The sequence below is a fragment of the Neoarius graeffei genome, chromosome 6 (genome assembly GCF_027579695.1).
Source record: "Neoarius graeffei isolate fNeoGra1 chromosome 6, fNeoGra1.pri, whole genome shotgun sequence".
NCBI classification, from domain to species: Eukaryota; Metazoa; Chordata; class Actinopteri; order Siluriformes; family Ariidae; genus Neoarius; species Neoarius graeffei.
Genome location: NC_083574.1, coordinates 19,021,632 through 19,592,814, shown reverse-complemented (window position 1 = coordinate 19,592,814; position 571,183 = coordinate 19,021,632). Strand labels below are relative to the sequence as shown.

The following is a 571,183-nucleotide window of genomic DNA, read 5'->3' as shown; positions in this document are numbered from 1 at the left end:
CTGCGTGGGTTTCCTCCGGCTGCTCCGGTTTCCCCCACAGTCCAAAAACATGCAGGCTAGGTTAACTGGTGACTCTAAATTGACCATAGGTGTGAATGTGAGTGTGAACGGTTGTCTGTGTCTATGTGTCAGCCCTGTGATGACCTGGCGACTTGTCCAGGGTGTACCCCGCCTTTCGCCCGTAGTCAGCTGGGATAGGCTCCAGCTTGCCTGCGACCCTGTAGAACAGGATAAAGCGGCTAGAGATAATGAGATGAGATGAGATGAGATAATGGTAATTGTGCTCTGACATCCCCCCCCCCACACACACACACAACTCTACTTAACGTTGTAGCACAAAATAGAAGGGGTCTACATGGTCCTAACTGGTACTGTTAGAACCAGAAAAGGTTGCAGTTTTATGAGCAACTTAGTTTTGGAGGTGAACCCTAACAAATTCCTGGCTGCTGCATGCTCGCTGCGCACAATGCGTATGGCACAATGCGCCACCCACTCCTGCCGGCTTCAGCACTGAAAGAGAAAGTGCGTAATTACTGCCATTATTTAGCCTTGTATAAAAATTTAGAACTGTTATCAGTGAAAATGATAAAAGACTAAGGACAACTAATAAATTCAAGCAAAAGGCTAAACACAAGCTTGACACTTACTGTGCAGTGAGCTCTTTGGGATGGCACTTCTGACTTTTGTTTCCAGATCATAGGAACTGCTCCGCATACCAGACAACACTCAAATCCTTTTATGGGAATCTGCCTCACAAATTTATCTTTTTCAAAATGTATGGAGCAGACACCAAACCGTCCTGTCGACTTGAAGTTACCTCTCTTTATCCATACAAATCAAACCCATTCATTCCGTAAGTGTCCTGCCAACTTTGGGCTATAATGGATCGAAATTCCACTTTTTTTTATCAGCTATGCTTGAACAGCCTTGAATGACACACCTCTTTGGAGACATGCTTTGGTTTTAATTCTGTTTTGGAATTAAAAAAAAAAAATCGTTAAAAACATGCTACACTTTGCAAAGCAGACGAAGCCAGAAATGCCGTGAACTTTCAAGCATTGCACATATGACATCACTTCCTTTGAATTAACAGTAACTTACCAGGAACACATTCGTGTAATGGCGGCCTCAAAGAGGCAAAATTTACCAGCTAAATAGAGCATATTCCCAGTCTTGTATTAAAATACAAATTGGACAGTAAACTATTTAACATGTCTAGTTTTATAAGATAATCTCCAGGGGTGATGTCATTTTCGTAAGACTAGCACTTTGCTTTAAACAAGCAAACTAACATCTACTCATAAAAGCATATGCCCTTGGTCACTGGTCATGGCTGAAATATTACCAAATCTTGCAGGAGTTTTGCATTGTCTATATGTCAGAAAGAAAGAAAGAAAGAAAGAAAGAAAGAAAGAAAGAAAGAAAGAAAGAGCAGATTAAGTAGAAGATATACTGTATAAGGCACCCAAAGACATGCAGGTTAGGCCCTGTCCACACGGCAACGGATTCAGGTGAATCTGATAAAATTGTTTATCGTTTCGGCCTGGCGTCCATACGGCACCGGTGTTTTGGGTGCCCCAAAACGAAATCTTTTGAGAACGGGTTCCAGAGTGAAAAAATCTGGCAACGGCGCCATTGCGAAGTCGTCTGGGTGAGTAGAACGGATTTGTTTACGATGACGTCACAACCACATGACTGTCAGTGCTTCACACCGGGTAGAAGTGTAACGAACTCGATGCGAGTTGTCAATAAATCCTATAACTTGGTTCATGAAACGCGCTTACAAAATATTTTCACTCTGAATATTTATTGTGTAATGGTGCAAAGTGAGAGAGAGAGAGAGAGAGAGAGAGAGAATAGCCCTTAGGGCAGAGTCTTTAGTCCAAACACTGCGTAAGCAGTACCAAACCGCGCACTGCCCGTGCGCTTTCCAAAAACAAAAACAATCCCGCCAGCAAAAATAGGGAAAAAAAAAGGAGTGATCTCACCTCTTCAGATGTTGGTTTAAGCCCGACAGTACATTCCTCAAAAAGGGCGTAGAAGAACAAAGTAATCCATCAACGTGTAGCATTCAATTTATTCCGGACCATTAAAGAATTCTGGAGGATATCAGAATGTTGGCATACCGGCTTCCATCTACCCCCATTCATTCCTCTTTCCGCGTCTTTCGTTTTACGCTACTGATTAATAATCAAAACTTTATGTGGCTAATGCTACAGAAGAAGGGGTCTACTTCTTCTATTGTTCTGGTGTCTCCAATGGGACCGTCTTACAGCGCACGTAGTGGTGTGGCATGTGTATTGCATCATTTTCAGCAAGCGTTGCGTTGCCATATGTACCTGAAATTTTACTGATCCATTGCCCATGTGGAGGCGATATTTAAAAAAAAAATCTCGTTGCCGTTGTCATGTGGATGTAGCCTAAAGGCCAATTTATGCTGGCAACCCAGTCCTCGCAGACAGCGTCACAGGCAGTGTCTGTGTAGCCCCCCCACCTTCGCAGACGCTCTGCGCGCACCTCCCAAAAATTGTGACCACCGCAGAAGCCTCGCAGACAGCGTCGCAGACAAGAGGGATCTGATTGGTCCACTCTACATCCGCTGTACACACACTTCCGCTTCCCTACTTTCCCGGTTTGGTTTGTTTTCATGACCAGCATTTTTAGAAACACGAGCGAAGATGGAGCAGCACGAAGAGCGGTTGATTGAGGAAGTACGTACATCTATACGACTCCAGTTCTAGTCATTATAAAAAAAAAAAGTTCTAGTCATTATAAGTAACCGGAGGATAAACACTCCACTAACCACACCCACCAACTACTCCTAGCGACTTCGCGCCCCCTTGCGTTGTGCCAGTGAATAACATCGCGCACACCTATTACTCCCCGCTCAACGATAAATTACAACTGTCTGCGAAAAGCTATCTGCGAAAGCCTTGTCGCAAGAGCATGCAGAGGCCTTTAGGCTAACTGGTGACTCTAAATTGACCGTAGGTGTGAATGTGAGTGTGAATGGTTGTCTTAAGTGTCAGCCCTATGATAACCTGGCGACTTGTCCAGGGTGTACCCCGCCTTTCGCCCGTAGTCAGCTGGGATAGGCTCCAGCTTGCCTGCGACCCTGTAGAACAGGATAAGCGGCTACAGATAATGGATGGATGGATGGATGGATGGATGGATATATAAGGCATCAAGAAAGTCACTGTCGGTGCTGTTGAGAAGGAATGATAGTGAGGACCATCACAATGAATGTTCTTCTATACTAACTGAACACTTTATTAGGAACACCCATACACCTGCTGTTTTCTGCAGTTATCTAATCAGCCGATCCCTTGACAGCAGCACAATGCATAAAATCATGCAGATACAAATCAAGAGCTTCAGTTAATGTTCACTCCAAACATCATAATAGGAAAAATTGTCATCTCTGTGACTTTCTGTGACTGTGGCATGGATGTTAGTGCCAGATGTCTGGTTGGTTTGAGTATTTCAGAAACTGCTGATCTCCTGGGGTTTTCACACACGATAGTCTCTAGAGTTTATGCAGAATGGTGTGAAAAACAAAAAACATTGAGTGAGCGACAGTTCTGTGGGTGGAAACACCTTGTTGATAAGAGAGGTCAAAGGAAAATGGCCAGATTAGTTCAAGCTGCCAGGAAGGATATAGCAACTCATAGCAACTCTTTACAACCTTGGTGAGCAGAAAAGCATCTCATCATCTCAGAAGACCACATTGGGTTCCACTCCTGCCAGCCAAGAACAGGAATCTTAGAATCAAGATCAAGTTCCTATTAAAATGGCCGGTAAGTATATTATATATTGGCAACAAATAAAAATGTACAGTAGATTTTAATATTATAATCATTTATGTGCAAATATCTTGATCTACCTCCACTTTTTTAGCTGTTTAAAGCTACAGTTAACAATGGGGAACATCTGCAAAACAAGTTGGTTCCTATTGTCACTTACATTGTAGCAGCTACAGTATATTAAAAGAAATTTGACAAATGTTGAAAATGTAAATGTAAAATTATACAATACTTATATTATACAATTATACAGTTTTATATATATATATATATATATATATATATATATATATATATATATATATATATATATATATATATATATATATAAATACACAAAGAGGCCTTGAAAGGCTGTGTCTTTTAAGAGTATAATTTTTTTTTTTTTACATTGACTGAACCAAAAGGGGAAAAGGTTGAAATTATTTTTCATTTAGATGCTTCATGCTCATGACCTGTCTGAATGTGAGCTAAATAATTTCTCAGTGGAAAGCAAAAGAATGATTTGCATAACAATTAAGGGAACTTCACGAGCACTGTTAAGGAAAGGAAAACTGTTTATTTCTTCTTTTTTTAAGAGTTCAGCTAATTGAATTTTTATATTTTAGTGTTGAGTTCTGTTTTGAGAATTATTTTTCTTTTATCAAATGTACTTCGGGGCGGCACGGTGGTGTAGTGGTTAGCGCTGTCGCCTCACAGCAAGAAGGTCCGGGTTCGAGCCCCGTGGCCGGCGAGGGCCTTTCTGTGAAGAGTTTGCATGTTGTCCACGTGGGTTTCCTCCGGGTGCTCCGGTTTCCCCCACAGTCCAAAGACATGCAGGTTAGGTTAACTGGTGACTCTAAATTGACCGTAGGTGTGAATGGTTGTCTGTGTCTATGTGTCAGCCCTGTGATGACCTGCGACTTGTCCAGGGTATACCCCGCCTTTCGCCTGTAGTCAGCTGGGATAGGCTCCAGCTTGCCTGCGACCCTGTAGAACAGGATAAAGCAGCTAGAGATAATGAGATGAGATGAAATGCACTTCAAATTATTAAAGTTACAACTCCGATTCCAAAAAAGTTGGGACAAAGTACAAATTGTAAATAAAAATGGAATGCAATGATGTGGAAGTTTCAAAATTCCATATTTTATTCAGAATAGAACATAGATGACTTATCAAATGTTTAAACTGAGAAAATGTATCATTTAAGGAGAAAAATTAGGTGATTTTAAATTTCATGACAACAACACATCTCAAAAAAGTTGGGACAAGGCCATGTTTACCACTGTGAGACATCCCCTTTTCTCTTTACAACAGTCTGTAAACGTCTGGGGACTGAGGAGACAAGTTGCTCAAGTTTAGGGATAGGAATGTTAACCCATTCTTGTCTAATGTAGGATTCTAGTTGCTCAACTGTCTTAGGTCTTTTTTGTCGTATCTTCCGTTTTATGATGCGCCAAATGTTTTCTATGGGTGAAAGATCTGGACTGCAGGCTGGCCAGTTCAGTACCCGGACCCTTCTTCTACGCAGCCATGATGCTGTAATTGATGCAGTATGTGGTTTGGCATTGTCATGTTGGAAAATGCAAGATCTTCCCTGAAAGAGACGTCGTCTGGATGGGAGCACATGTTGCTCTAGAACCTGGATATACCTTTCAGCATTGATGGTGTCTTTCCAGATGTGTAAGCTGCCCATGCCACACGCACTAATGCAACCCCATACCATCAGAGATGCAGGCTTCTGGACTGAGCGCTGATAACAACTTGGGTCATCCTTCTCCTCTTTAGTCCGAATGACACGGCGTCCCTGATTTCCATAAAGAACTTCACATTTTGATTCATCTGACCACAGAACAGTTTTCCACTTTGTCACAGTCCATTTTAAATGAGCCTTGGCCCAGAGAAGACGTCTGCGCTTCTGGATCATGTTTAGATACGGCTTCTTCTTTGAACTATAGAGTTTTAGCTGGCAACGGCGGATGGCACGGTGAATTGTATTCACAGATAATGTTCTCTGGAAATATTCCTGAGCCCATTTTGTGATTTCCAATACAGAAGCATGCCTGTATGTGATGCAGTGCCGTCTAAGGGCCCGAAGATCACGGGCACCCAGTATGGTTTTCCGGCCTTGACCCTTACGCACAGAGATTCTTCCAGATTCTCTGAATCTTTTGATGATATTATGCACTGTAGATGATGATATGTTCAAACTCTTTGCAATTTTACACTGTCGAACTCCTTTCTGATATTGCTCCACTATTTGTCGGCGCAGAATTAGGGGGATTGGTGATCCTCTTCCCATCTTTACTTCTGAGAGCCACTGCCACTCCAAGATGCTCTTTTTATACCCAGTCATGTTAATGACCTATTGCCAATTGACCTAATGAGTTGCAATTTGGTCCTCCAGCTGTTCCTTTTTTGTACCTTTAACTTTTCCAGCCTCTTATTGCCCCTGTCCCAACTTTTTTGAGATGTGTTGCTGTCATGAAATTTCAAATGAGCCAATATTTGGCATGAAATTTCAAAATGTCTCACTTTCGACATTTGATATGTTGTCTATGTTCTATCGTGAATACAATATCAGTTTTTGAGATTTGTAAATTATTGCATTCCATTTTTATTTACAATTTGTACTTTGTCCCAACTTTTTTGGAATCGGGGTTGTATTATTTACAGCCCCAAATCAGAAAAAGTTGGGACGGTATGTTGAACTTGAAATTAAAACTGAAAACTATGATCTGTAAATAATCTTTGAGCTGGATTACACTCAAAACAATACAACAGCACATTATTTTGATGTTATACCTCATGAATCTTATTATATTTTCAAAATAAACACATTTCAATTTTGATTCTTGAAACACTTTTTTTTTTTTAATCCATGCCTTTGTAATGTTTGCAGAATGTGGTTTTGCATTGTCTTGTTGAAATATCCCTGGAAAAGATGTCGTCTTGAAGGCAGCATATGTTGCTTCAAAATCTCAGTGTACTTTTCTGCAATAATGCTGCATCACAGAAATGTAAGTTACCTTTGCCGAGGGCACTGACACAACCCCATACCATGCCACACCCTGGCTTTTGGACTTCTTGCTGGTAACAATCTGGATGGTCCTTTTTGTCTTTGGCCCGGAGCACACGATTTCCATTTCTTCCAAAAAAGAGCTGGAATATTGATTCATCTGACCACAATACACGTTTCCACTGTGTGAAGGTCCATGCCAGATGCCATCCCAAAAGTTGACGGTGCTTCTGGACACAGTTAACATACGGCTTCCTTTTTGCACAGTAGAGTGTGCATAAATCCGTATTGTAGTGCTTGACAAAGGTTTGCCAAAGTAATCCCAAGCCCATGTGGTTATATTAGCTCTAGATGAATGACAGGTCTTGATGCAGTGCCATATGAGGGATTGCAGATCATGGGTGTTCAACTTAGGCTTGTGCCCTTTCCCTTTATGCACTGAAATTCCTCCAGATTCCTTGAATCGTTTAACAACATTATGCACCATAGGGAGTGAAATATCCAAATCCTTTCCGATCTTTCTTTGAGGAACATTGTTTTTAAACATTTCAATAATTTTCTCACGCATTTGTTGACAAACTGGAGATTCTTGGCCCATCTTTGCTCCTCAAAGAGTAGGCCGTTCCTGAGACAGTGCAGGTAAATCCTAAAAGTCTCTGTTTTGAACATAAAGTGCACTACATCGAGTTATTATGCAGGTAGCAGCAGGTCATTTAAGATTCAGCCTAACAGAGCCAGATCGTCATTGCCATTTTATTGGTTAAGTTGATGTGTCTCTTTTAATATTTATTTAAGGTGAATTCAGATATATTTGGAGATTATTTTTACATTAACTGTTTGTCTAAGCTTTCTTCCTATTAACAAAAACAAAGTCCCACACACATGATACATTTCCTCCTTTCTACTTGTGAAAGAAAAAAAATATTTATATCATATTCAAAAGAATCATGGCTTAAATTGTTGTCAAGACTGATGGAAATATTTTAATCCCATGTTTGGTAATTTTGGAATGATAATTTTGAAAATGCTTAAATTATAAACATCTGTACATGATCTGAACTAACAGCTGCAATTTTGTACATATGTGTCATAAATATATCTATGATTTATATTGGTGATGTCAGTTTTATAAGCTTTTGAAAGAAAACAAATCCAAAGCATACGTCATTTTTTTCTATCTCGAGATTTTTGGGATCACCTTCCTGTTTGATGCAATCCACATCCTCTTATGTATATGGTCTCATGTGAAGTCCTGTAGGTAATATTATTTCTTTTGAGCACTTCCACGGCAAGTACTCAGTAATAGGACCATAAGTTTTGACTTTCAATTATCAGGCAAAAAAATAAGAAGCTGTGATATTAATTATCCCAAATTACTTGATGAACTAATATACCTAAATTCACTCTGTTTATTTACAGATAATTGCACTTAGTGTAGTGAGAGACATTTCCATGGCACCTTGTGTGAAAATAAACTCCCAATGACTCCTAGTCGTTGCGAATGTCTACATATTTTTCCCACCTCAATATGGATAGGGTTGAGGCCTTACCCAAGGGCCCAGTGGTAGTAACTCAGCAGCACTGGGACTCAAACCACAACCCTCTGATCAGCAACCCAGTGCCTTAACCACTGTGCCACTACGATCCAGTGATGCCAACTCATTGGTAATTATTGAATGTTACTTTAGACATAGGGGTTTATTTTCACACACACACATTGACAGGGGCGGCACGGTGGTGTAGTGGTTAGCACTGTTGCATCATAGCAAGAAGGTTCTGGGTTTGAGCCCAGTGGCTGACGGGGGCCTTTCTGCATGTTTTTCCTGTGTCTGTGTGGGTTCCCCCCACAGTCCAAAGACACGCAGGTTAGGTTAATTGGTGGCTTTAAATTGACTGTAGGTGTGAATGGTTGTTTGTCTCTATGTTTCAGCCCTGTGATGATCTGGTGACTTGTCCAGGGTGTACCTTGTGTCTCGCCCATATTCACCTGGGATAGGCTCCAGCTTGCCCGCAACCCTCCACAGGATAAACGGTTATAGATAATGGATGGACATAATGGAATTGTCATGCAAATGTGTCTTTCTTTCAGATAATTGCAGTATTGTGCAATTGTCCATCATGCCTTCACCATCACTATGATTACATACACAAAATATTCTGGGTTTTGCCCTTATTCGGAAAAAGACAATATTCCTACGAAGAAGAAATCTTTATTTGTCACATACACACTTCACATGCACAGTGAAATTCATCCTCTGTATTTAACCCATCTGAAGCAGTGAACCTAGAGCAGTGGGCAGCCACACTAGAGCGCCTGGGGAGCAGTCAGGGGTTAGGTACCTTGCTCAAGGGCACTTCAGCCCAAGGCCGCCCCACGTTAACCTAACTGCATGTCTTTGGACTGTGGGGGAAAACCAGAGCAAACCCACACAGGGAGAACATGCAAACTCCACACAGAAAGGCCCTCGCCGGCCACTGGGTTCAAACCCAGAACCTCCTTGCTGGGAGGCAACCGTGCTAACCACTGCACCACCGTGCCACCCAAGCTGTTTACATGGCTAATGAAAATGAATATTCCACTAATATTCCGGTTTACATGCAGCCATGCATACTCTGATTATCAAGCTGGTTTGTGAACAATGCAAAGAGCTGAGTGTAAACAGGTAAGAGGCAGTGTGTCGCAAACTGCTGTAAAACCCCCAACTGACATGCATATTCCGAATGTGCTGTATACGTGTACATGTCCAAGGAATGCTCCTAAAACCCGAATAATATTGGCATAATCCTACATGTCTTAATTGGAAATTGCTGGATTTGGAATAAGGCCAAATTCAGACTATCCAAACGGAACATGTTGTTTACACGACCCGCATCAAATTCAGAATATCGTCATATTCAGAATAATAGTGTGCATATAAACATACTTATTTTGTGTATGTAAAATAAACCCCATTTCTCAAACACCCCCCCTCCCCCCAATTTTATCCACCACATATCCTTGCAACAGGGCGGTACGGTGGTGTAGTGGTTAGCGCTGTCGCCTCACAGCAAGAAGGTCCGGGTTCGAGCCCCGTGGCCGGTGAAGGCCTTTCTGTGTGGAGTTTGCATGTTCTCCCCGTGTCCGCGTGGGTTTCCTCTGGGTGCTCCGGTTTCCCCCACAGTCCAAAGACATGCAGGTTAAGTTAACTGGTGACTCTAAATTGACCGTAGGTGTGAATGTGAGTGTGAATGGTTGTCTGTGTGTCAGCCCTGTGATGACCTGGCGACTTGTCCAGGGTGTACCCCGCCTTTCGCCCGTAGTCAGCTGGGATAGGCTCCAGCTTGCCTGCGACCCTGTAGAACAGGATAAAGCGGCTAGAGATAATGAAATGAGATGAGATGAGACAACTTACCACAGTCTGAGGGGAAAGGAATAGTGTATTTAGTAGCAACAACAAAACAGGTTACCATACCGTCTTTAGTATAAAGAAATATTACCAACAACAACGACAATACATTTTGCTTTATAATAGTAGTAGTAATCATAATAATAATAATAACAATAAATAATGAGGGCGGCACGGTGGTGTAGTGGTTAGCGCTGTCGCCTCACAGCAAGAAGGTCCTGGGTTTGAGCCCAGCAGCCAGAGAGGGCCTTTCTGTGCGGAGTTTGCATGTTCTCCCCGTGTCCGCGTGGGTTTCCTCTGGGTGCTCCGGTTTCCCCCACAGTCCAAAGACATGTAGGTTAGGTTATTGACCGTATAAATTGACCGTAGGTGTGAATGTGAGTGTGAATGGTTGTCTGTGTCTATGTGTCAGCCCTGTGATGACCTGGTGACCCTGTAGAACAGGATAAAGCGGCTAGAGATAATGAGATGACAAGCTGCAACAAGCTAGGAAAAGGAGTCGATCCTGAGCAGAGTCAATTCTCTGATTACAGTAATTAAGAGTCGATTCCAAAGCAGTCAAATTGATTCTGCTCACTTTCACTAACAGATGAGGGGAAAAGTGAGAAATTATGAGATGTGCTTTTTTTTTTGTCCTTGTAGCATTTATTTATTTATTTATTTGCACATGATAAAAGAGATTTACAAGAAGACATAAATGGAACAAAAAACAGAAGACGTGCTGGGGGAAGAAAAAAGCACAATGGCTTGTTCTAAGTCTTCCCCCATTTAAATTAACAAGTAATTAATACAAATTTAACAAATTAGAGAATAACTATATTAACAATAGTAAATAATGACAAATAATAACAAAGATAATAATAATATAATAATTGGTAACAAAATTATACATTAAACTGTAACTGGTATCATAACTGAAATAAATATAAACAATGTCAATTGCAGATAACAAAATATAAGTTAACGAGTGAAAATAAGAAACGAATAAAATGTAACCTAGGATCTATACATAAAGTAAAAAAAAGTATAATTGATTGATTTTGAATGGTGAATAAATATTGTACTAATAACAGAAGCCTGGTGGATGGTGTAGTGTAATATTTTACAATTTGATCTAAGACTGAATTATATTTAAAGATAAAGGTCAAGTGTGGCTGGGGAATGAAAATAGGTGGTTTTTGAGATTACGTTTAAAACTAATCATGGATGTAAAACTTTTAAGGTGGAGGGGGAGGTTATTCCATTCAATTACACATTTGTATTGAACACTCTTTTGACCTAGGGATGTTCACACTAGGGGGATATGTAGTTGGTCGCTTTGTCGAGTTTGGTCAGCATGAAATTGGGAATTAAGATTTAAAAAACTATCAAACGTGTCTGGAAGAGAATCTCATCTCATCTCATTCTCTCTAGCCGCTTTATCCTGTTCTACAGGGTCGCAGGCAAGTTGGAGCTTATCCCAGCTGACTACGGGCGAAAGGCGGGGTACACCCTGGACAAGTCGCCAGGTCATCACAGGGCTGACACATAGACACAGACAACCATTCACACTCACATTCACACCTACGGTCAATTTAGAGTCACCAGTTAACCTAACCTGCATGTCTTTGGACTGTGGGGGAAACCGGAGCACCCGGAGGAAACCCACGCGGACACGGGGAGAACATGCAAACTCCACACAGAAAGGCCCTCGCCGGTCACGGGGCTCGAACCCGGACCTCCTTGCTGTGAGGCGACAGCGCTAACCACTACACCACCGTGCCGCCGTCTGGAAGAGAATTTCTAAGAAATTGGAAAGTGAAGATATTTAGCTGAAGTCTATTGATATCATCTCATCTCATTATCTCTAGCCGCTTTATCCTTCTACAGGGTCGCAGGCAAGCTGGAGCCTATCCCAGCTGACTACGGGCGAAAGGCGGGGTACACCCTGGACAAGTCGCCAGGTCATCACAGGGCTGACCCATAGACACAGACAACCATTCACACTCACATTCACACCTACGGTCAATTTAGAGTCACCAGTTAACCTAACCTGCATGTCTTTGGACTGTGGAGGAAACCCACACGGACACGGGGAGAACATGCAAACTCCACACAGAAAGGCCCTCGCCGGCCACGGGGCTCGAACCCAGGACCTTCTTGCTGTGAGGCGACAGCGCTAACCACTACACCACCGTGCCACCCCTATTGATATCAATAATATTTAAAATCTTAAGCTTTGTAAATAGAGGTAAAGAATGGGCATAAAAACTGGATCCGGTGGCCATATGAACAAATCTTTTTTTGGAGTAGTATTAGGGGCTGTAGTGTAGTTTTGTAGGCACATCCCCATACAATATTTCCATAGGTCAGATATGGGTATATTAAGCTATTATATATGGTGATGGGTGGCACGGTGGTGTAGTGGTTAGCGCTGTCGCCTCACAGCAAGAAGGTCCTGGGTTCGATCCCCGTGGCCGGCGAGGGCCTTTCTGTGTGGAGTTTGCATGTTCTCCCCGTGTCCGCGTGGGTTTCCTCCGGGTGCTCCGGTTTCCCCCACAGTCCAAAGACATGCAGGTTAGGTTAACTGGTGACTCTAAAATTGACCATAGGTGTGAATCTGAGTGTGAATGGTTGTCTGTGTCTATGTGTCAGCCCTGTGATGACCTGGCGACTTGTCCAGGGTGTACCCCGGCTTTCGCCCGTAGTCAGCTGGGATAGGCTCCAGCTTGCCTGCGACCCTGTAGAACAGGATAAAGCGGCTAGAGATAATGAGATGAGATGAGATGAGATGAGATGAGATATGGTGATAATGGAGAGATGTGCTTTATGTGAGGTTTTATTAATATTGTACCTTTTACTTGATCCCATCTACTTTTCTGTCCTGTGTCTTACTAGTCTAGACTAGAGAATCGAGAATGATTGTCTGGAATCAGTGAAATGTTGACTCCTGGAATCTTTGAACCGATTCGAAAAGTTCTAGAAAAGAGCGGTCGTGCTGCCGTCTCGCGCCCGAGACTCCGCCCCCGGTGATTCACCGATCATGTGACCAAAAAAAAAAAAAAAAAAGTTTTGTGTCCTGCCCCAAAAGTTACTGAAGAACTTAGGGAAGAAAAAAAAAAGTGTGCTGAGTGAAGGCGCAGTGATTTTGAGTGCGCAGAAAGCGCTTTGTAAATGTCTCTGAAGTCGGGGTTGGACAAGGTGTCTGGCTTTCAGCTGAAAAGTTTTTGAAACTTTGATTCCTGGAGGTTTTTGACTTTTATTTCGGGAAAGTTTGGGAAGATATGCGCTTTTCCACACTGGTCAGTGGGTCCTGGCCGAGCGGAAAACTCACCCGTCGCCTTGTGTCTCTGCTCGCCAGGCTTGGACGGCGAGTTTAGGCCACTATAAGTTGAAGTAGTCGCGAGACGTGCGCACGCGCGGATGAGTTTAGACTCGTTGAGATTGATGCGTTTCGGAGCTCGTGCGCGCAGTTGACGCGTCTTTGAACTCTGAGGTGATTTTTTTTCTCTCTTTTTTTTGGCGTCTTGATTTGAAAATAATCATGGACCCGAGCCAGCATAACCCCCCCGCAGGACACCAGGTGGTCCATGTCCGCGGAGACTCGGAGACGGACCTGGAGGCGCTCTTTAACGCCGTGATGAACCCCAAAAGCGCCGCTGTGCCCCCGTCCGTGCCAATGAGGATGAGGAAGCTGCCAGACTCCTTCTTCAAACCCCCTGAGCCCAAATCCCACTCCAGACAGGTAGCACACATGAACAGTGCACTTAGACACCCTTTTTTATGACTTTTCCAAGTATTAATTTAAAAAAAGTTGCAGAAAAGTGAAAGAAAGCAGCATATAAAACATAATGAAAGCTGCTGGGTTTTGCTCCCAAGCTGTTTGAGAGCTTCCAGAAGAACTGTCTGCTTCTGTAAAACTTTTTCCTTGCAAAACTGCACACATTTAACCTGAGACTAGTATTGTTTTAAAGCACACCAAATATAGACTTCTGTTCATTTCGTTATTTTCTTTGCTTAAGATTTTTGCACAGTGTCTAGATATAAAACTGCCCTTGAATTTCTGCACCTTAGATTTTCTGTATCTTTCTGACCACCTTGTCTCTTCAAGCATTTAACGTTTTTATACACGAAAGCATTTTATCCTAAAATTTATTTCTCAGAACATGCTTTAAAAAAAAAAGGTCTGTAATAAAAGTGTTATTAACACTTCACACACATCTTCGTTTCATGCCGTAGCATTAAAAATATATTTGTGTATTATATTTATGTATCAAGTTATAAAAACTCCTTCTCCGCTCCTTTAATCACTGCGGTGCAATCCTAAGTGTCTCCCTACTTCCTGCATAAAGTGCCTACAGACACAGAATATGAAATAACGCACTCTTAAACACAAATAAAAAAAAATATTACTGCTCTTGAACGCACCCTGCTTCCCAAATAAATTACTTGCTGTCGCAGTTTTTGTTTATATATATATTTTTTGTCGGGGTTTTTTTTGTGTGTGTTTGAATACACGCCAGTAACTTGGAAAGCGTTTTATCTTAAAACATTTGACTAAATTCGTGCTTTTATAATAAATGATATATTTAAACACACTGGGACGGGTTAGTGTATAAAAAATATTTTCTCCTCACAGAGTTACACATAGCCCTTCACTCAATGCGCACGCGCAGTTTCTCTTCTCCGCTCCTTTAATCATTGTGGTTCAATCCCAAATGGCTCCCTACTTCCTACCTAAAGTGCACTTACTAAGTACAGACACAGGATATGAAATGACGTCTTTTACACCCTATGTAGTGCACTAGATATTCAATCAGGGGCCGTTTCATGGATTCAACCACAGAGTTCTTTGAGCTTTCCCAAGCCGGGCCTCTTGTGTTTCCTGTCCTACTCCTACCAGACTAGGACACAGAGTTTTTTTTTTTTTGGGGGGGGGTTGGATCATAAAATTGCGCTTAAAATTACACATTTATCCCTGACCTCTCTCTCTCTCTCTCTCTCTCTCTCTATATATATATATATATATATATATATACTGATTCAAATGTTAAATATGAAAATATTAATTGTTTGTGTGTGCTTTGTTAAACTGGGAATTTGCTGTTTTGTGGAATCTTATATTCCAACCTCTAGTTTCATGCACATTTGGTATGCATCTGATTCAGCTCTCGAATGGTCGGTGCACCAGATCTTGACTGTTCGTATTATAAATCATGTGACTGACCCGTTGATCTAGTACACATCCGTTCTTCCTCGTCTTAATCTCTTGCAGTAGCAGTGACTCATGCTGTCTTATGATTCACTTCACTTCCACTCACCCTCAGTTTTTTTTTTCCCTTAGCAAATGATTTCAGTTTGTAGGTAATGATTTCAGTTTGTGTTATGTGTGTTTTCTTTTTCAAGGCGAGCACAGATGCAGGCACGGCCGGCACACTCACTCCACAACATGTCAGAGCACACTCCTCACCTGCCTCCTTGCAGCTGAGTGCCGTCCCTTCCGGCACGATGAGCACCCTGGCTCCAGCAGGAACCCCCCCTCAGCACCTGCGCCAGCCCTCGTACGAGATCCCCGATGATGTGCCCCTGCCTCCTGGCTGGGAGATGGCCAAGACCCCGTCTGGCCAGAGATACTTCCTTAAGTGAGTACTTTTGATTTGATTTTGCAGGCTTTGTTGTGCTCACTTCCTGTTGCGTATTTAGTTACTTACATGCCATTAGGGCTGGGCAGTATGGTGACATGATAAGATTATTGTTATACATTCACTAACAGTATGTTTCTGCCGTATTTTGCGAACCTGTTTCTGTACTTTTTCACCTTCCTGTTTCGTTTTCTTTGTTTTTGTAAAGGTTAAACAAAACTCTCTCCAGCACCATACAGCTTTTTAAATTTAATAATATTAATAATAATATCAAAATAATTATTTAACTATATGCCATATTGCCCACATCTGCTTACTATCAGCATTGAATCTGGGGAGACTGAGCTTTCAGGTGTGTTTTTTTTCCCCCTTTACACACTGAAGCAAAGCTCATTAATACAAAAACACTGTTTAAAAAAATACGATATGATCCAAAATAACTTGGAAGTGAAGTAAAACCCTTTTCAAACTCAAAGCTTGAGGCTTGTTAAAGGCTTGTTTAAAGGCACAACAGTGACTTTTTGGCAGCATCCCAATCCCTAAGACTGAAGTGATTCAGAGTGCATTGGACTGTCAGGTGTGTATGAGGGAGTGAGTGAAAAACTTCAAATCCAAGCTGACCTCTTTGTGACAATTTTGTTTTCCAATGATTCAAATTCTCTGATTCCATGTACACTCACTCATAAGCCGTATTGCAATAACTGCTTAATTAAAATCATCTGACTGTTGGAAGAACAGTCAGGCTTGTCTTTTCAAACTTTGAGAGAATTGAAAACGGCCTTTTTCAAGAAGTGCACACTACATTCGTTTATATGTGTACAAAACAAGCAACACTAGAAGACAGTGGAGTTTATGCTGCCTAGTGAACAGGAAATAAATTATCTTGTGAGTGTGAAATGCTAGTTATCCACTAGAGCTGCACACTATCATGTTTATTCAGTATCATGACATTAGCATACTTTGAAGTCCTGAGTCGTATGTTGGAATGAGTCGGTTTGAGACCACGTCGTTTGTCATGATCTATCACAGGATTGGTTACAGCATGTGCTCATGCACAGCGTTTGTCCAGTTGCCACGTGAGCGACACAGTGAGTGAAGTCTCCGCAAAGTGTCTGTTGTGCCACAATTGTGTCATGTTATTCGTAGAAGCCAACCGATTGTCGCAGTGTCACTGTAGATGACCAGACAGTTACCTCATTGCTGACTCTTTGGAAATACTGATGAAAGTGCTTTCTGCCTTCTACTATTTTTTTTTAACTCGATCAAGTTCCTGACTGCAGTGGTTTTCATCCATTTTGTGTCTGGCTGTGACTCCTCAAAGATTTTGCAGTGCCCTTCGTCTGGACTTCCCCATCATCACACTACAGCAGCCTTCGTTTGTCAGCGCACTGAAAACTCTCTGGATGTGTGATCCATTATTGTTGTAAACATGTTACATTGCTACCTCTGTTGCCGCCCGTAGCGTATGTGTAATTGGTACCATAAACAACAGTTGTCAGACGCACAGAAGGACATTGCTGACCAGTTCTGTTGTGTAGGATTAGATGTTGATATCCCTTGTTACATACTTGAGGTACCGATGAGACTCTGTGGGGTGGTCGATTGAGTGACGGCATCCTTTGGGTTATCAAGTGGGCGCCCTCATTCATGGGTGTTTCGCTGATAGACCCACCAGTGAATCCCAGCGTTACCAGAATGAAATGAAATGACTATGGCCTGGACCAGGGAAAACTCTATGGATTGGAACACCACTAAATGTAAGGAATTAGTTCTGTGCAAGAAAGGTAATGCTATTTACTTTTCTATGCTGCATAATATCAGGCAGTATATTAGTATGCCTATTTTAGGAGTAACTTTTCAGACTAATTGTAAATTTAGTGTTCATGTTAAGGAAAAGCTGTATGAAGCTAACAAATGCGCAAAGAAGGTTACACGCAAGATGAAGGAGATTATCTCTTTAATGCGAGTTCTCCCGAAAATATTGTCTGGCCTTCCAGTTTACACTGCTAGTGCTTCAGATCGTACCGTTGTCCAATGCTTTTTAAAAAGATGCTATAAAAGACAATATACATCAACTAGTTTTAACATCTTGGAGCTTTTGGAGAAGTGCGACCGCCGTCTTTTTAATAAAATCAAAAACAGAGACCATCCTTTACATAGCTTCCTCACTACTTATAAAGAATCATCTGAACGCCTTAGAAATAGGACCTGCATAAGACCTAAGAGAAACACTGAACGTTTTAAGGATAGGTTTTTTTTTTAAATAGGTTAATATTTATATGGGTAGTTCTCCGGTAACGGAATTACATTCACAGCAAAATGTGGTAACTTTTTTAGTTGCAGTACTCAAGATAATGGAATTTAATAAAAATTTCACACTATATAGGGTATCTTTTGATCCTAAAAAAAAAGCATAGAAAAATTGGCTGTGTTCAACGCAAAATCTTTTATGAGGAAAGAAAAGCCAGTAACGGAATTACGTCAGAAAAAAACTGAACTTTCATTTCTTAAATATCAAACCAAGATTTCTCTGAAGTGACATGTAATTGGTATGATGATTTTTAAATATGGTTTTCAGGATATTTTGCCTTGGATTCCATACTTTAGCAATATCACTGAGCTGACAAGTTAAGGCAGTCTTAATAATTTCATAATTTTGGCCTCTCTGCTGAAGAATTGCCCATATATAATTTAGCTGTATAATTTTTTTTTCCTTTTAGATTTTGTAGTATTTTTCATACTTGTAAATTTGATGAAGTATTGCTGCACACTTTTTTTTTTTTTTTTTTAACCTCACAGCATGCTCCGTTTCCTCACAGCCATGCTATATTATAAACACTGACAGCGTAAAATATTTTATGGACAAATTGTTCTCATAAAGAAAGAAGGAAGCAAAAGCTTTTCGTTTATAAATGGTTGCTTTTAATGAAGATTTCCAACCATAACACGCTTCATCACGCTCTATATTAATCTCAGCACAGTAACTAGCTGTAGTGCTGCAGTGTTCGCTATAAGTGTTGGTGTTATGTTTTGTAACCAGACAACAATCACGTCATACAGGTTACAACGCAGTGAATAATCAGAATAATGAATAATCTGCTCCACTCAAAATCCACAGGTGATGGAGTGTATCAGAACATATGGTGATCTGAAGTACTGTGAGTGTTAACGGGAATACACACTACTTTGAATGAGCTCAAGTCTTCTAATATCTGTAAACACACAGCTGTATTGCGATAGGTCAGAACTTTCGTGCTAGCCTCAGTGCTCAGGCTTCCTGTGTGTGTGTGGGGATCATGTTTCAGATGGGAACAAAGGACCAGTGTAGCCACAAGAGTGAGTGCAGGATAGAGTCCTGCTAAACTCATCTGGGCATGGGTCGCAGCGGGAACGCTTATCTTTCTTTCTTTCTTTCTTAAAACACAAAAAACACCGTCATTGCACTTTTATCGATGTTTAGTAATGGTTACTGCTACAATTGTATCGGAGTATTGTTCGTTTTAAGGTGCATTGTCTGATATTTATATACCCATCCAAAGAGTTCAATGGCATGCAGAACATCTCCATGGGACGTCGGCTCTTATTTATATTTTTTGCATGTAAAGTTAATCGGCGGTTTGAAAATTTGGCGAGCCATCTGACCAGCCGGTTCTGGCCGAACATGATTACTCTCAGATTTGCTGGGATACAAAGGAGAGCTTTTGAAGCCCAGATGTTTGGAGGAGAAACATCTGGAGGACATCTGCTTCATTTGGAGTAGTTCCTTTAAAAGGGGGACGGGGAAAAGGTGGGGGGTAAAAACACGATTCGGCTCTCAAGAGCAAAACTAATGTCTGGAAATGTTCCCAAATCCTAATACATCAGACAATGAGGGTTTAATGCACACTCTGCTCGAAAATGGTGTATATGAGAAAAACATGAGGTCCATGGCAACCATTTTTAAAAGGGTTTCTCAAGAATAGAGAGACACACACGCGCACATGGGGAGTCCCCTGTCTGTGTGTGGGCATTGTTTGATCTCTATACACTGTCTCTTCGGGTATCTGAATGCACAAGTGAGCGTCACAGAGCTGAGCCAGCCCCCATGTGGACCCCCTTCTTTCTCTGTTCTCCTCCTTTTGTTTGAGGCTCGAGAGAGACGGGAGCTGCGTTTTCTTCATCTCTCTGTTTGGCGTTGACCTCGGCTCTGTTTGTGCTTCACTTTCCCACAGGGCACCGATTTGGTTTGTCAACAGCTTTGTCGTTTTTCCTCCGCGTCTGCACCCATGTGACCTCCACGAAACTGGAAAGGGGAGAGAGGATTGAAATAGTCCAAAGGTTTTTTGTTTTGTTTTGTTTTTTGTTTTTAAGATTATTCACATTGCTAGGGCAGCTATGATGAAAATATCGCATCACGATACTTGAATATGTACTAATCATTTTCTTTTTAACATGCAAACATATATTTCATCTAATAATGAGGGGAAATTATGCAATGGGTACCATATAAAAGATAGCTCCTGAGGAGCGCAACAAAAAAACATTCGCCCTATCCTATTGTCGGGATTAAAACTTGCAATCTCCCGACAACGCTACAGCCATCAGTAGCCGTGAGTCAAAAGAGTAATATTGGCTGTGCTTTTTGGGTGGGAGGGACAGGATACTCTCTAGTTCCTGTCAGTCAGAATGATACTAGCCAATCCCGGGTGAATGTGAGCTCATGCATGTGGAAGAGGGTCGAGAGCGCTTTCCTCTGAATGTGTTACATTGCCATGTGATGCAGCATGAGCAGCAGTTCAGACCTTGGCCTTTTGTGTCTTGAAGGAAACACATGTTTGCACCAACCTTTCTTATTTGCTACTTGTGGGAATTGGCAAAAAAATGGATAAATAATAACAATAAATATAATGGCATTGTTAAACAAATTAGGAGATATCAATATTATCACATTATAACATTGTAAGGATATATAGCAGATTTCCTATCGCGTTAAATATATTTTTTATAGTTGTTGGATAAAAATACTTTTTAGAATATGGCTTCGTTGTTACTTTCGTAGTAAATAAATGTAGTATATTTTAAATATCTAATTTTCTACAGCCCCAAATCAGAAAAAGTTGGGACAGTATGGAAAATGCAATTTAAAAAAAAAACGAACACAATGATTTCTACATTTACTTTGACTTGTATTTCATTCCAGAGAGTAGGAACCCAACATATTTCATGTTTCGTTTGGTCAACTTCATTTCAATATACGTACATCCATTCCTGCATTTCAGGCCTGGAACAAACACAGTTGGGACGGGGCAATTTGGGGCTAGTAATACGGAAAAACAATTAAATGATGATGTGATTTCAAACAGGTGATGTCAACATGTGATTGTAATCATGATTTGGTACGAAATTGGTACCCAGGAACGTCCTAGTCTTTGAGGAGCAAAGATGGGCTGAGGATCTCCAGTTTGTCAAAAGATGCATGAGAAAATTATTGAAATGTTTAAAAACAATGCTGATCAGAGAAAGATCAGAAGGGATTTGGACATTTCACCCTCGACGGTGCATCTCATCTCATCTCATTATCTCTAGCCGCTTTATCCTTCTACAGGGTCGCAGGCAAGCTGGAGCCTATCCCAGCTGACTACGGGCGAAAGGCGGGGTACACCCTGGACAAGTCGCCAGGTCATCACAGGGCTGACACATAGACACAGACAACCATTCACACTCACATTCACACCTACGGTCAATTTAGAGTCACCAGTTAACCTAACCTGCATGTCTTTGGACTGTGGGGGAAACCGGAGCACCCGGAGGAAACCCACGCAGACACGGGGAGAACATGCAAACTCCACACAGAAAGGCCCTCGCCGGCCCCGGGGCTCGAACCCAGGACCTTCTTGCTGTGAGGCGACAGCGCTAACCACTACACCACCGTGCCGCCCCTTCGACGGTGCATAATATCATTAAATGATTCAAGGAATCTGGAGGAATTTCGGTGCGTAGAGGGCAAGGGCGCAAGCCTAAGCTGAACACCCGTGATCTCTGATGACTCAGATGGCGCTGCATCAAGAACCATCATTCATCTACAGCTGATATAATCACATGGGCTCAGGATTACTTTGGCAAACCTTTGTCAAGCACTACAATACAGAGTTACAGCCACAAATGCCAATTAAAATTGTGCTGTGTAAAAAGGAAGTCTTATGGTAACTGTACCCAGAAGCAGCCTCAACTTCTGGGATGGCATCTGGGATGGACCATCACACAGTAGAAACGTGTATTGTGGTCAGACGAATCAGTATTCCAGGTCTTTTAGGAAGAAATTGATGCCGTGTGCTCAGGCCATGCAAGCCGATTAACCAGAATAGTATAGATACTCAAGGCTTATATATATATATATATATATATATATATATATATATATATATATATATATATATATATATATTACACACACACACACACACACACACACACTCACTGGCCACTTTAATAAGAACTTGTTCTTGATTCTAAGATTCCTGTTCTTGGCTGGCAGGAGTGGAACTCAATATGGTCTTCTGCTGTTGCATGCTGAGATGCTTTTCTGCTCACCATGGTTGTAAAGAGTTGCTATATCCTTCCTGGCAACTCAAACCAATCTGGCCATTTTCCTCTGACCTCTCTTATCAACAAAGTATTTGTTTCCACCCACAGAACTGTCGCTCACTTAATGTTTTTTTTTTGCGCCATTCTGTGTAAACTCTAGAGACGGTTGCATGTGAAAACCCCAGGAGATCAGCAGTTTCTGAAATACTCAAACCAGTCTGTCTGACACCGACACCCATGCCACAGTGATCCCAATTTTTCCCATTCTGATGTCTGAAGTGAACATTAACTGAAGCTTTTGATTTGTATCTGCATGATTTTATGCATTGTGCTGCTGTCAAGGGATCGGCTGATTAGAGAACTGCATAAAACAGCATAAATTAACATATAGGCTCTGCCTAATAGTGGATCCCCTGATGAGTGTAAAATGTGTTATTAAATAATCCCACATTATTTAAAAAAAAAAAGGTAAATTAAAAATAAGCGCTGGATAAAACCCATCTGTCTTATGTAAATAAAGATACAAATTTCTTTGTCTGGTGGTCAAGTGTTTACAAGATACGTTGCCTTGCACTTATGATCTCGCAGAAGCCATAAAAAATCAGGTCACTGCATTACCATATTCTCTTAAGTATGGAGCTTAATACCCTCCGCTCTGCTATAAACTCACACTCAGCTTCGAGCTGTCACTAGCCTATATTTAGACCATGTAAACTATTGTGGCACATTGCATGTCTGTACCTATATTCACACACACACACTAACTAACTAACCAACTAACTAAATAAATAGGCTTTATCGCTAGTATGGAAACACACATACATAAACATATGCACACACTCGAGTTTCTATATATAAAATAAGCTGCTTATCGATTTATGAGTTCTTCATCTGGTCCTGGCTCTCTCACATCAGGCTACTATGCTGTCTTGCTACATGCTACACACAGGCTATTATGGTCTGTATATTGTCCATTTCCAATGCAGGCTTGTGTGCAACATATGCTTCCAAACCGGGTTTATCCATGAAACAATTCAGTGACCGTGCCTGTATTGTATCACAAAAAGGTTTGTGCTCTTCACAGCAAACACGTTCCGTGTCAGTTTTCCGCTTGACACACTTTCCACATCGGCACCAGATAGCTGCCGAACCCTTTAACCTGCGTTCCTGACTTTGAACTTAAAAAGCACCACCGATTTCATCATTAGAATCATCTGATGATTCACTGCTGAATTCATTTCCCAGATGCGGATAGTCATTTTTCCGAGGTTCTTACAGATATCCATTTTCTCCGCTGTCCATACTGACTTGAAGATAACTTTCTTTCATCTCTCTAAATCCAGGCTAACGAGTATGTTCACATCGGCTACACTTAAGTTCCGGTACCTGGCTATCAGTAACTCGATTTCACATCCTGGGCGCCATATTGGTTGCCCATAAAGCTTGGTATGCTTTTGGACTTTTAAGCACTTAAAGCTACTTATGATAGCTAATCAGGTGGCTGTGCTTGTGTGCATTATTATAATTAGGGCTTGTACTATCGATATTGATCATGTTTAAATGCTGTACCGGCACCTTTTAACTGTTATTAATAATGAAGTCTGTATTATTGAAGCAGTGATGTTTTACTGTTTCCGGTAAAACTACTGATGCAAAGTTACTTTTACCACTGTAAAGTTGATTATTTTCCTATAACAGCACATCCTGTTCTGTTCTGTTGCTGCTTGCATTATAGCAGCTCCAAACAGTGGTTATCTCATCAGCCTGTCTTCTTTTCCCTCTTGCATGAAGTTTATACACTCACCAGCTACTTTATTAGGAACACCCATCTACCTGCTGTTTTATGCAGTTCTCTAATCAGCCGATCCCTCGACAGCAGCACAATAGGGAGGGAAAGTGAAACACAGTGATCCTAGTGGTAGCGTTCCTAAGCCGAGAGCCATACTATTGAAAATCCCACAGACCCGATTTTAAAAAAAAAATCCCACAAAGTTATGACGTGGAACTTGTACACCCCCCAAAAATATGTTGTATATGTTGGGATTATCTACTAACTGTGAAAGTATCAGGTGAAATTTCGCTGTCTTTTAAAAGATCGAAATTGCGCCTAACCTGTCAGAAACAGACTACAACCAAACGGTCTAGTCAGAGTCGCTCATATTACGTCAGCAGTAGGCTTAGCTATCAGGTCTGTAATGGTTATCCCCACGAGGGATGCATTTCTTATTGGTACAGAAATACTCCGCCAACCATGCTATACAAATCGGCATGTTGATGTAGGCTACTCGCCGGCCGCTACCTGCTACAGATTTGGAAAGGCGCTAGACTTGCGGTGACGTCACATACGCGACGTCGGGTCCGTGTAGTCTTTGATCAGCTTATTAAAAAACATTCAAAACAATTCAAATCGGTGGAAAAAATAAAGTATGATCACCAGGATCGATAGAGCTGCCCAACATGCACAACATATGGAAGCCATTGTCTTAACTTTGAAGTATGTAATGTAATTTTTTGAAAATATATTCCCATTCATTCTTCCATAGAGGTTGGAACGCATCCAGTAGGGGGCGATGAGATTACTTTCCCTCCCTATGCATAAAATCATCTCATCTCATCACCTCTAGCCACTTTATCCTGTTCTACAGGGTCGCAGGCAAGCTGGAGCCTATCCCAGCTGACTACGGGCGAAAGGCAGGGTACACCCTGGACAAGTTGCCAGGTCATCACAGGGCTGACACATAGACAACCATTCACACCTACGGTCAATTTAGAGTCTCCAGTTAACCTAACCTGCATGTCTTTGGACTGTGGGGGAAACCGGAGCACCCGGAGGAAACCCACGCGGACAACATGCAAACTCTGCACAGAAAGGCCCTCGCCGGCCACGGGGCTCAAACCCGGACCTTCTTGCTGTGAGGCGACAGCGCTAACCACTACACCACCGTGCCGCCCCCTGTCCGAATCTATAGTGAGAATTATTACACCCTATATAGTGGACTCATAGTATCCCACAACGCATTGTGAAAAGTAGTGTACAGCCGACGGTCACTAACCAAGCAATATATACCATCATGCATTGCGGTTGCGTGGAAAGAAAAATGTATAAGTTGTGGTGCGAACATGACAATAATATTGTAGTGTGTTGAGGTGACCGGACGGACATTCAAGTGCAATTAACAATAGCAAGAGAATAGGAAAAAAGCTAATATAGAATAAGACAGATAAAATAGAAGAATAAAAGTTACAGTGCAGAGCGAGGAATTAATCAAAAGCCTCAAATTTGATTTAATAAAAGGCAGCGGCAAAGAAGAAAGTATTCAGCCTTTAATTAAGAGAACTGAAAGATGCAGCCGACACGAAGTACTTTGCATTTATGAACGTGGGAAATGCGCTCAGTATAATATGTATTTATCACAAAAATACATGCATGTATTTATTATTTTGAAAACCCACCAGCCGACTGATCTGGCACGTTTTAATTGTGCGACAATAATGACATAAATAACGGTGCAACGGAGTAGTGTCCAAAAGCGTTTTTGTTTGTTTGTTTGTTTGTTTGCCAATGAGCTCACTATATAGTCCTCTATATAGTAATTCCCTAGATAGTGAGTAGGGAGGAGTGAATGAGTGAGTGATTTCGAACACAGCATATGTCTAAGCGTATAAGTCCTTGAATGAGCATGTGTAACTTTATTTACAGCCAGTTCGACTGTCAGAGCTGCTTTTATTGAAAATTAATCACCACCTTCTGACTAATCAGATTTGAGAATCTGACCTTGCTGTGGCATAAATGGCAACTTATGGAATATTGTTTAAAAAATTAGAATACTGCTGTAAAGATGGACATGGCAGTAGAGAGAGAGAGTGTGTGTGTGTGTGTGTTTGTGTGTTTGACTGCACGCTGCTCTTTGATGTCTTTACACCATTCAAGAGGAACTCTATTTGTGGCTCAGCCGCGTGTGAGTCACGCAGCTTTAGTAACTCTGATCAGGACTGCCAGCGTTTCATTTCGGCATGAATGGAAGTGCGGTTTGTGACACAGCCTTGACGCAGGGTTCCCAAAGTGAGAGTGATTTAGAGAACAGAAACAGAAAGATAGCGAAAATATGACCGAGGGATACACTGTTTCTTAAGGTTGGGTCTTTTTATTCTTGTTTAGCACAATGGTGGATAGAGATCATTCACTTCCAGGCACTACAAGCCGATGTGCCAACATTTACGGTTCAGGCATAGCAGTGGATAGCAGTGTTGTGTCAAAGCTCCAGAGTCCACGGTTCGATCCTTAGCTCAGCTTATGGTATGAAGTTTTGCATGTTCTACCTGTATCTGTTTGGATTTCCTCAGTGTTCTCCAGTTTCCTCCCACCAGGAGGTGGATTGGCAACTCTAATTAGCTTCTAGGTGTGAATGTGTGTGTGTGTGTATGGTATTCTGTGATCACCTGGCATCCCATTCAGGGTGTATTCCTATTTATTGAAGATGTAAAAGGGGAAGGAGTAATAAAATAGCTAGCAAGTTACCTTATCCTAGCATTCTCTCCAAACTCGCCCACCGTCAGGACTGCATTTATCATTTATTATGAATTTGGTGTTGAGGTGTCCTGTCTGTTCACATATGCTCAAGTTTTTGTTGTAAAATTCTGTTGTTTCTCTCCCTGCTAAGATTCCCTTGTTAACAGTGCTGGCGACTTTGCAGTAACTCGTCAATACACCAAAGATAATACATTTAGATTGAAGCCTGGGCCAAAGGTCAAAGTTTCACCAGACTTAATGCTAGTCCTGGTGTTAATTCTGTCTGTGATTGAGATTAGACACCCGTCAAATATTTGGGACCTTTGGATGCCGAGATTGAAGCACCTGTATAACGTGATAGTCAGCCGCAGGTTTCTGCTTGCCTGAAAGAAAAAAGGGGAAGTGGATTATCAGCTTCCATTCTTCTCCTTCTCTCTCTTTTCCCTCTCTCCCCCACTTGTCTGCCAGCTTCCATTATAAACCCCACTGAAGAGAAGGGTGGGAAAAGGTCAACATGCCATGTTGACCTGTCCCTTTTACTCCCTTTTTTTCCCCAAGCAGTTTGCCATAAGCTTTGATTTATCTCAGGGGGCAGGGGGGTCGCCTTGTTTAGTTCTCGCCCGCCTGTTTAGAGATCGTTTTGGGTGGGTAGAGATGGACCCCCACTCTCCCCACCTCAAATAACAGAGGGGAAAAGGGCACAGGGCAGAAGTGCTCAGGCAGGGGTCATAAACTAATGAAGGGCCCTAATTTCGGGACTGTGGCAAAATAGACAGGCTAATCAGGGCATTGGTTGTTTTATTAAAACCAGAGCAGGCAGTCCTGACAGGAATCATGTTTGCCCTCAGCACCCCCACATCAAAACAGTTCTGCTGTTAATCAGTCCACAAAGGTGTGCCTTGTACAAGTTTATTCCTTGAAGCGACGGGCTAAATGAGGCCAAAACATGGTGTAATAGTTTCTAGTCTTGGTGTAACCATATGTAAGGGATAAAAGCGTCAAATAATTGTTAATGAGCTCCCGGGCCAAGATCCAAGCAAGCAAACTGACGCTTTTAAAATCCCTCGCTGGGAGGATCTGCCATCTTGTAAGGTGTCGCATATGTGAGTCTGCTTACTGAAAGCCCGAGTCCTCCGTCAAGTAGGTGAGGATGAAGTGGCTGTAGAGGGTAAACTGTGAGAGGAGTGTTTTAATTAGCACGACTTGGTGATCTCTTACCCATTAGGCCACCAACGCTGTGGCCACAAGCACCATAAAAGCAAAATGGCCCCCTTATTTCCTCCCAGAGTCGTTAACATTTGGACTTTTGCTCATTGAGGAAATGCAGAAGCTGCTAAACCTGCAAATTGGGAAAAGGTTAGAGTGTAACTTGGAGGTTTCCCTGCTGGGTCGATGTGCACGCTCGTTTTTCAGTGTCAGACCGTGTTATTTAGAGCTTCATCGCAAATGGTTTGCCTTGAGCTGTAAACACACACATGCACACAGAGGTGAACTGAAGTTTCCGATGCTGCCTGAGGCACTGAAACAGATTTCTGAGTCAAGTTGCCATCCCTAATACTCACACACTAATAATGACTAATAACGATACACTCATGCTAGTCAAAGTCCACTGAAACAGTTGAAGATTGGGGGAAAAACCCTTCACCTGGTCATTCTCAATCTTTAGCTGTTTGGTTTCAGCTTAGCCTCAGACTCCTGTTCTTGGTTGACATCGGCGGAACTCGATGTGGTCTTCTGCTGTTGTGACCTGTCCGTCTGATGGTTTGTCATCACGTGCGTTCGGAGATACATTTCTGCTCCTCATAGTTGGAAAGAACAATTATTTGAGTTATCGTAACCTTCCTGTCAGCTTGATCCAGTCCGACCATTCCCCTCTGATCTCTCTCATCAGCAAGGCATTTCTGCCTGCAGAACTGCTGCTCACTGGATATGTTTTGTTTATTTTTCCTCGCCATTCTGTGTAAGTGCTAGAGACTGTTGAAGTGTGTGGAAAAACCCAAGAAAGAGATCAGCAGTTTCTGAAATTCTGGCACCGGCAAAGTCACTTTTTTAGTCATTATTTTAGGCACTGATCTGACCTGATTGGCTCATTGGATGATTCCATGAGGGGCCAGGTATTACACGTGTTCCTATTAAATTGACCAGTGAGTGTATATTTCTTGCATTTGTATCAAATTGGCCAACTTGATTTGCTTCAGCAAAGTCTATTAATAGCACAATCAGAAATGTTGCTAAACAGTGATTTTGTAAATAATCCATGCAAAAAGGTAAAAGATGACAGAAGATAACACATAGTTACTTATTAATAACTTGTAACTAGCAAGTTTGTTATGCTGCCCTTTAGACTCAGTAATAGTACATGTACACCATTCGGTATTGTAATCACTAAAAGCTGTATGCTGTGTGGTCGGTCAGTCACTGAGTGGTAAACCATCTGCACTTCTCTCCCCGCCTCCATTTGGAGCTCATTTGTGTGGCCACTTAAACGAGAGAGTGTGAGGTTGTTAATACAAATGGGACCAGAGTAAGCAGAATCTCAGACCAACCACCAGCTCAACTACAGCCACAAAACCCTATAACAACATGAACTCCATGCTCCTGATACGCCTGTGATTGAAATAGGTGTTCCCTAAAAAGACGGCTCTCTCTGGAGACTGATATAGCTGATCAGCAATGCTACATTTGTTTCAGATGAGTTCGCAGATCTATTCTGTTTATTATGAATAGGATATTGATCATGAGGCAATTTCCTGAGAATATTCAGGGCTCGAAATTCGCGGTGGTCCGGTCGCCCAAGGTGACTTAATTTGTCATTTGGCGGGTAATTCCTGTCACTAGCCAGCCCCGCTGGCTAGTTGAAAATAAAAAATATATATGAAGGTAAGATTCAGACACACCGTCAACTAAAGCCGCCACATATTAAGCGTGTGCCGTGTCTGTGTTAATCGATGTGTTTATCGGCAGGACAGAAACTACCGAAGAATTCCGAATCATATCGTGTACGAGTCAGGCTGTCGGTTTTTTCACTACTGCGCATGCATACAACGCATCTCGTTGAATATCGCGGTAATCACGTGTAGTATTGGACCAGGTGGGTGGAGCACAGAAGCACGGCAGGCCAGAACTGAGTTCTCAATGAACTATTTATTGCTAGCTTTTAAGCCTTTTATCACTTCCCAGCCCCACGTGCACACACACACACACACACACACACACACACACACACACACACACACACACACACACGTGTTCTGGTTGGGGAGAGCTCCCTTTCTCTGCTCTCCTCTCCTTTTAAAGGGCGCGGTCACTGGGGAAGACATACAAACACAGGTTAATCCCCATCAGGTGCAATGATTCCACCACTTACCTTCCTTGACTCCTCCCTCCATTCACAGACCGACGCTTGGCCACGCCCCCGCTGCCACATCACATTATCAAATTCAATAGATGTGGCCACATTATCGCCCATTTAAGCACGTGTGTTTTTTGTTGTTTACATCTACATCTGCCAAAGCTACGTTGCAATGTGGAATTTTCTGAAAGGTGTACAGAAACCGCCAGAGACGGGGACAAAGCGACCTCGGTCTGAAGAGGAGAAAAAGGCCACCGATAAAGCGTACGAGAAGGAGAAACGACAAAGGACTTATAAGCAAACATGGGAGCAGGGTAGGCCTTGGCTGCGATACAATTTTTATGGAATAATTAATTTTTTTCAAGTTGATTCCTAGTCAATACGAAGCTCCTAATGCTTTCTCTCTCATAAATGGTTAAATACAGAAAGCGTGTTGGACATATTTTGGGTGCTATAGTCATGATAGTAAGTACAGTGGTGCTTGAAAGTTTGTGAACCCTTTAGAATTTTCTATATTTCTGCATAAATATGACCTAAAACATGATCAGATTTTCACACAAGTCCTAAAAGTAGATAAAGAGAACCCAGTTAAACAAATGAGACAAAAATATTATACTTGGTCATTTATTTATTGAGGAAAATAATCCAATATTACATATTTGGGAGTGGCAAAAGTATGTGAACCTCTAGGATTAGCAGTTAAAATTAGAAGGTGAAATGAGAGTCAGGTGTTGTCAATCAACGGGATGACAATCAGGTGTGAGTGGGCACCATGTTTTATTTAAAGAACAGGGATCTATCAAAGTCTGATCTTCACAACACATGTTTGTGGAAGTGCATCATGGCACAAACAAAGGAGATTTCTGAAGACCTCAGAAAAAGCGTCGTTGAAGCTCATCAGGCTGGAAAAGGTTACAAAACCATCTCTAAAGAGTTTGGACTCCACGAATCCACAGTCAGACAGATTGTGTACAAATGGAGGAACTTCAAGACCATTGTTACCCTCCCCAGGAGTGGTCGACCAACAAAGATCACTCCAAGAGCAAGGCGTGTAATAGTCGGCAAGGTCACAAAGGACCCCAGGGTAACTTCTAAGCAACTGAAGGCCTCTCTCACATTGGCTAATGTTAATGTTCATGAGTCCACCATCAGGAGAACACTGAACAACAATGGTGTGCATGGCAGGGTTGCAAGGAGAAAGTCACTGCTCTCCAAAAAGAACATTGCTGCTCATCTGCAGTTTGCTAAAGATCATGTGGACAAGCCAGAAGGCTATCAGAAAAATATTTTGTGGATGGATGAGACCAAAATAGAATTTTTTGGTTTAAATGAGAAGTGTTATGTTTGGAGAAAGGAAAACACTGCATTCCAGCATAAGAACTTTATCCCATCTGTGAAACATGGTGGTGGTAGTATCATGGTTTGGGCCTGTTTTGCTGCATCTGGGCCAGGATGGCTTGCCATCATTGATGGAATCATGAATTCTGAATTATACCTGCGAATTCTAAAGGAAAATGTCAGGACATCTGTCCATGAACTGAATCTCAAGAGAAGGTGGTAGCAAGATAATGAACCTAAGCACACAAGTCGTTCTACCAAAGAATGGTTAAAGAAGAATAAAGTTAATGTTTTGGAATGGCCAAGTCAAAGTCTTGACCTTAATCCAATCGAAATGTTGTGGAAGGACCTGAAGTGAGCAGTTCATGTGAGGAAACCCACCAACATCCCAGAGTTGAAGCTGTTCTATATGGAGGAATGGGCTAAAATTCCTCCAAGCCGGTGTGCAGGACTGATCAACAGTTACCAGAAACATTTAGTTGCAGTTATTGCTGCACAAGGGGGTCACATCAGATACTGAAAGCAAAGGTTCACATACTTTTGCCACTCACAGATATGTAATATTCGATCATTTCCCTCAATAAATAAATGACCAAGTATAATATTTTTGTCTCATTTGTTTAACTGGGTTCTCTTTATCTACTTTTAGGACTTGTGTGAAAATCTGATGATGTTTTAGGTCATATTTATGCAGAAATATAGAAAGTTCTAAAGGGTTCACAAACTTTCAAGCACCACTGTATATTTGTTTTCAATACTCATACACCAAGTTACCAAGTTTTCCAATATATTATTATTTGTTGATATTATATTATGGTGCTCTGTGTTGTTCTCATTTATGTATTTAACATCAGTATCAAAATACTCGGGTCTTGAAATAAATGCACATTAGTCATGAACAGTGGTAACTACTCTCTTTTGCGTTGTTTTTGACAGAAGTAAAATTCATACATGAACAAATTTTGGCTAGTTGATTTTCTGTTTGGCGAGTTACTTTGGAAGGTAACTAGCCCGGCTGGCTGGTGAAAAAATATATGAATTTCTAGGCCTGATATTGCATATAAAGAATTATACTATCCACATTTACTGGATATAAGCAATCACATGCTCTGATTGGCTAATCTACTACAAGGCTATCAGCTCATATACCGTGAGTAGAAAAACAAAATGGCGGAGTGTGTTGCTGAACCAACCCAGGATGAAATAAAAACTCTACTCGAAAACAAAACCCCCAAAAAATACAAAAAAAGCAACAAAATATGGAATGAAAGTATTTGATGGGAAGAATGTATCTTTATTTTTCAAAGAATTATTATTATGGCATTTTTCACAAATTGCTCCTGTCATTTCGCCGGCTTGTTTACGGTCTTCATCTTTAAGTATTAAAATGTGTTACATTTTTTTTAGACTGGTTCAAAACCTTAAAGAAGTTTGAAAATTACAGAATTGAAATGTCCAAGGAAGAATTAAATAAATGTCTAAAGCTATTCTATACCTCGGCCGACAGCAAGAGGGCACTTTCTAAAAACAACACTAAAGTCAATTCGTGCAGCCACCGATAGGTTTTTAAGAAGTCCGCCTCAGCAGAAATGATTTTGTTGGATAACAAAATAAAGTTTTTATTTATCGAATTTGCAAGGAATAAAAATAAAAATGCTCTATTTCTCAAAATCCAGTGAATGTGGATAGAATAAAACAATTATTCCACTCAGTCTCGTTGTACATGGCTTATAGCCAACTCGGCACTATGCGCCTCGTCGGCTATCAGCTCATGTACGACTCGATTTTGTGGAATAACTGTTAATTGTATGTTGATTGGTTAGATTAAACCAGATATTTAGACACCAGTAGACCATAAATACTGGCAAATTATGCAACTGCATTTTTCTGCTTGATAGTACTAGTTTGCTTTTTGTATTTAAAGTGGTGTAACAAACGCATTGACCCAATCACTGGGAGCTCAAAGATGATGCTATGGGTCCAGATGATGCCGCGGCCATCCTTGGTCAAGAGTCCAATGGCCCTTTTCCACTACCCTTTTTCAGCTCACTTCAGCTCGCTTCAGCTCACTTCAGCCCGACACGGCTCGCGTTTCGACTACCAAAAAACAGCACGACTCAGCTCGTTTCAGCCCTGCTTAGCCCCTAAAACTCGCACGGTTTTGGAGTAGGGCTGAAGCGAGCCAAACCGTGCCGAGTGAGGCTGGGCGTGAGCAGACACTCCCCTGTGCACTGATTGGTGAGGAGGAGTGTCCTCACATGCCCACACACGCCCAGCGAGCGCGCTGGGATCTGTAAACACCGCAAACCCGGAAGAAGGAGAATTACGAGAATTATGAAGCCTTATGCGCCTCGCCTCATCTATACGCTCTTGCCAGTATCTGTCCGCGTTGTCGGTGACAACAAGCCACAGCACCAAGACCAGCAACACTAACGACTCCATGTCCTCCATGTTTATTGTTTACTATTCGGGTTGTGAGACTACCGCTTAAAAGATCACTGATGTCACTGTTTGCGCTGCCAAACGACATCACATGACGTCCACCCACTTTCGCTAACTCCACCCAATGTGTCCACCCACTTCCAGCCAGCACGGTTCAGCGCGGTTGTAGTCGAAATGCAACTCCAACAGCCCCGCTCAGCTCGACTCAGCACGGCACGGCTCAGCCCGACTCAGCCGCGTTTGTAGTGGAAAAGCGGCACAAGAGAACAAAACTGGCTATGCTTTCTAGATTGGAGGGGCGGTAACAAATCGAGGGCATCTTTGAGCTCATGTATGCGGAAGAAGGCAGTTAGATAATTCCTTCAGGTGTTCAAATGCCCTGTGCCCAAGTGCATGAACATCAGTTTGAAAATCTTCATATGGCACGGTGGTGTAGTGGTTAGCACTGTCGCCTCACAGCAAGAAGTTTCTGGGTTCGAGCCCAGCAGCTGACTGGGGCCTTTCTGTGTGGAGTTTGCATGTTCTCCCCGTGTCTGTGTGGGTTTCCTCCAGGTGCTCCGGTTTCCCCCACAGTCCAAAGACATACAGTTAGGTTAACATGAGGCAGCCATGGCTTGAAGGTTGGGCTGAAGTGCCCTTGAGCAAAGCACCTAACCCCCAACTGCTCCCTGGGTGCTGTAACATAGCTGCCCACTGCTCTGGGTATGTGTGTGCGCTCATTGCTCACTTGTGTGTGCATGTGTGTTCACTGCTTCAGATCGGTTAAATGCAGAGGAGGAATTTCACTGTGCTTGAGTGTACATGTGATAAATAAAGGCTTCTTCTTCTAGTCTTTTTCTAGTTCTTCTATGTTAGCACCTTCAACCTCCCTGGTTGGTAGTTGCCATGTGATTGAGGAGAGTGGGAATTGGCAAAATGAGCAAATTAGGAGGAAAATGTGGTAATAATTTGGTTTACTGAGCTCTACTGTGGACATTAATTTGACATTGAATTGTGAACACTTTTATCCTAGATGTCAATATACTCAGAGCTTCTGGCACATCTGTTATTCTGTACGAAGGGTCATCCCAGATAGCAGCATTTTCCATTACGAATGCGTTCTCTCTCTCTCTCTCTCTCTCCGCCAAGTTTGATAAGCCTTTCTCCTGTGTCATACTGCTTTATTCTAGAACATGCTTGCTCTCCTATCAGTGCTGAGTCGATTTCCCACTCCTCCATCTCTCCCGCCTTTAAAACTCAATCAGTGTGTGATGTGAGCCTGCCTTCAAAAAGAAGCCTAATTTGGGCAAAGGGTCAGAGGGTCATGTGGTAATCTCTGCTGATGATGTCCTGCTGACGGAAACCTCGGATTCTCAGTGCTTCACTTGCCTGGGTGTTAGGAAAAGGAAAGCCTTGTTCCTCAAAGAGCTTTTGTCGGTAGAGGCTTCTCAGAAGCCGGGAGAAATCAGGCTTCATCTGTCCACAATGCCTATTACATGCTCTGTTATTTTCTTCTGATTCACAGCGAGCAGAGGTCAGAATAGTTGAGGGCTGGTTTAGATCATCGTGAGTCAGTATTGGATGAAAGTAGTTCTTAATTAAAAGTGAGCGATCCACTCGGGATGGAGCCTGAGCTAGAGGGATGACTGCATGACGAGTCAGTAAAGTTCATGATCGACTTAATTAAAGGACATTTTTGAAGGGTTTTTTTTTTTAAGAGTAAATTCAAAGTTATTTCTAGCAGTCTGGGAATCCACCCCCTCCCTCCCCCAATAACACCCCCATTACCCCACCCATTGTGCCCCTTTCTGTTATAAATAACAGCAGCACAATAAACAGGATCCTGATAATTGGGCCATCAATCAGAGCTGTGTTTAGTGCCTGGGTGGGTCCAGTCCCAATCCTGTGAGCTCACTACCCCCCACAATCCCCTAGAGCTCCCTCTGCTTACTGATTTCCTTAGCAAAGGCCATGGTGATGACATCTGGAGAGAGGACCTAAAAAGGGACCCTTTTTCCATTGCCCCACCACCACTGCTCTAGGGTTTGATCTCTCACTCCGTCTCCGTTTGAGACAGTTGTGGGGTCAAGGCTCTCTTTCCGTCTCCCACTTGCTCTTTTCAAGGTCTGTGAAAAGAGAATCAGACCACACATCTTTACACTGAAATAGTACTGTCATCGTTTAGCTGAAGAAACAATCACGAAACTCATAAGTGACCTCACAACCTCTGTACTTCCCATAATTTTAGTGTAAGTGGTGTGCACCATGAAGTTCAACCAGATGTAGTGTCAACTTAAATAAAATGTTCAGTAGGCAATAAACTGAAGTTAAATAGAAATTCCTTGGATGGGTGGTGGTCCTACTTGCGAAAAATTCCGAAAGAGAACACTTCTATTAAAGATTTCTCCTAGATTGACAAACCAAAGAACTCTTCAGGATGCAAGATACATTTCTGACAAAGAAAGGTCCCCTGTAGTTTGAGGTTTTTCAAAATGGCCAATACTTTGAATGAGGCTGCTGCTCACAAACATAAATTAAAACATTTCAGGTGGACATTTTGGGGTTTAATATTGGTAATTGTCGAGGTATGTCTATGGCATGACGTAGCACATGGTAATTTGTCACAGTCATATGTCTGTTTAAATGTGTCTCTATTGTGTACTTGGACAGACATGGACACACTAAATATGGTGATGTAAGTTCTGTACCTGAATCCATTTCCCATTTACTTTTTTCATGGCCTGGTCTAGAAACTGGCCAACCATCCTCTGCAGTTCTTCAACCATTAGGCTGTCATTACCAATGCCCATGTGAAAATGCAGAGACAGTTTAAAGGGGCTGGATCACCTTTCCCCGAAGCCTCTGCACTAAGGCCAAGTTTACATTAGACCGTATCTGTCTCGTTTTCTTCGCGGATGCACTGTCCGTTCACATTAAAACGCCGGGAAACGGGAATCCGCCAGAGCCCACGTATTCAATCCAGTTCGTGTCTGGTCCGGTGCTGTGTAAACATTGAGAATACGCGGATACACTGTGCTGAGCTCTAGCTGACGTCGTCATTGGACAACGTCACTGTGACATCCACCTTCCTGATTCGCTGGCGTTGGGATCTCACACACAGCGTCTCAGTCCCGAATCACTGCTCATGCGCTTCACTCACGCGCTCTGTGAGCTACACAGGGCCGGAGTGCGCACCCTCCAGAGGGCACTCGCTGTTCAGGGCGGAGTGATTTGGAGCGCAGGAGGAAGCGCTGAGGCGCACTGAGGTTTATTTACACATTTCAACCTCCTTCAGGTGCTTAAACTCAGTGAGAACATGAACATCACAGCCAGGTGTGTTTATCTGCTGGAGAAGGTGTTCGCTTGCCATCCTTCCACTTGCAAGTGGTGAGTGACTTGCGCATGCGCGATATGCACTGGGATCATGTGACGTGCCGTCTAATTAGTCATGTGATTAGCGTATCCGTGTATTGGCGTTGCTGTGTGCACGCGAATCGTGTATTGGCGTTGCTGTGTGTACGCGATTCGTTTTAAAAACGTTAATCTGATGATCCACTGATTCGAAATAATGTAAACAGGGCCTAAGTAGTGAGTCGCCATTTTTGCCATTATCTATGAATATTCCACTGTTTTAAAAGCAATCCGCAACAATACAGCAACATCCTAAAGGCCTCTGCATGCTCGTGCGACAAGGCTTTCGCAGACAGTTGTAATTTATTGTTGAGCGGGGATAATAGGCATGCGCGATGTTATTCACTGGCACAACGCAAGGGGGCGCGAAGTCGCTAGGAGTAGTTGGTGGGTGTGGTTAGTGGAGTGTTTATCCTCCGGTTACTTATAATGACTAGAACTTTTTTTTTTTATAATGACTAGAACTGGAGTCGTATAGATGTACGTACTTCCTCAATCAACCGCTCTTCATGCTGCTCCATCTTCGCTCGTGTTTTTAAAAATGCCGGTCGTGAAAACAAAACAAACCGGGAAAGTAGAGAAGCGGAAGTGCGTGTACAGCGGATGTAGAGTGGACCAATCAGAGCCCTCTTGTCTGCGGCGCTGTCTGCGAGGCTTCTGCGGTGGTCACAATTTTTGGGAGGTGCGCGCAGAGTGTCTGCGAAGGTGGGGGGGCTACGCAGACACTGTCTGCGACGCTATCTGCGAGGACTGGGTTGTCAGCATAAATTGGCCTTAAGCTATAGATCATAAATTTGGAAAGTGAAATTGAAAATGTAAATTTGTTCGATCTATCCATTCCATTTTCACATGGTTATTTTGTTGTAATGGACCAGAACCGGCCTTGGCCATCTCGCAAGCAGCCACAAAGGAAAGAAAATATCAGGTATCTACTATGAGGTACCTTCCATGATGAAGGAAAAAGTCTGAGATGGGTTTCGAAGGGATTATGAACAAGGAATTTGCAGAGGTTCTGCTGCACAGAAAGCTAGTAGAGTACCAGTCACGTGCTTTCAAAACAAAAGAAACAAACTGGATTCTGGGAAAGGTGAGATAGCCCCTTTAATAGGAACGTGTGGCATAACTGAGCCTCTGATGTCTCTAATGTCAAGTGAACTATTTGGTTAATAAACAGGCCCAAGAATGGTCTGCTTTCTCCAAAAAATAGGCAAGTTGCATGACATGGTAGACTACCAACCACACAATTTTGAATAATATATTGATTTTTTTGTTGTGTTATGTTTAAATTAGAAAGGCACTCAGTATGGGGGTGTTGTGGCTCAGGTGGATAAGGTGCCATGCCATAAATCTGGGGACCTGGGTTCGATTCCAACTGGAGGTCATTTCCTGATCCCTCCCCGTCTCTCTCTCCCGCTCATTTCCTGTCTCTACACTGTCCTATCCAATAAAGGTGGAAAAAAACTTCAAAAAAAAAAAGAAAGGCACTCAGTAGCATGCATACCTCTGCCAAGCTGCAAAATCAAATCACTTGAGCATAGGATGATACTAAAGCTGTCCGCTAAATTTCATCCAAATCCATTCACTACTTTTTGAATTACAACCCCGATTCCAAAAAAGTTGGGACAAAGTACAAATTGTAAATAAAAACGGAATGCAATGATGTGGAAGTTTCAAAATTCCATATTTTATTCAGAATAGAACATAGATGACATATCAAATGTTTAAACTGAGAAAATGTATCATTTAAAGAGAAAAAATAGGTGATTTTAAATTTCATGACAACAACACATCTCAAAAAAGTTGGGACAAGGCCATTTTTACCACTGTGAGACATCCCCTTTTCTCTTTACAACAGTCTGTAAACATCTGGGGACTGAGGAGACAAGTTGCTCAAGTTTAGGGATAGGAATGTTAACCCATTCTTGTCTAATGTAGGATTCTAGTTGCTCAACTGTCTTAGGTCTTTTTTGTCGTATCTTCCGTTTTATGATGCGCCAAATGTTTTCTATGGGTGAAAGATCTGGACTGCAGGCTGGCCAGTTCAGTACCCGGACCCTTCTTCTACGCAGCCATGATGCTGTAATTGATGCAGTATGTGGTTTGGCATTGTCATGTTGGAAAATGCAAGATCTTCCCTGAAAGAGACGTCGTCTGGATGGGAGCACATGTTGCTCTAGAACCTGGATATACCTTTCAGCATTGATGGTGTCTTTCCAGATGTGTAAGCTGCCCATGCCACACGCACTAATGCAAGCCCATACCATCAGAGATGCAGGCTTCTGGACTGAGCGCTGATAACAACTTGGGTCGTCCTTCTCCTCTTTAGTCCGAATGACACGGCGTCCCTGATTTCCATAAAGAACTTCACATTTTGATTCATCTGACCACAGAACAGTTTTCCACTTTGTCACAGTCCATTTTAAATGAGCCTTGGCCCAGAGAAGACGTCTGCGCTTCTGGATCATGTTTAGATACGGCTTCTTCTTTGAACTATAGAGTTTTAGCTGGCAACGGCGGATGGCGCGGTGAATTGTGTTCACAGATAATGTTCTCTGGAAATATTCCTGAGCCCATTTTGTGATTTCCAATACAGAAGCATGCCTGTATGTGATGCAGTGCCATCTAAGGGCCCGAAGATCACGGGCACCCGGTATGGCTTTCCGGTCTTGACCCTTACGCACAGAGATTCTTCCAGATTCTCTGAATCTTTTGATGATATTATGCACTGTAGATGATGATATGTTCAAACTCTTTGCAATTTTACACTGTCGAACTCCTTTCTGATATTGCTCCACTATTTGTCGGTGCAGAATTAGGGGGATTGGTGATCCTCTACCCATCTTTACTTCTGAGAGCCGCTGCCACTGCAAGATGCTCTTTTTATACCCAGTCATGTTAATGACCTATTGCCAATTGACCTAATGAGTTGCAATTTGGTCCTCCAGCTGTTCCTTTTTTGTACCTTTAACTTTTCCAGCCTCTTATTGCCCCTGTCCCAACTTTTTTGAGATGTGTTGCTGTCATGAAATTTCAAATGAGCCAATATTTGGCATGAAATTTGAAAATGTCTCACTTTCGACATTTGATATGTTGTCTATGTTCTATTGTGAATACAATATCATTTTTTGAGATTTATAAATTATTGCATTCCGTTTTTATTTACAATTTGTACTTTGTCCCAACTTTTTTGGAATCGGGGTTGCATGTTGGGAACAGACAAAAAAATACTGGCTCTGCATGCATATCCGGATTTGCATCAGAATCTAACCGATTGTTCCTCAGCCCATGACTCATGTTTCCTCAAAATTTCATCAAAATCCGTTCACTACTTTTTGAGTTACGGTGGGAACAGGCAAACAAACAAACAGAGGCGAAAATATAACCTCCTCCAACCAAGCTGGTGGAGATAAATATACTACAGTTCAAAAATGTTCACTTAAAAATCTAATACTACTACTACAGAACTCTGAAAATATACATACCGAATAAATAAGCTTTGGATTGGCAAAAGGCAATACCAAGCAGGTTTTTTAATCTTTCTCTAGGAGAAGAGAAGAACAAAACGTTGGCAACCACAAGCCTACTGAGGTTACTTGTCCATTTGGCAATTGTGTATAAAAAGCAAATTGTCTGGACACATAATGTTCTCGTCTCGGGTGCTTAGAGTAGTGATTTATTCAATGCTGACGGTCTACATTAAGAAAGTTAAACCATATATGGCTTATCAGTGGTACTGGTTCGAGAAAAAAAAAGATCAACACTGTTGCTTAGGGGGAAAAAACTCAGTGCTTCTCCTTAAAATAAAAGAAACCTGCTGGGTTCAAAACAAAACAAAACATGGAACTGCATATAAGCCACTTTTGCTACTTGTTGTATTAAGTGACAGTGTGTCACACAGCATGCTACATAAAATAGAGCAAATGATCTGTGATAAAATTAATTAGCAACTAGGTTTATCAAATTCTATTGATTTTCTTGATTAGTTGTAACCTCTTCGGGAAAATAAATGCTTTGATAACTTGTAGAGACGTGATTCTGCTGACTTTTTTCAGTCCATTGATTATATCTTACTGTGAAAGGCTTGTGTAGCAGTGTTTAAAAGTTTGTTTGAAATGCTTATATAGAAATGCAGAGAGCCTATCAGGTCGCAGCTTTCAACATTCTGAAGCTTGTGAACAGAAAAATGACAGAGCGTCTGAGGCTGAGACTGTGGCTCAAAGTATTAACCGTAACATGGACTCTTTTTTTTTTTTTTCCACAGACACCCCTGTTGCAATCAGTGTTAGTTTGCAGTATGCGAACAGACACACTGTGTGCAATAACTCCACTAAATAATAACTAGAACTGGTTGCTCATTGACCAACTGTCCAAATGAGCCTCATCTATTTCTCACAGATGCTTAAAAGAGATTTGCTTTTGGTTCTCCTATTACCGCCATATAAATTCACAAGTGCAAGCACACACGGTGTAGCAAAAGATGGGTTTAAAAATAACCATAGTTGTCTAGGAAAGAGCAGGATGCCCCAATTCCAGAAGCTTAGAAAGCAGGATAAGCACTTCTATATGTCCACGTGTCTCCATTGTTTCTGTTGGATGGGATCCAGTTTGCCTCCCATTTCCCGGTACTTTCCCAAACTCGCTCGCTCTGAGAAAGAGTCATGTTGAGGTTCTGAATTGCTTAAAGTCTGTTGGAAAACAGAGGAGAAACTGCATGAACTTGCAGGCCAGGATAGTGAGACAACGATAAAGGTTTTGGCCTGGACCCCTGTATTTGCGAGTACAAAAGCACACTGTGCTGTGTAACAAATGCGCATGTGTAGGACTTTTTTTGTTATTGTTTTTGTTTTTCAGCCTGTTATTAGTTAGATTCAGGGTTTGGCCTGAAACTCTGCACTGTGTTTCAGAGAAAAAAAAGCCAAATTTGAGCATTATGTAATTTTGGGAAGCCAGAATTAGATGGTTGGCTGAGTTCAGGGACTCAAGTGTCTCGTACATTGCAGTCCCTGTGAGGGCCTCAGTCTGGGCTGTTCGGCGCTTGAGAGACAGCGGTTTACACATCTAATATAGAGCTCTGTGTGTGTGTGTGTGTGTGTGTGTGTGCGCGCGTGCGCGTGCTCCTCGGACTAATAAAGCCCACCTGTGCGAGTTTGCTTGCTTCTAAGTTAACCCTGAAACCCAAGAGAGGAGATCTCAACACACAACATCCTGTGCACCAATTAAAACTAACACACACACAGACACACACTAACTCTCTTCTCCCATCCTCCCTCCCTCCCTCCCTCTGTTCCTCTCACCCTTCCTCCCTCTCTCTCCCTGTCCGTCATAGTTTCCAGCAGCCGGGGAAGGGGGAGGGTCGGGGTGACACAGAGTGTAACAGGACCACAGCGATCCATTCAGCCAGAGGAGTTCTGAGGGATTGCTTCCGTGCTTGTTGTTTTCTTCTTTTCTTTTTCCTCCCTGACGGTCATCCCTCCCCCATGACCCTCCTCAAGAGGCCCCAGGTCGCCCTCATCTACAGCGGGCTGGGCCGTTTTCCTGGCTCCATGTGTGTGTGTGTGTGTGTGTGTGTGTGGTTGGGGGTAGGTTGGTGTGCCAGTGGGGGGATTAGGGGGAGTTTCTGGCAGCACCTTTGATCAGCAAAGCATAAACAAGAAGGGCTTGAAAAAAAATGGGTGGTGGAGCAGGGGGAGGGGGTGAAGTGCTGAGTCAGACACTCTTTCTGACGTACTTTATTTCTGTGTTTCTTACACGTTCACTCTCACTCTTTGTCTCGCCATCTCTATGGGACACAAGGCAGCTAGGGGGCTAGTTTTAAGCCACACCGTTACTCGCTCTTTATGCACAAGGATCGATCGAGACAACACAGTAAACGCATGAATAAATGAACGAATGTTAATTTGTTCTCAGTATGTGGTCTCATTGGATATAGGTGACATGGAGATGAGAATCTTCAGGTTGCAGAAACTGCACACTTGTAGGACCCTTTGATTCCAGAAAATTTAGGTCTTCAATTTCGATTCCAAAAGTCATCCAGATTTTAAAACGAGAGTTCGAGTCAAGCAGTTCTACACTAGCAATGTGATAGGACCCTTGTGTGAGTGGAACCAGCATTTTCTCTGGTCACAGCTTTCTCTTAAAACCGCATCTAATTTGATTTATTTAATTTATGATAAAACCACTGCCAAATTAGCAACCTATCAAAATTTGGAGAGCTAATTTTAGGTAAATTCATTAATAATTAGTTGACTGAACATGTACCTGAGTCTCCTGTCAGCTTCATAGTTTTGATTGCTTTAAGATGCTTCAGGATTAATGTTTTTTGTAATTTGACATTTCTGCTTTTGCCAAAATAAAATCATGCCAGAATGTCAACATTAGTGGTTTAGCAGGCACTACCTATCACACGGCAACATCGGAATTTGGTGTGAAGTTTTGGAGTCAACTCTTGATTCTGTAATCAACCCTCTTCAGGACTGACTCCTAGTCCTAATGTATAGACGGTTTATCCAGAGTTTGGATCACTTATTTTAGGCCAAAACTTGTACCACTAGCTAACAGTCAAATGACGTCTTTTACCACAGTGAGGTGCACAGCATTTTACAATACAATGTTGTCAGAACGGGGCGGCACGGTGGTGTAGTGGTTAGCGCTGTCGCCTCACAGCAAGAAGGTCCGGGTTTGAGCCCGGTGGCCGGCGAGGGCCTTTCTGTGCGGAGTTTGCATGTTCTCCCCGTGTCCGCGTGGGTTTCCTCAGGGTGCTCCGGTTTCCCCCACAGTCCAAAGACATGCAGGTTAGGTTAACTGGTGACTCTAAATTGACCGTAGGTGTGAATGTGAGCGTGAATGGTTGTCTGTGTCTATGTGTCAGCCCTGTGATGACCTGGTGACTTGTCCAGGGTGTACCCCACCTTTCGCCCGTAGTCAGCTGGGATAGGCTCCAGCTTGCCTGCGACCCTGTAGAAGGATAAAGCAGCTAGAGATAATGAGATGAGATGTTGTCAGAACTGAGAAAACACCACAGCTAATAGCAGAAACATAAGCTGAAGTCTTGCTGTCGTTTTAGCAAAGGTGCAAACACGATATACAGTGGTGCTTGAAAGCTTGTAAACTCTTTAGAATTTTCTATATTTCTGCATAACTATGACCTAAAACATCAGATTTTCACACAAGTCCTAAAAGCAGATAAAGAGAACCCAGTTAAACATCTCATCTCATCTCATTATCTCTAGCCGCTTTATCCTTCTACAGGGTCGCAGGCAAGCTGGAGCCTATCCCAGCTGACTACAGGTGAAAGGCGGGGTACACCCTGGACAAGTCACCAGGTCATCACAGGGCTGACACATAGACACAGACAACCATTCACACTCACATTCACACCTACGGTCAATTTAGAGTCACCAGTTAACCTAACCTGCATGTCTTTGGACTGTGGGAGAAACCGGAGCACCCGGAGGAAACCCACGCGGACACGGGGAGAACATGCAAACTCCACACAGAAAGGCCCTCGCCGGCCCCGGGGCTCGAACCCAGGACTTTCTTGCTGTGAGGCGACACCGCTAACCACTACACCACCGTGCCGCCCCCCCAGTTAAACAAATAAGACAAAAATATTATACTTGGCCATTTGTTTATGGAGGAATTTTAGCCCATTCCTCCATACAGAGCAGCTTCAACTCTGGGATGTTGGTGGGATTCCTCACATGAACTGCTCGCTTCAGGTCCTTCCACAACATTTCGATTGGATTAAGGTCAGGACTTTGACTTGGCCATTCCAAAACATGAACTTTATTATTCTTTAACCATTCTTTGGTAGAACGACTTGTGTGCTTAGGGTCGTTGTCTTGCTGCATGACCCACCTTCTCTTGAGATTCAGTTCATGGACAGATGTCCTGACATTTTCCTTTAGAATTTGCTGGTATAATTCAGAATTCATTGTTCCATCAATGATGGCAAGCCGTTCTGGCCCAGATGCAGCAAAACAGGCCCAAACCATGATACCATGTTTCACAGATGGGATAAGGTTCTTGTGCTGGAATGCAGTGTTTTCCTTTCTGCAAACATAATGCTTTTCATTTAAAACAAAAAGTTCTATTTTGGTCTCATTCCTCCACAAAACATTTTTCCAATAGCCTGGCTTGTCCACGTGATCTTTAGCAAACTGCAGACGAGCAGCAATGTTCTTTTTGGAGAGCAGTGGCTTTCTCCTTGCAACCCTGCCATGCACACCATTGTTGTTCAGTGTTCTCTTGATGGTGGACTCATGAACATTGGCCAATGTGAGAGAGGCCTTCAGTTGCTTAGAAGTTACCCTGGGGTCCTTTGTGACCTCGCCGACTATTACACCTCTTGCTCTTGGAGTGATCTTTGTTGGTCGACATAACAATGGTCTTGAATTTCCTCCATTTGTTCACAATCTGTCTGACTGTGGATTGGTGGAGTCCAAACTCTTTAGAGATGGTTTTGTAACCTTTTCTAGCCTGATGAGCATCAACAACGCTTTTTCTGAGGTCCTCAGAAATCTCCTTTGTTCATGCCATGATACACTTCCACAAACGTGTTGTGAAGATCAGACTTTGATAGATCCCTGTTCTTTAAATAAAACAGGGTGCCCACTCACACCTGATTGTCATCCCATTGACTGAAAACACCTGACTCTAATTTCACCTTCAAATTAACTGCTAATCCTAGAGGTTCACATACTTTTGCCACTCACAGATATGTAATATTGGATCATTTTCCTCAATAAATAAATGGCCAAGTATAATATTTTTGTCTCATTTGTTGAACTGGGTTCTCTTTATCTACTTTTAGGACTTGTGTGAAAATCTGATGCTGTTTTAGGTCATATTTATGCAGAAATATAGAAAATTCTAAAGGGTTCACAAACTTTCAAGCACCACTGTACAGAGTAGGAGCAAGATCAGCACCGATTCCTGGGAAGTACGTAACCAAGGACGTGCATGGAAAAGTTAGAATAACTGAAATCCCACCATAACGTCACTATTTTTCAATGTCAGAGCTCCTCAATCGGGCCCAAGAGGCGAGCACTGGAAGCGGGGGATCACTGTGAATAGTGTTGGGCCTTTCGGGGTCGTAGCTCTGTCTGAGCCTTTGTCTGTCAGGTAAAAGCTTTGGAAAAGTGGCGCCAGATCGTTCAATGGGCTGACACTTCAGTGTGGCGAAGCAGGCAGCAGGAGAAAGAACTGGCTGGGAAGAGCCCTAGGCGTGACCCTGCCTGAATGAGACAGGCCCGGCCTGCCAGGGAGCCCTTTTCCTCGATTAGCCTTCCATCTTAATCGAGCAGCAAGTTCCAACAAAGCAATAATTAGAAATGCCTCCCTGCCACACAGGCAGAGTAAAGCCATTCTCTGTAGAGAAAAGATCTCACGCAAAGAAAAGAAAGCCCGAGCTTCATTATTTTGTCCTAAATGTTTTTGGAAAAGGCTGATTCGGAAAAGGTCAGAATAAATATCAAGTTGCAAAGTCCTCATTTCACCACTCGTGATTAACACATCGCTTAACCTTTAAGTGTGGCAAACTGCAAGGCACCACGCAAACCCGGCAAGACCGAAAGGCACAAACCCTCTCCTGCTCTATACTGGCTTTGTTTAGGCATTGAGTAAACACAAGTGCGTGTGCGTGTGTCAGCACCAGAGTGTGTTTCAGAGATGGTTTTTCCTTGAAAGGCGCTCGGTTCTTTGTGTTGCACTCGAGCGAACCTCCAGTCTGCTACTCATGAGCAGATCACATGTAATCTGGGACAAAGTTGACTCCGCTCTGCTGCTCGCTCCTCCTCCTCCTCCTCTTCCTCTCTTCCTCTCAGTGCTGCCCTACCAGACTGCAAACCCAGGTTTGTGAAATGAGCTCCCAAAGCACGACTATTTTTAGTCTCGGCAGACAAATGGACTCGAGTCGCCAGCACACTGTCAGCCGAGTTCAACTTGCTTTAGCTTGCACAGGAGGAAGGCTGCAAATGCGTCACTTTTAACTGGTTATGACCATCTTAATTCCCAAACTATGCTCTGAGTCAGTGTACAGCAGTATGGAGAACTGTTTATAGAGTTATTTCCTTTTCATTCCGTTTCCTTTCTGTTAAATGAAATGATTACAACCAGTGAAGGCACACAACAACAAAAGTTATGAGTTCATCCAGATTATGATGTAATTTCCAAGAAAACGTGAAGTGTTTTTCCATCAACTACTGTTTTAAAGAGAAATAACATGATGTCATCATCAAGGCACCAGCCAAACAGTCATTGAGAGACTGGAACTGATGCCCCCCCGCCCGAATAAAAGAAATGTTTTCATTCCTCTTCATGACATCTTTTAGCAACACACCAGGATTGGTTCTCTCACTATTCTGGGTTTTTGAACTCCTAACCGTCTGATCATTAGCACTGAGAACTTACTTATTTTACTTGCAAGTGCTTTCTAGTTTCTCAACGTTGGTAAAGTTAACATTATCGATGTGTGTTAAAGTAAAAAAAAAAAATTGCAACTGAAATGTAATAACTTTACAAATTTAGTATTTGAATGCATTGAAATATTGAGTTTCTAATTTTATAAGCATTAACAGAAGCCTCAAAGTTAAAACTTTCTTCAAAGAAAATTGCAAGGCTGCATATTTTAACTCCTCTTCATGCAAAACGAATAAAAAAACCCCTTATTTTTAATAAGTTTTTGTTAATTTTTTTAAAAATTAAAATTAAAATGAATTTTTCTTTAAAACAATTTTTACAAAAATATTTCATGATTTACTATTTATGCTGACTATATAGGGTGTATAACATAATCGTGCAGAGCCTGTTAAGTGCATCTTAAGTGCATCCAAGGGCACCTTTGAGTGGATTATGTACTAGCTGCTCCTATTTTTCTCTCTTGAGATTTTTATCTTCAAATAAGAGAAAAAAACAGCTCGTCATGTTCCTGTTAAAGCAGAAAGCGCAAAATGCTCTCTGTCCTGAAGTCTCTCACATGACAGAAATTTTGCTGACGGTTAAACATCTCCTTACAGAGAAACAATCGCTCATAATATATTACACAGTGTCAATGATTAGACTTTTTTCTCGAATGAGTTGTTACTATAGAGATGATTATGTATTAGAACGAGTACATTAATATTAGTAATTTGGATTATAGCCAGCACAAGTCTCAGAGCTGCTGCTAAAGAAAATTATTCAACACCTCTCCCTATTAACCAATCAGATTTGAGAATTCAGCATCATTTTGATGTCACTGGCCTTAGCATATGCTGAATTCGCACTCCCGGAGTGAACTCGCACAAAGCTGTACATCAGTGGCAGTTAATGATTATACGTCTTTTAATAAATGCCATTTTCTTCTCTCCCTGCAGCCATATTGACCAGTCAACCACCTGGCAGGACCCTCGCAAGGCCATGCTCCAGATGAACCAGACGAACTCAGCCAGCCCGGTCACCGTTCAGCAGCAAAACCTCCTGAGCCCAGCCTCAGGTCTGCACACACTGCATACAGACTGCCTTCATGCATATTTACCAAAGCCTACAGTATCCCTCAGTTAAAGCAGCTCACACGCATGTAAACGGAAGCTTGAAGTGCAGAGTTGTAGGAGAGTGTCTGCAGCACATGCTGAACTGATGTTTATCTGAAAGCCTGCAGGAAATCTGGGAGTCGTAAAACATGACCAGTCCTGCCCCACGTCAGCCTCATCCACCTCTCCTACCACTCACAAGCCCTTTGTAGTCTCCACTGTTTTTTTTTTTAACTGTTCAGAGGTCACTAGATCATTCTGAAAGCCTCAGCCCTTTAATTTTGACTTGTGTGTATAGTGGGGCTTGGCAATATGATGATATGATACTGATACTGTGATAAAGTATGTCATGATACAGTTTATCAAGTTTTTATGATACATAGTATCTTCAGCAGTAGGAGTTGTCTTCTTTCCAAATTTATTTATCTGTGAATTTGAAACAGTTTCCCAATCATGGTCATTTAGTCTGTTGTCTCTGCTTTAATCCACCCTCTAATATATTTCATGAAACTTTATGTACAAACAGTATTAAGCAGGCAAATAAGGTAGTGTGTAATGATTTAGTCATGACTATAAGCTTCCATTACTTGCTAAAGGTTTCTTTAGCCTTAAAGAAACCTATATCACTGAACAGGTCTTGATTGAGGGCAGCATGGTGGTGTAGTGGTTAGCACTGTTGCTTCACAGCAAGAAGATCCTGGGTTTGAGGCCGGCGAGGGCCTTTCTGTGTGGAGTTTGCATGTTCTCCCCGTGTCTGTGTGGGTTTCCTTCGGGTGCTCTGGTTTCCCCCAAAGATATGCAGGTTAGGCTAACTGGTGGCTCTAAATTGACTGTAGGTGTGAATGGTTGTTTGTCTCTGTGTCAGCCCTGCAATAACCGTGTGACTTGTCCAGGGTGTACCCCGCCTCTCGCCCATAGTCAGCTGGGATAGGCTCCAGCTTGCCTGCAACCCTGTAGAACAGGATAAGCGGCTACAGATAACGGATGGATGTCTTGATTGACCACTGCACTTAAGTTAAAGTGGAACAAATATGTCAAATTTTATTTTTGGCGAGGTCAGATGTGTTGAGGACTCGGGACGCGTCAATACCATTTTTATCTGACTGGGTACATGATATCAGTGTTGGTATTGATGCATTTTTAACCCCTGCTGGCCGAAAGGCCTGAAGGGAGATGATGTCATGGCGATATCCGTCTGTCCCGGGAAGGGTGCTCACCTTCTGAAATCAAATCCTCTCATAATTTTTGGAGGAATTTCGCAAAACTTGGCAGGATTCTTTGTTCTATGTTGGTAATACGCATATTGTAATTGTGTTAAATTCAGTCACATTTTACCAGAGTTACAGCCCTTGATTAACAAAATTATACTTTGGCAATTTCATGAGAGTGTGTTTTCCTTCAGAAATAAACTCCTTTCACAATTTGTGGAGGAATTTCACCAAACTTGGCAAAAGGCCTTGTTGTATGTTGGTAGTCCACATATTGTAATTTTGTTAAATTGGGTCACGTTTTACCAAAGTTACGGCTCTTGATTAACAAAATTATACTTTGACAATTTCACGAGAGTGTGTTTTCCTTCTGAAATCCTCACAATTTTTGGAGGAATTTCACGAAACTTGGCAAAAGGCATCGTTATATGTCAGTCGTATGCATATTGTTATTTTGTTCAGTTCAGTCGGATTTTACCAGAGTTGTGGCCCTTGATTAACAACCTTGTATGTTCACAATTTCATGAAGGTGTGCTTGCCTTCTGACATCAACTCCTCTCACAATTTTTGGACGAATTTCTCGAAGCTTGGCAAAAAGCATTGTTATATGACGGTATATGACGGCATATTGCGATTTAATTTCGTTTGTGAAAATTTTAACAGAGTTTTGACCCTTGATTAAATAACTTGTACTTTGCCAATTTCATGACAGTGTACATTCTTGTGAAATCAACTTCTCTCACAATTTGTGGAGGAATTTCACCAAACTTGGCAAAAGGCTTTGTTATGTGACAGTTATACGCATATTAAACTTTAGTTTAATTTGGGCAAATTTTACCAGAGTTATGCCCTTGATTATTAACAAACTTGTACTTTGGCAATTTCGTCAAGGTCTGCTTGCTTTCTGAAATCAACCTCCCTCACAGTTTTTATCCCCCGCTGGCCGAAAGGCCCGAAGGGGATTATGTTGTGGCGACGTCCGTCCGTCCGTCCGTCCCAGAAAGGGTGCTCACCTTCTGAAATCAACTCCTCTCACAATTTTTGGAGGAATTTCACAAAACTTGACAGGATTCTTTGTTATATGTCGGTAATACGCATATTGCAATTTCGTTCAATTCAGTCGCATTTTACCAGAGTTATGGCACAGTTGCCAGCGGGGGATATTGTGCTCTCAGAGCACTCTTGTTTTTTATATACTAGGGAATTTTTACATACTAGGTAAATTATCAGAATCTGCAGTGGTTGGTGGTCGATCTCTAACCTAGCTGTTCTCTCTCAGGTCCTCTTCCTGAAGGCTGGGAGCAGGCCATCACAGCAGAGGGCGAGATCTACTACATCAACCACAAGAATAAAACAACGTCTTGGCTGGACCCACGGCTTGACCCACGTTATGGTGAGCTCTAGTCGTTTTTTTTTTGTCTCCACAAACAATCCCAATTCCAAAAAAGTTGAGACGCTGTGTAAATTGTAAGCACAGACAGAATGCAATGATTTGCAAATCCTTTTTTGACCTATATTCAATTGAATACAATACAAAGACAAGATAATTAAATTTGAAACTGATCGAATTTTATTTATTTATTTATTTTGTAAATATACACTCATTCTGAATTTGATGCCAGCGACACATTCCAAAAAATTTGGGACAGGGCAATAAGAGACTCGGAAACTTGTGGAATTGTCAAAACAAAAAACAAAAAAAACCTGTTTGGAACATTCTATAGGTAAACAGGTTAATTGGTAATTGGAAAGGCTCAGTGGTTCACAAGCAAGGATGAGCTGCGGTTCACCATTTTGTGAAAAACCGTATGGGCAAATCAGGCTTTCGTCTAAACCGGGGAACAGGGGCGCTGCGCCCACTTACTCTCGGCGTGTGCCCCCTTACTGAAATGCCGATTGAACCCCAAGTCACACTTAGGCCATGCACTTACCGTATATGCTACTGCACAACATGCAATCTTTCTCAAAACGATCTTTTCTCCATGAAAACATCCCAGCAACACCACGTGACAATGTGTCTGATCATCAAATACGTTATAATTACTCCAAAAATATTCCAATCATAGTAGATACACCGTCAGACGGTGCAAAAACGAGCCGGATTGGCGTTTTTCAGACTGAGGCGCCATGTTGTTTACTTGTCGCGGCTGCTCTCGCGAGATTTGACATGGGTTACATACAAGGTCAGCTGACTTGTAGAGCGAGATTTCTCGAGACTGAATGACCTTTCACCCACCGGCGCGGGAGCTTTTGACAGAAGTAGTTCGCGAGTTGTTTTTGTTGACACTTGGGCATTTAAAGATGTCATCTCGCGGCACGAAACGGAAGAAAGCCGAAGACTGTCTGGGGCAGAAGATTACTTTTCTTTTTCAATGTTGACAATTTGTTACAATTTCCCTGTCAGATAGCCTCAGAATGTCCCATTGTAGCCTCAATTTTTCAAAGGCTTCGCACGTCGGAAGGGGGGACGGACAACCGACACCATCCCCCCCCCGCTCCCTCGCCATGGTGAGCGCCCTCATACTAAATTTTTCTAGAAAAACCCCTGGGCAAATAGTCCAGCACTTTACGAAGAACATTTATCAATGTACAATTACAAGGAATTTAGGGATTTCGCCATCAGCAATCCATAATATCATCAAAAGATTCAGAGAATCCAGAGAAAGGCTACAAATCAACATTGAACACCCGTGACCTTCAGTCAATCAGGTGGCACTGCATTAAAAACCGACATGATTATGTAAAGGATATTACTACACAGGCTCAGGAACACTTTGGAAAACCGTTGTCGGTAAACACAGTTCGTCGCTGCATCTACCATACAAAGCGAAAGCGATTTGTCAACAACATCCAGAAACGCCACAGAATTCAAGCAAGAATGGGAAAGAATTTCACATTCAAACCTTCAACAATTAATGTTCACAGTTCCCAAACACTTACTAAGCGTTGTTAAAAGAAAATGTGATGTAACACGGTAGTAAACATGCCCCGGTCCCAAATTTTTGGAAGGTGTTGCAGGCATCAAATTCAAAATGAGTGTATACTTACAACAAACAATAAAGTTTATCAGTTTGAACATTAACTGTCTTGTCTTTGTTTTATATTCATTAGAGTATAGGTCAAAAAGTATTTGCAAATCATTGCATTCTGTTTTTATTTACGTTACACAGCGTCCCAGCTTTTTTGGAATCGGAGTTGTATTTATAAAAGGAAATAATACACAACCAGGCACACCACTATCAGTAGCTACTTAATACGTTATGCTAAGTATGGTCCAGTATTTCCTATATTCCATGTAATTATCATGGAATGCCTGCTTATCAGTTTTGCTTTATTGCTCTTCATGGCTAGAGTTTCGTGGGTCGGGGTCAATATTTTCCTACATTCTTATTTTCTTTTAAAAGTTGTCATCAGTGAGTTTTGTATTATTTTATAATATTCTGCAAAATTTCACATACATTCTAGTATGATTAGATTAGCTAAAACTTTATTGATCCCTTTGGGATGGTTCCCTCAGGGAAATCAAGATATTAAGATAAGAAATTTGATCTAATGCTCGATAAAATATCTGCTCAGAGGAACCAGCTCTCTGTGGCACTCCGGTCTCTAAACAAAACAAAAACAAAACTATTTTTTTTGGACCACCAACCTCCAACCAGTCAGAACAACGAGGTATATCAATCACTTTGCCAGTCGATTCAGAAATCTCCCGTCTGTGCATTAGCATTTAGTTGCTGTGATTGTGTTTCAGGGGCATGGCCTTGAAGAAATGCTGAGAAGGATGGCATTTGTTTACATTTTAAAAATGGCTATATTTAACCTCCAACCAAAAAAAAAATCACAGACTGTGCCTTTAATGGCTTTAATATATAATCATTCTTTTGGTGCAGTTTGAAATTTTTCCACAACATGCTTGATTTGATCTTTGTCACACCACTTGAAAAACACTGTTTTACAGGAAAAGCTACCAGTTTAGAACAACACCATAGAATAAGTTGTGTTTTTAAGTTAATGGATGGCCTTTAGTAGATTGAAGACTCATTGAGATTCTATCTGGTGTGTGTGAGTGAAAGGAGACAGTTTTCTGAAAATATTCCCACTTCCCGTGACTCATAGTGAGGTTAGCCAAAACCGCTCCTAACTCAGGACTCAGCTATGTGTGTGTGTGTGTGCGCGCGCGTGTGTATGTGCTCACACACTCATTACAACACACACACATATAGTTTATTGCTTCTGTATTATGCACATAGAAATGTGATTTTTCCCTGTTACAGTTGTTTGAATATTAGTTTCCTCACATGCTAATTAAACCAGACCAGATGTCTTTCAGTTTAGGTTTGTAAATTGTTGGTACATTGGGCAGCATTGGTGGTCTTTTAAAGAACTGTCCTTCTCCTCCCCACCCCCAGCCCTCGCTCCCTCTCTCGCTCCCACTCTCTATAATCCTCTCCATCCGTATGGCCCACAAAGAGATGAAGGCTTTTGCTTATGTCACTTTAAGTTACTCACGCTTGGAAGTGCCCTCCCTTCATCCTAAAAACATTCCCTTCTTTCATATCTCTCTCTCTCTCTCTCTCTCTCTCTTTTAATACATGTGAACCATCAGCTCTTTTCTGTGTAAAAAGCCTGTGTTGACGTTACAGAGATGGTTTTCATAGAGGTGGTTTCATGGGAAAAGTGGAAAACGGTGTGTTCGCCTGCCACGTCCTCTGAGAGACTGAAACGCCATGCTGAAACCTTTAGCTCTTTGAAGATTTATAAGTACTGAATGTACGTGTCTGGTGGGCCCCAGAATTAGTTGTACTGTGAGGGGGAGAGACTAGTGCAAGAGTTGGAAAGCAGGAGACTGCAGAGAAAGGGGGATAAGTTCTTTACTGCAAAGAACCGGATACCATTTTCTAAGATGAAGGAGCATGTGTAGTGTGGTGCTTGTTTTCCTGCTAACTTTACCACACTGGCCTGTAGGACTAGCAACAGAAAGTAAATTGAAATTTGGAAATGTCTGAGTGGATTTTTCAAGCTTAGAGATAGAATCTGAGTTCCCAGGCATTGGGGGGGAAATGGGAAAAAAAAATAAACTAATTTGGAGTTCCTGACTGATACGGTGGTCTACAGTGCCTTGCAAAAGTATTCATACCCCGTGAACTTTTTCACATTTTTCCACCTTACAACCACGAACTTAAAAGTTTTTTTATTGAGATTTTATGTGATAGACCAACACAGAGAAGCACATAATTGTGAAGTGAAACGAAAATGATAAATGGTCTTCAAAATTTTAAACAAATAAAAATCTGAAAAATGTGGTGTGCATTAGTATTCAGCCCCCCTGCGTCAATACTTTGTAGAGCCACCTTTTGCTGCAATTACAGCTGCAAGTCTTTTGTGGTATGTCTCTACCAGCTTTGCACATCTAGACACTGAAATTTTTGCCCATTCTTCTTTGCAAAATAGCTCAAGCTCAGCCAGATTGGATGGAGAGCATCTGTGAACAGCAATTTTCAAGTCTTGCCACAGATGCTCAATGGGATTTAGGTCTGGACTTTGACTGGGCCATTCTAACACATGAATATTCTTTGATCTAAACCATTCCATTGTAGCTCTGGCTGTATGTTTAGGGTCATTGTCTTGCTGGAAGGTGAATCTCCTTCCCAGTCTCAAGTCTTTTGCAGCCTCCAACAGGTTTTCTTCCAGGATTGCCCTGTATTTAGCTCCATCCATCTTCCCATCAACTCTGACCAGCTTCCCTGTCCCTGCTGAAGAAAAGCATCCCCATAGCATGATGCTGCCACCACCATGTTTCACAGTGGGGATGGTGTGTGCAGGGTGATGAGCAGGGTTAGTTTTCCGCCACACATAGCGCTTTGCATTTAGGCCAAAAAGTTCAACTTTGGTCTCATCTGACCAAAGCACCTTCTTCCACATGTTTGCTGTGTCCCCTACATGGCTTCTTATGCCTGTCTTTCAACAATGGCTTTCTTCTTGCCACTCTTCCAAAAAGGCCAGATTTGTGGAGTGTACGACTTATAGTTGTCCTGTGCACAGATTCTCCCACCTGAGCTGTGGATTTCTGCAGCTCCTCCAGAGTGATCATGGGCCTCTTGGCTGCTTCTCTGACCAGTGCTCTCCTTGGTCGCTCTGTCAGTTTAGGTGGACGGCCATGTCTTGGTAGGTTTGCAGTTGTGCCATACTTTTTCCATTTTTGAATGATGGCTTGAACAGTGCTTCTTGAGATGTTCAGAGTTTGGGATATTTTTTTTATAATCTAACCCTGCTTTAAACTTCTCCAGAACTTTATCCCTGACCTGTCTGGTGAGGTCTTTGGTCTTCATGATGCTGTTTGTTCTTCAGTGTTCTCTAACAAACCACTGAGGGCTTCATAGAACAAGTGTATTTATGCTGAGAGTAAATTACACACAGTAGGACTCTATTAACTAATTAGATGACTTCTGAAGGCAATTGATTGCACTGGATTGTATTTAGAGGTATTAGAGTACAGGGGGCTGAATACTAATGCACACCACATTTTTCAGATTTTTATTTGTTTAAAATTTTGAAGACCATTTATCATTTTCGTTTCACTTCATAATTATGTGCTACTCTGTGTTGGTCTATCACATAAAATCTCAATAAAAAACTTTTAAGTTCATGGTTGTAAGGTGGAAAAATGTGAAAAATTTCACGGGGTATGAATACTTTTTCAAGGCACTGTAAAAAAAAAAAAAGTAGCAAGACAAATGCAGCTCTTTTACAATGTTTTACATAGCCCAGACAGTGGCCATATAATATTAATAGTCAATAATAATAGTTCAAAACTGAAACTTGAGCATATAAATGTTTGGTATATTTGCTGTAGAGGTTGTATAAATTTTATAAATAGAAGAGTTTAGCTGGCGAGTTACCTCAGAAGGTTGCAAAGCTAGCTACTCTGAGTGAGCTACTGTTATTAACCAGCTAGCTAATGTTTGGTTTTCTTAAAACTAAGTGTTTTTCTGTTCAAGATAGAAAAGAGGAAAACTGATAAACTGCTGAGTCTGATCAGCCCTTTTACATTTTAGTTTTGTTAACTCGGGCATATGATATGGTGACCAGACGTCCCCGTTTTCCGGGGACAGTCCCCGTTTTTGGTGGCCTGTCCCCAGCTGGAGCTGTCCCCAGAAATGTCCCCGTTTTTTACCATGACCAACAGACCTGGGGGGGGAGCCTGAAAAAAAAAACAGTCCGAAACATCTACCAGGTTTCAGCAAACGCCTCGTGTATTGTTTTGTGGATCACTTTAAAGCATATACGCAGAGCTATGGCCTCATTTTTTGTTTATAAATGCCTTGAGACCTCAAGAATGGCACCGGAATAGTTTTAAGTGTTAACAATAAATCTAATATAATAATTTTTACAATTAAAGTGATTCATATAGATAGCAGTCTGAGTGAATGACCTTGACGTCTGTGACGTCACAGCAGGAAGTCTGTCGGTCTCATCACCATTTCCGCTATACTAAAACACAGAGCTAACTGCAACTCCAATCCCCCATTCTGAGCTAATTTATCGCCATGCCACCTAGACGTGTTGCTGGCGGGTGCAGCAACACGACAGAAGGTGGATTTACGTTGCATTAATGGCCCAAGAATGGTCAAACTGCAAAGATTTGGACACGTTTTGTGAGAAGTTCACGGGCACATTGGGTGCCTATGAAGTGGTTTCTCCTCTGCTCTGCACATTTTACTGAAGACTCGTACGAAACCTCTGATCTGTTGAGGAGCGTTGGCTAGAAGCCCGTATTGAAAGAGGGTGCAGTACCAACAATTAAAGGAAAAGAAAACTACAAGAAAAAGAAAGCATTTCATTTATTTATTTATTTATTTATTTTAAAAAGGAAAGTAAGTTCAGTTGCACCAGTTCTCCCGGAGTGTGAGCCGAGGATTGGTGGTAAAACCCGGGACAGAACGGGACGTGACCTATTATCACTCGGGCAATGACCTCCCCGCGGTTGTTGCTAAAACCGGTGACGTCCTGTCCTGGGTTTTAGTAATTGCCTGAGCTGAGCAGTAATGGCGGAGTACTCAGTATGGAGAAAATGGAGAATGAGTGGACCAGCCGTCTGATTTCTCCGCTGGATATATTTGCCTCAGCAGCAATATCTTGCTCTTACGTGGAAGAAGCAAATGAACGGAGAGCTGAACAAACAACTGAAAGTCAGATTGTTTCAAAACAATCGGCCCCAAGATCGGCCTTCAAGAAGTGAGAACACAGACGGGTAAGCTGTGACTCTCATTTGGATACAAAACAACAAAAACAGCAACACTCGTTGTTTACCTGCCTTTAGATGAATACATGTAACTTGTATTGTGTATTTAAGTTACCGGTATAAGATTATTTAATTTGCTTCAGAATGTGATTGTCTCAGTTCATCTGATTATTTAATTAGCCTTTTACGTTTTATCAGTGAAAATGCATGCATGTACATGTATGTTGCATAAGTTATAACACCTATCCTGTTTTAATGAGAGTCAACCCACAATCAATGACGTCAAATCAGTCGTAGTTGAGCAAGTCGGAAATGGTATTTCTTACTTTCACCATAAATTTCTATTTATATGACTTTGGTCTATAGCTGTCAAAGGCCTGTGCCTTAAAACCGGTTCCTGCTGTGACGTCACGCACTCAGGGCTGGCTGGCTCAGCGGGGCAGCTCGAATGCCAAGTTTGCGGTCGATTTTAACTCCATCCATCTTCTACCGCTTATCCGGATCCGGGTCGCGGGGGTAGCAGCCTAAGCAAAGCAGCCCAGACTTCCCTCTCCCTGGCCATCTCCACCAGCTCTTCCGGGGGAATACCGAGGAGTTTCCAGGCCAGCCGAGAGATATAATCTCTCCAGCGTGTCCTGGGTCTGCCCTGGGGTCTCCTCCCGGTGGGCCATGCCCAGAGAACCTCCCTTGGGAGGCGTCCAGGGGGCATCCTAACAAGGTGCCTGAACCACCTCAACTGACTCCTTTCGATGTGGAGGAGCAGCGGTTCTACTCCGAGTCTCTCCCGAATGACCAAGCGTCTCACCCTGTCTCTAAGGGAGAGCTCAGCCACCCTGCGGAGAAAACTCATTTCTATCGCTTGTATCCACGATCTCATTCTTTCGGTTACTACCCATAGCTCATGACCATAGGTGAGAGTGGGAACGTAGATGGACCAGTAAATTGAGAGCTTTGCCTTTTGACTCACCTCTCTCTTTACCACAACAGACCGGTTTGGCGTCCGCACTACTGCTGACGCTGCCCCAATCCGTCTGTCCAACTCCCGCTCCCCCTTACCCTCACTCGTGAACAAAACCTCGAGATACTTAAACTCCTTCACTTTAGGTAGCAACTCTCCCCTGACCTGGAGTAGGCACTTCACCCGTTTCCGGCTGGGAGTTAAAATTCTGAGATTTTAACTCTCAAAAATATTTTTTTTTTATTCCCATTTATGCAGCATACAAGAGTCAAGGATGGAGATACTGTCCACTCCGAAATTTATTTAAAAATAAAGGTTCTGGGGGCGTCGTGGCTCGGGTGGATGGGGTGCCGTGCCGTGGGTCCGGGGACCCGGGTTCGGTTCCGGCCCGGGGTCGTTTTCCGATCCCTCCCCGTCTCTCTCTCCCGCTCATTTCCTGTCTCTGCACTGTCCTGTCCAGTGAAGGTGCAAAAAGCCCCCAAAAAATCTTTAAAAATAAAAAATAAATAAAGGTTCTGCGTATCTCCTTTAAGATGGGCTCAGGCTGATAGCAGAGATGTTCTAGAACACTGGCACGGATTTAAGGGGGGGGGTGCACCTAGCACCCCCCCATAAAAATAGTTTTAGTATTGGAGATACTGAGATATCCCTGCTGTTTTTTATTTAATTAATAAGCTTTAAAAAAAATAAACGAAATAAATCGTTATGTGGGTTTGAGCTGAAGAGTTTATGGTATAAATGTATATTTAGTAATAGGTCCCATGCTTCAGGTTTTTTTGCTCGTAACCCGAATGCAGTGAAAAGCTCTAGGCTTATGGTAATGTTAGCAAAGTGTCAGTGATTTGTATAATTTGTTGTGATGTGTAGCGGACTAGACATTTTGATTAAGGCTACTCATTTAGACTAGGTTGTCAATTAAGCTATGGCTACAATTTAGGCTATGGGAGATGATACTACTACTACTAATAATAATAATGTTACCAGGGTGGTACGGTGGTGTAGTGGTTAGCGCTGTCGCCTCACAGCAAGAAGGTCCGGGTTCGAGCCCCGTGGCCGGCGAGGGCCTTTCTGTGCGGTCATGTTCTCCCCGTGTCCGCGTGGGTTTCCTCCGGGTGCTCCGGTTTCCCCCACAGTCCAAAGACATGCAGGTTAGGTTAACTGGTGACTCTAAATTGACCGTAGGTGTGAATGTGAGTGTGAATGGTTGTCTGTGTCTATGTGTCAGCCCTGTGATGACCTGGCGACTTGTCCAGGGTGTACCCCGTCTTTCACCCGTAGTCAGCTGGGATAGGCTCCAGCTTGCCTGCGACCCTGTAGAAGGATAAAGCTGCTAGAGATAATGAGATGAGATGAGATGAAAACATTAGATGTATTTTAATGATATTTTCACCGCCGAACCGAAAATGCCGCTGGTTTTCTTCTCAGAAGTCTGGTCACTTTGGCATATGAGGCAAGTGTTGAGGTGTTTGCTGTGTTGTAAATGCAAGTCTGTGAGGGAACATAATCTGAAGAGACACCCTCAGACACAGGATGGGTTATTGCCTTTTTTCCAGTTTCTCTTAGCACTTAAATCTTCGAAAAGAAAGAAAATTAACTTTGTAAATGACTTTTTATGTTTTTTAATTATTATTATTTTGTCTGTTTTTAAACAATATATTTATGTGGCTCAGGCGTCTGTGAAATCATAACACTGGCTGACTCTGGTTAGCTAGTTTGTTAACATCTCATCTCATTATCTCTAGCCGCTTTATCCTGTTCTACAGGGTCGCAGGCAAGCTGGAGCCTATCCCAGCTGACTACGGGCGAAAGGCGGGGTACACCCTGGACAAGTCGCCAGGTCATCACAGGGCTGACACATACAACCATTCACACTCACGGTCAATTTAGAGTCACCAGTTAACCTAACCTGCATGTCTTTGGACTGTGGGGGAAACCGGAGCACCCGGAGGAAACCCACGCAGACACGGGGAGAACACGCAAACTCCACACAGAAAGGCCCTCGTCGGCCACGGGGCTCGAACCCGGACCTTCTTGCTGTGAGGCAACAGCGCTAACCACTACACCACCGTGCCGCCCCAGTTTGCTAACATTCTGAGGTAAATTGTAAAAACATTGAGGTAAATTGCAGAAACGTTCTGAGGTAACTTGCAGATTTACCTCAGAATGTTAACAAACTAGTGATACAGCAAAACTTAGTGTTAAAAGATATACCACCTGTACAAGTACGCCATGAATTTTACTCCGATTATTATTACTGTGGTACTGGATGAGAACTGGATAGAACAGAATAATATAAAGATTTAAAAAATATGGAGTAAAATTACAAAAGAAAAATGTTTTTTGAGAAGTTGTGGTAGAAGGAAGGATCTACCGTTCCTCTCTCCTTCTTGAGATGCTTCTCTCTCTCTCCCTCCTAGTTTCTTTGTTGCTCTCTCTGTTTATCTCTTTTTCTTCCCTCTTTCTGCCTCTTGCCCTTCTCTCACTCTCTTTCTGTTTCTTTTCCTCCTCTCTCACCCTCCCCTGCCAACCCCCCGAATGAGGCCCAAAGCAGGCAGGACGCTTTTCTGCTGCACATGCAGACGGACTTGAGTCGGAGCCAGATCTCTTTATACTGCAGCACTGCACCTAATCTCTTCCAGGCCTTTTCACTCAGAGAGAGACAGAGAACGAGGGAGAGCGGGAGGGAGGGAGGAGTACAAAGGGGGGCTGACTGAGGCAGGCCCACTGAGAGGGGGAAGGGAACAGAGAGAGAAAGGAACAGAAGAAAAGTTAGAAGGCCGACATGCGTCTACAGGAATCTCCAGTGTGGCTGGGAGCGGTGGAGGCGGAGCTTCACAAATTGGCCAGGACTTAGTGTTCCCAAATGGAGCCTTTATGTTTTTCACACCGTCTGCAAACAGCACAAACGAAGAGGAGTCATGGATAAAGCCACCAGCAGACTTCTACGCACGCGAAGTTGTTCTGCTATGCTTCTTTTCCTGTGCCGCTAAAAGGCTATCGGGTTATCGGCTGTTATTTTTTCCGCCTGCACTTCAGTGTAGGAGTTGGCACCTTGTCGCCTGTTGCTGAGTGATGTCACTCTCTTATGGGGCTCTCATCTTTTCCAGAGCTCTGCTATGAGCTAATCCTGACTCACATACACAGGCTGCACACTTGCCACAGGCCAACATTTCAGATATACAGTACATGTGTGAATGGTTAACATTTGTGACTTCACTGTGATGCATTCACTATACGCACGCAAAAAGACCTGAAACATCCGAGTCATCTTTTTTTTTCACGATTGCCGTAATATAACGTTTATAGACCATATATCAGCCATCTTGATCTCATTTTCAGTCACAGAGACAGTGAGTGTGAAGGGTTATAGTCAGACAGAGAAGCTTCTCTTTCCCTCACTCTTTCTCCCACCATTAAAACTTTATCAGCTTGGACACTTTAAAGAACAAACCTGTTAACTGGACAGCAGGCAAATATTTGCAGAGGCTTCAAAGGGGCCGTGCCCTGTTGTGCTCCTTTAGAACGTTTCCGATAGTTCGCTGGCCTGCTCAGGGTCTTGCCTGCATGTAGATGATCCTGCTGGTGTTGGTGAAGGATGGAGGTCTGATAAGAGCTGCAGCAGCGTGTTCCACACGAGTGTGAAAAAGACAAAAGGGCAGATAGCATTAACCCTTATCTATCTCAGTCTCTCTCTTGCTTTATCAGTCTGATTTATGGAGTCTTTCTGACGCGGTCTAGATCAGGGTTTTCTGTCCTGTTTTTATATAGAAATAATCACAAAGCAATAATCACTAACACTAACCACAAACGTGGTCCCGTATTTCCTATATATCAATGGATGCCCTGTTCACCAGTTTAGCTTTTGTTTGCTCAGTGCTCAAGGTTGTTATTTCAAAAAGTTATCAATGTTATTGCTTTTTCTGTTTGGTCATGAGAAATGCAGTTACTGTATGTTATTTTAGGATGTGTGGAAACCTAACAGAAAGTGCTGTAGCCCTATTACAGTACATTTTATTTTTATCCAGTTTGATGTACCGCTCATCACAAAATTGAGATTGGTAAATTAATTATTTTTAGATGGCTAATTCAGAGCTTATAGATTGCAATAGATATTTGCTTCATATGTATTGCTGCAGTGCTAAATTAATATTTTCTTTTTAAATTAGACTTCCTTAGTACCTCTGATTGGTGTGTTATGTCTGAGTTAGGGATGTTTGACCGGTGGTTGACCGAATCAATGTCAACTGGTTAATTTTTTTTTTGGTTGTCGGTTAAAAAAAAAAAAAATCAATCGTTTTGAAGCTGCCGATTTTGGAGCGGAGAACCTGGAATTCTGTGTTGTAAACACTTGGGGCATGCCATGCAGTGTAAGGACGACAGCTGACAAATCAGAAACACCCATTCAGTCATGTCCCGCCCTCCCGCCCCAGTTGAAGACAGCTGACAAATCAGAAACACCCATTCAGTCATGTCCCGCCCTCCTGCCCCAGTTGAAGACAGCTGACAAATCAGAAACACCCATTCAGTCATGTCCCGCTTTCCCGCCCCAGTTGAAGACAGCTGACAAATCAGAAACACCCATTCAGTCATGTCCTGCCCTCCCGCTCCAGTTGAAGACAGCTGACAAATCAGAAACACCCATTCAGTCATGTCCCGCCCTCCCGCCCCAGTTGAAAACAGCTGCCACTCGGCGAGAGAAAAGTGTAGAGACAGGCTTTTTAGCTTACAAATTACTATTCTGTTTTTTTTTTTTTAATTATTATTAGAAGGCACATCGAGTTTAGTCCTGCCTTGGCCAGTGCATTCTGAAAGTATGTTTCAGTCTGTAGCCAACAATGCATGTTATTGCAGATCATATCTCTCCACACAAACTAAAGGCGCAGATGCCGACTTTTTCATGGCTGAATCGTGCAGATCCGATTTTTTTTTTTAGGGGGGGCGTTGGAGTGTCTGAATAATTTCATCAGAGTAAATTCTGTATTAAAATTACTAAATAAGCAAATGCCGTTGAAATTATTCAGACACTCCAACGCCCCCCCCCCCAAAAAAAATCGGATCTGCACGATTCAGCCGTGAAAAAGGCGGCATCCGCCAAAAGGCGCGCCGTTTGCATCCCTGTTAAACTCATAGGTTAACCGACTTTAACTGGCTAATGAGGCTCGGTGGTCGGTCAAGATTTTTTTTAGTTTTCGCCATCCCTAGTCTGAGTTTCGTAAACCTATTATATATTGTTAAATGGCATTCTTGGGGTGCTTTAGATTAATTTGAAATGAATAATCATTATTTTGGTGAAAGTTTTCAAAAATTCCGTGTCACACATCATCTGTTCTTGCATAAAAATTGTCTTAACATCGTTCTTTCCAACTTAAGAGCATTTATGGATGCTCTTAAGTTATCTATATGTCTATATGTTTGGGCAGACAGTCCCAAAGCACCAGCCAGACTTAACCATTGTGTAAATGTGTGTATATTTTGTCTACAAGTTCAACTTTAAAAATGATGTCAGTCACAGAAATTCACACGATGTACCCGTTCCAAAGGGCAAGAAGCAACAGGTTCGAGAGCAACAGCTCATTAGCTGTATTCCCTCCTGCCCTGAGAATAACTTACTCTGTACTGCTAGTGCACACGGTTCTGCTTCAATAGACCCATATCTATGTGAGATAAGGGTATGAAAGGACACACACAATTTATCACCCCTGCAAACACACCCACACACTGGCTGTACCACTCACAACATTCCCACACAGTAATATAGGCCTCTGGCAAGGTGGGGGAGGTGTGTGTGTGTGTGTGTGTGTGTGTGTGTGTGTGTGTGTGTGTGTGTGTGTGTGTGTGTGGCAAGGCTCCGATCTGATTCCCATGGAGAGAGGAGAGCAGAGAATCATTCAAGCCTGAGCAAGTAAACACACACTGATTGAATGGTGACGAGGCTGGCCTGGGGGGAAGGGCGGGGCTCCCCTGCATGACAACACCAGCGCTGTCACTTCTTTGTTTTCATTGGTGGTTTGGGCGCATAAGTAAACAGGGATCCTCACCGGTTTGATTACAGTAACACCTCCCACAATCAGCACCATTTGTTTCAGCTATTTGAGGTCTCTGTAATACACGTGACCTCATTCACATGTATTAAAATGGTTCCCAGTGTTTACATCCCAGCCAGTTGTTAAAGAGCACCTGCACACACCCAGTCCTGCAGACACCCTGACTGCGGACATTTACAGCGTTATCTTCGTTAAATCCGCAATTTACAACAGCAGCCATGTTAGCTAGATTATGAGAAATATCTCTAGGTGTAAACACGTGTCTTGTGTGCATTTGAAGGCTGTTACAGAAAATTATTAATAGTAAAAGGCATTAATATTGCCTTATAATTCTGCTCTTCTGTATTACCATAATGGTCTCAACAGCCATCAGAATATCTGACCGTTTTTGACTTTGTCAGAACATTTAGCTGGTCCCCATGAGAAAAAATGCTTTTCATTAAAATAAATAAATAAAATAAAAATAAACTAAATTATATGTAAAAACTAAAAGTTCCAGAAAGTTCCTGAGGTTAAGGTTAGAGTTTGGTTTAGGTGTAGCTACAGTACTAATTACGTTAATGGAAGGATAATAAGACAAGGTATAATTATTACAAGAGAAATAAAGTTCAACGGTGCAAATGTTTTCTTCTTTGTGTCTTTTTGCATATAGCTCTGAATCAGCAGCGAATTACCCAGAGTGCTCCAGTAAAGCAGGGCACCCAGCTCCCCTCAAGCCCCCAGAACCCGGCCGTCATGGGAGGGAGCAACCAGATGAGACTGCAGCAGCTGCAGCTGGAGAAAGAGAGACTGAGACTTAAACACCAGGAGCTGCTCCGCCCGAGACCACAGGTCCAGCACACAACACACCACCAAATTGAACATGACCAAACATTTTGGTCTCCATGAAAAACACACCTGTCGCCAGTGATTTACAAGAATTAGAGCATGTACTAATGCATTGCAAAGCAACTTGCACTTCATCATCATTAGGGGTTGAGTTCAACTTTTCACAAAATGTACTCCGAGGCAACACGCACCAGCCAATAGGAGACGTCTGGGTGGAGCGTCAGTCGTTTGATGTCACAATGCAGTTGAACAAGACTAATCACGGTTGTCAGCTCCTATCCAGAGCTGTACAATCTGGTGCTAAATATTTCAAAACGCAGCACATTGCAAGCCTCGGCTCGGTGTGCGCACGAGAATGAACACGTTTTACCTTAAGGAGGTATAACACAAATATGAGACTCCGTCCATTTGTATACGGATACTTTTTAATACATTTTTAAAATCATCTTCAATTCATGTTACTGGAAATGAGGTTTTTCGAAAACCCCTTCGAAGATGGTGCAGTTTTATCTCCACTTTGAAAGGGAAAAACATCCACACGTTTTTGAAAATGCTAACATCGTAGCTTTGCTTTTGTGTTTAAGTATAGTTTGTAGTAGTAGCTCTACCTTATCGTCAGACCACGTGATTCCTTGTATTCGTCTTTTTCTTTGTTTGTTTGGCTTGGTTTTCTCCATTTTGCACTCTGCATCATTTAATATGCAAGTTTCAAATGGAAAAAAAGGGGGTTACAGGATAAACTTGCAATCCTATTTCTGTATATTTTAGATTAGATTAGATTAGATTAGATTAGATTAGATTAGATTAGATTAGATAGAAGTTTATTGATCCCTTTGGGAGGTTCCCTCAGGGAAATTAAGATAGCATGCATATTTATATTTACATGTACATTTAGAGTACAATTAAAAGTTGAGGAGAGAGTAAGGAAAACGTGTACCTTTAACCTAGAAATAGACGAAAAATGCATTTTCTGACTGACGCAATACAAAAAATGGCTTCGTTAAAACACAATACAATGAAATGCATGTTTTAGAGTAGCTCTTGCACTTAAACGTTTAATTCAAGCTTCGTCATGATTGAGGATTTGTGCATTTGTGTATGAGAGAGTGTGTGGGTCATCTCACACACTAAATCCTCGGCTCTTCTTATAGCGATCAGCACTGTGTTGATAAAAGCAAGGACTTCGCTTTGGTCTGGAGTGTGTGTGTGTGTGTGTGTGTGTGTGTGTGTGTGTGTGTGTGTTGTGGGTGACTGAGAAGGGTCAGGGATCGGAAGAAGAGGCGGAGACTTTGTAGGGTAGGGGGCCAGACGCGGACGAGGAGCTCGGAGCCGGGAGAGTCAAAGGGGGGCAGCTTTGGAATGTAAACAGAATGTTGACTCAGCTCTGTGAACATCACACACACACACAAACTAAACAAACTGAGCTCTTCAGCCTGAAGTCCACCAGAAGCTAACCAAGTCGGGCCATGCCCGACGTCGTCAAACCCAGCATGAGATGTTGCGCCCGATAAAACCTGTGACTTCACGAATCACAAATATACTATTCAAGACTTTCTTGTATAACAAGTCAAACTGACGAAACTCTCTTCATTTCCTGTATCTCTGATTGATCATTCAGCCCGTTTCTCATTCATTCTCACTCACATTTCTTCATTCATAGGAAGTGTGCAATAAAAAAAAAGAACAAGGATGTGACCCTGTGCCCTACCCTGCACTTAATGACACGCAATAAACCCACACCTCAGCAGCGTGCAGTTAACCACCCAGTTGGGCCGAAGCCATAAAATCACAGAGTACACTTAGAGAAATCTCTTAACAAATGAGAACCAGATCTGTCGCTTGTGACACGTTGCCTGGGATGGGCATCATAATATTATTCAACAGGGTAATAGAGGAAACGGCTGAACGAAAAACTTGTGGGTGAAGCTTTTTTTTTTTTTTTCCTTTTGTCTGCGTCTACATGCCTGCGACGGTAAAACCAGTATTGTTTGTTCGCTAACAAAACAAACGGCGATCTTTTTTTCCTCCTTAGAAGACTTAGCAGATCAGCAGAGCGTGTAGCTTTGATTTATGGAACAAGTTTGTGTTACATCAGCTACATTACAACTGTTTAAAGTGCTTTAAAAATAAGAAGCTGTCTCTTAAATCGAACTGAAACTGTTAAATGCTTTCTTGGTGAAAGCGAAGCCTTACTTTTGCCAACAAATACACATTTGGCCACATTTAACAAGAAATTGCATCTGGCTGCTATGAAATAGCATTTATTTGGTCTCATTATCTTAATTATGGTGTGTTTATGGTGGTGTGTGTGCATATAGGAGCTGGCTTTGAGGAACCAACTACCCACCAGCATGGAGCAGGACAGCGGCACTCAGAACCCGGTGTCGTCCCCTGGCATGGGGCAGGACGGCCGCAGCGTGACCACCAACAGCTCTGACCCCTTCCTCAACAGGTGAGGATGAAAGCAGATACGTGAGACTGGTTTAACCACGAACGTCTGGATAAATAAAGGGAACACGCAACTTTTAATGACATACTTCTCTATTTTTCTTACAGTTTTGTAAATAGGTGGGAATAATTACAGCATATCAAAGGCACTGTATATTTTAGAACAATATGAATAATGTGATCATCCTCTGGACTGCTTCTACTGAAGACGCGTCTCATCATTGGTTAATCAAGAGTTAAAATACAAGGCTGTTCCTGTGTGACTAGGCAGAATAGCACCACAAATAACAGAAGTGCACCATCCAGTGGCCATTAAGAGAAAAATCTTCATGAATGTTCAGATCATGCCAAGCATTTTGAAGACCAGCTAACACTACCAGTACTAATAGCAACAGAAATAATTGTCATGTGGTTGTGTGTGTGTGTGTGTGTGTGTCTGTCTGTATATCTCCTTTTTGTGTTTTTGTCTCTGCAACCCCTGTATGTGTCTGTATGCTTTCTATTTACTTGTGTGTGTGCGTCTGTCTGTCTGTCTGTGCATCTTCTGTTTGTATGCACGTCATTCTGTCTGTCTGTGGCTCTGGGTGTCTCCTGTCTGTGTGTGAAAGAGAAAGGGCTTGTGAACAGCCTGAGCCGCCCGTGAGAACATGTGGTCTCGGCTTTAGACAGGTCATCTCCCCCTCACACACACATTGGTATTCACAAAGACCCCATTCATCACTTCTCGCTCATCCACTGCACACATACATACACACACACACACACACACACACACACACACCTCACTCTCTTCATTAGTGTAAGCCTGCTGTATTTGCTCTCACACTGTACCCCTGCACACTGGCCTCTGTTTATGAAGAGGTGTAATTCCAAAGCTCGTTCCAAACACCACTTTTACAGCTTTGCTTTCAGTGCTATGAACTGCTTCAGCTCGCTGCTGCATTTTCCCGAGTTTTGTCTTGCTTTTAGAAGTAATACCATATTTATTCTGCTACTGTGGGAATTTTTATTACTATTATTAGTTTCTCTACTCAGTCTAAGGGTAATAAAAGCTCATTATAAGGTCATTCTCAGCAATAAAGCATATATTATGATTTAATTTATAGTAAGAATAAACAAGAAGTGGGATATTTAGATTTATAGTAGGTTGCTAGAGTAAGAATTGTTAAAAACCTTATCTCTTCTCTACATTTATAGCATGCATATATATATGTATGTGTGTGTGTGTGTGTGGGGGGCACGGTGGTGTAGTGGTTAGCGCTGTTGCCTCACAGCAAGAAGGTCCGGGTTCGAGCCCCGTGGCCGGCGAGGGCCTTTCTGCGCGGAGTTTGCATGTTCTCCCCGTGTCCGCGTGGGTTTCCTCCGGGTGCTCCGGTTTCCCCCACAGTCCAAAGACATGCAGGTTAGGTTAACTGGTGACTCTAAATTGACCGTAGGTGTGAATGTGAGTGTGAATGGTTGTCTGTGTCTATGTGTCAGCTCTGTGATGACCTGCGACTTGTCCAGGTCATCACAGGGTGTACCCCGCCTTACGCCCGTAGTCAGCTGGGATAGGCTCCAGCTTGCCTGCGACCCTGTAGAACAGGATAAAGCGGCTAGAGATAATGAGATGACTAAGAATAGCAGAATTTTTCATTCACTTGGTGTTTTCTACAGCACCGTTAATGTCTGGTGGAACAACGCATGCAATCTCTATAGGAAGAGGCATGTTCTGTACAGTACGGTAGTCAAAATTATGTACAGTTCTTTTAACATTTTTTATAGTCAGTCGAGCCTTGCTAATATGAGAAAGTCTTTAAAACAAGAACAGCAGTAACTGTTAAAAAGGTTGATGCAACCATTTTCCCCACAAATGCTCCTTTCAGTTGAAACTTTTATAATTCATGACAACAAACTGGGCAGAGGAACGTCCATTTAAACATATTTCAACTTCACACTGCATCATTCCACCGGACATGATGGCATACATTGTTAACTACTGATTTTAGAAGCAGGTCGATATGGTGAGTTAATGGTCATTTCTGGCTCTTTCTCGCTCCTTCCTCAGCGGGACGTATCACTCCAGAGATGAGAGCACAGACAGTGGCCTGAGCATGAGCAGTTACAGTGTCCCACGCACTCCAGACGACTTCCTGAACAGCGTAGATGAGATGGAGACAAGTATGATGCTTTAAAAACACCCCAAACCGTAAATTATGAATGCTTACTATACATTTTAAGTTGCTTATTTATATGAGCCATATCGTATGTTAACATTTCTAGCATTTTATTTAAAATAATGTATTGATCGTTTGATGTTCAGCTTTTGTTGTTGTTCTTGTGTTTTTTTAATTATTTGTAACAGTTCTCAACCTATGGGAATTTATTTAGCAGTCAATGCTAAGTGTAATTCTAGTGTAATTTTAGTCACACGGAGTCTTTTATCACTCATTTACCAACACGTCTGAGAGAAATGCTGATATTCTTCATGTGTTTTTGTTTCCATCATCACTGTGGCCTTGACAATGTCTGTATGAAAGACTTTAGCTGGCTAAAGCCCTATTCAGATTGGATTAGTTTTACACATGGTGAAGGAGTAACGTAATTATTTCCAGCGTACCACTGGGATTTTTGTCCTGTCGTTTTTCCGTATTTTACCGACTTTTCCGTATTGTACGCATCTGGAAAGATTACACTGTATTTTATATTCTATAAAACGACCAGTAGAAATAATCCGAGGTAATGTATGATGTCATAATGGACATTATATCGCATTATATCCTGTGGGAAAAGAGGACTTTTCTGACATGCAGTTATGTCAGTGAAACCAGAATGAAACCAGGCAAAACACAGAACAATAAAATATAGACGTTTATAAGGACTTGCCAAAGAAGCAATGGTTCGAAAGGATTTTTAAGTACATTACATATGTACATGGACCTACAGCTATGTTTTGGTCATGTGACCTACTAATGCTTAACATGAGTACAAGAAGTACTTCTAATGTGTCTGTTAAAATGTGTGACGAGTGACAACCATTCAGAATGTTTTCCCATCACTAATTTTATTACCTCAGTCTTTAGCTAGGCATCCATAGGTATTTTGTGATTAACCATTTGGACAGCACGTTTTTGGATTCACCTTCCTGGCACCCAACTCGACAAATTCTATTTGAGCGCAATATACAGCACTTTGCAGAAGTCTTAGCCCAAGTTTACATTAGACCGTATCAGCGGATCATCAGATTAACGTTTTTAAAACGATTAGTGTGCACACAGCAACACCAATACACGATTTGCGTGCACACAGCAACACCAATACACGGATACGCTCGGCTCCGCAGGCATCCTGCGCTCCAAATCACTCCGCCCTGAACAGTGAGTGCCCTCTGGAGGGTGCGCACTCCGGCCTTGCGCAGCTCACAGAGCACGCGAGTGAAGTGCACAAGCTGTGATTCGGGACTGAGCCGCTGTGTGTGTGATCCCAGCGCATATCACTTACCACTTGCAAGTGGAAGGATGGCAAGCCTAAAGACAATCATAACTACACAATGGGCAGTATTTGCATTAGTATTTGCAGTATTTTCATAATTTTATACTCTTTAATGAAAGGTGATACAAGGCGGAAGTCCGCGCCGTTTTTCAGCAGTCGCGTCACATGACCAACGCCAGCGAATCAGGAAGGTGGATGTCACAGTGACGTTGTCCAATGACGACGCCAGCTAGAGCTCAGCACAGCGTATCTGCGTATTCTCAATGTTTACACAGCACCGGAGCTGACACGATCTGGATTGAATACGTGGACCCTGGCGGATTCCCGTTTCCCGGCGTTTCCAGGCGGTTTAATGTAAACGGACAGTGCATCCGCGAAGAAAACGAGACAGATACGGTCTAATGTAAACTTGGCCTTAGTCGCATGTAAAGAAATGCTGTCGACCAAAAATGGCTTAAAAATAATGAAATGAAATGTTTCAACATTAAAAACAGCCATAATAAATGAAACAAAGTCAATATTTGTTGTGAGACGACTCTTTGCTTTAAAAAAAATAGTAGTCTCAGGTACAATGAGTGCAGTTTGATAAGGAAATGATCTGTAGGTTTTACTGAGCATCTTGCAGAACCAGCCACAGTTCTTCTGGACACTTTGTCACGCTTGCGTCTTAATTTTGCACCGAAACCCAGCAGCCTTCATTATGTTTTCTTTTTTAATCTGAAACGTGGTCTCTTATGTAATATGCTGCTCAGATACAATCATAGATTTTTCTGTAACATTTAGGCCCAATCCCAATTCTAATTTCTACCCCTACCCCTCCGCCTTCCCCTCCGCCTTCCCCTTGGCCCTTCCCCTTGAAACTGAGCTACAAGGGATAGGGCTTGAAATTCAACCCTTACGTATTGGGATAGCCCTTCAACGATCGCATACGTCATCGCGTACCTCCGTCAGCGTTTACGATAGCAAAACGCGACGCGTCATTGGCTGCGACCAGCCGCTACAGTCAGAGCCAGAGGCAGAAATCTCTGCTGGCAGGGTGTGATTTGTTAACTAACACCACTGAATGGGATATCTTTGGCGCTTCGTGCACCACATCCGACAGAATGAGGTGTCAGAACACTCATGTAAACAATAAAAGCGAGAATAACAGAACAAAACGTACGCAGTCAAGCAACCGAAAACAATACTCACTCCCAAAGCTTTTTAGCAGCAGCTTGGATTTCAGAAATCGCTGCTCATTCTCAGCTCGAAAGCGAATCAAGCGGCGTGTTTCCTCTGGATAACAACTTAAAACACGTAAATAATGGAGAAAATACATTTATGACAATCTTTCGCCGCGGGAACCGCCATCTTTCTGAAATCCGCATGAAATCTCGCTGAAATCCGCATGGCATTGTGGGAAATCACTCAAACCCCTTCGTTCGGAGTCTGCTCCAGGAAAATCTCCGTTTGGAGGGGTACAGAAGCCCTACCCCTTCCCCTCCCCCTCCGCGTTAACTGGGATTGGGATACCCCTACCCCTTCACGTGAACGCGCAAAATGGAGGGGAAGGGCCAAGGGGTTGGTCCAAGGGGTGAAATGGGATTCGGCCTTAATTTTGTGCTGGAAAATGAACGTTTGGAACTCTACAATGTTTTTGTACTGACTCAATAATGTAGAAGTCATAAAATAGAAATCTATAACACAGTTTATATAAAAAAAAAAAAAAAAGGGTGCCTAAGACTTTTGCACAGTACTGTAGGTCGCAACATCTGCTACCGGTAGGAAATCAAAAAATGTGTCTTACAGCCTGGTAAATGTGATACATTGTCGAACACTTGAGGAAAGTGTCAATTTCTCAACCCCGTCCTTGTCCTCTTCCACGCCCAGGCGACTCCCTAGGCCCTGCGTCCTTGGCGACCCAGCCGAGCTGTTTCCCAAACTACCTGGACGAAATCCCAGGCACTGATGTGGACTTGGGCACCCTGGAGGGCGAGAGCATGGCAGTGGAGGGTGAGGAGCTGATGCCGAGCCTCCACGAGGCGCTGAGCTCCGACATCCTGCACGACATGGAGTCTGTCCTGGCTGCAACCAAGATCGACAAAGAGAGCTTCCTGACCTGGCTATAGATGAGCTTTAACGTACACTCCACCTCCGCTGTCTTCACACCGAACTGCTGCCTAGGCCAATCTGTGAAGGATGTGTAGATGCTTCGAGTTTTTTGTTGTTTTTTTTAAGAGACATTTCACTCTCTTAGACTTTGATTGCATTTTTTTTCCACTCACATTAAGCATTAATCACGGCTGGACTGGTTTCTTTGAGGATTTTGCCCATAACATATAAACCACACATGGCCGAACTGGTTTTGGTTTAAAAATCGGATTTAATTTCTTTTATTCTTTTTCCCCTCCCATCACCTTTTTTTTTCCCATGTCTGCATCCTCAAGGCTGGCCCATGAACAGACAATTCTCAGAATCACCTCTCCTCTTATCCACGTGTATACGGCTTTGACAAAGTGTTGTTGAACCCTCATCAGTCTCATATACGACCTCATCGTCTGCCTCGCCCACAGCCTGAACTGCAGTTTCCCTCTTTCCTTCGTTCACTACAAGCCTGGCAAACCAAAAACATCCACGAGGGCTGCTTGCATATGTGTGTGTGTGTGGATCATGATGAGATCTCAATGAGCTTGAGCTCAAGTTCTTGAGGGTTGAACCTGTTGCTTTCGGAAGGCGGATGACCCTGCTCGGCTGTGCCAGCATATCAAACTCTAATCGATACAAGTGCCTTCAGTTTGATCTCTTAGTGCAGCGATTAAAACACTACTTTTTAACACTATATATATTTTCAAACAATTCTGACCGTGCTATTTTCTATTTACAGTTTTCATTAATCGAAAGTATCTTTTAAAGTTTATATCAAAATGCATTTTTATCAACTCTAGCCTCAGTCTTATTTAAGACTGATTTTTTTTTTTTTCCCATGTATGATAGATCAGAATCTTTTCTCATGGTTGCCTTCCAGCATGCTGCCACTGTTTATTAATCATCGCAGAATAGATGGAACTGATTATTGCTATTACCTAGTGATCAGCAGAAAGGATCAGACTAGATTCAGAGACCTGTTTTTGTATGTTAATACGTAGGTTTTCAATCATTATTAATGTATTTTTGCATATTCAGTGACAGTATCGTTCAAAAGCAAGGAGCAGAATGTCAAAAAAACTTAGCATGGAAGTGATCGGAAGTGATCGAAGCGATGGATTTGCGATGTTTTACGATGGATAAATAAGCACGTCTCAAGGGTTTGCGGTTGAGAGCGGCAGATAGCTGGTGATCTGTTTGGTAATCATGATTAAGAACGATAGCGTTGTAGAGTTTAATGGAAACAATCAGCAAAAACTTGTCACGATTGTTGGGTTTTATTTTGTTTGTTTGTTTGTTTTTTTGCTTTTGACGAGGCTTCCAAAGAGTTTAATGAGTCGTTTTCTCTTTTTCCAAACAAAATAATTTATCCTATTCTTTGTGTGTATACATGTAGCATAAGCTAATGAGCTGATGATTAGTCAGTGGATATGTGGCGTCCGTCACAAATCTTCAATATTAGACACTCGATGAACAAGTTACCAAGAGCTGCCTTGTTGTCAGTCGTTTACATTGTTGCAGAGCGATAGAACACTACAGACATTAAGCGATAATGCTGTTGTAGATCCTTTATATGTGTATCGTAAGATGTTTACAAGATTATTACCCCAACACTACTCAGAGATGATGATCCTACACTTTAAATGTGATTTTATTTAAAGGTTTGTTAATGAACTACGGTTTATTTGATGTACTTGTATTCCTACACGAGTCAGCACGAACAAGGCACGTGCTGATTATGGCTCATATGATGTTTTAATATGAACACGATATTAAACGATCAAAATGTCACTTCCCTTGCATTCCATTCCCGAGGCAGCTGCCTGAGCAGGCGACATTTTTCAGGGAGACGTTTGCACTCCTGAAGTAACGTCTCTCATTCAGACTTTCTGATTTAATAAAATTATCATGACGTCGGCTACCATGATAAAACGTAAGAAAATATTGTGATGTGAAAATTGAATATCAGCACCTGCCACCTATGTGAACAAAGATCAAAACTTGTGATCAGACTATATCGCTGTGACCTGAACAAATAGTGAAAAAAAGACCCAAGTAGTATGTTTAGAATAGTATCTATTTTTTATAGAAGTATGGTGTTGATTGACACTAGATGGAATAAACAGTGTTGGAGATAGCAATGCAACAAAAACATTTTTATAAATTGTTGGTACAGTGCTGGTATTGCATGTTTAACAGAACATTGCTTCAAATGTGTGTCACTTAAACATGATTTTATGCGTAGTTAGTGTGCGACTCTGAATATATAATAACTTTTTTTGTAGCAGTAGTACTAATCACTCAAGTTAAAGGATTGGTATTTAGATATCTCTAAATGCACACAGAATGAATTTATATCCATTTATTATGATCTGTTTTTTTTCCTTTCTTTTTAAAAAAAATAGATTTATGTGCATGTATCTTAGAACCTTATGTTCTGTTACATTCTATCCCTTTGCATAATACTTTAAAATGGATGGGCCTGTAATAAAAAATATATACTTTGTTGTAACTGGTTGGTTGTGAAATCATTATTCAACACAAAGGCAACCTGAAAACATCCACACGCGCGCACACAGACAACCGGCAGCCAACTTATTAGGAACACGTGCACCCGGTGATTTTTATTTTATTCAATTATCTAATCAACCAATCAAGTTGCAGGAGCACAATACACCAAAACCATGTAGACACAGGTTCGTTAATGTTCATGTGATATTGACTAGTATAAAAAAATCATCCTGAGAAGAACAACCAGGCTCATTCAAGTAGACGGAAAGCTCTGGTAACTCAAATAAGCACTCTTTACAACCGTGCCGAGCATAAAAGCATCTCAGAACAGACAACACGCTAAAACTTGTGTAAGATACAGCAGCTCCAAAAGCAGACCACATCGGCTTTCGTTCCTGTCAGCCAGGAACAGGGTGGCACGGTGGTTAGCACTGTCACCTCACAGCAAGAAGGTTCTGGGTTCGAGCCCAGTGGCCGACAGGGGCCTTTCTGTGTGGAGTTTGCGTGTTCTCCCTGTGTCCGCGTGGGTTTCCGCCACAATCCAAAGACATGCAGTTAGGTTAACTGGCTACTCTAAGTTGTCCATAGGTGTGAATGGTTGAGAAGAGAACGCCTCTATAATAATCCAGTAGAAGGCAACGGGAAACCACTACTGTAATTCTTCCCTAGAAACTTTGATGGCTGAAGCTGTCAGAGTGGACCTGCCATCGAGCAGAACACTAAAGAAGAAGAAGTCAAGAACAGGAATCTGAGGCTAGATTGGGCACAGAATCACCCAAACTAAACAGATGACCATCAGACAATCATCATCTGGTCTTTTCTTTTCTCAGTCTCCAACTGTCCACTTCTGCTGTCATCTCTACAGCGTATGTAAGTATTCTCAGTTTTGGTGATGTCTGATGTCATCAAACAGACATTTCTATTCAAAAAGTTCAATGAGCTCTAATATCCAGCCAGTCTACAATGTATCTGTGTTTTCTACAACCCCGATTCCAAAAAAGTTGGGACAAAGTACAAATTGTAAATAAAAACAGAATGCAATGATTTCATATTTTCATAGGCAATATTCATAATTCCATATTTTATTCAGAATAGAACATAGATGACATATCAAATGTTTAAACTGAGAAAATGTATCATTTAAAGAGAAAAATAGGTGATTTTAAATTTCATGACAACAACACATCTCAAAAAAGTTGGGACAAGGCCATGTTTACCACTGTGAGACATCCCCTTTTCTCTTTACAACAGTCTGTAAACGTCTGGGGACTGAGGAGACAAGTTGCTCAAGTTTAGGGATAGGAATGTTAACCCATTCTTGTCTAATGTAGGATTCTAGTTGCTCAACTGTCTTAGGTCTTTTTTGTCGTATCTTCCGTTTTATGATGCGCCAAATGTTTTCTATGGGTGAAAGATCTGGACTGCAGGCTGGCCAGTTCAGTACCCGGACCCTTCTTCTACGCAGCCATGATGCTGTAATTGATGCAGTATGTGGTTTGGCATTGTCATGTTGGAAAATGCAAGGTGTTCCCTGAAGGAGACGTCGTCTGGATGGGAGCATATGTTGCTCTAGAACCTGGATATACCTTTCAGCATTGATGGTGTCTTTCCAGATGTGTAAGCTGCCCATGCCACACGCACTAATGCAACCCCATACCATCAGAGATGCAGGCTTCTGAACTGAGCGCTGATAACAACTCGGGTCGTCCTTCTCCTCTTTAGTCCGAATGACACGGCGTCCCTGATTTCCATAAAGAACTTCAAATTTTGATTCGTCTGACCACAGAACAGTTTTCCACTTTGCCACAGTCCATTTTAAATGAGCCTTGGCCCAGAGAAGACCTCTGCGCTTCTGGATCATGTTTAGATACGGCTTCTTCTTTGAATTATAGAGTTTTAGCTGGCAACGGCGGATGGCACGGTGAATTGTGTTCACAGATAACGTTCTCTGGAAATATTTCTGAGCCCATTTTGTGATTTCCAATACAGAAGCATGCCTGTATGTGATGCAGTGCCATCTAAGGGCCCGAAGATCACGGGCACCCAGTATGGTTTTCCGGTCTTGACCCTTACGCACAGAGATTCTTCCAGATTCTCTGAATTTTTTGATGATATTATGCACTGTAAATGATGATATGTTCAAACTCTTTGCAATTTTACACTGTCGAACTCCTTTCTGATATTGCTCCACTATTTGTCGGTGCAGAATTAGGGGGATTGGTGATCCTCTTCCCATCTTTACTTCTGAGAGCTGCTGCCACTCCAAGATGCTCTTTTTATACCCAGTCATGTTAATGACCTATTGCCAATTGACCTAATGAGTTGCAATTTGGTCCTCCAGCTGTTCCTTTTTTGTACCTTTAACTTTTCCAGCCTCTTATTGCCCCTGTCCCAACTTTTTTGAGATGTGTTGCTGTCATGAAATTTCAAATGAGCCAATATTTGGCATGAAATTTCAAAATGTCTCACTTTTGACATTTGATATGTTGTCTATGTTCTATTGTGAATACAATATCAGTTTTTGAGATTTGTAAATTATTGCATTCCGTTTTTATTTACAATTTGTACTTTGTCCCAACTTCTTTGGAACCAGGGTTGTATTAAAAAAAGAAAAGTGCCTTGCAAAAGTATTCATCCCCCTTAGTGTTTGTCCTCTTTTGTTCCATTACAAGCTGGAATTAAAATGGATTTTTGGGGGGTTAGCACCATTTGATGAATAGTGCCTATTCCTCAAGGCAAAACTGCTCCAACTCCTTCAAATTAGATGGGTTGCGTTGGTGTACATTGGTCTGGTCTCGTCTGACCAGAGAATGTTCTTCCATGTGTTTGGGGAGTCTGCCACATGCTGTTGGGCAAACCCCAAATGTGTACAGCTTAAAGTGGTCCTACGGACAGATACTCCCATATCCGCTATGGATCTTTGCAGCTCCTTCAGTGTTATCTCTTGTCAGGTTTGTAGTGGTGCCATGTTCTTTCCACTTTGCTATAATGGTGCTCCATTCAAAGTTTGGGATATTTTTTTAGAACACAACCCTGATCTATACTTCTTCACAACTTTGTCTCTGACCTGTTTGGAGGCTCCTTGGTTTTCATGTTGCTTGCTTAGTAGTGTTGCAGAGTCAGGGTCCTTCCAGAACAGGTTGAGTTATACAGACATCATGTGACACTTTGCTTGCACACAGGTGGATCTTAAATCAACTAATTATGTGACTTATGAAGTGAATTGGTTGGACCAGGTCTTATTTAGGGGTTTCATACGAAAGGGGGTGAATACTTATGCACACTCCAGATTTCTGTTTTTTCATCTTAATTATAGTTTGTGTCACAATAAAAAACAATTTGCACCTTTAAATTGGCAGGCATGTTGTGTAAATCAGATGGTGCTAACCCTCCAAAAATCCATTTTAATAACAGCTTGTAATGCAGCAAAACAGGACAAACATCAAGGGGGATGAATACTTTTGCAAAGCATTGTACAAGTACACTAAGACACTTCCGATCATAAACCAGCTTTTTATGATGGTCAGACGCTCAGTAGCTGTATGAACAGTTAATTTCTCGCAAACTGTTTGAGCACACAAACGTTCTCGTGATATGGGGTGCCATAATTTCATGGAGGTTACTCCAGTGGTTCCAGTACTATATGACGGCATCAAGTTCTCTAAAAGATACAAAAAGAAAACAGAGAATTAATTACACTGTTCTCAAGCATGTGCCAATAAAAGAGTAACTCATCTTTATGACCAGCGGCATCACACCACATCAGCATTGATTGTTTTCCTATAACAGCATGCGCTGTTGTGTTTCGTTACTTGTTTGTCACTTATGCAAAATGTAAATTCCTCTTCCCTAATCACTTTCCTATGGTGGGAAACTTCACGGCACACTGTTATGTGGACACTGGGGTCTTGTTCTTCTCACAGAAAGCTTCAACTGTTAAAATCTGTTCGGCTTCATTGGTCGGCTCTGTTAAGATTCCTGGTAAATTGAAGCAGGGAATACTGTCAGAGCTGCTGTCATTTAACAATTAATTATTCACTGAAGGTGAGGTGAAGCTCGGTGAATAATAAGAGACGATAGCCCAAGAGCATTAGCTCAAAATTGAGTCCAACCCGGAACAAATTAGTAACAAGCTGAATTTTTCAGAATATGTTCAGAATACCCTTAGGAATAACATACTAAAAGTCCCCGGGAATCCACCTTGTGCTCTCTGAGAAATTCAAGATGGCGTCCAAAATGGCTGCCGATTGGAGATTTTTCAATATCTCAGGGATAAAACATAATATAAATGCAATTAAAATGTTAAATTATATGTTCTCTCATACAAGCAATCCAAATTCACCATTGTCACACTGTTAAAATTAAAATTAACCAAGATTACAAGGTCATTAATGTGGAAATTACATGGAATTTGATGGTTGACATGATTGACAGATTAGCTTAGTAGGCTACCTACATACATGAACATAATGTAAGACAACAATTAGACATCAATTTCCTTAATATTTAGTGCATCTTTAAGCTTTGATAAAATATTAAAGGGAAATTAAATTTGAGAACTCTATCTTCTAAAACTACAATGGCAAGCTGTTTCAGTACACTTCTTCAACATTCCGGCGACTTTCATGACAAAAAGGTCTGCCTCAATAAAAGCTCTTGCTTATAAACAATGAGTAGACTTAAACACTTCTCAGTGCCTCAGTTGTAATGCTTGGGCCTTTGTTGTACCATCAGTGAAGTAGGGAATTTATTCAAGCTTGTTTAAGGGTGGAAAAAAATGAATCTTTGAGTTTCTAGCGCCAGTCTTTACTACTAGCAATGCCAGTGTGTTCGGACAAAAAATGACTAAACTCAGCATGACCTTTTAAAAATGACTGAACTCAGCATGACCTTTTAACATGCCATTTTTCATTTTACACCACCAATTTACTTTAATTAATATTAATGAAAATAAGTGCTCCAACCCCTAGTAATTGTGTTTGTTGTTTTGTGAACAGAATAGGATGATACGGAGTGAACGAGTAACCAATGGATCCACACTCTATAATCGGTAGTGTACATTAAATAGCACATGTATAGATTTACAATTATAAGTCTGTAATTATTAGTCCTAAACATTAAGAACTGAAGCCATTTCAAAAACATATGAGATATCTTCATGATACCATAACGATTATTTTGTCATAACAGTCATTGTTATTTCTTCTTGGATGTGAATTTATGGGCCAGGGCGTTTCAAGATTGATACTTGATTCAAGGATCGGACTGGATGAAACCTACACACATTCATAGTACTGTGCACATTCATAAATGTGAACTGGTGAAGTGCCAAAAATATGACAATCTAACCAGACATGGCAAGCGAACACCTCATCTCATCTCATCTCATTATCTCTAGCCGCTTTATCCTTCTACAGGGTCGCAGGCAAGCTGGAGCCTATCCCAGCTGACTACGGGCGAAAGGCGGGGTACACCCTGGACAAGTCGCCAGGTCATCACAGGGCTGACACATAGACACAGACAACCATTCACACTCACATTCACACCTACAGTCAATTTAGAGTCACCAGTTAACCTAACCTGCATGTCTTTGGACTGTGGGGGAAACCGGAGCACCCGGAGGAAACCCACGCGGACACGGGGAGAACATGCAAACTCCGCACAGAAAGGCCCTCGCCGGCCCCAGGGCTCGAACCCAGGACCTTCTTGCTGTGAGGCGACAGCGCTAACCACTACACCACCGTGGCGCGCAAGCGAACACATTATACACAAATATACTGTTATAATAATGTGTACATTGTTATTATATAATGTTAATACACAATGTAATTAATACACACATGTTGGAATTTACTCTCCTACCCTACAAAACATTGTCATACTCTCCTACCCTACAAAACAACATAAATTCTGACCTTTTAACTGCATTAATATTTTGTTTTGGGCCTGAGATATGGGCAGATCTCCATTTGGCGGCCATTTTGGACACCATCTTGAATTTCTCAGAGAGCACAAGGGGGATTTCCGGGGACTTTTAGTATGTTATTCCTAAAGGTATTCTGAACATATTCTGAAATTTTCAGCTTGTTACTAATTTGTTCTGGGTATAACCCTATTACTCCTGGGCTACGATGTCGAGGTTATTATTCACTGATATTCACTGAGGTGGATAATTGTTTTAGTATAAATACACAGGTGATTATTTAAAAAATCGTAATTAAAAAAATCATTTATTTCAAACTTCAAATGCGGCATGCAAATGTAATAAAGGCGTGGCACAGACTTGTGTCACTTATCTACGCCGAGTCACATGAAATACTTTGTTATGAAATAGATAAAATAAATCACCTTACGTTTGAATAGTTTTAGACCAAACTTCGCAGCATCTTTAGTGCTTTTAGGAACAGCATTTTCTTTCATCATTTGTAATTCTTCCTTGCTTACGGTGATAGAGCGTTTGGCCGCCATTTTGCCCAGTCGCTCGAGGTGATTATCGAGAAATAGTCTGAATTTCTCAACCAATCAATTTTCTATAATCACCTGCATATTAATACTAAAGACAGGGATGTGAGTGACAAATTTTTAAAAAAGAGGAAAATTTTTAGGCTCAACAGACGACCCCGAAGGGGTCGTCACGACAACGAAGTTGTCATGGGGAGGGTATGCCCTCCCATTGGTGGGGGTCTGGGGGGTCTCCCCCACGAAAATTTTACATCTTTGTACATCTTTGTGCTAAACAATTTTATTTATAAGCAGTAGCCACATGTACCCATAGGTTACCTATTTTTTTCGCGATATCTTCCTTCATATTCATCATAAGTGCTACCGAGCGAGGTTTGTTTTGCCTGGCAACACTTGTTTATATTTCTATTCATTTGCAATGCCGGGGTGGCCCTATATTTAGCCGGGACCATCCCCGGCCCAAACCATCAATGGTGGCCTGCTTGGAGCATGGGGAAAATAATTTTCACTAATTTTGGTCACTGATCTTATTCTTGCATTAATCATCAATTCAACTGCACTCTGCATTTTCACATGGCAGCCCAGACGCCGACAGCATCGCAGCAGATTAAATAGGCGCTACCAAATAAGGAAATTCTCCCCTCCCCTCTATTGCAGTTGGTTTGGTCCAAGACTCCTCCTCTGTATTGCGGGGAACTTAAACAACATTGGCGCGAAACAGCGCGCGTCAGTGATGGAGGGCAGAAAGAGGCCAGGTGGAACCGAAAGGGCGAAGCTTAAAAAAAGGAAGGAGGTGGCAGCAAAATGTGCCAAACTGACAGATATGTTCTCAAGACCAGCTGGTAGGTTATGAAAGATATGGAGTATGATAACCCTGTTTGTCGATTTTATCAGTCTATGCTAGGCCTATAATGTGTCGATAGTTTGCGATGTCAATTCAGCTTTTTGATGTCATGTGAAATCTCGCAATTTACACGGTATAGATGTGGTGTATGTCTTAATTCTAAGAAGAACCGGACATTGCTTTACATCCCAGTTATTAACAATTTTAGATGAACAGGTCCCAAATGTGCTGTTGCGCGTTATTTCCTCATCCAGCCTATTTCATCTCGCTGTCACACCGTGCATTTCCGCAGGCGCGCGCACATTGTGGTTATGAACACATAGGCCTAGAAGTCATATTTGATGTTAAATAATTGTTGTTAAATATATAACTTAGAAGAGGTGTATGCGTATGCCAATATTCTAAGCAGAATCGAACACTTGCTTTAGCCTACATTTCATTTAACCATTTTTGAGTTGCCTAATGCGCCCTCACGCTTTATCTGCCGGTTGCTGAGTGCGCCAGCATTGTTGATTTGCCATTATTTTCGAGGCGTATGCGGCATGTAATGCACAAGCATTGGTTCAAATGCACGCGAGAACCTATATTGTTAAAGTGAAGTGAAGTGAAGTTTACCTGAATTTAAACCAAATAAAAAGCATTGTGAAAGAACAGTTATTTGTTTTATCTTTTTTAATGTACTCAAATTCCTCCTCCATTTCAAAGTGGCCTGAATGTGAATTAAACTCCCGGACTGAAAACAGGGCCCACTCCGGCCCTGTTCATTTGTATAATTTAATGTTTGTGGGGAGGTAGTTGGTTTGTTGGGGGTGTTTTTTTTTAATCTTAAATTGTTACATTCATGCTGACCTAGCAATATTTTTTCCTTTTCTTTCTTTTTATCAGTGAAGAGAAATGAGAATTGTATCATATGGCATATTAGTAGCATCAAACCAACAGCAAGTTTCACAAATCAGGCACAATTACAACCAGGGCCGTTGACAGCTTTGGCTGGGCCCGGGACAAAATAATCTGAGTGGGCCCCCCCCAAATAATCTGAGTGCCCCCCCACACACACACACGCGCGCACGCACATCGCCACACAGCAACCACCCACACCCAACCCCTCTTTTCACAGTCTCCATTCACTCCAACCCTTAAATAACAGGTATTCCAAGCCCATTATAACAGTCAACCATTTTATTTCAACATTTCAACATATTTACAGTTTGAACATTTCCTTAGTCTGCAACTATTCAGGTGCGAAATGCAATGCGCCGGACTTTTGCTGTGGCAAAGTCGTCAATAAGGTCATTGAAGTCCAGCTTCTTTGCAAGTTCGCGCTCTATAGAGAGCATAGCCAGCCCATTGAGCCTCTCCTGTGACATGTTTGAGTGCAGGTAGTTGATAAACCAAAATGATTGTTTACGGGATGGAACTGGGCCTCAATGAGAACGGAGTTATGGCTTTCCCAAAATCTGAACATGGAAGCATCACCACTAGTGATGTGTACAGTGAGTTTTTCAGTGTATTTTTTTGTCTTGTTTTTCATAAACGTCCTTTCCGTACTCGATTTAGAATGTTACAAAAAAAATTGACACCCTCCCAACCACGTAACATTAGCCTATCTGACCTGGGGGCTGACACGTTTATTACGGATAAACCAAAAGGATTACAACGTTCCCTGGATATAGAACTGGACCGAGAAGATTTCAAAATCTTAACGTGTAAGCAACAACAATAAAACAGAGGTTGTTTTATTCATTTAGGGCTTATTAGGCTACTTTCATTAATTGCGCTTTTCATACAGGCCTATCATTTTTCACTTGAGCAAGGGAATTGTTTGAAGAGTATCCAGTCTAAGCGAAAGTTTAATGTTTTGCAACAGACTAACCTCAAAACACCCCATTTATAGCCCATTCGTTACATTAAACTCTATCTAGCTGGCAATTTCACATGCCGTCGTATCTACACGGGATGATTTCCAACAAAATAAGGTTTAATTAACAAGAGGCAGCGTTCCGCGGGCTTTCAGCTAACCGGAGTCCAGCTCAGCGCAGCTCAGCAAGCGTGCCTAAAACATTTGGATATGATTGCCACATACATATACACATACAAACAGCCACTCAAATCTCCACTGCCAAGCCTCTACCTCTCCAACGCCAGATCCATGTAAACAACACGGACGATTTGGAATTACCTTATTCTATAATCGGCTGGTCAGTGCTATACTCAATACTTAAGTGACTTACCCATCCAGTGAGGATTATTTTGTTTACAAGATGCCACATCTGAGTCGCTGACAAATCCTGAATTTCTGTAAAGATAACTGTGCAGAGGTTTATAAGCACGCAGTGCTTCACCACTGAACAGCGAGGGAAAGTTGATGAGGTAATTATACACGTCCGGGTATTGCTGGCAGTTCAAAATCCGGTCGTGAAAACTCCGTCCGGTAAGCCATAAGGGTCACAAATCTGTAGATCATTTATTTTAGACATATATCTAGTTGTCTGTTCATTAGAAAAATGAGCCGTGTAGTCCGTCGGTTGAAATTGATCCATTCTGTACACGAGTGCAGCAGTATTCAGCGGTGTTTTTGACCGACAAGATGGCGGTTGTGTACTTTCCGGTCACGTGACTGCAAGATCTCTATAGTGCCGTGTTATTTGGCGCCTTAATCAAAGACCAAACCATTTCTGCATTAGGGGTGGTACGTGGGTTCTTGAATCTATTTTCGAAGACAATAAAGGCAAAAGAACCAGAAATCATTCATTGAATGCAAATATAGCACATTTTTCTCCCCCAAATCAACACATTTTGAAATGAAACAGAATGATTAATGGCATCTTCATGAGGGACCAGTTCTGGGCCCCCCCTCATGCCTGGGCCCGGGACAAAATACCCGGTTGTCCCCCCCTGTCGACGGCCCTGATTACAACCATCAATCTAACCCACCCAACTCATCTATTATTTATACCGCTTATCCATGAGGGCCGTGGATGAAGCTGGAGCCAATCCCAGCTGACTTCAGGTGAGAGGCAGGGTACACCACCATGTCATATCACCAGTCTGTTGCAGGGATAGCACAATGACAAATAATCATTCGCACTCACATTCACACCTATGGGTAATCTTCCCAGCCTCAGACCTGCACTGGCGTCTTTTATTTTAAGGAAGTGGCTGACTGTGGGATGAGTGTCCTGAAAACAAATTATACAAAATCAACCCTGCCATCAATAAGACACTTTTATCCTCATTTCAAACAAAATGGCATGCTCTTGGTTCTTCACCCTTTAATAATTAAAAAAAAAAAACATGGGTGAGCCTTGAATGCCCAATGTAATGCCTGGTTTACATCCCTTGATCATGATCAAGTGGTGCATACCAGACATCGCATTGAGCATTCAAGGCTCACCCATGTTTTTTATTCAAGAGTGAAGAACCAACATCATGCCATTTTCCTAAAACATTTTTGACAATCAAGCACATTTTATTTACTGTACTGGTCTGAATGCCACAAGGGAACATTTTTACTTTCAAAATACTGTACTTTGGATGATGTTTTTGGTGCCACCAAAAAAAGTTTTAGAATTTCTATCATACGTTTTTGAAGTATGTCATTTAGTTATTTGTTTTAATTATTTATTTATAAAGTAACTTGCAATACCTTTTGGAAATGCTACTGCCATGATATAGCCTCAGGTGCTGACATGGCATTAAAAAAAAATATCACTTACTCAGAGCAATTTAGAGTAGCCAGATAACTCAATCTGCATGCCTTTGGACTGTGGGAGGAAACCGGAGTGCCCAAAGGAAGCCCACATAGCCATGAGGAGAACATGCAAACACCACACAGAAAGGCCAGTCAAACGCAAGGTTCAAATCCAGACCCTTCTTGATGCAAGACGACAGCGCTAACTACTGAACCACTGTGCCACCCCAATTACAACTGAACAACATTCTGTTACGACCCTGGGTCATAATGTGTATTACAACCCCGATTCCAAAAAAGTTGGGACAAAGTACAAATTGTAAATAAAAAGGGAATGCAATAATTTACAAATCTCAAAAACTGATATTGTATTCACAATAGAACATAGACAACATATCAAATGTCGAAAGTGAGACATTTTGAAATTTCATGCCAAATATTGGCTCATTTGAAATTTCATGACAGCAACACATCTCAAAAAAGTTGGGACAGGGGCAATAAGAGGCTGGAAAAGTTAAAGGTGCAAAAAAGGAACAGCTGGAGGACCAAATTGCAACTCATTAGGTCAATTGGCAATAGGTCATTAACATGACCCGGTATAAAAAGAGCATCTTGGAGTGGCAGCAGCTCTCAGAAGTAAAGATGGGAAGAGGATCACCAATCCCCCTAATTCTGCGCCGACAAATAGTGGAGCAATATCAGAAAGGAGTTCAACAGTGTAATATTGCAAAGAGTTTGAACATATCATCATCCACAGTGCATAATATCATCAAAAGATTCAGAGAATCTGGAAGAATCTCTGTGCGTAAGGGTCAAGGCCGGAAAACCATACTGGGTGCCCGTGATCTTCGGGCCCTTAGACGGCACTGCATCACATACAGTCATGCTTCTGTATTGGAAATCACAAAATGGGCTCAGGAATATTTCCAGAGAACATTATCTGTGAACACAATTCACCGTGCTATCCACCATTGCCAGCTAAACCTCTATAGTTCAAAGAAGAAGCCGTATCTAAACATGATCCAGAAGCGCAGATGTCTTCTCTGGGCCAAGGCTCATTTAAAATGGACTGTGGCAAAGTGGAAAACTGTTCTGTGGTCAGACGAATCAAAATTTGAAGTTCTTTATGGAAATCAGGGACGCCGTGTCATTTGGACTAAAGAGGAGAAGGACGACCCAAGTTGTTATCAGCGCTCGGTTCAGAAGCCTGCATCTCTGATGGTATGGGGTTGCATTAGTGCATGTGGCATGGGCAGCTTACACATCTGGAAAGACACCATCAATGCTGAAAGGTATATCCAGGTTCTAGAGCAACATATGCTCCCATCCAGACGACGTCTCTTTCAGGGAAGACCTTGCATTTTCCAACATGACAATGCCAAACCACATACTGCATCAATTACAGCATCATGGCTGGGTAGAAGAAGGGTCCAGGTACTGAACTGGCCAGCCTGCAGTCCAGATCTTTCACCCATAGAAAACATTTGGCACATCATAAAACGGAAGCTATGACAAAAAAGACCTAAGACAGTTGAGCAACTAGAATCCTACATTAGACAAGAATGGGTTAACATTCCTATCCCTAAACTTGAGCAACTTGTCTCCTCAGTCCCCAGACGTTTACAGACTGTTGTAAAGAGAAAAGGGGATGTCTCACAATGGTAAACATGGCCTTGTCCCAACTTTTTTGAGATGTGGTGTTGTCATGAAATTTAAAATCACCTAATTTTTCTCTTTAAATGATACATTTTCTCAGTTTAAACATTTGATATGTCATCTATGTTCTATTCTGAATAAAATATGGAATTTTGAAACTTCCACATCATTGCATTCCGTTTTTATTTACAATTTGTACTTTGTCCCAACTTTTTTGGAATCGGGGTTGTATTATTGATTTCTTTATGTTTTTGCTGTTCTCCCTCCCTGCCTGAGGGGTGTGCATCTGTTCCTGTGACTTTTCTTGAAGGATGTTCAGTTGGCCCTGCATTAACCTGGTGACTTGTCCAGGGTGTACCCCGCCTCTCACCCATAGTCAGCTGGGATAGACTCTAGCTTGCCTGCGACCCTGTAGAACAGGATAAGCGGCTACAGATAATGGATGGATGTTCAGTTGTAGATGGGGGCAGCTAATTGGACCATGGTGGATGCTTTCTGGAGAAGATGGATGCGCTTCACTTTCTCCTGATTCCCAACTGGACCTTGCCTTGTGTTGTCGGCTGATTAAAGTGTTTGAGTTGTAAAAAGTGTAAATAATTCCCTAAAAGCAGTCCAGGTAACCGTAGGGGTTTTTGTTGCATTCTGTTTTCTCCTGTTTATGTTAGGGAGTTGGGTAAAATCCCTGTATTTTATTTTGCTTTTATTTTCCAGGTCAGCTAGTGGACATTTAAATAGATTGTTTTGTTTGTTATTTTGGCCCGTGCTCATCCCAATGGTAATTTCACCTGTATTGAAATAAATCAGTTGTGTTTTGAACTGCAGTTGGCTGTGGCACTGGTCATCCTTGGGAGTGGGGAACGGGGAAGTCACTTTTATGCTACATTCAGGTTTCCCTGAGGCGTAATAATTCAATAAAAATGATAAAATTATTCAAATAAATCAAATTTTTAAAAATCCAATTATTCTCTATAGGTCTACAAAAATAATATATTTTTTGGGAAAAAAAACAGATCTAAGCTTTTTGACATTTGTTCACTTCATTATTTTTGAATGGCGGCACGGTGGTGTAGTGGTTAGCACTGTTGCCTCACAGCAAGAAGGTCCTGGGTTCAAGCCCAACAGCCGACGGGGGCCTTTCTGTGTGGAGTTTGCATGTTCTCCCCGTGTCCGCGTGGGTTTCCTCCGGGTGCTCCGGTTTCCCCCACAGTCCAAAGACATGCAGGTTAGGTTAACTGGTGACTCTAAATTGACCGTAGGTGTGAATGTGAGTGTGAATGGTTGTCTGTGTCTATGTGTCAGCCCTGCGATGACCTGGCGACTTGTCCAGGGTGTACCCCGCCTTTCACCCATAGTCAGCTGGGATAGGCTGCAGCTTGCCCGCGACCCTGCACAGGATAAGCAGCTACAGATAATGGATGGATGGATTATTCTGATATCAACAATAGGATAACCTATCACACACTTGCTGTAACAATAATGGGTTGAAGTGATTTGAGCTCGATCAAGAAAAAGGGCAAAAGTTGGACTGCGATTTAAAAACTGTTTACATATTTAAAATAACTTTTTTTAAAAATCTACGCACTTACTGACGTTATAACAGATTGTGAACCATCGACTGACATGAACCAGTGGAACCGGATGTGGTGTTTGTTACATATGGCGTGATGCTGCTCTGCCCCCTACCAGCCTGTAAAAGTTTGGGATTTAGTAAAGGTAAATAAACTTCTCAACAGCAAATAATTAAATAATACACAGTCATTAGAAATCATTTTTAACTAAAAGATGAACTAATTCTACTAACTTCCTAAGTAACTATAGAGAACCATCAAGACTACTTTGCTAATGGCCACAGGAAAGAAATTAGCAAATAACTAATTAACAAATAACTAAGGCTAAATTCAATTAAAATACTATTTTACACAAACATAAATTAGCAATAAACCAAATTTTGAATTACTATTAAACCGCCATCAACAAAAATAAAACCAGCGAAGTTAATTAAGGAATACACACAGTTCGATGATATTCACAGATAGCAAAGCTCACTAAAGCAACAAAGAAAAAAAACTAATTATCATCCTGGCTAAATTAGACTTGAAACGGCTCGTTTGCTCGTCCACACTGCCTGAAAGTGTTTGATTTGATTTATTCATTATTAAAATGGCATTGTATAAGAATGATACAATAACATAATAAATGGATAACACAAAGTGCAAGCACTTATTTCCATTGTGGTCCAAGAGGAGGTCAACAAGGGAACAAAAGTTAGAGAATACAATAGCAAGTGTGGTTAAAAACTATATAGTCAAAAAAAGAGAGAAATAAATGATTAATACTGAGTGAAGGCTGAAGACTCCTAAGGACAATAACTATTGAATAAAAATTCTTTAACCTCAGACTTAAACTAGGGTTTATCTAGTTCTAAGACCCCTAAGATTAAGAGGGTTTATCTAGTTCTAAAACTTAAGATTCTGTATAGGACTAAGTAGGCTATTCCAGAACAAAATACTCATCTCATCTCATTATCTCTAGCCGCTTTATCCTGTTCTACAGGGTCGCAGGCAAGCTGGAGCCTATCCCAGCTGACTACGGGTGAAAGGCGGGGTACACCCTGGACAAGTCGCCAGGTCATCACAGGGCTGACACATAGACACAGACAACCATTCACACTCACATTCACACCTACGGTCAATTTAGAGTCACCAGTTAACCTAACCTGCATGTCTTTGGACTGTGGGGGAAACCGGAGCACCCGGAGGAAACCCACGCGGACACGGGGAGAACATGCAAACTCCGCACAGAAAGGCCCTCGCCAGCCACGGGACTCAAACCTGGACCTTCTTGCTGTGAGGCGACAGCGCTAACCACTACACCACCGTGCCGCCCAGAACAAAATACTGATTTCACAAAAAAGATGATTTACCATAGCACTTCACTAAGGCTATCTGGAGAGATGTGCTACTGGATCTTGTTCCACTTGAATGATGATTACATATAGAAGAAGAAACCTTTATTCATCACATGCACACTTCAAGCACAGTGAAATTCATCCTCTGCATTTAACCCATCTGAAGCAGTAAACACACGCACATACCCAGAGCAGTGGGCAGCCATACCAGAGCACCCGGGGAGCAGTCAGGGGTTAGGTACCTTGCTCAAGGGCACCTCAGCCCAAGGCCACCCCACGTCAACCTAACTGCACGTCTTTGGACTGGGGGGGAAACCGGAGCACCCGGAGGAAACCCACAGACACGGGGAGAACATGCAAATTCCACACAGAAAGGCCCTCGCCGGCTGCTGGGTTTGAACCCGGAACCTTCTTGCTGTGAGGCGACTGTGCTAACCACTACACCACCGTGCCGCCATGTAGGTTGAAAGTGAGACGAGAAATAATTTGGAGTTTTACCATTGACAATATTATAAAGAAGATTTCATTTGAGTTGGTTTATAAAGACAGCCCAGTTTATTTTATACGGAAATAAAAGCAGTGAAATTATTTAATTGTAGCTTAATTACTGACTGTTGGTTTGTAATACAGGATAATCCCAGGATTTCTATGTAAATGTTTGCATAAACAGGCTTGGGCCACTTTTTTTTTTAACTGATCAGTACTAGTGAGGAACATGGACTTACCCCAGATACCAAAGAAAGTAAGAGAGAAGATCGTGAAACAGCAGCTGGTTTTCATTCCTGTCACAGATGGAGTACTGCACAGCTTTTAGGATGAACTTAAAGCCACGAATGAAAGTGCAGTCTTGTAATTTATCTTCAAAATAAAGCAAAATCCGGGCAGAAAGCAAAACCGCATACTACCAGACTAAACAGTATGTGGAAACAGTATGCCACGTAAAGAAATTGTGGTATCAACATACTGTACTATTGAGTACAGAGCACACTGTAAAAAAAGAATAGTTGAGAATACTTGAAATTTTAAGGCAACAGTCTGCATTAAGAATTTTATGTTTTGCCAATGATGTGCCCATGATAATCCAAACTATGATAAAACTGTTATCTTTATTAAGAATTCTTAATTAAGTCAATTTTCAATTCCTCATTCTGCCAACATAGATTTCTCTTTTTGCTGAACAGTGGCATTCACAGTAGTACAAAAAGGCAATTGAGGTTATCAGACTTTTTTGGGGGGCTTTTTTCACCTTTATTTGGATAGGACAGTGTAGAGACAGGAAATGAGCAGGAGAGAGGGACAGGGAAGGATCGGGAAATGACCTCGGGTCGGAATCGAACCCGGGTCCCCGGATTTATGGTATGGCGCCTTATCCACGACGCCATACCCACAACGCAGGTTTTAAAAACTTTATTTCAATATTGAAGTTTTGTAATTGTGTAGAACAATGAAAAAAGGCATGTATAGTTTAATGATAAATTGTGATAACCTCGGGGGCGTTGTGGCTCAGGTGGATAAGGCGCCATACCATAAATCCGGGGACCTGGGTTCGGTCCCAACCCGAGGTCATTTCCCGATCCCTCCCCGTCTCTCCTGCTCATTTCCTGTCTCTACGCTATCCTATCCAAATAGAGGTGAAAAAAGCCCCAAAAAAATCTAAAAAAAAAAAAATTGTGATAACCTCAATTGCCTTTTTGCTCTACTGTGAATGCCACTGTTCAGCAAAAAGAGAAATCTATGTTGGCAGAATGAGGAATTGAAAATTGACTTAATTAAGAATTCTTAATAAAGATAACAGTTTTATCATAGTTTGGATTATCATGGGCACATCGTTGGCAAAACATAAAATTCTTAATGCAGACTGTTGCCTTGAAATTTCAAGTATTCTCAACTATTTTTTTTTACAGTGCAGAGGACTTGGGATCTCACAGTTATTTTCCCATTGGGGGAAATACTCGAGTAATTGTATTTATGGTACCACTGGGAAAAAAGTCAAGTTTATTTTTATAGCGCTTTTAACAATAGACATTGTTGCAAAGCAGCTTTACTGAATTTTAATGACTTTAAACATGATGTAATTTTATCCCTAATCTACCCTCAATGAGCAAGCCTGTGGCGACAGTGGCAAGGAAAAACTCCCTCAGGCGACACGAGGAAGAAACCTCGAGAGGAACCAGACTCAAAAGGGAACCCATCCTCATTTGGGACGAGTTTGTACTTTTTTTTTTCAACTGAAAATAGAATCAGCATTTATTTCCTGTTATTTATTTTCTATTTCATATACATAATGTATGCGACTTGTCCAGGGTGTACCCCGCCTCTCGCCCATAGTCAGCTGGGATAGGCTCCAGCTTGCCTGCGACCCTGTAGGACAGGATAAAGCGGCTACAGATAATGGATGGATGGATGGATGGATAGATATATATTGTAACGTTGAGGGATTTTGGAGATATCCCTGTATTTGACCTATACATACAGTGGTGCTTGAAAGTTTGTGAACCCTTTAGAATGTTTTATATTTCTGCATAAATATGACCTAAAACATCAACAGATGTTCACACAAGTCCTAAAAGTAGATAAAGAGAACCCAGTTAAACAAATGAGACAAAAATATTATACTTGGTCATTTATTTATTGAGGAAAATGATCCAAAATTACATATCTGTGAGTGGCAAAAGTATGTGAACCTCTAGGATTAGCAGTTAATTTGAAGGTGAAATTAGAGTCAGGGATTTTCAACTAATGGGATAACAATCAGGTGTGAGTGGGCACGCTGTTTTATTTAAAGAACTGGGATCTATCAAAGCCTGATCTTCACATGTTTGTGGAAGTGTATCATGGCACGAACAAAGGAGATTTCTGAGGACCTCAGAAAAAGCGTTGTTGATGCTCATCAGGCTGGAAAAGGTTACAAAACCATCTCTAAAGAGTTTGGACTCCACCAATCCACAGTCAGACAGATTGTGTACAAATGGAGGAAATTCAAGACCATTGTTACCCCCCCCAGGAGTGGTCAACCACTCCAAGAGCAAGGCGTGTAATAGTTGGCGAGGTCACAAAGGACCCCAGGGTAACGTCTAAGCAACTGAAGGCCCCTCTCACATTGGCTAATGTTAATGTTCATGAGTCCACCATCAGGAGAACACTGAACAACAATGGTGTGCATGGCAGGGTTGCAAGGAGAAAGCCACTGCTCTCCAAAAAGAACATTGCTGCTCATCTGCAGTTTGCTAAAGATCACGTGGACAAGCCAGAAGGCTATTGGAAAAATGTTTTATGGATGGATGAGACCAAAATAGAACTTTTTAGTTTAAATGAGAAGCATTATGTTTGGAGAAAGGAAAACACTGCATTCCAGCATAAGAACCTTATCCCATCTGTGAAACATGGTGGTGGTAGTATCATGGTTTGGGCCTTTTTTGCTGCATCTGGGCCAGAATGGCTTGCCATCATTGATGGAACAATGAATTCTGAATTATACCAGCGAATTCTAAAGGAAAATTTCAGGACATCTGTCCATGAACCGAATCTCAAGAGAAGGTGGGTCATGCAGCAAGACGACGACCCTAAGCACACAAGTCGTTCTACCAAAGAATGGTTAAAGAAGAATAAAGTTAATGTTTTGGAATGGCCAAGTCAAAGTCCTGACCTTAATCCAATCGAAATGTTGTGGAAGGACCTGAAGCAAGCAGTTCATGTGAGGAAACCCTGCAACATCCCAGAGTTGAAGCTGTTCTGAGGAATGGGCTAAAATTCCTCCAAGCCGGTGTGCAGGACTGATCAACAGTTACCGGAAACATTTATGCAGTTATTGCTGCACAAGGGGGTCACACCAGATACTGAAAGCAAAGGTTCACATACTTTTGCCTCTCACAGATATGCAATATTGGGTCATTTTCTTCAATAAATAAATGACCAAGTATAATATGTTTGTCTCATTTGTTTAACTGGGTTCTCTTTATCTACTTTTAGGACTTGTGTGAACATCTGATGTTGTTTTAGGTTATATTTATGCAGAAATATAGAAAATTCTAAAGGGTTCACAAACTTTCAAGCACCACTGTAACTAGAAGGGCACATGATAGAATGTATACTTCCACCAAGCCACATATCAACATCAAAATCAATTCACTTGAACCTAAGACAATACTAAAGCTGTACACCAAATTTCATCCCAATCTGTTCACTACTTTTTGAGTTATAATGGGAACAGAAAAAAAATCCTGGATCTGCATTCATATCCGGATATGCACCAAAATCTAATCAATTGTTCTTTGGCCCATCCATGGCCCACTTTTCCTCAAAATTTCATCAAAATCTGTTCACTCCATTTTGAGTTATGTAGACTAACGAAGAAACAGAAGCAAAAACATAACGTCCACCATCAAAGTTGGTAGAGGTAACCATAAGATACTAGTGCCAATATTGTACCATAATGGGAAATACTGAAACAGTGGATGTTTTCATGCAAAAAAGGAAAATATTTTGACAGGCACACAATGAAATACTTGTGCAAAAATCTCATCTCATCTCATTATCTGTAGCCGCTTTATCCTGTTCAACAGGGTTGCAGGCAAGCTGGAGCCTATCCCAGCTGACTACGGGCGAAAGGTGGGGTACACCCTGGACATGTCGCCAGGTCATCACAGGGCTGACACAGAGACACAGACAACCATTCACACTCACATTCACACCTACGGTCAATTTAGAGCCACCAGTTAGCCTAACCTGCATGTCTTTGGACTGTGGGAGAAACCGGAGCACCCGGAGGAAACCCACGCGGACACGGGGAGAACATGCAAACTCCACACAGAAATGCCCTCGCCGGCCACAGGGCTCGAACCCGGACCTTCTTGCTGTGAGGCGACAGCGCTAACCACTACACCACCGTGCCACCCCTTGTGCAAAAATACTTATGTTAATTGTTGGTGGTGCAGTAGTTCACACTGTTATACTGACTGTTGTGAAATAGCACTTTTTACTTACTTTTGAGATTTTAACTCTGTAACTTGATGAATGAGGAGTAGCGCAGGATCTGATTTTCATACCAGTTCCAGAGCCATATTTCAAAAACTGAAAGTGTCCTTTTGTTGGTACATCACTCATTGTAGTCCCTTGAGATAAAGGGAAAAGTTGAAGATGAATTTATAAACGCTATATATTGGAATTAACAGTGAAATCTGTACAACCATGTGGCTGTTAAACCATCAATCTGCATCGCCAACAACTTAAACAAGCATGTGGAACAAGATGCAACATATAAAATGTATTACAAATACATTCTTTAATCATCCTGTTCTAATCATGCCTACCATTCTACCTCCTTATTTACCATCATCATCGTATTGTGGTCAGACGAATCAGTATTCCAAGTATTTTTTAAAAGAAATGGATGTTCTGCATTCTGGAACACATATGAAAATTTCATTTTCTACATTAATGCAGAAAAGTACATTGAGATTTTGGAGCAACATATGCTGCCTTGAAGATAACATCTGTCCCAGGGATATTTCAGCAAGACAATGCAAAACCACATTCTGCACACATTACAAAGGCAGGGCTGTAGAAGAAGAGGGTGTCTGTCCCTTCTGTCCTCAATAGAGAACTTGGCGAATTTTGAAACAAAAAAATGGCATTGATGACCCTGTACTGTTGCACACCTTAAGACCTGTTTGGAGGAAGAACGGAACAAAATAACACCTGAAACACTTCATCACATGGCGTCTTCAGTCCCTTAACATCTTTTAAGTGCTGTGAGAAGGAATGGCAACATCATCAAGTAGTAAATGTTTTACTGTCCCAACTTATTTTTTTTTTTAAAAAGTGTTCATTTTGAAAAAAGAAAAAAAAATCCTGCAGTAAAACATCAAATAATGTGCTGCTGTTGTTTTGAGTGCAATGCAGATCAAAGATTTGTAAATAATCGTTTTCAGTTTTAATTTTAACATACCATCCCATTTTTTCTGATTTCAGTTTGTATTATTATTATTATTACTGCTTCTTAGCTACTCAAGCTTAAGCTAGTGCCACAATGATCTACAACCCCGATTCCAAAAAAGTTGGGACAAAGTACAAATTGTAAATAAAAACGGAATGCAATGATGTGAAAGTTTCAAAATTCCATATTTTATTCAGAACAGAACATAGATGACATATCAAATGTTTAAACTGAGAAAATGTATCATTTAAAGAGAAAAATTAGGTGATTTTAAATTTCATGACAACAACACATCTCAAAAAAGTTGGGACAAGGCCATGTTTACCACTGTGAGACATCCCCTTTTCTCTTTACAACAGTCTGTAAACGTCTGGGGACTGAGGAGACAAGTTGCTCAAGTTTAGGGATAGGAATGTTAACCCATTCTTGTCTAATGTAGGATTCTAGTTGCTCAACTGTCTTAGGTTCTTTTTGTCGTATCTTCCGTTTTATGATGCGCCAAATGTTTTCTATGGGTGAAAGATCTGGACTGCAGGCTGGCCAGTTCAGTACCCGGACCCTTCTTCTACGCAGCCATGATGCTGTAATTGATGCAGTATGTGGTTTGGCATTGTCATGTTGGAAAATGCAAGGTCTTCCCTGAAAGAGACGTCGTCTGGATGGGAGCATATGTTGCTCTAGAACCTGGATATACCTTTCAGCATTGATGGTGTCTTTCCAGATGTGTAAGCTGCCCATGCCACACGCACTAATGCAACCCCATACCATCAGAGATGCAGGCTTCTGAACTGAGTGCTGATAACTTGGGTCGTCCTTCTCCTCTTTAGTCCCAATGACACAGCGTCCCTGATTTCCATAAAGAACTTCAAATTTTGATTTGTCTGACCACAGAACAGTTTTCCACTTTGCCACAGTCCATTTTAAATGAGCCTTGGCCCAGAGAAGACGTCTGCGCTTCTGGATCGTGTTTAGATATGGCTTCTTCTTTGAACTAAAGAATTTTAGCTGGCAACGGCGGATGGCACGGTGAATTGTGTTCACAGATAATGTTCTCTGGAATATTCCTGAGCCCATTTTGTGATTTCCAATACAGAAGCATGCCTGTATGTGATGCAGTGCCGTCTAAGGGCCCGAAGATCACGGGCACCCAGTATGGTTTTCTGGCCTTGACCCTTACGCACAGAGATTCTTCCAGATTCTCTGAATCTTTTGATGATATTATGCACTGTAGATGATGATATGTTCAAACTCTTTGCAATTTTACACTGTCGAACTCCTTTCTGATATTGCTCCACTATTTGTCAGCGCAGAATTAGGGGGATTGGTGATCCTCTTCCCATCTTTACTTCTGAGAGCCGCTGCCACTCCAAGATGCTCTTTTTATACGCAGTCATGTTAATGACCTATTGCCAATCGATCTAATGAGTTGCAATTTGGTCCTCCAGCTGTTCCTTTTTTTGTACCTTTAACTTTTCCAGCCTCTTATTGCCCCTGTCCCAACTTTTTTGAGATGTGTTGCTGTCATGTAATTTAAAATGAGCCAATATTTGGCATGAAATTTCAAAATGTCTCACTTTCGACATTTGATATGTTGTCTATGTTCTATTGTGAATACAATATCATTTTTTGAGATTTGTAAATTATTGCATTCTGTTTTTATTTACAATTTGTACTCTGTCCCAACTTTTTTGGAATCAGGGTTGTATTAGACTTTAGACACTGCTTACTTTATTGAAGTGTTTCATCCAAAGTGATTAACATTTTTTTTTAAATCTGTGCTGTCACAGAAGACTGCAGCTATGTACAGACAGCAAGCCTCACACTCTTCAGCAATAAAGCAAAATGTGAGGCAGACTAGGTGGTCTAAATACAGTTCACTTGTGGGCCATGATAAGACGCCTGATTTCATTTTGATGTTTTCACATATGTCTGAAAATGCTGAGCCAGTGATCTCAGACCACTTGGAATGATAAAGGAGCTCAAATTCGACAAGTGCAGCAAGTTTTATGACAGTTACAGCTTTTGTTATGCAATCTATTCTTGTTATTTATTCGAGCAGAAGCTATGATCACATACAAAACATTTACATGTCAGAAACTACTAAGAGACTTACAGAATAATAAGAATTACAATTACACAACAACTGATCTGAATTAACATCATAAGAAAGGGCATGGTCACACTTTTTAGTCATTTATCTGCTTCACTCAACAAATTCAACTACTTGCCCGTTCATAACAACGTTTATTGTGTTACTGCAGAAACAAATCGTACTGAAGTCAAAAAAATACAGGATATACACTGAGAATTATGTATATAAAAAAAAAACCATTCATTTATCACATTGTCAAGACTTGAACATAAACTCCAAATCAACAAGTGCAGGTTCCTGAAATGACTTCCTGTCTTCGCATTGTGGTCATGTCACTACTCATTATTATTCAGTGAACCATGTTTTGTGTGGTATTAAGTCTGCAGTATACACTGCAACATCACATGGTGGACCAAAGGTAATTGGTTCTCTAATCCAGTCCAAGACATGGGGTGGCTGATATGGGGGAGGGTTATGATGAAGGTGGGCCAAAAGTTTCCCTCTATGTGAATGTACTGTATGTGTGTGTAGTGCTGTGCGATGAACTGGCATCCTACTAGAGTGTATTCCTACCCCACACCCAGTGTTCCTTGGACAGGCTCTGGATCCACACTGACTCTGACCAAGATAAAGCAGTTCCTGAAAATGAATGAATGAAGTGAGGTGCAAGTTTCACAAGCAGATGTTTTAAGTAGTAAACATGCCCAAAGGGCAGGCTCATTCAGACTCAATGGTTGAAAGAAAATGATAAAAGTGCAACAAATCTCTTTTTTTCTTAAAATTAATAACAATCCTTATTTTAACCAATCACACAGCCCTGGTCATGATGGTTTTTAAGATTGTAGATCACAATGTTTAGATGTTCTGATCTTTTCTTGTCTGCTAATAAGAATAAATTTACAAATAAAGCTTCTAGAAAAACATCTTTAACATTTTTAAAGTGCTAACTAAAAGAAAGACTTCTCATTTTGTCGCTCTCTCATTCAACTAAATCTCTTAGAAGTAACATGCAGTTGGTCAGTACTAGAACAATGCTGATGATGCACACAACATGCTCATTAAGCATTTAGCAGAATACCAACATATCGCCCACACAGACCTGGGGAAATTAAGCCTTGGATATTTCTGCGATTCCTTTGTTTTTAACACTTTTACTCAGCTAAATATCAAACCCGTTATCACAGGGTTAGAGCAGGGACATTAAAATGTCCTGACATTATGGACTCTCAGACTGGAATTGAGAACCACTGCAAACATATGACTTTCCCAATCCATGCTAATACTAAATCTGTTTCATGCGCAAGTTTATTTTAAAAACTGAATGCGTTTGTGCATGTTGTATTTATGTTGTACAGTTCATTGCTCTCAGTAAATTCAAATGGTAAGATGCGTATTTTTGACAGATACTATAATATTCTTGTGGTTGTTGTCTAGAGCAGAGTGCCTGGTATTTTATTATTATAAATAGCCAACCAGGGCATTTACTCTGTAATCACAGAATAAGGACGCATTGGAGCAATAAGGACGCTGAAAAGATGTAAGTGATAATAAGGAATATGGCTATTAGATTACAAAAACATTGATACATATTAGTGAAAACAGGACAACCTCCCAAATAATTGTGTTATGCTATCTCTATACACACATTGTGCCATTCATTAAAAACAACTATAGAGATAGAGGAAAGAAAAAAAACTGAAGTTTGGTGAGAAAAGGAGATGTGAAATATTCACAAACTGCGGCAAAACGCTCGGCAAGAAAAAAAAAAATCAATCTGTTAACTCTGTCTCAGCTGATATGTCAGCCAGCGAATTTGGCGTGTACTCCTTTCCCACACATTATGAGCAAAGCAATGGCAGTGGTCATAGAGATGCAATTAAATTTTTTATTGTTGTTATTGTTTATGTGAGGAGATGCTGTTAAATTTCCGTAAACAGTGTTTTGTAAAGGCCATTTTTAGGTCTTTTCAGAACAAGCATGAAACTAAAATATGATTAGCTAGAACAACAGGAAAACCCCTTGTAATCAAGGCCTATGGCAGTGGACGGACTTGTCCTGCTTTGTCCTTCCAGATGGATGTTTCCCCCTGCCTGATACCTTGTGATACCATGCCAGGTGGAGCCTATATCTCATCCAGACCGTAATCCTCCTCTGGAAAATCTCCTACAGTCACGGACAGAGGCTTCACGAACGCACCATACTTTGGCTCACACTCAAAGTACCGCTTGCCATTCACACTGAAACAAGATGTAGACATAGCAACCTACATTACCTCCACAGGGACAATGGGGATACAACATGACACTTCACTTTAGCTTAACATGCATCTTTAATAATGCTCATTAACTATCTGGTTCAACGAGCAAAAACACAGATCTGTTGGTTTCAAACTGCCTTTAAAGCTTGTGTAGTTGAACCAGACTGATAAAGTGCTTTGTACTCAATTGTAGAACTTGTACTGTCCACTGTCAGCATCACTGTTCCTCTTGGCAACCACAGTCGTCCTTCTCCCCTAGTTATTCTGTATTTGCCATCATGCTGATAGTGGACAGTATGCAGTTCTAGTTCATCATGCAGTTGATGTTCCTCGTATATGCAAAAGTGGATATGATCCAGAAAGAAAAACATTAACTCAAGGCCAATGTAATACCAGTGTGGGAAATAAGGCCAGACCGGTGGACATTTACTGGTAATTTTCGCATTTGTCCGTCTGTATTTCAGAAGCATTGGACAGGATGGCTGATAAAACAAAAATAAAAAATAAAAAAAATTATTTCAAAGATTTATCATTGTCAATTCACCATATATCCAGGACATGCAAGAGAATCTAAATGCCGTTTCTCTCTCACCTTACTTGTAAAAAACAGATAAAGATTACACACACACATACCAAAAAAAAAAAGTTTCTGTATTTCAAAAGCATCAAACCAGATGGCCCATGAAAAATTGCAAAGATATGGGTCTAATTTACTTCTAATTGTCTTCCAAATGTTACACTGGGCGAATACATTATGTCGTAACACGGCCTGTGAAATGGGGGCCTCCGTGGGCCCGACTTTAAAAAGCCATAACTTGGCCACCGATGGTCCTAGCCCTGCCAAACTTTACAGGCACGTCCCTTTCCCCGAACCCTTTCGAAGCAGCACAGGCATAGCCCGCTATTCACCCCAGAAAAACTTTAACATGAGCCCTGGCTCGAGCCAGCCTTTAAAAATTCATAACTCAGCCACCGATGGTTCTAGCCCTGCCAAAATTTACAGGCACCTCCCTCTCCCAGAGTGGCACACTAAATAGGACAACAATAATACATTCAGTATTCACTGTTCTTATGAACTAGTGTTTCAGGGTTGACAGTTTCCGATTGATCCAGTCAGTTGATTATGAGTTCAGTTTACATGAAACTTTGCAGTACAGTATTATGTTAAGTGCCAAACTGCCAATCAATGGCTATTATGTGCGTTTTTTCATTCATAATGACAGTCATAGTCATATACTTTGTAGGATGTAGATTTATATTTTAATAGTTTTTATTTTCTTCTATTTTCTAAATTCTGGTCCAGCAGATTTTAGTCTGAATGCCAAATACGACATGACCATGTCTAGTTTTGAGTCATTTTAAAAGTAATTTTGTTACAAAGTTACTTGGAATCTCGTCCTCAAAATTGTAACTCTTATGTAAGAAGAGTTGTATTGTTAATTACTAAATTTCTTATAGACTTATTATAAACATAGTATAAATAAATTGTATTGTTGACAATGTTTCATGAGTGTTATTATAGTACCTACTGTATATACGGTATGAGGACCAGTAAGTTGTAACCAACTGGAACATCCTTGCCTCCCCAATACTTTTTTATAGATATGGAACTGACCTGTGTGCACTACTGGTTTCTTGGGTATAACTTTAGGCATGTTTTTCTTAAATCTGACATTTTCTTGTAAATTATATTCAATTTGTAGGATAATTAGCAACTAATGTTTAGTGTAATTTGGCCTTTGAAAATCACAAAAATGTGTCTGGAAATAGCCGAGAAGCCATCTCCAGGCATCTAAAGCCCCTTCAGCTTCCCCGGACCCCTGGTCGCATTGTTCCGAGCCTTTGGCTCGTCATTCGGACAGGCTGAAATTTGGACGGACAGACAACATTTCAGACTTGTCTGTAGTGTGACGGTCTGCTTAAAATTCCTTATTTCCTACACTGTCATACCATTCTACAGCATGAATAAATTATACAGATACTTACCTGCCATCATTTTTTCCAAGTGGCTCATCATATTTCACACCCACCCAGTGGCCTGGTTTGAAGTCTGTCGTACCTAAAAGACAGAGAAATGTAAACTACAAACAGCCTTAGGAGTAAACAGAAGCGGAAGCATGACCTATGCAAAACTCTTGTTTACCACTAGCTGAATTGCTACTGCATCAATTACAAGTCTGTTGATCAAGCAGATTTGTAATAATGGGGAAAACATATTAATTTTAAGCAAACTATTCTTTTAATCTGTAATCAGTGGGGGGAAAAAATGAGAACACATACCCACAAACATAACTGTGCCAATCTTTGTTGACTGACCAGCCACTTGAACTTGACACCGCTTGCCGACCGTGATCAAGGCTAATGCAGCTTTCTCCTCTTCCACTTTCTGTAAGAGTGCCTCTTCATGCTTGGCCATGTTCTCTTCATTGAAGCGACCCATCTTCATGTTCTTTTTGAAGCTTCGCACCGACTCTGGGAAACATCAGGTGAGTTTTAAAGATCAAAAAACTGGAACATTAAAAAGTTGGCCATTAAAGTGAAGGTGTGCATGAGTGCACCGTGGATATATACACATCTGGAAACTTGGACAATATGACAAGATTATCACCATCGACTCAGGAAATCGAAATATCTTAAAGATTGGTTAAAATGTCGTCAATAGCTAATAATGAAAGATGGGCAGAAACAACATGGAGATGATGATTTGGTTAGAAAATGACCAGTGGCCACATGCAAACCTTTGCTACCTTTTGGTAATAAAGCTCCTGACAAAGTAAAATATTTGTATCAATTTGGTATAGAGATTTAATATGAGGAATTTGAGCTATCAATTCTCTCTATCGGGCAGAATGATTTAAAAAAAAAACTGCCCAGTTTTATTTTCATTGACTTGTTTCAGAATACATAACTGAATCTGCTTACACATGGGAGCTGTTACAAGAATGATGATACAGGGTTCGACAAATCACTAGCCTGGTTGCTCCCCAGGATTTCAACTCATCTCATTATCTCTAGCCGCTTTATCCTGTTCTACAGGGTCGCAGGCAAGCTGGAGCCTATCCCAGCTGACTACGGGCGAGAGGCGGGGTACACCCTGGACAAGTCGCCAGGTCATCACAGGGCTGACACATAGACACAGACAACCACTCACACTCACATTCACACCTACGGTCAATTTAGAGTCACCAGTTAACCTAACCTGCATGTCTTTGGACTGTGGGGGAAACCGGAGCACCCGGAGGAAACCCACGCGGACAACATGCAAACTCCGCACAGAAAGGCCTTCGCAGGCCACGGGGCTCGAACCCGGACCTTCTTGCTGTGAGGCGACAGCGCTAACCACTACACCACCGTGCCGCCCCCCAGGACTTCATATACTTGTCTATTTGTCTTCTGCGGTGTCTCAGTTTGCATTCTTCCACACTTACTCTTGCTACTTTGAGTGCACAAGTGCTTTCACACTGACAATTATGGCAATATGCAGTGTGCTATGAGTACCCTGATGGTGTAATCATAACGGTCAAAAAGTTGAGTGTGAAACACTGGACACTTCTCACCCTCAGTGGTCACTACATAGTGGAAGGGGAGGGACCACCAACCTATTTTCAGCCAATTGGAGGGGGGTTGACGCTGATGACAACATAAGTTCCACATTGTATGAAATGGTGCACACGCAAGCAAGGAAAAAATGAATGCATTTTAAATTTAAGAGGTAAGCCAAAAAAAAAAAAAAAGCCTGTATATATTCTGGTGGGTGATGTGATATTCATGGTCAAATGTTGCAATCACCATCATCATCATCATCTCAAGTGAGCACACAACTTGCCATATTCGCTTGGAGACAACAACACCCTGTTGAAATTCACCCACTACACAAGTAAGTATATAGTGTGTACAGTGTGCTATACGGAAGCGTATTAACGGAAAGATCCAGATTGAGACACAGCATTAGTCTGTATTAATGCACTTAACTAACGAGCTTAATTTTATTGTGTTACGTTAACTACTACTTTTTAGCCAAACCAGCAAAGCTGAACTAATGAATTTATACTTTGCCCACCCTTGTGATTATTGAAGGATGTAATTTCAGTTCAGTTCAATGTATCAGTTGATTTTAATGTTTATATTTATCTGTTTACTTATTCATTAAGAAAGAAAATGCAAAAATCTAATATTTATAAATAAAAAGCAGTTAAAACTATAATAACCAACAATAAAACTAAATACATTGCATTACACTAACACCTTGTGGAGGCTAAGAACATTTTTATACAGTCAATAGATCATGAGTAAAATCACTAATTAAACATTAATTACCTGCTCTCTTCTCATATGCCTCTTCAGAAATCTCATACTTCTCCACCGCTGACGAATCACTGAACGCTCCAGTCAGTGAACCGCTGCGGTCAATGACCTGCCGTGATGATAACGTTATTATTCATTGTATCTCAACTCTCTGTTTCTCATTATGTCTTAAACAAGTGGCCCCAAAACTCGTCATAAACCAACATCAGGTTTGCTGGGTTTCTGATCAACAGAAAAAGTAAGTAAGTATTTGAACAGGGTGAAGTTTTGGTTTGCTCTGATTAACAGAATTTAAAATCTCGTACTAACAGCATCACTGTCCCCAACTCACATGTATTCTGCAGTCGTTATCTACAGGGTAGGAACCTAACAGAGCTTCATTATCATCAAGATTCTGCAAGAACTTGTCTGTACAACTGAACAACTGAAGGTCCATAGAGGCTGCGGGGCAGCCAATGACAAGCTCCAGCTTGCTCTGAGGAAAAAACACACAGCAGAGGGGCATGAGCTACAAGCACAGCACAGAATACCACAGCAAATGTCATCATTTCAAAAAGATTTGCATTTCTTGCTTTAACAGTGGCACATGTAAAACAACAATATATGCAACGCAATAAACTACAGGTAGGAATTAAGAAAACATGGATGCCACAAAGGTGCTTCACTGTAGATTCATATTTTTAATCTTTTCAATTCTTTATTAAGATCAGTCATGGTAGCTTAAAAGTTATTTATATTTTGAACCAACTAAATAAAAAAATATAGCAGCAAATAACAACAATAATAATGGCAGGAACAAACAGGATTGGTTGAACGTCCTGTAGGATTATGCAAGATTGTACAAACTTTCTGCAGGAGCAGGCAGGATTCCTTAAACTTTTGAAAGAAGTGGGAGAGATTTGCCAAAATATCTAGAGGAGCGGACTGGACTGGACTGGTCAAAGCTTCCGGCCGGAGCGGACGGGACTGATCAAAGCTTCCGGCCGGAGCGGACGGGACTGGTCAAGAGTGCTGGTGGGAGTAGACAAAACTCACCAGAATTCCTTCATGAACAGGCATGAATGGCACTTAAAGCTCATAGGCAACGGTTTTAATTTTATGCACATTTGAAACTTTATATGTTAAAAAACCCTCTGTAATTTTCTTCTGGTCCCAAGAAGTATTGTTAATAAGTAATAATTAAAATAAGTTAGCGCGGATTGTGGCGAATTTCTGTTCAGCTGTTTTCATGACCACTCGGTGCGTGACGTCATTTAAGCCAAACAAACCGCTTGAGTTGAGTCCACTTCCGTTTACTTACATTGCCGTTCGGCTTGAGTGCAGACGTGCGTTCAGGAATTTCCAAAGAAAAAACCATGCCTTATTGTTGTGCAGTGAACTGTAACAACAGGACCGGTTCAGGAAGAAGTTTTTACCTTTTTCTGAGAGAGGAGAAGAGGCAGAGAGAGTGGATTGGCTTTTTCCAAAAGAGGAGAAGAGGCAGAGCAAGAGGGTTGGTTTTTTCCGAAAAAGTAGAAGAGGCGGAGTGAGTGGGTTGGTTTTTTCCGGAAGAGGAGACGAGGCAGAGAGAGTGGATTGTGTGCGTGAAACAAAATCAAGCAGTCAAAGAAGAAACGGAGCAGCAACGCTCAAGCAAAAAGGAGAAGATTGGAGGTAAACATTTTTCCTTTTGCTTGCAATTGACAAGTCAAGAATCCTGAGGGATCCTGTACAATCACTGTGGAAATGAGACAAAGGGATATTTCCTTGCTTAGAGTAGGCTATAAATAGTATAATGCCACGGATGGCAGGCTAATGTGGCCTACCGGCGCACTGTCCAGTAATCGTTACCTATATCCACTAGGGAGGGTGGTTTAATTATTCTTCAAAAGGGCTCTTATTTAGTATTATGACGAAAGTAGGAATTTATCATAACTACCACGATAAATCATTTGTGCACGAGTCTCGTTGAGGTCCGGGGTCACCGTGATCAGTGTCGGCCGAGTCGCTGTCCGATTCCGAGGCCGCACGGTCAAACCAGTGAGCCACATTCACTGATTGCTTCGCAACAGCCATAGGTTCATACATGGTTTCACCTCTCGATATTTAACTTGGAGACTTCCTACTTCAAAATCGCTATCGCTTTCAGACATTTTACACAACCTCTCATGACCAAAGTCTGTACACATGTGCTCAGTTCGCAAGTAAACACAGATCAACTGTTTGGCTTAAATGACGTCACGACGACGGTCCCCTGGCAGTGAAAGTGCACATAAGTGAGATATAAACAAACATTTGGAAATTGGGCAAAACAGTATATTTCTCATCTCATTATCTCTAGCCGCTTTATCCTGTTCTACAGGGTCGCAGGCAAGCTGGAGCCTATCCCAGCTGACTACGGGCGAAAGGCGGGGTACACCCTGGACAAGTCGCCAGGTCATCACAGGGCTGACACATAGACACAGACAACCATTCACACCTACGGTCAATTTAGAGTCACCAGTTAACCTAACCTGCATGTCTTTGGACTGTGGGGGAAACCGGAGCACCCGGAGGAAACCCACATGGACACGGGGAGAACATGCAAACTCCACACAGAAAGGCCCTCGCCGGCCACAGGGCTCAAACCCGGACCTTCTTGCTGTGAGGCGACAGCGCTAACCACTACACCACCGTGCCGCCAACAGTATATTTTAACCGTTTTATTAAATTTTAGGGTGCAAATTAGACACTAGGAAAATTGAATTCGCTTTTTGGGTCGTTGATATTCTACGTTTCACCTAGGACCATTGCCTATGACCTTTAAAAAAAAAAAAGTCCTGCACAAAGCTCCACTTCATTGTGAATAATAAGTTAAATGTGTTGCTCATATTTATATTTGGAAATCACAAATTTCAGAATAAAACCACTGTAGTGTTTTAAGTTTACATAAAATTGTCTGCAAATTTCAACCTTATTTTGGAAAATTAAAAGTTATGACCACACTGGGGTTTCTATTGTGATGTTCTTTCAGTGAAGAAAATCATTTAGTTATCCATTTTCTAAAAATGGCCCCTTTAAAAAAAGATGCCACAACATTCTGAATACATGCAACATTGTTATACAATGTTTTATACACTGAACAAAAATATAAACGCAGCGGTCCATATTTTATGAAATACAAATGTTCAGATAGAAATTCATTTTCATTTTTATTTTCTATGTGCCCGAGCGCAGTCCAGACGAGAACGTCGTCGCCCAGCAGTCAGGTCCAATCCTCGATGAGGTCTACGTGCATGGAGGCCAGCTTCTCTGAGTCAGTTTCTCACAGTTTGACTGCTGACCCTGCGATTGTGTCTCCCCATGGTCTCATCTGCGGTCCGTGTTGCAGTCCGGCACCGATCACGCAGGTGGGTTAGACGGATATGCCGGTCTTGTGCTGGAGTGGTGACACGTGGCCTGTGTGCATGTGGCATGTTGTCTGTGGTGCCATGCTGCTGAAATTGTCGTCGGAGGCAGACTATCGTGGAATTATGCACCCCCAATTGACGCCCTACAGCTCTGATGGACATTCCAGCCTGCAGCATGCCAATGGCTCGTTCCCGGTTGATTCTGGTCATCTGTGGCATCTTGACATTTGAACATTTTTGTCATTTTAGGGTGGCCTTTTATTGGCCCCACATAAAGGATGGTCATGACATGCATTACTCAGTGAAATTTTTGTCTGCAATGGTCACACCCGACTGGATCATGGATTATCTCAAGTCTGGGCACTGCTCAGAACTTGAGTAGAGGGACTTTTTTTTTTTTTTTCAAAAAATGTTTACTGGTATACTATGGATCCTTTTCACGTGACGTCATGACAAACGCGGCTGCCATTTTGGACATGTACTACCAGTAGTTTACCACAGCCAACATTGAGGAACGGCAGCAAAGAAAGTGTTTATTTTCAGCAAGACTTCCATCATGCCACTATATTGTTGTGCACCTGGATGTAGTAACCATCAACAAACAAGGCAAGGGTTATCATTTTATCAGATCCTGGTAGATGCTGACCGACGGAGAAGATGGATAGCGGCATACCAGCGCTTGTGTAGTGACCACTTTGTTGGCGGTAAGACGAATAAAATTAGCCAGAAAAGGCATTACATTGCTGTTAACATTCTGTGGTGGCGAGTGTGTAACCAAATAGGCTAAAATAACCCATTGTAACCTCTGTTCTTCTGTAGTAGCTATTAGCTAGCGTTGTGTTCCTTTGCTGTTGGTAGACTGTAGGACAGATCAGAGGCAGTGTCCTACAAACAGCGCTTAATTTGAGAGGGAGCAAGCCGGAGCGCGCTCCGGAACCTCGGGCGTTGGCTCCGGCAGCTATTTACACTGGATCCGGTGATCCGACACCTCTTTTGACTATGTAACAAAAAAAAATAAAAATAAAATAATTAAATAAAAAAATGCAAGTTTATTTAGTGTTAATGTCTGATTTTGATATCTGTCTTGTTGGTGATTTCTCTCATGAAACGACATCCACAAAATATCTGCAGATGAACTTAATTTGCAGTGTTATTACAAAACATGCCCAGAAGCGCGGCGCAGCGCCGCGCCCCCCCTCCCCTCTCCTCTCCTCTTTTTTTCCGCACCGGAGCCGCTCATCCTCTGCGCTCCGGGACCTCCCACTTTACAAACTAAGCACTGCCTACAAATAAGTGTTCAAAATAAGAGGAACATGTATTTGTCTCTTAAATCCAGGCCGTTCCCTGTAATCTGTAACAACGGTTGGAGAAAGTAATGGCAAATAGTGAGTGCACAAACCATAGAAGGTAAACTGTACACAGTGCCAGGGCAGTGTGATGGTATGTCTACTTTTAGATTGTGTTAGCTTATCAATGAACACACTCGTCACTCGACGAGTTTCACGTCTTTACGACGGATACTTACATGTGTGTTAGGTATTATTGTTGCAGTCTAAGCAGTCATTGTAGCAGCTAGATGAGCGAGAACCGAAAGGGTCTGTGCCATAAACCGTTATTTCTGTACGGCGTCGCTGATGTGTCGTTACTGTTGTTATTTCTCCCTCTGCTCGCCCTGTAAATGCCCTACGTCGCTGGATAGCGAAGGTGTTTTCTGCATCTCGCTCCTTTTTCTTGTATGTTCTCCGTTTGTCGCCTTCAAACCAATTCGAGACGAAGTCCGCTACATGTCCAAAATGGTGGTCGCGTTTACGAAGGTCACGTGACTGAAAAGGGTCTATACTATCATTTGATGTGGGCAGAAAAAAAAATCAGTATCGGATGTACAAAATAAAATCTTTAGGTGCTGCGTTTATATTTTTGTTCAGTGTATATATCTCTAAAGTCCAATAACGTGTTTAAAATTTTGATGAAATTCCCTGAAAACTCAAATGACCAGATACGCAAACTGTCTCAGACTGATGCTGATCTTGTGCAGGCAAGTGAAACAGTTCAAATGTCACGTTCATAACTCTGGAAGGCTCTTGTTAAACATCTTCTCTCTCTAGTCCTTTAGTTTGACTGATACCACAGGGGGCGGCACGGTGGTGTAGTGGTTAGCGCTGTCGCCTCACAGCAAGAAGGTCCGGGTTCGAGCCCCGTGGCAGGCGAAGGCCTTTCTGTGCGGAGTTTGCATGTTGTCCGCGTGGGTTTCCTCTGGGTGCTCCGGTTTCCCCCACAGTCCAAAGACATGCAGGTTAGGTTAACTGGTGACTCTAAATTGACCGTAGGTGTGAATGTGAGTGTGAATGGTTGCCTGTGTGTCAGCCCTGTGATGACCTGGCGACTTGTCCAGGGTGTACCCCGCCTTTCGCCCGTAGTCAGCTGGGATAGGCTCCAGCTTGCCTGCGACCCTGTAGAACAGGATAAAGCGGCTAGAGATAATGAGATGAGAATGATACCACAGGAGTGATGGAGAAACACCTTGAACTCTGCGATGGTGATCCCTCGGTTAAACCTCCGTTCCGCTTCGAAGGAGCTGAGGGTGCTGGTCAAACGCACAGACACCATGGGGTTGGTGATCACTGTCACATACTCATCCATTTTCCAGCCTTGTCTTTCCTTCAGGAAAATTGAACAATTTTAAGACATTTAATTGCCAGTTCTCAATCTCTGACTAGTCATGCATCACAATGATCATCTGGAGCTAAACCATTACTGGAGACTGAATCCCCAATCACTATATAATATATGATCCCAAAGCGATGGCTAATGTTATTGCACCCTGTGGAGGTCTAATGACTGAGGAACCACTGAAACCACACAGTTTAAAAAAAAAAAAAAAAGGCAGCTTAGCAACCGCAATAAAGTTGCCTCAGTTAGCAACGTGGCGCTTTTACAGCCATGTGTGCACTTTTATTATAACTCCATTTTAATTTCTATACCTGTTTAATGCTCATTTGCATTAAAATTATTAATATTATTTTGTTCATGAGCCTACCCTTCATTGTTAGACAGCACCTAGCCGACCTAGCCTGCTTGCTAACTAGCATAACTCTCAGGTCCCCGCCCTTCCATGACTTACCAAGCACTTTAGTCCACACCAAAAATTATTTTATCCTTTCAAATATCCAAACAGACAACACTGAACGTTTTCAGACACGTATATTAAATCCTGTAAGTGTTTCTGTTAGTCAGTCAGCTGATATTAAAACAAAAGACCTTCCGGTACTTTCCACGCCGCCCAGTCCGTTTCTGGAAGCTTCTACCCTCCCACTTTGTCATCGGCTGCATACCAAATGACGCTGTGCTCCCTGAGTAGGCGTGATAGTTAGGGTACAGAGTAATTGTGTCTATAGTGTACAAAGTGCACTACGTTTCTAACAGAGGACAGATTTGGAATTCAGTCTCTGATCCAGTGACAGCAGAAGGGGAAAGAGGAGTTGGTCATATAACAGTGAAGTTTGATATCAGAAAACTGACTTTCAAATTACACACATATATACTGTAGTCCTCTGAAAAAAAAGAAAATGACGATAGATAGATAGATAGATAGATAGATAGATAGATAGATAGATAGATAGATAGATAGATAGATGAAAAATCACATACTGTGTTGACTCCATAAACCACTGCATACAACACTGGCTGCAATACCATCATGTGCCACATGGTGGTGCTAAAGTATAATATAAGTGTTTTTTTTGTTTGTTTGTTTGTTCTGTTGCTTTTTGTTATAAATAAACCGTTTAATGTACGTTTAGGTAATAATTTGACTCACCCTTGACTTTTTATCTTCGCTTTTTGTTGGTTACAGATCTAAAATTTGTAATCTAGTGCTTTTTAAAACATTTCAAACTCCCCACATTGACCAAAGTGCTGCACATTGAATAAAATAGTGTGATAAATAATCAGGTTTATTGCCAAGTCCATTCTCACATACAATGAATTTGCTTTGGTGGTTGGTGGTTGAACAGTTAAAATAAAATTAAAAAAAATATCCATGGCCTAATGGTTAGAGGAGCAGCTTTGAGACCAAAAGGTTGCTGGTTGGATTCCCTGGACCAGCAGGAATGGTTGAGCAAGGCACCTAATCCCCAACTGCTCCCCAGGATGCTCTGGGTATATTACATGTCTCTTTGGATAAGAGCATCTGCTAAATGCTTGTAATGTTAAAAAAAAGTAGTTATATAAATAGAATTTAAAAAAATAAGAAGAATCTAAAATATACAAATTTGAAAAGTGGACACATTTAAAGGGTATGTGCATGGGTTGTTTTGAAGCTCAAGCTGGACAGTATGTCCCAGAATGTGTGAAGAAAAAAAAACCAAGTCATAGGATGAAGACGAAGAAGAGTCAAGGCATGAATGTGTGAGAAGAAAAGAATATGTGCAATGGGTTAAATAATAGCCAAGCTGTACAGTATGTGCCTGAATGTGCAATAAAAGTTCACAGAATGAAAATGCATAGCATGAGAAACATACAATATAAAACAATTAAATCACACATAAATCAGCCAGACAAAAAAATAATAATAAAATAGCAACATAAAGCAAAAATACAACAAATATATCAGACTATCACCTACCACCCTGCTGTGCCAGCATGCACAGGTACAGTAGGTGTTAAGTGAAATATTATATTTTAATGGTGTAACCTAAAGGTAACTGGATTTTGACTAAAGAAATTAGTACATTAAAAAAAAAGGTACCCTATGGGTACATGTGGCAACTGGTTATAAATAAAATTGTTTTCTGATACCATGTCCATACAGTAAATATAACACATATACATGTTATCAATTATACTCGCCTCATCTCTTGCAAGCATCACCAAGCTGTGAGCAGCATCAGGGCTTGTAGTATTTTGGTTGCCAATTTTGTTTACTGTATTTTGTTCAAAATACAGTGCTGTGAACTGTATCTATTTTCAAAATAGTAAGAAATCACTTGTTCATGAATTGTCTTAGAACCATTATTTAGTACTAATGAGTACATTTTGTTTCACAAGTGTAGTGTAAAGACTCTAAAATAAAATAAAAAATGAAAGCGAATAGCAGAAGTTTGATGTCGGCTTTTCAATATATCTGCCAAAAAGCTCAAAAAAACTTACAAAACCTTTCATTTGACCTTTCAGAAGAACCAAAAAAAAGCTGTGATAATCAAAAGGTACATTTTCTTAAAATAAACACCACTTACTTGATATCGAATCAGTAGCCTTGGCGAACTATGAGGTGAAGTTCATTTATCTTTTTATCTGCCGATTATCTTCTGATACTGCGAAGTTATAACGAGGTTTCTCTTATTTCGTTTCTGGTTCTGATTGGTTCCAAAGTTTATCAAGAAGTAGAACGGGTAATCGAACTTGATCATGATAAGTTCTGGGATGGGTTTCCCAAAAGCATCGTAGCACAAAGATCATCGTTAAATGGTAGAGCAAGCATCACAATTAACACTCACTCTCCTAGTTAAGATGCTCTTAGCATGAAGAGGCTTTTGGGAAACCCACCCCTGATTGGTTGCAAAGTTTCACTATTGTTACACTCATTCTTACATTCTTATACTCGTTCTTGTGTACCTTTCATAATGCAAAATCAACTGTTCGTATCGCGAGATCACGATTCGCCGTTCTGGTGATTGTAATGCGTATGCACATGCACAGTGCGCTATTGTTACACTCATTCTTACATTCTTACAACACAATGACGTAGTAGCTACTGCCTCGCTTCGCTTCTGAGGCAGTAGCGACAAAAACTGAGCTTTATCTACATCTTTATGAACTTCCTGTTTGAAATGAAAAGTGCTTGCAAAGTAACCAGTGACTAAAATCACTCCTTAGATAATCCCTAACCCCTTTAGGGCCTGTACTGTCAGTGTATTTCATAGCAATTGGTGTGGCTAGGAGGGCATGTGTGCACAGGCATAAGACCAAAGATGAAAGGCTGACACTTCAGAGGTGGAGATAAATGGGGGCAGAATGGGGTAGGGGCTAGGGGTGGTGTATAACACACTCACAACCTCTTACTGCCTTTCTCCCCCCTTCCCCTGTGGAAGTGGAGTTTACATTCCTTCACAGGGATGCCATGGTGGTGCAAAAGCCGTGCTTCATTTCCCTCAGTCCTCCAGGTGTGGATGTGAATTATGTTAGTCTTCATTCATCCTGCTTATCCAGCATGCAAAGTTGTATCTCACACACAAATGTACTAAAACACATATGCGCGCGCGCACACACACACAGATTTCACATATTTGACCAGGTAGTACAGATCCAAAAAAAAAAAAAAGACTCCAGTATTCTACTTAACAATATATATGAGACTAAATGTATAGTGTTAAACATTCATGGTAAACGAACATCGGAGAACATTTCAGCATGCCTGTGTGCTTCGGCCCTTTTCAAATCATGCAAATTTGAGGAAAGTATGTTCTCCCTCAGGGCGATTTGCATGCCACCTAGTGAAATAGAAATAGTGTGGAACAAGTGACCAAACTGAAAACAAGTGAGAGTTGTCTTGTGTTTATGTCCAGAACATTACAGGCAACATATCAAGACAATTGATGTTCACAAAAAGTCATTGTGGAGAGAAACGTGCAGATAATTGTAATAAATGCCGATCCAACACTTCATCTCATCTCATTATCTCTAGCCGCTTTATCCTTCTACAGGGTCGCAGGCAAGCTGGAGCCTATCCCAGCTGACTATGGGCGAAAGGCGGGGTACACCCTGGACAAGTCGCCAGGTCATCACAGGGCTGACACATAGACACAGACAACCATTCACACTCACACCTACGGTCAATTTAGAGTCACCAGTTAACCTAACCTGCATGTCTTTGGACTGTGGGGGAAACCGGAGCACCCGGAGGAAACCCACGTGGACACGGGGAGAACATGCAAACTCCGCACAGAAAGGCCCTCGCCGGCCCCGGGGCTCGAACCCAGGACCTTCTTGCTGTGAGGCGACAGCACTAACCACTACACCACCGTGCCGCCCTGATCCAACACTTGAAATTGAAAAATTCCCAACAGTACTTTCAGCAGAGGCTGTAGTGGTGTAGTGGTTAGCACTGTTGCCTCACAGCGAGAAGGTTCTGGGTTCAAGCCCAGTGGCCGACGGCGGCCTTTCTGTGCGGAGTTTGCATGTTCTCCCTGTGTCTGCATGGGTTTCCTCCGGATGCTCCGGTTTCCCTGACAGTCCAAAGACATGTAGGTTAGGCTAATTGGTGGCTCTAAATCGACCGTGAGTGTGAATGGTTGTTTGTCTCTATGTGTCAGCCCTGTGATGACCTGGTGACTTGTCCAGGGTGTACCCCGCCTCTTGCCCATAGTCAGCTGGGATAGGCTCCAGTTTGCCCATGACCCTGCACAGGATAAGTGGTTACGGATAATGGATGGATACTTTCAGCAGAGATGTACACTTGCAAGAAAAAGTGTGCACACCTTTTGGAATGAACTTTTTCTGAATTAATTACTCATAGAATATAATCTGATCTTAATCTAAGTCACAATTAGAGACAAACACAATCTAAATTAAGAACGTGAAGAATACTGTTGTATTCTTCACATCTTTAGTGAACATCCTGTTAAACATTCACAGTCCAGGATGGAAAAAGTAGGTGAACCTTTGAAGTTAGTAACACATACCAACAATAACCTCCACCAAACGTTTCCTGTAGCCGCTTATGAAACTTGCACAATAATGAGGAGGGATTCCGGACCATAGCTCCCTACAGAACTGTTTCAGTTCATCCATATTTCTGAGATTACTTAATTGAACAGCCCTCTTCAGTTCATGCCATGGGATGAAGTTAGGATTCTGACTTGGCCTTTCCAAAACAATGCTTTTCTTCTTCTTTCCACCATCCTGTTGTTGATTTACTCATATGTTTTGAATTATTGTCTTGTTGCATCACACACCCTCTCTTAAGCTTCAGGTCATGGACTGCTACATTGACATTCCTCTGTAAAATTTCATTATAATAGTTTGAATTCAATGTTCTGTCAATGATGTCAAGCTCTCCAGGCCTTGAAGAAGCAAAGGTAGATTGCAGATTGCTGTTAGCGCATGACGTACTGTTAATATGGATCACTACGTGGTTTTTAAAAATAGCAACGAGGTACTGCGATTTAAGGATATCTGAATCACCCCAAATTTACTTCTGTATATGCTGATCCCATTTTTATCATACCTTTTAGGAAAACCGAATCAGGTTCCAGAGTACACATCTTCACAAGAGAACAGCCAGGAGGGTAGCCTATTTGTACTAGTTTACTCAACTCCATTCACACTCAAATGTACTGCAGTGGACGTGTTTTTGTTGTTGTTGTTGTTGTTGTTGTTTTCATATGTGGTTTGTGTATGCCAAGAAACACACAAGTAAGATAAAAAGCTGTTTCCTTGTTTCCACTTTCATTTCGAAAGAAAAACAACTGAACTCAACATACACAGAAAGCAAAAGAGGTCTCTAAAATCTGAAACTGAACTTCACGCTTATTGAACATTTGAACTTCAAAACTCAGTATGCATACATGTAATCAATTTTTATAAAGTATTTCTATTTATTTACATTTTCTGTTTTGAAAATGAACCTTAAATGTAATAAAGAATTAATAAAGGGACCAAATGCTTTTTTTTTTTTAACTTGGGTTTAGATTTCAAACACTCAAACACACACCCTTAAGCATGACATTTGGTTTTGAATTTTAGATCGCTCTTTTACAAACCATGCCATAATCTCAATTCAAAATTAAATTTTCGATCATACAAACTCAAAATAATATCATTCAAACTCGAAATCTATAAATGAGGTACTAGAATGCTTTTTATATGTATGAGAGAATTCACAGGGCAGCACGGTGGTGTAGTGGTTAGCGCTGTCGACTCACAGCAAGAAGGTCCGGGTTCAAGCCCCGTGGCTGGTGAGGGCCTTTCTGTGCGGAGTTTGCATGTTCTCCCCGTGTCCGCGTGGGTTTCCTCCGGGTGCTCCGGTTTCCCCCACAGTCCAAAGACATGCAGGTTAGGTTAACTGGTGACTCTAAATTGACCGTAGGTGTGAATGTGAGTGTGAATGGTTGCCTGTGTCTATGTGTCAGCCCTGTGATGACCTGGCGACTTGTCCAGGGTGTACCCCGCCTTTCGCCCGTAGTCAGCTGGGATAGGCTCCAGCTTGCCTGCGACCCTGTAGAACAGGACAAAGCAGCTAGAGATAATGAGATGAGATGAGAGAATTCACCAAATTTTCACTTTGGATACTTAGAGAGAATGGATCAGAATTTCAGAATTTGTCTCTCTTGGAGAACGTAGAAATAAATTTTGATTAAAAGAACGAAATAACATGGTGGTAATGAGCCAGGCTCTCAACATTGTGCAGGGTCGCAGGAGCCTATCCCAGCTGACTATGGGCGAGAGGCGGGGTACACCCTGGACAGGCCACCAGGTCATCACAGGGCTGAGGCATAGAGACAAACAACCATTCACACCTACAGTCAATTTAGAGCCACCAACTAAGGCCCTGTCCACACGGCAACGGATTCAGGTGAATCTGATAAAATTGTTTATCGTTTCGGCCTGGCGTCCACACGGCACCAGCGTTTTGGGTGCCCCAAAACAATATTTTTTGAGAACGGGTTCCAGAGTGGAAAAATCTGGCAATGGCGCCGTTGCGAAGTCGTCTGGATGAGTAGAACGGATTTGTTTACGATGACATCACAACCACATGACTAGAATAAGCAGCACTCTCGCTGTTTTGTATGAACCACTGCATTGCATTCACTTTTGTATACAGCTTTTCTTTTAAATAAACAAGTAACTGAACCATTTCTTGAATTTCTTTTTTTATTGGATAAGACTGCTTTTCAAAATGTTCACACAATATAAAAAGTTATATAAATTATATAAAAATGCTTTTCAAAATGTTCACACACAATAAGAAAATTAAGTTATATAAAACTATGCACACTAATAAAACTAATTTGTACACACAGAAGGCACGATTTCCTCGCATAGTCGCAGCTATCTTCTTCTTGTTGTTGTGTGTTTGTTCCTGTGAGTGCTTCACGCCAGGTAGAAGAAGGGGTTTATGCGCATGCGTCCTACTTCTTCTATTGTTCTGGTGTCTCTGATGGGACCGTCTTACAGCGCACGTAGAGGTGTGGCATGTGTATTGCATCGTTTTCAGCAAGCGTTGCGTTATGTACCTGATATTTTACTGATCCGTTGCCCATGTGGACGCGATATTTTTTTTACTAAAATCTCGTTGCCATTGTCGTGTGGATGTAGCCTAACCTAATCTGCATGTCTTTGGACTGTGGGGGAAACCAGAGCAAACCCACGCAGACACGGGGAGAACATGCAAACTCCACACAGAAAGACCCGCATCAGCCACTGGGCTCGAACCCAGAACCTTCTTGCTGTGAGACGACAGTGCTAACCACTACACCACCGTGCCGGCTGCACTTTCATGTGTGATTTGCAATTAATTTTTAATTGTAACTTTGCTATCCCTAGAAAAGTGGTTTTTGATATTATTTTTTTCTTTATAACACCCTGCATGTTCAAGACCGGTGAAGTTTCATTACACCATGCCAAAAATTTAGCATGAGAAAGTTTGCAAAACTCCATAACAAAGCATAACATACTTTGATATTGGACAAGTATACGCTTCAGTGGTAGACTTTAAACAAAAATGGAAAAACATAGCAGTGTCTGAACATTGTACTTACTATCTCATCTGCAGATACTGGAAGTGCCATTGTGAACTGCCAATCATAGCAACATAAACATTGAGCACAGGAGAACATTTGCTGCACTGAAACCACCAACTGTGCACCAGTCGGCGCACTGATGTTCTGAATGGTTCACGCGGTCAACCTAAATAACTTTGTTTGCATCTCAACTAGTAAATCATGCATATTATTCAATGGAATTATCTTTTAAGAAGTACATTTTAGTGTAATTGCTTCAGACAGAATTATTAATATCATTCATTAATTCATCTTCAACTTCAATAATTGATTTATCCTGATCAGGATGGTGGAGGATCTGTTGCCAATCTCAGAAACACTGTGAAAATGATGTGAGGGAACACATACTGGAGGGGATGCCAGTCCATTGCAGGGCACACACATATTTGCCCACACATTCACATCTAGAAGGATTTTTTTTTTTTTAGCCTCGCCAATCCCTCTACCGTCATATTTCTGGGAGTTGGGAGGAAATGTATTATATTATAATTAAAAATAATTAATCATTATTATGGCGGCACAGTGGTGTAGTAGTTAGCGCTGTCGCCTCACAGCAAGAAGGTCCGGGTTCGAGCCCCATGGCCGACAAGGGCCTTTCTGTGCGGAGTTTGCATGTTCTCCCCGTGTCCGTGTGGGTTTCCTCCGGGTGCTCCGGTTTCCCCCACAGTCCAAAGACATGCAGGTTAGGTTAACTGGTGACTCTAAATTGACCGTAGGTGTGAATGTGAGTGTGAATGGTTGTCTGTGTCTATGTGTCAGCCCTGTGATGACCTGGCGACTTGTCCAGGGTGTACCCTGCCTTTCGCCCGTAGTCAGCTGGGATAGGCTCCAGCTTGCCTGCGACCCTGTAGAAGGATAAAGCGGCTAGAGATAATGAGATGAGGAATGATGAGATGAGTGGTGTAGTGGTTAGCACTGTCGCCTCACAGCAAGAAGGTCCTGGGTTCGAGCCCAGCGGCCGACGAGGGCCTTTCTGCGTGGAGTTTGCATGCTCTGCGTGGGTTTCCTCTGGGTGCTCTGGTTTCCCCCATAGTCCAAAGGCATGCAGGTTAGGCTAATTGGTGGCTCTAAATTGAGTGTGAATGGTTGTTTGTCTCTCTGTGTCAGCCCTGCGATGACCTGGTGACTTGTCCAGGGTGTGCGCCGCCTCTTGCCCATAGTCAGCTGGGATAGGTTCCAGCTTGCCTGCGACCCTGTAGAACAGGATAAGTGGCTACAGATAATGGATGGATGGATGGATAATCATTATTATATATTAAACTTTGGGAGGAAACCAGAGAACCCAGAGGAAACCCATGTGAACATAGGGAGGATATGTGGAACTCCACACAGACAGTAACCCAATAAAAGAAGAAGAAGCCTTTATTTGTTACATGCACACTCAAGCACAGTGAAATTCCTCCTCTGCATTTAACCCATCTGAAGCAGTGAACACACACATACCCAGAGCAGTGGGCAGCTATGCTACAGCGCCCGGGGAGCAGTTGGGGGTTAGGTGCCTTGCTCAAGAACATTTCAGCCATGATACAGAGGGAGGGGAAAGTGCTGTTCATTCACTCAACTCCCCTCACATTTTTTTTTTTGGCTGGTCCTAGGAATCAAACCGGCAACCGTTGGGCCCAAGGCTGCTTCTCTAACCTTCAGGCCATGGCTGCCCCCGATCCTGTACTTATTATTATACAAAGATTATACACTATCTAGCCAAAAAAGGTCGCACACTAAAATTTCATTAGACCGCCTTTAGCTTTGATTATGGTGTGCATTCGACATGGCATTGTTTCAACAAACTTATGCAAAGTCACAACATTTCTTTGCATCCAGAATGGCATTCATTTTTCGCCAAGATCTTGTATCGATGGCAGGAGAGTCAAAGCGCTCCGTAAAGTCTTCTCTTACGTAAAGTACATCCCAAAGACTTTCAGTGGGGTTGTGGTCAGGATTCTGTGGCAGCCAGTTCGTGTGTGAAAACGATTCCTCATGCACGCTGAACCACTCTTTCACAATTTAAGCCTGATGAATCCTGGTATTGTTGTTGTGGAATATGCCCGTGCCATCAGAGAAGAAAAAAATCCATTGATGTGATAACATTCACTACATTCAGCTGACTTCATTTTATTGCCACATAACATTGCTAAGCCTTAATCTGACCAACTGAAGCAACTTCAGATCACAACACTGCGTCCAGAGGCTTGTACAGTGGCCACTATGCATCACTTCATGTGCTTCCCTTCTTACCCTGATGTAATAGGGTAAATCTGGACTCATCAGACCACATGACCTTTTTCCACTGCTCCACAGTCCAATCTTTATGCTCTCTAGCAAATTGAAACCTCACTATCCTTCTGATTAGCCTCACTAACTAGTGGTTTTCGTATGGCCACACAGCTGTTTAGTCCCAATCCTACAAGTTCCTGTCACATTGTGCATGTGGAAATGATCTTATTTTCACTATTAAACATAGTCATGAGATCGACTGTCAATTGTTTTACGATTTGATTTCACCAAGCATTTAAATGATCTCTGGTGACAGTCAGTCAAAATTTTTTTCAGACCACATTTCTTTACTGAAGTTCACGGTTCACCACTATCCTTCTGGTTTTAATAGTGCTTTAGATAGTTCTTAACCCAATTCCAGTAATTTCAGCAATCTCCTTAGTTGTTTTCTTTGCTTGATGCAGACCAATAATTTGACTCTTCTGAAACACAGTAACATCTTTTCCACGACCACAGGATCCGTCTATTGACATAGTTGTTTAAGAAATGAGAAGCTACTCACTGCATCAGTTAGGGTTAAAAGAACTGTTGCCAACTGAAACATATTAATCACTGCAGTAATTATCTATTCAAAGGCTCTTAAGTATTTGATTATTTAAATCCAAACAGAAACTTTTTTTTTGGACATGCAGTGCACATTACAATTTAAAATTCAAGTACAGTTTAATGGTGGTGTTTCAAAGTGCATTTTTGGTTAATGTTCTTCCAGTTTTAACAAATGAATAATATGACTAAGACACTTTGAACTTTTCCTTCTCTTTGACTGCATCATTTACAGTTCTGGTCAGAATTACTGGCACCCCTGAATTCCAAATACATAATTCAGAATATCTTCAGAAATAAATGCAAATGAACAAATTTTTGTAATTAGAATTGCTTAATAAAATGTCCAAGGTTACTGAACAAAAGAAAAAAAATTAAACTGGTATAATAGTGCAATAATACAAACACAAAATGTACACCAGACACAATTATTGGCACCCTTGGTTGCAGAACCTTTGGCAACACTGACAACCTGTAAACATTTCTTGAAGCCATCTAGAAGCTCTTTTAAGTTTGCAGGAGTCCTTTCTTCAAAAGCAGATTTCAGCTCTCTCCAAAGGTTTTCAATAAGATTTAGGTCAGGACTCATTGCTGGCCAGTTTAAAACAGTTTAGTTTTTCCTTTTCAACCATTTTTTGTGCCGTTGGATGTGTGCTTTAGGTCATTGTCCTGCTGAAAGACCAAAGACCTTCACTTCAAACCTAGTTTTCTGACACTGGGTAACACATCTCACTCTAAAATGCCTTGGTAATCTTCTGATTTCATTATTGCTTTGATACATTCAATGCCTGCAGTATGAGAGGCAGCAAAGCCGCCCCAAAGCATGATAGAACCTACACAATATTTTACTGTAGGTAGGGTGTTCTTTTCCTTATGGGCATCATTTTGTAGCCTATAAACAAATTGATGCACTGCATTTCCAAAGAGCTCTACTTTGGTTTCATCTGTTCATAGAACATTATCCCAGAAAGACTGTGAATTATCTATGAAAGTTTTCCAAACACTAGTCTTGCCTTTTTGTGCCTTGCTTTCAATATTGGTGTCTTCCTCGTCTGTGAAGATTCTCAGTCATCCAGGTCATAGTAAACTGTGGGTGGTAGAAAAGGGCAACTGGACTTGCTTGAAGATTCTTGAAAACGTTTCACCTCTCGTCCGAAAGGCTTCCTCAGTTCTGTCTGACTAATAGGGAGTATCAGATATTTATCCTCTCCTGGATCAGAATCAGAATCAGAATTCTGATGACCAGCTCATCTAAGGTGTCACTGAGGCATCATATTGGTGTGGGTCACTGGAGGCTGGGTGTGAACGGCGAGTCATTAGGGTGATCAAAGGATTGCCCGTTAAGGTGATCAATGGAAAGCTGACTCTCTCTGTCCTCCTGTGAGTCACCGAAAACAGCTGGGTCCTGGCGTACACCCAGCCGCCTGGGAAGAGTGTCCAAGACCGCATTGTAGATGGTTGATAAATGATGTCTTAGACCCCCACCTCTGTTCAGTGATGGCCGTTCCAGGTTGACAAAAATGGCTTCTTTAACTCCTCGCTCATACCAACGATCCTCTCTGGCTAAAATGCGTACGTTACAATCCTGAAATGAGTGTCCTTTGTTGTTAAGATGAATGTAGACAGCCGAGTCCTGGCCTGAGGAGCTGGCTCTCCTGTGTTGAGCCAAGCGCCTGTATTGAGGTATTTCACTCACGTGACCAAGTCATGTGACGCTGCCATTTTGGACGGCACGGCTCGAATCAGTTTGAATGCGAGGAAGGCGACAAACGAAAAACATAAAAGAAAAAGGAGCGAGATGCAGAAAACACCTTCACTATCCAGCGACGTAGGGCATTTACAGGGCGAGCAGAGGGAGAGGTATTTGCAAAAATTGAGGTTAGCAGGCTTAGAGAACGACGTTTACCTGCTTCCACCAGGATTGTTCACTGACAGCTAAGATTTGTTCACATTTTCATTTACTTTCGGTCCTCAGGATAAACAAAATGTTATTAAATGTCATTGAAATAACTTCTTAGTCTGTTGAGACATGGCCCGTTATAAGTTTTTCCTTTACTGTATTTACTAGTTTACTGAGTGCGCTCCGGGGCGGGCTGGCTGGTGCTAGCTAGCTAGCGCTCCGGGGCGGGCTGGCTGGCGCTAGCTAGCTAGCGCTCCGGGGCGGGCTGGCTGGCGCTAGCTAGCTAGCGCTCCGGGGCCGGCTGGCTGGCTGGCTAGCTAGCGCTCCGGGGCCGGCCGGCTGGCTGGCTAGGTAGCGCTCCGAGGCCGCCTGGCTGGCTGGCTAGCTAGCGCTCCGGGGCCGGCTGGCTCAGTAAACTAGTAAATCCAGTAAAGGAAAAACTTGAGACTGAAAGGTTTTAACAGTCATCCAAATGACTGAACGTAAACATTGCTACAGTAACATACCAGCTACTGTTGTTGACATTAGCTAGCTTGCCGTCCAAAATTGCGGACACCGGGACGTCACGTTACCCTGTGACGTCAGGTGAAATACCTCAATAGCGGTTGTTTCGTTTCCCCAATATACGTTTGTTCCTGTTATCATCCTTGTCAGTTATGTTCCTTTTTATGCTCTTTAGGAAAGCCCAGTTGGGATAACCGCAATTCTGAAGTGCTTTCTTGATAATATTCTGCTTCTCTTTTCCCTCTAATGTTGTAGGAATGTTCTGAGCCCTGTGTTGCAAATTGGGGGTCATTAGGACATTGCAACACAGGGCTCAGAACATTCCTACAACATTAGAGGGAAAAGAGAAGGAGCAGAATCATATCAAGAAAGCACTTCAGAATTGCGGTTATCCCAACTGGGCTTTCCTAAAGAGCATAAAAAGGAACATAACTGACAAGGATGATAACAGGAACAAACGCAAGAACATTGTCATTACCTACATTTCTGGTCTATCTGAGAAACTCAGGAGGATCTTGTACAAACACAACATTCTGGTACATTTCAGACCCAGTAACACCTTGAAGCAGAAACTGGTCCACCCTAAGGACAGAATACCCAGACACAAACAGGACAACGTAGTGTATGCAATTCAGTGCAGTGAGGATTGCACGGACTCATATATTGGGGAAACGAAACAACCGCTATACAGGCGCTTGGCTCAACACAGGAGAGCCAGCTCCTCAGGCCAGGACTCGGCTGTCTACATTCATCTTAACAACAAAGGACACTCATTTCAGGATTGCAACCTATGCATTTTAGCCAGAGAGGATCGTTGGTATGAGCGAGGAGTTAAAGAAGCCATTTTTGTCAACCTGGAACGGCCATCACTGAACAGAGGTGGGGGTCTAAGACATCATTTATCAACCATCTACAATGCGGTCTTGGACACTCTTCCCAGGCGGCTGGGTGTACGCCAGGACCCAGCTGTTTTCGGTGACTCACAGGAGGACAGAGAGAGTCAGCTTTCCATTGATCACCTTAACGGGCAATCCTTTGATCACCCTAATGACTCGCCATTCACACCCAGCCTCCAGTGACCCACACCAACATGATGCCTCAATGACACCTTAGATGAGCTGGTCATCAGAATTCTGATTCTGATTCTGATCCAGGAGAGGATAAATATCTGATACTCCCTATTAGTCAGACAGAACTGAGGAAGCCTTTCGGACGAGAGGTGAAACGTTTTCAAGAATCTTCAAGCAAGTCCAGTTGCCCTTTTCTACCACCCACAGTTGTCTTCCTCGTCCTTCGCCCCTACTTATTTTAGTGTGTAGCATATGGTACAGGCTGAAACCACCACTCCAGATTGCTCCAAGTCAGCCTGAAGCTCTTTAGATGTCTTCTTATGTGGTGTTGTTTTCCACAATCTATACCAACCTTCGTAGACTTCTCTCACTGAGTTTTTTCTTAGCGCTACGTCCTGGAACTGTCTTAACGGTTTTATGACTCTGAAACTTCTTGCTAACATCACAAGCTATTGAAACAGGGAATTCAAGATCTTTGGCAATTGCCTTGTAGCCTTTTGAATTGTTATGGTTTTTGATAATAGCATTTCGGATGTTCTCAGACAGGGTGGCACAGTGGTGTAGAGGTTAGCACTGTTGCCTCCCAGCAAGAAGGTCCTGGGTTTGAGCCCAACGGCTGATGAAGGTCTTTCTGTGTGGAGTTTGCATGTTCTTCCCGTGTCTGTGTGGGTTTCCCCCAAAGACATGCAGGTTCGGCTAATTGGTGGCTCTAAATTGACTGTGAATGGTTGTTTGTCTCTGTGTGTCAGCCCTGTGATGACCTGGCAACTTATCCAGGGTGTATCCTGCCTCTTGCCCATAGTCAGCTTGCCTGCAACCCTGCACAGGATAAGCGGCTACAGATAATGGATGCCTTTTCTCAGACAGCTCTCTTTCTTCACCCCTGTGAAAAAGGAACTGGAAATTATCCCCTTTTATACAGTAAAACCATGATTTGTTGGTAATTCAGGAGAACACTGAAAATTAAGCACAGGTGAACTTTATTTGTTACCTCCACCAACTTTGTTGGACGAGGTTATGTTTTCACCTCCGTTTGTTAGTCTTTTCCCAACCTAACTCAAAAAGTAGTGAAGGGATTTTGATGAAATTTTGAAGAAAGGTGGGCTATGGGCAAATGAACAATTGATTATATTTTGATGCAAATCCGGATACATTTGGTGATCCAGGATCCAGATAGGGATGCAAATCCAGGATTTGTTGTTTGTTCCTAAAGTAACTTAAAAGAACTGAATGGATTTAGATGAAATTTGATGTACAGCTTTAGTATTATCCTAGGTTCAAGTGATTTGATTTTGATGTTGCTAATATGTGGTTTGGCGGCGGTATACACTCTACAGGGTGCCCTTCTAGTTTATTTTGTTTGAGGAACTAATTTGAATGTTCAACTATGAAAAAATAACCCACCAGTAGCAGTGCTTGAGTCTGCTGCTGGTGTGGGGTGACACCAAAATATGTGCTGAAAAAGAAAGATAGTGCAATGACCGTTTTAAAGATAAAAGTGGATCATGCAGAGTCAGAGACCTACACTGCCCTGTCAGTCGCAGTGTACATTAACAAACCAAGGACACAACAACAAATTTGGAAACACGACCGCAAAACTAAAACTGGAAAGGGGAGGTTCTTACTGAACATCATATGTTCATTGCTGATTAAAAGCAGGTACAGTGGTGCTTGAAAGTTTGTGAACCCTTTAGAATTTTCTATATTGCTGCATATTTATGACCTAAAACAACATCAGATTTTCACACAAGTCCTAAAAGTAGATAAAGAGAACCCAGTTAAACAAATGAGACAAAAATATACTTGGTCATTTATTTATTGAGGAAAATGATCCAATATTACATATCTGTGAGTGGCAAAAGTATGTGAACCTTTGCTTTCAGTATCTGGTGTGACCCCCTTGTGCAGAAATAACTGCACCTAAACGTTTCCAGTAACTGTTGATCAGTCCTGCACACCGGCTTGGAGGAATTTTAGCCCATTCCTCCGTACAGAACAGCTTCAACTCTGGGATGTTGGTGGGTTTCCTCACATGAACTGCTCGCTTCAGGTCCTTCCACAACATTTCGATTGGATTAAGGTCAGGACTTTGATTTGGCCATTCCAGAACATTAATTTTATTCTTCTTTAACCATTCTTTGATAGAATGACTTGTGTGCTTAGGGTCGTTGTCTTGCTGCATGACCCACCTTCTCTTGAGATTCAGTTCATGGACAGATGTCCTGATATTTTCCCTTAGAATTTGCAGGTATAATTCAGAATTCATTGTTCCATCAATGATGGCAAGCCGTCCTGGCCCAGATGCAGGAAAACAGGCCCAAACCATGATACTACCACCACCATGTTTCACAGATGCGATAAGGTTCTTATGCTGGAGTGCAGTGTTTTCCTTTCTCCAAACATAACGCTTCTCATTTAAACCAAAAAGTCTCATCCGTCCACAAAACATTTTTTCAATAGCCTTCTGGCTTGTCCACGTGATCTTTAGCAAACTGCAGACGAGCAGCAGTGTTCTTTTTGGAGAGCAGTGGCTTTCTCCTTGCAACCCTGCCATGCACACCATTGTTGTTCAGTGTTCTCCTGATGGTGGACTCATGAACATTAACATTAGCCAATGTGAGAGAGGCCTTCAGTTGCTTAGAAGTTACCCTGGGGTCCCTTGTGACCTCGCCGACTATTACACGCTTTGCTCTTGGAGTGATCTTTGTTGGTAAACCACTCCTGGGGAGGGTAACAATGGTCTTGAATTTCCTCCATTTGTACACAATCTGTCTGACTGTGGATTGGTGGAGTCCAAACTCTTTAGAGATGGTTTTGTAACCTTTTCCAGCCTGATGAGCATCAACAATGCTTTTTCTGAGGTCCTCAGAAATCTCCTTTGTTCGTGACATGATACACTTCCACAAACATGTGTTGTGAAGATCAGACTTTGATAGATCTCTGTTCTTTAAATAAAACAGGGTGCCCACTCACACCTGATTGTCATCCCATTGATTGAAAACACCTGACTCTAATTTCACCTTCAAATTAACTGCTAATCCTAGAGGTTCACATACTTTTGCCACTCACAGATATGTAATATTGGATCATTTTCCTCAATAAATAAATGACCAAGTATAATATTTTTGTCTCATTTGTTTAACTGGGTTCTCTTTATCTACTTTTAGGACTTGTGTGAAAATCTGATATTGTTTTAGGTCATAAATATGCAGCAATATAAAATTCTAAAGGGTTCACAAACTTTCAAGCACCACTGTACGTCAGACTGAGACACTGACATACGAGCCTAAATTGACAGATTTTTTTCATACTTATTTTTATGAAGGCCATTCATCATGTGATATTACAGTGCTCAGTGTAAATGAGTACACCCCCCCTTGAAAAGTAACATTTTAAACAATATTTCAATGAACACAAACAATTTCCAAAATGTTAACAAGACAAAGTTTAATATAACATCTGTTTAACTTATAACGGGAAAAAGTAAGGTTAATAATATAATTTAGATTACATATTTTTCAGCTTTACTCAAATTAGGGTGGTGCAAAAATGAGTACACCCCGCAACAAAAACTACTACATCTAGTACTTTGTATGGCCTCCATGATTTTTAATGACAGCACCAAGTCTTCTAGGCATGGAATGAACAAGTTGGCGACATTTTGCAACATCAATCTTTTTCCATTCTTCAACAATGACCTCTTTTAGTGACTGGATGCTGGATGGAGAGTGATGCTCAACTTGTCTCTTCAGAATTCCCCAAAGAAAAGAATTTCTTTACACCACAAAGGTGAAGGCTACAAGAAGATCAGCAAAGCTTTACTTATCAGTCAGAATACTGTAGCAAAAGTGGTACAAAAATTTAAGAAAGATGGAACTGCAACCATCTCACAGAGATGTCCAGGTCGTCCACAGAAGTTAACACCTTGGCAGGAGCGTCTTCTGATGAGAAGGGTTGAAGAAAATCGGCATGCAAGTTCACTGCAGTTACCTCAAGAAGTAGCCAAACTGGGGTGACTATTTCCCGTGACACAATACGGCATACACTGCAGAGGAATGGCATGCATGGATGCCGTCCACGAAAGAAACCTCTCCTAAAGCCCAGGCACAAAAAAGCCCGCCTAGAGTTTGCCAGGGCCCATGCTGACAAAGATGAAGACTACTGGGACTCTATACTCTGGAGTGATGAGACCAAGATAAATGTTTTTGGAACTGATGGCTTCAAAACTGTATGGCGTCGCAAAAATGCATGGTGCCTACAGTGAAACATGGTGGTGGCAGTGTCCTTATGTCGGGCTGCATGAGTGCTGCTGGTGTCGGGGAGCTGCATTTCATTGACGGCATCATGAATTCACAGATGTATTGCTCTATACTGAAAGAGAAGATGCTACCATCACTCCGTGCCCTTGGTCGTTGTGCACTTTTCCAACATGACTAAACACACATCTAAGGCCACTGTTGGATTTCTGAAGAAGAACAGGGTGAAAGTGATTCAGTGGCCAAGTATGTCTCCTGATCTGAACCCAATCGAACACCTATGGGGAATTCTGAAGAGACAAGTTGAGCGTCACTCTCCATCCAGCATCCAGTCACTAAAAGAGGTCATTGCTGAAGAATGGAAAAAGATTGATGTTGCAAAATGTTGCCAACTTGTTCATTCCATGCCTAGAAGACTTGGTGCTGTCATTAAAAATCATGGAGGCCATACAAAGTACTAGATGTACAGTAGTAGTTTTTGTTGCGGGGTGTACTCATTTTTGCACCACCCTAATTTGAGTAAAACTGAAAAAATGTGTAATCTAATTTATATTATTAACCTTACTTTTTCCCGTGATAAGTTAAACAGATGTTATACAGTGCCTTGAAAAAATATTCATACCCCTTGAACTTTTTCACATTTTTCCACCTTACAACCATGAACTTAAAAGTTTTTTACTGAGATTTTATGTGATCAACACAGAGAAGCACATAATTGTGAATTGAAATGAAAATGATAAATGGTCTTCAAAATTTTAAACAAATAAAAATCTGAAAAATGTGGTGTGCATTAGTATTCAGCCCCCTATACTCTGATACCTCTAAATACAATCCAGTGCAATCAATTGCCTTCAGAAGTCATCTAATTAGTTAATAGAGTCCTCCAGTGTGTAATTTACTCTCAGCATAAATACCCTTGTTCTGTGAAGGCCTCAGTGGTTTGTTAGAGAACACTGAAGAACAAACAGCATCATGAAGACCAAAGAACTCACCAGATAGGTCAGGGATAAAGTTCTGGAGAAGTTTAAAGCAGGGTTGGGTTATAAAAAAAATCCCAAGCTCTGAACATCTCAAGAAGCACTATTCAATCCATCATTCAAAAATGGAAAAAGTATGGCACAACTGCAAACCTACCAAGACATGGCCGTCCACCTAAACTGACAAAGCGAGCAAGGAGAGCACTGGTCAGAGAAGCAGCCAAGAAGCCCATGATCACTCTGAAGGAGCTGCAGAAATCCACAGCTCAGGTGGGAGAATCTGTGCACAGGACAACTATAAGTCGTACACTCCACAAATCTGGCCTTTTTGGAAGAGTGGCAAGAAGAAAGCCATTGTTGAAAGACAGGCATAAGAAGTCCCGTTTGCAGTTTGCCAGAAGCCATGTAGGGGACACAGCAAACATGTGGAAGAAGGTGCTTCGGTCAGATGAGACCAAAGTTGAACTTTTTGGCCTAAATGCAAAGCGCTATGTGTGGCGGAAAACTAACATTGCTCATCACCCTGCACACACCATCCCCACTGTGAAACATGGTGGTGGCAGCATCATGCTATGGGGATGCTTTTCTTCAGCAGGGACAGGGAAGCTGGTCAGAGTTGATGAGAAGATAGATGGAGCTAAATACAGGGCAATCCTGGAAGAAAACCTGTTGGAGGCTGCAAAAGACTTGAGACTGGGAAGGAGATTCACCTTCCAGCAAGACAATGACCCTAAACATACAGCCAGAGCTACAATGGAATGGTTTAGATCAAAGAATATTCATGTGTTAGAATGGCCCAGTCAAAGTCCAGGCCTAAATCCCATTGAGCATCTGTGGCAAGACTTGAAAATTGCTGTTCACAGATGCTCTCCATCCAATCTGGCTGAGCTTGAGCTATTTTGCAAAGAAGAATGGGCAAAAATTTCAGTGTCTAGATGTGCAAAGCTGTTAGAGACATACCACAAAAGACTTGCACATTTTTCAGATTTTTATTTGTTTAAAAATTTGAAGACCATTTATCATTTTCGTTTCACTTCACAATTATGTGCTACTCTGTGTTGGTCTATCACATAAAATCTCAATAAAAAACTTTTAATTTCGTGGTTGTAAGGTGGAAAAATGTGAAAAAGTTCAAGGGGTATGAATACTTTTTCAAGGCACTGTATTAAACTTTGTCTTGTCAACATTTTGGAAATTGTTTGTGTTCATTGAGATATTGTTTAAAATGTTACTTTTCAAAGGGGGCGTACTCATTTACGCTCAGCACTGTATTTTAGATATGCTTTTACATGGCATTAATATGAGCATGTGAATGTTGAAAAAAAAAAAAAACAATAAAGCCCTACCCATGGAGCCCTACTTGTTTTAGTGTGTGGCATATAGTACACTAAGTATTCTGATTATACAAAATTGGTTCATTTGCATTTATTTCCGTACTTACAATTCAGGGGTGTCAATAATTCTGACCAGGACTATATGCACTTCCAGCACTGCTACAGTTGCATAATGACGGCTAGTTGAGCAGGGGCTTTGATAAAACGTGAGGGGCGTGGCATCTCAGTCCGTACACACAGGGAATGGACAGTCCAACTCGCTTTACTGATTCGTTTAAGTGAATCAGATGAACATATTGATTCATTGCTAATAGAAAGACATTATGTAGGTTCCTTTGCAGCGTGAAACATATTGAAGCCTACAGTATTTTGATGGATTACTAATGAAAATAGCAGCCTAGCTCTGTACATTTAGAATGCAGCTATGTAGATAAAGTACATTGTGTTTGACAGGAAAGTAGGGGAAATATTTAACCATTACTGAGGCTTAGCTGTAAACTTAAGGTATGTAATAAACCGACCCAATTTCAATTTAAAAAACTTAGCGAAATTACTCCTCTAAAGCAGGGCTTTTCAAAGTGTGGGGTGCGCCTCCCCTAGGGAGCGCCAGAGTTCTTCGGGGGGGGCGCAACGTGAGGAAAAATAAACCAGAATAAGTTACTATTGTGGACATTTAGCGAACTTCAGCTAGCCTTTGCCAGAGACCAAATGGATCGATTTTTAGTACATAAAGCTGCAGTGAGTGAGGAGACAGAGTCTGGGCCAAGCAAAAAAAGAAGGAAGTATGACCACGATTATTTCAAGTTTGGATTTTCATGGACTGGATCTGAAGATGCTCCACTGCCACAGTGTGTTGTCTGCCAAGAGGTGCTAGCTAACGATGCTCTGAGATGTTTAAAATGTGTAAAACAAGATGTTTTTTTAAAAAAAAGCACAGATGTTTAAAATGTGTAAAAAAAAAAAGATGTTTTAAAAAAGCACAGATGTTTAAAATGTGTAAAAATATGTTTTAAAAAAGCACAGATGTTTAAAATGTGTAAAAAAAGATGTTTTTTTAAAAAAGCACAGATGTTTAAAGTGTAAAAAAGATGTTTTAAAAAAGCACAGATGTTTAAAATGTGTAAAAAAGATGTTTAAAAAAACCACAGATGTTTAAAATGTGTAAAAAAGAGATGTTTTCAAAAAAGCACAGATGTTTAAAATGTGTAAAAAAAGATGTTTTAAAAAAGCACAGATGTTTAAAATGTGTAAAAAAGAGATGTTTTCAAAAAAAGCACAGATGTTTAAAATGTGTAAAAAGAAAAGATGTTTTAAAAAAGCAGATGTTTAAAATGTGTAAAAAGAAAAGATGTTTTAAAAAAGCACAGATGTTTAAAGTGTAAAAAAGATGTTTTAAAAAAGCACAGATGTTTAAAATGTGTAAAAAAAGATGTTTTAAAAAAGCACAGATGTTTAAAATGTGTAAAAAAATGTTTTAAAAAAGCACAGACGTTTAAAATGTGTAAAAAATGTTTTTTTTAAAAAAGCACAGATGTTTAATGTGTAAAAAAGATGTTTTAAAAAAGCACAGATGTTTAATATGTGTAAAAAAGATGTTTTAAAAAAGCACAGATGTTTAAAATGTGTAAAAAAAAGTTTTTTTTAAAAAAGCACAGACGTTTAAAATGTGTAAAAAAGATGTTTTAAAAAAGCACAGATGTTTAAAATGTGTAAAAAAGATGTTTTAAAAAAGCACAGATGTTTAAAATGTGTAAAAATATGTTTTAAAAAAGCACAGATGTTTAAAATGTGTAAAAAAGATGTTTTAAAAAAGCACAGATGTTTAAAATGTGTAAAAATATGTTTTAAAAAAGCACAGATGTTTAAAATGTGTAAAAAGAAAAGATGTTTTAAAAAAGCACAGATGTTTAAAATGTGTAAAAAAGATGTTTTAAAAAAGCACAGATGTTTAAAATGTGTAAAAATATGTTTTAAAAAAGCTCAGATGTTTAAAATGTGTAAAAAGAAAAGATGTTTTAAAAAAGCACAGATGTTTAAAATGTGTAAAAAAGATGTTTTAAAAAAGCACAGATGTTTAAAATGTGTAAAAAAGATGTTTTAAAAAAGCACAGATGTTTAAAATGTGTAAAAAAATGTTTTTTTAAAAAAAGCACAGATGTTTAATATGTGTAAAAAAGATGTTTTAAAAAAGCACAGATGTTTAATATGTGTAAAAAAATGTTTTAAAAAAGCAGATGTTTAAAATGTGTAAAAAAAAAGATGTTTTAAAAAAGCACAGATGTTTAAAATGTGTAAAAAAAGTTTTTTTTTAAAAAAAGCACAGATGTTTAAAATGTGTAAAAAAGATGTTTTAAAAAAGCACAGATGTTTAAAATGTGTAAAAAAAGATGTTTTAAAAAAGCACAGATGTTTAAAATGTGTAAAAAAGATGTTTTAAAAAAGCACAGATGTTTAAAATGTGTAAAAAGATGTTTTTAAAAAGCACAGATGTTTAAAATGTGTAAAAAATATGTTTTAAAAAAGCACAGATGTTTAAAATGTGTAAAAAAGTTTTTTTAAAAAAGCACAGATGTTTAAAATGTGTAAAAAAAAAAAGATGTTTTAAAAAGCTCATATGTTTTAAATGTGTAAAAAAAAAAAGATGTTTTCAAAAAGCACAGATGTTTAAAATGTGTAAAAAAAAAAGGGTTTTTTAAAAAAGCACAGATGTTTAAAATGTGTAAAAGAAAAAAATAAAAATGTGTACAACAGCCATTTTTTAAAAATACGAATGGAACATTAAGGGAGGCGCTGTTGTTTATTTGCTCTCTGGGAGCTGACTCTCCCACACTTTGAAAACCCCTGCTCTAAAGTTTTTAAAAACGGAACAGAATCACTTTAACAAGTTAAAAAAAGAGTCGACTCTTTTTTTCGAATCATCCAGAGTATAGCCGGAGAATGGGCTGAGGGAACGGCGAGGGAGGAGGAACCGAAAGAGAGAAAAAAAAAAAGTTCAACTAAAAAATGGCTTCCTTGTCTTTGGAATCTCCTGAACAAACGGAGAATGGAAGCGCTGAGGAGTCCGGGCAAACAGAAGCCCGAGTCAAAGAGGAAACGGACTCGGAGGAAGTTTCTGAGCGGCTCTTGGAGACCTTCCCCAAGTCCGCGCTCGGCTTTTCCAGTGAGCAGGTCGCCTGCGTGTGTGAGGCTCTGCTGCAGGCGGGCAACGTGGATCGCCTGTGGAGCTTCCTGGCCACCATCCCTCCTTCGTCCGACGTGCTACGTGGCAACGAGACCCTGCTGAAGGCCCAGGCCCTGGTCGCTTTCCACCGCGAGGACTTTACAGAGCTGTACGCCATCTTAGAGAGCCGCGACTTCCACCCGAGCAACCACGGGTTCCTGCAGGACCTGTACCTGAGAGCGCGCTACAAGGAGGCGGAGAGGTCGCGGGGTCGCAGCCTGGGGGCCGTGGACAAGTACCGGCTGCGCAAAAAGTTCCCCCTTCCAAAGACCATCTGGGACGGAGAAGAGACGGTATACTGTTTCAAGGAAAAGTCGCGCAACGCCCTCAAAGAGTGTTACAAAGTGAACCGGTACCCGACTCCGGACGAGAAGAAAAATCTGGCCAAACTTACTGGACTTTCTTTAACCCAAGTAAGCAACTGGTTCAAGAATCGGCGACAGAGAGACCGAACTCCATCCGGTACCAACAGTAAAAGGTAACTTCAGAAACGTTGGACTTTGTTATTTCTTGTGTGTTTTGGAGCCAGCTGTCTTCCAGCTCTCCACACTTTTACTTAGCAAATCGGTGCTAGCATGATAAACAGCTGCGCGTGAGCTCTCTTTGGAGCTACATGCCACAATACAGAGCTGTAGATCAGTGACATCATTAGATGAGATGAATAAATAATGCTGTTTAAAATTATATTTCTGATCGAAGTAACGCGGCCTAGTCTTGGAATGGTGACATTTGCTTTTCATTTTATTCATCCCGAGTTGGAAAGAGAAGTCGGAAAAGTTGGTTTTGATTAGAGAGAGAGAGACGCCTGAAATCAAGTCTGACTGACTGCAAAAGCGTGTTGCTTTGTTGTGAAATGTGAGCTCTTTCAGCACCCAGAAGTGTCTCAAGTTTCCCGACATGCTGCATGGGGACGTCTCCCTGCGGTACGCGGCACAGGAATTTCAGGAAAACCCAATTTTTTTTTTTTCCTTTTCAAACCTCATTTTAAAGTGGACATGCTGTGTAAAACTGATTTTGAAATAAGACTAGGCCTTTCAAAGTGCACTATTAGCTTCCTAGTCTGTAATGCCCATAAAAAGTAAATAAATGGGCGGAGACAACAGGCGTGTGCATCTTAAATAGAATGTTTTTATGGTACCACCCCTTCATTAACATAAGACCGCCCCGACAGCAATTTGAATCAAGATGGAGTTATCCAGCAGCATATGGAATCAATTTTGTGCCAAAATGTTCACAATACTTTTGAAATATCAAACAAAAACGACAAATCAAAATACAAAAAAACAAAGTCAATTTTTTTTAGATTGGCAAACAAATTATTTGTGTAATCGTGCAAAATATCAGTCTATTACTCTTCAGAAACCTTTTATTTTTGTTCCGCGTCTTTTCTCAGTTTTGTTTGACGTAATTTATTTTGGTTGCGATTCCAGCTCTCTCATTTGCGCTCCCTGACTTTTTGCTTGCAGTTTTGGCACAAACTTCACGTGTGGGCGGGCTGTCCAGGAACGCATTCCCATTGGGTAACTTGTGTTTGACTGACAGCTACGCTCAGCGATTCCCCCGGAGGCTGTTGGGGCCATTTCCTACTCGGATTTTGGCGGACTGTTTGACGAGTGACCGATCCATTGACGGTAAACAAGGATCGAGTGGACTTCAGTGGCGACTATGATATTGAATTAATTAAACAAAGTGTAAGTACGGGACAAATGTGTTGTATGTGTTGCAGTAGTACACATTATACAGGTGTGTTTAACGTTAGCAAGACAGTTATTATATTGGGTAGTGGAGCTAAGTCTAACATTTGACTTGCCACGAAACACCTGCATAATGTGTACTACTGCAACACATACAACACATTTGTCCCGTACTTACACTTGGTTGAATTAATTCAATATCATAGTCGCCACTGAAGTCCACTCGATCCTTGTTTACCGTCAATGGATCGGTCACTCGTCAAACAGTCCGCCAGAATCCGAATAGGGAATGGCTGAGCGTAGCGGTCAGTCAAACACAAGTTACCCAATGGGAATGCATTCCTGGACAGCCAAACATTTGGCCAAAACTGCAAGCAAAAAGTCAGGGAGCGCAAACTAGAAAGCTGGAATCGCAACCAAAATAAATTACGCCAAACAAAACTGAGAAAGATGCGGAACAAAAATAAAAGGTTTCTGAAGAGTAATAGACTGATATTTTGCACGATTACACGAATAATTTGTTTGCCAGTCTAAAAAAAAAATTGACTTTAAAAAAATTTTTTTTGAATTTTGATTTATCGTTTTTGTTTGATATTTCAAAAGTATTGTATGAACATTTTGGCACAAAATTGATTCCATATGCTGCTGGATAACTCCATCTTGATTCAAATTGCTGTCGGGGCGGTCTTATGTTAATGAAGGGGTGGTACCATAAAACATTCTAAATTGACTGACAGCTACGCTCAGCCATTCCCTATTCGGATTCTGGCGGACTGTTTGACGAGTGACCGATCCATTGACGGTAAACAAGGATCGAGTGGACTTCAGTGGCGACTATGATATTGAATTAATTCAACAAAGTGTAAGTACGGGACAAATGTGTTGTATGTGTTGCAGTAGTACACATTATGCAGGTGTTTCGTGGCAAGTCAAATGTTAGACTTGGCTCCACGACCCAATATAATAGCTGTCTTGCTAATGTTAAACACACCTGCATAATGTGTACTACTGCAACACATACAACACATTTGTCCCGTACTTACACTTTGTTTAATTAATTCAATATCATAGTCGCCACTGAAGTCCACTCGATCCTTGTTTACCGTCAATGGATCGGTCACTCGTCAAACAGTCCACCAAAATCCGAGTAAGAAATGGCCCCAACAGCCTCCGGGGGAATGGCTGAGCGTAGCTGTCAGTCAAACACAAGTTACCCAATGGGAATGCGTTCCTGGACAGCCCACCCACACGTGAAGTTTGTGCCAGAACTGCAAGCAAAAAGTCAGGGAGCGCAAATGAGAGAGCTGGAATCGCAACCAAAATAAATTACGTCAAACAAAACTGAGAAAGACGCGGAACAAAAATAAAAGGTTTCTGAAGAGTAATAGACTGATATTTTGCACGATTACACAAATAATTTGTTTGCCAGTCTAAAAAAAATGTTTAGTTTAAAAAAAATTTTTTTTTTTTGAATTTTGATTTATCGTTTTTGTTTGATATTTCAAAAGTATTGTATGAACATTTTGGCACAAAATTGATTCCATAGCAGCACATCATACCTGTAAAGAACAAGTAGAGATGTCGGTGAGAGAACTTTTAAATGTGGTGTTGTAGGATGCACAAAGGAGAACCTGAGTCTGCGTTTTCTTCCAGAGAGCTCTCACTGGCCCTTGAAAATCTGGAGGAGAGGGTGTAAATCTCACTCAATATGAACAGCCTCTGTTACCCCTTTTCCACCAAATCAGTTCCGGGGCTGGTTCAACTTGCGAACCAGCTGAGAACCAGTTTGCTTTTCCATAGCTCGGGGTGCTAAGGGGAGCCACGTCATTACGTCACTGTATACGTCAGTTACATCGCTGCGTTTGCATAAACCTTGGTGCGAACATCGAAGCAACAACAACACGGAGAAGAAGAAGCAGCAACAACAATAATGGATGACTGCTGCTTTACTGCATTCATGATATCTCGTTGCTTATTTAAAAATGGCGCCCTCTCGCGGTCTTGCTATTGTTGTTGGTCTTAACAACTCCCCCCCCCGGCTGACGTAAGCAGTTCTTTCCTCTAGCCCAGCAAAGAGCTGGTGCTACCCTGGAACCGGTTTTTCTGGCCCAGAGACAGTTCTTTGTCAGTGGAAACAGAAAACCCGATTTCAGACTAAGCACTGGCCCCGAACCAGCCCTGGAACTGATTTGGTGGAATAGTCTTGGTTGTGGCACTGGTTTGGTGTCTGCGCTTTTGTTTTCCTCATCTGACTCGGATTCATACATGTAAAGCTGGTGCTCAAGCCATTGCTTGCCTCTCATACTCCTTTTTGACCAACAGGGAACAGGTTCAGTTCTTGTTCGTGCACCAAATTTTGAACCGTTCAGTGGTGGGTTTACCAAAAGCATCTTAACTAGGAGTGAGTGTTCATTGTGCTGCTCGCTCTACCATTTAACGATTATCTTTCTGCTACGGTGCGTTTGGGGAAACTCTGCACAGAGCATTTCAACCAAAAAATAAATTGGTTCGAAACCTGAAAAGTTGGTTCCCAGTTGGAACCAAAATATAGACCCTTTTCACTCACGTGACCTTCGTAAACGCGACCGCCATTTTGGACATGAAGAAATAACGGTTTATGGCACAGACCCTTTCGGTTCTCGCTCATCTAGCTGCTACAATGACTGCTTAGACTGCAACAATAATACCTAACACACATTTAAGTATCCGTCGTAAAGACGTGAAACTCGTCGAGTGACGAGTGTGTTCATTGATAAGCTAACACAATCTAAAAGTAGACATACCATCACACTGCCCTGGCGCTGTGTACAGTTTACCTTCTGTGGTTTGTGCACTCACTATTTGGCATTACTTTCTCCAACCCAGTGTTCGAACTATGCCGATATTTTCGGGGGGGGGGTGCTTGCGCTTGTCTTAGAGCGCGGACCTATGAGAAGCCTATCTTACGCACATATCACACGGACTCCACACCTCCACACGCATCGCGTCTGAAGTCATAACTCATCAGGGGAAATTGTGTCCGCATTGGCATGTTCAAAAAACAACCTCGCGTCAACAATGATACCACACGCAAGAAAAAAAAAAACAGTCAAGCTACTCAACACATCTGATCCACAGCAGCACCAAAGCATCACTGGAAATCATGTCAACAACCAATCTTCCATTTCAACACGCGTCAACAAACAAATGGCACCACAAACATGAACGAATCAGTCAGGCTACCGATTCCAAACCCACAGCAGACGAATAATTAAATGCATCTTACCTTAAAGCAGAATCGACCACAAAGGAAGTCTGTTGGCACTGTTGGCACACTTCCTTTCTACTAGTTTGTGTCCCCAACCTGGCAGCAGCAGTCGTTGTCATATCGGTTTATTTCATCTTTGATGTAAACACAACACTTCGGATATGCAAATGCTTCCCGTTACACACGATTGCTATGTCAATAAACATCATTTTGCCAATATTTTAGAGACCATCCATCTTCTCCGTCGGTCAGCATCTGTCGGGATCTGATAAAATGATAAATCTTGCCTTGTGTGTTGATGGTTACTACATCCAGGTGCACAACAATATAATGGCATGATGGAAGTCTTGCTGAAAGTAAAAACTTTCTTTGATGGCTATATTCCTTTCGATGCTTCGCCGTCATTCCTCGTTGTTGGCTGTGGTAGACTACTGGTAGTTCATGTCCAAAATGGCGGCCGCGTTTGTCGTGACGTCACGTGGGAAGGGTCTATAGCTGGTTTTTCCAACGTGAACCGAGACAACACGAGTGGGCGTGTCATTAGTTTTGAAAGGAAGCGGAGCACAGCAATGGAGAACGCAATTGAAAAGGATGCATCTTCAGGAAAAAAAAATGGCCCGAAAACAAATGTCTGCAATAACGGAAGAAAAGCTCGCAGGTAATCAATGTGCACCACCATCTTGTTACTACCGTTTACTCTTGTTGTGAATTGTGCAATGCCTTCTGTTCATGACGCATCCTTGATTACAATGGTCCCGCTCAAAACTGGTGAGAATGTGGGCCGGTTCACTAGCAGGCACCAAGGTTCAAAGAATCCTGAACGGAACCGATTCAAGAACCCGTTCCCTGTTGGTCAAAAAGGGGTGTCTGAGTTTCTCTACAATTCCAAAAATGGCAGTTCGGGTGACTGAGTTCTCATTTAAAGACGTTAGCCAACCAGAGTTATACTAATTACATGTTTAGTATTTAAAGGAACAGCTGCAAACTTGGCCCGCCTTATCCTGTAGGGTGCTCATACTGTGGTGAAATGGCATGGGGGGGAGAACCAAAGGCCCCCCCCCCCCCCCCCATAAAAAAAAACCTTGCAAACTGTACAAAAGCAGCTCAGAGGATCTCATCTCATCTCATTATCTGTAGCCGCTTTATCCTGTTCTAAAGGGTCGCAGGCAAGCTGGAGCCTATCCCAGCTGACTACGGGCGAAAGGCGGGGTACACCCTGGACAAGTCGCCAGGTCATCACAGGGCTGACACATATACACAGACAACCATTCACATTCACACCTACGGTCAATTTAGAGTCACCAGTTAACCTAACCTGCATGTCTTTGGACTGTGGGGGAAACCGGAGCACCCAGAGGAAACCCACGCGGACACGGGGAGAACATGCAAACTCCGCACAGAAAGGCCCTCGCCGGCCACGGGGCTCGAACCCGGACCTTCTTGCTGTGAGGCGACAGCGCTAACCACTACACCACCATGCCGCCCCTTCGTAAAATTTTACATCTTAATTAAGAAGGATATTCCAGAGGAATTTCCCAAAACGTTCATTAATTAACTTATTTGGATTAGATTTGATCCTGATAATGTCAAAAAACGTATTTTATTCAGATTGATCCAGATGATTTTAATTTTCCATCACAGCGGCTTTAGCACAAGTGCTAGCTGTAACCCAAATCACAGGTTTACGCTATACGGCAAAAAGTGTGTGGACACCTGACTGTCACACTCGTACGTGCTTGTTGAATATCCCACTCCAGGTTTATTCCTCCTTTGCTGTTCTAATATCCTCCAGTCTTCAAGGAAGGCTTTCAACTAGATTTTGGAGCGTGCCTGTGGAGATTTATGCTCCTTCAGCCACAAGAGCATTAGTGAGGTCAGGCGATGTTTGGTGAAGAGGTCTGGGGCGCAGTCTGTTTGTTCATCCCAAAGGTGTTCAGTGGGGTTGAGGTCATGGCTCTGTGCAGGCCACTTGAGTTCTTCCACACCAACCTTGGCAAACCATGTCTTCATGAAGCTTGTTTTGTGCACAGGGACATTGTTATGCTGGAAAATGTTTGAGCCTCTTGGTTACGTTGCAGGGAAATCGTAATACTTCAGCGTAACAGTTATGTGCTTGCAGCTTTGTAGCAGAAGTTTGAGGAAGGCCTGCATATATAGGTGGTCACGTGTCCACATACTTTTGGTGGTATAGTGTAAATTTATTTATTTATTTATTTTAAAATGCTTATTCTGGTACATTTTATCATTTGTGTCATAACTCATTCACTGGGATTTGTATGATGCATGTGCCACATTATCTCAGACTAATAACAAACAGATTTAAAAATTGTCATCAATGAAAAGCAAGTAAATATTACCACTGCAGGGTATTGAGGTATTTCACCTGACGTCACAGGGTCACGTGACGCCCCGGTGTCCGCCATTTTGGACGGCAAGCTAGCTAATGTCAACAACAGTAGCTGGTATGTTACTGTAGCAATGTTTACGTTCAGTCATTTGGATGACTGTTAAAACCTTTCAGTCTCAAGTTTTTCCTTTACTGGATTTACTAGTTTACTGAGCCAGCCGGCCCCGGAGCGCTAGCTAGCTAGCCAGCCAGCCGGCCCCGGAGCGCTAGCTAGCTAGCCAGCCAGCCGGCCCCGGAGCGCTAGCTAGCTAGCCAGCCAGCCGGCCCCGGAGCGCTAGCTAGCTAGCCAGCCAGCCGGCCCCGGAGCGCTAGCTAGCTAGCCAGCCAGCCGGCCCCGGAGCGCTAGCTAGCTAGCCAGCCAGCCGGCCCCGGAGCGCTAGCTAGCTAGCCAGCCAGCCGGCCCCGGAGCGCGCTCAGTAAACTAGTAAATACAGTAAAGGAAAAACTTATAACGGGCCATGTCTCAACAGACTAAGAAGTTATTTCAATGACATTTAATAACATTTTGTTTATCCTGAGGACCGAAAGTAAATGAAAATGTGAACAAATCTTAGCTGTCAGTGAACAATCCTGGTGGAAGCAGGTAAACGTCGTTCTCTAAGCCTGCTAACCTCAATTTTTGCAAATACCTCTCCCTCTGCTCGCCCTGTAAATGCCCTACGTCGCTGGATAGTGAAGGTGTTTTCTGCATCTCGCTCCTTTTTCTTTTATGTTTTTCGTTTGTGGCCTTCCTCGCATTCAAACTGATTCGAGCCGTGCCGTCCAAAATGGCAGCGTCACATGACTTGGTCACGTGAGTGAAATACCTCAATTGGCTCAACTTGACTCTACTCGCTTTTGATATTGGGTACTTTGTATTCCGTTGCAGATATAGTACCCTCTTAATGTAGCTGGTCCTCATAGCAACGCTGCATGAAACGGTCATGATGTCATCTTTAATGCAACACACAGGAACATCTCCTTTATTATTATTATTACCTCTATGCACTGACTTGCTGTGCTCCGTTTCTCTCCACGTGGTGCCATGTTTATGAAATTAAAGTGTGCACAAGCGCCACCTCATACTGTTTCACGTGCATGCATGTAGACATGGGCACAAGCAGTGAAAACATATGCACACAATCAGTGAAGTAAAATAAATATACAAGTTTGGGCACCCTTGCTGAAAATGTCTGTTACTGTGACTAGTTAAGTGAGCAGAAGATGAACTGATCACCAAAAGGCATAAAGGTAAAGTGACACATTTCTTTAATATTTTCCGCAAGGTTACATTTTTATTTCCATAATTTACAGGTGTAAAATACCAAAAAACAAAAAGGTCCTGAAGCAAAAGTTTGAGCACCTGACATTGTCAGTACTTAGTAACACCCCCTTTGGCAAGTATCACAGCTTGTAAACACTTTTTGTAGCCAGCTGATAATCTTTCAGTTCTTACCTGGGGGATTTTCATGCATTCGTCCTTGCAAAAGGCTTCCAGTTCTACAAGTTTCTTGGGCTGTCTTGCATGCACTGCTCTTTTGAGATCTATCCACAGATTTTCAGTGATGTTTAGGTCAGGGGACTGTGAGGGTCAGGGGACTGTGAGGGCCCGGGCAAAACCTTCAGCTTGTGCCTCTTGAGGTATTCCATTGTAGATTTTGAGGTGTGTTTTGGCTCGTCGTCTTATTGTAGGATCCGTCCTCTTTTTAACTTGGGCTTTTTTACAGATGGTGTGACGTTTGCTTCCAGAGTTTGCTAGTATTTATTCGAATCCATGCTTCCCTCGACCAGTGAAATGTGCCCTGTGCCACTGGCTGCAACACAACCCCAAAGCATGATCGATCCACACCCATGCTTCAGAGTTGGAGAGGTGTTCTTTTCCTGGAATTTGGCACCCTTTTTTTTTTTTTCTCCAAACATACCTTTGCACATTGTGACCAAAAAGTTCTATTTTGATTTCATCAGTCCACAGGACTTGTTTCCAAAATGCATCAGGCTTGCTTAGGTGTTCATTTGCAAACTTCAGACACTGAATTTTGTGGCTAGGACGCAGGAAAGGTTTTCTTCTGATGACTCTCCCATGAAGGTCATATTTGTTCAGGTGTCGCTGCATAGTAGAACAGTGCACCACCACTCCAGGGTCTGCTAAATCTTTCTGAAGGTCTTTTGCAGTCAAACAGGGGTTTTTATTTGCCTTTCTAGCAATCCAACGAGCAGTTCTTTCAGAGTTTTCTTCATCTTCCTGACCTCACCTTGATCTCCACTGTTTCTGTTAACTACCATTTCTTAATAACATTACAATCTGAGGAAACAGCTACCTGAAAACACTTTGCTATGTTCTTGTAGCTTTCTCCTGCTTTGTGAGTATCAATTATTTTGTTATTCAGAATGCGAGGGAGTTGCTGAGAGGAGCCCATGGCTGTTGATTTTAGGGACAAGTTTGAGGAGTCAGAGAATTTATACAGCTTTGAAATCTGCATCATCTGACCTTTCCTAATGAAGAATTTGAACAAGCCACAGCTCAATGAGCTAATTAAGGTCTGGAACCTTTGTAAAAGTTACCTGAGAACTCAAATGTATTGGGGTGCCCTGACTTTCGCATGGTGTTCCTTTTCTTTTTTTCACTCTCCAATTGTACAAAACAAAAATAATACACACATCCTGCATAAAACGCTGAAAAGAAATGTCTCGTCTTTACCTTTATGCCAGAAGATCAGTTCATCTTCTGCTCACTTAACTATTCACAGTAACAGATATTTTCAGCAAGGGTGCCCAAACTTTTGCATGCCACTGTGACTCTGTCTAAAAATGGTGGGTTTGTTCAGGATGTCCTGTTTCACACAATGATGACTCAGTGATGGTGATGATTCTGTCTGACCAGTCAGTACTCTGCAGTGTTTTCACATCACCTTTTGGTATCACCTCAGCTCACTTGAAACCTCGACAGAGGTGATACCAAAAAAAGTACTGGGTACCAGGTACTGTCCGCAACTTTGGCCCGATGGAAAACCAAAAAATGCAAGAAGAATCGAGTCAAGGTGAGCTGGTTACCTTATAGTGAAAAAAGGCTATAAATAAGTAGATGTTTAACACTTCTGGAAGGAGTCTCCTGTGTCAGGACAGACAACTTTGCACCGTCCATTTTCTCATAACATGAGATTTGCATGCATTTGTTCTCTTCTGTCTTATTAACGTCAAGACAGAAAAGATGGTTAGGTAGTGACTATTTATAGCTGCTGTAACGTAGATGATAACAGGAACTTGTATCAAGGACATTTAAATGTGAAATGTTTAAAAGCACAACATGCCATTCGTTAATTAAATTAAAAATCTCAACAGTTGACCAACTGCTATATTATAAAAGGAGTAAAACGCTTCAGAATGTCCTGTTATTGGAAAATAATCCACTTTGCGGATGTAACTGAAAGGTAAATTTTTCAGAAAGTTCCAATTAAAAAAAAAAATACTTGTAAGGCCATTATTTAAAAAATGTTCTGTTTCCGGTCCACCAGCCGGGTGAGTGCCGTTTGTGCGGTTGAAGTTTTTTTTTTTTTTAACGCCGGTTTTTCAACATTTTTTTCGGGTTCGTAAATCTAAAATCGAACTTGACATTTACGCATTCCCAGGGCTTTCCACTAAGGCTCATACTAGCCAGCCATGACAAATAAGTAGCCAGCCGGGGGGGAGTAAACACAATAAACTGTGCACGCAGTTCCCAGGATTAAATGCATTTTCCACAGACCATTTATTTATTCACTTTACTCAAATACAAAGTAAAATGGCAGTAAATCTTCTTTCTTTTTTTGCATATTGCATCATGAGGCGTTCCTGGCTTGTAAATCTCTTATTTTCGGTGCATGACACATTCACGCAGCTGAGCGTGCTATGAATTAACAATGACAACGGTCTGCTGTGGTGGCTACACAATTAGGGTACATCCACGCGACAACGGCAACGAGATTTATTTTTATTTTTATTTTTTTTAGCGGGTAAAAAAAAATATCGCGTCCACATGGGCAACGGATCAGTAAAATATCAGGTACATATGGCAACGCAACGCTTGCCGAAAACGATGCAATACACATGCCACACCTCTACGTGCGCTGTAAGACGGTCCCATCGGAGACACCAGAACAATAGAAGAAGTAGGATGCATGCACATAAACCCCTTCTTCTACCCGGCACTGAACTACTACTACTCTGGGGTCCGCCATTGTTGCTGCTGTTGTTACGAATGATGCACGCGAGAGTGCTGCTTGTTCTAGTCATGTGGTTGTGACGTCATCGTAAACAAATCCGTTCTACTCATCCAGACGACTTCCAACGGCGCCGTTGCCAGATTTTTCCGCTCTGGAAACCGTTCTCAAAAAATATCGTTTTGGGGCACCCAAAACGCCGGTGCCGTGTGGACGCCAGGCCGAAACGATAAATTTTATCAGATTCACCTGAATCCGTTGCCATGTGGACAGGGCCTTAAACACTCAGCGAACATTTCTCCATTTGTGTATGAAAATACACTCCAACGACTCAGTTTGGTTTCATTTACAACCAACGGTGTCTTTTGATGCCAGCACGTAATTGAACGAGAGAAGACTGGTTTACCGGAGACAAAATAAACGTCATCTCTGCTTCTGTTCCCTTCCCGACACACTACTGCCTCCGCCGAGTGCACGCGCACTCTGAACTGAATCAGCTCTGCGCATGCGCTGTGCGGCACAAAAAAATGGCAGCCACCATGAAGGAAGGAGATCCGGAGTTTTCAAACATTTGCTTAAGTGTGAAATCGCAAAATGGTATTCTAGCGAACAACAAAATAGTAAAGATTCAGAAAAACAAATCATTCAGTGATCATTTTAATAGTGTAATTTCATCCGAACTAGGCCTAACGGTCGATTTAGAACTACAAAAAGTCCGTGTGTCGGACATTTTAAGTACCTTTGTAAAAGTTTTGCAAATGTTGCAGTCAGCATTTAAAATGCTAACTTGGGGTGTATTCACACCTACGTTGTTTGGTCCGGACCAAACGAACCAAATTTCCCTTGGTCCGGACCTTTTGGGTTGGTCTGAATACAAACCACCGAACTCTGGTCCGGACCAAACAAACGGACCGAGACCGAGCTGCAAGGTCGGACTCGGTCCGAACTAAAGGAACCCTGGTGCGGATCTTTTGGAGGTGTGCAAGCAGACCGGACCTAATCCGACAGTTTTGCTTTTTTGTACCTCGGGAGCTTCCGTCGTTTGTCGAGCATTATGGGAAACAGAGTCTTGACACTCCACCCCAAAGCGCTAACACTGTTTCGGTTGTCAAGGGAACCTTACAACAGTCGTTCAGTCATTCAGGCTAGACTACAGAGTACAAAAAATGAGTAGGGGCAAACGTGGGCCGAGGAAGAAACGCGTACCCTTGTGGATATATGGGCAGATGTCCACATATCTGAGCTTTATGGAGAGAACACACAAAAATGCCGACGTGTTTGCTGTATTCAGTGAGAAAATGAAGGAGAAGGGGTTCACGCGCTCCCCAGAACAATGTCGGCTAAAAGCGAAGAAACTCCGTCAGACCTACGTTAAAATCAGGGACATTCTTTCAAAAAGTGGCGGTACTAGCGACTTGCGTGAAGAGCCAGAACGGTCACAACATGATGTGCGCTCATCAGCGCTAGCCTCCGTGACTACTTTTGAACTTAACGCTTTGTGCGCGTGTCGTCTCTGACCAATAGCTGAACGACCTCAGGGCGCGTGGCTTTGTTGACAGATTTTGGTCCGCTTACTAAAATGTACAGTGTGAAAGCGAACCGCACCAAAATGAAAAAATAAAAAAAACATTTGGTTCGGACTAAAGCAAGTGAACTATCGAACTATCCTGGTCTGAATACACCCTTAGTTTTTGTACAAGTTTCAGTTGATTAAACTGTCATTTTGTTAAATGTGTCTGCTTTTGTAATAAAAAAGTACTGAAAGAAAAAGCAAACACAGCATTGCGATTTCTTATCCATCCATTAAAAAAAAAAATCCCTCCCTCCCGACTGAAAATTTTTTTGCTCACCTGGTGGACAGGAAACGGATTTTTTTTAAAGGATGGCCTAAGGATATCGGCACTTGGATGGCAAAGATCTATTGTTTACAAGTGAATAGGGTAATTTTAAATTTTTTTTAAAGTGTCTTTCTTTTAAAAATGATACAAATCTTTATAGAAACACACATACTATCCCAGCCTATCAAAATAATGAGATTTATTTATATCTTTAATGTAATCTAGACACCTGCCATGGCCCATCAAAGTAAAACTAGTGCCACATGCTTTTGCGTTTCTCTAAATTGGCCTACCTTTAACTTTAGGGATTAAGAATTTGGTTGTTCTTGAAGTTAAATACTGGTGTGCTTTCCTCTCTGTCTCTCTTATCAGAAGGGTTTGTGGTTAGGCAGTAATACTGTGCTCTCCAAACTTCACTGATCACCGCAGCTGCTCATAATCACTGTAGATGACGCCGTGATCAAAATGTGCTACGTTATGAGCGTCCGCCATGATGGTGGATATACAAAGCAGCTAGGATGACGGCCGCTGAAAGCGTGTCTGTAAACAGTGCTGAATTTTCTCAGTATTACCACGATTTTAATGCTCGAGCGAAGATTTGATGCCAAGAGAAGATAGATATGTGTGGTTTTGACCTATGTTATTTGAAAAAAAGTCAGACTTTTCTGAAGATAAGACGCTTCTACTGACAGTACAAATATAGGTCATTTCATCCAAAGCCTTTTTCATACGCACTATCGATTATTTTATATTTCAGGTATTTGTTTGTTTTTGAAAAAAGGAGGAATTATCAGTTGAATCTGACCGAAGCAAAACAGCGCCACAGTACGTGCGCTTCGACACTAAAGCGGGAATAACCACATCGGCCCGTGCCACTCGCTGACCCTGGGATGAGTTAACTCCCTTGTCGTTGCAGGCTGCTCGCTTGCATGTCTGTTTCCAGCTGGATCATATTAAATCTTCAGGCGCAGAGCAGTGCTCTCGCGGGGGCTTCGTTCGCGAATCCCGGACCGAGGTGCGGCCCTACCGACCCGAGACCGTGCTCTTTCAAAGGGTGAGGCTTAGAGGGAGGTGCCTGTAAAATTTGGCTTCACTGTGACCTTCCCTGGCTGAGTTATTAATTTTTAAAGCCGGCTGGATCGTATTAAATCTTCAGGCACAGAGCAGCGCTCTCGCGGGGCTTTCATTCGCGAACACGAATACCTGAAATATAAAATAATTGGTAGTGCTTTGGACGAAATGTCTTAACTATTGGACAAAGTGTCCTGATCCCCTCGTCTCCTCTCGGTACTAAGCCTCAGAGTTTCCTCGCCCTCTTTCCGAATCACGGACGGAATTCTTAAAAAATCGGAACGTGCCACTGTCGCAAGTACTGTTGTGACCACGACCATATACAGAACAAAGATATGGCATAGCTAAAAGAACACTTTTTAAAGCAGTGGCAAAACAAAGAGAGTTGTGCATGTGTGGCTGTTTTGTATGGAATATCGCTTGACCCTGCGTTTGTATATCCACCAACTTGGTCAGCATCAGGGTTTCTATTTTGCTTTGACGTCACTTGCAAGTCAAGAATAGTGGAACTTCTAATCTAGTTAAACCCCCCCCAATACACACACACTGACTACGTTTACATGCACGTCCAAATCGAGCTACTGTCGGTAATCGAGCAAAGGGTCCCAGCAGGGGTGCCAGAGAAATCCAATCCTACATGCACAAGTGAAATCGGGCTATTGTGCACCCGAGCCACACGTGGCGCTACACGCCCCATCGTGTTGGTACACTTCCGGTTGTCGTCATGAAGAAGAGCTAAAGTGTTGCCAGATACTGCTGACGTTTTCCAGCCCAAAACATGTTCAAATCCGCTAAAATGCACTTAAAACCCCCAATCTGGCAACACTAGCAGTTCCGTATTCAAGCTGTTCGGCTTGCTCTAACAGACTGTATGGCTACAAACTGTCTGGCGCAGACCACTGTTTTGTAAGACAACTTATTTTGCACAATAATATTTTTCTAAAGTCCATTTTTTGCTTACAAAAAATTTTTTTGCTTACAATTTAACTTATGTCTTAATAAACACACAAAAAGTTCAATTGTTTTGTTTTTATTGACATTCTTCAGATGTTGGACATATATATATATATATATATATATATATATATATATATATATATACACACACACACACACACACACACAATGACTTGTTTATGTACACAATTCACAGCTATGCAACAGCTGTACAGATGTATTTGGTGATACAGTAAGTGAGCTAAATTTTAACAGTGCAAACAATGCCACAAAAAGAAAAGATTCATGCCGTTGTCATGATTCGTTGTCATGCCGACCGAGGCTGTTGTGTTTCCCGCTTGTGGTCTCGTCACTTCCGGAAGTAGCTCGACAGCTAGCTCGGTAGGGTATACATGCACAAAGTAGCTCGGCAGAAATCGCATAAACTAGGTCGTGTAGCTCGATTCCGAGAAATCAAGTTCGGTTCAATTTCAGCCGAATTAAGGTGTATACATGGCATTTTGAACTTCGATTTCAGTCGAGCAACGGCAGAAATTCGATTCTCTCTATGTGCATGTAAACGTAGTGAGTCATTTTGGTTGTATCTGTAAAATAGATGCAATCTCTGATGCTCAAACTGATTGCAGTCACTACTGTCAGCCAAACTAATTAGCTCGGAAATTATTGTCGCTGTGTGTGTGGCTAGCTGTTAAACTGTAGCATGGTGAAATAAAATGCTGTCATTTTACATTAAAACTCCGTGGATGATACTGGCTCCTCTAGACAAAAAAAAAAAGCAGAGGAAGCACCAAAGTAAGAAAGGTACTTATTGTTGCAGTGGAGGCTGGCCCAGTGGCTTCAGCTTCAAAACGTGAGGTAGGTTTTAATAATTCAGTCATCTTCACTAAACGTTTTATCCTGGTCAAATGCCGCAGTGGATCCCGGAAACAAAAGGAGTGATGCAGGAATTTACACTGCATGGAACCACACACACACACACACACACACACACACACACACACACACACACACGGGGCAATTTAGCATAGGGAGGGAAAGTAATCTCGTCGCCCCCTACTGGATGCGTTCCAACCTCTATGGCAAAATGAATGGGAATATCTTTTCAAAAAATTACATTTCAGGTTACACTTCAAAGTTAAGACGATGGCTTCCATATGTTGTGCATGTCGGGCAGCTCTATCGATCCTGGTGATCATACTTTATTTTTTCCACCGATTTGAATTGTTTTGAATGTTTTTTTTAATAAGCTGATCAAAGATTACACGGACCCGACGTCACATATGTGACGTCACTGCAAGTCTAGCACCTTTCCAAATCTGTAGCAGGTAGCGGCCGGCGAGTAGCCTACACCAACATGCCGATTTGTATAGCGTGGTTGGCGGAGTATTTCTGTACCAATAAGAAATGCATCCCTCGTGGGGATAACCATTACAGATCCAGTGATTCATTTTGCTCCGAATGACTGAGTCAAACTGACTCACCACATATTAAATCAGTGAGTCAAAAATTTCCAAAGTGAGTCAAAATTACAATACACACTCTGAAAACAAAAAACACAATAGTTATCACTGTTCACACTTAAATCATTTAATTCCAACATGTGAACAATTGTGTGAGCTATTCATCTAAGCAAACAATAACAATTTTCAGAATAAAAAAAGAAAAAAGTATGGAATTAAACAGAATAGTTATTATGGCTGTTTTGACTAGAATTGGAGCTTGCACGCAAAATTGGTGATCAGAATGGTTGACATGCCTTGTTAACGTTGAATTCTGAAAATTCCCATTCCTGGCCTGTTTGTGCATTGCATTTCGCTTGTTGTTATCAGTGCACAGGTGACAGTACATATATCCCCCCCATCTCATCACTTTCATACCTGAGCCACGTGTAGGTTGCCATCCATTTCCTGTTGAATTTACGTTTTATTTTCAACTTTGTTACCCCAGGTTTCCCAGCATCACTTTGAGCCTCACTCTCTGTTTCAGTCTTGTCCGCTGTATCATCGTCAATCGTACTCGAGTCTGTGCTTGACGTACTTGCTCCCGGACCCCACAAAGAAATCAATTTGCTTTGCACTTTCATGCGTTTATTTGGCATGATTTTCACATTAAATGCGTTTTCAAATGTACTGCAGTAGCGTTGTTAATGTAAACACTCCTTATCATTGACCGATGCTACTTCCGCCTAGTGTTTCTGTTAACTCGATCTCGATTGGTCAGTCTTTTTATATCATCCAATGAAAAATTTTCTACTATTAATTAATATTTCCTAAATTTCTAAACCTTTTTACTGAATACCATAGCAAAACTTTAACTGAATTTCCCATTTGATAGGCGCTATTCATATGTTTGGTAAGTAGAAACAAATTTAGATCGATCTTTTATTACCGCAAAGAAATGCTTTGGCAAACATAAATTTTATCGATTAGTACGAGAGAGCTATTTTCACTTGCTTCAAATCGAGGCTGGAAAGGATTTGCATATGCCGAAGCTTTCCAGCCAATGAAATTGCCGACACGTTGCTGACGGAATTAAAAGAAGCTAAATATAGGCCCGCCAAGTAAAAAAGACTATAGTAGTCGATAAATGAAGCATTATAACAACAGTTCAGTCATGTTGAACGAGAAAAATATAGCGTCGTTAGGACCTTGCCACTCGGAACAACCTCGAGCTACATCCCTTCGCTCTATATCCTGAATGAAGAGAAGTAACTCGAGGATGTTCCGAGTGCGACCTTGCGTCAAAAATACGCACCACAAGCAAAACATCTGCGTCATTTATTTTAAAATTGCGTAAAATACGCATGACGCAGGGCAAAATGAATCACTGCAGATCAGATAGCTAAGCCTACTACTGACATAATATGAGCGACTCTGACTAGACAGTTTGGTTGTAGTCCGTTTCTGACAGGTTAGGCGCAATTTCGATCTTTTAAAAGACAGCGAAATTTCACCTGATACTTTCACAGTTAGTAGATAATCCCAACATATACAACATATTTTTTGGGGGTGTACAAGTTCCACGTCATAACTTCGTGGGATTTTTAAAAAAAATCGTGTCTATGGGATTTTCAATAGTATGGCTCTCGGCTTAAGAACGCTGCCACTAGGATCGCTGTGTTTCACTTTCCCTCCCTATAGCCAGTCCACTTACCACCTATATATTCTGGGAGGTGGGAGAAAACCAGAGAACCGTTGAGGAAACACGTGAAACTCCACACATACAGTAAGGATTGAACCAGAACCCTGGGGCTGTGAAACGGCAACATTACCTGCTGTGAACGTTTTAATAATTATTCTCAATCGTTTGTAATTTTATGTCTAGGAAAAATAAGCTTGATTATAGTGGTGCCTTTGCAAAAAATAATTTTGCACCCGTGATTAAATGTTAGAAGTGTGTCGTTCCATAAACATGGGTATATTTAACAACTATTCCACAAAATCGAGTCGTACATGAGCTGATATTGCATATCATGTAGGCACGTCGCACCGAGTTGGCTACAAGCCATGTACGATGAGATTGAGTAGAATAATTTTTTTTTTCTATCCACATTCACTGGATTTTTGAAAAACGGAGCATTTTTAATTTTTGCAAATTCGATAAAGAGGCTTTTATACAAAACGTCCGACAGAATAATTTCCACCTAGAATGTAAACAAACTGATGAAATGACAGTAGCAATTTGTGAAAAATGCTGTAATTAATTTTTGAAAAATAAAAGATGCGTTCTTACCGTCAAATATTTTCTATTTATTTTGTTGCGCTTTTTTTCGTATTTTGGGGGGTTTGTTTTTCGAGTAGAATTTTTATTTTGTCTTCGGTTGGTTCAGCAACACGCTCCGCCATCTCTTCTCAGGGTATATGAGCTGATATCCTAGTAGTAGAGTAGCCAATCAGAACGTGCGATTGCTCATATCTGGTGAATGTGGATAGAATAATATAGTTTATACCTGGAGTTGAATTAAAGATTTAAACTATGCTTTAAACGAAAAAGATGTGTTGTCTGTGATTTGGACTAAATATCATATGGTCACTACAATAAACTGCGTTTTGCTTTCAGGATTCATTTGTGTGTTATCTTTAGGTTGTGGTAGCACCAGCGCACACATGAGAAACCTCAAATATGCCACCTCCCTTTTATTTTGCTTTGCAAAATGAAACCGACAACTGATGTCTCTCTCTGACCCATTTTTAACTCTTTCAGTGCCGACTGCTGTTTTGTTTTTGTTCAGTTTAACAGGGTTGGCATGCCTGCTTTTAAAAAGAGCACAAAGTGAGTTTAGTACTCAAAATATACCTCTTCCAAATCTTATACACTGGTTTTTATATATTCTAACAACATGGATCCTATTGCAAAATGCATTGTAATATATTGAACAAATACTGTGCTACATTTTAGCAAGGTTTCCCACTATGGTGATCCAAAAATAGTCCGTGGCAAAACAGATCCAGCAACAATACAATGTTATGAAGTCTACTCAGCTCACAGCTTTCTCAAAATCATTCTGTATCCCAAGAGTGCAGTGTCCTAGTGAACATTAGTGATGGGAGTTCCCACTATTTCAGTGTCTCAGTACGTATAGCTGCAAAACATGTTCAAAAGCACACCTCACCATTTAGGTGGGGTTTACATTAGACCGTATCAGCGGATCATCAGATTAACGTTTTTAAAACGATTAGCGTGCACACAGCAACGCCAATACACGATTCGCGTGCACACAGCAACGCCAATACACGGATACGCTCGGCTCAGCAGGCATCCTGCGCTCCAAATCACTCCGCTCTGAACAGCGAGTGCCCTCTGGAGGGTGTGTACTCCGGCCCTGCGCAGCTCACAGAGCGCGTGAGTGAAGTGCACAAGCAGTGATTCGGGACTGAGCCGCTGTGTGTGTGTGATCTCAGTGCATATCGGGCATGCGCGTCACTTACCACTTGCAAGTGGAAGGATGGCAAGCCTAAAGACAATCATAACTACACAATGGGCAGTATTTGCAGTATTTTCATACTTTTATACTCTTTAATGAAAGGTGATACAAGGCGGAAGTCCGCGCCGTTTTTCAGCAGTCGCGTCACATGACCAACGCCAGTGAATCAGGAAGGTGGATGTCACAGTGACGTTGTCCAATGACGACGCCAGCTAGAGCTCAGCACACCGTATCCGCGTATTCTCAATGTTTACACAGCACCGGACCAGACACGATCTGGATTGAATACGTGGACCCTGGCGGATTCCCGTTTCCTGGCGTTTCCAGGCGTTTTAATGTAAACGGACAGTGCATCCGCGAAGAAAACGAGACAGATACGGTCTAATGTAAACTTGGCCTTATACAAACAAACAGCTGAGATGTTGAAGAGGTTTCGTTTACACTGAAAGAGAAACAGCATTGCTTGCATATAAGTCGGTACTCAGGTTTTACCTAAGTGTTTGATTGGAACCAACACATCACAATGAGAAACGCAGTACTAGTCAAAAGTTTGGACACATTCTAGTTCAGTGGTTTATCTTTATTTTTATTAATTACTAGTACATCTCAATCAATTAGAATATTGTGAAAAAGTTCAATATTTTCCATCGGGGCGGCACGGTGATGTAGTGGTTAGCGCTGTCGCCTCACAGCAAGAAGGTCCGGGTTCGAGCCCCGTGGCCGGCGAGGGCCTTTCTGTGCGGAGTTTGCATGTTCTCCCCGTGTCCGTGTGGGTTTCCTCCGGGTGCTCCGGTTCCCCCCGCAGTCCAAAGACATGCAGGTTAGGTTAACTGACTCTAAATTGACCGTAGGTGTGAATGTGAGTGTGAATGGTTGTCTATGTGTCAGCCCTGTGATGACCTGGCAACTTGTCCAGGGTGTACCCCGCCTTTCGCCCGTAGTCAGCTGGGATAGGCTCCAGCTTGCCTGCGACCCTGTAGAACAGGATAAAGTGGCTAGAGATGATAAGATTTTCCATCAGTTATTTAAGAGAGTGAAAATTGTATTATAGAGTCCATTACATGTAAGCTAAAATGTTTCAAGCATTTTTCTATTTTAATTTTGATAATTATGGCCTACAACGCAAAAAAAAACCCCTCAAAATATTAGTATTTCATTTTGAGATTGTATGAGTACAGCGGTATAAATACTGTGTATCTTGGTCTAGTTCAGTACATGCAACCACAATCATGGGGAAGACTGCTGACTTGACAGTTGTTCAGATCATCGACACTCTCCACAAGGAGGATAAGCCACAGAAGGTCATTGCTGAAAAGGCTGGCTGGAAAAGGTGCACAAGCAACAGGGATGACTGCAGCCTTGACAGGATTGTCAGGAAAAGTTGATTCAAGAACTTTGGAGACCTTCACAAGGAGTGGACTGAGCCTGGGGTCAGTGCATCAAAAGCCTCCACACACGGACGTCTTCAGGAAAGAGGCTACAACTGTCACATTCCTCATATCAAGCCACTCCTGAACCAGCGACAACACCAAAAGCATCTTACCTGGGTTAAGGAGAGAAGGAACTGGACTGTTGCTCAGTGATCCAAAGTCATCTTTTCAGATGAAAGTAAATTTTGCATTTCATTTGGAAATCAAGAGTCTGGAGGAAGAGTGGAGAGGCACAGAATCCAAGGTGTTTGAAGTCCAGTGTGAAGTTTCTGCAATCTGTGATGATTTGGAGTGCCCTGTCCTCTACTGGTGTTGGTCCACTGTGTTTTATCAAGTCCAAAGTCAATGCAGCTGTCTACCAGGAGATTTTGGAGCACTTCATGCTTCCATCTGCTGACAAGTTTTATGGAGATGCTGATTTCCTTTTCCAGCAGGACTTGGCATCTGCCCACAGTGCCAAAACTATTACCAAATGGTTTGCTGACTGTGATATTACTGCACTTGATTGGTCAGCCAACTCACCTGACCTGAATCCTATAGAGATCTTGCAGTCACGTGACCGGAAAGTACACAACCGCCATCGTGTCGGTCAAAAACACCGCTGAATACTGCTGCACTCGTGTACAGAATGGATCAATTTCAACCGACGGACTACACGGCTCATTTTTCTAATGAACAGATAACTAGATATATGTCTAAAATAAACGATCTACAGATTTGTGACCCTTATTGCTTTCCGGACGGAGTTTTCACGACCGGATTTTGAACTGCCAGCGGAATACCCGGACGTGTATGATTACCTCATTAACTTTCCCTCGCTGTTCAGTGGTGAAGCACTGCGTGCTTATAAATCTCTGGACAGTTTTCTTTACAGAAATTCAGGATTTGTCAGCGACTCAGATGTGGCATCTTGTAAGCAAGAAAATGATCCTCACTGGATGGGTAAGTCACTTGAGTATTGAGTATAGCACTGACCAGCCGATTATAGAATAAGGTAATTCCAAATCGTCCGTGTTGTTTACATGGATCTGGCGTTGGAGAGGTAGAGGCTTGGCAGTGGAGGTTTGAGTAGCTGTTTTCTGAGCTTGGTCAACAGGCCGGCTCTGCCTGCAGCCTCGCTTTTGCTTCGGCTCCCGGCGCTGCCTCCTTCGCTTTGCTTCCGATAACAATCCACGGAGACCCGCTGGTCTCGCAGTCTCGTCTCGTCCGGAATGTTTTTTTTTTTTTTTTTTTTTCTTGTCCAGAATGTTGTGCATGCGATGGAAATCGCTACAAACCGTCATTTTCTGCTGGAAACCAATGTCCAGTAAGTCCATATGGTTGTAGTGGATATTGAAGTCCGGTACAGATGAACAACACGCAAAAATACACGCAAAAAACATAAAAACCGTGCACAGGTAGGGAGAGCTTGTAGCCGCAGCCGTTGTAGTAGAATTGTATATAGTAGGGTTTTCCAGAAGAAAAGGTAGAAGTAGAAGGCGGAATATGGCGTTTGACCGACACGATGGCGTCTGTCACAGTCTGGATCGGCTGTGACGTCACATGCAAGATCTCTATTGAGCAGGGCTTTTCAAAGTGTGGGGCGCGCCTCCCCTAGGGGGCGCCAGAGTTCTTAATGGGGGGGGGGGGGGGCAAGGTCAGGAAAAATAGTCGTCAAGTCAACTTTATTGTCAAATATGCTATACATGCTCAACATACAGCACAGATGAAATTTCAGTCCTCTCTGACCCACGGTGCAAACAGGCAATGCAATAAATAAAAATAGAATAATTGAAAAAACAAACAATATAAACAGTATAAACACTCTAGATATGAACTAGACATAGACTAAACACTCACATACATACATACATACATACATACATACATACACACACACACACACACACACACACACACACACTGGTTCAAATAAACAAAACAGTCAAGGGCAGTCAATAAACCAGAATAAGTTACTATTGCGGACATTTAGCGAACTTCAGCTAGCCTTTGCCAGAGACAAAATGGATCGATTTTTAGTACCTAAAGCCACAGTGAGTGAGGAGACAGAGTCTGGGCCAAGCAAAAAAAGAAGGAAGTATGACCATGATTATTTCAAGTTTGGATTTTCATGGACTGGATCTGAAGATGCTCCACTGCCACAGTGTGTTGTCTGCCAAAAGGTGCCAGCTAACGATGCTATGAGATGTTTAAAATGTGTAAAACAAGATGTTTTAAAAAAAAAAGCACAGATGTTTAAAATGTGTAAAAAAAAAAAAAGAGGTTTTAATAAAGCTCATATGTTTTTAAATGTGTAAAAAAGATGTTTTCAAAAAGCACAGATGTTTAAAACGTGTAAAAGAAAAAATAAAAATGTGTACAACAACCATGTTTTTTTTTTAAATACGAATGGAACATTTAAGTATAGCAACAACAAAAATTGTAGGGGCGCTGTTGTTTATTTGCTCTCTGGGGGGGCTGACTCTCCCACACTTTGAAAACCCCTGCTATAGAGAATCTGTGGAGTATTGTCAAGAGGAAAATGAAACCCCCAACCCAAAAATACTACAGTAAAGAGATTTCTCTAGATTCCCTTAGTCTTTTAATAATGTAGATGTGATCCCCCAAATTCTTTGCAGTTTTACATTGAGGAACATTTTATTCTTAAATTGTTGCACCGTTTTTCCTCCATGCAGTCTTTCACAGAGCAGTGAACCCCTCCCCATCTTTACTTTTGCGAGACTGAGGCCATGTACACACGTAGCCGGGTATTTTTAAAACTGAACATTCCCCCCCCCCCCCCCCGTTTATAAAAATGTTTTATCCACACCACCTCATCTTCGAAAAAAATCCCTTCCACACATAACCGAACATCTGCATTTTCAGTCACATTCATAAGCATTCCAAACCTGTAGATGGCTATTTCCCCAAATCCTACCCCCAATCACATCAGAATAGCCCTCTGTTGGCGTCACTTCCACCTAAACATAAAACATGGCGCCAAGCTCGTTCGTCTGGACAGACTCGGAGACAGAATTGCTTCTAAACACAATTTTGGAGTATAAACTTCAATCCTTTTTGTAGTGAGGCAACAAGGAGAGTTAGGACCTGGATGGTTGTTTTGAAATCAGGAATTCAAGCTATTTAAATGCATGCAAAGCAGTACAAAGGAAATTGGGTCACAAGCCCAAAGTAGTAGTAGGTGTGTGGGGTTTGTTTTTGTTGTTTTTGTTTTGTTTTAAAAGACCCTATTAAGCACTGCTGTGATCTGCTGGCTGGTCCAGAGTTGATTCCTTGCTCTTCCAACAATACATGCTTCCTGTTAATTTCATTATAGTTTTGTATTGGTTACTGAATGACCTAATGGATAGAGAAGCAGCTTTGGGACCAAAAGGTCATTGGTTTGATTCCCTGGACCAGCAGGAATGGCTTGAAGTGCCCTTGAGCAAGGCACCCAACTGCTCCCCAGGCTGTTCTGGGTATGTTGTATGTCGCTCTGGATAAGACCATCTACTAAATGCCATTAATGTAATGAATAATAAACTTTAAGACGTGTAACTGAATAAATAATGAGAGTTTGTTAATATCAAACATACACAAAATATGTTTAAAGTTTGTTTCATACAAACTTGAAGGATAATTTGAGTGTACCATTAGTATGCATTTCTCATTTTTGGTTTCATTTTGATGTTTCCTGCCATTTATTTATTTATTTGTTTGTTTGTTTTTTTAGTGAATCTGATGGAAACCACAGCACAGAGGATGAAGCTAGTAAAGCTGATTTGGAGGACATTACTGACAGACCTGCTGCTCAAGAGGCTGGAGGCTCAACTGCTTCTCTCATATCCCTTTCTGGTGCCCCCTGTAGTACTGGAGGGCAGCTCATTCTGAATAACACAAGTGGATTCCTTACTAGTCCTCATCCCCTGTTGCTCAATGGAAGCCCATTACTATCAGGGACTGGAACTGGTGTTATCATTAATGGACTGGCTCTGAGCGATGGCCACACAGTCACCCTCAGTCCTGTAACTACTAACACGCCACTTTTACTCAATGGGGCTCAGGTTATATCTAAGGGTAGTGGGAGCAACAGTGTTTCAGATGAAAACTGCATTACCAAAATGGAAACGCAAGCCAGCCTCACTAGCTCAGTCCCTGTCTCATTGCCGGAGGACGCAAAAGTGACCAACGATATTGTCTCTCCATTGGACTTCATTACTGTTCCAGAGCCTGTGAAGGCTCAAAATGGCAACCAAATGGTTCCTCCCACCTCCATATCCACATCCACAATCTCTTCCACAGTGATGACTCACACCTCCCTTCCTTCATTAGCATTGACTCAAAATGGCATCCTTTCTTCTGCGGTTCCCCCATCTGGTGTGGTTATTTCCAACCCAGCGATGCCACTACAATCCACCCAGCAACCTGAGCTTGTGGTGGTAGCAACAGCTGGTTCCCAAATAAGCCCTACTTCTTCTGTTTCACAAATGGCATCTTCCACTGTCTCTAGCTCTCAGGTTCTTTCTTTGCCCCAGGTGGTACCATCCATCCAAGGTATTCCAGTATCTCAGTTAGTACAGCATCCAGCAGGGACTCCAGTGTCTTGCCCTCAGTTGGTTCCAGTGTCTCCCATTACCACTCAATTATCCCAGAGTTCTGCCCCTCAGTTTCCCACTCCCAATCTGCAAATTGGGCCTAGGCATACTCAACCTCAGAATGGATCCTCTGCACTTGGGGAGAACACTGTTGTGTCTGTCTCCCAGGTGCCTAATGGACAGGCTCCACAAGGGATGACAGTTCAGTTAACAGACCAGTCCAGTTCAGCCACCACCCCACAGATACAGACCCCACTGGGGACACAAGGCATTCCCATCTCCTCACCAACACAAGTAGTTCCTGTTTCACAGTCCAAGGACACGGGGCAGTCCCAACTGGTACCTTTGCCTCAACTCATGCCTGTATCCCCCATTGCTGGAGCACCTACAGGGACCATATCCTTCCCTCAGGTAGTCCCAGCAGCACCCTCCTTCTCCATCCCCACTCCAGGAGGTGCTTTCCAGATTTTAACATCTGGCTCTGGTGGAGGAGTTGCTGTGCCTCAGGGGGCTATACGTATAAGCCCCATAGGACCTCCTCAGAGTGTGCCTTCAGCTGGTGCTATTCCAGGTGTCCAGCTTCTCAATTCAGGAGTGATTCAACTTTCCTCTGCTTCTCCAGGTAAGATACGGGACCCTGTTAGATTCACCAGACATTTCAAAGTTCATTGAAACCAAACATTAAAGTTTACTGTCAGTTAGTACACCAGCTGTTCCTCCAGTTTTTGTTCCTCCTTTTCACCATCAAATGAGAGAGCTTGACTGCATCATTCTGCTCTTGTTTTAAGGTAACTTCCTCTTGGCAGGTGGCAGTCCATTCCTGAGTGTTCAGAATGGTAAACTCATCCTCACCATCCCAGCTGGTTTCCAGTTTACCAGTATGCCTGTTAAATCCATCCCAGAAAATCCAGGCCCAAGTGCTAGCAGCAGTAGTGGACTGGAACAAACTTCAACAGGAACTTCACTACAAAATCAGCCAGTCTCCTTATCCTCTGCCCAGACCTCTACTCCCTTTCATTCATCTCCTTTAATTGGCTCATCTGCGCTTTACTGTAATCCTGAGCCTGGAGCCTTGGCGAACCCTACCCCAGGAGCCTCTCCAAACACTTCAGACCCTCCGACTCCAACCCCGACTAGTGTGCTGCCATCCCAACAGACCCTCAGCCCTGAGAGCATGCTGTCATTCAGTCCCCTCAGCAGTGGTGTAGCCAGTGGTCCTCATCTCATTCAACCTGCTTGGAGTCCCATGCCCTTGTCATCTTCATCTGGACTTACGCTGTTTGATGTACGTGGGAAAGGCGATCTACCTGAGGACCCGGCTTTATTGGGCTTACCGGGTGGGGAGTCCCTGCTATTGGGTACCCCCCCTCCAAGTGATGATATACATAGGGAATCTCATCTGGACGATGTGGAGATGGATGGAGACTCAAAGATTCTTACACAACTGCAGTCTGTCCCTGTGGATGATGATTTGGGTTTGTAACTGTTCTTCTCTTGGGCTGTCTTTTAGAAGCCCTCAGACAATCTTGACATTCGGTCCACAGCACTCCATGTTTTGTATGAGTCGATATATGGCATTAGTGATGGGAATCATGGTAGACTTTTGGGAAATGATGCCTAATTTGTTCACTTGTAGATTTATGTAAAAAAAAAAAGGCCCACTTGTAGGTTTTGTTGGATCTAGCATCATCTCCCTTTTGAGATTCATAGTAAACTGTCATAGGTTGTGGAGGTTTTACTTCCCACAAAAACACATGGGGATTGTTGGCATTTGCAGAGAAGCTTGGAATGTCACCTTTTGGGCATCTACCCAAAAAGCAGGGCTAATTTTTTTTTTTAAATAATATAAATTATGCATCATAACTTGACTTTACCATACAATCAGTTTTTAATAGTTTATGAGGCACCACAGTTGATGTTTGCAATGAATCAAACACTCTAGTCAATCACGTCAGTGCAGCTCATTTAGAGAAGACACTCTTGAGCAGTTTATTTGAAAGCAAAAAGGCTAGCTGCTAGTTTTGAACCCACACCTATTATAACAAATGTAGTAAATAAAAAGAAGCCGAAATAGAAGACCATTTCTGTAATATAATCAATTTTTAGCCATTCTGCAAAACCAAGTTGTTCATGCAGTGCAGTTTAATGGGCATTTTAAAGAACTTTATTTCAAAAATGATTGTTATTCACACTCTCTCACTCCTAAAGTCTGTCTCAAAGCAGGATTTTTAGTTAGCTAGATGTCTTTGAGGTTATTTTGACCTCATTCTATCTCCTGACAGTGGTTCACTTTTTAGTCTGTTAAACTGCCATAATGGCTCATTACACAACTAACTTGTTTTGTGGCAGATTAGGTTCTGGATTACAGAACATACAGCTTTTCATCTGTTAGATAAATGACACTTGTTCACTGAAGTAGGCAACTAAACTTTCACTGTGAAAATGGTTTTAGCGTTCTTTAAAATCTTAAGGATTTAGACCATGTATTGTGAAACATCATTTTGCATTCCAAGCGCGTTTAGAGATTGACAAAATCCCTTGGATTTACCCGACTTTTTTTTTTTTTTAAATAAACACATCAGGTATGTAGAATTTCCACAGAAATTGTTTTTGCGGTGTGATATAGCAAATTCCACTCATTGTTCTCATTGTTTCAGTATACAGGGGGCTGCAAAAGTAGGTATATAGTAATGAAAAACAAAATGTTCACACAAAACGTTAGTATTAAATGAAACCTAGCACCACTATTATAATACTGAAATAATCCTTACTGTGTATCCACTTTTGCAGCTCCCTGTATTTATATGCAATCAATGATTACAAGAATGTTAGCAAATATACTGCTTTCTGAGCTCATTAATGTTCGTTTTAAGATTTATCTACTCTGGCCATAAAAGGGGACTTCTACAGAAGTGCACTGGTAGTGCAAAAAGAACATGGTAATTTTCTTTAATCACGGGTATTGTTAGAGGATCATCATGGTATAATCTGACACGTTATCACACAAGATTTGATTGGGATCATGTCATGCAATGTGACCAGTAATAATCTTTTAAAGACCCCTGAAATCACACCATGTTAAAACAAGGTTTACTGAGGAACCTAGGTTATTTTAAACCTGCTTTCGGCATTTTTTTCACTCAGGGTACACATTTGGAGAAATAAGATGTTATGCAGGTGCATTTAAAAAAAAAAGTCAAATTTCTTGTATTAAACTTATGTTTACATTAGTGTCATCGGATCACCACAGAGAACACTTTTCAAATTTTGTTTCCATGTTGATTGATTTTCATTTTTTTATGCCCTTTTGATCTGTTTTAGGGCTGTTTTGGCATGTTATACTGTTCCACTGTACATTGAACTATATGACGTCATACAAAGTCCCACATTTCTAGTGCATTTTGTGCTATAAGATTGATCTCATCTCATTATCTCTAGCCGCTTTATCCTGTTCTACAGGGTCGCAGGCAAGCTGGAGCCTATCCCAGCTGACTACGGGCGAAAGGCGGGGTACACCCTGGACAAGTCGCCAGGTCATCGCAGGGCTGACACAGACAACCATTCACACTCACATTCACACCTACGGTCAATTTAGAGTCACCAGTTAACCTAACCTGCATGTCTTTGGACTGTGGGGGAAACCGGAGCACCCGGAGGAAACCCACGCGGACACGGGGAGAACATGCAAACTCCACACAGAAAGGCCCTCGCCGGCCACGGGGCTCGAACCCGGACCTTCTTGCTGTGAGGCGACAGCGCTAACCACTACACCACCGTGCCGCCCCGCTATAAGATTGATATGAAGTGATAATGTAGTATCTCTGCTTAATTTAATATATGCATATAAAGGAGTCATTTATCACCTGGCAAAAATTTTGCAGTTCATTAATAATGTGTCCGTCGTTATGCCAAATGACGTTTTTGGTTAGTGTTCTCAAAAAGGAACCCAAAAATTCAATCACTGATTCTTTTAATGGTATCCATTTTGGTAGTTTCAATCTCTATATATGTAGGAATAATGCACAAAATTTCTTGACTGTAAGGCACCGACACCTTTCAGCGTTCATCGAAAATGTTCACTGGGATGATGGAAAAAGCAATGTAGTCTCCGTAGCCCTCTCTAAACTCGGGGTTTAATCAGGGTTAAAGAATTTCCTATAATGTTTTTATAATTACTATGAGAAGTAAAGGTATAAAAATGCCTTTAGTCATTAGACTTGAAGTAATTGCACTGAGTAGTGGTTTAATTGAGAAATATAGTCTCCGTAGCCCCCAATTCTTCGTTAGGCATTTCTTCGTTAGAAAAGATATTTGATTCTGTGCTCATTGCCATACAAATTGTATTTCATAATATTTCCAATAAAATGTATCTAGTTATACCTTTTTAAATCTTTCTTTTTTTTTTTTTTTTATGCCGTGGAAAAAATATACACTGGTGCCCCGTACTCCGTAGCCCCCACCAATTCACCGAAATGGTGGTCTTGATTAACAGGCCATATCTTCTGAATCAGATGAGGATACCTCATGAAATTTTCACACTGTAATATTAAGATATGTGGAAACAAAATGCACTGACTAAAAATCTGAAAACTAAACTTTCAAAAAATGACCATTTTGGAACAGAAATGTGTACCCTGAGTGAAAAAATGCCGTTTATGAGTCAGACACCTGGATATAGGAGTGTGTTGACATTCGAACGTGAAGTAGCCCAACTTGCACCTCTTATGACCATGTCTCCCCCCCCCCACCCCACCCCACCCCACACACACACATACACACAATGATTAAGTTTTTAATGATGGTGCATTTTGTTTAATAGGATTACTTTAAATGGTTGATGAAACTAAGCCTAGATTTTCCAGAGAGAAAGCTCAAGTTGCCTTTGTGTACACAATCTTTAACGTTGTTCTATCCTTAATGGGAAGAGAGGCGTGTTTTTGAACAGTAAATATCTGATAAAATATCAGGCATTTTATCAGTTTTTGATACATTATTGTGCTATCTGTCTACTTTAGCATTATAATCATCTGCAGTATGTATATACATGTTATTCATCCATGTACATCCAAAGACTGAACTAGTTTTTCAGAGCATTAAGTTTCTGTGATTTCAGCCCACAATGCCTAATGTTTTCCATACATGCACATTTTAAATTATGCAGCGTAACTTAACCGTACAAGAGGTCCATTACATTTGTTAGTTTCTGATTTAATAAACACTCCCGTCCATCACTACAGTGTAGCAGATGCTGAGAAGGTACTGTTGTTATCCAAGTTATTTGAGAAGAAAAGGGCTTATTACTGTTGGATTTTATTATTATTTTTATCTATGCAACGACTAAGTTGAATTTATATGAAAAGTCATTTGGTGCTGCCGAGTTGGCATTAGTGTTTTTAGATGACTCCAGTTACTATACAGTTAAAGCTAAAGCTTATGAATCTGACAATGTTGAAATCGACTCAGTTTTCACACTACATGTTCAATTATGTCCCAGTCAAAATGTGTATAACTTTTATTTTCATATTGAGAATATTGTAGGACTTATTTCAAGTTGCACCCAATATCTGTTCATTCTTGTGCAGTCAAACTAATTGTGGATGGATGATTCCAGTCAAAGCTAGAATCAAATGTCTATTTTCAAGTTTTGTATGTGGTAAGGTCAGCAGATTTTCAATGCTGTTTGGTAATATTTCGTAAGTAACTTTGTGTAGTCTATGGAATTGGCTCACTCAATTTCAGAAGTCATTTTTGGCATTTCTGGGTACATGCGAGATTAAAAGCTGTAAATGAAATTGGACTCTATTTAACTCCATCTCAAATTATGGTGCTTATCTCCAGTAGGTCAATGTCTTAATATTTTGCACATTTTAACCATGAACTGTTATTCTCTTCTTGGTAATATCATTGGTCCTACTGAAGCCATCAAGAAATTTTCCCCAATATTGATCTGTAACTATTGAGGGATGATGTGACACTACCACAAACTTTTTGTACTGTTATGTTGCAGGAGACAGTGTGTTAATTCTGATCTTACATGTGCCTTTTTCTTGTTCTGTAATTGTTTTTCTGTGTGTGTAAAAATATATATATATACATATATGTAAAGAATTATTCTATCCTCATTTACTGGATATGAGCAATTGCACGCTCTGATTGGTTACTTTACTACTAGGCTATCAGCTCATATACCGTGAGTAGAGAAAAAACAAAATGGCAGTTTGTGTTGCTGAACAAGTGAGGATGAAATAAAAACTCTACTTGAAAACAAACCCCCCAAAAAAGCAACAAAATATGGAATAAAAGTATTTGGTAAGAACTTTTTTTTTTTCACAAATTGCTACTGTCATTTCGCCAGTTTGTTTACATTCTAAGCAGAAATGATTTTGTTGGACGTTTTGTATAAAGTTTTTATTTATCGAATTTGCAAAAAATAAAAATACTCTTTCAAAATCCAGTGAATGTGCATAGAATAAAAGTTATTCCACGCAATCTTGTCATACGGTGCTACATGCCTCGTCAGCTATCAGCTCACGTACGACTCAATTTCTTGGAATAACTGTTAATTAGCAGGGGTGGACAAGTTGCTAACCTGGGTTTCTGACGTAAGCAGGTTCAGGGGTCACCAGGGTGTTCATGTACCTTTTTTTTAATGGACACTAAACTCAGAATCAGGAGTATGAAGGGAAACAGTGACGAGGCTGAGCACAAAAACCTAATGCTGTCTCCACACACAGGTACCTCACAATTAACACTTTATCGGATAAAAATGAAGACTCTAAATAGATTTATAGGACACCAGAAGTCATGACTGAAATCCTAACCAGTGACATTTTGCTTTTTTGTTTGACCGTAATATGATTCAGATTATCAGCAGAGAGGAAAGGCTAACTACATAAAACCACCCTCCAAGGGATTCAAATACGCACTGAAAGCTGTTGAAGTAGACGGAAAAGTGGCAATGTAAATTGCTTGTTATACTTAAGTTAATTTGTATTCGTTATCCCATTTTTAGTCGATTTAAATACATTTCTGGGGAACCAAAACATGGAACTGGGTAGAACACGGGCGTTGGTAGGCTGATTTAATAAATTGATGATTTGTCCATCCCTGATTGATTGATTAGTTATGAACCAGCATTCTGATATTGCTGGATCCACAGAGGTCCATCAGAACTCTTATTTTATTTTTTTTTTTGTGTTGCATTTTCTATATACTTTCTGGAGTTGTATTTTAGAAGTGTATTCAAAATAGGACATGTAGCATTTATACGCCAAAGGCTTGTATTATTTTTGTTTTATCTCTTCCATGCACCTGAACAACGTGTTTTCCCCATGTGTAAGAAACAAAGGGAATGCGTGCTTGTGTGTTTGTCTTGTGTGCGCACATTGGTGTGAATGAGCACCAAGTAACGAACTTTCCTGTTGCTGTTATTGAATGTTTTATATATTTGTGGCATATTTTAACATAGTTGTTAAAGTACTATCAGATATACAAAGCCACAATCATCATCATCCTGAGGAAAATATACAGCTGATCAAACCAAAGAATTTTGCAATGTACTTTAAATTTAATAAAGGGATTTTTTTTTTTTGTTCCCAGCATGATAAAACAGCATATATCTGTTTTTAAAGAGTTTTGTATTTGTTATAGTTATTCTATTTTTTATATCCAATCTAATTTTTTGGCATTGTGTTAAATATACTTTGCAATGCAAGCTGTTTGTCATTTTGTGGTTTTGATGAATGCCATCTGATTTGCATTTGCATTTACATTTCTTCATTTGTCTGCCTTTTATCCAAAGTGATTTGCTAGTGAGGTAGAACACAGTGCAAACACACAGCTGAGCTACTTTCACAAAATATAGTCAGTCATGCAAGACTTGTTTGGTTCTTTCATTTTCTATAGATAGTTTTCACTGATGTCACGGCATTCCGGGGAACGCCCTCCAGCCGCCATCTTGTGGGGCAAACAAAATGGACCATCGCCATTACTGGCTACGTTATCTCGAACGAATTTATGAAGTTATATAGTCAGTTTTCTAAAATAAAGATCAACGTCGGCAAAATCAAGCAAACAGAAGTATATAGATACATTAGACAACATCTCATGACAACGGTATGCAGCCAAACTGGCCTTGATTGGGGGAATTGACCCCTATGAAGTGGACAAAGATGCATTTTCAAGTGACTATGCAGGGCTGCCAAAGCCTGAAACTGCCAAAGCCTGAAACTGACTTCATCAAACTTTAAAGGCTGTCTGATATATACAACTTTATATATTCACAGCGCGCCTTTTGTCAGATGCCGCCTTTTTCACGGCTGAATCGCGCAGATCCGTTTTTTTGGGGGGGGGTTGGAGTGTCTGATTATAATTTCAAAGTAAATTCTGTATGCGCAAATGTGCGCAGCTTTCCGATTTAAACTGTTTTTTTCTCATCCTTATACTTCCTGTTTCATGGACTGTAACGGATTTGCTTATTTAGTAATTTTAATACAGAATTTACTTTGAAATTATAATCAGACACTCCAACGGCCCCCCTAAAAAAAAAAATCGGATCTGCGCGATTCAGGCGGCATCCGCCAAAAGGCGTGCTGTTTGCATCCCAAACACAAATGAAATCATACAGAATAGACCTAAAATGTTTTTCAAAAATGACCCTTGCGTGAGTGAAGTGACAAGTTTCAAATAGAAACGTGACAAACGAGCGATATTAAGTGTACATTACAATGTAAACGTACACTCAGCGGTTCCAGTTAGGCATTCTCCAGAGATTGTTCACATGATATTTTGGTTTCCAAAAACAAACTTAAACACAATTGATTGTTTATTTAAACAACTTACCACTTATAAAATGATTGGAGCAGACTTTGCTGTGTTTGGAAGGCTGATAATCCTTGCGGTTGATTCTCACAAGCCATAGATTTCTCCTTTGTATGTTGAGTTTGTTTGCTCGCCTTCGTGCTCCCGTACAGTGGGAATTCCATAAAAGCTCTGCTTGACTTCATCATTTGACCTATTACGACAGCCGTGAATACAACAGGTGTGCACCATTGCTAGCTTTAAATAGCCTGCTTGGGTTCTTTTGAAAACTTTGTACTCGCGCGTTACAATGTGTGCTCAGTCACTCGTACGGTAAGCTTGACCCGCAAGATGGCCGCCACTAGGGAATCCCCAACTCTGTGAACGTCATGTGAAAACTATCTATTGGAATTACAATGTACACTGTGAGTCAGAGGGTTTTTTTCTTCTTTAACTCCTGCAGTTTGCGTATTATTACCACTTACTATTATTGCCACAGACCACACAAAATGATATAGAATAACAATTAAATAAGGAAATTAATGTCTTTGCAGAACTTATTAACTTGCTCTCGGGTCCTAATGAGACTATAAAGGAGTGTTTTACTTAAACGTGGTGCACTTGGAGGGAAAACCAATAAGCCTATAGATAAGACTCATAGTGTGAGAATTAACTCAAGAACATAAATGTGTGGTGCTACAATTTATCTCTCATCTCTTTTTAATTCTCAAATCTGATTGGTCAGAGGTTGTGTACAGTATCAGTCAAAAGTTTGGACACACCTAATTTGATGGCTTTTCATTAATTTTATTCATTAAAAGACACTTCATGTCCAAGTAATGATGGATGTCGTTTCTCTTTACTTAGTTGAGTGATTCATGACATACTGTAATATAGGTTACTACAGTTGTGAAATAGGGATACTTACTGTATTGTTATTTACGGTTTGATCTCAAACACATAAGGCGAGAAATTGCACTAATTAACTTTTGACGAGGCACGTGTGTTAATTGAAAAGCATTCCAGGTGACTACCTCGTGAAGCTGGTTAAGATGATGCCACTAGTGTGCAAAGTGTCATCAAGGTAAACGCTGGCTACTTTGAAGGATCAAAAATATGAAACATAATTCCATTTATGTTCCATGTCCTTTCATAGTTTTGATGTCTTCAGTATTGTTTGACAAGGCTGAAAATAATCAAAATACATAAACCTATGAGTAGGTGTATCCAAACTTTTCACTAGTGCAGTATGTTATGCTCCTCATAATCGAAACCTATTAATAAACTGATTAAAAACATTATTAGATGCTTTTCTTTGTTAAATAGTTGATTTGGGTGATTTTATGATTCTGTAAGTAGGTGTTTTGTTTTAAAATTTTGTAGAGTCTCCAGTGTTTTCCACCACAGGAAAATCTTCAGGACAAAGGAAGACCTTGTTTTGCAGTTTCTCTATAACAGGCTTTAGACAGCAACTGTTTGTTGATAGCTGCTATAATGTAAGTGACAACTGGAACTAGCTTGGATTTATATATAAAATCAGAGAGGCCACTGTCACTGCTCGTCTTGCACTGCGCGCGTGCACCATTTTGACGCATGCGTACGAATGACAAATGACAGCCGCCCACAAATGCGGTTGTCATTTGTCATTCGTACGCATGCGTCAAAATGGTGCGCGTGTGCAGTGCAAGACGAGCAGTGACAGTAGCCTCTCTGATTATTTCTTATTGGGTGATTGACTAACTGTAAGCTAGCTTTGTGCTAACTTAGGCTATGTCGGCAAGTCACAGGAGACTTGTAAGAAGTTTCCATTTATTTACTTTATATAAATTCTAAAGGGTTCACAAACTTTCAAGCACCATTGTGTATATACACACACACACACACACACAGTGGTGCTTGAAAGTTTGTGAACCTCTAGGATTAGTTTGAGGAAAATGATCCAATATTACATATATATATGAGTGGCAAAAGTATGTGAACCTCTTGGATTAGCAGTTAATTTGAAGGTGAAATTAGAGTGCGGTGTTTTCAATCAATGGGATGACAATCAGGTGTGAGTGGGCACCCTGTTTTATTTAAAGAACTGGGATCTATCAAAGTCTGATCTTCACAACACATGTTTGTGGAAGTGTATCATGGTACGAACAAAGGAGATTTCTGAGGACCTCAGAAAAAGTGTTGATGCTCATCAGGCTGGAAAAGGTTACAAAACCATCTCTAAAGAGTTTGGACTCCACCAATCCACAGTCAGACAGATTGTGTACAAATGGAGGAAATTCAAGACCATTGTTACCCTCCCCAGGAGTGGTCGACCAACAATGATCACTCCAAGAGCAAGGCGTGTAATAGTCGGTGAGATCACAAAAGACCCCACTATAACTTCTAAGCAACTGGCCTCTCTCACATTGGCTAATGTTGATGTTCATGAGTCCACCATCAGGAGAACACTGAGCAACAATGGTGTGCATGGCAGGGTTGCAAGGAGAAAGCCACTGCTCTCCAAAAAGAACATTGCTGCTCGTCTGCAGTTTGCTAAAGATCACATGGACAAGACAGAAGGCTATTGGAAAAATGTTTTATGGATGGATGAGACCAAAATAGAACTTTTTGGTTTAAATGAGAAACGTTATGTTTGGAGAAAGGAAAACACTGCATTCCAGCATAAGAACCTTATCCCATCTGTGAAACATGGTGGTGGTAGTATCATGGTTTGAACCTGTTTTGCTGCATCTGGGCCAGGATGGCTTGCCATCATTGATGGAATAATGAATTCTGAATTATACCAGCGAATTCTAAAGGAAAATATCAGGACATCTGTCCATGAACTGAATCTCAAGAGAAGGTGGGTCATGCAGCAAGACAACGACCCTAAGCACACAAGTCGTTCTACCAAAGAATGGTTAAAGAAGAATAAAGTTAATGTTTTGGAATGGCCAAGTCAAAGTCCTGACCTTAATCCAATTGAAATGTTGTGGAAGGACCTGAAGTGAGCAGTTCATGTGAGGAAACCCACCAACATCCCAGAGTTGAAGCTGTTCTGTACAGAGGAATGGGCTAAAATTCCTCCAAGCCGGTGTGCAGGACTGATCAACAGTTACCGGAAACGTTTAGTTGCAGTTATTGCTGCACAAGTTGGTCATGCCAGATACTGAAAGCAAATGTTCACGTACTTTTGCCACTCACAGATATGTAATATTGGATCATTTTCCTCAATAAATAAATGACCAAGTATAATATTTTTGTCTCATTTGTTTAACTGGGTTCTCTTTATTTACTTTTAGGACTTGTGTGAAAATCTGATGTTTTAGGTCATATTTATGCAGAAATATAGAAAATTCTAAAGGGTTCACAAACTTTTAAGCACCACTGTATAATGAATTTCCTGGTTTCACAGTTATACTTTGTAACTATATAGGATGCTGTTATAGAAGCAAGTTATTTATAATCATGTCTGTTATCACCCAAATGAGGATGGGTTCCCTTTTGAGTCTGGTTCCTCTCGAGGTTTCTTCATGTCGTCTGAGGGAGTTTTTCCTTGCCACCGTCACCACAGGCTTGCTCATTGGGGATAGATTAGAGATAAAATTATCTCACGTTTAAAGTTTTTAAATTTCTATAAAGCTGCTTTGCGACGATGTCTGTTGTTAAAAGTGCTATAAAAATAAACTTGACTTGCACTAGTGCGAGACTGTGACAATTTGTACACAAACATGGCTGCAAGGTTTGCTTCATTAAAAGCGGAAGATTTAAAGAGAAAGACGGGCTGAACACCCGAAAGGCTACCAAAACTTCACTGGATATTCTTCACGCATATTTACAAGAGAGAAACCTACCAACAGACTTTGAAAAACTGGAAAAGAGAGCAATAGTGGAAATATTGTCGAAATTCTACTTGGAGGTGAGGAAAAGTGACGAGTCTTTTACAAGAGGACTTCACTCATGGACTTTACTCAGCAAAGCCCTTTTGTTTTGAACAACTGCAATGTAACAATTAACTGCGACCAAAAGTAACTTTGAACTTGAATGGTTAACCTGTACATAGTTTCTATACAAGTTAGGTGGTTGTTCAGGGTTTTTGGACTTGTACCATTTTTACTGTTAGAACTTTGTACAGGGCGGCACGGTGGTGTAGTGGTTAGCGCTGTCACCTCACAGCAAGAAGGTCCGGGTTCGAGCCCCGTGGCCGGCGAGGGCCTTTCTGTGCGGAGTTTGCATGTTCTCCCCGTGTCCGCGTGGGTTTCCTCCGGGTGCTCCGGTTTCCCCCACAGTCCAAAGACATGCAGGTTAGGTTAACTGGTGACTCTAAATTGACCGTAGGTGTGAATGGTTGTCTGTGTCTATGTGTCAGCCCTGTGATGACCTGGCGACTTGTCCAGGGTGTACCCCGCCTTTCGCCCGTAGTCAGCTGGGATAGGCTCCAGTTTGCCTGCGACCCTGTAGAACAGGATAAAGCGGCTAGAGATAATGAGATGAGATGAGATGAGAACTTTGTACATATACATTGGATTGACAGAACATTGAATTACATTCAATCAGAATCAGCATTCAATATTGGTAAGTTACCTCCCTGTTCTTAACTTTTTCTAAAATCTATAATTGTTCCATCGAATGTGTATGTATAATAATAATACTATTGGCTGGCTTTTTCGTGGTTTATCAGATATATTCCATTCAGCTAGCACGATACTGAACGAGTTGAAGACTCGTTCAATATCGTGCTAGCTGAATGGAATATATCTGATAGACCACTAAAAAAGCCAGCCAATATTATTTAAATGTCACTCAGATCTAGGTTCATATCTTCAAGCCAACATGTGATTTTCTTTTTATTATATCGACACATTCACAAACAAAATAAGTACTCAAATTTATCAAAACAATTCATTGATTTCCTCACGAGTGATGGATACAGATTTATGTCATGGTTTTGGTTCTCCATGTCCCAGATGTACAGTGGTGCTTGAAAGTTTGTGAACCCTTTAGAATTTTCTATATTTCTGCATAAATATGACCTAAAATATCATCAGATTTTCACACAAGTCCTAAAAGTAGATAAAGAGAACCCAGTTTAACAAATGAGACAAAAATATTATACTTGGTCATTTATTTATTGAGGAAAATGATCCAATATGACATATCTGTGAGGGGCAAAAGTACATGAACCTCTAGGATTAGCAGTTAATTTGAAGGTGAAATTGGAGTCAGGTGTTTTCAATCAATGGGATGACAATCGGGTGTGAGTGGGCACCCTGTTTTATTTAAAGAACAGGGATCTATCAAAGTCTGATCTTCACAGCACATGTTTGTGGAAGTGTATCATGGCACGAACAAAGGAGATTTCTGAGGACCTCAGAAAAAGCATTGTTGATGCTCATCAGGCTGGAAAAGGTTACAAAACCATCTCTAAAGAGTTTGGACTCCACCAATCCACAGTCAGACAGATTGTGTACAAATGGAGGAAATTCAAGACCATTGTTACCCTCCCCAGGAGTGGTCAACCAACAAAGATCACTCCAAGAGCAAGGCGTGTAATAGTCGGCGAGGTCACAAAGGACCCCAGGGTAAATTCTAAGCAACTGAAGGCCTCTCTCATATTGGCTAATGTTAATGTTCATGAGCCCACCATCAGGAGGACACTGAACAACAATGGTGTGCATGGCAGGGTTGCAAGGAGAAAGCCACTGCTCTCCAAAAACAACATTGCTCCTCGTCTGCAGTTTGCTAAAGATTACGTGGACAAGCCAGGAGGCTATTGGAAAAAGGTTTTGTGGATGGAGGAGACCAAAATAGAACTTTTTGGTTTAAATGAGAAGCTTTATGTTTGCAGAAAGGAAAACACTGCATTCCAGCATAAGAACCTTATCCCATCTGTGAAACATGGTGGTGGTAGTATCATGGTTTGGGCCTGTTTTGCTGCATCTGGGCCAGGATGGCTTGCCATCATTGATGGAACAATGAATTCAGAATTATACCAGCGAATTCTAAAGGAAAATGTCAGGACATCTGTCCATGAACTGAATCTCAAGAGAAGGTGGGTCATGCAGCAAGACAACGACCCTAAGCACACAAGTCGTTCTACCAAAGAATGGTTAAAGAAGAATAAAGTGAATGTTTTGGAATGGCCAAGTCAAAGTCCTGACCTTAATCCAACTGAAATGTTGTGGAAGGACCTGAAGCGAGCAGTTCATGTGAGGAAACCCACCAACATCCCAGAGTTGAAGCTGTTCTGTACAGAGGAACGGGCTAAAATTCCTCCAAGCCGGTGTGCAGGACTGATCAACAGTTACTGCAAACGTTTAGTTGCAGTTATTGCTGCACAAGGGAGTCACACCAGATACTGAAAGCAAAGGTTCACATACTTTTGCCACTCACAGATATGTAATATTGGATCATTTTCCTCAATAAATAAATGACCAAGTATAATATTTTTGTCTCATTTGTTTAACTGGGTTCTCTTTATCTACTTTTAGGACTTATGTGAAAATCTGACGTTGTTTTAGGTCATATTTATGCAGAAATATAGAAAATTCTAAAGGGTTCACAAACTTTCAAGCACCACTGTAGCTTGTATGGAAAAATAGGAGTGGTGTATTTCCCGGTAAAACACTTGTGTCCATATACATGTGCGCACACAACCCCAAATCAGAAAAATTTAGGATGGTATGTTGAAATGAAAACTGAAAACAATTATTGGTTACGAATCTTTGACCTGTATTGCATTCAAACCAATGTAACAGCACATTATTTGATATTTTACCTCATTCATTTTGTTTTTTCAAAAACACATTTCACAAAAAGTTTGCACAGTAAAGCATTTACCACGTTGTAATGTTGCCATTCCTTCTCACAACACTTAAAAGGTGTTTAGGGACTGAAGACACCAAATCATGAAGTGTTTCAGGTGTTCTTTTGTCCCATTCTTCCTGTAAACAGATCTTAAGGTGTGCAACACTACTGGGTTGCCGTCTCAAAATTCTCTACACGTTCTTTATTGGGGACAGGGGGCAGCCATGTCTTTGTAATGTGTGCAGAATGTGGGTTTACATTGTCTTGTTGAAATATCCCCGAAAGCAGCAAATGTTGTTCCAAAATCTCAATGTACTTTTCTGCATTAATGCTGCCATCACAGAAGTACAAGTTACCTTTGCCAAGGGCACTGACAAAACCCCATACCATGATACACCTTGGCTTTTGGACTTGTTGCTGGTAACAGACTGGATGGTCCTTTTCATCTTTGGTCCAAAGCACATGGTGTCCATTTCTTCCAAAAAAAGACCTGGAATCCTGATTTGTCTGGCCACAGTATGTTTGATGGTCCATCCCAGATGTCTCTGAGCCTAGAAAAGTTGACAGCACTTCTGGACACATTTAACATGGCTTCCTTTTTGCACAGCAAAGTTTTGACTGGCATTTGTGGCTGTAACTCTGTATTGTAGTGCTTTACAAAGGTTTGCCAAAGTAATCCTGAGCCCATGTGGTTATATCAGCTATAGAGGAATGATGGTTCTTGATGCAGTGCCATCTGAGGGATCAGAGATCACAGGTGTTCAGCTTAGGCTTGCGCCCTTGCCCTTTATGCACTGAAATTCATCCAGATTCCTTGAATTGTTTAATGGTGATATGTACAGTGGAGGGTCAAATATCCAAATCCCTTTGTATCTTCCTTTGAGGAACATTGTTTTTAAACATTTCAAAAAATTTCTCATGCATTTGTTGACAAACTGGAGATCCTTGGCCCGTCTTTGCTCCTCAAAGACTAGGCCTTTCCTGGATACTGATTTTGTACCAAATCATGATTACAATCACCTGTTGACATCACCAGTTTCAAATCACATCATTATTTAATTGTTTTAACTCATTCCTAGCCCTAAATTTTCCCCTGTCCTAACTTTTTTTGGAATGGTTTACAGGCCTGAAATGCAGGAATAGATGTATATTAAATAATGAAATGAAGTTGACTAAACAAAACATGAAATATCTTGGGTTCATACTGTGTGCAATGAAAAACAAATTAAAGTAAATTTAGAAATCACTGCTTTCTTTTTTTTATTTGCATTTTAAATACTGTCCCAGCTTTTTCTGATTTATGTGTGTGTGTGTGTGTGTGTAGATAGATTATCAGTCCCCAAAGGGAAATTGCAGTGCATGTGTGGACACACTCTTACTTTCACTATTACACATAACCATGAGTTCTGCTGTTGATTTTTATTTATTTGTTTAATTATTTGACTTCACCAAGCATTTAAGTATGAGGGTCAGTCAAGATTTTCCCCGGCCACATTTCTTCTGTGAAGTTCACAGTTCACCACTATCCTTCCAGATTTTAATAGTGCATCGGACAGTTCTTAACCCGATTCCAGTCATTTCCGCAATCTCCTTAGCTGTTTTCTTTGCTTATTACAGGCCAGTAATTGACCCTTCTGTAACACAGTAACATCTTTTCCATGACCACAGGATATGTCTTCCGACATGGTTGTTTAAGAAATGAGAAGCTACTCACTGCATCAGTTAGGGTTCAGAGAACTGTTGCCAGCTGAATCATATCAATCACTGCAGCAATTATCTAATCAAATTTGCTCAAGTTGATTTTATGTGACGAGAACAGAATTCTACCTGTTTTTCAATCAGATATACGAACTGGATGTTTTTGTTTTTTTTTAAAGCAAAGGGTTGTGTGGCGGCACGGTGGTGTAGTGGTTAGCGCTGTCGCCTCACAGCAAGAAGGTCCTGGGTTCGAGCCCCGGGGCCGGCGAGGGCCTTTCTGTGTGGAGTTTGCATGTTGTCCGCGTGGGTTTCCTCCGGGTGCTCCGGTTTCCCCCACAGTCCAAAGACATGCAGGTTAGGTTAACTGGTGACTCTAAATTGACCGTAGGTATGAATGTGAGTGTGAATGGTTGTCTGTGTCTATGTGTCAGCCCTGTGATGACCTGGCGACTTGTCCAGGGTGTACCCCGCCTTTCGCCCGTAGTCAGCTGGGATAGGCTCCAGCTTGCCTGCGACCCTGTAGAAGGATAAAGCGGCTAGAGATAATGAGATGAGATGAAAGGGTTGTGTGATTTCTGGTGCATGGAAAAATTGCTTTGGGTGAGATGGATGTTTCACTGAAAAATTCAAGACACAAATATCCAAAATATTAGCTGATTGATTTGTAAAAGTGGAAAATTGTACAAAAGAATTTTCTTTTTTTGTGCTAAATTTTAAAGGTTACCCAAGAGCCTAACAGTGGTTCTTCATTGCGTGAGAGCCGGAGTTGATGAGTGTTTTAATTAATCAGCCTTTCTATTGTATACAAATTTTAAATGGACCGTGTCAAATTTGCTGCTTTGGTGCAAAACCAGATTCTCAGGTGCATGTTTAGAGGCAAATGACCTCCATCCCACTGGCGTTCATTACATGTATATCATGCAGGAGTCATCACTAACCAAATGGGCTTAAACGTTGGTACCCTAATTTGAGTTGGAAATAGGAATTTATTCAAATGTAAATGTGTGTTTTTTATGTCACTCACTATTTAAGATATCATCAAGGCTCCAGGTTAACAGGCTTGTTTTGTGTTCTGTATGCATGACTCAATGCAAAGTGTGTGTTAGTGCTTGTCAGTGTTTTCTTAACCCACATGAGCTCCGGTTACCTGCGTGTACTACATTGTGGGTGGATCTTCTCAGGAAAGAACAGGTATAAGTGTGTGAAGCCTCATCTGCTTGGATACACTCTCAGTTTCTCAGTGCTTTTATGAGAAACACAAAGGATTACAATGCGATTGATTCAGCGATTTCTCCTGAAACTGAACTGAAGGCTATCCTGACAGAAGGTAAATTTACCCTTGCAAACTGTATAAAAGCATGCACTATGATTATTTCATGGCTTTATTAACTTGGAGATGGTACAACTGATGCTCATATTACTACTAATTCTGGAAATAATAGTGTAATATCCTCTGTAACATTATCAAAACATGGATTAATGTCCAATATTGATTAAGGGTCTGAAATTAAAATTCTAGGCCAAGTTATTTATTTGTTTCTGAGAATCTGCCTAACCATATCAAATCGAATCGAATCTCTCCTCCAGACTTTCTCAACATGGCAATGAGTTTTTCCCAGGACCAAGTGGCGTGTGTGTGTGAGGTTCTGCTACAGAGCGGGTGTATTGACCGCTTATCATCCTTCCTTCGTTCTGTACCTTCTCTCTCGACGTGCTCTTCATCCTCATACCATGGCCCACAGCACAGCATGGAAAGTGTTTTGAAGGCGCGGGCTGCTGTGGCCTTCCATCAGGGCCGGTTCAGTGAGCTCTATGCTCTCATTGAGGGCAACATGTTCTCCCCACACAGTCACTCGCTTCTCCAGCAGCTCTGGCTCCGAGCACGCTACCTGGAAGCGGAGCTGCAGCGAGGGCGCCCTCTTGGAGCTGTGGGCAAATACCGTGTACGCCGCAAGTTCCCCCTGCCTCGAACCATCTGGGATGGAGAAGAGACCAGCTACTGTTTCAAGGTAGGAAGGCTTAATCTGCTAATTCAGGTCTTCATATTAAGGTCCTTATATATAACAGAAAAAGAAGTGATGAAGCTCAGACAAGTGGTTCAACACGTCTTCCATGTAGTGAAGTAAAAAATGGAAAATCTGCTGACTCGAAACATATTTATAATGGTCTCAAGGCAGTTGTTTTATTCTGTCCATTAACACCTAATATATATATAAAACATGATTTCAAAAGTACAACCTTACAATAAGTACACTCTAACAATAATCACCTTTCTATGAGACAGACATGAGGGAAAAGCCTTATGGAAAAATGTTCTTCAGTAGTTTTATCCAATTTTCCAACACTGGAGCTCTACAGTAAAAAGTACCACGTTATTTATGTTTTCGCAAAGATATGGTGATATCCGTGTGCATCAGACTCAACTCACAGAAATCTTCCCTTTGAAAAAGTATTTCAAAGTATTTCTCATTTCTAAAATGTCAAATGATACAGATTTAGAGATTTAAAATAAATGAATTCATTAAAATATTCTGCAAAAAAATTGTTTTAGATGAGTAAATATAAGTGCAGTTTGGAAATTTGCTTTCGACATGTACAACTGCATGACTTTTGAGGACTTTATGAACATTCCTTTATTCTGAATAAGTTGAAAACATTTAAAACTGGCCTGTTTTGCAACATGTTACGATTTTAATGGTTTTAAACATAAAATAATGCCAAATTAATTTTCTTTAGAATTTTCTTTGATCAAATTACACTTTTTAATAGTTCACTTAAGGTGACATACGTCATGTATAATTAACAGTTATTCCACGAAATCGAGTTGTACATGAGCTGATAGCTGACGGGGTGCGTAGCACCGAGTAGGCTATAAGCCATGTACGACGAGATTTGAGTGGAATATCTTTTATTATATCCACATTCACTGGATTTTGAGAAACAGAGCATTTTTATTTTTAGCAAATTCAATAGAAAAAAACTTTGCACAAAATCATTTCTACTTAGAATGTAAACAAACCGGCGAAATAAAAGGAGCAATTTGTGAAAAATGCTATAATAATAATTCTTGAAAAATAAAAAAGAGATGTTCTTACCACCAAATATATTTATTCCATATTTTATTGCTTTATTGTTATTTTGGGGGGTTTTGTTTTCAAGTAGAGTTTTTATTTCGTCCTCAGTTGGTTCAGCAAAATGCGCCGCCATTTTGTTTTTCTCTACTCACGATACAGTTGTGCTTGAAAGTTTGTGAACCCTTTAGAATTTTCAATATTTCTGCATAAATATGACTTAAAACATCATCAGATTTTCACACAAGTCCTAACAGCAGATAAAGAGAACCCAGTTAAACAAATGAGACAAGAGTATTATACTTGGTCATTTATTTATTGAGGAAAATGATCCAATATTACATATCTGTGAGTGGCAAAAGTATGTGAACCTCTAGGATTAGCAGTTAATTTGAAGGTGAAATTAGAGTCAGGTGTTTTCAATCAATGGGATGACAATCAGGTGTGAGTGGGCACCCTGTTTTATTTAAAGAACAGGGATCTATCAAAGTCTGATCTTCACAACACGTGTTTGTGGAAGTGTATCATGGCACGAACAAAGGAGATTTCTGAGGACCTCAGAAAAAGCGTTGTTGATGCTCATCAGGCTGGAAAAGGTTACAAAACCATCTCTAAAGAGTTTGGACTCCACCAGTCCACATTCAGACAGATTGTGTACAAATGGAGGAAATTCAAGACCATTGTTACCCTCCCCAGGAGTGGTCAACCAACAAAGATCACTCCAAGAGCAAGGCATGTAATAGTCAGTGAGGTCACAAGGAACCCAGGGTAACTTCTAAGCAACTGAAGGCCTCTCTCACATTGGCTAATGTTAATATTCATGAGTCCACCATCAAGAGAACACTGAACAACAATGGTGTGCATGGCAGGGTTGCAAGGAGAAAGCCACTGCTCTCCAAAAAGAACATTGCTGCTCGTCTGCAGTTTGCTAAAGATCATGTGGACAAGCCTGAAGGCTATTGGAAAAATATTTTGTGGACGGATGAGACCAAAATAGAACTTTTTGGTTTAAATGAGAAGCGTTATGTTTGCAGAAAGGAAAACACTGCATTCCAGCATAAGAACCTTATCCCATCTGTGAAACATAGTGGTGATAGTATCATGGTTTGGGCCTGTTTTGCTGCATCTGGGCCAGGACGGCTTGCCATCATTGTTGGAACAATGAATCCTCAATTATACCTGCGAATTCTAAAGGAAAATGTCAGGACATCTGTCCATGAACTGAATCTCAAGAGAAGGTGGGTCATGCAGCAAGACAACGACCCTAAGCACACAAGTCATTCTACCAAAGAATGGTTAAAGAAGAATAAAGTTAATGTTTTGGAATGGCCAAGTCAAATTCCTGACCTTAATCCAATTGAAATGTTGTGGAAGGACCTGAAGCGAGCAGTTCATGTGAGGAAACCCACCAACATCCCAGAGTTGAAGCTGTTCTGTATGGAGGAATGGGCTAAAATTCCTCCAAGCCGGTGTGCAGGACTGATCAACAGTTACCGGAAACGTCTAGTTGCAGTTATTGCTGCCCAAGGGGGTTACGCCAGATACTGAAAGCAAAGGTTCACATACTTTTGCCACTCATAGATATGTAGTAATAGAATCATTTTCCTCAATAAATAAATGACCAAGTATAATATTTTTGTCTCATTTGTTTAACTGGGTTCTCTTTATCTACTTTTAGGACTTGTATGAAAATCTGATGATGTTTTAGGTCGTATTTATGCAGAAATATAGAAAATTCTAAAGGGTTCACAAACTTTCAAGCACCACTGTATATGAGCTGATATCCTAGTAGTAGAGTAGCCAATCAGAGCATGCGATTGCTCATATCCAGTGAATGTGGATAGAATAAGGTAAATTATATAGGAAAAACAGCATGCCATTGAAACATAAGTGAGTTTTAATTCAGTAGATCTGAGAAAATTTTCTTCATGCAATATGCTATGAGATTGTATGTCCGAATATAAAAATCTTAATATAATATGGTAGGGGGTGGCACCTCACAGCAAGAAGGTCCGGGTTTGAGCCCCGTGGCCGGCGAGGGCCTTTCTGTGCGGAGTTTGCATGTTCTCCCCGTGTCCGCGTGGGTTTCCTCCGGGTGCTCCGGTTTCCCCCACAGTCCAAAGACATGCAGGTTAGGTTAACTGGTGACTCTAAATTGACCGTAGGTGTGAATGTGAGTGTGAATGGTTGTCTGTGTCTATGTGTCAGCCCTGTGATGACCTGGCGACTTGTCCAGGGTGTACCCCGCCTTTCGCCCGTAGTCAGCTGGGATAGGCTCCAGCTTGCCTGCGACCCTGTAGAACAGGATAAAGCGGCTACAGATAATGAGATGAGATAATATGGTAGGTCAAAAAACATTGGAGTATTCCTGTAAAACTAAGTTTTTCTTCTTGTACTAATAAACATGTAGACAAATCGCTCTTTGGAACCAGTTTGCACTTCCAAACAAGTGTGTAGGAACAGTGCTCCACTTTAAATCTGTGAAGTTTTATATTTCTGATGTCACCATATCAGTGTTAAGCTCATGACATAATGTCGAGCCACTATGCTGAATCAGGGTGTGTGTGTGTGTATATTTGCAGGAGAAGTCACGGTGTGTGCTGAGAGAGTGGTACTGCAGGAAGCCCTACCCCTCACCCAGAGAGAAGCGGGATTTAGCCACAGCGACTGGTCTCACAGCCACTCAGGTCAGCAACTGGTTCAAGAACCGCCGTCAGAGGGACAGAGCTGCTCAGGGCCGCAAAGGGTGAGGGGATGAACAGTATCTTCTTCTGGCTTTAGATACAGTAACGTTCCCCAATCGTAATATCATTAAAGGAATGGTTACACAATTTCCTCTTTGGTGTCTGAAAAATTTGTCTCGTCAGTTTTGCACTATAGCTATGTGACTAATGTAGATAGATCACAAATGATGGAAGACTGTTTTGTTTCTACAAGCTGCCACACAAGCTTGTACAGCCTAATGGTACATTTTCTTAGTGTAGTTTGGTGTAATTCCAACCCCTAGGGAGAAATTTAATGGATACCAGAAGGCAGGAGGTGATACAAATGATAATGTACTTTTACTATGAACTTCAATTTCTAGATACATTATAAGTACAGTATAGCTATATATGCTACATTGCAAAATCTCTCATCTCATCTCATTATCTCTAGCCGCTTTATCCTTCTACAGGGTCGCAGGCAAGCTGGAGCCTATCCCAGCTGACTACGGGCGAAAGGCGGGGTACACCCTGGACAAGTCGCCAGGTCATCACAGGGCTGACACATAGACACAGACAACCATTCACACTCACATTCACACCTACGGTCAATTTAGAGTCACCAGTTAACCTAACCTGCATGTCTTTGGACTGTGGGGGAAACCGGAGCACCCGGAGGAAACCCACGCGGACACGGGGAGAACATGCAAACTCCGCACAGAAAGGCCCTTGCCGGCCACGGGGCTCGAACCCGGACCTTCTTGCTGTGAGGCGACAGCGCTAACCACTACACCACCGTACCGCCTGGATGGAGATTATGTGATTTAATGATAGAATTTAGAGATATGGTCATGTATTGATTGAAAACATTTTGCATGAGACAGACTTACATTAGGTTCATAGCGCTAATACAACAAGAAGCAAACATCAGACACCAAACGTCTTGGATGACAGTACAAGGTAAATAATACATTGTCCAAAACACTAAATGAAATTAAAATTGCTTTCATTAAACTGTCATTCATTCACTACATCGTGTCTGCTCTGGACTTCATCCAGTCCTAGCATGCTTAGAATTTGCTGGAAAATGTTGAGCCTCTTTCTTTTTCTATCTTAGACAAATGGAGGATGCTGCGCCAGAGTGCTTGGGCTCAGACGGCGCAACTCGAGCTTCGTTCCACAGGTCTGACGATGACCTTTCACCTCCATCGAGCCCCAGCTCAAGAGAACTGTTGCCCTGCTCTCAGCTCTCCTCATTTCAGCCTCCACCTCTCAGGCACCTGGGAGCTGCACACTACTTTCCCTATTGAGGTGACTCCAGCCTTCAGTGCAGACTAAACACACTTCAGTGAGCTGGAGTAGGAACATGGACAGACAGCTACTGCCCTCCAGTGACAAGAAAGCAGAAATTCCCTCATAGTCTGATTAATCTGTTTTCCATACACTGTACATGCCTTATCAAGAAGGTTTAAAGAAAATGTCTTTTCATGCTACAGGAAATTATGACAGTGTGCAGTGTGTTTCAAAATATTAATTTCCTCCTTATCTACTTGTATTTCCCCCTCAACTCTGTATAAAATATACTTCATATTCCAGGACTGTAAAATGTTTTGTCCTCAACAAGGTGGTGCAACCTCTGTAGAAAAACTGATGGATATGTACAGTGGTGCTTGAAAGTTTGTGAACCCTTTAGAACTTTCTATATTTCTGCATAAATATGACCGAAAACATCAGATTTTCACACAAGTCCTAAAAGTAGATAAAGAGAACCCAATTAAACAAATGAGACAAAAATATTATACTTGGTCATTTATTTATTGAGGAAAATGACCCAATATAATTTTAGCCCATTCCTCCGTACAGAACAGCTTCAAGACTGGGATGTTGGTGGGTTTCCTCACATGAACTATTCGCTTCAGGTCCGTCCACAACATTTCGATTGGATTAAGGTCAGGACTTTGACTTGGCCATTCCAGAACATTAACTTTATTCTTCTTTAACCATTCTTTGGTAGAACGACTTGTGTGCTTAGGGTTGTTGTCTTGCTGCATGACCCACCTTCTCTTGAGATTCAGTTCATGGACAGATGTCCTGACATTTTCCTTTGGAATTTGCTGGTATAATTCAGAATTCATTGTTCCATCAATGATAGCAAGCCATCCTGGCCCAGATGCAGCAAAACAGGCCCAAACCATGATACTACCACCACCATGTTTCACAGATGGGATAAGGTTCTTATGCTGGAATGCAGTGTTTTCCTTTCTCCAAACATAACACTTCTCATTTAAACCAAAAAGTTCTATTTTGGTCTCATCTGTCCATAAAACATTTTTCCAATAGCCTTCTGGCTTGTCCACATGATCTTTAGCAAACTGCAGACAAGCAGCAATGTTCTTTTTGGAGAGCAGTGGCTTTCTCCTTGCAACCCTGCCATGCACACCATTGTTGTTCAGTGTTCTCCTGATGGTGGACTCATGAACACTAACATTGGCCAATGTGAGAGAGACCTTCAGTTGCTTAGAAGTTACCCTGGGGTTCTTTGTGACCTCGCCGACGATTACACGCCTTGCTCTTGGAGTGATCTTTGTTGGTCGACCACTCCTGGGGAGGGTAACAATGGTCTTGAATTTCCTCCATTTGTACACAATCTGTCTGACTGTGGATTGGTGGAGTCCAAACTCTTTAGAGATGGTTTTGTAACCTTTTCCAGCCTGATGAGCATCAACAACACTTTTTCTGAGGTCCTCAGAAATCTCCTTTGTTCGTGCCTTGATACACTTCCACAAACATGTGTTGTGAAGATCAGACTTTGATAGATCCCTGTTCTTTAAATAAAACAGGGTGCCCACTCACACCTGATTGTCATCCCATTGATTGAAAACACCTGACTCTAATTTCACCTTCAAATTAACTGCTAATCCTAGAGGTTCACATACTTTTGCCACTCACAGATATGTAATATTGGATCATTTTCCTCAATAAATAAATGACCAAGTATAATATTTTTGTCTCATTTGTTTAACTGGGTTCTCTTTATCTACTTTTAGGACTTGTGTGAAAATCTGATGTTTTTCAAACTTTCAAGCATCACTGTATTTCATTTCTTCTGTTACTTTTTAAAGAAAAAGATGTCTTTACAAGGGTCTATTTTAGTCTCATCTTTTGGGCAATATATATATATACACACACCCACCACATTTTACATTGCCTCCTAGTGATTTTCTTTGCTTAAAAACAGCAACACAAATTTCATATATTATACAATGCATAGCGTACAACTATTACTAATATTCCTTCAGTAAATGGCAGTAAATGCATTTAAAGCTTTAATGTAGTTGCTAAGACTAGCTGTACCTAGCTAGCAAACAAAGAATGCAACACAATCTTTCACAGACAAGAACACTTCCTGTATAAATGTAAATGAAAAAAAAAATTAAATCCTCCTTGTCTCCATTTATTTACAATGAATGGAATTAATCATATCATCATCATTATCCTTACAGCTCATCCAGAAATATAAATCTGATAATGCCATTACTAGCATGCTACATGTGCAGCCATTTCACTGGATTAGCTTTCACTCGAACAGTTAATCAGATGATAAAGTTTTGGCTACTCTACTCATTTTTTGCACATTTATAACGAATAATGTTTTTACACTAGGCATACTACTCCAGCTTAAATGAAACGTATGAAAAGTTGCAGTACGGTTGGCTTTGTGCTAGCATTACAACTAACTAGCAAAAACTAGCATTATGGTGGGGCAGTAATTGGACAAAAAGCTGTTTATAAAGTGAATTACAAGGTTTGAGCATTAAATGCAGCTCTATACTGACTTCAGACAGATATTCCAGTCCTGACAGAGGGACCAGCAAGATCATCAGGAATCTTTAAACTGTCTTTCGAGCTAACAGACCGTCTGTGAAATTAAAATGATTGAGAGATTGATATAATGTATTGAATGAAACAACACAAATATTAATATAATTACAGGTGCCTGAATGATCACAGTGCAGTATGTTTATTTGACGCTAATGGAATGATATAAACAGGCTCATGTGTACATAACAGTAATTCAGTCCAAAAATACTAATGGACATTTGTGAACGCTGCGACTGGAATAAAAAAGAGGATATGGTACTACATCCTCTTTTCACCACAGAAACCAAAACAGAACTGATTTCAAGATTTTCAAAGTTAAACAGGATTTCATTACTGAGAAACAAACTGAAATCAACAGACCTTAGTTTATATTAATTAATTGTGGCTGATAAACTAAAGCCAAGTCATTGCCTTAATTAGAATTTTTTTTTTGGCATTTACCAAATGCGAGGCGGCACGGTGGTGTAGTGGTTAGCGCTGTCGCCTCACAGCAAGAAGGTCCTGGGTTCGAACCCCGGGTCCGGCGAGGGCCTTTCTGTGTGGAGTTCGCATGTTCTCCCCGTGTCCGCGTGGGTTTCCTCCGGGTGCTCCGGTTTCCCCCACAGTCCAAAGACATGCAGGTTAGGTTAACTGGTGACTCTAAATTGACCGTAGGTGTGAATGTGAGTGTGAATGGTTGTCTGTGTCTATGTGTCAGCCCTGTGATGACCTGGCGACTTGTCCAGGGTGTACCTCACCTTTCGCCCGTAGTCAGCTGGGATAGGCTCCAGCTTGCCTGCGACCCTGTAGAAGGATAAAGCGGCTAGAGATGATGAGATGAGATTTACCAAATGCAGCTGAAAGAAAATTATTATTTCCTCATATTGTGATTACAGAAATATCACAATCAGGACTAGGCGGCTGAAGTCTCAGTCTGAAGGCACCAAGGATAGCTGTTTACTGAGGACATCTTCCTCAGCTTTAAACCATCAGCACATGCTTCTTAGAGAGCTCAATCCTGTCATTCGGTTTAAAAAGCACAACGCAAAGCAATGTTTTTGAGAAAAAAAAAAATCTTGATGACGACGTTGGCGAGAATACTTCCAGAAATCTAGTCCTTCGTATTACTAAATTATATGCCTCAAATATCCTTTAAATATACTTCAAATAGAAAGGAAGCAATGGCAGAAGACCCATTTCATATCATCACATGCCTTTTTCCTTTTATTACTTCAGATATTATTACACTTACACACACGTAATATTTGCAATTTGAAAGACTCCTGATTACATTAACTAACTACATTAGCCACAATATTAACTTGTGTCCCACTAGTTAATATATAATTCAGCAACATATTTGCTTAGTATGCAAGCTGTTACTAAGGCTTTTGGATTAAACCCATTTTTGATTTGTCATCTTTTCTGTTCTCCCGGTTTGACCAGCTCCTGGTGGAGGACAACCTTTAGAACTCAGCCCCTTAGAAGCTGTGAGGTCTAGGCTGGTGTTAGGAAGGGCTGTAAAATTCTGCTTCATTATAAAGTTATGGTAGTTTGTAGTCGTGTCGGTGAGAACTGGACTCCTAGCAATCAGAGTGTCGTCAAAGGTAGGGTGGGTGTCAGACATGGGCATCGCCAAATCGTCATGCTGCAACCATGTCAAAAGTTTCACACACTGTTGCAGATGCCCATGATTGAATAAAGTGGAGGAGGAAACTAGGTTCATATCATGCAACATCGAACCCACTCGCCAGTAGTAGAAACTGATGTTAAATGGATGGAGAGAGAGGATCATTTTTAAAAACTGGGACATTTCCATTAAGAGTTTCCTAATATTCATTCATCCATTTTCAGAGTCGCAGTGGATCTGAAGCTTATCCTGAGGAACACTGGCAGGAATACATCCTGAATGGAATGCCGAGTCCATCACAGGCCATCATGAATACACTCATTCATGCCTTCATCATAGACAATTCACCTACTGGCCTGGGTTTCTTTGGGAGGAAACCAGAAACCCCAGAAGAAACCTACATGAACATGTGAACCCAAGCTCAAGATCGAACCAGGGACCCTGGAGCTATGAGCTGGCGATGTTTTACTTATGGATTTAAGGATGCATTTAAGCATTTCAGACTAGGTAAAGGTTTATACACAACATAAAGAAATCATCATGGACAGTAATTACACAGAAGGTAAGACACAGATGTTTTATTGCTATTTATTTTAAGTGTGTAGCTGCTCAAAGAAAGTTCTGCTAGCACTGCTATCAGCAGTTTAGCCCACATTCAGTTTGTTGCAGGGTTTTTTTTTTTTTTCTTCCTCAATTCCAATTTTTCCTTTTAAGTGGAAACATGCATAATGGTTCAAGATTAGATTTTGGTACCAGCTCCAAATATTCCCATTTCACCAGAACTGAAATATGAGGTCACTCTTAGTTCCACAGGTCCTGCTGAAAGCTTAAGAAATTAAAAAAAAAAATTAAAGATACATTCAAATCTAACCAGCACTGCATATGCAACAGGTTAGCAGTTAATGGCTCAAACTTATTCAGTAAGTCAAATGAACAGGCTCACTACAGTCTCTGGCTGCATGGACCAAAGGTCTTCCTTTTAGTATGGATACTGATTATGATTATAACCTCTGCCAAAGCTTATGTGTTTATGGCTCTTATTTCAGCAGATAGAAAAAAAAAAAAACAAATAAATCGTTCCACACTTTCACAGCTGATGCTGTGTCTGTACATGGCCAAGAGGTCATGCATCATCGCTATCTTCCAGTATGTAACATCTAGAATGCCACTCCATTTATATATAGTTAGTGTGTGTTTAAGAGGTGAGTCTGATTCAGCTCAGAGATGCAGGTATTCAGCCAGGAAGATGACTAGGATCTTGGTGAGGTTCTCGACCGTGGGCCGGTGCATTTTCTCCTCTGTGTCCTGCAGCGTATGCCAGAATGGAGGGAATGGTGTTGAGATCAAGTGCAGCACCGGTACACCTGTGGGATGGCATGCACATGTTTACCTCGTCCTACAAGGATACACTTGCGTTTCCCTAAAACCTTTCTCAAGTCTCACCCTTTCTTCAGCTTGCTTCACCTGGATGCTGCAGATTTGTATCTTATAAGCACTACTGCTCAATCATAAAATACCGTCCTGTGCTCATCCCAGGACTCATATTTACAACACGCTCAAATTGAACATCATTTCAACATACTTAGTACTGCTTTCTGTTACTTCACACTTCTACACCTGTATACTGACTTATAGTGACACCATCTGGTGTTATACAGAAGAGCATAGATTGGATAGGTTCCCTTTACGCTACGTTCACACTGCAAGGCTTAATGCTCAATTCCGATTTTTTTGTGAAATCCAATTTTTTGTGAGGTCGTTCACATTAACAAATATATGCGACTTGTATGTGATCCTCAGTATGAACGAAAAGCGACCTAAAAGTGTTCCGCATGCGCATTGCAGGATACGACGACGTCACACACAGTGAGCATGGCCAGTGTTTACGGAAGTAAAACCGCCCGGTTGCGGTATGACTCATCCAATCTAGCTTGAATAGCTGTATCCCCCCAAATGGAAATCAGCTCCCTAACCTCTGCGTCCTTCCATTGAGAAGATTCAGAACCTTCACAGCCCGAAGCGTCCTCCGCATTGATGTCATGCGCAGGGGCGCAGATACGTTTTTTGAACTGGGGGGGACAAAAAACTGGGGGGACAAAGCTGCCAGCAAACCAACCCCAACCCCGATATGCCTATCAAACTTCTTGTGGGTTACCATAGCAACCAAGCTCGAGCTCGCAACCTGTGCAGTCTGCGCAGCTCAACCAACCGAATATCAGTCTTTGTTTTGTTTTATGTGAGTTGTTGCAACTATGTATACACTGCTGTGCACCTCAATAAACCGAATGGTAATTAGTCTTTTGATTTTTCCGTGAGGTTTGCCTTATGCAAAGAAAGACAGCATAGACGTTTTTTCCTCCCTATAAGTGGGGGAGACTGAACGAGGTGAATTTAAATCTGGGTGGGACGAGTCCCCCCCTCTATCTGCGCCCGTGATTATGCGCCATGTTGTTGTGACTTTTTTTGAGAGACCCGCCGCCTACTTCAGCGCAGAATAGTGACGTTTGTGGCTTGTTGATGACGTGTAAGTCGGATGAATGCGACCTGGCGGTTCAGACTGAAGTCACATATGAAAAGAGCGGATAGGAATCGGAATTAGGACCACATATCCAAACGGCCTGGGTCGGATTTAAAAAAATCGGATCTGTGTCGTTCATATTGTCAATAAAAGATCGGATACAGGCCACATATGGGCGAAAAGATCGGATTTGAGTCACTTCAGCCTGCAGTGTGAACGGAGCCTTGTTCCTGTGACGTTTTCTTCCTCATGTTGTTTCAGGGTTTTTGTTTCCTTGCTACTGGTCACATTTGGCTTGTTCCAATCCCAGCACTACCACTACTGGTCCTTATGCTGCATTCCACCAAAACTCATAACTCAATTTCCTACATATGACTCGGAAAAAAAAGAAAACACCCCCTCAAATCAGAATTCCTACTTGGAAACTTGACGATGAACTCCTCAATCCTGAGTTCAGCAAGTGATGTCAAATCAGCAGTCAACAAAATAGCAAAGTTCTTACCTTTAAATGAGTTATACTGTATATACAAGTATTATTCTATCCACAGTCACCGAAAATGAACAATCGCACGCTCTGATTGGCTACTCTACTATAAGGCTGTCGGCTCATATACCGTGAGTAGAGAAAAACAAAATGGTGGAGCGTGTTGCTGAACCAACCAAGGATGAAATAAAAATCCTACTTGAAAACAAAACCCCAAAAAATACAAAAAAAAAAAAGCAACAAAATATGAAATGAAAGTATTTGACGTGAAGGATGTATCTTTTTTTTATTTTTGAAGAAGAATTATAGCATTTTTCACAACTTGCTACTGTCATTTTGCAGGTTTGTCAAGCAGAAATTATTTTGTCGGACATTTTGTACAGCGTGGGAAATAAGGCTGGACCGGCGGACATTGATTGGTAATTTTCGCATTTGTCCGTCTGTATTTCAAAAGCATCAGACCGGATGACCCATGAAAAAATTGCAAAGATATGGGTCTAATGTACTTCCAATTTTCTTCCAAATCTTACACTGGGCGAATATATTATGTCGTAACACGGCCTGTGAAACGGGAGCCCCTGCGGGCATGAATTTAAAAATTCATAACTCAGCCACCGATGGTCCTAGCCTGACCAAAATTTACAGGCACCTCCCTCTCCCTGAGCCCTTTCAAACCAGCACAGGCACGGCCTGCTACGACTCCGCCTCAGCCCGTTATTCGCCCCTGAAACCCCCACATGAGCGCTGCTCGCCGAGAACTTTAGTATGAGCCCTGGCTCAAGCCAGCTTTTAAAAATTCATAACTCAGCCACCGATGGTTCCAGCCCCGCCAAAATTTACAGGCACCTCCCTCTCCCTGAGTGGCACACTAAATAAGACAACAACAATAATACACTCAGTATTCACCGTTTTTATTGCACGATGCATATGAACTAGTGTTTCAGGGTTGACAGTATCCGATTGATCCAGTCAGTTGATTACGAGTTCAGTTTACATGAAACTTTGCAGTACAGTATTATGTTAAGTGCCAAACTGCCAATCAATGGCTATTATGTCTGTTTTTTCCATTCATAATGACAGTCATAGTCATATACTTTGTAGAATGTAGATTTATATTTTAATAGAGTTTTTATTTTCTTCTACTTTCTAAGTAGTCCAGCAGATTTTAGTCTGAATGCCAAATGATATGACCGTGTCTAGTTTTGAGTCATTTTAAAAGTAATTTTGTTACAAAGTTACTTGGAATCTCGTCCTCAAAATTGTAACTCTTATGTAAGAAGAGTTGTATTGTTAATTACTAAATTTCTTATAGACTTATTATAAACATAGTATAAATAAATTGTATTGGTGGCATAATGTTTCATGAGTGTTATTATAGTACCTATATACGGTATGAGGACCAGTAAGTTGTAACCAACTGGAACATCCTTGCCTCCCCAATACTTTTTTATAGATATGGAACTGACCTGTGTGCACTACTGGTTTCTTGGGTATAACTTTAGGCATGTTTTTCTTGAAACCTCTGACATTTTCTTGCAAATTATATTCAATTTGTAGTGTAATTAGCAACTAATGTCTAGTGTAATTTGGCTTTTGAAGATGACAAAAATGTGTCTGGAAATAGTTGAGAAGCCATCTCCAGGCATCTAAAGCCCCTTCAGCTTGCCCGGACCCCCGGTCGCATTGTTCCGAGGCTTTGGCCCGTCATTCGGACAGACAGACAGAGACAGCATTTCAGACTTGTCTGTCCTGTGATAGTCTGCTTAAAATTCCTTATTTCCCACTCTGTTGTATAAAAGTTTTTATTTATTGAATTTGCAAAAAATAAAAATGCTCGTCTCGTCTCGTCTTCTTCCGCTTATCCAGGACCGGGTCGCGGAGGCAGCAGTCTAAGCATGGAAGCCCAAACTTCCCTTTCCCCAGACACCTCGGCCAGCTCCTCGGGAAGAACACCGAGGCGTTCCCAGGCCAGCCGAGAGACATAGTCCCTCCAGCGTGTCCTGGGTCTTCCCCGGGGCCTCCTCCCGGGGGGACATGCCTGGAACACCTCCCCAGGGAGGCGTCCAGGAGGCATCCGAAAAAGATGCCCGAGCCACCTCAGCTGGTTCCTCTCGATGTGGAGGAGCAGCGGCTCTACTCCGAGCTCCTCCCGAGTGACTGTGCTTCTCACCCTATCTCTAAGGGAGCGCCCAGCCACCCTGCGAAGGAAACTCATTTCAGCCGCTTGTATCCGCGATCTTGTTCTTTCTGTCATTACCCAAAGCTCATGACCATAGGTGAGAGTTTATTTAAATAAAAATGCTCCGTTTCTCAAAATCCAGTGAATGTGAATATAATAAAAACGCTTATTCTACTCAATCTCGTCGTACGTGGTTTATAGCCAACACGGCACTACATGCCTTGTCAGCTATCAGCTCATGTTCGACTCAATTTCATGGAATAACTGTTAATAAGCTTTAGAGTAATCAACATTGAGACATATTTGCTTGTTAAACCTTTAACACTGACTGCACAGTTCGCTGTGTTGAGGAAGAACATGGTAAGTTGGCTCAATTGTTGCTAGAAAACAAGGAAACAAACAAGGAAGCATCCAGGGTTTTTATACCTTTATAAGAATTTTTTTAACTGTTAGAACAGATACAACAAGATTGATTGGCTACACCAAATATTACAACTGAGAAGATCCAAAAGTTGTTCAGAGGATATAAACAAGGTTAGGGCTGTTATACAGGCAAAATCCAGGCGAACAACTGATTAGAGAATATCTATATCGTGTTCGGAAATTGAGATTTTTCCAAGATATACAAGCTTGGAGAGGATTTAATACCGAAAGTGTACACATGGGTAATTAGATCTCAGATGTAACTGCAAACTTAACACTATTCAGACATGCAGCAGTTACATGGAGCTTCCCTAAAACAGTAAGAGTAGGAGTGTCTCAGTTATACACAATGCGGACCCTGGATTCCAGCGCACTTTTTTCTGTGATATCGACTCGCAGGAGGAGCAGTATTACACCCAGCACCAGCAGCTGACAGTTTGATGTAAGGACGATAAGTCATACTGAAACTCATCTGTAAATAGGCATGTAACAATTCACACAATTCATGATTCAATTCCTTTGGAGCACTTTACACTGATATCTTTAGAGTTAGGCTTAGGGTTAGATTAAGTTTGTTAGCTTTTTATTCCCCCGGCATATAATGTGGGGGATACAGCTATCACTCTGCCCGTCTGTCTGTCCGTCCATCTGTAAACATTTTAGTTTCCGGAGCATAACTCAAACTATTAGGAATTTTTTCACGAAGCCTGACAGTTATATTAAGTGACTAGAAGGGTTGTGCCTTTTGACATTTTGGGACTTCTGTCAATTTAATTTTTTCCATATTTCCATGGCAACCAATTCAACTTAGAGATATGCAGAACCTTTATTTTTAATTACATTTCTGAGTGGATAGTATCTCCATCCTTGACTCTTGTATGCTGCATAAGTGGGAATAAAAAAAATATTTTTGAGAGTTAAATCGACTGCAAAGTTGGCATTCTGAGCCAGACAGCCCTGAGCGCGTGACGTCACAGCGGGAACCGGTTTTAAAGCCGAGGGCTTTTACAGCTATAGACCAAAGTCATATAAATAAAAATTTATGGTGAAAGAAAGAAATAGCGTGACCGACTTGCTCAACTAAGGCTACGTTCACACTGCAGGCTGAAGTGACTCAAATCCGATCTTTTCGCCCATATGTGACCTGTATCCGATCTTTTATTGACAATATGAACGACACAGATCCGATTTTTTCAAATCCGACCCAGGCCGTTTGGATATGTGGTCCTAATTCCGATCCCTATCCGCTCTTTTCATATGCGACTTCAGTCTGAACCGCCAGGTCGCATTCATCCGACTTACACGTCATCAACAAGCCACAAACGTCACTATTCTGCGCTGAAGTAGGCGGCGGGTCTCTCAAAAAAAGTTATAACAACATGGCGCATAATCACGGGTGCAGATAGAGGGGGGGACTCGTCCCACCCAGATTTAAATTCACCTCGTTCGGTCCCCCCCACTTATAGGGAGGAAAAAACGTCTATGCTGTCTTTCTTTGCATAAGGCAAACCTCACGGAAAAATCAAAAGACTAATTACCATTCGGTTTATTGAAGTGCACAGCAGTGTATACATAGTTGCAACAACTCACATAAAACAAAGACTGATAGTCGGTTGGTTGAGCTGCGCAGACTGCACAGGTTGCGAGCTCGAGCTTGGTTGCTATGGTTACTAACAACAAGTTTGACAGGCATATCGGGGTTGGGGTTGGTTTGCTGGCAGCTTTGTCCCCCCCAGTTTTTTGTCCCTCCCAGTTCAAAAAACGTATCTGCGCCCCTGCGCATGACATCAATGCGAGGGACGCTTCGGGCTGTGAAGGTTCTGAATCTTCTCAATGGAAGGACGCAGAGGTTAGGGAGCTGATTTCCATTTGGGGGGATGCAGCTATTCAAGCTAGATTGGATGGGTCATACCGCAACCGGGCGGTTTTACTTCCATAAACACTGGCCATGCTCACTGCGTGTGATGTCGTTGTATCCTGCAATGCGCATGCGGAACACTTTTAGGTCGCTTTTCGTTCATACTGAGGATCACATACAAGTCGCATATATTTGTTAATGTGAACGACCTCACAAAAAAATCGGATTTCACAAAAAAATTGGAATTGAGCATTAAGCCTTGCAGTGTGAACGTAGCGTAAGACCGATTTGACTTAATGGATGGAGGGTTGACGCTCATTAAAACAGGATAGGTGTTATAACTTATGCAACATACATGTACACACATGCATTTTCACTGATAAAACATAAAAGGCTAATTAAATAATCAGATGAACTGAGACAATCACATTCGGAAGCAAATTAAATAATCTTATACCGGTAACAAACACACAATACAAGTTACATGTATTAATCTAAATGCAGGTAAACAACGAGTGGTGTTGTTTTTGTTGTTTTGTATCCAAATGAGAGTCGCTTCTTACCTGTCTGTGTTCTTGCTTCTTGAAGGCCGACCTTGTGGCTGATTATTTTGAAACAATCTGACTTTCAGTTGTTTGTTCAGTTCTCTGTTCATTCGCTTCTTCCACGTAAGGGTGAGATATTGCTGCTGAGGCAACCATATTCATCGAAGAAATCAGACAGCTGGTCCACTCGTTCTCCATTTTCTCCATACTGAGTACTCCGCCATTACTGCTCGGCTCAGGCAATTACTAAAACTCAGGACGTCACTGGTTTTAGCAACAACCACAGGGAGGTCACTGCCCGAGCGATAATATGTCCCGTCCTGTCCTGTTCCATCCCGGGTTTTAGCAACAACCCTCAGCTCATACAGGAGAACTAGTGCAACTGAACTTACTTTCCTTTTCTTGTAGTTTTCTTTTCCTTTAACTGTTGATACTGCACCCTCTTTCAATACGGGCTTATAGCCAACGCTCCTCAACAGATCAGAGGTTTCATATGAGTCTTTAGTAAAATGTGCAGAGCAGAGGAGAGACCACTTCATAAGGTGCCCGTGAACTTCTTGCCAACACGTCCAAATCTTTGCAGTTTGAACATTCTTTGCCCATGAATGCAACGTAAATCCACCTTCTGTCGTGTTGCTGCATCCGCCAGCAACACATCTACGTGGCATGGCGATAAATTAGCTCAAAATGGAAGCTCAAAGTTGCAGTTAGCGCTGTCTTTTAGTATAGCGAAAATGGTGATGAGACCGACAGACTTCCTGCGGTGACGTCACAGATGTCAAGGTCATTCACTCAGACCGCTACCTATATGAATCATTTTAATCATAAAAATTACTATACGAGATTTATTGTTAACGCTTCAAACTATTCCTGTGCCATTCTTGAGGTCTCAAGGCATTTATAAATAAAAAGTGAGGCCATGGTTCTGCGTATCTCCTTTAAGAAAATTTGTAGTGGGGTTTCATGTGAGGGCTGGGGGGGATACGTCATCTCCTGATGACTCTTGTTTATGTAAGATGTCACAAGCATAGCATTACATAGTGTGTGTGTGTTTGTTTTGTCACTCACCTCGAAGCAAGAATGGAATGTGGTCATCCTGCACTGGTCCCAGATAAACGTCCTTCCTGAAGTAGCTTTGTTCTGAATGATGAGAGGACAGTAAGCCTTGCCGGTGCAGCCTCCTCTCTAAAACAGTGAGAAAAACAGAGACTATTATTTCTCCTAACTAAAGAAGCAGACCAAAGCTGCAGGGCTGCCAGACTCCTGGAGTGTCAAAATCACTAGAGATTTAAAAGTATTTATTCATTTAACACTCCTCAGTATTTCACTAACTGGCATATTTTCCAGATGGTAAAACGATTTTTGGCCTGTTCTTGTTTTTGCATTATCCTAATATTGTATCTGCTTTATAAGACTAAATAAAAACACTCAAACTGATGGATAAATGAAGTGAAATCATGCAGTTATTACACAATGTACAGTACTGGGCAAAAGTCTGAGGCACTTTTTTTTCATACAAATTTTGTTATAGATTTCTATTTTATGACGTGTACATTATCGAGTCAGTACGAAAACATCTTAGGAGTTCCAAATGTTCATTTTCCAGCACAAAATTAAATGTTAGAGAAAAAAAAAAAAAAGTTTGCATCTGAGCAAAATATCACATAAGAGACCACGTTTCAAGGGCGGCACGGTGGTGTAGTGGTTAGCGCTGTCGCCTCACAGCAAGGTGGTCCTGGGTTCGAGCCCCGTGGCCAGCGAGGGCCTTTCCGTGCGGAGTTTGCATGTTCTCCCCGTGGGTTTCCTCCGGGTGCTCTGGTTTCCCCCACAGTCCAAAGACATGCAGGTTAGGTTAACTGGTGACTCTAAATTGACCGTAGGTGTGAATGTGAGTGTGAATGGTTGTCTGTGTCTATGTATCAGCCCTGTGATGACCTGGCGACTTGTCCAGGGTGTACCCCGCCTCTCGCCCGTAGTCAGCTGGGATAGGCTCCAGCTCGCCTGCGACCCTGTAGAACAGGATAAAGCGGCTAGAGATAATGAGATGAGGTGAGACAAACAGTACTGCATTTCAGGAGTAGCATGTGGAAAATGTTCCACACTGAAAAGCAATTGCTCATAAACTTTAAGGAAAACAATCAGCAGGTTTTTTTTTTAAGAATTACATCCACAATACATAAACTGTCTTATACTTTGGAAAGTTCTCCAATGACCAAGTCATTTGTGATTTATGTTGGGCTTAGGGAAACACCAAACTGCAGCACTTTTCAATCCCACGTACTTGACTGATGTGTTTATAAAGCACAAGAGAACGAGAGGAGAGAAAAACTGCTGACCTGCAGCAATCAGACGGTCAAACCAGCGAGCAGTGTTATCGAAATGATTGACAATCAGTGGCTCTGCAGCTCCGAGTAAGTCCAGCAGCACAAACAGATCCTGAAAGACACCCGAGACGAAGACTATATATTCCTGTAAAAATGATACGAAATCCTGTCTGAATGCTGTAAATGAGGGTTGTGGCCTCACCACTGCCTGCAGCTGCGTGGTGTGCGCGGATCCTGAAGGATGAGCTGTGTGGGCCATGAGCTCGGCCAGGTGACGTGAGCCGTACAGAGAGTCTGTATCTGTCCATTCCTCAAATGCCTCCTCTCCATCGAAAAAGACGAGCTGCAGCGTCACTGCAGACCTCTGCAGGAAAGGAAGGAAGGATTACACAAGAGAGAAAGAGAACGTGAACAGAGGAAACGTGTGGTGAATCGAGCAGATAGGAGAGCATGCAGAACAGTCAACTCAGCACAATGTTGTGTTCTAAGTAAACACACACACACGTGCACAATACTGAATTTCCCTTGACTGTAGTATTACTGTAGCTAAACGTCGCGATGCCTACACCAAAATTATATCGTCTGGCCTTTTTAGTTTTTTCAGTTCAGGATGCATTTTTGTGTGAAACTATTTTCCTGTGCACAAGGTCACTATGGTCATGTTTTCCAATGATTTGTTCTTCAAAAGTGGCGGCACGGTGGTGTAGCGGTTAGCGCTGTCGCCTCACAGCAAGAAGGTCCGGGTTCGAGCCCCGTGTCCGGCGAGGGCCTTTCTGTGTGGAGTTTGCATGTTCTCCCCGTGTCCGCGTGGGTTTCCTCCGGGTGCTCCGGTTTCCCCCACAGTCCAAAGACATGCAGGTTAGGTTAACTGGTGACTCTAAATTGACCGTAGGTGTGAATGTGAGTGTGAATGGTTGTCTGTGTCTATGTGTCAGCCCTGTGATGACCTGGCGACTTGTCCAGGGTGTACCCCGCCTTTCGCCCGTAGTCAGCTGGGATAGGCTCCAGCTTGCCTGCGACCCTGTAGAACAGGATAAAGCGGCTAGAGAGAATGAGATGAGATGTTCTTCAAAAGTAGGTCAAAGACACAGACATACAAAGACAGCATGTTAAGAAGCTGCAGGGAACATGCTAAGAACACACACACACAGGCGACACCTCTTTTATAATGAACAGACAGAGGCCACACCTCTTTAACTGAAATTAAGACACAGAGGCCATGCTTCTTTTACTGGAATTAACCGACAGAGAGGCCACACCTCTTTCATCGGAACTAAAAGACACAGAGGCCACACCTCTCTCATTGGAACTAACAGATACACAGGCCACACCTTTTTTTATTGGAACTAACAGACAGAGGCCACGCCTCTTTTATTGGAACGAACAGAGTCAGAGGCCAGGCCTCTCTCATTGGAACTAAGAGACAGAGGCCACACCTCTTTTATTGGAACTAACAGGCAGAGAAGCCACACCACTTTTACTGGAATTAACAGACAAAGGGCATGCCTCTCTTACTGGATATACCAGACAGAGGCCACGCCTCTTTTATTGGAATGAACAGACATCGAGGCCACGCCTCTCTCACTGGCACGAACAGATACAGAGGCCACACCTTTTTTATTGGAACTAACAGGCAGAGAAGCCACACCACTTTTACTGGAATTAACAGACAAAGGGCATGCGTCTCTTACTGGATATACCAGACAGAGGCCACGCCTCTTTTATTGGAATGAACAGACATCGAGGCCACGCCTCTCTCACTGGCACGAACAGATACAGAGGCCACGCCTTTTTTATTGGAACTAACAGACAGAGGACACGCGTCTTTTATTGGAACTAACAGATACAGAGGCCACGCCTCTCACATTGGAACTAACAGATACTGAGGCCACACCTTTTTTTATTGAAACTAACAGAGAGGCAATGCCTTTTATTGGAACTAACAGATACAGAGGCCACGCCTCTCTCAGTGGAACTAACAGATACCGAGGCCACACCTTTTTTTATTGGAACTAACAGAGAGGCAATGCCTCTTTTATTGGAACTAACAGATACAGAGGCCACGCCTCTCTCAGTGGAACTAACAGACAGTGTCCACGCATCTTTTATTGGAACTAACAGATACAGATGCCACGCCTCTCTCACTGGAACTAACAGACAGAGAGACCATGCCTCTTTTATTGGAACTGACAGAGAGGCCACGCCTCTCTGATTGGAACTAACAGACAGAGAGGCCACGCCTCTCTCATTTGCATTATCAGACAGAGGCCACGCCTCTTTTATTGGAATGACGAGACAGAGAGGCCATAACACTCTCATTGGAACTAACAGACAGAGAGGCCACACCTCTTTTATTGGTATGAACATAGAGGCCACACCGCTCTCATGGGAACGAACAGACAGAGGCCACGCCTCTTTTAGTGGAACTAACAGATACACAGGCCACACCTCTCTCATTGGAACTAACAGAAACACAGGCCACACCTTTTTTTATTGGAACTAACATAGGCCACGCCTCTTTTTTTGGAACTAACAGATACAGATGCCACACCTCCCTCATTGGAACTAAGAACCGTAGAGGCCACGCCTCTTTTATTGGAACTAACGGACACAGATGCCACACCTCCCTCATTGGAACTAAGAACCGTAGAGGCCACGCCTCTTTTATTGGAACTAACGGACACAGATGCCATGCCTCTCTCATTGGAAGGAACAGATACCGATGCCACACCTCTTTTATTGGAATTAACAGACAGAGAGGCCACACCTCTCTTACTGGACCGACCAGACAGAGAGGCCACGTCTCTCTCATTGGAACTAACAGAAGAGAGGCCACGCCTCTCTCATTGGAACTAACAGACAGAGGCCACGCCTCTTTTATTGGACCGACCAGACAGAGACGTCACGCCTCTCTCATTGGAACTAACAGACAGAGAGGCCACACCACTTTCATTAGAACTAACAGATAGAGAGGCCACGCCTCTTTTAATGGAATGAACAGACCGAAAGGCCACACCTCTTTTATTGGAATGAACAGACAGTGAGGCCACACCTCTCTCAGAGGAACTAACAGACAGAGAGGCCACGCCTCTCTCAGAGGAACTAACAGACAGAGAGGCCACGCCTCTCTCATTGGAACTAACAGATAGAGAGGCCACGCTTCTCTCAGAGGAACTAACATACAGAGAGGCCACGCCTCTCTCAGAGGAACTAACAGACAGAGAGGCCACGCCTCTCTCAGAGGAACTAACAGACAGAGGCCACGCCTCTCTCAGAGGAACTAACAGACAGAGGCCACGCCTCTCTCAGAGGAACTAACAGACAGAGAGGCCACGCCTCTCTCAGAGGAACTAACAGACAGAGAGGCCACGCCTCTCTCATTGGAACTAACAGATAGAGAGGCCACGCTTCTCTCAGAGGAACTAACATACAGAGAGGCCACGCCTCTCTCAGAGGAACTAACAGACAGAGAGGCCACGCCTCTCTCAGAGGAACTAACAGACAGAGGCCACGCCTCTCTCAGAGGAACTAACAGACAGAGGCCACGCCTCTCTCAGAGGAACTAACAGACAGAGGCCACGCCTCTCTCAGAGGAACTAACAGACAGAGGCCACGCCTCTCTCAGAGGAACTAACAGACAGAGGCCACGCCTCTCTCAGAGGAACTAACAGACAGAGGCCACGCCTCTCTCAGAGGAACTAACAGACAGAGGCCACGCCTCTCTCAGAGGAACTAACAGACAGAGGCCACGCCTCTCTCAGAGGAACTAACAGACAGAGAGGCCACGCCTCTCTCAGAGGAACTAACAGACAGAGAGGCCACGCCTCTCTCAGAGGAACTAACAGACAGAGAGGCCACGCCTCTCTCAGAGGAACTAACAGACAGAGAGGCCACGCCTCTCTCAGAGGAACTAACAGACAGAGAGGCCACGCCTCTCTCAGAGGAACTAACAGACAGAGAGGCCACGCCTCTCTCAGAGGAACTAACAGACAGAGGCCACGCCTCTCTCAGAGGAACTAACAGACAGAGGCCACGCCTCTCTCAGAGGAACTAACAGACAGAGGCCACGCCTCTCTCAGAGGAACTAACAGACAGAGAGGCCACGCCTCTCTCAGAGGAACTAACAGACAGAGAGGCCACGCCTCTCTCAGAGGAACTAACAGACAGAGAGGCCACGCCTCTCTCAGAGGAACTAACAGACAGAGAGGCCACGCCTCTCTCAGAGGAACTAACAGACAGAGGCGCCACACCTCTCTCAGAGGAACTAACAGACAGAGAGGCCACGCCTCTCTCAGAGGAACTAACAGACAGAGAGGCCACGCCTCTCTCAGAGGAACTAACAGACAGAGAGGCCACGCCTCTCTCAGAGGAACTATCACACAGAGAGGCTATGCCTCTCTCAGAGGAACTAACAGACAGAGGCCACGCCTCTCTCAGAGGAACTAACAGACAGAGGCCACGCCTCTCTCAGAGGAACTAACAGACAGAGAGGCCATGCCTCTCTCAGAGGAACTAACAGACAGAGGCCACGCCTCTCTCAGAGGAACTAACAGACAGAGAGGCCACGCCTCTCTCAGAGGAACTAACAGACAGAGAGGCCACGCCACTTTCATTGGCACTAACAGACAAAGAGGCCACGCCACTTTCATTGGCACTAACAGACAAAGAGGCCACGCCACTTTCATTGGCACTAACAGAGGCCACACCGCTCTCATGGGAACTAACAGACAGAGGCCACGCCTCTTTTAGTGGAACTAACAGATTCACAGGCCATAACTTTTTTTTTTTATTGGAACTAACAGATACAGACACCACGCCTCTCTCATTGGAACTAAGAGACATAGATGCCACACCTCTTTTATTGGAACTAACAGACACAGATGCCATGCTTCTCTCATTGGAACTAACAGCTACCGAGGCCACACCTTTTTTTAATTGGAACTAACAGAGAGGCTAGGCCTCTTTTATTGGAACAGATACAGAGGCCATGCCTCTCTCATTGGAACTAAGAGACAGAGGCCACACCTCTCTCATGGGAACTAACAGACACAGAGGCCACGCCTCTCTCACTGGAACTAAGAGACATGGATGCCACGCCACTTTCCTTGGCACTAACAGAGGCCACACCTCTCTCATTGGAACGAACAGACAGAGGACATGCCTCTTTTATTGGAACTAAGAGACACAGAGGACACACCTCTCTCATGAGAACTAACAAACAGAGGCCACGCCTCTTATTGGAACTAACAGACAGAGAGGCCACACCTCTCTCACTGGAACTAAGAAACACAGATGCCACACCACTTTCATTGGCACTAACAGAGGCCACACCTCTCTCATTGGAACTAACAGAGGCCACGCCTCTTTTATTGGAACTAACAGAGGCCACGCCTCTTTTATTGGAACTAACAGAGGCCACGCCTCTTATTGGAACTAACAGAGGCCACGCCTCTTTTATTGGAACTAACAGACAGAGGCCACGCCTCTCTCATTGGAACTAAGACACAGAGGCCACGCCTCTCTCATTGGAACTAAGACACAGAGGCCACGCCTCTCTCATTGGAACTAAGACACAGAGGCCACGCCTCTCTCATTGGAACCAACAGACAGAGGACATGCCTCTTTTTTGGAACTAACAGACAGAGGCCACACCTCTCTCATGGGAACTAACAGACAGTGGCCATGCCTCTTTTATTGGAACTAACAGACACAGAGGCCACACCTCTCTCATGGGAACTAACAGACAGAGGCCATGCCTCTTTTATTGGAACTAACAGACACAGGGGCCACGCCTCTTTTATTGGAACTAACAGACACAGAGGCCACGCCTCTTTTATTGGAACTAACAGACACAGAGGCCACACCTCTCATGGGAACTAACAGACAGAGGCCACACCTCTTTTATTGTAACTAACAGACAGAGGCCACGCCTCTCTCACTGGAACTAAGAGACACAGATGCCATGCCACTTTTATTGGCACCAACATAGAGGCCACACCTCTCTCATTGGAACTAACAGCTAGAGGCCACGCCTCTTATTTGAACTAACAGACACAGAGACCACGCCTCTCCCATTGGAACTAAGAGACACAGAGGCCACGCCTCTCTCATTGGAACTAAGAGACCGAGTTTGCAACTCTTACTTTTAAACTAACAGTCACAGAGACCACGCCTCCTTCCATGAGACTAACAGATATGGCGGTGTGACCACCGTACCTGTGACTCCCAGTAAAAAGGCACGGACACTGTGCCTGTTTTTCTGGCAATGACAAACATCAAGACAGACACCGCTTTTACTGGGACTGACAGGCACAGAGGCCACACCTCTTATACTCGAACTCACAGGGACTGTTTCTAAATAATATATGAGCAATAAAAACAGTATCACAATCAGAACTACTTTCCGTTAACTTCACCTTAATTTTGACTGGAGAACACGTCCAACATCACAGTATTTCCCGCATTTCCCTTTCTGATTCTTCCATGAGCTTCCTGAGTGTTCACTACTGATCCTGGGTGTTTACTGAGTGTTTACCTGCTGTTTCAGAGCCGTCAGCTGTGTGTCCAGCGCTGATACCAACTCCAGCAGCATGGCACAGGGTACGGCTGAGTCACTGGCCCCAATAAACCCTCGCTGTGGGGCTTTGGGGTCTCGAGGTAAGATTTTGGAGTCATGGTGGCAGGCAAGGAGAAGCCTGCGAGGAGCAGAGGGGTTGAGCACGGCCAGAACATTAGTAAAGGTCACGGGTCCTTTGGGAGTAGATGACTGGAACGAGTCCTCCTCTACAGCCCAGCCTGCAGAGAGGGAGCGCAGCTGGGAGACGATGTGCTGAACACATACGAGAATAAAGAGAGAACAGCAATCAGCGTGAGTCACTAGTGCAGTCATAAATCTAGAATGTCCTCCAAGATCTCTTAGGTGCTTTAGGTTTACAGAATTTATGGAGAGATTTAGAATAGAATAAAATCGCAATGTTGGTAATGGATGAAAGCCTTGACAGGAAAAAAGAGAAAAAGATCTGAGCTTAGTACTACTTGTGATGCACACCACACCCTCAGCCAACGGACATGTAGAAGGACTGTGGAACTGTCAAAAGTGCGGAGAACTCCGAGAACTTGGCCAGGATTTCTGAGTGATTTATGTTTTGTATTAGACAGCCAGCACTACATCAGAAACACTTGGAGTTGTTCAGTATTACAGAAGAGACTTGAGAAATGATAGGAAGTTAACAAGGCGGAAGGTGAAGATGTTGGCGTCTCACCTGGAGTACGGCTTTGCTTCCTGCTGTACCTGGCACCCTCTCGATCAGCATGGGCCGCAGGTGTGTCTCCCAAAGCCGAACACCATCCACCTTCGAAGTGAACTGGCGCACCTGGGCCAGAGATAACGTCCTGGGCTTGTGAGAGAACTACACAGACAGAGGATGAGCAGAAAATGGTACATTGTTTCAGAGGAAGCTGGTCTGGATTGACTTGAAGGAAAGCAGTGACCGCACTTAATTTAAGTTCATATCTCAGGACCTCCAAAGACTCATAATGGACAACGTTTCCAACCCATGGCAAACTTGTTAGCAAAAGATAGAAGGAAGGAACATTATAGGAAATCATCTGGCACCGGTGAGCACTGAAGCATTAGCAGGGATGCACCGATACTCATACTGGTATCTGTATTGTTCCAGTAACATGCTCATCTCCACAGACTTGTAAAAATGACATTGACGAGGGATTACGATGGAATGAAAACGATAAAACGTACATGCAGATGTACAAGAGTGTTTCCAAAGCGATATTTTTCCACTGCAACTCTACACAATCCAAGATAACTAATGCAACCTGCTGCACTTCATTTCAAATCGACTGGCTAAAGTTTTATAGAATGAACCGAGCAGGTTAAGTGCATGAACATGTCGGAGAGTGGGGAGACTTGGGACAGTTTGTCTCATCTCATTATCTCTAGCCGCTTTATCCTGTTCTACAGGGTCGCAGGCAAGCTGGAGCCTATCCCAGCTGACTACGGGCGAAAGGCGGGGTACACCCTGGACAAGTCGCCAGGTCATCACAGGGCTGACACATAGACACAGACAACCATTCACACTCACATTCACACCTACGGTCAATTTAGAGTCACCAGTTAACCTAATCTGCATGTCTTTGGACTGTGGGGGAAACCGGAGCACCCGGAGGAAACCCACGCGGACACGGGGAGAACATGCAAACTCCACACAGAAAGGCCCTCACCGGCCACGGGGCTCGAACCTGGACCTTCTTGCTGTGAGGCGACAGCGCTAACCACTACACCACCATACCACCCTGGGACAGTTTGTATTCCCATAAATTAATTTCAACCAATCAGGTTTTAGATGACGTCAGAAGTTAGATGTTTCCCCTTTAGAGTAACCTACTTCCTTTGGAGCCATGAAGCTGGACACTGCAGTAAGGTTTGTGCAGTGAAATATTTTTGTCAACCAAAACTTGTATTTTCTACTTTAGAGTCCACCTCCATTCTATGGTGTAATGTACGCTGGTGAATTTGGAATTTCTTAGGAATTAAAGTATGTAGCCTGGAGTTACCATATACAGTATTATTTATTAAACTTAAATTCTGGGAAAGGCGGCACGGTGGTGTAGTGGTTAGCACTGTCGCCTCACAGCAAGAAGGTCCGGGTTCGAGCCCCGTGGCCGGCGAGGGCCTTTCTGTGTGACTCTAAAATTGAGCGTAGGTGTGAATGTGAGCGTGAATGGTTGTCTGTGTCTATGTGTCAGCCCTGTGATGACCTGGTGACTTGTCCAGGGTGTACCCCGCCTTTCGCCCGTAGTCAGCTGGGATAGGCTCCAGCTTGCCTGCGACCCTGTAGAACAGGATAAAGTGGCTAGAGATAATGAGATGAGAAATTCTGGGAAAAACATTGAAGGCTTTTTCCCCCCCCCAAAATGGTCAGATAGGGAGAGTTGGGACAGTTCATCACATTACAGGGTTGTTGTTTTTTTCTTGTGGTTTACATATATAAAATTGTTGAAACTTTTTTTGTTTAGAATGTGGGCGTGTACCTGCATGAGGATTAAACTTATTTCAGTCCTTGAGAATGGAACTGTTTTTGTCTCGTCAGGTTTTGGGTAAACTGACATTTTTCTATCGCTGTACCAGCATTGTGGGTTCATATGTTACAGATTTTGATAATAAATAAAAATTAAACATGTAAGCCTAGGCATTTCATTTTTGTCTCAAGTCTCCCAATATAATGTCCCATGTCTCCCTGCAAAAAAAAAATAATGACAGAAAAAGTGAGGCCTGAAGGCCTGTATATATGTGACAAGCTGAGAAACTAATGTCATGGTAAGAGGGTGTAGTAAATCCTCTCGAATGCAATATGAATGTGACGCTACCTGCAAAGAATTTCACACAATCTACAAAAACTGAACACTTGTCCCAAGCCTCCCTCCCCTTTATTCTTTCCATAAAGGTATTTTATTACATAATTTACATTAGAGCTGCACGGTGGTGCAGTGTGTCATGTTGCTGCTTACAGCTCCGGGTTCTTGGTTCAGGCCTGAGCTGTTTGCAATGTTTACATCCTGTCGGTTTGTGGGCTTGAAGTTTACACAGACTTCTCGAAACATCCCAAAAACACACTCATAGGTGAAATGAAGGCTCTATGAGCGTGAATGGACTGGCATCTCATCCAGGGAGTATTCCTGTCTGGCATCCAGTATGAAGAAGAAGAAGCCAAGAAGCCTTTATTTGTCACACGTACACTCAAGCACAGACTTAAGTACACGGTGAAATTTAAAGTGTATATTCTGGACCAATTTCATGGGGTTTTTTTATATGAAAGTATGTCCCTTTACACACTCATCCAGAAGGGTAATTTTGCACAAGGCCATCTGTCTAAGGCAGAAAAAAAAAATAACAAAACGCATCTGGAAAAATCCCAAGGGAGTCTGGAGCCAGATTCGTGACGTTACCTGCGGAAGCGCCAGCAGGCTGAGAGAGCTTGCACGGTTTCAGTGCACAGCCTGTGTAGACCAAGCGCTCCCCGTTCCTCTCTCATTCTCCGGTCTTTTGGAAAACGACGAGTACTAATCCCATCAAGATTGGTGCTGCTACATCATCATAAACAAACCAGCGCTGACGTAGGATTCAGAAGGAGGCGTCCCGCAGATGACGTCACAAAAATCAATGTTTCCCGGGAAATCCAAATGCCAAGTTTTTTCAGAGGCGGACCAATTCGCCTCAAATGGCTTGATTTCAACTTTATTTTTCTGGTATTGCGCAAGGTGAAAAAAATTGCACAGAATGCAGAATGTTACAGATATTTGACCAAAGTTTAATATAAAATAGGAGAATTACACTGATCTTGCTCCTGAATTTACCCGTGATGTGCACTTTAACATCTGCATTTAACCCATCTGAAGCAGCAAACACACACACACGCATCCAGAGCAGTGGGCAGCTATGCTACAGTGCCCAGGGAGCAGTTGGGGGTTAGGTGTGTTGCTCAAGGGCACTTCAGTCCAACCTCAGGCCACGGCTGCCCCGTATTAATCTAACCTTTGGGCTGTGGAGGAAACCGGAGCACCCGGAAAACATGCAAACTCCACACAGAAGGGCCCGGGTCGGCTGCTGGGCTTGAACCCAGAACCTTCTTGCTATGACGTGACAGTGCTAATTCCAGGACACATCATGACCCTAGGGGCGGCACGGTGGTGTAGTGGTTAGCGCTGTCGCCTCACAGCAAGAAGGTCCGGGTTCGAGCCCCGTGGCCGGCGAGGGCCTTTCTGTGCGGAGTTTGCATGTTCTCCCCGTGTCCGCGTGGGTTTCCTCCGGGTGCTCCGGTTTCCCCCACAGTCCAAAGACATGCAGGTTAGGTTAACTGGTGACTCTAAATTGGCCGTAGGTGTGAATGTGAGTGTGAATGGTTGTCTGTGTCTATGTGTCAGCCCTGCGATGACCTGGCGACTTGTCCAGGGTGTACCCCGCCTTTCGCCCCATAGTCAGCTGGGATAGGCTCCAGCTTGCCTGCGACCCTGTAGAACAGGATAAAGCGGCTAGAGAGAATGAGATGAGATGAGGTTTGTAAGTGGAACAGAGCATCCATCTCAGGAATGTGAGACAAATTTCTAGAAACACAAACATGTTTACCTTGTCCTGAAGCAGATCTGCGCTGTGTTTTGGGATGTCACTGATGCCGGGGTAGCTGCACCAGTAAGAGCCGAGGATCAACATCAGCATCAGCAGGATCAAGATCAACGGCAGCGCGCGCCACCGCCACAGCCACAGCTGGAAAGCACGAGCGCGAAACGCTCCAGTCGGTGCACAACTGGACACAGAGACACCACCGGTCACCTGTCCCGAGCCTCTGCTCCTTCTGCTACTTTTTGCCATTATTTCAGCTGACTTCAGACCAAAAATGAAGTCTTGCAGGATGTGCGTGTGTGAGAGGAGATGATGATGATGATGATGAGTGTGCACCGCTGTCACGGTGAAGCAGACGTGGCATTGCACAGCCGCACTCACCCGCTCCGCTCAACGTCTCCTTATTAAACCGCACATGACACCAGAGACAAGGGGGAAACAAAACAGAAGTATAAAATTGAAACAGCTGTGAACTTTGACCCGAACGCAGATGCAGCTTTAGTTGGGTAAATATAATACACAAACTCGCTTTAGTTTCATGGTCGCTAAAACCGCCGTGCTTTTGTCCCCTATGTTACCGGGAATGACTTGGCAACAAACCACCATCACTGCTGACTGTACAGCTGCCTGACACGCTGCTCTACACTCACATACACTTCCGGGTTTGGTTTTTGTTCCGTGTGACGTAGCGAACTCAGCTGGCCACGTCATCGCAGGGGGCGGAAGTAAACGTCACGACTGATTTCATCCAAATGAATGGTATTTTTAAAGCGGTTTATGGTTGAAAATATATTTTTAGTATGTTTTCCAGAACCATATACGCTACAGCAATTGTATAAATGTAATAAGGACCTGTGTATATTAAAACTACATATCCGACAAATAAACTAAAGCGCCCTCTAGCGGTTATATCGCTCTTTGAGATCTCATCTCATCTCATCTCATTATTAGGGGTGTTCACACGGCAACTTTTACTCCGGTATAGCGCCGGGGCTGCCCCGGTAGAGCGTTCACACGGTACAAAGTTATACCGGTGTAGCCCCTGAAAGCTGCTTAAACTGGTGCAAATCTAACCCTGCTCGGGCGGTGGTTTAAGAAATTTAAGGGGTGTTCACACGGCACACCGATGTATTTTGTTGCAATCAAGGGAGTAACTTTGATTTTTACGGAAGCGTATTAGGACCACTTGGAGAAAATATTTTTTTCTAAATTCCGAGATTAAAAGTCGGAAATTTCAAGAAAAAACTCGAAATTCCGAGAAAAAAAGTCGGAATTTGAGAGAAAAAAAGTCGAAATTTTCGAGATTAAAAGTCGAAATCTTCGAGAAAAAAAGTCGAAATTTTCGAGATTACGACTTTTAATCTTGAAAATTTCGACTTTTTTTCTCGAAGATTTCAGCTTTTAATCTCGGAATTTCGAGTTTTTTCTTGAAATTTCCGACTTTTAATCTCAGAATTTAGAAAAAAATATTTTCTCCAAGTGGCCCTAATACGCTTCTGTAGATTTTGACATTGGCGGGGACACAAAAGTGATCCAAGGCAGAGCTTCCGAAAGGTGTTTTTTTTTTCATTAGCAATCATAATTTAATGTCATGTCAATGTTGCTAGAATCTGACGATTTATTACTTTTACACCACACAATTCCTAATTTGTGTTTAAGCAATCGTTCTGTCTCTTCCACAGAAATACATGAAAATAAGAATTAAAAACTTTAAGCATGGGCGGCACGGTGGTGTAGTGGTTAGCGCTGTCGCCTCACAGCAAGAAGGTCCGGGTTCGAGCCCCATGGCCGGCGAGGGCCTTTCTGTGTGGAGTTTGCATGTTCTCCCCGTGTCCGCGTGGGTTTCCTCCGGGTGCTCCGGTTTCTCCCACACTCCAAAGACATGCAGGTTAGGTTAACTGGTGACTCTAAATTGACCGTAGGTGTGAATGGTTGTCTGTGTCTATGTGTCAGCCCTGTGATGACCTGGCGACTTGTCCAGGGTGTACCCCGCCTTTTGCCCGTAGTCAGCTGGGATAGGCTCCAGCTTGCCTGCGACCCTGTAGAAGGATAATGAGAATGATGAGAACTTTAAGCATTTTTAGCATTAAATATTGTTTTTTTTTTTAATTCAATATCTATATTGTTTGACATTGGAGGTGGGGGGGGTGTCTCAAAATTCACTGACTGCCTTATTGAGACACTCATAAATAGGTGCTACTGGTGGCATTTTCTATTCTGTAATTAAGCTCAAATTTAGTTAAAATGATATTTGGATATATAATTTAGTGATTGCCTATTATAGCATGATTATGATTACATTCGTATTGCATTTGTAGTATAGAGGTTTTCGACCCACGTGACCGTTGCCATGTCAACAAGTAGCCGGCACCATTTTGACGGTCACAAATATGGCGACTACCGGTAGCGATACACTGTTGATCATGACGAAGTCTCATTGTCGAGTATTTTATCCGGCCTAGATGACGTGAGTAAGAAGCGATATCACCAGAAAATCAATTATGCTGGTGTACGTGATCCGTACACGTTACCAGGCTATCTTTTTCTGGCTTTGCAGCGCGGGTGATCTTCCTGACCTGCAGTCAGGCGTGTGGGAAATATCAGGGAAAAAACATAAAAGAAAAAGGAGCGAGATGCAGAAAACACCTTCACTATCCAGCGACGTAGGGCATTTACAGGGCGAGCAGAGGGAGAGGTATTTGCAAAAATTGAGGTTAGCAGGCTTAGAGAACGACATTTACCTGCTTCCACCAGGATTGTTCACTGACGTACGGAAGTACACGAAGCCCTCGTCTTTACCTGACTTCGGCCCACATGATCTGTATACCTATGTCGTTAAAAACCAGGCTGGGTAACATGCCTACATCAGCGGGTCGTCCCTGGAGCCGGTGGTCGCCATCTTATTACAGCTAAGGTTTGTTCACATTTTCATTTACTTTCGGTCCTCAGGATAAACAAAATGTTATTAAATGTCATTGAAATAACTTCTTAGTCTGTTGAGACATGGCCCGTTATAAATTTGCTGTTACCAGGCAATGATCAAGAACTGTATTATTAGGGTCGGTGTCTGTGTTGTAGTAGTGCACTAGCAGCTAGCTGTTAGCACTAGCTAATGTCAACAACAGTAGCTGGTATGTTACTGTAGCAATGTTTACGTTCAGTCATTTGGATGACTGTTAAAACCTTTCAGTCTCAAGTTTTTCCTTTACTGGATTTACTAGTTTACTGAGCTAGCGCGCTCGCTCCCAGCCTGCCCGAGTGCGCTAGCTCAGTAAACTAGTAAATACAGTAAAGGAAAAACTTGAGACTGAAAGGTTTTAACAGTCATCCAAATGACTGAACGTAAACATTGCTACAGTAACATACTAGCTACTGTTGTTGACATTAGCTAGCTTGACCTTCAAAATGGCGGACACCGGGGCGTCACGTCACCTGTGACGTCACGTCGAAATCCTCTATACCCCTCCATTTTCCATATTATGTCTTTTTGTTGCCTGTTTCTGTGTTCGTAACGCGTTATGATTTTCACTGCAGATGTGCTTGTGACTTCTTTTATGTTCATGCTGCAGTTACCAATATTCGTCTGTAGGTGGCAGTAAAGGACCATGGCTTTGTTGTATCTAGCCTAGCCTAGTAGTAGTAGAAAGAGGTCGCTGTAAAACGATGAACGCAGCAGACTCAGCGGCTGTCACGCTGTTGATTCTGAAATGCAAGTCGCACATCTGCATGGCCATGCAGTAGCCTACATCTGACTACTTACATTCTGTAAAACCATTAGGTCTATAAATTTAACATTCATTCATCAAGGATATTATCTAACACCAAGTTACATTGCTCCAGCATTCCTTTTCTCTGCAGCTATGCAGTAGCCTAGCTCTGATGCGTCCTGTCACGTTGCTAAACCTGCCTAAAGAGCCGCAGCAATACTTTTATGAAGGGTTTCCATACATCAAAAGGATTTTGTTGAGTTTTTAAAGCTCGACGGAAACCCTGCACTTACATTCTTGACTTTGAAGAAGAATGAACGAATGTCTCGTTTCTTGGGAGGGGGGCCGTCGTCCATGATACTCAAGTCAGCATGCGAGTCATAGGGCAAGCATGCATGGACATCGAAGTCCAGCTCAATTTGTAGGCTGACTGAGAGTGGGGGTTGCGTGGGGTAGGTCAGGTGTGTACGTGTGAGATACGGGGGGATGATGGGTAGTCATGGCTGCTGTGGGAAGTGTGCTGCTTTTACAACAGATGGAGTGACAGCTGGGATAGCCAACCATGTAAGTTAGCGAGAAACAGGTAGCTAATCAGAGAATGATATCTACGTTAGAGGGGGGATTATTAGCAGTGTCATACATTTAACCCTTTGTGTGCCATATAATCATTGCTCAGGTTAGGACATCGGTTTTATTGATTGTGATTACACAGTAGCGGCTGAATATTGGTAGGGACACGTCCCTACCCAAAATTACGCCCTAGATTGCAATACATCTTACACTGGTGTAAATTTTGTGGAGCGTTCACATGTCACAAACCTGCTTACTAGAGAGAAGCATGTTAGCACTGGTGCAGCCCCACTTGCGTTCACACGGCAGTTTTTGCGACCGTGCTATACGATAGTAATAATGCGGAAATGAAATATGCGCATGCGTGAAAATGTACTTCCTTTTCCCGGTTGTCATGGCATCACCAAGCACCGGGAAAACAACGTGGATGAAGACACCTGTGTTGCCAGATACTGCTGACGTTTTCCAGCTCAAAATATGTTCAAATCCGCCAAAATGCACTTAAAACCGCCCAATCTGGCAACACTGGAAGACACGCAGTTCTGTTGTTGTTGCTATTCGCCATTTTGGAAGCGCAAAATACCAGGATGCAAATTATGCAATGCCCGTATGTAATCAACTCTCCTCACGCGTAGCGAGTCTACCCCTGTAGCGTTCAGACGTCCCATTTTATATCGGTGCTGCCCCGCAAACTAGCATTTACTCCGGAGTAAATTTCTTAAACCACCTCCTGAGCAGGGTTAGATTTGCACCGGTTTAAGCAGCTTTCAGGGGTTACACCGGTATAACTTTGTACCGTGTGAACGCTCTACCGGGGCAGCCCCGGCGCTATACCAGAGTAAAAGTTGCCATGTGAACACCCCTAATGCTAGTTTGCGGGGCAGCACCGATATAAAATGGGACGTCTGAACGCTACAGGGGTAGACTCGCTACGCATGAGGAGAGTTGATTACATACGGGCATTGCATACGTGTCTTCATCCACATTGTTTTCCCGGCGCTTGGTGATGCCATGACAACCATCCAGATGGCCATGAACAACACGAAGTCGTCGATTTGTTGCCGAATGAATGTAGAATGCGTTGTTTTCGTGCTCTCTTGTACTTGGGCAACCTTTCCTTTCTCTCTTTTACCCTTTTACGGTGTCTGATAGACCACAACGTAGAAAGTTTGTCTGGAGAAGTATAAACCATGGTTTTTCGATATATCAATCACAAACAAGGCGGGAAAAGGAAGTGCATTTTCACGCATGCGCATATTTCATTTCCGCATTATTACTATCGTATAGCACGGTTGCAAAAACTGCCGTGTGAACGCAAGTGGGGCTGCACCGGTGCTAACACGCTTCTCTCTAGTAAGCAGGTTTGTGACGTGTGAACGCTCCACAAAATTTACACCAGTGTAAGATATATCGCAACAAAATACATCGGTGCAGCATCGATGCAAATATGTGCCGTGTGAACACCCCTATTATCTCTAGCCGCTTTATCCTGTTCTACAGGGTCGCAGGCAAGCTGGAGCCTATCCCAGCTGACTACGGGCGAAAGGCGGGGTACACCCTGGACAAGTCGCCAGGTCATCACAGGGCTGACACATACAACCATTCACATTCACACCTACGGTCAATTTAGAGTCACCAGTTAACCTAACCTGCATGTCTTTGGACTGTGGGGGAAACCGGAGCACCCGGAGGAAACCCACACGGACACGGGGAGAACATGCAAACTCCGCACAGAAAGGCCCTCGTTGGCCACGGGGCTCGAACCCGGACCTTCTTGCTGTGAGGCGACAGCGCTAACCACTACACCACTGTGCCGCCCCCTCCCTTTGTATCATGCCTAAAGTGCCCTCGAGCAAGGCACCTAACCCCGAACTGCTCCGGGTGTGTGTGTGTGTTCACTGTGTTAAATGCAGAGAAGGATTTTCACTGCTTGAGTGTACATGTGACAAATAAAGGCTTCTTCTTCTTCTAATGACTTACTATCTTTCGGAAGCCATGGCCTAATGGTTAGAGAAACAGCTTTAGGACCAAAAGGTTGCTGGTTTGATTCCCTGGACCAGCAGGACTGGCTTAAGTGCCCTTGAGCAAAGCACGTAACCCCCAACTGCTCTGGCAAGAGTGGTGGTGTACCTTGTGTCTGATTAGCCAATGAAAAGCTGATGATGTGATTATCAGTTCAGACACTGAACCTGACCAACTGAACTCTCTCATAATTGAGAAAATACGCTCTTAATTGTGAGATACATTCTCATTATTATGACGTACTATCTGCCTTTTTTTTTTTTTAATTCAAGTGGCAGAAACAGTTTTGTACCCTTGTTAAGAATCAAACAGGACCAGGAATTAAACAAAACTGGGTGTGCAGTTTTAGGAAAATAATCAACTATGGGATGGTGTGATTACTGTTTCCAGATGTGAAAGTGTGTTGGTACCACTCCAGAAATTCATAAAGCACACTTAGAAACATGGAATTGATATTACCAGGGGCATAGCTGGTGTGTGTGTGTGTCCTGGGGTGCCCGTGACACCCACCCCTTTGTCGGACCATACATTTTTTCAATAGTCGCATAAGAATATTAGAAAAGCACCCATGGTAATTTTTCTAACATTAAAAAAAAAAAACTAGACTGTCTCATTAGGGTTTCTATAACCTTGTATGGACTTCCTGTGGTTTGGGCGCGAAAACCCAGTTTGTCAGAGTGTGTGCGGGAGAGGCGGATGTAAGTGCAGATATGTTAAATAATACACAGTGCGATATGAGCATCAAGTGCATGAAATGCACACAACAGGCAAATAGTCCGAAACAGGCAGGTGGTCAATCGAGGCGCGGACAGAATATCAGAGGCAAAACTATACAAGATCAAGGGACGAGAAACAGGAGTCGAAAAACCAGGAAGTCAACAAAAACAGGGAACAAGGCTCAGTAAGGCACACTAGACGCGGCGTAATACTTTGTATCATCCTTGCATGGGCGCAGTCCTTAAAGGAACAGTCCACCGTACTTCCATAATGAAATATGCTCTTATCTGAATTGAGACGAGCTGCTCCGTACCTCTCCGAGCTTTGCGCGACCTCCCAGTCAGTCAGACGCAGTCAGACGCGCTGTCACTCCTGTTAGCAATGTAGCTAGGCTCAGCATGGCCAATGGTATTTTTTGGGGCTGTAGTTAGATGCGACCAAACTCTTCCGCGTTTTTCCTGTTTACATAGGTTTATATGACCAGTGACATGAAACAAGTTCAGTTACACAAATTGAAACGTGGCGATTTTCTATGCTATGGAAAGTCCGCACTATAATGACAGGCGTACTAACACCTTCTGCACGCTTCGGCAGCGCATTGACATCTGAGCTCCGTATCAATGCGCTGCCGAAGCGCGCAGAAGGTGTTAATACGCCTGTCATTACAGTGCGGACTTTCCATAGCATAGAAAATCGCTACGTTTCAATTTGTGTAACTGAACTTGTTTCATGTCACTGGTCATATAAACCTATGTAAACAGGAAAAACGCAGAAGAGTTTGGTCGCATCTAACTACAGCCCCAAAAAATACCATTGGCCATGCTGAGCCTAGCTACATTGCTAACAGGAGTGACAGCGCGTCTGACTGACTGGGAGGTCGCGCAAAGCTCGGAGAGGTACGGAGCAGCTCGTCTCAATTCAGATAAGAGCATATTTCATTATGGAAGTACGGTGGACTGTTCCTTTAAATAGCCCAAACACAATTCATTGATTAAAGACAGGTGTTCTTTGTTAATGGCACGTGTGCCAGAGCTCGTTAGGCGCACATACAGCCTGAGGCGCGCCTTCAGGTGCACGGGCCAAGGCGTGCAGGACTGAAACAGTTCTGCTCAAGCGCAACACGATCGCACTAGAAAGCATGGTCAAGCTGCCAAGGTAGCTGCAGTCTTTTTAGTTGTGAATTACAAGTATTTCCTCGTGTTAATAATTCACCATGTCAAAACAAGCGGAACTTTCCTCCTTCTTTCGACGTGAAGAGAGGTAAACAATTGATTATATATTTTTTCCATCAAAGTTGCATTTTGTGGCTTCAAAGCTAAGTTTTAGTGCTGTTTCTAGAACACAACATCAAGAAAACGTGGAAGAAACCGCAATAATGGAAGAGCTGGTTTCTAAGCTGCCTAAAACCAGCAATGGTAATTATTTTTTGTTATATAATGCACTCAGGCTGTCAGTCAGTGTGTGACCCCTCCCCTTTGAAAAATCCTAGCTATGCCCCTGATTCCTGATAGTATGCAGTTTTCTATCTCATTAGAAACTGATTGGACGGCACAGTGGTGTAGTGGTTAGCACGGTCACCGCACAGCAAGAAGGTTCTGGGTTTGAGCCCAACAGCCGCCGGAGGCCTTTCAGTGCAGTTTGCATATTCTCCCCGTGTCTGTGTGGGTTTCCTCCGGGTGCTCCGGTTTCCCCCACAGTCCAAAGACATGCGGTTAGGTTAATATGGGACGGCCTTGGGCTGAGGTGCCCTTGAGCAAGGCACCGAACTCCCAACTGCTCCCCGGGCGCTGTTAGCATGGCTGCCCACTGCTCTGGGTATGTGTGTGTTCACTGCTTCAGATGGGTTAAATGCAGAGAGGAATTTCACAAGTGTGTGATGAATAAAGTTGTGCTTTCTTTCTTTGTCAGCATCTAGATCACTGATTGGTGAAGTCAAGAAGCTACAATAATAAAATAGAGTTTTCATGAGAGTATATGTCAGTAAAGAAAGTCATATATTACGTAACCGATCACTTTTCAGACAAAAACATAATGAAGGCTGCTGGGTTTGAGTGCAAGTAATAGAAACGCAACAGTGAAAGTCTCCAGAAGAACTGCGGCTGGTTCTCCAAGATGCCCAGCAAAACATACCAGCTAATTTCCTGATAAAAGTGCCATACATCATTCTTCTTCTGGCTGCTCCTGATTAAGGGTCGCCACAGCGGATCTTTCGTCTCCATTGCTCCCGGTCTTCTGCATCCTTCTCTACCACACCTGCCACTTTCATCTCTTTTGTGGCCTTCCTCATTTTCGTGTGCCTGGCAGCTCCATCCTCAACATTCTCCTTCCAACATGCTCTGCATCTCTTCTCAGGATGTCCCCATACCATCTCAGTCTCATCTCTCTTAGCTTAATCCCCAAGCTCTCCACATGTGCTCGTTCCTTATCCTGTCCGACCTCCCATTGCAAACCTTAGCATCAACTCTGCCACCTCCAACTTTGCCTCCTGTCTCTTCGTCTCCAATCCATACATCACAGCTGGTCTCACTACTGTCTTATACATCTTACCTTTCACTTTTGCTGGGACTTTCTGATCACAAATGACTCCTGAAATCCTTCTCCAACTGCTCCACCCTGCCTGCACTCTCTTTCTCACCTCACTATCGCAGCCCCCATTTTCCTGCACAGTTGACCCCAGGTACTTGAATTCACCAACTTTCTTTACGTCTACTGCTTGCATCTTCACTACACTCTCATCCCCATTCTCATCCTGTTTTGCTCCTGCTCACCTTCATTCCTTTTCGTTCCAATGCATCCCTCCATCTCAAGCTCCTTTCTACTTTCAGCACATATCACAATATCATCCGCAAACATCATGTTCCATGGTGACTCTCGCCTCACTTCGTCCGTCAAGCTATCCATCACTATGGCAAACAAGAAAGGACTCAAAGCAGATCCTTGATGGAGTCCCACCTTCACCTTGAACCATTCAGTCGTTCCAACTGCACACCTCACTGCTGTTTTACTGTTCTCATACATGTCTTGCACCACTCTAATACAGGGAGTGCAGAATTATGAGGCAAATGAGTATGTTGACCACATTACCCTCTCTATGCATGTTGGCCTACTCCAAGCTGCATAGGCTTGAAAGCCTCCTACCAATTAAGCATACCAGGTGATGTGCATCTCTGTAATGAAAAGGGGTGTGGTCTAATGACATCAACACCCTATATCAGGTGTGCAAAATTATTAGGCAACTTCCTTTCCTTTGGCAAAATGGGTCAGAAGAGGGATTTGACGGACTCAGAAAAGTCAAAAATAGTGACATATATTGCAAAGGGATGGAGCACTCTTAAAATTGCCCAGCTTTTGAAGCGTGACCATCGAACAATCAAGCGCTTCATTCAAAATAGTCAACAGGGTCGCAAGAAGCGCGTTGAAAAAAAAAAGGCGCAAACTAACTGCCCGTGAACTGAGGAAAGTCAAGCGTGAAGCTGCCAAGATGCCACTCGCCACCAGTTTTGCCATATTTCAGAGCTGCAACATCACTGGAGTGTCAAAAAGCACAAGGTGTGCAATCCTCAGGGACACGGCCAAGGTAACAAAGGCTGAAAAACGACCACCACTGAACAAGACACACAAGATGAAACGTCAAGACTGGGCCAAGAAGTATCACAAGACTGATTTTTCTAAGGTCTTATGGACAGATGAAATGAGAGTGAGTCTTGATGGGCCAGATGGATGGGCTCGTGGCTGGATCAGCAAAGGGCAGAGAGCTCCAGTCCGACTCAGACGCCAGCAAGGTGGAGGTGGGGTACTGGTATGGGCTGGTATCATCAAAGATGAGCTTGTGGGACCTTTTCGGGTTGAGGATGGCGTCAAGCTCAACTCCCAGTCCTATTGTCAGTTTTTGGAAGACACCTTCTTCAAGCAGTGGTACAGGAAGAAGTCAGCATCCTTCAAGAAAAACATGATTTTCATGCAGGACAATGCTCCATCACACGCATCCAAGTACTCCACAGCATGGCTGGCCAGAAAGGGTCTAAAGGAAGAAAGATTAATGACGTGGCCTCCTTGTTCACCTGATCTGAACCCCATAGAAAACCTGTGGTCCCTCATCAAATGTTTGATCTACAAGGAGGGGAAACAGTACACATCTCTGAACAGTGTCTGGGAGGCTGTGGTTGCTGCTGCACGCAATGTTGATTGTAAACAGATCAAAACACTGACCGAATCCATGGATGGCAGGCTTTTGAGTGTCCTTGTAAAGAAAGGTGGCTATATTAGTCACTGATTTGTTTTTTTTTTTTGAATGCCAGCAATGTATATTAGTGAATGTTGAGTTGTTATATTGGTTTCCCTGGTGAAAATAAATGAGTGAAATGGGTATATGTTTGTTTTTTGTTAAGTTGCCTAATAATTATGCACAGTTATAGTCACCTGCACACACAGATATCCTCCTAAGATAGCTAAAACTAAGAAAGCCCTACTCCAACTTCCAAAAATACTCAGCTTTGATATTTATGAGTCTTTTGGGTTCATCAAGAACATAGTTGTTTTTCAATAATAAAACTAATCCTCAAAAATACAACTTGCCTTATAATTCTGCACTCCCTGTATACTTCTCATTCACTCCACTCTTTCTCATACAATACCATAACTCCTCTCTCGGCACTCTATAAAAGTGCCGTACATTATTATTTTGAAATGATAAAAACTAAAAGATTTTACCTTAAACACCGAAATGTTCTTCAATTATTATAAACGAGGAAAAGGCTACATGGGTACTTCATATTAATGATGTGTATATTCATAATATTTGCATATTAATAAGGTAGGCTTTTATTAAATGGAATTCAGACTTGAACTGATTAATGATGCCATTAAAAATGTGCTCTTAAAATTTCATTCCATTAGTGACTCGAGTTGCTGATTTTTTCAGTTTTCACAGCATCAATTTGTGAACACTTTCACTGAAATGATAACATACAGCCATCTTAATTCAGGGAAATGTTTTAATGGAGTCTGGACTTCTTTCTGACCGTCCATCTCTTTCACTGAACATCACACACTTGGAAAAAAAGAAAAATCATCTCAGTTGTTCCTGTGAAGGGGGAAAAAAAAATCTGACTTTAGAAAAACCCTGTTCATGTTTCCTACAAACATCCAAGTGCACTGTAGGTGTTCACATTAATGTTCACACACACATGCAAACAAAAAGGTTCAATCAGAAATATTTTTAATATATATATATATAATTTTTTTTTATAAAATATTGAAAACATAATTTACACATTAAATGTACACTCATCAATATGAGGTTTCCAGGAGAAACTGAAAGATTAATCAGTTATCGGATTTTACGAGGCATAAAGCAAACTGAAGGGTAGCGTACAAGAAAAAATAAAACAAATCATTAAAAAAAATGAGCAGTGTACAAAAGAGCAGAAATCAAACATCTCACGTATGACTTTAAAAAAAAAAATCAACCAAGTGTTTTTTTTTTCCACTGAAAAATGGCTGATGTGTCGAGAGAGAGTGAGAGAGCGCGAGAATCTCCAAAATAAATAATCCAAATTTTTACACATATGACACAGCAAGTTTTACAGCTGGATTATAGTTTCATGATTTGTGTGCACAGGTTCAGCGAACTGTAGATCACTTGTATTTAGCTTAAAAGTTAAAATAAGACTAAACCGTTAAAAACACCTCCACCCTCAAACAAACTAAAGAATTAAGACAGCTGATGATGCACATAATCAGCAAGCAGAGCTTCACATGAGGCCACGAGAGTGTGTGTGTGTGTTGAAGTAGCATCACGCATGTAGCTGGTGACGAGAGGATGACCCGATGATGGCATTTCGCCAGGCTGACGAGGAGAATTTGTCCTGGAGGGGGTTTTACACACAAAACAGGTTCTTTCATATTTCCGTCCTTTATTTTATCGATGAGAAATTAAAAAGTGGTCCAGTTTTAGTTGCAGTTAAAAAAAAAAAAAAGAAAACCAAAATAGAACTGCATCTTTAACCTGTCTAGGATTTAAAGGAAATCTCCACCCTGAAACACATTAAATATGTTTATCCTGTTTAGTGATGTGTCTAAGCTGTTCGGCTGCTCTGCATTTTCGTTATTCCTGTGTGTTAGTGGTTGCGTGTGTGCTGATGTCACAGGGAGACGTTGTTATTGCTAGTGCACTTCAAATGCTGTTTAACAGTCGAAAAAAAATTCTCACAAACACAAGAGCAGTAGTTTATTTTATCAGTCACCTTCTTCAGGTATTAGTGTTAAAGCCTCATTCATCATACGAATGAGAAAGCTGATGTAGAAGTAGAAAAGATGCTGGTGGACACGATGCAACGTAGCTGTACGACACAGGCGTGCGGAGTTACGGCCGGGACTCGCTTCAGTTACGTCGCGATCTACGAGATGATGAATGTGATCGGATTGAGCTGGACAGACTAAAAGATTAAAGCACCGCTGCATCAATTTCTTCAGGTAGGGATGATGTTAGGGCTCAAATCCCGCTGCACCAATTGAACAGCATTGTGGGTAAAATAGGAAACCATGAAAATAAGAGTCTGAAACTCAGAATTTTGTTTAAAAAAATACTTCTTGGATGTCGGATTAATTATTAGGGCTGTTGTAGGTTAAAAAAATTACAGAGCTGGGGGAAGGGGTGATATATATATATATAAAATCCAGTTTCCGAGATTGAAGTTATAAATTTACAAGAAAAACTTGGATGTTCTCTGAGAGTGTAAAGTCATAAATTTGCAAGAGGGTTTAAAAAAAAAAAATAAAAAACTCGGAATTTGAGATTAAATTCACAAATTTATGAAAAAAGTCGCAAATTTATAAAGGAAAAAAATTCACAAAAAACAAAACTGTTGTTGTTTCTTTTTTTTTTGGTCGAGAAACCACACTGACTACAAAGACTGCATTTCCGATAACTCTCGGCTCAGATATTTCAAAATAACAGCGATTTGGGAAGATGAGAAGAATTCAGGCACTGAAAGTAACGGGAAACTGATTTTGCACGATAATCACGCCTTTATAAACAGCTAAGACAAAAAAAAAAAAAGGACACAAATAAACAAAGCTGTACGGTTATACATTCATTTGCATCCAGGAAGCGCAACAATCACATTCTTCCTGGCTTCAGTGCACTCTGGGAAATGCAGTCTTACTTAAATGTAGTGCTCGAGGCTCGGTAAAAATTTTTTACCCTACAATAGCCTTAATACGCCGGCGTAAATTAGAAAGTCCTTCAGGGTGGATTTTTCCTTTTGTACGATTTGTACTGAACTATTGTATGACAATTTTCCAGTCTAAACAGCTCTCTCTAGGTGTGTACGTGCGTGTTAATTCATATTAGTTCGTTATAGAATATAAAACATAACGCCACCCTCTAGCTGACGCATAAATAAATAAAATCAAATAAAATAAAATAAAATAAAATAAATAGTTCAGGCCATTGAGGGTGACTTGTGGGTCCTGAGAGGTGAGATGATGTTTTCCAGTTCGATCAGATTAAAGGGACAGTCGGGGTTTGTGTTGTTTCACGGGTCACATATACAGAGCATCTGGAAATAGCTAATGAGCAACTTGTTCTGAATCAAACCTACTCGCTAATTTAGTTACTGTAACTCTATAAACTTCTCTAATGCTATAAAAAAAAAAAGCCTCACGAAGAGTGACTAATCTCTTTACAGTGCAGGGGATTAGTAAACCAGAATAAGTACATAACCCAGACATGGATCTGTTTGTTCTTGGTTTTAAAAACAGCCAACAGTCGTGTCACCTGATACACCTAAACTGAGAGGTAAATAGAAAAATAGATTGTGTGTGGAAGGCGCCGGAGGTGCCGATCGAGCACAGGGGCGCTGTTGTGTCTCTGTTGCATACAGACGTACAGTGTCTCGATTCGACGAAGAAGCCGGAGTTTACACACAGTGCTACGTCAAAGCGTTGGAAGGGGAAAACTTGAGATGAGCATCACAGTTCTCGGAGCAGTCGCTCGAATTGGTCCTGTGTTTTACAGTAACTCTGTTTAACAGTAGTGGCGGTGATGCTTTAAGAAGAGATTCGTCTCCATGATTGATTCCTGCAAAACACCGCGTGGATGACTGGAGACCGAGAGGGGCTGGCTGACTATTTTTCTGTAATCGCGTCTAGTCGCTGAGAAACAGTGCACATGGAGGAGGAGATACTGTAGGAAGAATAACAGAAGTACTGACTTGGTCCATATTCACTAACCACGGTGCAAAGAAGGATGTCACTTGGACAACGAAGGAAATAGTACTGTGAGAACACGACCTGCAGTACATGATCATGATGATGATGATGATGTCTGAGCATAGATATGACTGTCATTAAAAGAATGGTTCAGTGAAAACGGAGCCGATCAGTCGAGAGATATTTAGCTTTGTACTGGACTTGTATTGCAAATCTTTTTCACCCAAGATTGTTTCCATAAATCAGACTCAAATTGGATCCTTGACGTTTGAGAGAGCAAAATTGGTTGTGCTCTCTGGGTGAGAAGGATGGCATACTAGACGATCACGGGCATCCGTAAGCTCGTGTATGCGGGAGAAGGCAGATAGCACTTTCCTCCTGCCCTGCGAGTTTGTCTCTTCACCCTCTCTTACTGGAAGCTCTGGTGTGGTACAGGTTAACCCCCCCCCCCCCCAACCAAATCTTCAGTAAAGTTACACAAACTTGTATTAATGATTTAGGGACATGCTGTTACAGGAAAATAATCAACAACTGGGTGGCAAGATATGCGGCCGATCTGATTATTTTCCTCTAACAGCACCTCCTGAACCGTTTCATTCATTTTATACCACAGCAATTTGTCATTCCACAATTCGAATTTTTCATTTATTAATGAGTACTTTTCATGTATTGACAGTTACATCTAACGTTATGGAATGTACCCGAAGCAGTGTCGTTCTTTTCTTAGAAATAAATAAATAAATAAAAATAAAATATCAGCTTTTCATGTTGTTACAGAAAACGTCACAGTATCAACAATTATTCTATCCACATTCACGCGCTCTGATTGGCTACTCTACTATGAGGCTACCAGCTCATATACCGTGAGTAGAGAAAAACAAAATGGCGGCGCGTGTTGCTGAACCAACCGAGGACGAAATGAAAACTCAACTCAAATACAAAAACCCCAAAACATGGAATTAAAATATTTGATGGTAAGAACGCATCTTTTTTAAATTCTTATTATTATTATAGCATTTTTCACAAATTGCTCCTGTCGTTTCGCCAGTTTGTGTACATTCTAAGCGGAAATGATTTTGTCGGACGCTTTGTATAAAGTTTTTATTTATCCAATTTGAAAAAAAAAAAAAGTGCTGTTTCTCAAAATCCAGTGAACGTGGATAGAATAAAACAATTATCCCAGCTCAATCTCGTCCTATATGGCTTATAGCCAACTCGGCCATCGGCTCATTTTGTGTACGACTCGATTTTGTGGAATAAATTAATTATACGCTTGTATTAGTCAATTAGTTGCTACAATATAAACCATAACCTATTAGACTGAGTGCATTAATATAAAACTGTGACGCACCTTTCAGCCGGCACTACTGTCAGAGCTACTATTAGAGAACATTAATCAACACTATCTGACCAATCAGAACGAAGAATTCAGCCGTGTTGATGTTTGCGATAAGTATATAAACAAGAGCGCGGGGTTTATGGAAAGGATTTTGGGTGAAATGTGGAAGTGATGTCCATCACCTGGTATTTACATGAGTGAAAAGTACAAAAAGCACAACCTGTCTTGGCTGATTTCCTTTCACTGAACCATTCGTTTAAGATCATCTACAATGTTTTAATTACAATATCTTGATCATCTTCCATTCCATGTACCTGTAAATCAGGGTCAGTCCAAGAGAATTGTACCTCACTTCAAAACAATAGTACCATGTTTTCCATTGGCACGCTCTACAGTGCTGCATGCTGGGAAATGTGGCCTCAGCACAGGACCACACTCCCTCTCTTTTTGGCTGAAGAGCTGCGTGTACAGTAATCGGCCTCTCTGAATGCAAGCTGTACGATCTGAATCTCTCGCAGTTCGACTGGCTCGAGTTTGGTGTCCGCGTGTCTTAAGACTTTTACAAAAATAAAGCAACAGTTGGGAAAATACCTGTGAAGGGAACGCATTCACGACGCTCCCATACAAGGTGCTGGGACTTACTTGGCATGAGTTCTAAAAAATAGAGATGCCTACGTCTTTTCCTCTTCCGGTTAAAGAGCCCAAGTCCCGAAGTGACTCAAAGACGCGTTCGTTTCTCATGCTCTCTCTCTGTCTCTCGTGTTCCATCCTTTTTCCTCTCTTATCCTGGTCAGTCTCAGTATGGAGAGAGGTGAGGTGAAGGGCAGTGTGGGCATCATGCTGTGTGTGAGCAGCTCGGGTACGGGAGTCGTCCATAACCTCCCTTGTTCTAACTGCCACCTCTGGTTTTAGCTTCCTCTCCTCATAGAGAGTGAGAGACTCTTCACTTCCTGTCTGATGTGGAGGACAGGAGCTGGCTGAACTTGCGGAGCTGCTCGCTAGCGGAAAGAGATTCCTCCTGCAGACGCTGGTTATTCTCCCTCAGGTGAGCCATCTCAGCCAGCAATGCCACTTTATCCTGCTTCTCCTGAGAGAGAGAGAGAGAGAGAGAGAGAGAATTAATACAGTAACTAAGATCAAGCCAGTGTGACAATTGTGTCCTGAGCAGTGTTGGGCAGTAACGAGTTACCGTAATTTGAATACTTTCCACAGTAATGAGCAACGCAATGGATTACAATTTCTAAAACGGCAATTATATCACAGTTACTAATCCAAGTATCACCTCGTTACCTGAACGCAATTTGAATTTTGTCCTTGATAAGCTATCTTACTATAAAGTGAATGCGCATGAGCTGGTGGAAAAGAAATTTGCTTTCCGAAGTTGGAAATACTGCCATTATTTTGAACTTGTGACAACCAGAGATGCAAAGAACATTGTGGTCCGTCAGTCTAACAACAAAACGCTTTCAACTGCGAAAAATACATCAACTTTACTGAAGCATCTGACATGGCAACACCACAACGTGAAACTTGTGGGGGGAAAAAAACCAACCCTAAAACCCAACAAGATCAACTGTCAGCTATTGCTCAGTTACATATCCCCCCCCCCCGCTCTCGCTTATAGACCCTTTTCAGTCACGTGACCTTCGTAAACGCGACCGCCATTTTGGACATGTAGTGGACTTCGGCTCGAATCAGTTTGAATGCGAGGAAGGCGACAAACGAAAAACATAAAAGAAAAAGGAGCGAGATACAGAAAACACCTTCACTATCCAGCGACGTAGGGCATTTACAGGGCGAGCAGAGGGAGAGGTATTTGCAAAAATTGAGGTTAGCAGGCTTAGAGAACGACGTTTACCTGCTTCCACCACGATTGTTCACTGACGTACGGAAGTACACGAAGCCCTCGTCTTTACCTGACTTCGGCCCACATGATCTGTATACCTATGTCGTTAAAAACCCATCGCCATACACATACACACCAACGTCCGAGGTTCCGGAGCGCGCTCCGGCTTGCTCCAGGAGTGCTCTGGCCGAGGTTCCGGAGCGCGCTCCGGCTTGCTCCAGGAGTGCTCCGGCCGAGGTTCCGGAGCGCGCTCCGGCTTTACTGGATTTACTAGTTTACTGTAATTATGATCCGGCAGCTATTTACACCAGATCCAGTGTAAATAGCTGCTGGAGCCAACGTCCGAGAATTAAGCAGCGCGCTCTGGCTTGCTCGCCCTCAAATTAAGCAGCGCGGTCTGGCTTGCTCGCCCTCAAATTAAGCAGCGCGCTCCGGCTTGCTCCGGAGCAAGCCGCTTAATTTGAGGGCGAGCAAGCCGGAGCGAGCTCCGGAACCTCGGCCGGAGCACTCCGGGAGCAAGCCGGAGCGCGCTGCTTAATTCTCGGACGTTGGCTCCGGCAGCTATTTACACTGGATCCGGTGTAAATAGCTGCCGGATCATAATTACAGTAAACTAGTAAATCCAGTAAAGGAAAAACTTGAGACTGAAAGGTTTTAACAGTCATCCAAATGACTGAACGTAAACATTGCTACAGTAACATACCAGCTACTATGTTGTTGACATTAGCTAGTCAACAATAGCTACTACAGAAGAACAAAGAGGTTACAATGGGTTATTTTAACCTATTTGGTTACACACTCGCCGCCACAGAATGTTAACAGCAATGTAATGCCTTTTCTGGCTAATTTTATTCGTCTTACCTCCAACAAAGTGGTCACTACACAAGCGTTGGTATGCCGAGGGCTGCCAATCTGTTAATGGCCGCTATCCATCTTCTCCGTCGGGATCCGATAAAATGATAACCCTTGCCTTGTTTGTTGATGGTTACTACATCCAGGTGCACAACAATATAGTGGCATGATGGAAGTCTTGCTGAAAATAAACACTTTCTTTGCTGCCGTTCCTCAATGCTGGCTGTGGTAAACTACTGGTAGTACACGTCCAAAATGGCGGCCGCGTTTGTCGTGACGTCACGTGAAAAGGGTCCATATCAGAATGCAAGCAATTGAAGAAACAGGACACTTATTATGAATGTTCACTTCAACAAATAATTAACCCTGAAACAAGTAAGTAAAGAGCAGTGTTCTCTCCAGCGATTTCAAATAGCATCCCGTCATTCTCAAATAGCATTCTGCTTCTTGAAATAGCGTCAAAATCCACACTATATGTTTTGTACATATATTTAGTTGGTAAACAGGAAGTCGATGTGCGACAGACCTGAAAACGGTAAACACGGTATAAAACCCCAAGCTGAAGCTCGGTACCAAATATCAGGCAGGTGTGATTTGTAGTTGCTGAGAAAAATGTTACAAAAATTTTGTAAATCCACACTATACGTTTCGTAAATACACTCAGTTGGTAAACAGGAAGTCGATGTGGGACAGACCTGAAAACGGTATAGAACCCCAAGCTGAAGTTTGGTACCAAGTGGCTATGATTTGTGGTTGCTGAGAACAAGCCTGTTACGGACGGACGGACGGACGGACGGACGAACGCAACACCCTCTTCGGAGCGGGGGTATAAAAAACACAGGCGCTGGTAGAGATGCACGCACTCTGGCTAAACAACAAAAACTGGACTTCGGAACAGAAAACGGCTGGAGAGAGAAGTGGAAAGGATCTGAATAAGCTCGTCGCTGACTATATCGGAGAAGAGTTTCCACTGTTGACTCGTCCACGTTTCAACGCGTTACAGAGAAAGAGCAATGCCATGGCTGATACAGAGAAAGACGCTTGCTGACTACCTCGAGAGCGAATATGCGCTGATAGAAACTAATTTGAAGGCCACACTCAGAGAGGTAAACTTAGTGTCCACCACAGCTGATATCTGGACAGCGAACAACAAAAGCTTTCTGGGTCTAACAGTTCACTGGGTTGTAGCAAAAGTGATGTAATGAGTAATGTACCTAACTACTTTTGATACCAAGTAATCAGTAATTTGATTTCTTTATAAAGGCAGTAATTTGTAAAAGTAATTAATCACTCTTCCTGAGTAACTTGCCCAACACTGTGTGTAAGTACTGTGAGTGCTCACCTTCTCCAGATCATTATTCAGCTGCTTTAACATGACCTCCAGGTGATACAGCCGCCCTGACAGGCCTCCAGGACTCTCATCACTGACAGACAGACAGACAGACCAGTCAAAACTCAAAGCTCTTCATGCTGGGTGCCATCAACAAATCAGAAGCAGCAATAGTCATAAAAGTAACATGAGTAACAATATTTATTAAGAATATTTTAAATACACATTTTCATTTCTTAAACGCAAACTGTTCAGTAAACGTTTACATATCCATGGGAAAAAATATATTGATTAATAAATTACAAAGAATGTCTATACTGATTTACTTTAGGGAAGGGCAATACATATATGTTATTTACCAGCTGGGCGGTCCGTATCGTGAAATGCCGTGACCGAGGTTGAAAGTACTGAGCGAGGCCCTCTGGGCCGAGGTCAGTATTCAAGGCCGAGGTCACGGTATTTCACCATACGGACCGACCTTAAGCTGGTAAATAATATATTTATTTTTGTATTTACCAAATTCTAACAGAAAATGAGAGCACCCGAAAGGGAAAACCAAGCCAAGACGAGCCACCATTTTGAATCCTCATTCACGGCTGTAATGCAAATGGCTTCCTCCTTGGTACACAAGTGCACTTCCATGGCAGGAAAAAAAAACCTACATTTTGCCACCTATGTAGTCCCCTATTTATACAAAATTGAGTCATTCAGGATTCAGCCATGTTTTTGCTCGGCGTTAGCAAGTTACAGGTTTTTAGCTTTCTCCTGAAATGTTTTCTTTTATTTCTTCTTCCTCAGGGTAGTAAAACTCGACTGTCGTTATCGCTATCCATGCTGTAAAATTAATGCTATTCTCCTGAGAAATGCGAAAATAAATGTTGACTCAAAAATAAAACTGCTACGATGTTTGTTGTTGTTGTGAACGAGTGAGTCGCTTGCAGAGACTCCATTAGTACTATCATATTCTCAGCTATTTATATAACAGTAGCCAATCAATCAAAACATACTGTATAGATAGTTTTCACATTACGTCACAGAGTCGGGGATTCCCTAGTGGCGGCCATCTTGCGGGTCAAGCTTACCGTACTGGTGACTGAGCACACATTGTAACGCGCGAGTACAAAGTCTTCAAAAGAACCCAAGCAGGCTATTTAAAGCTAGCAATGGTGCACACCTGTTGTATTCACGGTTGTCGTAATAGATCAGATGATGAAGTCAAGCGGAGCTTTTATGGAATTCCCACTGTACGGGAGCACGAAGGCGAGCAAACAAAGAAACTCAGCATACAAAGGAGAAATCTATGGCTTGCGAGAATCAACCGCAAGGATTATCAGCCTTCCAAACACAGCAAAGTCTGCTCCAATCATTTTATAAGTGGTAAGTTGTTTAAATAAACAATCAATTGTGTTTAAGTTTGTTTTTGGAAACCAAAACATCATGTGAACAATCTCTGGAGAATGCCTAACTGGAACCGCTGAGTGTACGTTTACATTGTAATGTACACTTAATATCGCTCGTTTGTCACGTTTCTATTTGAAACTTGTCACTTCACTCACGCAAGGGTCATTTTTGAAAAACATTTTAGGTCTATTCTGTATGATTTGATTTGTGTTTGGGATGCAAACAGTGCGCCTTTTGGCGGATGCCGCCTGAATCGCGCAGATCCGATTTTTTTTTAGGGGGGGCGTTGGAGTGTCTGATTATAATTTCAAAGTAAATTCTGTATTAAAATTACTAAATAAGCAAATCCGTTACAGTCCATGAAACAGGAAGTATAAGGATGAGAAAAAAACAGTTTAAATCGGAAAGCTGCGCACATTTGCGCAGCCTGAGCGGTGTGCAGAATTGTGCAAATGTGCGCAGCTTTCCGATTTAAACTGTTTTTTTCTCATCCTTATACTTCCTGTTTCATGGACTGTAATGGATTTGCTTATTTAGTAATTTTAATACAGAATTTACCTTGAAATTATAATCAGACACTCCAACGCCCCCCTAAAAACAAAAATCGGATCTGCGCGATTCAGCCGTGAAAAAGGCGGCATCCGACAAAAGGCGCGCTGTGAATATATAAAGTTGTATATATCAGACAGCCTTTAAAGTTTGATGAAGTCAGTTTCAGGCTTTGGAGCAGGCTTTGGCAGTTTCGGGCTTTGGCAGCCCTGCATAGTCACTTGAAAATGCATCTTTGTCTACTTCGTAGGGGTCAATTCCCCCAATCAAGGCCAGTTTGGCTGCATACCGTTGTCGTGAGATGTCGTCTAATGTATCTATATACTTCTGTTTGCTTGATTTTGCCGACATTGATCTTTATTTTAGAAAACTGACTATACAACTTCATAAATTCGTCTGAGATAACGTAGCCGGTAATGGCGATGGTCCGTTTTGTTTGCCCCACAACATGGCGGTTGGAGGGCGTTCCCCGGAATGCCGTGACGTCAGTGAAAACTATCTATACCTTAACAGTTCTTTTGATTGTCGAACACTAACAAGTATGCTAACGATCTTGATGGATTAGAATGCAGGTTGTGTAGCTAAAGGTTGAAAGGCATCACGCCATCATCTAATCTCAGATGTGATTGGTCCAAAGCTGTGGAGATTATTGCCCACATCAGATTTGTAGTACTTGAATCTGACTCGTGCCCTAATTTTAAGGACTCGTGACTTGAATTGGACTTGAGCACTGACATAATTTTTATACTAAATTTCGTGCAAGAGAATGCACATTCACCTGTTCATACGTCATGCTCAGGAACAAGCGAACGTTAACGGCGCTAAAATGCCTGGAGATAATGCCCCTAGGATTATCCGCTTTGCTTATACAGACTTCTCGTGCAGTGGGGGGGAAAAATAAAAAATAAAAAATTGCACTGCTAACTGTATGTGTTCCATATGTAGAAGAACTATCGAGGAGACGACAGGGACAACCTCGAACTTCAATTGTCATTTGACAAGACTCCACCCAGAGAAGGAAGTGACACGCTGTGTTCATTGCCTTGTTGATAGCGGCACTTGCTTGCTGTGCGATGAACTAGCTCGTGTTAACCTTCTCTCATGTTATTGGCCCTGTTGATAGTGGGCGGGGCTTGCTGAGCGGTGAACAAGCTTTTTATCTGTAGCCTATTAACTAAAATGGGGCGGTTGAGCAGTAACGTTAGTCCAACACAGCAGAAGAGACGCTTTCACAAAGGCAGCAACAGCCACCGTCAAATGGTGCAGTGGGAGTCTTATTCTCGGACTCGACTCGAAATTTTCTTTAATGACTCGGACTCGAGGTTTAGTGACTCGACTATAACACTGGCCCATATATGCGTATAAAAAATTCCTACGAGTCTAGGTCTAGTAGTACCTCATTACCAGCGATGGGAATAACGGCGTTAGAAATAAACGGCGTTACTAACGGCGTTACTTTTTTTTAGTAGCGAGTAATCTAACTAATTACTTTTTACATCGTTATAACGCCGTTCCCGTTACTTACAATAAAATACTATGCGTTACTTTATTAAAGCTGTTTTCATCTGGCACGCTGCTCGTTCAGCCTTTCTTTACTCTGCTTTAGTGTGGGGCGGGGAGACGCGAGACAACGGCACAGTAAGCCAATCAGAGTAGATTTGGACAACATACGTAGGTAGGCCACGCCTACTGCACTACTGCGCACTCTTTCAATGAGAAGACACAGCGATGGCGAGCGGTCAGCCCAACACTGCGCTTTCACATTGGAAATACAGCCAGGACTTTTCATTACTTGAAATAAAAGGCAAAAATGTGTACGTGCAATGCACATTATGTCGAGGAACAAAGCGTTTGTCCTCGTCAGTGGCCAGTAATTACAACCCTGATTCCAAAAAAGTTGGGACAAAGTACAAATTGTAAATAAAAACGGAATGCAATAATTTACAAATCTCAAAAACTGATATTGTATTCACAGTAGAACATAGACAACATATCAAATGTCAAAAGTGAGACATTTTGAAATTTCATGCCAAATATTGGCTCATTTGAAATTTCATGACAGCAACACATCTCAAAAAAGTTGGGACAGGGGCAATAAGAGGCTGGAAAAGTTAAAGGTACAAAAAAGGAACAGCTGGAGGACCAAATTGCAACTCATTAGGTCAATTGGCAATAGGCCATTAACATGACTGGGTATAAAAAGAGCATCTTGGAGTGGCAGCGGCTCTCAGAAGTAAAGATGGGAAGAGGATCACCAATCCTCCTAATTCTGCACCGACAAATAGTGGAGCAATATCAGAAAGGAGTTCGACAGTGTAAAATTGCAGAGTTTGAACATATCATCTACAGTGCATAATATCATCAAAAGATTCAGAGAATCTGGAAGAATCTCTGTGCGTAAGGGTCAAGGCCAGAAAACCATACTGGGTGCCCATGATCTTCGGGCCCTTAGACGGCACTGCATCGCATACAGGCATGCTTCTGTATTGGAAATCACAAAATGGGCTCTGGAATATTTCCAGAGAACATTATCTGTGAACACAATTCACCACGCCATCCGCCGTTGCCAGCTAAAACTCTATAGTTCAAAGAAGAAGCCGTATCTAAACATGATCCAGAAGTGCAGACGTCTTCTCTGGGCCGAGGCTCATTTAAAATGGACTGTGGCAAAGTGGAAAACTGTTCTGTGGTCAGACGAATCAAAATTTGAAGTTCTTTATGGAAATCAGGGACGCCGTGTCATTCGGACTAAAGAAGAGAAGGACGACCCGAGTTGTTATCAGCGCTCAGTTCAGAAGCCTGCATCTCTGATGGTATGGGGTTGCATTAGTGCGTGGGGCACGGGCAGCTTACACATCTGGAAAGACACCATCAATGCTGAAAGGTATATCCAGGTTCTAGAGCAACATATGCTCCCATCCAGACGACGTCTCTTTCAGGGAAGACCTTGCATTTTCCAACATCACAATGCCAAACCACATACTGCATCAATTACAGCATCATGGCTGCGTAGAAGAAGGGTCCGGGTACTGAACTGGCCAGCCTGCAGTCCAGATCTTTCACCCATAGAAAACATTTGGCGCATCATAAAACGGAAGATACGACAAAAAAGACCCAAGACAGTTGAGCAACTAGAATCCTACATTAGACAAGAATGGGTTAACATTCCTATCCCTAAACTTGAGCAACTTGTCTCCTCAGTCCCCAGACGTTTACAGACTGTTGTAAAGAGAAAAGGGGATGTCTCACAGTGGTAAACATGGCCTTGTCCCAACTTTTTTGAGATGTGTTGTTGTCATGAAATTTAAAATCACCTCATTTTTCTCTTTAAATGATACATTTTCTCAGTTTAAACATTTGATATGTCATCTATGTTCTATTCTGAATAAAATATGGAATTTTGAAACTTCCACATCATTGCATTCCGTTTTTATTTACAATTTGTACTTTGTCCCAACTTTTTTGGAATCGGGGTTGTAGTAACAATTTTAATAACTACAAAAATATATTAAATTTGATAGACGTCTTCTCACATTGTCCCACAAAAATATTAATATAGTGTAATGTTACTGATTGGTTTTGTTAAGTGTCCATTTCAGTCATTAAACACATTTAACATTCACTTTTATTATGATTACACTAATTGAATTTTATTTATTTATTTATTTGGGGGGAGTAACAAAATGTAACAGAATAATTACTTTCCCTGGTAATTAGTTACTTTAATGACAAAGTAACTCCATTACTAACTCAGTTACTTTTTGGGAAAAGTAACTAGTAACTATAATTACTTTTTGAAAGTAACGTGCCCAACACTGCTCATTACCTGTTGAAGGTGGGTGTAGCGCGGGGGGTCTGCGATGTGTGAAAGGCAACGGGACTGATCACAGGTCTCAGTTCAGCTCCTCCAACATGAGGCTCAGACAGCGAGAAAAGAGAAACTGCTCTTTGTACTGTGAAAACACAAGTTTAAGTCACTGGTAAAGTACATTTTACGTTCGAGCATCCTAAAAGACGGAGGCCTAAACATCTGCCATGTTGCCAAATAGTGCCTTGCGTACAGTATGTGTAGGCAGAAGAAAGACCAGGTGAATGTGTAGCGTATGATGGGTTCCCTTGGGAACATTTCACATCCTCGTCCTACAGAGTGATGGGCTACAGAGTAAACAAACATGCAGCTGGCAGCCTGCGCACGGTTTTACAATACATTCAGTTTTATCCTTGTTTAATAGGAAAAGCTTTAACAGAACACTGTTACTGAAATGATGACAAGAGTTAAACTCGCTAAAACTAGTTAAAAGATGAATTTCCACGCATCTGTCTACATTTTAAAAACAAAACAAAACAAAAAAAAACCAACTTGTGATTGTTGAGCTATGAAAATATGGAATGTTTTCCTAAGCTTGGTGATCACATGACTGTATTTGAACATTGCATACATTCCATAAATCCCATTTAGAGTCATTTAGAAATATTTCAACACGGCCCCTTAAAAAATCTGTCCCCGTTTCTCGAGTCTGTGTCTAGTCTTTAAAAAAAATCTCTCCTGCTCCTTCATTACAAGCGCAAATGTCAAATTAAGTGATAGTTTAAAAACTGCACTTTTGACCAAATTCCTTAGCTTGTACAAGAAAAGTTATTTATTATTAAACTGCATAAACACACATCTTGTTAACAGTATGGTTCAAACTAAAGCGAATTCAAAAAGCAAGTCATACAAACTCTGATGTGTTCTGTCTGTTTCTCTTTCAGACCTGTCTCACCTTCGTAGGCCTTGGCGGCGTTGACGAGACTCGACCACTCGAGACCGCTTGCCGTGTCAGGAAGGGGCATGAGGCCGGGGTCGAGTCTGCGTTGGGGGGGCACTTTATCCCTCACCTCCGTCAGAGACAGCTCTGATGCAGACAATGGCACTGAAAAAACACACACACACACACGTCAGCATCAAGTTATTAAAAAATGAATAATATTCTCTGAATATGAGCCACTCATGAAAACGGGTAGCCGAGGTGAACGATTCCTTTTTGATTCAGTATGATGTGAATGATTGCCTTTTGATCGAGTGTGATATGAACAATTCCATTTTGACTCAGTATAATGTAAACGACTCCCTTTTAATTCAGTGTGATGTGAACGATTCCCTTTTGAGTCAGTCTAATTAATATTTATTATTATGGTGCATAACATATAGCTTCACTTGCTTGCATTTAAAACCAGGCAAAATGTGTTTGAAATTGCTAGAAGTATTAAGTCTGATCTTTTAAATGGCTGCTTTTATATATATATATATATATATATATATATATATATATTAGTGCTGTCAAAGTTAACGTGATAACGTGTTAATGCGATCTCAATTTATCGCGGTTAAAAAAAATAGTGCCGTTAACGCAAATTCTAATTTGGCCCTGCGAGTCACCCGTAGTTCCTGTTGAGGCTTGTCGCGCGCTGCTTCAATAAGAGTACGTGTGAGTGATGGAGAAAGGCAGAGACATATAACATCCTCGCCGCCATATTGGATGGGGCAAAGTGGAGATTCTTCAACCGTCTCTGGTATAGCGTCTAGACAGTAGCCGAGAATAAAGATGCCTCATTCATGTGCTGCGTTTAACTGTACCAACAGGTTTACCGTCCAAACGAGATCACATGGGATTACCTTTCACAGGTGAGACTGGAAAAATACTTTTCAATACTGTTCCTTCAGTCTTCAGTTTCCCAGCTCATCTCCACCGGGTAGGTGTAGAGTTATAAGCAGTGAGAATTAGAGAATACAGTGCCACACTATGATGAACGTTTTTGAACGTATGATGAATGTTTTTATTTTTGTGATCTGTTTTTTTCTTCTTTTATGGCAAATACTTCTCTTCAAAAGAAACTAATGAAGAGTAAAATAAAACTTTATTTTCACAGTGATATGCACTTTATTTTTCATCCCTTGGTTTTCTATTCTAATATGGAAGTTATGGATGTCAGTGGCTGTGACAAGACGTGTTATGCTCTGCAATAAAAAAAAACAACAAAGCAAGCCCATTCACTTTTTTATGCTGATAAGAGAATTACAATGTTTTTTCATGTGACAAAAATGTGCGATTAAATTGCGATGAATCGCGAGTTAACTATGACAGTCGCGACATTAATCGCGATTAAATATTTTAATTGCTTGACAGCACTATATATATATATATATATATATATATATATATATATATATATATATATATATATATATTTTAAATGGGACAAAGTTGTGCGCCACTCCGTGCGAACAAAACTCAGGCTGATTAGAACCTTTAATGTTTCTCCATCATCATAACTCTATGCTGCCTAGCAAAGGTTTAGATTCATACAGCATTTAAATTAATGCAATTAAATGAAATTTCTTCATTAAAATAACATGATTTATGAGATGTTGCCCTATAAATACAAGAGTGCTCTGAGAGCACAGTATCCCCCCCGGCAACTGTGCCATAATTCTGGTAAAATGCAGCTGAATTGAATGAAATTGCAATTTTACCGACAATATTACCGACATATAACAAAGAATCCTGTCAAGTTTCATGACATTCCTCCAAAAATTGTGAGAAGAGTTGATTTCAGAAGAACGTACACCCTCATGAAACTGTCAAAGTTATTTAAACTCTGGTAAAAATTTTTCACAAACGAAATTAAATCGCAATATGCGTATTACCATTACATACCTTTTGCCAAGCTTCGAGAAATTTGTCCAAAAATTGTGAGAGGAGTTGATGTCAGAAGGCAAGCACACCGTCATGAAATTGTGAAAGTACAAGGTTGTTAATCAAGGGCTGCAACTCTGGTAAAATGCGACTGACTTGAACAAAATAACAATATGCGGACTACCGACATATAACAAGGCCTTTTGCCAAGTTTGGTGAAATTCCTTTATAGAGATGAAAGTGGAGCAAAGAACAAAATCCTGAACTTTTGAAAGTCAAACTAAGATGGGGGGGGTGTCGGGGGACAACATCCCCCGAAAAAATTTTAATAACAAACATGCAAAACCCTCCATTCTAGTACTTATTTTCACTAAAACAAGTTATAACTTTTAAGGCTTTTTCTTTCATGTACATTAATGATTAACGTCAAAAATATCAAAATTTAATTCCCCTAGTTGATGCGTAATTTTCAGGAGTGCATTTAGCAAACGTGGTGATTTTCCTGCCTACACAGTTCATTACTTTGAAAAAAAAATCAGACAGTTGAAGGTAAACTCAGCAAAATCCCAAAACAGTACTGTTAAAAAGTAAAGGTCTGTTAGAATTTCTAAAGCTTTCAGGTTTCAATGTTGGGGACATTGAGCCTCGTTTATCAATCTTTTAGTAGAGTTGTGTGTTTGCAGAAGCTAAAGTGAACTAAACATTTCCAATTCATATTTATGCAAGTTGAAGCCAATTGTTTACATTAGTTCGTATTGTCTGTAAATTTAAACACGCCAATGAATACCAAATTTCTCATGTAAATCAGGGGCGCAGCTAGGATTTTTCAGGGGTGTGTGTGTGTGTGTGTGTGTGTGTGTGTCTGTGTCACACACTAACTGGCAGCCTGAGTACATTATGTAACAAAAAATAAATTACCATTGCTAGTTTTAGGCAGCTTAGAAACCGGCTCTTCCATTATTGCGGTTTCTTCCACGTTTTCTTGATGATGTGTTCTAAAAACGGCACTAAAACTTAGCTTCGAAGCCACAAAATGCAACTTTGATGGAAAAAAGTATATAATAAATTGCTTACCTCTCTTCACGTCAAAAGAAGGAGGAAAGTTTTGCTTGTTTTGGCATGGCGAATTATTAACACGAGGAAATACTCGTAATTCGCGACTAAAAAGACTGCAGCTACACTGGCAGCTTGAACATGCTTTCTAGTGCGACTGTGTTGCGCTTGTGCAGAATCGTGTCAGTCCTGCGCGCCTTAGCACGTGCACCTGAAGGCGTGCCTTGGGCGCGCGCGCCTAACGAGCTCTGGCACGCACGCCGTTAACAAACACCACCTGTCTTTAATCAATGAACTATGTTTGGGCTATTTAAGGACCGCGCCCAGGCGAGGACGATGCAAAGTATTATGCCGCATCTAGGAACGCGAAAAATCCGAAAAATAAATTTCTCCATTCGGAAAACTGGAGATTTTCAAGAGTTTTGTCAAATAACCGGATAAATCCGGAAGACTTTCATCTATACCTTTACAAATGTGGCAGATCACAGAATCCAGGGACACATGTCTGCCCAGGGGCATTTTGAGTTATTGACAGATTCAGAAAGTGCAGTTTCTAAGCTTTCCAATGATGCTTTCCATGTGGAGATCTGACAATATTTGAAGAATGTGTGGCCTTTTGAAAGTGTATACTTCTTAAAACAGAAAAGGGAGAAAATCGCCCTCAAAGTTTTCCATCTCAGCTACTCTGGGTGTAGGGCGGGCACATAATGGTGCTCATTTGCATGACATTAAGGAAAGCTCTACCCTCTACGAGCTAGCACGATACTACTTTCATGTAAACAAAGATCACCACGTCAATTTTCCTTCCATGCAAAGTATGCCCAACACAATTATGAAGTACAAAAATAAGTCCTAAAGTATACTTTTAACGTTTTGTGAAAAATTACTCACACCGTAAGAAAGAAAGATAGCACAATGATGACACAACTAACACAACGCTAGTTTCATGTAAAGCCTCGGTCACAACCGGCCGTACAGTACGCGCTCCTACGGCCGGTCTACATGCAAAAAACGCAAGAAACACACGGAGAGCGCATATGAAACGCACGAGAGCGCGCGTGTGATGTGCTGATTTTCGAGCCGCAGACCGGCCGCAGAGGTTCTTTGTCATGTCAAACAAACTCTACAGGCGCTTACGTTTTTTTTCCAGGTTGCAAGACAAACTTACGGCCAACGCGCGTCTTTCTCCGTGAACAAAAAAAAACCGCAGCGATTTGGGAAACGCCAAAAATCACACGGCCAAAAAATCGTACATCCGGTTGTGACCTAGGCTTAACCAAACCACAACACTCTCCGTTACATGCAAAAATAACCACACAGCCTTAGATTAATAAACTTACCCCATCAGAAAGAGAAACGGCGCCTTGCACACACCAATGCCTCCGATGGAATGTAATCCTAGAACGGTCCGTGTATCATCCGATCATTCAAGTATTCCATTCAATCTGGAAAACGAGGTTGCTTTTTTTTTTTTGCTAGAAATGGTGATCTCCGATGTAAATACCGAATGTCTGTTTGCTTCGTGGTGTTTGCTCCTCTGCGCTCTGTTTAGTAACTCATTCCATAGTGAAATCACACGCCTGTATGCAGGTTAAGTAGCCATGCGTTCAGCCCGGATCATACAGCTGATTCGCGGAAAAAACCCCCAAATGACTTAAATCTTCATGTGAATGGCCCATATGGGTAATTTACCCACACCCCCCAGCAGGCTACAGTCCTGACAAAAACGAGACAATTTGCAACAAAAAATGTATGCTTTTCCAACAAAACAATCTATTATCTGAAATACTGATTGCATTCTTCAAGATCTCAACTTGCACATGATGGAAAAAAACAAAAATCGCAAATAAAAAAAAAAAATGCTTCTTTTGCGATTATCTCGGATTCGTTTCGGCCGACATGTGTCCCTGGATTCGGTGAGCGGTCACAAATTGTGAGAGGAGTTGATTTCAGAAGGAAAACACACACTCATGAAATTGTCAAATTATACTTTTGTTAATCAAGGGCTGTAACTCTGGTAAAATGTGACCCAATTTAACAAAATTAGAATATGCATATTACCGACATATAACAAAGAATCCTGCCAAGTTTCGTGAAATTCCTCCAAAAATTGTGAGAGGAGTTGATTTCAAAAAGAGAGCACCCTTCCCGGGACGGATGGACAGAAACCGCCACGACGTAAACCCCTTCGGGCCTTGCAGCCAGCAGGGGATAAAAAATGGCCTATGAAGCTGATACAAAGATTCTATTTATACTATTTTTTTTTAAACCTATGAGACAGAATTTAGATGAGCGCTTATCCACAGCTTTCCTGCAAAAGACAATGGGGGTGGCCATGACACCCGCCCCTCCCGGATGCCGGTCTTTGAGTTGTGGTTTATCCAAGCAGCTGAGGCCGAGGGAGCCGAACGGAGCTAGCTACGACAACTATGTTTTAGTCAGAGGATAACGTCTTTGCCATCATCGGGTGCACAAACAACTCGTGAAAGCTTAGAGTTTATGAATGGAATCTGTTTAAGCACAAACGGACTCGCAAGACATGTTGTCCGGCAGCATACGCTACTCATCTGTACATGCGATTCCTGTCTTTCCACTAAACACTGCATTTTAGACCTGAATCAACATCATTAATTTTATATAACTGCTGTTTAGATATTGTACATTATTCAAACACTACACTACATTAGTAATTTAGCTGATGTTTTTATTCAAAGTGACTAACAATAAGTGCATGTAGCCTCGGTAGACAAGAGAATCCAAGAGCGACCAGTGCTGAAGTACGAGTGTAAACCAATAGCCTACAAATACCATCCAATATCTGGAATGATCAGGGTAGTTAAGAAGTTGAAGAAGCTTGGACAAATACATAGAGAAGGAATTATTTAAGCATGGTGTGTTTATTGTTTCCAAAGTTTGACAGCATTCGCATCTGCATTAAAATGGTTAGCCTGTGCTTCTTTGACCTAGCTTTTGCTTCTTGAGCCGATACAAGAGACATCACGGTACACTCGGCTGTTAAGAGTTAGAATTAGTGCTTATAGTTAATATGTGTCTATGGTATTTGGCAGACGCTTTGGTCCAAAGCAGCTTACGATATATAAAACACTACATTATTAGTAAACCAATACAATAGTTCTACTCTGACATAGCAGGATTTCCTTTTTTTTTTTTTGCGCTTTGGCTAGGCTCAACCTCAGCCTTTAAGCAAACAAACTCGCCCTTTCTTTTTTGCCAATTTTATTACTGTGTAGATAATTGTACGCCTCTGTGCTTTTGTACTTCCTTAGCTCCTCACCATCAACGCCCTCAAGTAAGAATAAAATAACTGACAATGTCAACGTAGCTGACATCGGACCACAACTTCATGTCGTCTATCCGTTCTGTGAGGGTAGAAGGATGGGGCACTTAGATCGTATTATCCCTAGAGCACGTCAGAAAATCAGACCCGTGTAACCATCTTTCAGCTATCTTTGATCTTCCCTACCTAGCAGTTAGTGTTAGCGACAAACGTCAACACAGCGGAGCGGAAGAAAGATCCTGGCTCCTGCTATGACTCAGCAATGAATCATGGGCAGTGTTGTATTAGCCTGGGCCCGCCCATCCTAAGTGTGACGCAACACGAGGGCCTGTTGCGAGCTTAGTCTGGCAAGGCAAGCTATCTCCAGCTCTTCCAAGCTCCCGAAAAATCGGGAGCCAATCAACTTTGAGCATCTCCAACGGCCCTGGGTAGAGGCGTGTTCAAGGCAGTGACGTAGTAGAACTGCGACCGGAAGCCGTAGATTGTTTACAGAATCTATGCCGGAAGCGCTTCATTCACTAGAAACATTACGAACATGGAGCAGCGGCAAGCCTTTGACACAGCGGTAGATGCTGTATTGAAAGCATTCAACGGGAAGTTCTCATTGAAAACGGAGCAAAGAGCAGCCCTGGAGGTATTTATCTTCTTCCTGTTACTCAAGCAGTTTCCGTCGCGTCACATACGTCAGAGGAAAGAGCGATGTGATTGGTTGAAGCTTCGTCACAGCCTTTTCTGGCTTCGACCAGTAGCAAACTGAGGCATTTCAGGGAGGCGGGTCAACCACGCCTTTGGGAAACGGTTGAGCTTAATATCTTTGCCAGACCAAATGCTCGCAGAGCTTTGAAGTCGCGTTAGCCAGACTAGTACTTACCGGTAAGTACATTTTGGGAGATTTTGTACTTTACTTCAGTTTTCAAATTTTTGAGAACTTTCACTTTGACTTCACTATATTTTTTAACTTAATTGCATACTTTTACTCCGATACATTTTCAAAGAGCCGTTTAGTTACTCGTTACAAAAAAAAGAAAGGGGGAAAAAAACGTGTTTTAACCCCACTGACTGCAGCGAAGTCAGGATGTGCCTGGGCTTGTTCACCACTTGCGCATGACAACCAATAGGCTACACCTGTTGGCTTCACGCAGTAAGCAGAAAGCTAGCTTCGCAATCAACAGCCCTGATGGAAGAGGAGACGGAGACAGCAGCTACTTCGGCTACAAATGAAGAGGAACCTGATGATGAGCACCCCTGGCCGTATTTGAACACAATGTTCTCTTACGTTGATGTGAAGGATTCGTCCTTCCAAAAAAACGTGGAAATTCTCTCTTATAGAAACTCCCCGTCCAATCTAAAGAAACACATCGAGGTTTTCTCAGGTTTTTCAAGTTTTCTCCAAATTACTTTTTTCTTTTGATTATTATGACAGCAATTGGTTGTGTATGCACCTCCATAGTTTATAAAGTGCAATAACAGTAGCAGCTTTTTTTACGTTTTTTTTTTCTTAATGGTGTGATGTATGCCTAATTTTCAGTACTTTCTCTTAGTTTAAAAAACAAAGGAAAAAAATGAGAAAAAAAGTGTCAAAACTGTGGACTCCATCTTCAGATGCCAGATAGGCAGCTTCATTTTTCTCCCAATTTATTTTTTTCTTGTTTATAATGGTTGTGTGCGCACTAGGGCTGTGCGATATATCGAATATACTCGATATATCGCCGAAAATTCTGTGTGCGATACATAACTATCGAGTATTTTATGGTCATCTTCCGACTTGCGTTCGTTTCGTTTTCCGGTGGTTTTCTCCCTGTCCCTCAGGCAGTAACGTGAGAGGCTGCCTAAGGGTAAAGAAAACAATAACGTCGTGCACTCGCCAACCAATCCCAGGCGACATCTCGGTGCTGAAAGGAACTTCCGGGAAGATTTTCTAGTTTCGGTTGTGTTGCCAGATTGGGCGGTTTTAAGTGCGTTTTGGTGGGTTTTGAACATATTTTGGGCTGGAAAATGTCAGCAGTATCTGGCAGCACTGCCGGCGGGAAGATTTCCTGGTTCTGGTTTACAGCGCTGACTCAGTTCGTGCAATCGCTGGTGCTGCATAGGCTACCGTGTAAGCTCTGGCAATTTCAGCGACACATTAAAAATGGAAGCGGATGAATTGGTTCCTAAAAGAACTAGTAAGGGGTCAGTCATCTGGCATTTTTTGGATATCGCGAGGAGGATGTGGAGCAGCAAATGCCAGTTTGTAAAGTGTGCAAAAAACCCCCATCATCACGAAAGGCAGCAGCCGGAATTATACACATCTGAGAGGCAGAGCCAGAAAACATTCAGTTCAAAAGTGTGCAAAGAGAAAAATGATGTTTTGCAGATCTCTCTCTTCTCTCCCTCAATCTCTCTCTCTCTATTGTGAATGTTCCAGTGGTTCTCAGTAGTCAGGTTAATAGCTTGGAGATCTATTTTTTAAAATAATTTAATGAAAGAGCACTTTTCTTATTTAGGCTAAATGTCTTTCTCAGTGTTGAGCTTGCACTTTATTGATTTGAGCTCTGAGCAGCTCTGTATTGTTTTGCCCCTTTGTTGCAATTTTCAAGATTGTTTTTGCAGTTTGTGCCACATCTTTGTTGAATAAAAATAGTCTTATTTCAATTCAATTGTGATTAATCACGAACATGATAATTTTAAATGTGTTGTTGAAAACCACCTCTAAAGTTAACCAAGAATGTTATTTAATCTGCAGGGATTGTAGTGAAAACAGTAAAGAGTAAAAGTTAGATTTCGTGGGGTCCTTTAGAGGAGATTTAGGCCATGTACACACGTAGCTGGGTATTTTTAAAACCGAACATTTCCCCCCCTCCGTTTATAAAAATGTTTTATCCACACCACCTCGTCTTCGAAAAAAATCCCTTCCACACATAACTGAACATCTGCGTTTTCAATCACATTCATAAGCATTCTAAACCTGTAGATGGCATTATTTCCCCAAATCCTACCCCCTAATCACATCAGAATAGCCCTCTGTTGGCGTCACTTCCGCCTAAACATAAAACATGGCGCCAAGCTCGTTCGTCTGGACAGACTCGGAGACAGAATTGCTTCTAAACACAATTTTGGAGTATAAACTTCAAAAGACGCAAGAAAACGTTGATTGGGAATCTTATCAGTAGTTGGGCTTCTAAAATTAAACATGTAAATAGCACCTGCACAATAATTAACGCTTTCAAGGCACTACTCCGATCCATTACTCTTTGTCCATGCTTAATCTGGCTTCTGCAGTAAACAAAGGTCGCACGTTTGACGTCAGGGCAGATTTGTTGTCATTTTTTGGCGCAGATTGTGACGTTCTAAAACGCAAAACTCCGGTTATCTCTGTCTACACGAAAAGGCATACACGAAGTTTTCAAAAATCTTCACTTTGCCCGGAGTTTTTTTAAATATTCGTTTTTGATGTGTTTTCATGTGGATGACAGGCCAAAACGTAAAAAAATATCTTCGATTTAGCAGATACCCGGCTACGTGTGGACGGGGTCTTAAATATATCGAGATATATATCGTATATCGTGAAATGGAGAAAATGTATCGGGATATTCATTTTTTTCCCCATATCGCACACCCCTAGTGTGCACCTCTATTTTCAGCAGTGTAATTGCTTGTCATGAACCATTGGTGACAAATTACCTTCAGTTTACCAAAATATTAAAAATATTACAAATTCAGATTGCCTTTGCTTGTTTACTTTTACGTGTACTTTTAATTACATTACTTGAGTACATTTATTTTTGCATTACTTGTCATACTTAAGTGCAAGAAATGTCAGATACTTTAACTCAAGTAACATTTCAGTCAGTGACTTTGACCAAAGTCATTTTTTGGAAGGGTACCAGTACTTTTACTTGAGTGTGATTTCCCAGTACTTTATACAACACTGATCATGGGAAAGGTCAGAGTTCGGGAAAGTTGTGGATAATTTGTAAAATATGGTAGTATGATTTGTGGCTACTCCCAAAATGTTAAATATTGCATAAAACATTAATATTGCTAAATCTGCTTTAACAAAAACAAACTGTTATGACGAGTAAAACCACTGAAATTCTAGCGAATGTGAGATATTCACCTTTCTTATTGGGCAAGATGGCGCCATGGTTGGTACTGCTGCCATGGCGACGGGTGGGCAGTGTGCTGGTGAAGAGCAGGTCGCTGGGCGGTGCCTGGCCATCAAACAGCGGCGTGTTAGCAAAGCTCGGGTCTTTCCGCCCACTACATAAACTCTCATCTGAGAAGGTCCGCTGCAGGGTCTTCCGAGGAGACTAAACACGCGCGCACACACACACACACAGTAGTGATATAATAACGTATTGTTTCTTTCTTGTAAATCATTATGATTTAGCAGACATAGCCAGTTGAAGGTAAAAGTGTTTTTTGCATTCATCACTGTGTTGCATTGTGGTATCTCTGCAGGACGGTGTTATCAACTTCGGTGAACGCGTGTGTTTTAGTAAATAAATATACAGACACATCTGTTTAATGAGTCTCTGTGGAGTTCTGTGTGTTTTTGAGTGCCGGTGAGCAAGTTTACACTGTAGGGAACTTTTCAGAGACACATTTCTGGAGGACCAGGACTAATCCACAACAGGGAGATCTTTCAGAGCCTAATCTAGGAATTTGAAAATAGGGGACAGATCCCTCACTAGTTGTAGAAACAGGGGACAGAAAATATTAACATGGGTAAAAATATCCCTCATTTGTTCTAGTTAGTGGGGACAGAAAAATAAGTAATACATTGGTAGATATTTTCAAGAGTACATCTATAAACAGAGCAGTTTTATTAATCTTTACTTTTAGAATATCATTAACATAATACTAAATTGAACTTTCAAAAAGAAAAATTAAACAAATTACTCAAAAAAACAACAACTAGCAATCATGTAGAATGTGTAAGATTAGCAGGACTACAAAAATGCAGAAAAATAGGCTTTACTTATCCAAATGCACCTGTTGGTTCAAAAGTTAAAGTGCAGAGAACCTCACAGCACAACATGAAGTTACCTTCAAATATAATATAAATGCCTCAGCTTTCATGTAAGAAAAAACACTATTAATACTAGTACTGTGTGCAGGCAGTCTCTCCTGAAGACTAAATTAAACAATAATTATAAACTAATAAAATAAATGGCTCAGGCTTCATAGAAGAAAAAAACAATTTGAGCAGAATCTCACAGTATGATGCTGAAGCTGCCTAAACAATGGAAAATAAAATATAATTTTGGCAAAACTGTTGGCATCCATTAATTTCTTGTATTAAGTAAAAAAAAAGTGCACACAGTGCTTCACTGTAAACATAACACACTTTCAGTAACAGAATTTAAGCCGATATAAACACTGACTCGCACATCGTGCAATGTTGCCAGATACTGCTGACGTTTTCCAGCCTAAATATGTTCAAAACCCGCCAAAATGCACTTAAAGCCGCCCAATCTGGCAACACTGCGCACATGCTGCTTCTCTTGAACGTATACACGGAAGTAAGGCGGAAGGTAGTTTGTCGATGTCACCGCAAGACGACGCCAACGATTGGTCAAATTTGCGGGAAAGTTGCGGTGATTGGATAGAATTGCAACGCCGCCCTGAATTCGCGGGGATTGGTTGAATTTGCGTTGATGTTGCAAATCGCGAAATCCTGGAGGGTCTGAATGTTATGTTTGGATGAGACAGAACGATATGCCATGTGCTTTTGGGTATTTTAAAAACACTTCACACGATTGGTTGAGATACACTGTCTTCCGGTTCAGTGACCAATGATATAATAGTTCACAAAACTGTTTTACCCGCTAAATACCGTATTTTCTGGACTATAGAGCGCACCTGTATATAAGCCGCATCCGCTCTATTTTAAAAAAAAAATTTAAAAAAAGATATACAAGCCGCACCGGGCTATAAGCCGCAGATATCTATGTTGAAAAATTAGATATTTACTGCATGTACAGAACGATTTTGTACTGTAAATGTACATGTATGTACCTGAACAGATTCTTTCCGAACAGTGCCTTTTAACACGGCAGCAACTTTGCTGATTAAAACGGAACAGAACCAAGAGAAAATAACCGGTATTTATTTACCTTCATTTCTCCTGTGTTTGAAACCACAAGTCACTTTAATCATCTTCGCTGGATTTGAAAATAATTACCAGTTAGTAATTTGTCGTGCGTGTTCTATCTGCTAAAGATCTGCTAATTCTTCTTTGCATTGATTTTTCGTCCATCTTATTTTTGATTCTACTTCCGGTTAGAGCGCCCCTAGTGGTGGAAGAAAAATCCACAGAATAGCTGCACCTTTGTATAAGCCGCATGGTTCAAAACCTAGGAAAAAAAGTAGCGGCTTATAGTCCAGAAAATACGGTAAGCCATTCGGAATACTTCAGTCCTTTCCGATATTTTCCGATTGGTGTGTAAACAACGCTATATTTACCGCAGTGCTTGCTAGAGGGTGCTGACAAATTGATGCGCACAAGATTCAGTAAAACGCGACTACACGCTCTCTACTTATAAATGCGCGACAAAATGAATAGATACGCGATATCACTCTTGCGCCCAAAAAGTGGATGTGCGACAGAGATAAAAAACGCGTATTATCGCGTATTACGCGCCCTAGATTAGGCTCTGATCTTTGCAAATCAGGAACTATTGGGGGTGGAGCTTAGCATACTGAATGGTACCGATTGTTAAAATGGATACATTTTGAAAAAGACTGCACTTAGCCAACATACGGTTACTAAGTTTATGTCAGAGGTGGCACAACATGATCAGTGAGGCAATACCGCACCATACCTTTTCACGTGTGCGTGCTTGTGTGTGCACACTCACGGTTTCTTGTGGTGTGTCGGCTGGTGTGTCCATGATGATGAGTTTCTTCAAGTCATCCTCAATGGTGCTCTTTTGTGCGGGACGGCGAGGAGAACGCAGGTCCCTAAGAGAGGCTCTCAGACGCGGCTGACCAAACACATTCTTACTGTTCAAGTCCACCTGCCTGCACACGCGCGCGCACACACAGTCAACAACTAACCAGTAATACCCTCTCACAACAAAAATCATTTTACACACACACATACGTACTTGTTGCTATTGCTGTCTGTGCTGCTGGAGGTTGAGGTCATAGTGGCTGTGCTGCTGTCTTCCTGCTGCCATGCACCCTGCTTGTTTTTACCATAAAATGATTTGGGGGCGGAGGTGGACAGCTGGCCTGAACCTGAAGTGGGCGTGGCCGTGGAGGCTCGGAAAGACCGGGGCTTATCAGGCACAGTGGGGGTCTTGAAGCCTTGAGGGGTGTAGCAGGCTCTACACACACACACACACACACACACCTTGTTTCAACCTTTTCAAACATCTACAGTTTTTCACCTCCTTCAGCCTCCGGAGCACAGCTGAAGGACATCCTGTTCTTCTAGAACCGTTGTGCACTTTGCTTAACTTTTACCAGATTTTTTTTTTTTAAAGATATTTTTTGGGCTTTTTTCACCTTTATTGGATAGGACAGTGTAGAGACAGGAAATGAGTGGGAGAGAGAGACGGGGAGGGATCGGGAAATGACCTCGGGTCGGAATCGAACCCGGGTCCCCGGATTTATGGTATGGCGCCTTATCCACCTGAGCCACGACGCCCCCAACTTTTACCAGACTTATCTTCTACTCCATATGACATTGCAGCAAAACAGTTTATATTGGAAATGACACGTGCCTAAATCTAATTTGCTCATCTGGTTGTTACAGTATCAGCGTATGGCTGAGTATGACATGAGCCATGTACCGACACAAAGATTTAACGGTTCTTCGTGCTCACCTTGGTTTGAAGTTGTCCGTGCTGGCTGAGCCAGGGGGAGGGAAGGTGCGTGTGAGGTAACTCCTGCTCTGATTGGCTGAGGCGGTCATGATGGGTGATGACTCTCGTCGGAGCCCCTCCCCGACTCTGGCTGTAGGGGCAGAGAGCTCGTGCAGGCCGCCGTACGTGGCTGAAGAGTGAAGACTCTTATGCGGCGTCCCTGTGTGACTCCGGCTCAGTTTGCTTGATTTGCTGCTGGAAGTGGGCGTGTACAGAGTGGAGGCATCGATGCCACTGTCGCTAGAGCCTCCTTTCCCCATGGGGTTGGGGTCACCGGTCACGGGGTCACAAGGGTCGCAGGGGTCACTGAGGGCACCAGAGGTGCTAGTGCCCATGGTGTCAAACCAGCGCTCGTCACTGTGGCTGCTGGAGGCGTTACTGGACAGAGTGTTACTGCTGGAGTGGCTGGAGTACTGTGTCTCGCCCTGACAGAGACAAAGGGTTATTGTTCAGTGAAAGACTCTGCAACTGTAAAAAATAAATGGTTCGTTTCCATTCAGTCATTTTGCGGACACGAGTGCAGAAGTAGCAAAGAGTCGTATGTTATTACAGAAAATGGGCTGAAGATCTGAAACAGAGTATGGTTTCTATGGTAACATGAAAGCCCTCTCACCTTTGAGTGTCGGTTTGGCGAGTCCTTCCCCTGCAAATCCTGGCGAGCCTGTCGCCTCTGAGCTCCACCCCCCGCCGCACTCCGAGATGAGGCTGCAACGTGCCACATGGGCTCTGTAACACACACGAAGATTAATTAACACAGATCACTACATGGCAGAGAATTTGAGTCATTTATAGCGAGTCCAGACCCACCCCCACACACAATTTCACCACAAATAAGCACTGTTAAATATTTTACTGTAGGCAAATTAAATATGAATTAAATCAGCATCATTCTGTTCACTGGATACAATTCATGTGTACTGTACAGTGTGAAAGCAAATTAAACCAAACAGAAAACAATCAGGGGCGGCACGGTGGTGTAGGGGTTAGCGCTGTCGCCTCACAGCAAGAAGGTCCGGGTTCGAGCCCCGTGGCCGGTGAGGGCCGTTCTGTGTGCTGAGTTTGCATGTTCTCCCCGTGTCCGCGTGGGTTTCCTCCGGGTGCTCCGGTTTCCCCCACAGTCCAAAGACATGCAGGTTAGGTTAACTGGTGACTCTAAATTGACCGTAGGTGTGAATGTGAGTGTGAATGGTTGTCTGTGTCTATGTGTCAGCCCTGTGATGACCTGGCGACTTGTCCAGGGTGTACCCCGCCTTTCGCCCGTAGTCAGCTGGGATAGGCTCCAGCTTGCCTGCGACCCTGTAGAACAGGATAAAGCGGCTACAGATAATGAGATGAGATGAGAAAACAATCAGGCTTTTCAAACAGGTAAGAGATACCTGATAAGAAAGCAGCTGAAGGCAAAATAAAGCACTGTCAACCCAAAAGTGGAGAAAGTAAAAGAAAACAAGTAAAAGAATTTTGCCTTCAATGGTAGAGCCAAGCTTTTTTTAAATTAATTAATTACTTTGTTTGTTAAGAACTGGGTCATCTTTTAGAAATAATATTGACATGCCTAACTTCAAACTCAAACGAAATTTCAGATTTTTGTTTGTCAAAAATCTGCATGAATAAAGCAAACCAAAACTACCAGGCAGCTGCAGTTCCGCCATTTCGCCACCAGAGGGCAGAACGAACCCATTGCACCCAAGCTGAAAAACTGGAATCTGATGTGCGTACCTGTCTTGCTGCGCTCCATCGTGCTCTCCTGGCTGGTGAAGCCGGATGAGGAGTCTCCACTGGATCCATCAAAAGTCAAATGAGTTTCATACGGCTGGAGCGAGCGTTGGGCCGAGTTGAACCTGCGCGTGTGTACACACACACAATGGCATGAGTGTTACATTCATTTTAGCCCAGGAGTAATAGGGTTATACCCGGAACAAATTAGTAACAAGCTGAAAATTTCAGAATATGTTCAGAATACCTTTAGGAATAACATACTAAAAGTCCCCGGAAATCCCCCTTGTGCTCTCTGAGAAATTCAAGATGGCGTCCAAAATGGCCGCCAAATGGAGATCTGCCTAGCCTGGGAAATCCCATGCTGCTTTGCACAATCGTTCCGATCTGAAAAGACAGCATGGAAACTATGGTCTAAAGGCTCGCCTGAGTTAGGGAGCCAATCAGAGAGTGGGGAGGGGTGGAAAGACGGTGACGCGTACTACTCGACAAACGGAAGCTTGTAGTTTATTTGGGACTGTTTACGGATCACATTTAACATGGCGGCGAGCGATACGAACCAAACTTTCGATCAAGCTTTAGACACTGTTCTGAATAGTTTAGAGCGAAAGTTTGTTTTAAAAAAAGAACAGCGTTTGGCGTTACAGTCTTTCTTCGCCGCTCTAACTACGTCACCGGGTACAACTGCCATGATTGGCCATGGGCTACGTATACGCCAAATGATAGACATTCGCAACGTCCAATAAATGGCCGTTGACAATCGTAAACCACACCTCCCCTACGAGAAATTCAGTAGGCGGATTCCAGACCATATTTCACTTGTGATATGGTCTGGTGTTAACCAGACTAAGATCTGCCCATATCTCAGGCCCAAAACAAAATATTAATGCAATTAAAAGGTCAGAATATATGTTTTGTAGGGTAGGAGAGTAAATTCCAACATGTGTGTATTAATTACATTGTGTATTAACATTATATAATAACAATGTACACATTATTATAACAGTATATTTGTGTATAGTGTGGATCCATTGGTGACTCGTTCACTCCGTATCATCCTATTCTGTTCACAAAACAACAAACACAATTACTAGGGGTCGGAGCACTTATTTTCATTAATATTAATTAAAGTAAATTGGTGGTGTAAAATGAAAAATGGCATGTTAAAAGGTCATGCTGAGTTCAGTCATTTTTAAAAGGTCATGCTGAGTTTAGTCATTTTTTGTCCGAACACACTGGCATTGCTAGTAGTAAAGACTGGCGCTAGAAACTCAAAGATTCATTTTTTTCCACCCTTAAACAAGCGTGAATAAATTCCCTACTTCACTGATGGTACAACAAAGGCCCAAGCATTACAACTGAGGCACTGAGAAGTGTTTAAGTCTACTCATTGTTTATAAGCAAGAGCTTTTATTGAGGCAGACCTTTTTGTCATGAAAGTCGCCGGAATGTTGAAGAAGTGTACTGAAACAGCTTGCCATTGTAGTTTTAGAAGATAGAGTTCTCAAATTTAATTTCCCTTTAATATTATTATCAAAGCTTAAAGATGCACTAAATATTAAGGAAATTGATGTCTAATTGTTGTCTTACATTATGTTCATGTATGTAGGTAGCCTACTAAGCTAATCTGTCAATCATGTCAACCATCAAATTCCATGTAATTTCCACATTAATGACCTTGTAATCTTGGTTAATTTTAATTTTAACAGTGTGACAATGGTGAATTTGCATTGCTTGTATGAGAGAACATATCATTTAACATTTTAATTGCATTTATATTATGTTTTATCCCTGAGATATTGAAAAATCTCCAATCGGCGGCCATTTTGGACGCCATCTTGAATTTCTCAGAGAGCACAAGGTGGATTCCCGGGGACTTTTAGTATGTTATTCCTACGGGTATTCTGAACATATTCTGAAAAATTCAGCTTGTTACTAATTTGTTCCAGGTTGGACTCAATTTTGAGCTAATGCTCTTGGGCTATTTGTGTGGCAGATGCTTTTATCCAATCCAACTGACAAGCAAGGTAGAATATATTCCAAGCATATAGCTGATGTAAGAACTGATCATATGCATTTTTGCTGGCAAACAAACACAATTTTGATCTTCGACGTGTAAAGACCACAACCAGGACGTACACGGATTTATGTTAAAAGCCAAAAAGAGAAATATTTGTATATCACGGGTTAAACGAGGTTCAGGTGCTATGTCTTCAGGCAGTTAAAATTCTCATCGAGGACTTGAACCTGATGCGAGCAGCTCGAGGGAACAAAAGAATGACACACGCTGATGACACACACATCGCCCAGCTTCATGCTTTCGGTCTAAATTTTTAGCCTAGCAAAGATGCACACCAAGGTTTAACGTCAACCTAAATGACCGTTTCTTGTTTGTCCTAAAGAGAGAGTTTGAAGCATTAATGCAGCACGCACTCAGTAAATCCAGATGTTTGGAAATGAAACCTCAGTATATGAGCTTGTTTTTACCGGTATATCTTGGCAGAGACCAAACGTCCCCGGAGCCAAAAGGTTTCCTGTTGGTTACTGAGGTTACGCCTGGTGTCATATTTAAGTGCAGCAAAGCATTAATTAGTTGAACTAATTGTCTGAACTTGAAACCCAATCTCCTTTCAACTCTACTGAATTCTGCTCGAGGAACACTCTTCAGGTTGTGTATGCACTATGCAGGTACCGTATGTGGGCAAGCTACCATGTTAGCGTCACAAACGAAAGGACAAAGAAACAGAACATTACTTTAGAAGACTGAAATCTGGGTCAGAAGTACACTCTGTGTGTTGCATTGCTCTCCTGCCGAGCTCCTTCTGTAAATAACCTGAGGCGTGCTATGTATGTATGTGGACACCAATTAAAAAAAAAAAAAAAAAAAGGCATGCTAATCAGCGAATAACTTTATATAATGCATGGAAAAAAAAGAATAAATTAAGTAAACAATGCAAGTACATATACATCAATAACATAAAAAACCCAGATCAACAGTGACACATTAAAAACAAAAAACAAACCACAAACGGTAAAGGGTGTAATTCATAAACTGAGTCACACACTGACTGCATTTAGATCACAGAGAACGTGCTACTCCGGTTCAGCAGGGCATTTCACAATAGGTGTGCTCTCTCTCTCACACACACACACACACACACACACACACACACACACACACACACACACACACGCAGAGAGCAGATGTGTCTGTACAAGCCTTGACCTCCCCAAAACCCACACACACCAACGCATGTGTTCATGATAGGGTTACAAGTTGAAGGATTAATCAGCTGTGTGTGTGCCCTGGCATGCCTTACACACTTCTAACGCCAACGCACCTCACTACCGGTTTGGCTTCAGTTTCATAGTCATTTTTCAGACAGAAAACTGCTTCTCCAAGTCCAACCATCTGAATCAAACAGAGTTGTGTATAATAAAATAACATTGGCTGGTGTTGAGTGGTATATCAGATATATTACATTCAGCTAGCATGATACTGAACGAGTCGAAGACGAGTTGAATGGAATATATCTGATATACCAGCCATTATTATTATTATTATTATTATTACCACCACCTCACCCGGGACGGAGTCCACCAGGGAATGAGGTATTGTTTTCGGTCGGGTTTCTTTGTTTGTTCGTTTCTTTGTTGTTAACGATATTACGGGAAAACGGCTGGACCAACCTACATGAAAATTTCAGGATAGATGGGCATTGGTCTCAAATAGAACCGCCAACATTTTGGGGGTCATCCGGTCAAGGTTTTTGTGGCTACTGCTTCATACACTCATACGTAAGAGTGTAACGATCGCGCACTACGCATACACGTGTTCCGATTAAAATGGCCGGTGAGTGTATACAATTCGGTTCACCATTTGAAATAAATGGACTAAAGAAATCGCTTTTAGACATGTTTATGCTTATTACAGAGGGAAAGCGTGTTCCACTGAGCTCTAGCACCGGGCCATTTCCGGGAAATAAGAGTTTGGGTCATGGCGACAGCGTGTGTATGTCAGCCTCGTTTCGGAGGTTACAATTTTGAAAAATGTAAGAGGTAAGAGTAGAATAATATAAAAGTACAGACACTTGGTATATTTTTTACTTCTGTGATTTTTAAATTATTCATTTTTGGATTACGCTTCATTTTTGTGGCTACTGCCTCAGAGTAAATATATATATATGCTATATTTACTGTATGGACATGGGATCAGAAAACAATTTTATTTATAAGCAGCAGCCACATGTACCCATAGGGTACCTATTTTTTTGTTGCGATATCTTCCTTCATATTCATCCTAAGTGCTACTGGGCGAGGTTTGTTTTGCCTGACAACACATAATAATCTCATCTCATTATCTCTAGCCGCTTTATCCTTCTACAGGGTCGCAGGCAAGCTGGAGCCTATCCCAGCTGACTACGGGCGAAAGGCGGGGTACACCCTGGACAAGTCGCCAGGTCATCACAGGGCTGACACATAGACACAGACAACCATTCACACTCACATTCACACCTACGGTCAATTTAAAGTCACCAGTTAACCTAACCTGCATGTCTTTGGACTGTGGGGGAAACCGGAGCACCCGGAGGAAACCCACGCGGACACGGGGAGAACATGCAAACTCCACACAGAAAGGCCCTCGCCGGCCCCGGGGCTCGAACCCAGGACCTTCTTGCTGTGAGGCGACAGCGCTAACCACTACACCACCGTGCCGCCCAACACATAATAATAATAATAATAATAATAATAATAATAATAATGGGGCGGCACGGTGGTGTAGTGGTTAGCGCTGTCGCCTCACAGCAAGAAGGTCCGGGTTCGAGCCCCGTGGCCGGCGAGGGCCTTTCTGTGTGGAGTTTGCATGTTCTCTCCGTGTCCGCGTGGGTTTCCTCCGGGTGCTCCGGTTTCCCCCACAGTCCAAAGACATGCAGGTTAGGTTAACTGGTGACTCTAAATTGAGCGTAGGTGTGAATGTGAGTGTGAATGGTTGTCTGTGTCTATGTGTCAGCCCTGTGATGACCTGGCGACTTGTCCAGGGTGTACCCCGCCTTTCGCCCGTAGTCAGCTGGGATAGGCTCCAGCTTGCCTGCGACCCTGTAGAACAGGATAAAGCGGCTACAGATGATGAGATGAGATGATAATAATAATAATAATAATTATTATTATTATTATTATACATACACAATCTCTCTTCCAGTTTTTCAAAGTCCATTGGTTTGTTCTTCTCTTCTAAATATGCATGAAGAATATCTAATGAAGTTTTAGATTAGATTAGATAGAACTTTATTGATCCCTTTGGGAGGGTTCCCTCAGGAAAAATTAAAATTCCAGTAGCATCATTACAGGATAAACAAAGAATAGAAAATAGAGAAAACTTCTAGATAAATTAAGTATTTACATATACAAATATTAAAATAAATAAAAAAGTCCAGCAGAAGAGGTATTGCACATTATATTGCAATATATATTTGGTAGCCTTTCGGGTGTTTAATGCATCTTTCTCTTTCCCGGTGAACAAAGAAATGCTTCTGCGTATGCGCAGCAGAAAACTTTCTCGCTGGATATATCACATCAGCTCCGACATGTGACGTCATGTTGTCTTGACAGCCATGCAATATCACAAAACGTATTCAACGCTCATTCTCCATTGGGTAGAGTGACGTAATACACGTAGGATAAGCGATATGCTAACAATACTGCACGCTATCAACCCAAATGAATGAAACCTGCTAGAAGGGAATAAAATACATGTTTTTATTCCATGGAAAAAGTGTCCTATATGTATAGTAATTCATGATAATTCACTTTAATGCGTGCGTAGCATTATTAAATAAGCCCACTGTACCAGTCCAATCATCTTCACTTAGCTACTATTCGGGCGATTTCATGTATGCAGTGCCAGATGTACAGTATGTAGATCTTCCAGGTACGGTAAGATTCACTGAATCACATCAGTGATCTGACAAAGTTTACAAGGTATTTGCCCTGAATTTACAATTTGGGATGAACTCGAGAGGCATTGTTTCTAACATCTTTTGCATCGGTATAACCTGATTTGTTAATATATAATTATTAGTAGAGCCCATTGCCTTTAATATTTGGAAAATGTGACTAATAATGTTTGACCAATACATTTATATTTAGATGGATTCATCCTCTTTAAATTGTTACTCAGGCGCACTCTCTCATCTCCACTGCTGTCACTAGCCAAGTCTTGTCAAGTCTCTCGGCCAAGTCTTGCACGAGATCGGAGGCGTGTTCTGGTGGCAAGTTTTCTTTTTGCAGGGTGGCCATAAGTGTTACCCAATTGGCTGGTGAATAACTCCAACCAATCAGGGAGCATTTTCATCGTTAACCATTCAATCAGGTAGCACTTTCATCATGAATATTCATGAACTTTCCCCTGCAAAAAAGGAAATTTGCATCGGGCTGAATCACAGGTTATCCTGGACGAGGAAAAGCTACCATATGGAACTGCATAGCTTCATATCCTTTTGCATAGCATTGTATCGTCTTGAATCGCACTGCATTGCAATAGAGATGAATCATATCGTATCACGTTAGGAGTTGCTTCATAAGATTGTTGGCAAGACCAGGGATGAGAGTGGGTGGTCACCAAAAAAGCAGAAAACAAGATGGCGCCCGAAGCCGGGGGTCTGGGAGGGATACCCCCCCAGGAAAATTTTGAAAAATGAGGCCTTACAAACCACTTTTCCTGCAATCTGAGCTGTAGTAGATAAAAAAATCTGTTGTCTTTTTTATATATTTACATGAAAATATATTTCAAATCAATAGGAGTATTGTTTGAATTCAAAATAAAATCACAGTCTTTATAATTTATGATCAACAAAAATGACAAACTAAATTCACATTAAACGTAAGTTTTATTAATTATCAAAATGTTTATATATTAAATAAAATTTCTTAGGGAGAAAAGGTCAGTCACCCTATGTCCTCATTAGTTGCATATGATTTCAAAGTCTTTTGAAATATTTAAGTTTTCAAAACTCTCAGCATTAATTCAGATTTACTGACCATCATATACATGTTCAATGTATTAAATCAAACGAATGCTAAGTTTATGGGATAATGTCTGTGTACACTTTATACAATTATTTATAGTTCACAGTCACTTCTCATTTTCATTTAATCATTTCGACTTCTTCAGCTTTTTGGCCAAAGACAAGAGCTTGTCAGCCCCCTCTCTGTTTTATATACCAGCATCGATTTCACGTACCTTCGCTTCGTCTCGCTTGTCAATTGTATTCGGCATTTTGAGTAAAAAAGCCGATACGAAAGAGAAACGTATTTTTGAAGCGCAGCGACGATGAACATGTGCAAGTTTCGATAAAATAGAACAGATGCGGGTACTTTTGTAAGAACTGTTATGATTGGCTATCATGCTCTCGCCAGCGATGTTTTGGCCAATTACATTGTAGATAACACGTATTCTACCGCGAGACTTAGCGAGACTAAAGATGGCGAAAATGTAAACATGTAACATCGTCGTACACTTGAGTATCACGAAGGAACATACCCCAACCCCCCCAATGAAAAAAAAATCTCAACGGATTTGGCATAACATCGATTTTTGCTCAGAAAAAGCGGAAATCCGCCGAAAAGCGGAAAACTCTCATCCCTGCAAGACATTGAGATGTGTATTGCATTGGCCTCAGTGATGGAGATGTGCATCCCTCATATGTAAAGGTAAAAAAGTCAACAACCTATTTTAAAACAGCAGCTGCTGCATCAGATAAATAACTTTTCCTAAATAAAGCCTAGGTCACAACCGGACGTACGATTTTTTGGCCGTGCGATTTTTGGCGTTTCCCAAATTGCTGCGTTTTTTTTTTGTTCGTGAACAAAGACGCACGTTGGCCGTAAGTTTGTCTTGCAACCTGAAAAAAACGCAAGTGCCTGTAGAGTTTGTCTGACATGACAAAGAACCTCTGCGGCCAGTCTACGGCTCGAAAATCAGCACGTCATACGCGCACCCTCCGTGCGTTTCTTGCATTTTTTGCACGTAGACCGGCCGTAGGAGCACGTACGGCCGGTTGTGACCGAGGCTTAAGTCAAATTTATTTGTATAGCGCTTTTAACAACAGACATTGTCACAAAGCAGCTTTACAGAAAATTCAAGACTTTAAACATGAGCTAATTTTATCCCTAATTTATCCCCAGTGCGACAGTGGTAAGGAAAAACTCCCTCGGACGATATGAGGAAGAAACCTCGAGAGGAACCAGACTCAAATGGGAACCCATCCTCATTTGGGTGATAAGACATAGCATGATTATAAATAACTTGCTTCTATAACAGTGTCCCATACAGTCAGTCACAAAGTATAACTGTGTAACCAGGAAATTCATTATAGTTTTAACATGAAGTCTGTTTTGTTGAATTTATTAACTGTTCATTGATGGAAACTTGAGTGCAAAACTGTTCATGACAACTGCGGTCCTAAAATGAGTAAATCCCAAGTCATAAATAAGTGTTAATAAAGCCTATAAAATCTACACCACTTACAAAACTGTATTTTTGCCTGTCCGATCCCACTACAACTCCATTTTACCATGAAATATCATCGTTAAAATACTTTATCCTTAAAACAATTAAAATTATTTTTGCATCAACATGTGAATCCACTTTTGAAACGTCCTTTCCAAAGAGGCATCCATTATAGTTTATGCAAAATGTACGTTTTGTCCCATTGATCCAACCTTGTTGAATTCACCCCCATGAAATATTTGGAATGTTTCACAAGTCACATGCTCACTGGGAAGCTGTGTCATCCTGAATTTCCCGAAGATCATTGGAATAAGAAAAGTTATCGGATTTTTTTTCTATATCATCAACGAACAGTGATATTTACGGAAGAGTGATAGTTCCACTAAGAAATACATATATTTTTTTAAATTTCTGAGAAAAAAAACTCAGAATTTTCGAGATTAAAGTCAGAAATTTCAAGAAAAAAGTCAAAAATTTCAAGAAACAAGCTCAAAACTTTTGAGAAAAAAAGTCTAAAATTTCGAGAAAAAAGTCAAAATTTTCGAGAAAGAAGTCGAAATTTTTGAGAAAAAAGTCGAAATTTTCACAGAAAAAAAGTCGAGAATTTTGAGAAAAAAGTCGAAATTTTCAAGAAAAAAGTCAAAATTTTCATCAAAAGTTTTGGGAAAATAAACTCGAAATTTTCGAGAAAAAAGTCACAAATTTAGGCTACCAGGAAGTACCGGTACCAGGTCATTCAGAGCTGACGGAGACTTAGTCTGCTACTACTGTGTTTAGTGCTGCTGAAATGGATGACTTAATCAAATGTTATTTCGGGATTGGGTTTAATAACAAAGAGATCCTTGCAGTCTTGGCACAGAATCACAATATTGTGATTTGTGTTAGTCTCTAGCAAACAGAAAGCCGCTGCCTAGAAGTATTTGAATCTACGTGAATCACATCACCAACCGACTTCCTGTACCCCGGGTGTCACAACTCTGAATTCCATGTCTCTGGTCTCAGCCATTCATGTCTACCGGCCGCGAGTGAGTGTCACTTCCGTATGGAAGCCCGCCTTCTACAGATTTCTGACTTTTTTTCTCGAAAATTTCGACTTTTTTCTCGAAAGGTGACTTTTTTTTCTCGAAAATTTCAACTTTTTTCTAGAAACTTTTGACTTTTTTCCTCAAAAATTTTGACTTTAATATAAAAAATTCTGAGTTTTTTTTCTCAGAAGTTTCCAATTAAAATATAAAACCCTGGCCCTATTGCTCTGCCGTAGATATTGACCAAGTTATTATTAAAAATATTTTAAGTAAATTGTCCAAATGTCAATGTTTTCATGCCATTAGCATGGATGCTAGTGTATTTGTGAATTCTATGCTTTAAAAAAAAAACTCCCTGACTCTTCTTTATTTGAGAGAAAAATGGGTTAACACAATTTGTGTATGGGTAAATGCATATTTTCCAGGATTCAAGGTTGAAACTGTATAATACTATAATTTATTAAAAGCTACACGCTCTAAACAGCACTTTCACTCATACAACTTGCCTGTCTGGAGAGGGTTTGTATCGGACGAACGGGCCGCTCAAGGCTGCGGGGCTGAGACCTGATCCCGGGCTGGAGAAACTGGCTGAGGGGTTGCGGTAGGGCAGACTTCGATCTGCCCCGACTGGAGACACGCTGTAGTGGTTCTCAGGGTAACTGACAGGTCTGAGGGAGGACAGACATACTTAGTGGTGAGACGCACAAAGTATATTTCCATTCAAATGTTTTAGAGATGAGAATTTCCAAAAAGCTGACGAATCGCTGTCTGTTTCTCATCATCTGCTGTTATGCAGAGAAGCAACGAGGTGATGGATAGACCAGAGAACACACTCTCAGTTTCATTATTTATATACATATAAATCTCTTTTCATTACCATTCATCACATTTTTATCATTGCAACATTTATAACACCTTACCTACACACACACACACACTACTGTGTAAAAGTCTTTGGCACGCTTTATTTAACTGCTCCATCAGGACAGAACAAGATATCATTTGATTCTTGCCATTGTTTTCATTTTCTCTTGATGTATTGTTGAACGTACTTGTTCAAAAATGAGCATACTTGTTAGTCCCAGGCACCCAGGTTACAGATTAGTCCACCGGTGACTGCTTGGGTATGATCTCCTCGAGCCTTTCCACATTTTGTACTATTACAACCTGGAACTGAAGTGGACTTCTCCCATTTGGGCTCCTTTAGAGTTGCCCTTGGCAACGAATTGGATTTAGTGCTTTACTTCAGCATATTCTTTTTTTTTTTTTTAAACTCTCTGGGGTATGTGGGTATTTTCTGGCCCTCTAATGATTTTGGCATGCTCTGATTTTGTCGTCAATTTCAACATATCTAAGCAGTATTTTCAAAGTCATATGACTTCTTTGTATTCAGCACAAGTTCAGCTACAATAATATCCATGTACAGTATTATGCATGTCATGATTGTACTTTAAAAGACAAACAAACAAACAAAAAAAAATGATGTTGTAAAAAGCAGTTTTAGAACTGTGTTGGAACGTGTGAAAAAAAAAAACATGACCTTACCCATTCTGTTGAACCGTTTTGGTCATTTGAGGTGAGTCTTTAGAGTGTATCAAGCACAAAAATTTAAATCTGGCTCCATTGATTTGTACAATGAAGTGGCCATCAAAAAATGTATGTCCTATTGTTTTGGGATAAAGGGTTGGCAGTATTTAATGAGAAGGGTAAAAATTTCCATTCCATTCAATGAGAAGAGTGAAAACCCGTCCAACTGCCAACTCTTAATCCCATCAGGTCAAGTGATCAAAATGGTTCGTCACAACGGGTAAGGTCATGTTTTATCACACATTCCAACACAGTTCTAAAACAGCTTCATTTATCTGGTATGAGAATTTATTTTGGTATTTGACTCTATTCGGTGTGTCTTGAAATGAACTCTTGTACTATTTTACTCAGTTCAGAGCCACAACCAACTCTGTTATACAATTACTCTGTAATTTTGCTCCCACTCCAAATTTTACTCTCTAAACTCAAAATGGAGCAAAATACTTTTAACTGTGGAAAAATTGCTCAGTCATTTTTCCTGTGTATGCACTAGAGCGCACGCATATCAATCGATCTGCTCATGATGAATAGAATAAATCTTTACACTTTCCCGAGTTGATTTTCAGGTGGATCGAGTCGAAGTTCAAAATGACACCGTTCATCATCAGCATTGCAGTTCTCAAGATTGAACTGAATCGCTGTCGTGAATCATCCGAAGTGCATAAAATCCGTGTTCCATCTTGCAACAAGTTTTACCTCCAAACAGGTAGCCTAAGCTATGGCTGACAGATTTTATCCTGTTTACGGTGGGCGTTCTCAGCGCGAAAGAGAAACCAATCGAAACCAAAAGAGTGAAAGTGATTATCATGCCGTTACCATGTGAATAGTCTTTTATGAATGCGCAAGTGGGCGCTCAGTGCTCCGACTCCGGTGTGACTAAGGTGACAAGTTTTACCTCATCTCATTATCTCTAGCCACTTTATCCTGTTCTACAGGGTCGCAGGCAAGCTGGAGCCTATCCCAGCTGACTACGGGCGAAAGGCGGGGTACACCCTGGACAAGTCGCCAGGTCATCACAGGGCTGACACATGGACACAGACAACCATTCACACTCACATTCACACCTACGGTCAATTTAGAGTCACCAGTTAACCTAACCTGCATGTCTTTGGACTGTGGGGGAAACCGGAGCACCCGGAGGAAACCCACGCGGACTAGGGATGTTAACCGATGACCGTTTGACCGGTGGTTGACCGAATCAACGTCAACCGGTTAATTTTTTTTGGCTGTCGGTTAAAAAAAAAAAAAAAATCGTTTTGAAGCTGCCGATTTTGGAGCGGAGAACCTGGAATTCTGTGTTGTAAACGCTTGGGGCATGCCATGCGGTGTAAGGACGACAGCTGACAAATCAGAAACACCCATTCAGTCATGTCCCGCCCTCCCGCCCCAGTTGAAGACAGCTGACAAATCAGAAACACCCATTCAGTCATGTCCCGCCCTCCCACCCCAGGTGAAAACAGCTGCCACTCGGCGAGAGAAAAGTGTAGACACAGGCTTTTTAGCTTACAAATTACTATTCTGTTTTTTTTTTTTTAAATTATTATTAGAAGGCACATGGAGTTTAGTCCTGCCTTGGCCAGTGCATTCTGAAAGTATGTTTCGGTCTATAGCCAACAATGCATGTTATTGCAGATCATATCTCTCCACACAAACTAAAGGCGCAGATGCCGACTTTTTCACGGCTGAATCGTGCAGATCCGATTTTTTTTTTAGGGGGGGCGTTGGAGTGTCTGAATAATTTCATCAGAGTAAATTCTGTATTAAAATTACTAAATAAGCAAATGCCGTTGAAATTATTCAGACACTCCAACGCCCCCCCCCCCCCCCCCCCCCCAAAAAAAATCGGATCTGCAAGATTCAGCCGTGAAAAAGGCGGCATCCGCCAAAAGGCGCGCCATTTGCATCCCTGTTAAACTCATAGGTTAACCGGCTAATGAGGCTCGGTGGTCGGTCAAGATTTTTTTTTAGTTTTCGCCATCCCTAACGCAGACACGGGGAGAACATGCAAACTCCACACAGAAAGGCCCTCGCCGGCCACGGGGCTCGAACCCAGACCTTCTTGCTGTGAGGCGACAGCGTTAACCACTACACCACTGTGCCGCCCCGACAAGTTTTACGTTTCATCTAATTTAGGTAATTAAAAAAATATATTATTTGGCAGTGGGCACATAGGAAAGTGTAAAATTTGTCAATATGATTATCATGCTCTTATGATAAAAACTCGAAGCTATTTTGTCCAAATACATGACCTACTCATTCTAAACCTGCAGAGCTTTGCAGGCAAAGCTGTGGACCCCAGATGGTTAATAACCAAACTCTGACTGATACTTTTTGATAGCTCCTTGGTCTTCATGATGCTGTTTGTTTAGGTAAATTCTCTAACAAACTTCTAGGAAGAGGTGTATTTATATTGAAATCATGTGACACCTTCTGATGGCGAATGTTTTGCTAGAGCTAACCAACAGTAATGGAAGCTTATGCAACCACAAATATATGCACGTTTTATTTGTAGATAATTTAGTAAAGCATATGGATTTTCCCCCCAACTTCAATATTATGGGTTAATTTGTGTTGATTCATGACAAATCAAGTCTGTTAGAATTTCACATTGTAACACTACAAAATGTCGGAAAAAAGTTCAAGGGGTGGGGGTGAATACGACACGACATTGTTGAAACTTTCAATAAGTGGAATGTCTGACCTTTTAGCAGGAATGTGCTGTGGCTCTCTGTACGGGACAGGCACCAGGCCCTTGTGTGTGCGGCTGGGACCTGACGGAGGCCCCACAGGAGTCCAGCGCTGTGCTGATGGGGCGGTAGGAGGGCTGTCCCAACGCCACGCTGGACCTCGCTGCTGGCTGGAACGGTAACTCGCTGCCATTGGCTCTGCATCGCCTTTCTGGTCCTGCGTCTTCATCTCGTATTCCTCTGTGCAGCCCCTATACACACACAAAAGCCACAAATGCAAATCGGCACACACTTCAATAAACTCGCTGAAGGAAGTTCTGGAGTAATTAAAAGTTTCACGTCTTCGCTACACTGACAGAATTAAGTGTTTGTGCGTTGATTTAAAGTTCCCTAAAGGAATAATCCTGCCAAAAGTTAAATATACTGTATGCACCGTTTTTCTTTTTAACTGCTAATTTTGCTGATCAGCCTGGACATGTTTGGTACACGATGTTTGACTGTCATATTTTGAACTGGATTCCTTTACAATGGTAATTGAGCTCATTCAGAATCATCACATTTTCCTTGAACCCACTAATGCAATTTGTAACTAAGGGCGTTTTCCTACTTGGCCCGAATACTCGAGTCCACACTCAAACAAATTCTGCGCTTGTTTGGGGGGAGCGGTTCAGAATGACAGTTTTGCTTTTAAATCGAAAAATTTCCACACACTGCTTTCGTGTATACTGGTTTGCAAAATGGTCACTAGTTTCATCCTTTTGCTGTGCATTGTTCTCCTTTCATGCAAACGCTCAAGTTGCATAGAATAGTGCTTTTTGGATGCATACCTACAAAACAACGAGCTGTTCTTGTAAAAGATTGCAAGCTGGCATGAGATGCGCGTTTTTTGCAATGCTCTTAGTGCAAACCCTCACACTGCAAAAGTGAGCTAAATCCAGTGCTCCAGTCCTATGCAAGTCCCATTTTATATATTAACTAGAAGGGAAGTTGGAGAGCGCAGACCTCCGTCTAGTATAATCGTCGACTCTTCTACGATATGAAACTCTACAACCACAACCACTTTATATGTCTGGATACATTTCCAAAATTATTATAATTATGTGCTTACGTGTGTGTATCGAAGAGGATTACTGGTACCCGTGAATAACGCCTTGTGATAGGGAGTCATCGTATTTCTACATTGGCTATGTTTTGTCACTATTGAACTTTACTGTAATAGACTGGGTTTTAAAGAAAGTATCTCGCAAATAAATAAAGTGAGCTAAAAGTCAGTCTTTATGTCTGTCCTTTATAAAAAAAAAAGCTGCATGTTGATTTTTTTCTTAATGATATACCCACTAAAGTGATGAAAATAGACGGGACTATTTTTTGCCAGGGAGGCTGCCATAACTCCATCGTACGTGATTTCTTCTTCCGCGAGCATAGCAGAGGTGTACAAGTGCATGCTATACTAGTGTCAGCGGGGTGAAGTATTCTGTCAGGGAAGGTTGGAGACGGATGTAAGTGCAGAAGATCTTTATTATAAAGAAAAGTGCAAACAGGCAAACGGTCCAAATCGGCAGGCATATCTCGTGAACGTCTGCATTCTGAGTCCTTATTTAGGCATGCTGATTGCACCTTAACCCCGTGCAGGTGTGTATCATTCGTGGCGCGTGCGAGTCAGTTCGGAGGGTGCGCTGTCCAGAGCACGCCTGAGAGTCCTTCTGTTGTGACAACTATACTATAATATGATAATATGGTCTAGTGCGACTTCTTGGTCAATTTGTTTGCATTTCTCCACAAAAATTATGTCAACGCAGTATTAGAAAAGGAATCAAAATAAAGTAGTGGCTAGTTTATCCATCCATCCATTATCTGTAGCTGCTTATCCTGTTCTACAGGGTTGCAGGCAAGCTGGAGCCTATCCCAGCTGACTATGGGCGAGAGGCGGGGTACACCCTGGACAAGTCGCCAGGTTATCGCAGGGCTGACACAGAGACAAACAACCATTCACACTCACATTCACACCTACGGTCAATTTAGAGTCACCAGTTAACCTAACCTGCATGTCTTTGGACTGTGGGGAAAACCGGAGCACCCGGAGGAAACCCACACGGATACGGGGAGAACATGCAAACTCCATACAGAAAGGCCCTCGCTGGCTGCTGGGTTCAAACCCAGGACCACCTTGCTGTGAGGTGACAGTGCTAACCACTACACCACCGTGCCGCCTGTGGCTAGTTTATTGCCCGTTTATTTAAAGAATTTTTTTTTACCTGCTTAACTTCCATCCGTTTGATGCGTGACACAATATGTTGTTGTGCAGAATCCTATGTCCCGCAGCGCCAGCCTTGTTTTCATCTCTTAATACATCCATGTATCTGGCTAATCCAGTATGGCCGCGCCCGGGGAAATGGTCCAACGGACTGATGTTACAACTTTAGCATGTTTTTAAGCTAAAGTCAGCTTAATTTTTTTTCATCTAGAACATCTTGTATTAATGTATAGTGATGACATTTCATAACCCCGTAATTTCAAAATTTCCTGGCTTTAAGATGTATGGCATCATTGAACGCAGACTTCCACCAAGGCCAAATGCCATATCTCAGAACGCTAGCAAAAGAAACTAAATTTGTGGATCTGCTCCAAAATGTAATGGGTTCTTCCTTGGTCCATGCTACACCTTTCCACCAAGTTTAACGGAAATCATGTCAGTTGGTTTTGCGCAATCCTGCTTAAAGTCAGACAAACAGACAGCACCAAAAACCATAACCTCCTTCTGCTGCTAACTATTTCCCATGTCTCAGCTGATCAACTACGAATGGGTTAAATTCTATTTTTGCCTGAACTGTTGCTTTACAATCACCAGGCAAAGCCAGACAGCTTTCTCAGCTCTGTCAGATGGTTCCAGATGATTCCTTGGCACAGTGTCTGAGCACCAAGTTGTAATTTGGGAATGATCTATGAACAGAAATAGTGTGGAGTAATCCCTCTTGAGCAGCATACCAAGTCCCTTAAACACCAAGTCCATCAACAGCCTCTCTTAAGGCTGGGATGAGCTGCATTCATTTTTCAGCAAGCTTTATCATGGTTTTCTTTGCGATGGCAACAAGAAATGGAAGATCTCTCTTTCCATCTCGGATACCTGCACCATCAGCACTATATGCTCAAGGGTCAGTTAACGTTCACCTGCTGTTTGCAGTTTAGCTTCTGCAGGAACTCCAACAAACACGCTGACCCCCACAGGAAATACCTTGGACTTCGCGTCCATTAATAAACACATTTATTCCTGACCTCTAATCAGTAGAGAATCTCTAATGTGTGTGAGATATTCCTTGTACATCAAGTACAGCAATAAAAGGCCGACAAATTTACCTTGAAATTTAATCCCTTCTTCCTCCCTCACTTGAAGCTGCATCACACTGCCTGCATTGATTATTTTTCTAGCACCCCATGCAATATTTAAATTCCTTCCTACTTTTACATTCAGCTGATCTACACTGCAAAAAATGGCCTTTCAAAAATAAGAAATAAAAGATTAAAACAAAGCATATATTTGCTTGAATCAGGTGAAAAAAATCTGCCAATGGAACTAGTCAAATTTGACTTGGTAAGATTTCTTCAAGTAAGATGAAAAATCTAACCTGTTTTTAGATGAAATAATTCCAAAATAAGATTGGGGAACTTATTATGCGAGATCTGATTAACTCAAAATAATCAAAATAGTTCTTATAACAAGATCGTACTTCTTACATTTAGCCATTCAAGTCATTTTTATTTATTTCATTTTAAGGGTATTTCACTTAAATTCATGACAAAGTCTTAGCAGTAAAAACTGAATTTAAGATAAATATACTAATATTAGGATTGTTAAATTCTACAACTAAGCATTGCTAGCTTAAAAGATTCTCCTTTTGTGACCTGTAATTAGTAAAATACTCTAGATATGAGACCAGAGACTATCTTGAATCAAGTTGACGGCACGTGTAGCATTGCAACAAGTTTTTTTTCCCCATTTCAACATTAAAACATCTCTTAAGATTCCACTTCCCCAGGACCTCAGGCACCAAAAAAAATAAATAAATAAAATAAAAAAAAGTCTACGCATTTTGACTTACAGTGCTTACACAACGCCAAAGCAACAGTGCATTTTGGGGGCACTGACTATTCATGTGTACGAGGGGTTTACAAGATCAGGCACAAAAAAAAAACCCAACCAACCAACCAACCAACCAACCAAAAAAAAAAACACTGAACTTAACTCACAGCATTCCAAAAAGACCTCACTAAAACGCCCTCCACTCACTCATAGCCTTTTTGAAGGCACTTGTCTGGTCTAGAGTATGTACAGCATCTAGAAAGACCTCACTCTGAATGACTGAGAAAACAGTCGCAGTAAACTTAGGATATGTAAGGTGGAGTTGAATTGTAATGAAAGATTCAAAGATTTCAGTAAAGTTCATTTATTCCCAAAGCAAGCATACTTTGTTTTTTTTTTTCTTGAAACAAGATGAACCGCATTTGACAAATGTCCAAAATGTACTTACTTGTTTAAAAAAACAACAACTTGTTTTATTTTCAAAGGTGCTCCAAATAAGACTTTTTCAAGACATTTTGTCTATAGAGGGTTCCCGCATGACGTCACCGCGCCGCGAGATTTCGGTAGTCGCCATATTGGAAGACCAAGTACACATCTATGCAAGTACATACATACATAAAACAAACTACACCTGAAATGTAGCCAGGGCCGGTTCTGCCCTAATCTGGACCCGGGTGCAACATCGCGCAACCCCCCCAAAAAAAACCCCACCAGTCTAAATCAGGACAACCAGTGTTCGAACTACGGGGTACTCGAGGGATCTGAGATCCCCTGAAACAGACATGAGATCCCTTGAAAACATGATTTGGGAAATGTTGGGGGGTCTCTAAAATATTGGCAAAATGATGTTTATTGACACAGCAATCGTGTGTAATGGGAAGCATTTGCATATCCGAAGTGTTGTGTTTACATCAAAGATAAAATAAACCGATATGACAACGACTGCTGCTGCCAGGTTGGTTGTTGAGTAGCCTGACTGTTTTTTTGGTTCTTGCGTGTGGTATCATTGTTGACGCGAGGTTGTTTTTTGAACATGCCAATGCGGACACGATTTCCCCTGATGAGTTATGACTTCAGACGTGATGCGTGTGTGGAGTCCGCGTGATATGTGCGTAAGATAGGCTTCTCATGTGTTTGGAGATCCGCGCTCCGAGACAAGCGCAAGCACCCCCCCAAGGGAAAAAAAGGGACCCCCCGAAAATATCGGCATAGTTCGAACACTGAGGACAACCATCACATAACTATAAACATTTTAGATCAACTATTTTAACTAAATGGGCTATAATAAATCAGCCTGCAGGCAGCCACGGCGGGCTGCCTCAGAAAAGTAACCATTCAATGACACAACTGAAAGCCTGCAGCCACGGCGGGCTGCCTCAGAAAAGTAACCATTTGTCCTACCTTAAAACTCGTTTTGCATTTTCTGCCTCCTTTTTTGTATTTTCGACCCTCCGTTTATTTTCTTTCCTTTTCTGAAAACCCGATTTGTGTCCAGACATTTTGTTCTGCTACCAACGAACTAACTCGTCAGGTCTCGTCTCTCGAGCCCGCGATGAAGGGCAACAATTGATACATTTTTACAAACAACCAATAAACAGCCAATAGGGAGGTTGCAACGTTCAGGCTCTCCTTTGCTCAGAGACACTCAGTAATGCACTTATTCTCTGTCTCCTGGCAGAAAGCTCCTTGGTTTGCTTGTGTCTCAGTCACAGCTGGTATTCTGTAGAAAGACTTCTTTTCACCTTTCCCATCAGCTTTGTTGGAACACCCTAACACAGCACAAAAGTTTACCATTGTAGGTTTACGATGAATCAAGTGCCTCGTGGGTTTAAATTCCGCGCGCTGCCGTTATTTCCCCCTAATCACGAGTTTGTTGGTCTTCCAATATGGCGCAGGGTCTGTTTACTTCCGGTGGCGTCAGTGGGAAGGGTCTATACAAGATTTTCAAGATGGACTGTCTAAAAACTAGCCTTTCTAGCTAAATGAGGTTTTGTTTGTTGGGCAATTATGTCTTATAATAAGGGTGGCTAGATGTTTTGACTTGAAAATAGACAAATAAACTTCCTAAGATTTGTATTTTTTGCAGTGTAAATATTAAACTCAACTGTCCTATCGGGAAATAAAATTAACGCTAACCTGAAGTCCTAAAATTACCAAATGCCTACTCCTAGTCACATGGCATCCACCATTTCCACCAATTAGAGAGCCAGAAACACATCCATATTTCATCAGCCTTCATTTCTACGATCTTCATTCTCTATTCCCACAAGGAGAGGGGAAGGAGAAGAGCTGGAGAAGGAAAGCGTAGGCCAAGAGGACATTTCTGTGTACACTCTACACTTCTTGACTCTGCGCTTGAACATGCACCTCTGTTACAAACAGATTTGACAGATGCTACGAATCTTTGTCCGTCACAGACTGTGAAACACAGGCTTTAAGAATCTGGTCCTACAAAGAACTCTTATACTTTATACACGGTACATATACAAATTGTGAGATCCTTGTGTATAGCATTTATCGATCACTAAATATGGATAGATGGATGGATACCAACATTGCTAACAAGAATATCCGAGCATGCAGAGAGATAAAAACTTACTTTTATTCCAAAAACCCTTGCGTATGTTGGTGGATGGGCCGCCTCCAGGACACAAAATTAACATAAACGTGTCTGTCGCTTTAGGACTCGCATGAAACAAACCTTTTTTGGTCACACGGAGACTAACTGATCACAAGCTACAGTTTTGGTTTCTATTGGCTCACAAGACCAAGGCTTGTGAACTCACAAAGCAAAGTTCAAGGTTCACCTTGATACAGCTGGCGTGAAGCGAAAGCAACCTTCAACAGAAAAAACGAGACTTTCAATTCCTGTGTCCTCTCCCTTTCAGTGAATTGTTTTTCGCTTTATCTGAGACAGGACATTTCTAATAACTCCTATGCCACAATAGCAAGGGGTTTAAAAAAAAATAACCAAAAGCATACATGTTGACACTTAACCTCCTAGGGCTTAGCGGTCACATGCGTGGACAGCACTTTATGGAAATTCGGAACAAGAATCCACATATGTGGACATACTTTTTCTCTAAAAGTACATCTTATCAAAAGATGATGCTTAGTTTTTATTCTAATCAGGTTCTAATAAGCCCAAATAACAAAGAGAAATAAAAAATGCATGTAAAAAAAACAGCTTGGGCCTTAGGAGGTTAAGATGTACGAGTCCAGTCCGTAGACATTTTCTATATTCAGATTTACTGGCAAGTCTCGTCTCAGTCTTGACTGAGAGTTTGTAAAAAATAATGGTCGTGTTGGCTTTTCTTTTTGTATGTACAACGTTTAAGCAGGAAAAATAAATAAGTCCTTCTTTTAGAGAATGTAGCCTAATCACTGGCACAATGTAAAAATGAAGCCAACTCGTTTAAAAAAATAAAAAATAATTAAAAAAAAATTAATTAGTGCTTTTCGCTTTCCATCTTGACCCCCTTTCATTTGGACTTGATCTGAACCAAGACTGCCTTGGGTCTTGACTATCTTGGCTAATCCTGTTCTTGGACTTGACCAAGAAAGAAAAAAAAAAAAAAGAGAGAGGACTGAAAAAGCTAAAAGATATAAAACACACAGATCAACACAAGCAAAGCTCCAGTAATAACTTCCTTTATATATAAAAAAACAAAAACACCTGTAAGGCAAGCCAAGCCAAAGGTCAGGTCTGCACAATCCATCCATTCATTTTCTACCACTTATCCGGATAGCAGCCTAAGCAAAGCAGCCCAGACTTCCCTCTCCCCGGCCACCTCCACCAGCTCTTCTGGGGGAATACCAAGGCGTTTCCAGGCCAGCCAAGAGATATAATCTCTCTAGCGTGTCCTGGGTCTGCCCCGGGGTCTCCTCCCGGTGGGCCATGCCCAGAGAACCTCCCTTAGGAGGCGTCCAGGGGGCATCCTAACAAGGTGTCCGAACCACCTCAACTGACTCCTTTTGATGTGGAGGAGCAGCGGTTCTACTCCGAGTCTCTCCCGAATGACCAAGCGTCTCACCCTGTCTCTAAGGGAGAGCCCAGCCACCCTGCAGAGAAAACTCATTTCTACCACTTGTATCCGCGATCTCATTTTTTCAGTCGCTACCCACAGCTCGTGACCAGAGGTGAGAGTGGGAACGTAGATGGACCAGTAAATTGAGAGCTTTGCCTTTTGACTCACCTCTCTCTTTACCACAACAGACCGGTTTAGCGTCCGCATCGCTGCTGACGCTGCCCCGATCCGTCTGTCCAACTCCCGCTCCCCCTTACCCTCACTCGTGAACAGATACTTAAACTCCTCCACTTTAGGTAGCACAAGTAAACACAATATTTCCCACCAGTTTAATCATTTTGGCACTAGTAATCTCCCCTCTAGGTTGAAGGCTAATGGCCCTTTTCCACTACCCTTTTTCAGCTCACTTCAGCCCGACACGGCTCGCGTTTCGACTACCAAAAAACAGCACGACTCGGCTCGCTTCAGCCCTGCTTAGCCCCTAAAACTCGCACCGTTTTGGAGTGGGGCTGAAGCGAGCCAAAGCGAGCCGAGTGAGACTGGGGGCGTGAGCAGCCACTCCCCTGTGCACTGATTGGTGAGGAGGAGTGTCCTCACATGCCCACACACGCCCCGCGAGCACGCTGGGATCTGTAAACACCGCAAACCTGGAAGAAGAAGAATTACGAATTACGAGAATTTCTGAAGCCTTATGCGCCTCGCCTCATCTATACGCTCTTGCCAGTATCTGTTGGCGTTGTCGGTGACAACAAGCCACAGCACCAAGACCAGCAACACTAACGACTCCATGTCCTCCATGTTTATTGTTTACTCTCCGGGTTGTGAGACTACCGCTTAAAAGCTCACTGATGTCACTGTTTGCGCCGCCTAACGACATCACGTGACGTCCACCCACTTTCGCTAACTCCACCCAATGTGTCCACCCACTTCCAGCCAGCACGGTTCAGCACGGTTGTAATCGAAATGCAACTCCAACAGCCCCACTCAGCTCGACTCAGCCGCGTTTGTAGTGGAAAAGCGGCATAACATACTTCCTCTTATGCCCCTTTTCCACCAAAGCAGTTCCAGGGCTGGTTCGGGGCCAGTGCTTAGTTTGGAACCGGGTTTTCTGTGTCCACTGACAAAGAACTGGCTCTGGGGCCAGAAAAACCGGTTCCAGGCTAGCACCAACTCTCTGCTGGGCCAGAGGAAAGAACCGCTTACGTCAGCGGGGGGGGGGGGGGGGGGGGGGGGGGCGGAGTTGTTAAGACCAACAACAATAACAAGACCGCGAAAGATCGCCATTTTTAAGCAACGAGAAGCAGCAGCTATACAAACGCGAAGTCATCCATTATTATTGTTGTTGTTGCTGCTGCTGCTTCTTCCGTGTAGTTTTTGCTTCGATATTCGCGCCAAGGTTTATGCAAACGTAGCGACGTAACTGACGTATACAGCGACGTAATGACGTGGCTTCCCTTAGCACCGTGAGCTATGGAAAAGCAAACTGGTTCTCAGCTGGCTCGCAAGTTGAACGAGTTGTGAACCAGCACCAGCACTGGCCCCGAACCAGCCCTGGAACCGATTTGGTGGAAAAGGGGTATTAGAGACGTGAAGCCGACCTCGGCATCTTTTGGAACTGCTGCTCATGCTGTGTTACAAGGCAGCGCAACACACTTGAAGGAAAATGCTATCAACCATCTTCCACATACATGAGCTCACAGAAGCCATTGTATCACTAGTATCACTGTGATTAACGAGAGAGAGAGAGAAAAAAAACGCCATCTCTCTGACCCATGGCCAATTTTGCTCTCCTAACTACAAACGGCAACGTCAAGATTCAAACTCGTGATTTCCTTACGACAGAGTGAACCCTTTTCTGTGGCGCTACTCAGTTAAATAAAAATTTAATTGTGATTAACATATTCATCTTCCTTAATTAATTGAGTAATCAACTGCAAAACCTACAAGTGTAGCTAGTTACCTTATTGGTTGACGTCAAATATTTTTGTGGTGTGACCCCACACACACTTTAACCGTCTTTGTTTACATACCATGTTTTAATGTCTAATTATGCCTGATAAGATCAGGTATTGTTAATTAGTTATTTAAAGATTTCCACATGCGAAGACATCCAGGTCTGTAAAGTACAACACAAAACAGATGGTTCTTTTCCATTGTCCTTAAATTAGCAGAGGAATTGTGATGGTCACTTGTATCCCTGCCATCCGTGGTGTGTTTTTTAAATATGGTACATGGAAGGAGCTGCTGTGATATTACTCATCACAAAGTTTCATAATAGAGCCACATTAGATTTCCAAACCATCCACGGTGAAAGGAAACCCCTGAGCACTCACATCACAATCGCAACCACCACAACATAAAAGCTACAGTTGATCCGGGAACAAAAAGAGCACGCACGCGACACGGGGAAAAAAAAACAAACAAGAAAAAAAAAAAAGCCCCTACCTTCTCTCTAGAAATTTACTGAGCAAGACAAATTCCACTTCCAATGAGTACTTATCTTCTATTTATCCATCCATCCTCATCTCTGTGGGTGTTTTATCTTCTTTTGTTTCTCGTTCGGTCTCTCTCACTATTTTGGGTAGCACTCGTCCCTCTTGTACTGTCTGGAAGTGTAAACTAACCTCTCTGTGTATAGCAGGCTCTGTCGGATCGCTGAGGCAGTGCCATCGCGCTCGTCTTCTAACCAGCTGGCGCGCAGGCAAGCGCCGACACCCGAACACAAACACGCGCACAGCTTCTCTTCTCTCCTTTCGCTCCTTTCTTTCCCTCTAGCTACAGTATGAAAATACTCTCGAAGATGGAGAGACCTTTTTTTTTTTCCTCCTTTTGTGGGAGGGATGTGAACAAGGAGGGGGTGGGTTCTCTTTAACACCCACCTACTTCTGTTTCGCGCTGAGGTGGTGTCCGGACACGTTTAATATTTGCAGGCTCACCAGCTCTTCCCCATCTAGATCCCTGTACGGGCTTAAAGGCAGCAAAACAACACTTTCTTAAACGCACTTATCCACTCTTTGTGCATTATTAATTGCCTTGGTTTGTTTTTTTTTTGGTCGTTCCTCTTTTTCTCGCTTAAATCTTGAGCAATCTGTTTATCTGGCACTCTTCTGGAAGAAAGAGCGTATAAGACAGAGAGAGAGAGAGAGAGGTGGTGTGTGTGTGTGGGGGGAAGACGAGACAAATAAATGTGCATGTCAATGAATGAACTGAAACTAAATGGATTCTGCAGCCACCATGTCCACAAAAAGACAAACAGAAGGGAGAGATGTTAGTGAGAGACACTGAGGTGTGAGAGAGGGAGAAAAGAGAGAGGTGCGAGAGAAAGAGGAGCAGGAACAGCACTTGTCGGCAACTGATGATCCACAGGAGATGGAGAGAGAGCCAAGAAACAGAAAAAGGTGATGTAACTGTACAACATGGAAATTTTTCCTGCCCTGTCTTGCCTCAGAAAATCGACATCTTTACAGATATGTTTGCTTCGACTAGAAATAAAGGATGGAAATAAACAATCCAATCCAACAACTTCAAGCTGGAAAATGTCTATACTTAGGCCTAATAATCTTAGACTTGTTTGATAATCCTCTCATCATAAGTATTAGCATACATACAGGACACTTTTTCCATGGAATAAAAACACGCGTTCTATTCCCTTCTAGCGAGTTTCATTCATTTGGTTTGACAGCACGTAATATTACTATCATATCACTTATCCTACGTGTATTACGCCACTTGACCCGATGGAGAATGAGCGTTGACTATCTCATCTCATCTCATCTCATTATCTCTAGCCGCTTTATCCTGTTCTACGGGTCGCAGGCAAGCTGGAGCCTATCCCAGCTGACTACGGGCGAAAGGCGGGGTACACCCTGGACAAGTCGCCAGGTCATCACAGGGCTGACACATAGACGCAGACAACCATTCACACTCACATTCACACCTACGGTCAATTAATGGCCCTTTTCCACTACCCTTTTTCAGCTCACTTCAGCCCGACACGGCTCGCGTTTCGACTACCTCAGAACAGCACGACTCGGCTCGCTTCAGCCCTACTCAGCTCCCAAAACTCGCACGGTTTTGGAGTGGGGCTGAAGCGAGCCAAACCGAGCCGAGTGGGGCTAGGGGCGTGAGCAGACACTCCCCTGTGCACTGATTGGTGAGGATGAGTGTCCTCACATGCCCACACACGCCCCGCGAGCACGCTGGGATCTGTCAACACCGTAAACCCGGAAGAAGAAGAATTACGAGAATTATGAAGCCTTATGCGCCTCGCCTCATCTATACGCTCTTTCCAGTATCTGTTGGCGTTGTCGGTGACAACAAGCCACAGCACCAAGACCAGCAACACTAACGACTCCATGTCCTTCATGTTTATTGTTTACTATCCGGGTCGTGAGACTACCGCTTAAAAGGTCACTGATGTCACTGTTTGCGCTGCTTAACGACATCACGTGACGTCCACCCACTTTCGCTAACTCCACCCAATGTGTCCACCCACTTCCAGCCAGCACGGTTCAGCGCGGTTGTAGTCGAAATGCAACTCCAACAGCCCCGCTCAGCCCGACTCAGCACGGCACGGCTCAGCCCAACTCAGCCGTGTTGGTAGTGGAAAAGTGGCATTAGAGTCACCAGTTAACCTAACCTGCATGTCTTTGGACTGTGGGGGAAACCGGAGCACCCGGAGGAAACCCACGCGGACACGGGGAGAACATGCAAACTCCGCACAGAAAGGCCCTCGCCGGCCATGGGGCTCGAACCCGGACCTTCTTGCTGTGAGGCGACAGCGCTAACCACTATACCACCGTGCCGCCGAGCGTTGAATATGGTTTACGATATTGCAAGACAACATGACGTCACACGTCAGAGACATAAAAATTCCGCGTCGGCGAGCGACTGTGACAATTTGAAAACAAACGTGGTCGCCAGGTTTGCTTCGTTAAATACGGAACATTGAGAGAATTTTGAAAGACAAAGACGGAGTTGAACACCCAAAAGGTATGTATAATAATAACAATAATAATAATGGCTTTTTGTCATGGTATATCAGATATATTCCATTCAGCTAGCATGATACTGAACTCCTCTTCAACTCGTTCAATATCGTGCTAGCTGAATGGAATACATCTGATATACCACTCAACACCAGCCAATATTATTTAAACAACACATGCTGTTATCAGATAATAAACAGCATTAACATATTGGCAAATCTTACGTCCCAAACTTCTCATACCACAGCAGTGTCAACAACAACCAACTGTTTTATTTATTAAAAGAACTACACAGCATCATTCTTATCCGTTTATGGTTACTTTTAATGTTGTGGACTGTTCACAAAGCAAATTAGCTCCTGTTACAACAGCTTTCAGCCTTCCCCCCCAAGCTCTCTGACCTTTCCTGTGTCTGAAAACATAAAAAGCCCTTTACTGCTAACGCCAAAAACGTTAAACAAACATCCAAAAATGTTAAACATCTCCTCTCAGAAAACATCTTTTCCTCAGAGCAACGACACACGTTTTTAAAATTTGCTTTCGAATTTTACAGAAATATGAATAACTCGTCTAAATGGCTCGTATATAATCGTTCATAAATTCTGGATTTGAGTTCGGGGCACTTTAACATTAGAGACAGGAAGAGGCAGCTTTTTTCCTCCCAACGGAGTTCAGTTGTGTAATTAAAGTGCCACAAAAGCTCCATATGGCTCCTGAGTGCAGTGTCAAGGCTGTTGCTGAGTAATTAAGGGCTTGAGGAGCCCCTTTAGCAAAGCGCAGCAGTGATTACATGCCTCAAGTGCTGCTACACACACACACCACAGCACATCCGCACTCTGGATCAGAACATTCACACGAGACAAGCTGTCTGAATGAACATGTGTTTATTTGTGAGTTAAAGCAACAGCATGGCCAAAAGTTAAATATACACAATTTCGCCACTTATCCAAAAACTACGGTAGCTGATCACCCAAGACATGTTTGCTGTCTTCAGATTCGTACTGAAGCTATCGGGTTAACGTAGCCAAGCAGGAAGTGAAGCTTATAGACACCTGTTTAGCACCGTATACATTATCACACACACTTCTCTAAAGAATGTGTGGCTCAGCACCACCAAGAGGTTATTAAAAAGAAGCAAATGGGTGTGAACGAGAATATTGGAACTGCATCATCATCATCATCATCATCATCATCCTCCAATTCAGTAAAATACAATCCCTGCCTTCAGTCATTGGGCCACGCCTCCTCTCAAAGTCTGAAGGAAATCACATCAAAATCAGGGCTTTGAACCGGTTCAAGGAACAAAAACGAAAACCGGGAACTTCTTCTATTTCACATGGAACAGAAACGAAACCAGAAACTTTATTATTTTTTTATGTTCCGGAACAGAAACGCTTATTAAAAATAATGGTAACCGGTTAATACCGGTTTTTATTTCGTTCCTCAAAGTTTCCGTAGCCTACAAATAAAAAAGTCATTCTTCTCCTGCGCAAGTTTCTATGACCCGCTGGGGTTCACTTCCTGTGTGACGTTCGCTGACTGAATGGAGAGAGCGGGAGGGTGGACTACTATCACGTCTCCACATCTTAAATTAGAGGTAACTATTGCAGTCTATCGTTATTCAAAAACGTCAATTTCAAACACGATATCAATATATTTGTCCACGTTAATGAGAGGCTCGCGAACATTAAATGACGTTAACCTCTGTTAGCCTATCAGTGCATAGGGCCTGACTAGCCTTTGGTAACACACTAAACGAATTCTCTTTCATTTTTGGCACTTTTTCTGTTTGTGTAGATGGGAAGACGTACTGAGAATCCAAATCGCCAACATTTGAAATAATAATTGTTTTGAATTATTTCTTGTCTTATTTAATGAAGGTTGTAATAGAATTAGCCTACATTTGGCTTAAGCTGGATGAGACCGAGACATAATTTTATAGCCATTTGTTAAACAGCTGACAGGGAACGTAATTAACCGTTCCGGGAACGAAATTTTTTTGTTCTAACCGATTCGGGAACGTCTATTTAACGGTGGAACCCAAAACCGGAAACGTTAAAATTCCGTTTCTGTTCGGAACGAACCAATAGGAAAAAAATTCTGGTTCAAAGCCCTGATCAAAATACACGTTGAAGAAAAAGTCTTTCCAGCTTCATGATGGTATAGCAGTTAAAAACAGTTGTTTGGTTTAGCAGTTCTTGTCCCCCCCCCCTCGCTTGACGTTAATAATCAAACAAGAGTGCTCTGAGAGCACAATATCCCCCGCTGGCAACTGTACCATAACTGGTAAAATGTGACTGAATTGAACGAAATTGCAATATACGTATTACCAACATATAACAAAGAATCCTGCCAAGTTTCATGAAATTCCTCCAAAAATTGAGAGAGGAGTTGATTTCAGAAGCTGAGCACCCTTCCTGGGACGGACGGACAGACATCGCAGGACATAATCCCCCTTCGGGCCTTTCAGCCAGCGGGGGATAAAAATTGTGAGGGAAGTTGATTTCAGAAAGCAAGCACAGCGTGATGAAATTGCCCAAGTACAAGTTTGTTAATAATCAAGGGAATAACTCTGGTAAAATGCAGGGCTTTGAACCAGAATTTTTTTCCTATTGGTTCGTTCCGAACAGAAACGGAATTTTAACGTTTCCGGTTTTGGGTTCCACCGTTAAATAGACGTTCCCGAATCGGTTAGAACAAAAAAATTTCGTTCCCGGAACGGTTAATTACGTTCCCTGTCAGCTGTTTAACAAATGGCTATAAAATTATGTCTCGGTCTCATCCAGCTTAAGCCAAATGTAGGCTAATTCTATTACAACCTTCATTAAATAAGACAAGAAATAATTCAAAACAATTATTATTTCAAATGTTGGCGATTTGGATTCTCAGTACGTCTTCCCATCTACACAAACAGAAAAAGTGCCAAAAATGAAAGAGAATTCGTTTAGTGTGTTACCAAAGGCTAGTCAGGCCCTATGCACTGATAGGCTAACAGAGGTTAACGTCATTTAATGTTCGCGAGCCTCTCATTAACGTGGACAAATATATTGATATCGTGTTTGAAATTGACGTTTTTGAATAACGATAGACTGCAATAGTTACCTCTTATTTAAGATGTGGAGACGTGATAGTAGTCCACCCTCCCGCTCTCTCCATTCAGTCAGCGAACGTCACACAGGAAGTGAACCCCAGCGGGTCATAGAAACTTGCGCAGGAGAAGAATGACTTTTTTATTTGTAGGCTACGGAAACTTTGAGGAACGAAATAAAAACCGGTATTAACCGGTTACCATTATTTTTAATAAGCGTTTCTGTTCCGGAACATAAAAAATAATAAAGTTTCTGGTTTCGTTTCTGTTCCATGTGAAATAGAAAAAGTTCCCGGTTTTCGTTTTCGTTCCTTGAACCGGTTCAAAGCCCTGGTAAAATGTGCCAAAATTATACGAAATTTCGATATGCGTATAACTGTGATATAAGAAAGCCTTTTGCCAAGTTTGGTGAAATTCCTCCACAAATCGTGAAAGGACTTGATGTCAAAAGCCGAGCACACCTTCATGAAATTGTCAAAGTATAATTTTGTTAATCAAGGGCTGTAACTCTGGCAAAATGTGACCCAATTTAACGAAATTATAATATGCGTATTACCGACATATAACAAAGAATCCTGCCAAGTTTCATGAAATTCCTCCAAAAATTGTGAGAGGAGTTGATTTCAGAAGCTGAGCACCCTTCCTGGGACGGACGGACAGACATCGCAGGACATAATCCCCCTTCGGGCCTTTCAGCCAGCGGGGGATAAAAATTGTGAGGGAAGTTGATTTCAGAAAGCAAGCACAGCGTGATGAAATTGCCCAAGTACAAGTTTGTTAATAATCAAGGGAATAACTCTGGTAAAATGCAGGGCTTTGAACCAGAATTTTTTTCCTATTGGTTCGTTCCGAACAGAAACAGAATTTTAACGTTTCCGGTTTTGGGTTCCACCATTAAATAGACGTTCCCGAACCGGTTAGAACAAAAAAATTTCGTTCCCGGAACGGTTAATTACGTTCCCTGTCAGCTGTTTAACAAATGGCTATAAAATTATGTCTCGGTCTCATCCAGCTTAAGCCAAATGTAGGCAAATTCTATTACAACCTTCATTAAATAAGACAAGAAATAATTCAAAACAATTATTATTTCAAATGTTGGCGATTTGGATTCTCAGTACGTCTTCCCATCTACACAAACAGAAAAAGTGCCAAAAATGAAAGAGAATTCGTTTAGTGTGTTACCAAAGGCTAGTCAGGCCCTATGCATTGATAGGCTAACAGAGGTTAACGTCATTTAATGTTCGCGAGTCTCTCATTAACGTGGACAAATATATTGATATCGTGTTTGAAATTGACGTTTTTGAATAACGATAGACTGCAATAGTTACCTCTTATTTAAGATGTGGAGACGTGATAGTAGTCCACCCTCCCGCTCTCTCCATTCAGTCAGCGAACGTCACACAGGAAGTGAACCCCAGCGGGTCATAGAAACTTGCGCAGGAGAAGAATGACTTTTTTATTTGTAGGCTACGGAAACTTTGAGGAACGAAATAAAAACCGGTATTAACCGGTTACCATTATTTTTAATAAGCGTTTCTGTTCCGGAACATAAAAAATAATAAAGTTTCTGGTTTCGTTTCTGTTCCATGTGAAATAGAAAAAGTTCCCGGTTTTCGTTTTCGTTCCTTGAACCGGTTCAAAGCCCTGGTAAAATGTGCCAAAATTATACGAAATTTCAATATGCGTATAACTGTGATATAAGAAAGCCTTTTGCCAAGTTTGGTGAAATTCCTCCACAAATCGTGAGAGGACTTGATGTCAAAAGCCGAGCACACCTTCATGAAATTGTCAAAGTATAATTTTGTTAATCAAGGGCTGTAACTCTGGCAAAATGTGACCCAATTTAACGAAATTATAATATGCGTATTACCGACATATAACAAAGAATCCTGCCAAGTTTCATGAAATTCCTCCAAAAATTGTGACAGGAGTTGATTTCAGAAGGCGAGCACCCTTCCCGGGACATATGTACAGACGGACGAACGGAAATCACCACGATATAATTCCCCCCTTCGGGCCTTTCAGCCAGCCCGGGATAAAAATGCAGCTCGTCATTTTACTGAGAAACCACAGCTCCCTCCATCTTAAAGACATGATGGAAAACAAAAGTTCCAGCTTTACCTTCGACTCCTACAAAGCACTAAACACTGGAAACTCCTTTCAAAAGTCCCAAATAAACATCTCCTCTGAGGTGTTTATATGGAGCGTCCACCATGAAAGTCCATGTGTGTGTTGTTGCAAAGGAAGCAATAACAGCGATCACATTCATACGAAACTGTGCCTTGCAGCCAGAACTACTGTCAAAGCTGCTTTTGTAGAAAATGACTCAACACTTTCTGACCAATCAGATACGACAATTCAGCAGCACTGTGTGGCAAAAGTATGTGGACACCTGCTCATGACACCCATATGTGCTTGTTGACCATCCCGTTTTAAAACCATGGCTGTTCATATGGAGTTGCATGCTGCTCTCTGCTGCTAGAACAGCCTCCAATCTTCTGGAAAGGATTTCCAACAGATGTCGCAGTCGGTGTCCCGATTCATCCCAAGGGTGCTGAGTGGGGTTAAAGTCAGGGATCTGTCCAGGCCACTTTGAAGTTCATCCACACCAACCTTGGCCAAGCGTGCCTTCATGGAATACTACACTACTACTTCTTTCGGCTGTTCGTGTTAGGGGTCGCTACAGCGGATAATGTCCGTCCATCTCCTCCTGTCCTCCGTATCTTTTTCTGTAGCACCAACACTACATCTTCATCTTTAGTCTTCCTCTGTTCCTTCTACCTGGCAACTCCATCTCCAGCATTCTTTTCCCCATACAGTATCTCTACTCTGGTGCTATCTCTATCTCTAGCCTGGTGCTAGCCTGGATCTCTACTCTGTACGTGTCCAAACCACCTCAATCTCGCCTCTCTCACTTTGTCTTCAAGCTGGCCTACATGTGCCGTCTCTCTAATATTCTCGTTTCTAATCCTGTCCAACTTTGTCACTCCCAATGAAAATCTCAGCATCTTCAACTCCGGTACTTCCAGTTCAGCCTCTGCTCCATGTTTCCGTGTCATGTCTTCCTCTTCCGTATCTTCATGGAATACACTTTGTGCAAAAACGCGTCGTGATGCTGGATCATGTTTGGGCCTCTTATACCCCTTTTCCACCAAATCAGTTCCAGGGCTGGTTCGGGGCCAGTGCTGGTGCTGGTCCACAACTCGTTCAACTTGCGAGCCAGCTGAGAACCAGTTTGCTTTTCCATAGCTCGCGGTGCTAAGGGAAGCCATGTCATTACGTCGTTGTATACGTCAGTTACGTCGCTACGTTTGCATAAACCTTGGCGCGAATATCGAAGCAAAAACAAGACGGAAGAAGCAGCAGCAGCAGCAGCAGCAACAATAATAATAATGACTTCACGTTTGTACAGCTGCTGCTTCTCGTCGCTTAAAAATGGCGATCTTTTGCGGTCTTGTTGTTGTTGGTCTTAACAACACCCCCCCCCCCCCCCTCTTTTCCCTCTCCTCTTTTCACACGCTCGATGTTCTCGCTCCCTATTCTCTCCAACACTCCCACTCAGTGCTACCCCGAGAACCGAAGCGTCTGCCTACTGTCTCCAAGTCTGCAATGTGTGTGCGCAAAGTTACATAAAGTAGAAACAGACCGAAGAGAAGGCTGTTTTGCTCTCGGTCTCTGTAACGTCAAATCTGTTGTAACTGCAGCAAAGAAACTGCAGTCACTCATCAGCTGCGTACAAAACGCCAAACACTGATGGAAGTGGTGTATGATTTGGCATGGATAAATGAACACAGACCAACTGAACCTGCACGGTCGATGCGGAAAACTTCCGGCAGAAATGAGCAACAGCAGCAGCATCTTTGCCTGCCAAGAATCTTAGTATTGATCATTGTGGAAATGAGAACACGTCTCGGAGGAGGGAGGGGAGAAGCAGAAAGCAGATGTGGTTGTCCTCGTCAGCACTGGAGTCTGCTTCTGCTTGTATGCTGCGCACAAAATTTGCTGTTTAGTGCAAATTGTGCATAATGAGCCTTTAGTGCTCAGCACAAATTTCTGTGCAGGTTTTATAAGATTCTAATGTGACGGGCAGGTGGGTCTTTTTTTTTTTAAAAGATATTTTTTGAGCTTTTTTTCAGCTTTATTATTGGATAGGACAGTGTAGAGACAGGAAATGAGCGGGACAGAGAGACAGGGAGGGATCGGGAAATGACCTCGGGTCGGAATCGAACCCGGGTCCCCGGATTTATGGTATGGCGCCTTATCCACCTAAGCCACGACGCCCCCAGGCAGGTGGGTCTTTAAAGTGCATATCACGGGTAAATTCAGGAGCAAGATCAATGTAATTCTCCTATTTTATATTAAACGTTGGTCAAATATCTGTCACATTCTGCATTCTCTGCAATTTTTTTTTTCACCTTGCGCAATACCAGAAAAATTCAGTTGAAATCAAGCCATTTGAGGCGAATTGGTCCGCCTCTGAAAAAACTTGGCATTTGGATTTCCCAGGAAACATTGATTTTCGTGACGTCGCGTGCGGGACGCCTCCTTCTGAATCCTACGTCAGCGCTGGTTTGTTTATGAGAAAACGACCTGGTGGTTTTCTGCAAATTTCTTCAACGTTATCGCGTAATTATTAAAATGGCTAACAGATGTATCGTAGGAGGGTGTAGCAACACCAATCATGATGGGATTAGTACTCATCGTTTTCCAAAAGACCGGACAATGAGAGAGAAATGGGAGCGCTTGGTCTACACAGGCTGTGCACTGAAACCGTGCAAAGCTCGCGCAGCCTGCTGGCGCTTCCACACGTGACGTCACGAATCTGGCTCCAGACTCCCTTGGGATTTCTCCAGACACATTTTGCATGGATTAAAGCAAAAAAAAAAAAAAAAATTATTTGACTGAAAATTTACAGGGGTGGAGGGTGGGGGTGGATTTCAATGAAATTCTGAGAATGGTTAACTTAGAACTGATAACTTTATTATCAATTAATTAATGGATTAATATATTCAATTTCTTGCACTCTCTTTCCATTGCTTCCGTATATTATTTTTTGTGGCAAACCACACAAATGCAAGCGCCTGGAATGTTTAGTTTTTTGCACCATGAACTAAATGGCTTTCCGTTTTCACTTATTTCGTACAGCCAAGCCCACCTCCACTTGTATTTTACACCTTTATCGATGGCAGACACATCAGTGCCTTCTTTCATGTAAAGCGCATCCATGCTGCCGAAACCGAAAGCAGAATGACATGCTCCTCTATGCTCGACGTCAATATAGAAAAAAGTTTGGATCTTCGCTTAAATTAAAATTAGAATTTGACCTTACTTTGTGTTGAATACGACTTCAAAAACAATTCAAGATTTTATTAAGAGAAATATTGTGGCCAACACGAGTGTTAAGTTACCTAAAAGATCGCGTGAAGTTGGCTGCTATCTACTTTGCGTTCGTTCTCATTTTCCTCCATCATTCCATCGGCCAGAAACAGATGTTCTGACGTAATTTAACTTGGTAGGCTATGATTATTATTTAACCGTAGTCTTCTAGACATTTTGACTGTTTGGGGCATTGAACGCTGGTGTATGATTTTCAGGGAATAAAGTTTAGCGCATGTCGGAACATCATTGCGCTCGCAGCCTCCAACTCCTCAAACGTCCTTTAAATTGTGATATAACGTAGGCCAGTGAGTCTCAAACTGTGGTACGCGTACCACCAGTGGTACGCTGGCTCCATTCTAGTGGTACGCCAAAGAATCACTTAATTAAATATAAATAAAATTTAAAAAATAAAATAAAACGTGAAATACTATCCATAATATCCGAATGGATGAAAATATCTTATCAACCGATGACAAGAAAATGAAAGGAGATACAAATTAAGTTAATAATTTTAAAAAGTTTGCAAGTGCTTCTGGGTAGCCATACGTAGCGTACGTACGCATTCCCGCCGGTTCCGCTGACAGACGTTTATCCGCCATTGGTAGACTAGGCTGTGATGGGAAAAGGTGGAGGTGGCTTTGCTAATTATGACGAGTACGACAAAATTACTGTCGTGGCTTAAATCCGCGAATGGGAGCGTGGATCAGGAGAGAGGGAGAACTGAAGAGGACGTGTGTGAGCCGAGCGCAGATGCTAACGACAGTGGCAAAACCAGCCCCAGAACTGCTAGCAAACAGCAGAAACCAGTGAGGAGGAAGTATGACGGAAAATGCATAAAACTGGGATTCATTTGGAGCGGGACAGAGGAGCTGCCCAGGCCGCAGTGTGTTGTATGCGGCGACGTTCTGAGCAATGAGTCCATGAAACCATCGCATCTCAAACGGCATCTTACAACCAAACACACAGCACTAAAGGACAAACCAATGGATTTTTTTTTTTACGAAAACGTGATGAACTGAAGCAGTCCAAGTCCACCATTCTGTCCTATGGTACACCCGTAGCCAAAGCACAGGAAGCTTCATATCGTGCCAGCCTCCTGATCGCCAGAGCCGGTAAGCCGCACACAATCGGGGAGCTGCTGTGTTTACCATTAGCCAAAGAGATGACACGTATCATGTGTGGAGAGAAAGCTGCCAGAGTGTTAAACTTGGTGCCGCTTTCAAATGACACCGTGTCAAGGAGAATAAGGCTACGTTCACACTGCAGGCTGAAGTGACTCAAATCCGATCTTTTCGCCCATATGTGACCTGTATCCGATCTTTTATTGACAATATGAACGACACAGATCCGATTTTTTCAAATCTGACCCAGGCCGTTTGGATATGTGGTCCTAATTCCGATTCCTATCTGCTCTTTTCATATGCGACTTCAGTCTGAACCGCCAGGTCGCATTCATCCGACTTACACGTCATCAACAAGCCACAAACGTCACTATTCTGCGCTGAAGTAGGCGGCGGGTCTCTCAAAAAAAGTTACAACAACATGGCGCATAATCACGGGCGCAGATAGAGGGGGGGACTCGTCCCACCCAGATTTAAATTCACCTCGTTCGGTCCCCCCCCACTTATAGGGAGGAAAAAATGTCTATGCTGTCTTTCTTTGCATAAGGCAAACCTCACGGAAAAATCAAAAGACTAATTACCATTCGGTTTATTGAGGTGCACAGCAGTGTATACATAGTTGCAACAACTCACATAAAACAAAGACTGATATTCGGTTGGTTGAGCTGCGCAGACTGCACAGGTTGCGAGCTCGAGCTTGGTTGCTATGGTTACTAACAACAAGTTTGACAGGCATATCGGGGTTGGGGCTGGTTTGCTGGCAGCTTTGTCCCCCCCAGTTTTTTGTCCCTCCCAGTTCAAAAAACGTATCTGCGCCCCTGCGCATGACATCAATGCGAGGGACGCTTCGGGCTGTGAAGGTTCTGAATCTTCTCAGTGGAAGGACGCAGAGGTTAGGGAGCTGATTTCCATTTGGGGGGATACAGCTATTCAAGCTAGATTGGATGGGTCATACCGCAACCGGGCGGTTTTACTTCCGTAAACACTGGCCATGCTCACTGCGTGTGACGTCGTCGTATCCTGCAATGCGCATGCGGAACACTTTTAGGTCGCTTTTCGTTCATACTGAGGATCACATACAAGTCGCATATATTTGTTAAATGTGAACGACCTCACAAAAAAATCGGATTTCACAAAAAAATCGGAATTGAGCACCCTGGAGAACCCACGGGGTCAAATTTGTCATTTAATGCATAGTTCATAATTTTCCAAAGAAGAAAAAGGTGCTTGGGTTCTCCAGGGTTAAGCCTTGCAGTGTGAACGTAGCGTAAATGACATGGCTGACGATGTTAAAAAGACACTGATTGAGCGCATTAAGAACAGTAGATATTTTACCTTACAGCTTGAGACTACAGATGTTGCAGATTTGGCCAATTTATTTGATTCATTATTTAAGTACAGTGTTTTATTTTCCTATATTTAAACACAGTGTTACTGTTCAAAGTACTGTGTGTAATGTTACAGTGGCCAACAATATTAAATATACTTGTTAAATAAAACCTCGGCCTTGTTTTTAATGAATACTTAGGCCTACTACGCTACTGTATTTTAATGTTGGTCATTATGGTGGTACTTGGAGAGCCAAGTATTTTCTGAGGTGGTACTTGGTGAAAAAAGTTTGAGAACCACTGACATAGGCTATAAGGCACGGTTCTAACATGCCTTACACATTGGCCTAACGAAAATAATAATTGTTGGGGCGTCTGCTGATTTGTTAGCTATAAATTTAGGTCTAATTACTTCTGACAGTCTGCAAGCATTGCACCGTCGGGTCTTCAAGTCTGGCTGAAGCAGAGGAGCGGGCTTTCCGGGGTTTATTTTTTCGTTTTTTTTTTTTTAACATGCTCTATTTCTATATGTCCAGGTTTGAACTAAGTCATTTTGGCAAGATTTAATTTAATACAAAACAGAAATGGTCAGACACAAGCACGCCAAGCACATGGGAATGTATTTTGCCAATTTTGACAGCGCATGTTGTTTTTTTCATAAATGCGCGCTGTATCAGTTTCTTTCCATTAAAAATATGAAATAATTGCATCAACAAATACAAAATTATCTATTAAATTCAGCAAAATCGTTATATTCGTGATGATTATATGGCGTTTCTGCTCGAGCTCCGATATGCATATTTTACAACTGGAAGAGCCGCTGTCACGTGATCATACGTCACAAAAACTTTCGGGTACAGCACAAGCGGGTAGATGAATATGGAGAAGCGTGAATCGTGATGATGACGAATGCGACGAAATAGTTTTTGTGTCTTGGATGACAAGAAAATTGTTTCGTTTTTAGAGTGTTTAACGTACATTGAACATCATGGTGTATTGCGACCTCCCAGTCAGTCAGACGCGCTGTCACTCCTGTTAGCAATGTAGCTAGGCTCAGCATGGCCAATGGTATTTTTTGGGGCTGTAGTTAGATGCGACCAAACTCTTCCACGTTTTTCCTGTTTACATAGGTTTATATGACCAGTGACATGAAACAAGTTCAGTTACACAAATTGAAACGTGGCGATTTTCTATGCTATGGAAAGTCCGCACTATAATGACAGGCGTACTAACACCTTCTGCGCGCTTCAGCAGCGCATTGATACCTTCACTCGGAGTTGTGCCATTATTTTTTAGACAGGGCGGACGGACCAGGGCATTCGCCCGCCTGGCCGTGCCCGACGAGGAGTGCTCTCGGCCGGCTTGGGAGGCAGACGGCAGCCCCTCCTGGAAGTGTGGTTTTACCATGGGCCTCATGAGGTAAGGATTAGTATTATAATTTTGGGTGTATCAATTATTGATTATCATAATTCTGACTCGTTTCGCCATTTTGAATGTTTTCATCTCGGACTCTGGAAGCATTGTATCTCAATCAATCTCGAAAAATATCAGCAAAAAAAAAACTAGCTTGCAACGGACTTTAGCTAGATCTATGATGAACTTTCAATGGATGATACAAAAATAATACTTCTTTCAACAGATCATTAGCCTTTGAGCGGAATTGTTTTTAACTTACCAGGAAGTGTTATCGAGCCGACCGCTTTCAGTTTCATGGGGATTGAATGAACTCTCACGCTCAGAATCATCTGACCCGTCAGAGTAAAGACAAGATCCATGTTCATGTGAATTTCCAGCTATCGGTTTGAATTGATAGGGTCTAACTTCACATCTCTGTCAAACATCGGGAATGTCACTGTCGATGGTGTCCATTTCGGTAACCTGTTTACATTAGATTCCCAAGCGCTGGCTCCTTGAAAAGTTTTTGTGACGTCACGGGTCACGTGACCACTTAGCTAATTAACGAATCATTGTTTTACGCTGACGTATAAAAAAGTTGAATAATGTGATGATTTTCACATTTTTGACACCCTGCAGTGATTTAGATGGCATTTCTTATGTCCTTTATGCATAATTATACCCAGAAAAAAATCCATGTCCCATGTCCTTTAATGCCGCACCATAGACAGCGAACGTTTAAACATGATCAAACATAGGAAATGAACGACACAAAGCATGGCTCAAAAACAAAAAAGTGAAATAAACCCTGCTGATGGTTGATGGTGTTGCAACACATCAGTGTTATAACCCAATCTCTACCCAACCACCCGTCATTTTAATTCTCCTTGGATCAGTACCGACCTCATATTTGGCCTTGGGAGAGTTCAGTTGACGGAAATCCGCCACACGACGGAAAACTTTAATCCATGATTTTGTTATTTTATTTTTTTCTGCTGTAGACAGATGGCCTTGTGCAAAATTACCCTTCTGGATGAGTGTGTAAAGGGACATACTTTCATATTAAAAAAAACCCCACGAAACTGGTCCAGGATATGCACTTTAATAGTGCAGAGATTTGAAAGCTAGAAGTTAGAGTATAAAACAAATTTACAGTAAATCCTCTAATACTGGCCTGTATTCCATTACTGGCCGGGACTCTAATATTGGCCGGTCTCGCTGTCGGAGGAGGTAAATAATGGCCGGACTCTAATACAGGCCGGGGCTATAACCAACGATGTTTCTGAGATCATAGTGGCCTTACACAATCGTTCCGATCTGAAAGACAATTGTGATCAGTGGCGCCGCCAGGCGTATGGCCGTACGCACTAGGCGTACCTTGGGGAGAGAGATTTTTTTTTTAATTATAATTGTTACCTGAATGCTTTGGCAATGCAACATAATTTGAGAAAGAGAGAGAGAGAGAGAGAGAGAGAGAGAGAGAGAGAGAGACGTGTGTGTGCCGGCGCATTTGTGTGCTTCAGGAGTGGGCGGGGTGTGCGTGACCAAGAAAGCTCATTGGTCAATGCAGATATACTTTTCTTGCACCACTGAGATTCTCTCCAGTTTTGAGAAACGGAGACAGACAATCGTCAGTAGTCAGAGCTTGTGCGAGAATTTATTGAGAAGCGAGTCAAAAATGAGTAAACGAACCCTGAAACAAACGAGCTTGTTTCAGACTTTTACGAAAAAGTCCAAAAGCAGTGATCCAGGGGTGTCATCTGCTTGCCAGTCCTCTCCAGTATCAGCTAGTAACACGGCACCGGCAGCTTCCACTCCTCCGCAACCTAGCAGCAGTACGCTGCAGCTGGATGCGAGCTCAGTTCCTTTGAGGGAATTGCCTTCATCTACCTCTGAGTTTGAAACTAGCCATACATCCAGTGAATTTCATATAAGAACACCTACATCTCCCCATGTCCCTTACGATCAGAAGTAGATGGTTGCTCCACCTTGCTGACAAATGAGCCATCAGATAGCTTTACTAATGAGCCACGAGTCAGCCCGCTATCACTGACATCAGATTTATCAGACATAGGTAAACTTCAACCAGATGCCTTAAAATGTGCACCGGACTCTGTAAAGCTCAATGTCCTACAGAACCGCTTCAAACCAGACAGAGGGTGGGTGGCTCCTTCTACTCTGATTTTCGGTAAACTCAGAAAAATACCCGAGGAGTTTTTCAGCGAGTCTCTGTACCCCACGTTGCGCTACAGTGCGTGTCAGAGTCGTGCGTGCGGTAGTGCTGAGCAAGTTCACTAGATTCTAATCGAGGCTATAAAGAGTTTATTGTTTATTGTCGTGTGTAGTTCACATATGTTGTTCAAATATCAGCCTGTGTTCATGGAAGGCTATTGTTCAATTTCAAGTTAAAGTTCTATCGTTGTTTTGTGTATAAGCCTATAGATCGACTCTTCATAGAAACTGCAGCACGCAAGCGGTTTTTTTTTGGGGGGGGGGATTACACCGCTAGTGCGTACCTTACAGTTCAACCCTGCAGGCGCCCCTGATTGTGATTACCGGTAGGTCTGGTGGTAACCAGGCAACCAAGCATCAACTTGACAAATAGACACAAAATCTCGTTTTTATTCATTCCAGTGGTAGTCTGTTTTGCTCAAATAGAAATAGAGGCCTGCCTCTAATTCTGGCCTCCTTCCAATAATGGCCTGGACCAAGATGCACTTGAGTGAAATAAAGGCCCCGGCCTATATTAGAGGATTTACGGTAGTACATAACGAATAATCAGATGTTAGGGACAGGTCATATGTTGGACATTATATCAAGACTGAGGCCCACTTTACACGGGGACGGTCTGAAACAAAAACGCAAAAGTCCGTTTTCGTTCTCACTTTTTTCCGCGTCTACACGACCGTTTTCAAGGAGGAAATCTGCGCCTATACGGTGACGCATAAATGAGTGGAATTCAATTGGATGTGCATGCCAGGTGGCTAGGTGGTGCTGTGAAAGACCTCCGCTATGTCTGCACGCATGCGCAACGTCTTCCGTCTTGTCTGATCTGCACATCTGCGCCGCGAAAACTTTGACTACTCTGGCTATGGTAAGTAAGAAAGTAAGTAAAAAAGTAAGAGCATGCTATACCCGCCTCTGTTCATTAATGGTATATGTGCAGATTCGGTATAGATGTTCGAAGGACTCCTGGACGTTTATTAAAGCTGCCAGAGCAGCTTGAAGGTCCGTTGGATTGATGTAATCAGACATGCTCTTACTTTTTTACTTACTTTCTTACTTCCCGGGCTGGCATGTACAGTATATGACATATGTATGACGTAAACGCGTACCCGACGTGAGCAGATCCGAGCAGAGTTTCGCGTATTGGGTAGTTTAGACGGATATGCAACGGGGGCTGTTTTTAACTTATCCACTCTGGAAGGCGTTTTCAATTTTTTCCGTTTTTCAGCCTCGGAAACGCCGTCCCCGTGTAGACGAAAGGCACTTCCGATAAAATATTTAGTCGTTTTTACCCGACAGCGTCCTCGTGTAAACGGGCCCTGAGGCAGCGGTAGAGCAAGTGGACGTGGTCAAATGGTTAGAGAAGCAGCTTTGGGACCAGAAGGTTGCTGGTTCGATTCCCTGGACCAGCAGGAATGGCTGATGTGCCCTTGAACAAGGCACCTAATCCCCAACTGCTGCTCTGGGTATGTTTTATATCGCTCTGGATAAGAGTGTCTGCTAAATGCCAATAATGTAATATGTCTCATTGGCCACCCCGAGTGCCACCCCAGAGTCACGTAACAGGCCGCGACATCATCAAGATTGGAAAAGCTCGATTTTTGGAATTTGCCTGATTCCAAGTTCAGAAGCATGAACACGCATACGTCATTGTTTTGTAGTACAAATGAACTGAAGATATATATATGAGCTCACCTTCGGGCTCCTCCTTCCTCGAATGGTGGGATTATGACCACTTTAACGGTGACTGATGTGCGCAGCAGGTCGATCATCTGGTCATGCGTGAGCGTCACCGCGGCAACCTTGCAGATCTCCACCAATCGACTGCCCTGCCGAAGACCCGCCTGCCAGGCGAAGCCGTACTCCTCCACCTCGGAAACGGTGCCGTCCAAGCGCACGTGGAAACCCAGCTGGCCCAGACCGTTCCGTCTGAGCGTCATGTCCACCGTCTCGCAGCCGACTGTCAACGTCTGAGGAAGAACGAAGGTAGTGTTATCATTTAACATACACAATCATGACACTTAAACTGATGCATAATATAAATTAAGCCTAGCAGCATTTCGTTCTTCCCCCCTCTCTCTTTCAGTGGTCTGTGTGTGGCTGTCAGTTAATAATTAATAATGCTGATTTATAATTTATAATCAGCTCAACAAATACAGACCATACACCAGCATAAACAAAGTTTTGCATATATATATTTTTTAACCTCTCCCGGGATGGAGTCCACCAGGGGGTGAGGTATTGTTTTCGGTGGGGTTTCTTTGTTTCTTCGTTAACGATATTACAAGAAAACGGCTGGACCAATCTTCATGAAACTTTCAGGACAGATGGGCATTGATCTCAAATAGAACCTCCAACATTTTGAGGGTCATTTGGTCAAGGTCACCGAAAAGGTCAAAATTGTTTTTGTTGTGTCTACTGCCTCATATCGAGGTGCTAGCCACTACATCATCGTGCTGTAAGAATGTACAACCCCGATTCCAAAAAAGTTGGGACAAAGTACAAATTGTAAATAAAAACGGAATGCAATGATGTGGAAGTTTCAAAATTCCATATTTTATTCAGAATAGAACATAGATGACGTATCAAATGTTTAAACTGAGAAAATGTATCATTTAAAGAGAAAAATTAGGTGATTTTAAATTTCATGACAACAACATCTCAAAAAAGTTGGGACAAGGCCATGTTTACCACTGTGAGACATCCCCTTTTCTCTTTACAACAGTCTGTAAACGTCTGGGGACTGAGGAGACAAGTTGCTCAAGTTTAGGGATAGGAATGTTAACCCAGTCTTGTCTAATGTAGGATTCTAGCTGCTCAACTGTCTTAGGTCTTTTTTGTCGCATCTTCCGTTTTATGATGCGCCAAATGTTTTCTATGGGTGAAAGATCTGGACTGCAGGCTGGCCAGTTCAGTACCCGGACCCTTCTTCTACGCAGCCATGATGCTGTAATTGATGCAGTATGTGGTTTGGCATTGTCATGTTGGAAAATGCAAGATCTTCCCTGAAAGAGACGTCGTCTGGATGGGAGCATATGCTGCTCGAGAACCTGGATATACCTTTCAGCATTGATGGTGTCTTTCCAGATGTGTAAGCTGCCCATGCCACACACACTAATGCAACCCCATACCATCAGAGATGCAGGCTTCTGAACTGAGCGCTGATGATAACTTGGGTCGTCCTTCTCCTCTTTAGTCCGAATGACACGGCGTCCCTGATTTCCATAAAGAACTTCAAATTTTGATTCGTCTGACCACAGAACAGTTTTCCACTTTGCCACAGTCCATTTTAAATGAGCCTTGGCCCAGAGAAGACGTCTGCGCTTCTGGATCATGTTTAGATACGGCTTCTTCTTTGAACTATAGAGTTTTAGCTGGCAACGGTGAATTGTGCTCACAGATAATGTTCTCTGGAAATATTCCTGAGCCCATTTTGTGATTTCCAATACAGAAGCATGCCTGTATGTGATGCAGTGCTGTCTAAGGGCCCGAAGATCACGGGCACCCAGTATGGTTTTCCAGCCTTGACCCTTACACACAGAGATTCTTCCAGATTCTCTGAATCTTTTGATGATATTATGCACTGTAGATGATATGTTCAAACTCTTTGCAATTTTACACTGTCGAACTCCTTTCTGATATTGCTCCACTATTTGTCGGCGCAGAATTAGGGGGATTGGTGATCCTCTTCCCATCTTTACTTCTGAGAGCCGCTGCCACTCCAAGATGCTCTTTTTATACCCAGTCATGTTAATGACCTATTGCCAGTTGACCTAATGAGTTGCAATTTGGTCCTCCAGCTGTTCCTTTTTTGTACCTTTAACTTTTCCAGCCTCTTATTGCCTCTGTCCCCAACTTTTTTGAGATGTGTTGCTGTCATGAAATTTCAAATGAGCCAATATTTGGCATGAAATTTCAAAATGTCTCACTTTCGACATTTGATATGTTGTCTATGTTCTATTGTGAATACAATATCAGTTTTTGAGATTTGTAAATTATTGCATTCCGTTTTTATTTACAATTTGTACTTTGTCCCAACTTTTTTGGAATCGGGGTTGTAAGAGTGTAACAGTCGTGCACTGAGCATACACGTGTTCCGATTAAAATGACCGGCGAGTGTATACAATTCGGTTCACCATTCGAAATAAATGGATTAGACTAAAGAAATCGCTTTCAGACATGTTTATGCTTATTACAGAGGGAAAGCGCGTTCCACTGAGCTCTAGCGCCGGGCCATTTCTGGGAAATAAGAGTTTGGGTCATGGCGACAGCGTGTGCATGTCAGCCTCGGTTCGGAGGTTTCAGTTTCGAAAACTGTAAGAGGTAAGAATAGAATAATATAAAGTACAGACACTTGGTATATTTTACTTCTGTGATTTTTAAATTGTTAATTTTTGGATTACGCTTCATTTTTGTGGCTACTGCCTCATAGAGTAAATATATATGCTAGATTTACTTTATGGACATGAGATCAGAAAACAATTTTATTTATAAGCAGTAGCCACATGCATCCATAGGGTACCTATTTTTTTTTTGCAATATCTTCCATCATAGGTGCTACCAAGCGAGGCTTGTTTTGCCTGGCAACACCCTTTTTTTTTTTTTTTTTGAGGGAAATGCCATTCGCTAAATGACCATTAGACCACTTATGGAGGTAAGTTTGTGCTGTTAAATTCAATGAAACATGGTCTACAGGTAAATATTAATCAATTTAATATCTAAAAATAGACCCTGTAAAAACAGATAACAGGAATTACAACAAACAGAATTCTTCATGGGTGGATGAATCCTGGATGAAGTCACTGCATATTTAGTCATCAAGCCCTCCAAAATTTAGCCACGCCCATTTTATGAACAATAAGGCCCAAGCTGTAATATCTACCTGAAGCACAGCTTAGGCATAAAGTGTACACTTTAATGGCACTTATTTTTGCTCAACAACTTCCACAAATCAGCAACCTCACTACGTCTTCATCTGGCTAACTTGACTAGTTAGCTAACAGAAATTTAACAAACAACAACAAGCGTTTGCATGTTCTTCCTGTATTCTTTAAGGATTAGGTCATGGTGGAGTGTGCTGTTATAGGAAAATAATCAACGATATGGTGGTGTGATGTGCCCTGACATACAACAGCATGTCCTGACGTGTTTTATTCCTCTTATACCACAGCTACTTGCCAGTGCTTACAATTTATTTATTAATGAAGTGCTTTTTATCCATTTATAGACACATATACAACCCCGATTCCAAAAAAGTTGGGACAAAGTACAAATTGTAAATAAAAACGGAATGCAATAATTTACAAATCTCAAAAACTGATATTGTATTCACAATAGAACATAGACAACATATCAAATGTCGAAAGTGAGACATTTTGAAATTTCATGCCAAATATTGGCTCATTTGAAATTTCATGACAGCAACACATCTCAAAAAAGTTGGGACAGGGGCAATAAGAGGCTGGAAAAGTTAAAGGTACAAAAAAGGAACAGCTGGAGGACCAAATTGCAACTCATTAAGTCAATTAGCAATAGGTCATTAACATGACTGGGTATAAAAAGAGCATCCTGGAGTGGCAGCGGCTCTCAGAAGTAAAGATGGGAAGAGGATCACCAATCCCCCTAATTCTGCGCCGACAAATAGTGGAGCAATATCAGAAAGGAGTTCGACAGTGTAAAATTGCAAAGAGTTTGAACATATCATCATCTACAGTGCATAATATCATCAAAAGATTCAGAGAATCTGGAAGAATCTCTGTGCGTAAGGGTCAAGGCCGGAAAACCATACTGGGTGCCCGTGATCTTCGGGCCCTTAGACGGCACTGCATCACATACAGGCATGCTTCTGTATTGGAAATCACAAAATGGGCTCAGGAATATTTCCAGAGAACATTATCTGTGAACGCAATTCACCGTGCCATCCGCCGTTGCCAGCTAAAACTCTATAGTTCAAAGAAGAAGCCGTATCTAAACATGATCCAGAAGCGCAGACGTCTTCTCTGGGCCAAGGCTCATTTAAAATGGACTGTGGCAAAGTGGAAAACTGTTCTGTGGTCAGACGAATCAAAATTTGAAGTTCTTTATGGAAATCAGGGACGCCGTGTCATTCGGACTAAAGAGGAGAAGGACAACCCGAGTTATTTTCAGCGCTCAGTTCAGAAGCCTGCATCTCTGATGGTATGGGGTTGCATTAGTGCGTGTGGCATGGGCAGCTTACACATCTGGAAAGACACCATCAATGCTGAAAGGTATATCCAGGTTCTAGAGCAGCATATGCTCCCATCCAGACGACGTCTCTTTCAGGGAAGACCTTGCATTTTCCAACATGACAATGCCAAACCACATACTGCATCAATTACAGCATCATGGCTGCGTAGAAGAAGGGTCCGGGTACTGAACTGGCCAGCCTGCAGTCCAGATCTTTCACCCATAGAAAACATTTGGCGCATCATAAAACGGAAGATACGACAAAAAAGACCTAAGACAGTTGAGCAACTAGAATCCTACATTAGACAAGAATGGGTTAACATTCCTACCCCTAAACTTGAGCAACTTGTCTCCTCAGTCCCCAGACGTTTACAGACTGTTGTAAAGAGAAAAGGGGATGTCTCACAGCGGTCTCACATGTCTCACATGGCCTTGTCCCAACTTTTTTGAGATGTGTTGTTGTCATGAAATTTAAAATCACCTAATTTTTCTCTTTAAATGATACATTTTCTCAGTTTAAACATTTGATATGTCATCTATGTTCTATTCTGAATAAAATATGGAATTTTGAAACTTCCACATCATTGCATTCCGTTTTTATTTACAATTTCTACTTTGTCCCAACTTTTTTGGAATCGGGGTTGTATTGTTGTGGAATATATGCAAAACAGGTTAGCTCCTGTTATTAGTTATGCTGTAGCAGATCTAAACAGTCGTTACTCTCTGTCTGTCTTGAAGTTAAAAAAATGCAGTTGTGTCACAGAGAAACTGGCGAGACCTGAAGACCCGCTTGTGGTGGAAAACTTACCGATCGTTACCAAGTGTTGACTCCTTTCGTAAATGTTCCATAAACATTTCCTTCTCGAAACCATATCAACAATTGCACTTGTTTTTAAATTAGATTACCAGGAGCAAAATCACTTTTCTAAATAGTTTATTATTAGCCTTAGATTATGTACAGCATCCACCATGCAGGCCTCTGTGAAATGACCTGTTACCATAGAAACAGTAATTTTAGAATGATTGCGTTAATATAAATCGAACACTCGTATTATTTCTGGTACGACTGTGAGAGCTACCGTTGTAGAAACTTAATCAACACCTTCTAACCAATCAGAGTCAAGAATTTAACAGTGCTGTGGAATAAGCAATTTTATTCGATTCACATTCACTGGATATGAGCAATCGCGCGCTCCGATTGGCTAGTCTACTACTAGGCTATCAGCTCATATAATGTGAGTAGAGAAAAACAAAATGGCGGAGCGTGTTGCTGAACCAACTGGGGACGAGATAAATACTCAAAAACAAAACCCTAGAAAATAAAAAAAGCAACAAAATAAGGAATTAAAATATTTGATGGTAAGAACGCATCTTTTTCTCCCCCATTTTTCAAGAATTATTATTATTATAGCATTTTTCACATATTGCTCCCGTCATTTCACCGGCGTGTTTACATTCTAAGCGGAAATTATTTTGTCGGACGTTTTGTACAACGTTTTTATTTAATGAATTTGCAAAAAATAAAAATGCTCCGTTTCTCAAAATCCAGTTAATGTAGATAAAATAAAACAGTTATTCCACTCAATCTGGTCATACATGAGCTCATGTACGACCAGATTGAGTGGAATAACTGTTAAACAGAGCTGTTATAGTAGTGTTTATTGATATTAATAAGTATTCTTTCTTCCCCAAACATGACCTCTAGATACATTTTTAATCGTTATGTTGGTTCTTGTACCTTTAGCCTCTGAACCACCTCTCTGATGTCTTGGGCTCCGCCCTCAGGCACACGCAGTGCCACATGGTCCCCTCGGCCATAATAGAGCTTCAAGTTCAACCTCTCGGCCGTCCAGCCAATCACATCGGCGCAGAAGCAATTGAAGACCACCTCTTTTGTGGAGCAGTCAGCCAGCACCACATACTCAGTAGAGATGGCCAGCACACACGGAAGCTCTGCTCCGCCTCCACTGAAATCCTGCGCCACGACCCGCCAAGCTATCGCTCCAGCAGCACCAAGCTCCGCCCCCTGGCGTGCCCGTACCCTCTCGCGCCGCTTGGAGGCAAGTGAGATGAGGTTATTGAGCTTGCCGCTCGTGTCGAGCGGTGTGCTGCTGGCGCAGTTCTCAGCCAGGTCCCGCAGGTAGCCCTGCCGAGTGCGAGCAGCCATGGTGTGGAACTTCTCTGACTTGTGTGCAGCGTTCTCAGCATTGATGATCTTGGCCAAGAGGAAGGAACGGAATGAGGCAGGGTCGCGGAAGGTCACGCCGCTGGGAGGCAGGGGCGGTCCGAATGGGGGCACGTCCTTCATGCGCGTCACTGCAACACTACAGAGATCAAGAAAGAGGAAAGATCGTGAAGGAAAAAAGAGATCATCCTGTGCAGTTAAAAGACCGATGACTCCTACTAACATCTAATGTCTCTGAAGGTGAACTGACACGCTTGTAATGTGGTTTAAAAAAAGCACTGCTATGTTAACATGTAGTATCCACGGCAACTGCTGTCAGGGCAGGGTTGCTATGGTAACTGGAAGCAGTAGTGTACAAGGAGAGGAATGTGTACCTGTAGCAGGTGTTCTCAGAGCAGGGGTTGTGAACGCGAACGATCACAAAGACATGCTGGAAGTGCGAGCGAATGTTCTGGGGCGTGAACGGCAGAGCGCCCGGCTCCTGGAAGATGATGGTCACTATGTCATTTCCTATATGCCTCTTCCTCAGGAGCTGTGAGAGAGAGAGAGAGAGAGAGAGAGAGAGAAGGAGGGGAGAGGGAGGAAACAAAACCACAACTGTATGGATGATGCAACTTGGAGACAATCTGAAATCTCTGCACACAAAAAGGAAATGGGGATAAAGGAAAGAGATGGTGACGAACAGAAGAGCAAAATAAGAGAAAAAGAGAGGATTTTAAGGCAGGCAAAGACACACACACACACACACTGTCACATTATGAACCCTGAATCTTCTGCTGAGACTCTGAGCCCGATGCAGGTACTGTAGGGTACAAGACTTTCTCTACTCAGTCTCTTTTTAAGGAGATTTAAGGAGTTAAATTTTGTAAAAACTAAAAATTACTGGCCAGTTACGCACAGACCAATACTGTCCTATACTACAAAAAAGTCCTTATCTCTCAATTTCATCACAATTTAATATTTCATTGTTTTTGTCCTGTCATTTTTATGCAACGCTTCAGAAATAACCTTATTATAAGCTATCGAGAACATGTCTAATTGTTTGGCTTGACATCTATAAAGCTCTTTACACTGCCTTAAAACAATAGTTCGGCATTTTTGACATGAATCTGTATGGCATCCCCGTCAACAGTGTCGTGCAAATACACTCCATGAAGCACTGTGCTGATCAGCTGTCTCCGGTATTCACAGACATCCTCAACACCTCACTGACTTACCCCCGACAGCATCCTGTGAGTCCAGTTCTTGTCTAGTTTTGGTCCAGACGAAAGTAGTCCGGCAAGTTTGTTGGGGTCACGAAAGTAAAACGTTTTTCGTCTCAAAACAGTATGTGTTCAAAAGAGTGATATATTTGCATCACAAAACCGTTGGCAAATAAAAAGTCAGACCTCGCAATTATTTGGCGCTATATTTTGTCTCCCTCGGTATCACTGCGCGCTGTCATGTTGACATCTGCGCAGGAATCAACACCTTTCCCATTGTTTGGCAGTGATTAGGAGTTCAGATCAGCGGCGTTAACAAGCTGCGGCTCCAGCTTCACCTTCTTCCACTTCTCTGTCCACCCTTTCTCTCTCTGCCCGTTCTAACTCCATCTGGCGAATTTCTTCATCTGTATATTCGGGTTCATAAAGATATCCCTTTGGCTGTGAGATGAAGTCAATGTTTTCAACGTCGCTGTCGTAGTCAGACATGTTGTCGCTAACTTTGCTAGCAGTAAACAATGAATGCAACAGCCGTGGCTGTCACCTGGCGGCAGCGCGCAGTGATAAGAAGGGAGAGAAAATAGTGCCAAGCGATTTCGAGGTCTGACTTTTTATTTGGCAACGGTTTTGTGATGCAAATATATCGCTCTTTTGAACACATACTGTTTTGAGACGAAAAACGTTTTACTTTCGTGACCCCAACAAACTTGCCGGACTACTTTCGTCTGGACCAAAACTGGACAAGAACTGGACTCACAGGATGCTGTCGGGGGTAAGTCAGTGTGTTTGCACGACACTATTGATGGGGATGCCATACAGATTCATGTCAAAAATCCCAAACTATCCCTTTAATACAGCATTACATTTAAGTTAAACAAGGTTTCACTGGTGCAATTATTTTCTTAAACTAAAATAAACAGCACTATATACACTGCCTGGTGAAAAAAAGTGTCACTATTTGGATTTAAATAATCAAATACTTAAGAGCCTTTGACTGGATAATTACTGCAGTGATTAGTGTGGTTCAGCTGGTAGCAATTCTTTGAACTCTAACTGATGCAGTGAGTAGCTTCTCATTTCTTAAACAACCATACTGGAAGACGGATCCTGTGGTCGTGGAAAAGATGTCACCGTGCTTCAGAAGAGTCAAGTTATTGGTCTAGAGCAAAGAAAGAAAACTACTAAGGAGATTGCTGAAATTGGGTTGAGAACTGTCCAAAGCACCATTAAAACCAGAAGGATCGTGGTGAACCGTGAACTTCAGTAAAGAAATGTGGTCAGGAAAAAAAAAAAAAATCTTGACTGACTGTGATCGGAGATCATTTAAATGCTTGGTGAATGAAGTCAAATCGTAAAACAATCGACAGTCGATCTCACGACTATGTTTAATAGTGCAAGTAAGATCATTTCCACATGCACAGCGCGACAGGAACTCGTAGGATTGGGACTAAACAGCTGCGTGGCCATACGAAAACCACTAGTTAGTTAGGCTCATCAGAAGAAAAGGCTTTAATTTGCTAGGGCGCATTAAGATTGGACTGTGGAGCAATGGGAAAAGGTCATGTGGTCTGATGAGTCCAGATTCATCCTATTCCAGAGCGATGGGCGCATCAGGGTAAGAAGGTTAGCACATGAAGTGATGCACACATCATGCATAGTGGCCAATGTGTTATGATCCGGGGTTGCTTGAGTTGGTCAGCAATCTCAGCCAAAAATTATTGCAACTCTGGATGGAAATGAATGTTGTGACGTCGTACTAAGCCATGGCCTAAAGGTTTGAGAAGCAGCTTTAGGACCAGAAGGTCGCCGGTTTGATTCCCTGGACCAGCAGGAATGGCTGAAGTGCCCTTGAGCAAGGCACCCAACCCTCAACTGCTCCCCAGGCTGCTCTGGGTACATTGTACATCGCTCTGGATAAGAGCGTGTGTTAAATGCCTATAATGTAATTAAAGTGCCATTCCACCATTGGATGTATTCTTTGGCATAAAATACAATATATTTTGACAACATATATAAATGGTATCACTAGATAGAGAAATCTTTTAGCTTCAAAATGATATATCAAACAATTTTTTGACAACGACAAGTATATTAATTTTGCGACCAAAGTCACCTACCCTTTTAATTTCCGCGCGTGATGTCATCGGCAGGTTCCCCTTCTTGTGTACCATGTGACGTGGCACATATTATCAGCAATGGCGGATAGAATGCGATAAAAATAATACCAATAAATCTAGCTAATACCAATAAATCTAGCTAACTGAAAGATTAACTCAAAATTTTTCGCAATTTTTTTGGCCCCCATATACGAGGAGAAATGACTCTCTCACTTTGGGGGTTTCCTGGTCTAAAAATAGACCGACACGTGGTACACAAGAAGGGGAACCTGCCGATGACATCACGTTTCACTACCGCGCGGAAATTAAAAGGGTAGGTGACTTTGGTCGCAAAATTAATATACTTGTCGTTGTCAAAAAATTATGTTTGATATATCATTTTGAAGCTAAAAGATTTCTCTGTCTAGTCATGTTGTCATAAAATATATTGTATTTTATGCCAAAGAATACATCCAATGGTGGAATGGCACTTTAAGGTTGTTGAAACAATGCCATCGTGAATACATGCAGTAATTAAAAGGTAAAGTCGGTCCGGTGAAATATTAGTGCGTGTCTTTTTTTTTTTTTTTTTTTGGCCAGACAGTGTAAATGGAACCAAAATGAGCAAATTTAAGTCAGTAATAAAGTTTCAAAAGTGAAGCTATCTGGATGGCGGAGTGGTGCAACGACAATTTTATGGTCTCAGAGAGCACAACTACAATTTACAAACGAATTGTGTTCACGAAACAAACAAAAACAAATTCATGCGTGCATAAGTGACTAACTTCCCTTAGTTCCTACTCTTATGGCTGGTCATGAATTTTCACCAATACCAGCAAGTCTGTGAAAACGCGTTATATTTCACGTCTGTCTGTCAACATGTGTATGCTTGCTAATATACAGATGTACTGCGTTCACATTTAATTTCATGACCTATTTTGGTTTTATTCCATCCTTCTTGCATTTTATTCAACATTGCTAAAGTTGTAAGAAGTTAAACTGATGTATATTCTGCATTCTTGGGTACTTTGACGGTGACGGATGACATACTCAAGAACCAAGTGCCACCCTGTGGATATAAAACGTTTATACAATTAAGCGCGTGTGTGTTTGTGTATTCATTTGGTCTTATCGCATAAGAGAGGAAGGCATGAGGGATTTGTGCATTATTCAGAGCTATTAACAGCCCATGCAATTCTCTTAGCCGTGTGTGTGTGTTGAGTGACATGCCTCCATGCTGAGACACCGAGGAAGAGGCCGCCCACCCATTCCCACTGCGGTGCTGCAAGAGTATCAATTATATAAGCCAGCTTAGACCTTGTGCACACAGATGAAAATACAGTGGCCTCTATAATAATTGGCACCGTCCTTAAAAAAAAAAAAAAAACTTCGCAAAAATCATTGCATGAATTAAACGTTCCACAAAATATCTCTAATTTTCTACTCAAACAGTAGTTCTTCTTGTAATTCATAAGAAATATTTTCTTTAGTGAGTGTCTCTTCTCTCTAAAACGCGTGCACGAAAATTACTAAACACCCCTAAAGGATATTTCAAATTAATGCAAACTTCTTATTTTTAGTCGCTCTCAGTTCACAGGAGCGCTCCTGTTGCCTTAACAAAGCCCTATTTCCCTGGGGTACACACACACACAAACCCTTTGTCATCAATTAGCATGGGAAAAACCCAGAACTTTCGACACAAAGCACACAAATGGTTGTTGACCTGCACTAATCAGGTAACGGATGTTAAAAATACATAAGCAGCCAAAATACCATGAAGCCCAATTAGAACTAGAACAACAAGTTTTGCATGTCTGAAACCATTAGACATTTGCTCGAAATCCATAAGCACTGCACTCCCACACAGTCAAGAGGATGGCGAAGGAGGGGGAAAAAGGCAACTGTTAAAAGCCACTTTCGTAACAACAAGCTGGTGTTCTGAAAGTTACTAGTGCTGTCAAGCGATTAAAATATTTAATCGCGATTAATATCGCGACTGTCATAGTTAACTCGCGATTAATCGCAATTTAATCGCACATTTTTGTCACATGAAAAACCATTGTAATTCTCTTATCAGCATAAAAAAGTGAATGGGCTTGCTTTGTACCAATGTTTTTTTTATTGCAAAGCATAACACGTCTTGACACAGCCACTGCAAAGTGAACCTAAGCCGAGCACCGGTGCTAGCAAAAGAACCAGGAGTGAAGTGATCTACTGCTTGAGTTAGTCTACAACTCTCAGTGACGGTAGGCTTGACATGTTTGATTATAATATAAAGTACACTATTATATTAACTTTAAAGGTGATGATACACGGGGCAACTTTTTGGGCAATGTTGCCGAGCAATGTTGCTGGCAACGGGCAACTAGGTGAGACACAGGGCAACTTTTCAGGGCAACTAACAATGGGCAACAACAGTTAGCAACGGCAGTTTACAGTTAGCTAAAAAAAAAAAAAAAAAAATCGACGTCTTAATTTTTGCTGTGACCATTTAATCAAGCTGTCTGTTGTTTTTTAGAGCTTTGGTGAGGTAAATTCCTCCATATAGAATATTAAAATAACAACTTACCGGCGTAAAAACAGATGAGGAGTCTCTCCATCTCTTCACTCCACTGACACTGAGCGGCCGCCATATTTGTTTGAAATTTCTGATCCGAACCTCACCGGAGGTCACATGACTCGATACTCGCATTCTGATTGGCTTATCTCAAAAAGTTGCCAGAGATTATCAAAACCATTCAGAAAGAAACAATGTTGCCCAATCTCAATAGAAAAGAGTCAAAACGCAATTGCCCAGCAACATTGCTCGGCAACATTGCCCCAAAAGTTGCCCCGTGTATCATCACCATAAGTTGTTCATTGATAAATATTGCATTGAATCTGATCTTTACTGTTTCAGCTCACTTAACACATTTTGTACTTTTACACTTTCTGCCTGTTGATGCGTCGCGCTGTCCAATCAGAGGCGGCCAAATTTGCATATTACAGGACGGATTTCTGGGATAGCATTGAGTTTACAGTTCAGAGGGATCTGGCTTCTTTAGACGCTGTCTTCTTAAAACTGAATAAATATTTAAAAAGAGCCAAATGAGCCAGTCTTTTGAATGGCTCTTTTCAAAGAACGGATCACAAAGATGCGGATCCCATCAAAGAGCCATAAATCCCATCTCTACTAGCGCGCCCTGCCCGCGCTGGTTCTTTGGGGGGAGGAGGGCAAAGGACTCTGGCTGTGCGGGGCGTGGCATTACAGTCTAGCTGCTATCGGTTTTCTGTTCCAAGTTCCTGGCAGTTTCAAAAGCTTATGAAAAACCTACATCATGTCACAGGGCGTTAATCTCGCGATAAAAAAATTATCGCCGTTAAAATTGAGTCAAGTTAACGCGTTAATAACGCGACATTTTTGACAGCACTAAAAGTTACAAAATGCAGCATCAAAATTTCTTCGTTAGAAGAAGTACATTGTACGTCGTAGTCGGATGTGACCAAAATCAAACTTTTTTTTTGGTTATACACACCATCAGTGTTGCGGAAGCCATGGCCTAAAGTTTAGAGAAGCAACTTTGGGACCAAAAGGTCTCTGGTTCGATTCCCTGGACCAGCAGGAATGGCCCCATCTGCTCCGGGTATGTTATACGTAGCTCTGAATAAGAGCGTTTGCTAAATGCCTGTAACGTATTCAGCATGTTTGGTGATATAAGAGGACTGCATACAAAAACAGCACCTGATAAAATCTGGTGGTGGGATCAGTGATGCTCTGGGGCTGTTTTGTGGTAGGTGGTACAGGGGTTGCTGCGAAGACTGATGGCATTGTGAATTACCCGGATGTTTGGTTGCTTCTGCCAAGAAGTTACATTACTTCCAAATAGACAGAGAAACACAGCCTTTGTTCTGATAAACTGTCCTACACAGCCCCACTGCGCATGCACAGAGCACAAAACGTCATTTCTTGGCATTTGAACAGATTTTTGTCCTACATCAGCTGTGCTATAAACGGTGCAGATTAACGGCGTGCATTCAATCTTTACTACTTAAAGGGGTACCAAATATAATATATACAGTTGCTGATGTGACAAAGTAACGTATTCTTAAGTATTCTATCAAATTTATATACTAGAAAACGACGAAATATCTTGGTAATTGTAAATATAATAGTCGGTACGCTAAACGGCACAAGAGTTGCCATTTTTAAAAGACCGTGACGTCAGCCCTACTCACTGCACTAGGAGAGAAGCGTGTAATCATGGCGTCGGGCGCATCAAGTGAAAGCGACAGCTCTGTCGAATCATACGAAGAGATCCCGCAAGACACACTGTAAGCAGGCTATGGCTTAGAAGGGTACCAGTTTGAACCTAGGAGAGGTACTCTCGACTCCGGTGATGAAATAAGAGAAGAAAGCTCGGATGATGGCGAGGATGAGACTGATGCTGACCATGGGCATGGCGAGCGTGGGGCAGAGCGTATGCGTGCAGGTGACACGGCGTGGTGCTCGTGCGGAAAATGTAACGTGGAGTTGCTCACGAGTCCAGCAGAATTTATTTGCTGCAATGAGATAGGCACCACCCGTGGACTTGCGAAATCGTCGCAAGAGGCAGAAACAGGTATTTATTATTTATTATTACACCCGAAAGCAACACACTGTGGCATTGTGTAGCCGATCACTTACAATTCATCCTACTTTCCGATTCACACGTGCTAGTCCCAACCTCAATGAGCCAACACAACTAGGCACATGCATACGTCATGAGTGTTAGGCAGAGAAAATGAACGTGCATTCTGATTGGATAAAATGAATATCATGGCGGGCTGTTCAAACTGCGGAAATAGTTTGCTCGAGCTACTTTCAAAACACTATAACTTTCCAACCTTAGAACAAAAAACTTTTGTAAGTCTTGAATAAGGTTCGTTAATGTGTTTTATTGTTATATTTACTCTATATATTGCCCTCTGTTCCCCTTTAATCTAACATAACGCTGATTTCTAACCATTGCGTGAGTCTTGCAATGCAGAATTGTAAGAACGTCCTACACTCATATTTTAATGTAGAAGCATATTCTGAAAGGGTCTTTTGAATTGTCAGAACATCCTACATTCATTTATTAATGTAGAAGCATATTCTGATGGGGTCATATGAGTTGTGAGAACATCCTGCGGCGTCATTTGAATTGTAATAACGTCCTACACTCATTTTAATAGAGCAAATGGTATTTGTGAATAGTGACAAAAAAAAAAAACTATTAATTCTACATATTCTGACAGGGTCAATTGAAGAGTCAGAGCGTCCTAGATTCATATGAATGTAACAGCATATTCTGACGGAGTCGTTTGAATCGTCAGGACGTCCTACATTCATATGAATTCTGACAGGGTTGGTGGACGTTGTATCAATGTAGAAGCATGTTCTTTGCAGAGGGAAAAACCGCGAACTAGGACTAAAAGTTAAAGGTGAATCACACTGTAGGATTTCCTGCAATGTAGGACCGTTTATCAGAACACCTTCTCAGTCTTGGGATTTGAAACCTACTGCAAACCTATGGTTTTGGGGAAAAAAAAAATTATATACAACCCCGATTCCAAAAAAGTTGGGACAAAGTACAAATTGTAAATAAAAACGGAATGCAATGATGTGGAAGTTTCAAAATTCCATATTTTATTCAGAATAGAACATAGATGACATATCAAATGTTTAAACTGAGAAAATGTATCATTTAAAGAGAAAAATTAGGTGATTTTAAATTTCATGACAACAACACATCTCAAAAAAGTTGGGACAAGGCCATGTTTCCCACTGTGAGACATCCCCTTTTCTCTTTACAACAGTCTGTAAACGTCTGGGGACTGAGGAGACAAGTTGCTCATGTTTAGGGATAGGAATGTTAACCCATTCTTGTCTAATGGAGGATTCTAGTTGCTCAACTGTCTTAGGTCTTTTTTGTCGCATCTTCCGTTTTATGATGCGCCAAATGTTTTCTATGGGTGAAAGATCTGGACTGCAGGCTGGCCAGTTCAGTACCCGGACCCTTCTTCTACGCAGCCATGATGCTGCGTAGGCTTGGCATTGTCATGTTGGAAAATGCAAGGTCTTCCCTGAAAGAGACGTCGTCTGGATGGGAGCATATGTTGCTCTAGAACCTGGATATACCTTTCAGCATTGATGGTGTCTTTCCAGATGTGTAAGCTGCCCATGCCACACGCACTAATGCAACCCCATACCATCAGAGATGCAGGCTTCTGAACTGAGCGCTGATGATAACTTGGGTCGTCCTTCTCCTCTTTAGTCCGAATGACACGGTGTCCCTGATTTCCATAAAGAACTTCAAATTTTGATTCGTCTGACCACAGAACAGTTTTCCACTTTGCCACGGTCCATTTTAAATGAGCCTTGGCCCAGAGAAGACGTCTGCACTTCTGGATCATGTTTAGATACGGCTTCTTCTTTGAACTATAGAGTTTTAGCTGGCAACGGTGGATGGCACGGTGAATTGTGCTCACAGATAATGTTCTCTGGAAATATTCCTGAGCCCATTTTGTGATTTCCAATACAGAAGCATGCCTGTATGTGATGCAGTGCCGTCTAAGGGCCCGAAGATCACGGGCACCCAGTATGGTTTTCCGGCCTTGACCCTTACGCACAGAGATTCTTCCAGATTCTCTGAATCTTTTGATGATATTATGCACTGTAGATGATGATATGTTCAAATTCTTTGCAATTTTACACTGTCGAACTCCTTTCTGATATTGCTCCACTATTTGTCGGCGCAGAATTAGGGGGATTGGTGATCCTCTTCCCATCTTTACTTCTGAGAGCCGCTGCCACTCCAAGATGCTCTTTTTATACCCAGTCATGTTAATGACCTATTGCCAATTGACCTAATGAGTTGCAATTTGGTCCTCCAGCTGTTCCTTTTTTGTACCTTTAACTTTTCCAGCCTCTTATTGCCTCTGTCCCAACTTTTTTGAGATGTGTTGCTGTCATGAAATTTCAAATGAGCCAATATTTGGCATGAAATTTCAAAATGTCTCACTTTCGACATTTGATATGTTGTCTATGTTCTATTGTGAATACAATATCAGTTTTTGAGATTTGTAAATTAGTGCATTACGTTTTTATTTACAATTTGTACTTTGTCCCAACGTTTTTGGAATCGGGGTTGTATATGTGCAAACCAATGAATACTGTGTATCCAATAAGTCCAGCATCAACGAGTTATGTATTTGTTATATTTTTACAGACCGAATCTGAATAATTCTACTGCTTTTATTTCTCTCCTATTATACAAGAATTAAGGGAAATCCAATATAAAGGAGTTTAAAGGTGACATATTATACCCCTTATCCACAAGTTGACACCAGTCGCTGAGGTCTTAATGGAATACCACAAGGATAAAAGCACCACAGCTCCCTTCTCACCCTGTCCAAACAGTCCTGCTTAAAACGGCCGGTTCGAGTTCCTGTTCCTTTAAGTGACAACGAACCACTGCTCACTCCACCCCCACTCTTCCACCAGCCAATGAGTGCGCATTTTCCTCATGAATATTCATTCACAAAGGCAGTTCTCAAGCCATGAGTGGAGATACTGAGATGAGGGGGAGGAATAATTCTAACGAGCTCCTCTTGTGACACAGAAAGCAGAGCCAAACCTGGACGGCTTGCTGGAGCGCATGTTTTCTGAAATGGGCAGTTTGTGTTTTGGTGGGCTCCAGATACCCAAATATATGTGCATAAGACTACAAAACTAGAACAGCATGTTTTCGTTTGGCCTTTAAAGGAACAGTCCACTGTACTTCCATAATGAAATATGCTCTTATCTGAATTGAGACGAGCTGCTCCGTACCTCTCCGAGCTTTGCGCGACCTCCCAGTCAGTCAGACGCAGTCAGACGCGCTGTCACTCCTGTTAGCAATGTAGCTAGGCTCAGTATGGCCAATGGTATTTTTTGGGGCTGTAGTTAGATGCGACCAAACTCTTCCGCGTTTTTCCTGTTTACATAGGTTTATATGACCAGTGATATGAAACAAGTTCAGTTACACAAATTGAAACGTAGCGATTTTCTATGCTATGGAAAGTCCGCACTATAATGACAGGCGTACTAACACCTTCTGTGCGCTTAAAATCTGAGCTCCGTATCAATGCGCTGCCGAAGCGCGCAGAAGGTGTTAGTATGCCTGTCATTATAGTGCGGACTTTCCATAGCATAGAAAATCGCTACGTTTCAATTTGTGTAACTGAACTTGTTTCATATCACTGGTCATATAAACCTATGTAAACAGGAAAAACGCAGAAGAGTTTGGTCGCATCTAACTACAGCCCCAAAAAATACCATTGGCCATGCTGAGCCTAGCTACATTGCTAACAGGAGTGACAGCGCGTCTGACTGCGTCTGACTGACTGGGAGGTCACGCAAAGCTCGGAGAGGTACGGAGCAGCTCGTCTCAATTCAGATAAGAGCATATTTCATTATGGAAGTACGGTGGACTGCTCCTTTAAAGACGTTTCATCTACATAAAACTAGTGTCGATTCAAGAATAAATCACACGTACGGAATATATTGTTAATTTTGTGCGGTGTTGTGACGAGTTTTTACTTTTTTTTTTTTTTTTAACGTTGTGTAATGCAATACACCAAATTCACAGGCGCCGCCATCTTGGATTTTTTTTTAGTGACATTCGTCACCGGTCCGTGTGTTTTGTTGTTACTTCCAGCTCACTCAGTGTTGGTTCAATCGGCTTGAAACTCATGATTCCCAGCTAGAGGCCGTATATCTCATGTTGACTTGATTTTCCAATAAAATCGGCTGAACACTTTGCTGTCTAGCGCCCGCGAATCATCAGCTCGCTGAGGAAAATTTTGTATCCTTCCTAAAAATAAACGATTTTCCGAACAGGTTTTCATGGGGAAAAAAATGAAAAGGTGTAGAAATATCAGTAATACTGTTTTGAAGAGAATTTTAAAAAAGTTTAACTCTCTTCTACACAGTGCATTCGAGCAGCACCGTCGTTTGGGTGTCCACAATTTCAAAGTGAACGTACCTGGTAAATTCTGGCTTTTATGTTTAAACACAAACCGGGGAAACGGACAGAAATATAAATTTTATAAAAACACTGGATTTTCAAAATGTTCATAACTTTGGTTCTTTAGACATATTTACAAAATTAAACGAGTTTACAATTCAGCTCTTCACACTCGAAATTTGACACATTACACCAGTGGTTCTCAAACTTTTTTCACCAAGTACCACCTCAGAAAATACTTGGCTCTCCAAGTACCACCATAATGATCAACATTAAAATACAGTAGCGTAGTAGGCCTAAGTATTCATTAAAAACAAGGCCGAGGTTTTATTTAGAGGACCCATGGCATGGTGGTTTGTTGATGCTTTAAACGGGCTCGTGGAGGTTTCCGGATGTTATATCCGCAGCCTTTCTCGAAATGAACCCTCGGCACGTAGATATAGCCTCCTGGGAGAAAGCCCCATTTCAGCGCTTTTCCCAGTGCGTCGTTTTGCTAATGAGAAGCAGGAGGCGGGGAAGGGTAGAGGGTGGGGGCGGGTCTTATCATTAATATTCATGACATGTAAACGTGTTACCTCTGATTGGCTAACAGCACTGTGACGCTACCTCCAGTGGGTCAGAACAAGCGGATGTGGGTGTCTTACTATGGCGAGAGAGAAGGAACAAACCGCGAAGGGAAAAATACCGCGCGCTGACGTCATTAAGGTGCGACGCGAGGAAATAAAATAAATTCAACAAATGTTTGGGTTTTTACTGAACAAACAAACAAATAAAATGAACGAGTGACTTAAAAAAATGTGGGTGTCTTTGTAAAAACTGTTTTGATTGGCTATTATAACAGAGCATGCTGCATGCTTTTTGGTTTTGTAGCGCGGAGTACCTGGCTAACTGCAGGAAGCGGTTAGCTGCACAGCTAATGTAGCCATTGCAAGGCTAACGTGGCACCGATTTTAAAACACGGCAAAACGACGCAACAGTTATACACTTACTTGTTCGGTGTTTGTGGCTGATGCGGCAGGGATGCTTGGTACGGACCCAGGCTTCAGTGACAGTTAATGTGCAAAACCTGCCCTGTACTGTCCCAAGTTGTGGAAACATTCTTCAGAAAAATGCTTCCGACAAACATACACCGTCTTAGGTAGACTCGACGGCGTATTATTGGAGTAAATAAAATTAAGCCACTGCGTCTTCAGGGGCTCTCCCGTCGGCAGTAAAAACAGACTCTTTTCTGTGTTGTCACATCCATGTACAGCGCAATTTCCATGTTTCGCTCGCTTAGGTGATGCCATGTTGTTGTGTCCTCCCTTTATGGTCTCCTCACTACAACTGGGCGGGCAATCCATACAGTGGGTGGGAATCCAGAGGGGGGGGTGTGGGGATCATCTCCCTTGCTGACGTAGGCAAGGGAAGAGCTTATCAACGCACCGTTTTGACGCGCCATTCTCAAATGTTGGGCATAGTTTGGTTTACACATTATGAAATTTCTAGCCACTGGGGTGACTTAAGAAGGTCAGAGGAACTCATTTTAACGTTAAAAAACCTCAGAAAGTGAAAATTTCATGCCATGGGACCTTTAACAAGTATATTTAATATTGTTGGCCACTGTAACATTACACACAGTACTTTGAACAGTAACACGGTGTTTAAATATAGGAAAATAAAACACTGTACTTAAATAATGAATCAAATAAAATTAATTGCACATAAAAGTGAAATAAACATTGTACTAAAATAAATATTAAGAGTTCTTAAAGATTAAATGAAAATGTACTTAAAAGTTCAATAACTGTACTGTACTTAAATGTTAAGTAAAAAAAGTACTGTACTTGATGTACTTGAAAAAAATCAAAACAGGCTATGCATAGCTGCAGTTCTTGCCGTTTCTTTGTATTTTCCGTCATACTTCCTCCTCACTGGTTTCTGCCGTTTGCTAGCAGTTCTGGGGCTGGTTTTGCCACTGTCGTTAGCATCCGCGCTCGGCTCACACACGTCCTCTTCAGTTCTCCCTCTCTCCTGATCCACGCTCCCATTCGCGGATTTAAGTCACGACAGTAATTTTGTCGTACTCGTCATAATTAGCAAAGCCACCTCCACCTTTTCCCATCACAGCCTAGTCTACCAATGGCGGATAACCGTCTGTCAGCGGAACCGGCGGGAACGTGTACGTACGCTACGTATGGCTACCCAGAAGCACTTGCAAACTTTTTAAAATTATTAACTTAATTTGTATCTCCTTTCATTTTCTTCTCATCGGTTGATAAGATATTTTCATCCCTTCGGATATTATGGATAGTATTTCACGTTTTATTTATTTATTTATTTAATTTATATTTAATTAAGTAATTCTTTGGCGTACCACTAGAATGGAGCCTGCGTACCACAGTTTGAGAATCACTGCATTACACAACACTATGGCTCCGTCCAAAATCACTCCCTACTCACTATCTAGGGAATTCTATATAGATGACTATATAGTGAGCTCATTGGTAAAATTAAAAAAAAAAAAAAAAAACGCTTTCGGATACTACTCCGCCACGCTGTTATTTACGTCATTATCAGTTGGCTGGTGGGTTTTCAAAATAATAAATACATGAATGTATTTTTGTGATCGCATTTCCCACATTAATCAATACAAAGTACTTCGTGTCAGCTGCATCTTTTAGTTCTTTTAAATCAAGGCCGAATACTTAAGTTCTTCCTTGCCGCTGCCTTTTATTACAGGAGAACTGAAGTCATTTTTAAACTTGCTTTATTTCTTAATTAACGTGTTATTCAATTACGTTTTCGGTTTTATTAACCTTATATTGTCACTCGTATTGGCATATTATATTACACTTATCGGCCTTTTCGGTTTTTAGCCATGTTGAATGTAGCTCGTTTGGTCCACAGCAGGCGTCGCTTATCTTCACGAGACTTGTGAGAAACTTCAAATGTGAAGTGTCGGCGCCGCCATTTTGAAAACTGTTTACACAGCAGCCAGATCATTCCGATTTAGATTAATTTCGAGATTTGCCAGCTTCATCAGTGATGGAGATTATTCCACACGACTTCGAACCAGCGTGGAGTAGAGAAGAATTGGAAAGACGACAGGATAAGGACTAGTCCGTTGCGCTGGTATTTACATCATTACTGTCGCACAATTAAAGCGTGCCAGATCAGGCGGCTGGTGGGTTTTCAAAATAATAAATACATGCGTGTATTGTTGCGATAAATACATATTAAACTGAGCGCATTTCCGACATAATCCTCACTAAGGTTTCGGACAGCACTACAAAATGGCGTCCCTGCTATACAGTGCCCTATATAGTGAGTAGGGAGCAATTTCAGACACAGGGAAAACTTCCGGCTCGATTACGTCAGCATTCGAAGGAGGGCTTTTGATCTTTTTGGTCTTTTGATGACGTTGCCAGATGTCGGTCGCTTTGATTTCCGCTGTACGTTTTACTTCCATCCTACGATGTCTCGCACAGGTCTCGACGAATCTCGTTTACGGCTGTTGCTTTGACATACGGACTGATGTATTACATTAGCCTGGGCCCGCCCATCCTAAGTGTGACGCAACACGAGGGCCTGTTGCGAGCTGAGGCAAGCTATCTACAGCTCTTCCAAGCTCCCGAAAAATCGGGAGCCAATCAACTTTGAGCATCTCCAACGGCCCTGGGTAGAGGCGTGTTCAAGGCAGTGACGTAGTAGAACTGCGACCGGAAGCCATAGATTGTTTACAGAATCTATGCCGGAAGCGCTTCATTCACTAGAAACATTACGAACATGGAGCAAGTTCTCATTGAAAACGGAGCAAAGAGCAGCCCTGGAGGTACTTATTGAAAGGAAGGACGTTTTCGCCTTGCTCCCGACCGGCTTCGGTAAGAGTTTAATCTACCAGTTAGCCCCGTCGCGTCGCATACGTCAGAGGAAAGAGTGATGTGATTGGTTTAAGCTTCGTCACAGCCTTTTCTGGCTTCAACCAGTAGCAAACTGAGGCATTTCAGGGAGGCGGGTCAACCACGCACTTTGGGAAACGGTTGGGCTTAATATCTTTGCCAGACCAAATGCTCGCAGAGCTTTGAAGTCGCAGTTAGCCAGACTAGTATTACATAGCGTATTTCAAACACTCATAACTTGCTACAGCAGTGACAAAATAGCTATCAGAAACGCATTCCTATATTTAATAAAATGAGAGAAATAGAATTTTGATAATAAAAAAAATTTGCCTTCAGTTCCCCTTTAAGTCAAATTTGAGGCTTTTGATTAATTCCTCGCTCTGCACTGTAACTTTTATTCTTGCATTTCATCTGTCTTATTCTGTTTTAGCTTTTTTTCTACTCTCTTACTATTCTTAATTGCAATTGAATGCCCGTTTATAATGCGTTTCTTCCTCTGTCCATTCACCCCAACACACTTTTTTTTTTCTCTTTCAGTGCGAATGCAATGCATGATGGTACCGTATATACTGCTCAGTTAGTGACCATCGGTTGTACTTTTCATGATGCATTGTGGGATACTTTGAGTGCACTATATAGGGTGCAATAATCCTCACTGTGCAGTCGGACAGCACGACAAAATGGCGAACTCACTATACATTATACAGTAGGGTGCATCAGTTGCCCTCACTTTCATAAAATCTGATGCATTTTTGTTTGGGTGTTCCTTTTCACCAATAAAGACAGCCTGTAAAATTGTTTGACCATATTCAAAAGTCTAATGGTGGCACCATGAGGTTCATTTTTTGCCAAAAAACGCTTATTTTATGTTTTCGCGTAAGGTTTGAATCTCAATGTTGGACTCCATTTATTGATTTCTTGTGACCCAGAGATCATGTTAAGAACCTTTGCAAGGGATTGAGAAGCGTTAATGTGATTCATAATACATTTGTATTGTTTAAAAGTAGTTGAACAATGATTCAGTGAACAGCTAAAACTCAAACTGTGCTTGATAATATATTTCGAATATGTACTAAAAACGTGTATCTAAGATATCTGGTATACTCTATAAGGTGCCATAATGTTTCATGAAAAGTGATCGAAATTTTGTCATAAAAGTCATAAAATAGCAGCTTTTTCCATAACTTTGAGCTCCTGGTGCCACCATTAAAATTTTGAATTTTGTCAAAATATTTCACCCAGTGTGTTTTCTTACCAAAAGGAACATAAAAACAAAAATGCATCATGATCAGAGCCTAATGTAGGGTGCATAATACGCGATAATACGCGCTTTTTATCTGTCTGTCGCACATCCACTTTTTGGGCACGAGAGTGATATCGCGTATCTATTCATTTTGTCGCGCATTTATAAGTAGAGAGCGTGTAGTCGCGTTTTACTGAATCTTGTGCGCATCAATTTGTCAGCACCCGCTAGCAAGCACTGCGGTAAATATAGCGTTGTTTACACACCAATCGGAAAATATCGGAAAGGACCGAAGTATTCCGAATGGTTTATTTAGCGGGTAAAACAGTTTTGTGAACTATTATATCATTGGTCACTGAACCGGAAGACAGTGTATCTCAACCAATCGTGTGAAGTGTTTTTAAAATACCCAAAAGCACTGGCATATCGTTCTGTCTCATCCAAACATAACATTCAGACCCTCCAGGATTTCGCGATTTGCAACATCAACGCAAATTCAACCAATCCTCGTGAATTCAGGGCGGTGTTGCAATTCTATCCAATCACCGCAACTTTCCCGCAAATTTGACCAATCGTTGGCGTCGTCTTGCGGTGACGTCGACAAACTACCTTCCGCCTTACTTCCGTGTATACGTTCAAGAGAAGCAGCATGTGCACAGTGTTGCCAGATTGGGCGGCTTTAAGTGCATTTTGGCGGGTTTTGAACATATTTAGGCTGGAAAACGTCAGCAGTATCTGGCAACATTGCATGACGTGCGAGTCAGTGTTTATAGGCTTAAATTCTGTTACTGAAAGTGTGTTATGTTTACAGTGAAGCACTGTGTGCACTTTATTTTATTTTTTACTTAATACAATAAATTAATGGATGCCAACATTTTTGCCAAAATGGTATTTTATTTTCCACTGTTTAGGCAGCTTCAGCATCATACTGTGAGATTCTGTTCAAATTGTTTTTTTCTTCTATGAAGCCTGAGCCATTTATTTTATTAGTTTATAATTATTGTTTAATTTAGTCTTCAGGAGAGACTTCCTGCACACAGTACTAGTATTAATAGTTTTTTTTCTTACATGAAAGCTGAGGCATTTATATTATATTTTAAAGTAACTTCATGTTGTGCTGTGAGGTTCTCTGCACTTTAACTTTTGAACCAACAGATGCATTTGGATAAGTAAAGCCTATTTTTCTGCATTTTTGTAGTCCTGCTAATCTTACACATTCTACATGATTGCTAGTTGTTTTTTTTTTGAGTAATTTTTTTAATTTTTCTTGTTGAAAGTTCAATTTAGTATTATGTTAATGATATTCTAAAAGTAAAGATTAATAAAACTGCTCTGTTTATAGATGTACTCTTGAAAATATCTACCAATGTATTACTTATTTTTCTGTCCCCACTAACTGGAACAAATGAGGGATATTCTTACCCATGTTAATATTTTCTGTCCCCTGTTTCTACAACTAGTGAGGGATCTGTCCTCTATTTTCAAATTCATAGATTAGGCTCTGATGATCGGAGGAACTTTTCATTTTTAGGGGGCAACTGATGCACCCTATTATACAGTGAGTGATTTTGGACACGGGGTATGACAACTACGTTCAAAAATGGCCTGTCAGTGCTAAGAATGGATGAGGATCCCAGTACAAGTGTCTCCAACCTGGTTCAATTAATTTAATTCATTTCCTTCAGGATGAATAAGGTATGTATAGCCTTTTTTGGGGTCATGGAGGAGGCCAGTAATTTTAGCCATATAGTCGCAGAGTACATAAGATTACTCTGATAATTTATTCTCTCATCTAAAATAGCTGAGCTAAGCAGCTTGTCTGTCTGATGTGTCCAGAGAGACCAAGCGCTCCTGAGGCCGTTCTCCGAGAGCATGGCCCTGAGGCATCCTTAGCTCACTAATTCTCTCTTTCCTCGTCCCACGTGACTGAACGAAGGAGATAGAAACAAAGCCAGACGCATACACACAAGCGACTCGGTAGATGAACACTGCCCTCTGCAGACCTCTGAAATCAGAGATTAGACAAACATACTGTATCCTCCAGACTTAAATATCGGCCTCTCTATAGAAATATATTTTCACACCAGTACTGTATATCAATATTCACTTCTTTATCTTTTTAACAATGATCAACAATTTAAAAGAAAATTAAAAAAAAATTATATATGGTGCTTGATGAGCGTGCGCACAGCTGCTCGTACAGCAGATGGCGCATTCCATGCTGGATTACTGTCATGCAAACGTGAAAAGTATTGAAAAATGGTAAGCCATGCCATGCCCTCATCCACGCTGGAGAGGAGAGAGAAAGAGAGAGAGAGACAGACACAGAGCAGGAGAAAATAGCCAGCGGAAAGAATGCAGAGTGAACAATGAGCCTTTACAAAACAAGCCCACAAATGCAGAAACCGAAAGCAGACTGACAGAAACTCGTCCCGAGTGAGTAACTGCATTTCAGATAAAGAACAACAACAACAAAAATGCTGGGGAAGGGAAAAAAAAAAACACCAAACAAAAAAACATAGAAGAGGATTTGTAAGAGGAAAGACTTTATAAGGAAGTCTAAATGCTGTGGTGAGTTTGACAGAAAAACAAGGCTATCAGGACCTGCTGGCTCTGTGTGCGTGTGTGTTGGTGGTGTTTCCTACCTGCTGGGGGTTGCTGGGCATGTACGGAAGCATTGTCGAAACGTGAAACATGATCTCGTAGTCCTGGTAGGTGGTGTACAAGGAGTGTGTCCCAGTGGAGTCCGCTGTACAAACACGACACATACACACATTCAGATAAAACAAAGACCAAAAGACACAGTGATTAAGAAATGAAAGGAACACTAAATATATATATTATATTTGAGATTACACGGTCGCACGAAGATATGAAATTTATCTTCGAGTGGTGAACATATTTCATGAGTGAGCGAAGCAAACGTGATACATTTTTCCACACATCACGTTTGCTTCGCTCACTCATGAAATATGTTCACCACTCGAAGATAAACTTCATATCTTCGTCCGACTGTGTAATATCCTCTATGTTATATCGACACATCCACAAAAAAAAAAAAAAACACAAGTTAAACAAAATTTTTATTTTGAACTGGTTCGCCATTTTGCCAATGTGCGTCTGTCTAGTCAGCGGGAAAACACTTGGAGTGACATCAACGGAGTGAAATATTGGGAATTATTATACATACGGGCAGGGCCGGAGTGGGCCCTGTTTTCAGTCCGGGAGTTTAATTCACATTCAGGCCACTTTGAAATGGAGGAGGAATTTGAGTACATTAAAAAAGATAAAACAAATAACTGTTCTTTCACAATGCTTTTTATTTGGTTTAAATTCAGGTAAACTTCACTTCACTTTAACAATATAGGTTCTCGCGTGCATTTGAACCAATGCTTGTGCATTACATGCCGCATACGCCTCGAAAATAATGGCAAATCAACAATGCTGGGTACTCAGCAACCGGCAGATAAAGCGTGAGGGCGCATTAGGCAACTCAAAAATGGTTAAATGAAATGTAGGCTAAAGCAAGTGTTCGATTCTGCTTAGAATATTGGCATACGCATGCACCTCTTCTAAGTTATATATTTAACAACAATTATTTAACATCAAATATGACTTCTAGGCCTATGTGTTCATAACCACAATGTGCGCACGCCTGTGGAAATGCACGGTGTGACAGCGAGATGAAATAGGCTGGATGAGGAAATAACGCGCAACAGCACATTTGGGACCTGTTCATCTAAAATTGTTAATAACTGGGATGTAAAGCAATGTCCGGTTCTTCTTAGAATTAAGACATACACCACATCTATACCGTGTAAATTGCGAGATTTCACATGACATCAAAAAGCTGAATTGACATCGCAAACTATCGACACATTATAGGCCTAGCATAGACTGATAAAATCGACAAACAGGGTTATCATACTCCATATCTTTCGTAACCTACATATCTGTCAGTTTGGCACATTTTGCTGCCACCTCCTTCCTTTTTTTAAGCTCCGTCCTTTCGGTTCCACCTGGCCTCTTTCTGCCCTCCATCACTGACGCGCGCTGTTTCGCGCCAATGTTGTTTAAGTTCCCCGCAATACAGAGGAGGAGTCTTGGACCAAACCAACTGCAATAGAGGGGAGGGGAGAATTTCCTTATTTGGTAGCGCCTATTTAATCTGCTGCGATGCTGTCGGCGTCTGGGCTGCCATGTGAAAATGCAGAGTGCAGTTGAACTGATGATTAATGCAAGAATAAGATCAGTGACCAAAATTAGTGAAAATTATTTTCCCCATGCTCCAAGCAGGCCACCATTGATGGTTTGGGCCGGGGATGGTCCCGGCTAAATATAGGGCCACCCCGGCATTGCATACGGGACACTTTTTCCATGTAATAAAACAACATGTATTATGTTCCCTTCTAGTAGGTTTATTATCATCATATCGCTTATCCTCCATGTATTACGTCACTCTCCCCAGTGGAGAATGAGCATGCAATATTGTTACAATATTGCATGTTGTCAAGACAACATGACGCCACACGTCGGAGACGTAAAACTACCGCGTTAGTGAGCAACAGTGACAATTTGTAAACAAACATGGCCACCAGGGTTGCTTCGTTAAAAATGGAAGATTTTGAAAGAATTTTAGCTGCCAGGTAGCTCCGTTGTTGATTTTAAAAGTAGCTAAGTAAATTACACAGGGAAAATAATAATAATAATAATATTCAGCTTGACTGCACTAGTGTCAGCCTTCGCTAACACTACACCGGCTGGAAGGTAATTAGACTGCCGCACTAACAGCATTGAGTCGCGGGTAAGCTAGAGTTGGCCTTTGCTAAAGCTACTGCTTTGCCGGATGGAAGCTAACTGGACTGCCGCGCTAACAGCACCGTGTCGCAGGTAAGCTAGCATTGGCCTTCGAGAATGCTGATATGAAAAGCGTGCTTGTAGTATAATAATAATAATGGCTGGATTTTTTTTTTCATGGTATGTCAGATATATTCCATTCAGCTAACATGATCATGAACTTGTCTTCGACTCGTTCAATACGATGCTCGCTGAATGGAATATATCGGATATACCACGAAAAAAGCCAGCCAATATTATTTAATTATTAATTATTATACATACAGGACACTTTTTCCATGGAATAAAAACACTTTCTATTCCCTTCTAGCAGGTTTCATTCATTTGGTTTGATCGCATGCAATATTATTAGCATATCGCTTATCCTACATGTATTACGCCACTCGACCCAGTGGAGAATGCGCATTGAACATGGTTTGCAATATTGCATGGTGGTCAAGACATGTCGTCACATGTCAGATGTAAACTTCGGCGCTAGCGAGCGACTGTGACAATTTGTAAACAAACATGGCCGCCAGGTCTGCTTCGTTAAACACGGAACATTTTGAGAGAATTTTGAAAGAGAAAGACACATTGACTACGTTCACACTGCAGGCTGAAGTGACTCAAATACGATTTTTTCGCCCATATGTGACCTGTATCCGATCTTTTATTGACAATATGAACGACACAGATCTGATTTTTTCAAATCCGACCCAGGCCGTTTGGATATGTGGTCCTAATTCTGATTCCTATCCGATCTTTTCATATGCGACTTCAGTCTGAACCGCCAGGTCGCATTCATCCGACTTACACGTCATCAACAAGCCACAAACGTCACTATTCTGCGCTGAAGTAGGCGGCGGGTCTCTCAAAAAAAAGTTACAACAACATGGCGCATGACATCAATGCGACTCCGCACCCACACGTTCCTTTGAACGGAGGTTGCAGTCACTACCCCGCAGAACGCCTGAGCCAAAACCCTTGCCCTCTTCCTTCTCAACCTCCTCCTTAACATCAGGCTATTGTGCATGTTCTGGCTCCGTCGCAACAACAACTGCATCATCGCCAGGTACTCCATGCTGGCTACTGTCATACACAGGAAACTTTAGGTTACTTCCGTAAACACTGGCCATGCTCACTGCGTGTGACGTCGTCGTATCCTGCAATGCGCATGCGGAACACTTTTAGGTCGCTTTTCGTTCATACTGAGGATCACATACGGTACAAGTCGCATATATTTGTTAATGTGAACGACCTCTCAAAAAAATCGGAATTGAGCATTAAGCCTTGCAGTGTGAACGTAGTGATTGAACACCTGAAAGGAATGTGTATGCACAAAAAAAAAATAATGGCTTTTCTTCGTGGTATATCAGATACCAGATATACTCCATTCAGCTCCTTGTCTTCGACTTGTTCGGTATCACGCTAGGTGAATGGAATATATCTGATATACCACTCAACGCCAGCCAATATTATTTATCACTAAGATCTGCAATGTATTTCATATATATATAAAAAAACCAAAGTTTTTCAACACGAGAAGATGAACTTCATATCTTCAAGCCAACGTGCGATTTTCTTTTTATTATATCAACACATTCACAAACAAAAAGTACCCACATTTATAAAAAAAAAAAAACTATTTGATAAACAAGTGAGGATATTGAAAAATGTGTCACTCAATATTCCGGATGTAGTTCGTATGAGAAATATGAGTGGTGTATTTCCCAGTAAAACACTTGTACGGTATCTATATGATAAATATAAAATATTTACACATTTATAGAAACACATGCATAAATGATAGATTCCTGTCATCTAAGATGGCTGCCTGTAAATGTCACCCTGAAAGTGGCTCATGTTTATAGATTAGGGATTCTCAGACCACACAACTTGCAGTCAACCTCACTGTGTGTGTGTGTGTGTGTGTGTTACTGAAGAACTGCACATGGTTTGAAATATATACATACAAAAAACACAATACAGTTCCTCTGTACTTCAAATTACAGTTTTCTTAGACTACATTTGTTCTGTTATTGTTTATACAGTAAAAGCTCATCGACAGGAACTTGTATGGTGGACTCTCGGCATAATCCAAGACTAATAATAAAAAGGCAAAAAAAAAAAAAGCCTCAATGAGGCTGTAGTAGCTCATACCGACCAAGACGCCCATAAAACCGTGAATATGACCGGTGGCGCCACCATCTTGACAACTTTTATGCGCACCCACCTGGGGAACACTGTATGCGAGTTTGATCGAAATCCGATCAGTCCTGTTAAGAGTAGCAGCGATTTTTGTAAATTGTGGATGGACGACGCGTGACCTCATAGGCCAGGCCGGATGAGCTAATAGAAAGTATTGTTTACAACCCCGATTCCAAAAAAGTTGGGACAAAGTACAAATTGTAAATAAAAACAGAATGCAATGATGTGGAACTTTCAAAATTCCATATTTTATTCAGAACAGAACATAGATGACATATCAAATGTTTAAACTGAGAAAATGTATCATTTAAAGAGAAAAATTAGGTGATTTTAAATTTCATGACAACACCACGTCTCAAAAAAGTTAGGGCAAGGCCATGTTTACCACTGTGAGACATCCCCTTTTCTCTTTACAACAGTCTGTAAACGTCTGGGGACTGAGGAGACGAGTTGCTCAAGTTTAGGGATAGGAATGTTAACCCATTCTTGTCTAATGTATGTATTCTGTCGCATGTCCCAGACCCGGTAAAATGTAACTGAATTGTCCTGGCCAGCCCTAAAGGCCTCTGCATGCTCTTGCGACAAGGCTTTCGCAGATAGCTTTTCGCAGACAGTTGTAATTTATTGTTGAGCGGGGAGTAATAGGCGTGCGTGATGTTATTCACCGGCACAACGCAAGGGGGTGCGAAGTCGCTAGGAGTAGTTGGTGGGTGTGGTTAGTGGAGTGTTTATCCTCCGGTTACTTATAATGACTAGAACTTTTTTTTTTTTAATTTTTATAATGACTAGAACTGGAGTCGTATAGATGTCCGTACTTCCTCACTTCCTCAATCAACCGCTCTTCATGCTGCTCCACCTTCGCTCGTGTTTTTAAAAATGGCGGTCGTGAAAACAAAACAAACCGGGAAAGCAGGGAAGCGGAAGTGCGTGTACAGCGGATGTAGAGTGGACCAGAGCCCTCTTGTCTGCGACGCTGTCTGCGAGGCTTCTGTGGTGGTCACAATTTTTGGGAGGTGCGCGCAGAGCGTCTGCGAAGGTGGGGGGGGCTACGCAGACGCCATCTGTGACACCATCTGCGAGGACTGGGTTGTCAGCATAAATTGGCCTTAAGGGTCCCATCTGCATCCCATCATTGCTGAGGAGTGTGCTCCCATCACCCAATCAAGCATCCAGCCAGAGCAGGTCATGATATTTTTTAACCATATTAACATGACATTGTTGTGTGTTATGCCTGATGTCAAGACTCTCGTCTCTGCGAGCCTACCACACAGACTTAATACTTGTGTCATTTTTAGGGCATACCTAACAACCTGTGTTTTCTTCCCCCCCCCATCTGTCCCTCTGAGTTACATGTCGGTCCTGGGATCGAGATGCTGGCCTCTTCTGCCCCTCGGACCTGCCTGATCCATCCTGGTGCCCTGTGTCTGGTTGGAGTCTCATTGCATCGCTCCTGTGAAGGACGGCCCCATGAGGACAGTTGAAAGCTACACCTGGAGGACGCTCTGGACTCTTACAGTAATGCTTTTATGACTGAGGACTACAGTTGACTCGCTAACTTTAGGACTGCAGATGTCATGAACAGTTTTGCACTCAAGTTTCCATCAATGAAGAGTTATAACATCAACGAAACTGTCATGTTAAAACTGTTAATGTTATAGTCAGGCTGTCTGTTGTTGCCCAAATGAGGATGGGTTCCCTTTTGAGTCTGGTTCCTCTCGAGGTTTCTTCCTCATGCCGTCTGAGGGAGTTTTTCCTTGCCACCGTCACCACAGGCTTGCTCATTGGGGATAGATTAAGGACAAAATTAGCTCATGTTTTAAGTCATTCAAATTCTGTAAAGCTGCTTTGCGACAATGCTTATTGTTAAAAGCGCTATACAAACAAACTTGACTTGACTAATGTAGGATTCTAGTTGCTCAACTGTCTTAGGTCTTTTTTGTCATATCTTCCATTTTATGAAGTGCCAAATGTTTATGGGTGAAAGATCTGGACTGCAGGCTGGCCAGTTCAGTACCCGGACCCTTCTTCTACGCAGCCATGATGCTGTAATTGATGCAGTATGTGGTTTGGCATTGTCATGTTGGAAAATGCAAGGTCTTCCCTGAAAGAGACGTCGTCTGGATGGGAGCTCTTTTTATACCCAGTCATGTTAATGACCTATTGCCAATCGACCTAATGAGTTGCAATTTGGTCCTCCAGCTGTTCCTTTTTTGTACCTTTAACTTTTCCAACTTTTCCAACTTTTTTGAGATGTGTTGCTGTCATGAAATTTCAAATGAGCCAATATTTGGCATGAAATTTCAAAATGTCTCACTTTCGACATTTGATATGCTGTCTATGTTCTATTGTGAATACAATATCAGTTTTTGAGATTTGTAAATTATTGCATTCCGTTTTTATTTACAAGTTGTACTTTGTCCAAACATTTTTGGAATTGGGGTTGTATTAAAGATAAACATTAGGGCTGTCAAACGATTAAAAAATTTAATCGCGATTAATCTCAGACTTTCATATAGTTAATCGCGATTAATCACAGTTTTTAAGATCTATGTAAATGAATAAGGCTTTTAAAGTGAAATGTTACAATTAAAATGGTGAACACATTTTATGCTAAAAGTACTTGTTAAAAACTGCTGGGACAAGAGAAAATGGTAAGGGAGTTTATTCACTCACACACTAGGCAGTACTGAACATACAAAACACAAAATTGGATTTTGTGATGGATTAGGGAGCTGTAGTCTGAAATATAAAACATGGAGTCACATACTACTGTGCCTCAGTTCAGACGTGTGACAAAAGAAAATAAAAATGAAATAAAACTTCAATTGTGCTGGAGTTGTATTCAGTCACAGCCTATGGAGCACTTGCATGTGACGTCACAGCCGATCCAGATTGTGACAGACGCCATCTTGTCGGTCAAACGCCATATTCCGCCTTCTACTTCTGGTTCTACTTCTACCTTTTCTTCTGGAAAACCCTACTATATACAATTCTACTACAACGGCTGCAGCTACAAGCTCTCCCTACCTGTGCACGTTTGTTATGTTTTTTTGTGTGTATTTTTGCGTGTTGTTCATCTGTACCGGACTTCAATATCCACTACAACCGTATGGACTTACTGGACATTGGTTTCCAGCAGAAAATGACGGTTTGTAGCGATTTCCATCGCATGCACAACATTCCGTACGAGAAAAAAAAAAAAAACATTCCGGACGAGATAGCAAGACCAGCGGGGTCTCCGTGGATTGTTATCGGAAGCAAAGCGAAGGAGGCAGCGCTGGGAGAGGAAGCAAAAGCGAGGCTGCAGAGCCGGCCTGTTGACTAAGCTCAGAAAACAGCCACTCAAACCTCCACTGCTAAGCCTCTCTCTCTCCAACGCCAGATCCATGTAAACAAGACGGACGATTTGGAATTACAGCTGGAATTACCTTATTCTATTCTATAATCGGCTGGTCAGTGCATCTAGTATCAGTACTAGTAATACTTAAGTGACTTACCCATCCAATGAGGATTCTTGTTTACAAGATGCCACATCTGAGTCGCTGACAAATCCTGAATTTCTGTAAAGATAACTGTCCAGAGATTTATAGGCACACAGTGCTTCACCACTGAACAGCGAGGGAAAGTTAATGAGGTAATTATACACGTCCGGGTATTCCGCTGGCAGTTCAAAATCCGGTCGTGAAAACTCCGTCCGGTAAGCCATAAGGGTCACTAATCTGTAGATCGTTTATTTTAGACATATATCTAGTTATCTGTTCATTAGAAAAATGAGCTGTGTAGTCCGTCGGTTGAAATTGATCCATTCTGTACACGAGTGCAGCAGTATTCAGCGGTGTTTTTGACCGACAAGATGGCGGTTGTGTACTTTCCGGTCACGTGACTGCAAGATCTCTATAGGACTTACAGTACTGTGCAAACAAAAATAAACTGCAGTTGGACTTCAATAAAGACATTTAGTGTCATATCACAGTGCTACAGCATACTGAAATCTCACTTTACAAAAGTATTTTAGAACTGCAAAGTGCATACCAAAACCAACTCAATCACACTCTACTTTTGAAATGAAACGTTTGAAATGAAACTTCCCATTTAACAGACCTTTCTCCATCACTCACACTTACTCTTACTGATCAGTCCCCCCAGGATTCCGCGGGCCTTTTTTGTGATTGTTGTGGGCTAAAATGTCTGATGTTGCGGGGGGTTTTCCAAAAAATTGCGATGAAAGTTGCGGTGTTTTTTAGGTTTTTGCTGCGATTACATTGCGGGAGGAAGTGAAAGTTGCGAGAAATTGTTGCGATTTTCTCTTTTTGTGATTAAAATTGAGTGATATGTTAAATATTAAGTTATTACTGAAAAACTATTGATTAAAAAAACAAAGACACTGAGAAATGGTCCTATAAACAACTTTACCAATATAAAAGATTACCAGGACTACAAAAATGCAGAAAAATAGGCTTTACTTATCCAAATGCACCTGTTGGTTCAAAAGTTAAAGTGCATAGAACCTCACAGCACAACATGAAGTTACCTTCAAATATAATATAAATGCCTCAGCTTTCATGTAAGAAAAAAACTATTAATACTAGTACTGTGTGCAGGCAGTCTCTCCTGAAGACTAAATTAAACAATAATTATAAACTAATAAAATAAATGGCTCAGGCTTCATAGAAGAAAAAAACACTTTGAGCAGAATCTCACAGTATGATGCTGAAGCTGCCTAAACAATGGAAAATAAAATACCATTTTGGCAAAAATGTTGGCATCCATTAATTTCTTGTATTAAGTAAAAAAAATAATGTAATGTAAAGTGCACACAGTCCTTCACTGTAAACACAACACACTTTCAGTAACAGAATTTAAGCCTACATAAACACTGACTCGCACATGCAGTGTTGCCAGATACTGCTGACGTTTTCCAGCCCAAAATATGTTCAAAACCCGCCAAAATGCACTTGAAACCGCCCAATCTGGCAACACTGCGCGCATGCTGCTTCTCTTGAACGTATACACGGAAGTAAGGCGGAAGGTAGTTTGTCGACGTCACCTCAAGACGACGCCAACGATTGGTCAAATTTGCGGGAAAGTTGCGGTGATTGGATATAATTGTAACACCGCCCTGAATTCGCGGGGATTGGTGGAATTTGCAAATCGCAACATCGTGAAATCATGGAGGGTCTGATTGAAGCAGCGCGCGACAAGCCTCAACATGAACTACGGGTGACTCGCAGGGCCAAATTAGAATTTGCATTAACGGCACTATTTTTTTTAATCGCGATAAATCGAGATCGCATTAATGCGTTAACTTTGACAGCCCTAATAAACAGATATTCTATGATATAGTGAAGTGTTCCATAAGGAGATGTTAAACATTTATGGAAGGAGTCTCCAGTGTCAGTGCTTCGTACCAGTCAGTGTCGAGTCATGTGAAGTGAATGGGTTTTAATCCAAACCTCAGCAAGTCAAACCAACAAGCAGTTTTGTTGCGGTTTTTTTTTTTAAAGGAAGCACTTTTGCTGCTGCTGTTGTTTTTCAAGGCTGCCTCTTGGTGTGTGTGTGTGTGTGTGTGTGTGTGTGTATGAGAGAGAGAGAGAGAGAGAGAGAGAGAGAGAGAGAGAAAATGTACTTACTCTTGGTGTCCAGCTGCGCAGCATATTTGTTGAAGCCCTTCAAACACACCTTGTCCCCCAGAAGCTCCAGGAAGGCAGTGAAGGCCGTCGTGGCCTCCTCATTGTTGTACATCTCCTCCTCAGTGCTCTGGTCTGCTCGACACAGCAAGATTCCCACCTTATGCTTCTGGCTCAGCTACAGACCACAGAAACAAGACATTAAAAACATCCTGTTAAAGATCTCTACTCGGAGCTGTCAGGATGAATTTCAACACTATAAGAAACTTTCCAAATACTTATATAATCTGGATTTAAACATACACACACACACACATATATATTACACACACACACACACACACACACACACACACACACACACACACACACACACACACACAATGAAATGATCTTCAAAAGGCATAAAGTTAAAGATGACTCATTCCCTTTATATTTTAAGCAAAAACAATTTTTTATTTTCCATCTTTCACATTTCCAAAATGACAAAAAAGGAAAAGGGCCTGAAGCAAACGTTTGGGCACCCTGCATGGTTAGTACCTAGTAACACCCCCTTTGGCAAGTATCACAGGTTGTAAACACTTTTTGTAGCCAGCTAATAATCTTTCAGTTCTTACCTGGGGGATTTTCATGCATTCGTCCTTGCAAAAGGCTTCCAGTTCTACAAGTTTCTTGGGCTGTCTTGCATGCACTGCTCTTTTGAGATCTATCCACAGATTTTCAGTGATGTTTAGGTCAGGGGACTGTGAGGGCCCGGGCAAAACCTTCAGCTTGTGCCTCTTGAGGTATTCCATTATAGATTTTGAGGTGTGTTTTGGATCATTGTCTTATTGTAGGACCCGTCCTCTTTTTAACTTCAACTTTTTTACAGATGGTGTGATGTTTGCTTCCAGAATTTGCTGGTATTTATTCGAATCCATGCTTCCCTCGACCAGTGAAATGTGCCCTGTGCCACTGGCTGCAACACAACCCCAAAGCATGATCGATCCACACCCATGCTTCAGAGTTGGAGAGGTGTTCTTTTCCTGGAATTTGGCACCTTTTTTTTTTCCAAACATGCCTTTGCACATTGTGGCCAAAAAGTTCTATTTTGATTTCATCAGTCCACAGGACTTGTTTCCAAAATGCATCAGGCTTGCTTAGATGTTCATTTGCAAACTTCAGACACTGAATTTTGTGGCTAGGACGCAGGAACGGTTTTCTTCTGATGACTCTCCCATGAAGGTCATATTTGTTCAGGTGTCGCTGCATAGTAGAACAGTGCACCACCACTCCAGGGTCTGCTAAATCATTCTGAAGGTCTTTTGCAGTCAAACAGGGGTTTTTATTTGCCTTTCTAGCAATCCAACGAGCAGTTCTTTCAGAGTTTTCTTCATCTTCCTGACCTCACCTTGATCTCCACTGTTTCTGTTAACTACCATTTCTTAATAACATTACAATCTGAGGAAACGGCTACCTGAAAACACTTTGCTATGTTCTTGTAGCCTTCTCCTGCTTTGTGAGCATCAATTATTTTGTTATTCAGAATGCGAGGGAGTTGCTTAGAGGAGCCCATGGCTGTTGATTTTAGAGACAAGTTTGAGGAGTCAGAGAATTTATACAGCTTTGAAATCTGCATCATCTGACCTTTCCTAATGAAGAATTTGAACAAGCCACAGCTCAATGAGCTAATTAGGGTCTGGAACCTTTGTAAAAGTTACCTGAGAACTCAAATGTATTGGGGTGCCCAAACTTTCGCATGGTGTTCCTTTTCTTTTTTCACTCTCCAATTGTACAAAACAAAAAGAAATGCACAAATCCTGCATAAAACGCCGAAAAGAAATGTCTCGTCTTTACCTTTATGCCTTTTGGTGATCAGTTCATCTTCTGCTCACTTAATTATTCACAGTAACAGACATTTTCAGCAAGGGTGCCCAAACTTTTGCATGCCACTGTGCGTGTATATATATATATATATATATATATATATATAATTTCTACTTTAAATCACCTAACATGCACTTCATGAAAAGATGAGCTTCTTAAATGTTTGACTTTATGACCTTTTACATGTAATATTTTTTTCAAAATTCAGACTTTCACATATTTAAATGCGAATTAATTAAAAAAAAAAAACACACACACTGCATGCAAGTGGGAATTTAATACACTACAGAGGTTGTACTATTCCATTATATCATATATCCTATATAGTGTGCATACGTAGACAGTGAATAACAGGAGAGTGGGATTCAGCCTAGCTTTGAAATAACACAAGACCCAGAGGTGCCAATATTTCTCAGACGAAAATCCGAGCAGGCAGTGTGATAAAAATGTGCGTGATGGATGAGACGGCTAATTTTTTCCCCCCGCTTGCTGTCTACTGGCTCACGCGGCTGTGGACTGTGTCAAAGCAATTAAAATGTAAAATAAATAACTGATTTATTTAATAAATCAACTGAAATAAATCTATTTAAATACACGGATTTTAAAAGTAGAAATGAAGCCATGCTGAATCCCCTGACACTTCACCAGCCAGCCAGCGATTTCAAAAAGCGGTTCTCTGGATCACTTGAGCTGGATTTCGATGCTGTTATTCAGCTTTGCAGTTACGTGAGAACTTGTTGGGATTAAAATTCCCCTGTGGTTTGCTCTGAGCCGTGACTCACGCCTTGCTCGTCCAGTTTGAGCAGCTGCTCGGTGACTTTGGGGGTGCTGAGAGCCAAACGCAGACACGACGTGCTCAACTCCGGCAGCACAAACTCCAGCACCTCCTTCAGGGGCAGACCCCGCACCGTCCCGTGTTTCGCTGTGGAGGGCACGGTGTCCTCCAGGATAGAGCCTCGCAGAGTCACCATCTAGAGCAGAGTAAAGCACGGGGGGGGGGAATTTTAATAAATAAATAGAGAAAAACATTTCAGAGAGAGAGAAGACAGTACTCTGGAATATTAAACACATTAACACCACTAGATCCAGTTTCAGGTCTACGCCTGAGACGTGGCCTGTACAGACGGAGCGCTGATAGCTTGAGTATCCACAGTGTGGCATCGTTTCCCCACGTGAGCATCTTCAGGATATGACGGAACCCTTCACACATAATATTCGCACAAATCTCCTGGGCCTCACTCCTTTTTCATTCATTTTCTACTCTACTGCAGTCGCACCAATGAGCACGTGAGGCTCTAAAAGCCTGGTGATTCAGGTCACACGGACGAGTCACGTCGCTGAGAACACATTTCTGTCCCCTGTAAGGCCTGGTGTGATGTGATGCGATGCGATGCGCTATGCTGTGTACGTTCAAACGTACCCGGCTATTAACGGTTTTAATTTAACTTTTACCCGGATGCTGCAGCATTACAACACTCGATAATAATATGCTTACATTCTGTTCGTTCGTCTGACAGCCCGGTATGGCAACTGCATGTCACTGTGTACTGAATGACATCATCGCTATTTATGTCCCTAGTGGATGCTAGCTGTGTTTTGTGCTAAGTGACGGCGTGTGAGAAAACGCTGAGTTGTACTGGCATTGCGTTGTGTTGTGCTGCTGGGTTTAACTGGATTACATGGCTGCCTGGATGCATCACATTCACCCAGTCTGAACAATGCAGTGGCTGCAGTTCACACACTCGTTATGTAACACTACTCGGTCTCCGGATTTACCTCCGCCTCAACATGAAAGCCGTGTGGGTACATTAGGGATGTCCTGAGCCCTGGTTCAGATGAAGAGATGAAGCCTTTTTTTGAGTTCCAGTGAACAGGAACAACAATACGATCCAGTTTCAGCAACACACAGGAGGATTAAAGACACACAAAGCGAACAGACGTACGTGCCAAGGGAGATTGGATATGCGTGTGTGTAGGAGAGGTTGCAGAACTTGGTTGTCTTTCCACCAGTGGAAGCAAAAATTGGTTCGGAGCCTCACAACAGGTATAAATTCAATTTCTAGCCCTTTAACAAGAAATCAGTGAGTGCAATAAATGTGTGAAATCTGCATATCAGATTTTGCTTCTACCAAAGAAATATATGTTCCAACCCTTAAAATGCACTCATATGTACAGGCTGGACGTGAAGTTACCGTCGAAGCGAGTCCTGGATTATCACTAAGCAGCTTGAAACCCAGATCAACTCGTTCCAAACCGCTTCAGAATCATCCTTGAAATAAAGAATGAGGACCATGTGTCCAATGAAGAAGTTTATAAGCGAACAGAGTCAAAGTCTCTCTCTGTCATCATCATCATCAGTTACTCTTCCTTGGCCGTTCCCGACGGAGACCCACAAAAGATCTGGTGTCAGAGTATGCTTTATACTCGCCAGCTCACAGGACCACATCAAGAGGAAGCCCAAAGTTGCAATTCAACAAGTACATCTCTCAACTGCTGCATAATGAACATGAGATGAGCTCAGAAGAGATCAGGAACGCTGCCCAAGACCGTGTTGGTTGGAGAAGATTCACCAAGGCCGCTTGCTGTAATTCGTCCCAAGAATGGCACAACCGACAGAGATGGGCTGGAGGATCAGTTGAAAGGGCTGATTCTGAAACTGAGAGCGCGCAGCACAGCATGGAAGTTCCTTATAGTTTAATGACGGACGGCGGATGTGATACCAACAGCCGTGGTTCTCAAAGTGGGGTCCGGGGACCCCCAGGGGACTGTGACGCACAACCAGGACATCCATGACTGACTTTTTTTTTTTTGCACAATGTCACATTATGAAAATTTATTATATTTAGGGGTCCAAGCATCAACGTCAACTCAGACCTAACGGGCTCCATTAGTGGAAATTTCAGGAACAGAAAGTTCTATGGCCACTAAATTTTTTTTTTTTTTAAAAAATACAAAAACATACACCACAGCCTAAAGGTTTGAGAAGCAGCTTTGGGATCAAAACGTCACCAGTTCGATTCCCTAGACCTAGCCTGGCTAACGCGACTTCAAAGCTCTCCGAGCTATTGGTCTGGCCAAGATATTAAGCCCAACCGTTTCCCAGAGCCCGTGGTTGACCCGCCTCCCTGAAATGCCTCAGTTTGCTACTGGTCGAAGCCAGAAAAGGCTGTGACGAAGCTTAAACCAATCACATCACTCTTTCCTCTGACGTATGCGACGCGACGGGGCTAACTGGTAGATTAAACTCTTACCGAAGCCGGTCGGGAGCAAGGCGAAAACGGCCTTCCTTTCAATAAATACCTCCAGGGCTGCTCTTTGCTCCGTTTTCAATGAGAACTTCCCGTTGAATGCTTTCAATACAGCATCTATGCGTAATAGATGCGGAAGCGTGAATGAAGCGCTTCCGGTCGCAGTTCTACTACGTCAGTGCCTTGAACACGCCTCTACCCAGGGCCGTTGGAGATGCTCAAAGTTGATTGGCTCCCGATTTTTCGGGAGCTTGGAAGAGCTGGAGATAGCTTGCCTGGCCAGACTAAGCTCGCAACAGGCCCTCGTGTTGCGTCACGCTTAGGATGGGCGGGCCCAGGCTACCCTAGACCAGCAGGAATGGCTGAAAGTACCCTTGAGCAAGGCAGCCAACCCCCAACCTGCTCCCCGGCTGGAGCCCTGTTGTATGTCGCTCTGGACAAGAGCGTCTGCTAAATGCCTGTAATGTAATGTTATGTAATAATTTTCAGGAAATAAATCTATAATGTGGAATTTATTTTACAATGTAAATGTCCCTGACTATAAAAAGTTTCAGAATCATTGGTCTACAGCATCCAGGAGGTTTTTCTGCCATGTTCAAGTCTTCAGTAGTATCCAAAAGCGAGTCTGGATCGGGCTCTTTGAGCTGGCATGTGCTGCTGATCTGACTCTGAACTAGCTGAGTGATAAACCTCAAGAGGAAAAATAAAAATATTTGAAATTATATTAATTATTTTCTTCTGCTTTAATGGACCAACAACACTTTGCTGGAATCTGTGGCTGGGGATAGAGACGTCTGGACTGACCTCCTCAGCCTGTTGCCACCAACAACCGATTGTGATATTTAAAAAGTAATAAGGGCACGATCACGGACGGAGTAAAGTTACAGGTATTACTGTGGTGTGTGCAGCACTGACGGGACCGTCTAAGCGTGCGCATGTTAACGACTGAGGTTAGACTCGGGCAGTGAATGCGAGCCAGCTAAACACGCTGCTCTTAGGTTACTGAAGATGCACACATGCTGCTCTAATACACACACACCTCACTGGTACGGAAGATGATTCGGTACTGGTATTGGTCCTTCAGATCTTTGGTGTCGTCCAGTTTCTCTCTGCGGATGCTCAGAGCCACGGGCCCCAACTTCTCGTCTGTTCCAAAGTAGTTCCAGTGCTCTAGACAGACAGAAGAAAATAATAAGAAAAAAAAAAGGAGGACAAAAAAGTGAGACTGGGAGAAAATGGATGATTTCGAAACAATATTTAGCAGATGTAGTTTACCATGACGTTGCGCAAATCTTTTTATACCACAATACTCCTGAATTCTCAAATCTAATTGGTCATATTGTTGGTTAATTTTGTAGAGCAGTGCAAGCTGTTCTAAGGTCTTATCAATTCTATAGCAACAGCGTACGCAGGTACTTGTATGCCTCCGTATAATCTAAACCTAAGAATAAAAGCATTTACAAGAACGTGTTTTATTAAAATTATACATACATACATACATACATACATATACATATATATATATATATATATATCTCATTGACATGTCGAAGCTTTCTGAAAGGACACGTTTATTTAACATTTCTGGAAGGAGTCTCCAGTGCCAGTCGGTTTTCCACCATGTCTTCACGAGAGAGGACTTTGAGCTTTCCGGTTTCTCAGCTTCGAGAAAGAGAAAAAGAGAGGCTGGTGATCGAGTGATGCGCGTGATAACAGGAACGAACCTGTCTTGCGGACGTTCCACAACATTAAACATAACTATAAAAGGATAAAAAAAAGCATGAGGTGTCATTCATTAATAAACTAAAAAAATGTTTTATTTGCTTTGATATAAAGAGGAATAAACACTTCGGGACATGCTGTTGTAGGAAAATAATCAACTTTGGGGTACAACCCCAAATCAGAAAAAGTTGGGACGGTATGTTAAAATTGAAATTAAAACTGAAAACAATGATTTGTATCACAATGTCCCGTTGTTGGTTATATTCCTGTAACAGCAGACTCATTGTACATTTTTATATATTATATGGACACGAGTGTTTTACTGGGAAATGGATCAATCGTAGCCTGGCAAGCCAGACTAAATGTGAATATTTAGTCTGGCCTCGCTTGTAGACATTTCCGAAGGGTGGGGGAGGAACAAACCGCTGTCTTTCAAACTGTCTCTGTGCGTATAGGCCAACGCTCTGACCAATCAGCGCAACAGTGACTGTGACGTAGTCAGAGCGACAGAAAGCAGTGGGGGAGGCCTTGAAATAAATAATTTTTCAAAATGCGTATTAATTAATAAACAGGTTCTAGATATTAAGAAGTTTGGAGATAATGACCACAAGTTTGGAGTCTGGACCACATACACATTTTTTTCCAAGTGTTTTTCAAGGGTTTGCTTAAACTGTTTTTGAGAGTTATTTATTTAGTGGCGTTTGGTGAAATAATTTCCCTTAAATTTAAAATAACGGGAAAATAAGAAACAATCAAAAAGTAATGTTTCAAAGCTGTTTATTAATTCTTCGTACTGCACAAACTAGCCCCATCCTTTTGGCTACCAGCGGAGCCAGCTGGTAGATCAGACTTTTGCCATAGCCAGTCGGCAAAACAGCGAAAACGTCCTTCTTGAAAAGGAATGAGCGGAGAGCCTCTTCCTGCTCATGTTTCAACGAAAACTCCAAGTCTAATTCTTCTAAAACCGATTCCAAAGCGGAGTCAAACGCGCGCTGTTCACTAGCCCGTAGCCATCTTTCCTGTTGCGCTTTCTCCAGCGTCGCGCAGCCTTGTCGTCACTCCTGCAAAAGCTCGCCCAAAGAATCCAAACAAAAACCTTGCGTTGTGATTGGCGGGCACAATTTGATGCCCGGGGTGTTTTGTTGATATGGTGCGAGGCTAGACCCACTCGCAGGCAAAAAATATTTTTGGCCGCTAGGCGGGTGGGTCTAGTTTACTAGGCTAGATCAATCGTATTTTTCATACGAGCTACATTTGGGACACGGAGATCCAAAACCATGAACCAAAAAATAAATTTCAGTCACTTGTGAGGAAGTCGATGAATTGTTTTAATAAATTTGGGTACTTTTTATGAATGTGTCTCTTTAATAAAAAGAAAAAGAAAAAAAATCGCGGATCTGAGTGACATAGTTCCTCGATATTCCCAGTATTTTCCTGCTGACTGGACATGCGTTGTCAAGATGGCAAACCGGTTCAAAATTAAAATTCTTTTGATTAACTTGCGTGGTTTTTTTTTTGTGGATGTGTCCATATAATATCAAGAACCTTACACGGGGGTGCGAAGATATCAAGTTTATGTTTTTGGATTGAAAATATTTTTCACTCATTCGCTTCACTCACTCGTGAATACGTTCACCACTTGAAGATCAACTTCACATCTTCACGCAACTGTGGAATATATACATATACTTTATTTACCAGCTGGGAGGTCCGTACCGTGAAATACCGTGACCGAGGTCTTGATAGTACTGAGCGAGGCCCTCTGGGCCGAGGTCAGAATTCAAGGCCGAGGTCACGGTATTTCACCATACGGACCGACCTTAAGCTGGTAAATAATATATTTATTTTTTTCTTTACCACATTCTAACAGAAAACGAGAGCGCCCGAAAGGGAAAACCAAACCGAGCCGCCATTTTGAATCCTCATTCACAGCTGTAATGCAAATGGCTTCCTCCTCGGTATACAAGTGCACTTCCATGGCAGGAAAAAAACTACATTTTGCCACCTATGTAGTCCCATTTATACAAAATTGAGTCATTCAGGATTCAGCCATGTTTTTGCTCGGCGTTAGCAAGTTACAGGTTTTTAGCTTTCTCCTGAAATGTTTTCTTTTATTTCTTCTTCTTCAGGGTAGTAAAACTCGACTGTCGTTATCACTATCCATGCTGTAAAATTAACGTTATTCTCCTGAGAAATGCTGGCAAAAATTTATAAGATTTTTAATAAAGATCTTATAAATAAATCTTGTAAATAACATAAATTGACAAAAATTGCTACTATGTTGTTTTTTGTTGTGACCAAACGAGTCGCCAGAGGTCCATCACTCGGGTCCGTAACTCGGGTCCATACCATAGGATACGGACCCGCTCGCCAGCCAATCAGAGCGCAGGATTTGATGGAAACCGGACCGCGAAAAAAATAAACGTGTGTTATTTACCAGCTGGGAGGTCCATATTGTGAAATAATGTGACCGAGGTCTTGAAAGTACTGACCGACGCCCTCTGGGCCGAGGTCAGTATTCAAGGCCGAGGTCACGGTATTTCACCATATGGACCGACTTTAAGCTGGTAAATAATATATTTCTTTTTTTCTTTACCAAATTCCAACAGAAAACGAGAGCGCCCGAAAGGAAAACTGAGGCAAGCCGCCATTTTGAATCCTCATTCACGGCTGTAATGCAAATTGCTTCCTCTTCAGTATACAAGCGCACTTCCATGGCAGGAAAAAAAAAAAAAAACTACATTTTGCCACCTATGTAGTCCCCTATTTATACAAAATTGAGTCATTCAGGATTCAGCCATGTTTTTGCTCGGCGTTAGCAAGTTAGAGGTTTTTAGCTTTCTCCTGAAATGCTTTCTTTTATTTCTTCTTCCTCAGGGTAGTAAAACTCGCTTTCGCTGTGAACACTGTCATTATCACTATCCATGCTGTAAAATTAATTCTATTCTCCTGAGAAATGCTGGCAAAAATTTATAAGATTTTTGACAATCATAAATAAATCTTATAAAAAAAGAAAGATAAATGTTGACAAAAAATGCTACCATGTTTGTTGTTGTGAACAAGCGAGTCGCCAGAGGTCCGTGACCAGGGTCTGCCAATCAGAGCGCAGGATTTGATGGAAACCAGACCGCGAAAAAAATAATTAACAGTTATTCCACGAAATCGGGTCGTACGCGAGCTGATAGCCAGCAAGGCATGTAGTGGTTTTAGTCTGTCCACATTTTTGAGAAATGGAGCATTTTTATTTTTTGAAAATTCGATAAATAAAAACTTTATACAAAACGTCCAACAAAATAGTTTCGGCTCAGAATGTAAACAAGCTGACGAAATGACAGTAGCAGTTTGTGAAAAATGCGATAATTCTTGAAAAATAAAAAAATATATGTTCTTACCAACAAATACTTTCATTCCATATTTTGTTGCTTTTTATTTTTTATTTTTGGGGTTTTATTTTCAAGTAGAGTTTTTATTTCGTCCTTGGTTGGTTCAGGAACGTGCGCCGCCATTTTGTTTTTCTCTACTCACGGTATATGAGCCGATAGCCTAGTAGTACAGGAGCCAATCAGAGCACGCGACTGCTCATATCCAGTGAATGTGGATATACAAGACACACACACACACACACACACATTTAATACCGTACAAGCTGTTTTTACTCTAAGCTGACAACGGAAGTGCGTCTTAGGGTGTATTCACACGTATGTTGTTTGGTCCGGACCAAACGAACCAAATTTCCCTTGGTCCGGACCTTTTGGGTTGGTCTGAATACAAACCACCGAACTCTGGTCCGGACCAAACAAGCGGACCGAGACCGAGCTGCAAGGTCGGACTCGGTCCGGACTAAAGGAACCCTGGTGCGGATCTTTTGGAGGTGTGAAAGCAGACCGGACCTAATCCGACAATTTTGCTTTTTTGTACCTCGGGAGCTTCCGTCGTTTGTTGAGCATTATGGGAAACAGAGTCTCGACACTCCACCGCAAAGTGCAAACACTGTTTCGGTTGTCAAGGGAACCTTACAACAGTCGTTCAGTCATTCAGGCTAGACTACAGAGTACAAAAAATGAGTAGGGGCAAACGTGGGCCGAGGAAGAAACGCGCACCCTTGTGGATATATGGGCAGATGTCCAGATATCTGAGCTTTTAGAGAGAACGCACAAAAATGCCGATGTGTTTGCTGTATTCAGTGAGAAAATGAAGGAGAAGGGGTTCACGCGCTCCCCAGAACAATGTCGGCTAAAAGCGAAGAAACTCCGTCAGACCTACATTAAAATCAGGGACATTCTTTCAAAAAGTGGCGGTACTAGCGACTTGCGTGAAGAGCCAGAACTGTCACAACATGATGTGCGCTCATCAGCGCTAGCCTCCGTGACTACTTTTGAACTTAACGCTTTGTGCGCGTGTCGTCTATGACCAATAGCTGAACGACCTCAGGGCGCGTGGCTTTGTTGACAGATTTTGGTCCGCTTACTAAAATGTACAGTGTGAAAGCGAACCGCACCAAAATGAAAAAATAAAAAAAAACATTTGGTTCGGACCAAAGCAAGTGAACTATCCTGGTCTGAATACACCCTTATATTCCAAAGTGACTTATGGTCCAGGAAACACGGCAAATAAGAGAATGAGATGAAGGAAAGGACAGAGAGGGTAAAGGACAGAATGATTAAACCTGAGAAGGTCATGTCCGGTTGAGTGGCATTAATATCCTGCCTGTTTAAAATGGCCAAACGTCTGTTCTTTTGTTTTTTTTTTTGCAGATCTTAAGAGCATTCCTGAGCAGCACAGCACTGTTGACAAAGCACTCAACACAAGAGCACACAGACATAGTGACCTTAAATAGTCTCGCATACAAGTACAGTATAATGTGACAGAGCTATAGAAAGCACATTCACTCAACATCTTTCTCCTCCAAGTGTGTGATTTGTCACCAACCACTGTGGCATTCGGGGATTTTAATTCTTAGTGTCTTAAATGTCAGCATTGAGACATCTTTCATCCCATGGTTCTACTTCAGGATATGGGCTCCGGAGTTCCGTAAGAAACATCAGGAAATCGGAGATGAGTGAACGGATATGAAATGCTTCATTACGCCAAGGACATGGAGGACGCAGTCATCCTCCTAAGACTGAGATCGTCTAGACAAGGCAGTGCCGCTGTGTGCCTGGCACACGTGTGCGATCGCAAGCAAAACGCACATCCACACATGCAAACACGTACACACCCCAACTGTACAACTGTACAAACACGGTGAAATGTTGCTTACCAGGTGTGGCTACCTGGCATCACTAAATAAACAATAAACGCTAACTCTGTGAAAGAATTAATGTCGTCACTGTGCATTTACAGCTCGACAGATTTCACGCTCATCAATCTGTCCTTTTCATTTTCAGCAATCTCCGTGACACTTATTTCTATAATGTTCTGAAAAGATACATTAACTGCAACAACAACAAAAAAATGGCCAAAAGCTTCAGTTTTCTATCTTTTTTTAAAATCACCGTGTACAGTGGTGCTTGAAAGTTTGTGAACCCTTTAGAATTTTCTATATTTCTACATAAATATGACCTAAAACATCATGAGATTTTCACACAAGCCCTAAAAGTAGATAAAGAGAACCCAGTTAAACAAATGAGACAAAAATATTATACTTGGTCATCTATTTACTGAGGAAAATGATCCAATATTACATATCTGTGAGTGGCAAAAGTATGTGAACCTCTAGGATTAGCAGTTAATTTGAAGGTGAAATTAGAGTCCGGTGTTTTTAATCAATGGGATGACAATCAGGTGTGAGTGGGCACCCTGTTTTATTTAAAGAACAGGGATCTATCAAAGCCTGATCTTCACAACACATGTTTGTGGAAGTGTATCATGGCACGAACAAAGGAGATTTCTGAGGACCTCAGAAAAAGCGTTGTTGATGCTCATCAGGCTGGAAAAGGTTACAAAACCATCTCTAGAGTTTGGACTCCACCAATCCACAGTCAGACAGATTGTGTACAAATGGAGGAAATTCAAGACCATTGTTACCCTCCCCAGGAGTGGTCGACCAACAAAGATCACTCCAAAAGCAAGGCGTGTAATAGTCGGCGAGGTCACAAAGGACCCCAGGGTAACTTCTAAGCAACTGAAGGCCTCTCTCACATTGGCTAATGTTAATGTTCATGAGTCTACCATCAGGAGAACACTGAACAACAATGGTGTGCATGGCAGGGTTGCAAGGAGAAAGCCACTGCTCTCCAAAAAGAACATTGCTGCTCATCTGCAGTTTGCTAAGATCACGTGGACAAGCCAGAAGGCTATTGGAAAAATGTTTTGTGGATGGATGAGACCAAAATAGAACTTTTTGGTTTAAATGAGAAGTGTTATGTTTGGAGAAAGGAAAACACTGCATTCCAGCATAAGAACCTTATACCATCTGTGAAACATGGTGGCTGTGGTAGTATCATGGTTTGGGCCTGTTTTGCTGCATCTGGGTCAGGACGGCTTGCCATCATTGATGGAACAATGGATTCTGAATTATACCAGCGAATTCTAAAGGGAAATGTCAGGACATCTGTCCATGAACTGAATCTCAAGAGAAGGTGGGTCATGCAGCAAGACAACGACCCTAAGCACACAAGTCATTCTACCAAAGAATGGTTAAAGAAGAATAAAGTTAATGTTTTGGAATGGCCAAGTCAAAGTCCTGACCTTAATCCAATGGAAATGTTGTGGAAGGACCTGAAGCGAGCAGTTCATGTGAGGAAACCCACCAACATCCCAGAGTTGAAGCTGTTCTGTACGGAGGAATGGGCTAAAATTCCTCCAAGCCGGTGTGCAGGACTGATCAACAGTTACCGGAAACATTTAGTTGCAGTTATTGCTGCACAAGGGGGTCACACCAGATACTGAAAGCAAAGGTTCACATACTTTTGCCACTCACAGATATGTAATATTGGATCATTTTCCTCAATAAATAAATGACCAAGTATAATGTTTTTGTCTCATTTGTTTAACTGGGTTCTCTTTATCTACTTTTAGGACTTGTGTGAAAATCTGATGATGTTTTAGGTTATATTTATGCAAAAATATAGAAAATTCTCAAGGGTTCACAAACTTTCAAGCACCACTGTATTTCAAACACACACACACTCCTGCACACCCCTTTCTCCTTCTCCACGTTTTATGTTACAGACTTATTCCACAATAGATTGAGTTCATTTTTTGCCTCAAACATCTACACACAATCGCCAATAATTACGAAGTGAAAACAGGTTTTTAGAATTTTATTTTACTGACAAAAATAGGCTATTTAGGGGTTACATATCTGTACACACCCTTTGCCTAATACGTGGTTGATGCACCTTTGGCAGCAATTACAGCTTCAAGGTATCTTGTGAAAGAAGCTATGAGCTTGGCACACTTGTTTCTGGACATTTTTGCCCATTCCTCTTGGCATATCCTTGCAAGCTCCATCAGGTTGGATGGGGAGCATCGGTACACAGCCATTTTCAGCTCCTTCCACAGATGTTCAATTGGATTCAGGTCTGGGCTCTGGCTGGGCCACTCAAGGACATTCACAGACTTTCTCCAAAGCCACTCCTTTGTTCTCTTACCTGTGTGCTTCAGGTCGTTGTCATGTTGGAAGGTAAACCTTCGCCCCAGTTTGAGGTCCAGAGCGCTCTGGAGCAGGTTTTCTTCAAGGATCTCGGTGTACTTAGCTGCATTCATCTTTCCCTCTATCAGGACTAGTTGCCCCGTTCCCGCTGCTGAAAAACAGCCCCACATCATGATGCTGCCACCACCATGCTTCACTGTCGGGATGGCATTAGCCAGGTGATGAGCAGTGCCTGGTTTCCTCCAGACATGGCGCTTGGTATTCAGGCCAAAAAGCTCAATTTTGGTTTCATCAGACCAGAGAATCTGGTTTCTCATGGTTTGAGAGTCCTCTAGGTGCCTTTTGGCAAACTCCAAGTTGGGCTGTCATGTGCCTTTTACGAAGGAGTGGCTTCCGTCTGGCCACTTTACCATAAAGGCCTGATTTGTGGAGTGCTGTCTGGATGGCTGATCATCTGAAAGGTTCTCCCATCTCCACAAGGATACGCTGGAGCTCTGTCAGAGTGACCCTCGGGTTCCTGCTCACCTTCCTGGCCAAGGCCCGTCTTCCCCGATCGCTCAGTTTGACTGGGCAGCCAGGTCTAGGAAGATTCTTGGTGGTTCCAAACTTCTTCCATTTACGAATCATGGTGGCCACTGTGCTCTTTGGGACCTGTAAAGCTGCAGCGATTTTTCTGTACCCTTCTCCAGATCTATGCTTTGACACAATCCTGTTTCTGAGGTCTGCAGATAATTCCTTTGACCCCACGGCTTGGAGCTTGCTCTGACATGTACTGTCGACTGTGGGACCTGATAGGCAGGTCTTGGCAATCCCCAATCATGTCCAATCTATTGAATTTACCACATCTGGACTCCAATTAAGTTATAGAAACGTCTCAATCTACTGGAGAATAAGTCTGTAACGTAATGAAACGTGGAGAAGTTGAAAGGGGTGTGCAGACTGTCCGACTTGACTGTATATAGCCAGATTGTCTAGACAAGGAATGAATATTATGTTTTATATATATAAAAAATACATATTTATTCCTTTCTTTGACACCACATGCCAGAAACACCACCACATTTATTATGATGTGACTCTGCTGAGTGCCTGGTGGACAGCAGTGAACCAGCGTTTTCATTTTACATCATTACTACTGAGTTCCCATCGAATATCAAACTTGCCATGTCAAGCAGTTGTCTGGTTACATTTGTCACATTCACGCACACAGCGCTGTTATGACCAATCCTCATGCACCTGTTCCTGATTAGAGCACAATCACAGCGCATACATATAAAATCTCTCAGTAACACACAGACTTTGCGAAAGTCATATATTGGATCACTTTTCTGGTTTTGACCGCGTTTGTGTTTTTGGACTGTGAGTACCGTATTACCTCTGATATCCTGTCTGTACCTCGCTCGACCGCTGTCCGTTTTTTGACCCTGCCTTTGTCTCCGTTTTGGATCTGCTTGCCCGTGTGCTCTTCCTGCACTTGCATCCCAGAAACTGTCAACTGTCCAACAAGCTAGTGGACTAATAAAAACAGTTTTAACTCGTTTTATATAAAACTGTCGTGAATATTTTACGTAAAATGTGCTTGTAGATAATCCCACGTTATCTTTAAAATGCTAATTAAAAGTAAGTGCTGGATAAAAACTCATCCATCTTATGCAAATAAAGATACAAATTTCGTTGTCCGGTGGTCAAGCGTTTATGAGATGCGTTGCCTTGTACTTACGGTTGGGTTCCCTATAGTGGTACACGTACATCATACAACCAAAAGCCATCAAAAATCAGGTCGATACATTACCATTTTCTCTTAAAGGGGACCTGAAGTCATTTTTAAACTTGCTTTATTTCTTAATTAAGATGTTATTCAATAATGTTTTCGGTTTTATTAACCTTATATTGTGACCCGTATTGGCCATATTACAATTATCGGCCTTTAGCCATGTTGAATGTAGTTCGTTTGGTCCACGGCAAACATCGCTTATCCTCACGAGAGTTGTGCGAGACTTCAAACGTGAATGTCAGCGCCGCCATTTTGAAAACTGTTTACACAACAGCCAGATCGGCATGGCATATTCCAATTTAGATTAATTTTGAGGTTTGCCAGCTTCATCAGCGATGGAGTGTCAGTCCTGCGTGCTGTGGCGCGTGCACCTGAAGGTGGGTTTGAATGATTCGGTACAATGACCAGCAAAGTACCTACAATCAACGGTTCTGGTCATGCCATTGCTCAGTTGTTGAAATTTATTTGAGTAGTTTACGCCATCTCACTACGCAAATAATGCAATTAAATTTCAAAATAAACAAAAAATACTGAAGCAAAAGGTTATTTTTAAACTCTGAGCAATTGACAGATGTTTTGGGCACAATAATTGCTCCTGAAGGTGCTTTACTTTACTTTCTCAAGATGGATGTATATTGCTGGAAGCGGGGAAATAAGGCTGATGGGGAAAATAAATAGATAAATAAAAAATAAAAAAAACCTGAAAATTTCAAACGGTTGTAACTTCTGTTCTATTTAACCTTGGGGGGAAAATAAAACCAGTTTTGAATCCAGAACTTCATACTCTTTCTTTTGATATGCCACACTCCTTGATCACAACTACAGTTGTGGTCAGAAGTTTACATACAGTGACATGAATGTCATCTTGGATATGAATATCATGGCAATATTTGGGCTTTCAGTAATTTCTTTGAACTGTTCATTTTCTGTGGCAGAATGATTGTACAGCATCTTTAATTAAAAAAAAAACACTAGAATTTGGTGCACAAGTTTTAATTTTCTTTGGGTTTTCTGAAATCAACACAGGGTCAAAATTATACACACGGCCAAAAATTTACATACGCGCACTTAGATTATTAATTCAGAGGTGCTGAAATTTACAAAACGTCTCTTATCTTGCCAAGGCCGAGGTCTCTTAACTTCCTGTTCGTGATCATGATTGACTACAGCTGGTAGCTTCTCTGTGCCTTCATAAAAAGGGTTTGTTTCCCGCATTCACTGGATTGACCAACACATAGTAAAATGGACAAGTCCAAGGAGCTCAGTGCAGATCTGAGAAAGAGGATCGCAGATGTACACAACTCCGGAATGTCTCTTGGAGCCATTTCTAAACTGCAAATTCCAAGATCAGTTCAAACAATTGTATACAAGTTATTGTGAGGTGTAGTTACTTTGCCAAGCCACCTTGCTTCAAGAAAACCCAAACTGTCACCCTCAGCTGAAAGGAAATTGGTTTGGATGGTCAGGAACAACCTGGGAACCACCATGGCACAGCCCCGCCATGAGCTGGAAGCTGATGGATCAGTGTCTACAGTTCAGATCACCATGAACTAAGAGGCTGCTATCCAAGAAATAACCCCCTGCTCCAAAACTGACACCTTCAAGCTTAACTAAAGTTTGAAGCTGACCACACGGACGAAGAAAAAGCCTTCTGAAGGATAGCTGTATGGTCAGATGAGACAAAGATTGAGTTGTTTGGCCACAATGACCACCATATACAGAGGGACACTGTACCAACTGGTGGTGGTAGGATCATCATGCTCTGAGGCTGTTTTACTGCCAGTGGAACTGGTTCATTGCATAAAGTGGATGGAATTATGAAGGAGGAGGAAGACCTCAGAATTCTTCAGCATAAACCATCAGAAACTTGAACATGATTTGGGAGTTACAACAGGACGATGAACCCAAACACGCATCAGAGCTGGTTATGGAGGATAAAGCAGGCTAACATTAAGCTTAAAACAAGCCCTGATTTCAACCCCATTGAAAATATATGGACCGTGTTTAAAGTTGAGTCCATGCCAAGGAAAAAAAAAAAATTAAAAATTAACTGAACTCTACCAATTCTACCATGAAGAGTCGTGAAATATCCAACCAGAATTCTGCCAGAAGCTTGTTCATGGTAAACAAAAATGTTTGGTCAAGGTGAATCTTGCGAAGAGACATTTTACCCAAATATTAGGTGGGCTGTATGTATATTTTTGACCCTGTATTGATTTCAGAAAACCAAAGAAAATTAAAACTTGTGCTCCAAATTCGTTTTTTTTTTTATTCAAGATATATGCTGTACATTCTGCCACAGAAAAAGAACAGTTCAAAGAAATTACCGAAAGCCCAAATATTGCCATGACATTCATGTCACCGCATGTAAACTTCTGACCACAGCTGTAGAGTTAAAAACAGCCGGTCGTTGCTAATGAAATGTGCATACACCGTTAGTACGGAAGCATGGATGCCTTCGTGCTCAGTGCTTGCAGAACTGAAGTGCGCTCTCTCTCTCTCTCTCTCTCTTTCACGTGTAACAGTTTCTCTCCACCTTTGCTCCACATTCATGAACACTTTTGTGCGTGCAATTAACAGCACCGTCTTCATTCTTACTGGCCGTGCTTGCTGATGGTGCTTCCCCCCCTTTAAGGCCAATTTATGCTGACAACGCAGTCCTTGCAGATGGCGTCGCAGATGGCGTCTGCGTAGCCCCCCCCCACCTTCGCAGACGCTCTGCGCGCACCTCCCAAAAATTGTGACCACCGCAGAAGCCTCGCAGACAGCGTCGCAGACAAGAGGGCTCTGATTGGTCCACTCTCCATCCGCTGTACACGCACTTCCGCTTCCCTACTTTCCCGGTTTGGTTTGTTTTCACGACCGGCATTTTTAAAAACACGAGCGAAGATGGAGCAGCACGAAGAGCGGTTGATCGAGGAAGTGAGGAAGTACGGACATCTATACGACTCCAGTTCTAGTCATTATAAGTAACCGGAGGATGAACACTCCACTAACCACACCCACCAACTACTCCTAGCGATTTCGCGCCCCCTTGCGTGGTGGCGGTGAATAACATCGCGCACGCCTATTACTCCCCGCTCAATGATAAATTACAACTGTCTGCGAAAAGCTATCTGCGAAAGCCTTGTCGCAAGAGCATGCAGAGGCCCTTAGATCGATAACAAATGGAATCCTGCATGAACAAGAGGCTTTAAGCTGCTTCTGCTAATATCCACATCTTCATGGAACGCAGCCCAAGCAAACAGGCTAAAAGGTTCGAAAAGCAGAGACGCAGCTTTTTTTCTTGTGCCCTACCCATTATCTCACCAGCTCTCCTTTAGGAGCATGACTTTCACAGAACCCACTATCAGCAAGGTTTCAGCTAATGTAGTTACACAGTGACAATTAAGTTATTTTTGGAGCGTGCGGTTGGAGAAGTTTACAACAGTGGCATTTAAGACCCCCAGATGGAAGGCAGATGTACATCTAGTTTGAAAGAACGGCTTAGAAAGCTGCTACTGTGACTGCAGGTTGCTCGTACATACTGAGGACTTTTTGTTGTTGAAAGCTGATGAGAACTGCTCAGGAAATATGTTCAACTCATCCACAAATTAAAAACGTACCTGATTTTCCTCCGAATACAACTTAATGACCTCAAACATTTGGTGTCTGTCTGGTTTATTAGGTTGTTTACGGGAGCTAAAAGGTCACTCGCAAGAAAAAGAGGCTTTGAGCTGCTTGTTTCGCATTACGCAAACTAAACTGTGCGCCTAAATAATCACACCCTCAACGTGTTAATAAATTAAATAACCTCAGAAAGACTTGGTGTGCCTTCATAAGTCAGATTGCTAAAAACAGTTCTGGCAGCCATCTTGAAAGCATTCTGAGCAAGTATCAGACTCCGAGCCAAACTTTGATGGGATTAAACTGGACAAGATGCCAACGTGGGTGGGATAAATAACTAAGAGACAACATGACAAGTTTTTTTTTTTTTTTCTTTTTATAAACCTCGCTACAGTGCGTGTGTGTGTATAGAAACAGGATGTATATATGAGTCTACCTTTCCCATGGAAGTATTCACGGTAGTATCGTGCTCCCAGGTCCACGTGCTCTATGCAGTGATGCTGTAGTTTGTCCATACGTGTGGCCTGCTCTTCTAGCTCCATCTCCAACACAGCCACGCTGGCGTTAGTACAGCGCGTACGCAGCCTGGCCTCCCCGCGCTCTGCCCATGAGCTCAGGAAGCTCACGTTGCGCTCACCGTAACTCCCGGTCTCGTTCAGGAAGTTGGGGCAGGTAAGCAGGAGTTGATGCTGAGGACCCGAGCTCAAGCTGTCTAGTCCTGCCGAGTCCGAGGCTTCCACGCCCAAGGTAGATCCCTCTATTAGCAAACTTAAATCTTCAGTACTACAGAAGGTGGGTTCGGCTCCTCCCAGAGCCAGAGTGTGGGTCACGGCCAACGAGACGGCGGCTGAGGACGTGGCAGATGCTGAAGATGCCCCTGTGGCGGTGTTACGTCTTTGGGCTGCGTAGCTGCGCTGGGCGGCCGCCTCGCGCAGGTCAAACAAGAGGCTCTGGGCGTCGTAGTGTGCAAAGCTACGTACACACAGCCACAGTTTGAGTGAAGCCTCTGACTGCCGTGTCTCCTCGGAGTCGCTGCGGGGTGCTTCGGTATCCCCCTTGTTGGCGCTGCGAAGCTTCCGAAACAGGGACGAGGTCCCGAGGGATGATTCTGTGCCACCGCTCTTTTTCCGCACACGGCTCTCGGGGCGGTCTTCGGAGCGAGGGATGGAAGGGACGGGAGAAGGGGATGGGTTGAATGATGATTCGGCTTGCAGTAGCTCTCCCAGCCTGGCAGGGGCAGCACTGCGTTGGTCCGGCATCTCCTGCTGGAACTGGCTAAGCATGTCGAAGAAGCTCTCCTCAGGCACGGCCTGGACATTGATGGACGACGTGCTGCCGTACACCCGGAACAGACGACCTTCGACTTCCGTTTCATCCTGTTCGCTTAGCGTGATTTCGCTGCTAGAACGCTGCTGCAGCGGAGCGAATCCCGGGATCCGGAAACGTGCAGGAGAGCCCGGGATGTTCCTTACAGTCCTTCCATCTCGAAACTCTGCATCTTTGCTTCGTCGTAATTGTGGCACCCTTGCCGTACCCCGTCGGTTAAACCTGTCCTCGCCGCTACTGCTCTCTGATGTCACACCCTGCCCGTTTTCCAGCAGCGATTCTCGGGACTGTTCCTTCTTTGGGGGCCAATCTGCGATGCGAGCCCGTACGCCCATCTTGGGCATGGAGATGCGGGATAAGCTGGCCTCGACTGGGGAGGCGTGGCCATTGTGGAGCGGCAGGCGCAGGTGAACTGGGGGGAGGGGCTGAGAGAGAGGTCCAGGGTCTCTGTACGCATTCATGGTGCCCGGTGCGGTATCAGGGCCATAAAGCGGGGCAAAGGGGAGAACGGGAAAGGCTGTAGGGAAGAGTGCATCCCGAGCTGATAGGAGCAAGCAGGGGCTCCACACGCTGGCTTTGTCCTCTGCTTCCTATGCACATGTTGTTTCAGCCTCCCCGGATAGACCTGCAAAAAGAAACCCCACAGAATTCAGTGAAACAGACAAGAGCACGTGTTTTCCACAGCTAGTGACACAAAACACCATTTCTGGATGAAACACTCTTTCACGTTATCTGGAAACAACTGAAATCGGAATCGAGATTGAATGAAGTTAAATACAGACTTAAGTAGGTTATTTAAACCGCTTTTGACAGTGCTCATAACATGATCATTTTTCCACGGTAAGGATTCGTTTACTTTACATTTCCAAAAACTTCGCCCAGCTGGAGAGAAAAGTAAGACTGGAGCTAAAAATGGAAAAAGAAAGCTGAAAAACGCCGAGGAAGTGAACGATGGGAGAGGATTCCGAAGGCAGATTTTGTCTCGTGCATTTAGACTAATCTCTCTTTTCCTCTCTCCTGGCACACACATCATTATCAGTAACAGCACAAAAGATTAAAATAAAAAAAAAAAGCCACGTGGTTTCGGTCTGTATAGTCTACATCATTCCGTTTAGGTTAGGGTAAAAACCAAGTGTCCTTGCTTTCCGTTAAGAAAAAAAAAAAGGTCTGGAGTTGGAGGTGGCCACGCTTTGGCTTTGCTGCATTTGTCACACAGATGCCAGAAATCTTTAAAGTGGAGTGTTGAGTGGTGTAGAGCTCAGTGGGGGCTTTTCTTCAGCCAGCTGCTTTCTGAAGCGAAAGGCGAACGTGCGTTGGTCTTGTCAGACCGGTGTGGTATGCAAAGGTGCTGACAGATTTAGCACCATGTAAAGAATAGCACGTAGCTCATGTAACCGCGGTGACATGACGGGAGCAGGTCAGCATGCCGAAGCACCTGGTGGTTGCTACGCTTAATCGAAACGCCAGATTAGCACGCAGAGCAGGAATAACATACGGCGACTGCACATCCAGCAGGAAATTGCTGCAGTCTGTCCTCAGCCCATATTTAACCACGTCCTCCCGGGGCGACTGGACACGATGCTCTAATGATTAATAAAGACTGAAAGCAGGTACGAGAGGTTCCCTCCTGCTTCCTTTTTTCAGATATAAATAGACGCCCCAAGGCATGGGAGAGCAGGAGGGAGAGAATTCAGATCAGAGAGTTGTTCTATAGGAGTTAAAAGCCTGAGCGGGCAACAGAATGTGAGTCACAGTGACAGGCTTTAATATTGAAGTCAGACGGGATCAGGCTTCAGCACATCGCCGCCGCCGCCGCCGCTGCTATAAAAAGCTCACTCAGCATCGCCTGCTCCTTCTACTTAACCTCGCTCTCTTTTCTTTTCGTCCTTCATTTCTCACTTCATCTACATGGCATGTATCGTTTTGATAAGCTCTCAGTATGGGCCTTTGGCTTGACGATGAGGAGGTAAAGACAGAAAGCAAACATACTTTGAAAGCATACCAGGAGCTTCAGAAGCAGGTCAGAACTATCCGGTGACAGATCTGTTTCAGTCCTCTCGCTTACAAATACATATGTACTCACTTTGACCACGTACACGGTTTTTGCAGCTTGACCATCGCTATGGTCGTATAACTACAGAATAACACACTATAAAATCCAAACTAGTGCTGGGTAATATTTCAGTAATATTGGCTGGCGCTTTTTTTTTTTTTTTTTAAATCGTGGTATATCAGATATATTCCATTCAGCTGAATGGAATATATCTGATATACCACGATAAAAAAAGCCAGCTAATATTATGATGATTGTTTACATGTTTGAAATAAACTAATAATGAATAAATAAGCAGATAACAAGAAACGCAAAACAGCATTTGCAACAAGAACACGTAAAAAGCCACTAAATTAGAAAATAAACCTTAAATATACCCTTTTTCAGCTCACTTCAGCCCGACACGGCTCGCGTTTCGACTACCAAAAAACAGCACGACTCAGCTCGCTTCAGCCCTGCTTAGCCCCTAAAACTCGCACCGTTTTGGAGTGGGGCTGAAGCGAGCCAAACCGAGCTGAGTGAGGCTGGGGGCGTGAGCAGACACTCCCCTGTGCACTGATTGGTGAGGAGGAGTGTCCTCACATGCCCACACACGCCCCGCGAGCACGCTGGGATCTGTAAACACCGCAAACCCGGAAGAAGAATAATTACGAACTAGACAGGGACACTCTAACGAGTGCAAACCCCGCCTTTTCCCTATTAAAATACATTGGGCGAAAATTTCGAAGTTCTGCCATGACCTTGACCTTTGACCTCCAAAATTTAATGGTTTCCTTCCTGGGTGATTGGCAACACATGTACAAAATTTGGTCCAAATCGATCCATTGGTTCTTGAGATATCTTGCAGACACACAGACAGACAGACAGATAGACAGATACACACACACACACACAGACTGACGCAGGTGAAAATAATAACCCCTCCGACTACTGTCGGCAGGGTTAATTACGAGAATTTCTGAAGCCTTATGCGCCTCGCCTCATCTATACGCTCTTGCCAGTATCTGTTGGCGTTGTCGGTGACAACAAGCCACAGCACCAAGACCAGCAACACTAACGACTCCATGTCCTCCATGTTTATTGTTTACTATTCGGGTTGTGAGACTACCGCTTAAAAGATCACTGATGTCACTGTTTGCGCTGCTTAACGACATCACCTGACGTCCACCCACTTTCGCTAACTCCACCCAATGTGTCCACCCACTTCCAGCCAGCACGGTTCAGCACGGTTGTAGTCGAAATGCAACTCCAACAGCCCCGCTCAGCTCGACTCAGCACGGCACGGCTCAGCCGCATTTGTAGTGGAAAAGCGGCAATAATATAGGTAATAATAATCAGGGCTGTGTTGAAAAAAATCGATTTTCCGATTCTGAATCGATTTGCATATTATTTCCTGAAGATCGATTTGTACGTCCAAAGATCGATTTTTTAAAATTACATTTTTCCCGGTGAACTTTAACCCCACTCGTCGCGTCATTGAATTCGCGCAGGCGGTCTGGATGCAAACGGCGCGCCTTTTGGTGGATGCCGCCTTTTTCACAGCTGAATCGTGCAGATCCGATTTTTTTTTTTTAGGGGGGGCGTTGGAGTGTCAGAAGAAAACAGTAAAGCTTCTTTTTCTGCAGAAGAATCTTTTTGTACCCAAGTGATGAGAGTTGATGGACAGTTTACCCAGTCTGTCTCAGGTCAAGTTTAAGGTCCAGTCAGAATTTATTTTTGTGTGCACTTTAACAGGAAACAGCATTTTTATTTACAGTCTGAAGTTGAAATTTAAGGTTTATTATTTATTTAAGTTTAAAATTTAAGGTAAATTTAAAAGTTTAAATGTCCTGTTTACATGTTCGCACTTTAAAGGCAATTGAATGTTTTATACTTTTTATATTTTGAAGATTTTACACAAAACTGAGAGACACTTATGTTTCCTAAGGTGCTGTATCTTTGGTTCTTATTTACAAACGGTATAATGATCGTTAGGTTACTCTGAAGCCAGTAACCAGCAATCTGTTTACATTTGCACTGGCTAAGAATCTCTTTTTTTCACATTATAAAATAAAAATGCATTTGTGTGCAACAGCTTTTGGGTGAATTCTTAATCTTAATCTCTATCACCTAATGATTATGCCCCCCTTGAATGTCTCTACCAGTGTATCGATCAAATCAATAGCTGGATGTCACAAAATTTTCTTCAGCTGAACACAGATAAAACAGAAGTAATTCTATTTGGAAAAAAAGATGAAAGACTCAGGATTACCACTATTCTTGACACAAAAGGGATTAAAACGAAAGAAATGGTTAAAAATCTTGGTGTTTTCATTGACAGCGAGCTAAACTTTGACAGTCACATGAAAGCAATCACTAAAACGGCATTTTATCACCTAAAAAACATTTCCAAACTAAGAGGACTTATGTCAAAAAATGATCTGGAAAAACTAATACATGCCTTCATCTCTAGTAGGGTTGATTACTGCAATGGCCTTTTCACAGGCCTGCCAAAAAAGACCATCAAACGACTTCAGCTGGTTCAAAATGCAGCGGCGAGGGTTCTCACACGAACAAAAAGAACAGAGCACATTACTCCAATTCTAATGGCCCTTTTCCACTACCCTTTTTCAGCTCACTTCAGCTCGCTTCAGCCCGACACGGCTCGCGTTTCGACTACCAAAAACCAGCACGATTCAGCTCGCTTCAGCCCTGCTTAGCCCCTAAAACTCGCACCGTTTTGGAGTGGGGCTGAAGCGAGCCGAAGCGAGCCGAGTGAGGCTGGGGGCGTGAGCAGACACTCCCCTGTGCACTGATTGGTGAGGAGGAGTGTCCTCACATGCCCACACACGCCCCGCGAGCGCGCTGGGATCTGTAAACACCGCAAACCCGGAAGGAGAAGAATTACGAATTACGAGAATTTCTGAAGCCTTATGCGCCTCGCCTCATCTATACGCTCTTGCCAGTATCTGTCCGCGTTGTCGGTGACAACAAGCCACAGCACCAAGACCAGCAACACTAACGACTCCATGTCCTCCATGTTTATTGTTTACTATTCGGGTCGTGAGACTACCGCTTAAAAGATCACTGATGTCACTGTTTGCGCTGCTTAACGACATCACCTGACGTCCACCCACTTTCGCTAACTCCACCCAATGTGTCCACCCACTTCCAGCCAGCACGGTTCAGCGCGGTTGTAGTCGAAATGCAACTCCAACAGCCCCGCTCAGCCCGGCACGGCTCAGCCCGACTCAGCCGCGTTTGTAGTGGAAAAGCGGCATAAGGTCCCTTCACTGGCTTCCAGTAAGCTACAGAATTGACTTTAAAGTATTGCTGCTGGTGTACAAATCTCTAAATGGTACAGGGCCCAATTACCTCTCTGATATGTTGCAGCGGCCTAACCCAATCAGATCTACCAGATCAAAACAGAAAAATTTACTATTAAAACCAGTTGTGAAAACAAAGTGTGGTGAAGCAGCTTTTAGCTACTATGCAGTACAGCTATGGAACCAACTCCCAGAGGACATTAAAAATGCTCCTGCTGTTGGCAGCTTCAAATCTAGACTAAAGACTAAGCTGTTTTCAGATGCTTTCTGTTAAATAATTAATATTGTCTTCTTTACATTCTTTACTTCTCTGCATGTTTTAAATGTACTTTAACTTTATCCTATTTTATTCTTTATTCTATTCTGCTGGGTTTTTTTTCTTTTCTTTCTCATCCTATTTGAACTACTACTTCATTTTATTATTTTATTTTTACTATTGTTTAATTCTTATTATTTTCTTTTAATTTCTTTTAATTCTTTTAATTAATTGTTTTAGAATAAAAATAAAATTATGTAATTTTATTTCTCTATTGTTTACTGCTTTTGTTTTTACTTCTGTAAAGCACATTGAACTGCCATTGTGTATGAAATGTGCTATATAAATAAACTTGCCTTGCCTTGCCTTAATAATGCACCAGGTTAGTGTCCCATTTGGACACTATTGTTGCAGGTACAGAGAGCTCTGGCGTCCTCTGTTTTGCTGTCTTGATTCGCCTTTCTGTGAGGGGTTTTGATCATTATCATTTTCACCAGTCTTACAGCCATCATTAACTACCAATACTTGATTAATTTGCTGTTGAATGTCAATATAATACAAGTATTAATATGTTGCTTAACTCCACAGTCAAAAATGGTTCTAATAACACTAACCCGAATCGATATTGGATCGGATCGAATCGAATGGAGATCGGATCGGATCGCATCAAATTGTATAGAGTCATGGTAATCGATTCTGAAGCTTTATTTGCGTTTAATCGTGATTAAATATTTTAATCTATGGACATCGCTAATCCGTTCTTTTAAATTATAAGATATCACACGTGTCACAAAGATTTTTTTCATTGTATAAATAAAACAGACTAAAACTTTTGTACAGAATCATCCAAACTATAATGTTTCTATGATACGTTTGAATAACTTTTTTTTTTTTTTTAAACAATTCAATATTAATCTTATCATGCCATGGCTCAAGTCAGCTGTAAACTGACGTACTGCATTGCAACACACCTTTATCCTCAGACAAGAAGTGGAAGGTCAAACCTTTCTGTAAATACCGGCTTCTAAACAAATCAGAGTTTGATTTGTGGGTGTAGTTTAAGGCACCGAAAAATATTACACTCAAATTTCAACTTTACCATTTGATCAGTACTCGGTCCGAGTGACACTTCAGGTGCCAACGTTACTACCAGAATTTTAACATCGCATGTATCTGGAGACACATCAAGCAAATGTAAGAAAACGGCAACGTAAATGTCGCCAGCAGTGACCACTGTTTAATAATAAGCAGCTCCTCCAGTTTCTGCTGTAGTGAAGAGAGAAGAGAGACCATAATCCTGCCTACTTGGCTTCCATAAGACCAAGGTTGGGTAATTCATGGGTCAAAGTTCAACTAGATAAGTGGCTGTAAAGTTGGGGGGAGGACACTCCCTGAAGCAAACGAATGTCTTTCACTTCCTGTTTCCAGGACTCGACATCACCTTTTTAATCCACTTGTCCAGTCGGATAAGCAGCAAGATTTTTCCGCTTGCCCTGACCATCACATTTTTATTACTATGTATTTACCAATTCAATGAAAGGAGCATGCTTAATAAAAGTTACTCGAAAATCAGGGATAGTTATGATGATCATTATGCTTTAATGATTTATAATTTTTTCAATAAAACTCGAATTTTAACTGTAACAATAAACAAACCTATCCAATGTCCCATTATGGTGCACGTGCTCTTTTAACCCATTACCTGATCTGCAGTTTTAAGAGTTAGACTCAGCCGAATTCAAAGCTTATGGAGGAAATAAAGTTAACTCTTGATTAATCCAGTAAAACCTCAAGTATAAATTAATTTAAAGAAATGAAACTCAAAGAAAACAAGCTGGACATGAATCATGCTATGAATGAAAACAAACCGGAAGTGAGTTCGGCACCGTCGTAAAATTCCCGCAAAATATTTTACCACATTTGTGACGGTTAACGTTAAAGTGCATATCACGGGTAAATTCAGGAGCAAGATCAATGTAATTCTCCTATTTTATATTAAACGTTGGTCAAATATCTGTCACATTCTGCATTCTCTGCAATTTTTTTTTCACCTTGCGCAATACCAGAAAAATTCAGTTGAAATCAAGCCATTTGAGGCGAATTGGTCCGCCTCTGAAAAAACTTGCCATTTGGATTTCCCGGGAAACATTGATTTTCGTGACGTCGCGTGCGGGACGCCTCCCTCTGAATCCTACGTCAGCGCTGGTTTGTTTATGAGAAAACGACCTGGTGGTTTTCTGCAAATTTCTTCAACGTTATCGCGTAATTATTAAAATGGTTAACAGATGTATCGTAGGAGGGTGTAGCAACACCAATCTTGATGGGATTAGTACTCATCGTTTTCCAAAAGACCGGACAATGAGAGAGGAACGGGGAGCGCTTGGTCTACACAGGCTGTGCACTGAAACCGTGCAAAGCTCTCGCAGCCTGCTGGTGCTTCCGCAGGTGACGTCACGAATCTGGCTCCAGACTCCCTTGGGATTTTTCCAGACGCGTTTTGTTATTTTATTTTTTACTGCTGTAGACAGATGGCCTTGTGCAAAATTACCCTTCTGGATGAGTGTGTAAAGGGACGTACTTTCATATTAAAAAAAAACCTGAAACTGGTCCAGAATATGCACTTTAATGTGTCACATACAAAAGAAAAACACAAAAATGTCTGAATGAAGTCCAGATTCACCACAGATATTTTATTGAGGTATTTGATCACCATTTCTCCAATTTCAATGAGTCTAATAATCTATAATTATATATTACAACCTGGTTATTTTCAGACCCCGTCCACACGTAGCCGGGTATCTGCTAAATCGAAGATATTTTTCTACGTTTTGGCCTGTCATCCACATGAAAACACATTAAAAACGAATATTTTAAAAAACTCCGGGCAAAGTGAAGATTTTTGAAAACTCCGTGTATGCCTTTTCGTGTAGACAGAGATAACCGGAGTTTTGCGTTTTAGAACGTCACAATCTGCGCCAAAAAAATGACAACAAATCTGCCCTGACGTCAAACGTGCGACCTTTGATTACTGCAGAAGCCAGATTAAGCATGGACTTAAGCTAGCCGCACACTACGGCGATCCACGCGGTACCGAACCGACCCATTTCAGAGCCGACTCTCGACAGGGCACGCACATACCCCCCGACTGTTGACGAGTGCAGTCGTGATTGAAGCGACACGTGACAACTTAATAGCTTTGTGATTGGCTATTGGATATCGTTACTGTTAAATCCAACACTTGAAGATGCTACAGGCTGAATTACAAATGACACAACACGGAATATGTAGCGCACTATCTAGGCTGCATGAGCTATTATTCCCAACCTTAAATAGTGCACTTATATAGGGGAGTTAAAGCGATTTGGAATTCAGCCACACAACTTGAGCAGAGTGGCTTTCCAGCCCACTGTGTCTATGGATAAAGCTTCAGCCTATGGAATTACAGTATATACCTGCATTAGGTGCTACCAACACGTGTTTCTCACGCTAGAAATTGTGTTTAATGATGTCACGTGTTATATGCGAAAGATATGATTGGCTATTGCTAGCGACTCTCGCCGATCAGTCTGGCTCCCGATTAGTTTTTCGAATCGGCTGTGAGATGAGTCGGTACCATTGAAAACTAGTCTTTACGCCTGACTCGCGACTTCAGTTGGCTCGGTACGCTGAAAATCGGCGTAGTGTGCGGCTAGCTAAAGAGTAATGGATCGGAGTAGTGCCTTGAAAGCGTTAATTATTGTGCAGGTGCTATTTACATGTTTAATTTTAGAAGCCCAACTACTGCTCCAAGAGCACAGGCGATGTGATTAGGGGGTAGGATTTGGGGAAATAACCATCTACAGGTTTGGAATGCTTATGAATGTAATTGAAAACGCAGATGTTCGGTTATGTGTGGAAGGGATTTTTTTCGAAGACGAGGTGGTGTGGATAAAACATTTTTATAAACGGAGGGGGGGAAAATGTTCGGTTTTAAAAATACCCGGCTACGTGTGTACATGGCATTACACACACACGCACACACACCTGCTGTACTCAGCTTTGCCGGAATTTCGTAAACAATAACACGCCCGGATCACTGAGGGGACTGAACTTGTTTTGTTGGAACTTTATTGATATAACTCTCGAATAATCACGACAAAAATTGTGATTTTCAACAAATATTCAAGTTGTCCTGTCGGACAGGCCGATACGGATTTGACTTGTCCGGATAAACATTTGGTTGTCCCGGACAGTCGGACTACCGTTAATGTCGAGCCCTGCGTTTCCTTTCCTGAGTGAATCTTATTCCTGGTTTGACTGGTGTTCCTGTATCTCTGTAGCTAAACATTACATGTTGGCACAACTTGTGTAGGGCTGGGCGATATGACCTAAAAATTATATCGTGATATTTTCTGATATTTATGTCGGTATATTACGCTATGAAAATAAGTTCATGAAGAGGAGCGGTGTCTGTGCTTCCATCTCGTGCTCCTGTCAACATTATGACTGTAAAATAAATTTTTTTTTATTAAGCTATTCTTTGTTTGCAAATCACGTGACTCTTTGCTTCCTGGTTCACTTCTGGTTTCCAAGTGACGGGCAACAATCAAAGATGGCGTCCAAGCCAAGTTCGTGTCTGTCGTCATCTTGTGGAAAACATTCTACATCTGACGATGTTAATGGACTAGAACCAAAAGCAAAATCGAGATATGAAGAAAAAATATATATATATTTATGCGATAGACTGGACGCCTGCAGCTTAAAAAAGACGAACCTGTCAAGCGATTTCAACAACTTTCCAAACATACAGTTTCCGGACATTTCCAATTATCTGGTAGTCCAAACATCGTTTTACACGAAGAATCAAACGAACGCTTTCAAAAGTCTTGAAGCCGATAACGTTTTCGTTTATAGCTGCGTTCATTACATTGGAATGAGACTTCTAAAGGACAATAATCATCTTATTTTAGCAAGGGTAAGTAATGTAAGCTGAAGTGTAGGATGTGATTCAAGTCGGAGCTGCTGTAGGCATTTTTGCGATGATAACTTACGTTTTATTTCATGACATTTAAACGTAGCTCAGACTTATGAATTGAAATCATTGGACAACCTGAATAAATACGTAAACAGTCGAGTTTCAATCGAGGCTGACCTACAAACTAGTTTCATCATTTCATCAACGGTTTGTTTTACGACCTTTAACAAAATGATCGCTGCAAACACGAGCATATCGACTCTCGATTCCTTTCTAACACAGTGAAAGGTTTGCGAGCTGTTTTTCATGGCATCTTTTTGAAACAGTTTTCGTTCTTTCACCCTTGTGCATGACTTCTTTTGCTATCCTATAATACCTTTCGTCTTTTTCTTGATTTGATCGGTTTGAACATCCAAATACAGAGCAACAATCTGGTGTATCTGGAGGCGAAATACAAGAAACTACCGCAGAGCGACTGTAAACAAATACGGTGCCTGCCCGTCAGCTGGAAATCTGAATACATCATGAGGCGGATCACTACCGGAAGTGACGTCTATTCTTGGGTTTCACGTGACATCACAACCGCTGCGTTAGTCATTCAAAACTTTACCTGGTGGTCTACCAAAGCTCAGCTGACAAAGCGTTTGTATGGAGAAGGTGCATTGCTCGCATGAAAAATGCCTTGTTGGAATCAATCAAACCGTGAAACTGATAAGTTTCTTCAGGGTTCCCCGTGAACTAATAAAAAAGGGTGAACGAACACAGGATTTCAGAAAAAGACGTTGAGAAAGGTGGCTTTTGAACCTCTCACTGAAATCGAAGGCAGCCGAGTCGAAGCATGCTCGAGTTTGCAGTGATCACTTTGTGAAAAGTTTGTATATCCCTCTCAGCTCTGTCCTTAGCGTTTCAAAATTCCATATTTTATTCAGAATAGAACATAGATGACATATCAAATGTTTAAACTGAGAAAATGTATCATTTAAAGAGAAAAATTAGGTGATTTTAAATTTCATGACAACACCACATCTCAAAAAAGTTGAGACAAGGCCACAGTTTCCAACTGTGAGACACCCCCTTTTCTCTTTACAACAGTCTGTTAACGTCTGGGGACTGAGGAGACAAGTTGCTCAAGTTTAGGGATAGGAATGTTAACCCATTCTTGTCTAATGTAGGATTCTAGTTGCTCAACTGTCTTAGGTCTTTTTTGTCGTATCTTCCGTTTTATGATGCGCCAAATGTTTTCTATGGGTGAAAGATCTGGACTGCAGGCTGGCCAGTTCAGTACCCGGACCCTTCTTCTACGCAGCCATGATGCTGTAATTGATGCAGTATGTGGTTTGGCATTGTCATGTTGGAAAATGCAAGGTCTTCCCTGAAAGAGACGTCGTCTGGATGGGAGCATATGCTGCTCTAGAACCTGGATATACCTTTCAGCATTGATGGTGTCTTTCCAGATGTGTAAGCTGCCCATGCCACACGCACTAATGCAACCCCATACCATCAGAGATGCAGGCTTCTGAACCGAGCGCTGATAACAACTCGGGTCGTCCTTCTCCTCTTTAGTCCGAATGACACGGCGTCCCTGATTTCCATAAAGAACTTCAAATTTTGATTCGTCTGACCACAGAACAGTTTTCCACTTTGCCACAGTCCATTTTAAATGAGCCTTGGCCCAGAGAAGACGTCTGCGCTTCTGGACCATGTTTAGATACGGCTTCTTCTTTGAACTATAGAGTTTTAGCTGGCAACGGCGGATGGCACAGTGAATTGTGTTCACAGATAATGTTCTCTGGAAATATTCCTGAGCCCATTTTGTGATTTCCAATACAGAAGCATGCCTGTATGTGATGCAGTGCCGTCTAAGGGCCCGAAGATCACGGGCACCCAGTATGGTTTTCCGGCCTTGACCCTTACGCACAGAGATTCTTCCAGATTCTCTGAATCTTTTGATGATATTATGCACTGTAGATGATGATATGTTCAAACTCTTTGCAATTTTACACTGTCGAACTCCTTTCTGATATTGCTCCACTATTTGTCGGCGCAGAATTAGGGGGATTGGTGATCCTCTTCCCATCTTTACTTCTGAGAGCCGCTGCCACTCCAAGATGCTCTTTTTACACCCAGTCATGTTAATGACCTATTGCCAATCGACCTAATGAGTTACAATTTGGTCCTCCAGCTGTTCCTTTTTTGTACCTTTAACTTTTCCAGCCTCTTATTGCCCCCGTCCCAACTTTTTTGAGATGTGTTGCTGTCATGAAATTTCAAATGAGCCAATATTTGGCATGAAATTTCAAAATGTCTCACTTTCGACATTTGATATGTTGTCTATGTTCTATTGTGAATACAATATCAGTTTTTGAGATTTGTAAATTATTGCATTCCATTTTTATTTACAATTTGTACTTTGTCCCAACTTTTTTGGAAGCGGGGTTGTACTTTTCTTGCTGTGTGTCGTTATTTTACGGTTATTTTTTTTTTTTAGTCACAAAGTGCTAAAGTCCCCAGCTGTTTCTTTGTTTACTCCTCACAAAGTCCATATGCATGAAGGTCGTGACAAAATTCTTACCCAGCCGTGCAGTTACAATGCGCCGTGATCACTTCTCCGTCTTGTTTAACTAAGATCCAGGTCTTTAAAGGGGTTTCTGATGATCTTTGTGAATGATTTAGCTGAGAGATAAGAGCCAGCACAAGTGAGAATCAAGCGAACTGTTGTTTATTTACACTTCAACTTGCAGCGCTTTGTTGTAAAGACGCGAACGAAAAGCTTAAAAAAAATCCTTACACGGGCAAAAACAATACATGATTCATTCGGCAGTGACTTGATACCGAGGTCCTTTACCCAGCCATGTACAAAAACGCCGTAAGGCTCCATACTCTTCCATGCTCTCATCTATTTTGCGGTGTAGAAGGACGTCTGCAACACCAGATAGTTCGAGATGTCGGGGAACTCGACTGAAGGGAAATTTTCGAGATCGTATTAAAAAATCCTTCTTTCCCAGACTGTATGGGTCGATTCCATTGCACATAGCAATCTTCTGAAGATATCTAAAGCGAGCAGTGGCTTCTAGATTACGAGCATACGCTGATAAGTTATCGCTAGTTGTTTGCACTACGGCAGCCGTATTGGTTTGCTCGACCACCAGCTGTTTTACCCGAAGTGAAATCACTAAGAAAAGTCACGTGACTGAAACCCAAGAATTGCAAACGAAGAATTTCTACGCATCACTATACAGACTCTTCACTGATGTATTCATGGAAGTCAAGAAAAAAAAAACAGAGCTACCTGTTTATTTCTGTCGTAAAGTTGATATTTCTTTGAAATCGCGATACTCATATGATATTCAGTTGGATAATGATGTGAACGGTCATAATGAGAATTTATCCGTAGATCGCCCAGCCCTAGCTCTGTGGCGAGGCTCAGCAGGTTTTGATTAACTTCGCCTGGCTGTCTGAACAGCTGAATTACTGTCCGTCTTCAAACAAACGCTAAAGACCTGTCTCTTCACCGAGCACTTCTTTAATTTATTTCAAACAAATCCCTGGACTTGCGCATTTTCATTTCTTCGGTTTTATCTTGATGGGATTCTTGGACTCTGACTTAACATGAGGATTTGTTTTTGACAGAGGCTACAAAAGCACTTCACTTAAAAAAAAAAAAAAAAAAAAAGCTATAACTATAAATGTAATATAAATTCTTCATGTGAACAGAATTATGGGATTGGCTTCTCTGAGAATGTTAAATTCTTTCACATCTACCAAAATAAGACTTTTTCCCCCCTTTCGGTTTTTCAGGACACCGCCTCTTCAAAACACGTCCATTAACAGGTCAGGAGTCGAGCATAAAACACCTTTAGCCATTTATTGACTTTCAATCACATTTATTCATGAAAGAGAGCAGATCGATTGACTTGGCTTGAAAGAACCACCGCTGAGGCTTTTGTTTTTGTTTTTTATTGCAGCGAGTTTCGCGGCTGCCAGCGACAGGCAATGTGTTTCAGGCGATCATCGCTCACGCTCAAGGCTGGCAGAGAGGCGAGGAAGGAGGCGGTGATGCCTCGTTATCTCTGTTTAGAGGGACTGTGACCTCCAGCAAGGTCAGCCGAGGGAAGAAAGCACAAAGCCCCTTCCTCCTGGATTTGGCTCTGTCGCGCCACATTACAACAACAGCTGCAGAGAGGAAGAAAGGGTTCTTTCTCTTTCCTTTTTTCTCACACTTGCTCAGACTCCCTCTTCATTCAGGCATTTGAGGAACTTGACCGGGAGCGCTGAGTGCGAGTGATTAGTTCTATTTAACCCAGATTTAACCACCCCCCAACAAAACATGTTCAGAGGCACAAAACAAACAAACGAACCCCCCAAAAAAAGACGTTTTGACGCAAAACTTGCACATTTTGTTCCTCCCCCGTTTGTGATTGACCTAAATATCAAAATCGCCTTGAGTTGGAGTGGCAGGTTCATTTCCTGTTCCTGGAAGCAGCTGACGGCTTCCCCTCTGCTGCATTTGTTCGTCTTTCATTGCCAACCCTGCTGTTCGTTATTTGTTCTGTGGGTTACAGAAGCAGCCCAAAGCCAATCACAGTACTCAAATTATATTATGATGCATTAACGCTATAAAATACATTTTTCACATGGCTAACTATGTTTCAGTTTCCTGAAATAGTTCTTAATTGGGGAACAAAAGCTCTAATCTGGCCTCATACTTTTCACTAAAGCAGTAAAGGTGATGATACACGCGGCAACTTTTTGGGCAGTGTTACCGGGCAATTGTGCTTCGACGCTGTTCCATTGAGATCGGGCAACATCATTTCTAGCTGATCATTTGGGGCAAATTTTTTTTTAATTATCAAAATTCTATTTCTCTCATTTTATTAAATGTAGGAATGCATTTTTGATCGCTATTTTGTCACTGCTATAGCAAGTTATGAGTGTTTGAAATATGCTCTGTAATATCTCAGTCCATATGTCAAAGCGATGGCCGTAAACGAGATTCGTCGAGACCTGTGCGAGACATCGTAGGACGGAAGTAAAATGTACAGCGGAAATCGAGGTGACCGACATCTGCCAACGTCGTCAAAAGACGCGCGCGCTCTCTTTCGAATGCTGATGTGCTCAAGCTGGAAGTTTTGTTTGTTTGGAAATTCAGGAAACCCAGATTTCCACACATGACGTCAGATCAACATGGCGGCTCACGCCATCAACAGGAAACAAAGTAGGCCTTCGTTCGTTTGAAATGAGTTAAGCTGTACGTGTTTCGCACTAGGGGTGTGCAAAAATATCGATACGGCGATATATCGCGATACTTTGTCTTCTGATTCAATATCGATACTCAATTTGAATATCGATATTTTTTCAAATAATAAATCATGTTTCAGACGGGTTGTAAATCCAGTACGACTTCCGCACCTCCGCTCCGCGAGGTGTCGCTCCCTCACTGCAAGGCACTCTTCGTCTTCTCTTTTTTCCCCGGCGGTTGCAGTGAGGAAAAAAAAACAAGCAAGCATGGCTGTTAACGTAAACCTAGAGACGCCGCCGAACTTTAAGGCAGATGTTTGGAGGCACTTTGGATTCCAAAGGAAAGGAGAAAAAAAAAACAGTGAGCCGGTGTTCTGTAAAGTTATCCTACCTCTTGGATTTGTCCTACCAAGCCTACTGCGCATGCGCGAAATCCAGGCGGGTAGGAAAATTCAACAGTAGTTTTGTCCTACCAATCAGCTGGGCTGATAGAAAATCGGTGAGTATTTCACGCATTTGCCGATTTTTATGTTTTGTGCGTATTGGTCGAGTCTTTGGCCGAGTCAAATAATTTGTAATGCCTTGTTTTGAATAATAAACCGGTCTGTATGAGAACTTGCTAATTCATGTGTTCTGCGCATGCGCAGTAGGAGACTAAGATGCCCACTGCACTTTTCAATGTGTTTCAGACAGTGTGTTGTTCCTGCAAAATAAGCACAAGTTAAATGTTCTCCGGTATATGTTCTCAAGTTTACAAAGAACAAATTGATATTAGTGTTAGCACTGAAATGTATGTGCAGTCTGCAGTGCAAGTTTTAAGTTTTCATAAAACAATTTGATTCTGCATGTTAAGCAGCACTGATGTGTCCATGCTTACAGAAAAGTTGAGAATACTAGCACAGAAATAGGAATTTTCTGTATGTTGTAGTGAAGCAACTCTTGGTTTTCCCAGCAGTAGAATAGAGACAAATATATGTCTGGCAAGAGTGTGTAGTTATGTATGTGAAATGTAATTTTACAGTGGTCAATAAATTCTGATTTTCTTCAGTGACACAGATATCGTGATGTGGTTGAAATTTCTTGCAATATATCGATTATCGCAGAATCGCTGTACCGTGATATTATCGTTATCGTGGGCAAAATATCGCCATAGTATTGTATCGTGAGGTATCTGGTGATACCCAGCCCTATTTCACACCATGGGATTTTTGTACCAGATGCTCTGTTGAGAGAATGTGTAGCAACGGAGTTGAAAATCGTGCGATATTTTGCATCGTTTTTGCTGGCTGATCCAGTAACGATCAACGAATAATCACCTCAATAGCACCCCTATGGGATACATTTACCACTTTTAACATAACTGTTTCGGACTGAGGCTGGTTCTAGAGGACTTGAGACCAGGGCTCGAAATTAACTTTTTTTCTTTGTGTCCCCCAGTGGTCCCGAATTCTGTGTTGTATTGTCCCGAATGGAAGCAATAGTGTCCCCATTTTTTTCCTCTCTGAAATAACCAGTGGTTAATATTATCATATGAAGTTACTATTATATTTGTAACTATGCGATTTTGAACCCTTTATATCATTTTTACAATAAGTCACAAGACACAAGCGACACATGTCCTATACATCATCTACTTCAAAATTACAGTTATTGCATTTTCAGTTTATTAAACTTTGGCGATCTCACTGTATGAATAGATACCCGTTTATTTAAAGGGGCCAACTAGCTCATTCAGAAAATGTTTCAACTCACTACATCTGCAGCACACTTTAGTTGAAAATAAGACCCCTTTTATGTTCATTTCATATATTTATACCTTGAATATCTGTTGGCACTTATAAGGCCAACTTATAATTTTCACCATTACCGTTATCCATTTTTATGAACTTTCCGTTATCCATTACCGTTATCCATTTTTATGAACTTTCCGTTATCAATTTTTATGAACTTTCTGTTATCCATTTTTATGAACTTTCCGTTATCCATTTTTATGAACTTTCGCTGCCGAAACTGGGTGCAAATGTTAGCAACATCGCCATAGTGCCAGGTCCGAGCCTAGTTGTGCTGCTGACTGACTAAACTTTCTGAACTAGAAAGACACCAAGAAAACTCACTTATTCTGTTGAACGGTATCTTCCGTCAATATCATCCACATCATTCCTGTTGTATTTTATAACGTGTCTAACAGTGTTCATTAAGTTCATTCAGTTGCTAGCGTTGCCTGCAGACCAGGCGATGACACTTTGGATCCTGAAGGTCCCGGAGACGTTACAGTATGTCTGGGCTTTCAGTTTCTTCCCCGCGGTCGGTCCGCTTCAACCACTTAAGCATTTTTGTTCTGGCAAGAGTCGGCACAGCGTGTGCGGTAGCAATTCCATTCCAAGTCCATATAATGCGGACACCGGCCGAAGATTCTAGAACAGAATGCGCTGCTCTGTAGCCTATGGATGCAGGTGCATCGAAAGTGTAGCTACTATGTATTTTTCGCTGTTAACGTTTTAAAATTAAAATTGACAAATTAGGTGAATGTCTACGTATGTGTTATGGCTTTGTAAATAATATTAATGTAGAACTTTTTTTCTAGATCTATTTTTTTCCATTGTCCCGGGATTGTCCCAGATATGATAATTTTGTGTCCCGATGACATTTTTTATGGTCCCCGGGACGTCGGGACACCGTTAGTTTCGAGCGCTGCTTGAGACAGGGACTCGTTTTAAATGATTACCGTGTAGTTACTGTACAGAACCGGAAATGAGTCGACGCTCGACAGTGTCCATTCGCTGTACATGTCCTGACTGACTCCGAGTCCTGGTCTCTGTGTTTTCAACCCTGCATGCTCAGAGGGTAGAAAGAAATAAAAACACATTTTATGACTGACTATCTTGTATCAACAACAGTTCTAGCCTTGTTGGCAACATTGGGTACAGGTTCAAGTTGGTCCCATGTTAGAAACAGAGCATCGGCGACTAATATTCTGTAGGGGCGCTAATGAGGCGATCATTTGTTGATCAGGCTGCGAAAATGGTGTAAAATATTGCGCGCTTTTCAACACATTCTGTAAACAGAGAATCTGGTACAACAAGATCAACTGTGAGCTACTGCTCAGTTACGTATCCCCCCCGCTCTCGCTTATATCAGAATGCAAGCAATCGAAGGAATAGCACACTTATTATGAATGTTGACGTCAAAAAATAATGAGCCCTGAAACAAGTAAGTAAAAAGCAGTGCTCTCGTCAGGGATTTCAAATAGCATCCTGCTAAACTGTCATTTTGAAATAGTATTTTGCTTCTTGAAAAAGCGTCAAAATCCACCGTGTGTTTCGTAAATACATTCAGTCGGTAAACAGGAAGTCAGTGTGTGACAGACCTGAAAATGATGTACACGGTATAGAACCCCAAGCTGAAGCTCGGTACCAAATATCAAGCAGGTGTGATTTGTAGTTGCTGAGAAAAATGTTAAGAAAATTTTGTAAAATCCATGCTATACGTTTCATAAATACATTCAGTCGGTAAACAGGAAGTCAATGTGTGGCAGATCTGAAAACGGTATACACGGTATAGAACCCCAAGCTGAAGTTTGATACCAAGTGGCTATGATTTGTGGTTGCTGAGAAAAAGGGTGTTTCAGACGGACGGCGATACGTACGTACGGACGGACGGAGGTAAACCAGTATACCCCCCCTTTCGGAGTGGGGGTATAAATATAATAAAAAAATTTTAAAAATTAAAAATCCCATGGCGCATCACACGTATACAAGGATTTGCTTTAGATCAAAGAACATACAGATACTGAATGAGCTGATTAAATCTATAACATTGAGGAGATAAACAAACATCACACCACACGGGCTGCTGAATTCTGGATTTCCCAAATTTCCAAGGCGGAATTCCCTTTGGTTTTTCCCAGTCAAAGGTCGGAAATTCAGACATTTTACTCAAACGGCGCATAAGAGAAAAGGTCATTCTGTCCAACATGGCTGCCCCCATAATGCTGGTGGTATAAAAAGGATAAGCATTAGAAACAACCATTTCCAGGTCTGAACTTTTGAACTGCTGCTGCTAGACGCCTTGCTCTTGTGCATCACATTTATCTGGCTAGCTTGTTGCTAACAATGCAGTCGTCCATGAAAAGTTCTCCCGACTTCCTGCTTCGGTACTCCTTATTTGGGATCATTCTGCCTCATACAGTTCGAAGACGTGATGAAGCGGATAGCTGGATTAGATCATCAATCCATTTCACTGTCCAAGTTGTAAACGTAGATTATCTCTGCGATTTGACTTTTTTTTTTTGCACACTCTTCCTGTGTCCACATGGGGTTTCCTCCAGGTTCCCTTCCAAAACGACTTGCTGTCTCTTAATTGTGTGTGTTGTTCGTCCATCGTAACGATGAAGACCAAGACTTCCTTCTATGTTGAAAGTTGATTTCGGTGTGTCCGAAGATGGCTGATAAGTCCAATCCGGGCACGAAAGTAGCGATTGCAAAGGTGGCACTTGTAGTCGCTCTCTGTTGTAATTGAGGCGCTGGCTGACCTGGCTTTCCTGATGGCTCTCTTTTCCTGAGCAGTGAGTGTTCTTGTTTGTTCTGCATAGTTTGCACCAAGATTGATCATATGACGCCAGTTTGCACGATCGCTGGCATAGGATTCCCAACTTTCCCAGTTGATGTTCGTAGCTTTAAGGGAAGATTTAAGGACGTCCCTGTATCTCTTTTTCTGTCCACCTACAGTCCTCTTGGCTGTTGAGAGCTCGCCATAAAAAAGCTGTTTTGGAATTATGGAGTCAGGCATTCTGTGTAAGTGACCAGCCCAACGAAGTTGATTTTTTTGTAGAAGAGTATGAATGGATGGTAAGTCTGCTCTCTTTAGGACCTCTGTGTCGGGAATTTTTTCTTGCCACTTGATTTTTTGAATTTTCCGTAGTCTTGTTGTATGGAAGTGCTGTAATTTGCGTGCATGCCTGCTGTAGACTGTCCGGGTTTCACATGCATACAAGAGAATGGTGAGGACAACTGCTTTCTAGACTTTGAGCTTGGTTGCTAGAGTGATACCTCTTCTGTCCCATACTGTGTGTCTTATGGCCCTTTTCCACTACCCTTTTTCAGCTCACTTCAGCTCGCTTCAGCTCACTTCAGCCCGACACGGCTCGCGTTTCGACTACCAAAAACCAGCACGACTCAGCTCGCTTCAGCCCTGCTTAGCCCCTAAAACTCGCACCGTTTTGGAGTGGGGCTGAAGCGAGCCAAAGCGAGCCGAGTGAGGTTGGGGGCGTGAGCAGACACTCCCCTGTGCACTGATTGGTGAGGAGGAGTGTCCTCACATGCCCACACACGCCCCGCGAGCGCGCTGGGATCTGTAAACACCGCAAACTCGGAAGAAGAAGAATTACGAATTACGAGAATTTCTGAAGCCTTATGCGCCTCGCCTCATCTATACGCTCTTGCCAGTATCTGTCCGCGTTGTCGGTGACAACAAGCCACAGCACCAAGACCAGCAACACTAACGACTCCATGTCCTCCATGTTTATTGTTTACTATTCGGGTCGTGAGACTACCGCTTAAAAGATCACTGATGTCACTGTTTGCGCTGCTTAACGACATCACCTGACGTCCACCCACTTTCGCTAACTCCACCCAATGTGTCCACCCACTTCCAGCTAGCACGGTTCAGCGCGGTTGTAGCCGAAATGCAACTCCAACAGCCCCGCTCAGCCCGACTCAGCACGGGCTGAACTATGCTAAGAAGGTATGTGAAACTGTCGACTGATTGAAGTTTGGTACCCTTGACCTTGATGTTAGGCTCTATGAATGTTGCACCAGGTGCAGATTGGTGCAATACTTCCGTCTTCTTGGTGCTGATGGTGAGACCAAAATTATCACATGCTCCTGAAAATTTATCCATAGTTTGCTGTGATTGCACTTCGGTAGTAGCAATTAAGGCACAGTTGTCAGCAAAGAGCAGATCGACTATCTTTGTCAGTTGTACCTTGGTTGATGCTTTCAGACGTCTCGGATTAAAAAGTTTGCCATCGAATTTCAAGACCAAGATCTTCGTCAGTGAATGCATCGGAAAGCATGGCTGAGAACATGATGGAAAACAGTGTAGGAGCCAGAACACATCCCTGTTTTACTCCATTGCTGACGGGAAAACAATTAGAGGTTTGGCCATCATCGATCACATGTGCCATCATGCCATCGTGAAACTGACGTATCATGGCGATAAAGGTTGGAGGACAGCCATACATGTATCATGTCTCTTAATTACTCCGTGTGTAAATGCATTTGTGCATGATGCTCTGTGGGATTCCCAGGACCCTGACCAGGATAAGTGCTTACCAAATATGAATACAAGTTTCAAATAAGATTCTGTTGCTTAAGTGTATGAACGTTGTTTGAAGTACATGAAGCATATGAAGATTTGGGAATGAGCTCACTGAAAACAAGCTTCCTTAGACATTAAACGTGTCTCGGCTAGTGAAATATGTTTCAAGCTTCGCTGCAGAGAGGACCGTTCCTTTGAGACAAGCGTGCGCCGATGTGACGATCTCAAAGACGCTTCAAAACATCGCTCACCTGCTCATTAGTCTCACCTCCTTCAGACTCCGACCACACGCAGCACGAGTAAACACTAATGATGGCAATTACATCTTCTTAGTCATGACTGATGGCTGACAGCTAAGAGCTGACGAGTTCATCTGATAACATAATGACACACTAAGCACACCACCTTGCTCTGCACACGCAATAAACAAAATTCCTCACACGTACGATAGGAACGAGTTCCGTCAAGTGCATGTCTACTTTTGTCATCAGCTCTCGAACGATAGCAGATTCATTTACAGCTGGGTTGTTTTTCTTCCCTCTTCAGTCACTCCCTTTCTCGTTTGCTTCAACAGCCACACACACACACAAGGAAATCCATGAATTGTTTGGATAAATTTGGGAACTTTTTGTTTGTCAATGTGTCGATATATAATAACAAGAAAATCACATGTTGGCCTGAAGATCATCTCGTGTTGAAAAACATTTTTCATACGAAATACATCGCGGATCTGAGCGACATAATTAAACAATATTGGCTGGCTATTTATCGTGGTATATCAGCTACGATGATATTGGACGAGTTGAATACGAGTAGCTGAATGGAATATATCTCATATACCACGAAAAAAAAAAAAAACAAGCCAATATTATTATTCATACACACTTCATGGAACAATTTCACTAGCAGGGAAGTTTTACACGTAATACATATCTTGTGGCGTTTTCAATTCACTGCGACAGTTTACTGCGGGCGATGCCGGCGAACAAAGAAATGCTTCTGCGCATGCGCAACAGAAAACTCTCATATTAGATATTCGCATTAGCTCTGACACGTGACGTCATGTTGTCTTGACGACCATGCAATACTGTAAACCATATTCAACGCTCATTCTCCATTGAGTACAGTGATGTAATACACGTAGCGATACGCTAACAATATTGCATGCTATTAAACCAGATGAATGAAACCCACTAGAAAGGAATAGAACACGTTTTTATTCCATGGGGAAAAAAAACAAAAAACTGTCCTGTATGTATAATGCTTCCTGATATTTCACTCCGATTACGTCACTCCCAGTGTTTTTATATATATATATATATATATATATATATATATATATATATATATATATAGACCCCTTCGCAGTAAACGTCATTCATACGAAAGCGGAAATTGCGCGCGCAGCCTGGACCCAAAAAAGACTCAGAAATGCCTAGTTGTTGTGTTGTCGGGTGTCAGAATCGTAGCAGTGATGGGGTTAAAATGTTCAGAATTCCAGCAGGATCTCACCCATTCCAAAAAAAAAAAAAATCGCCGACGTCTATGGCTACAAGCCATCCAACGCGTAGACTGGGATGAAAGCACTATGCACGGGTTTGCAGCGCCCACTTCATCACAGGTAAGATCAGGCTATTTATTAAATCTTTCTTTTTTATTCCTTCTAGTCTTCGTTTATTGATGTAGCAAAATACTTTGGTAGCGTTTGTCTGATTAGCTGGGTCATAGTTACACAATGTAATGAATATTGTTAGCATGTTAACTTAGCTTTGCATGCAATTTTTGTTTGTAGGAGAGGTCTCGCTTGACTCAAGCAGTCCAGATTTTGTGCCGTCGTTATTTGTTATATATGTTATATATCCCCACACCCCCCCCTCTGGATTCCCACCCACTGTATGGATTGCCCGCCCAGTTGTAGTGAGGAGACCATAAAGGGAGGACACAACAACATGGCATCACCTAAGCGAGCGAAACATGGAAATTGCGCTGTACATGGATGTGACAACACAGAAAGGAGTCTGTTTTTACTGCCGACGGGAGAGCCCCTGAAGACGCAGTGGCTTAATTTTATTTACTCCAATAATACGCCGTCGAGTCTACCTAAGACGGTGTATGTTTGTCGGAAGCATTTTCCTGAGGAATGTTTCCACAACTTGGGACAGTACAGGGCAGGTTTTGCACATCAACTGTCACTGAAGCCTGGGTCCGTACCAAGCATCCCTGCCGCATCAGCCACAAACACCGAACAAGTAAGTGTATAACTGTTAAGTCGTTTTGCCGTGTTTTAAAATCGGTGCCACGTTAGCCTTGCAATGGCTACATTAGCTGTGCAGCTAACCGCTTCCTGCAGTTAGCCAGGTACTCTGCGCTACAAAACCAAAAAGCATGCAGCATGCTCTGTTATAACAGCCAATCAAAACAGTTTTTACAAAGACACCCACATTCTTTTTTTTAAGTCACTCGTTCATTTTATTTGTTTGTTTGTTCAGTAAAAACCCAAACATTTGTTGAATTTATTTTATTTCCTCGCGTCGCACCTTAATGACGTCAGCGCGCGGTATTTTTCCCTTCGCGGTTTGTTCCTTCTCTCTCGCCATAGTAAGACACCCACATCCGCTTGTTCTGACCCACTGGAGGTAGCGTCACAGTGCTGTTAGCCAATCAGAGGTAACACGTTTACATGTCATGAATATTAATGATAAGACCCGCCCCCACCCTCTACCCTTCCCCGCCTCCATGCTTCTCATTAGCAAAACGACGCACTGGGAAAAGCGCTGAAATGGGGCTTTCTCCCAGGAGGCTATATCTACGTGCCGAGGGTTCATTTCGAGAAAGGCTGCGGATATAACATCCGGAAACCAACACGAGCCCGTTTAAAGCATCAACAAACCACCATGCCATGGGTCCTTTAATCAAGTTGTACATGCCCACACAATCATATACGTCTAAAGACTTGTAGGCACGAAGTTTTTCGTGGGTGTACACTGAAGTCTTGTCAATAAGGTACGAGTATATATCTGGCCATTGTATACCAGGGAACTTACTAACATCGTCCGTCCACTCTTTAATTAAATGCGGATCCGGTAGGCGATGTCCACTTGTTAGAGTTAACTTATTTATGTAGCATTCTCGATCTTGTAACAACAATTGTTTGGCATAATCTGACAGCTCATAATGCCGGTCTATGGGCAGCGCCATTGTTTCTGAGTCCAGGCTGAGCGCGCATCCTGGCAACGGTCGGTTTGTTTACAAACATGCGAAGGGGTATATATATATATATATGTATATGTGTGTGTGTGTGTGTGTGTGTGTTTGCACAGTGGACTCCACTGGGACACACCTCCTTGCACACCACCTACCAGGACTACAAGATCATGTTTCACGTTTCTACAACGCTTCTGTCGAAAAAGTATCTATAATAATTCCTGATATTTCACTCTGTCGTCACTCCCAGTGTTTTCCTCCATATTCTTCTTCTTTCCCCATATACAGTGGTATGCAAAAGTTTGGGCACCCCTGGTCAAAATTGATGATACTGTGAACAGTTAAGCAAGTTGAAGATGAAATGATCTCCAAAAGGCATAAAGTTAAAGATGACTCATTCCCTTTATATTTTAAGCAAAAACAATTTTTTTTTATTTTCCATCTTTTACATTTTCAAAATGACAAAAAAGGAAAAGGGCCCGAAGCAAAAGTTTGGGCACCCTGCATGGTTAATACCTAGTAGCACCCCCTTTGGCAAGTATCACAGCTTGTAAGCGCTTTTTGTAGCCAGCCAAGAGTCTTTCAATTCTTGTTTGAGGAATTTTCATCCATTCTTCCTTGCAAAAGGCTTCCAGTTCTGAGAGATTCCTGGACGCTCTTGCATGCACTGCTCTTTTGAGGTCTATCCACAGATTTTCAATGATGTTCAGATCAGGGGACTGCGAGGGCCAGGGCAAAACCTTCAGCTTGCGCCTCTTGAGGTAGTCCATTGTAGATTTTGAGGTGTGTTTAGGATCATTATCCATTTGTAGAAGCCATCCTCTTTTCAACTTCAGCTTTTTTACAGATGGGGTTATGTTTGCTTCCAGAATTTGCTGGAATTTCATTGAATCTATTCTTCCCCCTACCTGTGAAATGTTCCCCGTGCCATTGGCAGCAACACAACCCCAAAGCATGATTGATCCACCCCCATGCTTAACAGTTGGAGAGGTGAAATTCTGTGCCCTTTTTTCTCCAAACATTCCTTTGCTTGTTGCTGCCACCAAAGAGTTCCATTTTAACCTCATCGATCCACAGGACTTGTTTCCAAAATGCATCAGGCTTGTTTCGATGCTCTTTTGCAAACTTCTGACGCTGAATTTTGTGGTGAGGACGCAGGAGAGGTTTTCTTCTGATGACTTCCATGAAGGCCATATTTGTGCAGGTGTCACTGAACAGTAGAACAATGCACCACAACTCCAGAGTTTGCCAAATCTTCCTGAAGGTCTTTTGCAGTCAAGTGGGGGTTCTGATTTGCCTTTCTAGCAATCCTACGAGCAGCTCTCTCTGAAATTTTTCCTGGTCTTCCAGACCTTCTCTTGACCTCCACTGTTCCTGTTAACTGCCATTTCTTAATTACATTTCGAACTGAGGAAATGGCAACCTGAAAACGCTTCGCTATCTTCTTATAGCCTTCTCCTGCTTTGTGGGCCTCAACCATTTTCATTTTCAGAGTGGTAGGAAGCTGCTTAGAAGAACCCATGGCTGCTGATTTTTGGGACTAGGTTAGAGGAGCCTGGGTATTTATAAAAGCTTTGAAATTTGCACCACCTGGCCTTTGCTAACGATGAGTGTGAACAAGCCATAACCTGAACAAACTAATTAAGGTCTGAGACCTTGGTCAAAGTGATCCGAGTGCTCAAACCTCCTAGGGTTCCCATACTTTTGCAAGTTACTCCTTTCCTTTTTTCGCTCTAAAATTGTCTCTTATCTCATCTCATTATCTCTAGCCGCTTTATCCTGTTCTACAGGGTCGCGGGCAAGCTGGAGCCTATCCCAGCTGACTATGGGTGAAAGGCGGGGTACACCCTGGACAAGTCGCCAGGTCATCGCAGGGCTGACACATAGACACAGACAACCATTCACACTCACATTCACACCTACGGTCAATTTAGAGTCACCAGTTAACCTAACCTGCATGTCTTTGGACTGTGGGGGAAACCGGAGCACCCGGAGGAAACCCACACAGACACGGGGAGAACATGCAAACTCCGCACAGAAAGGCCCTCGCCGGCCACAGGGCTCGAACCCGGACCTTCTTGCTGTGAGGCGACAGCGCTAACCACTACACCACCGTGCCGCCGCTCTAAAATTGTACAAAACCAAAATAATGCACCGATATTGCTTAAAATGTTGAAAAGTGTGTTTCATCTTTAACTTTAAGCCTTTTGGAGATAATTTCATCTTCAACTTGCTTAACTGTTCACAGTACCAGTAATTTTGACCAGGGGTGCTCAAACTTTTGCATACCACTGTGTGCAAGTTTTTGAAGCTCGTGGTGGTGGTAGCTTGTCTCTGTTGATCAAAATAGCACCTAAGGAAGAGCAGATGACTGTACTGTAGCCTGCAGCGTTTTTATACAAACGCATGCAGTCAACAACTTTTTTTTGTCTTCAAGTGACATCCAAGGCTGGATCTGATCCAAACTACGATGCTAATTGACGTGTGGGATAGCGTTAACCACTTTTTTGGAACGGTTTTTCCATGGCGAGAAAGACTGCCAACTATAAAAACACATGGAGAAATAACCCCAGGTAGGAGTGTGTGTACGTGTGAGCGATTGTGTGCCAGTCTTGCAAAACCCATCACAAATGCGTTTAGAAGCTAAATAAGACCATAAGCCATCGTGTTTTGGCCCATTTTTGCTCATCTGGCTGACAACTGAGCAGTGGAGGGTCGTGCTCAAGGGCCAAACCGTGGATTGCTCAGATTTGTAATTATAACCTTTCAATCACTAGCTCAAAGCTTTAACCACTGAGCCACCACTCCCCTCCAGCTCCCGATCGAGCACACTTTGACACTTCTACTTAAGGAACCTTCAGTGCATTTCAACCAAATTACAGGGAATTATTTTTAATAAACACGCCTATGCTATTTTCCTGCAGAGCCCATGCTGTATACAGAAGCCTATAGTGGAAAGAACAGCAAGAACCAGCCAAAGGAGATCGAGTTGTTGCACAGCTACAGTGCATGGCATAGTGAAACGGACATGAACCAAATCAGTTCAGTGTGTAATCGATTGCTGGCTGTCAAAACATCCGAGATGCATTCATTTTTAGGGGCAGCCAGAGTTTCAAATGCCTTATACGGAATATGCTCTCAGAGTTGTGGTTGAGATAAACGTGAAAGATTTTTTTCAAAAATACACAGCAGCAGTCAAAAGCTTGGACACGCCTCGTCCTTCATAGGGTTTTCTGGATTTTGTATTTTCTACACTGCAGAACAATCCTGAAGACATGAGCAATTCCAGCGTTATGGACGCGACACTTGAACTCAAAATGGCAACAAATGACCCAGTGCATGTTTTATTGTCTCCCAGTATTTAAACAGGTGTTGCATATTTTAAGGCTGTACCATACTGGAGAAGTGATAGAACAAGAACAATTCCCATAGTACATCTAGGGCATGCCAGAAAATGCCAATAAAAGATGCGTTATGGATGTGAAAGAAAAAGTATCACTTTTCTTGGGTGACTGTACATTTTTATCAAACTCTGTGAAATTGTAAACCTAATGTCGAAATGGAGATGTCCATTTGATAGAGGGGTCCAAGGTGAATATTAAAAAATCTTTGTTTAAAATATTTTGTATTTCATGCAGAGTTTCGGAAGGAAAAGTCAGCGTTATGGATGTGACGAAATTCCGTTATGGATGTGACGCGTCTGAAATAGACATGGCATATGTTTAGAAAATCAGCAATTTAACCACCACAACCCTTTGAAAAACTCTCTAAATATCAGCTAAAACTATCAAAGTTCTTAAATAATATTTAGGATGGCTATTGTTTTCTGGATTTTAGCATACATTTCTGTGGCTTGTGGCAATAATATAGAATTGTACATGATCAAAGTTGATTTTAGCTTGGGTTTTACATTATAAGAAAGAAAGACTGACAGTGACATACTAGGTTGGTTACAAACTGGTTCAACTTATTCACATCTGTAAAATACAGGCCTAGGTGATATCTCTGGGAGTGGTTTTGATGTATTACATGTTGCTTTATTTTTGCATGGTGAGGTTGACATTTACATGGAATTGCCCACATCAAAATAATGAAATAACACATGGAATTACGTCGTAAACAAACAAAAAAAATAATAAAAAGTCTTAAAGCAGCAAAAAACTACGTTTCATATTTTAGATTCTTCAAAGTAGCCACCGTTTACCTTAACTCTTTACCACTTAAAGCAGTTGCTACAGCCACCCCTGTACGTACACGTATACGAGTCCGTCTCGAAACTGGTCTCTCATTTGATGATGCCTGAATTGATTATTCACTTAAATATGAATAATATGATACAGTTTGGGGATTTGATATGGCGAAATAGGACACAATGGAAAAATCAAGAACACACCGGAAAGATGAGAACAACGGTGGTGGTAAAAGAACAGCGACTGTACCGGCTGAAGGTCGCGCGGGTCCCTGCTGCGGCGCGCGAGCAACGGGACATCACTACCGCACCGGATGGAGCGCAAGGCGGGGGCAGGGCAAAATGACCGGCTGTAGGTTCTATCAAAAGTTCGATCGAAATTGACCGTGGTTGCAAAATATTGGCCAAAAATACGCAAACACTACGAAATATGAAAGTAAGATGAAAAAGAAACATCTATTGCCTTATAGACCCCTTTCACATGACGTCACCGCGCCGCGAGATTTTGATAGGCGCCATATTGGAAGACCAAGTACATGCACTCACAATATAAAACAAAGTACGAGCGAGAGTAAAGTGCACCGATGGCTGATAATTCGGGTTATGTGAGTACATTACCAGCTGCAGAAAGGGCACGGTATGTGGAGAAACTGGCTGTGATTGATGGGTTTGACCCGTATGATAAGACTCGCGGCAAGGGAGAATGGAAACATAAGGAGGACCGGACACCAATTCTGCCATCTGTTTGCTACCCAGACATTGTAAACTATTTGTTGTTTACACCCAGTGCCTACACTCAGTGTTCGAACTATGCCGATATTTTTGGGGGGTCCCTTTTTTTCCCTTGGGGGTGTGTGTGCTTGCGCTTGTCTCGGAGCGCGGATCTCCAAACACATGAGAAGCCTATCTTACGCACATATCACGCGGACTCCACACCTCCACACACGCATCGCGTCTGAAGTCATAACTCATCAGGGGAAATCGTGTCCGCATTGGCATGTTCAAAAAACAACCTTGTGTCAACAATGATAACACACGCAAGGAAAAAAAAAAAAAAAAAACAGTCAGGCTACTCAACAACCAACCTGGCAGCAGCGAGCAAGCCCCAAACCATCCTAAATTATTATTATTATTAAATTGTAGAAGTCTGGGAGGCTTGCTCCTCATACAGTTATCAACTTGGGGCCAATTTAGCATGTTTTAAATCTGAATTTCTTGCGTTTGTTTACCTCAAAGTGTCCGCAGATCATGCACAGACTTATCCATTATATCCACAGTTTTTTGCCAAGTCTCACACAGGTTTCTTTCAAGTCTACTGTTGGGCCAATAAATCATAAATAAAACAGCTCAGATTTGTTTAAGTCGTTTGCCGCTCCACTTTATTCTCGTGGGTTCACATACCGCTGCTGTTATTTCCCCCTAATCACGAGTTTGTTGGTCTTCCAAAATGGCGCAGGGTCTGTTTACTTCCGGTTTTGGGTAATGTCAGTGAAAGGGGTCTATACTGCAAGACTACAACAAAATAAAACTGTCAAAACTCACCTTTTCAGCGATAACGTCCGAACAGATCACCCGCGTAACAGAAAGACCGCAAATGGAAGCGCGATCAACTTCTAACTGCTGGAGTGGAAAGTTCCATTCTACACATGCAAATCGTTAATGTGTGTCCTTCCCCGCACACAAATAACACGCTACGGTAAAAAATAGACCACAACTCATTTTATAGCTCAGAAATTCATACAGGACCAGCTACCATCGTAACATATTCTGTAAGAAACATATTCTATACCGAACTTTCAGCTTTCGTTTTAAAAAACAAAATCGCAGATTTATAACTACATTTTTATATGGCGTAGTGATTTTAAGTTACTACTTCTGGTGAGGTCGTGACCTTGACCCTGAGGCTTTCCGTTTAGATCAAAACACACGATCGTATTGGTTTTGGTATGCGGAAAATGGAGTTACAACTGGTGATCAAATATTTTGCATGATGTTTTATTACGGTTATGATTATTCTGTGAGCGCACCGATCCTTAGGTGGATAAAGCTACAACTTAAAATACAATTAGTGATAACTGTAGACTTTTCAGTGGACTACAACCTTTTTAAGGGAATGCGATGTAGTCAACCGTTTATCATGTCCCAGATCGAGCCGCCATTTTCCCACAAACTTGCAGAATTTTTGCCAAATTCTGAATATTCACATCAAAGATTTAGTTTTATCTGTATTATTTCTTTCATCATTTTATTTCAAATTAAAACCAACATCATTCAAAACCGTATAGTTTAATGACTGAGTATATTTAGTGGGGGACCCCCACAGTACCCAGTTTCTGAGACAGACCCATATACTGTTCACCCTTAAAACATATTTACAAGAAAAAAAAAAGTCTAAAGACAAGGTTTTAGAATAGGCATCATATGTCGTCGTTATGGGATACACACGGGGTTGTCATATGTCGTGATTAAGGGCTAAAAGAGTTAAGAATGCTTTACACAGTACTGGCATGATCTTAACCAGCTTCATGAGGTAGTCACCTGGAATGCTTTTCAATTCACAGGCGTGCCTCATCAAAAGGTAATTAGTGCAATTTTTTGCCTTCCTAATGTGTTTGAGGATCAAACCATAAATAGTAATCTGATATACCGTGCACCGAGAGGCTCCGGGTGAAATTATGGATTCTCTTCGGTGACTGGCGTAGTACTGTTTTGTGTGAGGGGCGCAGCCCTGAAGAAAACAGTACTATGCCAGTCACCGAAGAGAACCTATAATTACTGGAGCCTCTCAGTACATGGTAGATTTGATTTCAATGCCTCATCAAAAAATTCCAAACTAAAAAAGACTGAATCTCGGCATAAACTCACTGGAGGCAGCCGTGTTTGTGGTTTTCGTCGGCGTGACCTTCGACTGCGCATGAGCAACGTACCATGCTATCGCCTTTTTTTTTTTAAACCCATTTACTTATTTATTAACCATACTATCGCCTGCCTCACCAGGCATGATCATGATCTACACAGACCGAAATGCTCGCGGAGCCACAGCTGTGACTCAGGCCGGTTACTAAACCGTTATTTTTGGTATTTGAAAAAGAGACCAAGGAATAGCCGACATGAAAACAATTACTGACTCACAAAATCAGAACGCTGTTTAAACTATTGATTTGTGTGGCTATTTATTTTAATGTGCTCGCTTGAAAAGCTCCCTGGCTGAAATGTTAATGTTTTTGTTTCGATTGTATTAATGACTGCTATTTTTGTCTGTCTGTCTTTTTTTGTAAAAGGAAAAGGAAAAAAAAAAACGACTCAAGTTGGCCGTACAAGTTGAAATTGTGACGTCATTTCATGGTATATCCAGGATATACCATGACTGACTCACACCATATCCATTTTTTTCTGCCACGAGATACATTGCTTAATCAGTGGTGGAATTATTTTATGTCATGTGAGCCATCCTTGGCCAATCCCTGCACAGGAATTTTTTGATGACCTATGGGCATGGTTTTCCCCAAAGCGTTTTAGTGTATCGGGCCCGATACGCTTGCTCTGCCTGCCGATACACTTAGTCGCTTTAGTTAAAATCCGATATGCTTAGATTTATACCGATACGTTAAATTTCCTACCCACAAGTAACTAGATACATAGGAGAGCAAATAACAGATCCATTTACATATTGATTGATATTTGTGTTAAACAAGCGGTCTTTTTTCCCAATGTTTGTGTTGATTCGGTCAAAGTAATATGCCCGCGTGGTATGATGTAAACAAACTAATCTGTTGGCTACGTCAAGATCACGTGTTCAAACCGTCCAATAAAAGTACTGAAAGAAAACGTCAGACATCCCGGAATTTTCCAATTCATTATAAGCGATCTCATTAGCTGCCGATGTTGTCCCGCACCAGACGGACAAAGCCGACTGATTTTAATCACAAAAGTTTGACTTGGTCTATTATCATTATGGCTTTCATCAAAGATTGGCTGACTAAACGTCAACAAACCCACGAGCGTGATGGCGCACAAAACGTCACGACAGCGAAAACGTCGTCAATTTTGATCACAGCGACTGGCTCAAAAAGCACTCGCTGGACAATTTGATCCCCATCAGCATGGATGACAGCGAGATGGACTATGAAAGGGTTGCCCAACATTGGGCCAAGCAAACGCCGAGGAGAATTAATCTGCTTTAAAGGAGTAGAAAACTTAATTCATTAGTTTGGGTTTGCAGGAAGACTTTGTACTTATAAACACTCACGAAGTGAAGTTGTCCAAACGTGTCAAATATAGCATCATTTCAAATAATAATCATAAGCATTTTTGGCAGTGTGATGTCACTGGGATCCGTTTAACAGAAGGCGGCTCCGGATTATTCTTTTGTTAAAGGCTCACAGTGACATCACACTGCCAAATATGCTGATCGTTATTATTCGAAATTATGCTACACTTGACACTTATTAACACAATCTCTTCATGAATGTGTTTGAGTACATAATCTTTCTGCAAACTTAAATGTATGAATTAAGCTTTCTTTGCCTTTAAATATGCTTTAATCTTAATCTAGTCCATTTAATAAAGTGCCAAAATTTAAACTTGATAATATGCAGTTGCCTTACTTTTCTTTTCAGTGTATCTTAGTTATACATACATTACGGTAATTACATCAGAAACATTCTAAATCATTACAAAGTTATAGTAATACAGCAACTTATTTTAAAGCGCATATCGTGGGTAAATTCAGGAGCAAGATCAATGTAATTCTCCTATTTTATATTAAACTTTGGTCAAATATCTATCACAGGGGTCACCAAACTTTTTTCTCTGGGGGCCACATTGTCGTTCCTGACTGTGATGGGGGGCCGGGGTCGGGTCAGCTATATAACAGAATTGTATGACCCAGACAAATATGACCACCAGCAGGCCTCATTGTGTAGTAGAGATTACTAGCCTGGCACAGCCATCCCCACTACTATATCCCCACTACTATACCCACACTACTATATCCCCACACTACTATATCCCCACACTACTATATCCCCACTACTATATCAACACTTGATTCCTGGCACATATTTGTTTATCTTTACTAGTGGTTTGCAAAAGTAGTAATCAAGTCTTCACGCTTTGTTTTAATTTAAAATACCACAGATATTCCATTTATTTATTTTCTAATAAAAATAACATCAAAGCTGTCAAGGTAAGAAACATCTGCCTAGTTGAGGTGATTGACACTGGCAAAGGTGAGTGGAAAATTATAAATTGTAGGTAGGCCTGTTGATATTATTAATAATATTATTAATAATAATAATTGTGTGCGGGCGGCACGGTGGTGTAGTGGTTAGCGCTGTCGCCTCACAGCAAGAAGGTACTGGGTTCGAGCCCCGTGGCCGGCGAGGGCCTTTCTGTGCAGAGTTTGTATGTTCTCCCCGTGTCCGCGTGGGTTTCCTCCGGGTGCTCCGGTTTCCCCCACAGTCCAAAGACATGCAGGTTAGGTTAACTGGTGACTCTAAATTGAGCGTAGGTGTGAATGTGAGTGTGAATGGTTGTCTGTGTCTATGTGTCAGCCCTGTGATGACCTGGCGACTTGTCCAGGGTGTACCCCGCCTTTCGCCCGTAGTCAGCTGGGATAGGCTCCAGCTTGCCTGCGACCCTGTAGAAGGATAAAGCGGCTAGAGATAATGAATGAATGAATGAATGAATGAATGAATAATTGTGTGCAGCACTTAATAAAGGTCGAATAAATAGGCCTATAAAATAAATACATTTAAAAAAACAGTGAAATTATAATATGAGCAATAGATCACAGCAGTTGTGCTGTGTCCTGCACATTGTGTGCACAACTGTGTGCTGTGTCATTTAAAAAAAACAGTGAAATTATAATATGAGCAATAGATCACAGCAGTTGTGCTATGTCCTGCACATCATTGCTCTCATCCATGGCCAAAGCAAAAAACTCGAATTCTGACGCTCTCTCATTCAGCTGGTCATACACGTTGTCCCCCAAATCTTCGGCTCGCCTGGTCATAGTACTGTAGGTGCGGAGAGACTCACCGTGTTGAGCGCATCCTTCTTGTCGGGACACGCCTCCTCGGCCACAGCAAGCATGCATACTTTAACAAAGTCCCCATCAGTAAACGGCTTTTCATGGGTAGCTAGTAGGTGAGCTACCTTATAGCCAGCTCGGACAGCAGCCTGGTTGATCTGGGTTTGGTGAAGGAATACATTCTGTTGTGCAGCCAGTCCGCATTTCATCCTCCGAATCCTGTCTTCTCTTGTTTGCCCTCGCAAACTAGCATACTCTTTGTGGCGGGTTTCGTAGTGACGACGCAGATTATATTCTTTGAAAACCGACACACTTTCTTTACATACAAGACAAACTGCACGGTCCTTACACTGAACGAAAAAATAAATCGGTGGTCCACTGTTCTTTAAAAACTCTGCACACTCTGTCAGCTTTTCGCTGACCGCTAGCCATTTTGCTGTCCTGAACACTGACAGTTCTCTGCGCATGCGCTGCCTGTCACTGCTTGATCGCGAGCATATGACGAAAATTCGGAAAATATGAATAGTTCATTTTATAACTAAATATCAATTTTAATTGATAAAATCAACAAAATACAAGATGCAGACATGTTATTATTTGCCAAAAAGCAATTTAAAAAAATAGGCCATGACCACTTTTGGGGATTGCCTCATAGGGCCGGTTCAAGTGGTGGGGGGCAGAGGGGCTTGGGGGCCGGTCAAAGGGGGGTGGCGGGCCGGAGTCGGCCCATAGTTTGATGACCCCTGATCTATCACATTTTGTGCAATGTTTTTTTTTTTTTACCTTGTGCAATACCAGAAAAGTTCAGCTGAAATCAAGCCATTTGAGCGAATTGGTCCGCCTCTGAAAAAACTTGGCATTTGGATTTCCCGGGAAACATTGATTTTCATGATGTCGCGTGCGGGACGCCTCCTTCTGAATCCTACGTCAGCGCTGGTTTGTTTATGAGAAAACGACCTGGTGGTTTTCTGCAAATTTCTTCAACGTTATCGCGTAATTATTAAAATGGTTAACAGATGTATCGTAGGAGGGTGTAGCAACACCAATCTTGATGGGATTAGTACTCATCGTTTCCCAAAAGACCGGACAATGAGAGAGAAATGGAAGTGCTTGGTCTACACAGGCTGTGTACTGAAACCGTGCAAAGCTCGCGCAGCCTGCTGGCGCTTCCGCAGGTAACGTCACAAATCTGGCTCCAGACTCCCTTGGGATTTTTCCAGACGTGTTTTGTTATTTTATTTTTTTCCACTGTAGACAGATGGCCTTGTGCAAAATTACCCTTCTGGATGAGTGTGTAAAGGGACATACTTTCATATAAAATAAAAAATAAAAAAAAACAAAACACAAAATTGGTCCAGAATATGCACTTTAAGGTGGCAGGTCTTAGGTTCAGATCCCTTTGTGATCAACAGGAGGGTCATGATGATCGATTCTCTTCACTGGATTGCATAAGATGGAGCAAACCACTGTGCATATTTTCATGCACGTTTTTGTTACAACACTACTTGATCATAGATAATTAAGGGATCCCCGTAGATTTTCAATCCATCATACACCTTAGTAATCTATAACAAAACAGTTTAACTTGCATGTTGAACTTTAAGGTGAAATTTCAAATGTGTTTACATTAATACTATTTAGGTCAGAAATCATTGAAGCAATGTTAAAATCTATCCTATAATCATGGATCTAAAACCTCTCAAGAGACCCTGAAAATGCACCTGAGAGCATCCATTTTCAAAAAATTTTCCAGGGGGGCATGCCACCCCAGGACGCCCCGAGTTTCGCTTCACGCCTTCGGCATTTAATTGTTTGTGTATCATCATGCCAGAATTTAGGGCTTTAATTTTTTTCTAGTGAAAACACTGCCCTATGGATGCATGTGGCTACTGCTTATAAATAAAATTGCTTTCTGATCCCATGTCCATACAGTAAATATAGTGTGTGTGTGTGTATATATATATATATATATATATATATATATATATATATATATATATATATATATATATACACACACACACATATACACACACTCTATGAGGCAGTAGCCACAAAAACGAAGGGTAATCCAAAAATGAACAATTTAAAAAAAAAAAAATCACAGAAGCAAAAATAGCTATACCAAGTGTCTGTACTTTATATTATTCTACTCTTACAGTTTTCAAAACTGAAACCTCCGAACCGAGGCTGACATACGCATGCTGTCGCCATGACCCAAACTCTTATTTCCCGGAAATGGCCCGGCGCTAGAGCTCAGTGGTCTCAATACTCTTTTCGACAACTTCCTGTAACAACTCGGAAGTGCATCGCAGCTACATCACACATGGGACCACTGGCCGAAGAAGGCGAGTATATTTTAAAATAGGAACGCGCTTTTCCTCGGTAATAAGCATACACGCGCCTGAAAGCGATTTATTTAGTCTAGTCCATTTATTTCAGATGGTGAACCGAATTGTATACACTCCGCAGCCATTTTAAAAGGAACACCTGTATGCGTCTGCGCAGTGCAAGATTGTTACACTCATTCTTACATTACGGTGACATATGCCCTTTTTCCACCAAAGCAGTTCCAGGGCTGGTTCGGGGCCAGTGCTTAGTTTGGAACCGGGTTTTCTGTTTCCACTGACAAAGAACTGGCTCTGGGGCCAGAAAAAACGGTTCCAGGCTAGCACCAACTCTCTGCTGGGCCAGAGGAAAGAACCGCTTACGTCAGCGGGGGGGGCGGAGTTGTTAAGACCAACAATAACAAGACCGCGAAAGATCGCCATTTTTAAGCAACGAGAAGCAGCAGCTGTACAAACGCGAAGTCATCCATTATTATTGTTGTTGTTGCAGCTGTTTCTTCCGTGTTGTTTTTGCTTCGATATTCGCGCCAAGGTTTATGCAAACGTAGCGACGTAACTGACGTATACAGCGACGTAACTAACGTGGCTCCCCTTAGCACCGCGAGCTATGGAAAAGCAAACTGGTTCTCAGCTGGCTCGCAAGTTGAACGAGTTGTGAACCAGCACCGGCCCCGAACCAGCCCTGGAACTGATTTGGTGGAAAAGGGGTATTTGTGGCTACAGCCTCGATAGGAGTCAATAGCCACAATAAAAAAAAATACAGTAAATAGCCCTATTCCACAACTGTCGTAATCCATATTACGTCACAAACCGAACAACTAAGTAAAGTGTCTTTTAATTAATAAAAATAAAGAATTATGAATTAGAATGTGTGTTCAAACTTTTGACTGGTAAAGTATACAGTAGAAAATGGCAAGATTTCATTACGTGAAGTTATTTCGACATGATTTTTTTTTTTAAATCTCCGCCATGATTGACACTTTCTTGACCCTCCTCCGCAGACACACAAGGATGTGAACAGTGACTGGTTGGGGTCAAACTTGTAGTGTTGCCAGTCTCCTGTCCAAGAAACGGCAAGAACGTATGGCACGATGATTGCCTAATGTGACCATTGTGAAAGAAAAATATCGTGTGGTATGAGACATGACTTGTTTTAAAGCTGTTTAAGTGGAAAACATCTTGAGAGAGGATTCAGAAAGTCATGTACTCAGAGTGTCACACAGGAACTATGAGGATGTGTATGTGTTCAGTATCAGAACGGATATCATCTTACAAATGGAACAAGGTGTGCATTCATCCCTCGTTCATTGGTGGGTAAGCACATCGTAAGACTTTTTTTTTTCGTTTCCGTTTCCGGTTGAGAGTACGTCGTGCGCGTTCTGGCTGCCGCTTCTCACCAGAGCTTTTTTTATTTTATTTCTTTTTCGATTTTCATTTATTCATTTATTTTTTTCTGTGTGTTTGTGTAGTTTGATGTTTGTTTGAGTGTTTTGTCCGCCAGTTGTGGTGTAGCTCCAGACCCAGTTTTGGGCGTTGGTTCCCTCCAGGCCTTGGTTCACTGTGGATGATGCCTGCGCTCCCAGCTGTGGACTGCAATGAGCCTGTTGCTCATTTTACATCGTGGTTGTCCAGCGCTCTGTGCTTTAGTGCTTGGCGTGATGTTCCGAGCGATGTTGCTCGGTGGCGTCGCAGCGGCTGTGCAGGCGGTTTGGGACACACCGGCGCTCTGCATGGCGGAGCTTCTCTGCTCGCTTTGTGGATCCATGGCGTGGTGTTCGAGCGATATTGCTGACGGCGTCACGGCGGCGGTGCTGGAGACGTGGGACTCGTTTTCGTGCGCCTTTTGGTGGGACTGTGGCTGCTACACCACGGGAATTACATCCTGACCCCTACTCGGTGGACTTTTTACTTTTTATTTTTTATTATTATTTATTATTATTTTTATTTATTTATTTTTTTCTTCTTTGTCTATAATTGTAAAGCGTCCTTGGGTTTCTTGAAAGGCGCTATATAAATTTAACTTATTATTATTATTATTACAACCCCGATTCCAAAAAAGTTGGGACAAAGTACAAATTGTAAATAAAAATGGAATGCAATAATTTACAAATCTCAAAAACTGATATTGTATTCACAATAGAACATAGACAACATATCAAATGTCGAAAGTGAGACATTTTGAAATTCCATGCCAAATATTGGCTCATTTGAAATTTCATGACAGCAACACATCTCAAAAAAGTTGGGACAGGGGCAATAAGAGGCTGGAAAAGTTAAAGGTACAAAAAAGGAACAGCTGGAGGACCAAATTGCAACTCATTAGATCAATTGGCAATAGGTCATTAACATGACTGGGTATAAAAAGAGCATCTTGGAGTGGCAGTGGCTCTCAGAAGTAAAGATGGGAAGAGGATCACCAATCCCCCTAATTCTGCACCGACAAATAGTGGAGCAATATCAGAAAGGAGTTCGACAGTGTAAAATTGCAAAGAGTTTGAACATATCATCATCTACAGTGCATAATATCATCAAAAGATTCAGAGAATCTGGAAGAATCTCTGTGCGTAAGGGTCAAGGCCGGAAAACCATACTGGGTGCCCGTGATCTTCGGGCCCTTAGACGGCACTGCATCGCATACAGGCATGCTTCTGTATTGGAAATCACAAAATGGGCTCAGGAATATTTCCAGAGAACATTATCTGTGAACACAATTCACCGTGCCGTCTGCCGTTGCCAGCTAAAACTCTATAGTTCAAAGAAGAAGCCGTATCTAAACATGATCCAGAAGCGCAGACGTCTTCTCTGGGCCAAGGCTCATTTAAAATGGACTGTGGCAAAGTGGAAAACTGTTCTGTGGTCAGACGAATCAAAATTTGAAGTTCTTTATGGAAATCAGGGACGCCGTGTCATTCGGACTAAAGAGGAGAAGGACGACCCGAGTTGTTATCAGCGCTCAGTTCAGAAGCCTGCATCTCTGATGGTATGGGGTTGCATTAGTGCGTGTGGCATGGGCAGCTTACACATCTGGAAAGACACCATCAATGCTGAAAGGCATATCCAGGTTCTAGAGCAACATGTGCTCCCATCCAGACGACGTCTCTTTCAGGGAAGACCTTGCATTTTCCAACATGACAATGCCAAACCACATACTGCATCAATTACAGCATCATGGCTGTGTAGAAGAAGGGTCCGGGTACTGAACTGGCCAGCCTGCAGTCCAGATCTCTCACCCATAGAAAACATTTGGCGCATCATAAAACAGAAGATACGACAAAAAAGACCTAAGACAGTTGAGCAACTAGAATCCTACATTAGACAAGAATGGGTTAACATTCCTATCCCTAAACTTGAGCAACTTGTCTCCTCAGTCCCCAGACGTTTACAGACTGTTGTAAAGAGAAAAGGGGATGTCTCACAGTGGGAAACATGGCCTTGTCCCAACTTTTTTGAGATGTGTTGTTGTCATGAAATTTAAAATCACCTAATTTTTCTCTTTAAATGATACATTTTCTCAGTTTAAACATTTGATATGTCATCTATGTTCTATTCTGAATAAAATATGGAATTTTGAAACTTCCACATCATTGCATTCCGTTTTTATTTACAATTTGTACTTTGTCCCAACTTTTTTGGAATCGGGGTTGTATTATTATTATCGTGTCATGTCAATGCATCTGGCAGAACTGACCAGGCTTGACCCACAACATCTGTAGCATTGTGCTAATTGCTTTAGTGTTGCCTTCGTGTCAGCATAGATCATTGTTAAGTCTCATTCGAAACCCTTTTAAAGGGACAGCAGGCACCCTGTGGATGGGTTTAAAACAGATCAGCGGAGGACCTCGATTGATGAGACTCGAAGGGGGGGAAGCAGCACTGACCCTAACCCTATTGTACGCTGACTTCACCGCTAATCAGCTGTCATTAAATGAACGTGTTTGGGTCCGTCTCAAAAACTGGTCTCTCATTTGGGACATTATGGTCAAAAAATACATTTTCTAATTTTACTATTTTTTTTTGCATTTACCGAACACTCAATGTTTCTTTTGTCATGTTTAATAAGAATAAAGATAGCATCTTCCTTTATCTGGCCTCCACTGTGGAAAATTTTTTTGATTACAATTCAAATGCTTTTGTAAAATTTATTTCCATATAAAATAACTCCATCATGAAGAATTAAAGCCCCTCCTTCACAGATGAGTGAAAATATTGAATAAATTTCCTCTTTTTGATTGCTTGGGTTAAAAATGCCAAGTTATGATGACTGAATTGATTATTCACTTAAATATGAATAATACGATACATTTTGGGGATTTGATATGGCGAACTAGGACACAATGGAAAAATCAAGAACGCACCGGAAAGATGAGAATAACGGCGGTGGTAAAAGAACAGCGACTGTACCGGCAGAAGGTCGAGCGGGTCTCTGCTGCGGCGCGCGAGCAACGGGACATCACTACCGCACCGGACGGAGCACGAGGCGAGGGCGGGGCAAAATGACCGGCTGTAGATTCTATCAAAAGTTTGATCGAAATTGACCATGGTTGCAAAATCTCATCTCATCTCATTATCTCTAGCCACTTTATCCTGTTCTACAGGGTCGCAGGCAAGCTGGAGCCTATCCCAGCTGACTACGGGCGAAAGGCGGGGTACACCCTGGACTAGTGGTGTGTCATTCACGAACGAACCGTTCTTTTTGAACGAGTCTTCGAAGTGAACGACTAGAACTAGTTCGCACTGCCTCTCGTTCTCGGTCGTTCGCGAATCAGCAGTCTCTGCTCGCTGGCAGCAGGTCGGTCGCTGAATCTCGGTCGTTGGTGAATCAGCAGGATCTGTTCAGTAGCAGAAGGGCGTCCAACTTGCATTTTGATCTGTGCAGAGCAGCGCCACTTTACTTCTTTAAGGGCTATCTGAGCCCTATTATCAGAGCGTTGACACATGCCAGGTCTTTAGTTTACAATTTAGAGCTCTCACTCAGCAATACATTTCAGTTCACAGCGAACGAGCTCAGCAGTTCGCGAACGAACGAACAGCCAGCAGCCAGCCTGCCTGCTGCCATACTGGGCTGGGCGCATAGCAACTAGTGGTGTGTCGTTCACGAACGAACCGTTCTTTTTGAACGAGTCTTCGAAGTGAACGACTAGAGCAATGAATGATCATGAATGCAGCAGAGAGACATCGCAGGCTACTGTTCGCTGAATACAATGACTTGTAAAGTTGTTTATTCTCTGAAATGAGTGTTGCTGTTAAATAAGCAATTTTTTTTTTTTTGCTTAATGGGTTTGAGAGAACAACTGCATAGCCGGCAGACCATGGCTCTACTAAAATAAATATAATAAATATAAAAACAGCTTTATTCTCATCTACATTTAATTAACTTTCGGAGCTTTGTTTATGTAGTCTTTTTCAGATAATGCTAGGATAATGTTTTTCTTCCATCTTTTTCTCAAGCACATTGTAATGTATGAAAATCTATTGTGGATGGCACCTCTGCCGCCTCTCGTTCACTCAAGATGAACTAAACTTCGGACGACAGCCATTGTTGTGCCGCTTTGGTGTGACGTCATCAAAATGAACGAGTGAACGAACTGAACGAACGAATTTCTTTGCTGAACTGACCGACATGAACGAACTGGCGGAAATGAATCGCCATGTCCCACCAATACCCTGGACAAGTCGCCAGGTCATCACAGGGCTGACACATAGACACAGACAACCATTCACACTCACATTCACACCTACGGTCAATTTAGAGTCACCAGTTAACCTAACCTGCATGTCTTTGGACTGTGGGGGAAACCGGAGCACCCGGAGGAAACCCACACGGACACGGGGAGAACATGCAAACTCCACACAGAAAGGCCCTCGCCGGCCCCGGGGCTCGAACCCAGGACCTTCTTGCTGTGAGGCGACAGCGCTAACCACTACACCACCGTGCCGCCCTGGTTGCAAAATATTGGCCAAAAATACACAAACACTACGAAACATGAAAGTAAGATGAAAAAGAAACATCTATTGCCTTATACTTCAAGACTAAAACAAAATAAAACTGTCAAAACTCACCTTTTCAGTGATAACGTCCGAACAGATCACCCGCGTAACAGAAAGACCGCAAATGGAAGCGCGATCAACTTCTAACTGTTGGAGTGGAAAATTCCATTCTACACATGCAAATCATTAATGTGTGTCCTTCCCCGCACACAAATAACACGCTACGGTAAAAAATAGACCACAACTCATTTTATAGCTCAGAAATTCATACACGACCAGCTACCATCGTAACATATTCTGTAAGAAACATATTCTATACCTAACTTCCAGCTTTCGTTTTAAAAAACAAAATCGCAGATTTATAACTACATTTTTATACGGCGTAGTGATTTTAAGTTCCTACTTTTGGTGAGGTCGTGACCTTGACCCTGAGGCTTTCCGTTTAGATCAAAACACACGATCGTATTGGTTTTGGTATGCGGAAAATGGAGTTACAACGGTGATCAAATATTTTGCATGATGTTTTATTACGGTTATGATTATTCTGTGAGCGCACCAATCCTTAGGTGGATAAAGCTACAACTTAAAATACAATTAGTGATAACTGTAGACTTTTCAGTGGACTACAACCTTTGTAAGGGAATGCGATGTCGTCAACCGTTTATCATGTCCCAGATCGAGCCGCCATTTTCCCACAAACTTGCAGAATTTTTGCCAAATTCTGAATATTCACATCAAAGATTTAGTTTTATCTGTATTATTTCTTTCATCATTTTATTTCAAATTAAAACCAACATCATTTAAAACCGTATAGTTTATTGACACAGTATATTTAGTGGGGGACCCCCACAGTACCCCGTTTCTGAGACAGACCCATTTATATTATAATGGCACCCGCAGCCCTCTGTTGCGATATGCAAATGAGCCCTGTAACCACGCCCTTAACATTTTACTGGGGCAAATATTTAACCACGTCACAACAAAGTTCACCAGTGGATTTTTCATACATCGCAAATCTTATTGCTACCACGATATGTCGCAATGCATTTGCCAAATATTATGTGCAGCCTCGTATCTCCTCAGGCAACATGGCAGTGTGTGTGAGAGAGACAGAGAGAGAGAACGACTCCCTGCAATAACAATATAAATCTCCAGCACAGATATCTGCACTGGAATCTCTCTCACACACACACCCACCCACCCTCCGGTCCTCATGTCTCTTGCCCTCTCTCGTATTAGTTTTATTAAACGCCCCTGCAGCAGACGCTGGAAAGCTGCTGGTTTAACTGTTGTCATCGGAAAACTGAAAAACAGATACGATCAGCTAAAACAAAAACAACGAGCTTTTTGCTTCTATGGAAGTGCTGGAACCTGAAATGGCAGCTCGTCATCAAAACACAAAACATCTCGCCTGCAGGTTGCGACGTGCCTCGCTCGGGACAGACCCATCAACCACAACAACACACAAGAGGCCTGATATAGCAGCACAAACATTTCACCAAAGAACAAAACTACAGAAATTGTCGGGGCAGCTTTATAAATAGCTTGTGCTTTCATAATTAATCATGAAATCCAAACGGACTCTTAGTTATAATAATAACTTGCTGTTATTAAGCTCCCAAGTGGCGCAACAGGAAATAAAAGAGAACTGAAGGCAATTTTTTTTTGTTGTCAAAATTCTCTCATTTTATTAAATATCGGAATGCGTTTTTGATCGCTATTTTGTCACTGCTGTAGCAAGTTGAGTGTTTGAAATACGCTCTGTAATACATCAGTCCGTATGTCAAAGCAACGGCTGTAAACGAGATTCGTCGAGACCTGTGCGAGACATCGTAGGACGGAAGTAAAACGTACAGCGCAAATCAAAGTGACTGACATCTGCCGACGTTGTCAAAAGACACGCGCGCCCTCTTTCGAATGCTGATGTGCTCAAGCCGGAAGTTTTGCTTGTTTTGACAGCGATCAGGAAAGTTTGAAAAAAGTAGGCAGTAATCGTCATTTAAACTCGTTTTTGTGCAATATTTCGTTTGGAAAACAGTTTTCAAAATGGCAGCACGGACATCTGGTTGACGCTTCACGTTTCGAAGTCTCGCACAAGTCTCGTGAAGATCGCGCGGATAAGCGACGCCTGCTGCGAACTAAACTCAACATGGCTAAAAACCGAATAGGCCGATAAGTATAATATTTAATTGCGATTGCCAATACGAGTCATGATATAAGGTTACTAAAACCGAAAACGTAACTGAAGAACACGTTAGTTAAGAAATAAAGCAAGTTTAAAAATGACCTCAGTTCTTCTTTAACCCCATTGGTTTGTAAGACGATCGCAAGCTCAAATCCTGATAACGCCACAGCTATCCATGGCTGGGAGTATAGAGAGGAAAAGCGATCGTGCTCTCTGGATGAGAGGGAAGGATGGCACTCTTTCACCTGCCAATCACAGACACTAGTCAATTGTGGGCGTCTGTGAGCGTAGGTATGTGGAAGAGGGCAGATAGAGCTTCCCTGTTCTGCAGTTCAAAAAAGACGCAGTAGCTAGTTTCAGAGGAACTGAGAAGAAATTCGTCCGTTTCAAACGATGTAACTGTCACTACCCATGGGTCCTTTACTTTGGCATGGCTATTCAACAGTTATTCCACGAAATCAAGTCGTGCATGAGCTGATAGCGGCTATAAGCCATGTACGAGTTTTATTCTATCCACGGTCACTGGATTTTGTAGCCTGGCAAGCCAGACTAAATGTGAATATTTAGTCTGGCCTCGATCCGTAGACATTTCCGAAGCGGGTAGGAGGAACAAACCGCTGTCTTTCAAACGGTCTCTGTGCGTATAGGCCAACGCTCTGACCAATCAGCGCAACAGTGACTGTGACGTAGTCAGAGCGACAGAAAGCAGTGGGGGAGACCTTGAAATAAATAATTTTTCAAAATGCGTATTAATTAATAAACAGGTTCTAGATATTAAGAAGTTTGGAGATAATGACCACAAGTTTGGAGTCTGGACCACATACACATTTTTTTCCCCCAAGTGTTTTTCAAGGGTTTGCTTAAACTGCTTTTGAGAGTTTTTATTTTTATTTAGTGGTGTTTGGTGAAATAATTTCCCTTAAATTTAAAATAACGGGAAAATAAGAAACAATCAAAAAGTAAATGTTTCAAAGCTGTTTATTAATTCTTCGTACTGCACGAACTAGCCCCATCCTTTTGGCTACCAGCGGAGCCAGCTGGTAGATCAGACTTTTGCCATAGCCGGTCGGCAAAACAGCGAAAGCGTCCTTCTTGAAAAGGAATGAGCGGAGAGCCTCTTCCTGCTCATGTTTCAACGAAAACTCCAAGTCTAATTCTTCTAAAACTGATTCCAAAGCGGAGTCAAACGCGCGCTGTTCACTAGCGGTAGCCATCTTTCCTGTTGCGCTTTCTCCAGCATCGCGCAGCCTTGTCGTCACTCCTGCAAAAGCCCGCCCAAAGAATCCAAACAAAAACCTTGCGTTGTGACTGGCGGGCACGATTTGATGCCCGGGGTGTTTTTGTTTATATGGTGCGAGGCTAGACCCATTCGCTAGGCAAAAAATATTTTTGGCCGCTAGGCGGGTGGGTCTAGTTTACTAGGCTATGGATTTTGAGAAACGGAGCATTTTTAATTTTTTGCAAAGTCGATCAATAAAAACTTTATACAAAACGTCCGGCAAAATAATTTCCACTTAGAATGTAAACAAACTGGCGAAATGACAGGAGCCGTTTGTGAAAAATGCGATGATTCTTGGGGGGGGGGGGACGTTCGTACCATCAAATACTTTTATTCCATATTTTGTTGCTTTTTTTTTTTAGGGTTTTGTTTTCAAGTCGAGTTTTTATTTCGTCCTCGGTTGGTTTAGCAACACGCCCCACCATTTTGTATTTCTTTACTCATGGTACATGAGCTGATATCCTAGTAGTAGAGTAGCCAATCAGAGCGCGCGGTTGCGGATAGAATAATAAGTAATACATCCACTAGAGGGCAGCTCAGAGTCAAAAGTTTCAGACAACAACAAACACTGACGGTGGAGGAGCTCGTACTAATGTTAGCCCTGTAGACTGCTAAATTACTGACTAAAGCGCATGCGCCCTTCTCAGAAACCCATTTTCTGCCATTTTAAAAATTTCTTTTTCGTTTCTCGCTTGAACTATTGGCTATACTGCCTCCATGATTTCCAGTAGCACTTCTCCGGTTTGTCCGTTAGCTTTCAGAAACCGTGTACGGATGAAATAAAATGAACAGAGAGTCTGGACAGAAGGCTCCGCCCATATCCATATTTAATGTTGAGCATAAATGAGTTATTAGCCTTCATCCTCGCTAACTGTGACAAGGGAGAGGTGGGAACTGGCAAAGTAAATGGAGGGGAAAACCATGATCACATCTGTATTATTAAGGTTTAAAGAACAAAGAACAAACCCCTCTCAATTGCTAACAGGTCTCAGATCAGGGGACTTGGGCCTCATTTATAAAGCTGAATACGAATTATTCATTCATTCATTCATTCATTTGCAGATGCAAAAGAAAATAGGGTATTCATGAAAATCTGCCTTGCTTGGAAAAACAAACACATTCGCATCCCACGGAGGCTTGATTGCGCGAGCATTAGCCTGCGCCAGCACTACATCAGCTAGAAGGTAACTGGACTGCCGCGCAAACAGCACCAAGTTGCAGGTAAGCTCACGTTGGCCTTTAAGAATGCTGATATGAAGAGAGTGTGTATGTATAATAATAATAATGGCTTTTTTTCATGGTCTGTCCATCCAGATACAGTTATGTTCAAAATAATAGCAGTCCCTCAACAGTAGCAAGATAAATCACTGTTTTTGTTAAAATTTCAACCTTTACACCGCAAGCAAGTTTCTGGAGGGTATAGTAAAGGTATAGAAAACCAACAGACCCAACAGGCCTGCCGTGCATGCTACTGATTCTGTGAAATTGAATGATTAGCTGAAAGGGGTGTGTTAAAAAAAATAGCAGTGGTGAGTTCAATTAGGGAGGGCATTGATTTTGTGAAAAAAAAAAAGGTGTTAACAGGTGGGTCCTTATTTAAGGATCAAGGCAACTGACATTGCATATGCTGGCTGTCCTGCAATGGTCCTGAAAAACCAAGTAAAATGGGTCGTTCAAGACACTGTTCTGATGAAGAGCGGCTTTTAATCAAGAAATGGATAAAAGAGGGGAAAACCTACAAAGAAGTGCAGAAACTTATCGGCTGTTCGGCTAAAATGATATCAAACGCTTTAAAATGGCAGCCAAAACCAGAAAGACGAGGAAGAAAAAGAAAAACAACTTCTCGAATGGATCGGAGAATAACCAAACTGGCAAAGGCTCAGCCAATGATCAGCTCCAGGAGGATCAAAGAAGATCTAAACTTGCCTGTGAGTACTGGTACAATCAGACGACGTCTATGTGAAGCCAATCTACCAGCAAGAAGCCCCCGCAAAGTCCCGTCGTTAAAGAAAAGACGTGCTGAAGCGGCTACAATTTGCCAAAGAACACATTGACTGGCCTGAAAAGAAATGGCGTAATATTTTGTGGACAGATGAAAGTAAGAGTGTTCTTTTTGGGTCTAAGGGTCACAGACAGTTTGTCAGACGTCCTGCAAACACAGAATTCAAGCCACAGTACACAGTGAAGACTGTTAAGCATGGTGGTGCAAGCATCATGATATGGGGATGTTTTTCATACTACGGTGTTGGTCCTATTTACCGCATACCAGGGATCATGGATCAGTTTGAGTACATCAGGATACTGGAAGAGGTCATGTTGCCATATGCTGAAGAGGAAATGCCTTTGAAGTGGGTGTTTCAACAAGACAATGACCCCAAACACACCAGCAAGCGAGCAAAATCATGGTTCCAGACAAACAGCATCCAACTAATGGAGTGGCCAGCACAATCCCCGGACCTCAATCCCATAGAAAACTTGTGGGCTGACATAAAAAATGCTGTTACGTTCACACTGCAGGCTGAAGTGACTCAAATCCGATCTTTTCGCCCATATGTGACCTGTATCCGATCTTTTATTGACAATATGAACGACACAGATCCGATTTTTTTCAAATCCGACCCAGGCCGTTTGGATATGTGGTCCTAATTCCGATTCCTATCCGCTCTTTATGTGACTTCAGTCTGAACCGCCAGGTCGCATTCATCCGACTTACACGTCATCAACAAGCCACAAACGTCACTATTCTGCGCTGAAGTAGGCGGCGGGTCTCTCAAAAAAAGTTACAACAACATGGCGCATAATCACGGGCGCAGATAGAGGGTGGGACTCGTCCCACCCAGATTTAAATTCACCTCGTTCGGTCCCCCCCACTTATAGGGAGGAAAAAACGTCTATGCTGTCTTTCTTTGCATAAGGCAAACCTCACGGAAAAATCAAAAGACTAATTACCATTCGGTTTATTGAGGTGCACAGCAGTGTATACATAGTTGCAACAACTCACATAAAACAAAACAAAGACCGATATTCGGTTGGTTGAGCTGCGCAGACTGCACAGGTTGCGAGCTCGAGCTTGGTTGCTATGGTAACCCACAACAAGTTTGACAGGCATATCGGGGTTGGGGTTGGTTTGCTGGCAGCTTTGTCCCCCCCAGTTCAAAAAACGTATCTGCGCATGACATCAATGCGAGGGACGCTTCGGGCTGTGAAGGTTCTGAATCTTCTCAGTGGAAGGACGCAGAGGTTAGGGAGCTGATTTCCATTTGGGGGGATGCAGCTATTCAAGCTAGATTGGATGGGTCATACCGCAACCGGGCGGTTTTACTTCCGTAAACACTGGCCATGCTCACTGCGTGTGACGTCGTCGTACCCTGCAATGCGCATGCGGAACACTTTTAGGTCGCTTTTCGTTCATACTGAGGATCACATACAAGTCGCATATATTTGTTAATGTGAACGACCTCACAAAAAAATCGGAATTGAGCATTAAGCCTTGCAGTGTGAACGTAGCGCATGAGGCAAAAGCAAGAAATGCAGAGGAATTGTGGAACGTAGTACAATTGACCTGGGCTGCAATACCTGTTGACCGTTGCCAGAAGTTGGTCGACTCCATGCACCACAGATGCGAAGCAGTTATCAGAAACCATGGTTATGCAACAAAATATTAGTTTAGGATACTCAGCAAAGTTGAATTTTCAAGAATTTCTTAGTTTGTATGGTACATTTTTGAGTTTCCAAAGAAAGATGTCAACACTGCTATTTTTTTGGAACATTACATTTCTTGACTTTCTGTGAAATATTATGAAATGTAATTACTTTTTCCAATTTTCTTGCTTTGAAATAGAATGTGCAGTATGCCCAATGCATTTGTGTTCATTAAAGTATAATTTATTTGAAGAATTTTGACATTTACTCGCCTTTTTAAAGACACTGCTATTATTTTGAGCACAACTGTATATTCCATTCAGCTACTCATCTTCGTTCAATATCATGCTAGCTGAATGGAACATATCCGACAGACTAGTGTTTCTCAACCACTGGGCCGCGGCACGAAAGTTTTTCAAGTTTGAAGCAAAGTACTAAATAGTTCAGGATGTCATAGGGTCCCAAATCCGGTAGCTGGTTTGACGTATACTTTTCAAATGGAATAAATACATTTGTGGGTAAATTAAGAAGAACAAGCCTTTATTTTGTCACGTCGCATGCATGCACACAGAGAGTACGTGCTGAATAAAAAAATAAATTTGTGGGTAAATTATATGCTGGAAGAGAAGAGCAGGGATGATTGAGAATCGAGCGGCTGTGGTGTGTTTACACCCGATACTAAAACTTGTAGCGTCCTAGCAACCTTCTCAAAGACGCGTACAAAAAGCCCAGAAACTCTTATTTACCCGGGGCAAAAACAGTACAGGATTTATCTTGTAGTGTCCTGATCCCCAGATCTTTAACCCAGCCACAAATAAAAAGTTGTACTCTTCCAGGTTTTCATCTGTGTCCCCGTGTAGAACGATGTCTGCAGCACCAGGTAGTTTGAGATGTCGGGGAACTCAACAGATGGATAATTTTCCGACTCGTAACGAATTACTGAATGACTTTATTTAAACACGATAAGTTGATGAGCAGAGCTGGTGGGGTCGTGCACGTACGATACAAATAATTATAAATACTAAAAAAGACTAAAAATAAACAGTATTTTTAAAAAAAACTTAAAATATGTTGATTATCTGTTATTTATCTTCACATTAAGTTAATTAATAGCATGCATAACTATTGTCTTTGTATTTAGTTACGGCTACGACGGGATCAAAATGTATTCTACTAATGTCAAATTTAGCTCAAATTTTTTCTTTCCTAGGAAAAATCCTTTTGTTAGTGTGTAAGGATCTAATCCAACTGATACCCCTTTTCCACCAAATCAGTTCCAGGGCTGGTTCGGGGCCAGTGCTGGTGCTGGTTCACAACTCGTTCAACTTGCGAGCCAGCTGAGAACCAGTTTGCTTTTCCATAGCTCGCGGTGCTAAGGGAAGCCACGTCATTACGTCGCTGTATACGTCAGTTACGTCGCTACGTTTGCATAAACCTTGGCGCGAATATCGAAGCAAAAACAAGACGGAAGAAGCAGCAGCAGCAACAACAATAATAATAATGGATGACTTCGCGTTTGTACAGCTGCTGCTTCTCGTCGCTTAAAAATGGCGATCTTTCGCGGTCTTGTTGCTGGTCTTAACAACTCCGCCCCCCCGCTGACGTAAGCGGTTCTTTCCTCTGGCCCAGCAGAGAGTTGGTGCTAGCCTGGAACCGGTTTTTCTGGCCCCAGAGCCAGTTCTTTGTCAGTGGAAACAGAAAACCCGGTTCCAAACTAAGCACTGGCCCCGAACCAGCCCTGGAACTGCTTTGGTGGAAAAGGGCATGAGTGCTTTCTAGATCCACTTCTTTTGAGTGTACGCCTTGGTTATAAATCACTTGCTTGTTTGCTGAACACAAACATGGTGATAAGTTCTTGCGTTAATGGACCAGACTCCACTTTTGGATCATTAATCCAAAGAATGACCTGCATGTATGGTTTGGCTTCTGGCACAGCCATACAGTTTTAAATATAATACCTACAATTAAAAACAGCTTGTTTTTATTGTACTTATTTAATTCCATCTGTAACAGGGAGGGATGTTGCGTCCCATTAATACACTTTACAATAGGTTATTAGATTCTAATAAAATAGATGAGCCAAAATAATTGGGGAGCTTTTTAATGGGCCCCGACTCGTTACAAGTATGAATAGGTGGGCCTCAAAGCAGAAAAGGTTGAGAACCCCTGTGATAGACCACTCAAAGCCAGCCAATATTATTTACATATACTACTGTTAAATAGACTGCTGTAGCCTACATTATGTGTTCATAAAATATATATCTCCGTGAAAAGGACTGGGGGAAAAATACGTTTCAGGTCAGTACACATCCAATACTGATACCTGATGTATACATAACCCCAAAGCCAGTACCAATATTTTGACGTGATCCTGATTCCTGCTGGTGTTTCTGGTAAACCCTTATTTCACTTATGTCACTTTTGTTTTTCAAGTCGGACGAATTTCCTGTAAATGCTGTTGTAACGTTAGGGCAGGTGAGCTGCAGGAAGTGATACCCCTGGGCCGAGAGGTAGGTGTGTGGGCGGAGAGTGTCTGCTCAGAGCGGCGCACAGGAGCAACTCATCAGCTGCTCGAGACCAACCATCTCGTGTGGTGTAAATAAGGAGCAGTAAATGTGCACTTTTATTTTGTAACAGTTATTTGATTTGATCAGATATTCGTTGCTATAGAAACACTCTGTTGGAATGGCAAGAGCACGGATATTAGCGTGCCATCTTTAGCTGGCATGAGTGACATCCAACAGGTGAGTCAGAAAGGCAGCACGAAAGAGAGCGAGAGAGCGAGAGAGAAACAGACACAGAGAGAGAGAGCTGTACAGAGACAGACACCCAGAGAGAGAGAGATGTACAGAGACAGAGTCAGAGACACAGAGAGAGTCAGAGACAGAGAGAGAGAGCTGTACAGAGACAGACACCCAGAGAGAGAGAGAGAGAGAGAGAGAGAGAGAGAGAGAGAGAGAGACATGTACAGAGACAGAGTCAGAGACACAGAGACAGTCAGAGACAGAGAGAGAGACAGACAAACACAGAGAGCGAGACATGTACAAAGCCAGAGAGAGAAACATGTACAGAGAGAGACAGAAACAGACACAGAGAGCGAGACATGTACAGAGCCAGAGAGCCAGCCAGCCAGCCAGCCAGAGAGAGAGAGAAAAAACATACATGGAGAGAGAGAGAGCTGTACAGAGAGACATGTACAGAGAGTCAGAGAGAGACAGACACATGTACAGAGAGAGAGAGACAGAGAAACATGTACAGGGAGAGAGAGCCAGAGAGAGAGCTGTACAGAGAGACATGTACAGGGAGAGAGAGCTGTACAGAGAAACATGTACAGGGAGAGAGAGCCAGAGAGAGAGCTGTACAGAGAGACATGTACAGGGAGAGAGAGCTGTACAGAGAAACATGTACAGGGAGAGAGAGCCAGAGAGAGAGCTGTACAGAGAGACATGTACAGAGAGTCAGAGAGAGACACACAGAAACATGTACAGGGAGAGAGAGCCAGAGAGAGAGAGAGAGAGAGATGTACAGAGACAGACAGACAGAGAGAGAGAGAAAAAACATACATGGAGAGAGAGAGAGCTGTACAGAGAGACATGTACAGAGAGTCAGAGAGAGACAGACACATGTACAGAGAGAGAGAGACAGAGAAACATGTACAGGGAGAGAGAGCCAGAGAGAGAGCTGTACAGAGAGACATGTACAGAGAGTCAGAGAGAGACACACAGAAACATGTACAGGGAGAGAGAGCCAGAGAGAGAGAGAGAGAGAGATGTACAGAGACAGACAGACAGAGAGAGAGAGAAAAAACATACATGGAGAGAGAGAGAGCTGTACAGAGAGACATGTACAGAGAGTCAGAGAGAGACAGACACATGTACAGAGAGAGAGAGACAGAGAAACATGTACAGGGAGAGAGAGCCAGAGAGAGAGCTGTACAGAGAGACATGTACAGAGAGTCAGAGAGAGACACACAGAAACATGTACAGGGAGAGAGAGCCAGAGAGAGAGAGAGAGAGATGTACAGAGACAGACAGACAGAGAGAGACAAAGAGACAAAGAGAAAGATAGAGAGAGATGTACAGATGAAAATTACACAACCCAGATCAATGATTTGTCACTCAGCATGTACACAAAGTAAAATCCAAGTATAAAACACAGCCAGGGAGTCATTTTTTTGTAAAGCAACATCCCCCCGATTTTTTTTGTGTGTGTGTGTGTCTGTCTGTCTGTCACGGTGGTGTAGTGGTTAGCGCTGTCACCTCACAGCAAGAAGGTCCGGGTTCGAGCCCCGTGGCCGGCGAGGGCCTTTCTGTGTGGAGTTTGCATGTTCTCCCCGTGTCCGCGTGGGTTTCCTCCAGGTGCTCCGGTTTCCCCCACAGTCCAAAGACATGCAGGTTAGGTTAACTGGTGACTCTAAATTGACCGTAGGTGTGAATGGTTGTCTGTGTCTATGTGTCAGCCCTGTGATGACCGGGCGACTTGTCCAGGGTGTACCCCGCCTTTCGCCCGTAGTCAGCTGGGATAGGCTCCAGCTTGCCTGCGACCCTGTAGAACAGGATAAAGCAGCTAGAGATAATGAGACGAGATGAAAAAAATTTAAAAAGCCTCAGGAGATAAATCAAAACCGAACATTAACTTCCAGCCTAAGAAGCCGTCTGAATAATTATGACCAATTCTCACAGGGGAAGTGATTGGTGATAAATCACAGAGATGGGACGGTCTTTGCATCACGCTAAAAACTCCATACACCTCATTTTAATACAAAACTGATTTGTCCCATTTTGTCATCTGTTACTCGCATGATGGATTCGGATGGGACTAAATAATTACATTACCCCACCTCCCTGTGTAAAACTAATCCAATCTGAACAGTGGTTTCAAAACAAGGGAGTCCGGCTTCAAGATGGCACCTACTGCTGTTTTAACGCCGTGATGTTCTTTTGTTCTTCACAGCTCCAATACAAAACTAAACAAATCAGGCTTTTGAAATCAAATATCTCGGTTAATCAACTATACTTCAGGTAAAGGAGGGAGAAGGTTTAAATGTGCTCTTTGGCTTTGTTCCTTTAGGCGCGAGTCGATTTGGAACACAGCCAGAGAAACTCCCTCCACACCTTCACAGACGAGAGAGGCGCTGCAAAATGTTTAGGAGGCATTTCCGCATTCACGATGCGCACAGTGGTGCGATATAACGCCCCTGTGCTGAATAATGACCGTTTGTGTGTGTTGTGAGTGAGTGAGTGAGTGAGTGAGTGAGTGAGTGAGTGAGTGAGTGAGTGAGTGAGTGACAGACAGCCAGACAGCCTTCGGACACCTCTGTACTGTGTCATCAGACCACAGAGTTGCAATAAATTTGATAAGTGTGAGCTGACAGCTACTATTTTTTTCCTGTGTGTACTCATAATGCCAAGCTAACTGGTTTCACTCTTCCTCTCTCTCTCTCACACACACACACCTACCTCATTCCTCATACATCACAACTCATGCCTGCGGAAAAGATTAGGCCGGGCTATATACAAGGGAGACAAATATTGATTGTGCCCCCCACCCCACACACACGAGGGGAGGCAGGGATGCCGCTCTCCACTACACACCCCATCAATACTCATCAGTTCAGCTCTAGCTGCTCCATTCACCATACAGGACACGCTTTATCATATGTGCGCGCCCATGATGCATGCTTATATGCCAACATCTGTAGTGACTGTCTGTGTACAAGTGTCTGTGTGTGTGTGGGAGGGGGGGTATGATGACTTGTGGTCCAAAATTCCATCACCATGGCAACACTGGACAACATTTTACTCAGAATGCCCTCATGAAGCATGCTAAGGGCAGAGTGCAGGGATCCTGAGGTATCACACAGACTCTGTCACGCACGTACACACACACCTAATGGTAATGGTGCATTCAAAAGCAAAGCGTGAATTTGTGCTTTTAATGTAGGAGGTGAATAAGCACTAAAACTGTTGTGAAAAACAGTTAGGGAATACAGACACCACCCATAAGCTCGCTTATTCACCCATCCTAAAGATTTAACAAACTAGCTGTCAAGTCTTTTACTTGAGCAATGCAAAGGTGGAGAAAGCAAGGCGACTGGAACATCGACAGTTTCCATCAAGTGCGTTGGTAAAGGTTTTTTCTTTTTTTAAAGAAAAGACTCTGCAGTTAAAACTGTAATTACACTCGGCTTCAGGCACCTATATTTTGACTTCCCAAGTCATGCACACTAAGTAGCTATATTACAGCTGGGCACAAGTGACGGCGGGCACAAGATGGCTCATGGGAACACATTAAATGCGTGAACAGCTGTTTGTTTTGGCCAAATGTCAAAAATGTTCACCAGTGATTCGCTGCCACTAAAGCCAGTATCTCATTGGGCTGCGACAGCTTGCGACCGTCATTCGCGAGAGAGTTTCAAAAGTGTCTTGAAACATTCGCGGGGCTTCTCAATTTCCTCGCACGAGTCGCAAACTGTTGCTCCTTCGTCGCTGAAATTTTGAACATGCTCAAAAAATTCGTGCGACAAAATTTCTCTCAAAATAGCCGCAAATGCGTCGCTGGTGTCGCAAAGCCGTCACGAACCCTTCTCAAGTCAGTTTCTGTGAGACAGGAAGTGCGAGTGTATCTCATTGGGCTGCGACAGCCCGCGACTAGTTGGAGAGACAACAATGGCGGTAAAATATGCGAATTCAATTCAATTCAGTGTGACTCCAAGTGAAAATTCGCATATTTTATCGCAATTGTTGTGTCTCCAACTAGTCGCAGGCTGTCGCAGCCCAGTGAGATACTACCCTAACGTTTAAAGGTGTAAACATGAATTCCAACGTGACATTGACATTTCTGTTTACACCTTTAAACCTTAGTGGCAGTGAATCACTGGTGAACATTTTTGAACTCGAAGTTTGTTTTGATTAGTTTGATGACTTGAATTCCTAAGCGACGCTGACATTTAAGTCATCAAAATAATCGAAACAAACTTCTAGTTCATGTGGAATCTTACTGTTTACATGTGAACATCAGGCTATTCATCTCATGGTTAAATAAAGCAGCTGTCTGAGACCAGTGACTCATTTTAAGTGCATGCATATACAATAGTGCACTATTTAGTGAATTAAAGCAATTCGCCATGATGACACAACTCAAACAGCCCATAATTAAAATGGCAGGGAACATAGCAATTAAAAATTGTTCACGGAACAACATTTGGCTTGGATGGACTGAATTAGAAGGATCGTTCTAGTGCTTGTCAGGCACAGTGAGAGAGGCGTGGCTTCAGTGTTAGGTGCAGTGAGACAGGTGTGGCCCCAGTTCCTGTCAGGCACAGTGAGAAAGGCGTGGCCTCAGTGTTAGGTGCAGTGAGAGAGGTGTGGCTCCAGTGCCCATCAGGCGCAGTGAGCGAGGCGTGGCCCCAGTGCCTGTCAGGCACAGTGAGCGAGGCATATCCTCTGTGCCTGTCAGGCACAGTGAGAAAGGCGTGGCCTCAGCTTTAGGCGCAGTGAGAGAGGTGTGGCCCCAGTGCCCGTCAGGTGCAGTGAGAGAGGCGTGGCCCCAGTGCCTGTCAGGCACAGTGAGCGAGGCATATCCTCTGTGCCTGTCAGGCGCAGTGAGAAAGGCGTGGCCTCAGTGTTAGGCGCAGTGAGAGAGGCATGGCCTCAGTGCCTGTCAGGCTCAATGAAGGAGGTGTGGTCTTGCTGCCTGTCAGGCTTAGTGGAGGAGGCATGGCCTCCATGCTGCTCAGTCTCCATAAAGGAGGCGTGGCCTGACAGGGTCATGATTTCAGTGACCATGGCAAGCATCACTTGAACTGAACTGAGAGTTTGTCAATTTTATGGAAATTAGGTATGACAGCAAGTGGATAAATACAAACAAATGGCTTTTATCCTAGGGCGATGTTTCTTCTGTTCCCGACTCGCACCTTTATTTCCTACCTGCAATTAGTTCCTATTTTATTGTTCGATACACAAAAACAGAAGAAACACTTAAACCCGTGGTTTGACCTTGGTATCCTCCAACCATATATGACCTCGCATTCAATCTCTACAGAGACTTTACGAAGAGAAATTACAAAGAGAAATAAAGCCTGCAAGGAAGTAGGAGCAATCACTGGTGCCTCTGGCGAGTCTATGTAGCTAATATAACGCCTCGCGCATCAGATGTAAATTAAACTTAAATACATTTGAAACAAAAGTGGTGTGTATAAATCGTATAGTGGACTGAAGGCTATACATTTTGGCTACTACTATTTCTGTCCTCAAAAAGAGCTGCATGCTACACACTCACAAGAGACAAAATTATGCATATAGAAAGAACAAGCGTTTCCAAAATGGCGGAATGATCCCATAATGCAGTGCAATGTGACGTACAATCCCAAGTCTCATTGGGTTGCTTTGCTGATGTATTAATCCCTGAACACAGACTGAGTGGAGGGAGCACCGAGTAGTTGTTTGTACATGCGTGTGTCATGTAACAATTCACCCCTATTCACAATACTGGGTTCATGGTTCGATTTTCCCACAATATTTTTGAAAAAAAAAAAAAAGAAAAAAATTCTATTACCAAAAACAAGCATCATTTATTTTCCTATTCTTTATCAACTTAAATATTCCTTTTGTTAACTTAAAAAAAAATAAATAAACAAATTCTTTTTTTTAAGGCCCAACAATTATTTATGCACATTTGTAAAGGATGAATTAAAAATAATTAACTAATATATTCCTTTTATTAAAAATGAAAGACATTAATAACAAATAAGTCTTTTTATATATATATATACACACACACACTGTTCATTATACACTTTTCCTACCTACAATTTTTCTTCGGCCGTCTGTAAAACGAGACCTCCAATTTCTCGTCAAATCTATTTGTACAGTCAAATCACACAACAGCTCTTTCCCATTTTCGATCTGTTTTTTTTTTTTGTGTAATGCCTTGAGGTGTGTTACTTCTGCCTATACTGAAGTCACGTGTATTCCTGCTATTGTATGTTACTGCGGCTTCTGCAGTCTAAACAATGGAATTACAGCAAGGAAAAACGGAGAGATTACGCAGCCTGATAATCGCGATTTATTTTTCATTTCACTGATTCAAATAGTCATAAATTTGTATCGCAATTTATCGTCACATGCCTACTGTGTGTGCACATTAAATCACTGCAGGGACGAGAGGAGGATCACCTTGCTTGCTTGCTCTTCTCTCTTATATGCTAATAAGGGGCAGGCCAGATCCCTGTTAGGGGAATAAAGCGCTCTACGGGCCTTGGTCACTGGTGAGTGTGCGTGCGTGTGTACATGAGAGAGAGAGAGAGAGAGAGAGAGAGAGAGAGAGGTCTTTCCAGGAAGTTACCAGACTAATATTTTCAAAAATAAGGTGTGTATCTCATCTACTGAGTACTTTGATGAAGCATAACACTGAGCATCGAATGTGAAATCTATTATAACTATTAAAGCATTACAAAGCCCACTGTACATTTTCTAACATATAAAGAGTGCACAATTAAAATACACATAGATCATTACAATTATTGTGTTTATATATGACATCACGAACACTTATTGCCTTCATTCATACCTCCAATTTAGGAAAAGAATGCTTCCAGTTTTTTTTTTTATATTTGTAATGAGCTGAAATAAAATATGGTGTATTAACATGTAACGCTTTTATAACAAGAGTCATCTGAGAGCACAATATATTACAAACGAAATTGCAACATGCGTATTACTGTCCTATAACAAAGCCTTTTACCAAGTTTCGTGAAAAATTGTGAGGGGAGTTGATTTCAGAAGGTGAGAACCCTTTCTGGGACGGACGGGACGACGGATGGATGGACTTCCCTGCAACATAATCCCCCTTCGGGCCTTTCGGCCAGCGGGGGATAAAAAGGGAAATAATGTTTCCTGTTCCCAGAGAAATGGATGGCAACGTGCAAAAAACGAGGGCAAAACTGAAAGAGTGAAAGCTGCTTTCTGAGATTGACCTCAGCTTTGACGAACAAGGTCTCGGTCAAGACTACTGAGTAGTCAAGTCAAGTTTGTTTGTATAGCGCTTTTAACAATAAACATTGTCGCAAAGCAGCTTGACAGAATTTGAACGACTTAAAACATGAGCTAATTTTGTCCCTAATCTATCCCCAATGAGCAAGCCTGTGGCGACGGTGGCAAGGAAAAACTCCCTCAGACGACATGAGGAAGAAACCTCGAGAGGAACCAGACTCAAAAGGGAACCCATCCTCATTTGGGCAACAACAGACAGCATGACTATAACATTAACAGTTTTAACATGAAGTCAGTTTCGTTGATGATGTAACTCTTCATTGATGGAAACTTGAGTGCAAAACTGTTCATGACATCTGCAGTCCTAAAGTTAGCAAGTCAACTGTAGTCCTCAGCCATAAAAGTATTACTGTAAGAGTCCAGAGCGTCCTCCAGGTGTGACTTTCAACTGTCCACATGGGGCCGTCCTTCACAGGAGTGATGCGATGAGACTCCAACCAGACACAGGGCACCAGGATGGATCAGGCAGGTCCGAGGAGCGGAAGAGGTCAGCGTCTCGATCCCAGGATTGACATGTAACTCAGAGAGAAGATTTTTTTGGGAGGGAGGGGAGAGAAACCCAGGTTGTAAGGTATGCCCAATGTCACCTGAATAAGTAGGAACAGTATACATATTGCACTGAGTACAAGCAGGGACTCCGACAACTATGACATCATAACTAAAAGGGGAGAGCCAGAGGGTAACACAGGCATGAGGGAGCCCCGGGACATAAAGCAGCCAGCCACTACACCGTCAACAAACTCGAGTGAGCAAGAGAGTGGAGGACTGACAGCATCCATACATCCCAGTTTACCAAAACACTCTGTCGGAGGACCCTCCAGATCTACTCCTTTACCTCAAACACCATTAACAAAAGGCTTGACTAAACAGATGTGTTTTCAGCCTAGACTTAAACGCTGAGACAGTGTCTGATTCCCGAACACTACTTGGAAGGCTGTTCCATAACTGTGGGGCTTTGTAAGAAAAGGCTCTGCCCCCTGATGTAGCCTTCACTATATGAGGTACCAGCAGATAGCCTGCACCTTTTGATCTAAGTAGGCGTGGCGGGTCATAGAGGACCAGAAGTTCACTCAGGTACTGTGGTGCGAGACCACTCAGTGCTTTAAAGGTCAATAGTAGCATTTTATAAATCAATACGAAATTTGATTGGGAGCCAATGCAGTGTGGATAAGACAGGCGTGATATGCTCATATTTTCTAGTTCTAGTAAGGACTCTTGCTGCTGCATTTTGAACTAACTGGAGCTTGTTTATGCACTTATTGGAACATCCAGACAGTAAGGCATTACAATAATCCAACCTGGAGGTAACGAAAGCATGAACTAGTTTTTCCGCGTCACGTAGTGACATTAAATTTCTTATCCTGGCAATATTTCTAAAATGAAAGAAAGCTATCCAGGTGACGTTATCAATGTGAGTTTCGAATGAAAGACTGGGGTTAATAATCACTCCGAGGTCTTTTACTGCTGTACCTGAAGAACCAAAGGCTATCCAGAGTTACTGTGTAATCAGAAAACTTACTTCGAGCTGTATGTGGTCCTAGTACAAGTACTTCAGTCTTGTCAGAGTTAAGCAGAAGGAAATTAATAAGCATCCAGTGTCTAATGTCCTTCACACATTCCTCAATTCTATTAAGCTGGTGTCTCTCATCAGGTTTTGCAGAAACATACAACTGTGTGTCATCAGCATAACAGTGGAAACTAATACAATGTTTACGAATAATATCACCCAGAGGTAACATATAATATAAAGAAAAAAGCAGTGGACCCAAGACAGAACCTTGTGGAACACCAAACTTTACCTCAGTATGTCTAGAAAAATCACCATTTACATCAACATACTGATAGCGACCAGTTAAATAAGAGCTGAGCCAGGAGAGGGCCGTTCCCTTAACTCCCACAACATTCTCTAGTCTATCCAGAAGAATGGAATGATCCATGGTATCAAATGCTGCACTAAGGTCAAGCAACAAGGGCAGCGAGACACAGCCCTGATCAGACGCCAACAGTAGGTCGTTTACTCATCTCATCTCATTATCTCTAGCCGCTTTATCCTGTTCTACAGGGTCGCAGGCAAGCTGGAGCCTATCCCAGCTGACTACGGGCGAAAGGCGGGGTACACCCTGGACAAGTCGCCAGGTCATCACAGGGCTGACACATAGACACAGACAACCATTCACACTCACATTCACACCTACGGCCAATTTTAGAGTCACCAGTTAACCTAACCTGCATGTCTTTGGACTGTGGGGGAAACCGGAGCACCCGGAGGAAACCCACGCGGACACGGGGAGAACATGCAAACTCCACACAGAAAGGCCCTCGCCGGCCCTGGGGCTCGAACCCAGGACCTTCTTGCTGTGAGGCGACAGTGCTAACCACTACACCACCGTGCCGCCCAGGTCGTTTACTACTTTAACCAAAGCTGTCTCTGTGCTATGATGAGGTCTAAATCCTGACTGATACATTTTCATGGATGTTATTCCGACGTAAATATAACCATAACTGCTGTGCCACAGCTTTTTCAAGGATCTTGGAGATAAAGGGGAGGTTTGATATTGGCCGATAATTGGACAGCTGACAGGGATCAAGGTCAGGTTTTTTAATCAGGGGTTTGATAACTGCTAGTTTAAAGGATTTGGGTACATGGCCAATCGTAAGAGAAGAATTTATTATTTTTAGAAGCGGTTCAATTACTTCAGGCATTATCTGTTTGAATACACGTGTAGGTAAGGGATCTAGTACACGAGTTGAAGCTTTTGATGCCAAGATTAACGAAAATAATTCAGTTTCTCTAATGGGAGTAAAACAATCTAATTGCTGATCTGATACAGTTATATGGTTAACTACAGGGTCACTTACATTGTCTGACCTTAAATTAGTAGTTTGAATTTGTCGTCGGATATTCTCAATTTTGTCATTAAAAAAAATTCATGAAATCGTTACTACTACATACTGCAGGTGTGCATGTGTCTATAGTAGACTTATTCCTGGTTAATTTTGCGACAGTATTAAATAGGAATCTAGGATTATTTTTGTTATTCTCTCTTAGGGAGGAGAGATATGTTGATCTCGCAGTATTAAGAGCTTTTTGATACTTCAGGAAGCTCTCCTTCCACGCTAATTTGAACACTACCAATTTTGGTTGACACCATTTGCGTTCCAATTTTCAAATGGTCTGTTTTAATGTGCGAGTGTCATCATTATACCAGGGTGCTAATTTTTTGTCTCTGACCATTTTCCTTTTAAGAGGAGCTACATTATCTAAAGTACGGCGGAACATTGACTAAGCATTCAGTTGCCTGATCAAGTTCTGCAGGGGCTGACAGTGACCCAATCAAAGTTGACAACCCTGGGAGATCATTTATAAAGCTCTGTGCAGTAGCTGACGTGAATGTACGTTTAATACAGTAGCATGGCGAGGTGCATATATTATTACTCAGACATAGTTTGAATGAGATGAGATAATGATCTGAGATAACTTCAGACTGTAGAAGTATGACAATATTTTCTACGTTTAACCCGAATGTTAGTATTAGATCGAGGGTGTGACCACCATTATGGGTCGGTCCTATGACATTCTAATTAATCCCTACTGAATCTAAGATGGACACAAACGCTGTTTTTAAAGGGTCTTCTGGGTTATCGAAGTGAATATTAAAATTTCCGACAACTAAAGCTTTATCTAAGGAAATAACCAGGTCTGAGATAAAATCTGCAAATTCAGAAAGAAACTCAGAATATGGCCCCGGGGGCCTGTAAATAATAAGCAATGGAATTAACTGGGCAGACCTATTTTTCGAGGCTACATACATTATATTAGTATGAAGAACTTCAAATGTATTAAATTTATAACCAGGTTTGTGTGTTACACCTAGATAATCATTATAAATAACCGCGACGCCTCCTCCTCTGCCAGTTAGACGAGCCTGGTGTATATAACTGTATCCAGGAGGACTCGCTTCATTTAATGCTATATATTCATTCGGCTTAATCCATGTTTCAGTTAAACAAAGTACATTAAACTCCTGATCAATAATGAGTTCATTAACCATTAGCGCTTTAGATGTAAGAGATCTAATATTTAATAGCCCCACCTTTAGATCAAAGGTGCTGGCAGCAGCTGTACAGTCAGTATGATCTAATTTTATATTGATTAGGTTACTGGAACAAACTCTGAATATTTCTACCTTTTTGTTTAGCTCGGGGAACAGACACAGTCTCAAATGTAGTGGACCCTGAGTGACGACTCTGTGCAGCTAGCAGACAGTCGGTTTAGCCTGTTCGTCTGCTCCCTGGCCTTGGCTCTGGATTGTCAGAAATTAACTAGGCCTGTTCTGAGACTATGACCTATGCTGCAGGAAATGAGAGCAGCACCTACCCGAGTGGGATGGATACCGTCCCGCCCTAACAGGCCAGCAGTGCCCTCAAAATTAGCCCAATTATCTATAAAGCCCACACTGTTTTCAGAGCACCACCTGGACAACCAGCAGTTCAGCGACCATAACCTGTTGTAAGCTACATCGCCACGCCACATTGGGATGGGGCCAGAGCATACTACAGCATCGGACATCGCCTTCGCTAATTTAAACACCTCTACAAAGTTACTCATACGCTACGTTCACACTGCAAGGCTTAATGCTCAATTCCGATTTTTTTGTGAAATCGTTCACATTAACAAATATATGCGACTTGTATGTGATCCTCAGTATGAACGAAAAGCGACCTAAAAGTGTTCCGCATGCGCATTGCAGGATACGACGACGTCACATGCAGTGAGCATGGCCAGTGTTTACGGAAGTAAAACCGCCCGGTTGCGGTATGACTCATCCAATCTAGCTTGAATAGCTGCATCCCCCCAAATGGAAATCAGCTCCCTAACCTCTGCGTCCTTCCATTGAGAAGATTCAGAACCTTCACAGCCCGAAGCGTCCCTCGCATTGATGTCATGCGCAGATACGTTTTTTGAACTGGGGAGGGGGACAAAGCTGCCAGCAAACCAACCCCAACCCCGATATGCCTGTCAAACTTGTTGTGGGTTACCATAGCAACCAAGCTCGAGCTCGCAACCTGTGCAGTCTGCGCAGCTCAACCAACCGAATATCAGTCTTTGTTTTATGTGAGTTGTTGCAACTATGTATACACTGCCGTGCACCTCAATAAACCGAATGGTAATTAGTCTTTTGATTTTTCCGTGAGGTTTGCCTTATGCAAAGAAAGACAGCATAGACGTTTTTTCCTCACTATAAGTGGGGGGGACCGAACGAGGTGAATTTAAATCTGGGTGGGACGAATCCCACCCGTCCCACCCTCCATCTGCGCCCGTGATTATGCGCCATGTTGTAACTTTTTTTGAGAGACCCGCCGCCTACTTCAGCGCAGAATAGAGACGTTTGTGGCTTGTTGATGACGTGTAAGTCGGATGAATGCGACCTGGCGGTTCAGACTGAAGTCGTATATGAAAAGAGCGGATAGGAATCGGAATTAGGACCACATATCCAAACGGCCTGGGTCGGATTTGAAAAAATCGGATCTGTGTCGTTCATATAGTCAATAAAAGATCGGATACAGGTCACATATGGGCGAAAAGATCGGATTTGAGTCACTTCAGCCTGCAGTGTGAACGTAGCCTTAGTAACCTCAGACTGAGGAAGGCGTATATCATTAGCTCCTGCATGGATAACTATCTTTGAGAACCTGCGCTTGCCTAGGACCCCAAGATTACCTGCTATGTCCGGCGCCCTGGCTCCCGGTATACACCTGACTAAAGCTGCTGGTGCCCCTAAAGGCTGAGCTAATTTCACGTGCCGTATGATAGAGTCCCCTATAACAGGAGCTCTTTCAGGTTTCTCAGTGGGTGCATCACTAAGGAGAGCAAACCTGTTCGACACGTGATGCGGAGAGGAGTGGTGCTCCCGTGGGCGAGCCTCAGCGGTAGCTTTGGCTCTACGCTTATGCCGCCGAGCCGTCACCCATTCGCCCCGCTGTAAGGGCTCTAATGCCGGAGTTGGGGGATTGCTCACTCTACCTAGGGCATCCAGACTTTCCCCTACAGAAACTACACTGTTCTCGTTCTCACTGACCTTCTCTAAAGCCTGGATACGCGCTTCTAACACTATAATCATCTCCGTCAGAGAGCTAACTAATCTGCACTTTTCACAAATAAAGCTATCGCTAGTGACGGAAGAAGAATGACTAAACATCCTGCACTCAGCACACTGAACAGGCTGAAGGTATGCCATGATGAAAGTAGGGGTCGACCGATAATCGGCCTGGCCGATATATCGGGCCGATATTCTGCATTTTTAGGGTTATCGGTATCGGCCATAATTTCCACCGATATGCCGATAACATGCCTTTTTGCAGCCATTTCGTTCCTAACGCGACTGTCACTGCACGTCCTTTCCTGCACTCGCCTCTCCGAGTTCAAGAACACGGTCCCGCCCACCACAACATCTGATTTGTTTGGCACAAGAGATATAACCAATCGACACGCGCAGCTAAACACTCTGAACTGTTTCAAGGCGCCCGTATCAAGGTAAGGACACGCTGCTTTTCCCGCAATAAGTCACAAACACACAAGTTGCAAAAGCACATCATCATTATATGTTTACATTCTTCATCTACTACTCGTTAAAATTGTCCATTTGCATCTGTGTAGCCAGGCAAACTTAGCTTACGGAAGGAAGCACTTGAATTAGCCTACAACCAACTAGTCTCGCTGAAACAGCATAACGTAGGCTGCAGTCATTTTTAAATCCCCGTCTGGAAACGTTGTGAATGTGTCAGTAGTTCTACTCGAACAGTAGAATGACAGCCATACAGAGAGGTGGTCAAGGGAAGACGAAATAAAACGTAGTGTTTGTGTTCTGTAGGCTAGCGCAAGCCTACTGGCTATTTGTTATGGTGATGAGTAAACTTCATGACGTGTCTCATGCTCAGAAAGCGCACTGCACTTGTATGTTGTAACTTTATAAAGCGCTATTTGAACATTTAAACAAGCCAGGTGTGACTAGTATTTATAATTCTTGCGCAAGTGATTCTCCTCGCTAGTGCTTCTGATTCGGAAAGCGATATACTCTTAAAGGAGCAGCCGCTCCTAATAGGGAGTGATAGCCTACTTTACCGTATGTTTGATTTTACTTTTTAAAAAATACTGCAGGCAGCTCCCTACACTTGGTTTGTTATTTAAAAACTACTTGAAGTTGGTAAGTCTCACTTAGTTCTTAGTGTAAAAGAATCCAGAGTGTATTTTCATTTATTTTCTACTGAAAATGGTGAGCTGTAATATAGTAGGGAGTGATTTATTTTTTTATTGGTGAATATTTATTTTATTTCTCATTTTATTCTAACTAATGTTTGACTTTATTGTACAAATGCTGCTGGCATCTCCCTGCACAAAATTTCATGTTCAATTTTACAATTAAACATACATTTCATGGATATGAAGGTCTGTGTCAGTGTGTGCTAGGTTTAATTTCATGTGAATTATAATGTTTACATTTATCGGTTGCACATATCGGTTATCGGCATCCCAATTCCATAATAATCGGTATCGGCCCTGAAAAAAACATATCGGTCGATCCCTAGATGAAAGGATTCACGTACCTTGATTGACTATCTGTTGACATTAAAGCAGAGCCGATGTGGATGGCCTCCGCTTATGGTCTTTACGCAGGAGGAGAAAAAGAGAAAGCTTCCGGTCTCGGTGTTCTTCCGAAAAAAGAGAGAGGGGGGAAAAAAACGGAAAAAGGAAAGCGAAAGTACAATAAAAAATGAAAAGGATACTGGAAAATTATTTGGAGGAAAAAAAAGATTAGGAATTAACGCCAGCACTCGCGGAAAAAAAAAAAAAAGACTCGTCGCAAACAACTCGGGAACCAGGAAATCAAGTAGATCATCTCTTCAATAATTCACCTACATAGTTTGGAGAAGGAATCTTATCTCACTTCTGAGGCATGACACATCTGCCAAAGACCATACTCACAATGCCTTTAACAAAGAAACGCACACACACACGGTAAGCATGTGTGTAGCAGTGCTGGCGTCAGTCACGTCAGAGATTAGATTCTTGTCTGCTACACCAGCATGGTGACTGACATGGTTTCTGAACCACACACATACAGTACATGACTGTTTAATGCGAAAAAACTACTTGTGATTAGATCTGCTCCCGCTTTCCTGTTGTCTGCATCGAGAATGAAGATATGTACTGACAAGTGACAGAGTACCAACGATTCGATTTTATATGCCCTATGGGATAATAAGACAGACAGCACTGATACACGGCTGCTCCGTTTCATGCATTTTTAACTATGTTGTCCTAATTAGACGAGATCATATGCGAGATCTGTAGAAAGCCAGAAATGCCTGAAGGTAACGTTTGCTGCTAAAGGAGTAGTTTTACCCTGGTATTTAAAAACAATCATTTTCCGCACAATCTGTAATCGTCCTGCTCCTTAAACCTCATAGCTGGAATTGGACCAGAAACCTGGAGGTCGTGCACATAATAAATCGGTCCACTTTCCACAGCTGACGTTGAATTGTCTTTTTGACAATTGTGTCGCCTGAAGATAAAGATTTGGGTGAAGAAATCCAAGCACGTCATGACAAACTGCAAGAACAGCGATAAGCAACAGCCAGTAAGACTCCGGGAGGAAACTACTGTAAGCACAAGAAATTGAAATTATTAGCCGCGATGTCACTCAGTCGAAAAATATGCCTCCAGTTCTCTTTGCAGAACAGATGCTTGTGTGTCTCCACTCAAACCATTCTTTCCTCTGCATTTTTCTGGTTTCCAAAACAGACTAGTGCAGAAAAAAAGGAAAAAAAAAACAAAAAACTACCACATCCAGTTGCTCAGGCTGATCTCGACACTCGCATGATCATGTTTAATTTCATGAGAAAGCAGGATTTGTCTAATACCGGGATTGAGCCCGATTGTGACATGATTTTGTCATGACCAACAAAATCCAGCTTCAGGACCAAATATACTGGATTGCTGGGTTTCACGTGACGTCACATCCGCCTCATTAGTCATTCAAAACTTTACCCGATGGTCTACCAAAGCTCAGTTGACAAAGCGTTTGTACGGAGAAGGTGCATTGCTCACATGAAAAATGCCTTACGCTTGCGTTGTTTTAGGTTGTTGGAATCGATCAAACCGTGAAACTGATAAAAGTTTCTTCAGGGTTCCCCGTGAACTAATAAAAAAGGGTGAACGAACACAGGATTTCAGAAAAAGACGTTGAGAAAGGTGTCTTTTGAACCTCTCAGTGAAATCGAAGGCAGCCGAGTCGAAGCATGCTCGAGTTTGCAGTGATCACTTGGTGAAAGGTTTGTATTTCCCTCTCAGCTCTGTCCTTAGCGTTTTCCAAGTACCGTATTTTCTGGACTATAGAGCGCACCTGTATATAAGCCGCATCCGCTCTATTTAAAAAAATAAAATAAAATAAAAAGATATACAAGCCGCACCGGGCTATAAGCCGCAGATATCTATGTTGAAAAATTAGATATTTACTGCATGTACAGAACGATTTTGTACTGTAAATGTACATGTATGTACCTGAACAGATTCTTTCCGAACAGTGCCTTTTAACACGGCAGCAACTTTGCTGATTAAAACGGAACAGAACCAAGAGAAAATAACCGGTATTTATTTACCTTCATTTCTCCTGTGTTTGAAACCACAAGTCACTTTAATCATCTTCGCTGGATTTGAAAATAATTACCAGTTAGTAATTTGTCGTGCGTGTTCTATCTGCTAAAGATCTGCTAATTCTTCTTTGCATTGATTTTTCGTCTATCTTATTTTTGATTCTACTTCCGGTTAGAGCGCCCCTAGCGGTGGAAGAAAAATCCACAGAATAGCCGCACCTTTGTATAAGCCGCATGGTTCAAAACCTAGGAAAAAAGTAGCGGCTTATAGTCCAGAAAATACGGTACTTTTCTTGCTGTGTGTCGTTATTTTACGGTACTTTAAATCACGAAGTGCTAAAGTCCCCAGCTGTTTCTTTGTTTACTCCTCACAAAGTTCATATGCATGAAGGTCGCGACAAAATTCTTCCCCAGTCGTACAGTTACAATGCGCCGTGATCACTTCTTCTCCGTCTTGTTTAACTAAGATCCAGGTCTTTAAAGGGGTTTCTGATGATCTTTGTGAATGATTTAGCTGAGAGATAAGAGCCAGCACAAGTGAGAATCAAGTGAACTGTTGTTTATTTACACTTCAACTTGCAGCGCTTTGTTGTAAAGACGCGAACGAAAAGCTTAAAAAAAAAATCCTTACACGGGCAAAAACAATACAGGATTCATTCGGCAGCGACTTGATAGTGAGGTCCTTTACCCAGCTACGTACAAAAACGCCGTAAGCCTCCGTACTCTTCCACGCTTTCATCTGTTTTGCGGTGTAGAAGGACATCCGCAAGAGGGCAATTCCATGTAAATGTCAACCTCACCATGCAAAAATAAAGCAACATGTAATACATCAAAACCACTCCGGGAGATATCGCCTAGGCCTGTATTGTACAGATGTGAATAAGTTGAACCAATTTGTCACAAGAATCGTTCCCTTCGCCTTAATATGTCAGTCTTTCTTTCTTATAATGTAAACCCCAAGCTAAAATCAACTTTGATCATGTACAATTCTATATTATTGCCACAAGCCACAGAAATGTATGCTAAAATCCACAAAACGGCAAAACAATAGCCATCCTAAATATTATTTAAGAACTTTGATAGTTTTAGCTGATATTTAGAGAGTTTTTCAAAGGGTTATAGTGGTTAAATTGCTGATTTTCTAAACATATGCCATGTCTATTTCAGACGCGTCACATCCATAACGGAATTTCGTCACATCCATAACGCTGACTTTTCCTTCCGAAACTCTGCATGAAATACAAAATATTTTAAACAAAGATTTTTTAATATTCACCTTGGACCCCTCTATCAAATGGACATCTCCATTTCGACATTAGGTTTACAATTTCACAGAGTTTGATAAAAACGTACAGTCACCCAAGAAAAGTGATACTTTTTCTGTCACATCCATAACGCATCTTTTATTGGCATTTTCTGGCATGCCCTAGATGTACTATGGGAATTGTTCTTGTTCTATCACTTCTCCAGTATGGTACAGCCTTAAAATATGCAACACCTGTTTAAATACTGGGAGACAATAAAACATGCACTGGGTCATTTGTTGCCATTTTGAGTTCAAGTGTCACGTCCATAACGCTGGAATTGCTCAACACCAGATAGTTCGAGATGTCGGGGAACTCGACTGAAGCATAGTTTTTGAGATCGGATGATAAATCCTTCTTTCCCAGACTGTACGGGTCGATTCCATTGCACACAGCAATCTTCTGAAGATATCTAAAGCGAGCAGTGGCTTCTAGATTACTTATAACTTATCAGCTTAGTTGTTTGCACTGCGGCAGCTGTTTTGGTTTGCTTGACCACCAGCTGTTTTACTGGAAGTGAAATCGTTAAGAAGAGTCACGTGACTGGGAACGACAAATTGACCTTGTCGTGTAACAATCAAACAGTAGTGATGTGGCACCTGGGATGCCCCAATGCAAAGTCTAGCCTGTTGGAATTTGTTATATTTTCTCACCTAGTTTGACAAGTCCTATAATTAGGGATGATGATTTTCCGCGATCACGGAAAAAACATGGAAATCGCGGAACTGTTTGTACAAAACGGAAAACAGGTTTTTGTCGGAATCCAGTTTGAAAACCCGAGAAATTCAATCCACGCAACTAGAAATTGAATCTTGGTAAACCGGATCATCAACAAACTATCAACGTTCCGCCATGTTGTAAATGACACAAGGGCTTATGATCAGTGTACATCCGGGGATTATAAGCGGGAACCACGGAAAATACAAAGCAGCTCATAATGTTGATATACGATGATACCGAGGCTCGGTTTGGGTGAATCCTTCTGAAGCGCTCTCCCGGCTGTTTCAGCTACCAGTTCATATTCACTGCTATTTCTGTGACTTGATTACTTTGTGAATTTATGGTGACATTTCCTCATGCATGACATGATGTCTTTTATTTCATTTTGATGTCTTTCAGCGGAGGCGATACGACACATTTCTTCAATTTCTTTCTCTCGCTTTCTCAATTTGAACCTGAAAGTCTGTAATTACATAGAAATTGAATAAAAAAAAATATTATACAGGGGCGGCACGGTGGTGTAGTGGTTAGCGCTGTCACCTCACAGCAAGAAGGTCCTGGGTTCGAGCCCCGGGGCCGGCGAGGGCCTTTCTGTGTGGAGTTTGCATGTTCTCCCCGTGTCCGCGTGGGTTTCCTCCGGGTGCTCTGGTTTCCCCCACAGTCCAAAGACATGCAGGTTAGGTTAACTGGTGACTCTAAATTGACCGTAGGTGTGAATGTGAGTGTGAATGGTTGTCTGTGTCTATGTGTCAGCCCTGTGATGACCTGGCGACTTGTCCAGGGTGTACCCCGCCTTTCGCCCGTAGTCAGCTGGGATAGGCTCCAGCTCGCCTGCGACCCTGTAGAAGGATAAAGCGGCTAGAGATAATGAGATGAGATGAAAATATTATACATTCAAGACACTTTTTCGATGGAATAAAAACGTGTTCTATTCCCTTCTAGCAGGTTTCATTCATTTGGTTTGATAGCAAGCAATATTGTTATCATATCGCTAATCCTACGTGTATTACGTCATTCTACCCAATAGAGAATGAGCACTGAATACGGTTTACGGTATTGCACGGTTGTCAAGACAACATGACGTCACACGTCAGAGACGTAAAACTTCCGTGCTAGCGAGCGACTGTGACAATTTCTAAACAAACATGGCCACCAGGTTTCTCATCTCATCATCTGTAGCCGCTTTATTCTGTTCTACAGGGTCGCGGGCAAGCTGGAGCCTATCCCAGCTGACTACGGGTGAAAGGCGGGGTACACCCTGGACAAGTCGCCAGGTCATCACAGGGCTGACACATAGACACAGACAACCATTCACACTCACATTCACACCTACGGTCAATTTAGAGTCACCAGTTAACCTAACCTGCATGTCTTTGGACTGTGGGGGAAACCGGAGCACCCAGAGGAAACCCACGCGGACACGGGGAGAACATGCAAACTCCACACAGAAAGGCCCTCGCCGGCCACGGGGATCGAACCCGGACCTTCTTGCTGTGAGGCGACAGCGCTAACCACTACACCACCGTGCCACCCGTTTCGTTAAATAGGGAAGATTGAGAGAATTTTGAAAGGGGGAGAAAGACGCGTTGAACACCCGAAGGGAATGTGTATAATAATAATAATAATAATAATAATAATAAACAACAACAACAACATTATTATTGGCTGGCTTTTTCTCACGGTATGTCAGATATATTCCATTCAGCTAGCATGGAATAGCTTGTCTTCGTCTCGTTCAGTATCATGCTAGCTGAATGGAATATATCTGATATACCATGAAAAAAAGCCAGCCAATATTATTTAATTAATTATTACTCAAGTTTTGTTTTTATGGATTTCAAAATTCCAAAACTATCATCAGTACATGGAAACTTTTTCCAATCTCTTATTACAGAAAACAGGGGGGGAAAAAACAAACAAACAAAAAAAAACCACAGAATTGGCAAAATCACAAAACCTAACTGGCAATTTTCGGAAACGGAAAACCATCATCCCTATACAATGTATTCCTTGAGAGCCAACAATGATTGGCGGGTCAAACTTGTAGTGATGCCAGTCTTCCAACCAAGAGACGTCAAGAATTTATGGCAAGATTGCCTGATCTGACATGGTGAAAGACAAAAATATCATGTAGTCCGCAAAACAAGTGATAAAAAAACGACTAAGATTTCTCAAGTTGTGTAGCGCCCCCTAGGTATGCACAAACAAGGACAAATAAAGCGTCTTCGTTGAATGACTACATTTGGTGTCATGAGGAAAGCAAGATTTTCTACTCAGCCATTCCTTTACGTATTGGACCACCTTGGAATAACGAGTCAAGTTTTCTTCCTGAAAAGCCACTTTGCTGAATTTTGAGTGCATCCGATTCTCTAATGGTGCCTTCAGTGCACGCTTACACAATCTCCAGCGGGTTCCCTCCAACATGTTTGACCTCCAGAAAGAATGCGAGCCACTTCCTCCAGCTGTGAGCTTCAAGTCTTCAGCCAGTCATCACAATCCCTTCCTGTCTAATGTGGACCATGTACAGTGTTGCTTCCGCACAGCTCTGGCAATAGGCTTGTGCGATATTGACTTTTCCCTGCTTGCAAGTTCCCATTAAAAAAAAAAAAAAAAAAAGATCTCAATTAGCGACTTGATCATCCAGAACAAATTTAAAAGGTGCCCTTCCACCAAAAACGTTTAATACTGGCTCTTTTTGAAATACCATAGTTCACTCAGAGTTGCATATGCATGCTGCATGCGAAAATGTAATTCTACTCCCATTCCCTGTATTAGCTTATGAAAGAAAATAGTCGGAAAAACGAGTGGATCTGAAAAAGCCCTACGAACTTACGTCACTTTGAAAATTAGTATTCATAGCCTCGCCCACCTTGGCTTGCGACCGCCCACGGGAAGAAAGCATGAGGAGCACCAGTTTCGTTTCTAACGGCGGCTCCAGCCCAACTTTGCACGCTCGTAACTCGGGCAGGGGAGGTCCCAGCCAGTAGCCTCTGCCCTCTCCCGAACAAAAGAGTGCTCCCTGGGCGGGCTAGCTCCGTGCCATGGGACATAATTCGCCCTGAGGCGCAGCGCAGTGCTCCGCATCAGTTTTGTTTCAATGGCGACTCCAGCCCGACTTTGCACGCTCGTAACTCGGGCAGGGGAGGTCCCAGCCTCCCCAGACTTGGCAGCCAGTGACCCCTGCCCTCTCCCGAACGAACGAGCGCAGCCAGGGCCCGTCAGCTCCCAGCCAGGGAACGTTATTCCCCCCACACCCCCCAAGGCGAGCTCCGCTCCGTGCCTCGTGCCTTGATGAGAGCCGCTGCCGCAGGGAGTATTCAAGTAAATAAATAAATAAATAAATGACCAACTCCCTCCCAGTCGCACGCGCGCACACACAAGCGTTCTGGTTGGGGAGAGAGCGCTCACTTCCTCTGCACTCCCTCTCCTCTTATAGGGCGCGGTCACCAGGGAAGAGACACAAAAACACGTTAATTCCCGTCAGGTGCAGTGATTCTGCCACTTACCTTCCCTGACTCCGCCCTCCATTCACAGACCGCCGCTCGGCCACGCCCCCGCTGCCACATTTACATTGTTATTGGTCAAAACATCGACGTCGAGACCATAATAGCCAATCAAAACAGTTTTTACAAAGACACCCACATCCGCTTGTTCTGACCCACTGGAGGTAGCGTCACAGTGCTGTTAGCCAATCAGAGGTAACACGTTTACTGATTGCTGTTAGCCAATCAGAGGTAACACGTTTACTGATTGCTGTTAGCCAATCAGAGGTAACACGTTGACATGTCATGAATATTAATGAGTAAGAGCTGAAATCCTGTCATTCTCCCGCCACCAAACTAGAACAGCCTGAAACAGGAGAACCACAGCATTTTTTTCACCAAAACCGGCTCACAGGGCATTCATTCATACTAGAGACCACCGCACAATTAATGAAAAAACAATGCAAGGGGACCTTTAAAAAATAACAGAAATAAAACCTGTAGGCATGGGGTGTTGCTGTTGCGTGTCATTATGCTTACATGTAAATGACTCGCTGGTCCAGCAAACATCTGTATGGCAACCAATTACAAATCAACACAATTTTGAACAAGGGGAAAAATATCGGTTGCTGGATAATTCGTATCAGTTATCAAGCTGGTTGTAACCAGTTCCAAGATAGTGGCCTTCTCTGACAAAAACCATCTCTTTTGCAAGGTACCTGGTTACTGCTCTTCTATCATATTTCTTGGAATAAGTACAGATGCCTGAAGCAAAGGCACCCATGACAGAGGGCTGTGAGTACGGAAAAGGTCGCGTACTGCTTGCTGGCAGTGCCAATCAAGAAAACTCAATCCTCAATCTGTTATAGATTTTGCACATCACTGGTGAGATCGTGTACCACCTTCTTTTATTTAGATAAATCCTTCTAAGTAACGTGTCGTGTACCAGTCGTGTCATTACGACACAAAATACCGGAAGCTGGTTTACATGTCAGCTGTTGCTGCTGGTCACCAGGATTAGCATTTAATCATTAGTTTTTGGTTGAATTACTCCGTAACAAGCTCAGTAGTGCTTACAAAACTGAAGTTGGGAAGGTAAATAAACATAAATTAGGGGCTATAATTAAGCTCATTATAAAACTACATGTGCACGCGCTCTGTGTTGAACTGCAGTGGAGATACTTGTGTAGTGAAATAGTGCTGATAAACACCACGCCGTTTCATTTTCTTAATTTAAACCCACATTCATGTTTTGAGACCGAAGTTATTCCATGCGTGGGAAGGCTAGCATGGCTTTATCTGTTTGGCAAGCACGGACAAGGGAAGCTAAGATGAAACAGATAACGGTTTGCCTCTCTGTGCTGAAGTCAGTAAATAACAGTAGGCTATTAAAGTAAAGGTAGGTACTTTTGGATGAACCGGCAAGAGCATGTTAGAGCTTGAAAGTATCCAACTGGAAAGTCTCACCCCCTCCTTTCAGCCTTTCTTTCTAAGCCACTCCTCTAAAAAAAAAAACCCACATGAACGCGCACTGCCTGACTACTGCTGAAGGACTCATCCATGAGAGATTGCATGGGGGGGTTATATCACGTCATTGTCATACTCACTCATTCACATGTACTCACAGCTGTCGACTAGCTGGATAGCTTTAGCAAGATGTCTGCCTGAGCTTGTGGAAGACTCCAGTCACACACACGGAGTGCATGGGCAGAGTGCACGCACATAGACAGACAGGTAGTTTTATTTATGTATTTATTTTTTACAACCCTGTGACTGCCACAGACGCCGGATTCCCCCACCCAGAGCACTTGATTTATTCGCTGCTCTCAGCATGTAAAGAGAATTTCAAGAAAGATACCAAAAATACATCTAAAACTATAACGTATCCTGCCTATACTGTTTGTATAGAGGCCCTTCACGTGACGTCATTGTCACTGCGGATTTGTTTACGTGGCCATATTACCGGGTAAGCTTCATGTCTGAGAACGACTGGCACAAGTCTACGCGAGTGACTGTAAGCCCAATTCAGTAAACATCTACAGATAAACTTTTACATCTAAAAGAACAAATGCCAGAGACCTGTAGTGCTTTTGGATGTAATAACAGACGTGGAGATAAGCCTGGTTTCATTTTTTACCGCTTCCCGGTAAACCCAGAAAGATGAGAAAAATGCTGAGCTGCAGTTAAACAGGAAGACTGGATGATAAAGCGGTCCCATGTGTGTGGAGAACATTTTATATCAGGTTAGTCTGAAATCTCTGTGTAATGTTAAAACGTAGATCTGGATGTGGGCTTTGGACATGATATATTTTATTAGACCTAATGCTTGGCTCGATGAGCAGCAGGCTTGTTATGTAATGATAACATAGACTCGGCTAAACACCATAAAACATGCTAGATCTCAGCCCTGGCTTGTTTATTATTATTAGAAGTCCATGTCTGAGCTTCACCGTCATAATAAGGTCCTTTTCTTTATCAGGAATTTCCCATAACATTCCGGCACGAAACCTGCCTCAGAATATTGGTAGGCAGCTGTACTTCTGAATGCCTTTAGCATCTCCAGTGTATGTAGAAGTACCAAATACTAAGTAGTTCAGGACGTCGTAGTGTCCCAAATTCGGTAACTGGTTTGCCGAGCACTTTTCAAGTGGAATAAATACATTTGTGGGTAAATTATATGGATCCGTGATGCCTGCACATTTCAGCTTTTGGATGGAACATGATCTGTTGGGGGAGGCACGGTGGTGTAGTGGTTAGCGCTGTTGCCTCACAGCAAGAAGGTCCGGGTTCGAGCCCCGTGGCCGGCGAGGGCCTTTCTGTGCGGAGTTTGCATGTTCTCCCCGTGTCCGCGTGGGTTTCCTCCGGGTGCTCCGGTTTCCCCCACAGTCCAAAGACATGCAGGTTAGGTTAACTGGTGACTCTAAATTGACCGTAGGTGTGAATGTGAGTGTGAATGGTTGTCTGTGTCTATGTGTCAGCCCTGTGATGACCTGGCGACTTGTCCAGGGTGTACCCCGCCTTTCACCCGTAGTCAGCTGGGATAGGCTCCAGCTTGCCTGCGACCCTGTAGAACAGGATAAAGCGGCTAGAGATAATGAGATGAGATGATCTGTTGGTATAATTGACATTTTTAATCGTTTCACAGGCCTAGACATTAAGCATTTACCACTGGTGGCCCATTGGGCCAGTGGAATTGAAAAGTTACTGGCCCAAATGGAAAATGTGATGGCCCGAATGCGCGTGGTACCCGAACCACAGCTGCGCTGCAAGCACCGCAGGTGCTTGCAGAAAGAGGGGGGGGTCCGGGGGCCCTCCCCCAGAAAATTTTGATTTTTCAATTCATATTCGTGCATTCTGGTGCATTTTAAGGTGAAATTAATGAAAATAAGATTATTCATATTTTGCTAACATTATTATATCTTTATTGTTTGCTCACATTGATATTTTATTGTTTGCATTTCTTGTTCTATCAATTCCTTAGTTCCATTTAAAAATTTCCTTTGTTCTTGTTCTCTGTTCGTTTAACACATGCTGTTGATTACTGTTTTACATTAACAATTGTTTGTATAAAAGTTTTAGAATAAGCTAAGTTTTGCCTCACCATGCAACCAACTTGTTTACAGAATAAGCTTTGCCTGTAACCCACCCTGTGTGATGCAGACATATTTCCCTTTTTTGTCCTGGTTTCAACTTTGGCTCATATATTCTCAACATTGTAGATATTGAATTCTCACCACTGTAGATATTCTAATAGAAATACAATGAACTTTTTAAATACACCTTTATATAATAGCCACAAGACACACACAGGCCAGTCCCAAGTCTGGATGAAAGGTGGGGATGGCTGTCACACTCCTGCCGCGGAGCGGAGCGTGATGAAAACAAAGATGGTGGACCTCGTATCGAAAAGGTGCATTTTACGAACAATTTCTTCACAATTCTGGGTAAAATGCCAGTAATAAAATTTGTTAATTTGTATCGAAACCGTACTGGCCCGCCCGGGCCACTGTTTGGCCAAATTTAGTGGCCCGAACTGGCCCGAAAGACGTAAAAAACACCGCCGGGCCATCGGGCAAGTGCTAATGTCGAGCCCTGTTTCAGAGAGACTGTACTGACTAAAGTCATCTTGATTTTCATGATTAACTGTCACAGTCATGTTTCTTTGTTTGCCCAGCAGTATGGCTGACGCTGCATGAAAAACAAAAACCTGTGACGTCAGTGAAAGACCTCTATAGGATGGCAAAATGAATTGAAAAGTAACACATCTATCTTAAAGATCTGATGACACGTTTTTGACATCTTTGGCAATGTTTTATAACATAAAAAGTAATTCCCGATGATCCATATATTAATTCACGAAGGCACCTATTTTACAAGTTATGATAAAAAACACGGCTATTTGGGCAAATTTGACGGGGCTGCAGCACCCAGGAGACGGAGGAGGAGGAGGGGCTATATGACGTCAGCAAAAGAACCTTCCTCCTAACTTACCAGTTTGTTGTTGATGCAACAGGTGTTCAGTTTGTTATTATTATACATTATTATAGGATGGATGGATGGATGGATGGATGGATGGATGGATGCCTTCGCGTTCTGTTGCCGGCTTTTGCTCCAAACCCCACAAGGATGGGGTAAGTTTATTCAAGTTTCCCAGAGATCCCGAGCTGCATGCGAAGTGGGTGAAGCAAGTCAGGCGCACTCGTGACAAGTGGGAGCCCTCACCAACATCCGTCCTGTGCTCTGAACACTTCGATTTGGATTGTTTTGACACCCTTCCCAGCTTAAAAGAATCTCTTGGGTGTTCAGTTCAGCACAAACGTGTGTTACTACCATCAGCAGTGCCTACAGTATTCCGGAGGGGGTCTACTAGTAGCTATGCCGGATCCAGCAGTCGCCTGGGACAAGCCGACTCCTCCAAAGACAGTCCTCCTGTCAGAACATGTGTTGTGAAACGACATAAGATAAAGATACGTAGCACTGTAGAGTGCTCCGAGATGATGCTAAAAATAGTAACCATGCGGTCTGCGCGGCCATCTTGGAAGTCACTCGCTCCAGAGCACTCATAGAGTACACATCATAGAGTACACATTCATGATAATCATAAATGTAATCAAAGTCGGCGTGATACCAGTCGTGTATTTGCTTGTGAAAGCTTGCGGCTTTCATCTAACTGCCGCCTAGCAACGAGAGGCAAAGGGTAAAGAGGGTAGGCTATCATAGATTCTATTCGGAAGAGATCAACACGATTGCTTAAAAATTAGGTATTTTAACAATTTGCATCTGTTTTGTGATCATCGTGACACTTGTGTGTTATATAGAACTGTATGTCTTATCAGCACATCGAGGATCTTCCACCGGAGGCTTTAGCAAATACTCGTAGCAACACTACATTTTACCCTTTGCCATGCGTTGTTAGGGAACGGTAGCAAGTACCCCGATGACCGACTTCAAGAATATGTAGAAAAAATGTAGAAATTATACTTTCCAAAAGTCATTTGAGCTTAGTGTATTGCATTTCCATTTATATTGTAGGTTCTTGATGATGTTTTTGCAGAGTATGATGCAGCTGCTGAATCAGAAGCTGCAGAGTTTGTATGTACTAGTTGTGAACATTCACATTATCATCAATCTCATTTATTTAAAATCAGATAAAATCATGCCATCATGATCACTGCTTAAAGTACCAGTATTTGGTTGTTCTTTTGTTCAGAACTGTGATGCCAGCTGCCATTTCCATTGAGTAGAACAGCCAGTGAACCGCAGCGTGTTCTTCCACTGACGTCACAGCATGGCCGCGAGCCACGGACCCAGCTTTCTTGCGCTGTGCAATTAAAAGTTGGATATTCGCGTAACAACAGCTTCTTTTCACGTAATTATAACAGAAATCTAACATGTTTGCCATGTTGTATAGTTTATTTAAGAAATTGCATAGAGTCATGTTCGTGTCATCAGATCTTTAAAGGCGTCACGCAGTGGCGATAAAAGTCGCATTATTCTGCACCAGAATGCTTTCGAGATTCGAAATAAATTGACCGTCGATTTTTCAAAAGCTTCCCGCGGTTGTAATCGGTCCTTATTTGGTCATGCCCATCACTTGAAATTTCCCGCGTTCGCAGCGCCCCCTCTCGGTCAATGGAACAGCTGCGTGACGTCATACCAGTAACCACTCGGTGCAGTTGCAATGGCGGACACACCAGAAAATAGGAGCGATGCTGAGGAAATTAGCTTTGATTTTACCGATACAGAAGAAGAAAATGGCCCACAAGTAGAGATTTTGACAGCTGAATGTCCTGGTGGTATCCAGCCTTACAGATTTGAACCTGAGCGCTCATCTTCAGAAGAAAATGAGGACAGTTCTGACGACGACAGAAACGAAGACGAGAATGAAGAAGACCGGCGACTTGAAGACTTGTTTTGGTTGGTTTCTCTGACTAAATCACTACTTGTGTGTATTTTTAAAGACCATTTTCACTTGAATTAGAATGCTGTGTGATTAATCTACGATTATGTGTAATACTGATAGCTGTAGGGGGTGAAAGTATAGCTAGAAAGATTGAATTCTAGCAACTTGACAGCTTGCGATCTCGCGAAATGCAGTGGGCCTTCTGATACAGTCGACCCCTTGATATTCCAGTTTTCATCATTTTCCTTTTATTGCGGTTGATTTTAACTTGATATTCAGTATGTTATAGGCTGGGAGTATTGAGCTTTGTACTGTATTGTTTAGTAAACGTACAATCGTCAGTAATAAGTGATAATTATTAGTTCAAGGCAGCTCTGTGGCATAAATCACTGTAAAATTTGGACACAAGTCCAAATTTGGCCTTTTGGTTTCTATCCTATAGATCTGTTTTGCTCTCCCATGATGATCTTAGACCTATTAAAAGCGACATGGGGTGTTGTACATAATATTGCAAGATCATGGAGGTTTAATTGGAGTCCTCATCTTTGAAGTGTTTGCTGCAAATGGACGAACTTTTGCTGGGTCCTGTCCAACCTGCTCTGGTCCGACAAACAAATCGTCTCCATGCTTCTTGAACTGTCTTGTCAGTGGGAAATTCGTGTAAGGCAATTCCTGGCTGGGGCTCGTTGTTACAGCCAAACACAATACACCGATTAGGCATTTTGTATCACAGAATATTAATACATCATTTCATAGTGTTTTGAGTGTTCAAAACTATCCACAAACTGAATAAATCCACAAAATCCGCAAATGTAAACAACTCTGGTAAACGCACGCTATAGAGAAAACATGGCGACAGGCCAGCATCACCCAAGGGAGGTTACTGGTATGACGTCACACATAAGTTGACCTAGTTAACGGCCGGCTGCCTAAATTTGGCTGTGCGCGTCAACTTTAAATGCTTGTAGCGGGCGCATCGTGACACTCACTACGTTTACATGCACATAGAGAGAATCGAATTTCTGCCGTTGCTCGACTGAAATCGAAGTTCAAAATGCCATGTATACACCTTAATTCGGCTGAAATTGAACCGAACTTGATTTCTTGGAATCGAGCTACACGACCTAGTTTATGCGATTTCTGCCGAGCTACTTTGTGCATGTATACCCTATCGAGCTAGTTGTCGAGCTACTTCCGGAAGTGACGAGTGACGAGACCACAAGCGGGAAACACAACAGCCTCGGTCGGCATGACAACGAATCATGACAACGGCATGAATCTTTTCTTTTTGTGGCATTGTTTGCACTGTTAAAATTTAGCTCACTTACTGTATCACCAAATACATCTGTACAGCTGTTGCATAGCTGTGAATTGTGTACATAAACAAGTCATTGTATTTGTGTGTGTGTGTGTGTGTGTGTGTGTGTGTGTTTATATGTCCAACATCTGAAGAATGTCAATAAAAACAAAACAATTGAACTTTTTGTGTGTTTATTTTATTAAGACACAAGTTAAATTGTAAGCAAAAAAAAATATTTTCTTGTAAGCAAAAAATGGACTTTAGAAAAATATTATTGTGCAAAATAAGTTGTCTTACAAAACAGTGGTCTGCGCCGGACAGTTTGTAGCCATAGTCTAAAAAAAAAAAAAAGCCTAACAGCTTGAACACGGAACTGCTAGTGTTGCCAGATTGGGGGTTTTAAGTGCATTTTAGCGGATTTGAACATATTTTGGGCTGGAAAACGTCAGCAGTATCTGGCAACACCATAAGCTCTTCTTCATGACGACAACCGGAAGTGTACCAACACGATGGGGCGTGTAGCGCCACGTGTGGCTCGGGTGCACAATGCACCTTGCACAATAGCCCGATTTCACTTGTGCATGTAGGATTGGATTTCTCTGGCACCCCTGCTGGGACCCTTTGCTCGATTACCGACAGCAGCTCGATTTGGACGTGCATGTAAACGTACTGACTGAGATCGCGGGAAACCGAGGGGCTTGAATAACCCACCAAACCCGACATTTTGACACATGATATAGCCTGATTGCTGAAATTACCGCACGACGCCTTTAAAGATGCAGACACAACAAAACCATCCAAATTAGTAGCCGTGACGTTTGTTGGAATCGAGTCAACCTAATACAGTTTCAGATACCATCAACAACCATCCCAAGGCATTACTTCATTTGGACTGACTGGCTGATACTTTTTATTGTGTTTAAATCCCCCCCCCAAAAAAAATGCAAGATTGAAACATGACAACTTTCTGTACAAGGTCCGAGGTCTGTCTCGCAATTATGGTTCACGACAAGCTCAAGGCACGTGTTTATAAAGGTATTTTAACATGCGGTTTTATAGCAATTGGAAAACTAACAAGATAAAATCTAGATTCAGACGCTTTTACGATCTAACGGTAACTTCAAGAGTTAAATACCAAACTTGCACAATTAATAAACGTCACTGGACATCATGGCAGTGTAAGATCAAACTGTTATAGCGCACGTTTTTCCGGCCGTTTCTGTTCAAAGTCCCCTGTGCCTCCCTTTCCCTCCTCCCTGAACACCCTCAGGCCTACACTCCTCTGCAGGGAGCTGAGTAATGATGACAGCCTGCAGGAGTGGGTTACAGCTCTACAGCTGTGGTCTGGAGCGCGTGCACATGCGCACGCACCGCACACACACACAGAGCATGCATGGTGCAGTGGGCATGTGTGAGTCATGTGGAGCACTGAGACGTGCACGGTGCTGAATGTATTAAATGAAGCCCATCAGCGAGCTGTCAACACGGGGCGCACTAAATTGAAGCCATAGTGCAGAGGAGTGTGCTGGAAGGTTGAAGGGTTCGAGCTGCACTCGAATTAAGAGTGAATCACCCTCTGTTTGCTGCGCTTTCTCATTTCATTAGTCCCTGAGCATCAGCTCAGTTGAGTGGCTAAGCAACCCAAGAGTGCACACTAGCGAAACGGGCTCCCTGATGACTCCTCAGACTCCTTCATGTTCTGTGCGAGTGTATATTTTCTTGATGTTACGAGCAAACCGGATGAGAGACAGCCTACGGGGGGCCTTGAACTTCACAGGCTCGTCCGGTAACTAGAGAGCACTGATGACAGTCTAATGAGGAGTGATGACACTCCTGATGAAGGGAAATGGCACGAGGCAGGGGGTCTGATGCCGCTGCAGAGCCGAAGCCTTCGCCTTCATCGGGGGCGTCCCTTCTTATTCACCCTGCAGCTATGCTCTCGTTCCGAGTCCTAATTAAAAACGTGCGATTTCAGAGGAGCTGTGCGGGGATTAAGGGACGTGTTCAAGAACCAAACTTCCATAAAAACAAGCATAAATGTTTTACACTCGTTTAGACTACAACACTGCTGAATTCATGAATCTGCCTGGCTAGAAAGGGTGAATGAATTATTATTTTTTCTTTAACAGCAGCTCTGACAGTAGTTCAGGCTTGAATACTTGTACGAAGTAATACATCGTTGTTTCTCATTCACACTTGGGACTTGTAGAGTGGATGTTCTACATAATCTATTGGCCCTTTTCCACTACCCTTTTTCAGCTCACTTCAGCCCGACACGGCTCGCGTTTCGACTACCAAAGAACAGCACGACTCGGCTCGCTTCAGCCCTGCTTAGCCCCTAAAACTCGCATCGTTTTGGAGTAGGGCTGAAGCGAGCCAAAGCAAGCCGAGTGAGGCTGGGGGCGTGAGCAGACACTCCCCTGTGCACTGATTGGTGAGGAGGAGTGTCCTCACATGCCCACACACGCCCCGCGAGCACGCTGGGATCTGTAAACACCGTAAACCCAGAAGAAGAAGAATTACGAGAATTTCTGAAGCCTTATGCGCCTCGCCTCATCTATACGCTCTTGCCAGTATCTGTCCGCGTTGTCGGTGACAACAAGCCACAGCACCAAGACCAGCAACACTAACGACTCCATGTTTATTGTTTACTCTCCGGGTTGTGAGACTACCGCTTAAAAGCTCACTGATGTCACTGTTTGCGCCGCTTAACGACATCACGTGACGTCCACCCACTTTCGCTAACTCCACCCAATGTGTCCACCCACTTCCAGCCAGCACGGTTCAGCGCGGTTGTAGTCGAAATGCAACTCCAACAGCCCCGCTCAGCTCGACTCAGCCCAACTCAGCACGGCACGGCTCAGCCCGACTCAGCCGCATTGGTAGTGGAAAAGCGGCATAAGCCTACAAAGCCTGGGTGGCACGGTGATGCAAGTGGTTAGCACTGTCGCATCACAGCAACAAGGTTCTGGGTTCGAGCCCAGCAACCGACGGGGGCCTTTCTGTCTGGAGTTTGCATGTTCTCCCCGTGTCTGCATGGGTTTACTCCCAATAGTGACAATAAAGGCATTCTATTCTATCAAACATTAAAATTAACAAAAGAAAATAGATATTCGTTGAAATGGTGAGATTTTCTGTTAGGAGATGGATGAAAGAGTTTCCTGGTAACATGACAAGCTGCATTTTTTGTCTTATTGACTTTGAAAAACAGAGGGGGGAAAAAAAAAATGTGGTGTAGCTCTTACCACCACCTACGAGCCATAACATTAAAACCACCAACAGGTGAAGTGAATAACATTTCTCATTACAGTGGCACCCGTCAAGACGTGGGATATATTAGGCAGCAAGAGAACAGTCAGTTCTTGAAGTTGATGTGTTGGAAGCAGGAAAAATGGGCAAGCGTAAGGATCAGGGCCAAACTGTAGATGACTGGGTCTGAGCATCAACAAAATGGTACATCTTGTGGGGTGTTCCCAGTATGCAGTGGTTAGTACCTACCAAAAGTGGTCCAAGGAAGATAACCGGTGACAGGGTCATGGGCGTCGAAGGCTCATTGATTGATTCGCACGGGGCACAAAGGCTAGCCCATACGGTCCAATCCTACAGAAGAGCTACTGTAGCACAAACTGCTGGGGGAAAGAAAAAAAAAAAAAATCAATGCTGGCTAAAACAGAAAGGTGTCAGCATTGACTTTTTCAGCAGTTTGTGCTACAGTAGCTCTTCTGTAGGATTGGACCGTATGGGCTAGCCTTTGTGCCCCGTGCGAATCAATCAATGAGCCTTCGACGCCCATGACCCTGTCACCGGTTGTCCTTCCTTGGACCACTTTTGATAGGTATTAACCACTGCATACAGGGAACACCCCACAAGATGTACCATTTTGTTGATGCTCAGACCCAGTCATCTAGCCATCACAGTTTGGCCCTTGTCAAAGTCGTTCAGATCCTTACGCTTGCCCATTTTTCCTAGCCTGGCAAGCCAGACTAAATGTGAATATTTAGTCTGGCCTCGCTCGTAGACATTTCCAAAGGGTGGGGGTGGAACAACCCGCTGTCTTTCAAACTGTCTCTGTGCGTATACGCCAACGCTCTGACCAATCAGCGCAACAGTGACTGTGACGTAGTCAGAGCGACAGAAAGCAGTGGGGGAGACCTTGAAATAATTTTTCAAAATGCGTATTAATTAATAAACAGGTTCTAGATATTAATAAGTTTGGAGATAATGACCACAAGTTTGGAGTCTGTACCACATGCACTCATTTTTTTCAAGGGTTTGCTTAAACTGTTTTTGAGAGTTTTTATTTAGTGGCGTTTGGTGAAATAATTTCCCTTAAATTTAAAATAACGGGAAAATAAGAAACAATCAAAAAGTAAATGTTTCAAAGCTGTTTATTAATTCTTCGTACTGCACAAACTAGCCCCATCCTTTTGGCTACGAGCGGAGCCAGCTGGTAGATCAGACTTTTGCCATAACCGGTCGGCAAAACAGCGAAAACGTCCTTCTTGAAAAGGAATGAGCGGAGAGCCTCTTCCTGCTCATGTTTCAACGAAAACTCCAAGTCTAATTCTTCTAAAACTGATTCCAAAGCGGAGTCAAACGCGCGCTGTTCACTAGCGGTAGCCATCTTTCCTGTTGTGCTTTCTCCGGCGTCGCGCAGCTTCGTCGTCACTCCTGCAAAAGCCCGCCCAAAGAATCCAAACAAAAACCTTGCGTTGTGATTGGCGGGCACGATTTGATGCCCCGGGTGTTTTGTTGATATGGTGCGAGGCTAGACCCACTCGCAGGCAAAAAATATTTTTGGCCGCTAGGCGGGTGGGTCTAGTTTACTAGGCTACATTTTTCCTGCTTCCAGCACATCAACTTTGAGAACTGACTGTTCTCTTGCTGCCGAATATATCCCGCCTCTTGACAGGTGCCATTTAATGAGACAATCAAATGTTATTCACTTCCACCCATCGGTGGTTTTAATGTTATGGCTGATCAGTGTATATATACACTAGGGCTGTAACGATACACCCAACTCACGATTCGATTCGTATCGCGATTTTTGACTCACGATTCGATACGCCCACGATTTTTTTTTAAAGTAGTAAATTTGACTTATTAACATTTACTTACTTACATTAACTATTTAATAACAAATAATTCAGACCAGTAATATGTATGCAAAAATGAACAAATGTATATCCAAAGATTGTTTTATTTCTCAAAATAATACTGCTGAGCCGGAAGCTCTGTTTTTTCGGTTCTGAAAAAGTCATTTTTCCAAATCGTGTAAATCCGTTAAGATTTTTTTTTGGGGGGTGGCTCTCTCACTGTCTCACTCTCACAGGGCCAATGATTTTCTGTGATCGCGGAAAACAGATGGAAATTACGGAATTTTTATAGTGAAACATTGCTCGCGTGTCAAAATGTAACTGCCGCAGAAGGCTTCCGCCCAAGCAGACATGCCTTCAGTGTTGCCAGATATTGCTAACGTTTTCCACCCCAAAATATGTTCAAAACCAGCCAAAAAGCACCTAAACCTGCCCAATCTGGCAACACTGCATGCCTTTCCGGTCAAGTGATTGTGATTGGCTTGTGGCACACCTAGCCAGCCAATGAGCTGCTTGTTTACAGATTCGCTCCCCGCGTCGCAACCAGAATGGCGACCGCTTAAAAGAAATGAATGCTCTGCCAGTGGCGAGTGTGGACGTTGCGTGACTCGCAGAAGATTGTCGCAGGTCGGCGAAAAAACGACTTACTAATAGATATAAAAAAATAAAAGTAATTTAAGTAAGTTTAAAATGTAATTTAAATAAAAAGTAAAGTATTCATAAATTGAAGTTTGGAAGCGCCTCTGTTTTTGGGCTGAGGAGAAGTTTGAAAGGGTGTACCGCGATTCTGCCTCCTTGTATCGCGATACGGATTGTGGCTCTGCGTATCGCGATTTCGATTCGCATATCGTTACACCCCTAATATACACACACACTATCTAACTACTATAGTATGTGTGATTAGAGGAACTTGTCTCATGTATGTTCCATAACATTAAACATACATACAGAACATATATAAACATGTGTGCTGTTATGGTCGTTTAGCTTAGCAGATGTACACTGTCCTGCGTTCATGACATATTTTGCATTAGACGCCGATGAATTGCTTGGGCTAATAACTTGGCAGGCAGTAATCGTCTATGAGAAGAGATAAAGCAGATAAAGAGCTTATAACTTATAAGGAAAGTGGACAGAACGAAGCCTCCCCCTCCCAATCCCATCATTTATAATACATTTTCCCAGCAAATGCAAACAGAATCCACAACTGTATCATCTCTCTCTCTCACACACACACATAGCAACACCCTACCGCGCGCTGGGGTCAGACAGAGGTAGAGAACCGGGAGGGACGAGCGAGATGAGAAAGAGACGTTACTGTACACTCGCACAAAGAGTGTCTGACGGTTCCTCCTCTTCGCTTTCTCTCCGTTTTTTATAGCGCTTTGAAATGTGTAGGCTGTTGCAGCGGCGAATGAATGCCAGTCTTCAGACTGATAATATCTGTATTATGTACGAGTGCTGGTTTCTGTGAGTAGGCTCTGTATACTCACGAGGGTGATCTGATTGGTGCTTTGTGAGAAAAAGATCGTTGCAAACCCGAATCGTGGAGATTGATACAGAAAACACCAGTGTAAAGAATGGTGAGGATTAGATACACGCTCGCACACAACAGAGACGTGATGGGTTCACAATCACGCAGATTAGCACAGTGCTAGCTCAGCGCGTTTTCGTTATGACTTTGGATCAGTGGAGACCGAGTGCTCAAAATTTTCAATAGCCTTTCTCTCACGGCTTTACAGTATCACAGTTTTAACTGGCCATAAAAACAGAAGAAAAATGTGTTTAACCAAGTCTTTGCACATCCTAAGATTAAATTCCGTAACTGTTTATTTTTTTGAGAATGACTTTTCCCTAAAAGCTCTTACACTATCAGTATTTATTCTATCCACATTCACTGGATATGAGCAATCCTGTGCGCTTGATAGCCTAGTAGTAGAGTAGCCAATCAGCTCATATACCGTGAGTAGAGAAAAACAAAATGGCAGACCATGTTGCTGAACCAACCGAGGACAAAATAAAAACTCTACTCGAAAACAGACCCCCCCAAAAAATCAAGTATTTAAAAGAAACAGAAATAGCTAAAAGAACATAGTTTGTTTGTTTTTGCCCCCCCATCTCCTGTTCCACACTCCAGCCCAGTCAGTGGTGGTAACGCACCTTTAAGTTGGTTTGCCAACTGCCAAAAAACCCTAAAGAAGGGAAAAAAAAAGCACCAAAATATGGAATGAAAGTATTTGATGGTAAGAACATTTTTTTTTTTAATTTTCAAGAATTATTATTACAGCATTTTTCACAAATTGCTACTGTCATTTCGTCGGTTCGTTTACATTCTAAGCGGAAATTATTTTGTCGGACATTTTGTACAAAGTTTTTATCGTATTTGGGGAAAAAAAACCTCTCAAAATCCAGTAAACGTGGATAAAAGAAAACCGTTATTCCACTCAATCTCGTCGTACATGCATTACAGCCAACTCAGTGCTACGCACCTCATCAGCTATCAGCTCACATATGACTTGATTTCATGGAAAAACTGTTAAATATCACGCTGCTGTTATAAGCTGAAAGCAGCAGCGAGGAAAGGCAGCGTAAGAAGGCAAAAAACAAAAAAAACAAAATATATAATCATTAGCATAGCAGTACGAAGCTGCAGCGCTGCTTGGACAAAAACACAAGTTTTATTTAGTTGTAGCCATTGAAGTATGTTCAAGTTCCACATGTGCTTGGAGTGACAGCAGAGGAAGCAATGCTACATGTTTATAACAATAGCCGAGTATCAAAACACGAGCTTCACCACAACCCTACTCTATTTAGCTAGCTAGAATCAACCAGGTAGCATAATAAATACCATCCGGTCTCGACATTAAGGACTGCCCGATTGCCCGGGGCGAGTGAAACTTATGGCCCTTTTCCACTACCTTTTTTCAGCTCACTTCAGCCCGACACAACTCGCGTTTCGACTACCTCAGAGCAGCACGACTCAGCTCGCTTCAGCCCTACTTAGCACCCAAAACTCGCACGGTTTTGGAGTGGGGCTGAAGCGAGCCAAACCGAGCCGAGTGGGGCTAGGGGCGTGAGGAGACACTCCCTTGCGCACTGATTGGTGAGGAGGAGTGTCCTCACATGCCCACACACGCCCCGCGAGCACGCTGGGATCTGTAAACACCGTAAACCCGGAAGGAGAAGAATTACGAATTACGAGAATTTCTGAAGCCTTATGCGCCTCGCCTCATCTATACGCTCTTGCCAGTATCTGTTGGCGTTGTCGGTGATGACAAGCCACAGCACCAAGACCAGCAACACTAACGACTCCATGTCCTCCATGTTTATTGTTTACTCTCGTGAGTCATGAGACTACCGCTTAAAAGGTCACTGATGTCACTGTTTGCGCCGCCTAACGACATCACGTGACGTCCACCCACTTTCGCTAACTCCACCCAATGTGTCCACCCACTTCCAGCCAGCACGGTTCAGCGCGGTTGTAGTCGAAATGCAACTCCAACAGCCCCGCTCAGCTCGACTCAGCCACGTTGGTAGTGGAAAAGCGGCAATACATTCGGGCAAGTAGGATATGGGTTGTTTTACAATCAGGGTACAAAGTTTGTGTCACAGGGGTCCAAAATTCAAACCGATTCAAACTGGTTCTTGTACCAGTTTTTAAGTGAAGGACAAGTTAAAGAACAGATTTCAGGTAATCTTTTGACATGTGTGTATGGTAGTTTTGTGTAATCTGCTATAAGATAAAGAAGATTAAGTGTAGCTTTAAGCAGGGCTGGGAGAAACAAATGAAGTGATTCTCAGAGAGGACATTTTTTTTTTTTGGACAATTCAGAATCCACTACTTCCATAGTGCTTTTAAATATAAGGCCTTGTGTTCGTTGTATCTAATATTAATGTCCCAATATCTTGACCACATTTTAGGATGAAAATAATCATTTTAGATATGTTATTTTATATTGAAAAATTAGCTGTCTCGGAGAGGACATTTTTTTGACACAATTACATACTAATTTGATCAAAATAGTCTGAAAACTTATTGGCATTCAACATTAAAACTTAACTATGTTTCCAATGATATGGAACCAAATATTTGTTTTATGGTATAAAGAATGATGTAAGTGCATCCCTTTTGGAGCTACCTGTGGTCAAAAAAGCACTTTTTCTAAATGGCACGAGTAATTTTGCTAAATATGACATATATTGCCATACATTCACCAAAAATAACGTTATCACCAAATTTTTTTTTGCATGGTAAATAGAGCTATCACAGGGCTACAATAAACAACCAAGTTTATTTAGTCAAGCCTTTTGATATTGAAGATAATAAGTGTTAAATGTGATTTTTAGCTTGCGTACCCTGATTGTAAAACAACCCATATGTCCCCGATATGCCCGACCGGGCAAGTTGGAATGAGCACATATTACGAAATAGCACCACAAAAATTAAGCTTCTTGATCTTTTATTTCAGTTCCTAAAAGCGTCCCTCACTACGTATCCACCATTATGTCTTGGCTGTTTTCTTAGTCCCAGTTTCATTTACTGCTTTGCGAGTTATTTTATATACCCCTGCTGTTGTAGTATGGTACGCATACTGTTTATAGACCCCTTGTGCATGACGTCACGCATCACGTGATTACATATGGAGTCAGACAGACACCATCTTTCATGCAAGCAGCTTAATCCGTCTTCAATACGGTTCATTTTTGCGCTGTTTTTGCTCGTTCAAACAGAGAAATAGATAAAGCATTACCGTCTCCCCGCTATCAAGAAAAATATTAACAAATAGAAGCAAATGATTCAAGAACAACGAGGAAATGAGTGGTTAAAGAGCACGAAGAGAAGAGCTCAGCCTGAAAACTCCAGAGAAATTCACGATTGTATTTAAAATGCATTTTACAAAACCAGAAAGTTGGAAATGAGGATGGAAGAGTTTGCTTAAGAATCTCGTTTAATTTTTTTTCTGCTCACATTTGAGTTAGCGCCTTCGTGAAAGTGTTTGATTTTCTTACAGGTGAAGCCGCTTCCTTATTCGACACAGAAAACCCAGACTGGTTTCAAACTCGGGCATAAAAATCTCAACAAAGATCGACATGCACAATAAATCGTGAAAGAACAGAACAGATTAAGATCGGAGAGAGCTGGAGCTTTGTTTCTGTTATCAGAGGAACACCGTCCTGTGCAAAATATTTATACGTCTTTTTTTGTCATCATCCACCTCTAGGTTTATTAAATAAATAAATAAATAAATAACCAGCTGTGCTGCGTCATGACAGACTGGCTGCACTGATTCAGTTACAGGTTGCCAGGTCTGTATAAAAAACATCCACAACCTACACACTAAACAATCATTTTAAACTCAAACATTATCCTGTCTGTCATGACGCAGAACAGCATTTTTTTTTTTTTAAACCTAGAGGATTAAAACACAGTACTATTCAAAAGTCTTGGCACCCTATTGTTTTCTTCATACAAACTTTGCTATAGATTTCTATTTTATGATTTCTACATTATCGAGTAATGAACCTACAGTCTGAGAGAGTTCTACACAAGCACACTGAACTTTACAACCGCTGCATGCATGTGAAATGGAAATAAATCGACGAAGGCAGGAAAAACTATTTTGGATAAAACTGTTATTGTCGGTTACAAGTAAAAAAAAAAGTAACCCATAACCAAACTTCAACTCAATGTGTGATCTTCATTTTATGTTGCAATTCACAACTATTCTATGGTTTTCCTAAAAAGGGGGCAAGTGATAATATTTGGGGGGGCAAGTGGAAATTAACCCCCACTTGCCCCCCAGGGCAAGTGGATTTAAAAGTTAACGTCGAGCCCTGACCAACCCTAGTGGCCCTTTTTACTCAGAGACAAATAAATTGTTCTGTTGCAGGGTTTATTCTAGAAAAATTTAGTATGAGGGCGCTCACCATGGCGAGGGAGCGAAGCGGGGGGGGGGGAGATGGTGCCGGTTGTCCCCCCCCGCCGTGCAAAGCCTTTGAAAAATGCTCCAATGGGACATTCTGAGTATCTGAGAGGGAAATTGTAACAAATTGTCTGTCAACATTGAAAAAGAAAGAAGTAATCTTCTTCTGCCCCGGACAGTCTTCGGCTTTCTTCCGTTTCGTGCTGCGGGATGACATCTTTAAATGCCCAAGTGTCAACAAAAACAACTCGCGAACTACTTCTGTCAAAAGCTCCCGCGCCGGTGGGTGAAAGGTCATTCAGTCTTGAGAAATCTCGCTCTACAAGTCAGCTGACCTTGTATGTAACCCATGTCAAATCTCGCGAGAGCAGCCGCGACAAGTAAACAACTAAACAACATGGCGCCTCAGTCTGGAAAACGCCAATTCGGATTGTTTTTGCACCGTCTGGCGGTGTATCTATTATGATTGGAATATTTTTGGAGCAATTATAACGTATTTGATGATCAGACACATTGTCACGTAGTGTTGCTGGGATGTTTTCACGGAGTCAGTAAGGGGGCGCACACCGAGAGTAAGAGGGCGCAGCGCCCCGTTCCCCAGTTTAGACGAAAGCCTGCTGTTGTGTACCTGAGTGATTAACACTGAGCAGGTTACTCATTCCTGTATCAGAACACCAAATATACGTACTTGAGCCGAAGAAAATGGAATCAATGCGTTAATTATAAGCCACCAATGTTTGAGATATGGGGGAAGGAGGCGAAAAAAACCCCCAAAAAACCCACACACACACTTGAACCCCGCAACTTCTCAGCTCTATGTTTTAATAATATATTAATTCATCTATCAGCAGGCTATATGATCGAGCAACTTAACCTCAGCATTTATGTAATTTATGTACAATGTGCTAAGCTTTTATTCTTAACGACTACAATATTTACTCTAAATACTCAAATACTGTACGTACACGTCCTTTAGAGTCCTCCAATCAGTCCAGTGTGCCTCATGGCTGCAGGACACGTCTGTGGTTTTGAAGTGCTGTTAACCTGAAATAGAAAGCACATTTTTTTCACTTGAGTCTCAGTCATTAGAATGCTGAATTACTGCTATAAACGTGCAGTTATTGTTATAATATGTTAGGTTTAATATGTGCAGTTCATTAAACAGCGTTTATCGAGCTGGTCAGTGAGCACAGTTTTCACTGCACTCAAAGTGTTATGACAGCTGGGGGAGAAAGAAAGGCCAAAAGAGAGGGAACAAAGAGAACGCGTCAGAGAGCGAACTGTGAGAAAGCACCTACAGAGACCCGTGCAGAAAAACACACAAGAACATTCACGGCATTCCTGACGCCCCTTCCTCTTATTTCCTCCATGGCCTCGCTCGTTTCCCCTGCTCCGTTTGCGGCTTTTGGGATCAGCTGGTATGCGGCCGTGGCCCTAATAACCACCTGAACGCCAGGCGAGCGGGAGGTGGTAAGGAGGAGAGCGGGAGAAAAAGAAAACCGTGGAGAGGAAACGAGAGGGGAAAAAGAAGGGGCTGAGGAGAACCTAATGTTGGAAAATGCACATGCTGCTGAACTACTTTGAGAAAGCGTAGCAGGAAAGTGTGCGCTGCTCAAATCCCAATCCCAGCAGCTTTCGTTCATTTCCTACACGTTGCCCTGATAATGCCTGCATGTGCAAGTTGCTACTATGATGAGATTTTCTCTGGTGAGAAGGAATCTCAGCTAATGTAGAAAATGGTGTTTAATAACACAGCTCTGTTACTGCGTCCTATGGCTTTTATTTTAGATTTTACAGAAATCACTAATTCATCTCGATAATCTAGTCAAAAAGCAAGCTCTAATTTAACAACAAAACTGAGCATGACATCACAAGGTTACTTTTTGCAAGGTAGAGCAAGCCCTAATTTATTAGCTAACCCACTGGGCAAGTAAAAGTGCCAGCGTGCTGCACGGTTCCATGTTTTGGCTGCTTGGAAACATACAATTCTTGGAGAAAAATGGTAGCTAATATGTAATATGATAAGAATCTTACATACAGACAAAGGAAAAACAAAACAGCTGTGACTCTGAAGGCATGCTCTTGCGACAAGGCTTTCGCAGATAGCTTTTCGCAGACAGTTGTAATTTATCGTTGAGCGGGGAGTAATAGGCGTGCGCGATGTTATTCACCGCCACAACGCAAGGGGGCACGAAGTCGCTAGGAGTAGTTGGTGGGTGTGGTTAGTGGAGTGTTTATCCTCCGGTTACTTATAATGACTAGAACTGGAGTCGTATAGATGTCCGTACTTCCTCACTTCCTCGATCAACCGCTCTTCGTGCTGCTCCATCTTCGCTCGTGTTTTTAAAAATGCCGGTCGTGAAAACAAACCAAACCAGGAATGTAGGGAAGCGGAAGTGCGTGTACAGCGGATGTAGAGTGGACCAATCAGAGCCCTCTTGTCTGCGACGCTGTCTGCGAGGCTTCTGCAGTGGTCACAATTTTTGGGAGGTGTGCGCAGAGAGTCTGTGAAGGTGGGGGGCCTACGCAGACGCTATCTGCGACGCCGTCTGTGAGGACTGGGTTGTCAGCATAAACTGGCCTTGAGAAGTGAGAAGCCAGGTGTTTGCAATGACTCGTGTTTCCCCATCAGATTTTATGACATTACGAGTGGTGTACCTCGCCTGGATGCATAAAATCATCCCTCGGCAGCAGCACAATGCATAAATGCAAATACAAATCGAGATATATGTAATATTGGATCATTTCCCTCAATAAATAAATGACCAAGTATAATATTTTTGTCTCATTTGTTGAACTGGGTTCTCTTTCTCTACTGTTAGGACTTGTGTGAAAATCTGATGTTTTCGGTCATATTTATGCAGAAATATAGAAAATTCTAAAGGGTTCACAAACTTAAGCGCCGCTGTATGGAGCTTTACGTCTGAACGTTTCAAAGCACTGACACTGGAGACTCCATCCAATGCTAAACGATCATCTCTGAACAGAAAACTTTCCCATATTAACAATTGATTAGACTTGTAGTCGGTTTTGAATTCCTTGTGAATTAGAATGAGCTGTTAGAACAGAAACGGTAACGTATAACCCGAGCGCATTCATACTGTATAAATAAACCAGGATTTACGGTCAGAGCTGCTGTGATAGAAATTTAACCTACAAGCTCATATTTTATTCTGATAACAATAACATACTGTTCTTGTGAATGGTTTGGTGCATCACGCGCAGATTATTTAATTGTGCATCCTGCCCTGCTTGATGGTGCCAACCCGAGCCTGCAGGGGGATTAGTAACAATGCTGGAAACAATAAGCTACAATCGCTGGATGTGGGCAAATTATTTATACACTTGGCCGCCGCCGAGCTGTGCGCCTACGGGTTTGTACGTGTTTATATAACATGTTGCGACTCGTTTGTTTGCGTATGATGCGTCCCTGCATGCTGGTCAACGTGGTCATGAGGAAAGCATGCGCTCTTAAATGGGTTGGGTTAAGCTGACGCACCGAGAGACGGTCAGATCGAGTCCGTAAATAAAAGAGCAGGATATTGTGGGTTCTCGATGTCACGTCTGGCTTTGGATTGCAATTTAAAATAGTCACGGTAGAGGAAAAAGACCAAAAAGGCACGACAATGCAGTTTCCAAATCATCATCATGATCGCAATACTGGCTTCTAGAATAAAATACTGCGCACGGCTGAGACATAAGGTTTGGTACAACTAGCACATGAAATTGCTGACATGCTTTGAATGCTTTCATGAATTGCTGTCATTTATCGAGATAATCTTTCGATGGAATGTTTGATCATGTTCCAAATTAAATAACTCATGTACCCTGTCACAAAGAGCATTTCTGAATGTCTCCATATCACTCATCTTAGACAGACTTAAAGCTAGACCGCCTTTCAGATTTTCCAAGTGTAGGTCATAAAAAGAATTTTCCCTGACGCCCAGTTATTTTTGTTAGTGGACCAAAAGCTACTGAATTCGAATCACAGACGTCCAATTTTATTAAGGTTTTTTTTTGAGAGCAATTAATGAATTTAGAGCCATGTGGCCCTAAATTCTCCACTTCTTTTTCCTGCTTCACCGTGACCCAATTCAAGATACTACGTCATGCATCACGTGGTGGGCTTTCCCTGTTCGCGCAAGGCATTGTGGGATACAAATTTGAAACAGGAGAGAAAAACAGAGGACGCGAATGTGCGAATGAAACTTGGAAGACCGACTACAGTAACGGAAAGCGAGAAGAAAAGACGAAAATACAGGACCAAACTAATAAATATCAGCAGTCAGCTCGGTGTGATCAGCTGTTCGTTTAGCGACAGAATGATGGAACTGTCAGTGCACGGTCAAAGGTAAACCTGTAGATGGCAGTAATGCAACACTGTGGGTGCCAGCTGCCGTAAAACCCAAAAGAAAAAGAAGGTAAACCTGCGCATGCGCACACAGACTTCCTCCGTCTGCACAAAGCCAGCGATTTCATGCACATTATTCGCTTGGGAAATAATCCCCTCAAATTAAAGAACTTCCCAGCCACAGAATGGCCTGTTTCTTGAGATATTACAGAAAAAAACATATCACAATGACCAAATTTCAGAGGGGACTAAATTTCACCAATTTTATGAAATCGAAAGGCTGTCTAGCTTTAAGATACAGTATAAAGTCTGATTTAGGACATGATCCAAATGAGTAATTAGTGTACACTGTCACAAAGATCAACAATTAATGCAATAACTTTATATGATCTGAAGATGGATTGTTTGATGTAGGACACGTTCCAAATTACAACCCCAGTTCCAAAAAAGTTGGGACAAAGTACAACTTGTAAATAAAAACGGAATGCAATAATTTACAAATCTCAAAAACTGGTATTGTATTCACAATAGAACATAGACAACATATCAAATGTCGAAAGTGTGACATTTTGAAATTTCATGCCAAATATTGGCTCATTTGAAATTTCATGACAGCAACACATCTCAAAAAAGTTGGGACAGGGGCAATAAGAGGCTGGAAAAGTTAAAGGTACAAAAAAGGAACAGCTGGAGGACCAAATTGCAACTCATTAGGTCAATTGGCAATAGGTCATTAACATGACTGGGTATAAAAAGAGCATCTTGGAGTGGCAGCGGCTCTCAGAAGTAAAGATGGGAAGAGGATCACCAATCCCCCGAATTCTGCGCTGACAAATAGTGGAGCAATATCAGAAAGGAGTTCGACAGTGTAAAATTGCAAAGAGTTTGAACATATCATCATCTACAGTGCATAATATCATCAAAAGATTCAGAGAATCTGGAAGAATCTCTGTGCGTAAGGGTCAAGGCCAGAAAACCATACTGGGTGCCTGTGATCTTCGGGCCCTTAGACGGCACTGCATCACATACAGGCATGCTTCTGTATTGGAAATCACAAAATGGGCTCAGGAATATTTCCACAGAACATTATCTGTGAACACAATTCACCGTGCCATCCGCCGTTGCCAGCTAAAACTCTATAGTTCAAAGAAGAAGCCGCATCTAAACATGATCCAGAAGCGCAGACGTCTTCTCTGGGCCAAGGCTCATTTAAAATGGACTGTGGCAAAGTGGAAAACTGTTCTGTGGTCAGACGAATCAAAATTTGAAGTTCTTTATGGAAATCAGGGACGCCGTGTCATTCGGACTAAAGAGGAGAAGGACGACCCAAGTTGTTATCAGCGCTCAGTTCAGAAGCCTGCATCTCTGATGGTATGGGGTTGCATTAGTGCATGTGGCATGGGCAGCTTACACATCTGGAAAGACACCATCAATGCTGAAAGGTATATCCAGGTTCTAGAGCAACATATGCTCCCATTCAGACGACGTCTCTTTCAGGGAAGACCTTGCATTTTCCAACATGACAATGCCAAACCACATACTGCATCAATTACAGCATCATGGCTGCATAGAAGAAGGGTCCGGGTACTGAACTGGCCAGCCTGCAGTCCAGATCTTTCACCCATAGAAAACATTTGGCGCATCATAAAATGGAAGATACGACAAAAAAGACCTAAGACAGTTGAGCAACTAGAATCCTACATTAGACAAGAATGGGTTAACATTCCTATCCCTAAACTTGAGCAACTTGTCTCCTCAGTCCCCAGACGTTTACAGACTGTTGTAAAGAGAAAAGGGGATGTCTCACAGTGGTAAACATGGCCTTGTCCCAACTTTTTTGAGATGTGTTGTTGTCATGACATTTAAAATCACCTAATTTCTCTCTTTAAATGATACATTTTCTCAGTTTAAACATTTGATATATGTCATCTATGTTCTATTCTGAATAAAATATGGAATTTTGAAACTTCCACATCATTGCATTCCGTTTTTATTTACAATTTGTACTTTGTCCCAACTTTTTTGGAATCGGGGTTGTAAATAACTAGTCTACTCTATGTCACAATGAGCACTTTTTAATTAGTTCACATCATCTGTATTAGACTATAATGTTGCATTTAGGACATGTTCCAAAGGAGTAACTAGCTTAAGATACAGGTGTGATCTTGGACGTGTTCCAAATGAGTAACTAGCGCACACCGCAAAGATCAGCGCCAAGTGCACATTATACAATCCTAAGATACAATGTTTGATTTAGGACATGTCCCAAATCAAATGACTAGTGTGCTGGGTCACAGAGAGCACTTCTGATCTTCATGCCCAACCATGTGATTTATCTATCTTTGACTATATTGGCACATTCAGGACGCGCGCCAAATGAAACGGGCACTGTCCTCTGTGTGACAAAGAGGAGCTGTGTGTTAGGACAGGACGTATATGACAGAACCAGGCTACGACTTGCTCGGTCTCACACGGAGCGCAGCTCTCTCAGCCATCGGCGTTTCCACATGGAGTAACATGAGCACAAGCGAAGGACTCCGTTACCGCAGAGTGGATCCACACAGCGCAAGCAACGCACTTCAAAGCATCCCTAAACCCTTACGTTTACGAGACTCAGCAACTCTTTGAGAGCCATGCTGTAACCACAGTCTTCCCCCTCTTCCTCCCTCATTCACGGAAAGCCAGATGGATGGAGCAGAAAAGCCGGGAGAGCGGCGGGCCTGCTGGGTGGCCTCGTCCCAAACCGTCGACAACCACGACCAAGGCTTGCTGCAGGGGTTACTGCTAAATCAGCGGTCTAGAAAAATGAACCAATTTAGTCGACAGGATGACTTAAGTTTGGAAAAGGTTATACGTCTACATGCTCAAAAAGAAAAACACTTTGGAGTATACTGTTACAGAAAAAAAAAAACAATCAAGTAGACTTACAGTTAGTTAGCACCCGGAGGGTTATTACTGTCCTGCAACAGCACCGTTTCCTTTAACTTCTTTTCTACTGCAAAAATTTGTGAACAATTACCAGTTTTAATTCCTGAACGAATTGTTAGGAAAGAGATGCCATTAGAATGAAAGCGTTGTTTAGAAGAAAAGGCGAGACAGGCTCACCCTCCCCCGCTTGCACTCTCCCTCATTCATTCCCTGGTAGCCAGTCATCCATTGGTCGTTTGTTCCCATGCCAGAAGGCAGAAACTTACAAAGGCAAATATTGAGTGAAAGCACGCAGACTCGTAACTGTCTGTGTGTGTACAGTGTGCACTTGTAGTGGAGCTTGCTCGATTCTGTGACAATGCAAGGCATTAAAAAGTGATTAAGACTTACTCTATAGTCACACTAGTGAGCAAAAACGAAGAGACGAGTTATTTTGCGAGTGCTTCTTTTTTTTTTTAAGGAAAACCATAGAATAGTTGTGAATTGCAACATAAAATGAAGAATCACACATTGAGTTGAAGTTTGGTTATTGGTTACTTTTTACTTGTAACTGACAATAACAATTTTATCCAAAACAGTTTTTCCTGCCTTCGTCGATTCATTTCCATTTCACATGCATGCAGCGGTTGTAAAGTTCAGTGTGCTTGTGTAGAACTCTCTCAGACTGTAGGTTCATTACTCGATAATGCAGAAATCATAAAATAGAAACCTATAGCAAAGTTTGTATGAAGAAAACAATAGGGTGCCAAGACTTTTGAACAGCACTGTGTTTGAGAATATTTATATATTGGGGTTTATTTTTTGTTATATCATCCACCTCTAGGTTTATAAAATAAAAAAATTAAAAAATAAAAACCCGCGCTGAGTCATGACAGGCAGGATAATGTTTGAGTTTTAAATGATTGCTTAGTGCAGGGCTTTTCAAAGTGTGGGGCGCGCCTCCCCTGGGGGGCGCCAGACTTCTTCGGGGGGGCGCAACGTGAGGGAACATAAACCAGAATAAGTTACTATTGCGGACATTTAGCGAACTTCAGCTAGCCTTTACCAGAGACAAACTGGATCGATTTTTAGTACCTAAAGCTACAGTGAGTGAGGAGACAGAGTGGGCCAAGCAAAAAACCAGACCCTCCAGGATTTTGCGATGTTGCGATTCAACCAATCCCCGCGAACTCAGGGCGGTGTTGCAATTATATCCAATCACCGCAACCTTCCCGCAAATTTGACCAATTGTTGGCGTCGTCTTGAGGTGACGTCGACAAACTACCTTCCGCCTTACTTCCGTGTATACGCTCAAGAGAAGCAGCATGCGCGCAGTGTTGCCAGATTGGGCGGTTTTAAGTGCATTTTGGCGGATTTTGAACATATTTTGGACTGGAAAACGTCAGCAGTATCTGGCAACACTGCATGTGCAAGACAATGTTTATGTAGGCTTAAATTCTGTTACTGAAAGTGTGTTATGTTTACAGTGAAGGACTGTGTGCACTTTACATTATTTTTTTACTTAATACAAGAAATTAATGGATGCCAACATTTTTGCCAAAATGGTATTTTATTTTCCATTGTTCAGGCAGCTTCAGCATCATACTGTGAGATTCTGTTCAAATTGTTTTTTTTTCTTCTATGAAGCCTGAGCCATTTATTTTATTAGTTTATAATTATTGTTTAATTTAGTCTTCAGGAGAGACTTCCTGCACACAGTACTAGTATTAATAGTTTTTTTTTCTTACATGAAAGCTGAGGCATTTATATTATATTTTAAGGTAACTTCATGTTGTGCTGTGAGGTTCTATGCACTTTAACTTTTGAACCAACAGGTGCATTTGGATAAGTAAAGCCTATTTTTCTGCATTTTTGTAGTCCTGGTAATCTTTTATATTGGTAAAGTTGTTTATAGGACCATTTCTCAGTGTGTTTTTTTAAATCAATAGTTTTTCAGTAATAACTTAATATTTAACATATCACTCAATTTTAATTACAAAAAGAGAAAATCGCAACAATTTCTGGCAATTTTCACTTCCTCCCGCAATGTAATCGCAACAAAAACCTAAAAAACACCGCAACTTTCATCGCAATTTTTTGGAAAAACCCCCGCAACATCAGACATTTTAGCCCGCAACAATCACAAAAAAGGCCCCTGGAATCCTGGGGGGACTGAAAAAAGAAGGAAGTATGACCACAATTAAAGTTTAGATTTTCATGGACGGGATCTGAAGATGCTCCACTGCCACAGTGTGTTGTCTGCCAAGAGGTGCTAGCTAGCGATGCTATGAGATGTTTAAAATGTGTAAAACAAGATGTTTTAAAAAGAAAAGCACAGATGTTTAAAATGTGTAAAAAAGATGTTTTATAAAGCACAGATGTTTAAAATGTGTAAAAGAAAAAATAAAAATGTGTACAACAACCATTTTTTTTTTAATACGAATGGAACATTAAGTATAGCAACAACAAAAATTGTGAGGGGGGGACACTGTTGTTTATTTGCTCTCTGAGGGGGGGCTGACTCTCCCACACTTTGAAAACCCCTGGTTTAGTGTGTAGGTTGTGGGTGTTTTATATAGACCTGGCAACCTGTAACTGAAATCAGTGCAGCTAGTCTGTCAGGATGCAGTGCAAGGTGTTTTTTTTTTTTAAATAAACCTAGAGGTGGATGATGACCAAAAAAAAAAAAAAAAAAATGTATAAATCTTTCACAGGACGGTGTTCCTCTGATAACAGAAACAAAGCTCCAGCTCTCTCCGATCTTAATCTGTTCTATTCTTTCAGGATTTATTGTGCATGTCACTCTTTGTTGAGATTTTTATGCCCGAGTTGTTTGAAACCAATCTGGGTTTTCTGTGTCGAATAAGGAAGCGGCTTCACCTGTAAGAAAATCAAACACTTTCATTAAGGCGCTAACTTGAATGCGGGCGGAAAAAAATAAAACGAGATTCTTAAGCAAACTCTTCCATCCTCATTTCCAACTTTCTGGTTTTGTAAAATTCATTTTAAATACAATCGTGAATTTCTCTGGAGTTTTCAGGCTGAGCTCTTCTCTTCGTGCTCTTTAACCACTCATTTCCTCGTTGTTCTTGAATCATTTGCTTCTATTTGTTAACATTTTTCTTGATAGCGGGGAGACGGTAATGCTTTTTATCTATTTCTCTGTTTGAACGAGCAAAAACAGTGCAAAAATTAACCATACTGAAGACGGATTAAGCTGCTTGCATGAAAGACCGTCTGTTTGACTCCAGCTGTAATTATCATGTGATGTGTGACGTCATGCACAAGGGGTCTATAAAAACAGTACGCGTACCATACGACAACAGCGGGGGTATATAAAATAACTTGCAAAGCAGTAAATGAAACTGGGACTAAGAAAACAGCCAAGACATAATGGCGGATACGTAGTGAGGGACGCTTTTAGGAACTGAAAAGATCAAGAAGCCTCATTTTTGCGGTGTGTTCATAATATATGCTCATTCCAACTTGCCCGGTCAGGCATATCGGGGACATATCCCACTTGCCCCGGGCAATCGGGCAGTCCTTAATGTCAATCCCTGATGTATATAATCATTTGCATAGACGCGGGTGGTTTACTGGGAAATACACCACTTGTATTTTTCATACGAGCTACATCCGGGACATGGAGAACCAAAACCATGACAAATCTCTATACGTCACTCATGAGGAATTCGATTAATTGTTTTGATAAATTTGGGGGTGGAGGTTGGTGAATGTTTCAATATAATAGAAAGAAAATCATACGTTGGCAAGAAAATATGAAGTTTATCTTCTTGTGTTGAAAAGCTCACATTTTTCATATGAAATATATCACGGATCTGAGTGACATCTAAATAATACTGTCTGGCGTTGAGTGGTAGATCAGATATATTCCATTCAGCGAGCATGATACTGAACGAGTCAAAACGAGTAGCTGAAATGGAGTATAACTGATAAGCCACGAAAAAAGCCAGCCAATTTTATTATTATTATTATACATACACATTCGATGGAACAATTATAGAGTTTACAAAAAGTTAAGAACAGGGCGGTAACTTACCAATATTGAATGCTGATTCTGATTGAATGCAATTCAATGTTCCGTCAATCCAATGTACTCGTACTGTACAAAGTCACAGTTCTAACAATAAAAATGGTACAAGTCCAAAAAGCCTGAACAACCCAACTTACAAAGAAGCTATCTCCAGGTAGACAATTCAAGTTGAAAGTTACTTTTGATTGTAGTTAAAGCAGATACGCAGAGCCATGGCCTCACTTTCGTTTATAAATGCCTTGAGACCTCAAGAATGGCACAGGAATAGTTTGAAGCGTTAACAATAAATCTAATATAGTAATTTTTACGACTAAAGTGATTTATACAGGTAGCGGTCTGAGTGAATGACCTTGACGTCCATAACGTCACAGCAGGAAGTCTATCGGTCTCATCGCCATTTCCGCTATACTAAAACACAGAGCTGACTGCAACGCCGATCCTCCATTCTGAGCTAATTTATCGCCATGCCACGTAGATGTGTTGCTGGTGGGTGCAGCAACATAAAAGAAGGTGGATTTACGTTGCATTCATGGCTCAAGAAATGTTCAAACTTCAAAGATTTGGACGCGTTTTGCGAGAAATTCACGGGCACATTGGGCGCCTATGAAGTGGTCTCTCCTCTGCTCTGCACATTTTACTGAAGACTCGTATGAGACCTCTGATCTGTTGAGGAGCGCTGGCTATAAGCCTGTATTGAAAGAGGGTGCAGTACGAACAATTAAAGGAAAAAGTATTTATTTTATTTATTTAAAAAGGAAAGTTCAGTTGCACCAGTTCTCCCGGAGTGAGCCGAGGGTTGTTGGTAAAACCCAGGATGGAACGGGACGGGACATATTGCTCGGGCAGTAACCTCCCCGTGGTGGTTGTTAAAACCGGTGAAGTCCCGTTCCATCCTGGGTTTTAGTAACTGCCTGAGCCGAGCAGTAATGGCGGAGTACTCAGTATGGAGAAAATGGAGAATGAGTGGACCAGTCATCTGATTTCTAAACTGGATATTGCTGCCATCTCGCCCTTACGTGGAAGAAGCGAATGAACGGAGAACTGAACGAACAACTGAAAGTCAGACTGTCTTGAAACAATCGGCCACAAGATCGGCCTTCAAGAAGCGGGAACACAGACGGGTAAGCTCCAACTCTCATTTGGATTAAAAAAAAAAAAAAACACGTTGTTTACCTGCATTTAGATTAATACATGTAACTTGTATTGTGTGTTTAAGTTACCGGTATAAGATTATTTAATTTGCTTCAGAATGTGATTGTCTCAGTTCATCTGATTATTTAATTAGCCTTTTACGGTTTATCAGTGAAAATGCATGCACGTACATGTATGTTGTACAAGTTATAACACCTATCCTGTTTTAATGAGAGTCAACCCACAATCAATGACGTCAAATCAGTCTTAGTTGAGCAAATCGGTAACGGTATTTCTTACTTTCACCATAAATTTTTATTTATATGACTTTGGTCTATAGCTGTCAAAGCCCTCGGCTTTAAAACCGGTTACCACTGTGACGTCACGCATTCAGGGCTGGCTGGCTCGAATGCCAAGTTTGCGGTTGATTTTAACTCTCAAAAATATTTTTTTTTTTATTCCCATTTATGCAGCATACAAGAGTCAAGGATGGAGATACTATCCACTCAGAAATTTATTTAAAAAGAAAGGTTCTGCGTATCTGCTTTGTTACATTGCAGTTGTTCAAAACAAAAGGGCTTTGCTGAGTGAAGTCCTCTTGTAAAAGTCTCCATCACTTTTCCTCACCACCAAGTAGAACTTTGACAATATTTCCGCTATTGCTCTCTTTTCCAGTTCTTCAATGTCTGTTGGTATGTTTTTCTCTTGTAAATATGCGTAAAGAATATCCAGTGACGTTTTTGTAGTCTTTCGGGTGTTCGGCGCGTCTTTCTCTTTCAAAATTCTTCTAAATCTTCCGCTTTTAAAGAAGCAAACCTCGCGGCCATGTTTGTGTACAAACTGTCAGTCGATCGCTAGCGTGGAAGTTTTACATCTCCGACGTGTCTCTTTTCCAGTTTTTCGATGCCCGCTGGTATGTTTTTCTCTTGTAAATGCGCGTGAAGAATATATAATGGAGTTTTGGTAGCCTTTCGGGTGTTCAGTGCGTCTTTACTTTCAGTTTATTTATTTAGTGCTTACACCGAACACTGGATCTTCTCTCTTTCCCGGCCGACAAAGAAATGATTGTGAGCATGCGCAGCAGGAAAGTTGCGTCACTGGATCTTCATATGAGCTCCGATGTGTGATGTCGTGTTGTCTGGACAACGTGCAATACTGTAACAATATTGCATGCTCATTCTCCATTGGGGAGAGTGGCGTAATACACGGAGGATAAGTGATATGATATTGCATGGAATCAATAAACCCGCTAGAAGGGAATAGAATACATGTTTTTATTCCATCAAAAAAGTGTCCTGTATGTATAATAATTCCTGATGTTTTGCTGCTGACTAGACGCGCGCCCTTGCAAATATTTTGCTCATATACTCATCAGGAACCTCGCTTTTAGGCAATACATACCTATATTTATTAATGACAACAAATTACAGTTCACAACAAATCATGATGGCAGTGGAAAGTTTTACGAGGGACAGAGCTCATCGGTGCGTTTAACATGGCTGTAAATGAAATCACTTGGAAACCTGATGGACAGGGATGTTTTGGCTCCGACGTACCGTCGAGTGAATGTTGGATTGTTTTCCTAACACGACACAACACAACAGCTCTTCCTACACTGGTAAGCGTTTGGTTTTTCGTCAGCTGTGTTATACATGTATATATTCCTGACATTACATTACAGACATTTAGCAGATGCTCTTATCCAGAGCAACGTACAACAAAAGGGTACAGGACACAGTGCTCCTGGAGCAGAAAGGGTTAAAGGAGAACTGAAGTCATTTTTAAACTTGCCTTATTCCTTAATTAACGTGTTATTCAATTACATTTTCGGTTTTAGTAACCTTGTATTGTGACTCGTACTGAATGGAATCAATTTTGTGCCAAAATGTTCATACGATACTTTTGAAACATCAAACAAAAATGATAAATCAAAATAAAAAAGTCAATTTTTTTTAGACTGGCAAACAAATTATTCGTTGCAGTTTTGGCACAAACTTCACGTGTGGGCGGGCTGTCCAGGAATGCATTCCCATTGGGTAACTTGTGTTTGACTGACAGCTACGCTCAGCGATTCCCCCGGAAGCTGTTGCGGGCATTTCCTACTCGGATTCTGGCGGACTGTTTGACGAGTGACCGATCCATTGACGGTAAACAAGGATCGAGTGGACTTCAGTGACGACTATGATATTGAATTAATTCAACAAAGTGTAAGTACGGGACAAATGTGTTGTATGTGTTGCAGTAGTACACATTATACAGGTGTTTCGTGGCAAGTCAAATGTTAGACTGAGCTCCACGACCCAATATAATAGCTGTCTTGCTAACGTTAAACACACCTGCATAATGTGTACTACTGCAACACATACAACACATTTGTCCCGTACTTACACTTTGTTTAATTAATTCAATATCATAGTCGCCACTGAAGTCCACTCGATCCTTGTTTACCGTCAATGGATCGGTCACTCGTCAAACAGTCCGCCAAAATCCGAGTAGGAAATGGCCCCAACAGCCTCCGGGGGAATCGCTGAGCGTAGCTGTCAGTCAAACACAAGTTACCCAATGGGAATGCATTCCTGGACAGCCCACCCACACGTGAAGTTTGTGCCAAAACTGCAAGCAAAAAGTCAGGGAGCGCAAATGAGAGCTGGAATCGCAACCAAAATAAATTACGTCAAACAAAACCGAGAAAGACGCGGAACAAAAATAAAAGGTTTCTGAAGAGTAATAGACTGATATTTTGCACGATTACACGAATAATTTGTTTGCCAGTCTAAAAAAATTGACTTTTTTTTTAATTATTTTGATTTATCGTTTTTGTTTGATATTTCAAAAGTATTGTATGAACATTTTGGCACAAAATTGATTCCATAGTACTGGCAACTAAATATTATACTTATCGGCCTGTTCGGTTTTTAGCCATGCTGAATTTAGTTCGTTTGGTCCACAGCAGGCGTCACTCATCCGTGCGATCTTCACGAGACTTGTGTGAGACTTCGAAGCATGAAGTGTCAGCACCACCATTTTGAAAACTGTTTTCAAAACAAACAAAACTTCCGACTTGATTACGTCAGCATTCGAAAGAGGGCGCGCGCGTCTTTTGACGACGTCGGCGGATGTCGGTCACTTTGGTTTCCGCTGTACGTTTTACTTCCGTCCTACAATGTCTCGCACAGGTCTCGACGAATCTCGTTTACGGCCGTTGCTTTGACATATGGACTGATGTATTCCATAGCATATTTCAAACACTCATAACTTGCTATAGCAGTAACAAAATAGCTATCAGAAATGCATTCCTATATTTAATAAAATGAGAGAAATAGAATTTTGATGATAAAAAATTTTGCCTTCAGTTCTCCTTTAAGGGCCTTGCTCAAGGGCCCCAACAGTGGCAGCTTGTCAGTGCTGTGGCTTGAACCCATGATATTCAAGTCAGTAGCCTAGACCCTTAACTGCTGAGCCACCACTGCCCATACGGACATAATAAAAATGTTCAACAGTCCTATATTATAAATCTAGAATTTTAAAAAAGGTGGTCAAGGCTTGGGCTCACAGAAAATTCGTAAGGTACATTTAGGGTCATTTTCCCAAAAAGTTTGGCCACCCCTGCCCTGCTGTAGGGTTATAGTGTCTAATACAGAAAATTCTCCATCATTTCTTTCTCAACCCAGGTGGACGAATAAGGCTTCATTGACGTGCCGTGTTCAACCAAACCTACGCTCCAACACAGTCAAGCCCAGAGCAGCCCGACTCGACATTCTCTCCCAAATGCAAACCAGAGCTCCTGATACAGATCTGTCTCAAAGGCTCGGATACAAATTACGCTAATGTCAGTAGTTGGGTTTACAACACCGAGAGGGGAAAATGCCAGAATAAATGGACCGCTGTAAATGATGGAGAACATTCCAGATCTTTCCCAGCGACCACACCACCCTGCTGACCACCCTGGTGTCATGGGATTTTTAGAGAGCGTGTTGCTTGAGAAATTCTGTTCCAATGGTTTTAAGCCAAAATAGTATTTATGCTCGGTTGAGATGGAGTACTATGCAATAATGCATGATGGAAACAACTTCCTGGAATAAATGATGCGCAGCAAGTGGACACATAGCAAGGCTGGGCTACTTATACAAACTGATGTCCATCAACCAGAGGACAGGTTCCCAGCCCTGATCCAGGAGAACCTGCTGTCATGAATCATGTTGGGAACCTGTGAGCCAGAGAACAATCTGCTTCCTAAGGGTAGTATCTCACTGGGCTACGACAGCCCGCGACTAGTTGGAGACACAACAATTGCGAGAAAACATGCGAATTAGCGACAATTTTCACTTGGAATCACACTGAATTGATATTCGCATATTTTACCGCAATTGTCTCTCCAACTAGTCGCAGGCTGTCGCAGCCTGGCTTTCCCTCGGCAGGCAGGGAGGTAGAGGAAGCCTCACGGAAACTGACTTGAGAAGGGTTCGCGACGGCTTTGCGACACCAGCGACGCATTTCCGGCTATTTCGAGAGAAATTCTGTCGCAGGAATTTTTTGAACATGTTCAAAATTTCAGCGACAAAGGAGCGACACTTTGCGACTCATGCGAGGAAACTGAGAAGCCCCGCAAATGTTTCAAGACACTTTTGAAACTCTCTCGTGAATGACGTTCGCAATTTGTCGCAAGCTGTCGCAGCCCAGTGAGATACTGGCTTTAAAGAGCTGATACATATATACCGTATTTTCTGGACTATAGAGCGCACCTGTATATAAGCCGCATCCGCTCTATTTTTTAAAAAAAATTTAAAAAAAGATATACAAGCCGCACCGGGCTATAAGCCGCAGATATCTATGTTGAAAAATTAGATATTTACTGCATGTACAGAACGATTTTGTACTGTAAATGTACATGTATGTACCTGAACAGATTCTTTCCGAACAGTGCCTTTTAACACGGCAGCAACTTTGCTGATTAAAACGGAACAGAACCAAGAGAAAATAACCGGTATTTATTTACCTTCATTTCTCCTGTGTTTGAAACCACAAGTCACTTTAATCATCTTCGCTGGATTTGAAAATAATTACCAGTTAGTAATTTGTCGCGCGTGTTCTATCTGCTAAAGATCTGCTAATTCTTCTTTGCATTGATTTTTCATCTATCTTATTTTTGATTCTACTTCCGGTTAGAGCGCCCCTAGCGGTGGAAGAAAAATCCACAGAATAGCCGCACCTTTGTATAAGCCGCATGGTTCAAAACCTAGGAAAAAAGTAGCGGCTTATAGTCCAGAAAATACGGTATACATTTTTTAAACATGTCGATATCTTGCGGGAATGAGTCTTGATTCCGATTGGTCAGATGGTGTTGATTCGTTTTCTATAACACCATCTCGGGGACTTGTACGGTGGACACGCCACATGGCTAATTTAAGCCTAATAATAAACTAATTAAGAGAAAGCAGGAATCGTTTTATATGGCGAAGTTTTCTCAAAGGAGATTTCTAATAAATATTTATGGAAGGAGTGTCCAGTTTCAGAGCTTTGTAATAGTCGGTTTTTGCCGTGTCAAGGTTTTCAGTCTTTTTTTAATTAACACAAGTTGCAACTTTGGGGGAAGAGAGAGAGAGAGAGAGAGAGAGAGAGAGAGAGGTGGTGAGGGAACTACTGTTTCTACTGCAGCTGCTATAGACAGATAAAAAAAAGACGTGTGTTCTTGAATGAATAATTTATAAAATGGTAAGTAAACAAAACCACCGTATTCATGACTAGCAGAAGGAAAAAAAAAATACACAAATCAAAACCGTATTTTCATATTTATTACAACTATAAGACAAAACACTCATCCTATAGCAGGTACACAAACGCACAATTGTAGAAGTGTGCTTACAACTTGCAAAACAAGTTCTAGATGCAAGAGAATGCGTGGTTCATGTCAGGGGAGTTGCTTGTGGTGCTTGTGTGGTCGTAACAGAGACTGGAAGGACACTGGACCCAGATGGTACACAGTCTGTCTTTGCTGGAATATCCACTGCCATGCCAGCTGCTGTATCCACATACGCACTTACAGACACACACCAGCTACAAGCTTTTACCCCCGTGACCAGTAGGAGAGACAAGATCAGGGGTCAAAATTAACTTTTGAATGTACTTGCCCTCAGGGCAACCAACCCCAAAAATTTACTTGCCCGCGTGCATGTATCAGTTGCCCTGCTTTTTTGCAGGTTGACTAGGTAAGTAATTTGCATAAAAAGCAATCTGGATGTATATTATAGCGTATGCAATAAAATATTTCAACTTGTTTTGCCATTGTTTGATTACTGATTGATAGAAATAAAGTTATAACACTCATCACACCGTCAGACATTCTGTCGCATGTCCCAGACCTGGTGAAATGTAACTGAATTGTCCTGGCCAGCCCTAAGGGTCCCATCTGCATCCCATCATTGCTGAGGAGTGTGCTCCCATCACCCAATCAAGCATCCAGCCAGAGCAGGTCAGGATATTTTTTAACCATATTAACATGCCATTGTTGTGTATTATGCCTGATGTCAAGACTCTAGTCTCTGCGAGCCTACCACACAGACTTAGGCTACATCCACACGACAACAGCAACGAGATGTTATTTAAAAATATATCGTGTCCAAATGGGCAACGATCAGTAAAATATCAGGTCCATACGGCAACGCAACGCTTGCTGAAAACGATGCAATACACATGCCACACCTCTAGGGGCGCTGTAAGACGGTCCCTTCGGAGACACCAGAACAATAGAAGTAGTAAGGACGCATGCGCATAAACTATTATGCGCGAGACTTCATATTAGCCACAAAGTCAGGAAAATCTGTTCGTAAAATTACATTATAATGACCAAATACAATGAAAAGTGTTTTTCCAGTCTCACCTGTGAAAGGTAATCCCATGTGATCTCGTTTGGACAGCAAACCTGTTGGTACAGTTAAACGCAGCTAATCTTTATTCTCCGCTTTGACCTATCCAAAATGGCGGCGAGGATGACGTATGATTCTACGCGGAAGGCGGCATCTTTAATGGTCCGGAATAAATTGAATACTACACGTTGATGGATTAATTTGTTGTTTCTCACCTGTGAAAGGTAATCCCATGTGATCTCATTTGGACAGTAAACCTGTTGGTACAGTTAAAGGCAGCGCATGAATCTTTATTCTCCGCTTTGACCTATCCAATATGGCGGCGAGGATGACGTATGATTCTACGCAGAAGGCAGCGTCTTTAATGGTCCGGAATAAATTGAATGATACACGTTGATGGATTAATTTGCTCCTCTACGCCCTTTTTGAGGAATGTATTGTCGGACTTAAACCAACATCTGAAGAGGTGAGATCGCTCCTTTTTTTCCCTATTTTTGCTGGTGGGATTGACTCTGCCCTAAGGGCAGAGTCTCTCTCTCTACACCATTACACAATAAATATTCACAGTGAAAATATTTTGTAAGCGCGTTTCATGAACCAAGTTATAGGATTTGTTGACAACTCGCATCGCATCGCAATGAGATCATCATTGGCACTACTGGTGTTAAGAATCAGACCATTTCATAAATGAATATTTTTGCTGTAGAGCTGCAGTGTTTGTACAATTGCATGTTTTTGCTTCACTATTACTGTCACTATTCTGCTTCTTGCATTACTACTGTGAACTAACACTGAACATAATAATAATAATAATAATATCCAAGCTCGTGTTTCACTCTCACTAGTGCTCTGTAAGGCTTTTTCCTGGTGATATTCGTTACACTTCTACCCGGCGTGAAGCACTCACAGTCATGTGGTTGTGACGTCATCGTAAACAAATCCGTTCTACTCATCCAGACGACTTCACAACGGCAACGTTGCCAGATCTTTCCACTCTGGAACCCGTTCTCAAAAAGATTGCGTTTTGGGCACCCAAAACGCCGGTGCCGTGTGGACGCCAGGCCTAAACGATAAGCAATTGTATCGGAGTCACCTGAATCCGTTGCCGTGTGGACAGGGCCTTAATACTTGTCATTTTTAGGGCATACCTAACAACCTGTGTTTTCTCTCCCCCCCCCAATCTGTCCCTCTGAGTTACATGTTGGTCCTGGGATTGAGATGCTGGCCTCTTCTGCCCCTCGGACTTGCTTGATCCATCCTGGTGCCCTGTGTCTGGTCGGAGTTTTATCGCATCGCTCCTGTGGAGGACGGCCCCATGAGGACGGTTGAAAGCTACACCTGGAGGACGCTCTGGACTCTTACAGTAATGCTTTTATGACTGAGGACTACAGTTGACTTGCTAACTTTAGGACTGCAGATGTCATGAACAGTTTTGCACTCAAGTTTCCATCAATGAAGAGTTTATAACATCAACGAAACTGACTTCATGTTAAAACTGTTAATGTTATAGTCATGCTGTCTGTTGTTGCCCAAATGAGGATGGGTTCCCTTTTGAGTCTGGTTCCTCTCGAGGTTTCTTCCTCATGTCGTCTGAGGGAGTTTTTCCTTGCCACCGTCGCCACAGGCTTGCTCATTGGGGATAGATTAGGGATAAAATTAGCTCATGTTTTAAGTCATTCAAATTCTGTAAAGCTGCTTTGCGACAATTTTTATTGTTAAAAGCGCTATACAAACAAACTTGACTTGATATGTGTTTGGTGTTTATTTCATTATGATGAACAGTAAAACAACTAGGTATAACTACTAGTATCTTCTATTAAACATGTTAAAGGCAGAAAACATCATGTCATCATGGTCAAGTGTAACTCTAGTATTAACTTATTTGTTGGTAATTTATTGTAAATTTGTTGTTGTTGGTAATTTATTCTTGTTATTGTTGGCAATTTATTGTTATTGTTGAGAATTTATAAGATAAATATTTGTTACTGTTGTTAACCTATCCAGCGTACTTTCACTGGTGCTGCTTTTGGGGTCTTTTTTTTTGGTGATTTCTTGTCTATCAAGTACCTCAACATCCTCGCAGTTGTTTGAAGCAGCCACGTGTTTGAGACGCTTCGTTCGTTCTAGCCTACGTGACAGTGGCGCCTTGTGTGAATAATCATAATATCATGTAGCGCCACCTCGCGAATGGAAGCGTCAACTACCCCAATGAACCAAAGTCAAGGACAAATGAAAGAGAAGACGGGAAAAATAAAGTTTTCGTTCTGTTTCTGTTAGGAATCACAACAACAAAATTTTTCTTGGTAAAATAGACATTCAAACACAGTTGTCCGACGGACAACTAGTGATAATTTTATTGTTGCCCGAGTATGAGAATGACTTGCCCATGTCCGTCGGTACATGCTTAATTTCGACCCCTGAAGATATCGCCATAAAGACCTTCTGCTCTCCAACAAACCAAACATCCAGATTGGACAAGTCACGGCTTCATGAAATGGACGCTTTTAGAGTGTTTTGTGTGATGTGTAAAGTCAAACACATTTGATGACCGCCTGGAAGTACAAAAAAAAAACAAAAAAAAAACACGCCCCCTCAACTTGGAGTTCTTGCTCAGAAATTCGGGATGGTCTCCTGAACCTCGAAAGATAAACACAGAGGCGTCGATGGTTTCTCCCCCAGTGCAGTAACTCGAAAATGACGTAATTCCGAGTTCTGACTTCCTACTTTTGAGGCAAGTTGAATGCACCATGGGTCTGAGGAATCATTTGGGCCAATCATTTGGATTTGCTGCTTTACCACGTCATAGAATTATAGTGCTGTAATACTTGAGATTGGTCTTGGTCTCGAGACCACTTTTTGAATGTCTCAGTTTCGTCCCGCATTTTTACTCGGTCGTGTCTTGATCTTGGACATAGACAACTCTGGATTTTATTTCAAGACCCGTCAAAAATTTGATTGTGTTCAGTGGATGGTAAAACACAGAAAAGGTGCGGTGAATAAAAATGAAGTTGATTTTGGCCCCGAGTTTTTGTTTGTATGTGAGGTTTTTTTTATAGGAACGTGGATCTTTTTGCTCAATTTGAGAAGAGTCTCTGCCTTTTATCGCAAGTGTGTCCTGCAGTGTGGGACTCGTACTGTTCTGGTCTTGACTCGGTCTTGCGTTGCCTTGGTCTCGGTCTCAACTCTACTCAGTCTCGCCTTGCCTTGGTCTTGGCTTAGTCTCAACCCCTCAAAGTCTTTGTCTTGGTCTCGTTACACTTTGGTCTTGGTCATGACTTGGTCTCGGTTTAGATGGTCTCAACTACAACACTGTAGAACTGAGCACAAACAGATCAGTTCACAATGTTGCCGTTTTGTGTGCTTGCTAGTGTGAATGTAGATCAGGGGTGTCCAAACTGATCCATAAAGGGCCGTGTGGCTGCAGGTTTTCATTCCAGCCATGCAGCAGCACACCTGACTTGGCTCATTCAATCAACTGAACTGTCTTCACACAGTCAAATACTTGCAGCCACACCCACCCTTGATTAAAGGGTGGGTGTGTCAGTTGATTGAATAAGCCAAATCAGGTGTGCTGCTGCATGGCTGGAATGAAAACCTGCAGCCACACGGCCCTTTATGGATCAGTTTGGACACCCCTGATGTAGATTAAAACCAAAGGGAAGAGGAACAGAATGGGAGCAGAAATGGCAGGTATACACTGCGAGTTTGGGCTGTTCCAGACAATGATGACCCACGGGAAAGAAATGTGGTGATATCTTTGGTCATGGCTCCAAAACGGTGATCCTACAGCACACTGTTGCCCCTTTTCCACCAAAGCAGTTCCAGGGCTGGTTCGGGGCCAGTGCTTAGTTTGGAACCGGGTTTTCTGTTTCCACTAACAAAGAACTGGCTCTGGGGCCAGAAAAACCGGTTCTAGGCTAGCACCAACTCTCTGCTGGGCCAGAGGAAAGAACCGCTTATGTCCGGGGTGGGGTGTTACAACAATAACAAGACCGCGAAAGATCATTTTTAAGCGACGAGAAGCAGCAGCTGTACAAAAGCGAAGTCATCCATTATTATTATTGTTGTTGCTGCTGCTGCTTCTTCCGTGTTGTTTTTGCTTCGATATTCACGCCAAGGTTTATGCAAACGTAGCGACGTAACTGACGTATACAACGACGTAACTGACGTGGCTTCCCTTAGCACCGCGAGCTATGGAAAAGCAAACTGGTTCTCAGCTGGCTCGCAAGTTGAACGAGTTGTGAACCAGCACCGGCCCTGAACCAGCCCTGGAACTGATTTGGTGGAAAAGGGGTAAGTAAGAGCGCTTCAAAGACGGCTGTGGTCATAGTCTTGCGGTGAAAGAAAACCTCGGACAAAATTCTGACAATGCCAGAAATTTAGGATGACCATCTCACAACGTGACTGCTAGTAGCCATAGGTCATAACCAACCAATAGGAATGCAGCATGATATGACGTAATGATCAGTACGACACCGGCACCAAACCAGCAAGGACTTGATTCTTGTTTAGCTTCATTGTTTACCACTGATGGATGATGCATGCTGATGGTGTTTTATTCTTGTATATTGATTTGCGTCATAGCCTGCGATTCAGTACTTGTCATCATACAATCTAGAATCCAAAACTTGATGCTGTACCCAAGTTTATCATGTCCATGGTGCACAGTCTGGCTTGCAGCACACTCATACAATTGCTGAATTCTCACAGTCTGCAAGCGCAAGAGAGAAACGGGGTTAAACTCATGACATCACCACCGTGCTGCTTCTTCACCACTGGGCTACCCTTGCCCCATGACTGCTGTATGAAAGCCATTAGTCACGGTCATCCAATTCTCCTCGTGCCAGTCACTGCATTCACTGCGCGTCAGCGTGTCACTCTACATTATTACACTGTTGACGGCTCTTTTATACCCTCGACATTCAGGAGCTACCATTAAAAACTCAACTGTCGTGCAGAATTAGCTACAAACGTGAAGCGGTCATGGCGAATTGTTCACACTTCGTTTCAGGACAGGTTCAACACAATAACATATCCAAGTGTAACCCCATGTTGACCGTAAACTTCAACCCTCTTCTGCTTTCTATTCCATCCTTTTTTTGCTTCTCCGTTCCAAAATGCAACTCGTGTTAATTAGAACTCTGGCAGTTATTTGCAGACAGTTTGGCCTGGCAGGGTGGTGAGGACAGGCAGCGAGGAAGAAAGAGAAAGAGGGGGAAAAAGGATGTTCTGACCTGGTTTTTCCAGTGCCAAGTCAGTAATTCAACATGACGTTCAGACCGCAGCATTACCAGACACAGACAAACAAGACACAGCAAACCAGAGGATCGAAGCCACTATTAGTGTGGTCAAAAATGAAATTAGCCGAGAGAATTGTTCCACAGTGGTTCACTTTTCTGGGGGAAGCTTTTGACTCCAAATGTAGTCACAGTCGTTAGGTCAAGTGGAGTTGACTGATCTGTAGTTATTTTTGCACTGGAGCAAGGAGTCTAATGTAGCTAACAAGTCACTAAAGCCTCTCAACACCAAATCTTCAACCATCTGAGGGCTCTTTCACAGCTATTAGGCTCAATCAAAACAAAGTTGATACAACTGGGTCACTTCCTCACTCTACATAATTAACCCATTGAGGTCTGTGATGTTGCTCACGACAAACTATTTTGTATCCAGGGTTCATTTTCTCTTTTGAAAGGTGCCCTTCCACCAAAAACGTTTAATACTGGCTCTTTCTGAAATACCATAGTTCACTCCGAGTTGCATATGTGTCAGATAACGTTATCCAGGGACAAATGTCCGCCCGGGGGCATTTTGAGTTACTGACAGATTCAGAAAGTGCAGTTTCTAAGCTTTCCAATGATGCCTTCCATGTGGAGATCTGACAATATTTGAAGAATGTGTGGCCTTTTGAAAGTGCATACCTCTTAAAACAGAAAAGGGAGAAAATCGCCCTCAAAGTTTTCCATCTCAGCTACTCTGGGTGCAGGGCGGGCACATAATGCTGCTCATTTGCATGACATTAAGGAAAGCCCTACCCCCTACGAGCTAGCATGATGCAACTTTCATGTAAACAAAGATCACCACGTCAATTTTCCTTCCATGCAAAGTATGCCCAACACAATTATGAAGTACAAAAATAAGTCCTAAAGTATACTTTAACGTTTTGTGGTTGAAAAATTACTCACACCGTTAGAAAGATAGCACGATGATGACACAACTAACACAACGCTAGTTTCATGTAACCAAACCACAACACTCTCCATTACATGCAAAAATAACAAAATACTCACACCGTAAGAAAGAAAGATAGCACGATGATAACACAACTAACACAATGCTAGTTTCATGTAACCAAACCACAACACTCGCCGATACATGCAAAAATAACCACACAGCCTTAGATTAATAAACTTACCCCATCAGAAAGAGAAACGTCGCCTTGCACACACCAATGCCTCCGATGGAATGTAATCCTAGAACACTTCCTTTTGGTTGCGGGGTTTTTTTGCTAGAAATGGTTATCTCCGATGTAACTACCGTGCGTCTGTTTGCTTCACGGTGTTTCAGCTCCTCTGCGCTCTGTTTAGCTTGCTCATTCCATAGTGAAATTACATGCCTGTATGCAGCTTAAGTAGCCACGAGCTCAGCTCGTATCATACAGCTGATTCCCGAAAAAAAAAAAGGACTTAAAGGAGTACGCCACCCCCAAGTGAAATTGAGTCAGTCCCTGCAGTCCCTAGAGTTGGATGAGTGAGCCAAAGCGTTTTGTAGCCGACCCAGCCATTGTCCTGATCTGGAAACGTCCTGGTTAGCTTTAGCTTAGCGTAGTCGCTGTAATCCGGCGTGTCCAGCTAGCATTGTCTTTGCAAAAGTGAATCAAATAACTCAAGATTTTTTATAATTATTTCTCATGACCTGTACATTCACATCGAGTACACATATCAATGCAAATTAACACGAAGGGATTTACTAGACCAATTTATATCTGGAACTATTTTCAGCCATAGGACAGGCAAAGCACCGCTGCAGGCGCAAAGATACCACGCAGCACCACAACTTCCGTCAATACACCAGTGTTACCAGGGAAACCAGGGTTTTCAGGTGCTGCGTGGTGTCTTTGCGCCTGCAGCGGTGCTTTGCCTGTGCTATGGCCGAAAATAGTTCCAGACATAAATTGGTCTAGTAAATCTCTTTGTGTTAATTTGCATTGATATGTGTACTCGATGTGAATGTACAGGTCATGAGAAATAATTATAAAAAATCTTGAGTTATTTGATTCACTTTTGCAAAGACAATGCTAGCTGGACACGCCGGATTACAGCGACTACGCTAAGCTAAAGCTAACCGGGACGTTTCCAGATCAGGACAATGGCTGGGTCGGCTACAAAACGCTTTGGCTCACTCATCCAACTCTAGGGACTGCAGGGACTGACTCAGGCTACATCCACACGACAACGGCAACGAGATGTTATTTAAAAATATATCGCGTCCAAATGGGCAACAATCAGTAAAATATCAGGTCCATATGGCAACGCAACGCTTGCTGAAAACGATGCAATACACATGCCACACCTCTAGGGGCGCTGTAAGACGGTCCCTTCGGAGACACCAGAACAATAGAAGTAGTAAGGACGCATGCGCATAAACTATTATGCGTGAGACTTCATATTAGCCACAAAGTCAGGAAAATCTGTTTGTAAAATTACATTATAATGACCAAATACAATGAAAAGTATTTTTCCAGTCTCACCTGTGAAAGGTAATCCCATGTGATCTCGTTTGGACGGCAAACCTGTTGGTACAGTTAAACGCAGCTAATCTTTATTCTCCGCTTTGACCTCTCCAAAATGGCGGCGAGGATGACGTATGATTCTACGCGGAAGGCGGCGTCTTTAATGGTCCAGAATAAATTGAATACTACACGTTGATGGATTAATTTGTTGTTTCTCACCTGTGAAAGGTAATCCCATATGATCTCATTTGGACGGTAAACCTGTTGGTACAGTTAAACGCAGCACATGAATCTTTATTCTCCGCTCTGACCTATCCAATATGGCGACGAGGATGACGTATGATTCTACGCGGAAGGCGGCGTCTTTAATGGTCCGGAATAAATTGAATGATACACGTTGATGGATTAATTTCTTCTACGCCCTTTTTGAGGAATGTATTGTAGGACTTAAACCCACATCTGAAGAGGTGAGATCGCTCCTTTTTTTTTTTCCCTATTTTTGCTGGCGGGATTGACTCTGCCCTAAGGCCAGAGTCTCTCTCTCACTTTGTACCATTACACAATAAATATTCACAGTGAAAATATTTTGTAAGCGCGTTTCATGAACCAAGTTATAGGATTTGTTGACAACTCGCATCGAGTTCGTTACACTTCTACCCGGTGTGAAGCACTCAAAGTCATGTGGTTGTGACGTCATCGTAAACAAATCCGTTCTACTCATCCAGACGACTTCACAACGGCAACGTTGCCAGATCTTTCCACTCTGGAACCCGTTCTCAAAAAGATTGCGTTTTGGGCACCCAAAACGCCGGTGCCGTGTGGACGCCAGGCCTAAACGATAAACAATTGTATCGGAGTCACCTGAATCCGTTGCCGTGTGGACAGGGCCTCAATTTCACTTGGGGGTGGCGTATTCCTTTAAATCATCATGTGAATGGCCCATATGGTAATTTACCCACACCCCCCAGCAGGCTACATTCCTGACAAAAACGAGACAATTTGCAACAAAAAAATGTATGCTTTTCCAACAAAACAATCTATTATCTGAAATACTGATTGCATTCTTCAAGATCTCAACTTGCACATAATGGAAAAAAACGAAAATCACAAATTTAAAAAAAAAATGCTTCTTTTGCGATTATCTCAGATTCGTTTCGGCCGACATGCGTCCCTGGATTCGGTGAGGTGTCACATATGCATGCTGCATGTGAAAATGCAATTCTACTCCCATTCCCTGTATTAGCTTATGAAAGAAAATAGTCGGAAAAACGAGCGGATCTGAAAAAGCCCTACGAACTTACGTCACTTTGAAAATTAGTATTCATGGCCTCGCCCACCTTGGCTTGCGACCGCCCACAGGAAGAAAGTTCGGATTTCAGCGCGAGGAGAGATAGCAGAGCCCATCTCGTCAGTAGCTAATGAAGAGGACCTGACAGCAAGTTGAAAACATGTCTGAACAAGTTCGTGCCTGTGTTATTTGTGGCAGTAACACATCAACATTGCATGTTTGGGGAGGCTGGGACCTCCCCTGCGCGAGTTACGAGTGTTCAAAGTCGGGCTGGAGCCGCCGACAGAAATGAAACCCAAGTGGAGCACCGCGGCTCGCCTTGGGGCGAATTATGTCCCGAGGCGCGGGGCTAGCCCGCCCTGGCAGTGCTGTTTCGTTGGGGAGAGGGCAGAGGTTGCTGGCTTCCAAGTTTGGGGAGGCTGGGACCTCCCCTGCCCGAGTTACGAGTGTCCAAAGTCGGGCTGGAGCCGCCGACAGAAACGAAACCTAAGCGGAGCAACGTTGCAAGATAGAAGAGCTGAAGAAGAAATGGTTGGAATTTATCTTTGGAACACCACCAGCGAAGTATAATACAACGCTAGTACTGTGTTCTGATCATTTCAACTTGGATCTGTAGACCACCAGCTCACAAGCTGTAAGTAAAACATTAACTTTTTGTTCGAAGGTTTTTGTTACAAAATAGCATGTTCATATTCTCCACGTTAGCATGCATGACATGGTCACAAGCTAGGCAGGGATGAGAGTTTTCCGCTTTTCGGCGGATTTCCGCTTTTTCCTGAGTAAAAAACGACCTTTTTATATTATGCCAAATCTGTGGAGAATTTTTTTTTTATTAATTTCGGGGGGTTGGGGTGTGTTCCTTCACGCTGTTCAAACTTTATTAACTCCAATGATGTTTATGCATTATTTGTAAGTCGCCATCTTTAGTCTCGTTTAAATCTCGTTGAATGTGATGTAAAATTCGTGTTATCTACATTGTTATTGGTCAAAACATCGATGTCGAGACCATAACAGCCAATCGAGACAGTTTTTACAAAGACACCCACATCCGCTTGTTCTGACCCACTGGAGGTAGCGTCACAGTGCTGTTAGCCAATCAGAGGTAACACATTTACTGATTGCTGTTAGCCAATCAGAGGTAACACGTTTACATGTCATGAATATTAATGAGTAAGAGCTGAAATCCTGTCGTTCTCCCGCCACCCACTCCTCCACCAAACTAGAACAGCCTGAAACAGGAGAACCACAGCATTTTTTTCACCAAAACCGGCTCACAGGGCATTCATTCATACTAGAGACCACCGCACAATTAATGAAAAAACGATGCAATGAGACCTTTAAGAAATCGGTCCAATTATCCAGAACCCCTCGCATTTCTGCAGCTCTATCACTTGCTTCGATTTGTGTCTTGTGGCTTGGTTTAGCGTCTCGTATCTACAGAATAATGCCGGATCCCAAAATCCATGTATTTGTGGTTCACTTCCTGTAGCCGGGTCGATTCAGTGTCCGCTTGCTTTCGGTTTTGACAGTGTTACTTTACCTACTTTATTTTATCTAGTCATTTAAAATATAATATACTTCATGAACAGTAATATAAATGGTGTAAATGTGTCAGATTTATCCAAATGGCTTCATTTTCATCAGCTGTCTCTGGGCAGGTTGATATTTAAAGGATACTTTGGAACTGGAAACATTTACACAATAAAGACTCGACCGACTTGCTTTCGTTACGGTTTATTTTTATTACTTATTAAAATATATGTATTTCTTCTATCCACATTCACTGGATATGAGCAATCGCGCACTCTGATTGGCTACTCTACTACTAGGATATCAGCTCATATACTGTGAGTGGAGAAAAACAAAATGGCGGAGTGTGTTGCTGAACCAACCGAGGACGAAATAAAAACTCTACTCGAAAACAAAATCCCGAAAATTGTTCTCAAGTATTTAAAAGAAGCAGAAATAGCTAAAAGAATATACTTTTTTTCCCCCTGCAATATCTCCTGTTCCACACTCCAGCTCAGTCAGTGGTGGTAACTAGGGCTGTAACGATATGCGTATCGAAATCGAGATACGCAGAGCCACGATCCGTATCGCGATACAAGAAGGCAGAATCGCGGTACACCCTTTCAAACTTCTCCTCAGCCCAAAAACAGAGGCGCTTCCAAACTTCAATTTATGAATACTTTACTTTTTATTTAAATTACATTTTAAACTTACTTAAATTACTTTTATTTTTTTATATCTATTAGTAAGTCGTTTTTTCGCCGACCTGCGACAATCTTCTGCGAGTCACGCAACGTCCACACTCGCCACTGGCAGAGCATTCATTTCTTTTAAGCGGTCGCCATTCTGGTTGCGACGCGGGGAGCGAATCTGTAAACAAGCAGCTCATTGGCTGGCTAGGTGTGCCACAAGCCAATCACAATCACTTGACCGGAAAGGCATGCAGTGTTGCCAGATTGGGCGGGTTTAGGTGCTTTTTGGCTGGTTTTGAACATATTTTGGGGTGGAAAACGTTAGCAATATCTGGCAACACTGAAGGCATGTCTGCTTGGGCGGAAGCCTTCTGCGGCAGTTACATTTTGACACGCGAGCAATGTTTCACTATAAAAATTCCGTAATTTCCGTCTGTTTTCCGCGATCACAGAAAATCATTGGCCCTGTGAGAGTGAGACAGTGAGAGAGCCACCCCCCAAAAAAAATCTTAACGGATTTACACGATTTGGAAAAATGACTTTTTCAGAACCGAAAAAAACAGAGCTTCCGGCTCAACAGTATTATTTTGAGAAATAAAACAATCTTTGGATATACATTTGTTCATTTTTGCATACATATTACTCATTCTCTGCAGTGGTCTGAATTATTTGTTATTAAATAGTTAATGTAAGTAAGTAAATGTTAATAAGTCAAATTTACTACTTTAAAAAAACATTTAAAAAAAAAATCGTGGGCGAATCGTGGGTCAAAAATCGCGATACGAATCGAATCGTGAGTTGGGTGTATCGTTACAGCCCTAGTGGTAACGCACCTTTAAATTGGTTTGCCAACCGCCAAAAAACCCTAAAGACAAAGAAGAACCCCCCCCCAAAAAAAATACATAAAAGCAACAAAATATGGAATAAAAGTATTTGATGGTAAGAACGTACCTTTTTTCCACAAATTGCTCAGGTCATTTCGCTGGATTGTCTTACATTCCAAGTGGAAATGATTTTGTCGGACGTTTTGTCTCTCATCTCATTATCTGTAGCCGCTTTATCCTGTTCTACAGGGTCGCAGGCAAGCTGGAGCCTATCCCAGCTGACTACGGGCGAAAGGCAGGGTACACCCTGGACAAGTCGCCAGGTCATCACAGGGCTGACACTTAAGCTGTGCTCACATATATACCGGTACGATAGTGGTATAACTGTATCGGTACAAAGTATACCGGGACAGTTTAGTGCATCTGTCCACACTAGCGAGAAATGTTTGCGGTTTTCTTTCATGGTAGTTGAAATGCGCGTGCGCGAAATGTTTCCGTGGTTACCGAGTAACTTCCTTCCGAGAATATGGCGAATGAAACAACGTGTGTGCGCTTTTTGTCGTCAATGTACAGTCTGTATTTCTGGTGGTCATTTATTCAGTCAAATTGTATAAAACGCGCGAGGCAGTTGAGAAACAAAGAAAACGAATCTCCCTTTCTCCCCTTCCCTTCCCCTCACTTTCCTTCTCTTCCCCTCCCTTCTTCCTCCCTCTTTTCTCTTCCCTCCCCCCTTTCTTTGCTCCATGTAGCTCCACGGTCGTTTTGAGCCATTTTGACGTTTTATTTACAGCTGGAAAGCATGTGCGTATTGCCGGAAGTAGGAATGGTTCATTGCGCATGCGCATTATATTTGTATCGATACAGAACCGCTTCATCTGTCCACACTACAGCAAAGCGCTACAGTACCGATACTGTACCGGTACGAAACCCATACATTTGTGGGTTTCATACCGATACAGTTATACCGCTACAGTACCGGTATAGTTGCTAGTGTGGACAGATGTTGCGGTACGAAAGTAGTATCGTATCGGTACAAAATCCCTAGTGTGGACAGGGTAATAGACACAGACAACCATTCACACTCACATTCACACCAACGGTCAATTTAGAGCCACCAGTTAACCTAACCTGCATGTCTTTGGACTGTGGGGGAAACCGGAGCACCCGGAGGAAACCCACGCGGACACGGGGAGAACATGCAAACTCCGCACAGAAAGGCCCTCGCCGGCCACGGGGCTCGAACCCGGACCTTCTTGCTGTGAGGCGACAGCGCTAACCACTACACCACCGTGCCGCCCGGACGTTTTGTATAAAAGTTTTTATTTATTGTATTTGCAAAAAATAAAAAGGCTCCGTTTCTCAAAATCCAGTGAACGTGGATAAAATAAAACAGTTATTCCACTCAATCTCGTTGTACGTGGCTTATAGCTGACTCGGTGCTATGCGTCTCACTGGCTGTCAGCTCATGTACGACGAGATTGAGTGGAATAACTGTTAAATATGCATCGTGTATATTCACACACAGGAATTTTTTGTGTAAGAACAAAAAAAGGAAAAGAACGTTAGTAGTTTTTAAAGGAAACCTTGCATATTGGAAGGGTATCAGTCTCAACTGATGCTCAGTTTTTCAGTATCAGTAAAAGAAAATGCAGCATTGTGCCTTTTCTGAACAAAACCCATGAGTCATACAACCCCAGCCTCTTTCCCTTCACTCACCCTTTTCTTGGAGAATAAACTAATGGCTTTCAAATCGGCAGGAAGTTCACTCCACCTCCACAATGCAGGAAAAATGCTCGCGCTCACTTGGAAATGGACCGAAATGGACTTGCACCTCGCTCAGATGGTCTTGGGTAGTTGTCCTGGTCTGCACCAGAGTGCGATTGCTTTGTTCACAGATGCCTAAATGAGCCCCAGTGAGGGGCAAAGCAGCAGGGTTTGATTCAAACCGATTAAAGATGGCAGAGTGAAGGCTTAAAGTGCTGATGACATGTTTTTGACATCTTTGGCGATGTTTTATAACATAAAAAGTAATTCCCGATGATCCATATATTAATTCACGAAGGCGCCTATTTTACAAGTTATGATAAAAAACGCGGCTATTTGGGCAAATCTGACGGGGCTGCAGCACCCAGGAGACGGAGGAGGAGGAGGAGCTATATGACGTCAGCGAAAGAACCTTCCTCCTAACTTACCAGTTTGTTGTTGATGCGACAGGTGTTCAGTTTATCATCATTATTAGTATTTTTATTAGACATTATTATGCATTATATATATATTAGTTATTATGCCTTCGCGTTCTGTTGCCGGCTTTTGCTCCAAAACCTACAAGGATGGGGTAAGTTTATTCAAGTTTCCCAGAGATCCTGAGCTGCATGCAAAGTGGGTGAAGCAAGTCAGGCGCACTCGTGACAAGTGGGAGCCCTCACCAACATCCGTCCTGTGCTCTGAACACTTCGATTTGGATTGTTTTGACACCCTTCCCAGCTTAAAAGAATCTCTTGGGTGTTCAGTTCAGCACAAACGTGTGTTACTACCATCAGCAGTGCCTACACAGTGTTGCCAGATTGGGAGGTGTCCTGCCCAGCTGGGCGGTTTCAAGTGCATTTTGGTGGGTTTTGAACATATTTTGGGCTGGAAAACGTCAGCAGTACCTGTTGCCAGATACTGCTGAAGTTTTCCAGCCCAAAATATGTTCAAAACCCACCAAAATGCACTTGAAACCGCCCAACTGGGCGGGAAACCTCCCAATCTAGCAACACTGCCAGTATTCCGGAGGGGGTCTACTAGTAGTTATGCCGGATCCAAAGACAGTCCTCCTGTCAGAACATGTGTTGTGAAACGACATAAGATAAAGGTACGTAGAGCTATAGATTCTACATGATAATCATAAATGTAATCATAAAGTCGGCGTGATATCAGTCATGTATTTGCTTGTGAAAGCTTGCGGCTTTCATGTAACTGCCGCCTAGCAATGAGAGGCAAAGGGTAAAGAGGGTAGGCTATCATAGATTCTATTCGGAAGAGATCAACACAATTCTAGACTCCCAGAAGAGGAAGAGCTAGCACTAGAGAGTTCACCGGCGTTTTCATGCGCCATTTCCATTGAGTAGAACCAGAGTAGAACAGCCAGTGAACCGCAGCGTGTTCTTCTGCTGACGTCACAGCATGGCCGCGAGCCACGGACCCAGTTTTCTTGCGCTGTGCAATTAAAAGTTGGATATTCGCGTAACAGCAGCTTCTTTTCACGTAATTATAACAGAAATCTAACATGTTTGCCATGTTGTATAGTTTATTTAAGAAATTGCATAGAGTCATGTTCGTGTCATCAGCCCTTTAAACTGAATGAAAATGCAGTGACCGTGTCTGTGACTGAGCCCTGAACTTTATAGAGGTGGCCATCTTGGGCAACCATTTTAGCATGGTATCAATGGCATTGTTGCTCCTGCGAGACCCAAACTCTCAAAACTGAAGAAAAAAATAAATTAAAATGATAATACAATTCCAATTTATAGTTTCACTTTAGAAACTTTAAAGATAGAATCAGCTACGTGAATTTCGATTGTGGCCGATTCATCACCTGAACTTTCCCAACCTCTGTTCATTTAGCTTCATACCATGGAAGTCCCCTTCGCTGTTCCAATACTTTAAGGGGGAGAAGGAAAAAGAAAAAAGAGTGCGGGAAAATATACAGAAGGCTGGCTTTCTCAAAAGCTGACTCAGCAGGAGTGTGTGGTTAATACTCAAAGACGACTTCAGACACCAAACAGGGACACCATAACGCGTTTTACTGCCAGGAAATGGTGATTGAAGGTGCTAACACAAATGTGCCACATTCACACTTCCATTCGCACTCCGTCTCAGACACACCAAAACACACACAAAAGTATTATGGCTGGAGGAAAGGAGATTAAAAACACTGAGACTCTGGCAGGAGCTCAAGTGCTCAAGTGGGTTAATGCACGCGCGCGCGCACACACACACACACACACACACACACACACACACACACACGTCCTGCCTTGCCTGTGCATCAAAGGGCTCTTTTGTGATGTGACTGGAACCAGATATACCGCAACGTATACGGGACGCCCACACGGTCACACACGCTTCCTTGATCCTGGGTGTTGTGGTTTTTACTGACCAGCTGGGGCTACTCCTTTTTCTCCTCCTGAGCTCCCTCATTCTTCTTCCCTCTTTTCAAAACAAGGCTTATGCATTTAAAAAAAAATTTTTTTTGTTTGTTTTTAAACGCAATACAAGTGCTTTTATATACAGTAAAACACTAAAGATACCTTCAACATGTTTTCATGTTCCGTGAGGCTGAATGCAGAAATTCCCAGACTCAGGAGCCCAAACATGTGGAAAGGCAAGGTCACAAACATCTGGATTATTCTGATTGTTGAATCCAAACTGTACCGGATTTGTTTTTGGTAAACGGCAGGTGCTAGTGAAATTAAAAATGAGCTGGTTTTCTTCCAAAGTGGCCCAAATATCCGTTTAAATCTGGACAAATGGCCAAAAAACCATGATGTGCTGGGAATACGTTCAATTAACATTTCGAACCTGTTGGACTCAGTCTGGCTCAGGAATCCTACAACACCCTTCAGAGATCTCAGCTTTGTAGCCCCCGTTTTCTCAGGCCGCACTAACATGAGGACAGAGCGTTACATTGTTATCTGCCAAGGCCACACAGCAGAAACCCTCTTAGCAATGCTAAGTAGGTCAGGACGAGGAACAGGGAAAGGGGACTTTGAACCAGTGCACTACAAGTCCGTAATAAAAGCCTTCATTAGCACTTAGACTCAGAAACTTTTCATCACACAATGCTGGACATGTACAACGGCTAGAACCTTCAAGGGCTTTCTCCCGAATTTGGTCTCGGCCAGTTCCCAGGGTTCCCGCTGGCGCTCGTCACGCTCATCATTGGCGAACATAATCCATCGGTGATGAAGAGCAAATTACTAGCAGTCGTCACAGTGAAATGTACTTGCCATCTTTATTGCAAGTCATCTTTTCTAGAAATCCCTCCACTCGCCAAAATCCAACTCCAGTGAAGAGACGTCCCGCAGTCGTCTACAATGACCAAACGAGCGCCAAACTTTTCACCAATCGCAGAGCGTCTTAATCGGCCTGGTGTGGTGGTGTAATTATCTCCGCGTGAACCAAACAATGGCACCGTCTAAGCTGACAAGGTTATTTTGGCCGGGCTTCTTCAAGCACTGAAGATGATTTAAGGGCTGAAACAGGCACGAGGGAGGCACACTCGGAGCCCCTACCGTCCCCGAGCACATCAGACTGGCTCAGTAGTACAGGGGTCGGTATATTTAAAAAAAAGCCAAAGTGCTGTCAACCGGCAAGCGACTAAAGGGAGCTATGTTTCAGGGCGCATGGCGGGTTGAGCTCCCATGGCTAACGTATGATGAAAACCGCAGTGTCATTCGGTGTTCGGTTTGTAAATCGACGGGAAAATCAAATTCCTTCTCTGTTGGTTGTTCCAAGATTCTTCTTGACTCCGTCCAAATGTAAATCAAGTTTTGTGTTGAAGTAAAAGCTAAAGGGAGTCGAAAATAAACTGAAGTAAGCTCAAACTAAAGAGGTTTATTTTAACATGATAGAGTTGATTTTGGGCGCCCTGTGCACCCTCTTATGAGAGGCTGGAGTGGAGCCTAAATTTTATATATGTAAATGGAGAGACCTGTACAAATATTTGAATTGTGCCAGTTTGGTTGGTAGAAACCTGTATTCTTTGTGTGCATGTGACGTCATGCTTATTTTCCAAACCGGAAGTCCGCCATGCTGGATGACAACCACCACCAGGAACCAGCGCTTCACGTGTGAGCTGCTGCAATGCTCTCTAATTTTCTTTGCCTTTGAAGAAAGACAATGCCTACTTTGTGTGCGGGATATAATTGTGGTAATAACGCTGCTCGTGACAAAGAGAAACGGTTCTTCAGAATTCCCAAAATAATTAAAATCAGCAACAAGACAGATGAAGAACTGTCCAGAGAACGCCGTGCGCTGTGATTCAAAAACGGTACATCGTGAGGACTTAACTCAGGAAAAAGCTAATTACACTCACGTGTATGGTGACCGCTTTATATCTGGTAAGAGTTCTGTAGGTACAGTCCCTTTTAGAAACTACATTTCCCATCAGCCCACTTCCATGTTGGCCTGCGTCACGCCGGGGCGGGATCACCAACATCACGTCCTGTATGAAGACATAAATAATGGAACGACACTTCCGCTCTTCCTCTTTCCGTCGCGGGACCAGCGGTCTGCGCACACAAAGAGAATGCTCAACCGAGCAAATTTAAAACACCTCTTTCTTGCAAGATCCACGATTTAGCACAATTTCTTTCTTATCCTTGGCCAAGGTAAACTCCAGAGTCGCGCAATCTTTAAACTCAACCTGAGTTACAACCGGTTTATTCGTATTAGAAGTGACGTCACGACTGCCGCCCAAACGCAGTTTTAATTCAAAGTTAAAAGAGTGGCTGGACCCTTTTTTTAACAAAGCGCTGTGCACATGGTTTTAATCAGAGTTTTTCTTCCCACGAGCCACGAAGCGCTCTCCGAGGATCCTCTGTCTCCCACAGAAGTTTTTCCAAGCTCCTGTGACCGCTACCGCTCCGAGGACTCTCTGCTTTCTACAAAAAGGCGAGATTTTGAAGTAACAAAATTTTGGGCATAAATAAAGATCAGTCTTAGGAATTTAGCTTTTATTGAAATAGTGTGAATTTAAACCCAGGTTTATTTGTTACACTGTTAAACACGCAGCGTGTTGATTCATTTTGTTCTATGTTCTCTCAATTTTTTAATAGATAGGCTGTGCATGCTTCTCTTTATTCCTACTAACATTTAATTCTCTTATTATACATTTTGATTGTATCAAGATTTCAGTGAATTTGGTAATGTTATAAAGCTAGTGGATTAGCTGCTACGGCTAATTCTTCTATCTTATTAGCATCCAGAGATAACTTTTGTCTCCAACACGTGGCGGTCCTTCCCCCACACTCACACACACCTTTCCTTTGTTTAACTCCACGAGGTAGGGTCCTTGGGCTTTAGCTAGCCACACGGCTAATTCCTTTGTCTCGTCAGCAAGCTAGGCTAACCTTTGCTTAAGCCACAAGGCCTACACCACGTGGGGGACACACACACACACACACACACACACACACACACACACACACAAACACCCTCCTTAGCTAGGCCATAGGGCCTTCCACAGGCCACACCCACACAAGGTCTCTCACACACACACACACACACACACACACACACCTCACTGTTTGTATATATTTCAATCTGCTATTATCCATTTTTTATCTTTGTTATAATAAATTCATTTATTATTGAAAACTGTGTCTTTATTTGTTGTGTCTAACAAAATCTTTGAAGTCCCCAATCTCCCAAAGAATTCAGAAAGGTGCATACAAGTTATGTAATACGGTAAGTGATCATAATTTGGAATATACCATAATTTGGCTGTTTGGTCATTTATTATTAAGCACTAGGGTTGGGCGGTATCCAAATTTTGATACCTTTAAACTGTCTCTGTGTTTTCCCGGGGTATACGGTATTACCGAGAAAAAAATATTTTGTTTCGGCCTACTGTGTAACGTGCGCCTATACCGGCGGACCTTGTCCAGACCTGCGCCTATGCCTCAAATGTACTATTTAAAAGCAGCATAGCGAATTATGTGCATTGTGGTATGGATTAAGCAGCAAAGCGAATTTTGTGCATTGATGAATGGATTAAGAGATATTTCAAAGCATCACGCAACTCTTCCTTCATCTTGAAAATAGCATTCAACTGTCGTTTACACATGTCTGCGTTGAAACGCCATTTGCAGCACTATTTCACCTACTCCATCAAAAAAAGTACACGATGAGCAGGATCATACCCTTTCAAGCATGGGAAATAAAAAAAGAAAAGAAAAAGAATCCACCAACACCCAAGTCCGTTTAGACTGCGCGATAAACCATATTCTTCAGCGCAAATGAGGCGAACCTAATTCAAATGCGTGATAGCTGCACAAGGCAAAATCATATGGGCCCACGTCATGCCATGGCGGGGAAATTAATAATCAAATGGCCTTACCTTGCTTAAAACGTTGTCTTGATCACATAACTCCTTACAATTATTCCACTTAAATCCATACGGTTTAACACACCCAACAAAGATAGCAAGCGCATTGCTAATTCCCACCAGAAACCTAACGGTTTACGCTACGATGTTTTCTTCCGTTTCTTCAGTAGATGACATTTCAAACGTTTATTACCCACATCCCAAATGTCATACGTTATATTATTTTACCTTGTTGTTACTCATGTAACCTACTCAAAACACAACTCATTGGAGAGATCTCATGGAAGTGGAGTACCCCAGGCTATGGTGTGCCTTAGGGGACATATTAGATTTTTTCGATTTTTCTTCTTACATACTTTACACACAGCTTCATCTGTGTTTGCTGGCTCTCCCTTTTCGTTTGGTTTGAAACCAAAATGCTGCCACACTGCCGATGTTGTATTTTTTTTTTGCCACTAACTCGTTATCTTGACTTGCCATCTTTCAACCGCGGTCTCAGTCTCTTGCGAAGCTTTCTGTCAGACTCCAAATGTCACGCAGGGTTGCCATGGTAACGACATAAACAACCCTGCACGCGATGAGAACTTCTTTAGGAAATTGATAGAATTAGTGAAAATACGATCACACAGTTATTCGGGATGATCTTCAATTTATTATTTTATATTATGACCTCATGTACTCCATATTTATTTAGATGATATATATTTTTTAAAATGACGGTAATGAGACCGATACCGTTGGTACTTTTGGATACCTCGGGATACCTTCTTACCGTAATACCGCCCAACCCTATTAAGCACCAAAATTAATGGTACGATTCACTTTAAATGGTTCACTTGAATGGTTCACTTGAATGATTCAATTTAAACGATTCAAATGAGACTGATTCAATTTAATTATTAACCTTCAAATTTAATATGAGACTGATTTAGGGCAATTCCATGTAAATGTCAACCTCACCATGCAAGAATAAAGCAACATGTAATACATCAAAACCACTCCCAGAGATATCACCTAGGCCTGTATTTTACAGATGTGAATAAGTTGAACCAATTTGTCACAAGAATTGTTCCCTTCGCCTTAATATGTCAGTCTTTCTTTCTTATAATGTAAACCCCAAGCTAAAATCAACTTTGATCATGTACAATTCTATATTATTGCCACAAGCCACAGAAATGTATGCTAAAATCCACAAAACAGCAAAACAATAGCCATCCTAAATATTATTTAAGAACTTTGATAGTTTTAGCTGATATTTAGAGAGTTTTTCAAAGGGTTATAGTGGTTAAATTGCTGATTTTCTAAACATATGCCATGTCTATTTCAGACGCGTCACATCCATAACGGAATTTCGTCACATCCATAACGCTGACTTTTCCTTCCGAAACTCTGCATGAAATACAAAATATTTTAAACAAAGATTTTTTAATATTCACCTTGGACCCCTCTATCAAATGGACATCTCCATTTCGACATTAGGTTTACAATTTCACAGTTTGATAAAAATGTACAGTCACCCAAGAAAAGTGATACTTTTTCTGTCACATCCATAACGCATCTTTTATTGGCATTTTCTGGCATGCCCTAGATGTACTATGGGAATTGTTCTTGTTCTATCACTTCTCCAGTATGGTACAGCCTTAAAATATGCAACACCTGTTTAAATACTGGGAGGCAATAAAACATGCACTGGGTCATTTGTTGCCATTTTGAGTTCAAGTGTCACGTCCATAACGCTGGAATTGCTCTTTAATGAGATTGATCACTCAATTACCCAAATGCACCCACAGTTCCTTGCTAATTAAAAGCTGTTTTCCGCTGATTAAATTGAACTTTAGCGCGAATGCTCTGCTTCTCACCTTGCAGGAGCTACACGATAAAACCAAAACCAGATCGGGCACCAATGCTCATATTAGGACACGATAAGATCAAGACAAAAACTCATCTCGCAGTATCGAGAAGCAACAGGACAAATGAAAGATCTGCCAAGAAAATCAGATTAGCAGCAGCGCAAACCTGAGCGAGTTTGAATACACAAGGAGAACAATGTGGGTCAACTTTGCCAAGCGATGCCGTTCCAGTAACCCAGTAACTTTGGTATACTTATGCACCTTTTTTTTTTTTGTAGAACAAGATAGTTGACACTGATATCAGGGTATTCAATCGGTGGTAATGAGTCTAAATCCTCTGTATTATCGAACGGTTTTTACATATACGGGTCAAAGCCACAAATTTCAACTTTTTCTCCGAACCTTGGCTTGGCAGAGGACTCCAGAGAATCATAATATTTTAATAAAGTCAGAGACTCATCACAGCTATTGTTCGCACGACCAATTCTGCTCTGGCTATGGGATTGGGATTTGACCTCAATCTCCTGCTGACAGGACAAACACCTTCCTGTTGCACCACATGGGAAATCAAGTCCTTCCCATGCCATGTGGCGCATAGGGTGGCGCTGATCTCCGTTTCTGTAGCCTTTGGCCTCTCGCCTGTTACATAGCTAGGGTTACAGTGGACGGCTAGTCCTCTGGTAACCGCAAGAGTTGGACTCCCCACTCGCATCTGTATTGCAGCGTGCCTTGCCAGACGGCAGTAGGTACCATTTTTATGATGGTCTTGGGTATGACCCAACCGTGAGTAGAACTCGCGATCTCCCGATCGAGAGGCAGACACGCTAACCACTAGGCCAACTTGTGGTCACCACATGGGAGCCTGTGCGTTTAATGTTCACGCATCCTTCCAAACAAGCTTCCCCCCAAAAAAAAGTACTAAAAAGTTGTTTTCCGAAACAAACGTGAGGCCTTTGTCTGCAGCACCTGACCAATAGTGACACTGGGGACTGGTGGAGTTCCCACATTGTAGTGAGATGAAAGCAGGTCCTTCGAAAATGGTTGCAATTAATGTTCTGAAATCATCTGTCCATGCAGCACTGATCAGTCGGAACTTCGTTAAGGTCTTAAGTCCCCTCAAAAACATGGTCGTTCAAGCAGTTACAGCTAAATCAATACTGTCTGACCCCAAACTGCATGGTCATTAAGCTAAACATAGTGTAGTATTCAAGCTATGAGTAAAGGTTTTAACTCATAACGCTAGAGCTTTTTGCATGTTTAACACCCCCGTTATGGACACCGGTATTTTGTATTTTTATCACGCTCCTTCAAAATTAATGGATTTTTGTTCGAAGAAGTTCAGCTGTTTGACTTGCTGAACTGAAGTTGAGGTCATGAGAGCAAAAAGACTACTACTGTCAGATTAGGGAAAGGGGACGGGGCTTCCAAAGGAGCTTGTTTAATATCAGAGAGATCATTATCCTTACACAAATGCCAGTCATTTCAGATTCTTATGTTGATTGGCTTGTCTTTCATTCTCACTGGGGAACTGCCAGAAGTTCTAGTCAAGTGGTTCTAAGAGGCACTTTCCTTTTTGCTATTGTATTCATTCTTTTTGGGGTTGCTTTTGAGTTTGCTCCCCCCCCAAAAGAGAAAAATACCAACACAAAGGACATCATACAAAACTGTAGCAGGGTTCTCCAGAAAATCTGAAGTAGCCGTCTTAAAAAACAAGAGTGCTCCGAGAGCACAATATCCCCCGCTGGCAACTGTGCTGTAACTCTGGTAAAACGCGACTGAATTGAACGAAATTGCAACATGCGTATTACCGACATATAACAAAGAATCCTGTCCAGTTTCATGAAATTCCTCCAAAAATTGTGAGAGGAGTTGATTTCAGAAGGTGAGCACCCTTCCTGGGACGGACGGACATCGCCATGACATAATCCCCCTTCGGGCCTTTCGGCCAGCGGGGGATAAAAACTGTGAGGGAAGTTGATTTCAGAAAGTAAGCAGACCTTGATGAAATTTCCAAAGTACAAGTGTGTTAAGAATCAAGGGGATAACTCTGGTAAAATTTGCCTAAATTAAATGAAATTTCAATATGCATATAACTGTCATATAACAAAGCCTTCTGCCAAGTTTGGTGAAATTCCTCCAACAATGGTGAGAGAAGTTGATTTCAGAAGAACGTACACCCTCATGAAATTGGCCAAGTTATTTAATCAAGGGTCAAAACTCTGGTAAAATTTTCACAAGTGAAATTAAATCGCAATATGCGTATTACTGTCATATAACAAGGCCTTTTGCCAAGCTTCGAGAAATTCGTCCAAAAATTGTGAGAGGAGTTGATGTCAGAAGGCAAGCACACCTTCATGAAATTGTGAAAGTACAAGGTTGTAAATCAAGGGCCACGACTCTGGTAAAATACGACCAAACTGGACAAAACAACATGTGTACTACCGACATATAACAAGGCCTTTTGCCAAGTTTGGTGAAATTCCGCCAACAATTGTGAGAGGAGTTGATTTCAGAAGGAAAACACACCTTCATGAAATTGTCAAATTATAAATCAAGGGCTGTAATTCTGATAAAATGTGACCCAATTTAACGAAATTGCAATATGCATATAACCGACATACAACAAAGAATCCTGCCAAGTTTCGTGAAATTCCTTCAAAAATTGTGAGAGGAGTTGATTTCAGAAGGTGAGCACCTTCAGGGGACGGACGGAAATCGCTATGGCATAAACCCCCTTTGGGCCTTTCGGCCAGCGGGGGATAAAAAGCAGTAGGTGGTTTATGTGCTAATGCTGGGGACAACGTCCCCCCCAGAAAATTTTGAAATTGACATGCTTTCTGGTGCATTCTCAGCTAATAAATTAACCATTTCCCTGTAAAATACTTGCAAAACATGTATGAAATTTCCCTTCAGATGTGTGTGTGCTTGGCTTTCTTAGTTCCTCTCTGTAGTACGCTGCCTGGCTCTGTAACATAACTACATACGCTACGATGTGGTCACGTGGTCCAGCTCAGCCAATCAGAGCACAGGAATCGATCAACAAATACGGCATCGCTTCCGGTCATGACCCGAATCGAAGACAATTTCGTGGTGAAATAACTGGATTTGCAGCAAATTGTGAGCAGCGGAGGCGATATAAATCACTTGAAAATTGAAATGCAAGTGGGTTTTTTTTTCCTTCTGGAATTGAGTTGCCGGTGCAGACCGTTTGTGTAGGCGAAGAAAACCGCCGGTCGCCGTTGCTTGTGGACATCTCCATAGTAGTAATTTTCTCCCAGGTGACCGAGGCAGAGAACATGGTATTTATCGTCTGATCAGATATCCAGCTGAAATTAAGGTCTTTAACTAGACGAAGCTGACTCCTGATCAGCGCTGAAAGCAAAACCTTCATCTGTTCATTTGCTTTAACAAAGGCCATCCCTGTATTTATCCTGCAACACACAAAGGAGAAAGGTGTGTCTGCTTTACAAAGCTGCCTTTCAGTCCATGAAAGAAAGACAGACAAAAAGAAAGAAAGGCATATGGAACGGGATCAAGATGGTGTGTTTGTGCGTGTTCAGGTGGAAAAACGTGTTGAGAAATGGGCAAAATAGAGGGAAAACATTTTTCCCTGGTGAGATGAAAAGATAGAGAGATTCCTGACCTGATGCATGCTTGTGCTCCCACGTGGCTAGTTAAGCACATCGCAAAGCCTTGCTGTCGACGAGGAGGCCTAAATCAAGACGAGCAGCGTTTAAATCAGAGTGGCCTCTTCCTAACCACCCTCTGCTTCCACCATGTGTTTTCGATACATTACAGCATGTTAAGCCTCCTATTAAACACACTCTTGATCAAAGGTCTGTAGCGGTGATAAAACTGCTGAGCGAAGAGGCTTACAGCTGCTGTGTCACAGGCGGAGTTTGTCCATAGCAGCACGAAACACAAGTCAGTGAGAAACGAGCTTGCTGTAGGACGTTCTAGAAATGCTGCAGAATCGTAGCAACGAATTCGATTTGTGATGAATTCGCGAATCGAGTCGCTTGCTAAAGAACCGCAAACAAATTAAAATCCTTGTAACTGCTGCTCATGCTGCATAGGACACTTGGCAGACAGTGCTATCTACCCTCTTCTGCATACATGACCTCACAGACGCTTACGATTGGCCAGTGTAGCTGTGATTGACCCATCCATCGCACCCAATTTTGCTTCCAGGCCACAGATGACCCGCGATCTCCTGATGAGAACAGGCTTTTGCGCCAGCTCCACAGGGCGAACATTTTTGTGTTGTGAGACTCAGGAGCCTCGAGATAATGATACAAATACAAATAGGAGGCGACCTGCTGGCTGAGACTCGAGGTGAGCATCAGGACTGGGATCCTGCGTAGGGGATGCAACAACAACAAAAAAAAGTGATCCGAGTGGGAAGTTGAAGCTTATAGGACAAAGAACCAGAACGTCAAGGACGTAGGAGCTCATCTGGCCTGCCATCAAAACATAGCCTGGCAAGCCAGACTAAATGTGAATATTTAGTCTGGCCTCGCTCGTAGACATTTCCGAAGCGGGTAGGAGGAACAAACCGCTGTCTTTCAAACTGTCTCTGTGCGTATAGGCCAACGCTCTGACCAATCAGCGCAACAGTGACTGTGACGTAGTCAGAGCGACAGAAAGCAGTGGGGGAGGCCTTGAAATAAATAATTTTTCAAAATGCGTATTAATTAATAAACAGGTTCTAGATATTAAGAAGTTTGGAGATGATGACCACAAGTTTGGAGTCTGGACCACATACACATTTTTTTCCAAGTGTTTTTCAAGGGTTTGCTTAAACTGTTTTTGAGAGTTATTTATTTAGTGGTGTTTGGTGAAATAATTTCCCTTAAATTTAAAATAACGGGAAAATAAGAAACAATCAAAAAGTAATGTTTCAAAGCTGTTTATTAATTCTTCGTACTGCACAAACTAGCCCCATCCTTTTGGCTACCAGCGGAGCCAGCTGGTAGATCAGACTTTTGCCATAGCCGGTCGGCAAAACAGCGAAAACGTCCTTCTTGAAAAGGAATGAGCGGAGAGCCTCTTCCTGCTCATGTTTCAACGAAAACTCCAAGTCTAATTCTTCTAAAACTGATTCCAAAGCGGAGTCAAACGCGCGCTGTTCACTAGCCGTAGCCATCTTTCCTGTTGTGCTTTCTCCAGCGTCGCGCAGCTTTGTCGTCACTCGTGCAAAAGCCCGCACAAAGAATCCAAACAAAAACCTTGCGTTGTGATTGGTGGGCACGATTTGATGCCCGGGGTGTTTTTGTTTATATGGTGCGAGGCTAGACCCATTCGCTAGGCAAAAAATATTTTTGGCCGCTAGGCGGGTGGGTCTAGTTTACTAGGCTAATCAAAGCAACCATGATGACCAAAACATCAAACAGAACTGAAATGTGACAATGTGAGAGAGGACCAACCTCCACGACAAACTGTTTATCTCATCTCATCTCATCATCTCTAGCCGCTTTATCCTGTTCTACAGGGTCGCAGGCAAGCTGGAGCCTATCCCAGCTGACTACGGGCGAAAGGCGGGGTACACCCTGGACAAGTCGCCAGGTCATCACAGGGCTGACACATAGACACAGACAACCATTCACACTCACATTCACACCTACGGTCAATTTAGAGTCACCAGTTAACCTAACCTGCATGTCTTTGGACTGTGGGGGAAACCGGAGCACCCGGAGGAAACCCACGCGGACACGGGGAGAACATGCAAACTCCACACAGAAAGGCCCTCGCCGGCCCCGGGGCTCGAACCCAGGACCTTCTTGCTGTGAGGCGACAGCGCTAACCACTACACCACCGTGCCGCCCGACAAACTGTTTACAACAGGAAAATCAACAAACAAAAAAACAAGTTTTGTTCTCTGAGGGAAGAGCTACCCAGAACTGAAACCGGGTGAGAACTGCAAGAGGAGATACAATTCTAATGAGAAGTCCCAAAATTCATTAAGCTGACGTAATTAGCAGTTCGTTATCAAAAATTGACAATACAAAGACCAAGTGTTGTGCAGAAGGACTAGCTCTTTCAAATACAACAATCCGAACTGAAATCCACTGAGAACTGACGGAGGAGATACGATTTAACTGATGAAAATAAACAAAGTGGTAAACAAATTGTTTCCAACAGGAAAATCAACCAACAAACGACCGAGTTTTGTTCTTCAAGGGAAGATCTACCCAAAATAATCATCAGAACTGGAATCAGATGAGAAGTGAGAGCGGAGATACAATTCTCGCGAGAGGCCTGGGAAAATTTGTTAATTTGGCCTAATGAGCAAGTCGTTAGCAAAACATTTGACAAAACACCGACCACGTTTTGCGTGGCGTGATGAGTTGTTTCAATCAAAACAATCGGAACGGAAAATCTGTGGAGATTTGACAGAGGACATACGATTTAATTGAACCGTGGACGACGGACGTGAAGCCATAGCAATATTCATTCATCCTTAGTAACTGCCTAGTCAGGGTTGTGGTGGTTTAAAATAGTAAAATACAAAACACATAAAAATCTGACGCATTAAAACGGTTAGAGACAGCTGCACTGAACTATACCACAGACTGGGCTTTCGTGTCAAGGAAAAAAAAAAAAAAAAAAGTACTCTTACTAGAGAGTGCCATGAATCCCAATAGCATTCACTTCTAATGGCATACCGTAGCTGCACTCCAGTTCAGAAGAGCTTGACAGGATCATCAATCTACCGTCTGCTCTCATGCCAGAGTCATGTGGCATATCATTTTATCCCAGTCAGCGCCAATAACGTGCAGACAACACGGCCCGACTGAAAACAGACGCGCTAACGGCTTCCCTCGGCTGGAACACAGGCTTGTTTTGACAGTAGTTGCTATAGGTGGTGTCTCTTTACACTACACTGCTAAAAGAAGTGATGAACTTGCTTCAGAAGATTGACGCTGATGTTAGTTTAACGGCGGGTGTGACGAGGCAAGAATTTTCTTTGCTCTTTCTGGACTGAGGTATCGGACAACTCGAGTCCATGTATATCCAGCACGCAGCAAAGCTTTTTTTTCCCCCCCTGACGGTGCTGAAGCAAGAAGAAAAGCTGCCGAGAAGAAGGATGAAAGGAAGTGAAACGTAAGAGACTGGGGAGTCCCTATGGAGCAGTGAACATTCCTGTCAGACTGAGGCATGGGAACCCAGTTAAAAGACACTCCCCTGCTTGTGAGACTGTTGCATAGGAATTTAGTGGGCTTCCAAGAGTAGGTCAAGACACTGAACGCGTCATGTTTAGTCTCCCAGCTGCAGTCTTTCTTCTGGATGTGTATGACTGAGGCAACCACACACGAACAAAGATGCCACCTGACTCTAACACGACCCGACACGCATGACAGAAATCAGTTACACAATGTTCCATTCATAGTCCATCAGCCGAAACCTGTTCGGTGCTTTAGAGCGCGATATCCATCATCCTCTTCCCACCCCCCCAGAAGTGTTTATATTATCTACTTGATCAGATGAAGTACAACTGGTTACCGGATTGACCAGCCAAATAAAAAACTGTCAGTCTGAAACCATCTGAAGTGAATTAGGCTACGTTCACACTGCAGGCTGAAGTGACTCAAATCCGATCTTTTCGCCCATATGTGACCTGTATCCGATCTTTTATTGACAATATCAACGACACAGATCCGATTTTTTCAAATCCAACCCAGGCCGTTTGGATACGTGGTCCTAATTCCAATTCCTATCTGCTCTTTTCATATGCGACTTCAGTCTGAACCGCCAGGTCGCATTCATCCGACTTACACGTCATCAACAAGCCACAAACGTCACTATTCTGCACTGAAGTAGGCGGTGGGTCTCTCAAAAAAAGTTACAACAACATGGCGCATAATCACGGGCGCAGATAGAGGGTGGGACTCGTCCCACCCAGATTTAAATTCACCTCGTTCGGTCCCCCCCACTTATAGGGAGGGAAAAACGTCTATGCTGTCTTTCTTTGCATAAGGCAAACCTCACGGAAAAATCAAAAGACTAATTACCATTCGGTTTATTGAGGTGCACAGCAGTGTATACATAGTTGCAACAACTCACATAAAACAAAAAGACTGATATTCGGTTGGTTGAGCTGCGCAGACTGCACAGGTTGTGAGCTCGAGCTTGGTTGCTATAGTAACCCACAACAAGTTTGACAGGCATATCGGGGTTGGGGTTGGTTTGCTGGCAGCTTTGTCCCCCCCCCAGTTTTTTGTTCCTCCCAGTTCCAAAAACGTATCTGCGCCCCTGCGCATGACATCAATGCGAGGGACGCTTCGGGCTGTGAAGGTTCTGAATCTTCTCAATGGAAGGATGCAGAGGTTAGGGAGCTGATTTCCATTTGGGGGGATGCAGCTATTCAAGCTAGATTGGATGAGTCATACCGCAACCGGGCGGTTTTACTTCCGTAAACACTGGCCATGCTCACTGCGTGTGACGTCGTCGTATCCTGCAATGCGCATGCGGAACACTTTTAGGTCGCTTTTCGTTCATACTGAGGATCACATACAAGTCGCATATATTTGTTAATGTGAACGACCTCACAAAAAAATCGGAATTGAGCATTAAGCCTTGCAGTGTGAACGTAGCGTTATAGAGGCAGGTAATACAGTTCCTAATCAGAAATTAAAATCTGCCAACAGGCTGCCAAGATTCACTGGGCTTGCCAGGAAACCCAAATATCCACGCTAAGAAGTGGTAGCTAATGTAATTAACAGTTATTCCACAAAATCGAGTCGTACATGAGCTGACAGCGGCTATAAGCCATGTACGACGAGATTGAGTGGAATAACTATTTTATTCTATCCACAGTCACTGGATTTTTAGCCCAGGAGTAATAGGGTTATACCCAGAACAAATTAGTAACAAGCTGAAAATTTCAGAATACCTTTAGGAATAACATACTAAAAGTCCCCGGAAATCCCCCTTGTGCTCTCTGAGAAATTCAAGATGGCGTCCAAAATGGCCACCAAATGGAGATCTGCCCATATCTCAGGCCCAAAACAAAATGCAATTAAAAGGTCAGAATATATGTTTTGTAGGGTAGGAGAGTAAATTCCAACATGTGTGTATTAATTACATTGTGTATTAACATTATATAATTACAATGTACACATTATTATAACAGTATATTTGTGTATAATGTGTTCGCTTGCCATGTCTGGTTAGATTGTCATATTTTTGGCACTTCACCAGTTCACATTTATGAATGTGCACAGTACTATGAATGTGTGTAGGTTTCATCCAGTCCGATCCTTGAATCAAGTATCAATCTTGAAACGCCCTGGCCCATAAATTCACATCCAAGAAGAAATAACAATGACTTATGACAAAATAATCGTTATGGTATCATGAAGATATCTCATATGTTTTTGAAATGGCTTCAGTTCTTAATGTTTAGGACTAATAATTACAGACTTATAATTGTAAATCTATACATGTGCTATTTAATGTACACTACCGATTATAGAGTGTGGATCCATTGGTTACTCGTTCACTCCGTATCATCCTATTCTGTTCACAAAACAACAAACACAATTACTAGGGGTTGGAGCACTTATTTTCATTAATATTAATTAAAGTAAATTGGTGGTGTAAAATGAAAAATGGCATGTTAAAAGGTCATGCTGAGTTCAGTCATTTTTAAAAGGTCATGCTGAATTTAGTCATTTTTTGTCCGAACACACTGGCATTGCTAGTAGTAAAGACTGGCGCTAGAAATGCAAAGATTCATTTTTTTCCACCCTTAAACAAGCTTGAATAAATTCCCTACTTCATTGATGGTACAACAAAGGCCCAAGCATTACAACTGAGGCACTGAGAAGTGTTTAAGTCTACTCATTGTTTATAAGCAAGAGCTTTTATTGAGGCAGACCTTTTTGTCATGAAAGTCGCCAGAATGTTGAAGAAGTGTACTGAAACAGCTTGCCATTGTAGTTTTAGAAGATAGAGTTCTCAAATTTAATTTCCCTTTAATATTTTATCAAAGCTTAAAGATGCACTAAATATTAAGGAAATTGATGTCTAATTGTTGTCTTACATTATGTTCATGTATGTAGGTAGCCTACTAAGCTAATCTGTCAATCATGTCAACCATCAAATTCCATGTAATTTCCACATTAATGACCTTGTAATCTTGGTTAATTTTAATTTTAACAGTGTGACAATGGTGAATTTGCATTGCTTGTATGAGAGAACATATAATTTAACATTTTAATTGCATTTATATTCTGTTTGGTCCCTGAGATATTGAAAAATCTCCAATCGGTGGCCATTTTGGACGCCATCTTGAATTTCTCAGAGAGCACAAGGTGGATTCCCGGGGACTTTTAGTATGTTATTCCTAAGGGTATTCTGAACATATTCTGAAAAATTCAGCTTGTTACTAATTTGTTCCGGGTTGGACTCAATTTTGAGCTAATGTTCTTGGGCTATTTGAGAAACGGAGCTTTTTTATGGTTACTTTTAACAAATTTGATAAATAAAAACTTGATACAAAACGTCTCACAAAATCATTTCCGCTTAGAGCGTAAACAATCCGGTGAAATGACAATCCGGTGAACCTTCTTACCCTCAAATACTTTTATTCCATATAATTTTTTTATTTTTCAGGTTTTTTTCTTATTTACGGTTTTTTGGCATTTGGTAAACCAACTTAAAAGTGCATTACCACCCCCGACTGGGCTGGAATGTAGAACAGGAGATACTGGGGGTGTTGGGGGTGGGGTGTTTACGACACACGACTATTCTTTTAGCCATTTCTGTTTCTTTTAAAAATGTGACAATTTTGTGGGTTTTGTTTTTGAGTAGTTTTTATTTTTTTTCGTCCTCGGTTGATTCAGCAATAGGCGCTGCCATTTTTGTTTTTCTGTTTGCCTGCACACAGTACTAGTATTAATAGTTTTTTTTCTTACATGAAAGCTGAGGCATTTATATTATATTATATTTTAAGGTAACTTCATGTTGTGCTGTGAGGTTCTATGCACTTTAACTTTTGAACCAACAGGTGCATTTGGATAAGTAAAGCCTATTCTGCATTTTTGTAGTCCTGGTAATCTTTTATATTGGTAAAGTTGTTTATAGGACCATTTCTCAGTGTCTGTTTTTTTAATCAATAGTTTTTCAGTAATAATATTTAACATATCACTCAATTTTAAACAACCCCCGCGCCTCCCCCATGGCTTGCCCCCATAGTCTCCAAAATTTCTGTGGGAAACACTGGCGTGCGTAACAACGCTAATCAAGCTTAAGCTAGACGACCCGCCTCAAATACCCGTCCCGGGTAAATGTTATCCCAATTTTAGATGGCCTGTTCCAAACCATCCCGCCCCAGGAAAAATTCGTACTTGCATCCATCCATCCATCCATCTATCTATCTATCCATCCCTGCACGCTTTGCGTGCATTATGTCTGCCGCTGGCAGACATTTTACCATTTTGCACCCTGCTGTAAATTATTTGTACCCTGCTATTCTCCCAAACTTTGAAGCCCCTGTGTTCTCGTATTGCATATAAAGGATATTCTATCCTAACTAATTCATTTATTTTTTCATGATACATGTTTAACTGCGAGGTGACACCGTGTGTATTGTGTTCGCAGTAGACTGTTTCTACATCCGTGCAAGCGAATTAATATCAGACAAGCACAAAATATCTGACTGTCGTCTGATGTTGGTCGTGCAGCTGGTGGTGGGATTCGGACCACCCAACCCAGTATTTACAGCACTGAGGGCCATCACACCACTGTTAAGTGAATTATATTTAAACCGAAATTTCGTGTGCGTGTAATGACGGCTCGGAGAAAAAGAAAACCACTTGTTACAGCTGTATCAACAGCTTACTGAACCACCTTGTCCACCAGGAAACTACAGATTAAAAAACAAAAAACCTAATAGCACAGACTATTCTGCTCGTCCGGGTCGACTGATTTATCCTCCCCTGCACTGTGTAATTACTCTGACCGAAATATTGTACGTTTATGGTATATTTAGTGAATAGATCACTACTAGCCGAAACTAGCATTTAGGTTTTCTGTTAGTGGTGAGGCTTCATGACAAATCGCCGTATTTTTATATTGGCATTAACGAATTCAATCATTCTTGGCAAACAAATCAAACGAGTATCAGCACATCCAGTGGCGCGTATGGAAGTGTTTAGGAGCCGTGTTTGGGTCTGAAAAATGAAAAACTTTCTTGGGTTTGGTCTGGTTCCTGTTGGGTTCATGGTTCTTTGCCAAACCACCATCTCTCTCTTTCTTTCCCTCTCTCACACAGAAATCTTTCCATTAAACCTTCTCCCTTTCTGGAAATCAGATCCAAAAGGTGTGACGAGGCAGGGTGATGGGATCGGAGCAGGGAGAAGGGCCAAGATATGGAGAGGAAGAGGTCTTATAGAGATGAGACAGTAGTCGAGGAAGTGGAGATTTGTGGGGAAATAAATGGACATGGAAGGTCTGGGATAGGGGTGGCGACAAGAGCAACACAACATGCTCCAAAAGAGAGCGAGAGGGATCGATAACTAATAAAAACAGTTTCACATCAGCTACTTGTTCTGAACGAGTTGAATGATTTCAGCACATTTTCCTTAAACGCTTTTGTGCAGAGCAAGTTCAGGCAATTCAAACTTCATTCAAGAAAATAGGTTTTAAACAATAGGGTTGAAAATCTCTCTCATGAACATGAACACATCTGAGAAGAGAGAGAGGGGAAAAAAAAAAGTACTGGATTTAGAGATTTCCTATCCTACATTTGACGTGTACTTGGACAGGGTAGATTTATCCTTGCTAAATATTGAAGATGATGAGCTCTTGGTTCTGCTATGCTGGAGAACAAAGGACCGGTTACATCGTCTCTATCTCCGTGCTCTGCACATCCGAAAAGCCTTTCGCTAATTCCTTAATTATCAGCTTTCTAAGTGCATGACTTGGTTGATCCTATTTAATTAGCCTACTATTCGCTTTATCAAACGCATCCGAATCATTATTAACATTTTTTCATTTTCTTTGGCGCTTTAATTGAGCTCCGCCCTCATTTCTATTGTGTGTTTCTTAAAACGCTTTAGAATACAAACGGAAATAAAGTAATAAATAAATCACTTTGCCATGAACTGAGTAAACTTGACAAATGGGTGCACGATATAAAATTAAGTTATTCCACGAAATCGAGTCGTACATGAGCTGATAGCGGCTATAAGCCATGTATGACGAGATTGAGTGGAATAACTGTTTTATTCTATCCACATTCACTGGATTTTGAGAAACGGAGCATTTTTATTTTTTGCAAAGCTAATAAAGAAAATCTTTAGACAAAACGTCAGACAGATAATTTCCGCTTAGAATGTGAACAAACCGACGAAATGACAGTAGCAGTTTGTGAAAAATGCTATAATAATAATCAGGGATGAGAGTGCATGTTGAGAAAAAAAAAAATCTGAAAAGTAGCGGGGGGGGGGGGGCCGGCCCGCAGGTCCCCAGTGGGGTCCAGGGGCAACGTCTCGGTGAGGGACCAGGGGGCGAAGCTGATGGATTTTGGCAATTTAAACACCCAAAATCCATTAATTTTAGCAATGAAATATATGTATTTTTCTCAAAGTTGATATCCCAATTCAACATGCCATCAACTGACACTTTTGTATCATGACAAGTGTTCTTTCTTAAATATCATATCCCACCTTGTTTGACTTTTTCAGCATGTTCAGTGCAACCTTTTACGTTTTGGAACAATAGACCCATAATGCTTGACAAAAAATATATATATATGTTCTTACCATCATATACTTTTATTCCATATTTTGTTGCTTTTTTTTTGGTATGTTTTGGGGTTTTGTTTTCGAGTAGAGTTTTTATTTCGTCCTCAACACGCTCCGCCATTTTGTTTTTCTCTACTCATGGTATAGATGATTTGCAAGCACGTGATCAAAATGTGCTACGTCATGAGCGTCTGCCATGATGGTGGATATACAAAGCGACTAGGACGGCAGCCGCTGAAAGCGTGTCTGTAAACAGCAGTGGTTACATTAGACTTTTTCATTGTCCGTCATTTTGACGGACAGGGTCGTAAAAATTCCGTCATTGTCCATTATTATCTGTCATTTTATTTTAACTTTTAAATGACAATGTATATAGGCTATAAATGCTATATATTTAATAACTTGTGTTTTCATGGACTCATTTTCATTTAAAAATTAATTCACAGAACAAGCTTGTATTATTTAATCATTTATTTATGTATTTATGATGCAAAAAGATGAACAGAGATTCTGACGTTCGGTCACTTGTGAACCCATTCTGCGGCTGTTGTGCCTTAACGGGCATATGAACAATGTTATTTTACAACGTAGCAAGACAATTGCAGTTAAAATATGAACAGTCCACTACAACGATTTAAGTGACAATCTAATTTGACCTGTTTGCGTGAGCTCAAACCTTCCTTCTGGCCCGCATGGATTTAAATTGGGAGCTCGCTAGTGCATAATCAAAGTCGTCAATGGAGACTGCTGCCGAGGCAATTGTCATTAAATTTTGCGTCTTTGCCTCGGACAGACGACTTCTCATTGACGTTTTAATTTTATTCTGAAGGCTGAACCCGCGCTCTGCTGCGACACTGGAGACTGGAATAACCAGTGCCACTTCAGCCAAAGTTCTGAAGTCGGGAAACATTTCTCCCAGGGAAGTGATCAGAAGCCGGCAAGAGCCTCTGAAAGTTGGATTTCCCGACCCTGCTAGTACTCTCTTCATAGGGAGGAAATCCTGCAGCAAAAAAAAAAAAGTGTCAAAAATGAGAAAGAATTCGTTTAGTGTGTTACCAAAGGCTAGTCAGGCCCTATGCACTGATAGGCTAACAGAGGTTAACGTCATTTAATGTTCGCGAGTCTCTCATTAACGTGGACAAATATATTGATATCGTGTTTGAAATTGACGTTTTTGAATAACGAGAGACTGCAATAGTTACCTCTTATTTAAGATGTGGAGACGTGATCGTAGTCCACCCTCCTGCTCTCTCCATTCAGTCAGCGAACGTCTAGTGAACGTCACACAGGAAGTGAACCCCAGCGGGTTATAGAAACTTGCGCAGGAGAAGAATGACTTTTTTATTTGTAGGCTACGGAAACTTTGAGGAACGAAATAAAAACCGGTATTAACCAGTTACGATTATTTTTAATAAGCGTTTCTGTTCCGGAACATAAAAAATAATAAAGTTTCTGGTTTCGTTTCTGTTCCATGTGAAATAGAAAAAGTTCCCGGTTTTCGTTTTCGTTCCTTGAACCGGTTCAAAGCCCTGCTTGCAAGTCAAGGATATGAGATGATATCCTAGTAGTAGAGTAGCCAATCAAGGGCACGCGATTGTTCCTATCCAGTGAATGATGTATATAAAAGGAAATCATTAATTATGTAAAGAATCCCTTAGTGGTATGCTGTTAGAGGAAAATACTCGACGATGTGGTGGGGTGATGCAGCCTGGCATGTGTTTTAATCTCTTGCACCACCGCAATTCACTATTGCTTATCATTTTTATCCAGTAAATAATGATGCCATGCTTTTTATCCGTTTATAGTTACATTTAAATCTGTGGAACGGCCGCAAAACAAGTTAGTACGTACATTTTATAATGGGAAAAAAAGTTTATAATAAGATGTTTGAGCAAGATATTTTCACGACGTTATTGCAAAACTTTTCTCCTTTTAATAATACTTGTTATAACAGGATAACTCATTGTTATAACAAAATGTTTCATGTTAAAACAAGATTATTTATATTGTGAGGCTAGAACATGAAACTCCTATTTGAATATGGCTTAATTAAATTCTACTTCATGCCTGGGTTGAGACCTGGTCAGATTGTGCTCCGATTGAGCATGGTGGATGAGATTGCAATAGACATATGGAAGCGCTTTTTCCCCGTCTATCACCTATCTGTAATCTGTCAATCTGCATCTTGCACTCTCCCATGACGATAAAGGCTTCGCAGTTGGTCAGAGACAACACGGCACTTCCCTCCCTCTTCCACGCTCAACTCAGGGAGCCGTTTGCTCCTCGTAGTGCAGTCTAGTGCACCACTACTAATGATGGCCTTAAATTCCCTACAGAACAGATCATCCAAGATGCAAACACATGGTGCTCGAAACAAACCCCCACCCAGCAGGGCACTAAGCCCTTTTTTTACACTCCAAAGCATTTTTTTGTCTTTCTCCCTCAGAGACACACCCACCCTATAAAAGGTATACCAGTTTAAAATAGACCTTGCATCATTTTCTACACGCTGTAGCACCAAGTCAATGAACCTTTATGTCCGAGCCAACAAAACAGGCTTTGGTGCTGACAAAAAAAAAAGTTCATTGAAGGATTGACTGCATGGTTTACTCAATGAGAAATAAAACAATGAGGCTACAGTTGCAGGATTGCGACTCTGGAGTGCAACACACAAACACATGTTCTTCCTGTGTGAAGCATTCCAGTCTGCAGGAGTGGTGAGGGGGAAGGAGGAAAGAGGCCCCGGTGCTCTTGGCACGAGCGGCTGCATTAAAGCCAAAAAGCTGGCGCTCGGAAACAATCTGCAGCTTTGTGTGGGCCGCAGCGGGAGCTCCCGCCAGCCGGCCGTTTATTACCCTCGTGCACCCGTGTGCGCTCAGTTCGGCTGCGTTCACTAATCTGGACGAGGTGCTAATGGACTCGGAGCCAGGTTTCCAGCCTGAACCTGTGCTCCTTAAATGCTAGTCCTTTCCCCACTCGCAGGGTGACAGAGAGCAGAGACTAAAGCCTACAGTCTCGACTTAAACACATTCGTCTCGTAAAAACTTTATTCAATAGAACAGGATTCTTATCTGACTTACTGAGAAACGTAACCCAACACTAAACCACCTGAGACGGTCTGGGAAAAGCAGTCACCTCACTGTGGCTGAATTCATGGGAAAAATCTCATCACTTTCACCCACTGAGTTCAAAATTTTGTTTTTCGGCCTACAACGTACTTGGACACTTCTCCTTTTGAAGAAATGCATTTCACCGAATTGACGTGTCTTTATTAAGGCTACTTTCTCGCCTCGCCTGGACTCCCGCCTGCACAAAACAACATTCGTTAAACAGTCAATTTAACAAACACAGCTGTAAAATACGTTTAAATCCTCGCCAGCTAAACTCGAGTTTCCTCACGAGTTGTAATTTGCGGTCATTTTTCAACTTCTGCACATTCAGGCCATTGTAGGTTGGCAGGAAGGAAAGAAAAAGAAAGAAACACAAATGTAATAAAATAAAGTACACAAATGTATAGAAAGAAAGAAAGAAAGAAAGAAAGAAAGAAAGAAAGAAAGAAAGAAAGAAAGAAAGAAAGAAAGAAAGAAAGAAAGAAAGAAAGAAAGAAAGAAAGAAAGAAAGAAACACAAATGTATAGAAAGAAAGAAAGAAAGAAAGAAAGAAAGAAAGAAAGAAAGAAAGAAAGAAAGAAAGAAAGAAAGAACACAAATGTATAGAAAGAAAGAAAGAAAGAAAGAAAGAAAGAAAGAAAGAAAGAAAGAAAGAAAGAAAGAAAGAAAGAAAGAAAGAAAATGTAAAGTATAGAAAGAAAAAGTACGTATAGAAAAAGAAAGAAAGAAGTACACAAGTGTATAGAAAGAAGAAAAAGAAAGTACACAAGTGTATAGAAAGAACACAAATGCATAGAAAAAGTACACAAAGAAAGAAAAGAAAAAGAACACAAGAAAAAGAAAGTACACAAATGTAAAGAAAAGTAAAGAAAGAAAGAAAGAAAGAAAGAAAGAAAGAAAGAAAGAAAGAAAGAAAGAAAGAAAGAAAGAAAGAAAGAAAGAAAGAAAGAAACACAAATGTATAGAAAGAAAGAAAGAAAGAAAGAAAGAAAGAAAGAAAGAAAGAAAGAAAGAAAGAAAGAAAGAAAGAAAGAAAGAAAGAAAGAAAGAAAGAACACAAATGTATAGAAAGAAAGAAAGAAAGAAAGAAAGAAAGAAAGAAAGAAAGAAAGAAAGAAAGAAAGAAAGAAAATGTAAAGTATAGAAAGAAAAAGTACGTATAGAAAAAGAAAGAAAGAAGTACACAAGTGTATAGAAAGAAGAAAAAGAAAGTACACAAGTGTATAGAAAGAACACAAATGCATAGAAAAAGTACACAAAGAAAGAAAAGAAAAAGAACACAAGAAAAAGAAAGTACACAAATGTAAAGAAAAGTAAAGAAAGAAAGAAAGAAAGAAAGAAAGAAAGAAAGAAAGAAAGAAAGAAAGAAGTACACAAGTGTATAGAAAGAAAGAAGAAAAAGATTATGGCGCTGGGGTATGGGGAGTAATATTCCAAGAAAAACGTCGTAAAAAGTTACAAGAAAAAACTCGTGGAAAAAACTGTGAGATTAGATCAATGCCAGCATGGCAAAGTGAAGCAATGTGGGTCCTTGACCAAAAAATAAATAAATCAAAGTTTTCCTTCACGTAAATTTATGGAATTTTTTTTCCACCTCATCTCATTATCTCTAGCCGCTTTATCCTGTTCTACAGGGTCGCGGGCAAGCTGGAGCCTATCCCAGCTGACTACGGGCGAAAGGCGGGGTACACCCTGGACAAGTCGCCAGGTCATCACAGGGCTGACACATAGACACAGACAACCATTCACACTCACATTCACACCTACGGTCAATTTAGAGTCACCAGTTAACCTAACCTGCATGTCTTTGGACTGTGAGGGAAACCGGAGCACCTTTACAATCTCAGAGAATATCCAAGTTTTTTTTTTTGTAAATTTACGACTTTGCTGAAATATCACCCCCATCCCCCATGGCTGAGCCGAGTGATACAGGAAATGCAGCCTTTACTTTGGCTTTTCCTGGTTGGACGTGACAAAGTAGAAGCTGTAACCTCGAGTCGACCGTACAGTGTGCGCTTTCCCCACGCAATGAATATCAAATTTATCACGTTCCTGGCTGGATATCTCCATACCACAGCGAAACGGACAGGAGCCTAATCAGAGCTCAGTGGAGTGAAGAGAGGCCGATGACGAGACCCTCAGTGACTTTTACCTCAGGTGGTGAGACCAAGACTGATGTAAACAATGACGATAACCGAGAACTAAAAACTCCTTTCCCACTGTGCACATGGAATTCTTTAAAAACTGGCAGTAAAGTTATTTTTCCATTAAAAGAAAAATTGTGGCTTTTTTTCAGCGAGAGTCAGTATTTAAGTCTTGTTCCTTTAAAACTTCAGATGTGTGTAAATAAAACCTTCGCATACGTTATTGTTCATTTAGTATAAACACGCAGGTGATCGTAGAAAATCGTGCGCACTGATTGCTCGAGAAATTCGGACTATTTCTGGTTCATCACCTCGAGCGACTCGGCAAAATGGCGGCCAAATGCTCCGTCACCGTAAGTGAGGAAGAATTATAAATCATGAAAGAAAATGCGGTTCCTAAAGGCACTAAAGATGCTACAAAGTTTGGTCTAACAGAGATCGAAACGGGCGGTTGCCCACACACCAATGCGAGTTGGAAAGGGTACAGGCAACTAGTGACAACATGTACTCGACCGAGTGGGCGACTGGCTCGCCACGCTATATATATCAAAACTACTCACTGCTTCGATGGTTTCTATCAACGATTCTCGCCCATTTTAAGCAGAACTTGGTCTATTTTACCATTTTTTACGATAATTTCAATAGATTTTGTGAGACATTTGTCAAGTTGGCATAGACGCAGGCGCCGCCATATTGTTTACGTGCGCAGTATACACCGCTACATGCAGCATGGCTGGGCGAAGTTTCATTTCTTCCCGTTCATTTTCGTTGCTGCCCATGAAGACAAATGTAACTTGAACCGCTATTGGTCAGATAGATTAGACCCCCGCGAAGTTTAAAAGTCCTTGGCTTGACATTTCTGACAGCTATCAAAACAAACGGATATTGCTCAACAAGTATGTGGCCCTTGTTCAAGAGTGTTCACAAGAAGTCATCCACCATTCCACCCAAATCATCCACCAATCCATCTAGGAATCAGAATGAGCCGAATCAACCTAGCACCAGCAAGGATACACGGATCAATCAACCTAAGCCCTAAGGTTTCGAAGATTGTGATGATAATGAGATGACTGAGGAAGAAGTTTATAGACAGTTGAAATTGATCACTCATGTATAATATGGTTGTATTATATGAATAAATATATAAAATCGGCTTGAAATTTGTAATTATAAATACGGACCAGTGCTGTGCTCTGAGAGGCACTGGTCCAAATGGGTCAGTGCTCCCAAATTCCCGTTTCGATCCCTGTCTAAAACTATTCAAAGGTAAGGTGGAATTGTGATTTATTTTAAATCTACCATGTTGAATTATTATTTTTCTACTTTAAATAATTATGATTACAACAACCCTTGCACTTTTAAATTTTAGGATTGATCGAGAAGCTAATAAAATACATTTTTTTCTTCTTTTTCAAATATCGAAGTATTTTATGTGAGTTGGTGTAAATAACTGACAAGTCTGTGCTGCGCCGTCATTCCATTTGCATGCCGCTTTTGAAGTTTAATTTTTTTTTTTAAATATATAAATCACCTGTGTATTTATACTCAAACAATTATCCGCCTCAGGCTCAGTGAATAATAATGTTGACTTCGTCTTTGGTGAATAATTGTTAAATACTCACAGCTCATACATGGGGGCTCGTATGGTGGATGCACCACACGCACATAATCCGAGACTAATTTAAGCCGATTTAAAAAATAAAAATAAACTGTGGTTTAACAATGTAAAACTTGTAACCATTGATGATGAGGTGGCGTCTCCCCCCCCCATGTCCCTGTGTATGAGCTGTTACTATAGAAACAATAGCTTATTGTTCATGTTGCAGCCAAAACTACTGTGCAAGTACACTCTCAGAAAACAAAGTACTGTACACAAGATCAACTTGTGAGCTACTGCTCAGTTACGTATCCCCCCCGCTCTCGCTTATATCAGAACGCAAGCCATCGAAGGAATAGGACACTTATTATGAATGTTGACGTCAACAAATAATGAACCCTGAAACAAGCAAGTAAAGAGCAGTGCTCTCCTCAGAGATTTCAAATAGCATCCTGCTAAACTGTCATCTTGAAATAGCATCAAAATCCACCCTATATGTTTCGTAAATACATTCAGTCAGTAAACAGAAAGTCGATGTGCGACAGACCTGAAAACGGTATACATGGTATAGAACCCCAAGCTGAAGCTCGGTGCCAAATATCAAGCAGTTGTGATTTGTAGTTGTTGAGAAAAGTGTTATGAAAATTTTGTAAATCCATGCTATACGTTTCGTAAATACATTCAGTCGGTAAACAGGAAGTCGATGTGTGGCAGACCTGAAAACAGTATACACGGTATAGAACCCCAAGTTGAAGTTTGGTATCAAGTGGCTACGATTTGTGGTTGCTGAGAAAAAGGGTGTTTCAGACGGACGGACGGGCAGAGGTAAACCAGTATTAGCCCCTCCTTCGGAGCGGGAGTATAATTATTGTACCTTTAGGGATACAATGGCTGGTCATTGGGGCAGGACCCTCAAAAGGTACTTATCTATACACTTTATATACTGCTTGGGAACATATATGTACCTGTTTGGCCCTAAAAAGGTACACCCTGAGGTCCAACAATGAGCCCTAGGGGGTACATTAGTCTAGACTGTACCCTGGGGACCAGAAACGGACTCCTACTGTACCCCTATTTCTGACAGTGTAGTAACCTTCTGACCAATCAGATTCGAGCATTCAGCTGCGCTGTGGTTTAACTACCAAATGTTCCATCACATTCCAGTTCGATGATATACTGACAACTGGATTTCACCTACTTCTCACTTACTAGGATTGTTCTCGTCCTGTCCCTTTCAGTCCACCATATCTATCTATATTACTAAAGGAAGACTCTGTCTCTGTCTGTTCACCTATCCACATCCACACGGCTGGACAGACATACTTCATATTTTGCACACGGATTGGTGACACCCCAGAGGGGCCCAAGACAACATTTTTGATTTTCCAAAACATGGGATTAGTGCTAATCCAGCACACTATTAATTTCCCATAGGCTACATGCTCACAATAAGACACTGCACATAGCCTCAGCGGGGAATCCCCTCCCCCACTCATCTGAGAGTTTCAATTGTACAGGACCTCGCAATCGGGCTCCTCGCCGGAGACTTCTGCTAGGGCCGAGTCTACGTCACTGAGGAGACGCGGGAAACGATTTACGTCACTTTGACAGAACACAGTAAAAACACATAGATCACATGTGATACATGACCAGACCCTAGGACCAACACAGCCCCTGTGAAGAGCACCATTCAGAGGAAGTCAGGTTCACGGGCAATACCTACGAGTTTTCAAAAAAGTAATCCATTTACAGATGATGCAATCCATGCAGCCTTAAATACAGAATCACAACAATCATATGCACTACCCACGCTAATAAATTACTCACTACTGATTTCACTGCTGCGGCAAAATACAAAAACTCTGCTCTTAGCAAGCAAGCAAGAAAGAAAGAAAGCAAGAAAGAAAGAAAGAACACAAGTAGAAAGAACGAAAGAAGGAAGTACACAAGTAGAAAGAACAAAAGTACACAAGTAGAAAGAAGGAAGTACACAAGTAGAAAGAACAAAAGTAGAAAGAATGAAAGAAGTACACAAGTAGAAAGAACGAAAGAAACGAGAAAGTACGCAAGTAGAAAGAACAAAAGTAGAAAGAACGAAAGAAAGTAGAAAGAATGAAAGAAGTACACAAGTAGAAAGAACGAAAGAAAAAGTACACAAGTAGAAAGAACGAAAGAAAAAAAGTACACAAGTAGAAAGAATGAAAAAAGAAAGTAGTACACAAGTAGAAAGAACGAAAGAAAAAAGTACACAAGTAGAAAGAACGAAAGAAAAAGTGCACAAGTAGAAAGAACGAAAGAAAGAAGTACACAAGTGGAATGAAAGAAGTGTATGGAAGGGGGTGTCGTGGCTCAGGTGGCTAAGGCGCCATACCATAAATTCGGGGACCCGGGTTCGATTCTGACCCGAGGTCATTTCCCGATCCCTCCCCGTCTCTCTCTCCCGATCATTTCCTGTCCTGTTTCTACACTGTCCTATCTAATAAAGGTGAAAAAGCCCAAAAAAAATCTTTAAAAAAAAAAAAAGTGTATGGAAAGAAAGAACAAAAGAAAAGTGTATGGAAAGAAAGAACAAAAGAAAGTACACAAGAAAAAAAAAAAAAGAAGTGTATGGAAAGAAATAAGTACACAAGTGTAAAGAAAGAGTACGCAAGTGTATGGAAAGAAAAGTATACATTTCTGTAATCTAGTTGTACTGTGATAATTACAGTTAGCATATATTTTTTGTTTATGAATTTTTCATCATTTGTTTAAAAATTGACAAAAAATTATATATTATTGTGTCTTTTATTTTATTGTTTCCTGCTGTCATCAAGAGGACCACATTGGAAATAAGTGTATTTTATACTTCGTGTTGTCCTCGGTGCTATTTATACTGTATCTTTTACACGTATGGAATTTTACCAAATAAATCCATACCAGTAGCTCGGGTGTTTCTGGCAATATTTCTGCCTTTTTTCGTCCAAGTGCATCCTGCTGTAATGTTTACATGAATCCTGTACAGTAAAGCAGTGTTGTTTACCCTCTTTCTACGTTGCCACAGGGGTTGGACTGTCTACTACAGTGATTACGGTAGGCTCGCCTGGTGACGTCTTGATGAAGCTTTTCATGAATGAGTCAAGAGCATTCTAAGCGTGCTAACGAGTGCTTATGCTGCCAGGAACGTGGAAAAACTCATGCACTTGCCTCCTCGACAGATTAAGGCAAGTCAGATTGTATGCAGATCTGTTTGTAGGTTGTCTAGCCAGGTTACAGTCCACAGAATGAGGCTGCCACGGTAGCACTACTTGTACCGGAGATATAAATATGAAAAGTTACCTCCCCCGTTCAGTCACAGGAGTATATCAGCTGTTCACTCTTCACTCGCTGTTTATCAGTGACATCAGTATTATCTTTCTGTAGCGCGGATAATGTGTGGGTGGAGCACAGAGGACGGCAGGACAACGTTTAGATGCAGAGACGGCTTATTTATTTTCCCAAACTTTTCAGTCTAAGCAAGCGTAAGCCAAAACACACACACACAAACACACTCTGCATCCGATCCCGGGTTGCACTCCTTCTGCTCTCTCTCAGCCTCCTTAAATAGGGAGCGGTTTACTGGGAAAACACACACAAAACACAGGTTAATTACTGTCAGGTGTAGCGATTCTGCCACTCACCTTCCCTGGCTCCACCCTCCTGTCACAGACCGGCGCTTGACCACGCCCCCGCTGCCACACTTTCCTTCTCCGATTTGTTAGAGAAATGGAATTTCAATTTTTGGTTCATATAAACTTTTAATGAAATAATCTCCAGCCAGGGGCAGCTTCAAGTCTTACTCGCTATGCAGAGCTTCCATGTTTTGCACCTAAATGACGTCCGAGCACTGCCGGAAACGATCGGGGTGGGTGGGTGGGTGGGATTTTTCTGATTGGTTAAAATATTTTTCAGTGGCAGCCTCCATAAAATTGTCCATTCTGCACAGAAACCGACTTTCGGAGATGGATATCTTAGTTGTGCGAGCTCCTTATTTTCAATTATTCACATTAATCTGTAGTTTATATCATAATCTATCTTCATAACTGTATTTTAAAAATGGGTTTTCTTTTCTTTTAAGCGCTTGCAGAAAGCAGTACTCCTCTGCAAGCTTATAGGAATGCTGTGAGAATCTGGACAGCTCATAGTGATGAGTGGGAATATGTGTAGGCTATACAAAAGTGTACGTACGTGTGTGTGTGTGTGTGTGTGTGTGTGTGTGTGTGTGGGTGCCAAAGAATGTGAAACAGAAGAATGGAGGCGCTACAGTAAAGATCACGCCGATGCTCTGGGCGCCGAGGCCACCGCTTTCATGAAGGAGAACGTGAACGCTTTAACATCAATACTTAGTAAACACACAGCTAGAAAGCCATCTCAGACTGCTATAAATATAAACACACTGGAATAACCAGGCATGCTTGAGGTGCTTTGTAATTAAGTAATCAACTAATAAATCGATATCACAAATCAATAATCAGAAAGGGTTCAAATTGACGAATCAATAAATGAAATGAGAGATAATGAACAACCGAATACATGGGGGGAGAAAAAAAAATAATCAGGAAATAGTCAAAAACTGACATGAAAATGAAAAAAAAGTATTCCTAGTGTAACAGCTCAGTAACTGATCATTAGTTAACGAACAACTATTTTACTCCCTCACAAAATCCATTTAACATAAATGCTGCTAAATAGCCCTATTTTTCATTTACTCAAGTTTTTTTTTTAAATAATTTTTTCTGCAAATAAATATTCATAAAGCCATGACGTTAATTAAGCAATATAATCTATTAAATAAATAAATAAATAAATAAACGTTCCGGGGGGCGGCACGGTGGTGTAGTGGTTAGCGCTGTCGCCTCGCAGCAAGAAGGTCCGGGTTCGAGCCCCGTGGCCGGCGAGGGCCTTTCTGTGCGGAGTTTGCATGTTCTCCCCGTGAGTTTCCTCCGGGTGCTCCGGTTTCCCCCACAGTCCAAAGACATGCAGGTTAGTTTAACTGGTGACTCTAAATTGACCGTAGGTGTGAATGTGAGCGTGAATGGTTGTCTGTGTCAGCCCTGCGATGACCTGGCGACTTGTCCAGGGTGTACCCCGCCATTCGCCCGTAGTCAGCTGGGATAGGCTCCAGCTTGCCTGCGACCCTGTAGAACAGGATAAAGCGGCTAGAGATAATGAGATGAGATGAAAGTTCCGGCTCTGTAATAACAGATAAGGTCTGATGAATCAGCTAAACCCAATAACAGTGAAGTGATTCAGCTGCATTATGATTGAGATTATTTAGAAAAGAATGATGACTGTTAACAGCGACTTGACCACTCCATCCACTCTCACAGTGCATTCCAATGATGAATACACTAGTGTAGTGAGATTTAATTTAAATAAAATAAAAAAAAGCTCACAAAACATTCCAGAGGAAATATCTGAGATTGTTCCACACCCCCACAACACACAGGAAATTCATACCATGTGATTCGTCAGCTCATTCGTTTGAGAAGCAGGGACGCTCACAGCGCTTCATTGTGATTCAGCCGAGACGCGGCGTAATGAAATGAATTCGTTGGCGAGCACAAGTAAAATCCATTTCATGCCTGAAGACTGTTCGACACTCTGTGATTATTACAGCTGGCTTTTAAGATGATTACTAGTCACACCGTACAACATGATCCCAATAAAATCTTGGCTGAATTCCATAACAGAGATGCGATACCATAACATACGTATGTGTCAGATTATATGATGAAGATCCTCTGACGACAGACTTGTGCCAAGGTCAGACACAGCTGGTTGATCCATGAGAAACATGGCTGGGGCCACCGCAGGCATTCCGGCAGATTCTGGAGGTGATCCGGCAGAGTAAATATGCAAATGAAGCCATGGTAGCTGCGATGGTAGATGCCAGAAACGCAGCCGGATGCCATTACGGTTGCCGACGGCACTCGAGGCTGGTTGAGTAACAGCAGCGATGTATAGTGGCGTACGGCCTTACAGCAGTGATGGCAGCGTGGACGGTTTTCACAGCTGCAGTATGGCATAGCCACAGCAAGATGAAATAAGCCACGCCCCCTAGGCAAACTGTTTACGTTCTATAGAAATGTTGTTCCGTGAACATTCTGAGCTCGATGGTTGCGACAGAATGCTATGGTGACCCCCAATAGCCCACCGAGGCCTCAAGGATGCCTTCACAATTGCGACAGACGAATTCATCTGGCCCTTGACCAACAGCAAGTTTCAACACACAACCAAACTTTCTGGGGATGGAAGCCACACCCGCCTGGTTATCAAGGTAGCTCCTCAGCTCTCATGTATTCCGACGGAAGCGCCCAGAACGCATGCCCCTAGGGCTACGTTTACATTGCGTCGAATCAGCGGATCATCAGATTAACGTTCTTAAAACGATTCGCGTTTACACTAAAACCGTTAGCTGTGCACACAGCAACGCCAATACGCGGATACGCTAATCACATGACTTTAGACGGCACGTAACATGATCCCAGTGCATTTCAGACGGCGCGTAACATGATCCCAGTGCATTTAGGGCATGCGCAAGGCTCACCACTTGCAAGTAGAAGGATGGCAAGCCACGCAAGGCTCACCACTTGCAAGTAGAAGGATGGCAAGCCTAATACACGGATACGCTCGGCTCCGCAGGCATCCTGCGCCCCAAATCACTCCGCCCTCAACAGCGAGTGCCCTCTGGAGGGTGCGCACTCCGGCCCTGCGCAGCTCACACAGCGCGCGAGTGAAGTGAACAAGCCACGATTCGGGACTGAGCCGCTGTGTGTGAGATCCCAGCGCAGATCACTTCCTACTTGCAAGTGGAAGGATGGCAAGCCTAAAGACAATCATAACTACACAATGGGCAGTATTTGCATCAGTATTTGCAGTATTTTCATACTTTTATACTCTTTAATGAAAGGTAATACAAGGCGGAAGTCCGCGCCGTTTTTCAGCAGTCGCGTCACATGACCAACGCCAGCGAATCAGGAAGGTGGATGTCACAGTGACGTTGTCCAATGAGACGCCAGCTAGAGCTCAGCACAGCGTATTCTCAATGTTTACACAGCACCGGAGCTGACACGATCTGGATTGAATACGTGGACACTGGCGGATTCCCGTTTCCTGGCATTTCCAGGGGGTTTAATGTAAACGGACAGTGCATCCGCGAAGAAAACGAGACAGATACGGTCTAATGTAAACGTAGCCTAGGAAGGCCCAAAATCATCTACTGGCATCTACCATGAACTATGTGAGACCAAGGCATTATGATAAAAGAAAATGACTAGGTTCTGCAGCAACTGATCAACAAACGCTGTGGACCATTAGGTTATTTTATTTAGTCGAGAACGTATTTTGATGGAAATGGCGGAACATGCTGGAACAGAGAAAGCAGTACAACAAAGTCCTCTAAAGTACGGGAACTCTTTGCGTTGCACTATGATGTTAGTGTTGAGCAATATTTTGTTGTATCTAATCATTTGTTTGTTGAAATGTGAGAAACAATATACCCGCTTAAACCGTGCTTATTAATTGCCAAGTATTCTTTTCAGTTACCACAAGCTGGCCTAGTGGTTAGCATGTCTGCCTCATGATCGGGAGATCGTGAGTTCTACTAGCAGTTGGGTCATACCAAAGACCATCATAAAAATGGTACCTACTACCATCTGGCAAGGCACGCTGCAATACAGAAGTGAGTGGGGAGTCAAACTCTGACGGTTACCAAAGGACTAGCCCCCTATTGTAACCCTAGCTGTATAGGCAAGAGACCGAGGGCTATGGAAATGGAGATCAGCGCCGCCCAATGCGCCTTAAGGGCCTGGTTAGTACTGGGACAGGAGACTGCCTTGGAAGACCAGGGCATGGGAAGGACTTTAGATTCTTTTCAGTGGTCCTACATTAACAGGTTTTCTACCCACGTCAAATATTTCTGGTCATATTTATTGATTTTTCATGGTACTTTGGCAAAAGTCAGTACTTTGTATGACAGATCTACAAGAATCAATCAAACGCGTTATACGATGTTGGGCAATGAGTGAATCAATTAACTAGATAAGTTGTTAACTAAAGCTGTTCCATAGTTGTTACAAGACGTTAATAAATACTACATTGTTTAATTAGCCTTTTTTATATATCTTGTATGTCAAGTCATTAAGTTGCTATTCTGCTTTTGGTTCACATCAAAGTGAATCCCAAAGAGCCAATTCACTGATTCAAGGCATTGAAAACAGACCCTGTGTCCGAAATCGCTCGCGTGTTCACTACTCCCTTCTCACTATATAGGGACTTACTATATAAAGGACTATATAATGAGCTCATTGGAAAAATGAAAAGAAAAAAATGCTTTTGGACACTCGTCCGTCATGCTGGTATTTACGTCGTCGCTGTCGCACAATTAAAACGTGCCAGATTAGTCGGCTGGCGGGTTTTCAAAATAAATACATGCATGTATTTTTGTGATAAATCCATATTATACTGAGCGCATTTCCCACCTTAATAAATACAAAGTACCTGCATCTTTCAGTTCTTTTAAATCAAGACTGAATACTTTCCGCTGCCTTTTATTAAATTAAATTTGGAGCTTTTAATTTGATTTCTTTCAGCGCGACCGCAATGCATGATGGGATATATTGCTTGGTTAGTGACCATCGGTTGTACACTACTTTTTGTGATGCATTGGGGGATACTTTGAGTGCACTATACTGTATTGGGTGTAAATAATCCTCACTATTGTTTCGGACAGCACTACAAAATGGCGTCCTCACTGTACAGTGGTGCTTGAAAGTTTGTGAACCCTTTAGAATTTTCTATATTTCTGCATAAATATGACCTAAAACATCAGATTTTCACACAAGTCCTAAAAGTAGATAAAGAGAACCCAGTTAAACAAATGAGACAAAAATATTATACTTGGTCATTTATTTATTGAGGAAAATGATCCAATATTACATATCTGTGAGTGGCAAAAGTATGTGAACCTTTGCTTTCAGTATCTGGTGTGACCCCCTTGTGCAGCAATAAATGCAACTAAATGTTTCCAGTAACTGTTGATCAGTCCTGCACACCGGCTTGGAGGAATTTTAGCCCATTCCTCCGTACAGAACAGCTTCAACTCTGGGATGTTGGTGGGTTTCCTCACATGAACTGCTCACTTCAGGTCCTTCCACAACATTTCGATTGGATTAAGGTCAGGACTTTGACTTGGCCATTCCAAAACATTAACTTTATTCTTCTTTAACTAGTCTTTGGTAGAACGACTTGTGTGCTTAGGGTCGTCTTGCTGCATGACCCACTTTCTCTTGAGATTCAGTTCATGGACAGATGTCCTGACATTTTCCTTTAGAAATCGCTGGTATAATTCAGAATTCATTGTTCCATCGGTGATAGCAAGCTGTCCTGGCCCAGATGCAGCAAAACAGGCCCAAACCATGATACTACCACCACCATGTTTCACAGATGGGATAAGGTTCTTATGCAGTGCTTTCCTTTCTCCAAACATAAAGCTTCTCATTGAAACCAAAAAGTTCTATTTTGGTCTCATCCGTCCACAAAACATTTTTCCAATAGCCTTCTGGCTTGTCCACGTGATCTTTAGCAAACTGCAGACGAGCAGCAATGTTCTTTTTGGAGAGCAGTGGCTTTCTCCTTGCAAGCCTGCCATGCACACCATTGTTGTTCAGTGTTCTCCTGATGGTGGACTCATGAACATTAACATTAGCCAATGTGAGAGGGGCCTTCAGTTGCTTAGAAGTTACCCTGGGGTCCTGTGGCCTCGCCGACTATTACACGCCTTGCTCTTGGAGTGATCTTTGTTGGTTGACCACTCCTGGGGAGGGTAACAATGGTCTTGAATTTCCTCCATTTGTACACAATCTGTCTGACTGTGGATTGGTGGAGTCCAAACTCTTTAGAGATGGTTTTGTAACCTTTTCCAGCCTGATGAGCATCAACAACGCTTTTTCTGAGGTCCTCAGAAATCACCTTTGTTTGTGCCATGATACACTTCCACAAACGTGTTGTGAAGATCAGACTTTGATAGATCCCTGTTCTTTAAATAAAACAGGGTGCCCACTCACACCTGATTGTCATCCCACTGATTGAAAACACCTGACTCTAATTTCACATTAATTGCTAATCCTAGAGGTTCACATACTTTTGCCACTCACAGATGTGTAATATTGGATCATTTTCCTCAATAAACTAATTGATAGGGGGCATCATTAGGATTTGAACTGGTGATCTCCAAATGATATGGTGAACGTTTTTCTGTTGCGCCACTCAGGAGCACCAAATGGGTTTTGGAATTGGAGTGTTTCAGTTAGCAAGACAAGCAGAAGCGTTTTCTTATACTCCTTAACGTGAGCAAGTCTTTAAAAATGACCGCTTGCTCAAGCAAACGTTCATTTTGCATTCTGAGCTTTGCGTCATCCTGCGCCGTCATCCTACTCTCGTGGGGGATTTTAGACAAGCATTGTAGCCATGCTGACGTTGACATTATAATCGAAAAGTTCTCACACTGCCAAAACTCATCTTCAGCTATCTTTGGTTATAATGGAATTACATCAGCCGCCGCTGAACACTTCACGCTTTCTGACAGCACCAATTTCAACACAACGAAACACACAATTTTCATCTGGAACATCAAATCACTGGCTTTATTGTGCACATCCTCGACAAGTTCCTGACACACCGTCCATGAGCAGATGTGCTTGATCTCTTTGTAGCGAACATGATTCACGACCTTGTCATCACGCTACATTAATTTCGTGCTCAACTTCTGAAAAAGTCAGCGCTACTCCTCAATCATCAGGGAGGGAAAGCAGGACTCAGACTATCTTCTTCATCTTCATTTCTGCTATGACTTGGCTCTGCTTCATGCCCCTCTAAACACTGCCTATCAAGCGTACTTGCTCGTTCTGATCCGACACCATGGAGGCTGCTTGGCTCAGAGTGACTCGTGAAAGACTCACTGTCCATTCATCATCATTTCCTTCCTGTTTCACATTGCTTGCAGTCAAGGATTCTCCTCCATGCTTTCAGCTTCCTCCCCTGCTCCTCCAGGGACGACCTTTAAATCACGCTGCCAGATCAATAGGAAATTCCTGATGAACACAGAGCTGTGAACAAGAAAATCTCCTGGGATCAGCGATGGACTTGTTCCACTACTGTGCAGGCCAAAATATCGGCGCTCATTAAGCAGAGTAAACAGAGAGCCGTTTACTAAGCGAGAATCAATTACTCTCTTCATATTCAGTTAAGCCTTTTCTCCATCTAAACCATAAAAGACTTATTTATTTTACAGGATCCGAGCACAGAGCTCAAAAAATTCCTGTCTGCGCAATGAACTTTGAAATGAGGGGATTTTTACTCAACTCTCTTCTCAATTCATAGCGAGCTCATTATGGCTGGCCAGTGGAATGGACAGGAAGCGGTATACGAGACACCATGAGTCTGTTAGGCTAAACTCTAGCCTCACTGCTACCTACAGTAGTGATGAAATATAGAAAATCAGCTAACAAATATGTTTTAATGCAGAAATATTTTCAGGAAGGAGCCAACTAGCTGCCCAATAACGCTTTCAACATACACCACACTGATAATTTACTGCCTTTATGTGATAGACAGGTCAGACAGACAGACAAGTCAGACATAGATAGATAGATAGATAGATAGATAGATAGATAGATAGATAGATAGATAGATAGATAGATAGATAGATAGATAGATAGATAGATAGATAGATAGATAGATAGATAGATAGATAGATAGATAGATAGATGTGTCAGACAAACAAGCTAGGCAGATATAGACAGACAGGTCAGATAGATAGACAGACAGGTCAGACAGACAGGTCAGACATACAGACAGACAGATCGACTGATCAGACAGACAGGTCAGATAGATAGATCAGAGAGACAGATCAATAGACAAGTCAGACATATAGACAGACAGACAAGTCAGACATATAGATCGATTTATCAGACAGACAGGTCAGATAGATAGATCAGACAGACAGATCAATAGACAGACAGACAGAGAGGTCAGACAGACAAGTCAGACATATAGACAGACAGATAGATCGATTTATCAGACAGACAGGTCAGATAGATAGATCAGACAGACAGATCAATAGACAGACAGAGAGGTCAGACAGACAAGTCAGACATATAGACAGACCGATTTATCAGACAGACAGGTCAGATCGATAGATCAGACAAACAGATCAATAGACAGAAAGTTTAGACAGACAGACAGGTCAGATACAGACAGGTCAGACAGATAGAAAGACAGATTTACTTTATTGATTCCAAGCTGGGAAATTGTTACGTCACAGCAGCAAATTATCAGACATGCGAAAAAACACTGTACAACAAAGTAGAATGAAAAATATATCCAAGAACAAGCCGACTACACAATATAAAGATAAAAATATAACGATTATACAGGGTGTTTCAAAAAATGTGATATCATTTAACAATCTAATAACGTTGCCAATTCTCGTTCAATTGACCTTAAATTTTAACAGCATGTGCGGAAACAGGTCAAAATTTTATGTTGAATGTTTTTAGCTTTTATCTTTTTAGATACAGAAATGCCATTCACTGGAAAAGAAAAGGCATTGTGTGTTAGAGTATGCTCGAACACAGTCGAACAAGACTGTGCAGGGGCTTCAAAGTTTGGGAGAATAGCAGGGTACAAATAATTTACAGCAGGGTGCACGCAAAGCGTGCAGGGATAGATAGACAGACAGACAGACATGCAAGTACGAATTTTTCATGGGGCGGGATGGTTTGGAACAGGCCATCTAAAATTGGGATAACATTTACCCGGGACGGGTATTTGAGGCGGGTCGTCTAGCTTAAGCTTGATTAGCGTTGTTACACACGCCAGTGTTTCCCACAGAAATTTTGGAGACTATGGGGGAGGCGCGGGGGTTGTTTAAAATTGAGTGATATGTTAAATATTAAGTTATTACTGAAAAACTATTGATTAAAAAAAACAGACACTGAGAAATGGTCCTATAAACAACTTTACCAATATAAAAGATTACCAGGACTACAAAAATGCAGAAAAATAGGCTTTACTTATCCAAATGCACCTGTTGGTTCAAAAGTTAAAGTGCAGAGAACCTCACAGCACAACATGAAGTTACCTTAAAATATAATATAAATGCCTCAGCTTTCATGTAAGAAAAAAAACTATTAATACTAGTACTGTGTGCAGGCAGTCTCTCCTGAAGACTAAATTAAACAATAATTATAAACTAATAAAATAAATGGCTCAGGCTTCATAGAAGAAAAAAAACAATTGGAACAGAATCTCACAGTATGATGCTGAAGCTGCCTAAACAATGGAAAATAAAATACTATTTTGGCAAAAACGTTGGCATCCATTAATTTCTTATATTAAGTAAAAAAATATGTTGCCAGATACTGCTGACGTTTTACAGCCCAAAATATGTTCAAAACCCACCAAAATGCACTTAAAACCGCCCAAATTGGGCGGGAAAACACGCAATCTGGCAACACAGGTGGCAGGAATGGCTGCACTCGTGTCGAGGATGTAAACACAGTTGACGCGGCAACGGACATACATGACATAGTGGATGTAATTTACGTTCACAACTTTTTTTGCTGTCAGAAATATTTAATATTAAATTTTGTGACTCGACTGACAATAGCCGGCGGCATAACAAGCCATAGCCGGCGATTTGCCGCCGGTGACCGGCTACTTTTGAGACCGCTGCTGTGCATATTGAAAATTTGTGAAATCGTTCATGGAATCCACATACCTTTGAATTTCTCATTCAGATTTTGAGGAATAAATCTTATATTGCTCGACATTAAGCCTGCTCAGTTTCATTTGCCTAGACTATGTAGTTTCTGGGATATTTACATCTCAAATATCACCAATTTTTTTTTAAACACCGTCTGCGCACGCGCTTTGTACAGGTGAATGTGCATTAATAGTACTAAAAACAAGAACTGGGATGAAGGAACATAAAAACTGTGCAAAAGTGTCAGTATTGAAAGGAAGGAAAATAAATAAATAAATAAAAACAAAAGTAAACTCTGAAGGTGCAAAGTAACCGGAGGACCAGGACTATAAACAGAACTACACAGCAGAGAGTTCAGTTCAAAAGTCCTCGTTACAAAAAAAAAAAAAAAAAGAAATCAAGCTGCTTGAATTTTCAATTCTGCTTCATCAGAAAGTGTTGATTCATTTTCTATAACGCCACCTACGACGGTATTTTTCTGCAATTCAAATCACTTCAGATCACGGATATTAAAAGGTGACATGCCCCTTTTCCACACACTGACGCACTTCCCTGAGGTCTTAATGAAATGTCTATGACATGCTTTGGTCAAAGGATTTAAAGCAAGGATAAAAGCACCACAGCTCCCTCCTCACTCTGTCTAAACAGCTCTGTTCAAGACGGCTCATTTGAGCGCCTGTTCCTTTAAATGTTAAAGGAGAACTGAAGGCAAATTTATCATCAAAATTCTATTTCTCATTTTATTAAATGTAGGAATGCATTTTTGACCGCTATTTTGTCACTGCTGTAGCAAGTTATGAGTGTTTGAAATATGCTCTGTAATATATCAGTCCATATGTCAAAGCAATGGCCGTAAACGAGATTCGTTGAGACCTGTGCGAGACATCGTAGGACGGAAGTAAAACGTACAGCGAAAATCAAAGTGACCGACATCTGCAAACGTTGTCAAAAGACATGCGCGCCCTCTTTCGAATGCTGATGTACTCAAGCCGGAAGTTTTGTTTGTTATGATAGCAAATCAGGAAAGTTTGAAAAAAAGTAGGCAGTAATCGTCATTTAAACTCGTTTTTGTGCAATATTTCATTTGGAGAACAGTTTTCAAAATGGCGGCACGGACGCTTCACGTTTTGAAGTCTCGCACAAGTCTTGTGAAGATCACGCGGATAAGCGACGCCTGCCGTGGACCAAACGAACTAAACTCAACATGGCTAAAAACCAAATAGGCCGATAAGTATAATATTTAATTGCGATTAGTTGCCAATACGAGTCACGATATAAGGTTACCAAAACTGAAAACGTAATTTAACGTTTTCACCCCTCTTCCAATCAGGTAGCACTTCCTTCATGAATATTCATTCGCAAAGGCAGTTCTCAAACTGTGAATGGAGAGACTCAGATGAGGGGGCTGGATCATTCTAATGAGCTCCTCTGCCTCTTTTCCACCAAAGCAGTTCCAGGGCTGGTTCGGGGCCAGTGCTTAGTTTGGAACCGGGTTTTCTGTTTCCACTGACAAAGAACTGGCTCTGGGGCCAGAAAAACCGGTTCCAGGCTAGCACCAACTCTTTTCTGGGCCAGAGGAAAGAACCGCTTACGTCAGCGGGGGGGGGGGGGGGGGGGGGGGTTGTTAAGACCAACAATCGCAAGACCATGAAAGGTCGCCATTTTTAAGCGCCGAGAAGCAGCAGCTGTACAAACGCGAAGTCATCCATTATTGTTGTTGCTTCTTCTTCTTCTCCGTGGTGCTGTTGCTTTGATATTCGTGCCAAGGTTTATGCAAACGCAGCGACGTAACTGACGTATACAGCGACGTAATGACATGGCTCCCCTTAGCACCGCGAGCTATGGAAAAGCAAACTGGTTCTCAGCTGACTCGCAAGTTGAACGAGTTGTGAACCAGCACCGGCCCCGAACCAGCCCTGGAACTGATTTGGTGGAAAAGGGGTACTCTTGACATAGAAAGTGGAGCCAAATCCGAACAGCTTGTTGAAGCTCATGTTTTCTGAAATAGGCAGCCCCCCCAAAAAAAAATAAATAAATAAACCTGCCTGGGTTGTCTTATTTCAGACTTTGTGGGTTGTTAGGCTCCAGATACCCAAATCTATATGCACAAGCACTGAAACAGGGAGTTTTCCATAATATATGTCTTCTTTAAATGTTATCAATTTAATACAGGAATATTTAAAATAATAATAATAATAATAATAATAATAATAATTTTTTGTTGTTGATATGGTCAGGATTTCTGTCCGAGGACGAGGAAAGCATTTGTGGAAGGATTTGCCGGTCCTGGCACTTTCTAACAGTCTGAGGTGAACCTGTAACCAAGTTTTCAGACGCAGTGAAGTGTTTAGGACCGAGGTCTTTGCACTTCCTGGTTTCTGGGTAACATGATCAGCTGCTTTTTTTTTTGTCTTGCTCATTTCAAGAGAGGAAAAAAAAAAAAAAACGAGAAGCTAGCACGGGAACTACTGTTAATAACGATACTGTAAGTGATTACAGGAATTAACTTGCTTTGTTCCAGAACATTAAATGTAACTATAAACGGATAAGTATGACATGCTGTTATTTTTTAATATCCTGTCATGATTTATTCCTTGCTTCAATGTCAATGCAGCTCATTGCTCAAATGAGTCCTGCTTAAGGGGAAGACATGTCTCCAAAAAAAAAAAAAAAAAAAAAAGGAGGAGGCTGCATGTCAAACTTTTATTGGTTGTTTTAATAAAGAAGTGTAATCCTTTCCGCTGTACAAGAAGTGATATGTAGTTAAAGTATTCCTCCGACAAGGTCAAAGGAAAATTAAAATGCTGTTAAACAGTTTCACGCTTCATGCACATAATTTTCCCTGATGTCAGAAGTGCACGCTTTTGATTTTCCACCGCCCTGAGTTGTTCGCTGCTGTTTGTTTTGGATCTGACGGGTGAAAACGAGGCTAAATCGATGTGAGTAAAGCACCTGTTTTCCATCGGCGCACTCCCGTCCAACAGGTCTCACTGGTTACGGTGGCTGAGACAAACCATGTGGAACACCTGAACTTTTACAGGTGCAACAGCGGCTTCTTTTCTCTCTGATCCCAACCCTTTCTTTCATGTGGAGTCGAATGGAATGAGGGTTTTTGTGCAGTACATGCACGACATCGCTGTTCCACGGCATCCGCAAGTAGCTGAAGGTCAGGATGTGATCGCTGGTGATCAGTGCTGGCATGCTGTACCCAAGCATGCAGCAAAGTCAGTTAGGGGGCATGTGACCAGGTAAATAATTACAGCATGTAAAAGTTAACCAGACTACAAATAGCTGCTATGGACGTATGACAAAACATGCACTGTTAGCCTGGCTAATCAGTTAGGATTGTATATGTGCAGGGGTGATAGCGTTCCGGCGCGCCGCGCCGCCGTGGCTGGGGAAAAAAAAAAAAATCTAGTTCGCCCATTGTCCTGTGTCATTCTGAGATGCGCAGATAGACAGTAAAGGGAATTCCGAATTCCCTTTACTGTCTATCTGCGCATCTCAGAATGACACAGGACAATGGGCGAACTAGATTTTTTTTTTTTCCCCAGCCACGGCGCGCCGGAAATCCGGCGCAGCGCGCCGGAACGCTATCACCCCTGTATGTACATGTGGCAATCTGGAAAAACATGTCGCTCTGTCACATTTTCTAATATATTACAAGGACACGAGTGTCTTACTGGGAAATACGCCACTGTATCCGGGACATAAATCTCTATAGGTCACTCGTGAGGAAATCGATGAATTGTTTTGATAAATTGTGTTTGTGAATGCGTCTACATAATAAAAAGAAGATATGAAGTTTACCTTCTTGTATTGAAAAATTCACATTCTTTACACGTAATACATCACAGATCTGAGTGACATGTTTAAATAATATTGGCTGGCTTTTTTCCGTGGTATACCAGATATATTCCATTCAGCTAGCATGATATTGAACGAGTCGAAGAAGAGTAGCTGAATGGAATATATCTGATACATCATGAAAAAACGCCAGCCAATATTATAATAATAATAATAATAATAATAATAATAATACATTCCTTTCGTGTGTTCAACGCGTCTTTCTGTTTCAAAATCTTCCGTATTCAACAATGCAAACCTGGCGACCATGTTGGTTTACAAATTGTCACAGTCGCTCGGAAGTTTTACGCCTCCGACATGTGACGTGTTGACTTGACAACCATGCAATATTGTAAACCATATTCGATGCTTATTCTGCATTGGGTAGAGTGACGTAATACACGTAGGATAAACGATGTGCTAACAATATCGCATGCTATCGAACCAAATGAATGAAACCTGCTAGAAGGGAATAGAACACATGGTTTTATTCCATGGGGGAAAAGAAAAAAAAAAAAAGTGTCCTGTATGTGTAATAATTCCTGATATTTCACTCCGCTGAGTATTTTCCTGCTGACTGGATGCGCGTTGTCAAATAGTGAACTGGTTCAAAATTAAAATTCTTTGCATTAACTTGCATTTTTGTGGATGTGTCCATATAATATAAAGAACATTGCATGAAGATGTGAAGTTTATCTTCTCGTGTTGAAAAATATTTCACTCGTGAATATGTTCACCACTCAAAGATAAACTTCGTATCTTCAAGCAACCGTGTAATATCCTCTATATATACACACACACGCACAACCTTTTCTACTAAAGATATTAAAAAAAAACTGAAAACTACAAAACGACTCATGTATTATTTATCTCAGCTACAAGTAATGCCTTTTTTTTTGTATTTTCTCGCCTGTTCTTGCTTGATCCTTGACATTCCTCCTATAGCCATGACGGGCAATTTCTTCACCTTCCTCCCTGACAATACACAAGGACATGAATGATGACTGGTTTGGGTCATACTTGTAGGGTTGCTCATTTCCTGACCAAGACACGGCAAGAGCACGTGGCACTACGATTGCTTAATCTGACATGACCACCATCGTGAAAGACAACAATTTTGACCATGTCTTGGTCAGGAGACTGGCAACACTACAAGTACGACCCTGACCAATCATTGTTCATGTCCTTGTGTGTCTTTGAGGAGGACGGTCAAGAAAATGTCAATTATAGCCATCAAGATCAAGACAACATTCCATAGGATTTATCAAACGAGGAGAGAATATATATATCTGATATGCTAGACTTTGTGTCAGGGCGTCATGAGGCATCCCAGATGCCAAATCGGTCCGTTCGTCGCTCATGAGGTTCATATTCTGGAAATTTTTTGGCCATGACAAAATCATGTCTGAATTTATGTAGCCTGATCCTGGCATAAGCACTCGTCTCTGTTTTGATGATGATAATGGTGCAAGAAGCACCGCAGATTAGGGATGGCGAAAACAAAAAAAAATCTTGACCGACCACCGAGCCTCGTTAGCCGGTTAAAGTTGGTTAACCTATGAGTTTAAAATTCTAGAATTGGAATTATTAGAATCTATTCTAAATCTAACCGCGAGCATCTGCACATTCAGTCCCAGTTGCTGCCCTCCACTCACATTACCTTTTCTACAGTGCGAAACATTTAGTCAAACGCGGCACTGATGTCGAGGGGTTTGTATTGGAGCGGAGGACAAATGGCTCCAGCTTAGCCCATGTTTACATTAGACCGTATCAGCGGATCATCAGATTAACGTTTTTAAAACGATTATGGCCCTTTTCCACTACCCTTTTTCAGCTCGCTTCAGCCCGACACGGCTCGCGTTTCGACTACCTCAGAACAGCACGACTCAGCTCGCTTCAGGCCTGCTTAGCACCCAAAACTCGCACGGTTTTGGAGTAGGGCTGAAGCGAGCCAAACCGAGCTGAGTGAGGCTGGGGGCGTGAGCAGACACTCCCCTGTGCACTGATTGGTGAGGAGGAGTCTCCTCACATGCCCACACACGCCCCGCGAGCACGCTGGGATCTGTAAACACCGTAAACCCGGAAGAAGAATAATTATGAATTACGAGAATTTCTGAAGCCTTATGCGCCTCGCCTCATCTATACGCTCTTGCCAGTATCTGTTGGCGTTGTCGGTGACAACAAGCCACAGCACCAAGACCAGCAACACTAACGACTCCATGTCCTCCATGTTTATTGTTTACTATCCGGGTCGTGAGACTACCGCTTAAAAGATCACTGATGTCACTGTTTGCGCCGCTTAACGACATCATGTGATGTCCACCCACTTTCGCTAACTCCACCCAATGTGTCCACCCACTTCCAGCCAGCACGGTTCAGCGCGGTTGTAGTCGAAATGCAACTCCAACAGCCCCGCTCAGCTCGACTCAGCCCAACTCAGCACGGCACGGCTCAGCCGCGTTGGTAGTGGAAAAGCGGCATAAGTGTGCACACAGCAACACCAATACACGATTTGCGTGCACACAGCAACACCAATACATGGATACGCTCGGCTCCGCAGGCATCCTGCGCTCCAAATCACTCCGCCCTGAACAGCGAGTGCCCTCTGGAGGGTGCGCACTCCGGCCTTGCGCAGCTCACAGAGCGCGCGAGTGTAGTGCACAAACTGTGATTCGGGACTGAGCCGCTGTGTGTGTGATCCCAGCGCATATCACTTACCACTTGCAAGTGGAAGGATGACAAGCCTAAAGACAATCATAACTACACAATGGGCAGTATTTGCATCAGTATTTGCAGTATTTTCATACTTTTATACTCTTTAATGAAAGGTGATACAAGGCGGAAGTCCGCGCCGTTTTTCAGCAGTCGCGTCACATGACCAACGCCAGCGAATAAGGAAGGTGGATGTCACAGTGACGTTGTCCAATGACGACGCCAGCTAGAGCTCAGCACAGCGTATCCGCGTATTCTCAATGTTTACACAGCACCGGAGCTGACACGATCTGGATTGAATACGTGGACCCTGGCGGATTCCCGTTTCCCGGCGTTTTAATGTAAACGGACAGTGCATCCGCGAAGAAAACGAGACAGATACGGTCTAATGTAAACTTGGCCTTAGAGACATCGTGAGAAGCGTGAAATCCCCCCTCGACCCCTCCTCCTTGCCCTTCTCCACCCGGGTCTGTGTCTGCGGCCGTGTCAGCAAGGGGCGCGCACTTTTGTTAAGTTGCAACTTGGCATTAAAAATATCAGTGTGAACATGTTCTCAATAAATTGCCGTCACTTTCTAAGCGGCAAGCTTTAGCTCAGTCACTACCGGTGCTTGCATTGAGTAGCCTATTGAAAACAATCCTATCATACACTTGTCCCATCTTAACTTTTCATTGAAGATAGGATGTTTTAGCAATACGGCCCCTGGTGTTTACAGTTAACGGCTGTGTGTTGATATTGCGTACTGCTACGGACTAGGCACTTTTCTTCGAAGTGAGCCACAGAGACCTCATACTGCAATTGTTTTCCAGCTACTGATATTACGGTTACATGGCTGCTAATTGTGCACAGCCATTGGGAATGGGATAGCTGGAGCTGAGCTGATTAGCCGCTAAGCTAATATAGCAACTGTCTGATGCCAAGTAACATCAGTGAGTAACCAGGTTTTAGTTCAGATCTTGTGTATTATTATTACGTTGACATTAATATTCACCAGACTAATCAACCATCGACTTCATTCATGCGCCGTGTTCTTGTTTCTTTGATAGTCAAGAATTTCCTTGATGTTACGTAGTAAAATGTAATCCAACACCAAGACTTCTTTCGCCGAGTGGCAGCTGTCTTCAACTGGGGCGGGACATGGCTGAATGGGTGTTTCTGATTTGTCAGCTGTCGTCCTTACACTGCATGGCATGCCCCAAGCGTTTACAACACAGAATTCCAGGTTCTCCGCTCCAAAATCGGCAGCTTCAAAACGATTGATTTTTTTTTTAACCGACAACCAAAAAAATTTAACCGGCTGACGTTGATTCGGTCAACCATCGGTCAAACGGTCATCGGTTAACATCCCTACCGCAGACATTTTGACAGTCAGCGTCTGATTACAAACAATTTAAAATTAAAAAAAATGTAATCTTGATCGAATGGTGAGAAAAGCACATTTGGCTCAGAGTTTCGTAGACACCTTGAAACAAATGAGATATTTTTACTGAGTTTCTTAAGCTCACTCAATGACCCAGACACCAAGGCGAGGGTAGAAAGAAGCCTAAATAAAAATGTTTTCACATTATTTTGTTAAATATACACACATTTGTATAATGTTTTCTCCTCCTTTAGCGGTTTTGGAGACTACTGATGGGTTTTCCCAGACCGCCTCACGTGTAGTGCAGGCAGTATGGATTACTACAAGCTGGAGGAAGTGAACTCAGGACAATAAAATGTTTCTAGTGTGATAAATCTCTCGAACTCATGGTCTAAGGATCTCTCTATGAGGAACGAACTCTTAGTCAGTCAGTCTCTCTCTAAGGAAGGAACTCCTGGTCTGAGCACTCTGTGGCAAGCGCGCCTATTCAACATCTGTGTTTATCCTCCGGCTCAAACCAAACAGGCTATATTTACTCCAGTCTAACAGGCCGGGAGACTGAGGGATCGAGAGCCACAGATATCTGCCTTTAGTCTGCCACTAAAGGGAAAACGCTGCCTGATGGAAAAAACGCTGCCTCTATTGCTCGCTATATCGAATGGAGTTCAAATAAGTTTTTAAAAGGATTCATAAATAGTGTAATTGGATTCTGGCTATGATTATAGTCTTTCTGCGGGTTTGTGTTCATTCAGTGTCAAGGTCAACAAAAGTGAGCGCTCTTTAATTTTGTGCACTTAATTCGACAGGACAGTTTCAATGCTTACTTCAAACATATTAATCTGAAGCCTTGTACTCCACTCTACCCTGTAAACTTGATCCAATGACAGCGAGGAGGAGGAGGAGGAGGAGGCTGCTCTCAATTAGAAAATCAATAAGCAATCAGAGGAAGGGCTAGAGTTTGTAAAGCTGTTATCGACATGGCTAGAATACATGCACGAAATTATAAGCGAATATATGCTACTGAGGAGCACGTGATCGATTTTCTAGCCCGGACGCAGCTCTACATTTACCCACACCATATACATGCATATATAACCAGAGGTGTCTGAATTTGGTCATTGCTTTTTGAAGAAACAAACACGCTCAACTTAAAATTATTGATGTGTACGTCAGTATTTCACTGTGTGTTGCTGATGAACCCGGATAAATTCCCAGGGTTCCCACTGGCGCTCGTCATTGACGAACCTCCATCGGTAACGAAGAGAAAATTACTAGCAGTCGTCGCAGTGACAAATGTATTTGTCATCATTATCGCAAGTCATCTTTTCTAGAAATCCCTCCACTTTCTGAAATCCAACCCCAGTGAAGAGGCGTCCCGGGAGTGTAAAGCATGAGCACGTGCTTGTGACCAATAAAAATCGACTACATGTATTGACCAAATGGGCGCCAAGCTTTTGACCAATCGCAGTGCGTCTTAATCTGCCTGGTGTGGTGGTGTAATTATCTCTGTGTGAACCAAACAATGGTGCAGTCTAAGCTGATGACGTTTTTTGACAGGGGTCTGTTAAAAATACATAAATAAATAAATAAAAATGTTTAACAAAGGCAAAGTGAAAGTGCTGTCAGCCGGCAAGCGACAGAAGGGAGCTATGTTTCAGGGGGCGTGGCGTGGTGTGGCGTGTTGAGTCCCTGTGGCTAATGCTGGGGCCTAGTGAGAAATGATATTTTTCTGTTAAACTGATGATTTAAAGTTACTAGTGACATTTAAGTCGATTGACACACGCGTCAGTTTCCTGAGACATTATGGGCGTTGATGACTAACAATAAGGAGACAGAAACTGAAGTGAAGGACAACTTTCAAGAGTGCAGTGCAAAAATCACTAATAAAGATGCCATAACCTTTGAATGTGTGTGGGTGATAAAGTTAGATATAACCTCGCTAACCTACAGTGCCTTGCAAAGTATTCATACCCCTTGAACTTTTTCACATTTTTCCACCTTACAACCACGAACTTAAAAGTTTTTTATTGAGATTTTATGTGATAGACCAACACAGAGTTAATCTGGTTAACACCAGACCATATCACAAGTGAAATATGGTCTGGAATCCGCCTATTGAATTTCTCGTAGGGGAGGTGTGGTTTACGATTGTCAACGGACGTTTATTGGACGTTGTGAATGTCTATCATTTGGCGTATACGTAGCCCATGGCCAATCATGGCAGTTGTACCCAGTAACATAGTTAGAGCAACGAAGAAGAGAAGGAAAGAGAAAGAGAAGGCAAAACAAAAATAGGAAAACAATGGCACCGAACGATTACTGCCGTTTGTGCAAGACAAATATGAGAGAAGCTGGTTTGGTTAGTTTGGTTCGGTTCGTATCGCTCGCCGCCATGTTAAATGTGATCCGTAAACAGTCCCAAATAAACTACAAGCTTCCGTTTGTCGAGTAGTACGCGTCACCGTCTTTCCACCCCTCCCCACTCTCTGATTGGCTCCCTAACTCAGGCGAGCCTTTAGACCATAGTTTCCATGCTGTCTTTTCAGATCGGAACGATTGTGCAAAGCAGCATGGGATTTCCCAGGCTAACACAGAGTAGCACATAATTGTGAAGTGAAACAAAAATGATCTTCAAAATTTTAACCAAATAAAAATCTGAAAAATGTGGTGTGCATTAGTATTCAGCCCCCCTGCGTCAATACTTTGTAGAGCCACCTTTTGCTGCAATTACAGCTGCAAGTCTTTTGTGGTATGTCTCTACCAGCTTTGCACATCTAGACACTGAAATTTTTGCCCATTCTTCTTTGCAAAATAGCTCAAGCTCAGCCAGATTGGATGGAGAGCGTCTGTGAACAGCAATTTTCAAGTCTTGCCACAGATGCTCAATGGGATTTAGGTCTGGACTTTGACTGGGCCATTCTAACACATGAATATTCTTTTATCTAAACCATTCCATTGTAGCTCTGGCTGTATGTTTAGGGTCATTGTCTTGCTGGAAGGTGAATCTCCTTCCCAGTCTCAAGTCTTTTGCAGCCTCCAACAGGTTTTCTTCCAGGATTGCCCTGTATTTAGCTCCATCCATCTTCCCATCAACTCTGACCAGCTTCCCTGTCCCTGCTGAAGAAAAGCATCCCCATAGCATGATGCTGCCACCACCATGTTTCACAGTAGGGATGGTGTGTGCAGGGTGATGAGCAGTGTTAGTTTTCCGCCACACACAGCGCTTTGCATTTAGGCCAAAAAGTTGAACTTTGGTCTCATCTGACTGAAGCACCTTCTTCCACATGTTTGCTGTGTCCCCTACATGGCTTCTTATGCCTGTCTTTCAACAATGGCTTTCTTCTTGCCACTCTTCCAAAAAGGCCAGATTTGTGGACTGTACGACTTATAGTTGTCCTGTGCACAGATTCTCCCACCTGAGCTGTGGATTTCTGCAGCTCCTCCAGAGTGATCATGGGCCTCTTGGCTGCTTCTCTGACCAGTGCTCTCCTTGCTCGCTCTGTCAGTTTAGGTGGACGGCCATGTCTTGGTAGGTTTGCAGTTGTGCCATACTTTTTCCATTTTTGAATGATGGATTGAACAGTGCTTCTTGAGATGTTCAGAGCTTGGGATATTTTTTTATAACCTAACCCTGCTTTAAACTTCTCCAGAACTTTATCCCTGACCTATCTGGTGAGTTCTTTGGTCTTCATGATGCTGTTTGTTCTTCAGTGTTCTCTCACAAACCACTGAGGCCTTCACAGAACAAGGGTATTTATGCTGAGAGTAAATTACACACAGTAAGACTCTTAACCAATTAGATGACTTCTGAAGGCAATTGATTGCACTAGATTGTATTTTGAGGTATCAGAGGACAGGGGGCTGAATACTAATGCACACCACATTTTTCAGATTTTTATTTGTTTAAAATTTTGAAGACCATTTATCATTTTCGTTTCACTTCACAATTACGTGCTTCTCTGTGTTGGTCTATCACAGCGGTTCCCAAAGTGTGGTGCGCGCACCCCCGGGGGTGCGCAAGCTGCCACTAGGGGGTGCGCAAGATAAAAAATGTAATGGCGATTTTTAACTCTTCTACGCCGTAACGGTTCCGCAGTAGTTTGTGGCTTCATTCATTCATTCATTCATTCGCGATGCTCAACTGGTTGAAATCGGCAAAACTAAATGCACCACCACAAATCAGGGATGAAGGAGGAGAAACCCCAACAGATAGGGAGGAATCCACCCACCGTCTGTCTGTCTCTCCCTCTCTCGCTGCAGACTGAGCCGCCAGCGCTGCACCTCACAATCAGATGGATCCTCTTCTTTATCTGTTCCTGATATGCTCCTTAATTGTTGTATCTCTTTAAAATGCATATGTTCATAATTATCATTGCTATTTTTACTGTTATTATATGTTAACTTTTTTGCAAATTAAATTCATTCTCAATTCATTTTCATAATCTTGTAATGACAGGGTTGTGTTGCTAGTGTTTTAAACACGGATGAAAATCATATAATTTTCCCCATATCTGGCTGGTAGACTACATGCCTCGATGTGATCTCCCTTTGTAATGAATTTGCGCATTTACCGTGTCGCAACGTTTTAAAACTGTTACATTTCAATCAAATTCTATCTAATTCAAATACGAGAGCGTATGTTAATGTGATTCGATGTTCTCATTCGAGCACGACGTGCTGCCTTTGTAAGGTGGGGTTTTTTCTTTCACTTTTGTGGTTTTCTGCAGGTGTGGCAAACGATGTTTGTTATCATTTTAGCACGATTAAAGATGCTGCCTTTATAAGAAAGCGTGTGTTTTTTGAAACTGGGGAACTGGAGGTGCGTCGATCTGGTTGGAGTATAGAAGGGGGTGCGCGGCCAAAAAAGTTTGGGAACCGCTGGTCTATCACATAAAATCTCAATTAAAAAAAAAAAAACTTTTAAGTTCGTGGTTGTAAGGTGGAAAAATGTGAAAAAGTTCAAGGGGTATGAATACTTTGCAAGGTACTGTATCTATGCCAATCTCCCTTCTAACATACAAGCCCCAGAAAAACTTGACTTGGCCGATTCAACAGAGTTAAGAAGAATCTCAATAGAGTCTTTTCAATAGCGAGAAATGCCCCTGGGCTAACTAACGCATGATGAAAACCGCGGTGTCATTCTGCGTTCGGTTCCTAAATCGACGGGAAAATCGGATTCCTTCACTGCTGGTTGTTCCGAGATTCTTCTTACCTCTGTTCAATTGTAAACGAAGTCGTGTGCTGAAGTAAAGGCTAAAGGGAGTCTGAATATCTCGTTTGAATAATTCCCTGCTAAAATAACCTTCAGTAAGCTCAAACTACAGAGGTTTATTTTAGCTTCATGGTGCACAGGACGCTCAAAATCAATTCTCTCTTATTAGAGGCTGGAATGGCACCCAAATTTTATATGTAACGGAGAGGCCTAGCTGAGGTATATTACAATTAATATACTTGTCGTTGTCAAAAAATTATGTTTGATATATCATTTTGAAGCTAAAAGATTTCTCTGTCTAGTCATGTTGTCATAAAATATATTGTATTTTATGCCAAAGAATACATCCAATGGTGGAATGGCACTTTAAGAAATGTCTGTTTCCATTCTGTTTTTCAGCAGTATGGAGCGTTTGAAAGTTTGACTCTGTGGCTACATCCACACGACAACGAGATGTTATTTAAAAAAATATCGCATCCAAATGGGCAACGATCAGTAAAATATCAGGTCCATATGGCAATGCAACGCTTGCTGAAAACGATGCAATACACATGCCACACCTCTAGGGGCGCTGTAAGACGGTCCCTTCGGAGACACCAGAACAATAGAAGTAAGGACGCATGCGCATAAACTATTATGCGTGAGACTTCATATTAGCCACAAAGTCAGGAAAATCTGTTCGTAAAATTACATTATAATGACCAAATACAATGAAAAGTATTTTTCCAGTCTCACCTGTGAAAGGTAATCCCATGTGATCTCGTTTGGACGGTAAACCCGTTGGTACAGTTAAACGCAGCACATGAATGAGGCATCTTTATTCTCCGCTTTGACCTATCCAATATGGCGGCGAGGATGACGTATGATTCTACGCGGAAGGCGGCGTCTTTAATGGTCCGGAATAAATTGAATGCTACACGTTGATGGATTAATTTGTTGTTCTATGCCCTTTTTGAGGAATGTATTGTAGGACTTAAACCAACATCTGAAGAGGTGAGATCGCTCCTTTTTTTCCCTATTTTTGCTGGCGAGATTGACTCTGCCCTAAGGGCTATTTTCTCTCTCTCTCACTCACTTTGCACCATTACACAATAAATATTCACAGTGAAAATATTTTGTAAGCGCGTTTCATGAACCAAGTTATAGGATTTGTTGACAACTCGCATCGAGTTCGTTATACTTCTACCCGGCGTGAAGCACTGACAGTCATGTGGTTGTGACGTCATCGTAAACAAATCCGTTCTACTCATCCAGACGACTTCGCAACGGCAACGTTGCCAGATCTTTCCACTCTGGAACCCGTTCTCAAAAGATTGCGTTTTGGGGCACCCAAAACGCCGGTGCCGTGTGGACGCCAGGCCTAAACGATAAACAATTGTATCGGATTCACCTGAATCCGTTGCCGTGTGGACAGGGCCTGTGAAAGCCTTGTGTAAATAAATCAATTGGCAATTTAAAAGCACACAAACCAGTGGGGGGAACCACCTACACACATTACAACATATAACAAAAACCAAAAGGGAACAGAAAAAAAAGAAAAAAAAAAGATGAAATCCCCAAGTCTTTAAAAACGACTGTCATAAATTCTCTTCCACCATCAGTATTTATCATGTTGTTGTTGTTCCAAATTAACCAGAGCAGCAGTGTGTGAAGTGCGTTTCAGCAAAGCCGTGTTCTTCTGCGCGTTTGAGAGTCGGAATGCATTACGTTATACAAGTAATATCTGCGCGAGCAGTGGCAGGTGAGATAGCAATGGAACACTTTTACAGTTTTAAAAGCAACCTGTTGGAAAAGTCAACGGTGAGGCAAGCGTCTGATCCGATCGGATCATAGACTACGACGCTGTAACTACTCTACACTGCAGCATCGACGGACCCCCAACTGGGATACAGAACAGATGATCATTGCATACCAGACTTGTAGTACTCGAGTCCAGGACTCTGACTCGAGTCCGACTCTTACCCTAATTTTAAGGACTTGTGACTTAAGCACTGACTCGGACGCGTAAATTGGAGAGGAGGACTCAGATTTTTTTTCTTTACTTTTTTGTAACATGCCATAATAATTTGGCATAAGATGTTTATATCTACATTAACTTTTATACTAATTTCATGCAAGTACATACGTCATGTTCAGGAGCAAACTAACGTCAATGGCGATAAAATGCCTAGACAGAATGCCCGCTTTGCTTATACGGACTTCTCGTGGAGTGGGGGGGGTGGGGGGGTGGGGGGGTGCACTGCTAAAGGCCAATTTATGCTGACAACCCAGTCCTCGCAGACAGCGTCGCAGATGGCGGCTGCGTAGCCCCCCCCCACCTTTGCAGACGCTCTGCGCGCACCTCCCAAAAATTGTGACCACCCCAGAAGCCTCGCAGACAGCGTCGCAGACAAGAGGGCTCTGATTGGTCCACTCGACATCCGCTGTACACGCACTTCTGCTTCCCTACTTTCCCAGTTTGTTTTGTTTTCACGACCGGCATTTTTAAAAACACGAGCGAAGATGGAGCAGCACGAAGAGCGGTTGATTGAGGAAGTGAGGTAGTACGTACATCTATACGACTCCAGTTCTAGTCATTATAAGTAACCGGAGGATAAACACTCCACTAACCGAGGCAGTACGTACATCTATACGACTCCAGTTCTAGTCATTATAAGTAACCGGAGGATAAACACTCCACTAACCACACCCACCAACTACTAGCGACTTCGCGCCCCCTTGCGTTGTGCCGGTGAATAACATCGCGCACGCCTATTACTCCCCGCTCAACAATAAATTACAACTGTCTGCGAAAAGCTATCTGCGAAAGCCTTGTCGCAAGAGCATGCAGAGGCCTTAACTGTACGTGTTCCATATGTAGAAGAACTATCGAGGAGACGACGGAGACAACCTCAAACATCAGTCGTCATTTGACAAGACTCCACCCAGAGAAGGAAGTGACACGCTGTGTTCATTGCCCTGTTGATAGTATTGAACTAGCTCATGTTAACCTTCTCTCATGTTATTTGCCCTGTTGATAGTGGGCGGGGCTTGCTGTGCGATGAACAAGCCTTTTTTCTGTAGCCTATTAACTAAAATGGGGCCGTTAAGCAGTCACGTTAGTCCAACACAGTAGCAGAGACGGTTTCATATAAAGGCAGCAACAGCCACCTTCAAATGGTGCGGTTGGAGTCTTGTTCTCGGACTCGACTCGAAATTTTCTTTAAATGACTTGGATTTGAACAGTGGGGAGTCGAGACTGGGCTCGGACTTGAGTTTAGTGACTCGACTACAACACTGCTGCATACACTAGTTCCAGCATCTTCCTTAATTAATCACACGCACCATGTGTTCCTCGAGTCTGTATTCTGTTGCCACTGGAGAATCGATTCCTCCCCTTTGACCTCGAGTAGGAAGTCCAATAAACGGAAATGACATTTTCTTTACACAATAAATGAGTCAAAAGAGCTGACATCAACCTTTATTGCTTTATTGTGCCTATGAATCACTCTCATATCATTATATGATCGTTAAACTGCATTACAGCAGCATGCGACTGAAACATGGTGGAGATCAACAGGTCAACTAGACTTCAAATGAAAACAAAGAAACGGACACAAGTGCAGAACTGTTTTTAACACGCCCTCAGTCACTTCCCCTCACCATTATCCTCTGTGGGATCCTGGACGTTACAATACTCCATTAGTTCATGTGAGCTGATGGACTGAGTCAACATCATGGCGGTCTTTTGTATGTTCGGTTTTCAAAGGAAACGGACCATGCAAATACACACACACACCACACGCGCACAGTACTGTGCAAAAGTCTTAGTCGCATGTAAAGAAATGCTTTCGACCAAAAAGGGCTTAAAAATAATTAAATGAAATGTTTCAACATTTAAAATAAATAAAACAGCAGTAAGCCATAATAAATCAATATAACAAAGTCAATATTTGGTGTGAGACGACCCTTTGCTTTAAAAAAAAAAATAAACAAACAGTAGTCTCGGGTACAATAAGTGCAGTTTGATAAGGAAATGAGCTGTAGGTTTTACTGAGCATCTTGCAGAACCAGCCACAGTTCTTCTGGACACTTTGACTGTCACACTTGTTCTTCGTTTTGAAACAAAACCCAGTAGACTTCATCTTGTTTTCTTTGATAATCTGAAACGTGGTCTTTTATGTAATATGCTGCTCAGATACAAACTTTTTTTTTCTGCAACATTTAATTTTGTGCTGGAAAATGAACGTTTGGAACTCTACAATGTTTTTGTACTGACTCGATAATGTAGAAGTTATAAAATAGAAATCTATAACAAAGTTTGCATTAAAAAAAAAAAATTATATATATATATATATATATATATATATATATATATATACACACACACATATATATATGGGGTCCAAGACTTTTGCACAGTACTGTATCTGTTCAACTTCATTGTTCTTGCCAATGCATCCAGACAGAAAATCTGCTAGACCCTCCTCCATTTGCACAATGCAGGGTTTTTATTTTCTTTTGTTTTTAAACACACTTCCTCAGTAAACTCTGCAGTGTGCTGCTCAGTCCCATGGTTTACCTAAAAACTGGTAGCTAATTAACAATTATTCCACGAAATCAAGTCGTGCATGACCTGATACGTGCCTCGTCAGCTATAAGCCATATACGACAAGATTGAGTGGAATAACTGTTTTATTCTATCCACATTCACTGGATATGAGCAATTGCGCACTCTGATTGGCTACTCTATTACTAGGCTCATATACTGTGAGTAGAGAAAAACAAAATGGCGGCGCGTGCTGCTGAACCAACTGAGGACGAAATAAAAACTCTCCTGGAAAACAAAACCCCCAATAAAATACAAAAATAAAAAAAAGAATAAAAATATTTGATGGTAAGACCGTACCTTTTTTTTTTCAAGAATTATTATTATAGCATTTTTCACAAACTGTTCCTGTCGTTTCGCCGGTTTGTTTTCAGTCCAAGTGGAAATTATTTTGTCGGACGTTTTGTATAAAGTTTTTATTTATCGAATTTGCAAAAAAATAAAAAAATGTTCCATTTCTCAAAATCCAGTGAATGAGGATAGAATAAAGCAGTTATTCCAATCAATCTCGTCGTACACGGCTTATAGCCGACTCAGCCATCAACTCACGTATGACTTGATTTTGTGGAATAACTGAAAATATAAACTGTAGAAATTATACCACTTTACAGTCAAATATTTGAATCTGATTGGTCAGAAGGTGTGCGTTATTTTCATATAACAGCATGGCTCGGATAGTAGTTACGGCTGTAACATGAGCGACAGGTTTACGTTAATATGCTCTTTGTAATACGTTATTTCTATAGTAACAGCTCATAGACTCGAATGTCAGTTGCTCCATGTAATCCAAGGCTAATAATAAACAGCTTTAAAAAAAAAATGCTGTTTATACTAAAAACATGTAACCGTTGATGTGTGTACATTTTCTGTTAGGAGACATATCGTTTATGTTAGGCATCTCGGTGGTAAGCGCTTTGGAAAAGTCACTGTGTTTTACGAAGTTTATCAGCACAGGAAAGTCTTCAGGACTGAGGAGTTAACACTTTCCAGTTTCTTGGTAAAATGGCATACTGTGTTTGAGAGCAAGAGAAAGAAGAAGAAGTAGTCTTTATTAGTCACATGTACACTCAAGCACAATGAAATTCGTCCTCTGCATTTAACCCATCTGAAACAGTGAACACACACATGCACACATACAAGCAGGGCTATGAAATAGAAATGACAAAATCCGAGGAAACAATTTTAGTAGGGGGTCTGGGGGGAGCAGCCCCCCAGGAGCCGGGGGCCTGGGGCCTGCAGGGTCCCAGAAGCTGAACAGATTTTGTGTATATTGATAGATTTGAAGCATCTCCTGAAAGCAAATATTTTCTCAACCATGCCATTTAATTTGAACTGTTTATTATTATTATTATTATTATTATTATTATAATAAATTGAATATATAAATGTGAACAAGATGGTCTACCTGGTAATCTATAGTTCGACAGCTTCAATTTGACCAATTCCGCATGTTTTTTTCCTTTAACATGGTCAACCAAACACGTTCTTCCACCAGAACCGTACTCCACATCCTGATGGCACAAGATGCAGTAAGCTTTCCCCGGTTCTTTTATTCACTACCGACTTTAAACTCCAGCCATCGCCAATTCCATGGATTTTTGATGCCGTTTTCCTTGTCAAATGTTTTGGACATCGTCGGTCTCACCGTCCTCCCTCTGAACGATGTCCCTCTGTGACACGGATGTACCGCGAAATTCTCCTTTTCAAAACCGTTGATATCGAAAGCGTGTTTAAAGAGCACAAGATTCGCGCCGTGGTTTGTAAGCATGGCGCAAATGCCGTAAACCGGTCTGTCATTGTCGCAAAAGAAACCTACCCCCCCCCACCCATTTTTATTGCAAAATTAGATGATTTACTAAAATGATATTTTTGGCAGCCAAATTTGCGGAATTCCGCGGATTTTTCACAGCCCTGTACAAGTGAGCAATGAGCACACACGCATACCCAGAGCAGTGGGCAGCTATGCTACAGCGCTCAGGGAGCAGCTGGGGGTTAGGTTCCTTGCTCAAGGGCACTTCAGCCCAAGGCCGCCCCATGTTAACCTTTGGGCTGTGGGGGAAACCGGAGCACCCAGAGGAAACCCATGCAGACACGGGGAGAACATGCAAACTCCACACTGAAAGGCCCTCGCCGGCTGCTGGGCTCAAACCCAGAACCTTCTTGCTGTGAGGCGGCAGCGCTAACCACTACACCACCGTGCCGCAGATACATTTTTTTCCCATTGCAGTGTCACGCAAAATAGAAGTGATTTGAATGGTCTGTTTTTCCACTGAATGATGTACCGCGATTAAAGCTGGATTTTCTCCTCTCACAACACTCTTTCAGATTGTCAGGAGCTGATATTTGGCACAGGATTTCGAGTGTACCTACCACAACAGCCAGTGTTGACCTGGACACAAGTTTTAAGTTTCATTTTAGTCTTGGTCACTGACTGAAAATTGTAGTTACATTTTAGGTGTTTTGTTTTAGCCAAGATTTAGTCAGTGGAACTCAATTTTAAATTGTGTCTAATTTTAGTCAATGTTTTAGTCGTAATATTCTCAGACAGGTTCGTGATACTTGTTCTAAAATGTGCCCTGTAGCTCTAAGAGGGGCTATTACCAGACGGGTATTAACGGATGTTTTTCTTGTAAGTTTAAAGAACGCAAATAGTGTTGCTATGCAGATGTTATATGGAATTAACCATGACTCTGTGACTGTTTTGCCAGTCTGTAGAATGTGATGTAACAGACTGTAATGGATTTTGCTGAAGGATATTTCTCCTGGCTGTAAAAATTCCCTCGAGGAGCAAGCTCGGGTGTCTGGCCAAACAGAGACATTTCATTGTCAAGTATTTCGTTTTCGATGTCAAATATTTGTACATTTTTGTCATCGTTACAAAATAAAAAGGTTGTCAGTGAATACTATTGTCAATTTTCGTTGACAAAATTAACTCTGGCAGTACCCGTGGTGGTGTTTAATCAAATGCAAACACTGCAATTTCATTTCGATTTTGTGAAATATTGCTTTGTTGAATTGTCTGAAAAACCACCTCACGTGGGCATATACACTTTTTTTTTAATATTTAAGAATTTTTTCATCCAGTTCACAGTTCTAAATTGGGCATTAAATGGAAACCTGGCTAGACAGAGAATGACAATTTATCGCAGCTATAACACGAGTTGTCTCTCAGATCTTAAAATGTACAACTGTTAAAACATCTAACATTTCATACGTGAATAAATTGAACATTGTAATCATCGGCAAATCACTGTGTTATAAGCGGAATAACGTGCTTCAGATTGGGCTGTTATATAAAACTAACGCACTTTGAATGGATAGCTGCACTCCGCTTGAGCATATTGTCATATCACACCCCTCCACCCCTGATTTTCATATAACAGCAGGGTCGCTCATGTGTTATTCCTGACATAATTAACAGTTATTCCACAAAACTGAGTCGTACATGAGCTGATAGCTGACAAGGCGCGTAGCTGAGTTGGCTATAAGCCATGTACGACAAGATCGAGTGGAATAACTGTTTTATTCTATCCATATTCACTATATTCTTTCAGCTATTTCTGTTTCTTTTAAATACTTGATCATTTTGGGGGTTTTGTTTCGAGTAGTTTTTATTTCATCCTTGGTTAGTTCAGCAACATGCTCCGCCATTTTGTTTTTCTCTACTCATTGTATATGAGCTGATATCCTTGTAGCAGAGTAGCTAAGGCCCAAAAAAAAAAAAAAAAAAAAGTGTGTTTCAGGTAATATGAAATACTAAAATAAGGTCGGTAGGTCGGAAAACGTTTTTTTTCTTAAATTTTTTTTTTTATTTTGTTTGAAAAAATTAACACAAGTAAACATCTTACAAAATAGTATTTTGGCACAGAATCCTTTATACCACACATCATAATAAAATAAAAGTGTTTTAAATCTTTAAACGAATAAAATATATATAATCGCAAGAGTTCGAGTTATGATCTACGGAAGCGTATTGCTGCCACACAAAAAAAATTGGCTTAGAATCAAGTAATTACGTGAAAAGATATTGTTAAAGTTATCATGTTTTTACAATATATTTATCATGTAATAACAACTTCACGTAATTTCATGATACGAAATTATCAGGTTATTTCATGATATTTTCATGTAATAACGTGAAAACACCTTATCAAGAAATAACGTGAAAATAACGTCCTAGGCTAGGCTACTTCCATTAAAAGCAGACGGCCCAGCCTAGCCTACTTGGGTCAAGCAAAAACATGGCTGAATCCTGAATGACTCCTATTTGTATAAAAATGGGACTACATACAGTAGGCGGCAAAATGTAGTGTTTTTCCCTGCCATGGAAGTGCACTTGTATACTGAAGAGGAAGCAATTTGCATTACAGCCGTGAATGAGGATTCAAAATGGCGGCTCGGCTCAGTTTTCCCTTCCTCCTTCAGTATACAAGTGCGCTTCCATGTTTATGCAGGAGGGCTGATAGAAGTGGCGAAACATTTTACTTATCGTTTCTTTCACAACTTGAATGCGTTGAAACAAAAAATTATGACAAACTAACGCCGCTTACACTAAAATATCGAGGGAAATTTGTAATAAAAACTTTACGGTCGGCAATTTCGACGCAGAAATTCTCGATCGGTCGGGTTACCGGAAACACGCTTTTTTTTTTTTTTTTTGCCTAATCAGAGCACGGGATTGCGCATATCCAGTGAATGTGGATAGAATAAAAACGTATATCAAGCTAGCTTTCTTGTTAAGTGCATTATGTACAGACAGGGAAACAAACACGTAAATAATTATGATCATGTTCTAACAAAATTCCTGATGTAGCATGTTGTTTTGTGCCTTTGGCACAAAGTTGGCAAGACTCTGAAACAGTATTGAAATGCAGGATACAAATCTGACACCAAAACTCTCCATCCAACAACCTGACACACATCGCAGTATAAAGCCTGGCCAAGTCTTCAAGGACAGCACAAGTTCAATAAACAGCCTGGGCCAAAAAAAAAAAAATCCACACACAAACATAGCAGCTACTGTTAAAAATAAAAAAGACCAAACACCTAAACATTTGGAAGCAGTTACTCAGATTAACTCCAGCATTCAAAAGCTCACAAACCAACACTGTATCCTCGTAATGTCATTTCTTTCATGAGCTATGAAGTGAAGTTGGCTACTTCTCTCGCTGCACGTCACGTCACGGGTGGATTTGGCATACATCTCAATAATCACCAATATGAAAATAACCCTGAACATTTGATTTTACACTAAGCTGACCACGTAGTACTTGTGCTCCTGTAATATTTTGAAAGGTGGCACATGAACAGCTGTTTGTTTGATTCTTTTTTTTTTTCAGTTTTGGACACATTTTCAGGAGCTTCGCATGCACTCTTTTGGTGAAGCGCAATCTCATAATTCTGTTTGGAAACAGGTCAGATACACTGTTGCTCTTACAAACGTGCGTGTTGTGACTTCAAAATCATTCATATGAGATCTACTAATTCTGATTCTCAGAGGAGATTACTGCATGACTCGCAAAGAGGAAGCTTCCAAAGAACAACATTTAGAGGCCTCATAAAAGAATCATTTTCATATTTACCAGGATATTTCCTGCATGCCATGGTATGCTCTATCGATATGATGAAAGCCAACCTCACATTAACCACCCACACCCACCCACACCCACACACATTCCAGCTTGCTCTATAATGGCCAACAAGCTAATTTGGTCATATACAAACACGTTATCAAAAAAATAAATAAATAAAAAATAAATAAGCTTTCCATGCAAATTATTTTTTTAGTTTGACATGAAGCAGGTAACATTCCCAACTCACAGCTCCAGAGTTCCCAGATCGATCCTGAACTCGGGTTAGTGTGTAGTTTTGGTTGTCCTCCTTGTGTCTATTCAGGTTTCCTCCCACATGCATGTACATGAATTGACTAAACAAAATTGGCCCCAAGTGTAAACAAGTGTGTGAATGGAATTCCCGCTTCACACCCAGAGTTCCTAGGATACGCTCCGGATCCATCCTGATCCGGACCAAGATAAGGAAGGATTGATTACAGGTGTCTGTTACCCCTTCTCCACCAAATCAGTTCCAGGCTGGTTCGGGGCCAGTGCTGGTGCTGGTTCACAACTCGTTCAACTTGCGAGCCAGCTGAGAACCAGTTTGCTTTTCCATAGCTCGCGGTACTAAGGGAAGACACGTCATTACGTCGCTGTATACGTCAGTTATGTCGTTGTATACGTCATTACGTCGTTGTATACGTCATTACGTCGCTACGTTTGCATAAACCTTGGCGCAAATATCGAAGCAAAAACAACGCGGAAGAAGCAGCAGCAGCAACAATAATAATAATGGATGACTTCGCGTTTGTACAGCTGCTGCTTCTCGTCGCTTAAAAATGACGATCTTTCGCGGTCTTGTTATTGTTGTTGGTCTTAACAACTCCGCCCCCCCGCTGACGTAAGCGGTTCTTTCCTCTGGCCCAGCAGAGAGTTGGTGCTAGCCTGGAACCGGTTTTTCTGGCCCCAGAGCCAGTTCTTTGTCAGTGGAAACAGAAAACCCGGTTCCAAACTAAGCACTGGCCCCGAACCAGCCCTGGAACTGCTTTGGTGGAAAAGAGGCATGTAAGAGTTTGTGTGCCATGTCCTTACGTTTTCTGTGCTACACAATGTTTGACCAAATCCAAATGACTCCCTAATATATCATGAGACAGATGTTATTGAAATCCAGATTGCACGGACTAACAGATGCTCAGGAGTATTAAGCTGCTGCTATCAGGGTTTTTTTTGCCTTGAACCAACAACAGCTATAACAGACAAATCCAGATCCAGAACCTGCATCCTAATCACTCTTTTGGGGCAGCCATGGCCTAAAGGTTAGAAGCAAGTAACATCAACTCACAGCTCCAGAGTTCCCAGAGTTTTGCTCGTCCTCCTTGTGTCTATTCAGGTTTCCTCGCACATGCATGTACATGAATTGACGACACGAAATTGCCCCCAAGTGTAAACAAGTGAGTGTGAACATGAGTGCCCTGAAACGAACTCGCATCCCATCCAGGTGGAATTCCCGCTTCACACCCAGAGTTCCTATGATGCACTCCGGATCCACTATGATCCAGATCCAAAGGGTGAGTGGTTTGATTCCTAGGACTGGCAGGAAAATCCATAGCTGAAGTTCCCTTGAGCAAGTCATCTAACCCTCAACTGCTCACCAGGTGCTGTGTGTGTGTTGTAGGTCACTCTGGATAAGAGCCATTTTTAATGAAAAAAAAAGAAAGAAAGAAAGAAAGAAAGAAAGAAAGAAAGAAAGAAAGAAAGAAAGAAAGAAAGAAAGAAAGCTTTATTTGTCACATGCACACTTCAAGCACAGTGAAATTCATCCTCTGCATTTAACCCATCTGAAGCAGTGAACACACGTATGCACACACACACACACACCCAGAGCAGTGGGCAGCCACACTAGAGTGCCCGGGGAGCAGTCAAGGGCACCTCACATCATGTCTTTGGACATGCACCCTGAGGAAACCCACGCAGACATGGGGAGAACATGCAAAGGACAGAGAGAATCAGCATTCCACTAATCACCCTAACGGGCAATCTATTGATCATCCTAACGACTCTCAAGGCCGTTCACAACCAGCTCCCAGTCAGTACGTTTACATGCACGTCCAAATCGAGCTGCTGGTGGTAATCGAGCAAAGGGTCCCAGCAGGGGTGTCAGAGAAATCCAATCCTACATGCACAAGTGAAATCGGGCTATTGTGCAAGGTGCATTGTGCACCCGAGCCACACGTGGCGCTACACGCCGCATCGTGTTGGTACACTTCCGGTTGTCGTCATGAAGAAGAGCTATAGTGTTGCCAGATACTGCTGACGTATTCCAGCCCAAAACATGTTCAAATCCGCTAAAATGCACTTAAAACCCCCAATCTGGCAACACTGGCAGTTCCGTGTTCAAGCTGTTAGGCTTGCTCTAACAGACTGTATGGCTACAAACTGTCCAGCGCAGACCACTGTTTTGTAAGACAACTTATTTTGCACAATAATATTTTTCTGAAGTCCATTTTTTGCTTACAAAAAAATATATATTTTTTTTGCTTACAATTTAACTTATGTCTTAATAAACACACAAAAAGTTCAATTGTTTTGCTTTTATTGACATTCTTCAGATGTTGGACACATATACACACACACACACACAAATACAATGACTTGTTTATGTACACAATTCACAGCTATGCAACAGCTGTACAGATGTATTTGGTGATACAGTAAGTGAGCTAAATTTTAACAGTGCAAACAATGCCACAAAAAGAAAAGATTCATGCCGTTGTCATGATTCGTTGTCATGCCGACCGAGGCTGTTGTGTTTCCCTTGTGGTCTCGTCACTCGTCACTTCCGGAAGGGGCAGTGCTGAAGTAAGTAGCTCGAATACGTAGCTCAATAGGGTATACATGCACTAAGTAGCTCGGCTACAATCACATAATCTAGGTCGTGTAGCTCGATTCCGAGAAATCAAGTTCGGTTCAATTTCAGCCGAATTAAGGTGTATACATGGCATTTTGAACTTCGATTTCAGTCGAGCAACAGCAGAAATTCGATTCTCTCTATGTGCATGTAAACGCACTGAGTGACCCACACCAACAGGATGACTCAATGACACCTTAGATGAGCTTTTCATCCATCTCATCTCATTATCTCTAGCCGCTTTATCCTGTTCTACAGGGTCGCAGGCAAGCTGGAGCCTATCCCAGCTGACTACGGGAGAAAAGCGGGGTACACCCTGGACAAGTCGCCAGGTCGTCACAGGGCTGACACAGACACAGACAACCATTCACACTCACATTCACACCTACGGTCAATTTAGAGTCACCAGTTAACCTAACCTGCATGTCTTTGGACTGTGGGGGAAACCGGAGCACCCGGAGGAAACCCGTGTAGTGGTTAGCACTGTCACCTCACAGCAAGAAGGTCCGGGTTCGAGCCCCGTGGCCGGCGAGGGCCTTTTCATCCATGAGAGGATAAATACCTGATGCTCCCTACCAGTCAGACAGAACTGAAGAAGCCTTTCGGATGAGAAGTGAAACGTCTTCAAGAAAGTCCAGTTGCTCTCTTTTACCACCCACAGTTTAACATGCGGCGGTACGGTGGTGTAGTGGTTAGCACTGTCGCCTCACAGCAAGAAGGTCCGGGTTCGAGCTCCGTGGCCGGCGAGGGCCTTTCTGTGCGGAGTTTGCATGTTCTCCCCGTGGGTTTCCTCCGGGTGCTCCGGTTTCCCCCACAGTCCAAAGACATGCAGGTTAGGTTAACTGGTGACTCTAAATTGACCGTAGGTGTGAATGTGAGTGTGAATGGTTGTCTGTGTGTCAGCCCTGTGATGACCTGGCAACTTGTCCAGGGTGTACCCCACCTTTCGCCCGTAGTCAGCTGGGATAGGCTCCAGCTTGCCTGCAACCCTGTAGAACAGGATAAAGCGACTAATGAGATGAGGTTCAAATAGCAGGCACAGAAGGGAATAAGGAGTAGAGAGAGAGCAGGCCACCAGGACAGGTGAAGAGGGAACACACACCACACAACACAACACAAACTCTACTTTCAGCATGCTTCCTGCTTGTGCGCATGCGCACCAAGAACGACCCATGGGTTACACACAGACGGTTTCTTTAATATCTCTCCGGCTTTGTGTCCGAAATATACATCCATGCCATGTGTACGTTTGTTAAAACCCCAGAAAATGGAGAAAGGAAAAGCAGGAGGCTTCAGCAGAATCCCGAAAGGCTGTAGTTATTCCCGTGAGTGTTGAGCACTGGCTCTGGAGACTGACTTTTAGCCCAAACCCACAGTGTCCATGTCCTGAGGAGATTTGGGAATAGCGAGCTAAGCTGTTCGGCGATATCCTCTGAAGTTAGCACCACAGCTAACCGGGAGCTCTTTGCCTTCGCTAGTGTTTACTCGTCACTTAGCATTTGTTGATTAAACACTTAACTGGACACCTCGGCATTCGTTATAAACACAACATTTCTTACCTTTGGCGTAGCGTTCAACCTGAGAAAGAGTTAAATTCCGTCAGGAGCCGAGTCTTTTCTTTAATATGATTCCGAATCCAACAGATAAACCGCCGCTCCTCGCGCAGCAGTGAGGTTTGAACAGCTCCGCTCGCGCTCTCTCTCTCTCCCAGCTAACCGAAACCGCACACGGCGCATGCGCACGCCAACACTCAACGCTAAGTGTAAAGAATGAACTCATCTTATGATATTAAAAGCGCGTGCTCGTTTTGTTCAATTTATTTATTCATCTTTGTTTGCAATTCTATGGGATACATCTGAAGAAAATGAATACATGTGTGGGCCAGTTATATAACACACATCCACAGGAGCTGCATCACAGTGACAGTGTGGGGCCCTGGAGGAAACACTGCGCCTTTCCCCCTCATCCTTCTGTTTTAATATCACAACAACTTACCAGGGTGGCACGGTGGTGTAGTGGTTAGCACTGTCGCCTCACAGCAAGAAGGTCCGGGTTCGAGCCCCGTGGCCGACGAAGGCCTTTCTGTGCGGAGTTTGCATGTTCTCCCCGTGGGTTTCCTCCGGGTGCTCCGGTTTCCCCCACAGTCCAAAGACATGCAGGTTAGGCTGCTGGGCCATAGAAGGTTCATGCTGCACGCTACACGTTCACGTGAAGAACCGGACCCTGGGCCATTAAACTTCATGCTTGGATGTTCACGTGTTGCGTCTGTTCTACTTTGACCGAGTAATACAACAATAACCAACAATATGGACTCTTCGGATGACGACGATTGCCTCATTCTGCTTTTACTGAGACAGAGGAAGAGAAAAAGGAACAGAATTTGGAGCCGAGAACACTTCCTTCTGAGAGAAACCCGTGGTGAATTTCACCGAACATTCTATAATCTGCTTGACAATCCCGATGAAGAACTATTTTTCAATTATACCATTCAATTATATTTTTTCTGAAGTTTTCCCCTGAAAGCATAGAGTTATCTCCCTAGACCCGTTCTGATTGGCTGGCGCGGCGGTGACCGCATGCATTGACTGGAATTTCCATCTTCACGCCTAGAAAAAAGTGTGCATGTTCATTTCACGCTTCACGCGTGAAGTGTGCAGCGTGCAACGTGAACGCCGTTCTATGGCCCAGAGCAAGTCATGCTACGTTTGTCCACTTTTCTTTACACGCGTGTAGCGTGTAGTGTGCAGCATGCAGCGTGCAGCGTGAACCTTCTATGGCCCAGCTGCCTTAGGTTAACTGGTGACTCTAAATTGACTGTAGGTGTGAATGTGAATGGTTGTCTGTGTCTGTGTGTCAGCCCTGTGATGACCTGGCGACTTGTCCAGGGTGTACCCCGCCTTTCGCCCGTAGTCAGCTGGGATAGGCTCCAGCTTGCCTGCGACCCTGTAGAACAGGATAAAGCGGCTACAGATAATGAGATGAGATAAATAATGAGGGCGGCACGGTGGTGTAGTAGTTAGCACTGTCACCTCACAGCACGAAGGTCCTGGGTTCGAGCCCAGCGACTAGCGGGAGTCTTTCTCTGTGGAGTTTGCATGTTCTCCCGGTGTCTGTATGGGTTTCCTCTGGGTCCAAAGACATGCAGGTTAGGCTAATTGGTGGCTCTGAATTGACCGTGAGTGTGAATGGTTGTTTGTCTCTATGTGCCAGCCTTGCGATGACCTGGCGACTTGTCCAGCGTCTACCCCGCCTCTCACCCATAGTCAGCTGGGATAGGCTCCAGCTTGCCCATGACCCTGTACAGCAGGGGTGTTCAAATTGATCCATAAAGGGCCGTGTGGCTGCAGGTTTTCATTCCAGCCATGCAGCAGCACACCTGACTTGGCTCATTCAATCAACTGAACTGTCTTCACACAGTCAAATACTTGCAGCCACACCCACCCTTGATTAAAGGGTGGGTGTGTCAGTTGATTGAATAAGCCAAATCAGGGTGCTGCTGCATGGCTGGAATGAAAACCTGCAGCCACACGGCCCTTTATGGATCAATTTGAACACCCCTGCTGTACAGGATAAGCGGTTACAGATAATGGATGGATGGATAATCACCTCACCTTGCACAATAATAATCACAACACCACCTTACTAAAGCGTGCTCTTCGAGGATTAGCAAACATCATCAGAAAGGTGCTGTCTGTCAAAGGAATGTTAAGACTTGATGGACACGCATAAGAATGACTTCCAGTTTAGTAAGGCCTTCACTGTGGAAAAACAAGACTATAATAATAAGAAGAACTAAAACTATGTAAAAGTTAAATAGAATTTTTAAAATAGCATGGCAAAATAGTATATAACAACAGGTTACCATACTTACCATGGCCATAGTATAAAGAAATGAAGTACATGTATTTAGTAGTATTAACACCACCAACAACAACCAAAAAAAAAACAGGTTCCACAACAGGTTACCATACCGTCTTTAGTATAAAGAAATATGAGAAGTATTCACCAACAACAACAGGGGGAAAAATTTTTTGTTTTAAATTAAATACTACTACTACTACTACTACTATTGCTGCTGCTGCTAATAATAATAATAATAATAATAATAATAATAAAACTATGCAAAAGTTAAATAGAATTTTTAAAATATCATGGCAAAATAGTATATAACAACAGGTTACCATACTTACCATGGCCATAGTGTAAAGACATGAAGTACATGTATTTAGTAGTATTAACACCAACAACAACAACAAAAAAAACAGGTTCCAAAACAGGTTACCATACCGTCTTTAGTATAAAGAAATATGAGAAGTATTCACCAACAAGGGGGGGGGGGATTTGTTTCATCTCATCTCATTATCTCTAGCCGCTTTATCCTGTTCTACAGGGTCGCAGGTAAGCTGGAGCCTATCCCAGCTGACTACGGGCGAAAGGCGGGGTACACCCTGGACAAGTCGCCAGGTCATCACAGGGCTGACACATAGACACAGACAACCATTCACATCCACACCTACGGTCAATTTAGAGTCACCAGTTAACCTAACCTGCATGTCTTTGGACTGTGGGGGAAACCGGAGCACCCGGAGGAAACCCACGCGGACACGAGGAGAACATGCAAACTCCGCACAGAAAGGCCCTCGCCGGCCATGGGGCTCGAACCCGGACCTTCTTGCTGTGAGGCGACAGCGCTAACCACTACACCACCGTGCCGCCCCATAATAATAATAATATCATGGCAAAATAGTACATAACAGGTTACCATACTTACCATGGTCATAGTATAAAGAAATAAAGTACATGTATTGAGAAGTATAAACACCAACAACAACAACAGGAATAATAATAATTATTATTATTATTTTTATTATTACATTTATGGGAACTTTTTTTTCATTGAAAAAAGTCACATGGCAAAATAGTATATAATTACTTACCGTCGTAATAGTATAAAGAAATAAAGTATTTAGTAGGATAAACACCAAGCTACCACCAACAACAACAATAACAATTACCATAGTTAATAATAATTACCTTTACCATAGTATTAGTTAGCTTAGTGTTAGTCTTGCTTTCAAGTAATTACTGATGACTTAACGCTGCTCATTACAAAGAGAAAAAAATTAGCTGAGAACTTGATTGGATCATAAATATCACTTTTCCTCCAGGGAAGATGTTTCTAGTGGTGTACAGCGCCGCCTAGTGGTATAGAGTGGTAGTGATTCTCTCGGTAATGAAATGACTGGGACGTCATGTGATAGAAAATAATCACAAGATCATATTTTCATGCTTTAAAAAATAGTAATTGTTGTGGGTATTTAATCATATGTGTGTTGTGAGAAGTGTGTGTATATATTTAATAATTATTCGCTGAAGGCGAAGTGAACATCGGTGAATAATAACCTGGACGAAGTCGAGGTTATTATTCACCGATATTCACTGAGCCTGAGGTGGATAATTGTTTTAGTATAAATATACAGGTGGTTATTTAAAAAATTTTTAAAAGTCACGTTAAAAATAATTTATTTCAAACTTCAAAAGCGGTATGCAAATGTAATAAAGGAGCGGTGTAGACTTGTGTCACTTATCTGTGCCGACTCACATAAAATACTTTGTTTTGAAATCGATAAAATAAACCATAATTTCACCTTACCTTTGAATAGTTTTAGACCAAACTTTATAGCATCTTTAGTGCTTTTGGGAACAGCATTTTCTTTCATTACCTCCGCCTAGGGGGTTATGTTTTCGGTAGCGTTGGTTTGTTTGTTGGTTTGTCTGTTAGCAACATTACAGAAAAAGTTATGAACGGATTGCTCTGAAATTTTTTCAAGAGGTGTGACTGGGCACAAGTAACAATCCATTAAATTTTGGTGGTGATCCGGATCACCTTCTGGATCCTGGAATTTTTTAAAGGATTCTTGGCGGAGGTCTGCGCTCTCCAAGTGCTTTTCTAGTTATTTACAATTCTTCCTCACTTACGATTGGCGAAGTGATTGGCTGCCATTTTGCCGAGTTGCTCGAGGTGATTAGCCAGAAATAGTCCGAATTTCTCAAGCAGGTGTAACCCTGCATGTAGGGCGGCACGGTGGTGTAGTGGTTAGCACTGGTGCCTCACAGCCAGAAGGTTCTGGGTTCAAGCCTGGTGGCTGAAAGGGGCTTTTCTGTGTGGAGTTTACATGTTCTCCTCATGTCTACATGGGTTTCCTTTGGGTGCTTCAGTTTCCCCCAAAGACATGTAGGTTAGGCTAATTGGTGGCTCTAAATTGAGTGTGAATGGTTGTTTGTCTCTATGTGTTAGCATTGCAATATATACACACACACAATTGTTTTGATGGGAAATACACCAATCTTATTTTTCATACGAGCTACATCTGGGACACTGGAGAGCCAAAATCGTGACATAAATCTCTATATGTCACTTGTGAGGAAATTCATGAATTGTTTGGATAAATTTGGGTACTTTTTGTTTGTGAATGTTTCCATATAATAAAAAGAAAATCATATGTTGGCTTGAAGATATGAAGTTTATCTTCTTGTACTGAAAAATTTAAAAAAAAAATGTATATGAAATCCACTACGGATCTGAGTGACATATTTAACCTCCTAAGACCCAAGCTGTTTTTTTAACATGCATTTTTTTTTATTTCTTTTTGCTATTTGGGCTTATTAGAACCTGATTAGAATAAAAACTAAGCATCATCTTTGATAAGATGTACTTTTTGAGAAAAAGTATGTCCACATATGTGGATTCTTGTTCTGAATTTCTAAAAAGTGCTGTCCACGTATGTGACCGCTAGGCCCTAGGAGGTTAAATAATATTGGCTGGCATTGTGTGGTATATCAGATATATTCCATTCAGCGAGCATGATATTGAGCGAGTCAAAGACGAGTTCAATATCATGCTAGCTGAATGGAATATATATGATATACCACGAAAAAAGCCAGCCAATATTATTATTATGATTAATATACATACACATTCGCATCTTTCTCCTTTAAAATTCTCTTGAAATCTTCTGTATTGAACGAAGCAAACCTGGCAGCCATGTTTGTTTACAAATTGTCACAGTCACTCGCTAGTGTGGAAGTTTTAAGTGTAATACGTATCATATGGCATTTTCAATTCAGTGCAACAATTTACTGCGGGTGCCACCGGCAGAACAAAGAAATGCTTCTGCGCATGTGCATCAGAAAACTCTCTCACTGGATATTCACGCGCCAACATGTCGACAACCATGCAATATCGTAAACCATATTCAACGCTCATTCTCCATTGGGTAGAGTGACGTAATATGTGTAGGATAAGTAATATCATATGCGAACAAGATTGCATGCTATCAGACCAAATGAATGAAACATGTTTTTATTCCATCGAGAAAGTGTCCTTTATGTATAATAATTCCTGATATTTCCACTCCCATGACGTCTCTCCCAGTGTTTTCCAGCTGACTGGATGCGCTTGGTCAAAATGGTGAACCAGTTCAAAATTAAAATTCTTTTGATTAACTTGCATATTTTTTGTGGATGTGTCCATATAATAGAAAGAACATTTACACGGTGGTGTGAAGATATGAAGTTTATCTTCTCATGTTGAAAAATATATCACTTGTTTGCTTTGCTCACTCGTGAATATGTTCACCACTCAAAGATAAGCGTCATAAATTCATCCATCCATCCATTATCCGTAGCCGCTTATCCTGTACAGGGTCGCAGGCAAGCTGGAGCCCATCCCAGCTGACTATAGGCGAGAGGCGGGGTGCACCCTGGACAAGTCGCCAGCTAGGTCATCACAGGGCTGACACATAGACACAGACAACCATTCACACTCACATTCACACCTACGGTCGATTTAGAGTCACCAGTTAACCTAACCTGCATGTCTTTGGACTGTGGGAGAAACCGGAGCACCCGAAGGAAACCCACGTGGACACGAGGAGAACATGCAAACTCCACACAGAAAAGCCCCTGTCAGCCACTGGGCTTGAACCCAGAACCTTCTTGCTGTGAGGCACAGACATTTTGGGGGGCAAGTGCTCTGGGGGGAAAAAAGGGCACTTTTTTGCGCATGTGGAACACCTTATTATAAAAGTCCTCTTGTGTTCGGGTGGCCACTGACCCGTTTTAGTATTTAAAGGTGTAAAACAACCACTTAATGTTAATTTATTACATCAAGGCTTTTTGACTTTGCCAGGATTCTCTAGTTGAACAAAATAGAAAAAGAAATTTTTGTTTTCCTAAATCTGAAAATGGTCTAGGAAAAAATATAATACTTATGTGCAGTTGTTTCTGTATGCGACGGGCTACTTCACGACAAAATAATTACAGCTTGGGCTTAGAGGGCAAACAATACATTTTCACTCTATTCATGTGTTACCTGGCTGGTGGGGCAGGGGAAGAGCTGACTGACTGCCCGATGTGTTGTCTGCGCTACGACAAGGCCGTGGCTTCCAGGACGCTATGCTGCTGCAACCTCACATTGAATGCACTGCACGCTTGTTCACGTGACAGAGTGTGTGCGGAGGGGGCACACATCGGGACATTATTTTCACACACGCTTTTAATGCCGCGGCTTTTCTAAAAGATCATGTCGACATTGGCCTCAATAAACTGTGAAAAAAAAAATTCAAAAGGGCACTTTTTTGGACAGAGGGCAGAGGGGCAGGTGCTTGAGCACCACCTCGTGTCTATCTGTGCACGCCACTGGTGAGGCAACAGTGCTAACCACACCACCGTGCCACCTATATATAGTTATATAAAACAATAACTTATTAGAAGCTCTGTTTTGCCTTCCAAGAGCCCTCCTACTGTTATATCTTGCACGAATGATTGTGTAGCTCTGGGGCTACTTGCGGTTTCAGACCCAGTAGGAATTGTTGAACCATAGGATGTTTGCATCATCCAGCTGGCTAAGACTCACTAGAGTGCAACCATAAGCCAGGTGTGTTTCACTAATATTCTCAGAGATTTTCTTTCCTCCTTCAGCAGCAATATCTTCATTATCTTGCAGTTTGTTTTGTAAGGCAAGTACTGCACCAAGCCCCATGTGATGACCTCCTCGGGGATCCTCTTCCATTTTTGTCACACTCCTCCAGCTACTATGACTTGGGTCTTGTGCCAAGGATGTTGCTGAAGCCTGGAGAGGCAACAGCAGAACCAGAAATATCCTTCACTCCCAGCAATAGCAAAAAAATATACAGTCACCAAGTTTAGACATACAGTGGTGCTTGAAAGTTAGTGAACCCTTTAGAATTTTCTATATTTCTGCATAAATATGACCTAAAACATCATCAGATTTTCACACAAATCCTAACAGTAGATAAAGAGAGCCCAGTTAAACAAATGAGACAAAAATATTATACTTGGTCATTTATTTATTGAGGAAAATGATCCAATATTACATATCTGTGAGTGGCAAAAGTATGTGAACCTCTAGGATTAGCAATTAATTTGAAGGTGAAATTAGAGTCAGGTGTTTTCAGTCAATGGGATGACAATCAGGTGTGAGTGGGCACCCTGTTTTATTTAAAGAACAGGGATCTATCAAAGTCTGATCTTCACAACACGTTTGTGGAAGTGTATCATGGCACAAACAAAGGAGATTTCTGAGGACCTCAGAAAAAGCATTGTTGATGCTCATCAGGCTGGAAAAGGTTACAAAACCATCTCTAAAGAGTTTGGACTCCGTCAATCCACAGTCAGACAGATTGTATACAAATGGAGGAAATTCAAGACCATTGTTACCCTCCCCAGGAGTGGTCGACCAACAAAGGTCACTCCAAGAGCAAGGCGTGTAATAGTCGGCGAGGCCACAAAGGACCCCAGGGTAACTTCTAAGCAACTGAAGGCCTCTCTCACATTGGCTAATGTTAATGTTCATGAGTCCACTATCAGGAGAACACTGAACAACAATGGTGTGCTTGGCAGGGTTGCAAGGAGAAAGCCACTGCTCTCCAAAAAGAACATTGCTCCTCATCTGCAGTTTACTAAAGATCACGTGGACAAGCCAGAAGGCTATTGGAAAAATGTTTTGTGGACGGATGAGACCAAAATAGAACTTTTTGGTTTAAATGAGAAGCATTATGTTTGGAGAAAGGAAAACACTGTATTCCAGAATAAGAACCTTATCCCATCTGTGAAACATGGTGGTGGTAGTATCATGGTTTGGGCCTGTTTTGCTGCATCTGGGCCAGGACGGCTTGCCATCATTGATGGAACAATGAATCCTCAATTATACCAGCGAATTCTAAAGGAAAATGTCAGGACATCTGTCCATGAACTGAATCTCAAGAGAAGGTGGGTCATGCAGCAAGACAACGACCCTAAGCACACAAGCCGTTCTACCAAAGAATGGTTAAAGAAGAATAAAGTTAATGTTTTGGAATGGCCAAGTCAAAGTCCTGACCTTAATCCAATCGAAATGTTGTGGAAGGACCTGAAGCGAGCAGTTCATGTGAGGAAACCCACCACCATCCCAGAGTTGAAGCTGTTCTGTACGGAAGAATGGGCTAAAATTATATTGGGTCATTTTCCTCAATAAATAAATGGCCAAGTATAATATTTTTATCTCATTTGTTTAACTGGGTTCTCTTTATCTACTTTTAGGACTTGTGTGAAAATCTGATGATGTTTGAGGTCATATTTATGCAGAAATATAGAAAATTCTAAAGGGTTCACAAACTTTCAAGCACCACTGTACACATGGAGGCAGCGAGTCATAATCTTGCTTTAGTTAACAGAATGACTGCCATTTCAGTTTGAATAAACAAAAGCTTTACATTTTAAGAGCACATTCTTTCCCTGAGTGTGCCTCATGCATCATAATCACATTCTAAGAAAGTAGTTTTCCACTACTTACCACCAGAAGAAAACAAATTAATAGCAGGTTAAGGATTATCAGATTATCATGTGGTTTGTACTTCACTGTTGTCTATTTTAGGTCCAAGATTTTATACTCAAAACAAGCTGTCCAAGCTGAGCTGGAGTTACAAAGTACAACAGACCTAGAAACAGAACAGATGTAGAAATGTAGCTGAAAGCCAGTGGCTGGCGAACTCAACCAGGTTTATTGAACTAAATCCAGTCCTGAGTGCCTTGATGTTGACCATAGACGGCATCGATTCTAGCGTTTCTAATCAGGGGGCATTATGTAACCACAATAATATCTATTCCATTATGTTCAATCAGAAATACAGATGCTCACTCTGAATCTGCTTCGAAACAAAGGAAATCCAGACTGGAAGCAGCTGACCGCAGTGCAGACCCTGTTTCAGCTGGATCTCCTTCCAGAAAAAGGCATGCGTGTAATGGATGAGAGACTTATTGATCAAGACCAGGGAGTGAGTGAAGCAGCTGGTGCAGGATGTTGTGTAGCAGGTCTGTGGTATTAAGGATGAAGAGGCTTTACTAGCTTGCACTTTTAAAATTCTAGAGGTTCCTGAAGGGCAAGAAACCAGAGTTCTGTGTGAAATATGTGTATATTCGATACCACTATGTTAGCAGTTAAAAGTATGAGAATATGTAAATATGAGAATTCAGCAGTTGGATAAAACCAAGAAAATTTAAGGTGAATCACAATCACGTCATCGATGACAGGTGAATGATAATTACTTTTGAACATGACTTTGAATGTGATTGGTTAATCCTGAGCATAGTCACATGCTCCATTATAAAAGGGTGGACAAAGTACCCAACTTCATTACTTCAGTCAGAGTACAGATCCCACTGGTCAAATGTTACTCCGATACAAGTGAAAGCTGTACGGTCAATTTTTTACTTAAGTACTGAAGTACTTGCTTTTAAAAATACTTAAGTATTAAAAGTATATTTTCTGTCAACGCATTGTTGTATTATTTCCACAATGCTTACAAAACCTAATGCCACTACCAAAGACAGAAATGTGAATTCACAAAATGAACACGTGCTGTGCCATCATGGTGGTTTAACGTTAAGCTAGCCCGTCGGTGACGCTCCATCTGACATGCTAGCAAACGCTTTTCAAACTCGAAATCATATTGGGTAACTAACGCGACTAGAAAAGAAAGATTTCTACATTCTGTTTATTTGGCAAGATTATGCTAAAACATATTTCTGAAAGGACTTCAGATAACTTAATGTTATTCATGTTAGCATAACTCTGTTTTTACATGCTAACTAACAGTGTCCAAGTTAACTAGCTATGTGTAACGTTAGCCGTAGACAAGGCTATGGCAACTTGGCGGGCAAATCCATAGAAAGTCTGCATAGCTATTGCAACGTTATCACTAGCTCTAAAAGCACAGACAACTTCGTTGCGAGCTTTCTCTTGGAATAAAATGTTTACATACCTCAATATGCTTCCGCTGTTAGGACTGGGACTGTTTTGGCCTCTAGAGGCCGCTGTTATTTCATTTTCTTGTCACGTTTGTTTTGGCCTCTAGAGGCCGCCACTGTTTCTGTGTTTTATGTTTGTTGTTTTCCATGTGTCTTGTGCCCCGCCTAGTCCTCATTAGTGTCACCTGTGGCCTATTTTAGTTTGTGTATTTATACCCCTGAGTTCAGTCCTCTTGTCACGGAGTCTTTGTGCTGTTATGTTTAGCTCCAGTTACTTCTGTTCTGTGTTCCTTGCTGTTGTCTCTTTGGTTTTGCACTTTGCTTTGCTTTTTGGACTTTGTGTTTACTGTTTTTTGATCTTCTGAGCGTTGGTATTTTGCCTTTTCTTTTCTAGTTTTTTGCTTTTGTATTTAACTTTGACCTTTTGGATATTTTATTTTTCCCTTCATCTTCTGAGCGTTTTTTGGATTATATTTTTGTTTGGACTGTAAATATTGTAAATCAACTTTTTGATACTTTTCTACTTCCACCTCACGCCTCTGCACTTGAGTCATACCCCTGGTGGCCTAGTGGGGGTTTGCTGGATTATCACACCAACGAACCGGGTTCGAATCCCAGCAAAACCGTAACATCCGCAGGTTGGATGGCGAGTTTTTGTAGGCCGTGATGTGGTTCGTTTTTGGCAAACAAAGCAAATGTTTAAAATGAAACGAATCTTTATTCCTTTCAGAAAACTGAAACATGGGTTCCAGGTAAAGCCATGGGTGCGTGCATTCCCCAGAAGAACCACCTCCTTCCATTCTGCCATCAACTGATCGTGTTCAAATACAGTAATGCTGTTGAGAAATAATTGAACTTGATTTGATACAGTCTATGGATGTGATGTGACCCTAGTCTGATAGGCTGTCTCAGTGTCACCTGTGAAAAAAACAATCACATTAAAAAAAAAAGAAAAAACATCCACCTACAAAGCTGCTTCATAGTAATGAGTAACGAAGACCTTGATAGAAATGTAGTGGAGTAAAAAGTACGATATTTGCCTTTCAAATGTCGTAAAGTTAAAGTCATAAGTTTCCAAATAAAAATTAATACTCAAGTAAAGTACAGATACTCAGAGTGTACTTCGGTACAGTACTCAAGTAAATGTACTTCGTTACTGTCCACCTCTAGGTTTTTGGATGCTAGCATATGGTGCAAACAAGCAAAAAGAAATGCTGTCAACCAAAAATGGCTTAAAAATAATTAAATGAAATGTTTGAACATTTAGAAAAATACTATAAACAGCAGTAAGTCATAATCAATGAAACAAAATCAATATTTGGTGAGAGACGACCCTTTGCTTTAAACTAAATAGTAGTCTCAGGTACAGTGAGTGCAGTTTGATAAGGAAATTATCTGTAGGTTTTACTGAGCATCTTGCAGAACCAGCCACGGTTCTTCTGGACACTTTGACTGTCACACTCGCTTGTTAAGTTTGCCGCAAAACCCAGTAGCCTTCATTATGTTTTCTTTTTTAATCTGAAAAGTGGTCTCTTATGGAATATGCTGCTCAGATACAAAAAAAAAAATTGTCACATTTAATTTTGTGCTGGAAAACGAACGTTTGGAACTCTACAATGTTTTTTGTACTGACTCGATAATGTAGAAATCTATAACAAAGTTTGTATGAAAAAATAGGGTGCCCAATACTTTTGCACAGTACTCTCTCTCTCTCTCTTATCAGGGGTGCACATAACTTTTTTAGTGAGTTACTCATATGAGTACCAGCAGATAGTGTTTGGTACTCACCTCATACGCGATAAGTCTTAAAAGTCCTCCTCACTGTCCGCCGCAGTGTCTCCTCCGTTGTCCTCCTCAGTGTCACCCCCACTGTCCTCTGCCTCAACTTCCTGTGTGGCAGATGCTGCTGCTGCTGCTGCAGACGCACCCCCTTGTCCTTGGTTGAGCCTCCGATTAGCTGTCTCCATCCACAGGTCAACAGCTGGCTTTGGGTCAAATGTCTCTGTGGTCTGCTTTGACAGGTGAATGTGCATCAGGGCTGAGAGACGAGCATGTGACAGACGGGATCTGTACTTGGTTTTTATTATGTTTAGATGTGAAAAACCTCTCTCACAAGCTGCACTGCTCAAAGGCAGTGTAAGAGACAGCTTAACCAGCTTATTGATGTTGGAGTAAGCATCCAGGTTACTTGGATTATTTACTATTTGGACTAAGTCATACACAGAAGATGCTCCCAGGCCTGCTTTAAGCGCATCCATTCTGTCAGAGTGATGTCTTTGTCAAGCTGCAGGGTGGCCTCATATTTTTGGAGAATGCTGCGAACTGTTGTGTTTCCAAAACTGTGGAGGTCTTGAATTTCCTGAGGCCATGTTGAAGGATCAAATATTAAGAAATTATCACATGACTTAAGGGAGTCATATCTGGTTTCAAACTCTTCAATTAACCCCCTGAGTAAGTTTGTCTTGTCTCTGTCAGCATCAGCAACAGTCTGTGCACTGTGGCCTTCGGCATCAAGCAGAAGTCTGAATTGCCCAATGGCCACCATGAGCTCGTCCTTACATTCTCCAATGGTCAGCTTTTCCTTCTGAAATCTGATTGATGTGGTCTTCAAAATGTTGCCAATGTCAAGCATGTGTGATAGAAAGCACTGAAAACGCTCTGTGCAGATATGCTGCAAGTCAGTGTTATGACTTGTAGCCAATTGCATTTTAATGGCTGGCAATAGTCTTGATATTTTTAACAGTACTTCATGACGCCATGCAGACCACCTGATATTATGAAACTTTCCCAATTTCACAAAGGAGATCCCATTTTCTTTGCATAGCTTCTGCAATGCAGCTGTTTTTTTCGCGCCACCTTTCTGTAAATAAAACTGCAGCAGCCTGACCATAGACTGATTAAACGTCTTGCAGTATGGGACTTTGCGGTCAGCTGATTTTGCGCAATTCTCCAACGTGTGTGCAGTGCACAGAATGTGCACAAGAGAGTCTCCAATCGAAACTAGTCCTTTTAGTTTTGGCACAACACCGTTGTACACCTCAGCGTTAACAGCTGCTCCGTCTGTGCACACAGCGACCAACTTTGTTGTCCAGTCATCCAAGCCTGCGTCGTGGAAAAGTTTCACAAGCCCATCTGTAATTGCCTGCGCGGTTCGGTCGGCACCCAATTCAATCAATCCAAGAAAGTCTGATGAAAACTCTCCATTGCTGGATACAGACACAGTGTAGACCAGGGGTCTTCAATCCTATCCGCAAAGGGCCGGTGTAGCTGCAGGCTTTCATTACAGCCAAATTGGAGGCTCACTTGATTGTTGACTGGAGACGAGGGTGAAATGATTAAACAAGTGAAATCAGGTGTAGCTCCTGCTTGGTTGGAATGAAAGCCTGCAGCCACACTGGCCCTTTGTGGATAGGATTGAAGACCCCTGGTGTAGACGATTTCCTGCTCAGTTTTTGTGATGTCCTCAGATCCGTCAAAAAGCAGTCCCCAAAATTCAGCAGCCTGCAAATTTGCTCTTAGCTCCCCACTGATGGTGTGAGCGATGCTCTGCATAATCCTTGTCCCCCCTTCACGGGAATGATAAGCAGCCCTGACATTTACTCCTAGCCGCTTCAGTAACGGAATATTCTCCGAAAATGACGACATAGGGCGTGCGTGTTTAGCTTTATGGAAAGCAAGGAGAAAAACATTAAAAAGGGCTTGCGTTTGTTCCTCAGTCAGCTTGTCTCTCCATCTGCTAAGTGGACGACTAGCTATTTCTTCTCGGCTAGCTTGTTTATTAGCAATGGCTTGTGCCACGTTAATGTGCTCCTTGCTCTTTTCGTGTTTGCTAAATAACGGATGGTTGAAATTCTTCGAGCCTTTATAAAACTCACCTGTTTTGTCTGCTAGCTGTGGATGTGCACGGCAAATCTTGCACCACATTTCAGTCCGCTCATCATTAGCCTCAAGCCACGGTACTTCTTGAAGCCACTTTTCGGGAAAAAGTATTTTTTTCGTCTCTGGCTCCAGTTGCCGTTTCTTTGTCGGTGGCGAAACTCCAAAGAAACTGCTTACTGTTGTCTGTTTCTTTTTGGACATATTTGACTAGTTACCAACATTCAACATACACCAGCAACTTGAACAGTAGTGTTTTTTTTTCCAGGAGGGATAGTCAGTACGCAAGAGCGTGGTAGTAATCCAAGTGGCATTACGCATTGCTTATTTTTGTCGCGCATGCGTACCTGCGTACCAGTTATGTGCACCCCGTCTATAGAACTCATTATAAATAATGGTTGGTTTTACACACACACACACACACACACACACACACACACACACACACACACACATAGCTTGGGTCTAGAGCAAGCACTCTAATTCATTGTTATTTTATTGAAGCTATTTCATGAATTCAGGTGATAGTTAAAGACACTGAAGAAGCGTTT

The 571,183-nt window shown here is 42.1% G+C and overlaps 6 protein-coding genes across 15 annotated transcripts; 3 read left to right on the top strand and 3 right to left on the bottom strand.

Annotated features, from left to right (window-relative positions):
* The first annotated feature begins 13,261 nt into the window (after positions 1-13,261).
* Positions 13,262-76,749, top strand: yap1 (Yes1 associated transcriptional regulator). Of its 3 annotated transcripts, none has more exons than XM_060923400.1 (8): positions 13,263-13,911; positions 15,573-15,808; positions 48,759-48,877; positions 51,402-51,515; positions 66,019-66,197; positions 68,513-68,646; positions 70,690-70,802; positions 73,983-76,749. In XM_060923400.1, the coding sequence occupies exons 1-8, from the start codon at positions 13,711-13,713 to the stop codon at positions 74,219-74,221; spliced, it is 1,335 nt and encodes a 444-aa protein (XP_060779383.1). In that variant the 5' UTR covers positions 13,263-13,710; the 3' UTR covers positions 74,222-76,749. The 3 variants fall into 3 exon arrangements, with proteins under 3 accessions (XP_060779384.1, XP_060779383.1, XP_060779385.1); XM_060923402.1 differs by having other exon boundaries at positions 70,690-70,830; positions 73,983-74,071; XM_060923401.1 differs by lacking the exon at positions 51,402-51,515 and having other exon boundaries at positions 13,262-13,911.
* Positions 76,750-100,468: 23,719 nt separating this feature from the next.
* tbcb (tubulin folding cofactor B) lies at positions 100,469-113,580 on the bottom strand. 2 transcript variants are annotated; one of them, XM_060923399.1, is made up of 8 exons: positions 113,388-113,580; positions 112,787-112,924; positions 107,230-107,373; positions 106,911-107,007; positions 104,874-105,065; positions 104,580-104,652; positions 102,434-102,573; positions 100,469-100,975 (listed from the first exon to the last, which is right to left on the bottom strand). In XM_060923399.1, the coding sequence occupies exons 2-7, from the start codon at positions 112,904-112,906 to the stop codon at positions 102,459-102,461; spliced, it is 741 nt and encodes a 246-aa protein (XP_060779382.1). In that variant the 5' UTR covers positions 112,907-112,924; positions 113,388-113,580; the 3' UTR covers positions 100,469-100,975; positions 102,434-102,458. The 2 variants fall into 2 exon arrangements, with proteins under 2 accessions (XP_060779382.1, XP_060779381.1); XM_060923398.1 differs by having other exon boundaries at positions 100,469-102,573.
* A 23,152-nt stretch (positions 113,581-136,732) lies between these two features.
* six5 (SIX homeobox 5) lies at positions 136,733-167,080 on the top strand. The gene is made up of 3 exons (XM_060923397.1): positions 136,733-137,600; positions 162,578-164,061; positions 164,228-167,080. The coding sequence occupies exons 1-3, from the start codon at positions 136,906-136,908 to the stop codon at positions 164,920-164,922; spliced, it is 2,874 nt and encodes a 957-aa protein (XP_060779380.1). The 5' UTR covers positions 136,733-136,905; the 3' UTR covers positions 164,923-167,080.
* Positions 167,081-181,925: 14,845 nt separating this feature from the next.
* Positions 181,926-188,088, top strand: six9 (SIX homeobox 9). The gene is made up of 4 exons (XM_060923396.1): positions 181,926-182,049; positions 182,310-182,731; positions 186,376-186,539; positions 187,613-188,088. The coding sequence occupies exons 1-4, from the start codon at positions 181,971-181,973 to the stop codon at positions 187,803-187,805; spliced, it is 858 nt and encodes a 285-aa protein (XP_060779379.1). The 5' UTR covers positions 181,926-181,970; the 3' UTR covers positions 187,806-188,088.
* A 4,472-nt stretch (positions 188,089-192,560) lies between these two features.
* qpctla (glutaminyl-peptide cyclotransferase-like a) lies at positions 192,561-214,230 on the bottom strand. 4 transcript variants are annotated; one of them, XM_060923391.1, is made up of 7 exons: positions 213,458-214,143; positions 209,580-209,726; positions 208,853-209,146; positions 202,520-202,681; positions 202,330-202,429; positions 201,062-201,178; positions 192,561-193,350 (listed from the first exon to the last, which is right to left on the bottom strand). In XM_060923391.1, the coding sequence occupies exons 1-7, from the start codon at positions 213,698-213,700 to the stop codon at positions 193,205-193,207; spliced, it is 1,209 nt and encodes a 402-aa protein (XP_060779374.1). In that variant the 5' UTR covers positions 213,701-214,143; the 3' UTR covers positions 192,561-193,204. The 4 variants fall into 4 exon arrangements, with proteins under 4 accessions (XP_060779374.1, XP_060779377.1, XP_060779376.1 ...); XM_060923392.1 differs by lacking the exon at positions 192,561-193,350 and adding an exon at positions 197,088-198,062 and having other exon boundaries at positions 213,458-214,212; XM_060923394.1 differs by lacking the exon at positions 202,330-202,429 and having other exon boundaries at positions 193,236-193,350; positions 213,458-214,214.
* An 11,213-nt stretch (positions 214,231-225,443) lies between these two features.
* Positions 225,444-556,149, bottom strand: sipa1l3 (signal-induced proliferation-associated 1 like 3). Of its 4 annotated transcripts, none has more exons than XM_060923387.1 (22): positions 556,007-556,149; positions 453,560-453,638; positions 356,777-358,291; positions 342,681-342,811; positions 339,176-339,364; positions 336,531-336,705; positions 326,502-326,605; positions 306,801-306,958; positions 305,980-306,565; positions 299,730-300,004; positions 270,418-270,654; positions 266,636-266,797; positions 256,599-256,720; positions 255,496-255,608; positions 254,844-255,307; positions 254,121-254,342; positions 253,872-254,034; positions 251,126-251,318; positions 240,762-240,911; positions 239,825-239,951; positions 234,061-234,142; positions 225,444-231,107 (listed from the first exon to the last, which is right to left on the bottom strand). In XM_060923387.1, exons 3-22 carry the CDS (start codon positions 358,125-358,127, stop codon positions 230,964-230,966), a joined length of 5,148 nt encoding a protein of 1,715 aa, XP_060779370.1. In that variant the 5' UTR covers positions 358,128-358,291; positions 453,560-453,638; positions 556,007-556,149; the 3' UTR covers positions 225,444-230,963. The 4 variants fall into 4 exon arrangements, with proteins under 4 accessions (XP_060779370.1, XP_060779371.1, XP_060779373.1 ...); XM_060923388.1 differs by lacking the exon at positions 556,007-556,149 and adding an exon at positions 552,882-552,902; XM_060923390.1 differs by lacking the exon at positions 453,560-453,638.
* Between the last annotated feature and the right edge of the window lie 15,034 nt (positions 556,150-571,183).

What these genes read in the sequence shown, in the direction of transcription:
- sipa1l3 (XM_060923387.1), bottom strand. Translation starts at nt 358,127, where the DNA reads ATGAATGCGTACAGAGACCCTGGACCTCTCTCTCAGCCCCTCCCCCCA. An exon ending in TGCGCAGCTGGACACCAAGA is followed by an intron (nt 326,606 to 336,530) that starts GTAAGTACATTT and finishes GTGTTTGTACAG; the next exon opens with CGGACTCCACTGGGACACAC. An exon ending in GCTACACCCACCTTCAACAG is followed by an intron (nt 234,143 to 239,824) that starts GTAATGAGCAGT and finishes TCTGTCTGTCAG; the next exon opens with TGATGAGAGTCCTGGAGGCC.
- yap1 (XM_060923400.1), top strand. Translation starts at nt 13,711, where the DNA reads ATGGACCCGAGCCAGCATAACCCCCCCGCAGGACACCAGGTGGTCCAT. An exon ending in GGCCAGAGATACTTCCTTAA is followed by an intron (nt 15,809 to 48,758) that starts GTGAGTACTTTT and finishes CTCTCCCTGCAG; the next exon opens with CCATATTGACCAGTCAACCA. An exon ending in CCTCCTGAGCCCAGCCTCAG is followed by an intron (nt 48,878 to 51,401) that starts GTCTGCACACAC and finishes GTTCTCTCTCAG; the next exon opens with GTCCTCTTCCTGAAGGCTGG.
- six9 (XM_060923396.1), top strand. Translation starts at nt 181,971, where the DNA reads ATGAGAAACACAAAGGATTACAATGCGATTGATTCAGCGATTTCTCCT. An exon ending in GAAGGCTATCCTGACAGAAG is followed by an intron (nt 182,050 to 182,309) that starts GTAAATTTACCC and finishes TCTCTCCTCCAG; the next exon opens with ACTTTCTCAACATGGCAATG. An exon ending in GCTGCTCAGGGCCGCAAAGG is followed by an intron (nt 186,540 to 187,612) that starts GTGAGGGGATGA and finishes TTTCTATCTTAG; the next exon opens with ACAAATGGAGGATGCTGCGC.
- qpctla (XM_060923391.1), bottom strand. Translation starts at nt 213,700, where the DNA reads ATGGCAAAAAGTAGCAGAAGGAGCAGAGGCTCGGGACAGGTGACCGGT. An exon ending in TGACGGCTCTGAAACAGCAG is followed by an intron (nt 202,682 to 208,852) that starts GTAAACACTCAG and finishes CCTTTCCTGCAG; the next exon opens with AGGTCTGCAGTGACGCTGCA. An exon ending in CCACGCAGCTGCAGGCAGTG is followed by an intron (nt 202,430 to 202,519) that starts GTGAGGCCACAA and finishes GGTGTCTTTCAG; the next exon opens with GATCTGTTTGTGCTGCTGGA.
- six5 (XM_060923397.1), top strand. Translation starts at nt 136,906, where the DNA reads ATGGCTTCCTTGTCTTTGGAATCTCCTGAACAAACGGAGAATGGAAGC. An exon ending in TCCGGTACCAACAGTAAAAG is followed by an intron (nt 137,601 to 162,577) that starts GTAACTTCAGAA and finishes TTGTTTTTTTAG; the next exon opens with TGAATCTGATGGAAACCACA. An exon ending in ACTTTCCTCTGCTTCTCCAG is followed by an intron (nt 164,062 to 164,227) that starts GTAAGATACGGG and finishes TCTTGTTTTAAG; the next exon opens with GTAACTTCCTCTTGGCAGGT.
- tbcb (XM_060923398.1), bottom strand. Translation starts at nt 112,906, where the DNA reads ATGGATGAGTATGTGACAGTGATCACCAACCCCATGGTGTCTGTGCGT. An exon ending in TCACCATCGCAGAGTTCAAG is followed by an intron (nt 107,374 to 112,786) that starts GTGTTTCTCCAT and finishes TTTTTTCCTCAG; the next exon opens with AGCAAGCTGGAGCTTGTCAT. An exon ending in ATAACGACTGCAGAATACAT is followed by an intron (nt 107,008 to 107,229) that starts GTGAGTTGGGGA and finishes TCATCACGGCAG; the next exon opens with GTCATTGACCGCAGCGGTTC.